Source organism: Hypanus sabinus, chromosome 3, assembly GCF_030144855.1.
Source record: "Hypanus sabinus isolate sHypSab1 chromosome 3, sHypSab1.hap1, whole genome shotgun sequence".
NCBI classification, from domain to species: domain Eukaryota; kingdom Metazoa; phylum Chordata; class Chondrichthyes; order Myliobatiformes; family Dasyatidae; genus Hypanus; species Hypanus sabinus.
In genome coordinates, this window is record NC_082708.1 from 179,237,508 (window position 1) to 179,814,223 (window position 576,716).

The 576,716-nt window shown below is 43.1% G+C and overlaps 2 protein-coding genes, 2 non-coding genes and 2 pseudogenes across 11 annotated transcripts; all 6 read left to right on the forward strand.

The window, feature by feature from the left end:
* The first annotated feature begins 50,122 nt into the window (after positions 1 to 50,122).
* On the forward strand, positions 50,123 to 334,963 carry slc4a11 (solute carrier family 4 member 11). 8 transcript variants are annotated; one of them, XM_059965724.1, is made up of 21 exons: positions 50,141 to 50,180; positions 104,828 to 105,155; positions 162,279 to 162,323; positions 182,005 to 182,154; positions 190,466 to 190,509; positions 228,438 to 228,675; positions 231,737 to 231,818; positions 236,891 to 237,014; positions 248,072 to 248,275; positions 262,171 to 262,255; positions 270,456 to 270,581; positions 273,876 to 273,989; positions 281,972 to 282,104; positions 288,628 to 288,701; positions 292,996 to 293,197; positions 312,615 to 312,721; positions 321,839 to 322,007; positions 325,090 to 325,263; positions 328,748 to 328,943; positions 332,673 to 332,842; positions 333,964 to 334,963. In XM_059965724.1, exons 2-21 carry the CDS (start codon positions 105,053 to 105,055, stop codon positions 334,025 to 334,027), a joined length of 2,604 nt encoding a protein of 867 aa, XP_059821707.1. In that variant the 5' UTR covers positions 50,141 to 50,180; positions 104,828 to 105,052; the 3' UTR covers positions 334,028 to 334,963. The 8 variants fall into 8 exon arrangements, with proteins under 8 accessions (XP_059821712.1, XP_059821707.1, XP_059821708.1 ...); XM_059965725.1 differs by lacking the exon at positions 104,828 to 105,155 and adding an exon at positions 50,256 to 50,315 and having other exon boundaries at positions 50,162 to 50,180; XM_059965729.1 differs by lacking the exon at positions 104,828 to 105,155 and having other exon boundaries at positions 50,123 to 50,180.
* Positions 334,964 to 407,772: 72,809 nt separating this feature from the next.
* LOC132391933 (5-hydroxytryptamine receptor 7-like) lies at positions 407,773 to 467,876 on the forward strand. The gene is made up of 2 exons (XM_059965737.1): positions 407,773 to 408,450; positions 465,305 to 467,876. The coding sequence occupies exons 1-2, from the start codon at positions 407,966 to 407,968 to the stop codon at positions 466,074 to 466,076; spliced, it is 1,257 nt and encodes a 418-aa protein (XP_059821720.1). The 5' UTR covers positions 407,773 to 407,965; the 3' UTR covers positions 466,077 to 467,876.
* A 68,556-nt stretch (positions 467,877 to 536,432) lies between these two features.
* LOC132392025 (U2 spliceosomal RNA) lies at positions 536,433 to 536,623 on the forward strand. Its single transcript, XR_009511411.1, has one exon. It is a non-coding gene; the product is annotated as a U2 spliceosomal RNA (small nuclear RNA).
* A 724-nt stretch (positions 536,624 to 537,347) lies between these two features.
* LOC132392031 (U2 spliceosomal RNA) lies at positions 537,348 to 537,526 on the forward strand (annotated as a pseudogene).
* Positions 537,527 to 546,706: 9,180 nt separating this feature from the next.
* LOC132392026 (U2 spliceosomal RNA) lies at positions 546,707 to 546,897 on the forward strand. Its single transcript, XR_009511412.1, has one exon. It is a non-coding gene; the product is annotated as a U2 spliceosomal RNA (small nuclear RNA).
* A 1,487-nt stretch (positions 546,898 to 548,384) lies between these two features.
* LOC132392029 (U2 spliceosomal RNA) lies at positions 548,385 to 548,562 on the forward strand (annotated as a pseudogene).
* The last annotated feature ends 28,154 nt before the right edge of the window (positions 548,563 to 576,716 follow it).

Below are 576,716 nucleotides of genomic sequence, written 5' to 3' on the forward strand. Positions count from 1 at the left end.
ACAAGTGCAAGATAAGTTATTGTAAGCTCTATTTATGGTCTAGCAATTAATTAATGGCAACTTCAGACTAATGTGCATGATACGTCAAATCATATTTGCATTATAGGAGACAGGAACCCATTTACAATTCAGCCCAGAATACTGGAAGCCCATATGCCAGAACTATTAGCATGTTGGAACATCCATAGATAATTTTAATGTAACAGACTTTTAAAAAAAATCTCATTTGATATCTAAAGGATTTTTAATTCTTGGATGTTTGAATGGGAAGTTATTTTTTTAAAAGTGTAACATGTATTAGCAGATATTAGCAGTAAAATGTATTGATAAAAGACGACTAGGTGATTTTTACTAACAATTAAAACCAAAGTAAAATTTATAGTCTGGAGATTGACTTCTGTAGTTTCTGAGGTTATTTGATGTTTCTGTAAGATAATTGAATTGAATGCTCCATTGAAGTAATTGGATACTTCAATTACTTAAAGAAACATTTTCTTTCACTGAGATGCTTTGTGTTTCTGGGCCTCTTAGTAAATTGAAATTTAAGGCTTGCTATTAAAAGGCTGGTGTTGGTGAAAGGGACTTAATATCAAATGAACAGAGTATTAAAGAAAATCTAAATGCCAAGCAGGTGTTATGATGTTAAACTATTAGCAGGCCTTAACAGTGTGCTTGCATTTTTATTGTTGAAAGAGTGTCTTGTACTGGTCGCTGAAGTTATGGGACATATATTTGTTGATAGGGACACTGCAACTTAAATTACCCTACATTCCCTTAACCTGAGGGTTAATTTAAGTTATTGTTTAATTGTTCCTATTTGGAATTCTAATAGTATTTGCACATAATTAATTCAATTAAAGAATTGGTATTCAGATAAAAGGGAGCATTTTTATTTGTTGATTACTGACTTTACTGTAATTTGCTACAACTTGTGATGTAATTTTAAATATCAGATTGTTAACAAAATAACTTACCTCATAACAAATTGAAAGATACAATGGATTTTTAGGCAATTAATTGTTAAATTTTTCAGAAGTATTTCTTCATATAAATGAAGAGTCAATTCAGGAATTTATTTGTCTGACTTGAAAGTGTGCCAAATTTATAATTTTCGTACTAACTTTAACCACTTTAGTTTGTTTTCGGATGGGAGTAATATCTTTAAATTAAAACATTGAATTATATTTGCACAACACTACTGTAACTTCAGTTAAACTGGTTTTGTGTGTGACTGAAGCTTTTTTGCATATCTTGTATTTATTACACTGCAAAAATATAATTAATTCAATAAAGTGTATAGGATAATTAGTTTTTCCATTTATTTTTGTATTTGTTCATGTGTTTTTACCTGTAGTTGTGTGATGTTTTGCAATTTTCACATAATTTCCAGCAATTGCTTTCCAATTCAACATTCAATAAAGTTTATGTTTCACCAAATCAAATGGACTTCCAAAATTATTTATGTACTCTGGAGTATTAATACTTATAGAAGATTAAGGGGAAAAGAAGTGAATCCGCTTGATGAGCTTTAGCCTAGTGTAAATGTAAGATCTGTATTTGTTAAAACTTGGCCTTTTTTCTTTGGAGCGGCAGAGGACGTGTACAAGATGATGAGAGGCATTGATCATGTGAGTAGCCGGAGGCTTTTCCCAGAGTTGAAATGGCTAATATGAGGGAGCATAGTTTTAAGGTGCTTGGAGTTAGGTACAAAGTGGATGTCAGAGGCAAGTTTTTTTTCACACACACAGTGGTGGGTGCATGGAATGCACTGCCAGCAACGGTGGTAGAGACAGATACAGCAGGGTCTTTTTAGATAGGTACATGGAGCTTAGAAAAACAGAGCTATGCGGTAGGAAAATTCTAGGCAGTTTATAGAGTACCGGTAGGTTACATGGTCGGCACAACAATGTGAGCTGGAGGGCCTGTAATGTGTTGTATATTTCTGTGTCCCATGTTATTAATAGGGTATTGGACCCAGCAGTTCTGTTTTGGTGTTCTGTATTGTACGGAATGAACTTAATCCTTTAACATAGCCTCAGTTCCTTGTAAATCAGATTATGAACGTATAAGTAAAGAAATTAGGGAGATTTGAATGTACTAAGGAAGCACTTTTTGAATGTGAAAATAAAGGCCCCATGCAGTGATTAAAAATGAATATTAGGGATAATTTTGAAGTAAAACCAAGTGTAGAAATGTATTTGAAGGTTAGAATTAGAATATAGATTTAAAAACTGCATGACAAAATGAATGCACATCATCAGTGTAAACTGGAGAAGGACATGGTAGTTGAAGAAATCAAGAAAGTGGTATTCTAAAATAAATAGATTAAAAAAAGAATTAGATGTCTTAGATTTAAAGGTGGTTAAACGCCCAAGACCTGATGAGATGTGTCCCTGGCTTCTATAGGATGCAAAGGAAGAGATTGTTGGAGCCCTAACATATTTTCAAGTCTTCTCTGACTACAACAGAAGTGCCACATGAGAGAGACACAGAAACAAGTTATTTTGTCTGTTGAGTTTATGTTGACTAACAGCCACAATTAACATATTAACATTATTTTTAAAAATGATCTCACAATTTCATCGATTCGTCCCGGATTCTATCACTCATGCACATTAGGGGCAACGGACAGTGTCCAATTAAGCAACCAATTTACATGTCTTTGGAATGTGGGAAAAAACAAGAGCATCCAGAGGGAAGCTTATGAGGTCATGGAGAATGTACAATCTCCATACAGAATTAAGGATTTAACTTGGATTGCTCAGATTGTGAGGCAGTAGCACAACAACACACTCTGATGAGACAATTATAGATAGGTGAGGCTGACATCATGGTAAGGAAATTATTGATGTTTAACTTGCCCTCAGATAGGAGGGATGTTTAGCATGGCTTTGTTAATACTGATTTTATAAACTTGTGTGCCCTGCCCTCAAGTTCATTGACTATTTTTTGTCCCTATCTGGATCTCTCACTGTCTCCATCTCAAGCGACAAACCAACCACTGACATTTGCTATAAACCTACTGACTACCAAGCATCTCCTCCCTCCCTTCCCTCTCTTGTAAAGACGCCATGCCTTTTGGTTTATTTATCTCCATTGCTTCTGTTCTGGAGATGAGACTTTCTATTCAGGCTTTTAGTTTGAAATGTAGCCCTGCTGACTTTTAATTCTGATGGAGCTGCTGCCTTTAAATTTGAAATTCAGCTTGTCTACTTGAGGGCAGCCATTTTGTTTTGGCAGAGATTTTCAGTCAGACTGAAGCATATTTACACAATTCTGTGAACACACACAAAATGCTGGAGGAATTCAGCAGGCCAGGCAGCAGCTATGGAAAAGAGTGAACAATGGACATTTCAGGCAGAGACCCTTCATTAGGACTCTGGGTCACTCAAATGTATCAATTTTGTTCATTTAAAGCCACTCCATAGTTGCTCTAGCAGTGTGCTTCGGGTTGTTGTCCTGATGTAGGATCAGTATCCTCCCCAGTTAAAGTTTCTGGCTGAGGCTAGCAGGCCTTAATGCAGGATCTCTCTGTATTTAGTAGCATTCATCTTCCAATCAATCCCAACCAGATTTCCAGCCCCTACTGCTGAAAAGCATCCCCATAGTCTAATGCTACATCCACCATACTTTACAGTTCAGATGGAGTTACCTAGCTGATGTGCAGTATTACATTTATCCCACATGTACCACTTAGTGTTGAGGTCAAGAAGTTATACTTCAGGCAATTACAATCACAAGACCTTCTGCACAGATGACAAAACCATAAATACAGGAGCAGAATTAGGCCATTCAACCCATCAATTGTGCTCCGCCATTTCATCATGGCTGATCCAATCTTTCTCTCAGCTCCATCCTTCTCCCTGTATCCCTTCATGCTCTGACCAATCAAGAATCTATCAAGCTCTGCCTTAAATATATATAAAGACTTGGCTGCCATAGCTGCTTGTGGCAAAGTATTCTACAGATTAACCATGCTCTGGCTACAGAAGTTCCACATCTCTATTCTAAAAGGACGTTTCTCTATACTAAGGCTGTGTCCTCTGGTCTTGGACTCTCCCACCATAGGAAATAGCCAATTCACATTTCCTCTGTCAAAGCCTTTCACCATTCAATAAATTTCAATTCGGTCTCTTCTCATTCATCTGAATTCCAGTGAATGCAGGCCCAGAGCCATCAAACACTCTTCATATGGCAAGCCGTTCAATCCTGAAATCATTTTTGTGAATCCCCTTTAAACCCCCTCCAGTATGCTTGCTAAAATAAAGGGCTAAAACTGTACACAATGCTCCCAAGACAGGCCTCACCAGTGCTTTTATAAAGTCTCAACATTACATCTTTGCTTTTGCCTTTCTCACCAGAGTCAACCTGCAAATTAACCTTTAAGGAATCCTGCACAAGGACTCCCAAGTCCCTTTGCACCCCAATTTCTTTTAGTATTTTCTCTCCATTCAACTCTGCCCTCTTCCCCCCCCCCCCCCCCCAGACTGTATTCAAAGTGATATACCTGCTGTTGAGGGGTTATGGCCACAAGGGTATTCTGGCTCCTTAACCCCTGTCCCCTTCCTGACTGTCACTCAGTCTCCTGTGCCCTGCACCTTGGGTGTAATTACCTTTCTATGTGTGCTATCTATCTCCCAAATGATTCAGAGTTCCTCCAGTTCCAGCTCCAACTCCTTTAAGCAGATTGTTAGAAACTGCAGCCGAATGCACTTCTCGCAGCTGTAGTTGTCAGGGACACTAGGGATCTCCTTGCCTTCCCAAGTCCTGCAAGACGAGCATTCCACTATCCTGCCTGGCATCTCTACTATCTCAGCTGAGCAGGTATAAAGAAAGGAGGAAGAAAAAAAAATTAACATTGGGCTTTTCTTTTACCTTCTCTGAAGCCTTGAAGATAATGCCCCTGATTACCACTCTGACTCTGTCCACTCAGATGACAGTTGCTGCTATGATGGCTGCTGCGCTTGTCCCTGCTCATTTCCTCATGCTAATCAATTGTGACTACCAATTTGTCACTGGTCAAAGCTCTTTTTGCTGTAACAACCCACCGCGGCTTTTTGTACTCAAGCAGTGGACCCGATTGAAGTACCCTCCTCTCAAAACCTCTGATGTATGGATTGGCCACTGACCAAAGCTCTTTTTCTTTACAGTATCTTCGAAGTGATACTTTGCAAAATCTTTCCGCCCAAGGATATTTTTTTAAAGCTAAGGCTTCTTCCACTCCAATTTGCTGACTAGCACAACAGATCCACAGCAAATGCCAGTTCATTGGCTCTTCACGTAACCTGGGAACATGCAGAGAGCAAAGATGCATACATCGGGACACTAGCAGTATGCCTGATGTTGTGTGTGAAGGAAGAGAAGTGGGTGCAATTACTGTTATAAGAGAGAAGGTGCTCCAAAAGCTGGAAGACCTAAAGGCACATAGGTCACCCGAACCAAAGGAACTGCACCCTAGTGTTGAGGAAACAGGCAGGATGCAAAAGGACTTGGGCAGATCAGGAGAATGGGCAAGAAAGTGGCAAATGAAATACAATGTTGGAAAATGCATGGTCATGCACTTTGGTAATAGAAGTAAATGTGCAGACTATTTCCTAAATGGGAAGAAAATCCAGGAATCTGAGGTGCGGAGGGGCTTCAGAGTCCTTGTGCAGTACACCCTAAAGCTTGCAGGTTGAATCGGTGTGGACGCCAAATGCTATGTTAGCATTCATTTCAAGCGGTCTAGAATACAAGTGCAAGGATGTGATGCTGAGGCTTTATAAGGCACTGGTGAAGCCTCACCTTGATTTGGACAGGTACCTGAATAGCAGAGTTTAGAGGGTTATGAGCAAGTAGGCAAGTAGGACTAGTTTAGTCAGTCTCCTTGGGTTGCATAGATGAGTTGGGTCATAGGACCACTTTCTGTGCTGTATTACCTGTACTCCATGACAAATCACTTGGTCAATAGTTTCTGCCGACTGAGTCGGAGCATAGGTTGGGGCAGACCATGGATGTTGTGTCCCAGTTGTGTATGTGATACGTGAGCCAGGGCAGTACGATATGGAGAGCAAGGTGATGCCCATGCAGCAGGCTCCCATCTCCACACTGCGGATGAATCCAAAGGAACGGCAGAGACTGATGCAGTCTGGCACTAGCAGCATTGCAGGAGTTGCCAGTCAGTGTTGAACTCAACATGAGACTATTTTAGGGACTCCAGCTCCAGATTTTTCCTCAGGATTTACTCCCGAAACCTTCCCTGTGAGTGGGTATAGCCATAAGGCAGCAGAGATTTGAGATCAGAACTTTCCTTCTCCTTGATGAGCTGCAAACATGGCTGATGAACCCCATTAGCACGAAGGGACTGGGTTTAAGGTGCCAGTGACCTGCTTTTGTCCCTTCTCCAGTCGATAGAAATGGTTCCTCTGGGCTTAATAGCTAAGCCACACCTGAAGGCCAGGAGATAGACTTGGTTGTCAGAGGCTACTTACTACTTACATCATTGGAAGCACTTAATAGGTAATGGGAACTTATCCCCAATATCATCCCTTGGCTATGACCAGGGAACCTGATGCTGTATATTGTATGAGAAATGAGAATATTATGGGAGAAAATTCCATGGGATATGATTAATATAAATTTGAAAGGACAAGGTTTATTCAAAAGAGAACAGTTTTGTGGGGAAGATTCTGACCCTACAACTTGATTGATTTTTTTTCAAAATAATGAATATATATTAATGTGGGTAGTACACTTAATGTTGTCTGTATGGACATCATTGATGCTTTTTGACAACATCCCACGTGGAAAACTGATCCAAAATATTAGGACACACAGAATCCAAAGTGTTGGCAAATTGGGTGCAAAATTAGCTTGGTAATAGGAGGCAGAATGAAGGGAGAGTTGGTTTCATAAAAGGTTGCAATACAAACCCTGTGACCAGTGACTAGATAAAATAAAGCAGTTGGTAAAATGGTGAATAACTTGGTAGGTGCTAGCTTATCTAGTAACTTAAAGCCATTCTTTCCACTATTGCCAACACCACCATATTAATGTCATCTGTAGAAAGGTTAATCGTGTCTTGAAATCCTATACAAATAAAGTTCGGGTCCCTGCACCAATTCCAGTGGCACATCACTGGTCACAGGGTTTGTATTGCAAAAGTCAGCCTAATTCTAACATTGCTGCTCTTCTATTCTGTGGCCTGGGTATTGAAGGTAAGTATCACACGTGTCTTTTTTCTAACCACCTTGTTCAGCTGTACCTTTCAGGCATCCTTGAACCTGTGTACCATGTTTCTCAATACTTCCCAGGGTTCTATCTTGGTGTATGTGTTTCAATCTCATTCAGTACCAAAAGAGGCCCATGGTGAGCTGAGGGATCTGCTCCTGTACTTTGCGAACGACAACCCTAAAATCAGAGATCCTAAATCTCCACTCTGCTCTCCTATCCAATGCTCTTCCCTGTCTGTTGTGAATGCTGAACCCCACATCATTTAAAACAGAGCAGAGAATTCACCTCATCTCACCTCTGCTACCATGATGGAAGATCTCTCCTTCTGTGCATTGAAGGGTCTCCATCTAACAGTGGCAACCATCTCTTTCCCTCCACAGATGCTGCCTAGCTTAATGAGTTTGTGTTTGTTCTGTATCACCATAAACTTCCTTTTTGGGCACTCAGCCCATCAAAAGGATGGAGTCTTACACAAACATATGTGAAGCCCCGTGTAATTATACAAATGTGAGATTCTTTCCAATCATACCTAAATGAGATTTGTCTCCATGAGAAATACACTCAAAGTACACTCAGTGCTCACTTTATTAGGTAACTCCTGTAACAAATAAAGCAGCCACTGAGTATATGCCTATGGTCTTCAGCTGCTGTAGCCCATCCACTTCAAGATTCAAAGAGTTGTGCATTCAGAGATGCTCTTCTGCAAGTCACTGTTGTAATGTGTGTTCATTTGAATTACTGTCACCTTCTTGTCAGCTTGAAGCAGCCTGGCCATTCTCCTCCAGCCTCTATGATTAACAAGGCATTTTTGCCCACAAAACTGCCGCCCACTGGATTTTTTTTTAAATTTTTGACATTATTAACTGTAAACCCTAAAGACATGAAAATCCTAGATCAGCAGTTTGTGAGATACTCAAACCACTCCATCTAGCACCAACAATCATTCCATGGTCAAAGTCACTTAGATCACATTTCTGGCCCACTCTGATGTCTGGTCTGAATAACAACAAACTCTTGACCATGTCTGTGTGCTTTGGAGTTGCTAACATATGATTGGCTAATTAGATATTCGCCTTAGCGAGGTGTAGCTAATAAAGTGGCAACTCTGTGAATATTCACATCAAATAAAGGAATTGCACAATAGCCCTCACTTGTTAAGTCTGGCTCTAGGATGAAGCATCCCTATTTGGAATGTGTAGTAAGTTTTACAATACTAAGAAAAATCAACTTGACATAATGGATAGTTTGGGTCTTTTGACTTGTGTTCAGGTCATCAGTTCAAAGATTTAAGTTGTTGTTGAAGGTCATCCCAAATCACACTTTCTTTAGACTCTATTCCTGAAGAATAGTAAACTCAACACTTTTATTGCCAACTCTTAATTGTCCTTGAGAAAATGGTGGCTAATAACCTCATCGAATTGTTGTGGTTGTTCTGAGAAAGGTGTTGGCGTGTATACAGTGCCATTATTTGACCAGGTGACAAAAACAATATATTTTCAAATCTAGGAAGGGAACTTTGAGATAAGTGAAATCTTAAGTTCAAAGTAAATTTATTATCAAAGTACATTTATGTCCCATATAACCCTGAGATTCATTTTCCTGCAAGCAGACTCAGTAAATCAAATAACCATAATAAAATCAATGAAGGACCACAAACAACAGGACAGACAAGCAACTAATGTGCAAAAGACAATAAACTCTGCAAATGCAAAAGAAAAAAAAACAATATCGAGAATTTGAGGTGAGTCCTTGAAAATTTATCCATAGGTTGTGAGAACATTTCAGTGATGGGGCCCATGATGTTGTCCCATTGGTTCAAGAGTCTGATGGTTGAGAGGTAATAACTGTTCCTGAACCTGGAGGTGTGAGTCCTGAGGCTCCTGTACCTTCTTCCTGATGGCAGCAGAGAGAAGACAGCATGACCTGCGTAGTGGGGTTCCTGATGATGGATGCTGCTTTCCTGCAACAGTGCTTCACGTAGATATGCTCAGTGGTGGGGAGGATCATAGGGAACACCTATGATCGACTAGGCCATACCCACTACTTGTAGGATTTTCAGTTCAATGGCCTTGGTGGTTCCATACTGGGCTGCGGTGCAGCCAGTTAATATACTCTTCACACATGTAGAAGTTTGTCAGAGTTTTAGACAACACGCCAAATCTTCACAAAACTTCTAAGAAATTAGAGGTACTGCTGTGCTTTCTCCATAATTGCAGTAATGTGCTGGACCCAAGGAAAGGTTCTCTGAATTTGAAGTAGCTCACCCTTTCCACCTCTGATCCCCCGATGAGAGCTAGCTCATGGACCCCCAGTCTCCTCCTCCTGAAGTCAATAATCAGTTCCTTGGTCTTGCTGACTTTGAGTAAGAGGTTGTTGTTGTGACACCACTCAGCCAGATTTTCAATCTCCTTCCTCTCTGCTGATTCATCACCACCTTTGATTTGTTCTACGACAGTGGTGTCATCAGTAAACTTAATTATGGCATTGAAGCTTGGCTTGGCCACACAGTCATAAGTGTAATGCGATTAGAGCAGAGGGCTAAGCACACAGCCTTATGGTGCACCTGGGCTGTTGGTGATGTTGCCAATCCAAATTGACTGGAGTCTGCAAGTGAGGAAATCAAGGCCCCAATTACAGAAACAGGTATTGAGACCGAGGTTTTGAAAGGTAGTGATTAGGCTTTGGGGAACGATAGTATTGAATGCTGAGCTGTAGTCCATGAGGAGACCATAAGATATAGAAGCAGAATTAGGCCATCTGGCCCATCGAGTCTGCTCCGCCATTCAATCATGGCTGATCCATTTTCTTAAATCATCTCCTCAACCCCAGTTCCCGGCCTTCTCCTGTAACCTTTGATGCCATGTTCAATCAAGAACCTATCAATCTCTGCCTTCAATACACCCAACAACCTGGTCTCCACAGCTGCATGTGGCAATAAATTCACCACCCTTGGCTAAAGAAATTTCTCTGCACCTGCGTTTTGAAAGGGCACCCCTCTATCCTGAGGCTGTGCACTCTTGTCCTAGACTCTCCTACCATGGGAAACATCTTTTCCACATCTACTCTGTCTAGGGTTTCAACATTCGAAAGGTTTCAATGAGATCCCCCCTCATTCTTCTGAATTCCAGTGAGTACAGACCCAAAGCCAACAAATGTTCCTCATATACCCCTTTCATTCCTGGAATCATCCTTGTGAACCTCCTCTGGATCCTCTCCAATGCCAGCACATCTTTTCTAAGATGAGTCTTGGCCTGAAACATTGTCCGTTTATTCCCCTCCATCAGGATTATCCCAACCTTTTTTGTGCCATGCCCCAATACCATTAAGCAAGGGGTCTGTGGATCCCATGTTGGGAACCCTTGCTAGATGTGGTCTGACCTGCTGAGTTCCTCCACCATTTTGTGTGTTGTTCAAAATCCCCCTCTACTTTATTATAACTTTCCTCACTGTTTCTGATATCCATTTTTTTTTGTATCATCTGCAAATTTATTGGACCTGCCTTGTTTGTGAATAGGGCTTTAAACTGGATGGAAGTATTTACAGGTTACACTGTAAATTCACCCAAGGACACAATGACCTTGATTAAAGCAGATTAAGTTTAGAATTTCTTCTTGAAGTTACCTTTAGGGGCTAAATATAATACTCATTTAATTACTAACAAACAAAGTGCATGTCAGAATGCAATTGTCTGATAATATATTTTGCAGGTTTCTTTTACTCATTTTGTGATTCTATCTGATAAGATAGAGGGGCTGCGATTCACTGAACCATACACAAGCCTTCCCAGCCACTGAGCACATCGACAAAGAACGCTGTCACAAGAAAGCATCATCCATCATCAAGGGACCCCCACCATCCGGGCCATGCTCTCTTCTCGCTGCTACTAGCGGAAAGGTGGTATTGGAGCGTTTTGAAACCACCAGTTTCAGGAATAGTTATTACCCTTCAACCATCTAGCTTCTGTACCAGTGTGGATAACCTCACTCACCTCAACACTGAACTGACTCTGCAACTTATGGCCCCACTTTCAAGGATTCTGCAGCTCATTTTCTCAGTATTATTTAATTACTTACTATTTGGTGACAGGTTCTTCTTTTGAACATCGGTTGTTTGTCCGTCTTTGTGTGTAGCTTTTCCATCGATTCTATTGCATGCTTTGTTCTAATGTGAATGCCTGCAAGAAAATGAATCTCGGGATAGTATATGGTCAAAGGTATGTACTTTGATAATAAATTTATTTTGAACTTTTAACTTTGAGCGTGCAGTCTGCCTGCACCTACTGCGGTGAACAGCCCAGCCCTTTAAGTACAAATGGGTGGGAATTTCCATGGACATTTTCCCATTTTGCTGCCTTCAGTTGCCATTTGGTTGTGGCATGGTAGTGTGGCGGTTAGCATAACACTGCTTCAATACCAGCAACCCAGGTTCAATTCCTGCCACTGTCTGTATGGAGTTTTTTTTTTGCATTCTCCCAGAGACCTCTGAGTGCTCTGGTTCTCTCCCACGTTCCAAGCACGTATGGGTTAGTAGATGAATTGGTCACATAGGTGTAATTGGGCAGCATGGGTTTGTTGGGCCGGAGGGGCCTGTGACAATGTTGTATCTCTAAATTAAATGTTTACAAAATTTTCAATGGGGAATTTTGAATCATGCAAAAGGAAGGTTGTAGCAAACAGGCAGGAAAGTGGGGCTGAAGCTAAGAGCAGTTCATACATGAAGAAGGTCTGGTGGGCTGAATGGCCTACACCTGATTTTTAACACTTTATTGTACTTTATTTTAACTTGATTTGCTCCAGAGTGGGTGGTGCTTGTTCTGCACTGGCACACCTCATCCCTCAACTGAGTGCAGTCTGCACTACCCCTGCCTCCTGTGGAGCAAGAATCTCAGGTGAAAGAGCCTTCAACATGGTTTCAGGCTGTACCGAGCTGAAGAACTGGCTGCATTTTAACCTGGTCCCTCCACCTTTTCTCAGTAATGCTCGTGTAAAAGTGCTAGAGTCATAGGGCACTACAGCATAGAAACAGGCCATCTGACTGAGCTAGTTTGTTCTGGCCTGGTTTTCTACCTCATTTCACCTACCTGCACCTGGACCATAGCCCTCTATACCTCTCTTGTCCATGTGCTTATCCAAACTTGACTAGATTGTTACAAATAAACCCACACCTTCCATTGACAGCTTGTTCCTCACTTGCCCCATCCATTGAGTCAAGTAGCTCTCCCTCAAACTCCCCTTATGTATTTCACTGCTCTACATCTATGACTCTAGTTCTAGTCACTTCCATCTAGAAAAAATCCTGCAGGTATTCACCCTAGCTTTTAAAATTTTTTATTTTTATTGAGGTGCTGAGCGGAACAGGCCCTTCCAGCCCTCTGAGCTGTGCTGCCCAGCTGTCCCCCGATTTAATGCCAGTCTAATCACGGGACAATTTACAAAGCCCAATTAACAGCACATCTTTGGACTGTGGGAGGAACCCAGAACTCGGGTACCTCCTTCCCGATTGCAGCGGCCAGAAGAGAGCCAATGATTAATGCTGCTTTCATATGGCAGCACTCCTTGTAAGAATGCTCAATGATGAGGAGGACTTTTCCTGTATCTCCCAGCTTTTATAAGACCATAAGATATTGGAGCAGAAGTAGGCCATTTGGCCCATCGAATCTGCTCCACCATTCAATCATGGGCTGATCCAATTCTTCCAGTCAACCCCACTCCCCTGCCTTTCCCCCATACCCTTTGATTCCCTGACTGGCTAATCAAGAACATAACTATCTCTGCCTTAAATGCACCCAATGACTTGGCCTCCACAGCCACTCGTGGCATCAAATTCCACAGGTTTACCACCCTCTGACTAAAGTAATTTCTCCGCATATCTTTTCTAAATGGACGTCCTTCAATCCTGAAGTCATGCCCTCTTGTCCTAGACTCCCCTACCATGGGAAATAACTTTGCCATATCTAATCTGTTCAGGCCTTTTAACATTCAGAATGTTAATTCTATGAGATCCCCCCTCATTCGCCTGAACTCCAGGGAATACAGCCCAAGAGTTGCCGGATGTTCCTCATGCAGTAACCCTTTCATTCCTGGAATCATTCTCATGAATTTTCTCTGAACCGTCTCCAATGTCAGTATATCCTTTCTAAAATAAGGAGCCCAAGACTGCACACAATACTGCAAGTGTGGTCTCACGAGTGCCTTAAAGAGCCTCAACATCACATCCCTGCTCTTGGATTCACAAGTCCCTTTTCATCTCTGCATTTTGAATTCTCTCCCCATCTAAATAATAGTCTGCCCATTTATTTCTTCCACCAAAGTGCATGACCGTACACTTTCCAACATTGTAGTTTATCTGCCAGTTCTTTGCCCATTTCCCTAAACTATCTAAGTCGCTCTGCAGGTGCTCTATTTCCTCAACACTACCCACTCCTCCATCTATCTTTGTATTGTTACGAATGTGAAGCAACTCTGAGGGGCCGAAGGGTACAAAGTTGCCCCCTCCTTTTTGAGAATCGCAAGATTGCTATTAATTCGGGTCTGGGACCCAGGAAATGAGAGAGAGACACGCAGAATACACAAGATTTGGAATGTGTCCTGGCCTCAGTGAAACGGAACCACTGATAACGGCCAATGTCTCTTGGAGACGGAATTGTGTATTGAGTACTGTACTATTCATTGAAATCCCTCAGGGGACAACCAGAGTGGTCTGGTTGAGGGATTGCATCATCCCAACCTGATTGACATCTGAGACCCTGTGAGTAAGGATAAAAGAGGGGTTGGGGAACACCCCTTTAGACGCACCAGGAGAAACGCTAGAAATCCCGTGATAGCGTTTTATAGCGAACGCTGGTGAGAGCTCGTGTGCATCCTCCCTTGCCAGGGTGGCGGGCTCATCACGGAAGAATGGTTTAGCTGAAGGAGAGGCCACAAGTGAAAGGCCACGACAACTGAACCACCTAATGGATCGAAATCATAAAAGGAAAGCTGGCAAGTTTTTCTCCAAATCTCTCTCTCTCTCCAACCATTGCAACACAGCGGTCCCCAACGGCTGCAGCCTGCCTGAACTGAGAGAACTTTATATTTCCATCGGACAATACATTATCCCCTAGACAACGATAGAGCTTGTTTCTTATTGATTATTATTATTCCCGCACTTTTAGATTTAGTATTGACGACGTATATTATCTGTATATTTGCATTGATATTATTTTTGTGTATTTTTACTAATAAATACTATTAAAAACAGTATCATCAGACTTCAACGGACGTCTCCATCTTTGCTGGTAAGTGACCCAGTTAAAGGGTTCATAACAGTATCATTGGCAAATTTAGCCAAAAATCCATTAATCCCATAGTCCAAATCATTGACATACATCATAAAAAGCAATGGTTCCAACACCAACCCCTGTGGAACTTCAGTGGTAACCGGCAGCCAGCCAGAATAGGATCCCTTTATTCCCACTCTCTATTTTCTGCCAATCAGCCAATGCACCACCCATGCTAGTAACTCCCCTGTAATTCCATGGGCTCTTACCTTGCTAAGCAACCTCATGTGCGGCACTGTGTCAAAGGCCTTCTGAAAATCCAAGTACACCACATCTACTTTGTCTACCCTGCTCATAATTTCTTCAAGAACTTGCAGTACATTAGTCAGGCAGGATTTTCCTTTCAGGAAACCACGCTGGCTTTGGCCTGTCTTGTCATGTGCCTCCAGGTATTCTGTAATCTCATCCCTAACAATCAATTCCAACAACTTCCCAACCACTGACGTCAGGCAAACAGGTTTACAGATTCCTTTCTGCTGTCTCCCGCCCTTCTTAAATAGCAGAGTAACATTTGCAATTTTCTAGTCATCCTGTACAATGCCAGAATCTATTGATTCTTGAAAGATCATCGTTAATGCCTCCACAATCTCTTCAACTATTTCCGTCAGAACCCAAGGGTGCATTCCATCAGGTCCAGGAGATTTATACACCCTCAGACTATTAAGCTTTCTGAACACCTTCTCAGTTGTAATTTTCACTACACGCACTTCACTTTCCTGACAATCTTGAATTCCGGTATACTGCAGATGTCTTCCACTGTGAAGACTGATGCAAAATATGCATTCAGTTCCTCTGCCATCTCTGCGTCTCTCATTACAATATCTCCAGCATCATTTTCTATTGGTCTTATATCTACCATCAACTCTCTTTTACCCTTTATCTACTTAAAAAAAAGGTTTTAGCGTCTTCTTTGATATTAGTTGCCAGCTTCCTTTCATAATTCATCTTTTCATTCCTAATGACCTTCTTAGTTTCCATCTGCAAGTTTTTAAAAGTTTCCCAATCCTCTATCTTCCCACTAGCTTTGGCTTCCTCATATGCTCTCTCTTTTGCTTTTACTTTGGCTCTGACTGCTCTTGTCAGCCACAGTAGTGTCCTTCTTCCATTTGAAATTTTCTTCTTATTTCTTTCACTTCCCTCATTTTTTGCAGAAACTCCAGCATTTGCTGCTCTGCTGTCCTTCCTGCACATGTCCTTTTCCAGTCAACCTTAGTCAGTTCCCCTCTCATGCCATTGTAATTTCCTTTATTCCACTGACATACCAACACATTGGAATTTAGTTTCTCCTTCTCAGATTTCAAAGTGAACTTGATTGTATTGTGATCACTGGTTCCTTAACCTTAAACTCTCTTATCACTTCCAGATCATTGCACAACACCCAATCCAGCACAGCCAATCCCCTCGTGGGCTCAACAGCAAGCTGTTCTAAAAAGCCATCCCTTAGACATTCTACAAATTCTCTTGTGTCCTATACTGGCCTGGTTTTCCCAATCTATTTTCATGTTAAAATCCCCAATGATTATCATGACATTGCCTTTCTGACACACCTTTTCTATCTCCTGCTGTAATTTGTAATCCACATCCCAGCTGCTGTTTGGAGACCTGTATACAACTGCCATTAGGGTCCTTTTACCCTTGCCATTTCTTAACTCAACCCATAGAGACTCGACACCTTCTGATCCTATGTCATGCCTTTCCAATGATTTAATATCATTTCTTATACACAAGGCCACACCACCCCCTCTGCCTACAAACCTATCTTTCCAATATACCGTATATCCTTGGACGTTCATCTCCCAACTGGCAACCATCCTTTAGCCAGGTTTCAGAGATGGCCACAACGTCATCTGTAGCTGAATTTCCAGATCGTCCATTTTATTTCTAATGCTGTGTGCATTCAAATATAACACTTTCAGTCCAGTATTTGTTGCTTTCTGTTTTAACTGCACCATGCCTCTATTGCCCTATAAATCATCCCACTGGCTGTGATTAAGCCTCATCTCCTGCCTGTTCTTTCTATAATCTCTGTTGCACACGATCTTGGATCTATTTCTGTTTCCCCTTCCTTAGCCCTATCACTCCGGTTCCCATCCCCCTGCCAAATTAGTTTAAACCCTCTCTAACAGCTCTATTAAACCTGCCTGCTAGGATATTAGACCCCTTTGGGTTCAGATTTAACCTGTCCTTTTCGTATAGGTCGTACGTCCCACAGAAAATGCCCCAATGATCTAGGAACTTAGAGCCTGGTTTTTCCGTTCTACAGCAGTGTGCAAGACAAGCTTTTCACTGTACCTTGAATACAGATTTGTGCCAAGAAACCACAAAGTGCCCTCTTGTTTTAATGCCCCTCCCATGGGAAAGAGATTTTGATTACTATCCTATCTAAACCTATCATAATATCACCATACTTCTGTTGTTTCGTTTTTGTCTTGGCTTGTGGTGGAAGAAAACTCTACTGCAGAGACCTGTGGTGCAAAGCTAATGGTGCCATTGCAGGTCAGTGCAGTGTTGGTGCTGGTGTGTAGAGGGTCAAGTGTGTCTGGCAGTCAGATCAAAAAAGCACAACAGCACCTCTTTCACTTCAGATAGTTGAAGAAGTTCCCAAATCTTAAGGACTTTCTGCAGGGGCACAATTGAGAGCATCCTGACTGACTGTGTCATTGCCTGGCATGGGAACTGTACTTCCCTCACTCAAAGGACTCTGCAGAGGGTGTGTGAACAGCCCAGCGCACCAGTGGATGTAAACTTCCCACCATTCAGGATATTTACAAAGACAGGTGTGTAAAAAGGGCCCGAAGGATCTTAGGGGACCCGAGTCACCCCAAGCACAAACTGTTCTAGCTGCTACCATCCGGGAGGCTGTACCACAGTACTAAAGCCTGGAACAACAGGTTCTGGGACAGCTTCTTCCACCAATTTGCGTTGACACAATTGTATTCCTATGTTGTATTGAATTGTTGTATATCTTACTGTACATGCTATTTATTACAAATTATAATTTACACATTGTACATTCAGATGGCGATGTAAAGATTTTTTCTCTTCATGTATGTGAAGGATGTCAGAAATAAAGTCAATTCAGTTCAAGCAAGGACGATGTAGATCTGTTGTGGAATCTATCCTCATCTAGGCAATAACCACAACATTATTTTTATTAGTATAATAAATATATATTTGAAGGACTTCCAGGAACCCACTGGTTTTTGGCTGTTTTATACTTGTTTATAAACAGAAGTGAAATTTGAGTCTTCTTAGCACTATCTCAGAATAAAGGGACTTTCCTCTCGAACTGAGATGAGAAGGAATTTCTTCAGCCAGAGGGTGGTAATTCAGTGGAATCCATTGCTGAAGAGGCCATGTCATTGGGTATATTTAAGGCAGAGATTGATAGGTTCTTGATTTGTAAGGGGTTATGGATTAGACCACAAGATCAAGTTCATGTTCAATTTATTATCATTCAACCATATATTAATATGGCCAAACGAAACAACTTTTCTCTGCGGCCAACGTGCAAAACACATTACCAACAGCACACAGCACACTTCACAGAGCACCTAGCACACATCACCCATATGGTTATGGTAGCAGAGAAACATATAGTCACAAAAATTTAGCCCCAGTCCCCAAGTGACATGGCCTGTAGATTGATGGTGTATGGGATGTTGTCCTGGTCTAAATTGTTGTTCCACTGAACAAACAGCAGAGGGCAGCATTGACAGAAGAGGCCATCCCCCAACCCAGAACAGATTCCAACGCACCCACAGAAGCCTCTGCTCTCTCTCACACCTCCTCTGGTGTCTACTCCCCTGGTTGGCTGCAATAGGCAACTCAGTGGCAGGAAGACCCAGTTCCCGCCATAGTCAAGGCAACACAGCTCCCCCGCTGTCGATGAACCAGTGAACCAGACTTGCTTGCAGAATTCTACGTGTCTGATGTCCAACCAGGTCTTGTGATCACAAGGAAAACATCCAAGGCAAATACTTGGACCACGCACTGCCTTGACATAACATTGGTTTGCAACAAGTCGGGGGACAATACAACAACAGTACACAATAAGTCCAGCTCCGTTGCTATTGAGAAACTCACTGATGGGGTAGACCTATATAACATATAACCATATAACAATGACAGCACGGAAACAGGCCATCTTGCCCCTTCTAGTCCGTGCCAAACGCTTACTCCCACCTAGTCCCACTGGCCCGCACTCAGCCCATAACCCTCCATTCCTTTCCTGTCCATATACCTATCCAATTTTACTTTAAATGACAATACTGAACCTGCCTCTACCACTTCTACTGGAAGCTCATTCCACACAGCTACCACTCTCTGAGTAAAGAAGTTCCCCCTCGTGTTACCCCGAAACTTTTGCCCCCTAACTCTCAACTCATGTCCTCTTGTTTGAATCTCCCCTACTCTCAATGGAAAAAGCCTATCCACGTCAACTCTATCTATCCCCCTCATAATTTTAAATACCTCTATCAAGTCCCCCCTCAACCTTCTACACTCCAAAGAATAAAGACCTGACTTGTTCAATCTTTCCCTGTAACTTAGATGCTGAAACCCAGGTAACGTTCTAGTAAATCTCCTCTGTACTCTCTCTATTTTGTTGACATCAGTAAATCTTCTCTGTATTCTGTCTATTTTGTTGACATCAGTAAATCTTTTCTGTACTCTCTCTATTTTGTTGACATCAGTATTTGATGTTCTTAATATCCGGCAGTGTCTTGTGATCATAAAAAGGATGTAAAGGATGAACAAGTACATCTTTGTTTGGACCCAGGGGCTACTGTGTCTAAGCACACCGCCATCTTACCAGACCATAGGACATAGGAGCAGGAGTAGGCCATTCGGCCCATCAGTTTGCACCATTGCATCATGGCTGGTTTATTATCCCTCTCAACCCCACTCTCCTGCTTTCTTCCAGTAACCTTTAACAGCCTTTTTTAATCAAGAACCTATTGACATGTGCTTCAAATATATACAATGACCCGGCCTCCACAGCTTTCTGTTGCAATGAATTTCACAGATTCACCACCCTCTGACTAAAAAAATTCCTCCTCATCTCTGTTCTAAAGGGATGTTCTTCTATTCCGAGGCTTTGCCCTCTGGTCCGAGACTCCCCCACTGCAGGATACATCCTCTCAATCTAGGCCTTTCCATAATCAATAGGTTTCACCCCCCCTCCATTCTTCTAAACTCCATTGAGTAGAGGCCCAGAGCCACCAGATACTCCTCATACGTTAATTCTTTCATTCCCGGATCACTCTCTTGAGCCTCCTCAGGACCGTCTCCAGGGCCAACACGGGGAGAAGTTGGGAGAGTGGGAATGAGGGAGGAAAATCCGCCATGATTAAGTGACTGATCAGACTCAAGGTGTAGAATGAATTAATTCTGCTCCTGTATCTTATGGACTTTGAGGACTTTAGTGGTTAATATGCTGACAATCCAGATACCTGGACCAGAGATAAAACAATCCTCAGCACATGGAAGATGACAAATTAACTCATCTGGAATCAAAAGCCTGTATGAGTAATTGTGACTAAATTCCAAGGTTTCCCAGAGTAGGAAAATCAGCTTCTCGAGGACATGTATTTAAGGTGAGAGGGCGGGAGGCTGGGGCACATTTCCTTTAAAGAGACATTTTTTACACAGAGCGTGATGGGTGCCAGGAATGGGCTGCTGGAGGCAGTGGTGAAAGCAGATCCAATAGTTCAAAGGTTTCAAAGATTCCGAGTACATTTGCAATCAAAGTATGCATACAGAGCACAGCTTTGAGATCTGTCCTCCTGCAGGCAGCCACAAAAGAAAGAAGCACCATGGGATCCGTTGAAGAGAACATCAAACACCCAATGCGCAGAAAGAGAACAAATTATGCAAACTGCAAACAGAGAATGAGCAACACGTAGGATATGAAACATTAAACCAGGAGTCCAGTGGTATTCACTTCAGTTCATTTCAGCACAGAGTCGCTAGACCACTGAAGACCGCAGGGCTATTCTTCGTTGAAGTGCCCCAGTCTGCATCAGTCGGCCCAATCAAATCGTTTAAAAACAGCAAAAAAAAACAACCAGAATCCAGGAACATACGCAACATGAACCTCGAAGTCCCCTAAAATGAGTCCGCAGTTTCACCGATCGATCCTTGTAACATGGATCCCAGGACTCCTCAGCTAGTGAGAGGAAGAAGAAGAGTGGTCAAAAGCAGACAGACGGCACCGATCACCCGCCTGTCCTCTGCTTCAACCCGGCTCGGTGCCTCATTTGGAGAGAAGCACTGGCGGTGTTTAAGTGGCTGTTAAATCTGCAGGGAATGTAAGAATACCGTATGTATCATGTAGAGGCAAAAAATAATTAATTTAATTTTGCACAGACATTACCAGCTGAAGGGGCTGTTCATGCACTCTACTGCTTTGTGTTTAATCTTCTGTATTCTATTTTCAAAGAAAGAAATGTGGCACCTTTGCCCTCTCTGGACCATATGTGACTTTGGACTCACACCATCATAGTTGACTCTAATTATTCCAGCAGAATCAGGAGGAAAGCAATCAGCATAACCAGAGACACCACACACCCCGGCCACTCCCTGTTTGACCTGCTGCCATCCAGCAAAAGGTTCAGGACACTAAAAACCAGAACAAATAGACTGAGGAACAGCTTCTACCCCAGAGCTGTGGCCTCCATCACACCACTCCCACAGGACAATGACTGAAACTGTGAGCACACACGAGGACTCAAATACTTGCACTAACGGCACTTTGTGCATTACTGTGACATTCTGGTGCTGCTGCAACTTATTTTCTGCTACCTATCTATTAATACTGTTTTTCTATTACTGTCGTTTTTATCTACTGCTTTATTTAATTGCCTGAGAGGAAGCCAAACAGAGTTTCATTGTATCTATGTATAATGAGAATAAAGATCATTCGGTCATTCATTACCCCTGAAATGGCCTGGTCTGGTAATTTGGACAGGGTTGTTCTGATCAGTGAAACCCACATTCCACATGTGTGTGAATAATTTTAATGAATAATTTAATACGTCTCCAATCTTTCACTGGGCCCTTCAGTGTGATAGGTAGGAAGACATTTGACAAAGTCATACATGAAAGGACAGTTCAGAAGGGTCAGTCGCTTGACATTGGGGATGAAGTAGTAAATTGGATTAGTCATTGGCTTAGCAGGAGAAGCCAGTGAGTGATAGTAGATAGTTGTCTCTCTGACTGGAGACCTTCGTTAGTAGTGCACTGCAGAGGCTGGTGCTGGGTCCATTGTTGTTCATCATTTAAAATTATTGATTTAGATGACAATGTGGTGAACTGGATTAACAAGTGTGCATATTGCGATACAGTGGACTCAAGCTTTCTCATTATGATCTTGCACCATATTGTCCACCTGCACCGCACCCTCTCTGTAGCTGTTACAGTTTATTCTGCATTCTACAAACGTTCTATCTTGTTCTAGCTCAATGCGCTCTGCAATGACGTGATCTGTATGAACAGTCTGCACAACACGCTTTTCCCTGTGCCTCAATGCATGTGATAATAATAATCCAATTCCAGTTCCGATTCTAAGAGTGGGATAGAAGCTGTCGCTGCTGAAAAGACAGAAACTCACACTACATTTAAACAAAATTCAGATGTGATCTGCAGAGCTACGGACCCAAAGGTAGAAATTGTGGTGGGGGGGGGGAAGGATTTTATGCTGGGGTTTTTTCTGACTCACAGAGATTCAGTGAGGTGAATCCTTAAATATTAATAAATTTAAGGATGCAGCTTTGTAACAGGTTGGAAGCCCAATAGTCCGCTCCACTCAATTACCACCATGCGGCCAATTAACCTACTAACCTGTACGTCTTTTGAAATATGGGAGGGAGCCAGAGCACCCAAAGGAAGCCCATGCCATTGCGGGGAGAACATAAAGGCTGCTTATGGACAGCAGCCAGAACTCTACACGTGTTACTGGCGCTATAATGGCACTATGCTAACATGCCACCCCCATATTTTGTCGAGGTTTTTGAAAATGGAGGAAAGAAATGGGATTAAGGTAGGACTGGTGTAAGTGGGTAGCACTGGAAAACTCAGACACAATGATCCTGTTTCTGTGGAGTTTATTAATAAACCAATCAACGTACTTTTCACCAACACATCTATAAATTCATTAGGCATTATGTGATCAGAAAAAAGTGGTGTTTTTATTTTTCAAAATCGTCTTTATTCATAATAAACCACATACAAAGGAAGAAACGGTGCAAACATGTTTTTACATTCATAGTCGTTACTTTCAGGGGTTTCGACTCTAGTATTACCTGCAGTCTCATTAAACAGCACTTAAGTGACTTGTTTCATAAAAGATTATGATAACTTTCCCACTATTAAGGTCAATGTGGCAGCTCTACAACTTCCAGGGCTCTGCCTCTGACCTTTGTCAAAAGCTGTAGCGATTTTAGTTATTTTCCAGTCATCTTATTCCATTGTTGTATTTAATGAGCTGTAAAACATTCCAAGTAAAGTACCATACTTTGAGCCCTTATTTCCTGAAGTATTCTTGGATGAATTCCATTTGGACCTGAGAAATTGTACTTATTCGTGAACCATTGACTATTTAACTGCTGATTTACAACTTCCTTTATCATCTTATGTATTCACAGGTTTAATTCCTGGGAGAGAGGATTGTCTAGTCATAAGTGGCTAAAGAAATTAGATCTACATTCTTTAAATAATTTTAAAGAATCTTTAAAGAGGTTTTAAAGAAAGATGGTTCATCTTGTTGAAACACAGAAGGGACTTGGTGGGGTAGATGTGGCCACAGGGGGCTCAGCAGAGGCTGGAAATGTTCATTTTAAATTGAATTGAATTGACTTTATTTCTTACATCCGTCACATACATGAGGACTGAAAATCTTTACGTTATGTGACATCTAAATGTGCAATGTGCAATCATAGTAATTTATAATAAAGGAACGGTCAATGTAACATAGAAATACACTCAAATCAGCATGGGTTCATCAGTCTGATGGCCTGGTGGCAGAAGCTGTCCTGGAGCCTGTTGGTCCTGCCTTTTATGCTGCGGTACCATTTCCCAGATGGTAGCTGCTGGAATAGATTGTGGTTGGGGTGACTCGGGTCCCCAATGATCCTATGGGCCCTTTTTACACACCTGTCCTTGTAAAGACTGGGCTGCCCGCACCAGGATGCTCTCAATTGTGCCCCTGTAGAAAGTTCTTGGGATTTGGGGGCCCATACCAAACTTCTTCAACCGTCTGAGGTGAAAGAGGTGCTGTTGTGCCTTCTTCACTACACAGCCGGTATGTACAGACCACGTGAGATCCTCGGTGATGTGGATTCCGAGGAACCTGAAGCTGTTCACCCTCTCAACCCCAGATTCACTGATGTCAATAGGGGTTAGCCTGTCTCCATTCCTCCTGTAATCCACAACCAGCTCCTTTGATTTTTTGACATTGAGGGAGAGGTTGTTTTCTTGACACCACTGTGTCAGGGTGATGGCTTCTTCCCTGTAGGCCACCTCGTTATTGTTTGAGATTAGGCCAATCAATGTGTGCCATTGGCAAATTTGATTAGCAGATTGGAGTTGTGGGTGGCGACACAGTCATGGGTATACAGAGAGTGAAGGAGGGGACTTAGTACACAGCCCTGAGGGGCTCCTATGTTGAGAGTCAGAGGGGTGGAGGTGAGGGAGCCCACTCTTACCACCTGCTGGTGATCTGACAGGAAGTCCAGGATCCAGCTGCACAAGGCAGGGTCAAGGCCGAGGTCTCTGAGCTTCCTGTCGAGCCCGGATGGAATTATGGTGTTGAATACTGAACTGTAGTCCAAGAACAGCATTCTCACATAAGCATCCTTCTTCTCTAGGTGTGTAAGGACGGTGTGTAGAGCTGTGGCTATTGTGTCACCTGTCAATCAATTGTGTTGATAGGTGAACTGTAGGGGGTCCAGTGTGGGTGGTAGCAAGCTGCAGATGTAGTCCTTGAGCAGCCTCTCAAAGCATTTACTTATTATTGAGGTGAGTGCGACAAGTCTTTTTTGGTACAGGGTCAATGGGGGTTAATTTGAAGTGGGAGGGCATTCTAAACTGGGAGAGGGAGAGATTAAAAATGTCAGTAAACACACCTGCCAGTTGTGCTGTGCACATCCTGAGTACTCGCCCTGGGATGTCGTCTGGTCCTGCAGCCTTGCGACTGTCCACTCGTTGGAAACATCTGTGTTCCTCAGCCTCGGAGCTGACCAGGTTGCAGGTGTAGCGATGGCTTTCCTCGGACGCTCAGAGTTAGCGACATCGAACGGAGCGTAAAAACGGTTGAGCTCATCTGGGAGAGAGGCCGCGATGTTGGCGGCACCACAACGTTTGACTTCGAATCCTGCGATGGTACGCAGCCCTCATTGCGAGTCACGGATCCACCCCCATCCCCTTTAGATACTATCAGATGTACAGTAATGAGTTCCTCCAGCATTGTGTAGATACGCTCGAGGAGCTCAGCAGAGACTGAGATGGGCAGATACACTCAGTGGCCACTTTATTTGGCAGGCCCAATTAATGCTTGCTCATTAATGCAAATATCTAATCAGCCAATCATGTGGTGGCAACTCAATGCATTAATGCATGCAGGTATGGTCAAGAGGTTCAGTTATTGTTTAGACCAAACATCAGAACAGGGAAAAAAACGTGATCCAAGTGACTTTGACCATGGAATGATTGTTGGTGCCAGATAGAGGTGGTTCGAGTAACTCAGAAACTGCTGATTAACTGGATTTTCATGCACAACAATTTCTAGAGTTTACACGAGTGAATCTGCAGATGCTGGAAATAAATAAAAACACGAAATGCTGGCAGAACTCAGCAGGCCAGACAGCATCTATGGGAGGAGGTAGTGACGACGTTTTGGGCCGAAACCCTTCATTGGGAGTTTACAGAGACTGGTGTAAAAAAAAAATGCAGTGAGTGTCAGTTCTGTGGGTGAAAATGCCTTGTGTACTGAGAGACGTCAGAGGAGAATGGCTAGACCGGTACAAGCTGACATTACAACAGTTGTGTGCAGAAGAGCAGCTCTGAATGCACAGTGGATGGGCTATGGCAGCAGAAAACCAAGACCAATACCAGGGGCAGGTAATAAAGTGGCCACTAAGTGTATTGAGATGCTTCCTCTCGGGCAGGAATTCCCAACTCTTGTAATTGTTACACCAACCTTTTTTATACCATGGACCAATACCATTAAGAAAGGGGTCTGTGGACTCTATGTTGGCAACCCCTGCTCTAGGGGGGGAAGAGTCTAACAAATCTAACATGGTGACAGAAGTCGGTGTGAGGTCGAAACATGGAAAGTAAATAAACACTGTGCATTACTGAGAGAAAGGAGATTCCGGCGGGGAGCAGCTGCTGAGGCTCACGGAATTCACCAAGAAAATTAGGTGAGGGGCTAAGAGTGCCCCTCATGGATAACCTAACTGCCCCTTCACCTATGCAGTTTACTGGCAATCTAACAGCTAACTAGAAATGCTTCAAACAACGGCTCAATATTTATTTAGTGGCTAGCAGGAGGGACCAAAGAAAAATGGAAAGCATCTAGTTTTCTACACGTAATTGGTGAAGGTACTTTGGTCATCTATAACAGCTTTCAGATTGATGAGACAGCCTTTGTGTTGGACACTATGATGACAAAATTTGAGGAGTATGTTGTCCCAAGTGAAAACATCACATTTGAGAGATATGTTTTTGACTAGAAACAAGGTGTTAGCTTTGACCAATACATAGCTGAGCTTTACCTATTAAGTAAGTCCTGTGAGTTTGGAGATTTGAGAGACCCACTAGTTAAGAGACAAAATCATTTGTGAAATCCCAGATAATGGGCTCAGAGGAAGACTGCTCCGTGAAAAAGCTTTGACACTGGAAGAGGCTCTGGATATGTGTCGGGCAGCAGTGACCACACGAGCACAGACTAAGAAGCTGCACAGGGTTGTGAAAACAAAGGGGCAGAGCCCAAGCCATTTCCCAAAACAACAGCAAATGTGGAGGTAGGCACATTCCAAAGATGAGTCCTGCTTATGGAAAGTCCTGAAATAGTTGTGGAAAGAAGAATCATTCTGCAAAATGCTGCAAAGCTGAGGCTACCAAGAGAAAGGTACACGGAGTTGCTGAGGAAATGGAGGATGATTTTGTTGATTCTCTACAGACTGCTGGTGCTAGCACTGGTAAGGCAGAATGGATTGTTCCAGTGACTGTGAATGATATTCAGGCTTGACACCGGAGTCCAGGTGAACCTGTTATCCATGGATTATTACAAAGTAAAGAGCAAGATTTACCCAGTGAAATTAAAAGTGACAGGCTATACTGGAGAGAACAGTCCAATAAAGGGGGCTCTATAGTGACCTTCAAGCACAAGGGACAACACCTAAAAGCACAGCTACTGTTTGTGGAAAAGAGAGTATGGCCAATATTAGGTCTGAATGCATGTGAAAAGCTCAACCTGGTGAAAAGAGCTTTCATAGTGGCTTCACAGACCAAAGGTACCACACTTCACTCATGGAAGAATACACAGATGTCTTTGTAGACATACCTGGTGTCAAGACCATGATGGATGATATCATCGTCTGGGGGTCCACCAAGGATGAACAGAATGCATGACTGGGACAGGTACTTGACGTGATATGGAATGTCAATTTGAAATTAAATAAAGAGAAATGAAAGTTTGGTGTTAAGACACTGACTTTCATAGGAGATGCCATATCAGAAGGGGAATTAAGCCTGACCCAAGAAAGACATCAGGCATTGAAAACAAGGAGGAAGTGAGGTGTTTATTGAGGATGGTGACTTACTTGGCTAAGCTTATCCCTTGACTCTCTACTACATCAGCATCCCTTAGGTCACTCCTTGAGCAGCGAAATGAGTGGATTTGGTCTAATGAGCAAGAAGAGTGTTTCCAGATGCTGAAAAGAGTCCTAACTGAAGAGCCCATGCTGAAGTTTTATGATCTGGAAAGGTGTACTAGGATCTCAGCTGATGTGTCCCGGTTCGGCCTCGAAGCAGTACTGTAGCGGAAGGATGACACATGGCAACCTGTGGCCTTTGTATCAAGGGCTTTAACAAGAGCGGAAGCCAACTATGCACAGATAGAGAAAGAGCTTCTCACCGGCACATATGCACGTGAAAGGTTCCATTAGTACATCTGTGGACCAGCTTTCTATGTGGAGACAGACCATGACCCACTGGTATCAATTATACCCAAACCACTGAAAGACTGTCCCATGAGGTTACAGCGTACGTTGATAAGGCTGCAGAAATATGATGTGAAGGTGATCTACACACCAGGAAAGTATATGTTTGAAGCTGATGTGCTGCCTTGAGCAGTTGACAAGAAGGAAAAGAGTGACCAAGAGATTAGTGCAGACATACAGGCCTATGTTAACATGAGTGTCATCTCCAGTCCAGTATCTCCCGAGAGAACAGAGAAGATTAGGACAGCAGCAGGGTCAGAAACAATGAAAGTACTCAGAGACAATATTGAAAGGATGGCCAGCAGCTGAAAATGACTGTCCAATGTGTATTCAGGATCATTGGGCATGAAGAGCTGAACTGTCAGTAGTGGAAAATATGATCTTCAAAGGGAACAAGTCCGTAATTCCGGTGTCACTATGCAAGGAAGTACTCTGGAAGAAACACGAAGGGCACCTTGGTGAGGAAAAATTTAAATGTAGAGCTCGGGAAGTGATGTACTGGCCGAGAATGAACCAAGACAACAGCCCTTCATGTGAAATATGCCTTACCTACTGACCAAAGCAGCAAGCAGAACTGCTTACTCCACACCCTGTGCCAGACAGTCTGTACTTCAAAGTTGGAGTAAGAGTCATATTGTTGTAACAGACTACTTTTCCAATTACCCAGAGGTTACAGCACTGCAATTAACATCCAGCAAAGTGGTCATCACCTTGCTGAAAGCTGTGGTTGCTAGGCATGGAGTTCCATGTGAAATCTTATCAGACAATGGACCACAATTTTCAATTTGAGTCCTTTGCCGATGAATGGGGGCTTCCACATATAACTTTAAGCTCACATCACCCAAAATCTAATGGCCCAGCAGGGAGTCTGGTCAAGGTAATGAATGGCCTCAGGAAGAATGCACAAAATGGATGAGAGGGCTTCTACAAAGGTCTGATGATTTACAGAAGCGTGCCATTGCCAAATGGCCTTTCACCAGACCAAATTTGGTGCATACACATTAACCTCCCAGTGCACAAAGTCTGTTGGCATCCAAAGGAGCGCATAAGGTCAAATTGGCTAAAATGAAAGGGAAAGAAAAACAGAAACAGTATTGTGGCTAGATTGTGAAAAGCCCACCAGTCCTGAAACCTGGGGATCAAGAGCGAATGCAAGATCACAACTCTGACACCTGGTCCACGCAAGGATATGTGCAAGGGGAAGTAGCTCCACATTCTTACCAGATCCAGACAGAGCGAGAGACACCGCCAATAAGGAAACATGTGGATTTACGATCACAATCTCCAGCCCAGAGCCGTGACACACGTCAGTACCCTAAACGGGCCAGCAGATGTAAAAAATTAACATGTTAATCAGAGAAAAACACTAATAATAATGCAGCAAATGAAAGCAACACATCTGTGGAAACCAATAGCAGACCAAAAGGATCATCAACCAACCTCAGACATTGACTGAGAGTTGATGAGTGAATAAGGCACTGCATTTGCTCATTATATTGAAGTTTATTTAGATATCTTTGATGGAAAGGAATATTATTCCTTTTAGAATTTATGAGGACATAATACTGTATTTGTTTTTCTTTAAAAGGGGAAGATGTGTTCTTATGTGTGTACATAATAAAGAACTTCATTTCCCAGTGGGCAATGCAGGCGGTTCACCCTGGAACTAGAAGTGACACTAATGAGCTGGTCACACATCGCAGATTGAACAGCGTTAAGAATAAAATGTTTGAGCTGAGTTTGTCTTACTTACATCGAACAAACATAACAATTGCCAGCCTTGGCACCACATTCCATGTACCCACCACTCTGTGTGTAAAAATAAACACAAGAGATTCTGCAGCAGATGTAATTCCATAGCAGCACACACAAAATGATCATTAGTCTCGATGAGGGGTCAGGGCCCGGAACATAAATTTCTCTCCATTGATGATTTTACAACTGCTGAGTTCCTCCAGCATTTTGTGTGTGTTACTCTGTGCACCACATCCTCTATGAATTTACTGTCATCCTAAATGTGTTGACTCACTCCCTCCTGGCTGAGGGAATCATTAGTGAGGGAACTATTCATTCCCTTCTCACCATGAATTAATAACTGTCACAGATTGCCTGTGAACTGGACCACTTCAGATTGTGAATAAGGGTCATTCATGGCAGATTAGGAATTGCTAAATTTCATTCCCATAAGAAGAGCCAAACAGCAACAGGAGTCAGTCAGATGGTGCCCCCGATGTTTGCTCCGCCATTCAACTGGACTGTAACCCATTAAAGCAGCATGGTAGTGTATTGGTTCATGCAACACATTACAGCACCAGCGATCAGGGTTTGGTTCTCAAACTATTTGTGCCAAACTATTAAACCCAGTAATTAAATACCTAGTTAAACCAATCTTCTTTGCCTATACAAAGTCCATATCTCTCCATTGTTTGCACATTAGTGTGCATATCTAGGAGTCCTCTCAACACCTCTTTCCACAAGGCATAAGACTCAGGAGCAGAATTAGGCCATTTGGCCCATTGAATCTGCTTTGCCATTTCATCATGGATGATCCATTTTTTTTCCCTCTCAGCCCCAATCTCCCACCTTCCCCCCATATCATATAACCATATAACAATTACAGCACGGAAACAGGCCATCTCGGCCCTTCTAGCCCGTGCTGAACTCTCACCTAGTCCCACCGACCTGCACTCAGCCCATAACCCTCCATTCCTTTCCTGTCCACATACCTATCCAATTTTACTTTAAATGACAATATTGAACCTGCCTCTACCACTTCTACTGGAAGCTCGTTCCACACAGCTGCCACTCTGAGTAAAGAAATTCCCCCTCGTGTTACCCCTAAACTTTTGCCCCCTAACTCTCAACTCATGTCCACTTGTTTGAATCTCCCCCACTCTCAATGGAAAAAGCCTATCCACGTCAACTCTATCTATCCCCCTCATAATTTTAAATACCTCTATCAAGTCCCCCCTCAAGAATAAAGACCTAACTTGTTCAACCTTTCTCTGTAACTTAGGTGCTGAAACCCAGGTAACATTTTAGTAAATGTTATCCCTTCATGACCTGACCAACCACGAATCTATCAAACTCTGCCTTAAATATAAGTATACACCTGGACTCCACAGATTCCTGTGGCAACAAATGCCACAGATACACCACTCTCTGGCTAAAGAAATTCCTCCTAATCTCCGTTCTAAAAGGACATCCCTCTATTCTGTGTCTGCATCCTCTGGTCCTAGCCTCTACCACCATAGGAACCATTCTCCCCTCATCCGCTCGATCAAGACCTTACAACATTCGATAGGTTTCAATTAGTTGACTGCTCATTCTTCTGAATTCTAGTGAATGCAGACCCAGAGCCATCAGATGCTTTTCATATGACAAGCCATTCAATCCTGGATTCACTTTTGTGAACTTCTTTTGAACCCTCTCCAATGTCAGCACATCCTTTTTAAGATAAGGGTCCCAAACCTGTACACAATACAAGTGAGTTCTCACCAGTGCCTTATAAAGCCTCAACATTACATTCTTGCTTTCATACTCTGGTCCTCTTGAAATGAATGCTAACATCACAGGAATGCCTTCCTCACCACAGACTGAACCAGCAGATTAACCTTTAGGGAATCCTGCACAAGGACTCCCAAGTCCCTTTGCACCTCAGATTTTTGAATTTTCTGTCCATTTAGAAAATAGTCAACTATTTTATTTCTTCTACCAGTTGGGCTGCGACCAATCAATGAGAGGGAGTACGTAAATACAGCTGCCTTTTAAATCAGGCCTGCAATCAAGATTTAAAAGTCAGAGCTCGGAACTGGGTTGAGGGCTGCCAATGAGAGGGATTCATTAGAAAGGGCGAATAAAAATAACGCACGTGCTAGTGGAGCGGCCATTCTTTTGAGCACACTCGTGTTTAGAGTGGCTTTGGCACATCAGGTTTGGGTGAGGTCAAGTCAACTTTTATTGTCATTTCGACCAGAACTGCTGGTACAGTTCATAGTAAAAAATGAGACAACATTTTTCAGGACCATGGTGTTACATGACACAGTACAAAAAAATAGACTGAACTATGTAGCAAAAAAAAAACACAGGGAAAGCTACACTAGACTACAGACCTACACTGGACTGCATAAAGTGCACAAAAACAGTGCAGGCATTACAATAAATAATAAACAGGACAGTAGGGCAGTAAGGTGTCAGTCCAGGCTTTGGGTATTGAGGAGTCTGATAGCTTGGGGGAAGAAACTGTTACATAGTCTGGTCTTGAGAGCCCGAATGCTTCGGAGCCTTTTCCCAGACGACAGGAGGGAGAAGAGATTGTATGAGGGGTGCATGGGGTCCTTCATAATGCTGTAAAGCATCTAGTAAGTTTCTTTCTTTTTGTTCTTATTTGTTTATTCCTCGACTGTTAGGGCATAGTAGTTTATCGAGAATGGCTCCAGGGGCAGTGTTTGTACTGTGTGTGGGATGTTGGAATACTGGGAGATGCCCCATCTCCCAGTTAAACACATCTGCACCCGATGCACTAGGGTGCAGCTCCTGGGAGAATGTATTAAGGAACTGGAGCTGCAGCTCGATGATCTTCCACTCGTACGGAAGAATGAGGAGGTGATCGTCAGGAGTTATGGGAGATAGTCACCCATTGGTTGCAGGAGAAAGATGACTGGGAGACTGTCAGGAAAAGGAAGGGAAATGGGCAGCCAGTTCAGAGTACCCCTGTGGCCGTTCTTTTTAATAATAAGTATACCACTTTGGATGCTGTTGAAGGGGATGACATACCAGGGTGAGCCCCAGTGACCAGGTCTCTGGCACTGAGTCTGGTGCTGTGGCTCAGGAGAGGACTGCAGTGTTGATGGGAGATTCCGTAGTCAGAGGAACAGAGACGAGATTCTGTGGGCGTGATAGGCATGCCCAGATGGTATGTGCCTGGGTCTGGGATGTCTCAGATCGGGTCCATGGCATTCTCAAGGGTGTGTGTGAGCAGCCAGAAGTCTTGGTGCATACTGGCACCAATGACATAGGTAGACAAGGTGAAGAGGTCCTGAAGAGAGATTTGAGGGAATTAGGTAGAAAGCTGGAAAATGGAACTTCCAGGATAGTAATTTCTGGATTGTTGCCTGTCATACCTGTCTCTACCACCATCCTTGGCAGTGCATTCCATTCACCTTTCACACTCTGTAAAAAACTTGCTCTGATATCTCCTTTGAACTTACTCCCTCTCACTTTAATTTCCAATTTCCTTCCCATAAGAGCATTCTCAATGGGAGCACCTGTCAGTCAAGAGGCCCGGAAGTCTGCTCCACCATCCAACGTGATCATGACCAATCTGATCGTAGCTTTGTCCTCCACAATTGCTCTCCACACAAATTACACAAAAATTCTATCTCACCCGCGAGTGAACATATACTTGGGTACCATGGTAGTGTAGTGGTTAGTATAAGCCTACTACAGTGCCAGTGACCCAGGTTCAATTCCCACCACCATCTGTAAGTAGTTTGTGTGTTCTCCCTGTGGGTTTCCTCTGATTTCTCTTTCCACATTCCAAAGACATGTTGGTTAGTGGGTTAATTGGTCACGTAGGTGTAATTGGGCTGGAAGGGCCCGTATCTCTAAAAATACAAATTTCATGATTCGGCTCTCTGGAGTAGATAATTCTAAAGGTTCACATAGTTCCCCCTCACCTCCAAATTAATTGGTTTCTTATAGTCAAATGTACCGAGATACAATAAAAAAAGCTTGTCCTGCATGCTGTTCATACAAATCAGATCATTACACAGTGCATTGAGTTAGAATAATGTAAAACGATGACAATCCAGAATAAAGTGCAACAGCTACAGAGACAGTGCAGTGCACTTAGCCAGTAAGATGCAGGAGCATAATAAGATGCAATATGAGGTCAACAGTTCATCTTATTGTACACGGGAACCATCTATGCATTCCACAAGAGAAAAAGAACTTCCTAACTTCCTCTTGGTGTCTATCCACAGAAGCAACAACAGAAGAATTGTTGGGAATACTCAGGAAGTCAGGCAGCGCCTATGAAGAGAAATGGAGTCAAGGATCCAGGTTGACGATCTCTCAGCAGGACTGGAAGTAAAACAATGAAACAGATTTTAGGGAAGTAGGGAAGGGGTTGAGGGTCTGTAATATTGAATAACAGATGTAGCAATGTTGGCTGAAAGAGGCTGGGAAATCTTGGCGACTATCAAACCACATGTATGTAGAAGGAGACAAATTAAATCAGAAATATATCTGCCTCTACCGCCACTGTTGGAATCGTGTTCCAAGCACTCACCCATCTCTGTGCAAAGAACATACCTGTGACATCCCCTTTATACTTTCCTCCAGTCACCTGAAAATGGTATCCCCTTGTGTTAGTTTGGAAAGCCTTGTTCACATCAGAGTCAACTGTGGAACTTACAGGGCAGCTTAGTGGTTAGCACAACGCTATTACAACTTGGGGTGGAATTTGGAGTTCAATTCTGATGTCGTCTGTAAGGACTCTGTACGAATAAGCTCATCTTGGGCTTCCAGCTGTATCAATTATAACTGACATTTCAATGACAAACTCTGCCATCTTCGTGAGGGATGATTCCTGTGCATGTCTAGTCTGGTGGTATTTATACATCCCCCTTGTGCTTCCCTCCTGATTGAGTGAGGACTAACCAATCAGGTTTCCACTCTCGCTGGAAGCCCGAGGAGAGTTTATTTGTCATATATGCTGGAAAAGTACTAGATCCTTAGACTTGGTTTATCATCTAGTCCATGAACTGCATGGGTTTCCTATGGATGCTCTGCTTTCCTCCCACAGTCTAAAGATGTACTGGATAGCAGTTTAATTGGTCATTGTAAATTGCCCCGTGATTAGGCTAGGGTTGAATTGGCGGGTCGTTGGTGGCACAGCTCAAAGGGCTGGAGAGGCTTATTCCGTAAAGTATCTCGAAATAAATAAAAATAAAATCACAGCATAGAATGGTACAGCACAGGAACAGGCCCTTCAGCCCACTGAGTCAGGGCTAACCCTCAAAATCCCATCTATACTGGTCCTATACTAATACATACTAATCCTCCTTGCATTCCCTTTGGCTACCTCCCGTCCCCATGCCCTCCTGCCCCACAGCCATTCTATCTCTCATCTACACATTCTACAATGGCCATTATGACCTACCAATCCACTCTTTTTGGGATGTGTGAGGAATCTGGCGCACCAGGAGTCACAAGAAAGATGCGTAAACTCCGTTTGGACGGCCCCCAAGGTCAGGATTGGATGCAGGACACTGCAGCGGTGACATAGTAACTCTGACAGCTGTGCCACCTCGCTGCCTTTCTGAGCGTTCTGATCCTCCCTTCAAGATAAATACCAGCTTTATTTGTTACATATATGTCGAAACACTGAAATACGCTGTCCGCGTCACTGACCAACTCAGTCTGAGGATTGTGCCGGGGTAGCCTGCAAACATTGCCACGCTTCTGGCACCAACAAAGCAAGCTAACTATCCCGTGCATCTGTTTTCTTTAGAATGTGAAGGAGTAAACCCATGCGATCGGGGTAGAGCATAGAAAGACCTTTGAAAGTTTAAAGTGTGCTATCAAAATACATGTATGTCACTGTACACAACCCTGAGAGTCATTTTCTTGCAGACGGACAGCAGCAGAATGGAAGCCGGGCTGCTGACAATGAAAGGCTAACTGCTCCGTTACTGTGCCGCCTCACGTGAACGGACAGGGAATAGAGGGGCACAAACCGTGTGTAAGCAGAGGGAATTAGTTTAGATTAACATTATTGTCATTGCAGAGGTGATGGGCCAGAGGGCCTCTGCTTCTTTATGATTTTTATCTTCGAAATATCACAATTACAAATCTGCCCACTAGGACAGCTGGATTTGGCTGTATCCCAATTATGGGAGTGAGTTCAGGGGTACTGCAGGGCGTGTGGTGCTGGTGGGGAGTGGACCAGAGACACTAGGCTGGCCAGGGAGAAATGGAGGGGTGAGGAGAAAAGATGGAGAGCTGGTGAAAAGGGAGGTGGAGAACAGATGGATCCCAGGAAAGAGAAAAACATGAAAAAGAGACGATATTCAGGGAGATGGGGGGAGAGAGTCTATGGAAATGAGAGCAAGTGATCCTGATTCTTGCATCTCAGGGTATTGTTATTTTTATTTTATTTATTTTATATTGTTTTATTTGCTTAATTTTGTCTTCTTTTGCATATTGGTTATTGGTCAGCATCAATGTTCCCTCTAAATTTTTTTAACTGCTGCACGGAGCAACTTTTGCTCTGAGCAAGAAGTTTTTTACAGGACCTGGAAACTGCACGGCACTTTAATGAGACGTCATGTGAAAGAAAATTTCAGCAGCATGGCAACAAACGTTATGCGCGCAGGAGCGTTTTGGTTACAGCGCAGCCGTACAGCTGCGCAGCTCAGAGGAAACAGTGGTCCTTGTTTGTGTATGGTTTGTCATAACTTCTGTTGTACTTGTTTATTTTCCTGGACATGCCTGCAAGAAAATGAATTTCAAGGTTGCAAACACAAGAGTTCCTGCAGATGCTAGAAATCCAGAGCAACGTACGCTAAATGCTGGATGAACTCAGCAAGTCAGGCAGCATCTATAACTTGATAATAAATTTGACTTTGATTTTGCTAAGACAGCTGCTCTGGTGCAGTGGAACTTGCTGTGAGTGGCAAAAACAGTCCATACCACCACATGCTCATCACTTCCTTCCATCCAGCCCACCTTCATGGTAAGGCTAACAGGATCGTCAGGGGTGCCTGTCACTCATAGAAATCTACAGCACATTACAGGCCCTTCGGCCCACAATGTTGTGCCAACCATGTAACCTACTCTAGAAACTGCCTAGAATTTCCCTACCGCATAGCCCTCTATTTTTCTAAGCTCCATATACCCAAGAGTCTCTTAGAAGACCCTATTGTATCCGCCTGCACCACAGTCGCTGGCAGTGCAGTCCACGCACCCATCACTCATTGTGTGAGAAACTTACCCCTGGCATCCCCTCTGTACCTACTTCCAAGCACCTTAAAACTGTGTTCTCTAGTGTTAGCCATTTCAGCCCTGGGCTATCCTCTGGCTATGCATGCAATCGTTGCCTTTCATCATCTTATACACCTCCATCAGGTCGCCTATCATCCTCCATCGCTCCAGGGAGAAAAGGCCAAGTACACTCCACCTATTCTCATTAGGCACGCTTTCCAATCCAGGCAACATCCTTGTAAATCTCCTCTGCACTCTCTCTATAGTATCCACATCCTTCCTACAGCGAGGTGATCAGCACTGAACGCAGTACTCCAAGTGGGGTCTGGCCAAGATTTTCTATAGCTGTAACATTACCTCACAGCTCTTGAGCTCAGTCCCATGGTTGATGAATGCCAACACACCATACACCTTCTTAACCACAGGACATTCCATTTTTACTAATTCTACCTTCCGGGAGAAGATACAGGATTTTGAGAACCAAGATGTGCAGACTCAAGAACTCAAGACTCAAGACTCAAGACTCTTCCCCACCACTACCATATCAGATTCCTAAACCAATCATCTCTTTCACATCCCCTTTGCAGAATTGCTGCCAGATTCTCGAGCTCTCCACTCCTTTATTGTCACTTCAGTGTTTCTTTCTGCACTACTCCAGACAACAGTTAATCGACGCTGGGTCTCGCCGATATACAGGAGGCCACACTGGGAGATCAGTTACAGAAAATGACACCAATAGGCTCGCAGGTGAAGTGCCGCCTCACCAGGAATTACAGGTTGGGTCCTCGAACAGTAGTGAGGGAGGAGACGTAGGGCGAGGTGTGGCACTTGTTCCACTTGCAAGGATAAATACCAGGAGGGAGATCAGTGAGGAGGGATGAGTGGAAAAGGGAGGGAAGGGTTACATGATCTTGGAGTAAGTTTAAAAGGTTGGCATGACATTGTGGGCCAAAGTGCCTGTATTCTTCTGTAGTGTTCCGTGTTCTATATTTTCTGTGCTGTAAGTTCTACTAGCTGCACCACCATGCTATGTTTCTGTTCAATGTGTGTAACAGAATCACAGACCCAGCAGAAATCTATTTTGCCCACTGGACCTGTACTGATTCTTCGAGCTCAGCAACTGATGGAAACCAAACTTTATGGACTTCTTCTCTACTTCTCTCGGCCCTTGTAAAGCAACCAGCACAGTCAAAGAGCCCACCCACCCCAGGCGTTCTTTCCTCTCCCTTCTGCCAACAGGAAGAAGATACAAAAGCTTTAAAACATGCACCACCATTAGGACAGCTTCTACTCCGCTCCGCTGTTATAGGACTATTGAACGTTTCCCTCGTATGATCATTTGGACTCTTGGCCGCACAATCTTAAACACAAGAGGTGTTGGAAAGATGCTGGAAATCCAGGATAAAATGCTGGAAGAACTCAGCAAGTCAGGCAGCATCTATGGAAAGGAATAAAGAGTCGATGACTCTTCATCAGGACCTTACAATCTATCACATTATGATCTTGCACCTTATTGTTTACCTGCAGTGCATTTTCTCCGTTGCACTTTATTCTGCAATCAGTTATGGCTTCACCTTGTTCTGTGTCAATGCACTGTGTAATAATTTGATCTGTATGAACAGTATTTACTGCCTGTTGTGCCGCTGGCATTTAGGGCAGCAATGAAGGTCCTTCATCTCTGGTGGTGTTCAGCACTCCCTTCATTGTGTCAGTAGCTTCCTTTTGGTTTTCACTGTTGTCAGTCACGAGAAGTCCCAGGTGGAGACTCAGGAATACCATCACACTCAGATATAGAAGGGTTCTTCATTGCTGTTTCCATAGCAGTTTAGCTTTACCAGTCAGGGTTGTTAGCCCTGAACCTGGAGGACCTGTGAACCTTTGACCTCTACTCTTTGACCTGTTTGGCATGGGTGACCCTGCCAAGAACCAAAGCATAAAGCTCTGACTCCAGCCAACATAGCTCTCCAGGTCATTGAGGCTCACAAGCCTCCAAACCACGGCAAGGTTGTGGTCCTCTTGGAGGTACAAACAGTACGCAGGCAAATTTTTCACTGTGTCTTGGTACAAGTGGTAATACAAATCCAATTCCAATTCCACTGAATTCCCACTCCATTCCTCTTTCCCACAGACCTTGGTGTTTGTCCAAGAACCCAATGCCCACTGTAACAGCCGCTTTTGTGTCTGTGTTCACCATTTTAAAAAGTTTCAATTTCTGTTCTCTAGATTGAGCCAATTGACACATCGTTAAATGCTCCTGCTGCATGTAAATGTTACCCGGCAGGGAAGTGTGATAATTTCCAGGATTGCTTGAGGTTTATTTATTTGGAACCAGTAAAATCCATCACCACAACACCACTAAATTACTTAGTAAAAAAGGATATTTTCACCTTCTTGCTTTTTTTTTTGCTTTTAAGCTTAAAGTACATTTATTTTCAAAGGACATATATCATATACAACCTTAAGATTCATCTTGTTGCAGACAGCCATGAGAGAAAGACACTCAATAAAATTCACAAAAAGCCCCACACCACAAAGCCAGTCACATTTTTTCAGTCTTGTGGTTTATATTCTGTGATGTTGCCCTTTCTTTCTCATTTTTGGTGTTGGGGTTAAGGGTGGTTTGGGGGTGGGGGTGTTCAGTGTTCTTGTGCGGGAGACTGGGCTTTGGACACTGATGTTCTTGCTGGGCTTTTGTAATTTTTCTGTGCTAGGGAGGGGGTTTGAAGGTCGATGTTCTGGTTGCATTTTTGTTCTGGGGAGGGGATTTGGGGGTCTGATGTTCTCACTGTGTTTTGTGTGGGGAGGAGGGGTTTTGGGGGGGGGGTTGATCGCCTTGCTTTTTTGCACAGGGGTGTGGGTTTGCTGTTTCTCTTTGAGTGACTTGCATTGTTTTTCTTCATTTCCTGGCTATCTGGAGGAGAAGAACCTCAGGGTTGTATATTGCATACGTACCTCGATAATAAATGAACCTCTGGAAGTTTGAACATCCACTGTGCGAAAGAAAGGACTCTAGTCGAGCAAACAATAAAAAAGGGAACAGATAACACACAGAACAAAGCATGAACAGCAGAGTCCCTGAGAGTGAGCCCAGAGTCGTGGAGCAAGTCCCGTGCTGCAGCCAGTCCAGAAGCCCGATGGCAGCAGGCCAGTTCATCAAATCCTTCAGAGTAATTACAGGCTATGGATTGCAGTGACCATAGTCCAGAAACATTATAATTAGTATAATTGTTCGTAGTTTTGTATGCTTATATATATTTCTTCAGGTACATTGGATCTACCACTACTGCTGGACTTGTGTGTGTCCAGGACAAAGAAGTGGGCAGGGAAAATCATTGCAGACTCTACCCACCCTTTTCCAAAAGTAAACACAAAGTACACTGCAGATGCGGTGGTCAAATCAACATGTACAAACAAGCTGGAGGAACTCAGCAGGTCTGTTGAAACGTTTCGGGCCGAGACCCCTCGTCAGGACTCGCTTTAGTCTTTTCCAAAATCTCCTTTATGGAAAATGCCTTAGGGCTATTAAAAATATTCACACCATTTTGAAATTCTATTTCCCCAGGCAGTTCTTCTGATCAACCATTCTAATTAGTGCCCTCCCCCCCACCTCTATCCTTACCCCAGTCACTGCACTCTAAACTCTTTAAACCACTGTTTCTAATTCTGTTTACATTGTAAAAACCTACTGGTATCTGTATCTGTACTTTAACCTCTAAATGTATATTTTATGTAACACCTTATTCCTTTAGATTGTAAAATGACATTGCTGTCTATCACACCAACATGTCACAGCAAATTCTTGAGACATCGGAACAAAGCTATAAGGAGAGAAAAAAGTCAAATATAGGACCATAGGACATAGGAGCAGAATTAGGCCATTTTGTCCATCGCACCTGTCCACCATTTGATCATGGCTGATTTATTATCCCTCTCAAATCCACTCTCCTGCCTTCTTCCCGTAACCTTTGACACCCTTACTAATCAAGAACTTACCAAATTCTGCTTTAAATATTCTCAATGACTTGTTCTCCACAGCTGACTGTGGCAATAATTTCCTCAGACTGACTACCTACTGGCTGAAGAAATTCCTCCTCACCTCTGTTCTATATGGACATCTGAGGCTGTGCACTTTGGCCCTAGACTCACCCACTATAGGAAACATCATCCCCATATCTACTCTTTATAGGCATTTCAGTATTTGATCATTTACTGTTTATTGGCCTTAATTTCACAATACTTATGCCTCTATCAGATGGGACCTTGTGTTAGATTATGAGGTGAGAGCAGGAGGGTGAAGAAAATGACAGAGGCAAGAATGAATCTGAAGATGGAATCATTTTCCTTTATGTCCAAGGAGACAGATGGATTCACAGTGTTACAGAGTTGTACAGCACAGAAACAGGCTCTTTGGCAACAATTATTAGTCCAGCCTACATGTCATTTACAAGTTTGTTTAATTATCACTCAATCATACATGAATACAGCAAAACTAAACAGCAATCCTCCGAGACCAAGACGCAAAACACAGTACCGACAGTTATGTACAGCAGAAGGCACATTTTGCGTATATAAAATAGCAATGAACATGTAGTCACACAAAAAAATATACAGCATGTAGCCCAAGTCCCTGAGTGATATGTCCTGTAAAATGATGGTGCATGGTGTTATCAGTAAGAGCAAGCTGTTCACCATAGTCCACAGACGAACATGCGTACCCAATCCAGCTCGTCTTCCACAAGCAAAGTCTGGAGGGCAGCATTGATGGGAGTGGCCAGCTCCCAACCCAGCACGGACATGATGTTACACCACCTCCTGCATCTCCTTTCCTGGACTGTTGCAACAGGCAAGCCCACGGCGTGAGGCCCATTCCTTCCTACAGCCAAAACCATGCAGATCCCCCATAGTTTGTCTCACCAATGAGCAAGGGAAATGGACTTGCAGTACGTTATGTTATTAATGTCCAACAGGATCTTGTGATCACAGGCGATCACTTGAGCAAAGCACAGCAACACTTTGCTGCCTACTTGCATTTGGCCTTGCCTGAGAAATTGGACTGTCGATTTCACTGACTCTGAAGACTAGCGGTATTCGGTTTATATTTAGTTATTCTGTTCAACCACAGAGTGGGCTTCATTTTCCATTTTGAGAGTTTTGATTAACAGCCCCGTTTGGCCTAGCATTTATAGTTTTCCTTTTCCTCTAACTCTGTTCGCGTTAAAGTCTGTGAACTATTGAGGTGCTTCAGTGTCTTTTGCTCTGCACTTGGGCCATATCCGGATGCAATGACAACTGGGGGGCAGACGCCTTGTAAGGGTGCACCCTCTTGAAAGATGTTCAGATGTCAGCCTCTGAAACAGTGATCGCAGTGTTACAGAAAGCTGCAGGGATACACACAGATGTAGTTTTATTCTCCCTTTCAAAGCGAGCATGAAAGATGTTGAGCTCATCAGGGAGAGAAGCATCACAGAAGTTTATGATGTTTGGCTATGCACCTGGGAGTGGGACAGACAGGCTGGGAGGGATCCTTCATGATATTGTTGGTGCTTTTCTGGCACCTTTCTGTGCATATGTGGGTAGGCTGGTGCCTCTGTTGTGTTGGGCAGTTTTAGCTACTGGCTTTGGAGCTCTCCTGCCTGCCACATTGCAGTTTCTGTACCGCACAATGATGCAGCATGTTTGGGATGGTCTCACTGTGGAAGGTCATCAGTATTGATCTGGCCCTTTGACATCTCAGCCATGCTCCTTGTCTTGGCTCTGTCAATCCCTCTGTGAACTAATCTACTACAACTTGAAGTGTAAGTCTCGTTGCTGACCTTTCTCCTACTTGCCCAGCTTTGGAATGAATAAAAATACCAAGGCCGAAGAGGATTCTGAGTAGGAAAAGTACAGAGCACATTTTCACTAAAAAAGCACGATTTGCAGCGAGCCCTCAGGGAGAGGCGACGCCTCCGAAAGCGACCATTAACATGTGACCCAATGTCTCCTGAAATTGCCATTGCTAAGCTGGAGAATAAATATCTTGCTTCTGTTGCTGGTCTCTCCAGTGATTAAAGACAATAAACTTATGAAAGAAGTTAAACATTACCATACATAAAGCAGCAGCTGAAGCCCTCCACCAATTCATTGTGCAGGTCATTTATGTTTTAACTTGACTGCTGGTCGGAACTGAATTAATGGATGACATTGCTTTAATTCCAAATCTGCCAGGCAGAACGACTTGAGCAGACTGACATTCTGATTCTTCGTGATCCTTTGGGAAACATTGTCCTTTCCAAATGGTAGTTTCTGTGCTCCAGTGAGCTGAAGGTGCCCCAGATGGGGGCGATATATATTCAGTATGGAGACACAAGAATGGAAAGAGGGCTGATTGCAACAGGGAATTAGACCGTAAGACCATTTGGCCCAACAAGTCTGCTCCGCCATTTCATCATGACTGATTGATTTCCCTCTCAGCCCCAGTCTCCTGCCTTCTCCCCATATCCCTTCATTCCCTGACCAATCAAGAATCTATCAATCTCTGCCTTAAATATACCCAGTGGTTTGGCCTCCACAGCCACCTGTGGCAATGAATTCCACAGATTCACCACCCTCGTCCTAAAGAAATGCCCCCTCATCTCCATTCTAAATGGACGTCCCTCTATTCTGAGACTGTGTACTCTGGTCTTAGACTCCCCCACCATAAGAAACATCCTCTCCACATCCGCTCTATCAAGACTTTTCAGCATTCGATAGATTTTAATGAGATCCCCCATCATTCATCTGAATTCCAATGAGTACAGGCCCATAGCCATCAAATACTCCCAATATGTTAAGCTTTTCAATTCCAGATCCATTTTCGTGAACTCCTTTTCAACTCTCTCCAATGTCAGCACATCCTTTCTTATATAGGGGGACCAAAACGGCTCACTCTACTCCAAGTGAGGCCTTACTAGTCCCTTATAAAGCCTCAATATTACATCTTTGTTCTAAAATTCAGAAGGATGAGGGAAGATCTCATTGAAACCTTTCAAATGTTGAATGGCTTAGACAGAGTAGATGTGGGAATGATGTTTCCCATGGTGGGAGAGTCTAGGACAAGAGGACACAGCTTCAGGATAGAGGGGCGCCCTTTCAAAACAGCAATGTGTAGAAATTTCTTTAGTCAAAAGGTAGTGAATTTGTGGAATTTGTTGCCACATGCAGCTGTGGAGGCCAGGTTGCTGGGTGTATTGAAGGCAGAAATTGATAGGTTCTTGTTTGGACATGGCATCAAAGGTTACAGGAAGAAGGCCGCAAACTGGGTTTGAGGAGGAGGTAGAAAAAAAGGATCGGCCATGATTGAATGGCGGACCAGACTTGATGGGCCAAATGGCCTAATTCTGTTCTACATCTAATGGTCTTATGGTCTTATATTGTAGTTCTCTCAAAATGAATGCTAACATTGCATTTGCCTTCCTCACCACTGACTCAACCTTTAGGGAGGAACTTTCAATTTCCTTTGCATCTCAGATTTTTAAACTTTCTCTCCATTTGGAAAATAGTCTACACTTTAATTTCTTTTACAAAAGTGCATGACCGTACATTTCCTGACACTGTCTTCCATCTTTATACTGTAATTACACTGGGTGAATGGTGTTAGAAGTCATGCCTGCTTCTGCAAGAATAATACTTGGAGTATCCTGTTCAGTTCTGGTTACCTTATTCTCGGAAGAATCGGGGGGTTTTAGAGAGGGTGCAGAGGGTTAGGGTTAATGGCAGATTTCTTAGCTTTAGAGAGGGTGCAGAGGAGATTTAAGTGGGTGGTACTTACCTGGTTTCTCCAAGCAGGCTTCAATCATCCTAGTACCTAAGAAGAGTGTGGTAACCTCTCTCAATGGCTTCACCGTGATGAAATGTTTTGAGAGGCTGGTGTTGAAACACATCAGCTCCTGTCTGATTGGCGACTTGGATCTGCTCCAATTTGCCTTCCGGAGCAACAGGTCCACAGCAGTTGCTATTTCATTGGCTCTTCACAAAACCCTGAAATACCTGGACAGCAAAAGAGCATACATCAGGGTGCTCTTTGTCAAATACAGCTCAGCATTTAATACCATCATCCCCTCAAAACTAGTCAGTAAACTCCAAGACTTGGGCCTCGATACCCCCTTGTGTAATTGGATCCTTGATTTCCTCACTCGCAGACCCCAGTCAGTTCAGATTGGGAACAACATCTCCTCCACGATCTCCGTCAGCACAGATTCACCACAGGGATGTGTGTCTTGTCCCCTGCTCTACTCGCTTTACACTTATGACTGTGTGGCTATGCACAGCTCCAACACCATATACAAGTTTGCTGATGATGCCACTGTTGTGGGTTGTATCAAAGGTGGTGATGACTCAACATACAGGAGGGAGATTCAAAATTTGGCTGAGTGGTGAAATAACAAGAACCTCTCACTCAATGTCAATAAGACCAAGGAGCTGATTGTAGATTTTAGGAGAGGGAAACCAGAGGTCCATGAGCCAGTACTCATTGGAGGATCAGAGATGGAGAGGGTCAGTGACTTTAAATTCTTGGCTGTCACTATCTCAGACCCATTATATAAATGTAATTGCAAAGAAAGCACAACAGTGCCTCTGATTACGCAGGAATCTGCTGAGATTTGCCATGTCATCAAAAACCTTGAAGAACTTCTACAAATGTGTGGTGGAAAGTGTGCTGACTGGGGGCATCACAGCCTGGTATGGGAACAGCAGTGCCTTCGAGTGGAAAATCCTACAAAAGATAATGGATTCAGCCCAGTATATCACGGGTAAACTCCCCCCAGTCATTGAGCATATCTACATGAAACGTTGCCATAGAAAAGCAGCATTCATCATCAGAGATCCTCACAACCCAGGCCATGCTGTTTTCTCACTGCTGCCATCAGGTAGAAGGCACAGGAGCCTCAGGACTCACATCACCGGGTTCGGGAGCAGTTACTTCCCCGCAAACATCAGGCTCTTGAACAAAAGGGAATAACTACACTCATTCTATTTCTGGTGTTCTCACAATCAACTGTCTCACTTTAAGGACTCTTTATCTTGTTATTTCATGCTCGTTATTTATCACTATTTATTTATATTTGCATTTGCACAGTTTGTTGTTCATTGATCCTGTTTGCAGTTGCTATTCTATGGACCTGCTAAGTAAAACTGACAAAAAACACTCAGGGTTGTACGTGGTGATGGGGTGTACGATGGGGTGATTGATAAGTTCGTGGCCTGAGGTAGAAGGAGATGAGTTATCAACTTCAAACTTAAGTTCAAACTAATCATACAAAGAGTTGAACCGCACGTGCATGTAACGAGAGCTGTACAACTACCTTAGGCCACAAACTTATCAATCATCCCATGCTGTCGACCACTTCTGAAGGTCCAAGGTATTGACTTCTACAAAGAAGGGATCCGTTTGCTCCACAACCGCTGGAATAAGCGTGTAAGTGTAGGAGGGGACTATGCTGAAAAATAAATGTGCTAGGTTTTCTAAAATTGACTCCTCCTACCTTAGGCCACAAACTTATCAATCACCACTCGTATATACTCCGATAATAAATTTTACTTCGAACTTTGAATTGTGAACCGGGACGCTGCCTGCATTAGAGAGCATGGCTTATGAGGATAGGTTGAGTGAGCTAATATCATTCTCTTTGGAGTAAAGGAGAATGAGAGGTGATTTGATAGAGATGTACAAAATGAAAAGAGGAATTCATGAAATAGATAGCCAAAGACTTTTTCCTAGTCTTTTTAAGAATGGACATGATTTTCAGGTGATTGGAGGAAAGTATAGGGGGGATGTCAGAGGCTGGTTTTCACACAGAGAGTTGGGGGTGTGTGGAACACACTGCCAGGGATGGTGGTGGAGACAGATACATTAGGGTCATTTAAGAAACTTCTCAATAGGCACATGGATAAAATAAAGATGGACAGCTATGAGGGACGGAAGGATTAGTGTGATTAAAGAGTTGGCACAACATCAAAGAGCCTGTACTGTACTGTGCTGTAGTTTCCTAGGTTTTATGTTCTATGTTAATCATTCCTTTCATTAGTCTTGTTTAGTTTGCTGTATGCAATAGGTGCTAATTCCTATTAGTGCACATTCAAAGCCAGATTCATGTGCTGAGTCAGGGGTCCCATTGTACACTGCTGAAAACACTCCAAATATCACTCCATTATTTAAGAAATGGAGGTAGTTACAGGAATCTGTCACCAGCTATTTAAAAGGCACCTAGATACAGGGTATGTACATGAACAGGAAAGGTTTCGAACAGGGGTTCTCAACCTGAGGTCCATAGACCCCTCAGTTAGTGGTATGGATCCATGGCATAAAAAAGGGTGGGAACCTCTGGTTTAGAGGGATATGGGTTAAATGTTGGCACATGGAACAAGCTTGGATGGGAGACACAAGAGGCTGCAGATGCTTGAATCTGGACTAACAAACATTTGTAATGGATGTTTTCCAGCATATTGCTTATAAGATATAAGACCATAAGATATGGGAGTAAAGTGAGGCCATTTGACCCATTAAATCTGTTCTGCCAATCCAAAATGGCTGATTTATTTTCCCTCTCAACTCAATTTTCCTGTCTTCCCCTCATGAACTTTGACAGCCTTACTAATTCAGGACCTTATTAAGCTCCACTTTCAATATACCAATAACTTGGCCTCCACAGTTGTCTGTGACAATGAACGTCACAGTTTCACCACCCTCTGGCTAAAGAAATTCCTTCTCATTGCCATTCTAAAGGGACATCATTGTGCTCTGAGGCTGTGACACTGTGCCCTATGGTCCTACACCACCACCACCCCACCACACTATAGGAAACAAACTAGCATAGACCAGTTGGGCTGAAAGGCCTGCTGTACGACTCAGGCTCTGACCATTTCAATGTGTATCAGTTATTCACAAGAGTGAGCATTGTGTCTGAATTCTGTGAGGTTAGCATTGGGGCACTGGTGCATGTCACTGGTTACGTCTGTGGATTTCCAGAGGGTGTTTGATAAGGCATAGAGTTATCTCAAAGTCAGCATATGTCAAGCTGACCAAGATACCCATCTAAGCTAGTTTTGCATTTGGCCTATATGCCTCTCAACCTTTCCTTCCAATGGTGTTATTTTAAAGACTCTGATAGGCTCTTGGGCTGTGGGGTGGAGATACGTCTCTACCAAAGGAGGTGTAAGGCCCTCCTTCTCTCTGCCAGCTTGCAGGTCACCCTTGGGCAAGGTGTAGTGCCTGCTTATCCACCACCTCCCCCACCCCCACCCCCGATCAGGGTCACATGAAGCCATGGGAGCAGGTACTCAATGGTCATACGAGCAGCCGGTACAAATCACGAGTCCTGGCTATGCAACCTCTGACGCCAGACAGGCAATCTCTGAAGAGTATTTATATGGCTGGGGTCACCCGTCTTGTAAAGGCACTGCCCAGAAAAAGGCAATGGCAAACAGCTTCAGTAGAAAAATTTGCCAAGAACAATCATGGTCAAAGACTGTGATCACCTTCGGCCCATAATGATGATGATGATGAGATGGGGACATGGATATAAGAAAACTGGAGGTTATGGGCTGGGTAAGAAGAAAAAGTTAGGTTGTCCTGATTAAGTGTCTTCCCCAAAAAGCTGACTTTGTTCATTTCCATAGATGCTGCCTGACCTGATGAGCTCCTCCAGCATTTTGTGTGTGTTATGTGTATTATGTGTGTTCCTCAAACCTGGTCCCAACACACTGATGTAGTCATAAGGAAGGCAAGACAGCAGCTATATTTTATTAGGAGTTTGAAGCAATTTGGCATGTCAGCAAATACACTCAAAAACTTCTATAGTTGTACAGTGGAGAGCATTCTGACAGGCTGTATCACTCTCTGGTATGGAGGGGCTACTGCACAGGACCAAAAGAAGCTGCAGAAGGTTGTAAATCTAGTCAGCTCTATCTTGGGTACTAACTTACAAAGTACCTAGGACATCTTTAGGGAGTGGTGTCTCAGGCAGCGTCTATTATTAAGGACCTCCAGCACCCAGGGCATGCCCTCTTCTCACTGTTACCATCAGGTAGGACAGAAGCCTGAAGACACACACTCAGTGATTCAGGAACAGCTTCTTCCCCTCTGCTATCCGATTCCTAAATGGACTTTGAAGCTTTGGACACTACCTCACATTTTTAATATACTCTATTTCTGTTTTCGCACATTTTTAATAATCTATTCAATATACGTAATTTATTTACTTGTTTATTTATTATTATGCTTTCTTTTATTATTTTTTTCTCTCTTTCTGCTAGATTATGTATTGCATTGAACAGCTGCTGCTATGTTAACAACCTTTAATTCAAACTCAATATTTATTGCTTATTTGTTTATTATTGTTATTTCTTTCTTTATGTGCTTTGACAGATTGTTGTCCTTTGCACACTGGTTAAATGGCCAACATTGGTGCAGTGTTTCAATGATTTTATTATGGCTATTAGAAACATAGAAAACCTACAGCACAATACAGGCCCTTTGGCCCACAAAGCTGTGCGGAACATGTTCTTACCTGAGAAATTACCTGGGGTTACCCATAGCCCTCTATTTTTCTGAGCTCCATATACCTGTCCTGGAGTCTCTTAAAAGACCCTATCGTCAACACCGTCGCCGGCAGCCCATTCCATGCACTCAACACTCTCTGCATAAAAAACTTACCTCTGACAACTCCTCTGTACCTACTTCCAAGCACCTTAAAACTGTGCCTCCTTGTGCTAGCCATTCCAGCCCTGGGAAAAAGCCTCTGACTATCCACACGATCAATGCCTCTTATCCTCTGTTATGGATTTATTGAGTATGTCCTCAAGAAAATAAACCTCAGGGTTGTATATGGTAACATACAGTGTATGTACTTTGGGAACTAACTAAAAAATCAATAAGGTGATGCTTTTTTGAAGGTCTAATAAGGCTAGAATCTATTCAATGAATGGTAACATCTGAGAAGTTACAGACGAGTAGGAAGACCTTGATGTATACGTTTAAGGATTTCAAAAGCAGAGCACAGTAGGCTGGTTGGATAATATAGTATATAGGATATTTGCCTTTATTTTCCAGGGCACTGAACACAAGAGTTTGGAGGTTATGCTACGTCTTTTTACAACATTAATTAAAACATAGATGTCTATGAGTTGAGTGTTGCCAATATGTACTCATAATATAATATTATAATATACTAATCCACATAGCCATAGTGGGCTGAAGGGCCTGCTTTCACTATGTATGCCTCTGTCTCTCTAAGTCTTGAACAAGAAATCAGTGTGCACAGGGTTAAGTGAGATTTATTTCTGTGAACAGCCAACAGGTTGATAATATTCCGGAGATGTCCCTGTGATTGGCTGATTAGATTGTACTTAAGCTGAAAGGCAGCGGCAATGTTCTCACTTTCACCTGTGCTTTCACCACACCACTTGGAAATCTTTCTGAGGTAATGTTATGCCCTCTCTTTACTTTTAAGTTTTACTCTTCCCTTTTTGACAGATTAAGTGTGTGCCTCCCTTAGGAATGAAAACGCCATTGGAGGCGGCTGACAGCAGAGGGGTGGAGAGAAACTCCTCACAGGGTAAGGATTACAGTGAAGGTTTACTGTTTAACTCCCTCCCAGTACAATGACAACACAGGATGAAACAGTTCACCGTAATGAGAGACCAGACCTTTGGAAAGCGCATTTCAAATGAATTGGAGGTTTTGCAGAGCTTGTGTTTATTAAGACTGGTTACTTTATTTAAAAACAGGTTGAAAGGACATAATAAGAATTATAGTTATGCTATATCTATAACATCACTGGGATCCATACTGATTCTGTTCGGTAGTTATGTTAACTGTGTTCTAAGTGATAGCTAAGCTAAATCTGTATTACCAGTGGTAACTGCTAAATCTGCATTGTCAGCTTGATCAGTATCATCATTATTAGTTATGATGTATTTGCATTTTTGGTGGTAGTTCTGCTCAGTCAATAGCATTAGTAACAGTTATCTTGAGTTTATATCATCGATGGTGGTTTGGCTGAATTTGTCTGGTGATAATTAGCTTAAAACTGCATCAATCAGTAGCAGTTACATTTAATCCATATAATCACTGGTAGTTATTTGGGATCTGTATAACTAGTGGTAGTTATGCTTATTCAAAGCCATCATTGTTAGTCACGCTGATTTGTGGCATCTGTGGTAGGTACCGTATGTTTGATCTCTGTTATCAGTGCTTGTTCTGCTGAATCTATATCATATGGTAGTTATGCTGAGTTTGTATCATGACTCAAGTATTGTATATCACCATGGCCAAAGCTCGCTCTCCGAGTCCACCTGTCCAGTGGAAGCTGGAAGCCCGGAGGTGGCCTGTCTTGGGGTTGGAGGACTGTCGTGTGTGTGTGTGAGTGGGCGGATGGGAGAGAGGAAAAGGGCTTGCTTGACTGTTGTTGTTTTGCTGCTTGCTGTGATCCTGTTTGTCATGTTGTTCTGCTGAGCTCTGTGGGCATGTCGTGTTGGCACTAGAACATGTGACAACACTTGCTGACACCACCCCCCCCCCCACCCGATCCTAACGTTGCATTGGTTGTTAATGCAGACAACGTATTTCACTGTATCTTTTGAGGTACATGTGATAAATAGATTAATCTGAATCTGAAACCGAATGCTAAACTTGCTGAATTATTGGCGGCCACTGTTCCCTCTATAAACTGCTCGGGTGTGTGGCAAAGCAGTAACTGAAATGCCACGCGCACGTAGCCTTTACTGCCACGCAGTTGGAACAAAGACAGACGAGAAAAAGCTTACGCAACGTGAAAGATTTTTTTTTGCAGTATTGTATTTCATTATACCCTTCAATTTATAAATAAAATCAAAAGTATGTGATTTTTTTTTCAATTTTCATTCTAAATATACGTATCATGCATATTATAAAAAGAATTAAAGTGCCACGCAGTTTTCAGACTGTGCACAAATTCCTTGCTCAGGGCAATGGTTGGTCTGTGCAGCTGTAAAATAATATAATTAGAGGGAACATTGGCGGTGGCTGTGATGAATCAGTGCCATCACTAATGATATGAATCCCAGCCCTTCAGTTGTAATCTTGCATTTCTAGGTATTGAAGACTACCTTCGGGATGATGAACCAAGCCCAGAGAAAACTCCTAACAGTGTCCCAGGTAGTTGTGGCGCAGAACCACAATCTGCCTGCACTAAAGGGCATAACTTAATGATGATAGGTAGAGTGATCTAGGGCTTTTCTCATTGGAGAGAAGGAGGGGAGAGGTGACTTGATAGAAAGATTCAAGATTAGAGGCTCAGATAGTGGGGATAGCCGGAGAATTTCTCCAGGGCGGAAATGGGTTAGGTGATTGGATGAAAGTCTAGGGGGAAGTCAGAGGTAGGCTTTTTACACGGAGAGTGGTGGGTGCATGGCACACCTGCCAGGGGTGATGGTAGAGGCAGATACATTTGGGGCACCATGGGAAAAGACCTCCCCACCATTCAGCACATTTACAAGGAACGCAGTCGCAGGAAGGCAGCGCCATCATCGAGGACTCCCACCATTCGCGCCACGCTCTCTTCTTTTTGCAGCCATCAGGAAGAATGTACGGAAGCCTCCAGTCGCACGCCACCAGGTTCAGGAACAGTTATCACCCCTCAGCCATCTGGACCCTGATGCACCATCAATAACTCTCGGAGGCAGGAAGTGAACGATAGGCTTTTATTAGCAGCAAAAAGGGGAGCCCACTACATCTCGGAGACTGAGGGAGGGGCAGTGCCCCAATCGCCTTTATATAGGGGTCTGTGGGAGGACCCACAGGAGCAGTCAGCAGAGGGGCGTGTCCAGACAGGTATACATAGTCCACCACAGACACTGAACCAAAAGGGACAACTTCACTCAACTTCCATTGTCCCAACACTGAACTTGTTCCACATCCTATGCACTTACTTTCAACAACTCTACAAGTCATGTTGCTGATATTTATTGCTTATTTGTTTATAATGATTATTTTGTGTTTTCTCTCGTATTGTATTTGCAGCTTGTTGTCTTTGTGTGTGGTTTTTCATTGTTTCTTTGTGCTTATGGTGAATACAGGCATGAAAATGAGTTGCAGGGTAGCATATGGTGACATATATGTACTTTGATAATAAATTTACCTTGATCTTTGAATATTAGAAAAATGGAGGCTATACAGGAGGGAAGGTTTATATCGATCTTGGAGCAGGTTAAAGGGTTGGCACAATGTCACGGGCAGAAGGTCCTACAATGTACTGTATTATCCTATGTTGTATAAAAGCATATTTTTGTGCTTTAATTGAACTGAGCAAAATTGATGAGTAACTACAATTATAATATCCAGGCTGTACTGCGGAGTTCAAGATGAAAGATAAGCTTTATTTGTCACATTTATATTGAAAGATTGAAACCTACACTGAAACGCGTTGCTTTGCGCCAATGACCAACACAGTCCGACGGTGTGCTGGGGACAGCCCGTGAGTGCCACCATACTTATGTCGCCAATGTAGCGTGCCCAGTACTAAGCTGTATGTACTTGGACTGTGGGAGGAAACAGGAATCTCATACAGTCGGGGAGAATGTACAAACTCCTTACAGACATGGGTGGCAATTGAACTCAGATTGTTGATAATGTAAAGCGTCACACCACCTGTGTACTTCTGCAGACGGGACCAGCACAAACACTAAGGATACTGGGCATTGAACAACGGCATCAGTGGATGTGTAATGGATATTTGACAACTTACTTACTTGCTGCCCATTACGCTGCTGGCATTTAGGGCAACAGTGAAAGTCCTTTAAGGATTCTTCATTGCCGTCTTCATTGGTCCAGGTCATTGAGGCACGCAAGCATCTGCAGTTTAACGTTAGATTAGATATTTCCCTACACCCACAGATGCTGCTCAATCCACTGAGTTCCTCTGGATTTCAGCCTCTGTAGTCTCCAAGCAGTCCTGCCTCATTCTAAATGTCTGGGTATCAGAGAAGCTGGGTGAAATAACTGGCCTCTTGCTGTACTTCCAGTTGAGAATAGCTGCTTTAGGAGATCTGTTCTATCAACATGTAAGGACCTCACTATTCAGGACATTCCCTTCTTCTCACTGGAGAAGGTACAGGAGCTGAAGACACATACTCACTCCAGGAGATCCATTCTATCGAACTGCTGGGAAGCCCAATGCAATGTACCAGATATATTTATTGTTTTCCCGTAAGTGTCTGCAATAAAATGAATCTCAAGGTAGTATATGGTAAAAATTATGTACTTTGATAATACATTTATTTTGAACTTTAAATGTGTATCTATCAATAAAGACCTCACTATTCAGGACATTCCTTCATCTCATTGAAGGAGGTACAGGAGCTGAAGACACACACACTCTGCTTTAGGAGCAACCTCTTACTCTCCGCCATGAGATTTCTGAATGGTCCATGAAACCGTGAACATGACCTCACTATTTTGCTTTATTTATTTTATACATTTTTATTATAATTTATGGTAATTTTTATGTATTACACATCATTGTTGCTGCAAAAATTCTGGTGATGTGGAATGACTACTTATCAGTGGCAAATAAAGCAATGCAAGCTACTAAATATCATATTAATAATACTTTATTAATAATGATCAACGATAGCAAGGGAGAGGCAAACAGAGGCAAGGCGAGGTGAGTAGAGGCATGGTTGAGGCAAATGAAGGCGGAGATGAGGTACGGGCAGGATAGGCCTGGACATGGTAAGCAGAGTTGGGGTAGAAGCAGAGTCAAAGTGTCCTCAAGAGTAAGGAAAGTCCCGGTGTCTGATCAATTTACGCGTTGGGCTGAATTGAAAAGACAGGATACAGGCCCTAGAGTGGACCAAGAGCAAGAAAAGACCTGATGGTTGGACGATTTAAGCACTGGGCTGGATGGAAAAGGTCAAGGTGCCAGGACCAGAGGGTTGGGACGGGTCAGTTCTGCCTAGTTCTGCTCGCAAGCTCCACAATGTTTACTCAGCTCTGCGCTTAACTGAGGCTGTGGCCTGTTCCGGCTGCAGTAATCCCTGGCTTCATGTCTGTCATAAAACTTCAGTTCTGAAGCTATTTGCTTACTTATATTGTTTGCTTGACTTGTTTTTTCCCCTCTGCGCATTAGGTTTTGATGGTCTTTTTTTAATGGGTTCTTTTAGGGTTTTTTTGTTTTGTGGCTGCCTGTAAGGAGATGAATCTCAAGTTGTATAATGTATACATACTTTGAAAATAACAAATTTCACGACGTATGTCAGTGATAATAAATCTGATATTGTGGAAACATCATTCTGCTCTGGACAAGGCTGGGCTTTTGCTGCAGCATCATTTTAATTTAAGTCTTGATAACATTTTCTTTTGAACATTTCTTGTTATTGGCTAGAAAATATTGATGAGCAACTATTATATTCTCAGTTAAACATTGTACAGTTTCATAATACGAATGTCTTTTCACTCTCCTGTTGTCATGGAAAGGCCATGTATGACCAATAGGGGGAGCTAAGTCATTTGATGAAGGCTTCTGTAATTAGCTCATGGAACTACGACGTGGAGGAGCTTTTATTCCAATGTGGAAGATCAGAGTATTGAGTACAAACCTCAAACACTTTTGTTAAACCTTTTGAGACTAGAACTAGGGGACATAGCCTCAAGATTTGGGGGAGTAGATTTAGGATGGAGAAGAGGAGGAACTGCTTCTCTCGGAGAGTGGTGAATCTGTGGAATTCTCTGCCCAATGAAGCAGTGGAGGCTACCTCAGTAAATATATATGACAAGGTTGGATAGATGTTTGCATAGTAGGGCAATTAAGGGTTATGGGGAAAAGTCAGGTAGGTGGAGATGAGTCCATGTGCCAATCAGCCATGATTTTATTAAATGGCAGAGCAAGCTCAATGGGCCAGCTGGCCTATTCCTGCTCCTGTTTCTTATGGTCAGGGTAATGACCATGTCACCCAGCTGTAGTGATGTTAGTTGAGGGATGCATTATGAGCAAACAATGAGATGAATTTTAATGCATTTTTCTAAAGTCACTTTTTGCATTCATGAGGGCAAAAGTAACAACTCTTTCAGTGATAGTGGAGGTTTGAACATAGAACACAGAACATTACAGCACAGTACAGGCTCTTCAACTCATAATGCTCTGTCGAACTTTTTCACCAAATCCAAGATCGAGTCCCGATGAAGGGTCTCGGCCCAATACATCCACTGTTTATTCCCATCCATGGATGCTACCTGACCCGCTGATCTTCTCCAGCATATTGTGTGTTTCGCTCTAGATTTCCAGCATCTGCAGTATCTATTGTGTCCAAGGTCAATCTAACCCTTCCCTCCCCCATCGATCTCCTTTGGTCTTTGTTATTAATTCTAATTAATGTTGCACTTGAACAGTAACAGAGGCACGAGGGGATAAAAGATAAACACATGAAATTCTCCAGATGTTGGAAATCCAAAACAACACACACAAAATGCTGGAGGAACTCAGCAAGCTGTGCAGCATTTACAGAAACGACAGACAGTCAACGTTTTGGGCCAAGACCCTTCTTCAGGACTGGAAAGGAAGGGGAAGACACCAGAATAAAAAGATGGGGTGGGGGAAGAGAGGGGATGGAGGATAGCTGGAAGGTGATAGGTGAAGCCAGGTGGGTAGGAAAGATAAAGGTCTGGAAAAGGAGTCTGATAAGAGGGGAGAATAGACCATTGAAGAAAGAGAGGGAGGAAGCAACCCATGGGAGATGATAGGCAGGTGAATGGAGGTAAGAGGCCAGTCAGGAGTAGAAGAGGAGGGGGGAGGGAATATTTTTTTTACTGGAAGGAGAAATTGATATTCAAGCAATCAGGTTGGAGGCTGCCTCGATGGAATATAAGGTGTGGTTCCTCCACCCTGAAGATGATCTCATTGTGGTACAAGGGGAGGCCATGGATCAACATGACAGAACAGGAATTGGAATCGGAATTAAAATGTATGGCCAGCCAACCCCCTCAGCTGACTTCACTTCTCATCATTCAGGAAGATGGGGTAAGCGTGGATGTTTGAGAAATGGAGGCGATGCAGGTGAGGGCAGCTTCGATAGTGGAGGAAGGAAAGCCTGTTCTTTGAAGAAGGGAGACATCTTTGATATCCTGGAGAGGAAAGCCTCATCCTGGGAACAGCTGCAGCTTAGACGATGAAACTGAGAAAACGGAATAGCATTTTTACAGGAGACAGGGTGGGAAGGGGTGTAGTCAAGATAACCGTGGGAATTGATAGGTTTGTCAACAGTTTGTCTCCAGAGATGGAAACAGAGAGATTGAGAAAAGGGAGCAAGGTGATTGAAATGAGCCAAGTGAATTTAAGGGCAGGGTGGAAGTTGGTGAAATAGCTGAGCTCAGCATGGATGCAAGAAGCAACACCAATGCAGTTGTCAATGTAGCGGAGGAAGAGTTAGGGAGTATTAGCACAGAAGGCTTTGAACATGGACGGCTCTAGGTAGCTAACGAAGTAGCAGGCGTTGCTACGGCTCATGCAGGTACCCATGGCTACACCGCAAGTCTGGGGAAAGTGGGAGGAGCAAAGGAAAAAATAGTTGAGGTTGAGGACAGGTTCTGCGAGACCTGAGGAGGGTGGTGGAGGATGGAAACTGGTTGGTTACACATTTTCCTGCTCGTTCTTTCACTTTCCCCTTCCCTTTCTTGCCACTTTTCTCTGTGTTCTTCTCTGTTAGTTTCTTTTACTATCCTCTGCTTTCTCTTTTTCTTCACTTTTTTTCTCCCCTTCCCTCTTCCGTTTTCTGCATTTTCCCTCTGTCTCACTTCCCCTCTTCTCTTTATCTCCTCTCCTCCATTTCTCCCTCCTCCCTATCCTCTCCTTTCTCTCTCTTCCAATTGTAATCATGGTAAAGTGTCATACAAAGGAAACATAATTTGGATTAAATGACACAACATTTCCCACTCTGAATGAATGGGAGAGGAGCCAAGGGGATGTATAAGTAACCAGAAGTCAGTGCATATTGATGATGGTTATCAAAGGAAGAACATCAACAAAGGATGTTGTGACCAGTAATTTATGACATTGATGAGATTTTAGAACCACCCACAGGCTCACCTCCCCCCCCCCCCCCCCAGTAACACAAACAAAATGGAGGTACGCAACAGTTCAGGCAGCATCTATGGAAAGGAATAAAAAATAGAAACTTCCTGCAGAGACCCCTCATCATGACTGGAAAGAAGCCAGGAGAGGGAGGAGGATGGGGGGGGGGGGTTAGGGGAAGAAGCCAGAATGACAGAGGTGAAACCATTTGGGGGGAGTGGGAATGTACATGGGTGGCAGAGGGGTAATGAAGTGAGAAGCTGGGAGGTGATAGGTGAAAAAGGTAAAGGACAGAAGGAAAAAGAATCTGATAGGAAAAAGCAGTGGACAATGGAAGGAAGGGGAAGAGAAGGGGCACTAGAAGGAGGTGATAGGCAGGTAAGCAGAAGAGAAGGGTAAGAGAGGAACCAGAATGGAGAATGGAAAAATAGAGAAGGGGTAAAGGGCAAAAATTACCAGGTTAGAGAAGTTGATGTTCATGCTATCCGGTAGGAGACAACGCAAATGGGATATGAGGTGTTGTTCCTCCATAGACCAACATGTCGGAATGGGAATGAGCAGTGGAATTAAAATTGTTGGCTACTGATGGAAGGTGCTCAATGAGGTGGTCCTCCAATCTACATTGGATCTTCCTGGCTCCACAGGGAGCACCGAATGCAGTGGATGACCCTGACAGACTCGGAGATGAATTGTTGCCTCATCTGGAAGGAGTGTTGGGGGCCATGAATGGAGGTGAGGGAGGAGATGAATGGGCAAATGTAGCACTTCTGCTTGCAGGGATAGGGGCCGGGAGGGAGATCAGTGGGGAGGGGTGAAAGGACAAGGGAATCACAGAGATTGCGATCCCTGAGGAAAGGGGGGGGGGAGGTAAAGATGTTTGATGGAAGGATCCCACTGAGGATGGCGGAAGTTGTGGAGAATGACGTGACGGATGAAGAGGCTCATGGGGTGGTAGATAAGGCCAAGAGGAAATCTATCCCTGTTATGGCATGGGAAGATTGGGTGTGTGGGGATGTCTGAAAAATAGAGATGCAGGTGAGGACACCATTAACAGTAGCGATGGGGAAACCCTGTTCCTTGAAGGAAATTAACAGTAGAGATGGGAAACTCTGTTCTTTGAAGGAGGAGGAGAAGTCTTTGCATTAGGGTGGTGTAAAATAAAACAATACAGAATGTAGAATAAAGTGTAATAGCTACAGAGAAAATGTAGTGCACTTAGACAATAAGGTGCAAGATCATAATAAGGTAGATCGTCAGGTCAGAAGTCCATTTTATTGTACTAGGTGTTATAACAGTGGGATAGAGCTGTCCCTGACCTGGCTGGAACGTACTTCCAGGCTTTTGTACCTTCTGCCTGATGGGAGGGAGGAGAAGAGACGATGGCTGGGGTGGGTCTGCTCTTTGATTATGCCGGCTGCATAACTGAGGCCGAATCCATGGAAGGACCTCAAGTGGCAAACAAGGGATAAGGTGCAAGTAAAACAACTGATTGCCTTTTGGTACATCCGATGGTTGGGATGAATTTTGGCTTGCAGCCTGGAAAAGCTTGTTTGTTTGGTGTCAGCAAAGTTTTACGATCACCTGAAGGAGCAGCCAAAACCGCAGCTTAATATCTAATCCAGAATATATGAGAGCTTTGACAATTTCAACACTTAAAATATTCAATGGAAGGATTTAAAAAGGCGCCTGGGTCATTATAGAATCATACTCGTCTGAAACAGCTTCTTTGATAGGGTAGTATTTATAAACCACCTTGCTGCGCACGATTTAGGGCCATAAAACTGGTCAAACGCCCCTTAAGCAGGCTCTCCAAATAAAATGAGTTCTGTTTATGTCAACAACTTCCGTAAAAGCTGAATATTCATGCCCTCACCTGCAGCCACTTAACTAGGTGAGGGCATGAATACTTTGTGCCCTCTGTGAGTAATCATCGGAAATGAAGGTACATTGACCTGATCGGGAACCAGTGAGTGTCTGTTTACTTCAGGTTTTCAAGATACGGGTTTACTTTTTTATCGTGAGTATATTGAAACATCCAGTGAAATGGGCCAGTTGTGTTAACATCCAAGATACCCAAGAATGTGCCGGGGCAGCCCGCAAACATTGCTGCACACTCTGGCGCCAACGTATCATGCCCACCATGCTTGGCAGAACGACACAGGACACAACATTCAACGAAACATCATCAGCAAAGGCAAGCCCCATTCCTTCCCTCCCACCCACCCGTGGACAGATGCAACCCTTTAACACCAGGACAGGTTGCCTTCTTCAGTTTCCAGCATCCAGTGGACCTCCCCTGTTTTGACTCTGGGTGCTCTCCCCGCTTATCGAGCACTCGTTGATTTGGAATTGGTGTTGTCTTCTTTGTTGTCATATGGGCTGTGATACAGTGTCAAATTAGTCTTGTATACAGTTCATACGGATTAGGGCGCTGTGGCAGCACAGCGGTTAGTGTGACACTATTACAGCTCGGGGTGTTGTAGTTCAGAGGTCAATTCTGGTACCGTCTGTAAGGAGTTTGCACGTTCTCTCATGAACGCGTGCAGTTCCTCTGGGTGCTCCGGTTTCCTCTCACATTCTAATGTACCGGTTAGTAGGTTAATTGATTATTGTAAAGAAGATGGCGCCAGCAAACAACATGACCGAGGGCGACGTCCTCCAAATGGTTCACGAGACTGCTTTCACTTCTTTTGCGTCTTTTTCCGGCAAGTGTGGTTCTGTTGCTGCTGGAGCCTGTGATCTACATTTTGGCAGTGTGCTTTCAGGCCGATTGAGCGATCTGGTGTTTTGCTTTCTCTGAGCATCTTCCCTGAGGCGTGCAGCTTCAAGGCCAAGAAGCCTGGGGGCGGGGAGCAAGCTCTTGATTGACTCCATTTCTCACCAATCTCGCTGGTTAAAGCACCGAGGAAGATTGAAATCATCGAGGTGAGTGAGGGAGGGGAAGAGGTGTTCAGCACCACCTACAAGCTGCTGCTGGAGTAAAGTGTTCGCGTGTGACAGTCTCTCTGTCTTTGTCCCCCCCCGCAACCCCCCGATGCTGTTGGAGGATGATAGCAGAGTTCTGGGCCTTGGGCAAGGTCTAGTCGACGCATTTTGTGGATCGGACTCTGTAGGTCATGTTATGATGTTTTTCTGGTTTCTGGTCACTCCTTTTTTTTTTGTTGCTATATTGGGCGATTTTTGGTTCGGGATGGGCCTGCAGATAATGAACACTGAGCTACACTGAATATGCTTGGACTCTTTTGATTTTATGTTTCATATCCTGCGTTTTTCTCTTTTTTTTTGCCATTTTGTGTTTTTTTTTGCGCGTGGGGAGTCGTGGGGTTGAGGTTTTTCTTTGAACAGGTTCCGTGGTTTTCTTAGTTTTGTGGCTGTCTGCAGGGAAGATGAACCTTGGGGTTATATACTGCACAGATACTTTGATAATAAATGTCCTGTGATTAGGCTGGGTGGGTTGCTGAGCAGAGGGGCTCCTTGGGCCTGAAGTGTCTCCGTATTTCAAACATAAAGTAAAAAATAAAGGATCAATTCATTACACAGTGTATTGAGGTAGTACAGGGTAAGCAATAGCAGAGTGCGGAATAAAGCGTAATAATTTGTACCGGTTGGTGGCACGGTGACATCAGTGCCGGACTCCGGAGTGAAGGTTCCTGAGTTCGAATCCAGTTGGGCCACTCCCGGACAAGCTTTCCATCCGTGCCAGGTTGAGCATCGAGCTTGCAACTCGGCCTCGTAAAAAAAGCAAAACACTGCGCTGTGAGAAGGACGTGGGGGACCACTGACAGAATCTTTCCTCCAAGACAACCACTTGAAAAAAGTGGTCGCCGAGGCTTTTGCAGAGTATGGCACATACACAAAAAAAATTCTCAGAGACATAGAGTTTAGACTGAAAACTGTAGAATGATTATAATAGAAAAAAAAAGAATGGATCTGTAGGGAGCTCCATGCAACCAGTCACCACACTCTGGTGCCATCTGTAAGATGCTGTATCTGATGTCACCTTGCCAAAGTTAGAGTACTTCTCTTTGTAACTCAGACCTTTCTTCAAGAAGCCAAACATCCTTCATTTATGCCAGCAACATAGACTGCATACTTCGACCGATGTGGAAAACACAGCTAACACGTACTGAGCTAACTGGTGATAACTGCTTCCTGTTTGGAAGTTTGGGTCATGACTAATTTTCATTCGGAACAACAAGTTGAGAAGCAAACAAACCTATTGGAAGTGTTTGGGTCTGCAGTGGCATTCATTTCTCAAACACTGGCCGTGCTGACCCAGACAAGTAAATAAACCCTTCAATTCCTCTTTAGATAAACATTTACTCGGCCTTTGTGAGAATTTTAACATGCTAATTTGCTTGTTCATGAAATTGAGTCACATTCTCTCATTTAACAGCTGAGAACAAGCCAGGTATAATAATATCTGGTATGGGAACCAGTAATGGATGCCTAGGTCTTTCAGTAGTTCAGGATAGAACAGCACAGCACAGTACAGGCCTTTTGGTCCACAATGTTGTACCAAACTGTATAAACAAACAACTCATGTTCTCTGAATTTATTTATTTATATATTATTAATTTGATTTCTTTTTTTTTAGTGTTTGCACAATTTGTTGTATTTTGAACATTGGCTGTTTGTCCGTCTTCGTGCACAGTTTTTCACTGATTCTGTTGTGTTTCTTTGTAAGTGCCCACAAGAACATAAATCTCAGGGTAGCAACACACACAAAATGTTGGAGGAACTCGGCAGCTTGTATGGAAAAGAGTACAGTTGACCCTTCGGGCCGAGACCCTTCAGCATGCCCCTCAGGGTAGTATGTGGTGATATATTTGTACTTAGATAATAAATTTACTTTGACATTGGAGATGCCAGAGAGTAGTGGTGGATAACTGTTTGTCAGGTTGGAGGCTGGTGACTAGTGGTGTGCCTCAGGGATCTGTACTGGGTCCAATGTTGTTTGTCATATACATTAATGATGGGGTGATAAATTGGATTAGTAAGTATGCAGATGATACTAAGGTAGGTGGCATTGTGGATAATAAAGTAGGTTTTCAAAGCTTGCAGAGAGATTTAGGCCAGTTAGAAGAGTGGGCTGAACGATGGCAGATGGAGTTTAATGCTGATAGGTGTGAGGTGCTACATTTTAGTAGGACTAATCCAAATAGGACATACATGGTAAATGGTAGGGCATTGAGGAATGCAGTAGAACAGAGTGATCTAGGAAAAATGGTGCATAGTTCCCTGAAGGTGGAATCTCATGTGGATAGGGTGGTGAAGAAAGCTTTTGGTATGCTGGCCTTTATAAATCAGAGCATTGAGTATAGGAGTTGGGGTGTAATGTTAAAATTGTACAAGGCATTGGTAAGGCTGAATTTGGAGTATTGTGTACAGTTCTGGTCACCAAATTATAGGAAAGATGTTAACAAAATAGAGAGAGTACAGAGGAGATTTACTAGAATGTTACCTGGGTTTCAGCACCTAAGTTACAGGGAAAGGATGAACAAGTTAGGTCTTTATTCTTTGCCTATCCACGTCAACTTGATCTATCCCCCTAATTATTTTAAATACCTCTATCAAGTCCCCCCCTCAACCTTCCACTTGATATTTCCATTAATGAGCAGACTTCCTAAATAAATTGGCCGCTGGTGTGCATGTAAGTAGTTATTTTACTTAAAGATTGGTGCTTGTTTGACATAGAAGACCGAAAAGTAAGTACAATTGCTAAAAATGCACAATGTGACAGAATTAGTTCTGCTAGACTTTTGAATTTAGTAATACTTATGTTAGTGCATTTGTGTGTACAGGAGTACATAAGTCAGGTGTTTATAACCTGGGGAATTCTTCCTCCTTGTATAGAGCTCGTATTGCTGTGTGCAATATCAGCTTGAATGATCAAATAACAGTGAATCCAGAGTCCTGGAGAAAGCAGACCAGGCAAGGACAGCAGTCTTCTATCTCTGAAGGACATTAGTGAAGCTCATGGGTATTTATAACAAGTTTTGTTAGTTTCATCATCAATGGAACTGGCTTTAATTCCAAATACTCTATAGTCTTTTAAACTGAAATTAAGTTTTCCAGCTCCTGGTGCTTCAGTGTTAGTCTGTCTATAAGCCATGAGGTCACTGACATACACTTTACTGTATATATGAGGCCACTTTATTGTCCACCTGTACACCTGCTCATTAAAGCAAATAACTAATCAGCCAATCATGTGGCAGCAACACAATGCATAAAAGCATCTAAGAGGTTCAGCTGTTGTTCAGATCATCAAACCTCAGAATGGGGAAGAAATGTGATCTAAGTGACTTTGACTGTGGAGTGATTGTTGGTGCCAGATGGGGTGGTTTGAGTATCTCAGAAACTGCTGATCTCCTGGGACTTACATGCACAACAGTCTCTACAGTTTATGGAGAAGTGTGTGGAAAACAAAAAATAAAACAGTGAGCGGCAATTCTGTGGGCAAAAATCCCTTGTTAATGTGAGAGGTCAGAGGTGAATGACTAAACCTGAAAAGACTGTAACTCAAATAAACACACGTTACAACAGTGGTGTGTAGATGAGGATCTCTGAATGCACAATATGTTGAACCTCAAAGTGGATGGGCTACAGCAACAGAAGTCCACAAACATACACTCAGTAGCCTCTTTATTAGGTACAGGAAGTGCTGAGTGTATAACCATGGTGGTTTTGCTTCGTAATTGGAAATTAATCACCAAATCATGAATTGGAATCAGGTGTATTAACACCAACACAGGTTGTGAATTTGATGTTTTGTGACCTCAACAGAGTGCAATACATAACGATTTTCTGTAAGTTACAATATAGAAATAGATAAGTAGTGTTTTTTTAAAAAAAAGAGAGAAAAAAAATAGTGATGTAGAGTTCATGGGTTCATGAGATGTCGGGATTTAAAAAATGTAATGATATTACTTTTTTTTTGAAAAAAAAAAGAATCCCACTTTTTGAAACACTTTTTGAAAAATGTTTTTTCAAACATTAAGTGAATCGAGAATGAAGTCCTAGAGGAGGATGCCTGATCTTGAGAGCAGAGGTGGAGAGATTGAAATATGCTGTTTCTTCCTGAAATGTGGCTTTCCTCTGCCATAGTTGGTGGATTTCCCATGTTTCTCACACGTCTGATCCCCATTTGCACAGCCGGAATTAGAATCAGTTTATTATCACTGCTGCACAGTTCATTCCTTACGTGCTGTGCCCTCTGACGTGGGTGAACATGGTCTTTCCATGAGCACGATTGTTCTACAGAAGTGGTTTGCCATTGCCTTCTTCTAGCAGTGCCTTTACAAACTGGACGACACCAGCCTTTATCAATATTCTTCAGAAATTGTCTGCCTGTTGTCAATGGTCTTGTGATACGCACCAGTTGCTCGCGTGACCATTCACAACCTCATCCCATGGCTTCTCGTGACCCTGATCAGGGGACTAAGCAGGTGCCAATTCTTGCGCAAGGGGGACCCGCAGGCTAGTGGAGGGAAGGAGCGCCTTACATCTCCTTTGGTAGAGGTGTTTCTCTACCCTGTCACCCTGACATACCATATGTCATGAAATTTGTTGTATTGTGGCAGCAGTACAGTGCAATAAATAACAATTCACTATAAGTTGCAATAAATAAATAATGCAAAAGAGGGAAAACAAAGTCATGGACTGTTCAGTAATCTGATGGCGGAGGGAAGAAGCGGAACCAAAGTATTGAGTGTGGGTCTTCAGGCTCCTGCATCCCCTCACTGATGGTAGTAATGAGAAGGGTGCATGTCCAGGGTGTGAGGGTCGTTAATGATGCTTCTTGAGGCACTGCTTTTGAAGATGTCCTCCATGGTGGGTGGCTTGTGCCTTTGAGCGAGCTGGCTGAGTCTTCAGCCTTTTTCAATTCTGGGCATTAGGGCCTTCATACCAGATGGTGATGCAACCAAGCAGAAAGCTCTCCACGGTACAGTGGTAGAAATTTGCCAGAGTCTTTGGTGACAAACCAATTCTCCTCAATCTCCTATTAAACTGCAGCTGCTAGCATGCCTTCTTTGTGATTGCCTCAGTATACTTCGCTCAGGACCTTTCTTCCGAGATGTTGGTGCCCAGAGACTTGGAACTGCTCACATTTTCCACTGATGAGCATTGGTGTATATTCTCCCGACCATAGGGCTGTAGAGTTTCCCTGGTTCCTCATCTTTCACCCTGCCAGTCTCTGCATCCTTCACTAAATCCACCAGCTCCAACAGAGTCCCAACACGAGTCACCTCTTCCCTTTCTTCTCCATCCTTCCTGTTTTCCACCAGTACCACGTTCTCTGTGTCCTCCTGTTCCACTCAACCCTCCACATCAAACCCCCTCCAGACTCTGGCGTCTTCCTTCAAGGGACATTCTAATGAAGGGTGTCAGCCTGAAACATAGACTGTATATTCCTCTCCATGGATGCTGCTTGACCTGCCAAGTTCCTCCAGAATTTTGTGTGTGTTAATCTGGATTTCCAATGTCTGAAGAATCTCTGGTGTTGATCATGGTGAAGTAGACAGTGTGGTCTATCTTGTTGTTTCCTAATAGGAAGACCTTGAGATTAATCTATCATAAGGTACTGTACTATCTTAGTCCATCCTTTTGTACAAGAGAACCATCAAAGCTAAGGAAACACCCTGAGAACTCTTTATTCTTGTAAGCAAGAGTTGGATCAGTCTGCCTGCCCCATCAGAACAGTTAACAGAAGTTCTAAATTTGACTGGTCAATTTTCTTCACTTGCTTTTTGGACATGTTCTTTATTTCACTTTGTTCTTTAGCCTGGTTGAGTCATCTTAGCTGCGTGTGAAGATTGATTGATGTATTTTACCAAAAGCTTTACGGAGTAGTCTGGCACTCTACGAAGTGTGCTGAAACAGCCAGATAAGGAATTTAGTTTTCCCTAGGCAGAAGTCTGATTGATTCATGGCTCTGCTGTGGAACAATAGTTGACAAGTTCCAGTCACCACTATAGCACGCTGCCTCGCTCAGTGGTGTATGCACACGTGTGTACAGTGAGATCCTTGCACTACAAGTGGACCTACTTTGTATTGATGTGCTCAGGGTTAGTACTAGAACAGAGTCTTGATCCCTCACACAGACCAGTCCCCTTCACATACGTCAGTTAAACTCCAGAGTTCCACTTCCCCACCTTCCTCACCGCACACCTTTCCTGTCAGAATCGGAATCGGATTTATTGTCATAAACACAACCAATCGTAGGAGGAGCAACACCTCATATTCTGTCCGGTCAGCATCCAACCTGACACCGCAAGTCCTGCTGAAGGGTCTCAGCCTGAAATGTTGACTCTACTCTTTTCAACGGATGCTACCTGGCCTGCTGAGTTCCTCCAGCATTTTGTGTTTATGGCATGCATATCAATTTCTCTAACTTCACCCTCCACTTTCTCTCTTTTTCTGTCTTTCCTCTTAACCTTTTCCTTTTCCTCACCTGCTCATCACCTCCCTCTGGTGCCCCTCCTCTCTCCCTTTCTCCCATGGTCCTATCAGATTCCATCTTCTCCAGCCTGAGGCTGTACTGCGTATCACCTCCCAGCTTCTCATTTCATCTCCCCTCCCTCCTCACCTTGTTTTACCTATCATCTGCCAGCTGTACTACTTCACCTTCCAGAATGCTGGGGGGTAGGGGTGGGGGAAGATGTGCCTAGTGGTGGGATCCCACTGGAGATGGTGCAAGTTGTGAAGAATTATGTGCTGATGCGGAGGCTGGTGGGATGTAGTTGAGGACAAGAGGAAATTGACTGTGGGTCACAGGCCCCTATACCTCCTCCCCAGCGGTAGTAATGAGAAGAGATGAGGTCCCGGTTGGCGAGTTACCTTCATTATGGATGCTAACTTCTTTACAGCACTCACAGCTACAGACTATTTTGACCATCTCTTTGCGACACCGTCGGAGTCAGAATGGGAATCAGGTTTAATATCTCCGACATATATTGTGAAATTCGGTAACTTAGCAATGCAATCCATAATATAAGGGAAAAACTGTGAATTACAGTAAAAAAAAACACACACACACACCTCAAATAGTTAAATTAAATAAGTAGTGCAAAACATAACTTAAAAAAGTTACTGAGCTGGTGTTCATGGGTCCATTTAGGAATTGAATGACAGAGGGGAAGAAGCTGCACTTCAATCGCTGAATGTGTGCCTCAGGCTTCTGTACCTCCTTCCTGATGGTAACAGTGAGAAGAGGGCATGTCCTGGGTGGTAGGCATCCTTAATGATGGACGCCACCTTTTTGAGACACAGCTCCTTGAAGATGTCTTGGATACTGTGAAGACTGGTACCCATGTTGGAGCTGACTAATTTTACCACTCTCTGGGTGCTGCAGCCCCCACGTACCAGACAGTGATGCAGCCAGTTAGAATGCTCTCCATGGTACATCTTTTCAAGTGTTTTAGGTGACATGTCAAATCTCCTCAAGCTCCTAGTGAACTATAGCCGCTGTCTTTCCTTCTTCATAGCTGCTTCAATATGTTAAGATCAGGTTAGGTTGGTCTGGAATTGAACAATATGAGAGCCCTTCAAACACAGCAGGTTATCTGCTCATAATTTGACTTGCAATTGATTACTGTGACTATAATTTTGCAGATTATTTGCTCAAGCACATTATCAATTCTGAAATGGTATTTGAATCCACAGAAATGAAAATCAAAAGAACTGCACATGATGGCAATCTATGGTCAGCATTTTTTTGCTGTAATTATTTGAATGAAGACAATTCCAGAAGGTAATTTTTTTTAAACAAAATACTCTTTTACAGTACATATAACTGGAATACTAAAGAGGAAGATGACCCTTAAGAAAAATAGAACCCTGTAGATTGGCAACAAATGGTCCATGACCAACTCTTTACTTTGCAAATTATTCTTCATCTTCAGGATCAGGTTTAATATCACTGACATACATTGTGAAATTTGTTGCTTTGTTGCAACTGTACATTGCAATATGTAACAAAAACTATAAATTAACATAAGATATGCAGGTATATAGAACACTCAGTACCGAAACTTCGTACTGGGAAGGGTGACCACTGTGAACAGTTTTGAGCCCCGTATCTAAGGAAAGATATGCTGGCATTGGAGATGGCCCTGAAGAGGTTTACAAGAGTGATCCCAGGAATGACAGGGTGAACGTATGAGGTGTGTTTGATGGTTCTGGGCTTGTAAGCACTGGAGTTTAGAAGAATGAGGGAGTGATCTCATTGAAACCTACAGAATATTGAAAGGCCTAGAGTGCACATGGGGATGGTGTTTCCTATAGTAAGCGAGCCTAGGGCCAGGAAGCACAGCATCAGAATACAAGGAAGTCCCATTTGAATTGAGATGAAGAGGAATTTCTTAAGCCAAAGGGTGGTGAATCTGTGGAACTCATTGCCACAGGCAGCTGTGGAGGCCAAGTGTTTGGGTATATTTAATATGCATGTTGATAGGTTCTTGATTAGTTAGGGTGTTAAAAGTTATGGGAAGAAGGCAAGAGAATGGGGTTGAGAGGCAGATGGAGTTCAACCCCGATAATTTTGATAAGTCAAATTTGAAGCCAGTATATAGTATTAAAGGTAAGAGTCTTGGCAGTGTGGAGGATCGGAGATATGTTGGGGTCTGTGTTCATAGGATATTCAAAGCTACTGCACAAGTTGATAATGTTGTTAAGATGGCTTATGGTGTGTTGACATTTGTTAGCCACGGGATTGAGTTCAAGAGCCATGAGATAATGTTACAACCATATAAGAACTTGGTCAGACCACACTTGGAGTACTGTGTTCAGTTCTGGTCACCTCACTACAGGAAGGATGTGGATACTATAGAGAGAGCGCAGAGGAGATTTACAAGGATGTTGCCTGGATTGGAGTGCATGCCTTTTGAGAATAGGTTGAGTGAATTTGGCCCTTTCTCCTTGGAATGAAGGAGGTTGAGAGGTAACCTGATAGAGATGTATAAGATGATGAGAGGCATTGATCATATGGTTAGCCAGAAGCTTTTTCTGAGGGCTGAAATAGCTAATACAAAGGGGCATAGGTTTAAGGTGATTGTAAGTAGGTACAAGGAGGATGTCAGCGGTAGGTATTTCACGCAGATAGTGGTGAGTGCTTGGAATGGACTGCCGGCGGCAGTGATGGAAGCGGATACAATAGGGGCTTAGGTACATGGAGCTTTGAAAACTAGAGGACTATGTGGTAGGGTAATTCTAGGCAGTTTCTAAAGTAGACACAACACTGTGGGCTGAAGGGCCTGTTATGTTCTGTAGATTTCTATGTTATAAATCTGTCGGAAGGAATGGCCTAGACAGAGTGGGCATGGAGTGGATGCTTCCAATAGTGGGAGAGTCTAAGAGCAGAAGACGGAGCCTCAAAATAGACAGACACCCGTATTGGAGCAGATATGAGGAGGAATTTCCTTAGCTAGAGGGTGCTGAATCAGTGGAATTCATTGCTAGGTTAACATATGTGGCTGTGCAAGTGCACTTTGGCTCATCAGAAACAAGAAGGGAAGCAGGTGGTGTGGGTAAAAGAAATGGGTAGAGACCTCTTTAAAGAAAGGAACTGAACATCTTCACATTGGGAATTCCCACAAGAGAAATTGAATTGAATTGACTTTATTTTTTTATATCCTTCACATACACAACTAGTAAAAATCTTTACGTTATGTCTCTGTCTAAGTATGCAATGTGCAATCATAGTAATTTATAATAAATAAAACTGTCAATGTAACATTGATTAACTCACGCTGATTTGAGTGTATTTCTGTCTGATGGCCTGGTGGAAGAAGCTGTCCCAGAGCCTGCAGGTCCTGGCTTTTATGCTGCGGTACCATTTCCTGATGGTAACGGCTAGAATAGATTGTGGTTGGGGTGACACGGGTTCCCAGTGATCCTTCGGGCCCTTTTTTCACACCTGTGTTTGTAAATGTCCTGAATCATGGGAAGTTCACAACTACAAATGCGCTGGGCCGACTGCACCACTCTCTGCAGAACCCTGCAATTGAGGGAGATACCGTTCCCATATCAGGCAGTGATGCAGCCAATCAGGATGCTTTCAATTATGACCCTGTAAAAAGTTCTTAGGATTTGGGGGCCCATACCGAACCTCCTCAGCCGTCTGAGGTGAGAGAGGTGCTGTTGTGCCTTTTTCACCACACAGCTGGTGTGTACAGACCATATGAAGTCTTTGAAGTGGATACTGAGGAATTTAAAGCTGTTCACCCTCTCAACCCCAGATTCATTGATGTCTATAGGGGTTAGCCTGTCTCCATTCCTCCTCTAGTCCACAACCAGCTCCTTTGTTTTTGTGACATTGAGGGACAGGTTGTTTTCTTGACACCACTGTGTCAGGGTGATGGCTTCTTCCCTGTAGGCCACCTTGTTATTGTTTGAGATTAGGCCAATCAATGTGGTGTCATTGGTAAATTTAATTAGCAGATTAGAGCTGTGGTTGGCGACACAGTCATGGGTATACAGAGAGTAAAGGAGGGGACTTAGTACACAGCCCTGAGGGGCTCCTATGTTGAGAGTCAGAGGGGTGGAGGTGAGGGAGTCCACTCTTACCACCTGCCGGTGATCTGACAGGAAGTCCAGGATTCAGCTGCACAAGGCAGGGTCAAGGCCGAGGTCTCTGAGCTTCCTGTCGAGCCCGGATGGAATTATGGTGTTGAATGCTGAACTGTAGTCCAAGAACAGCATTCTCACATAAGCATCCTTCTTCTCCAGGTGTGTAAGGACGGTGTATAGAGCTGTGGCTATTGTGTCACCTGTTGATCAATTGTGTTGGCAGGCAAGTTGTAGGGGGTCTATTTTGGGTGGTAGCAGGCTGCAGATGTAATCCTTGACCAGCCTCTCAAAGCAACTGGACATAGATCGGACAGTATTTGGAGTAAGAAAATGCAACGGCCGATGTTCTGAGACAAAAAGAAATTGGGGCCGCTTGGTCATTTTGAGCCTTTGGGTTTTAAGCAGGAGGTATCAGAAACATCACCCTAGGGATAAATGGCTTGTGGTGAATAAATGTTCATAGCAATGTCAGTTTTTGATCCTCCTATGTCTGCTCTTCCTATTATTGTGAAGCAGAATTCACCAAGCATTGGATTTGTTCACCCACTAACAGGAAGTATGAGCTGGGTTTAGACTGTCATGAAATGGGTTGGGACTCCTCCCATCAGCATAGAAACAGATGAAAAGTCATCAACCAGAATTCTCAAAGTTTATTTCTTACTGCACAGATGCTGCCCAATCTTCTAAGCATTTTCTGTTTCTATAACAAGCATGGTAGAGAGTGAGGAGGAGAAAGTCCATTTTACTGTGTAAAAGTCTTAGACACTTATCTATAGCCAGGGTGTCTAGGACTTTTGTACATTACTGTAGTAATTTTATGTATTGGACTGTACTGCTGCTGTAAAAAATAAAACAAGTTTCATGACATTTGTGAGTGATGATAAACCTGATTCTGATCTGGGTCTCTATTGTGGACTGAGAGTGGGAACGAGGCAGGGAGAGGGGAATCATGGTTGGAAAAAGGGGAAGGAAGAGGGAAGCACCAGAGGGACATTCTGCAAAGATCAATAAATCAAATGTCCTTGCCTGGTATCTCAGGGCCGGTGTGTCTGCACCTGCACTGTCCCCTGCCCGGGCAACTGTCCCACACCCCTCCCATGGCGCTCCAGCCTCACAATTCCCAACATCCTTTGCTCCCATCAGATTTACAAGCTCGCTCTCTGCTCCACGTTGACAAATACAGTTCGAGTCCTGCTGCTGCCTGTAAGGAGTTTGTACATTGCTCCTGTGACTGTGTGGGTTTCTTCCGGGTGCTCTGGATTCCACCCATACCTAAAGACATACCAGTTGGTAGGTTAATTGGTCATTATAAATTGTCCCATGGTTAGGCTTGTGTTTCTGGGTGGTTCAACAAAGGGCTGGAAGGGCCTATTCTGTACAGTATCTCAATAAAAAAATAAACAAATGAATTAATAAATGAGGGCTATGTGGGAAGGAAGTGTCAGATTTATCTTAATGTAGGTCAAGAGGTCGGCACAACATTGTGGGTTTTCTGTGCTGAACTGTTTACGTTCCACGTTCTACTCTGGGTGTTCCTTAAGGATTCCTACTAGGCATCAAGTACTCAACGTAATGATTAATGAGTGATGACAAGTGGACACATATGCAGGTGTTTTGTGGTTTGAGGGCTTCCAAAATGCAAGATTCACGACTGTTTACTGTCATTCTTCAGTTCACGAGCATACTGTTTGATATGGGCAGCGGGAAGGTGCTGCACAGGATTGAAATAGGCTGCAGAGAGTTGTCAACCTGGTCAGGTGGGCACTAGCCTCCGTAATAACCAGGTCATCTTCAAGCAGTGATGCCTCAAAAAGGCAGCGTTCATCTTTAAGGACTCCCATCGCCCAGGTCATGCCTAGTTCTCATTGCTACCATCAGGAGGAGGTACAGGAGCCTGAAGACACACACTCAATGATTCAGGAACAGCCTCTTCCCCTCTACCGTCCGATTTCTGAATGATCACTGACCCCACAAACACTACCTCATTACTATTTTGTTTATTTTTTACATTAATTACTATATACTTACTGTAACTCAGTTTCTGTTCCCATTATTATGTATTGCATTGTACTGCTGCCACAAGGACAACAAGTTTCATGACAAATGCCAATGATATTTAACCTGATTCTGACTTAATGATTGTTACTGACGTGGTGGGATGGAAGAGATCTCTTGTTAGTCACTTATTTAATCTCGATGCCGTTAGCTGCAGTAACTTGGCACACCCTGGTACTTGCTCGACTGGAAATGATCTCGACATTTGGCCTGAAAATAAACAAAAGTAATAATGAGTGAAGAACAGCCAAACGTCTTGAAGGGAGTATGAACTTCAGACAACAGGGCTTCAGTGGTAAGATCATTAACTTAGTTTGCGTGTAAACAAAATGTCGTAAGATAGAAGTTACAAACACACTAGATGAAAGCAATTAAAAGATATGAATGCAATCTGAAAGACGAGTCTTACTGCAGATAAGGACATGACACAGCATCACAGACATGTCTGGCTGTGCTGTGCTCCATTACGATAACAAAGATCTGTGGGTAGATTATGGACAAGTAATGCAGAGATGTTCTCTAACAAGTGAGACATTGGGGTTCAAATGCCACCATGGCAGCTGTGGAATTTGAGTTCAGTTAACAATCCGGAAATAACAAGAAAGAACAGCTGGTCTTTGTGGTGATGAGCCAAAGCCTACCCGTCCTCTGGTGACAATCTGCCATCCACCCTACATTGGTTTTCCATTGACACTCCTCCCATCAATGTGATTGGCTGTGAAATGTCCTTGTTTGTCCTCTTCGTTCAGGCAATAGGTGCAGCAATTACCATTTTTTTTAATAAGGTGACTGTAGAAATTGCTTAGAGGGTAAATTGTGATCGCAAGACCTCAGTGCATTTGATAAACTGATAAATTGGTTTATTATTGTCAAATGTACATGAAAATCTTTGTATATAGCTTGCCGTCCATACAGATCTTTTCGTCACATCGACATATTAAAGGATGCACTCAGTGGCCACTTTGTTAGGCAGTAATGTGGAAACAGGTTCACAGGTTTGGTGAACGACACAGAAACCACTGACTACAAATAAGCATATTAATCATTTATTTATGAACAGTAAAAGATTTGAGCAAACATTTAAATTCCCCCAAATAACACAAACTGCAAAACTAAATGTTCAACAAACAGATGTTTAGCTACAGTGCTTGCGGAGCATACCTTCCCGACTGCTCTGTGAAGCGTGCCTGGGGACAACGGAAAGAGAGAGACCAAACCTCCTGCACGTGCTATTCTATACCTCTGAGGCAGCCAGAACCAGATATTGGTACCGTAGATGATCTGTGTGCTCGGTCCACTGCTGTTCACTCTGCTGACCCATGCCTGTGCTGCAACACACAGCTCGAACCATGTCATCAAGTTCACCGATGACACGACCGCGGTGGGTCTCATCAGCAAGAACAATGAGTCAGCTTACAGAGAGGAAGTGTGGTGGCTAACAGACTGGTACAGAGCCAACAACCTGTCTCTGAATGTGAACAAAACAAAAGAGATGGTTGTTGACTTCAGGAGGGCACGGAATGACCATTTCCCACTGAACATCGACGGCTCCTCGGAAGAGATCGTTAAGAGCACCAAATTTCACCTGGTCCCTCAACACCAGCTCCATAGCAAAGAAAGCCCAGTAGCGTCTCCGCTTTCTGCGAAGGCTGAGGAAAGTCCATCTCCCACCCCTCAGCCTCATCACATTCTCCAGGGGTTGTATTGAGACCATCCTGAGCAGCTGCATCACTGCCTGGTTCGGAAATTGCACCATCTCGGATCGCAAGACCCTGCAGCGGATAGGTCAGCTAAGAAGATCATCAGGGTCTCTCTTCCCACCATCACAGACATTTACACCACACGCTGCATCCACAAAGTGAACAGCATTATGAAGGACCCCACGCACCCCTCAAACAAACTCTTCTCCCTCCTGCCATCTGGGAAAAGGCACTGGAGCATTCGGGCTCTCATGACCAGACTATGTAACAGTTTCTTCCCCCAAGATATCAGACTCCTCAATACCCAGAGCCTGGACTGACACCTTACTGCCCTGTTGTCCTGTTTATTATTTATTGTAATGCCTGCACTGTTTTGTGCACTTTATGCAGTCCTGGGTAGGTCTGTAGTCTAGTGTAGTTTTTTTCTGTTTTTTACTTAGTTTAGTCTAGTTTTTGTACTGTCTCATGTAACACCATAGTCCTGAAAAATGTTCTCATTTTTACTATGCATTGCACCAGCAGTTATGGTTGAAATGACAATAAAGGTGACTTGACTTGACCAGTGTGCAAACGAACCAATGGGAAAGAGTGGCAGCAATTTTAAATGGACCAATCAATGGCTGACATGGCAGAAGCAGCTTTTGACCGGCAAATAAACCTCACACCTACATAACATAAGTCCACCTGTACACCAGCTTGTAAATGCATATATCTAATTGGCCAATCATGTGGCAGCAACTCAATACACAAAAGCATGCAGATGTGGTCAAGAGGTTCAGTTGTTGTTCAAACGAAATATCAGAATAGAATTGCCATACGATTGAATTGACTTTGACTGTGGAATGATTGTTGGTGCCAGACAGGGTGGCCTGAGTATCTCAGAAACTGCTGGTCTCTTGGGATTTTCATGAACAAGAGTCTCTGGAATTTATAGAGAATGGTGCAAGAATCCAAAATAAAACATCCAGTAAGCTGCAGTTCTGTGGGCAAAAGTGTCTTGTTAATGAAAGAAGTCAGAGGAGGATGGTCAGTCTGGTTTAAGCAGACAGAATGCAAGAGCAACCCAAATAACCACAGGAGTGGTTTGCAGAAGAGCGTCTCTGAAGGAGGTACCTAATAAAGTGGCCACTGAGTATATATGTCACCTTATATTATCTTGAGATTCATTTCCTTGCAGGCATTTACAGAAAAATAAAAGAAATACCATAGAATTTATGAATGACTGTGCGTAACAAAGACCGACAAACGTCCAATGTGCAATGTTACGTAATCAGCAACAATGAATATAGAATTGAGTCAGATTTTATAAACAAACATAAACATTTATTTAACTCCGCTCAACAGAAATGAAAAGTAAACAAGCGACTAACTTAACTGGAAGTTAGCTGCTATACGGCAACTTAGTAAACAGCTAAACTCTGGAACAGTTCTTAAAGTGGTAAATTCGAACACATTTGACGGATCTGCTGATCACAGTTGAGATATGCCTGGTCCAAAGGATTCACGACAAAGGAAGTAAAAACGGCTTAAAGGAATTGATCTTTTTCTTGGTAAATGAACACTACACAAACCTTCCTGCTCTTACAGGCAGGGGTTATCTCAGATGCAGGTCACTATTTCTGAATGAAGATTCAATAAGGTCGATCCTGTATGAAACTGCCGAACGACTCCAACTTTACTTGATCCTTCGGGTTCTCGTACTTCAGTAAGGTCTTCACTCTCCAATACTTAGACTTTAAAATTAAATCTAAGATGCACCAAACAAACTGGCAGTGATTGGTGAAACTGCTGGCACAACGATTCTGTACCTTACAGTAGAAAGTAGAACTCCACTTTAAAACAAAACTGCCTCATGAGACAAATATGCAACATATCAGAGAAACTGACGAATTAAACAACAAATCAACTGCGTAACAACAGGGGTTTCCCGCTGTATACCTGTTGAGAACATGTCATCACGTGACCTCACACTGGCGGGAAAATTACATCACCCCACCATCACAAGACCATTACATCATGCTCACAAGATGCTCAATTACATCATGGTCATAAGACAGTCACAAGATACCCACGGTGTGTGTAACAGCAGAAGAGACCATTTCATTCAAGCATTTAAAAAAAATACTACTGAGAACATGAGTCTAGAGTCCTTGAAAGTGAGTCTGTAGGTTTTGGAGTCAGAGGAGAATGGCCTGACTGGTTCAAACTGACAGGAAGGTGATTGTAACCGAAAGAGCCATGTGAGTGCGGAAGAGCATCTCTGAACGCACGACACATTTAAGCTTGAAGTGGATGGGCTACATCAGCAGAAGACCATGAACAAACTCTGAGTAGTCACTTTATTAGGCACAGGGGGTATCTAATAAAGTGGCCACTGATTGTAGTAATACAATGACAGAGGAAGTGCAGTGCGGGGAGATAATAATTTGTAAGACCATGACAAGGTAGATTGTGAGGCCAAGAGTCTACCTTGTGGTACAAGTGGTCTGTTTGGTAGTTTTGTAACAGCAGGATAGAATCTGTCCTTGAACCTGGTGGAATGGCTTGGGTCAATGATGTCATTAAGAGGGGGGAGATACGTGTGTTTCTGTCTACTCTGACAATGCTGAGTTGAGAGTGGTGTGAACATCACCAACAAGCCCGTCTTGGTCCGAGTTAAGGAAACTCACCAGCACCACTACTTCCCCAAGAGGTCAAAAGTCCCAACCACCTTGGGCATGTTCTTTCCTTACCTCTCTCATCAGGCAGGAGAGCCTGGAAGCTCCTAAGCACTAGTATTTGAATAGCAAGAGGTATGTGCTAAAGCAGACAAACGTGAGATTTTTCCGAGATCTACACAACACTTGGTTCATAGAGTAGGCAATCAGATTCAGATGTATTTATCACATGTACATTGTAACGTACAGTGACATTAGCAACTAACGCATCCAAGGATGTTTTGGGGGCAGATCGCAAGTGTCATTGCATATTCTGACACCAGCATAGCCTGCTACAATGCTCAAACTAAATTTCATTATCTGAGTACATACCACCCTGAGATTCCTTACTTTGCAGGCATACTTAGCAAATCTCTAGAATAGTAACTATAGCAGGATCAATGAAGGATCAACCAAAAGACAATAAACTGTGCAGACGCAAATATAAATAACTTGCATTAAATAATGAGAACATGAAATAACAAGATAAAGAAACCCTAAAGAGAGATTATTGGTTGTGGGAACATCTCAATGGGTGAGAAAGTGAGTGTAGTTTTCCCCTTTTGTTCAAGACCTGATGGCAGGGGTAGTAACTGTTCTTGAACCTGGTGGTGTGAGTCCTTTGCCACAGGTACCTGCTGCCTGATGGCAGCAACGAGAAAAGAGAATGGCCAGGGAGGTGAGGTTCTTTGATAATGGATGTTGCTTTCCTATGACAGTGTTTCATGTAGATGTGCTCAATACTTGGGAAGGCTTTACTGGTGATGTACTGGGCTGAATCCACTTCTTTTTGTCAGATTTTCCATTCAAAGGCATTGGTGTTTCCATACCAGGCCTTGGTGCAGCCAGTCAGTAAACTCTCCACTACGCAACAATGGTAGACAAAACGTAGCAACCAAGAGTGAAACAAGCCCTGTTCCTCCCTCCCTCACACATGCACGGTCCCAGGACAGACCTTCTTCGGCATCCAGCAGACTCATGGATTCACAGATGCTGGCCCCCAACTTCGCCTGTGGCCGAGCGGTGTCGTCACTGGTTAACTGGACTGCAAACTCGCAGTCATTCCTCAATCACACTTTATTTACTTGAGTGCAAGGAGAACAGCGCAGCCCCTGTCACCCATCTGTTCTGAAGTTTGAACAGAGAAATGCCGCTTGTATACAAATCTGTGCTTGACTGATTAAAATGAGGTCAAAGTTAATGTTTGACCTCGGCTTCCATTTGCAGGATACATCATAAACACAAGCTATTCTCCAGATGCTGGAGACCCAGAGCAATAGACACACACATGCTGGAGGAACCCAGTGGGACAGGCAGCATCTATGGAGAGGAATAAACAACCGGTGCTTTTAGGCTGCAGCCCTTCATTCAGATGAACGTTTAGCTTGTTTTGGTTTGTTTGTTCCTGTTTACCCCAGACCTGAGGCAATGCTGGTGAGGGGACTCAGTATCTGAAGGGTATCTCAAAGCACTTGCTTAACTGACAGATTACCTCTTTAATTTTGTGGGTAAAATGCAATTGCCACATGAAGCCAATCATAAAGATATATAGATTCCTTCCTTTTTACCTGGTTTGGAAGGGCCACTGCACAGGATCAGAAAAAGCTCCAGGCGGTTGTAAATTCAGCCAGCTCCGTCATGGGCACTAGCCTCTCCAGCGTCAAAGACACCTTCAGGAGGCATTGCCTCAAAAAGGCATCATCCATCAATCAGATCGTGCTGTCTGGTTCCTCACGTCATGACATGCCCTCTTCTCAATATCAGGGAGGAGGTACAGGAGCCTGAAGACACATTCTCAAAATTTTAGGAGCAGCTTCTTCCCCTCCCCCAATCTGATTTCTGAACGGACATTGAAACAACCCATGTGCACTTCCTAACTAATTTTGCGAGAGCTCAAAGAGATTCTGCAAATGCTGTAAATCCAGAGAATCACACACAAAATGCTGGAGGAACGCAGCAGATCAGGCAAACCATGGAAAAGAACAAACCATCAATGTTTTGGGCCAAGACCCTTCATCAGGACTGGCCTAATTCTACTCTTTTTTTACTGTTATGTACCCCATAATGGGTTAAAAGTACCAGCAGAAATGGAACAAACCTGGAGTTTGGTTCTGCTGTTAGCAAACACTATTTTATTAGTAACTATGTAATATAGAAATATAAAACCAGATAAAACAAACAGGTTAGCAGAGTTTAGGCATATATAAGTGTGTAAATATAAAACCCAAACTTCTTCAAGCTTAGGTGGTAAGTGATACAGGCTTACGATGGTATATAAATCAAGTCATTTTAGTTTGTGATGTTGAGTTGAGGAGAGAGAGAGAGGTGATTTGTTACCTAAGTAAGCCAATGCTGTTGATCTTCCCATTGCCCTCTGAAAACCTTTTAAGGTCACCGACTGTGACCACGCTAAGGGTACCCTCTTCACATGGTAAAGCTATCAACTCAGGCAAGGGTTAAACACACCGATAGCTTTCCATAGGTCACCCCTTTTCCACACCATGAGAGCCACTGAATGGTTCCCCGATCAATCCTCAAAACGCACCCTTTCGTGGGCACTCAAAGCTCATCCAGTGTCTGCTTCTTCTGTGTCTCTGTGCGTCCACCAGAAAGCCAGCTGACCTTGTGTATGTATATCCAAACATGCTGAACACCAGCTGTCCATTATATAGCTCCACCCTTCCGTCACCATAGCGACTCACGAGCTGCTCCGTGCTCTCTCACTGAATCAGTGTCCAGTAAACACGCTCTCTCTCTTTTTAAAGGCACAGTCCATAGGGAATAAACCTTAGGATTTCATCACAGTACTAATTACTTGGTTTGTATATATTTCTTATTGTGATTTATATTATATTTGATGTGTTGTACTTTACTGCTGCCACAAAACAACAATCCTCATGACAAAAGTATGTCAACGATGATAAACCTGATTCTCACAACAATGCTAGAACCGCCCCTTGATTCATACAGCTTCTGTACAGTGAATGAGTGGATGTTGTTGAAAGTTTTGGTCCAGCGAAGGATGATGATCAAGACATTTGGAGAACTCCTTGATCTATAAATAATACCGTGGAATTCTTTTCTACATCCAGCTGATAAGGAAGAGACTGACTTTGTTTTATATTTTGCAATGCATCAATCCCTCTCTTCTGTACTTAAAATGACGAAATGAAGCCTGGAGAGAGAGGAGTGGTACGAATGCCTCTTGAGACACAAGAAACAGCAGATGGTGGAATCTGGAGCAACAAACAATCTGCTGGAGGAACTCAGATGGTGGGGCTGCAGGAGACTGTAGGTTATAAAAACTTCAGCATTGCCATGATACATAGATAACATACAGTAAGGAACTCAGTAACACTTTAAAGCAGCACCTTTCCCTCCCCCATCAGATTTCTGAGGGGAATAATGATGAATGTCCGAAACATTGGTCCCCAATGGTCTGCCGTCTCAGGGCTCGAGTCATTGAGCCTTAACGTTCTGACTTCCGATCTGCAGTATCGACATCAGGACTCGTCAATAACGATGACTGAATACCTCAGATGAAGACCTGAACTCTAGGCCTCCAACTCCAGGCTCTCTAATGACCGAGACCCTTAAAACTTGGCCTCAATCTCCAGTGTACCTAACGGGCCACCATTCCCCATGCCTCCCGCCTGAACGGAATTCTGATCGCAGATACCGCTGATGACCCACTGACTAGGGGTCAACTCATCCTCACTGTGGTCTCCAGACTGGAAATGAAGCGGGCAGTTTCCAGAATAAGAAGATGGGGAGGGGGGGGGGATGAGGTAAGAAACTGGGAGCGGATAGGTGGAAGAGGTAAAGGGTAGTTTACCATGGAAGATTAGGAAGGGGGAATGGCTCCAGTGGGACGTGACAGATAGGTGAGAGAAGATGGATGGGAGGGGAACCAGAATGGGGAATTGAAAAAGAGAGAATGAGGAGGATGTGGCGAGAAATTATCGGATGTGAGAGAAATTAATGTTCATGATATTAATCTGGAGGTTACCCAAATAGAATATGAGGTGTTGTTCCTCCAAACTGAGTTTGGCCTCATCATTGTAGTGGAGGAGATCTTGGACAGACATGACAAAATGGGAATGGGAAATTGAATTGAAATGGGTAGTCATTGGATAATCCTGACTGTTGTGAGGGACAGAGTGAAGGTGCTTGACAAAGCAATTCCCCAATCTGTGTCAAGTGACACTGATGTAGAGGAGGCCACAATGGAACACCAGATACAATGGCTGACAAGGAGAATCAACTCTATTCACCACATACATTTCCATGTATAAGGAATTTGCTGTGGTGCGTGCTGTGTTGGTCAGGGTGCAACATGCAACAAAAAGCAACACCTTTTAACAATTAAAAAGGATAAAGAATTATATAAAAATTGAAGTTAGATGTTAAAGTATGGATATGGAATAAAATGTGCATAAATACATAAATACCAGCAAGTATTTACAATGTGAACAGCTTTATAGAAGGTGGTTTAAAGTGTTTACAGTGTAGTGCAGTGACTGAGGTCTTAGACAGAGGCAGCAGGGGTGCTAACTAGAATGGTCGATCAGAAAAACTGGCTGAAGAAAGGAACTTTTAAGATAGTGTGAAGTTTGAAATAGCGGAATATTGGTAGCTCAGGCTGGCTATTTGGAAGTTTGGTTGATTGTCAAGTTTGGCTGAAGCATCTGCAAACATTTTGCCATGCTTGGCAATCAATCAAACTTGCATAGTGTGAAGTTTTTGTCTTAATAGCCGAAAGCCCTTCCCAGAAGGGAGCTTTTGGAAAAGACCGTTTACAGGGTGGCTAGTGTCTGCAGTGATTTTCCCTGCCCACTTCTTTGTTCTGCACGCAAACAAGTCCTTCAGTGATGGTCAACTCCAGCCAATAACCTTTTCTGCTGGCTTGACAGTTTGCTGTAGTTTTGGTTTTGTATGAGAGGATCCTACACCAAAGCGGACAATAATGGTTGAAAGACTCCTGACAGACCCGCAGTTGAAGTGTCGCTTCACCCGAAAGGACCTGGAAACACATGGGTTCCTTCCTTTCTGTTTAGTGGCACACTACACACAGAGCAAGTACCAAGGGTTGGTACCTTCTGGGACTGTCTCAGGTGTTCTACAGTACGAAGGCTCTGGGAGATTTGTGTGGGATGGGGAACCAGGATCACCTGATTGTAAGATGTGTCATCTGTGACCCATCTGGCAGTGTGTTCACTCCTGGATCAGGAGGACATGGATTCAAATCCCACTCTAGGGACCTGACAACAAAATATTGATACTGATGCTCGTGCAACACTAAGGGAAATTGAAAGAGTACGGGGAAAATGTACAAGGATATTGCTGAGACTTGAGGTACGGTGTTAGAAGGAAATGTTGAATAGGTTAAGATGTTGAGCAACACACAAAATGCTGGAGGAACTTAGCAGGCCAGGCAGCATCTATGGAAAAAAGTACAATCGATGTTGCAGGCTGAAACCCTTTGGCAGAACTGGAGGAAAATAAGCTGAGGAGTAGATTTGAAAGGTGGGGGGAGGGGAGAGAGAAACAAGGTTGATAGGTGAAACCCAAAGGGGGAGGAGATGAAGTAAAGAGCTGGGAAGTAAATTGGTGAGACAGAAGGACATGGAAGAAAGAAAAGGGGAGAGGAGCACCAGAAGGAGGTGATGGATCACAGAGAGGGAGCAGCAAGAGATGGTTTCACTGAACTCCCATCGAAGGGAAGATTTAAACTTCTTCAGGGCAGGCCTCCCCAAAGAGATTTCGCAGTGTAGTAATCTCATCACAAACAAGGGAAAATCTGTAGATGCTGGAAATCTGAGCAACACACACAAGATGCTGGAGGAACTCAGCAGGCCAGGTAGCATCGAGGAAAAGTGTACAGTCGATATTTTGGTCCAAAACCCTTTGGCAGGTTAAGACTTTATTCCCATGGAGCGCAGGAGAATGAGGGGAGGTTTGACTGAGGTACAGTATACAAAATTATAAGGGTATAGTTCAAAGTTAATTTAATACGGAAGTACAGTACATACACAGCATGTCACCATATACTAACTTCAGATAGATAGGGTAAATGCAAGCAAGCTTTTCTCACTGAGGTGAGACTAGAACTAGAGGTCACAGGTTAAGGGTGAAAGGTGAAATGTTTAAGGGGAATAAGAGGGGTAACTTTACTCAGAATGATGAACGTGTGGAACAAGCCGCCAATGGAAGTGGTGGATGTGGGTTTGATTTTGAAGAGAAGTTCTGATAAATTTTCGGATGGGAGGGTATGGAGGGCTATGGTCCAGGCCCACATTGATGAGACGAAGCAGAATAATAATTCGGCACAGACTAGGTTTTTCAAAGGGCCTGTTTCTGTGCTATAGTGTCCTATGTCTCTATAAATGTTGTAGCATTGGGGTTGTAGGTTTTCATCTGTTGGAGGTGCATCAGGAAACTGTAGTTTGGTGTATCAGGAGCACATAGGATTCCACTGTATACCGTGAAGAAGGACACCACTCACAAACTGCCAGTTGTGGAAAGGTTAGCAGCTCCCACTTTGGCCTAAGTGGAAACAAGACATCCTTGATGCAGAAGCACTCTTTCAGAAGGAGAGCTATCTATTAGACCAATTTTTAAACTGAGGAACCATCTGTTTCCCTGGGTCAAATTTCCATGGAACTACTACAGTACTAATGAGAGTTGAGACAATATCCGCAGTGACCATTCACATGTTAATCAACATTATCACCAACAATTATCAGTTCCCATCACATTTCTGTTGATAGAATCTTTGTGAGTTGCCTTTCCACATTCAAATATGATAAAAATCTGCATTGGTTCTGCAGCCTGAGTTTAAAATATGAGTTTTTCTTTCCTGAAACTTTTTCTAGAACAGGATGGGCCACTTACTTGCAGAAATAGCCTCACCTCTTGAGGAATATTGGAACCTCTTTGTGTTTTAGTGCTTCAGAGTAACCCCATCAATTACCATTTTGATAACTTTCCAATCAGTTCTCTATCTCAAAATAGCAACATGTCTCTGTTTCTTTTACTCTGACCTTGGTAATATTGCAAGCGATAATTGTGTCTGGGGAGAATAAGTCACAGACAGCACAAGGAATGTATATGTATAAGACTGATGGGATTGTTTTTGCCAATTGCATTGGACTGATAAAGAATTTCATGAAATCTTTGGTCCAAATAATACTAATGAACTGCCAGAAATTCCAGAGGGAGATATCAGCAAGCTGTCTATTGCTTTCCACTGGACTGTCCAGTCAACCAGTGCTCTTCTCATTGAGCCCCAGGGTGAGGGCAGCACTGACATGCTGAACAGAGGGTCCAAGTATATAAACACAGGTGATTCTGTGGCTGGGACATAGCATCAAGATTTGGGGGAATAGGTTTAGGATGGAAATGAGGAGGAACTGCTTTTCCCAGAGAGTGGTGAATCTGTGGAATTCTCTGCCCAGTGAAGCAGTGGAGGCTACCTCAGTAAATATATTTAAAACGAGATTGGATAGATTTTTGCATAGTTCAGGAATTATGGGGAAAAGGCAGGTAGGTGGAGATGAGTCCATGGCCAGATCAGCCATGACCTTATTGAATGGCGGAGCAGGCTCGACGGGCCAGATGGCCTACTCCTACTCCTATTTCTTACGTCCTGATGATGGAAATGCACAGCAACACACACAAAATGCTAGAGGAACTCAGCAGGTCAGGCAGCATCTATGGAAAGAAACGAACAGTCAGCGTTTTAGGCCGAGACCCTTCTTCAGGACTGAAAAGGAAGGGCGAGGGGAAGGAGGCTAGCTGGAAGGTGATAGGTGAAGCCAGGTGGGTGTGAAAAATAAATGGCTGTGGAAGAAGGATTCTGATGGGAGAAGAGGTTGGACCACAGGAGAAAGGGAAGGAGGAGGGGCACCAGGTGATAGGTGGGTGAGAAGAGGTAAGAGGCTAGAGTGGGGAATAGAAGGAGAGCAGAGGGGGAGGAAAATATTTTTTTAATCAGAAGGAGAAATTGATATTCATGAGATCAAGTTAGAGGCTATCTATATGGTATAAATATTATTGCTCCTCCATCCGAGGGTGGCTTCCTTGTGGCTCAAGAGAAGTCCATGGACTGACATGAGGGAGTGGGAATTAAAATGTTGGGCCACTGGGAAATTGCACTTTTGGCAGATGGAATGGAAATTGTTGATGAAGTGGTCCCCCAATTTACAACATATCTCACCAATGTAGAGGAGACCACATTATGAGCACTGTTTTCCAATTGATGACCCCAGCAGATTAGCACGTGAAGTTTTGCCTCACCTGGAAGATCTGTTTGGGACCCTAAATGGAGGGTAATGGTCAGGTGTAACGTTTTGGCCACTTGCAGGGATAAGTGCCTGGAGAGACGATTGGACGAGGGAATCACGGAGGGAGCGGAAAGCGGAAAGTGGCGCGTGAGGGAACACATGCTGCGGAAAGCGGAAAGTGGCGCGTGAGGGAACACATGCTGCTTTATGTTAGATATGGCTGCTTTAAGTCAGTTGAGTAGGGTTGTCAACTCTGTGCAGAAAGGTAAGCGTTGATTAGGTCATTTTAAGTTAATGGTTTTAATTACATTTTATTGTTCACAGAGAAAAAAATTAGTTTTTTTGAAACAACACACACACAAAATGCTGGTGGAACACAGCAGACCAGGCAGCATCTATAGGGAGAAACACTGTCGACGTTTCAGGCCGAGACCCTTTGTCATGCTTCCTTCCTCGTGTTAGTATTTTGAAAACTTTTTTTCAAGTTGTTCTTGAAATTTTTAAAGTTTTTCAACCTGTTAAAAACTGTTGCCATGGATTGCCTCACCCCAGACTTTCCTGCCTTGTCACTGTTGAGAAATCCACAGACTGTGTACATCAGCTGCCTGCATGTGGAATGTCCACAGGCGTGTGTTTCCCGAGAAGATAAACACTCTCCTCTGTAATCCTACATAACCATCCATTGACTGGAGCACATTAACAGAACCCAAGGAAAAAACCACATTATGGAAATCCAGCCCAATGAACGGGCATCAGCTGGTAAAGGACACGATAGCCTTTAGGGGCTGTTGGTGTAGTAATGCCATTGAACACAATGAGAGACTACATCTGAGTAATTTGTTAGTGACTGTGCACATGTTGTATTCTATCAAGCCCAAAATCATTCAGGGCCACCCAGATGAACTATATTTTAGTTGGTTTCTTGTTGCACGTGGCTATGACAGTACTATGACAGATTTAAGCAAGGTGGCGGCATGATGCAGTTGGCAGCGGCCTCTCCGGAGCTGATATCTGTTATTTGTCAAGTGGGCTGCCATGCACAATCCTAATCTGATGAAAAATGGACGTGGGAGCACAGAGGAACATCTGGAAATCTCCAGGAAGGCCGCCTTTGTTGCTGCTGCTGCTGTGAGGTCCGGGTCTCTGCTGGGAAGAACAGGCCCCCAGTCCTCGGGGTCGCGTTGCCGGTGGCTGGTAGCGGGGGCATCGTAGTGCGCTCGCAGAAGATGGTGCTCAGGGAGGCTGTGCTGGAGGGGATGGTCGGTGGCTCGGGGGTTCGACGGACTCGGAGTCCGTTGCGGTCAGGTCGCTTTCGGTGTGTGCTGCATCTGCGAGGCTGAGTCCAGCGGTGCTGTGGAAGTCCATAGCGGGGGTATTCCCTTCTGCCGCCTGCATGGGATGACAAGTCTATCGGGACCCTGAGGACTTGTGGAAACTGTGGTGGTTTCTTTCGAACTTATAGTCTTTTAACATCTTTGGACTATTTTTACTGTGCCCATGGTCTGTTTTTTTTAATCAATTATGGTATTGTTTGCATATGTAATGTAAATATGTAACTATATGTAATAACTATGTGGTTTTGTGTAGGTCTTGTAGCTTTAGTTTTTGGTTTGTTGGGTGGTAGAGTTGGTCTCCTGACTTGGTGTGTCTGGGTAGTCTTGTTTTGTTTGGTGGATTTTGGAGCTCCTTTCTGAGGAACGCGCTAAGATGGTAGCGTGATATTAATACGCAGCAGCCTCTCCGGACTCTGGATTGGGGATTGCCAAAAGTTATGTGGATTTTCTGGTGTAGTCTGTTTTGGCGTGTGCTTTTGTGATATCATTCTGGAGGAATGTTGTTTCATTTTTTAACTGCATTGCAGTTGTGGTTTTGAAATGGCAATAAACTGAAATTCAATTCAATTCAAACTTAGTGTCCAAACAGGTTGGCACATCACGGAAACCAGATGGTAGAAACATTTCCAGTGCTGGCACTTCAAAGTTGCATCTTAGTACGCCTACATTTCTCAGTGCTTCAATAAAGCAGCCAGCATAATCAAGGAGCCCACACACCCTGGATGTTCTCTCTTCTTACCTGCCCCTTCCCCATTAAGCAGAAGATACTAAAACCTGAAAACACATACCATTAGGCTGAAGAACGGCTTCATTATTTCATAATTCATAAAATTTTTGAACAGTCCCCTAGTATCCTGACCATACTCCACTGCACTAGGAAGTGCAACAACTCACAGATAATAACTTTTATTTATTAATTTAGCAATACAGTGCGGAGTAGGCCCTTCCAGCACTTGGAGCTGTATTGTCCCAACGACCCCTGACAAACCCGATTAACCCTACCCTCATCATTGGACAACTTACAGTGACAAATTAACCTACCAACTGGTGCATCATTGGACGGTGGGCGGAAACTGGAGGACCCAGAGGAAACCCACGCATTGCATGGGGAAAACAAAGACCCCTTACAGAATTGACCTCTGAACTCCAGAGCACCCAGAGCTGTACCGGCCTCACGCCACTGTGGTGGCCAGAAACCAAGGTAGCTGGTGAACAGTTCTCATGTCCTTCTTTTGTTATTCACTTTGTTATGCCAGCAGATTTTGATAAGTATTATGAAAATAAAGGGCAGCACGGTAGTGTAGTGGTTAGCGCAATGCTTTACAATACCAGCGACCTGGGTTCATTTCCTGCCTGTGTCTGTAAGGAATTTGCATGTTCTCCCCGTGACTGCGTGGGTTTCCTGCAGTACAAAGAAATAACGGCGGGTAGGTGTGGTGAACTACATATACCTGTCTGGACACGCCCCCCTGCTGACTGCTCCTGTGGCTCCTCCCACAGACCCCGGTATAAAGGCGATTGGAGCCACAGACCCTTCCTCAGTCTCCAGGATGTCATGTGATGGTCACTTGCTGCTTGTGCTTTCTTCCAGCCAATAAAAGCCTATACCTTGCCTCACGTCTCCGAGAGTTATTGATGGTGCATCAGTCGGCCAATAGGCCATTATGAATTAGGCTGGGATTAAATCGGGGAATGGCTGTGTGGCCCAGCTCAAAGAGTTGGAAGGGGAAACTCCATGCTGCTTCCCAACAAACAAATAAATAAGCAGATGAGTAAGCAAATAAATAAACAAGATGACAAGCAAATAATAAATAAATACACACATGCATAAATAGAAAAATAAATAAATAGATAAGTAAATAAGTAAATGAATGAAGTTGGTACCGTTAAACAATTTGCTTTAAAAATCTATTTGGTAAATCTTTGGAGTGAGAGACACATCATACCCATCATTTCCTACATCTTGATTGGATTACCTTGCCTTTGACTTGACTAAGCAAACCACGTAGTTTTGATGATTAATTCAATGTAGTTGTACAAACAGTTCTCTCCTGGTAGGTGGGATATTACGTTTGGCAGTGTGTCCACTTTGTAACAGTACATTTACTGAAAGGTGAGAAACAATTGCATGCAAACTCACGAAAAGAGCATGGGGTGGAAATAGGGAAGTATCATGGAAATTGATTGGTAAATTGGTTTATCATTGTGATGTAAGATTTTTGGATCATTGGGTTCTCTTCCAGGGAAGGTGGTACCCGTACAGAAGGGACAGTTTGCACCTGAACTGGAGGGGGGACTAACATCCTAGTGGGAAGGTTTATTAATGCTGCACGGTGAGGTTTATACTAGAGTTACAGGGGGATGGGAACCAGAGTGCCAGAACAGTTAGTGGAGAAGTTGTGGAGGTGGATGTTGGTTAGACCTCAGACAAAGTGATGAAAAAAAAGGTTGAGCACAGTGCAACCAGTGTTCTGAGCTGCCAGTATTTCAATGCAGGAAGTATTGTAGAAAAGGTGGACAATAGCGCTGAAGATGAGGTAGCTGGTTTACAAATAGAGACAATGTGCAGTAAAGAGAAGCTGTTGTTAGGGCAAAATTGCAGTCAGTAGGATGAGTTACAACTCAAAAGGCGGACAAAATCAAAAAGGGTGAATACAGAACTGAAAGTGTTGTATTTGAATGCGCACAAGAGACAGAATAAGGTGAATAAACTTGCAGTACAGATGCAGATTGGCAGGTATGATGTTGTGGGCATCACTGAATCATGACTGAAAGATTATAGCTGGGAGCTTAATGCCTAGGATACACACTGGATCAAAAAGACAGGCAGGAAGGCAAAGGGTGCAGTGTTGCTTTGTTGGTTAAAAAAAAAATGAAATCCAATCATTAGGAAGAGTTGACATTGGACAGAAATTGTTGATTCACTGTGGATAGAGCTAAGGAACTGCAAGGGTAAAAAGATCCTGATGGGAGTTGTATACAAACCCTCAAACAGTAGCAGGAATGCAGCCTACAAATTACAATGGGAGATAGAAAATGCATGCCAAACGGGCAATGTTACAATCATCATGGGGGACATATGCAGGTAGATTTGGAAAATCAGGATGGCATTGGATTCCAGGAGGAGGAATTTCTAGAATGCCTATGAGATGGCTTTTCAGCACAGCTCGTGGTAGAGCCCATGAGGCGATCTGCTACTCTGGATTGGGTGTTGTGCAAGGAACCACAATTGATTAGAGAGCTTAAGGTAAAAGAATCATTACGGGAAAGTGATCATAATAAGATCAAATTCTCCCTGAAATATAAGAAGGAGAAGCAAAAGTCAGATATATCAGTATTTCAGTGGAATAAAGGGAATTACAGAGGCACGAGAGAGGAGTTGGCCAGAATTGATTGGAAAAGAACACTGGCAGGGATGATGGCAGAGCAGCAATGGCTGGAATTTCTGGAAGCAATTCAGAAGGTGCAGAACATATACATCCCAAAGGGCAATAAATATTCTAAAGGAAAGATGATACAACTGTGGCTAACAAGAGAAGTCAAAGCTTAGTGGGAAGTTAGAGAACTGGAAAGCTTTCAAATACCAACAGAAGGCAACTAAGAAAGTAATTAAGAAGGTAAAAATGGAATACAAAAGTAAGATAGCCAGTAATATTAAAGAGGATTCCAAAAGTTTATTCAGATGCATAAAGTGTAAAAGAAAGGTGAGAGTGGATATCAAACTGCTGGAAAATGAGGCTGGAAAGGTAGTAATGGGGGACAACAAAATGGCGGATGAACTGAATAGGTATTTTGTATCAGTCTTCACTGTGAAAGACACCAGCAATATGTTGGATGTTCCAGATGTCAGGGGACATGAAATCTGTGAAGCTACCATAAGTAGAGAGAAGGTAGATAAGTCACCTGGACCAGATGATGTACACCCCAGAGAGGTGGCTGAAGAGATAGTGGAGGGATTAGCAATGATCTTTCAAGAATCACTAGATTCTAGAATGGTTCTGGATGACTGAAAAATTACAAATGTTATTCCACTCTTCAAGCAGAGAGAGAGACAAAAGAAAGGAAACTATAAGGCAGTTAGTCTGACCTCAGTGGTTGGGAAGATGCTGGAAGTGATTATGAAGGATGAGGTCGTAGGGTGCTTAGAGGCGCATAATAAAACAGGTCATAGTCAGCATAGTTTCCTCAAGGGAAAATCTTGCCTGATACATATGTTGGAATTCTTTGAAGAAATAACAAGCAGGATAGATAAAGGAGAATCACTTGATGTTGTGTACTTGGATTTTCAGAAGGCCTTTGACAAGGTGCCACATATGAGGCTGCTTAACAAGCTATGGGCCCATGGTGTTACAGGAAAGATAAAGCAGTGGCTGATAGGCAGGAGGCAAAGAGTGGGAATAAAGGGAGCCTTTTCTGGCTGACCATGACTAGTAGTTTTCTACAGGGTTCTGTGTTGGGACCAATTCTTTTTATGTTACATGTCAATGATTTGGATGATGGAATTGATGGCTTTGTTGAAAAGTTTGTGGATGATATGAAGATAGTTGGAGGGGCAGCTAGTTTTGAGGAAGTAGAGAAGCTACAGAAGGAGTTAGATAGATTAGGAGAATGGGCAAAGAAGCAGTAGATGGAATGCAGTGTTGGGAAGTGTATGGTCACGCACTTTGGTAGAAGAAATGAAAGTGTTGACTCTTTTCTAAATGAAGAGAAAATACAAAAAAAAAAGAGCTGCAAGGAACTTGGGAGACCCTGTGCAGGATTTCTGAAAGATTAATTTCCAGGTTGAGTCTGCGGTGAGGAAGGCAAATGAGACGTAAGCATTCACTTCAAGAGGACTAGAATATAAAAGCAAGGGTGTGATGCTGAGACTTTATAAAGCACTGGTGAGGCCTCACTCGGAGTATTGTGAACAGGTTTGGGCCTCTTATCTTAAAAAGGATGTGCTGAAACTGGAGAGGGGTCAAAGGAGATTCATGAAAATGATTCCAGGATTGAATGGCTTGTCATATGAAGAGTTTTTGATGGTCCTGGGCATGTATTCACCTGAATTCAGAAGAATGAGGTGTGAACTAATTGAAAGCCATTGAATGGTGAAAGGCCTTGATAGAGTGGATGTGAAGAGGATGTTTCCTATGGTGGGAGAGCTGAAGACCAGAGAATACAGCCTCAGAATAGAGGGGCAACCTTTTAGAATGGAGACGAGGAGGAATTTCTTCAGCCAGAGTGGTGAATCTGTGGAATTCTTTGCCACAGGCAGCTGTGGAGGCCAAGTCTTTATGTATATTTAAGTCAGAGGTTGATAGATTCTTGATTGGTCAGAGCATGAAGGGATACAGGGAGGAGGAATGAGATTGGGCTCAGAGGAAAATTGGTTCAGTCATAGTGAAATGGCAGGGCATACTTGATACTTAATTCTGCCCCTAAGTCTTATGGTCTATTGGTTTTATGAACCAAGATACAGTGAAATCCATATAGATAACATTTAAAATTCACAGTAAATTTATTATCAAAGTAGATATATATATATCACCATCTACAACCCTGAGATTAATTTTCTTGTAGGCATAGTCGATAAATCTGTAGAATAATAACTATAACAGAATCAATGAAAGACCATTGAACTTGGGCGTTAAACTGGAATGTAGAACACAACATACTGTGCAGATACAAAAATAAATAAATAAGCAGTAAATATCAAGAACATGAGATAAAGAGTCCTTGAAAGTGAGTTCACTGGCTGTGGGAACTTTTCAATGATGGGGCGAGTAAAGTTATCCTCTTTGGTTTAAGAGTCTGATGGTTGAGGGGTAATAACTGTCCCTCAACCTGGTGCTGTGAGTCCTGAAGCTCCTGTACTTTCTTGCTGATTGCAACAGTGAGAAAAGAGCATGTCTGGGTGGTGGGCGTCCCTGATGCTGAATGCTGCTTTCCTGCGATGGATGTGCTCAGCAGTGGGGAGGGCTTTACCCGTGAAAGACTGGGCCATATCCTCTACTTTCTATCAGATGTTCCATTCCATCAGAGCATTGATGGAAACATAACAGAATGGATCCTCTGTATCAAAACCAGGTTTATCATCACTGGTATGTGACATGAAATTTGGTGTGCTACAGGGAGGTCCATTGTTATTTGTCATCTATATCAATGATCTGGATGATAATGTGGTAAATTGGCTCAGCAAATTTGCTAATGATACAAAGATTGGAGGTGTAGTGGACAGTGAGGAAGGTTTTCAAAGCTTGCAGAGGGATTTGGATCAGCTGGAAAAATGGGCTGACAAATGGCAGATGGAGTTTAATATAGACAAGTGTGAGGTATTGCACTTTGGACGGACAAACCAAGGTAGAACATACAAGATAAATGGTAGGGCACTGAGGAGTGCAGTAGAACAGAAGGATCTGGGAATATAGATACATAATTCCCTAAAAGTGGCATCACAAGGTAAATAGGGTCGGAAAGAGAGATCTTGGCTCATTAGCCTTTATAAATCCAAGTATTGAGTGTAAGAGTTGAAATGTAATGATAAGGTTGTATAAGACATTGGTGAGACTGAATTAGGAGTATTGTGTGCAGTTTTGGTCACCTAGTTACAGAAAGGATATTAATAAGGTTGAAAGAGTGCAGAGAAGGTTTACAAGGATGTTGCTGGGACTTGAGAAACTGAGTTACCAAGAAAGGTTGAATAGGTTAGGACTTTATTCCCTGGAGTGTAGAAGAATGAGGGGAGATTTGATAGAAGTGTATAAAATTATGATGGGTATAGATAGAGTGAATGCAAGCAGGATTTTTCTACTGAGGCCAGGGGAGAAAAAAACCAGAGGACATAGGTTAAGGGTGAAAAGGGAAAAGTTTAAAGGGAACATTAGGGGGAGGTTCTTCACACAGAGAGTGGTGGGAGTGTGGAATGAGCTGCCAGTTGAAGTGGTGAATGCAGGCTCACTTTTAACATTTAAGAAAAACTTGGAGAGGTACATGGATGAGAGAGGAATGGAGGGATATGGTCCAGGTGCAGGTCAGTGGGACTAGGCAGAAAAATGGTTCGGCACAGCCAAGAAGGGCCAAAAGGCCTGTTTCTGTGCTGTAATGTTTTATAGTTCTAAACTTAGCAGCAGCAGTTCAATTCAATACATAATCTAGCACAGAAAAAATAAAAATAACAATAAACAAGTAAATCAATTACAGTATACGTACATTGAATAGATTTTTTAAAATGTGCAAAAACAAAAATACTGTATATTAACAAAAAATGAAGTTGTGTCCAAAGATTCAATGTCCATTTAGGAATCAGATGGTAAAGGGGAAGAAGCTGTTCCTGAATCGCTGAGTGTGTGCCTTCAGGCTTCTGTACCTCCTACCTGATGGCCTACCTTTATATCCTCTCTATGGCCTGAAAATCTTTCCCAAGATATGGTGGCCCCAAATATTAAAATGTGGACAAAATAAATTGTAAATTTTATTCAACAAATCATTTCAGGAAATGTCGCAGAATATTTCTGATGACTAAAATGCTTTTTAGCCGCTACTTTGACAAATTTACTCTGCTGATCCTAAAATAAGTGCCGGAGTTTTGTAAGTCACATTTATTGTTGGAATGTGGTTATGCAACAGTTTACTTCTCGGTTAACCTCACCGCAATGGGTGATAGTCTGGAACGAGGGTGGTGGCGAGTTCCTTTCTCTGAAGTATATAAGTCTCTCTAAAATCATTCACTAGCTAGAATTATTGAACATATTTTCACAAATAGTGCATGTAATCCTATTGAACTTTATTAGAGCAGTATTGAATAAATGCCATCAGGGAGATTGAAAAGTTAGCTGAGTTGTGTCAAAACAACAACCTCTCACTCAATGTCAGCCAGACCAAGGAACTGATCGTAGACTTCAGGAGAGGGAAACCAGAGATCCATGAGCCAGTCCTCATCGGAGGATCAGAGGTGGAGAGGGTTAGCAACTTTAAATTCCTGGGGAGTCTGCAGAGATTTGGCATGACATCAAAAACTTTGATAAACTTCTATAGATGTGTAGTGGCGAGCGTATTGACTGGATGTATCACGGCCAGTTATGGAAAATCCTTTCAAAGGTAGTGGATTTGGCCCAGTATATCACGGGCAAAGCCCTCCTAACCATTATTGTAGGAAAGCAGCCTCCATCATCAGAGATCCTCACCACCCAGGCCATTCTCTCCTCTCACTGCTACCATCAGGTAGAAGGTACAAGAGCCTCAGAACTGGCACCACCAGGTTCAAGAACAGTTACTACCCATCAACCATCATGATCTTAATTCGAACGGATAATTTCACTCACTTGCCCATCCATTCAGATGTTGTGATCTCACTTGAAGGACTCTTTATCTTGTTATTTCATGTTCTTGTTGTTTATTGCTATCTATTTATATTTGCATTTGCACAGTTTATTATCTTCTGAGCTCTGGTTGATCTTTCACTGATCCTGTTATTGTTACTATTATATAGATTTGCTGAGTATGCCCACAGGAAAATAAATATCGGTTGTATGTAGTGATATATATGTTTTCTGACAATAACATCTATTTTGAACTTTTGAACTGCTTTTATTTGACAGCAATATTATACAAGGCCTTATGAGTCACATAATAAAGATTTTGTTGAGAATTGTTCTGAGTCAAATTAAAAACAAGTTAAGACCAGAAACTTCTAAACAGTAATATGGGTTTATTGAGGATAGAGGAACTAGGAATGCAATTTTCATACTACGAATGCTTTCAGAAAAGGCAATTGAATATCAAAATGATGTTTTTTTATGTTTTATTGATTTCACTAAAGCATTTGACAAAGTGCAACATGAAAAATTATTTCAAATTTTCACTAAACTAAGCATTGACGGCAGGGACCAACAACTGCTTCAAAATTTATATTGGAATCAAATGGCAGTGGTAAAAATTGATAATAATATAAGCAGTTGGACTAAAATTCAAAGAGGAGTTAAACGGGGATGTGTTGCCTCACCAGAATTATTTAATATCTATAGTGAAATGATTCTCAGAGGAATAGAAGACCTAGATGGGCTAAAAATTGGAGGCGTTAACATCAACAATATAAGATATGCAGACGATACCACCCTAATAGCAAGTGCTGCAGAAGACCTACAGATCCTCCTAGACAAAGTAGTACAAACAAGTGCAGATTTTGGTCTAATCATCAACTGTAAAAAAACCAAATGTTTAGTAATAGCAAAACAGCAGGATACTCCCAGCTGCCAATTGTACATCGGTAAACAAGCGATTGAACAAAAGAGCAGCTTTCATTACCTTGGTAGCTTTATATCACAAGATGCTAGATGTAAAGTAGAAATAAAAAGAATTGCCATATGCAAAACCAACTTCCAAAAAATGAAACCCATTTTTACCAATAGACACATTTCTATGACAAGGTTTAGGCTATTAAAATGCTACATCTGGTCAATCTTGCTGAATGCTTCTGAAACCTGGACTATAACACCAGAACTCCAAAGAAACTTAGAAGCAACAGAAATGTGGTTTCTTAGAGGAATGCTGAAAATATCATATAGAGATAGGGTAACTAATGAGGCAGTGCTCCGACGTGCCCATATAAAAAGATCTTTAATGAGAACATTAAATGAGAGGAAACTTAAATTCCTGGGCCATGTCATCAGAAAGGAAGAAACAGAACGCCTTACATTACAAGGCTGTATGCCTGGGAAACAGGAAAGAGGAAGGCAATGAAGAAAATATATGGGCACTGAGAAAGAACTAACAGATCCAAGTGTGCGAGATATCATTGACGCTGCGTGGGATCGTTCGATGTTGAAAGCCATGATTGCCCAAGCATGTAACGCGCAAGGCACATGAAGAAGAAGAGATTATACAAGGAATACATGGCTATTAGAAAGGAAGTAATAAGGATTTATTAAGAACTAAGAGGGTAGGTTTACCTGCAAAGTTCTAATAGGTGGGACTTTTTTTCTGTTATCGAGAAGCTTGAGGTGACCTAAGGATTTTCCATTTAATTTGTTTACTTGTACAATATGTTCTTAGTAGCTACAACAGCATATCCTGTGTTTTTATTTTCTTTTATGAATTGGTGAAGTAGTCTATTATTGTCACATTTACTGAGGTACAGTTAAAACAAAGCTTTGTTTTGCATGCCTTCCATAAAGATCATTTCATCACATCAGTGTGTTGAAGTAGTACAAGGGAAAACAATGACAGAATGCAGAATAAGGTGCTGCAGTTACAGAGAAAGTGCAGTGCAGGCAGACAATAACGTGCAAGGCCATATCAAGTCCACCTTATTAAGGTCATAGAGAAGTACAGCACAGAAACTGACCCTTCGGTCCATCTAGCCCTATGCTGAGCCATTTAAACTGCCTACTCTCACCAACCCACACCAGGACCTTAGCCCTCCCATCCCCCTACTATCCCTGTACCTATTGCACAAGGGGACAATTCAATAAGCTTACTACAGTATATCCTTAGATGTTGGTTGTTAACGTAAATGATGCATTTCACTGTGTTTCCACGTAAACGTGATGACTAAATCTGAATACGAATCTGAAGCCATTCTAAACTATATTTATCACGCCCTAAAAAGAAACAATATGATTCATGTATATTTTAATTTCTCACTTAAACTTTTCAAAATCTAAGGAATTTTCACTTCAGAAAAGCTTAACTACATTCTGTTGTGGTTGTCCATCAATCTGACCTCTACCTCGCGATAGCCAAATGTCACCTCACACACACATTTCTTCGTGCTTGCCACAAGCCTGGGAGGTCACTATTGGACTTTAGATCTATTATTTCTTCATCACTGACCTCATTTCTATTTCCCACTACAGCTTCTAGCCCCATAGTCCTTCGTAACTCCAAAGCTATTTTTCAAGTGTTGGAACTTGATTATTTTCCTCTAGGATTTTACTAGGTTACATTTGGCTTTTTTTTTCCAGAATCAGCTTACTAGAAATTACAGAAACATCCTTTTTCCAGTTCAGATTCAGCACTTGCAGGTGACACCTCTAAAGGTCTCCTTGACACTTTTGGCTTAGACATAGAAATACAACTATATTCCAGAAGGTGATGAATCTGTGGAATTAATTTTACTCAGACAACTGAGGAGGCTAAGCCATTGGGTATATTTAAAGTGGAAGTTGATGGATTTTTGATTGGTAAAGGTTTCTGGGAGAAAGCAGGAGAATGAGACTGGGAGGGAAAATAAATCAGTCATGATGCAATGACAGAGCAGATTTGATGGGCTGAATGGCCTAATTTTACTCCTAGGGGATATACTGGTGGAGTTCAAATTCTATTGAATTCATTGTCTTCAGTCCCAGAAACAAACAGTTTTAGGCAGAAAATCTTATCAGGCGGAAGCAGTAGCGGCTCTTTTGGAACCATGTCAACACAGCCAAAACAAAGCAAGCCAGACTCTTTGCTTTCCGATCCATTCTACTGCAAGATACTGCACCTTCTATTGCAAGCACCACTGAGCGAGACTGCATTCCCACAGGACCTTCAGTCAACAGCGGTATGTGGCAAGCCACATAATAGCTCTTACATTAAGAAGATTATTATATACTGTCATATTGTGAAAAGGTTAAGGGTTTATTGTCTTGTTCTAGTTGTCATAGGACATGCTGGCTTTGGAGAGGGTCCGGAGGAGTTTTATGAGAACGATCCCGGGAATGAAAGGGTACACGGAGTGTTTGATAGCTCCAGCACTGTACTTACTGGAGTTTCGAAGAATGGGGGGGGGGGGGGGGTGGTGGCGGGGGTTATCATTGAACCTTATTGAATACTGTACTGAAAGTCTAGATAGAGTGGTGGAGAGGACATTTACCATAGTGGGGGAGTCTAGGACTAAAGGGCACAACCTCAGGACATCCCTTTGGAACAGAGACGAGGAGGAACTTCTACAGCCAGAGGGCGTTGAATCTGTGGAATTCATTGCCACAGACGGCTGTGGAAGCCAAGTGATTGGGTATATTTAAAGTGGTTGATAGGTTTTTGATTAGTAAGTGCATCAGATGGTACAGGGAGAAGGCAGGAGAATAATAAATAATAAATTAGACATGATAGAATGGTGGAACAGATTCAGTGCTCTCATGCCTTATGGTCTTACAGTCCTTGAGAAAGTGATAGTGAGCCATCTTCTTGTCCTTGTGATGAAGGTGCTCCTACAGGTCTCTAGGATTGAAGAGAAAAATAGATTTTGTTTAATTGCATTGTGCTTGTTGGCAAGTGCTCGGATGGTAATGAGAAGGCATAGATATCTCCTGCTCCGTGGTAGCTGTGAGAAGATGGCATGGCCTAGATGGTGAGGACCTTTGATGATAAGTGTTGCTTTCTGAGGCAGGACATTAGGTAGAGGATGCCTCAGGAAGGTGGCATCCAACAGTAAGGATGTTGGCCACCCTGGATGTGCTTTCTTCTCATTACTATCAACAGGAAGAACAGCTCCTTATCCACCACCATCAGGTTATATAATAGCTCTTACATAAAAACAATCTGTTTTATGCCCATGTTATTTGCCCTTGAAAAGGTAATAGGGAGCCATCTTCTTCCTTTCTCTAGAATTGAAGAAAAACAGATTGTCTAAATGTGATGCGCTTGTTGGCAGAATCTCAGATGGTGACGAGGACATATACAGGAGACAGATCAGCTGGTTGAATGGTGTTGCAACAACAACCTTTCACTTACTGTCAGCAGGTCCAAGGAATTGATTGCGAACTTTAGTAGTCAAGAGAACACAGGTCAATCCTCAATGAGGGCTCACTGGAGGAAAGGGTGAGCAACTTCAAGTTCCTGGGCATCAACATCTCCAAGGATGTCTCCTGGGCCCAACACATTGATGCCATCACAAAGAAGGCATGGCAGTGACTCTACCTCATTAGGAGTTTGACAAGATTTGCTATGTCACCAAAGACTCTTGCAAATTTCTATGGGTGTTCAGTGGAGAGCATTCTAACTCATTCGATCGCAGCAATTCACAGGACCACAGGAGACTGCAGGGGGTTATAGACACATCCAGCTCCATCATGGGTACCACCCCCCACCCCCCCACTATCAAGGACATCTTCATAAGAGGGCAGCATCCATCATTAAGGATCTAGGACAGATCTCTTCTTATTGCTACCATCAGGGGAGAAGTATAGGAGCCTGAAAACCCTCACTCTATGTCTTGAGGACATGTTCTTCCCCACTGCCATCAGATTTCTGAATGAACCATGAACTCGTGAACATTTTCTTTACTTTTTTCTCTCTCTATGCACTATTAGCTTTTTTTTTATATTTCTCGTTATAACATATAGTAACTTTTTATGTATTGCTCTGTGAGGCCCTCGGTTGGTCAGGGTTGACCAAGGGTGTTGCATCCTGTCTGTCTTTGTGATACACAAGTCTGGGCAAGCTGCTGCCCACGTAGCAGGCTCCCACTCTCCACGCAGCAGATGAATCTAAAGGAACGGCAGAGACTGATAGCGCCTGGCATCAGCGGCATTGTGGGAGTTGCCAGTCAGTGGTGAACTCAACATGGGACTGTCTTTGGGACTCCAGCTCCAGATTTTTCCTCGGGGTTTACTCCCGAAGTGCTCCCCCATGAGTGGGTATAGCCGTAAGGCAGTGGACGTTTGAGATCAGAGTTTTCCTTCTCCTAGCTAAAATGGTTGCTGAGCCCCAAATACCTGGAAAGACTAGTTTTAAGGCTCCTTTGCCCCTTCTCCTGCCAGTAGAAACAGTTCACCAGGTTGTGTAACTAAACCGCACATGAAGGCTTGGAGCTGGACATGGTTGTCAGAGGCTATTTGGGACACACACCACTGCGAGCATTTAATAAGTAGTGGGACCTTACCCCACTACAAACTCCCCCCCCCCCCACCCCCATGGCTAAACAACCTTAAAGAACCATTACTTTTGCCACAAAAGAGAATCTGGTTTATTGTTAATGATAATAAACCTAAATGTGATGCAAGCACTCAGACATCATGTTATCAGGACAGAAAAACATCCAATTTAAGCACGCAGGTACAGCAGGCAGTGAAGAAAGCTAATGGCATGTTGGCCTTCATAACAAGGCGAGTTGAGTATAGGAGCAAAGAGGTCCTTCTGCAGTTGTACAGGGCCCTGGTGAGACCATGCCTGGAGTATTGTGTGCAGTTTTGGTCTCCAAATTTGAAGAAGGACATTCTTGCTATTGAGGGAGTACAGCGTAGGTTCACGAGATTAATTCCCGGGATGGCGGGACTGTCATATGTTGAAAAATTGGAGCGACTGGGCTTGTATACACTGGAATTTAGAAGGATGAGAGGGGCTCTGATTGAAGCATATAAGATTATTAAGGGATTGGACACACTAAAGGCAGGAAACATGTTCCCGATGTTGGGTGAGTCCAGAACCAGAGGCCACAGTTTAAGACTAAGGCGTAGGCCATTTAGAACAGAGTTCAGGAAAAACTTTTTCACCCAGAGAGCTGTGGATCTGTGGAATGCTCTGCATCAGAAGGCAGTGGAGGCCAATTCTCTGGATGCTTTCAAGAAAGAGTTAGATAGAGCTCTTAAAGATAGTGGAGTCAAGGGATATGGGGAGAGGGCAGGAACGGGGGTACTGATTGTGGATGATCAGCCATAATCACAGTGAATGGTGGTGCTGGCTAGAAGGGCCAAATGGCCCACTCCTGCACCTATTGCCTATTGTCTAGTTGCATTCAGTTCTGTTCATCACATTATGGGAAGGATGTGGAGGCTTTGGAGCGGGTGCAGAAGGGGTTTACCAGAGGGCATTTTGTATACAGACAGGTTGGACAAGCTGGAATTACTTTTAGTGGATTGTCAGAGGCTAAGGGGTAGCCTATCTGAAGTTTATAAGATTATGAGAGGCATTCCAGTTGGTACACCTGGTATCTCTTTTGTACCCTCCCAGTGTTGAAATCTCTAATACTAGATGGATGCATTTAAGGTAGGATGGGCAAAGTTCAAAGACCTGTGGGGCAAATTATTTAGAAAATCAGAGTTGGTGGATGCCTGGAGTGGGCTGCCAGAGGAGATGGTGGAGGCAGAGGTAATAGAGGCAATTAAGAGGCTCTTAGATAGGCACATAAATATGGACTATGTGCAAGCAAAATTAGATGTTGTGAGCTTAATCAGTTCAGCATAACATCGCAGACTACAGGTAATACACACAAAATGTTGAAGGAACTCAGCAGGCCAGGCAGTATCTATGTAAAAGAGTAAAGAGTCAACATTTTGGGCCGAGACCCTTCTTCAGACTTATTCCTGTGCACCACTGTTCTGCGTAGCGGTTAGCGCAATGTTGTTACAGCTCAGGGTGTCGGAGTTCGGAATTCAGTTCCAGCGCTGTCGGTAAAGAGTTTGTATGTTGTCCCAGTGGCTGCATGGATTTCCTCCAGGTGTCCCTGATTCCCCCCACAGACCAAAGATGTACTGGTTAGTAAGTTAATTGGTCAGTGTAAACTGCCCTGTAATTAGGCTAGTGTTAATTAGGTGTGCAGCTTGTTTGGCTGGAAGGGCCTGTTCCTCGCTGTCTTTCTAAATAAGTAAACTCTGAGGAGTCAAAAATAACTTAGCCCATCACTCAATGATTTCCTTTCTACAGCATGTTACGTTAGATGGTATCAGCTGTCCCCATACCTTTACAAATCACTGATTGACATATTTAACATTCAGTCACCAGTCTTGCTTCCTTCTGTGTTTAAGGAAGTGATGACAGGAAGTTTAAAAAAATTTTTTAGTTAAATTAATGTGATTTCAAATGAACTGCCTGAGAAATGCCGGAGCAGATTCATCGGGAACTTTTAAAAGGAGATCAAATGAGTGTTTGTGCAATAAAGTTGCATGAGCTTGGGGAAGGAGAAAGGATGATGGAGACAACACACACGAGGGAGGAGGATGAGGGATGATAGGGAAAACTGGATAGTTACAGCAAAGAGCCAGTCAAAACACAAGAGGCCAAACAAGCATCTTCTGTTCTGTGTAATTTTCTGGTTATCGTTTTTCCTCCTGTTTAGCATCACTAAAATCCCCCTCATCCTTCCCAGGGACCTTTCATATGAATGGCCTGATACACTACTGCTGCTCAGGGCAGCAATGGAGGTCCTCCATCTCTAGCTGTCCGGCAGTGTCCAGGGCTTCCTTCATCACACCGGTAGCTTCCTCTCGATTTTCACTAATGCAAACCCCGGCTGGAGAGTCGGGAGTATCGTCGCACACAGATGCAGAAGGACTCCTCGATGTAATTTCAATAACAGTTTTGTTTGAGCAGTCGGGGTTCTAGCCCTGATCCAAACCCCCAAACCTGGAGGGCTGATGGGCCACTGTTAGTCTGACTTCTACCCTTTGACCTGTTTGGGTGACCTAACAAGAGCCAAAGCACAAAGCCCTGACTCCAGCCAACATAGCTCTCCAGCACACAAATCTCCAAATCATGACAAGGTTGTGGTCCTCTTGAGGGTTTCAGTGGCCTAGTGTTGTCTTAAAATGGTCAATAATTTTATCTTAACCATGTGTGAGGGGTATAGGCAGGGTCAATGTAAGCAGGCTTTTTCTGCTGAGGTTGAGTGAGACGAGAACTGGAGGTGATGGGTTAAGGGTGAAAGGTGAAATGTTTAAGGGGAACCTGAGTGGGAACTTCTTCACTCAGGGTGGTGAGAGTGTGGAATGAGTTGCCAGTGGAAGCGGTGGATGAGTGATTGATTTCAACATTTAAGAGAAATTTGGATAGGCACATGATTGGGAGGGGTACGGAGGGCTATGGTCTGGGTGTAGGTCAATGGGAATAGGTGGGATGCTAATTTGAAACATACTAGGGGAACCTAAGGATCTGTTTCTGCGCTGTAGTGTTCTGTGACTTTATAACCATAACAATCATTTGGACACTTTCTCGATCATTATTTCTGGGTTCTTGCACTTCCTTTGCCTTTACTTTAATATTTATTGCTCTGAACACGTGGTGACATGTGCGGGTGGCCCCCAACCGCATCCTGAGATGAGTTGGTTGTTAACTCAAATGATGCATTTCACTGCAGGTTCTGGTGTATATGTGATTAATAAATCTGAATCTGAAGTATTTACTTATACAACTGTTAAAGCATTTTCAGACAAGCTGTGAATGGGAAGTTGTTCTACAAATTAAATGTCCGGGTTGAAAAGTGGCACAAATCTGAAAATTCACCGAAGCCAACACTGCAGGTAATCTAAAAAGCATAAAATGCTGCAAGGTTAGATAGCATCTGTGAAAAGAGAAAGAGAAAGAGTTCAAAGAGTCAGAACAGCTTGTGTGAAATATTGAAACATACAGTGAAATGCATCAGTGATTCAATGGTTTAATTTAATATCGGAATGAATACAGTGTACAACCTGAAATTCTTACTCTTCGCAGATGTCCACGAGACAGAAAAAGACCCAAAGAATGACAGAAACATCAAAACCTCATCCTCCCCTTCCCAAGCAGCTGCAATAGCATCAACCCTCCCCCCACTTGCTCCAGCAAAAGCACCGAGACCTTCCCTCCACCAAGAATGCAAGAGCAAAGCCCCCAAACAGACCATGATCTAGAGTCCATCAGAAAAACTAATACCCCTCCCAACACTTCAGTATCTCAGACATGCTCCCTCTCACTAGCAAGGACAACCAACCAGAGCGGGAGACCAGTAGCTTAACTACACAGATGGAGAATATGCCGGGCACAGCCCACAAGTATTGTACAGGTCTGAAATATTTATTCTTCCTTTCTAAAGTTTAGTTTAGTTTTTCATATGTGCATCAAAATAACCATGTTTACAAATGGCGTCATTTGTGTCAATGGCCAATACAGTCCACCAGTGTCACTACACTTCCGGCACCATCATAGCATGCCCACAACTTGCTAACCCTAACCCGTACGGATTTGGAATGTGGGAGGAAACCTACACGATCACGGGGAGAACGCATTGAACTCCTTACAGACAGTGTCAGGAACTGAACCCTGATCACTGTCGCTGCAGAGTGTTTTGCTAACCATGATGCTGATGTGCCACCCAGTGTCAGGATGTTTTATGAAGGGTGTATATTAAACGTCAAATGCCTGCCATACAATATCCAGACATTATTTAAATAATTAAAGTGATGACAAGTCATCGGCATCCCTGGAGATACTGCTAAAGTCTTCCAGAGTCTTTCAAAGTCTTCCAGAGGATGCATTAACATTCTTACTATGTAAACTTCCTAGCAGGAGACAAGGGGGACAAGCAACTACAGATGCTGGAATCTGGAGCAATAATCCACTGGAAGATTTCAAAATCAGAATCAGAATCCGATTTAACACCACTGCCATATGCCATGAAATATGTTGTCTTGTGGCAGTAGTAGCTAACCACAAGAGATAGGAGCAGAATTAGCACATACCCTGGATATGTACACTCATGACAATAGACTTGAACTTGTTACTGAAGCCTGTTGCAACAGTCAACAGAACAAACCAGAATCAGGTTTATTATCACCTGCACGTGATGTGAAATTTGTTAACTTCGCAGCAGCAGTTCAATGAATACATAATATAGATGAAAAAAAAACAAAAGAAAATAATAATAAGGGATAAATAAAGTAAATCAACGTGGCTTTATTGTAAACCTACTGCCCACCCCATCACCTACCCTCGCACCTCTTCTGGAGTTCTAACATACTTAAATACCATTAACACAATAGCTGCTGGAAGACACGCAAAGTGCTGGCTCAATTGACCTGAAATGACCTGTTGAGTTCCTCTAGAATTTTCTGTGTGTTGCTCAAGATTTCCAGTGCCTGCGGAATCTTGTGTTTAAAATATTAACTCTGCTTATTTTTTATATATCATAAATCCAACTATCTCTCATCCAAAACTTTTGTTCAACCTTAAATGTTTTGAACTTTTGTTCAACCTTAAATGTTTTGAACAGGCAGTAACGAAGGTCAAGGGTAACTGAAGTGTGAAGCTCCCGTCTATGAATAGAATCCGTAATCAAGGATTTTGGCTGCCAGTGGCATAGTTTACATTTGATAGCATTCTAATTACTCCCTGAGAGTGAAAAAAAAATGATGGTGAGCCTCCTTGAACTACTGCATCATTCTGCAGTGAATTCCAGGACTTAGACACAATGATGAGATAGAAAAGGTGATACACAAGTACGGAGATAAGTGAAAAGCTTTTGTGGCATACCATCCAGACAGATCACTCCAAGCATCGAGATAGAACAAAAGAAAAACAAAACAGAAGGCAGAATATAATGTAGCACACACAAAACGAAGCAGCACTGTTTTTCTTGCACGTTTTTTAATCTATTCAATATATACATTCTGTAATTTATTTATTTATTTCTCTTTGCTAGATTATGTATTGCATTGAACTGCTGCTGCTAAGTTAACAAATTTCATGTCACATGCCAGTGATAATAAACTTGATTCTGATTCTGACAAAATGCTGGAGGAACTCAGCAGTTCAGGGCAGCATCTACGGAGGATACTGGAAAGTCAATGTTTCCGGTCAAGGTCCTCCTCAACACAAAATGTCAGCCATCCGTCTCCTTCCAAAAGTACAGCCTACCCTGCTGCGTTCCTCCAGCATCTTGTGTGTGCGCTACTTCCAAGTTCCAGCCTCTGCCAAAATTCGGGTTTGCACCATACAATGAGGATGGTTCCGGGAATTAAATGGTTAATGTATGATGCATGTCTGATGGCTCTGGGCCTGTATCACTGGAGTTTAGAAGAATGAGGGGGAATCTCATTGGAAGCTATCGAATATTGAAAGGCCCTAGATAGAGTGGATGTGGAGATTGTGGAGAGGACGTTTCCTATAAGGTGGGAGGGGAGGGGTACCTTGAACCAGAAGGCACACCCTTAGAATAGAGGGATGTCCATTTAGAACAGAGATAAGGAAGAATTCCTTTAGGTAGAGGGTGGTGAATCTGTGGAAGTCATTGCCACACACAACTGTGGAGGCCAAGTCTTTGGGTAGATTTAAAGCCGAAGTTGATAGATTCTTGAGTAGTGAGGGTGTCTGAGGTTATGGGGAGAAGGCAAGAGAATGGGGGTGGGAGAGATAATGAATCAGCCATGATGAAATAACAGAGCAGACTTGATTGGCCAAAAGGCCTAATTCTACTTTTGTGTCTTATGGTCTAACATGCAGTTGCAGGTAGGGCACGAGGGCCATGATAAAGTTGATTAGATGAGATTAAATTTATTAGATTAGAGATTAGATCAGTTTATTTGCCACACGTACATCAAAAATTAAAGTGAAATGCGCGTTTTTGTCAATGACCGACACTGGCCAAAGTTGTGCTGGGGACACCCCAAGTGTCGGTATACTTCTGCCACCATGGCCTGCCCACAACATATTAACCCTAACCCGTACACCTTTGGAATGTGGGAGGAAACCGGAGCAACCGGGAAAGAGAGATCAAGAATTATCTTTAATATAAGCAACATCTGTTCAAGAGACTAGTGGTATCTAATTTATGATTGTGTGTGAACTGGAGGGAGAATGTTCAAGTGGTGCTTTCCCACTCACTGATGCCTCTGGCAGCCCAGTGTTAAAAGTCACTGATCTGGGAGGTGCTATTTATTCCGATGCTTTAATAGATGAAACACAACGTAAATAGAGTGCACTGAAGTTCTACATAAATTTACTATCAAAGTAGGTAAATGCCGACATACACTGAGGTTTGTTTTCTTGCAGGAATTCACAGTGGAGCAAAGAAATACAATAAAATCAATCAAGAACTACACACAAGACTGACAACCAGAATCAGATTTAATATCACCAGCATATGTCGTGAAATTTCTTAACTTGGTGACAGTGGTACAATGATAAATATAGAGGAAGAAAAACTGAGTTACATAAAGTAAATATATGTCTCCTAAATTGTTAAGTTAAACTAAGTAACGAAAACAAACAGAAATTTTTAAAAAAGTAGTGAAGTAGTGTTCATGGGTTCAATGTCCATTCAGAAATCGGATGGCAGAGGGGAAGAAGTTGTTCCTGAATTGCTGAGTGTGTGCCTTGAGGCTTCTGTATCTCCTTCCCAACAATAACAGTGTGCAAAAGAGGACAATATGTGCAAATACAAATAATAATAATAAATACAGAGATTATAAAAGATCTATCAAAATATCATCCTATTACTTGTTTACAAACTATATATAAAATAGTAACATCATGTATCTGGCAACTAATCACCACTCACCTAGATAACGACAATATGCTTACAGAAAGGATACTGTAAAGGTATGAAAGGATGTGAAGAACAACTGATAATGAATTCCATAATTCTAAACCAAGCACAGCAGAAAAGCAGAAATCTTCCACATTTCAATATGAAAATTGGGTATCAAATTAGAAGCAATGAAATGAGCTATACCTGAACACACCTTCTATACATGGGTGATGTGAAATTATTTACTCCTTCGTCAGTTAACACTATCCAGATCGGAAGGGGGAAGAGGAATAAGACATCAAAAATCTACACAACAGTCAGATGAAACTTCGAAGGATATACTTCCATTAATGAAACAGGAATCAGGACTCCATGCATATGCAATTCCAATATGAAGTATACACCACTAAATTTAAATGAGCCCACAATCCTGAAGAATGAAGACATTTCCATTATTGAAGAAAAAGTTAACCAATGGACGACCATGACCCTCCATGGAAGACATCCCCACAAACTGAGCAGACTAGATGGCAATAAGGAAGCATCAAATGCCTGGCTCAGAGTTGGAGACCTCTTCCCAGAAACAGAAGGAATCCTCGGGGCAGTACAGGACCAGGTGGTTAACACAAAAGAATTATCAAAAATACATAATAAAAACAAAAAAAATTCAAGATGATAAATGTAGAAAATGCTGAGAAAAACCAGAACCAGTCCAACATTACAGGAAAGAATACCAGTTTAACACAATCTGATTACTTACATAGACAAAATCAAGTGTCAGACATTCAAGTGGTAAAGCTTGCTTTAAAATACATACTCATAAAATAAATCAAATAAATAAATACAAGCCTGATCCAGTTTTAGAATCAGAATCCTACAGATTATATTATGACTGATCAAATTATATTACGAACAATTACAGATAGGACAATCCATAACAATTGTCCGGATATAATAATGCTACAGGATAAATAAGCAAGAACAACTTATTTATCAGATATCACCATTCCAAACACACATACATACAGAAATCAGTAAGTGAAAAACACCAGAAATATGCTAATTTTTTTTAGCATGTCACACCAGACAGTCAGACATTCTTGTCTGGCGTGTGGTGTCAGGATCGGTCTCCTTTTGGATTAACCAGGTCACGAAATGAACATTCCTGACTCGACCCTTGTATTTTTTACGAGGCCGAGTGGCTAGCTCGACTCTCAACACGGCACGGATGGAAAGCGTGCTCAGAGGTGGCCTGACTTGGATTCGAACTCAGGAGCCTTTGCTCCGGAGTCCAGCGCTGATGCCATTGTGCCACTAGCCGGCCCGTGCTGAATTAAAAGAGGAAATGGAAAGACTTTGGAACATGAACAAGGTATTCATTGTCCCGATAGTAGCATCTACAAATGGTGACATCCCAAAGGCACTACACAATAGCTTTAAACTCAGGGCTACACAGTAATATCTATGTAACTCCTCAGAAAGCCACAATACTGCTAGAATAGTCCGAACGTTCCTAGCAATTGACAAATGAGCGCATTTGGTTACACTTGTACTTCAGGTTTTATCAGTTTGAGCTGAGAAAAAGAACTAAGTAACAATAATAAGAAGAAATAAGTAAATAAATAATATTGAAAACATGAGTTGTAGACTCCCTGATAGGTTGTGTTGCAGTGAATGAAGTTATCCACTTTGGTTCAAGAGCCTGATGATCGATGGGTAATAACAATTCCTGAAACTGGTGGTGTTGGATCTAAGTCTGCTGTACCTCCTACCCAATGGCAGCAGTGAGAACAGAGCATGGCCTGGATGGTGAGGTACACGACGATGGAGGATGCTTTCTTTTGGCCATGGTCCTTATAGATGTGTTCGATGGTGGGGAGGGCTTCTCCTGCAATGGACTGGGCTGTAAAGAAGGAGTGTTGTGAACAAAGTGGATGAGCTTAGAGCATGGATCAGTACTTGGAGCTATGAAGTGGTGGCCATTACAGAGACTTGGATGGCTCAGGGACAGGAATGGTTACTTCAAATGCCAGGTTTTAGATGTTTCAGAAAGGACAGGGAGGGAGGCAAAAGAGGTGGGGAAGTGGCACTGTTGATCAGAGATAGTGTCATGGCTGCAGAAAAGGTGGATGCCATGGAGGGATTGTCTACGGAATCTCTGTGGGTGGAGGTTAGGAACAGGAAGGGGTCAATAACTTTACTGGGTGTTTTTTTTATAGGCTGCCTAATAGTAACAGGGATATCGAGGAGCAGATAGGGAAACAGATCCTGGAAAGGTGTAATAATAACAGAATTGTCGTGATGGGAGATTTTAATTTCCTAAATATCGAGTGGCATCTCCCTAGACCGAGGGGTTTAGAAGGGGTGGAGTTTGTTAGGTGTGTTCAGGAAGGTTTCTTGACACAGTGTGTAGATAAGCCGCAAGAGCAGAGGTTGTACTTAATTTGGTATTGGGAAATGAACCTGGTTAGGTGTCAGATCTCTCAATGGGAGAGCATTTTGGAAATAGTGATCATAATTCTATCTCCTTTACAATAGCATTGGAGAGAGATAGGAACAGACAAGTTAGAAAAGCATTTAATTGGAGTAAGGGGAACTAGGTGGCTATCAGGCAGGAAATTGAAAACTTATATTGGAAACAGATGTTCTCAGGGAAAAGTACAGAAGAATTGTGGCAAATGTTCAGGGGATATTTGTGTAGAGTTCTGTATAGGTATGTTCCAATGAGACAGGGAAGTTATGGTAGGGTACAGGAACCGTGGTGTACAAAAGCTGTAATAAATCTAGTCAAGAAGAAAAGAAAAGCTTACAAAAGGTTCATAGAGCTAGGTAATGTTAGAGATCTAGAAGATTATAAGGCTACTAGGAAGGAGCTTAAGAAGGAAATTAGGAGAGCCAGAAGGGGCCATGAGAAGGCCTCGGTGGGCAGGATTAAGGAAAACCTCAAGGCATTCTACAAGTATGTGAAGAGCAAGAGGTTAAGACGTGAAAGAGTAGGACCTATCAAGTGTGACAGTGGGAAAGTGTGTATGGAACCGGAGGGAATAGCAGAGGTACTTAATGAATACTTTACTTCAGTATTCACTATGGAAAAGGATCTTAGTGATTATAGTGATGACTTTCAGCAGACTGAAAAGCTCGAGTGTGTAGATATTAAGAAAGAGGATGTGCTGGAGCTTTATGAAAGCATCAAGTTGGATAAGTCGCCAGGTCTGGATGAAATATACTCCAGGCTACTGTGGGAGACAAGGGAGGAGATTGCTGAGCCTCTGGTGATGATCTTTGCATCATCAATGTGGATGGGAGAGGTTGTGGAGGATTGGAGGGTTGCAAATGTTGTGCCTTTATTCAAGAGAGGGAGTAGAGATAGCCCAGGAAATTATAGACCAGTGAATCTTACCTCAGTGGTTGGTAAGTTGATGGAGAAGAACCCGAGAGGCAGGATTTATGAACATTTGGAGAGGTATAATATGATTAGGAGTCATCAGCATGGCTTTCTAAAGGGCAGGTCATGCCTTACGAGTCTGATTGAATTTTTTGAGGATGTGACCAAACACATTGATGAAAGAAGAGCAGTAGATGTAGTGTTTATGGATTTCAGCAAGGCATTTAATAAGGTACCCATGCAAGGCTTATTGAGAAAGGAAGGAGACATGGGATCCAAGGGGATATTGCTTTGTGGATCCAGAACTGGCTTGCCTACAGAAGGCAAAGAGTAGTTGTAGACAGGTCATATTCTGCATGGAGGTCAGTAACCAGTGGAGTGCCTCAGGGATCTGTTCTGGGACCCTTACCCTTAGTGATTTTTTATAAATGACCTGGATGAGGAAGTGGAGGGAGGGGATAGTAAGTTTGCTGATGACACAAAGATTGGAGGTGTTGTGGATAGTGTGGAGGGCTGTCAGAGGTTACAGTGGGACATTGATAGAATGCAAAACTGGGCTGAGAAGTGGCAGATGGTGTTCAACCCAGATAAGTGTGAAGTGGTTCATTTTGGTAGGTCAAATATGATGGCAGAATGTAGTATTAATGGTAAGGCTCTTGGCAATGTGGGGGATCAGAGGGATCTGGGGTCTGAGTCCATAGGACGCTCAAAGCAGCTGTGCAGGTTGACTCTGTGGTTAAGAAGGCATACGGTGTATTGGCCTCCATCAATCGTGGAATTGACTTTAGGAGCTGAGTGGTAATGTTGTCCCTGGTCACCTCATTTGGAGTACTGTGCTCAGTTCTGGTCACCTCACTACAGGAAGGGGATGTGGAAGCCATAGTAAATGTGCAGAGGAGATTCACAAGGATGTTGCCTGGATTGGGGAGCATGCCTTATGAGAATAGGTTGAGTGAACTCAGCCTTTTCTCCTTGGAGCGACGGAGGATGAGAGGTGACCTGATAGAGGTATACAAGATGATGAGAGGCATTGATTGTGTGGATAGGCAGCGGCTTCTTCCCAGGGCTGAAATTGTTGCCACAAGAGAACACAGGTTTAAGGTGCTGGGGAATAGGTACAGAGGAGATGTCAGGGGTAAGTTTTTTACTCAGACAGTGGTGAGTGCATGGAATGGGCTATCGGCAACACTGGTCAATGCAGATACAATAGGGTATTAAGAGGCTTTTAGGTAGGTACATGGAGCTTAGAAAAATAGAGGCCTATAGGTAAGCCTAGTAATTTCTAAGGTAGGGGCATGTTCGGCACAACTTTGTGGGCTGAAGGGCCTGTATTGTGCTGTAGATTTTCTGTTTCTATGTATCCACTACTTTTTGTAAGCTTTTACTTGCTTGTGCATTGGTGATTCCATACCAGAATGTGATGCAACAAAACAGGATAGTCTCCACTGTGCATCTATAGAAATTTGTTTACCAGTGCAGTCTGTTGAACTGATATCAACTAAATTGATTCCAACTACAAACAGAGTAGATTTATATGAAGTTAGCAACAACTTGTTCAGGCACAACTAATGTGCCTGAAACATTACCTCCTCCTGTTCATTAAAGAACTGACTAGAGGAGCATTACTACTCTTAAGAAATATTGCAAAGGTACATCCATTTCTATCACATAATGATACTGAAAAACTTATTCACATCTTTATATTGAATAAACTAAATTACTGTGATGCACTTTCTACTGGTCTTCCAAAGCAATCTATTGACAAACTTCAACTCATTCCGAATGCCACTGCCAGAATTTTTATGAAAACCAGGATGAGGGAGCATATTACTCCCATCCTAACTACTCTGAACTGGCTTCCTGTATCTTTTAGAATTTGTTTTAAAGTTCCTTCACTCGTTTATGGAGCTCTCAATGGTCAGGGTCCGATGTACATCACAGAATCACTTTTGTTTTATAATTCTACCCAAGCTCTCAGGTCTTCTTCCTCCAGTCTCTTAAATTTAAACCATCTCCCTCAAAAGATAACTGGCAGGTCAACTTTTTTCAATTAAGCTCCTAAACTGAGGAACTCAATAGCGAAAACGATAAGGGACACAGACTCAGTTGACACTTATAAAGCAGCTCAAAACCTATTTATTTATCCTTGCTCTTAACTGACATCTTTTGTCTTTTACTTTCACGATTGCATTTTATCCCATTGTATGAAAATACTCTGTAAGTAAGTTATTATTATTAAAGTCTATGATCTGCATACTTAATTGAATTTTAATCTTTGTGCCTTGGTGATTAGCATGGAAACAATAATTCAAGATTCAAGCTTGTTTAATGACATTTCCCGAACACCAGTGTAAAAGAGAACAAAATCATTGTTACTCCAGATGCAGTGTAGCATATACAAAAATACCACAGGATAAGAAACACAATAATAATAACACAAGCACAATAGAACGCAAAAGCAAGTATGTAACATTGAGGCTTTATCAAGCACTGTTGAGGTTTCACTTCATGTACTGTGAGCAGTTTGGGGTCCTTATTTAAGAATGTATGTGCTGATGTTGGAGAGGGTCGAAAGGAGGTTCACAAAAATGATTTTGGGAATGAAAGGCTTATCATATGAAGTGTTTGATGGCTCTGGGCCTGCATTCACTGGAATTCAGAAGAATGGCCTCATTTTAAACCCATCGAATGGTGAAAGGCCTTGATAGAGTGGATATGAAGAGGATGTTTCCTGTGTTGGGCAAGTCTAACTAAGACCAGAAGGGACAGCCTCAGAATAGAGGGGCATCCTTTTAGAACATAGATGAGGAGGATTTTTTTCAGCTGGAGGGTGGTGAATCTCTAGAATTCATTGCCACAGATGGCTGTGGAGGCCAAATAATTTAGTATATTTAAGGTGGATAGATTCTTGATTAGAAAAGGTGACAAAGTTACAGGGAGAAGCCTGGTGAATGGTGTTGAGAGGGATTTTTAAAATTTTATTTTATTTAGAGATGTTGCACAGTAACAGGCCTTTCTAGCTCAATGAGCCTGCTCTGTCCAGTTACACTCATGTGACCAATTAACCTCCCAACCTACATGTCTTTAAAATGTAGGAGGAAACCAGAGCAGCCAGAGGCAGCCCACGCAGTCACGAGGAGAATGTACAAACTCCTACAGACAGTGGCAAGAATTTAACCTGGGTTGTAGGTGCTGTAATAGTATTACAGGACCATGTTTACAATCAACCATCAATGATGGAATGGCAGAGCAGACTCAATGGCCTAATTTTGCTCCGGTGTCTAAAGGCAGGTTGCTCTGGATACGAAGACAGGAAACCTGTACAAATGGGGAAATCATGACAACAGATTGGTTCTGTTGCAGGTTGAGAGGCTTGGAATTTATAAATTTCAAAGTAAATTCATTATCAAAGCACATATATGTTACCATATAGGTTTCATTTTCTTGTGGGCATGCTCAATATATCCATAATAGAATAATAATCGTAATAGAATCAGTGAAAGACCACACCAACTAGGCATTCAACCTGTGTGCTAAATACAACTAATGTGCAAATACAAAAAAAATTAATTATAAGCAATAAATATTGAGAACTCTTGGGATAAAAACTCTTGAAAGTTATTGCATATGTCATGAGAAAGTTCAGTGATGGGGCATAGCGAAGTGGTTAAGGTGTTGGACTAGTGATCAGAAGGTTGTGAGTTCAAGCCCCAGCCGAGGCAATGTATTGTGTCCTTGAGCAAGGCACTTAACCACACACTGTTCCAGTCCACCCAGCTGAAAATGGGTACCAGCAAAATGCTGGGGGTTAACCTCATGATAGACTGGTGTCCTATCCGGGGAGGGAGTCTCATACTCTCAGTCACTTCATGCCACAGAATCAGGCATAAGCACTGGCCTGATGAGCCTATAAGGCTTGGGACAGACTTTAACTCAGTGATGGGGCAAGCGAAGTTGAAGAGCCTGATGGCTGAGAGGTAATAATTTGGTGGTGTGGGTCTTGAGGCTCCTGTACCCCCTTCCTGATGGCAACAGCCGGAGGAGAACTTGACTTGGTGGTGAGGTTCCCTGATGATGGATGCTGCTTTCTTGCGACAATACTCCATGTAGGTATGCTCAATGGTGGGGCGGCCTTTACCCATGATGGACTGGGCTGTCCCCATCACTTTTTATATGATTTTCCATTCCAGCGCATGGAAGTTTCCACACCAGATGCTGACGCAGACTGTCGATATGCTCTCCACTGTACATCTATAGAAATGTGTTGAAGTTTTAGATGTTATGTCGAATCTTCTCAAACACCTAAGGAAGAACTGAACTTGCATGCTGGGCCAAGGTCAGCACTGAAATGATAACACCAGGGAATTGAAAGTTGCTGACCCTCTTCATCTCTGATCCTCCAACGAGGACTGGCTCGTGAACCTCCAGTTCTCTCCTCCTGAAGTCAATAATCAGCTCCTTGGTCTTGCTGACTTTGAGAAAGAGGCTGTTGTTATTATACCACTTAGGCAGGTTTTCAATCTTCCTCCTACAGTACTGTGAAAATGTCTTGGGCACATATATATAACTAGCGTGCCTAAGATTTTTGCACAGAACTGTACATCATGTCTTTCCAGTCACTAAATAACACTTACGAGGGGCAATTGATATGTTTGTGGCCTAAGGTAGAAGGAGTCAATTTTAGAAAACCTAGCACATTTATTTTTCCTACATTTACACACTTAGTCCAGCGGTCGTGGAGCATAAGGATCCCTTCTTTGTGGAGGCAGGCACCTTGTACCTCCAGAAGTGGTCCACAGCATGGGGTGATTGGTAACTTCTTAGCCTAAGGTAGGAGATAATTTATTAACTTCAATCTTTCTTGATAATCACTCAAAGAGTTGAACTGCATGTGCATATACCGAGAGCTGTATAACTCATCCCCTTCTACCTTAGGGCACAAACTTATCAATCACCCCTGCTGTGGACCACCTGGAGATCCAAGATGCTCTTGTTACATGCACATACAGTTCAACTCTTTGAGTGATTATGCAGAAAGTGTGAAGTTAATAACTCATCTCTTTCTACCTTAGGCCACGAACATATCAATCACCCCTGCTGTGGGCCACTTATACAAAGAAGGGATCCATATGCTCCATGACCACAGGACTAAGTGTGTACATGTAGGAAGGGGCTATGTTGAAAAATAAATGTGCTAGGTTTTCTAAAATTGACTCCTATCTTAGGCCACGAACTTATCAATCACCCCTCGTAATACTACAGAGCTAATATAAAGCTAAATACTCATTTATGTTTCCCAACCACCTTCCTATTTTAACCAATATATAGAATTGTGCACAAATCTGAGGCACCCTAGCTACATGTATGTGCATTAAATTTTGCACAGTACTGTATATGCTGATTTATCACTACATTTGATTCAGCCTACGACAGTGACGTTGTTAGCAAACTTGAAAATGCCATTGGAGCTGTGCTTAGCCACACAGTCATAAGTGTAAAGCGAATAGAGCAGGGCACACAGCCCTGTGGTGCACCTGTGCTGATGGAGATCATGGAGATGTGGTCAATCCTAACTGACTGGGTTCTGCACGTGAAGAAATCAAGGATCCAATTGCACAAAGAGGAGTTGAGGCCAAGGGCTTGAAGCTTACTGATTACCTTTGAGGGACGAGGGTATTGAATGCCGAATTGTAGTTGATAAAGAGCATCCAGATGTATACATCTTTGCTGTCCAGGTGTTCCATGGTTGAGTGAAGAGCCAATGAGATGGTATCTGCTGTGCTTGCAGGCAAAATGGAGTTGATCCAAATTGCTTCTCCAGCAAGAGTTGATCATCAACCTCTCAAAACACCTTATCACTGTAGATGTAAGTGCTACAGGTTAATAGTCATTAAGATTGGTTACCATGCTCTTGTTAGACACCAGTATACACAAAGTCTGTTTGAAGTAGGTTGGTACCTCAGGCTACCAAAGTCAACGGTTAAAGATCTCTGTGAATATTCCAGCCAGTTGATCAGCACAGGTCTTTAGTATTTGACCAAGTACCTGGAAATATGATGTTGTAGCTACTAGTGAAACATGGTTGCAGGAGGGGTGTGATTGGCAACTAAATATTCCTGGATTTCGTTGCTTCAGATGTGATAGAATCGGAGGGACAAGAGGGGGAGGTGTTGCGTTGCCTCTCAGAGAAAATATTACAGTGGTGCTCTGGCAGGATAGATTAAAGGGTTCGTCTAGGGAGACTATTTGGATGGAATTGAGGAATGGGAAAGGTGTAGTAACACATATAGGGGTGTATTATAGACCACCTAATGGGGAGCGAGAATTGGAGGAGCAAGTTTGCAAGGAGATAGCAGATATTTGTAGTAAGCACAGGGTTGTGGTTGTGGGAGATTTTAATTTTCCACACATAGACTGGGAAGCCCATACTGTAAAAGGGATGGATGGTTTAGAGTTTGTAAAATGTGTGCAGGATAGTTTTTTGCAGCAATACATAGAGGTACCAACTAGAGAAGGGGCAGTGTTGGATCTTCTGTTAGAGAATGAATAGGTCAGGTGATGGAGGTATGTGTTGGGGAGCACTTCGGGTCCAGTGATCACAATGCCATTAGTTTCAATATAATTATGGAGAAGGATAGGACTGGACCCAGGATTGAGATTTTTGAATGGAGAAAGGCTAACAATGAGGAGATGCGAAAGGATTAAAAGGAGTGGATTGGGACAATTTGTTTTATGGAAGGATGTAATAGAGAAATGGCAGTCATTTAAAGGTGAAATTTTGAGGGTACAGAATCTTTATGTTCCTGTCAGGTTGAAAGGAAAGGTTAAAAGTTTGAGAGAGCCATGGTTTTCAAGGGATAATGGAAACTTGGTTCAGAAAAAGAGAAATATCTACAATAAATATAGGCAGCATGGAGTAAATGAGGTGCTCAAGGAATATAAAGAATGTAAGAAGAATTTTAAGAAAGAAATTAGAAAAGCTAAAAGAAGATTGCGAGGTTGCTTTGGCAAGTAAGGTGAAAATAAATCCGAAGGGTTTCTACAGTTATATTAATAGCAAAAGGATAGTGAGGGATAAAATTGGTCCCTTAGAGAATCAGAGTGGACAGCTATGTGTGGAGCTGAAAGAGATGGGGGAGATTTTGAACAATTTCTTTTCTTCGGTATTCACTAAGGAGAAGGATACTGAATTGTGTAAGGTAAGGGAAACAAGTAGGGAAGTTATGGAAACTATGACGATTAAAGAGGAGGAAGTACTGGTGCTTTTAAGGAATATAAAAGTGGATAAATCTCCATATCCTGACAGGATATTCCCTAGGACTTTGAGGGAAGTTAGTGTAGAAATAGTAGGGGCTCTGACAGAAATATTTCAAATGTCATTAGAAATGGGGATGGTGCTGGGGGATTGGCATATTGCTCATGTGGTTCCATTGTTTAAAAAGGTTCTAAGAGTAAACCGAGCAATTATAGACCTGTCAGTTCAACGTCAGTGGTGGGTAAATTAATGGAAAGTATTCTTAGAGATGGTATATATAATTATCTGGATAGACAGGGTCTGATTAGGAACAGTCAACATAGATTTGTGCATAGAAGGTCATGTTTGAAAAATCTTATTGAATTTTTTGAAGAGGTTATGAGGAAAGTTGATGAGGGTAAAGCAGTGGATGTTGTCTATATGGACTTCATTAAGGCCTTCAACAAGGTTCTGCACGGAATGTTATTTAAGAAGGTTCAATTGTTAGGTATTAATATCGAAGTAATAAAATGGATTCAACAGTGGCTGGATGGGAGATACTAGAGAGTTGTGATGGATAATTGTTTGTCAGGTTGGAGGCTGGTGACTAGTGGTGTGCCTCAGGGATCTGTACTGGGTCCAATGTTGTTTGTCATATACATTAATGATCTGGATGATGGGGTGGTAAATTGGATTAGTAAGTATGCAGATGATACTAAAGTCGGTGGCGTTGTGGATAATGAAGTAGGTTTTCAAAGTTTGCAGAGAGATTTAGGCCAGTTAGAAGAGTGGGCTGAACGATGGCAGATGGAGTTTAATGCTGATAGGTGTGAGGTGCTACATTTTGGTAGGAATAATCCAAATAGGACATACATGGTAAATGGTAGGGCATTGAAGAATGCAGTAGAACAGAGTGATCTAGGAATAATGGTGCATAGTTCCCTAAAGGTGGAATCTCATGTGGATAGGGTGGTGATGAAAGCTTTTGGTATGCTGGCCTTTATAAATCAGAGCATTGAGTATAGCAGTTGGGGTGTAATGTTAAAATTGTACAAGGCATTGGTAAGGCTGAATTTGGAGTATTGTGTACAGTTCTGGTCACCGAATTATAGGAAAGATATCAACAAAATAGAGAGAGTACAGAGAAGATTTACTAGAATGTTACCTGGGTTTCAGCACATAAGTTACAGGGAAAGGCTGAACAAGTTAGGTCTTTATTCTTTGGAGCGTAGAAGGTTGAGGAGGGAGTTGATAGAGGTATTTAAAATTATGAGGGGGATAGATAGAGTTGACATGGATAGGCTTTTTCCGTTGAGAGTAGGGGAGATTCAAACAAGAGGACATGAGTTGAGACTTAGGGAGAAAAAGTTTAAGGGTAACATGAGGGGGAATTTCTTTACTCAGAGAGTGGTAACTGTGTGGAATGAGCTTCCAGTAGAAGTGGTAGAGGCAGGTTCGGTATTGTCATTTAAAGCAAAATTGGATAGGTATATGGACAGGAAAGGAATGGAGGGTTATGGGCTGAGTGCGGGACTAGGTGAGAGTAAGCGTTCGGCACGGACTAGAAGGACTTCTCTTAGAGATGGCCTGTTTCTGTGCTGTAATTGTTATATGGTTATATATCCCATCTGGCTCAAATGCTTTTTGTGGGTTTACCCTGCTGAACTATGCTCACATGTTGGCCTCAGAGACTAAAATTCTAGGATCATTGTGGGTAGCGTAAGTCCATGAAGGTTCCTCCACATTTGATGGTCAAAGCCAGCATAGAAGGCATTGAACTGAACTGGAATAAAATATACGTTGTGACCTCAAAACATCTCAAAGTGGTTTGCAAAGTACCTGGAATTCAGATGAGATTGGTTTACAGGTACAGATTAAATCTTTTTGCCAGTAATCTGATAATGGGAATGCATTGAAACAAGTAAATTACTTGCTGAGTAGAGAAGGCCACACACATGCGACACATAGCACAAAGCCACACTTAAACATTATAACATTACGAGGCATTTCACCGCCAATGAAGTGTGCTGTTCATCTCCAGCCAATCAGTGCACACAGAACTCAATGAGATAACAGGACAGATAATCTGGTTCTCATTATTTCAGATGGACAATAAAAGATTCTTCAAAAAACAAGCAACAGAAAAATGCTTTTGCTTTTCTCTTGGCAGCCCTTTTTATCGAAATAGGGACCTCAGTTTACACTCATTTAATTAACATAACATGACAAAGGAGATGGTTATTGACTTCAGGAGAATTTGCACCACCGACACCCCCTTTACATTAGCAGCACAGAAGTGGAAACTGCATGCAGTTCAAACTTCTAGGAGTGCACAACCTCTCATGGTCCCAGAACACATTCTACACAATCAGGCAAGTTCACCAACACCTCTAGGCTGAAAAGAGCTGTACTTTATACATCTATACTTACAGTATTATACAGATGTGCAGAAGAGAGCATCCCAACAAACTGCGTCACTGCATCGTACAGATGCTCCACTGAGGCGGACAGGAAGACTCTACAATGGGTAGTCTAAACTACCCAAATGCATCACCAGAACCCACCAACCTACCAGCCAGGACATACAAGACCATAAGATATAGGAGCAGAATTAGGCTGTTTGGCCCATCGAATCTGCTCCACCATTTCATCATGGCTGATCCATTTTTCCTCTCAGCCCCAATCTCCTGCCTTCTCCCCATATCCCTTCATGCCCTGTCCAATCAAGAATCTATCAGATTCTGCTTTAAATATACATACCTACTTGGTGTCATATATACAGGCAAAAGTGAAAATAGTCTACTCTTTTATTCCTTCTACCAAAGTGCATGACCATACTTTCTGACAGTGTGGTCCATCTGCCACTTCTTTGTTCATTGTAAAGGGACAACCTTGTATTTAATAAGCCAAGCAATCCTCCACTAGAAATCCTTATTGAAACAGAGCTCAGGATCTTTCAAAGTTCAAATCAAATGTATTATCAAAGCATGTACAGTATATGTCACTACATAGCGCCCTGGGATTCATTTTCTTGCAGGCACTCACAGTAAGTACAACAAACCACAATGAAAATCTGCACACAAAGATGGACAGACAACCAATGTTGTTTGCCTGTCTTTGATGTGATTTGTTTTTGTACACCACAGCTCCTGAAGATATGTCAGATTGTGTAAGAGAGAAAAGTTTTAAAGAAGCGAGCGGGGACAGTTGGCACATTCTCCGTGCCACTGTTCCCAAGGAGACACCAGATTGTGTAAGGGGGAGAGAGGTTAAAAGAAGTGAGCAAGGGCTGTTAGCACATTTTGCATCCCACATTCCCAAGAAGAATGTGCATTGGATTGTGCATAATTAGGCAAGGATCCAAGATAGATTTAAATGGATTTAACTGGGACTTCTACTTTTCGTGATTTTTATTAACGACCTGGATGTGGGGGTAGAAGGGTGGGTTGGCAAGTTTGCAGACAACAGAAAGGTTGGTAGTGTTGTAGATAGTGTAGAGGATTGTTGAAGATTGCAGAGAGACATTGATAGGATGCAGAAGTGGGCTGAGAAGTGGCTGACGGAGTTCAACCCGGAGAAGTGTGAGGTGGTACACTTTGGAAGGACAAACTCCAAGGCAGAATACAAAGTAAGTGGCAGGATACTTGGTAGTGTGGAGGAGCAGAGGGATCTGGGGGTACATGTCCATAGATCCCTAAAAGTTGCCTCACAGGTAGATAGGGTAGTTAAGAAAGCTTTTGGGGTGTTAGCTTTTATAAATCAAGGGATAGAGTTTAAGAGATGCGATGTAATGATGCAGCTCTATAAAACTCTAGTTAGGCCACACTTGGAGTACTGTGTCCAGTTCTGGTCGCCTCAGTATAGGAAGGATGTGGAAGCATTGGAAAGAGTACAGAGGAGATTTACCAGGATGCTGCCTGGTTTAGAGAGTATGGATTATGATCAGAGATTAAGGGAGCTAGGGCTTTACTCTTTGAAGAGAAGGAGGATGAGAGGAGACATGATAGAGGTGCACAAGATATAAAGATGAATAGACAGAGCGGACAGCCAGTGTCTCTTCCCCAGGGCACCACTGCTCTGTACAAGAGGACATGGCTTTAAGGTAAGGGGAGGGAAGTTCAGGGGGGATATTAGAGGAAGGTTTTTCACTCAGAGAGTGGTTGGTGCATGGAATGCACTGCCTGAGTCAGTGGTGGAGGCAGATACACTAGTGAAGTTTAAGAGACTTCTAGACAGTTACATGGAGGAATTTAAAGTGGGGGGTTATATGGGAGGCAGCGTTTGAGGGTCGGCACAACATTGTGGGCTGAAGGGCCTGTAATGCGCTGTACTGTTTTATGTTCTGTGTTCTATGGAGCAGTCACTGTGGGAATGCCCACTGTGTGAGTGGGCCAGTGTTAGAGTGGAGAGTTGAGGCTTCGGAGAGGCATGGGCCATAGGCAGATCTTATTTTGTTATTTATTCTTCCTTTCTTATCGCACATCAAGAGCCGCGGGGTTGCCAGCCAGGTTAGTGGAATGCTGCTCTTGTGCAATGACTGGTAACAGGATGATGGTCAAGAGGATGAAACAGGCTAGAAAGCCAGTGAAGGGTACCCCTGTGCCGCTCTCTTCAATAACTTTGATACAGTTGGTGGGGGTGGGGTGGGGAGGAAAGCCACATTGGTCAGGTCCCTGGCACTGAGTCTGGCTCCGTGACTCAGAAGGGAAGGGATGAGGTGAGCTGTAATAATCGGAGATACATTGGTCAGTGAACAGAAAGGAGGTTCTATGGTCAAGAATGAGATTCCCATACGGTATGTTGCCTCAGGTTAGGAATGTCTCAGATCAAGTCCACAGTATTTTAAAATGGTAGGGTGAGCACTGTCAGTACTAATGACTTGAGTAAGAGGGGTGATGAGGTCCTTCAGAGTTCAGGGAGTTAGGTGATAAGTTACAGGACAGAACCTCCAGGAACTCAGGATTGCTACCGAAGCTATACGCTAATGAGGCCAGAAATAGGAAGATCATACAGTTTAACATTTGACTTAGGAGATGGAACAGGAGGAAAGGCTTCATATCTTTGGAACATTGGCTCTCTTACAGAGAAGGTGGGACATGTACAGAAGGGACAGGTTGTACCTGAAATGGAAGGGGACTAATAACCTAGTGGGAAGGTTTCCTAGTGCTGCAAGGTGAGGTTGAGGGGTGGTGGGTGTGGAATTTAAACTAGGGTTGCAGGGGGATGGGAACCAGAGTGCCAGAATAGATAGTGGGGTAGATGTGGAGAAAGATATTACTTAGCCTACGTAGATGTCAGGAATCATGAAGTCGAGTACGGTGGGACCAATGTTCTGAGCTGCATATATTTCAATGCAAGGAGTATTGTAGGAAAGGTGAATAAACTTAGTACGTGTATTAACATGTGAAATGACATTGTAGACTTTAGTGAGACTTGGTTGCAGGAGGTGCAGGACTGGCAGCTGAATTTTCCTGGGTTCTGCTGTCTTAGAAGTGATAGAGCAGGAGGGATTAAAGGGAGAGGGGTGACGCTGCTAGTCAGGACAGCCTGAAAAACTCATCTTGTGAGGTTTTATAGGCAGAAGAAGAAATAAGAAAGGTATGGCTACATTAATGGGGTTATGTTATAGACCACCCAATAGTCTGCAGGATTTGGAGGAGCAAATATATAGGAGAGATTGCAGACTGTTACAAGAAACAAAGTTATGATAGTAGGAGATTATGGAAAAAGATAGGTCTGGTTCTCGGGTTGAGATTTTAAATTTAGGAAAGGCTAATTTTGATGATAATCAGAAAATATCTGGCAAGTGTGGATTGGGACAGGTTGTTTTCTGGTAAGAGTGATGGAGCTGGTTGAGTTTACAACTTTCTGCAGCTTTTTCCGATCCTATACGGTGGCCCTTCTATACCAGAGGTGATGCAATCAGTTAGAATGCTCTCTACAGTACATTTGTAGAAAATTGTGAGTGTCTTTGGTGACATACCAATTCTATTCAAACCCTGAATGAAATAAAACTGTTGTCATGCCTTCTTTGCAATTATTAACATATCAATATACTGGTCCCAAGATTGATCCTCAAAGATGTGGACACACAGGAACTTGAAACTGCTTACCCTTTTCACTTCTAACCCCTTGATGAGGACTGGTGTCTGTTCCCTCGACTTCCCCTTCCTGAAGTCCACAATCACTTCCTTTGTCTTACTGACAATGAGTGCAAAGTTGTTGCTACAATACCACTCAGTCAGCTGATCTATCTCACTCCTTCTCATCCCCATCTGCCAACGATAGTTGTGTCATCAGCAAATTTATAGATGGCGTTGATGATGCACCATCAATAACTCACTCTGAGACGTAAAGGCGAGATATCAGCTTTTATTGACTGGAAGAAGGAACAAGCAGTGGTTGACATCCTGGAGACTGAGAGGCCGGGCTCAGACCCCAATCGCCTTTATACCGGGGTCTGTGGGAGGAGCCACAGGAGCAGTCAGCAGGGGTCGTGTCCAGACAGGTATATGTAGTTCACCACAGTTGAGCTGTGTCTAGCCACACATTCTTGGGTGTAGAGAGAGTAGAACAGTGGGCTGAACACTGAGGTGAACCATTCTGGATTGTCAGTGAGGAGGAGATGTTATTTTGGATCCGCACAGACGGTGGTGTCCTTTTGAAGAAATCAAGGATCCAGTCGCAGGGGGAGGTACAGAGGCCCAGGTTTTGTTGATTAGAACTGATTGGATTGAATGCTGAGCTGTATTCAATAAACAGCAGCCTGAAGTAGGTGTTGTTATCGTCCAGGTGAACCGAGGCTGAGAGGAGAGCCAGTGAGATTGCATCCACTATAGATCTATTGTGGCAAATGGCAAATTGCAGAGAGTCCAGGTCCTTGCTTAGGCAGTTGATTCTAGCTATGATCAGCCTCTCAAAGCACTTCATCACAGTGGATGTGAATGCCACTGGGCAATAGCCACTGTGGAAGGTCACTCTGCTCTTCTTAGGCACGGGTATGATTGTCATCCTTTTTAACCAGGTGGGAATCTCCAACTGCAGTGGTTGGAGTCCTTGAGTACTCCTGCCAGTTGTTGGCATAGGTTTTCAGAGTTCAACCAACTACACAATCAGAACCAGGTGCCTTGTGAGGGTTCACCCTCTTGAAAGATTTCCTGATGTCATCTCTGAAAGAGTTTACAGGGTCTTCAGATGCTGCAGGGGCTCGCAAAGGTCCTTCAAAGCCTACATAAAAGGTGATGAGCTCATCTGGAGTGAAGAACCACAGCCGTTCATGATGTTGGGTTTCACTGTAAAGGAAGTTATGACCGGCAAACCCTTCCAGAGTTGACATGCACTCGATTCCATCTCTAACCTCAACAGGAATTGTTTTTTTGCCCTTAAAATAGCCTTTCAAAGGTCATACCTGAACTCCTTGTATAGTTCTGGATCTCTGGTAATGAATGCCACAGATCTAGCCCTCAGCATGCTACAAATCTCCCGGCCCATCCTCAGCTTTGGATTGTTATGTCCTCGAAGGCACACATTCATCCACACAGGTCTTGATGAAGTCGGTCACAACTGTGGTGTATTCATTCAGATTTAAAGATGAATCCCCAAATATTGACTCAAAGCAGTCCTGTAAGCATTCCTCCGCTCCCTTCTTAGCCCTCACCACTGGTGCTGCAGTCTTTAGTTTCTGCTTGTCTGCTGGAAGTAGATTTACAGCCATGTGATTGGACTTGCTGGGAATGGCACAGTAAGTGTTCTTTATGGTGTACAACTGGTTCCTCTGGTCCCACAGGTGATATGTTGGTGGTAGTTGTTCAGACTTCTTCAAGCTGTCCTGATTCAAATTGCCCACAATAATAGGAAAGACATTAAAGTAAGCTATTTCATGCCTGCTGATTATAGTACTCAGCTCCTCCTGTGCCTGCCTGACATTAGCCTGAGATGGAACGTACACTGCTACTGGGATGATGGTGGGAAAAACTCCCTTGGCAGATAAAATGGACAACATTTGACCACTGGATGTTCCAGATCAGGTGAGCAGGAGTGAGACAGAACCACCACATTCGTTCACCATGACGAGTTAATCATAAAACAGACTCTACCTCCCCTGCCTTTAAGAGGGTCAGCCTTCTTATCCTAGCAGAGAATCGTGAAGCCATCGAGCTGCAGCATGGTGTCCAAAATGAAAGGGGATAGCCACGTTTCTGTGAAGCAAAGTATATAGCAGACCCCAATGTCCTTCTGGTACAGTAATCTTGCTCTGAGGTCTTCAATTTTTTATTTTACAGTGACTATATATTCGCCAGCAGGATAGTTGGGAGTGGGCGTCTACACCCCCTGCGTTTCAATTGCACTTCCATTTTCTTAAAGGGGAACTGCACTCATGACCTGAGTCTACTGCCCAAGGATCATCAACTTTGAGTAGCAATAGAGTTTTCTTTAAACTCTAAAGATAATGCTCTTTACTGAATTACCCATGGCTGTGACTGTGTGCTTTAGCTGTAGTAGTCCAAAACGGGAATACTTGCTGATTCCCATCGCTGCTGCATGCAAAAATCACTTCTTAATAGCGCCATCTTTCTGCAGCTGTCAGGTTTATGTCATGAAACTTGTTATTTTATGGCAGCAGTGCAATATATAAAAATATTACATGTTACAATAAAAAAATATAAAAGTAAGTAAGTAGAGAGAGAAAAAAATCAATATAGTGAGGTTGTCTTTACAGACTGTTCAGAAATCTGATGGTGGAGGGGAAGGGAAACCTAAAAACATTGAGTGTGTGTCTTCAAGCTCCAGTACATCCTCCCCGATGGTAACAATGAGTAAACAGCATGTTTTGGGGTGAGGGTCCTTAATGATGGATGCCACTTTTTTGAGCCATCACCTTTTGAAGAATTCCTCGATGGTGGGAAGGCTTCTGCCCATGATGGAGGCAAAGATAATAATAAGGTGAGGGGTAAAGATTTAAAAGGAAACTGAAGGCAACTTTGCTTTTTTTCCCCCCATTCACAAAGGCTGGTACATATGTGGAATGAGCTGCCAAGGATGTGGTTGGGACAGGTACAATAACAATCTTTAAAAGACAGTTGGGCAGATGTGTGTATTACAAAGGGTTAGAAAGTTATGGGCTCAACTCCGGTGAAGGAGACTAGCATGGATATGGCATCTTGGTCAGCATGGAGTAGATGGACCATAGGGCCTGCTTCTGTGCTGTTTGAGAGTATGAATGGGTAGAAATTGAAATGATTGCTTTGGGTGTGGAGCAGTAGATGAAAGGAGTGTGAGAGTAACACGTGGATAAGGTAATAAAGAAAATGTACAGCGTTCTTACCTTCATCGATTGGGACATCAGGGAGGAGGTACGGGAGCCTGAAGATGCACATTTAACATTTTAGGAACAGCTTCTTGCCCTCTGCGATCAGATTTCTGAACGTTCCATGGACATTACCTCATTAGTTTTGCTCTCTTCTTTTTGCACTACTTATTTTATACATTTTTTATTGTATATTACAGTAAAGTTTATGCATTGCATGGTACTCCTGCCACAAAGCAACAACCTTTACATGTCAGTGATAATAAATCTGATTCAGAGTGTAAAAGATAAAAGTTCAAGATTCAAAATAAATGCAATTATCAAAGTACATACATGTCACCATGTACAACCCTGAGATTCATTTACCATAAGACACAGGAGCAGAATTAGGCCTTTTGGCCCATTGAGTTGGATCTGCTATTTGATCATGACTGATCCATTTTCCTCTCAACTTGATTCTTTCATGCTCTGACTTGTCAAGGATCTATCAACCTGTGCTTTAAATACACCCAATGTCCTGGCCTCCACAGTCACCTGTGGTAAGGAATTCTAGATTCACCACCTGCTGGCTGAAGAAATTCCTCCTTATCTCTGTCCTAAATGGATGTCCCTCAACTCTGAGGTTGTACTGTCTGGTCCTAGGAGGCATCTTCTCCACATCCATTCTATATAGACCTTTCAACATTTAATAGGTTTAGTGAGATTCCCGACATTCTACTACATTCCAGTGAGTATAGGCCCAGACCCATTAAAAGTTATTCATATGGGAAGTCTTTCATTCTCAGAATTATGTTATAAACCTCCTTTAAAGCTTCTCCAACATCAGCACATGCTTTCTTAGATAATCTGCCCAAAACTGCTCACAATAAGGCCTCGCCGGTGCCTTATAAAGCATCAACATTCCATCCTTGCTTTTCTGTCCTAGACATCTCAAACTGAATGCTAACATTCACTTATCTTCCTCACCAGCAACTAAAACTGCAAATTAACCTGTAGGGGATCCTGCACAAGGACTCCCATGTCCCTTTGCACCTCGGATTTTTGAATTATTTCCCTGTTTAGAAAATAGTCTATGTTTTTATTCTTCGTAGCAAAGTGCACTTCCCAACATTGTGTTCCATCTGAAACTTGTTGCCCATTTTCCTAATCTGTCTAAGGAAGTCCCCTACTTCCTCAATACTACTTGCCCCTCCACCTATCTTTGTAATGTCCGCACACTCGCCACAAAGCCATCAAATCCGTCATCCAAATCAGAAGCAGTCGCAACACTGACCCCCGCAGAACACCATTAGTTTAAGTTCAATATTTCAAAGTAAATTTATTATCAAAGTACATATATGTCACCATATGCACCCTGAGATTCATTTCTTGTAGGCAGAATCTACAATCGAATCTATCATCGAATAACCATAATAGAATCAATAATAGACTGCACCAACTTGGACATTCAACCAGTGTGCAAAAGACCACAAGCTGTGCAAATACAAAAAGAAAGAAATAATAATAATAAATAAATGAACAACGATGAAGAGTTCTTGAAAGCGAGTCCATTGGCTGTGGTAACATTTCAGCGATGGGGCAAGTGAAGGTGAGTGCAGTTATCTCCTTTGATTTAAGAGCCTTTATAGTAGAGGGGTAATAACTGTTGTTGAACCTGGTGGTGTGAGTCCTGAGGCTCCTGTACATTGTTCCTGATGGCAGCAGCAAGAAGAGAGCACAGTCTTTGTGGTGGGGGTCCAGAATAATGGATGCTGCTTTTCTGTGACAATGTTTTGTGTAGATGTGCTCAATGGTGGGGATCGCTTTAACTGTGATGGAGTAGGCTGTATCCACTACTTTTTGGAAGATTTTCCTTTCAAGGTGTTTCTATATCAGGCTGTGATGCAACCAGTTAACACACACTCCACTACCTATCTATAGAAGTTTGTCAATGTTTTAGATGTCATGCTGAAACTTCACAAACCACTAAGGAAGTAGAGGTGCTGCAGTGCTTTTTTTGTAACTGCACTTATGTGCTGGGCCCAGGACAGGCCCTCCATAATAATAACATCAGCAGCCAATCAGAAAAGGCTCCTTTTATTCCCACTTTTAGCCTCCTTCCAATCAGTCAATGCTCTATCCAAGCTAGTATCTTTCCTGTAATACCATGGACTCGTGTCTTGCTAAGCAGCCTCATGCATGACAACTTGTCAAATGCCTTCTGAAAACCCAAGTACACAACCTCCACCAATTCTCCTTTGTCTATCCTGTTTGTTATTTCCTCAAATAAATCCAGCAAATTTGTCAGGCAAGATTTTCCCCATAAGGAAACTATGTTGACTTTGACTTATTTTATCATATTTTACCAAGTACTCCGAAACCTCATCTTTAACTCCAACATCTTCCCAACCACTGAGCTCAGGCTAACTGGCCTATAATTTCCATTCTCTGCCTTCCTCTCTTCTTGAAGAGTGGAGTGACATCTGCAATTTTCTATCCTTCAGAACCATGCCAGAATCTAGTGATTCTTGAAAGTTCGTTTCTAATGCCTCCACAATCTCTTCAGCTATCTCTGTCAGAAACCTGGGGTGTAGTCCATCTGCTCCAGGTGACTTGTCTACTTTGAAAACTTTCAGCTTCACAAGCACCTCCTCTCTAGTAATAGCAACTGCACTCACTTCAGCTCCCTGACACTCTCAAACTTTCTGTATACTGCTAGTGCCTTCCACAGTGAAGACTGATGCAAAATACTTATCAGTTCATCCACCACCTCCTCATCCCCCATTACTACCTCTCCAGCGTCATTTTCTATTTTGCTTCTCATGTACTCTTTTTTCAGATATGTAAACCTTTGGTATTCACTTTGATATTATTGGCTAGCTTACCTTCCTTCCATCCTTACCATCTTTCCATCTTTATGGCTTTTTAGTTGCCTTCTGTTGGTTTTTAAAGGCTTCCCAACCCCCACTAATGTTTGCTTTATTCTATGACCTCTCTTTTGCTTTCATGTTGGCTTTGACTTCCTTTGTCAGCCACGGTTGCATCATCCTTTTCTTAGAATATTGCTTCTTCTTTGGGATGTATCTATCCTTCTCCTAGAAACTCCAGCCTGTACTGCTTTGCTGTCATCCTTGCTAGTGTTCCCTTCTAACTGACTTTGGCCAGCTCCTCTCTCATGTTTCTGTAATTCCCTTTACTCCAAATAATGCTGATACATCTGATACATTTGTCTTTAGCTTTTCCCTCTAAAATTGCAGGGTGAATTCTATCAGATTATGATCACTGACTCCTAAAAGTTCTTTTACCTTCAGCTTCCTAATCAAATTTGGTTCATTACACATTACCCAATGCAGAATAGCTGATCCCTTAGTGGGCTCCACCACAAACTGCTCTAGAATCTCATAGGCATTTTACAAATCCTCTCACTTGGGATCCAAAGTCAGCACCAATCTAATTTTCCCAATCTACCTGCATGTTGAAATTCTCCCATGGTTATTGCACGTTGTCCTTTTGACATGCATTTTCTTTCTCCCATCTAATTTGCACCCACACCCCGGCTACTGTTCAGAAGTCTGTATACAACTCCCATTAGGGTCTTTTTACCCTTGCATTTTATTAAATCAACCCTCAATGATTCTACATCTTCTGACCCTATGTCACCTCTTTCCAAGGGTTTGATTTAATTTTTACCAAAAGAGCCATGCCACCTCTCTGCTTACCTGCCTGTCTTTTTGATACAATGTGTATCCTTGGATGTTAAGGTCCTAACTATAATCTTCTTTCATCCACGACTCAGTGACGCCCAGTATGTCATACTACCTACCTCTAGCTGTGCTCCAAGATCATCTACCTTATTCCATATACTGTATGTATTCAAATGTAACACCTTTAGACTTGTATTCATCAGCCTTTATGACTTTGTCCCCTGCCACTCATCCCGCTTCTGCAATTTTGCCCTTTCACCAGCCTGTCCTTCATGACAGTTTCACGAAACGCTGCTTCTGCTTGTATACCAAATGCCCCATCCTCAGCCCTATCACTCAGTTTCCATACCCCTGCCAGATTAGTATAAATCCACCCCAACTGTTCTAGCAATCCTTCAAGGATATTGGTCCTCCCTCTGGTTCAGGTGGAACCTGTCCGTTTTGTGCAGGTCATACAATCCCCAGAAGAGATCCTAATGACCCAGAAATCTAAAATCCTGCCCACTGCACCAGTTCCTCAGCCACCCATTCATCCTGTTCTTACCTCCACTGGTGTGTGGCACAGGCAGCGATCTAGAGATTACTACCCGGGAGATATTACTCTTCAGCTTTCTACCCAGCTCCCTAAATTCTCTCTTCAGCACCTCCTAATTTTCCTACCTATCTTATTGGTGCTAATATGCACCACAACTGCGGCTGCTCACTGTCCCCCTTTAGAATGCCATGGACCCAATCCAAGAGGTCCCTGACCCTGGCACCTCGGAGGCAACATATAATCCAAGTGTCTCAGTCGTGTCCACAGAATCTCATGTCTACTCCCCCGACTATGGAATTCCCCATCACTACTGTAGTCCTGTTCTCCTCACTTCCCTTTTGAGCCACAGTGCCAGAGACCTGGTAGGTTGTTCTCCTTAACACATCCAAAGTGGTATACTTATTATTGAAGGAAACAGCCACAGGGTTTCTCTGCACTGGCTGTCTATTTGCCTTCCTTCACCTGCCAGGCACCCGGTTATTGGCCTCCTGCTTCTTAGGGGTGACTACCTCCCTGTAACTGCAATCTATCCCCTCCTGGGTTTCCTGTATGAGCTGCAGGTCATTGAACTGCAGATCCAGTCCTTAACACACCCTCTGAGGAGTCGCAGCTCGGTGCACCTGGTGCAGACATGATTATCCAGAAGGCTGGAGGTTTCCCAGAATTCTCACATCACAACGCAGTCCCTAGAGCCATTCTCACCGATCTATGTACTGATAGACAGACAAAGAATGAAGAATCTTACTAGATACTTACCCCTCACACAAGCCTTTTCTCGCCAAAGCCTCTCCACTCTAACCCTGGGCCACTCACTGAGTGGCCACTCTGCTGGAAAAACACCAGAAGCCTGCAAATGCCCCATTTTGAATCTCACTCACAGACCTGTGAGCTGCCTCTTCTCCTGCTCCCGATTCGATTGGGCCACCAGAGAAACCTGGAAAGTCCTGTTGAAAACATTTATTAGACTGCACCTTGAATGCTGAGTGCAGTTCTGGTTGACACATCATAGGAAGGATGTGAAGGCTTTAATGTCAGTAAATGGGAAAGTGAAAAAGCAGCAAATGCAAAGTGAGTTTGGTTATACATTGCACAGATAGAACATTGAACAGTACAGGCCCTTTGGCGCACAATGTTGGGCAGACCCTTTAAATTACACCAAGATGAATCTAACCCTTCCCTTTCACATAATCCTCCATTTTTCTTTCATCCAAGTACCCATCTAACAGCCTTTTAAATGTCCCTGAGACTTTAAGCTACAAGTGTAGAATTAGGCCTTTTGGTCCATTGAGTCTTCCTGCCATTCCATCTTGGCTGTTCACTAACCCTCTCAATCCTGCTCTACCACTTTCTCCCCATAACCTTTGATGTCCCGACTAAATAAGAACCTGATGCACCATCAATAAGTCTCGGAGATGTGAGTCGAGATAGGCTTTTATTAGCTGGAAGGAAGCACCGTCAGCAGCAAGAGATCACCACACAACATCCTGGAGACTGAGGGAGGAGCAGTGCCTCCAATCGCCTTCATACCAGGGTCTGTGGGAGGAGCCACAGGAGCAGTCAGCGGGGGGGGGGGGGGGGGGGCGTGTCCAGACAGATACATGTAGTTCACCACAGAACCTATCACCTTTGCTTTAACTACTATAGCCAATGACTTAGCGTCTACAACAGGGCTGTGCCAGTAAGTTTCACAGATTCCCCTCCTCTAGCTCAAGAAATTCTTCATCTCTGTTCTAAAGGGACATTCTTGGATTCTGAGGCTGTGCACTCTGGCCCTAAACACCCCCACCATAGTAAACACACCTTCATATGCACTCTGTCCAACCTTTCAATATTCAATGGGTTTCAATGAGATTCCTCTCAATCTTCCAAACAATATCCCTATAGTAAGTACAGGCTCAGAGCCATTAAATGCTCCTCCTACTGTTTGTTAACCCTTTCGTTCCCAGGATCGTTTGCATGTACCTCTTGTAGGCCTTCTCCAATGCAAACACTTCCTATTTAAGATAAGGGGCCCAAGATCCCTAACAAGAGAAAATATGCAGATGCTGGAAATCTAAGCAACAAAATGTTGGAGGAACTCAGCAGGCCAGGCGGCATCTATGGAAAAGAGTACAGTCAACATTTTGGGCTGAGACCCTTCATCAGGACAAGATCCCTAACGTACTAGCCACTAACAACACCCCTGGCATTCCGCACACTCACCATTCTCTGTGTAAAAAAAAAACCCTCTAACATTTCCCCTGGACTTTCCTCTAATCATCTCAAAATTTGAGGCCTCCCGTTGACCGAGGTGGACCAAAGACGTTGTGTTCCAGCTGTTAGGCAAGCCAGGGCAATACCAGAGAGCAAGCTCACCCTCTTCAAACAGCTGGCGAATCCCGAGGGACAGCAGAGACCGATACAGTTTGGCACATTCTGCGTTGCAGGAGTCGTTTGTCAGTGTTCAACTTAACGGAGCAGGACTGTCTTGGGGACCCCGGCTCCGGATTTTTCCTCGGGGCTAACTCACCAAGATTTCCCCTTGAGTGAATACAGCAGCACGCACTGGAGGTTTGAGATCAGAGTTTTCCTCATGGAAGGAGCTGCATCATCTGCCCGAAGTGGCAGGTTTTAAGGCACCAATAACCAGCCTTTGCCACTTCTGCCGTCAGTAGAAACGATCCCACCTGGCTTAGTAGCTAAACCTCACGTGAAAGCCAGGAGTTACACGCCATGGGGGAGTATATTCCACGTAGCGGGAGCTACCTCTCCTATAGGAGAAACATCTTAAAATTATGCCCTCTCATATTCGCCATAATCAAATTGTCATCTTCTCCCTATTAACTAACACACAGTGTTTAATGTACTTAAAATCAGATTACAGGTAGAATGATGTCAACTCTGTCCATCTGACCTCCAGGCAGTCCAGAGACCAGAACAGATACTCCGATAAATCAGTTCACCAAGATACATCCACCCCGCATACGTGTTTCACTTACTGGTTTAAACAATGAATTTATTAGTTAATGCCACCCTCATCGCGCTTGCTCCTTATATTTCTTTAACTACAATAATCACATCTCATCTGTGATTCATGAACCGGAGACAAACGCACTTCCAAAACCATTTCTAGTTTGTTTCACCATCCAACGCCCAAGAAGAGAGTAGAGAGCAAGTCGTAGGTTTAAAACACCAAAGATCAGCGCCGAGGCTGCTGTCAATCACCCAGAACTCCTCCTTCAAATATCTGTCGGCTCAAACAAGCCCCCATCCTCCAGTTTCCTGTAACCTTTCATAATACATGATAGTTTTTATTTTACCTGATCGTATTTATAATTTTTTTTCTTACAAATTGGCGCAGGGTTTAGGTTTCTAAACTTCAGTTTAACGTCCTGCGCTTGACTTGCAATTGAGGAAGAAGACACGTGGTTTATATACTTTTTTTCCTGAGATACATATGGTTTCCTCCGGCCCGTTTTGCAAATTAAATTTGTACATTATTATTATGGTTAGGGGAGGGGGCAGTGTAATAGGCGGAGGATAGACCCTCTGGGCGTTTCTCGGACTTGGCTAAGCGGCCAGGACGTGGTTGTACCGGGAGCAGCCTTTAAAGCGCGCCGACTGACAAGACGAGAGGTTGAGGGTGGGTGGTCCGTACGGAACCCAGCGTTTGCACACCTAGCCGGCATGGATCCCACGCGGGTTTTTCAGTTGCAGCCTTGTGGTAGGACGAAACATTCCTTATTTTGCCAAAAAAAAAGAAGAGGGGGGAAATTACGGTTGGTGTAACTTGCGTGTGTTCCTTCCATCGAGAAGGAACAATTTCACGCCGGCATTTGTCAATGTGCGTTAATACCGAGTAACAGATCATGGAAGTCAGCGAATCATTGCATCCCGAACGGCGGCTGAGTGTATTTCCACCAACAAGGTGCTAACAGATAGTATTTATGTTCCAAATATCGTGATGTAAGTTTGTTAGAGTCTCCCTCAAGCTCGGAACCGTTCTGTAGAGTTTATTGATGTGGTTCTTAACTTCTTGGTGCTCAGTGCTGATTCCGTTTTGCTGTGGTTTTCAGCGTGGTAACCTTGCTTGTCACGCCGGGCTCCGAAGGGACGGCGGCAACTGTGAGCGACTCTCTAAACGTTGAGGGATGAGACTGAGGGAATAGTTGTGTTCTTCTCAGCTCTCTTGATGGGGAGATTATAAAGTTAGCCTCCGTGTAAGATCGAATAAGGGAGCATTGGGGAAGTTTCTTCACCTCGGGGGCGGGGGTTGTTCCGCTTTGGAGCTGACAAATTGTGGAGATACCCCGAAGGGGTAACGGATAAATTTGTGCATGGGGGGGGGGGATATAGATTGTGCTGATGGGGCCAGGTGGAATAAAGAAGGGGGATGTTTCTGTCCAGAAAGAGGGGGGGGGGCTGTATCTAAGCTGTACACAAAATGTAGGAGGATTCAGCTGGCCAGTTAGCATGCATGGAAAATAGTAAACAGTCGATGTTCGGGCCGAAACCCTTCATCGGGACTCACTGAAACGTCGCCATAGATGCTGCCTGTCCTGCCGAGTTCCTCCGCCGTTTTGTGTGTGTGTGGCTTTGGATTTCCAGCATCTGCAGAGCTTCTCGTGTCTGAAATATTTAAGCTGTTGCTTCTCGATAAGACAGAAAATGGTTGGCCAAACCAAGTTTTCGTGGGCATTTGTTTTAATAGTATCTTGAGTTTCTCAGTACTTTAGAAATCGTTCCCCAGGGTAGGGGAATCCAGACTTAGACGCATAGGTTTAAAGCGAGCAGGGAAAGATTTAAAAGGGACCTAAGGTGCAATTATTTCACACAGTGAGTTGAGCATCAGAAGTCAGGTTTATAATGTATTGCGAAATTTGTTGTTTTTCGGCAGCACCACAATGCAATATTTAAAAAAAAACAAGTTACAATAGAAAATATATATTTTTAAATAGTGCAAAAGTGAGTTAGCGTTAAAAGTTCAAAATAAGTTTTACTTTCAAAGTACACGTATGTCATCATGTACAACCTGCGATTTTTTTTTCCCTGTGGGACTCAGCAAAGCTATAAATCAGTGTCCATAGAAAGATTAATGAAAGATCAACGAGTGTGGACGACAACAAACTGAGCAAATGCAAATATAAATAATAAATAATGAGAACATGAGAGCGAGCCCTTAAAGTGAGGTCACTGGATGTCGAAACTTTTCAATGATGAGGCAAGTGAGTGCTATCTATCCCTTTCTATGCAAGAGCCTGATGGCTGAGGGGTCGTAACTGTACTTGAACCTGGTGGTGAGTCTCCAGGTTCTGTACCTTTTACCTGGTGGCCCATTCACAAATCTGATGGTGTGGAAGGAATTGCTCCTAAAATGTCCAGTATGTGGATTAACCAGTCAGGGGAACGGCTAGAGGCAATTGGGACATTCAAAAGGTATTTGTACAGTTACATGGGGAAGAAGGGTTTCCAAGTAAATTAAAGTACATATGTCTCCATACACTACCCCCGAGATTCATTTTCTTGCAGGCATTCACAATAAATACAAAGAAAGACAATAGAATCAATTGGGGGGGGGACCACACAAAGACACAACCAATGTACAAAAGACAACACATTGTTCAAATACAAAAAGACAAACGGAATGAATAAGTAATGAGGAGACCTGGAGTTGTCGAGTCCTTGGGTTGTAGAATGGTCTCCGTGTTGAGGTGAGTGAATTTGTCCACGCTGGTTCAGGAGTCTGGTAATTGAACTGTTCCTGAACCTGGTGGTGTGGGACCTAAGGTTTTCTGTACCTCATTCCTGATGGCTGCAGCAAGGTGTAGAGGGATGTGGGCCATACACAAGCAAATGAGACTAGGTGTGGTAGGAAAACTTGGTTGGCACAGACAAGGGACCAGTGGCTTGTTTCTGTGTAGCAGAACTCTGTGAGTCTCGTAGGCTGGATTTGAAGTGTTTTAATTTTGTGATGCACGATGAAGAACATTGGCGTTATTCCAATTGGTACTTGTGATAAAACACCCTTAAAAACATTGCTTAAGAAAATTATCACTGACCGGTGGCTTTACGCGTTGTTGAGGAATGAATAAGCTTAACTGTGCTGTGAAGAAGCAGGGTTAGGATGAACCATGGGTGCTTTTAATTGTATTTCTGTGCTACAATGACTGAACATGGGTGGAGGCAAGTCTCTACCAAGGGAGGTGTAAGGTGCTCCTTCCCTCCACGTGCCTGCAGGTCACCCTTGGGCAAGTTGTAGCACCTGACCTGGTTATGTGACCAATGATGCCAGGCAATGTCTGAAGGGTATCAATAATGGCTGGGGTCACCTCTCTTGTAAAGACACTGCCCAGAAGAAGGCAATGGCAAACCACTTGTGTAGAAATCATTGGCAATTGTCAAAAACCATGATCGCCCACGTCATGCGACATGGCACATAATGAGTGAATGAATAACAGAAAAATTCTTCAGAAAATGATACAAAAACGGTATGGGTTTTTGGGGAGGGGGTGGCAGTAGAAAGGGGTGAGAGGGAAAATAAATCTGGAATGACAGCTGATTTGATGGGCAAATGGCCCCATTCTTCTCCTATCTTATGATCTAATATACCCAATGATTTGGCCTCCACAGCAGTCTGTGACATTGAATTCCAGAGATTCACTACCCACTGGTTAAATACATTCCTCTAACTCTGTTCTAAAGGGCCATGCTTCTATTTTGAGACTGTGCCCTCTGGTCATAGACCCTCCCACTATAGAAACATCCTTTCTCAACTTTAGCTAGAGCAGGGGTTCCCAATTTTTTTTTTAAATGCCATGGACCAATGGCATTAAGCGGTGGGTCCATGTACCGCAGCTTGGGAACTGTGGTGAACTACATATACCTGTCTGGACACGCCCCCTGCTGACTGCTCCTGTGGCTCCTCCCACAGACCCCGGTATAAAGGCGATTGAGGCCTGAGCCCGGCCCTCAGTCTCCAGGATGTAGTATGGTGGTCACTCACTGCTTGTTCCTTCTTCCAGTCAATAAAAGCCGATATCTTGCCTTTACGTCTCAGAGAGAGTTATTGATGGTGCATCAGGAACCCCTGATTTAGACCTTTTCTAACCTCTCAAAGGTTAGTGATCTGCAGTATGCTTTGGATTTGCATTTGAGCAGCATCCATTTGGGTGTGATTTGACAGGTTCTGGTATGGCTGCAATTGTCTCAGGATGGAAGCTTACTATCTCAACTGAAGAAACTTCTTGTCTTTTGGCTGCCAGTCTTTGGAATTGCTTACACCCAGTGGCTTCTATTTCATTTGATGCTACTGATACCTGAGACTGATTGGATTTTTTGGAAGCTAAGCGCACTCTCTGAAATGTGGGGCAGGCAAGGAAATGAAGTTAGATCATAGCAGAATTAAGGTCATTTGCCCCATCAAGTGTGCTCTGTCACTCCACAGCTGATTATTATCTCCCTGAACCTCATACTCCACACTCACCACCCTCTGGCTAAAAAAGAATCCTCCTCACTCTACTCTAAAGGGACGTGCCTGTATTCTGAGGCTGTGCCCTGTGGTCCCTGACTCCCCCCACCATAGGACACCTCCTCTCCACATCTACTACATCGTGGCCTTCCAATATTCAGTAGGTTTCAATGAGATCCCCCTCACCTCTCATCATTTTAAATTACAGTGAGTACAGGCCCAGAGCCATCAAGTGCTCCTGATACATTAACCCTTTCATTCCCGAGATAATTCTCGTGAACCTTCTTTGCCAGCACATCCATTCTTGGATATGGGGTCCAAAACTGCTCGCCTTATTCCAAGTGCAGTCTGCCCAGCTGTCAAGGTTATGAATGACATTTATCTTCTTGAACAGTCCAGTGGTGTGTTCCTGTTGTCTAGGAATAGTAGATGGCCTTGTGCACTTAAACTGCTGGATGTTGAGAATTCCTTGTGGCTAGTGGATTTGATGTGTGACTACAGAATGAAAAGAGTGGTACCTAACTTATGTACCACAAATGACAGTGATGAGGCCATAAAAGACGGGAGCAGAATAGGGCCACTTAGCCCATTGAGTCTGCTTCCACCCCCACCCTGGGGGGGTGGGGTGGGTGTGTGTGTGCGTCTGTCTGTGTGTGTGTGAAATCAAACTACCTCTGACGCGCCCAGCTCTTACTTTCCTCAAATCACCTTACAATTATGCCCCGGTATGTTAACCAATTCCACCCTAGGGCAGCCTACTCAATTTATGCTTTTTATAATTTATTACACCTCTATCAAATCGTCCTTCACCCTCTTCCTTTCCAAGGAGAAAAGCCCTGGACCATTCAACCTGGTCTGACCCAGACAACATCTTGGATGGATTTGGTTTGGAACATGGAGGGAAATATTGAGTTTCAATGAGGGTAGTATGTAACCTTGACCATTATTGATAAAGCAGATGCAAGCAAGGGAGAATTTTCATAATATGTCACTCTGGTTCACTCTGCAACTGCTAATTGGGAGGTGGGGGGGGGGGGTGTGGTTGTGAAAGGTAGACTTCTGCACTTGATATTTGCATATTTGTTATTTTTGCATCAAATTATGGATCTGAGAATACAGATCCAAAATTCCTCAAATGAGACAGATGGATGAGGCTGTAAAGGGAGCTTCTGGCACCTTGGTCATCCTAAATCAAAGTATTGAGCCCAGGAGCTGCGATGTTATGTTGAAGCTGTATAAGGCATTGGTGAGGCTTAATTTGGAGTATTGGGTGCAGTTCTAGTCACCTACCTGTTGCCAGGAATTGAGCACCTGAGGTGGAGGGAATGTTTGAGTAGGATAGGACATTATTCCCTGGAGCATAGGAGAATGAGGGGATGTTTGATAGAGGTAGACAAAATTGAAGGTTATAGGTCAGGTGAATGCAAGCTGGCTTTTCCCACTGAGGGTGGGTGAGACTACTCCAAGAAGTCACAGGTCAAGGGTGAAATATTTGAGGGGGGAGCTTCAGAGGATGGTGGTGTGAAGGTGGAATGTGCTGTTGGATGCGGTTTGATCTCAATACTTAAGAGTAGTTTGGATAAGTACATGGACGGGTGGGGTGTGGTGCTTTATGGTGTGGGTCAATGGGACTAGGCAGAATAGCAGTTTGGCATGAACTAGATGGGCTGAAGGGTCTGTTTCTATGTTGCAGTGTCTGATTACGATTCTAGAAATCTATGTTAACCATATTACGGTGGAATAGATTGCATCACTCTTGACTTCAGTGCAGGGTGATAAGGTAACAGCCCAGTTAATGAAAACACAAAATGCTGGCAGAACTCAGCAGGCCAGACAGCATCTATGGGAGGAAGTAGTGATGACGTTTCGGGCCGAAACCTTTCATCAGGAGTTAATGAGTTAATGAGGTTCTTTTCCAGTGGAAGGTTAAGCAGTGGCACAGAAGACCATTCAGCCCTCTTCTGTCGGTGCTGCCTCTTGGGAAAAGAGTTCCAAGTTGATTCCATGCTCTACTTGCACTGGGGCATTTACCTAATTTATTTTGAAAATTACCCTTTAATCTGCTTTCCATTTCAGAATCAGGCTTAATATCACTGGCCTCATAAACTCATAAACTTTATTGTTTTGCAGCAGCAGTACATTGCAATACATAATAATAAAACCATAAAGTACTATAAGAACTTGTATTTAAAGTAAGTAACTAGTGCAAAAAGAGAGCCAAAAAGGGAAAAAAAAGTGAGGTAGTGTACGTGGGTTCAATGTTCATTCAGAAACCTGATGGCAAAGGGGAAGAAGCTGTTCCAAAAACATTGAGTGGGTCTTCAGGATCCAGTACCATAGTGATTCCCAACCTTTTTTATGCCACGGACCGCTACCGTTAACTGAGGGGTCTGGTCCATAGACTCAAGGTTGGGAAAGTTTGCTGTACTTCTTCCCTGATGATAGCAATGAGAAGAGGTCAGGCCCTCTGAATGCTGAATGCTCAAGCTGAGCATTCCAAATGGCGCTGAGTTATTGCTTTTACTAACTTATTTAAAAATCTTTTCTTTCCCCCAAGTGACATACACAAAATGCTGGAGGAAATCAGCAGGTCAGTTAGCATCTACTTAATTTCCCTCCTTGGATTCCTTTTAACTTTTAACAAAATCTCATTTAATTTTTAACTGGGAGTAGGGTGAGTTAGCTGTTTTTGGGGGGGGGGGAATTGATAGCTGGCTATGGAAAAATTCTCAGACTGAGATGGAAAAGCAGGGAAACGGATTCGCATGTGAAAATCAGCCGGACTCTTCTGGCCGCTGCAGCATGAATCTTCTCTGCCCTGGTTCCGTGGTGCTCAATGTTTAATGTTTCTGCTGCAAAAGCAGTTTGGTAACGTAGCTGTGCGGCAAGACAAAGGTTCGTTTTCATTGTCCAAGAGTATTCTTGTACAATACAACTCTGATATTCAGATGGCCATGAAATTCAGAATGGACATCAACCCTCTCCCTGCACGTAAAGGAAAAAGAAACGGCACTCTCAAGCCTTGCCCTCCCTTGCTAACAGATTGCCCACAAGGAAAACGGTCACTGGAACATCAAACACCTGAGCCTCTCCCCCCGCTCACAAAAAAACTGCGACAATACATCAAACCCCAACTCCATCCCTCAGAAAAAGTAGCAAAAATAATGTCAAACCCCCAACTCCCTCTTTTTTAAAAAAAAACTGACAATAACATCAAACTCTCAACTACTTTCCTCAAAAAAAAGAGCAATGATTCCTCGGGTGACGTCTTCCAGATAGTCAATCTAGCTGGCGCGTTTAGTGCATTGTTTTACAGCACGGTGATCACCGATTGGTGTTCGATTCTCAATCCTATCTTGAAGGAGTCCGTATATTCTCCCCGTGACCGTGTGGGATTCCTGTCTGCTCCAGTTTCTTTCACATTCTAAAGACGTACATTTAGGATTAAGTGAGTTGTCACCATGTTATGTTGGCACCAGAAGCTTGGTGGAATTTGCAGCCTCCCAGCGGAATCCTTGCTGATTTGATCTGATGCACAGTGACGAATTTCATTGTATGTCTTAATGTACATGTGACAAAGCTAAACTATTATCTTTTTTAAAAACCCTGTTAAAGGAACTTGGTGGGTCCATTTGAGGAGGCAGAGGAATGTTTGATTTTCTGGGGCTAGAGTCTGGGTTTGGACTGAGAGTATAAAGAGGAGAGTGACCTTGCAAAGAGGTGAAAGGGATGTGTTAGCAAGAGACGGGCGGAACCAGGTGAGGAGGTGTAGATATGATGTGGGAGATGCAGCTGGCGAGGAGTAGCTAGAAACAGATGAGGAGAGGGAGGGGAGGGAGAGGTAAAGGCTGAACAGTGATAAATGGAAACACAAAGCTGAATCTGATAACAAACTCAAGTGTCTGATAAGTAAGTAAATTGGAACCCTGAGGGAGGGTTGATGGATGGAATTGGGAGAGAAATGAAACTAGATAATGAGGGAGGGCTGGGGTGAGGTGATTTGGGGGAAAAATGTGAGTAAAGAATTTGGATAGTTAAGAAAGAAACACACAGGGTTCAGGTTACCTGGACATCAATACTCTGTGGACTGTAGAATGTGAGGTGTTATGCTTTCTCCTGTTTTGTTTGACTCAGTCCTTGCTTTTGGCAGAATGCATGGCTTTATTGTTGAGAGATAGCAAGATCCTTACACTTTTTTTAAAAAATATAGGAATTCCTGTATATTGTGCAATTGTATTCTGCTTGATGTGCAAACTTTGTCACAAACACAAAATGCTGGAGGAGCTCAGTAGGTCAGGCAGCATCTATGGAGAGGAATAAATAGTCGATGTTCCGGCAGAGTCCCTTCTTCAGGACCTGACTCTTCATCAGAAAATGCTAAATTCATCTAGCATTTTCTGTTTGTTGCTCTGGATTTCCAGCAGAGTCTTTTTTGCTTATAAAATGTCTTTGTTTTCAGATGTTTGAAGGAAATGAACATGATTTAAGTAAAGAATAGACCAAAAGTTTAGGCATGATTTTAACCCTGTTGGTAATTTTTGTCTCTGAATCGGGTTGCGTTGTCAGGCTCCTCTCAGTACATGAAGTATTAGCCTCTGTACCTGCTGTGGAAGTGCTACCGTGTTACAGATTCTGACACATTAAACTGAGCACATGTATTCCCTTTATGGTAGCAAGGATGGCATGGTAGTGTAGTGGTTAGTACAATCCCTTTCAGTACAGATGACCCGAGTTCAATTCCCACTGCGGTCTGTAAGGAGTTTTGTACACTCTTCCCGTGAATGCATGAGTTTCCTCTGGGTGCTCCACTTTCCTCCCTCAGTCCAAAGATGTACCGGTTGGTAGGTTGATTGATCATTGTAAATTGTATCATGATTAGGCTAGGATTAAATTGGAGGATTGTGGGTGGCATGGCTTGGAGGGACAGAAAGGCCTATTCTGTGCTGTATCTCAATGCGTAAGTAAAGGTTCTCGGAGATTCCTGGCCAAAATCTGTCTCTAAGCTGATCACACCAACAGATTACTTCTCTCAAAATTCCTTTTTATTTCACAGCCAATAAGTAACGTGCTACCATGGTTACAAAATCCTTTACACAGCAGCCAATTTGGAGATGGCAAATGGCAGTGACTTCAGATCCTTTTTTTTCCCCTGTCAGGTTAGCAGAGAGGGAGAGGTGATGAGTTCCAACAGTTTAATCCATTATTTTTAAAAAATAAGCCTTATTTGTCACATGTGTATCAAAGCATCCAGTGAAATGTGTCATTTGTGTCAGTGACCAATGAGGTCCAAGGATTTGCTGGGGTTAGCCCACAAGTAGCACCAGCGTAGCATGCCCGCAAATTACTAACCCTAGCCCGCACTGTTTTCTTTTTGGAATGTGGGAGGAAACTGGAGCACCCAGAGGAAACCTTTGCAGTCACAGGTAGAACGTACAGACTCCCTACAGACAGTGGCAGGAATTGAACCCCAGTTATTGGCGTTGTAAAGCATTACGCTAACCGTTACACTACTGTGCAGCCCCTGAAAGATGACTCTAACTTTGCGAAGTTCTGAGGTCACTTATTGTGCAAGCTTCGTGCCTGGCAACAGTACAGTGTTCAGAACCTGTTTGAGGTAGGCTTGCTACTTGTTTTAGATGGGAGTCTGATGAAGACATTCATGACTTCTCACTTTCTTAAAGCCAAATAAGAACTTGTGTTAGAAAATGTCATTATTGTGATGTAGAAACCACTGCCGACAATTTGTGCACACCATGTTCCCAGAACCCAGCAGTGTTCTAAAAAAAAATTTTGGAAAATTGGCAAATCAGTTTATTATTGTCATATGTAATGATGAACAGTGGAAAAACGTTGTTTTGCATGCCATCCATACAGGACACATCATTATAACAGTGCCTTGAGGTAAAACAATGACGGCATAGTGAATGTGCAGCTTGGGCATTGATAATAAAGTGAAAGGTTGTAAGGAGATCGATTTGAGGTCAAGAGGTGCCCATTCAATAGTCTTTATAATGGTAGGACAGAAGTGGGGTGGCGCAGTAGCTTAGTGGTCAGTGCAACGCCTTGCAGTACAGGAAACCCCCGGTTCAATTCCCGACGCTGCCTGTAAGGAGTTTATACTTTCTCCCTGTGGCTACGTGGGTTTCCTCCCACTGTCCAAAGGTGTACCTGTTAGTAGATTAACTGATCATTGTAAATGATCCCATGTCTAGGCTAGCGTGCAGCTCGAAGGGCCTACCTTGCACTGTAACTCAATAAATAAATAAGCAAATAAAATAAAGGTTGTCCTTGAGTCTAGTTGTACCAGGCGTTTATACTTTCTGCCATTTGGCAAAAGAGAGAATGTCTGGGGTGGGTGTGGTCTTTTGATTATGTTGGGAGCTTTACCAAGGCAGTGAGAAGTGTAGACAGGTTGTGATTTCTGTGATGTGTTGAGCTGTGTCCGTACCTGTCCGTAGTCACAGGCAGAACAGTTGACAACACCAAGCAGTTCTACATCCAGATAGGCTGTTTTCTATGGTGCATTAATTTAAAAATTGGTGAGGGTCAAAGTGGACATGCCAAATTTATTTAACCTCTTGAAGTAGGGGCACTGACGTGCTTTCCTGGACTTGGCATCTACACGGTTAAACCAATGGTGATCACTGCTAACAACCTGAAACTCTGAACCCTCTTCACCTCAGTGTTGTTGACGGAAACAGGAGCATGTGCACTTTTTTTTGTCCCCTCAAAGCCAATGACCATCTCATTTGATAACGTTGAGGGAATGAAGGGGTTAATGTTAAGCATTTGGTACTTTTGGGCCTGTACTTGCTGGAGTTTAGAAGAATGAGGGGAGATCTCATTGAAACGTCTGGATAGAATGGATGTGCAAAGGATGTTTTCAATAGTGGGATATGGCAACATGTCAATAAGGTCTCTATTTCCTTCCTGTACTCTGATTAATCATTATTTGACATGAGGCCCACTGTGGTGGCATCATCTGCAAACTCGTATACAGAGTTGGAGCAATTGGAGGCTCAGTTTAATGTGCCATCCATAGACGGCTGAAGGGCTTCCAGTTGAGATTACAGCAGCGAAAGATAATTTCTCGGGTGACATCTTCAAGATAGTCAATCATTTCAGTTTTTCTACATCTTCTGATTCTTTTTCTCTTAATTTTGTCTTTGAAACTGTTGGACCCTGGGACTTACAGTTGGTAGTCCAATCGAGTGAGCTAGTGCTCTGCTCTCCCCGAGAAAACTTCAGAAAATAAATGCGAGCACAAGCTACCACGAGGAGAAGCTTAGAGATGAGGTGATGAGCCATGATCGACTACATTTCTTGCTGATTTAAGTGTCAAGAATGATTGAAACATCGAGGCAAAAGCAGCGGAGTGGTTCTGGAGGGCCTGCTAGTACTTGTCACTGCCTTGGAGCGGCCATTGGTTCATGTGTCTTCCATCAGAGAGGCTTCTGGGTCCTGATGCTCTTGGAGATGTTATTGAAGTTCTGAGATTTATGGGTTGGACTGTAGTATGAAGAAACCTTAGTTCATATTGGCCACTTTCAGTTGTGTTTTTTTCTCTGTGTTCTTTCTTGTTGCCGATTTTGGGGGGGGGGGGTGGTGTTGGGTGATCTGTTATTGTGCAAGGGAGGGGCTGGGGGATTTTGGGTTTTGTGATTTTTTTTTTTGTTTGTTGTTTTGAACGGGTGGGGTTAGATGTCTTTCTTTCAACTACTTCTATGTTTTTCTGTATTATGGCTGTCTGGAGAAGACAAATCTCAGAGCTGCATTCTGCATAGGTTAGGCACTCTAGGACGAAAAAGGAATAAAGGCATAGACTATTTTCTAAATGGAGAGAAATTTCAGAAATCAGAGGTGCAAAGGGACGTGGAAGTCCTTGTGCAGGTTTCCTCAAAGGTTAACTTGCAGGTTGATTCAGCGATGAGGAGCGAAATGCAATGTTAGCATTCATTTCACGAGGACTAGAATATACAGTAAAATCTTGGATGTAATGCCAAGGCTTTATTAGGCCTTGGTCAGACCACATTTCTAGTTTTGAGAGCAGTTTTGGGTCCCATGTCGAAGGGAGGATGTGCTAGCATTGGGGAAGGTTCAGAGGTGTTCAAATAGTGCTAGTCAAACCTGTATGTTGGATTGAACTTGGAAGCAAGGTGAATACATTTTAGCTCACCTTAGTTTTATTGCTGTCTGTCCTGTGGAACCAGCCAATATGTATGTTGGATGTCGTTCATCTGAATACTGATGTACCCACTGCTGGTGTGACTGTTACTATTGAGTGACTCTGCTACAAAAATTGGATTACAGGGGGTTCTTTTTATTTTATTAAACAAAAATCACTCCCAGGTTCTCCTTTATGCTAATGAAGTTAACATTTGGGAATTTCAAGAAAATTTATGGAGAGGGATGGGACTGTTCCTTGGAAATTTGAAGTGTGTCAGATATTATGACACATGCTGGTGATAATAAACCTGATTCTGTTAAGGTTCTAAACTGGGGACAGACCAATTTTAATGGGCTCAGATGCGACCTGGCAGGTGTGGACTGGAAGTTGCTTCCCGGCAAAGAGATGGTTGGTGAGTGCGAGGCCCTCAAAAGTGAACGTAATCACGGGACAATTTACAATGACCAATTAACCTAGCAACTGGTACACCTTTGAACTGTGAGAGGCAACCAGAGCACCTGGAGGATGCTCACACGGTCACGGAGTAATACAAACTCCTTACAGGCAGTGGCGGGAATTGAACCTGTGGTGTACAGCATTGTGCTAACCACTACACTACTGTGCCGTACTGTTATAACAGAGCAATCTGTTTTTCTGTAACATTGTGAGAATGAATTCAAATGTGTTGGGGAATTGATATGAATAACATCCAATACTCTGAAGTGTAGTAGTCCAGCAAAGTTTCAAGCGTGTTGGATTAACAGATCTAATGTAACTGACTGCAACGTATTGAGTGAGAATAAAGTCCTCGCCTAACCCCTTTACATCAAGCCTGAAAATTACCCCCACTACATCCTCCCCTTCTGCCTCGAGGGTATGTCCAACGATGGTCTGATTGTTATTGTGATCTCTTCTCTCACTCCCACTTGAAATCTTACCTGCCTACTGGTTTGGCGTTCTTTCCTGCCCTGCATCTCTGTCAATGGAACAATTTGGCCTGTGATGTCCACCTTTAAGAGCCAGCCTTGGATGTAGCCAAGTTTATAAAAACTGCTGCCTGCTGTTTGCTTTTACAACGGAGCCTAGAGATGACACTGAAACAATGGTTCCGATTTTGTGTTGAGCTGACTAGTTTTTGCTGTTTATTTCCTTTGACAAGGCAGAGAGCTCACACCTTCTCATACCCCACATGGCTACCCACAGCCTCCCCTCACAGATTTTCTCTACACTACCCATTGTCTTCATGAAGCGTGCAACATTATCAAAAGAGCCCAAAATGCCCACTGTTTATTCCCCTCTATAGCTGCTGCCTGATTTGCTGAGTTCCTCCAGCATCTTCTGCGTTACTCAAGGTTTCCAGCATCTGCAGATCTTTTGTTGATGAGCATTATCAAAGACCCTGCCCACCTTGGGCATCCTCTCTCCTCCTCACTCCCGTCAGGCAGCAGGTACAAAGGCCTGAAAGGCTCAGGGGTGAGGGTCGGCTCGGGCCGCTGCTGCTTGCTGCTCCGCCACATCTGCTCTGCTCTTGGCTGAGGGTGTGGACCTGCTCCAGGCTTCGTGACTGTGGAGTCATTTTCATTCTGAATGCTACTGCTTTTATTGTTTGTGCATTTTGTGTTTTCCTTTCTCTCTTTCTGCACGTTGGGTGCTGGTTGGTTTTTTAAAAAATGGGTTCTTTTGGGGGTTTCTCGTTTTGTGGCTGTCTGTAAGGAGACAAAATTCAAGGTTGTATAATATATACATTCAAAACGCCTTTTGAACTTTGGACAGCTTCCATCCTGCTGTTGTAACTATTGTATGACAAGATGGACTCTTGATCTTGTCATGGCTTTGAATTTATTGTCTGCCTGCATTGCATCTTCTATCTGTTATGCTTTATTTTGGGTTTATTATTGCTTTTCCTTTGTACTGATGTGATGAAATGATCTATACGGATGGTGTGCCAAGCAAAGCTTTTTCACAACAACAACACACACAAAATGCTGGTGGAACACAGCAGGCCAGGCAGCATCTATAGGAAGAAGCGTTGTCGACGTCTCGGGCCGAGACCCTTCGTCAGGACTTTTTCACTTTTTCACTGTACATGTAACAATGATAAACCAATTTGTTTTTAAACTCCTGATTGGAGGAGCAAAAGGAATAAAATCAGTAGTGCAAGTAGGTCCAGCAAACCCAATGTGAGTTATGTTTATTGTCATCTGCTCAATAAATGTATCCTCAGGCGCAATGAAAAACTTGCGGCATCATAGACGCGCAGTTCAAAAGTTCAAAGTACAAGTGTCACCACACACAACCCTGAAATTCAATTTCTTGCTGGCATACTTGGCAAATCTATAGAATAGTAACTATAACAAATCAACAATGAGAACTCAACCGGAGTACAGAAAGCGACAAAAATGCAAATATAAATAACAAGAACATGAGTTAGCAAGATAAAGTCCTTAAAACGAGATCATTAGTTATGGAACAGCTCAATGGCTGGGCAAGTGAGTGAGGTGATCCACTTTGTTCCAGAGCCCGATGGCTGAGGAGTGCTAACTGTTCCTGAACCTGGTGGTGTGAGTACTGCGTCTTCTACCTGGCGGCAGCATGGCCTGGGTGGTGGTGATCGCTGATGATGGATGCTGCTTTCCTGCGACAGTGTTTCATGTAGGTGCGCTCAGTGGTTGGGGGGGGGGGCATTTCCCGTGATATACTGGGCTGAATCCACTACATTTTGTAGGATTTTTCATTCAATGGCATTGATATTTCCATACCAGGTTGTGATGCAGCCAGTCAGTATACTCTCCAATGCACATCCATGGAAGTTCATCAAAGTTTTAGATGTCCTGTTGAATCTCCTCAGAATCATATCAGCATTCACAAGATAAACATGAAAGATAAATTCAAAAATTTTACAATTTGTCAATGACTATTGTTGATCAAGACATAACCATCTTATCTCTGCTTTGATACACCAAAGATTCATTTGTAAATGCAACACACACAAAGTGCTGGTGGAACACAACAGGCCAGGCAGCATCTATAGGAAGAAGCACTGTCGCCTCGAAAGAGTCTTTCAGTGCTTCTTCCTATAGATGCTGCCTGGCCTGCTGTGCTCCACAAGCATTTTGTGTGTGTTGCTTGAATATCCAGCATCTGCAGATTTCCTCATTCATTTGTATATATCTGACCTAGCACAGAAGTGCTTTCTTTGTAATTGTACTACAGCTAAAACTTTGATAAACCTTTACAGGTGTGTGGTGGAGGGTAAATTGTCTGCATCACATCCTGGTATGGAAACAAAAAAAAGTCCCTTGAATGGAAAGTCCTGCAAAAGAAAATGGTGGATATGGCCCAGTCCATCACAGGTGAAGTCTTCCCCACCATTGAGCACATCTACACAGAGCACTATCACAGGAAAGTAACGTCAATCGTCAGGGACCCCTACACCCAGGTCATGCTCTCTTGTTACTGCCATCAGGAATCTCACCACCAGGTTTTGGAACAGTTATTACCCCTTGTCCATCAGGCTCTTGAACAGATGAGGACAACTTCTCTTGCCCCATCATTGAGAAGTTCCCACAAACTTGGAACTTGCTTTCAAGGACTTTACATTTCCTGTTCTTTATTGCTGACTTATTCATTTTTATTATATCTTCTTTATGTGCACAGTTTGTCTTCTGCATTTTGGCTGAACACCCACTGATTCTGTTATTCTATAGATTTATTGAGTATTCCTGCAAGAAAGTGAATCTCAGGGTAGTGTATGGAGACATATGTACTTTGATAGAGCAGATGATCTCCCAATCTAACTAATCATGGTATTTGCAATTTGTCCACCTGCACTGCACTTCAATTGTAACTGTAAAACTATATCCTGTCTTCCTTTTTTTTTAAATCACATCATTTCAGTTGTGTGACATTATCTGGATAGCACACCAAACCCTTCACTGTATTTTGTACATGGGACAATAATAATCTGATGCCAGTACAGATTTGGCATTTCTAAACAAAAAAACACTTGATTGTGCAAAACTGCCCCTGCATTCTCACCTAGTTTTTTTTTGTGCTGAAGTTTGCAGTAGGACTTTGCATCCATGATGTTTTCGCTTTAGTTGGGAGTGTGGTTAAATTTGTTAATAGTAAATCTGGCCATTCTCCACTATTGGGTCACTTTTCAAATCATTAATTGCAATCTGTTATGAAGGCACTTGGCTGGATTTTAATAAGGATGATTGGAGCATACTTATTCCTGAAGTCAAATGAGAAAGTGACCTTGTTCATTTAGTTTCTGAAAGCTTCCATGAAGCATAAACTATGTGCTGAAGATGTAAGCTATGTCTTCTCCTCTGGATGGCATTTTTTTTTGCTTTTGCATACTGTTTTTCTGTTTAACATTCAACATTGCAATGCGGGTAATTGGGAGACCACCACGTTTCATAAACTTGTCTTTATGTGCTGTGTATTTCAGATTTGTACTACAGGTATAACAGGGAGACCTGTTATGCCAGGCAGAGGAAGTCTGGAACTGATCCAAACCAAAAACTCCATGCTACAGTCAGCAACAGTAAACTCTTGCCTGGTTACTAGCCAAACAATAATCTTATAAGATCCAGAAGGAAGTTTGCCACAGAATATTGAAATCTCTCAAACGCTGAAAGGCCTTGATAGAGTGGATGTGAAGAAGAGGTTTCCTATGGTGGGGGAGTCTAAGACCAGAGGACACAGCCTCGGAATAGAGGGCTGTCCATTTAGAACACTGAGGAGGAGTTTCTTTAGCCAGAGGGAGGTGAATCTGTGGAATTCATTGCCACAGCAGCTGTGGAGCCAAGTCATTATATTTAAGGCTGAGGGTGATGGATTCTTGATTCATGAAGTGATACAGGGAGAAGGCAAGAGATTGTGGGCTTGAGAGGGAAATGGATCAACCAGGATGAAATACCAGAGCAGACTAGTGGGGAAAATGGCCTAATTTTGCTTCTACATCTTATGGTCAGAACATAGAAAATGCCCTTCAGCCCATCGTGTAGCGGGGACCTTTTAACATGCAAGATTAATTTAACACTTGCTCCTACATAGCCATGGGGCAATTGACATTGTAACTGCACGTAGTACACAAGGTGCGGATGTTATCACTACAAAGGATTGCCTTACTTGATGTATACAAGGTGCATGTGAAATAGTGATAAAGGAAACGTATCAGAATCAGATTTAGTATCACTGGCAGATGTCATGAAATTTGCCAACTTTGTGGCAGGAGTATAAATGATAAATATAGGAAAATACTGAGTTACAGTAAATGTCTGTAAAACCCTATTAAATAGTTAAGTTAAAATAAGTAGTGCAAAAACAACAAAAAAAAAGCAGTGGGGTAGTCTTCCTGGGTTCAATGTCAATTTAGGAATCGTATGGCAGGTGGGAAGAAGCTGTTCCTGAATCGCTGACTGTGTGCCTTCAGGCTTCTGTACCTCCTTCCCCATGGTAACAGTGCGAATAGGGCCTGTCCTGGGTGGTGGGGATCCTTAATGATGGATGCCGCCTTTCTGGGACAAGCTGCTTGAAGATGTTTTAGATACTACGGAGGCTGCTACCCATGATAGAGCTAACAAATTTTACAATTTTTTTGCAACTTATTTCGATTTTGTGCAGCAGCCTTCCTCTCACCGACCCCCCCCCCCACCTGACCCACCGCATACCAGACAATGAGGCAGCCGGTTCCGCCTTCCTTATAACTGCATCTATATGTTGTGTCCAGGTTGGGTCCAAGGAACTTGAAATTGCTCACTCTCTCCATTTCTAATCCCTCTGAGGTGGTGGGAAGGGGAAAGTAGATAAAGAATAGTCAAAGAATAATGGGAATTGGATCTCGGACCATTGTTTCTGGATGGGTGACTCTCTTGTTGATGTCTTTTTGTTCTGAAGGGAAAAGGCAAACTTGGTGTGAATTCTTTCTGTCTTCACCTCTCGGGTCAATTGAACCCATGACTGAGAAGAGGTGACTGAGCCTCCTTATTTCACAGTGTGGCTTTGTGTGATGAATTTGGAGCACAGCACTTCAGGTCTGCCTCCTTTTAATTAGCGTGTCAACAGACACTCTTCACTTTCCTAAACAACATTGTTGACAATAACAGGTTGCATTGATGTCTCAGGGTGTTTGGCTAGAAGGGGGAGGAGCAAAGAATTGAAATAGAAACCTATTGAGTCACAGCAGATAAGATTAGGAGTGGTGATCCAAAATATTGGTTAAGGTTAGCCCATGATACTCTATTTTTGAATTGGTTTTTAAAATATTGGAAGTTGATGAATTAAGTGTTAATTGTTTTCACTTTTACCTTGGCTCGTTGAAGAGCAAGCAGGAGTTATTGACTGTGATTTGGGAAGATGTGTGTCTGCGTGGAAGGTGGAGAATCTGATGGGTGTTTTTGAGGTAATGATGTCATCATTATACTCGGCCACTGTAGGTGCACCTGCTCATTAATACAAATATCTAATTCGGGGGTCGGCAACCTGCGGCTCCCGAGCCATTTGTGGCTCTTTCACCTCTGTGCTGCGGCTCCCTGTGGCTTTGGGAAATAATTGGTCAGTATTTAATTAAAATGTATTTTATGTTAGTTTGTTAGCTTTTGAAATGTAATTCTAAATTTGAAGATTATGGTGATCTTGTACAATCTAAGTGTGGCGACACATTTCCTGGCACATCCGAAACGGCTCACAATTAGCCAGCATTCAGGCTAAGGGAGATAGCCTACGGGGGTTTGTGAGTACGCGTCTTTTGCAGCATCTGCGTCCATGGGGGCTGGGTTGAGGGAGGCTTAAAAGCAAGGCTGTTTAGTTCGAATAAAGTTATTCGACTGCAGTTTACTGACTGCGTGAGCACACCGCTACAACGTGTTTTTATCGCTATTAATATACGTCACCACTGCCAATACCTGACACCCGCCAGTGCGCGATTTCTTTAATTTTTCGATCCAAGGTAAGCCAACTATGGAGAATTCTAAAAAAAGAAAAGTGACTGAAGAAAACAGAACGTTTAATGATACGTGGACAGATTCATTTGCTTTCACTGTTGACGAGACTGGTTTACCGGTATGCTTAATATGCAATGAGAAACTAGCAAACAACAAAAAGTCAAATGTCGCAAGGCATTTCCAGAATAAACACGCAGCCTTTGCTCAAAAATATCCGGATGGAGATGAGAGAAAAAAAGCCGTTTCGGAACTGATGCGGAAGGTTGATCTGAGCAAAAATCATTTCCAGAAATGGATGAAGTCTGGAAAATCAACGACATACGCCAGTTATATTGCCGCTCAGGAAATAGTCAGGCACGGGAAGCAGTTTACAGATGGTGAATATATAAAAGAATCTTTCATTAAGATTTCAGAACATCTATTCACGGACTTTAAAAACAAGAGTGAAATTGTGCAGAAAATCAGGGATATGCCCCTCTCTGCAAAGACTGTCAAAGACAGAACCATAAAAATGGCAGAAGACATCACAAGACAGCAAATTAAAGACATCAATTCAGCTGTGGCCTACTCGATTGCCTGTGACGAGTCTAAAGACAAAGGTGATATTGAACAAATAGCGTTGTTCTGCCGGTATGTAAACTCTGCCGGGCCACAGGAAGAACTGATTGAGTTGATACCTCTAAAAGACCAAACACGGGGGGAGGACATCTGTGAGGCTGTCTTGAATTGTTTAAGAGCCAAAGGAATAAAGACCACCCATCTGGTGTCAGTAGCTACTGATGGGGCGCCGAATATGACGGGAACGCACAAGGGATTTGTGGCTTTACTGCAGAAGTCGCTGGACAGAAAGCTGCTGACTTTTCACTGCATCTTGCACCAAGAGGCACTGTGCGCTCAAACATTTCCTCCGGAATGCACAGAAGTAATGGATGTTGTCATTCAGATTGTCAATAAAATAATGGCAAAAAGTTTAAATCACCGTCAATTCCATTTGTTACTGGACGAGCTGGAAAGCGCATATTCTGATCTCCTGCTGCACAACAAAGTCCGGTGGCTGTCCAAAGGGGAGGTGCTGAAACGCTTTGTCGCGTGTCTGGAAGAAGTGAAAACTTTCCTGGGCAGCAAAGGGCTCAACTTTCCTGAGCTGGAACAGCCAGAGTGGCTGGAAAAGCTACACTTCATGGTAGACATGACAGCGCACCTGAACACGCTGAACACAGCTCTTCAACGGGGTAAGGACGTACAGCCCTGCACATGTTGGAGGATGTTTTGGCATTCGAGCGCAAGTTGACGTTGCTTGCCAGAGATTTACAGAAAGGCACATTGTCTCACTTCCCCAATTTGAGAGAGTTCAAACAAGGTCACGACATGATAAATTCGGAGTATTTACATTCTGCAATCATCGCAATGCAAACATCGTTTGGGAAACGCTTCTGTGAGTTCAGAGAGGAAAAAAACACATTATCCTTCCCGGTCACTCCCCTAAGCATCGATCCATCCCTACTAAATACGACTGCATTGTCAGGTGTGAGTCAACCTGAACAAGTATGATAAATATTTTAATTGCCTATTATTTTACGTATATTCATATGTTTTCATTGTTCAGTGAAATAGTCCTTTTATTTTTCAGGTTGACAGCTGGCTGACGTTATTTTTGGTTTGCTGCTGGCGGCAAATTTAAGTTTGGCGTTTTTCATAAATACAAGGACTCAAATAGACGTTGAGTATTTTACTTAAAAGTAACCTTCAACCCAACGTCTTTTTTTCGGAGTTCAAAATGTTTTTGTTGCATGCAGAAATGTAATTTCATTTTCTCTGCAGGAGTTCATCAATTTCATAAATGCAACACATTATAGTTTGTTTATACATAGCATAAAGGCAAAACAAAACGTTGTATGCAGTGTTATTTCATTTTAAATGTCAAGCGGGTTTTGCGGCGCCCAGTGTTTTCTTTTCTGTGGGAAACGGGTCCAAGTGGCTCTTTCAGTGGTAAAGGTTGCTGACCCCTGATCTAATTAGTCAGTCATGTAACAGCAACTCAATGCATAAAAACAGGGCCAAGAGATTCAGTTGTTCTGACCAAACATCAGAATAGGGAAGAAATTTAAGCCAAGTGATTTTTGACTGTGGAGTGATTGTCGGTGCCAGAAGGGATGGTTTGAGTATCTTAAACAGTTGATCTCTTGGGGTTTTCGTGCACAACAGTCTCCAGAGTTTACAGAGAATAGTGTGAAAAACGAAAGAAAAAAAATCCAGTGAGCGTACATTCTGTAGGCAAAAATGCCTTGTTATTGAGGGAGGTCAGAGGAGAATGGCCAGACTGGTTCAAGCTGACATTTAGGGTAGGAACTCAAATTACGACACCTTGCATCAGTGGTGTGCTGAAGAGCATCACTGAATGCACAACATGCCAACCCTTGAAGTAGATGGACTACAGCGGCAAAAGACACAAATATGCACTCGACCATACTATTCTGTATGGGAGGTATCTAATAAAGTGGCTACTGAATGTATTTGCACAGACTTGCAGGAGGGAGAGGACACAGAAAATCAAGTCTTAAGCAGAAGTTGTCATGGTGAACATTGGCAGTGATACATCAAGGAGTTAATGTTCCTCATCATTATTGAAGTAACTTTGCAGCTCTTTTGATCTTTGGAAAATTTGCCCCTTTTTTCCCCAAACTGGCCAGTGGAATAAATGATATTGTTTTTGTCTTTATTCTGTAAATTATTTATTTTTAGTTTCTAAAATTACACATTGTTTAAAGATCTTCTAGCTAAGTACTTGCACTTGCATTGTTCATCTTTCAGATGAGATGCAGTTGGCATTCTTTCAAAGAGCAAGAACCTTTTCCCAAGACTGTTGGCCAAGAATATAATTTAGCCAGCAGTTCTAAAGATACCTTCTCCTTGATATCTCAGCATTTCAAACAAGACTTTGCTGTATGAAAAATGATGGTCCTGTTTCCTACATTAGTGGTTATTTATTTATTTTTTTTAACAGCAAAATGCTTTGAGAGGTTCTGAGACAGACTTTCCAGATGATCAGTTTTTGGGGATTAATATTCTTGGACAAATGGAAAATTTTTTGGTGCTAACGTTCTGAGGGAATGAATGCAAAGTAGTTTGTGGGAGTCAATAGACTGTTTCAATGATAAGGTTCCGTAGCCAGACTTGCTGCCAGTTACACTGCTGGCGTTTAGGGCAACATTGAAGGCCCTTCATCTCTGGTGGTGTTCAGGGCTTCCTTCATCATGCCAGTAGCTTCCTTTTGCTTTTCACTATTGTTAGTCAATGGAAGTCCTGGGTGGAGACTCGGGAATGCTATTGTATTCTGATGTGGAAGGATTCTTCATTGCTATTTCCGTAACAATTCTGTTTTACCGGTCAGGGTTGTTGGCTCTGAGCCAAACCCCCGAACCTGGAGGACTGGTGGACCACTCTTAGTCTGGCTCCCTCCCTTTGACCTGTTTAGCATGGGTGACCCTACCAAGAGCCAAAGCACAAGGCTGACTCCGGCCAACAAAGCTCATTGATTCATTGAGGCACGCAAACTTCCAAACTACAAGGTGTGGTCCCCTTGGAGGTCAGTAGCTGGAGAATCAGATTTGTTGTTATTCGCAGTTGTGAAATTAGTTCTGTGGCAGCAGAATATGGAATACATATAATACAATGAAATACTTGTACATAAAATTAAATAAGTCCTGCAAAAATGGTGAGGTAATGTTCATGGGTAGGTTCATTGTCCACTTAGAAATCTGATGGCAGAGGGGAAGAAGCTGTTCCTGAAACACTGAGTGTGGGTCTTCAGGCTCCTGTACCGCTTCCCTGATGGTAGTAATGAGAAGAGGGCATGTCCTGGGTAGTGGGGGGTGGGGGGGCGTGGAATGCAGAGTTGAGAAGCAAATGGTCTTGTGTCGCCAGATGAAGGCGGGAGTATACTTAGTAATGAGCCTGAGGGAGTTTGATGCGTACTTGTAAAGGGTGGTGGTTGGGAAGAAAACACTGACAACAAAAGCACAAGACTAATTTGGATACTTTATCAAAGAACAAGAACAAGTGAGATGGGTCAAATTATCTCCTTTTGTATTTTGACTCTTTGCAGTATGGTTGCATCTCAATAGTTTTTTTGAACTCGCCTTTCTAGCTGAACACTAAAGTGACTCAAAGTTCTGTAGCTTGTTTTGGCATTGCCAACCCTCTCCCTGCCCTGAAGGTGATCTACAGAGCCATAAATCAGATATATTAGAAAGAAGAGTGGACGTTTAGCCACACTAGGCTAATTCCAAATTTTTATCAGATGGCTTGGTGGGGGGGGGAAATGGAACCCTAAGCAGCAGGAGGGCTGGACAGGGCTAGATTTCTTCTATGTTGGGGAACCATACACCCTCTTCCCTCTCCCCCATTTAGGACCCCAAACAATCCCTCCAGGTGAGGCAACGCTTCACCTACAAATCTGCTGGGGTTGTCTAATGTGTCCAGTGCTCCTGATGTAGCCATCTCTACATTGGTGAGACCTGTTGTAGATTGGGGACAGCTTTGAGCTCTTCCGCTCCATCTGCCACAAGTGGAAATTCCCAATGGCCAAACGTTTTAATTCTGTTTCCCGTTACCATGTGTTGCTTCATGGCCTCTTGTGCCAAGATGAGGCCACCCTCAGTGTGGAAGAGCAACACCTTGTATTCTGTCTGGGTGCCTACCCTCCAACTTGATGGCATGAAAATCAATTTCTCCTTCCAGTGAACAAATTTCCAGCTCCCTCATCCCCCCACGTCCTCTATTCCCCACTCCAACCTTTCACTACTTCTCACCTGCCTATTACCACCCCTTGGGTTCCCCACCTCTTCCCTTTCTCCTGTTGCCCACTCATCTCTCCTATCAGATTCTTTCTTATCTGGCCCTTCATCATTCCCACCCAGCTGGTTCACCTATTGCCTTCCAGCTGGCTTCTTTCCCCTCCCCACACTTTTGTATACTGTCTTCTTCTCTGTTTCTTCATCTTGATGAAGGGTCTCTGTCTGAAAAATGAACTGTTTACTCTTTTCCATGCATTCTGCCTGTCCTCCTGAGATCCTCCAGCATTGTGTGTGTGTGTGTGTGTGTATGTGTGTCTCTTTGCTTTGGATTTCCAGCATCTACAGACTTTCTTATTTGTGGTGGTTCAGGGAGGGATGGGGCTGGCAGCTAGATGATCTGATGTTCTGAGGTGCAGGTGTAGGATGAAAGAGGGGTAGTTCTATTTTTTTTGATTCAGGAGAACAGACACAGACATACTTTATTGATCCTGAGGGAAATTGGGTTTCGTTACAGTCGTACCAACCAAGAATAGTGTAGAAATATAGCAACATAAAACCATAAATAATTAAACAATAATAACTAAATTATGCCAAGTGGAAATTAGTCCAGGACCAGCCTATTGACTCAGGGTGTCTGACACTCTGAGGGAGGAGTTGTAAAGTTTGTTGGCCACAGGCAGGAATGACTTCCTATGACGCTCAGTGTTACATCTTGGTGGAATGAGTCTCTGGCTGAATGTACTCCTGTGCCTAACCAGTACATTATGGAGTGGATGGGAGACATTGTCCAAGATGGCATGCAACTTGGACAGCATCCTCTTTTCAGACACCACCATCAGAGAGTCCAGTTCCACCCCCACAACATCACTGGCCTTACGAATGAGTTTGTTGATTCTGTTGGTGTCTGCTGCCCCAGCACACAACAGCAAACATGATAGCACTGGTCACCACAGACTCATAGAACATCCTCAGCATTGTCTGGCAGATGTTAAAGGACCTCAGTCTCCTCAGGAAATAGAAACAGCTCTGACCACTCTTATAGACAGCCTCAGTGTTATTTGACCAGTCCAGTTTATTGTCATTTCATATCCCCAGGTATTTGCAGTCCTCCACCAAGTCCACACTGACCCCTTGGATGGAAACAGGGGTCACCGGTACCTTAGCCCTCCTCAGGTCCATCACCAGCTCCTTAGTCTTTTCCTGTCACAGCATGTCATAGCAGTAGTTGGGGAGATGAAATTACTGAACGCTCCTTCATTCAGGCTTTATGGATGGATCTGAGAGTAAGTGAATAAAGATCATGTTAGAGTTGTAATATAGGCCCCAAATTGTTCAGAGGAATTAGAGAACAAATATGTGGGCTGATTGTGCAGTGGCAAGAACTGTGTTATTCTAGCAAGTATTCTTTAACTTGGATTGGGACTCTGGTAGTACTTGGAGCTTAAATGGAGTGAAATTTAAGTGTTTTGGAATATCTTCTTGGACCATATACACTGTGGCCACTTTATTGAGTACCCCCTGTAATGAGCATAACACTACAGCACTAGCTGTAAGATCAGTGTTTAATTCCTGAGGCAGTTTTTGCATTCTCCATTACATTCTCCACCCACATTCTAAAGGTGTAAGGTTAAGTTTAGTAAATCTATGTAGGCACTGGAAAGAAGGTGAGTTTTGGGTTTGCCTCCAGCACAGTTTGATGCCAGCTATGCATTTTCTCTGCATGTTTCGATGTACATGTGACAAATAAAGCGAATCTTTTATTTTTTATATTATTGGGTTACAGTGCTGAGGAGGTCCTTCGAGCCACGCCACCCAGCAATCCTCCAATTTAACGCTATCCTAACCATGGGACAACTTACAGTAACTAATCAACCTACCAGCCTGTATGTCTTTGGACTGTGGGAGGAACTGTGCACCTGGGGTGGGGAGAACCCGCGCTTTCACGAGGAGAACATGCAAACTCCTTGCAGGCGGCGATGGGAATTGAACACAGGTTGCCTGATCTGAAAAGCGTTGTGCTAACCACTATGCTACTCTGCCATCACTTATCTTTTGATCTTGAATAGTTAAGTGCTCGAAGATGAGCCCACAGCAGCCATTCTCATTACTTGCGTCTTCAAATTGATGCCAACTATCTTTTTGCTTTTAATCCAGATACCCCAGTACCAACCGTGAATGGGCACTACCTGCAGGAGAGTGGTGAGTAGATTCCATTTTCCTTTCCGTGGTGAGGAAGGCAAATGCGGTGTTAGCTTTCATTTCATGAGTGCTAAAATATAAAAGCAAGGATGTAACGTTGAGACTTTATAAAACACTGGTGAGGCCTCACTTGGAGTATTGTGAGCAGTTTTGGGCCCCTTTTCTGAGAAAAGGTGTACTGATATTGGATATTGGTTCAAAGGAGGTTCATGAAAACGATTCCAGGATTGAAAGGCTTATTGTATGGCGAACATTTGAAAGCTATGGTTCTGTATTTGCTGGAATTCAGAATAAGGGATAACCTCATTGAAACCTACCTATTGAATGTTGAAAGGTCTTGGTAGAGTGAATGTAGAGAGGATGTTTCCTACAGTCGGGAGTCTAAGACCAGAGGACACAGCCTCCATAGAAGGGCCTCCTTTCAGAATGGAGGTGAGGAGGAATTTCTTTAGCCAGAGAGTGGTGAGGCTATGGAATTTGTTGCCACAGGTGGCTTTGGAGGCCAAGTCATTGGATATATTTAAGGCTGAAGTTGATAGATTCATGATTGGTCAGGGCATGAAGAGATGCAGGAGATTGGGGCTGAGAGGAAAACTGGTCAGCCATGAAGAAATAGTGGAGCAGACTCAATGGGCCAAACGGCCTAATTCTGCTCATATCATGTGGTCTTAGCTGAACCTGCACCTACAGCTTTGCTGGCAGCTCATTTCCACATTCAGACCAACATATGAGTGAAGAAATTCCCCCTATCCCTCCCAGATTTCTCCTTAAATATTTCACTTTTCACCATAAACCTATGATCTAATGAGAAAAAGACTACATGCATTTACTCAACCTGTACCACCGCCCCCCCCCCCCCCCCATAAATTTGTATCCCTCTATAAGATCACTCCTCACTTTCTGAACTCCAGGAGGAAAAAGCCCTAACCTTATCAACCCTTCCCTAACTCTCAGGTCCTTAAGTACTGGTAAAGTCCTTGTAAGTTTTCTCTGTGCTCTTTCAAGCTTATTGCTACCTTTGCTGTGGGTGTGTGACCAGAACTGCATTCAATACCCTAACAAAATGCTGGTGGAACACAGCAGGCCAGGCAGCATCTATAAGGAGAAGTGCTGTTGACGTTTCGGGCCGAGACCCTTCGTCAGGACTAACCAAAAGGAAAGATAGTAAGAGATTTGAAAGTAATGGGGGGAGGGGGAAATGCGAAATGATAGGAGAAGACCGGAGGGGGTGGGATGAAGCTAAGAGCTGGAAAGGTGATTGACGAAAGTGATACAGAGCTGGAGAAGGGAAAGGATCATGGGATGGGAGGCCTCAGGGGAAAGAAAGGGTGGGGGGAGCACCAGAGGGAGATGGAGAACAGGCAAACAACTAAATATGTCAGGGATGGGGCAAGAAGGGGAGGAGGGGCATTAACGGAAGTTAGAGAAGTCAATGTTCATGCCATCAGGTTGGAGGCTACCCAGCCGGTATATAAGGTGTTGTTCCTCCAACCTGAGTTTGGATTCATTTTGACAATAGAGGAGGCCATGGATAGACATATGGGAATGGGACGTGGAAATAAAATGTGTGGCCACTGGGAGATCCTGCTTTTTCTGGCGGACCGAGCGTAGGTGTCCAAGAAACCCCCTCTGGTCTTCTCCTATCATTTTGCATTTTCCCCTCCCCCCACTACTTTCAAATCTCTTACTATCTTTCCATTTGGTTAGTCCTGACGAAGGGTCTCGGCCCAAAACGTCGACAGCGCTTCTCTCTATCGATGTTGCCTGGCCTGCTGTGTTCCACCAGCATTTTGTGTGTTGCTGTTTGAATTTCCAGCATCTGCAGATTTCCTCATGTTTGCTCTTCAATACCCTAAACTAGGTTTCACCTCTGTCCTGTACAACTTCAGCTTAAGTTCCCAGCTCCGGTATGCAATATTCTAATTTCGAGGGCTAATGAGTCAAAAGCCGCCTTTATGACCCTATCCACCTGTGGTGCCACTTTCAATGAATTATGGATATATAACAATCCTATCAACTTGATGGACACAGATCTCAAAATTCTTCTTCCTCCATATTGCAGAGAATCTTGTCATTAACCCTGTATTCTATCTTTAACTTCATCTCTCCATTTTTGTTTTCATTGTGGTTCCATTGCAACTAAACAATCTCTTTGTATCTGAGATGCAGGCAGCGATGATTTAAAAAGTGTCCAAATTTTGCCTCTGACCGAAATCTATGAAGATAAATGAATGAAGGATTAACAAATTTCACAACATATGCCGGTGATACTAAACTTGATTCTGAATGGATTTTTGCAGCTGTTTTGCCCAATTAGATTGGGGAAGATGGAGTTAAAATAATGGATATGTACTGTATGGACAGTGACTAAAAATAGCTTTTGAACTGGGGTTGGGGAGCAAAAACCAAGTTGGGTGTTTTAGTTCAACCACCAATTCGAATGACAGAACAGAATCGAAGAGTTAGTAGATCTACTTCGGCTCTCGTTTCTCCTGGGGAAAAGCTCTCTGTTATTACCTTGTCAAAGCAATGAGTGATTAAAGAATTTCCAAACCTCCGTTCATCGCCTGATGTCCTACAACTCTACAGTGGCAGTTAGCACTATGCTATTACAGCTCAGGGCATCAGAGTTAGAGTTCAATTCTGATGTCGTCCCTGTGGAAGGTGCTCCAGTTTCCTCCCACAGCCCAAAGGCATACTGGTTAGTAGGTTAATTGGTGTTTGTAAATCATCCCGTGATTAAGCCCAGGTTGTTTCGGGTTTGCTGGGTGGTGTGGCTGGAAGGAGTTATTCTATTCTGTATCTCAAAGTTCAAAATAAATTCATTATCGAAGTACACGTATGTCAGTATTTGTAACCCTGAGATTTATTTTCTAGTGGGCATACTCAATAAATCCAATAACCATAATAGGATCAATGATCAATGCACTGGTACACAACCAATGTGCAAAAGTCAACTAGCTGTACAAATACCAAAAGAAAGCAATAAATATCGAGAACATGAGATGGAGTCCTTGAAAGTGCGTTCATAGCTTGTGGGAACATTTTGATGTTGGGCAAGTGAAGCCGAATGAAGCTGTCACATTTTGATTCGAGTGTCTGATGATTGTGGGGTAATAACCGTTCCTGAAGAGAGTTCTGCCTTGATGGTAGCAGTGAGAAGTGAGCATGTCCTTGGTGGTGGGGGTCACTGATGATGGATGCTGCTTTCTTGTGATGCTGTTCCGTCTAAATGTGCTCAGTGGTGGGGAGGGCTTCACCCATGATTTGTATCCACTTTTTGTAGGATTTTCTTTTCGAGGGCATTAGATGCTGCCTGGCCTGCTGAGTTCCTCCAGCATTTTGTGCACGTTGCCTTGGATTTCCAGCATCTGCAGATCTCCTCGTGTTTGTGAAGCAGCCAGTTAATATACTCTCCACCATACAGCCGTAAACGTTTGTCGAAGGTTTTTGATGTTCGGAAACTTTACAAACTTCAAAGGATATGGGAGACACTGCCATGCCTTTGTCATAATTGCACTTGCATGCTGGGCCCAAGACAAATCCTTTGAAAGGATAACGCCGAGAATTTAAAGCTGTTGACCTTCTCCACCTCTGATGCTCCATTGAGGACAGGCTCATGGACCTCTGATTTCCTTACTTTCAATCTTCCTCCTACATGCTGATATATCACCACCTTAGATTTGACAGTGGTGTCATCAGCAAATTTGAATATGGCATTGGAGCTGTGCTTAGCCACAAAGACATATGTGTAAAGAGAGTAGAGCAGGAGGCTTAGCACACTGCCTTGTGGTGCACCCGTGCTGATGGAGATTGTGGAGGACATATTGTTGTGAATCTGAATTGACTGAGGAAATTGAGGACCTAATTACTCAAGGAGATACTGAGGCCATGTCTTGCAGCTTATTGATTAGTTTTGAGTAGATGGTAGCATTGAATGCTGAGCTGTAGTCAATGAAGAACATCCTGATTTATGCATTTTTGCTGTCCAGGTTTGAGTGAAATGGCATTTGCTATAGACTTGTTGAGCCAGTAGGCAAATTGGAGCGGATTCATGTTGGTTCTCGAGCAGGAGTTGATGCGTTTCATCACTAACTTCTCAAAGCACTTCATCACTGTGGATATGAGTGCTATTGGGTGATAGACAGTCATTGAGGCAGGTTATCATGTTCTTCTTGGGGAATGGTATAACTGAAGCAGGTGGGTACTTCAAAATGCCAAAGCAAGAAGTTAAAGTACTCAGTGAACTCTCCAGCTAGTTGATTAGCACGGGTCTTTAGTATTTGACCAGGTACCCCAACTAGACTGGATGCTTTCTGTGGGTTCATCCTCCTGAAGGATGCTCACGTGTTGACCTCGGACTGAAATCACAGTATCAATGTGGGCTGTGGGGGTTTGTGATCTCTCTCATTCAGTCCCTCCCTCCCTCCCTCCCTCCCTCCCAGACATCAGGGTGTGGGAATGTCTCTGATAATGCATTTCATCCAGACGTGGGAGGACTTGTTTCTGGAGCAGGTTTAAGAACTTTGATTTCCGTTGCCTTCTGAAGAGGTGGAGGTGGGATGAGAAGGGCTAAAATGCATGTTGGTGGCATCTAGAAATGATGAATGAGAAGGAATGTTTGAATAGTATTCTGAGAAAAAAAACATTGTATTCCAAGACGTGGAATACAAGACATGGAAGTGCTGGGTAAAATTTGTCCCCCAAACGGTAATAGGAAGCTGGTTTACATCCCGTCTTTTGTGACTCTTTTTAATAATAAAAAAAAAAGTTTCTTCGTCTCTGCTGCATCTGTTCCCAGGACGACACCTTTCATGGGCATTAGAGATGTCTTCCTCCTTCAAAGAACAGTGTTTCCCTTCCTCCACTATTGATGTTGCCCTCACCTAATCTCTTGCTACCATAACGGGATGGAGCTCCCCTTGGTCTTGCGTACCACCCCATGAGCCTCCACAACTAACACCTCATTCTCCACAACTTCGACCATCTTCAATAGGTTCTACCACCAAACACACCAGTACCACCCATCTCCGAGCCCACCCACTCTCCACTCTCTGTAGGAATCACTCCCTCTGAGATTCCCTTGTCCGTTTGCTCCCCTCTTCCTCCTGGCACATATTCCTGCAAGTGACAAGTGCTCAACTTGCTCATTCGCCCCCTCCCTCATCTCCATTCAGGGCCCCAAACAATCCTTCCAGGTGAGGCACCACTTCACCTGTGAATCAGTTGGGCTTTTCTGTCGTAAACTGGAGCTCCAGATGTAGCCTCCTCTATCTGGATGAGACCCAACGTAAATTGGAGGACAGCTTCGAGTACCTCTGCTCCATTCACAGAGCACAATTTCCCAGTGGCCAACTCCTCGCCCCATACTAACATGTTGGCCCATGATGTTCACTTTTGCCATGATGAGGCCACCCTCGGTGGAGAGCAACACCCTATATTCTGTCTAGGTACTCTCTAACCTGATGGCATGAATGTCGATATTCCCCCCCCCCCCCCCGGTAATTTTCCCCTTCTTCTAGTCTATTCTACATTCTCGTCTCTTACCTTTTCTGCTCACCTGCCTATCACTTTCTCCAGTACCGCTCTTTCCCTTTCTCCCATGTCATTTCTCTTCTATCTCCTTTTTTACCTTTTTCTACCAATTATCTCCCAGTTTGCTTCATCTGCACTCCTACCCACCCACCTTTCTCCCCCTCAAGCTGATTTCACCTACTACCTGCCACCTTGTACTCTTTCCCCTCCCTCTACCTTCTAATTTTAATTCCAGTCCTGATGAGGAGTCTTGGCCCAAAATGCTGAACGTTTATTCCCCTAATGGATGTTGCTTCAGCACTTTGTGTGTGTTGCCTATCACTTCATGGTTAGCTCTTCAGACAGACCGACTTTATTGATCCTGAGGGAAGTTGGGTTTCATTATAGCCACACCAAGAATAGTGAAGAAATATAGCAATATAAAACCATAAATAATTAAATATTAATCATGTCAAGTGGAAATAAGTCCAGGACCAGCCTATTGGCTCAGGGTATCTGACACTTCGAGGGAGGAGTTGTAAAGTTTGATGGCCACAGGTAGGAATGACTTCCTATGCCGCTCAGTGTTACATCTCGGTGGAATGAGTCTCTGGCTGAATGTACTCCTGTGCCTAACTAGTACATTATGGAGTGGATGGGAGTCATTGTCCAAGTTGGCATGCAACTTAGACAGCATCCTCTTTTCAGACACCACCGTCAGAGAGTCCAGTTCCACCCCCACAACATCACTGGCCTTACAAATGAGTTTGTTGATTCTGTTGGTGTCTGCTACCCTCAGCCTGCTGCCCCAGCATACAACAGCAAACATGATAGCACTGGCCACCACAGACTCATAGAACATCCTCAGCATCGTCCAGCAGATGTCAATTGTAATTGGACCACTTTGTCTTTGATTAGACTAAGCAAGCCATGCAGTTTTATTGAATCATTAAATGTAATGGTTGAAGCAGTTGTCATACCACTGTTCTCTCATGATAGGTGGAATGGACAGTAAATATTATATTTGCCAGTGTCCGTTTCCCACCAATACGTTAGTTTACTTCATTCCCACCCACCTGGCTTCATCTACCACCTTCCAGCTTGTCCTCCTTCCACTTCCCCACCATTTTATTCTGGTATCTTCATCCTTCCTTTCTAGTCCTGAAGAATGGTTTTGTCCTGAAACATTGACTGTTTATTTCCATTGATGCTGCCTGACCTGCTGAGTTCCTCTAGCATTTTGTGTGTGTTGATTAGGAAACTGGTTGATCAGGTAGCTGGATTAATATAGGTAAAGAGTTCACCTCTTTACTTTGTGCCTAGTTGAATGTAATAGATGTTCTCTGCTTTGTCTCAACCAAACAATAGCACAGCATATCACTAAATGGTTAGGATTTAAATACCACAATGGAATTTTAATCACCTTCAGGCATGGGCATTATTTAGAGCACCTGAGCTGGGCCAACAATTGTCCAAAAAAAAGCATGAGAGATTCTGCAAGTGCTGGAAATCCAGAGCAACACACAAAATGCTGGAGGAATTCAACAGGTCAGGTAGCATTTATAGACGGGAAACAAGCAGTCAGCATTTTGGGCCGACACCTTTCATCAGGACTGAAAAGGAAGGGGTTAGGAACCAGAATAAGAGGGGAAGGAGTACAAGCTAGAAGGTAACACGCACAAAATGCTAGGAGAACTCAACTGGTCAGGTGGTTTCCATCGGACTAAATAGATTCTCACGCTTCAAGCCAAGACCATTCTTCAGGGCTGAAGGTGATGGATGAGACCCGGTGAGGGGGAAGGTGGTGGCCAACACAAATCATTCTTGCTTCATCATAGCCAACAAGCAAGTTTTGAGTTACAATATTAATATGATTGGCATTCGTCAAATTACTTCTCAGCTGTTGTTTGTTGCTCCAAGTATAGTTGAGTGAAAATGGTGCAGTAAACTGTTGGGCTCTGGGCACTAAATTAATTGTCAAACATGGACTTGAGTCGCCCTTCAAACTTTAAAGTAAATTTATTATCAAAGTACGTGTGTCACCTTGTATAACCCTGAGATTCATTTTCTAGTGGGCATTCACAGTAAATTCGAAAACAATAGAATCAATTTAAAAAATGCACGCAGGAGGATAAACAGTTAATGTGCCATAGATGACACTGTGCAAGTACAAAAAATGGCAATAAATATTGATATCATGAGTTGTAGAGACTTTAAAGTAAGTCCATACGTTGTGGAATTGGTTGAGTGAAGTTATCCCCTCTGGTTCGAGAGCGTGGTGGTTGAAAATGAACTGTTCCTGAACTTGGTGATGTAGCATTCGAGGCTCCTGTACTTCCCTCCTTGATGGATGCTGATTTCCTGTGACCGTGCTCCTTGCAGGTGTGCTCAATGGCAGTGAGTGCTTTACCTGTGACGATCCGGGCTTCATTGGGAAGGAACGGTTCCCATGCAGTGGTGTTTGATATTTCTGTTGCTATATCATAAACTTCTTGTTTGGTTTTAAACTCTCAAGCACTGAGATTCTCGGCCACCATAACCCTGTACTTCCATGGAAGTTTACATTGTGCATGTTTCATTGAGCAACGTGTTGACGTGCTTTTAAGTGTTGTACTGTAACACGGATCATTCACCTTAAAGCCATCACTGCCCTAGAATTTAAACGCCTACTTTAGTTGTAGTTTAGGTTCATTGTCGCACAGATTGTGCCTGAGTAACCTATGTGGGGGGGGGGGGGGGTACAGTACTGTCGACGTTTCGTGCCAAAACCCTTTCCAGCATTTTGTATGCTGCCCATGTAATCCAATGTGTTGTCCATGACAATCATGGTGGAGAGTTCTGTGATGCACAGAAATATATAAATGGAATCTCCTCTTCCTTGTTGCTTATTAAATCTCCAACTTCAGCACATCTCTAAATGTGTGTAATACACTTTTTGAATCTTAATAAGCATTTTTATTTTTGATGTCGGACTCAAAGAAGAACAATGATATAATTTGACAAGTGCCCTTTCTCTGAATACCAAGCTTTTTTAAAAAAAAAATTTGAACATCCCAAATTATTTTAAAAGTTTTTATTATTTAATTTATTATTTTAAATTTTACTTCAAATTATTTTGCATGTTCATTCTTTTGTGTTGTGTGATGTGCATTCTAGAACATGTGACTTTTGTCTTCCTTTCAATAAAATTGATACTTAGGTTGGAAGGATTTATTTTCCATTAGGATGTTTCTCTTTTCTGTCCTCACATCTTGCAGTCACTTGAGCTCTTGATCTCACTGATTTGCTTTTTTCTCTCATTGCTTCTATTTTCTGAAGGAATAAGTTGGTATGTAAATTACAATCCCTTCATGATGAGCTTGGGCCTTCTCCCATCTATTTTACTACTTTATCTGATGTGAACAGTGGGGTGAAACACAAAATGCTGGAGGAGCTCAACAGGTCAGGCAGTATCTGTGGAGAGGTAGCATTCCCTCCATAGATGTTGCCTGATCTGCTGTGTTCCTCCAATGTTTTGTATGGCGTTCTGGATTTCCAGCTTCTGCAGAATCTCGTATTTGTGAGCAGTAGGGAAATCGGTCTGTACTTGATAGACTGGAGGCCTGTCCTGTTGTGTATTTAATACTTTAATGATATTTGAGTAAGTGTGTGTGTGTGTGTTCTTAAATAATTATGGGTTATGTGTGAAAAGATGTGATTTCCATATGTCACATGCTACCACATGATATATGTGCACCTCACTTAAAGTAAAACGTAGAGAATCTACAGCACAATACAGGCCCTTCGGCCCACAAAGCTGTGCTGAACATGTCCTTACCTTTAGAAATTACCTAGGATTACCCACAGACCTCTATTTTTCTGAGCTCCATGTTGCTGGCAGCCCATTCCACACACTCTCCACTTTAAAAAAAATAAAATAAAAAACGTCTTACCCCTGACATCTCCTCTGTAACTACTTCCAAGCACCTTAAAACTGTGCCCTCTCATGCTAGCCATTTCAGCCCTGGGAAAAAGCCTCTGACTATCCACATGATCAATGCTTCTCATGTTATACACCTCTTGTCATCTGTCACTCCAAGGAGAAAAGGTTGAGTTCACTCAACCTATTCTCATAAGGCATGTTCTCCAATCCAGGCAACATCCTTGTAAATCTCCTCTGCACCCTTTCTATGGTTTCCACATCCTTCCTGTAGTGAGGCGACCAGAACTGAGCACAGTACTCCAAGTGGGGTCTGACCAGGGTCCTATATAGCTGAAACATTACCTCTTGGCTCCTAAATCCAAGGCCAATGCACCAGATGCCTTCTTAACCATACAGTCAACCTGGGCAGCAGCTTTGAGTGTCCTATGGACTTGGACCCCAAGATCCCTCTGATCCTCGATATTGCCCGTGTCTTACCATTAATACTATATCCTGTCATCATATTTGACCTACCAAAATGAACCACCTCACACTTATCTGGGTTGAACTCCATCTGCCACTTCTCAGCCCATTTTTGCGTCCTATCAATGTCCCGCTGTAACCTCTGACAGCCCTCCACACTATTCACACCGCCTCCATCCTTTGTGTCATCAGCAAATTTACTAACCCATCCCTCCACTTCCTCAGCTAAGTCACTTATAAAACTCAAGAAGAGTAAGGGTCCCAGAACAGATCGCTGAGGCACACCACTGGTCACCGGCCTCTATGCAGAATATGAATAGTCTACCACTACTCTTTGCCTTCTGTGGGCAAGCCAGTTCTGGATCCACAAAGTAATGTCCCCTTGGATCCCATGCCTCCTTACTTTCTCAATAAGCCTTGCATGGGGTACCTTGTCAAATGCCTTGCGGAAACCCATATACACTACACCTACTGCTCTACCCTCCTCAATGTGTTTAGTCACATCCTTAAAAAATCCAATCAGGCTTGTAAGGCACGACCTGCCTTTGACAAAGTCATGCTGACTCCTAATCATATTATGCCTCTCGAAACGTTCATAAATCCTGCCTGTCAGGATTTTCTCCATCAACTTACCAACCATTGAAGTAAGAGTCACTGGTCTTACCATGAAGCTGGACCCAAATTTCAGACTCCTGTGTTTTCCTTTGAATTGGCTTAATGTTTTGAAGTTATAAAACATAACGTGCATGTGGCAGGAAGGGGGTTTGTTCTACTACTGTTATTTTGTTTCTTGTGTTTTGTTCTGCCAAGCATTTTGGTCATGTTGGCAGCTGAACTGTTTACAATATACATTAATGATTTAGATGAAGGGATTAAAAGTAACATTAGCAAATTTGCTGATGACACAAAGCTGGGTGGCAGTGTGAAATGTCAGGAGGCTTGTATACACTGGAATTTAGAAGGATGAGAGGGGATCTGATTGAAACATATAAGATTATTAATGGATTGGACACACTGGAGGCAGGAAGCAGGTTCCCACTGATGGGTGAGTCCAGAACTAGAGGCCACAGTTTAAGAATAAGGGGTAGGTCATTTAGAACAGAGATGTGGAAAAACTTTTTCACCCAGAGAGTGGTGGATATGTGGAATGCTCTGCCCCAGAAGGCAGTGGAGGCCAAGTCTCTGGAAGCATTCAAGAGAGAGTTAGATTGAGCTCTTATAGATAGCGGGGTCAAGGGATATGGGGAGAGGGCAGGAATGGCGTACTGACTGTGTATGATCAGCCATGATCACAGTGAATGGCGGTGCTGGCTAGAAGGACCGAATGGCCCACTCCTGCACCTGTTGTCTATTGAATGTGTGATGATATTTACGGGCTGTCTCCAGCACACCCTTGGGTGTGTTGGTTAATACAAATCACACATTTCACTGTTTACTTCCATGTATGTGCGATAGATAAATTAATCTGAATCTAGATCTGGAATGAATGACCAGCCCTTTTTGTTAAATCACAAAGAAGAGAAAATCTGCAGTTGCTGGAAATCCAAAGCAACACATACAAAATGCTGGAGGAACTCAGCAGGTCAGACAGCATCTATGGGGAAAAAAGTAAACGGTGGTTTTGGGCCGAGACTCTTCATCAGGATTGGAGGAAAAGAAGGTAGAGGGAGGAAGAAATAAAAGGTAGCAGATGATGGGTGAAAGTGGGGCAGGGGTGAAGTAAAGTGACAAGGTGAGAGAGAGAAATGGTGAAAGGGAGTGGGGGAGGAGGGGGTTTGCCATTACTGGTAGTTCAAGAAATCGATGTTCACGCTATTGGTTTGGGGCCTACCCAGACAGTAGAGGAGGTAGTCCTGTTCTGATGAGGCCACACTCGGGTTGGAGAAACAACACCTTGTATTCCATCTGGGCCGCCTCCAAACTGATGGCATGAACATCAATTTCCTTGAATTTCTGGTAATGGCACCACCCACCCCCTTCATTTCCCTCTCGCACTTTATCTCCTTACTTGCCCATCACTTCCCTCTGGTGCTCCTTCCCCTTTTCTGTCTTCCATATCAGAATTTCCCTTCTCCAGCCCTTTATCTCTTTCACCAATCAACTTCCAAGCTCTGTACTTCACGCCTTCCTGTTTTCACCTATCACCTACTACCTTCCTCCCCTTTCTCTCCCCAATCCCCTCTCCCACCTTCTTACTCTGACTTCTCATCAAATTTTTCCCCCTCCGGTGCTGATGAAGAGTCTCTGGCTGAAATGACTGCTTCCCGGCCTGCGGAGTTCCTCCAAAATTGTGTGCGTTTTCTGGAAGTTTTACTGATTCTGAGAGAAGTTACCCACATAGAACTCGGGCAGCATCTATGATGGGAAATTTTGCATTTATTCGTTGTGTGTGGTGATATCGGAGCAGTACAACCTAACAAATGAGAAACGAGATTCTGCAGATGCTGGAAATCCAGAGCAACACACACACAAAATGCCATGGGAATTCTGCAGGTTAAGCAGCATCAATGGAGAGGACTTAAAAAGTCAACATTTTCAAAATTGGAAGTAAATGTATTATCCAAGTACATGTATATCACCATTTACAACTCTCAAGATTCATTTCCTTGAGGGCATACACAGTAACTCCCCAAGAGAATCAATGAAAGACCACACCAACTGGGACGTTCGGCTGGTGTGCAAAAGACAACTGCAAATACAAGAAGAAAGGAATAATAATAAATAAGTAATAAATACCGAGAACGTGAGAAGAAGTGTCCTTGAAAGTGAGTCCATGGGTTGTGGGAGCAGTTCAGTGATGGGATGAGTGAAGTAATAACTGTTCCTGAACCTGGTGGTGTGAGTTTTGGGCTAGGCTAGCAGAAGTAGGTTAAACTGGCAATTCAGTAAGATCATGACCACCTTCCTGCTCTAGTTCAGTATTACTTGGTCTCTTATTCCCAGAGTAGGACAAGTGGAAGGAGTCAAAAGAGAAGTTCACCAGGATTAGAACAACTCCTCGTTTAAGCCCTTTCCACCCCCCCACCCCCACCTGCTCGGTTCTACACTTACTATAGTGGTTGATCCACAATCTTCTTCCCACTCCACATATGGCCATGATTCCATCTAGCATTCGCAGCCTCTCTAATTGTCCCCATTACTACCACCACTTTTACTTATCTGATTCCAGCACTAGTTAGCCATGGAATCCTAGAACACTACAGCACAGAAACGGGCCCTTCTGCCCATCTAGTCCATGCCAAACTATTATTCTGCCTCGCCCCATCAACCTGCACCCATAAGATAATACAACATGGGAGCAGAATTAGGCCATTCAGCCCATTGAGTCTGCTCCACCATTCTATTATGGTTGATTTATTATCCCCCTCAACCCGATTTTGCTGCCTTCTCTCTATAACTTTTAACACCCTCACTAATCAAGAACCTGTTGACCTCTGCTTTAAATGTACACAATGAGTTGGCCTCCATAGCTGTCTGTGACAATGAATTCCACAGATTCAACACTCTATGTCTAAAGAAATGCCTCCTTATCTTGGTTGTAAATGAATGCTCCTCTATTCCAGGGATTTTCAACCTTTTTTTTATGCCTTTGACCAAAGACTTTGACCAAAGCGCTTGTGTACCTGAGTTTTTGAACCCCTGCTCTACTCTGAGACTGTGCGCTCTGGTCCTAGACTCCCCCACTATGGGTGTGGCGAGGATGTTTCCTAATCTATATAGTCCTCTCAATATTTGATAGGATTTAAGGGAGATCCCCACTCATTCTTCTAAACTCCAGTAGTTACAGACCCAGAACCATCAAATGCCCCTTGTATGTTAACTCCTTCATTTCTGGCATTATTTTTATGAACCCCCCCCCACCTTGGACCTTCTCCAAAACCTGCACCCCTTTTAGATAAGGAGCTCAAACCTGCTCACAGTACTCCAAGTGAGGCCTCACCTGTGCCTTTATAAGGCTTCAGCATTATATCATTTTGTATTTTAGTCCTTGCAAAATGAATGCTAACATTACGTTTGGCTTCCTCACCACAGACTCGACCCGCAAGTTGAGGGAATCCTGCACTGGGACTCTCGGGTCACTTTACACCTTGGAATGTTGAATTCGAAATGACAATTCCTTTTGCTGACATGTTGTCATGACGCTATGTCACCAAGCTTGATGGTCCAAGTGTGGGCATAGCTGCTTAAGTGTTGACGGGACCTGCCTCCACGATCTCCTCAGACAGTTTTTGAGGATAATTGTCATTGGGGCAAAGAATTTATTTTTGATATGTACAAAATTGTGTATCTGCTGCTCCCAAGGTGTGTGGAAGTAGATTAACCGGTAATTTTCAAAGGAACATGGGTAAATAATGAAAGGACCTGCTTTTGCTACTGTCCACAGGGGTTAGCATCGGGTGTAAGATTGGTGTGTAATTCTTACTGCTGTCTGTAAGGAGTTTGTACGTTCTCTCAATGACCACGTGAGTTTCCCCGGGTGCTCTGTTCCTCCTTCATTCCACAGATGCGTGGGCACTGAAGCATGGTGATGCTTGCAGCCTGCCCCCAGCATATCTTTGGACTGTTGGTTGTTGACACAAGATCCATCTTAATGTATTTTTCCATGTGCACGTGACAAATAAAGCTGATGTTTTCCTTTATTTGATGGGCTGTGTAACTCGGAGCTGGGTACAGAGGCCAAATGGTCTGATTCTGTGCTGAACGTTCCATGAGTTAACTGGCGTAGAGCATTTTTACCTTCGGGTCTTTTGTTCTGCAACGAACTCCCTGAAACCCTGAGCTGCTTGCCAGTTCTACTCTCCGCTCTGTACAAGTGAGATTACCTTTTGCAGATTTGGCATTGTGAACTCACTGAAGTTAACTCTGGGTCCAGCATGTGGAGATCTTTTCTAGTAGTAGGGCCAAAGCAAGCCTCCCTCGTAGTAGCTGAGAAAATTTCAGCGGCCAACTGGCTTTAATGTATTCTGGTAGTGAGTCCCTGTTGTGTTAAATTGATTTGATCTTCAATAACGCAGTTAAAACTTAAATTAGAATCGGTAGATTCTCTAATTTGCTTGAACTTGTTTATGATGTGGATGCAATTCTATGGTTATTGCTCATGAGTAGGGCTGATTTTTGCTTACTTGGAATTTTAAAAATTATGTACAGAGGTACAGTGGAAAACATCTTGCATTTCATACAGATCAACTCATTACAACAGTGCAATGAGGAGGTACAAAGTAAAATAACTACAGTGCAGGATAAAGTTTCACAGTTATCAAGAGTGAAGATACAGTAAAATGTCAAGGTTTTCAGGATATAGAATTAGGTTGAGAGTCCATTCTTGTACTAAGGCCCATTGTCTCGTCTATAACATTGGGATAGCTGTCCTTGAGCTTGGCAGTATGTGTTTCCAGACCTTTATGCTCTGCTTGCTAGGGTGGGTGGTCGGGGGGAAGGGGGAGGCACATTGGGGAGGAGAGAATGACTGGGGTGGGGTCTTTGATCAGCCATCATGATACGCCCTGTCGTACGACGCAGGCGATCATGGTTTCACGAGCATGTTTGTTCTTGGCCAATTTTTCCACAGAAGTGGTTTGCCATTGGTGCCTTCTGGGCAGTACCTTTATAAGATGGGTTACCCCTGCCATTATCAATACTCTTCGGAGACTGTCTGCCTGGGTCAGTGGTCGCAGAACCAGGACTTGTGACATGCACCAGCTGCTCATACGACCAAACAACACCTGCTCCCATGGCTTCACGTGACGCTGATTTTGTGGGGGGGAGAGAGTGTTGAGCAGGTGCTACACCTTGCCCAAGGGTGACCAGCAAGCCAGCAAAGGGGAGGACCATTTTACACCCCCTTTCGTCAGAGGGAAAGTGCCAAATTCAAATTTGAATGATTGCAGTTTTCTTTTGGTGAAGGTACTGCCACAGTGTGACTAAGTAGGATTTGGAGCCAGAAATAAAGGAATAGCACGTTGGGGTGGCATATGACTCAGAGGAGCAGTTGGTGTTATCTGATCCTGCTGCCTTTGATCAATCTGATGTTTAATATCTTGTTGAATGATTTTTTTTTTGGACCATTTACCATGTATAAAGTCGGGACATCGCGGGGAACAATTCCATGGAAACCTACAAGTACGTTTTTAATCATAATTTTTCTCACACCAAGGCATTATTGACGTTTTGGAATTGATAAAAGGTCATTAGTGACATCTAGTGGCAGGGGTCCAATCTGTTATTTAGAGATGCAATGCGGTAAAAGGCCCTTCTGTCCCATTAAGCCTGTGCCACCCAGTTGCACTGGTGACTGATGAATGTACTCATATGTGCATCCTTGAAGTGTGGGAGGAAAAGCTTAGCACCAGAGGAAGCTGCCACGATCGTGAGGGAAACGTACAAACTCCTTGCAGGGGTGGAATTGAACCCCGGTTGTAGAGTTCGGCTGTGTCAGTCTTGCTGTCACGGCCTCGAGGAAGAGCTTTGGATCTGGGTGGGTTTCTTTGGTCCCACAGCACTTCCCAGAAAGGTCTTGAAGTTTCAGGCCACCATCTCCCCCTTCAACTTAATGTTCAAAAATTAAAAATAGAAGAGTTTAATTGGCTCTTCGTTTCTTGGCTGCTTGTGAAATTATTCTGGCTAGGAATGCCTTTCCTTCTGTTTGCAATAACTGGGACCAGCTGAGAAGGCCGGCTTTCTGTTCAACCATTGTCTGTGAGGCCCAAGTGGTAATCTGTCCACGTGATCAGAATGGTAATCTGAAAGAGATGGGGGTGACCTTAAATGGATCATTTTCATCTGTATTTATGTGCGAGACAGAGGCAGAGTCTATGGGAGTGAGGCATAGCAGCAGTGAAGTCATGGACACTATACGGATCACAGGTCGAGGGGAGGGGGCTAGGCATAATGGTTTGGCATAAGCTAGGTGGGCTGAAGGGCCTGTTTCTCTCTTATGACTGACTATAAACTAGATCAATTAAAAATGGAGAATTCCATCCATTTGAAATGCATATGCAGGGTTGTCTTTCAAACACTGGTGAACAGGACCACTGAAAACAGACCTAATCAGAGTGAATCAGAATCCGAATCAGAATCAGACTTTAATCGCCAAGTACCTGTGCACATACAAGGAATTTACTTCCGGCAGATGTTGTCTCTCTGCTCACAACAATAATAATGATAAATATAAATGAAAATATAGATTATCCATACAAGTAGTGCAATCCAAGTAATAGTTAGCCGACAGTTAACCGGCAGTTAACTGTTCAGCAAAGTGACCGCAGTAGGGAAAAAACTTCTCCAGTGCCTATTAGTCTTAGTCTGGAGGGATCTGAAGCGCCTACCAGACGGAAGCAGTTCAAACAGTCTGTGCGCAGGATGGGAGGAGTCCTGTTACTGTTAGTTGCCTGGGGAGGCAATGCTCCACGTGGACGAGAGGCGAGACACTGTCATGCATCCCTGATGATCATTTTGATAAAGGAATTGGACAGTATATTTTGAATTGGGAGGAGGAGGCCACAGCCAGGCGACGTGCCTACTGGGTAGGTATGGTACACAAACACCAGGCACAACCTTGAGGTTCATTTCCTTGCAGGCATACTCAGTAAATCCGACAACTGTATTAGAATCATTCAAAGTCTGCACCCAACAGGATAGATGACCGGTGTGCAGAGGCAACAAACTGCAAATACAAAAGAAAAATAAATCAGCAATGGGTATTGATAACATGAGATAAAGAGTCCTTGAATGTGAGCCCATTGGTTGTGGGAATGTTTCAATGATAGGGCGAGTGAAGCTATCTCTTTGGTTCAAGAGCCTGGTGGTCGAGGGTAGTAACTGAGGGATCAGAAGTGGGAAGAGTGAGCAGCTTCAAGTTCCTGTGTGTCAAGATCTGAGGATCTAACCTGGTCCCAACATATCAATATAGTCATAAAGAAGGCAAGACAGTGACTATACTTTATTAGGAGTTTGAAGAGATTTGGCATGTCAACAAATACACTCAAAAATTCTATAGTTGTAACGTGGAGAGCATTTTGATAGGTTGCATCACTGTCTGGTATGGAGGGGCTACTGCACAGGACCGAAAGAAGGTCATACATCTAATCAACTCCACCTTGGGTACTAGCCTACAAAGTAGTCATGACATCTTTAGGGAGCGGTGTCTCAGAATGGCAGTGTCCATTATTAAGGACCTCCAGCACCCAGGGCATGCACTTTTCTCACTTTTACCATCAGGCAGGAGGTACAGAAGCCTGAAGGCACACACTCAGCGATTCAGGAACAGCTTCTTCCCCTCTGCCATCTGATTCCTAAATGGACATTGAAGCTTTGGACACTATGTCACTTTTTTAATATACAGTATTTCTGTTTTTGCACATTTAAAAAAAAATCTATCCAATATACATAATTGATTTACTTGTTTATTGATAATGTTTTATTTTACTTATTATTTTTTTTCTCTTTGCTAGATTATGTATTGTATTGAACTATTGCTGCTAAGTTAACAAATTTCATGTCACATGCTGGTGATAATAAACCTGACTCTGATTTTGATTCTGAACTTGGTGGTGTGAGTCCTGAGGCTCCTGTAACTTTCTGATGGCAGCGTCAGAATGGAACATGACTTGGGTGGTGGGGAGGGGGGGGGGGGGGTCTCTAATGATCGATGCTGCTTTGTTGCGAGAATGCTCAGTGTAGATGTTCACACTGATGGGGAGGGCTTCACCTGTGATGGACTGGGCCCTAACCCAAGCACAGCACATCATCCATGATATTATAATGTAATTAATAAAGTATAATTCAAAATGAATGTAGCAAACAGCACGCTGTCCTCATGCTAAGCTTTTTAAATTAATTAGATGATTTTTTTTTTAAAAGTACTTCAGCTTCCTTGATGAATAGTCCGGTTCAATAGTTCAGGGTTTTGGATGTTAATCTAGTGACTTTATGACTGCTCATTTATCTCAAAGGTTCTGCCCCACTCTGGTTAAATGTGTCCCAGTTCCCAAGTATGCTTATCTGTTCGGGTACCAGTTTTTTTTTTCACCAAGAGGTTTGACCCATCTGGGTTTTTCCATGTATTAGGGTTATGCAAAATGGTGCTTATTGTCATATTGGTCTTGAAGCTCTGGATTGATGGAATGTTTTCTCGGGGGAAATCCAAGCAGTATTAGCTGTTCTACTCACATACGAGAGAACGAGCTCTGCTGTGCCGCAGAGAACGAGCAGCAGCTGCGAAAGGGGAGATTAAACAACCAAAGGACCCAACCAGTAACCGCAGGCGCTTGTCCACACTGCACCAGAGTATGTGGATTCCCTGATCTGCCTCCACAGCCACCTGAGGACCCACCAATAGAAATCGTGCTTGAATTAAGTGGTCGGCAATAACTCGCCTACTAGAAGTGGGTCAGGTGGGATATCACAATCCCAATTAATTATTCAGACTGAAGTTTTGGAAATGTGCTTTATTTGTCACATGTACTTTGAAATGGGCAGTGAAATGAGTCATTGACTAACATCGTCTCACATATCCCGCAACTCACTAATCCAAACAAGTTTGTCTTAGGAATGTGGGAGGAAACCCACCCGGTCATGGGGAGAACATACAAATCCCTTACTGATGGTGGTGGAATGAAACCTGGTTTTCTGGTGCTGTAGAAGTGTTAGACCAGCTGCTATGCTACCACGTTGCCCTCTAAATTGGGGCAAGTAAAGCTGTCTGTGACTTGAGTGCATTTATTATTGAATATTCACCCTTTCACACTTGGCTAGTTCTCAATCGCCAAACGTTTGTTGCTGCAGACGATATGACGCCAGGCTGTGAAGATGGCAGTGAGGGCCGAGAGAATGGGGCAGACGAGGTATACGAAACTGTAAACACGTCGACTATCTCCGATGACAGCATTCGTTTCTACGTCAACATGAACGTCGAACTGGAGCCAAATGCAGATGGTGAGTATCAGGTGCATCCAGTATGAGGTGACTGAACGTTTCTTTTTTCTTTATTTCATTTTGGTATGTACTGCTATACTGATGGTAACACAATGAAAATTGCATTGCAAATGTGAAGGGTTCTGCAGTAGAAGAGGATGGTTAGCTTGTCACATGTACATCAAAACATGCGGTGAAACATGTTGTTGCATCAATGGTCAACGTGGTCGAGGATGTGTTGGGGGGGGCAGCCCACAATTGTCGCAATATTTCCAGAGCCATCACAGCTCTCCTTCCCCTGTTCTATTCTCCTCCCTGGACTTTTGACTGTTCTCTATCTGCCTATCACCTCCCCCGTGTCCTCTCCTCCTTCCCTTCCTCCTATAGTCCGCTCTTCTCTCCTATCAGATGATTCCTTCCTCTCCAGCCCTTACCTTTCCCGCCCACCTGGCTTTAGAAGACTATAAGACCATAAGTCACAGGAGCAAAAATAGGCTCTTTGACTCATTTGAATCTGCTTCACCATTCAGACACGGCTGATCCTTTTTTCCCCTCCTTGGCCCCATTCCCCAGCCTTCTCCCCGTAACCTTTGAAGCCTTGTCCAATCAAGAACCTATCGAGCTCTGCCTTACATACACACAATGACGTTGCCTCCACAGCTATCTATGGTAATTCCACAAATCCACCACCACATGTGTCTATAGAAATTTCCCCATCTCTGTTTTAAATGGATGCCCCTCCATCCTGAGGTTGTGCCCTCTTGTCCTAGACTCTGCCACCATGGGGAAACATCCTTTCCACATCTACTCTGTCTAGTCCTTCCAACATTCATAAGGTTTCAATGAGATTCCGCCCTCATCCTTCTAAATTCCAGCGAGTACAGACCCAGAGCCATCAAGCCCTTGTATGGTAACCCTTCCATTCCCGGAATTGTCCTTGTGAACCTCCTCTGAACCTTCTCCAATGCCAGCATATCTTAGATGAGGTGCCCAGAACTGCTCACAATACTCAAGGTGAGGCCTCACCGGTGCCTTGTAAAACCTCAGCATCACATCCTTGCTCTTGTATTCTAGACCTCTTGAAATGAATGCTAACATTGCATTTAACATCCTCATCACTGATTCAACCTGCAAGTTAACCTTCAGGTTGTTCTGCACAAGGACTCCCAACTCCCTTTGCATCTCAGAGTTTTGGATTTTCTTGCCAGTTAGAAAATAGTCTGCACATTTTTTTTCGACTATCAAATGTTTTCCAACATTGTATTTCATTTGCCACTTTCTTGCCCATTCTCCTAATCTAAGTCCTTCTGCATCCTACCTGTTTCCTGAACACCACCTACCCCTCCAGCAACTTTATTTCATCTGCAAACTTGGCAACAAATCAATCTGTTCCATCATCTAAATCATTGATATACAGCATAAAGATGCAGTCCCAACACTGACCCCTGCAGAACACTACGAGTCACTGGCAGCCAACCAGGAAAGGTTCCCACTCACTGCCTCCTACCAATCAGCCAATGCTCTAAACACGTTAGTAACTTTCCTGAAATACTATGGGCTCTTATATTGTTAAGCAGCCTCATGTGTGGCACCTTGTCAAAGGCCTTCTGAAAATCCAAGTGTACAATATCCACTGTATCCCCTTTATCCTATGTGTAATCTCTTCAAAGAATTCCAACAGGTTTGTCAGGCAAGATTTTCCTCTAAGGAAACAATGCTGACTTAGTTCTATCTTGTCCTATGTCACCAAGCACTCCATAACCTCATCCTTAACAATTGAGTTTAACATTTTCCCAACTACTTATGATCAGGCTAGCTTGTTTATTACTTCCTTTCTGCTGCCTTCCTCCTTTCTTAAAGAGTGGAGTGACATTTGCAATTTTCCAGTGCTCTGGCCAGTGATTCCTGAAAGATTATTACTAATCCTCCACATTCTCTACCACAACTTCTTTCAGAACCCTAGGATACAGTTCATCCGGTCCGGGTGATTTGTGTACCCTTGAGTTTTTCAGCTTTTTGAGCGCCTTCTCCCTTTGTAATTGTAACTGCATTCACTCCTCTTCCCTTGCACCCATCAACATTTGACACATTGCTAGTGTCTTCCACAGTGAAGACTGATGCAAAATCCTCATTTAAGTTCATCTGCCATCTCCTTGTCCCCTGTTATTATTTTTCTGGCCTCATTTTCTAGTGGTCCTATATCCACTCTCATCTCTTATTTTTTTTACATACTTCAGAAAGCTTTTACTATCCACTTTGAGATTGTTTGCTTTTGTATTTCATCTTTTCCCTCTTAATGATTCTTTTCGTTGCTCTCTGTAGGATTTTAAAAGCTTCCCAATCTTGTATCTTCCCACTAATTTTTGCTTTGTTGTTTGTCCTCTTTTGCTTTTACATGAGCTTTGACTTCCCTTGCCAGCCATGGTTGTACTGTTTTGCTATTTTTGAAGAAATAATTATTTCTTCATTTTTGGAATATATCTATCCTGTACCTTATTTTTTCTTAGAAACTTAAACCATTGCTGCTCTGCTGTCATTCCTGCCAGCCTCTCCTTCCAGTTTACTTTGGCCAACCCCCCTCTCATGCCATTATAATTTCCTTTACTTAACTGAACTAGTGCTATGTCAGACTTTACTTTCTCCTTATCAGATTTCAAGCTGAACTCAATCATAATGTGATCACTGCCTCCTGAGGGTTCTTTTACCTGAAGCTCCCTAATCACGTTTGGTTCATTACATAACACCCAATCCAGTGTAGCTGATCCCCTAGTAGGCTCAACGACAAACTGCTCTAAAGAGCTACCTTGTAGACATTCAACAAATTCACTCTCTTGAGATTAATTACCAACCTGATTTTCCCAATGAACCTGCATGTTGAAATCTCCCATGACTATTATAGTATTGACATTTTAACACACTTTTTCTATTTCCCATTGTAATCTGTGATCCACATCCCAGCAACTGTTTGGAAGTCTACATATAACTGTAGTCAAGGTCCTTTACCCTTGCACTTTCTTAACTTGACCCACAAGGATTCAATATCTTCCAATCCTATGTCACATCTTTCTACTGATTTGATGCCATTCTTGACCAGCAGAGCCACGCTAGGCCCTCTGCCTGCCTTCCTATCCCTCTGACACAACGTGTAACCTTGGACATTCAGCTCCCAACTACAACCATCCTTCAGCCGTGATTCAGTGATTGCCACGACATCATACCTGGCAATCTGTAATAGTGCAACAAGATCATCCACCTTATTTCTTCTACTCTGTGCATTGTGATATAACACTTTGAGTACTGTACTTGCTATCCTTTTTTGATTCTGCATCCCTAATGCATTGGTACTCACCCTGCTGGCTGCAATTTTGTCCTATCATCACCTGCCTGCCATTTCTGACAGTCTGATTGCACACTATCTTTGCTTTTCTACTTTCCATCCTATCCTGAGTCCCTTCACTCTGTTTTCCACCCCCCTGTCAAATTAGTTTAAATCCTCTTGAACAGCTCTAACAAGCCGGCCTGCATGAGTGTTGGTTCCCTCAGGTTCAGGTGCACCCGTTATTTTTGGACAGATCATTCCTCCCCAAGAAGAAATCCCAAAGATCCAAGAACCTGAAGCCCTGCCCCTGCACTGGCTTCTCAGCCACACGTTAATCTGCCAAGTCATCCTGTTTCTACTTTCACTGGTGCGTGGCTCAGGCAGCAATCCAGAAATTGCTAGCCTGGAAGTCCTGCTTCTTAAATTTGTCTAGCTCTCTGAATTCTCTTTTCAAGACCTCTTTGCTTTTCCTTCCTATGTCATTGGTACCAATATGTACCAAGACAATAGACTGCTCTCCCTCCCCCTCCAAAATGTTGTGGACGTGATCTGAGATGTCCCTGACCCTGGCACCTGGGAAGCAACATACCATTCATGTCCCGTTCATGTCCATAAACCTCCCCTGACTATTGAGTCCCCTATCAATACTGCTTCCAATTCTCCCACTTTCCCTTCTACGCCATGGACCCATCATCAGTACTAGTAACCCAGTCTCTGTGGCACTCCCCTGGGAGGTCATCCCCCACAACTGTGTCCAAAACAGTATACTTATTATTGAGGGGAATGACCACAGAGGTGCTCTGTGCTAACTGCCTATTCACCTTCCCATTCCTTCTGCTGACAGTCACCCAGCTACCCTCCTCCTGCAACTTTGGGGTGGCTACTTCCCTGTAACTCTGATCAGTGATCTCCTCACTCTCTCATACAAGGTGAAGGCCATCTGACTACCGCTCCAGATCCCTAACACGGTCTTCAAGGAGCTGCCGCTGGATGCACTTCACACAGATGTTCCCTGGGAGAACCTGGGGCTTCCAGGGCTCCAACATCCGGCATGAAGGACACACAACAGCCATTTGCTACTCTAGGTGCAGAGAGCAGGGGGTAAAAAGAGATCCTCAGCAGAAATTACTCAGAGTCGAAGCCTCCTTTGAGCCAAAGCCTGACACTCTTACTCTCAGCACTGGCCTACTCCCAACAATGGCCGCCCAATCGACCCTTTTGTACTTTTAAACAAGTGTTGCTGGTCTGCAAGAAACCTCATCGGTGTGGCCTGCTTCTGGTGCTGATTGGGCTGCCGGAATGACCCCAAGCAGTTGTGAAGCTCCTCTTTTAAACAAGTGTCGCCGATCTGTGAGAAACCTCATCGGTGTGGCCTGCTCCTGCTGCTGAAAGAGGGTGGTGAATCTGGATTTAATTGCTACATTTGGCTTTGAAAGCCAAGTCAATGGGTGTATATAAAGCAGAGTTTGGTAGGCTCTTGATTAGTAAGAGTGTCAAAGGCTATGGGGAGAAGGTAGGAGAGGGGGGTTGAGAGAGAAAATAAATAAGTCACGATCAAATGTTGAACACACTTGATGGGCCAAATGGACTAAATCTGCTATATAGTAATACAGCAGTGAAACGGGCTCTGTGGCCCAACTCCTGTACCAGTCAAGATGCCTATTTGCTTACATTTGACCCATCACATTTTCTATCTATGTCTTGCTCTCAGAAGCCTTTAAACTCTTTAAATCTTTCTGATGATTAGAAAATTAGAAAGGATTCAAGCAGACTCAGATAACTTCACAGCTTGAATCCTTATTAAAATTTCTAATCACCAGAAACATTAAATACTAGAAATTCATTAAAGAAAACATAATTTCAAGTTCCTGGGTGTCTATCTCTGAGGACTGAACCTGGTTGCAACATATTGATGCAGCTGTAAAGAAGGTTGGCTGGTGTCGGATTGGCATCAGCAGTAGACTTCGAGGTGTACGGTCCAGAGTTTGAATCCGGCCGGGTCCCAGCCTGGGCAGCAGCAGTATCTCTGTGGAAGGAAGGCCTGGCAATCTACTCCCATATCTTGCTCCACCGTGGGCGACTACACTATCCATGAGTCGACGATGACTGGACGGCTCTCCACAACAACAACAACAAAGAAGACAAGACAGCAGCTATATTTCATTGGGATTTTGAGATTCCGTTTGTCAATTAAAGCAGACAATTCTGCTTTGGAGAACATTCGAACTGGCTGCATCACCACCTGGGTATGGGGGGGTGGTGGGTGGGAGGGCTACCGCACAAGATCAAAATAAATTACAGAAACTTATCGTGGCTACCAGCCTCTGTAGTTACAAGACATCTTCAAGGAGCAGTGCCTTAGGAAGGCTGTGCCTGTCATTAAGAATTCCCACCACCCAGGACATGCCCTCTTCACACTTTTACTGTCAGGTAGGAGGTACAGAAGCCTGAAGGCACACATTCAGTGATACAGGAACAGCTTCTTCACCTCTGCCGTACAGTTTTCTAAATGGACTTTGAACCCATGAACACTACCTCACTAATTCTTTATTTCTGTTTTTTCCACTACAGTACTTTTTTTAACCTAACTATTTAATAGACATATATTTACTTAATGTAACTCAGCTTTTTCTCTATTTATTTATCATGTATTTCATTGTACTTCTGCCATAAAGTTAACAAGTTTCATGACATTAGCTGGTAATATTAAATTGATACTGATGAGGAACTTTACTTTTAAATGGTTGGTGCATCCATTCAAATAGTCTGTGCTGCAGACCCCAGTCCTCCCTTGAGATAAAAGCTGAGAGGGGATGTCAAAGTAAATTTTTGTACAATGCTCTACCTGGCCTAATGAACTTGTCTTATGAGGAAAGTTGAGCGAGCTGGGGCATTTCTCTTTGGAGAGGAGGAGGATGAGAGGTGACTTGATAGAAGTGTACAAGATGGTGAGAGGCATAGATCAAGCAGTTGGCCAGAGACCTCTTCCCATGGTGTGAAAGGCTAATATGAGGCATATAATTTTAAAGTGATTGGAGGAAAGTATTGGAGACATCATGGGTAAGGTTTTTTTATATATAGAGAGTGAGTGCGTGGAACTCCCTGCCAAGCGTGGTGCTTGAGGAAGATACATTAGGGCATTTAAGAGACTCTTAGATGAGCACATGGATGATAGAAAAATGAAGGGGTATGTAGGAATTGGACTGTAGGAGGGGTTAGATTAGAGTTTCCCTACCTGGGGTCCATGGATTTCTTGCTTAATGGTATTGGTCCATGGTGTAAAAAAAAATGATTGGGAACCTCTGGGTTAGGTTGATCTTGGAGTAGGTTAAAAGGCCAGCAGAAGATTGTGAACAGAACAGTCTGAACTGTGCTGTAATGTTCTTTGAGCGTTGGATGTCCACCAGCGCGCTCTCTGTGGGTCAAGCTTAGAGTAGAGATCTGGTGTGCTGGCACTTGGGTCTGCATCTGCTTCGGGTGCTGGCCGCTCTTGGAGCTAATAACTGAAAGAGAGAAGCTGTCCCAGCGGCGTGGTGGTCATGATGAGCTGAGTTACGCGATGGTGGCTGTCCTGGGAGTTCTCTCAGCCCACACGTTCTGACCTGCCGAACAAACCCCCCTGCCCTATTGTGAATACTTCTGTTTAATTGAGTTACTAATTTGTTTATTAACTAAGAGAACAAGGGCAATCTCTGCTGGTTGTGGCGCCGTGGAATCCCTCAGAGAGCACTCTCCAATGACAGCAGGCTCCGTTGAATGGAGATAATTCAGTACACAATGGAGCTGCATTTCCTTACATTCACTCTCTTTAGGACTTTTTTTTAAATATATATATCTGTGAACACAATGCTGGCCCACAGTCTACATCAGATAGCTTATTTTAGAATTTTTGAAGTCGGTGGGCTCTGAATTGCTAACCACTCCCTTCCAGAAGAATGTCTCGTGGGTCAACTGTTCGTGTGTTTGTCGAGTGAGTGTTATTGTGAAGACGAGTGGGTGCAGTGTGGTGACTGATGTTTAATTGGGTGTGTATCTAATTGTTGTAAGGCATTAAAGGGAGTAAGCGCAGGCCATGTGTTTCCTTGACTTCCTTCATTGTTTATTATACTACCCTGGTGGTGGTCACGCAGAACAGGAACAGAACTTTCGGCCCATCGAGTCAGTGCTGGCCATCAAGCACTCCTTGCCACCGACACTATGTTAATCCTATTTCATTCTCTCTGCGTTGTCATCAACTCCCCTCTGGGTTCTGCCACTTGGCTTACAGTGGCCGGTGTAATAAACCGTTCTTGTCGGGAAGAAACCAGACCTTCCTGTGCTTAGTGTGCAAACTCCACGCAGGCAGCGCCCAAGGCAGGGATTGAACCTGAGCCGTGAGGCAGCTGCATTTACCTTTGTTAAAGCTAGGAGTGGCTCAGTAACACAGTGGTCAGCACAACACTTTACAGTACCAGTAGTCTGGGTTCAGTTTCTGCTGCTGTCTTTAGGAAGTTTTCACATTCTCCCTGTGACCGTGCAGGCTTCCTCCACAGTCTACAGATCTACCAGTTGGTATGCTCAGTTGCTATTGTAAATTGTCCTGTGATTGGGCATCGGACTTGAACTCTGATGCCCTGAGTTGTAATGGAGTCACGCTAGCTGCTACGCTACTGTCACACCCTACAATTCTTATATCTGAGAACTCAGTAATTCTTGTCTTTCCCATTTTCTTTTCGCTGGACTACTTGGATATCTAGTCATCATAATCTCTTAAAATAATATCCTTTCCCTTGCTTTTTGAGGTACTGGAAGGTATCTGTGGTTGACCTTTTTGGCAATTGGCTAACATCCAGACTCGTTCCAACTGAAGATTGGAAGTGGTTATGTTCTTCTTAAGTAATGAACATTTTTGTTATAACAAAATGTCCATGTTAGGAAGTTTGAGTGGAATGCCATTTTGTTGGGTAATTTAGATATTTTCCTTGTGGTTTATCATTTTCAATTCTTGAATCATTTTTCCTTTTTTTTTTGCAGAAAATGACAATGCTGGATGCGTCTTACTACATACATCCAGAAAAGTAAGTCGGCTTCATTTCCCCCCAGTTTAAAGTCTGTGTATGTTTGTGCTTACCTGCTGCTGTAGCCCATCCACTTCACGTTTCAACATGTTGTGCATTGAGATGTTCTTTTACACACCACTGTTGTAATGTATGGTTATTTGAGCCACTGTTGCTTTCCTGTCAGCTTGAACCAGTCTGACCAATCTCCTGACCTCTCTCATTAACAAGTTATTTTCTCCCACAAATCTGCCGCTGTTTGTTTGTCGCACCATTTGCTGTAAGTTCTAGAGCAAGGGTCCATGGACCCCTTTGTGTGTGTGTGTCCGTGTGTGTGTCCGTGTCCGTCCCAGGAGATCAGCAGCTTCTGATGCTCAAACTACCCCATCCCTGGCATCAACAACCACTTAGCTCAATGTTACTTGGATCACATTTCCTCCCCATTCTGATGTCTGGTCTGAACCTTGATGTCTGAATGCTTTTATGGCTGATTAATGAGCAGGTGTACCCGATAAGCTGGCTACTGAGTGTGCTGGGAGAATTTTTACCTCAGTAAATCCATTACAGTCTGGCTCAGAACACCTCATTTTCTGGTATCAAATTGACACTAATGCTATGCTATTTTATTTCGGTATTTCTATAAAATTCCCTTTGGATTCTACCACTCAGTGCACAGAGGCCAATTTGCCTCCCAACTTGTACATCTTTTCAATCAGCGAAGGAATCGGAGCTCAGAGTGTGTGCAGACCCAACACAAACACCACCCAAGGCTGGAATTGAACCTGGGTTTTGATATTCAATGCTATTTGAAAGGTAACCGTTCGATCAGTGTTGATCATTGAATCAGTTGGCAGAGCCACTGCCTGACAACGCCAGAGAACATGGGTTCAATCCTGACCTTGGGCACTGTCTGAGTGGAGCTTTCAGGTTCTTCCTGTTCTCACTGCTGGGTGTTGAATGAATCTTCAAGATGGTACCAGCGAATTGGGTAGTTTGGTGAACTGTGTGTGATTGGAACCTGTGATTTACATTTTTGGTGTTTTTGGGCTGATTGAGCGATCTGGCGTTTTTGCTGTCTCCAATGGAATTTGAGTTTGGGAGCGGAGCGTGAGGTCTACAGATGGGATGTGAGCCCATGATTGACTCCATGGCTTCTCTCTGAGGCATTGAGCAAGGTTAAAGTGATGAGGGTGAAAGTGGCTTGTGCGAGTGTTTGGTGCTGTCTGCCTGCATTTGGCCAATCTCCCACAGTCTGACTAGCCACTCTCAGAGGAAAACGCAGAAGTCCTGGATTGAGGCGGTAGGCTCATTTTGGGGGACTTTGGGGTTCATGTTGCATGCATTTCTGGATCCTGGGTTCCCTTTTGCTGTTTTTGAGTGTTTGAGGCAGAGTTGGGGTACTTTGGCAAAGAATAGCCCTGCGGCCTAGCAGCACAGTGCTGATCTGAGCTAAAATGGATGCTCCTGGCCTCCTGGTTTCGTGTTTGATGCCCTGTCTTTGTTTCTCGCTTTTGTGCTGTTCGCACAATTTGTGCTTTTATCATGCATTGGATGTTTGATTCTTTTTCTTTGAATGCATTCCATGTTGTTTCTTTGTTTTATGGCTGCCTGTGGGAGGACGAATCTCAGAACTGTATTCTATACACATAATTTGATAAATTTACTGTGAACTTTGGCACGAATGGACCAGATTGGCCAAAGGGCTGGTTTCTGTGCCATACCTGTCCTTGACTGAGTGAAGGGGGGTGGGGGTATAGTGGTGGTGGCATCTGTCGGTCTCACGAGACCATGGATCTGCGCCTGGAGTTTCCAGGGCACAGGCCTTTATGGGAGACTGGCAGTTGCCCAAGCTGCAGGCCTTCCCCTCTCCACGCCACCGATGTTGTCCAAGGGAAGGGCACTAGGACCCAAGCAGCTTGGCACCGGTGACATCGCAGAGCAATGTGTTGTTAAGTGCCTTGCTCAAGGACACAAACACGCTGCCTCAGCTGAGGCTCGAACCAGTGACCTTCAGGTTACTAGTCTGATGCCTTGCCCACTAGGCCGCGCGCCAACACAGTGGGGGGTATAGATTTGGCCCATTAAGACCATAAGAGCAGAATTAGGCCATTCAGCCTATTGAGTCTGATCATGGCTGATTGTCCCTATGCCAGGTCTCTGATGCAACAGCTTCATTCATGGAGACACAGATGTTGGAATCTGAAGAACAAACAATCTGCTGGAGGAGCTCAGCGAGCTGAGCAGCATCTGTGGGGTGGGGGAAACAAATTGCTGTTATTTTGGGTCATAACCCTGCATATTCCCTCCATCCCATATGGTGCTGCTCGACCTACCAAGTTCTTCCTGCAGATTCGTTACCAGGATTATATTCATTCTGTTCTTAATCCTTGGACCTGCCTCCTGTTTCCCTTTATCAAGCATGTGTATGTTATCTGCGGACTAATAAACAAAAATCCTACTGCTGCTGGAGATTTGTTTAATCTCAGCACAGAATAGGCTCCCGGCCTTTTGAGCCATGTTGCCAGGAACCTACCAATTTAACTCTAAGCCAAGTCGAAGGACAATTGGAGTTCTTTGAAGAAATAACAAGCAGGATAGACAAAGAGAATTATTTGATGTCTACTTGGATTTTCAGAAGGCCTTTGACAGGGTACCATGCATGAGGCCGCTTAACAAGTTATGTGCTCATGGTATTAGAGGAAAGATTCTAGTGTAACCCCCTGGGTCGCCTCAGGCTTGCTCAGCTCGTTCCCGTTTAGGGGGAGCAGCCTTCGGCCCCGCCAAACTGGGTAATCAGCTGGTGTGGATGCTGTGTGATGTCCCCGCCTCGCCCAAAAACAGACAGTACACCATATGCGATTAAATGAGTACAATTTATAAAGGTTACTATAACTAAATGATTAATAATGATACAGTATATATGAAGAAAAAAATAAAGAAAAGGCGCCAAGCTTATCAAAGTCCAAACCACTTCATGCACAACCGTTGGAGCTCAATTACTGAAGTCTTCTGGCCACCATTCGATCCCCTCCGAACTCCTCGACTCGCAGCTTAGGACCCTCTGAAGTGGTCAACCAAGCACATCTAGCTTCATCTCCTCTCCTCGGAGTACCTCCTGGCCTCGGACCCCTGCCTGGGGTCCGTTCCTCACCTAGCTTACAGCATGGCGTCCTCTCTCTCTCACCCCCTCGCGCCGATCTCCCCAAAAGCCCACCAACAATAGCTTACAGACTCAGAAGAAAGAACAACATTAATCCCAGTTGGTTTACAAAGGAATACAATTCTCGTTATCAGTAAATTTTAACCCAAACAAGCTTCCAGCACTCTCTCGCAACAAAGAAGCATTCCTGCTTTTAACAAAACAAAGAAGCCATTTTGATTACATACACAGTAACAAAGAAAAAAGAAGAAACCCCCTTTACACTAGCATGGATAAAGCAGTGGCTGATTGGCAAGAGACAGTGTGCATAAAGAGAGCCTTCTCTGGCTGGCTGCCGGTGACTAGTAGTGTTCCACAGGGTATCTTTTGGGACCAATTCATCTTGCATTATATGTCAATACTTTGATGGAATTGATGGCTTTGTTGCAAAGTTTGCATATGATATGAAGGTAGGTGAGGGGCAGGTAGTTTTGAGGAAGTAAGAGCAGCTTCAGAAAGACTTAAAGCAGATTGGGAGAATGGACAAAGAGGTGGCAAATGGAGTAAAGTGTCAGGAAGTTTATGGTCATGCACTCTGGTAGAAGAAATGAAAAGGTTGACTATTTTCTAAAGGAAGAGAAAATACAAAAATCTGAGATGCAAAGGGACTTGGGAGACCTTGTGCAGGATTCCCCCTAAAGGTTAATTTACAGTTTGAGTCGGAGTTGAGGAAGGCAAATGCAACGTTAGCATTCATTTCAAGAGGACTAGAATATAAAAGCAAGGATGTAACATTGAAACTTTAAAAAGCACAGATGCAATCTCACTTGGAGTATTGTGAGCAGTTTCGGGCCCCTTTGAAAAGATGTGCTTAAACTGGAGAGGGTCCAAAGGAAATTCATGAAAATGATTCCAGGATTGACTGGCTTGTCATATGAGAGAGCATTTGATGGCTCTGGACCTGTATTCACTTGAATTCAGAAGAATGAGGGGTGACTCATTGAAACCCATTGAATGGTGAAAGGCCTTGATAGAGTGGATGTGGAGAGGATGTTTCCCATGGTAGGAGAGTCTTAAGACCAGAGGAGACAGCCCCAGAATAGTGGAGTATCCTTTTAGAGCAGAGATGAGGAATTTCTTTTGCCAAAATGGTGAATCTATGGAATTTGTTTCCACAAACTGCTGTGGAGGCCAAGTCTTTATGTATATTTAAGGCAGAGGTTGACAGATTTTTGACTGGTCAAGGCAATAAGGGATATGTGGAGAAGTCAGGAGATTGGGGCTGAGAGGAAAATTGGATCTGCCATGATGAAATGGTGGAGCAGATTCAATGGGTCAAATGGGCTAATTCTGCTCCTATATCTTATGGTCTTGTACTTGGGGGGGGGGGGGAGTGGGGGGTGGGATGGAGATAGGTCTCTACCAAAGGAGGTGTAAGGTGCTCCTTCCCTCCACTAGCCCACAGGTCACCCTTGGGCAAGGTGTAGCACCTGTTTAGCCTGATTACTCTTCAGGCAATCTCTGAAGAGTATTGGTAATGGCTGGGGTCGCCCATCTTGTAAAGACACTGCACAGAAGAAGGCAATGGAAAACCATTTCTGTGGAATTTGACAAGAACAATCATGGTTACAAGACTGTAATGGCCCACGTCATAGGATATGGCACATGATGAATTAATCTACTAACCAGTGATTCTTTGGACTGTGGGAGGAAACTGGAGCACCTCGAGGAAACCCACATATTCATGGGGAGGACATACAGAGATTCCTTTCCAGAATGGTGCCAGAATTGAACTCTGAACTCCAGAACACACTGAACTGTAATAGCATTACACTAACAACTATGCTAACCGTGGTGCCCCTCTTGTGTACCACACACAATGTGCTGGGGGAACTCAGCAGGTCAGACAGCATCTATGGAGGGGATTAAACAGTTGAGGTATCAGGCCTGATAAAGAGTCTCGGCCTTAAATGTCAACCGTTCAGTACCCTTCTTTGCTGCCTGAGTTGCTGAGTTTTGCCAGTGTTTTGTGTGTCTGTCTTCAGACTACAATGGTGCCAGAAGTAAAGCTGGACACTACATTCCAAATCCTAGCATCCTGCATGGAAACAATCTTCTTCCCTTTCATCTGGTCTTTTTGCCAGTTATCCTCAAGCTGTGTCCTCTGATTTTTAACCCTCTTGCCATGGCCTTGGTAGGTGTTTGTGGTTTGGGCAGGCATACAAGATTTTCAATTTGGGACCCTAAACCTCTACACCATGCTGGGGTGAGCATTACAATCCATTGCAAATGGCTCTAGGGCAGAAACAAGATGACATCTTGTGCACAGCTGCTGAGGATGTCATGATGGCCTTTGAAATAATTGCATTTTTGCCTTCCCATCCACACAGGCCAAGCCCTGCATGCTGGTGGACACTTGAAAGAGATATAATAAAGATTATTTATAAAAATTAAAACTGGAGTAAATTAGAACATAGAACAGTACATTACAGACCCTTCAGCCTACAATGTTGTGTCAATCCTTTAGCCTACTCCAATTTCGGCCTACATCAGTCTCTCTCCTCTCTTTTTCCATTCCCCATCTGGCTGCCCTTTTGCCCCTTCTCTTCTCACCTGCCTGTAACCTTCCTCCTCCTTCCATTTCTCATTCCATGGTCCACCCTCCTCTCCTATCAGATTCCTACTTCTTCCTTTTACCTTTTCCACATACTACTCTCAACTTCTCACTTCAACCCTCTGTCCCCTCACCTGTCTTCACGTATGACCTTCCAGCTTCTGCTCCTTCCCCTCTCTCCACCTCCTTATTCTGGCTCCTTCTGCCTTCCTTTCCCATCCTGCTGAAGAGCCATGGCCCAAAACTTCAACTGTTTATTCCTTTCCATGGATGCTGCCTGACTCGGTGAGTTCCTCAAGCATTTTCTGTGTGTTGTTCTGGATTTCCAGCATTTCAGAATCGTCACGCACATAGCCTTCCAATTTTTCTTTATCCAAATTGGACTGTAAGATTCTGAGGAACACAAAATCCATGAAATCAGGCAGAACTTTATCAGAATAACCAGGTCAACATGCAACTCTACAGTAGTGCTGGAGGTCAGGATTGAGTCTGGCTGCAACTTTATTGTCGTACGAATATTCCTTGTGACCATAAGATGTAGAGCAGAATTAGGCTATTCAGCCCATCACATCTGCCCCCATTCTATCATGGCTGATTTATTATCCCTGTTGACCCCATTTTCTTGCCTTTTTCCCCATAACCTTTGATCTCCTTACTAATCAAGAACTTGTCAACCTCCACAATGACTTGGCCTCCACAGCTGTCTGTAGCGAGATTCGAAGTAAAATTAACTATCAGAGTACATACATGTCACCATATAAACTCCTGAGATTCTTTTCCTGCGGGCAAACTCAGCAAACCTATAGAACAATAACTGCAGAACGGATCAAAGAACAACAAACCATGCAAGTGCAAAAATAAATGAGTAGCAATAAATAATGAGGCAAGAAGTAACAAGATAAAGAATCCTTAAAGTGATTGTATTTGGCTGTGGGAACACCAGAAATGGAATTGGTGTAGTTATCTTTTGTCAAAAGCCTGATGGTTGAGGAGTAGTAACTGTTTCTAGTGGTCCAAGTCCTGAGGCTCTTGTATCTTAGAAACATAGAAAATAGGTGCAGGAGTAGGCCACTTGGCCCTTCGAGCCTGCGCCACCATTCAGTATGATCATGGCTGATCATCCAACTCAGAACCCTGTACCTGCTTTCTCTCCATACCCCCTGATCCCTTTAGCCACAAGAGCCATATCTAACTTCCTCTTAAATATAGCCAATGAACCGGCCTGTGTTTCCTGTGGCAGAGAATTCCACAGATTCACCACTCTCTGTGTGAAGAAATTTTTCCTCATCTCGGTCCTAAAAGGCTTCCCCTTTATCCTTAAACTGTGACTCCTCATTCTGGACTTCCCCAACATCAGAAACAATCTTCCTGTGTCTAGCCTGTCCAATCCCTTTAGAATTTTATACATTTCAATAAGATCCCCCCTCAATCTTCTAAATTCCAGTGAATATAAGCCTAGTCTATCCAGTCTTTCTTCATATGAAAGTCCTGCCACCCCAGGAATCAATCTGGTGAACCTTCTCTGTATTCCCTCTTTGGCAAGAATGTCTTTCCTTGGATTAGCGGACCAAAACTGCATACAATATTCTAGGTGCGGTCTCACCAAGGCCTTGTACAAGTGCAGTCGAACCTCCCTGCTCCTGTACTCCAATCCTTTTGCTATGAATGCCAATCTTCTATCTGATGGCAGCAGTGAGAAAAGAGCATGGCCTGTGTGGTGAGGACCTTTGATGGATGCTGCTTTTCTCCGGCACTGTTTCATGTAGATGTGCTCAATGGTTGGGAGAGTTTTACCGGCTATGTACTGGGCCGAATCCACTACCTTTTGTTGGATTTCTCACGCAAAGGCATCGGTATTCCCATACCAGGCTGTAATGCAGCCAGTCCCACACATCTATAGAAATCTGCCAATGCTTCTTTTGATGACATGCGGAATCTCCAGAGTCTGAAGGACGTAGTCTCTTCATCACTGTGGATAGAAGTGCCACTGGGTGGTAGTCATTTAGACAGGTGACCACGCTCTTCTTAAGCACTGGTACAATTGAAGCCTGCTTGAAACAGGTGGGTACCACACACTGCCAGAGTGAGAGGTTGAAGATGGCCAGCTGGTCAGCACATGTCTTCAGTCCTCGGCCAGGTACTCTGTCCGGACCAAATGCTTTCCTTGGGTTAACATTCTTGAAGGCAGCTCACGTGTCACCTTCAGATACTGAGACCAAAGGACTATCAGGAGATAGGAGAATGTGTGATAGTTCCTCCCTGTTCTGGAGGTCAAACCAAGCATAAGAAGCATTGAGCTCAACTGAGAGTGAGGCTGTGCTGTCCTCTATGTTGCTAGATTTAACTTTGTAGGATGTTGTGATATTGAAACCCTGCTACAGCTATTGAGCAACCCTTGTTGATTCCTGTCTAATCGGGCGTCTCCAATTTGCCTTTGAGATGGCATTCCGGAGATCATATCTGCACCTTTTGTAGCATTTTTGGTCTCCAGTCTTGAATGATCTGGCTCTCAGGAAATTCTGTATTTCATGTTCATCCAGAGCTTCTCACTGGGATAAACCCTGAACGGTTTTGTGGGGACACACTGATCCGCAGCTGTTTTAATAAAGCCTGTAACGGCCTTGGTATCGTCATTCAGATCCTCAGATGAGTTCTTGAATGCAGCCCAGACCACTGACTCCGGGCAATCCTGTAACTGTTCCTCAGCCTCCCACGACCACCTCTTGGTTGTCTGGATCACTGGAGCCTTGCTCTTTAGACTCTGCCTATAGGTAGCAGAGGTACAACCAAATGGTCTGATATGCCAAAATGCTGTTCAGGAATTCAGTGATAGGCATTCCTTATCATAGTGTAGCAGTGGTCAAGTGTGCTGGGAGCTCTGGCACAACAGATTCTGTGCTGGTGACAATCGGGCAGGGTCTTCTTCAAGCAGGTCTGGTTGAAGTCACCGAATATGATCTGAAATGTTCCAGGATATCCTGTTTCTAGCCTGCAGGTGACATTTGCGGCTTCGTGGGTGCTTGCTTATAATCGGCCGCTGATGGAACATAAACTGCGGTCAGGATCATGGATCGGAATTCCCGAGGCAAATAGAATGGTCTACTGTTAATCATCAGCTGTTCTAATTTCAGGGGAACAGGACGTTGACATAACCCCCCCCAAGTCCGAACACCGAAGAGAATTGACTGAAAAGCACACACCGCCACCTTTTCTCCTTACCAGAGTTTACGGTTTAATCCATTCCGAAAATCGTAAAACATTACGATCGGATTGCTGCGTTCGGCGTGTTAGCTGTTGACCAAGTCTTGATTCACAAACAGTTGAGATCTGCCTCACCTGTCTCTGATACAGCAGCCTTGCCCTGAGATTGTCAATCTTGTTTTCCAGCGACTGCGCATTCCCCAACAAGATGCTGGGTAGAGGACCTCATACCCCTGTGCTTCTGTTTGGCTTAAGTTCCACCTCTCCACCTCTCCGTAAAGGAACTGCGCTTAACTCCTCCACCGGAGCTCAAGACTTCTGCTCTCGTATTCAACCATCAATTGTGAGATCTGAAGATCATTGATGTAATTTCGTTGTCAGTTGTTAAGAGGAAATTTACATGCTGCAGATTGCACTGAAAGTAATTCCAAAGAAGTATGTTTAACAGGTAAACTGGAACAATTTACAGCAGCCTGCAGACAGTCGCTGGTGTATGCCAGCGCCATCTTGATAGCAATGAATTCCACAGATTCACCACCCTCTGGCTGAAGAAATTCTTCCACATCTCTGTTCTAAAGGGGTGCTCTTATATTTTGAGGCTGTGCCATCTGATTCTAGACTCACCCACTGTAGGAAATATCCTCTCTATGTCCTCTCCTGTCCAGGCCTTTCAATGTTCAATAAGCTTCAATGATATTTCTCCCCCTCCCTCCACCCCACCCTTTATTCTTTTAAACTCCAGTGAGTATAAGCCCAGAGCTACCAAGCACTCAATGTGTGTTAACCCTTTCATTCCCAGGATCATTCTCATGAACTTCCTCTGGACCCTTCCCAAAACCAGCACTTCCTTCTTTTTAGATAAGGGGCCCAAAAATGCTCACAATGCTCTATATGGGGTCTGAGCAATTCCTTGTAAAGCTTCACAAATTAGTAAATGATAAACTAGACATCCTTGCCTGGACAGAAAATGGAGAAAGCAGTTCAACATGTCAGGTAATAACCCTGGAAAGAAAATGAAATGATTGACATATGCAAGTGGTCTGATGTCAAAACTCGGAAAAGTAAGATATTCTACATTTTAAATTATAGTGACGAGGAGGGATGGAGGGAGCAAAGAGAATTCCTGTGAAGTCATGATGGATGGATAGGGGAAATTTCACAAGCATGCAAGTATTTAACTTGCAAATATGAGAAGGAGAGCAGTCATGGAACACTATAGCACAGAAATGGGCCCTTTGGCCCACATAGTCTGTACCAAGCTATTATTCTGCCTCATCCATTGGCCAGCACTTGGATCATAGCCTTCCATACCTCTCCCATCCATGTACTGATCCAAACTACTCTTACATTTTGCAGTCAAACCCGCATCCTCCACTTCCGCTGGTAGCTCATCCCAAATTTCCACTACCCTCTGTGAAGAAGTTCCCTCTCAGGTTTCCCTTTCACTTAATATATGAGTTCTTATTCCAGTCTTGTCCAGCCTCATTTACCCTATCAATACACCTCAGAATTTTGTATACCTCGATCAAATCTCCCCTCATTTTCCTGCCTTCCAGGGAATAAAGTTCTAACCTATTTAACCTCCCCTGTAATTATTGACAAACAAATAAGTGCTAATAAATATATAAGCAAAGAATTAATACTGAGGAGTTGTAGAGTCCTTGAAAGTGTGTCCATATGCTGTAGGATCGGTTCGGTGTTGAGGTGAGTGAAGTTCTCCCTGCTGGTTTTGGACTCTGATGACAGAAGGGTAATCACTAAACTGCAGCGTGAATGGTTTACCTACACATCTTGAGCTGATCCATGTTGGAGTATGCAAAACTTGGCACCTTCTCAGTTCTCCAGAAGATTGCAGAGACTTTGCTTTGGCTGCCTCTGAGAACTGTTTTCCAATTGCTTTATTTACTTAAAACAAAAAGGCTGGAATAAATTTAAAGAGGTGTTCTGGCTCCATTTGGATCCATGCACCCTATTTAGAAACTTGAGCTATTTAAATCGACTCTTCTGGCTTTTGCTTATAGTCGCACTGCCTTAATAGGATTTTCTCCGCATCCTATTCCAACAGTATTCAATGGTTCACTTTAATATTAGAGAATGTATTCCATATACAACTTGAAATTCTTACTCTTTACAGACATCAATGAAACAGAAAAAAATCCCTAAGACTGAATGACTGAAAAATATAAGAAGCCCACAGCCTCCCCCCATACACAAAAGCATCAGCCTTCTCCACTTGCTCCAGCAAAAGCATTAAAACCCCGCACCACCCACCATGTGAGCAATAGCAAGCGCCCAGAGACCGTGATCTGGAGTCCGTTGAAACCTACCGTCCATCACAGCACCTCACATCTCAAGCAGGCTCGCCTTCATAAACGAGGGAAAGAGATAGTGCCCCTACCACAGTGAGAGAGGAGGCCAGCAGCCTGGTACTTCAAAGTTACAATCAATCTTGCCTCTTTCATTTTGTTTCGCTTCTTGCTCTGCTGGGTGGCATGGCTGGTACACTTGGAGACGCAAGAGACTGCAGGACCTGGAGCTACAAACAATCGGCTGGAGCAACTCAGAAGGCCAAGCGGCATATAGAAACATAGAAAACCTACACCACAATGACATGTCCCTACCTTAGAAATTACTAGGCTTACCCATAGCCCTCTATTTTTCTAAGCTCCATGTACCTATCCAGGAGTCTCTTAAAAGACCCTATTTTTTCCGCCTCCACCACTGTCGCAGGCAGCCCATTCCACGGACTCACCACTCTCTGAATAAAAAGACTTACCTCTGACATCTCCTCTGTACCTATTCGCCAGCACCTTAAACCTGTGTTCTCTTGTGGCAACCATTTCAGCCCTGGGAAAAAGCCTCTGACTATTTAAATGATCAATGCCTCTTATCATTTTATACACCTCTATCAGGTCACCTCTCATCCTCTGTCACTCCAAGGAGAAAAGGCCAAGTTCACTCAACCTATTCTCATAAGGCATGCTCCCCAATCCAGGCAACATCCTTGTAAATCTCCTCTGCATCCTTTCTATGGTTTCCACATCCTTCCTGTATTGAGGCAACCAGAATTGAGCACAGTACTCCAAGTGCGGTCTGACCAGGGTCCTATATAACTGCAAAATTACCCCTCGACTCCTAAATTCAATTCCACGATCGATGAAGGCCAATACACCATATGCTGCCTTAACCACAGAGTTAACCTGCGCAGTTGCTTTGAGCATCCTATGGACTCGGACCCCAAGGTCCCTCTGATCCTCCACACTGTCAAGAGTCTTACCATTAATACTATATTCTGCCATCATATTTGACCTACCAAAATGAACCACTTCAGACTTAATTGGGGTGAACTCCATCTGCCACTTCTCAGCCCAATTTTGCATCCTATCAAAGTCCCGCTGTAACCTCTGACAGCCCTCCACACTATCCACACCATCTCCAACCTTTGTGTCATCAGCAAACTTGCTAACCCATCCCTTCACTTCCTCATCCAGGTCATTTATAAAAATCATGAAGAGTAAGGGTCCCAGAACAGATCCCTGAGGCACGCCACTGGTCACTGACCTCCATACAGAATATGACCCATCTACAACCACTCTTTGCCTTCTGTGGGCAAGACAGTTTTGGATTCACAAAGCAATGTCCCCTTGGATCCCATGCCTCCCTACTTTCTCAATAAGCCTTGCATGGGGTACCTTATCAAATGCCGTGCTGAAATCCATATACACTACATCTACAGCTCTTCCTTCATCAGTGTGTTTAGTCACATCCTTAAAAAATTCAATCAGGCCTGTAAGGCACGACCGGCCCTTGACAAAGCCATGCTGACTACTCCTAATCATATTATACCTCTCCAAGTGCTCATAAGTTCTGTCGCTCAAGATATTCTCCATCAATTTACCAACCACTGAGGTAAGACTCACTGGTCTATACAGGTAGTCCCCGAGTTACGAATGTCTGACTTACGGACAACTCGTACTTACGAACCGAGGAAGAACACCGTCCGTCATTTTAAGTCGGATCGTGACGCCATCCGCCATTTTAAGTTGTTGCTGTTGACACTGTTGAGTGACACTTTGTATTTGGCTTAAATTTTTCTTAGCAAGACTTACCCTGACTCTGCCCCTCCCCTACAAAGTTCTGATCGGCTGGTGGCACAGTGATATCAGTGCCGGGCTGGAGAATGGAAGTTCCTGAGTTCGATCCAGTGTCAGACCACTCCCTTGCCGGGTTGATGTCGATCCAGTGACTCCCGTACCATTCATGCCAGGTTGACCTCGTAATAAAAAAAAAACACTGCCACCTCTAGTTTAAATTCCCACGCAGAATATTGTGGAGGATCATACACCCAAACCCAGAGCAGCCCTCACTTATCGCATTTAACCTGGCTCAGTGCAGTGGTCCTTAGGACCCAACGGACCTCAGGACCCGCTGCCCGCAGTGTTTCTGTTCCATTGATGGGAAGCGATCGCGATTGAAAATAAAGTGGAAATAATAGAGTTTGAAAAGAGGTGAAATGCCATTGGTTGTTGGAAAAGCATTAGGCTACAGTCGGTCAACAATCGGAACAATTTTAAAGGATGAAATGAGAATAACGGAGCATATGAAAGGCCCTGCCCCGATGAAAGCTACAATTATTACTAAGCAACGCAGTGGTTTAATTATTGGAATACATAACATTCTATGCATATAAAACACTTAAGAAAGGTAAAATCTATACTATATACTAAGACAAATGTTTGACTAACTGACACTAAATAATACCGGATGTACTTGTTACGACTTGCATACAAATCTGACTTAAAGACGGAGTCAGGAACGGAATTTGTTCATAACCTGGGGACTGCCTGTAATTTCCTAGGCTATCTCTACTTTCCATGAATAAGGGAACAATATCTGCAACCCTCCAATCCTCTGGAACCTCTCCCATCCCCATTAATGATGCAGAGATCATCGCCAGAGGCTCAGCAATCTCCTCCCTCGCCTCCCACAGTAGCCTGGGGTACATCTCATTTGGTCTTGGTGTCTTATCCAACTTGATGCTTTCCAAAAGCTCCAGCACATCCTCTTTCTTAATATCTACATGCTCAGGCTTTACAGTTTGCTGCAAGTCATCACTACAATCACCAAGATCCTTTTCCATAGTGGATACTGAAGTAAAGTATTTCCTCTGGTTCCATACACCACTTCCCCACTGTCACACTTGATAGCTCCTATTCTTTCACATCTTATCTTCTTGCTCTTCACATACTTGTAGAATGCCTTGGGGTTTTCCTTAATCCTGCCTGCCAAGGCCTTCTCATGGCCCCTTCTGGCTCTCCTAATTTCCTTCTTAAGCTCCTTCCTGTTAGCCTTATAATCTTCGAGATCTCTAACATTACCTAGCTTTCTGAACCTTTTGTAAGCTTTTCTTCTTGACTAGATTTATTACAGCCTTTGTACACCATGGTTCCTGTACCCTACCATAGCTTCCTGTCTCATTGGAACATACCTATGCAGAACTCCATACAAATATCCCCTGAACATTTGCCACATTTCTTCTGTACTTTTCCCTGAGAACATCTGTTTCCAATTTATGCTTCCAACTTATGGAGGAGGAAAGAAACTGCGTATCAGGTTGAATGCCTGCCTCAGGGGACCCCTCTCCTCCAGTGTTTCTCAATCCACTGAGTTCCTTCAGCTGATAGAGGTGTTAGAACTGGCTTATTGTTGTCACATCAAATGAGATCTATTATCTCTGGCATATGTCAAGAAATTTGTTTTGTGGCGGCAGTACAATGCAATGTATTACTGTAATTTAGAATAAGAAATAATAAATCAAACTGTACTTGAAAATTCAAAGTAAATTTTATTATCAAAGTGCATATGTTACCATATACAACCCTGAGATTCATTTTCTTGTGGACATATTGAATAAATCTATAGCATAACCATAACAGAATCAATGAAGGACCGTGCCTTAGGGTGTTTAAACCAGAGTGCAGAAAACAACAAAAACTGTAAATACAAAAAAAAATAACAATTAATAAATGTGATAAACATGAGATAAAGAGTCCTTGAAAGTAAGTCCATAGTTTGTAGGAACATTTCAATGATGGGGCGAGTGAAGCTGTCCAATGTGTAATGTCCTGGTTCACTGTTTTTCACTGTTGTGCTGAATGTTTGTGGTGCTCTGTGTGAGCTGCTTGTTTTCAGCTCGTGTTTCGGTTACTGTTGAAGATAAGAAATGGGAGAAACGTGTGACATCCAATTGGGATGGTCGGATTAAGGGGAGGTTTCTCTGGTGAGGGACACTAAGGTTGGGCTTGGAGCTTTTGAGAGGAGATGAAGAGAGGAGACACTTGGGGAGAACCAGTCGTAGTATAGGGTCCGTTGGCAGAGCAGTTTGTTCGAGATGGATTGCAAGCGACGTTTGGAAGGTGGCGTGTGCTTTCCAGCTGACAGAGCGCCCAGCGTGTGAGTAATAGAGAAGTTCAAGATGAGCTCCAACTTGTGCACGTTTGACCTTTCAATTAAATTGGGTCCTTTTCTTTTGGTTATTCTTTACTAACCCTTTAGTTAAGATTCATAAATATAATTCCTTTAATTGTATGCAGTGTGCTGTCTGTTATTTTGTGCCATTAATTTGTAATGGGGTAGTGAATGACACAGCATCCACACAAAAAGGGGGTTTGGGGTGGGCTTGCGCCTCAATCTCACACGTTTGGTGGGGTTGGAGGTGGTCTTCCCTCGACTTAAACAGCCGAGGAAACCAGGGTGTTTCAAGTGTAATCAACTGAATCAGCAAATCTGCGGATGATATAAAGATTGGGAATGAAGGGGACAACAAGGAAGGCTAACAAAGCTTGCAACAGGAACTGGACTTGCTGGAAAAATGGCAGCTGCAGTTTAATGCAAATGTGTGTGGTGTTGCACTTCAGGTGGACAAACCAGGGTAGGACTTGCATGGTGAGAAATGGGGCACTGAGGATTGCAACAGAACAGGTAGATCTGGGAATACAGATCCATAATTCTTTAAAACTGGTGTCACAGGTAGATAGGGTCATAAAGAATGCTTTTGACATATGGACCTTCAAAAATCAAAGTACTGAGTTCAGGAGTTGGGATCTTAGGTTGAAGTTGTATGAAATATTGATAAAGCCTAATTAAGAGTATTCTTGTGCAGGTTTTTGGTCTCCTGCATACAGGAACGATGTAAATAAGACCGAAAGAGTACAGAGAAAATATACAAGGATGTTGCCAGGACTTGAGGATCTGAGTTATAGGGAAAGGTTGACTAGGTTAGGACTTTATTTCCTGGAGTGTAGAGAAATGAGGGGAGATTTGATAAAGATGTATAAAATTGAAGGGTTTAGATAGGATAAATGCAAGCAGCCTATTTCTACTGAGATTGGGTGAGACTAGAACTAGAGTTCATAGGTTAAAAGTGAAAGGTAAAATGTTTAAGGGGAACATGAGGGGGAACTTCACTCAGAGGGTGGTGAGAGTGTGGAACAAGTGGTCAGTGGAGGTGGTGGATGGGGCTTTGATTTCAACATTTAAGAGAAATTTGGACAGGTACATGGATGGGAAGGTGTGGAAGTCAATGGTTTGAGGTGCAGGTTGATGGGATGAGGCAGATTAATGGTTCAGCATGGACTAGATGGCTGGTGCCTGTTTGTGTGCTGTGATGTTCTATGACTCTAAGCTGTTCCTAAAATTTTTGAATGCCCTTCTTTAGGCTCCTCTGCCTTTTCCCTGATGGTAGCAATGAGAAGAGGATATGTCCTGGGTGGTGGGGGTCTTTTAAATAGATGAATGCTGCTATTTGAGACATCACTTTCTGAGAATGGCCTTGAATTGAATTGATGATGGTGGGGAGGCTTGTGCCCATGATGGAGATGGTCGAGTTTACACCCCTCTGCAGACTTTTCTAATTCTGTACATTAGCACCTTCGTATCTGGCTGTGATGCACCCAGTTAGGATGCAAGTATACTGAGATATAGTGAAAATCTTACCCCTTGTTCACAGAGATCAAATCAATGCACAGATGAGGGTAGTACAAAGGAAAAGAATAACAGAATGTCAAATAAGAGAAAAATGCAGATACTGGAAAGTAACGCACACAGGCACAAACCTGGAGGAACTCAGCAGGCTAGGCAGTATCTATGAAAAAAAATAAACGTTTGATATTTCAGGTCTTCATTATTCCCCCTTTCCATAGAAGCTGCTGAGCCTGGTGAAATCTTCCAGCATTTTGTGTGTGTTACAATAACAAAATGTGATAGATAGACACTTTATTGATCCCAAAGGAAATTACAGTGTCACAGTAGCATCACAAGTGTACAGATACAAATATTAGATGAGAAGTAGAAAGAATAAAAGTAAGTTACCACAAAAGTCTAACAGGAAGGTGTTATCACATCCTGGCTACGTGCTGGCTCATTATAGAGCCTAATGGCCAAGGGTAAAAATGACCTTATATAGCACTCTTTGGAGCAGTGCAGTTGTCTTGGTCTATTACTGAAACTGCTCCACTGTTCAGCCAAGGTAGCATGTAGAGGGTGAGAAACATTGTCCACAATTGCCAGGACTTTCTGCAGGGACCTTTTTTCTACCATAGCCTTTAGTGTCCAGTTTGATTCCTGACAGAGCCAACCTTTCTAATCAGTTTATTGATCCTGTTAGCATGATGCACGTTGATGCCATTGCACCAGCACACCACTGCATAGAAGACCACACTGATGACAGCAGACTGGTAGAGCATGTGAAGGAGAGGCCTGTATACTCCAAAGGACCTCAGACTCGGCAAGAAGCAAAGGCGACTCTGGCCCTTCTTGTACACAGCCTCTGTGTTGGTGCTCCACTCAAGTCTGTCATCCGGGCGCACCCCCAGCTACTCGTAGCTCCTTACCACATCCACATTTTCACCATCAATAGTAACAGAGAGTAGTGCAGGCTTAGTCTTCCTAAAGCCCATCACCATGTCCCTTGTCTTCCTAATGATGAACTGCAGATGGTTCAGCTTGTACCATATGGCAAAGTCCTCCACCGTGACCCTGTATTCATCCTCCTGTCTTTCCTTTATGCAGCCAACTATTGCTGAGTTAGCAGAGCATTTCTGCAGATGACATGACTGAAGTAAACAGGGTACAGAGGAAGGGAGCCAATGCAGTCCCCTGTGGGGCTTCAGTGCTGCTTGTAGCCATGTCTCACTCTCAGCTTGAAGCCACACCAATTGTGGTCCGCCGCAGTTTGCCACGTAGTTGCAGAGAGAGTGCAGTGCAAGTAGACAACAACATGTAAGATCATGAGGCCAAGAGTCCATTTCATTATACAAGGAAATCAATCAATAGTCTCATAATAATAGGATAGAAGCTATCCTTGGGTGGTACCTGCTTTCAGCCTTTTCTGTCTTCTGCCCGATAGAAGAGAGAATGTCTGGGCAGATGGGGTCTTTGATTATGTTGGCTGATTTACTGCAGCAGTGAGATGTTTAGACAGCGTTCATAGAGGGGAGGCTGGTTTCCCTAATGTGCCGAGCTGTGTCCCCAACTCTCTGAGGTTTCTTGTGGTCACGTGCAGAGCAGTTGCCGTAGCAACTGTCACCTCTCAGCACCAGCCACTCTGGTTTGATCCTTGTGTGTCCTTGTGTTTCCTCTGGGTGTGAAAGTGGCTTGGTCGTAGAAGAGATAGATGGGTATGCTTCTGAATGGAGATCTGTGACCAGAGGTGTTCAGCAGTCATTCTTGGTGGGACCTTTGCTTGTGATGTGCATTAATGATTTTAATGAAACTGGAGGTGGTCTGATTATTAAATTTGCTGAGGATACATTCTAGAAGTTGTGAGTAGTGAGGGAGGTTGTCAGGAAATGGACATAAATTTGGGCGGAGAAATGTCAGATGGAGTTTGCGATGTTCTGGGGGTTTCGGAGAACTGGAGTCTTAAAGGTGCAATGTGGGGTGTAGCGGGAATGGGCCCAAGAGCGAGAGCTGAGCCAATGTTTGGCCGTTTAAAACACTGTGTCAGATTGAAAAGGCCATGATGTTGGGGCTGGAGGTGAAGGATGGGCCAGTGTGCACTGCTCTGCGAGTTGGACTGAACAGGCAGCTGGACGGGCTGCAGCGATGAACTGGCTTTTGTGGCTGTTGACTCACCTCGTGAACTTTGGTTCGTAGTGTTAGATGTTTCCTTTTTTATTGTTTGCACAATTTGTTCTTTTCTGGCATATTGGGTGTTCTGTGGTTTTTTTTAACACCTTCTACTAGGTTTTTATTTTAGTGGCTGCCTGTAAGTCGATGAATCGTAAGGTTCTACAGTATACATTGATAAAAAAAAATGGACTTTGAACTTTTAACTGGACAAGTGTGAGGTTTTCCTCGTATGAACATAACACACCAATATCGCTGAATCAGTGGGAGCCCTGGGCTTGTTTCCCTTCAACAAGACGGTCCCATCGAGGGGTGAAGGGAGACAGCGATACTCGAAGGGGGTTCCTTATGTCCAGTCTATTCTGCAATTTAGTTTACATGGCTCTCAGCACTTGTTTCGGTCCCGCTTGTTCATGTTTGTTTCGCTCAAAAGAACTCAGCGGGTTTGTCTTTAAGTGCAGGGTGCTTGGACTCAAGGTGCCGAAGCAGTTTTGAAGGCTTCATTGCCTCATTAGACAGCCTCTGGGCTCGAACTCCAGCCTTCCGCCCACCACCAGACGCCTTGGCCAAATGTGGCTGGTCGTGGGTGGGGTGAGAGGACAAGGTAAGGGCCCGAGGTCCCCGTACTGGGGTCGCAGTCCGGAGAGCGCGGCCGAGCGAGCGAGGAGGAGTGCGACAGGGTGCACGCCTGCCTCCCTTGTAGGTAGGTAGGATCTATCGGCCGACAGAAGTTTGGCTCGGGGGATTGCGGCGAGGTAACTGCTCTGCTACTTACGAAACCCTGAGCCTGAATTAGGTCGTCAGTGAATATTTTAGCACCGGGTTCCCCACGATCATTCAGTGTGCTGAACAAGGTTAGAGGCGGCACCCATCTGTCTGTGCTCCAGGCCAGTAGCAATCGCACTTCTCGCTGGCCGCAGGAGGTGTCTGGTTACCCGAGGCCAACCAGTGATCCCTGGTGCAAGGATATCACTGCGTATAGGCGACTGATGACCTCGCATGAGTAATGACCTCGCGTGTGTTCAAGTTAAACAAGTGGGCGTGACAGGGAATGAGGAAAGGTGCGGCTGACTCATATCGTTTCATACCGCCAAATCATATCGTTTCTTCGCAACCCGGTGGCACATGCTTTGTGGCCTGGTACCGGTCCACGGCCTGGTGGTTGGGGATCACTGATTTAGATAGAGATGTAATGTAAAGATTTTTATTCCTGTATATGAAGGATGTAAGTAATAAAGTCAATTCAATTCAAAATGCTCTATGCAAGTGGATTGGGTGATGGGGAAGGCATAGTGTATGGATGCCTTCAGCTGGGGGCCTTGAATATATTTTTTAAAAAATTATGAACGTATGTTGCAGTGGTAGTAAATGTTGTTAAAGAGCATAATGGGAGCATTGTGTGCATTTCTGGTCACTGCACTAAAAAAGGATGTAGAGGCTTAGAGAGATTTGAAGCAGTAGTTCACTGGTATGTTGTTTGGATGGAGTTTCTCGGAAGAGTTTGGGTAAGCCAAACCGAATTGCTTTCTCTGGGTGTCAGAGGCCGAGATATGACTGAATAAAGTCTGTAAAATTTGAAAGGTATTGATAGGACGAGGAGTCTGTTTTTGCATAGAGAGGAAATCTCAAATATGAAAAGGTGCAGGTTTAAGGAGAGAAAAGGTTTTTAAGGCAGGTTCGAATGACTTTCAACAGGCTCACTACTGAGTATCCTGTCTGGCTGCATCGTTGTATAATGCAGAAGCTGCAAGGCGTTGAGCTGCAAGATCCTACAGAGGACAGTTTAAAAAAAACCACCAAGAGGATCACAGGGGTCGCCCTCCCTTATACTGGTGACACTTACCATGAGAATTGTAGACAGAGGGCCGAGGCATTCCTGCTACTCATCCTGTGGTGAACTACATATACCTGTCTGGACACGCCCTCTGCTGACTGCTCCTGTGGCTCCTCCCACAGACCCCGGTATAAAGGCGATTGAGGTCTGAGCCCGGCCTCTCAGTCTCCAGGATGTAGTATGGTGGTCAACTACTGCTTGTTCTTTCTTCTAGTCAATAAAATTGATGCACCATCAATAACTCTAGCCGATATCTCGCCTTTACGCCTCAGAGAGAGCTATTGATGGTGCATCACATCCCATAATCTCTTTGACCCTCTATAGTCAGGAAGGAGGTCCAGAAGCATCAGGGCTAGCACTGCCAGACTGGGTAAAAGCTTCTTCCCTCAGGCTGTGAGACTAATGTATACCCCACCACCACCGAGGTCTCGTCACTAGCTGTTTACTACATGCATTTTGAATTGTATTTTATTAACTTATTGTGCAATGTCTTGGTTTGTGTTGTGTGTGATAAGATTTGCATGGGTACAACATTGCTTTCTGTGGTTGTATATACGTACAGTCAGATAACTTTAAATGTGAACCGGAGGTACCTGGAGGCACTGCCTTGTGAGGAGGAAGCAGATTCAAGAGCAATTCAAAGGCCTTTTAACAAACACCACCCCCAAACAGGCAGGGAATAGAGGAATAAAGAGTAACGTGAAGGCAAAGGGGATTAGCTAGCCTGACATCATGTTGGGCCCAGACATGTGGACCAATGGGTGATTTCCTGTCCTGTAATGTTCTTTTATCCCAAAGATGTGTGTCGTAGTAGGTTAACTGGCTGCTGTGAATTGCTACCAGTGTTGGCGGGTGGTGTGAGGATCGGTGGGAGGGGATGCAAATTGATGGGTGTGAGGGAGATTAGGGAAGATGGGACTGGAGGGAGTCCCAGCATAGAGCCAGTAGGTTATGTCTTCCCTCGGAGAGTCCAAGCAGATGCGTTATAACTCCTGCAGTGGTTGGGCTCAGTTGTTCTCTGATCTCGGCAACTTACTTGCAAAAATTTTGCCACAGTGCGAGGCGACATCGCGGGTGTGTCCTCTGAACGCTTGGCCCTTGTATGCTTTTCAGTCAGCTGAGTGGATGTCACTTCAGAAAGTCAATTGCAATGGGCAGTGAAAATCACATTGCTGAATGGTTTTGTGGCGAGCTTTATGTGTTGTGTTCTAGAAATTTTCCCGCATCAGTTCATAAATAGGTTTGAGGACACACCACAGTCTGCAGCACACTGATGTTGTACTGGCCCTTAGCCTAATGTAATGTTAACTTAACCCTTCCCTCCCACATAGCGCTCCATTTTTATTTTTTCCATCCTTTATATTAGGTCATATTTTCACTGCAGTGATTGTTCTGAAAAGAATACGACTGGGTCTCAAACCATGGTGTTGCCATGGGAGGGGTTGTTGTCAGGCACGTCAGGGTCAGTGTGGTGTGTAGGCTGGAGCCAGGGACACCCCCCCCCCCACCCCCTCACTGTTTGCTCGGCAGGACTGCTGGCAACACACACAAAATGCTGGAGGAACTCAGCAGGCCAGGCAGCATCTAGGAACAAAGTACACGTCAACGTTTTGGGCCGAAGCCCTTTGGCAGGACTGGAGAAAAAAAAGCTGAGAAGAAGATTTGAATGGTGGGGGGGAGGGGAAAGAGAAACATGAGGTGTTGGATGGAACCTGGAGTGGGAGGGATGAAGTAAAGAGCTGGGAAGTTGATTGGTGAAAGACACACAAGGCCATGGAAGAAAGAAAAGGGGGAGGAGCACCAGAGGGTGGAGATGGGCGGACAAAGAGATGAGGTGAGAGAGGGGAAAAAGGGGATGGGAAGTGGTGAAGGGGAGATGGGGACTGCTGGTACTGTGTTTTGCACCTTGATCCTGGAGGAAACACTGTTGTTTGGCTGTATTCATGGCTATTCATGTATGCTTGAATGGCAATTAAACTTGAACTGAATATATTCTTTTTAGTGCAAACAGACTTGCGATGTATTTCACACCTTCCCAAGTTATTTTGGAATGCTTTGAAGTATGGTCACAGCAGCTGAGAAGCTGGTCATATTTGATTGAATCTCTTTGGAAGTGCAATGTCTGAAAGGAAACTACTGGATGAAAGAAAATAAGCATAGGAGTAGTCAGCCTCTGACCCCTGCGGCAAGATGATCAACCAGTTTGCAAATTGGTTTATTATTTTCACATGTTCTGAGAACTATCCATAGAGGTCATTTCATTACAACAGTGCATTGAGTAGGAAAAAGGAAAAGTCAAGGCAAAATTTATTATCGAAGTAGGTATATGTTATCATGTACTACCTTGATTCATTTTCTTGCAGACATTTACAGGAAAATAAAGAACTCCAACAGAATTTGAGAAATAAAAACAATGCATTAAAAACAGACCAAAAAATAACGTGCAAAAGAGGACCAAGTGTGCAAGCAAAGTAATACTGAGAACGTCAGTAGTAAAGTGCTTGAAAACCTCAGTTTGTTGTTGAGGTGAGTGAAGTTATCCACACTGGTTCAGGAGCCTGATGTTTGAAGGGTGATAACTGTTCCTGAACCTGGTAGTCTGGGACCTAAATCTCCACTACTTCCTGCCCAATGGTGTTAGTAAGTAGATGGTGAGGGTCCTCAATGATGGAAGTTGCTTTCTTGTGGCAGTGCTCTTTGTAGATGTGCTCAGTGGTGGGAAGGGCTTTGCCTGTGATGGACTGGGCTGTATCTACCACTTTCTGTAGCCTCTTTCTGTCCTGTTTTCCATACAACAGTCAGGATACGGTGCATCTATAGAAGTTTGTTGAAATTTGTCAAAGTTTTTGATGACATACTGAGCCTATGTAAACTTTTAAGAAAGTAGAGGCAGACAATGAGGTGCAAACCACGGCAAGGTAGATTGCGTGCAGAAAGCTGCCAGCACCTGCCTTGTGGTAAAGCCTCTGAGGCTTTATTTAACCACCTAACAGTCCAGATGGAACTTCCGTGCAATACAGCATTAACCTCAAAGCTCAAAGTGCATTTATTATCAAAGTGTTTATGCAGTATACCACCCTGAGATTCGTCTTCCCTCCCCCCCATTCAGTCACAAAACAAGAAATTCCTGCAATCTGTTCAAAGAAAAACATCAACCCCCCCCCCCACCCCACAAAGGAAACAAATCACGTAAACGGCAGTACAGCACCTTGGTGTTGTACTGAAATGAAAGTACTGTTGTGGTATCCTGGAGATGAGAAGTCAAAGTCCACCAAGACTGCTAGAAATGATAAATTCTAGGTACATTTATTTGGAATAAAAAGCAATCAGCAGTGATAATGATCCTAAAACTACTACGCTGTTGTAAAAATCTATATGACTCACTTCTGTTTGGCACAGTAATTCCAGACTTGCAGAAAAATATGGCCGTTTCTTGTTGCTTTCAGAGAGAATAGTTGCGAAGTTACAGATTCCTGTATTTAGAAATGAGTTCAAATTGCAATGCGGCTCTAGAATTTTTTAAAAATTTGAAATAAAGTTGAAATCTCATTGGTGGTTCTTTGGTTCACTATTGCTCTTCAGGGAAGAAACTCTGATGGGCTTGCCTTGATAATAAGACACCAGTCCATGCAATGTCAGCCTCTTTTTGCGGGTCTGAGAGTCCACTGGAGGCCTGTACTGGGGCTGGAGGCCTGCTTGTGTAAGTGGGTAGGCGGAAAGAAGGAAAGGGATTTGCTTTGCTGTTTCGCTTTTGTTTGCTTGTTGTATTCTGTGTTCTGCTGAAAATGGTGGGCATGCTATGATGGCGCTGGAATACGTGGCGACTCCCAGCACAACCTCGGGTATGTTGGCTGTTAACCCAGATGATGCATTTCACTAATGAACCAATCACTTCAGGGCCATTGAGATGGGTAACAAGTGCTGTGTCTGATGATTGTAATTAAGTTGATTACAATTGGATAACAATCAGATTTTCCCCATAACCCTCAGCTGCAGATGCCAACATGAACATTATTGGTGTTAATACAAAAACATTTCTTTGGTTTGCTACCAACTAAAAGCATCTTGTATACCTTCTGGGTGACCTCCAACATGATGGCATGAACTCAGTTTCTCAAACTTCCAGCAGTGCCCCCTCTCCCTCTCCTTCACCTTTCCCTGTTCTTGTTTCCCTCTCACACCTTATCTCCTTGCCTACCCATCATCTTCCTCTGCTGCTCCTTCCCCTTCCCTTACTTCCGTAGTCTTCTGTCCTCTCCTATCAGATTCCCCCTTCTCCAGCCCTTCATCTTTCACCAATCAACTTCCCAGCTCTTTACTTCACCCCTCTCCCCTCCACTTCTTCCAGTTTCACCTATCACTTTGTACTACTTCCTACCCTCCCTCACCTTCTTATTCTGACGTCTGCCTTTCCTTCCCTGTCCTGGTGAGGGGTCTCTGACTGAAACGTCAACTGGCCGCTTTTCCATAGATGCTGCCTGGCCTGCTGAGATCCTCCAGCATGTTGCAATTAAAAATATGTTGCGCTATAGGCTGCTCCAATGCAGAACCTTGAACATTCTGTCTTTCCAAAAGAATTATCAGACGACACCTATGGGTTCTGCAAATGCCAGGGAATTTGATGACAGTGGAGCAAGTTGGTCCATGGACCCCTCAGTTAATGGTAAAGCTCCATGGCATAAGAAGGGTTGGGAACCCCTGTGCTGGCTAGTACCCTATGCACAAAAGCAATCAATGGTTTATATCTTGTTTCAAAGAAGTTTCTGTTCCCAGCTTGTTTTATCCCTACGTGCAACATATGAATCACTTTGAAACAGAGGAAAATTGGACCAGTCATGATGAAATGGCAGAACAGACTCGATGGGCCTAATGGCCTAATTCTGCTTCTCTGTCTTGTGGTCTTACACTATCTGATAGGCTCAAAGCAGTCAGAATCCAAACTCTCTATGGCAAGATGATCAAAATTAACCTGGCTATTTTTTGTTATTGGAAAAACATTTTGTCTATTTTTCATGGAACAACTGCCTATAATATTGTGCTTTATGATCAACTGAATGATACTCCTGTGGTAGAGTTACCATCTCCAAATATTCTGTGTATCGGCATGAGCTGTCAGGATTTGCTCCTCTGAGCAGTGTAATGGGCATTGTTGAACACAAGGTGGAGTGTTCTGGTGGGAGGATTGTCTCCTGTATGTGGAGTAATTTATAGTTTTTGTTAATAATTTATTATTTATAGTTGATCTGTGGTACATATAGTTCATGGGTTTGGATACAACGTGCTCCAGGGAGAAAAAGGCAATAGCATAGGAGGCTTGATAGCAGAGCGATTAGTGTAACATTTTACACCACCAGCTCTAAGATCGGGGTTCAATTCCCTTCGCTGTCTGTCAAGGATTTTGGTATTCTTCCGGTGACCATATGGGTTTCCTGCAGGTGCAACAGAATAAGGTTTGATATCAGAATCAAGTTTAATGTCACTGACATATGTCATGAAATTTGTTTTTTGTTTGCAGCAGTACTGAACAATATATTAAAAATCCCAAATTCCAATTGAAAATATATATCCTACATTATATTAAATAAGTAGACCCAAAATAGTGAAGTACTGTTCATGCGTTCGTTCATTGTCAGTTCAGAAACCTGATGATGGAAGGGAAGAAGCTGTTCCCAAAACATTGAGTGTGTACTTCCTCCCTAATGGGAGCAGTGAGGAGAGGGCAGTGTCTTTACAAGACAGGTGACCACCTTAAGATGGGGGTCCTTAATGATGTGTTTTCCTCCCACATCCCTACGACTTGTGGTTAGAGTTGGTGAGTTGTGAGCATGTTTGTGTTGGTTCCTGAAGCGTGATGACGCTTGCACAATCCTCCGAGGACTGAAAAATCAGATTTCTGATTTGATGCAAATGACGCATTTCTCTGTATGTTTTGATGTGCGTCCTCGTGACAAATGACTTTCTCCTTATTGGCATCTCTTCCTTTCCAATCCATGTAGTTCCAAAGAGTGAGCCTGTAAGCCTTCCCTCAAAACCTGTGGATTGCTTTTGTCTTTTTTAAATACAATAATCCAAGGCTGAATGTTGTATGACATGCCTCATGCATCCAGCCATTCTGGATTTTCTTCTGTTGCATAGCACAGTTACTTTTGGTTCTTTCAGTTCGTTAGGTATTAGTTCATTACCATTCTAGCTTTGGTCCTATGGATGTTCCATCAACACTTGAAGTGAGATGGCAGGGTTGAGCAGAAGTGAGATGAACAAGCACTTCTACTGTTTCAGTTTTAACCCAGTTTAGCAGAGGGACTTTATTTTGCATCTACAGTGGATTTTGGAACCTTTGATTATTTAGTTAGGGTAGCTACCAAAGGAGGTGTAAGGCGCTCCTTCCCTCCGCTAGCCTGCAGGTCACTCTTGGGCAAGGTGCAGCATCTGCTTAGCTCCCCTGATCAGGGTCGCACGAAGCCATGGGAGCTGGTGGTGGATGGTCCTATGAGCAGCCGATACATATCACAAGTCCTGGCTATGCCAGGCAGACAGCCTGGGGTCACCCATTTTGTAAAGACACTGCCCAGAAGAAGGCAATGACAAACCACTTCTGTAGAAAAGTTTGCCAAGAGCAATCCTGGTCATAGAAACACCATGATCATCCAAATCATACAACATGGCACAAAATGAATGAATGCTCCCAATCAGCTTGTGGTAAATACAGAGGCAATGGTTAATTTGTTATATTGTTCCCTCTGGTTCACAGATCCTCTGTGGTTTCCCTCTGCTAACTGGTGTTCTTTCTCGGATCTGAATTGCCAGAGGAGCTGTGCTTTGGATGAGCCTCTAAACAGGACTGTATCAGTCATCTTTGAATATACTCTTAACAGAATGATGGATGAAGGATGAGAAGTTGCTCTCTGATGCCCCGGTCAATGTTTCTGCTAGTAGCCTCACGTAAAGAGTTGTCGAGCTATTGTCCTATCCTGTGTCTCTTAACTGACACAGTGGGCATACTTTGGGAAGTTTGGAAAGGATAAGGAAAAAGCACTATATGAACAATTGCGCCCTCCCTCTCAAAACAGGGTGTATCTAAAACATCAATTGTTCAAACTCTGTAGCCACTTTGTTAGGTACCTCCTGTACCTGATGACGTGACTACTGAGTGTATGTTTGTGACCTTCTGCTTCTCCAGGCCATCCCATCCCCTTCAAGGTTTGTCATTCAGAAATGCTCTTACAACTGCTGTAACACCTGGTTATTTGAGTTACTGTCGCCTTCCCGTCAGCTTGAACCAGTCTGGCCAATCTCCTCTGACCTCGCATTTTTGCCTCAGAATTGCCGCTCAGCGGTTTGAGGGACTGAGGTACAGTGGAAAAGCTTGTCTTGCATGCCATTCATACCGATCAGTTCATGCCATCCATAAAGATCAATTCATAACAGCAGATGACCTTGAACCTGGTGGTATTTTCTTTCAGGATTGTGTATCTCTGTGATGGGAGGGGTTGGAGAGAGAATGTCTGATGAGGTTGGAACGGTGGGTAGTGTACACTGAGTCTGTGGAGGGGAGACGAAGCCTTGTACTAAAAGATAAGCTTTTCATGGGCCAATAATAAACCAATACAATGTAATGTATTATCTTGTACTAAAATCTTCTGGTATCTCGATGACTGAAATCAGCAAATATATTCTTTTATGTTTCTGTAAATTTTATTTAGAGATGCAGCATAGAACCGTCCATTCCAGCCCATTGAGCCACACTGCCCAGTAATCCGATTTAACACTAGCCTGATCACAGCACAATTTACAATGATCGATTAAACTAATAACGGGCACATTTCTGGAGAGTGGGAGGAAACCAGAGCACCTGGAGGAAAATACAGACATTCCCCACGGAGCATATACAGAGACTCCTTACTGACGGTGCTGGAATTGAATTCCGAACTCCAACGCCCCTGGCTATAATGTGTTGCACTAACCGCTAAACCACTGTGGCACCCTGAGTATATACAGACTTTTATTCAAGTGATCTGTTCCTCACCTCAGTGCTGCAAACATAATGCCTACTTCAAGGCTTTTGAACAGAATTTATTTTCCTCTCAGAAACTCTAAAAAAAAGAATTAAGCTATTACCAAGCAGTCAGATTTTCTTTTTAAAAAAAGGCCTTTTTTGTTTTTTATTGGCAGAGAAGCTGACTCAAGCTCAATGTTCAAAGTATCATCAAAGTACATTTATGGTAAATACTAATGCAAGATTCAAATTTCTTTCAGGCATTTACAAAGAAAATTGAAATGCTGTACAATAGAATTTGGAGAAAAACTATGCACGAGCAGTCAAATATGGATGAGCACTATGAAAAAGAAGACAAATTGTACATAGAAACATAGAAAACCATCAGCACAATACAGGGCCTTCGGCCTACAAAGTTGTGACGAACATGTCCCTACCTTAGAAATTACTAGGCTTACCCATAGCCCTCTATTTTTCTAAGCTCCAAGTACCTATCCAAAAGCCTCTTAAAAGACCCAATCGTATCTGATATTACCTACAAAATTGTGTTGTAAAGAGTCTTGGAAGGGGGTGTCTATAGGTTGTAGAATCAGTTTGGAGTTGTGGTGATTGAAATTGTCCACACCTTCAGGAGCCTGATGGTTGGAGAGTAATAACTGTTTGTTAACCTGGTGGTGAGGGACTTATGACTTCTGTACCTCCTCCCTGATGGTAGTGGTGAGAAGAGAGCATGGCCTGGGTGGTGGAGGTCTTTGGGTGAATCAGAATCAGAAACATAGAAGACTTACAGCACAGTACAGGCCCTTTGGCCCACAAGGTTGTGCCGAACACGTCCCTACCTTAGAAATTACTAGGCTTATCTACAGCCCTCTATTTTACTAAGCTCCATGTACCTATCCAAAAGCCTCTTAAAAGACCCTATTGTATCTGCCTCCGCCACCGTTGCCGGCAGCCCATTCCGCACACTCACTGCTCTCTGAGTAAAAAATCTTAACCCTGACATCTCCTCTGTACCTACTCCCCAGCACCTTAAACCTGTGTCCTCTTGTGGCAACCATTTCAGCCCTGGGAAAAAGCCTCTGACTATCCACACGATCAATGCCTCTCATCGTCTTGTACACCTCTATCAGGTCATCTCTCATCCTCTGTCGCTCCAAGGAGAAAAGGCCGAATTCACTCAACCTATGCTCCCCAATCCAGGCAACACCCTCGTAAATCTTCTCTGCACCCTTTCTATGGTTTCCACATCCTTCCTGTACTGAGGTGACCAGAACTGAGCACAGTACTCCAAGTGGGGTCTGACCAGGGCCCTATATAGCTGCAACATTACCTCTCGGCTCCTAAACTCAAGTCCTATGTTTATTATCACCAGCATGTGTTGGAAATTTCTTAATTTAGAAGCAGCAGTTCAATGCAATACATAATCTAGCAGAGAGAAAAAAATAATAATAAATAAAATTTAAAAATAAACAAGTAAATCAATTACATATATAGAATAGATTTTTAAAAAGTGCAAAAACAGAAACACTGTATAGTTTTTTTAAAAAGTGAGGCAGTGTCCAAAGCTTCAAAGTTCATTTAGGAATTGGATGGCAGGGGGGAAGAAGCTGTTCCTGAATCGCTGAGTGTGGGCCTTCAGGCTTCTGTACCTCCTGCCTGATGGTAACAGTGAGAAAAGGGCATGTCCTGAGTGCCAGAGGCTACTTTCTTGTGGCAGCACTCCATGTAAATGTGCTCAGTGATGGTGAGGGCTTTACCTGTGATGGGCTGGCCTGTATCTGTCCTTTTCAGTAGCCTTATCTATTTCTAGGTATCGGTGTTTCCATACCAGGCCATGATGCAACCTGTTGGGATAGTTTCCACTGTGTATCTGTGGAAGCTTGTCCAAGTTTTTTCTGATGTGCTGAATCCATGTAAACTTCTAAAACAGAAAGCAGAGATGCTATTGTGCCGCCTTTGTGATGACACTTGTGTTCTGGTCCCTTTAATGCCAGGGAATTTGGAGTTACTGACCGTCTCTACTTCTGTTTCCCCACTGAGGACTGGCTCCTGGACCTCTAAGAAAGTAGAAGCTGAAAATGAGTGTAGTGCTGCTGAACAGTTTACTTATTTAGAGATAGGACCCTCCGACCCAATGAGCTGTGTCACCCAGCAACCCACCTATTCAACCTTGGCCTAATCACAGAACAATTTATAATGACCTATTAACCAGTACTTCTTCAGAAGGTGAGTGGAATCTGGAACAGCAGAGAAAACCCACATACTCATGTGGGCGGGTGGGGTGGGGAAAAGGACAAACGCCTCGGAAGACGGCAGCGGAATTGAACTCTGAGCACCGTCCCGATGTGTAATAGCGTCTCGGTAGCCATTGCACCTGGTCCATGCAGCCCTGTGCTCAAACCTCTGGAACGAGGTCGAGCCAACAACCCACCACTCTGAGGTCCAATACTGCCCTCTAAGCCACGGCGGATCCAGTTTGTGTGAAGGCCAAGCCAAGAGTTGACGCAGACTTCACTCTTTGCTAGACTGAAGAGGCATGTTTTGAATTTTAGGGTGATATTTAAAATTTAAAAAAAAAACCCCTGAATTTCAGCCATTGCAAATAAACTGTAAAAGCAAACCACACACTCTTGCATGAGACCCACGCAATCGTTCAATGCCAAATCGGGCTGCTTGTGGCCATTGGGTTCATTATTTTTATTCTAACTCTTTGGTCTGTTCAATTATCCCAATTCTTCTCTAACTGCTGCCACATGTCCTTGTCAGCAACGTTTTTTTATTTGTGAGTTATGGCATCATTGGCCCTTCAGCAATGCTTTGCTCGTCCACAACACAGCTTGTGGCCCGGAATCTCAGTTACAGTATAATACAGGACAGAAATGAGGATTGTATTCACTGTGTTCCAGTGCCAGTATAGCATGTCCACAACTCGCTAACCCAAACTATTCTAATCCCAGTTGTTGGATTTTGTTACTTTTGTAAACGTTAAACTAATTCAAAGGAAAATGAGAGCTGAGAGATGAAAATCTTAGTTTGAAAAACAGCATGGAATTAGCCCTTCTGGCCCTCTGAGCAATGGTACCTAGTAATTCCCAATTTTATCCCAGCCAAAATTGAGGGGCAATTTACTATGATCAATGAGCCTACCAACTGGTGTGCCTTTGGAAGCTGAAGCACCTGGAGGAAACTTGCAGAGAATGCGTACAAACTCCTTACAGGCAGCAGTGGGAACTCTATTCGCCTCGAGTTCTCATCTGTGATTCTGACCGCAGTTTACATGCTGCCAGCAGCCAATTGTAAGCGAGCACTCACAAAACTGCACAATGTTGTCTGTAAACAAGAACCAGACTCTCCTGATGCACTTCAAATTATAGACTGTGATTTCAGGCAGGCCTGTTTAAAGAAAACCCTGTCCAATTGTCAGCTGTGGCACCAGAGGTCCCAACACACTAGACCACTGCTACAACACGATGAAGAATACTTGTCATTTCAACATTTTGGCAAATCGGACCATTTGGCTGTACTCGTACTGCAGTACCTGCATACAGATGGAGCTGAGCGAGCGAGGCTCCAGTGATCCAGACAACCAAGAGGGGGTTGTGAGAGGCTGAGGAACAGTTACAGGATTGCCTTGAGTGTTCAAGAACTCATCTGAGGACCTGAATGACTACACCAGGGTCATAACAGACTTTGTTAGAACAGCTGTGGATGAGTGTGTCGCCACAAGATCGTTCAGGGTTTACCCCAGTCAGAACCTCTGGATGACCAATGAAATCCGGAGCTTGCTGAGAGCCAGACCAGAGGCGTTCGGGTCTGGAGATCAAGAATGCTACAAGAGGTGCAGGTGTTATCTCCGGAAAGCCATCTCTTGGGTGAAGTGGAGATTTCAGATGACTGGAATCAATGAGGGATGCTTGATAGCTGTGGCAGGATTTGAATGCCAATGCCTCCTACAAAGTTAAATCTTGTGACATATGGGACAGTAGAGCTTCACTTCCAGATGCCCTCTGTGCTCACTTAGATGACCAGAAATGGGAGGAACCATCACACACCCCTGTATCTACCGATGATCCTTTGGTCTCAGTATCTAAAGATGACATGTTGGATGCTTTCAATAGAATGAATCCAAGGAAAGCATCCAGTCTGGATGGAATCCCTGGACAGGTACTGAAGACCTGTGTTGACCAACTGGCTGGTGTATTCACAGGTAGCTTCAACCTCTTGCTCTGGCAGTGTGTGGTACCCACCTGCTTCAAGCAGGCTTCAATCGCACTGGTGCCCAGGAAGAGTGTGGTAACCTGTCACCCAGTGGTACTTACATCCACATTTGTGAAGTGTTCTGAGAGGCTGGTGCTGAAGCACATCAGCTCCTGTCTGAGTGGTGATTTGGACCTGTTCCAATTCACCTACTGAAACCACAGGTCCACAGCAGATGCTATCTTGTTGGTTCTTTACATAACCCTGGAGCATCTGGCCAGTAAAGGTGCAGATATTAGAATGCTCTTCATCAATAACAGCTCAGCATTTAACACCATCCCCTCCAAGACATGGGCCTCGATACCTCTTGTGCGACTAGATCCAGGATTTCCTCACTTGTAGACCCCAGTCAGTTTGGACTGGCAAAAACATCTCCTCCACAATCTCCATCAGCACAGGAGCACCACAGGGATGTGTACTTAGCCCCCTGCTCTCCTTGCTTTACACCTGTGACTGTGTGGCCAAGTACATCTCCATCACCATACACAGGTTTGTTGACACCACCGTTGTGGGCTGTATCAAAGGGATGAATCAGTACACAGGAAGGAGATTGAAAACTTAGCTGAGTGGTGTAATAACAACAACTTCTTACTGAATATCAATAAGACCAAGGAACTGATTGTAGACTTCAGGAGAGGGAAACCAGAGATCCATGAGCCAGTCCTCATTGGAGAATCAGAGGTGGAGAGGGTCAGAGACTTTAAATTCCCTGGTGTCACTATCTCAGAGGACCTGTCCTGGACTTATCATATAAGTATAATTGCGAAGAAAGCACAACAGCACCTCTACTTCCTCAGGAGTCTGTGAAGGTTTGGCATGTTATCGAAAACCTTGGCGAACTTCTATAGATGTGTGGTGAAAAGTGTGCTGACTGGCTGTATGAGGGCCTGGTATGGAAACACTAATGCCTTTGAGCAGAAAATCCTACAAAAGGTAATGGATTTGGCCCAGTACATCACAGGTAAAACCATCTCAACATTGCTGGAGGAAAGCAGTATCCATCATCAAAGATCGTCACCACTCAGGCCATGCTCTGCTCTTCTGGCTGTCTTCGAGTAGAAAGTACAAGTGCCTGGACTCGTGGCACCAGGTTCAAGAATAGTTACTGCCCCTTAACCATCGGGCTCTTGAACAAAAGGGGATAACTACACTCATTTAAAGGTTATAACTGTTATATTGCTATTTTATGCTTGTTATTTATTACAATTTATTTGCAGCTGCATTTGCAGTTTGTTTGCAGTTTATAGTTCCTGATGTTAAGAGTTTATAGTTACTTTTCTATAGATTTGCTAAGTATGTCCGCAGAAAAAGAACCTCAGGGTTGTATATGGGAACATGCATGCACTCTGATAAATTTTACTTTGGACTTTGAACATAAGCAATTCACGTACTCTGTACAAATGACCATAGCAAATTATTTAAACAACAAAGAATGCTTAATCAACAACATATTTACAAGATTACTCAAATATTACTGAAGTATTAAACTCCATTTGCTGCTGTAGACCCATTTCCCTTTCCTATCCAAGTACATGTTCAAACATCTTTTTAAAATTGTATCTGCCTCTATTCTCTTTTATGGAGTTGATTCCATGTAACAATCAATATTCTCTGTGTGGAAAGGCATACCCCTCAGATTTCCCCTAAGTTTCTCCCCACTTGGCTCAAGCCCATGTCCTAATGTGGTGGCAGGTGGGGGGGTGGGTGGAGAGGGGGTGTTGTAGTGGAGGCTTAGACTGTACTTCCCTATGCAGTGGATTCTGTTTAATTGGGACACATCAGGACCAGTACATTATGGTCCAATGAAGCAGCTGCCCCAATTAGCCAAAGTTTCATGGAAATAGTTAAAAATGTATAGAAGGGACAAACTGAGTGGCAAATTATTTAGTGATATAGCACGGAGTAGGTCCATCTGGCCCTTCGAGCCACGCTGCCCTGCAAACACTAACCTGAACCTAACCTCATCACGGGGCAATTCACAAATGACCAGTTAACCTACCCAGTACATCTCGGAGGAAACTGAAGCACTTAGGTAAAACACATGCATTCCACGTGGAAGACGTACAGGGACTCCTTATGGACGGAGCCGGAGTTGAACTCTGATCTCTGCCCCGAGCGGTAATAGAGTCACACCAATCGCTATGCTTACCATCATGAATTGTGCATTTAAATGAAATACAGAGCAAACTGGAAAACTACCAATTGTATTGCAGTACTATAAAATTGTTCCTCATAGTTCTCAATGTGGAATTCATGCAGTATACACAATGAACAAGGTCATCACAGACATCTAGTGCAGGTAACATATATTCATCCTCCCTATCTTCATTTTCATTGTCAAGTTCAAGATAAGTGTTGATATCTTCAAACTCTTAATATTTTTCAGAATCAGAATCAGGTTAATTATCACCGATATGTGTCCTGAAATTTGTTAACTTAGCAGAAGCAGTTCAATGCAATACATAATATAGAAGAAAAAAAATAATAAATGAATAAGTAAATCAAGTACAGCATATGTATATTGAATAGATTAAAAAATCATGCAAAATAATATATCTTTAAAAAGTGAGGTAGTGTTCATGGGTTCAATGTCCATTTAGGAATTGGATGGCAGAGGGGAAGAAGCTGTTCCTGAATTGCTGAGTGTGTGCCTTCAGGCTTCTGTACCTCCTACCTGATGGTAACAGTGAGAAAAAGGTATGCCTTGGGTGCTGGAGGTCCTTAACAATGGACGCTGCCTTTCTGAGACACCGCTCCCTACAGATGCACAAAATGCTGGTGGAACATAGCAGGCCAGGCAGCATTTTGTGTGTGTTGTTTGGATTTTCAGCATCTGCAGATTTCCTCGTGTTTGCACCCTAGAGATGTCCTGGGTACTTTGTAGGCTACTGCCCAAGATGGAGGTGTCTAAATTTACAACCTGCTGCAGCTTCTTTTGGTCCTGTGCAGCAGCACCGCCCCCCCCCCCCCGCCCCCCAACCTCCATACCAGACAGTGATACAGCCTGTCAGGATACTCTCCATGGTACATCTATAGAAGTTTTTTAGTGTATTTGTTGACATACTAAATTCTAATGAAGTATAGTCACTGTCTTGCTGCCTTTATAACTGCATCGATATGTTGGGACCAGGTTAGGTCCTCAGAGATCTTGACACCCGGGGACTTGAAACTGCTCACTCTCTCCACTTCTGATCCCTCTGTGAGGATTTTTGTTTAAGTAGTGAAATCATTTTCTTTTCACCTCGGCCGTTTCTGATACCTGCAAGCCTGAATGCTTGAAGCCACAGTAAGCAAAACAGTTCTGAATTATCTAAATGCTTGTTTCTCACCAGCTAAAATCACTGCTTTTAAAAGACAACACACGCAAATGATGCTATTTGAAAACTGTTCGCTCTAAGTGTGTGTAATGTCTAAGTCATGCAAGTACGCTCATTGGAACATGTTTGGTAACAATCCCCTATTATGTGGCATTGTGTCCCAAATAAATGAAGGGACTGCCAGCAATTTTCCTGATTAGTTTTCGTCCTTTAAGTGTTGTCTCAAATGAGAAGCTGCCCTGATTAACTGATGGCTCAATTAGTCGGAATCCACTGTATGTGATCCTTTTGTGTTTTGTTAGTCTCAAGGTCACCTGTCAACTTCTCCTCATAGTAAAGTCTTCCAAATCCAGGCAGCATCCTGATGACCCACACAAAATGCTGGAGGAACTCCACGTCTGCATACTTTTATGCATTGAGTTGCTGCCACATGATTGGCTGATTAGATATTTGCATTACGAGTAAGTGTACGGTACCTATTAAATTGGCCACTGAGTGTAAGTGGATAATTAAATGCCTAACTAAACTGATTCCTTCTGCCTACACAATGTCCATGTCCTTCCATTCTCTCCGGGAGTGGTGAGCTTATAGCATGCATGCCAAATATGTGCATGATAGCACAGGGCATGCACTGCCACCCCCATATGCTTTTCGAGCTCACAATAAATGTGTACAATGCTCTGAGTGCCACGTCACCGAAGTTCTATGTAAATGGAGTAAGGTAGCACCAACTAGCCTTTAGGGCAGCAATGAAGGTCCTCCATCTCCGGCGGCATTCACAGCTTCTTTTATCATGTCAGTAACTTCCTCCTGGTTTTCACTACTGTCAGTCATACAAGTCTCAGGTGGAGACTCAGGAATACCATCGCACACAGAAGTGAAGGATTCCTCATTGCTGTTTCCACAAGTTTTGTTTTACCAGTCAGGGTTGTCAGCCCCGAGCTGATCCCTTGAACCTGGAGGATCGGTGCATCACTCTTCGTCTGGCCTCTACCCTTTGACCTGTTTGGCATGGGTGACCTTACCAAGAGCATTAGGCCCCAACTCCATCCAGCATAGCTCTCCAGGTCATTGAGGCACACGAGCCTCCAAACCATGACTGGGTTACGCTCCTCTTGGAAGTTGACTTCATCATTTCCTGGCAGACCTGCATCTAGCATCACTTTATGAACATATGATCAGTCTATGTATAGAAGCTAATCTTGTGTACATATGGACCCACTCAAACAGTTATTTGTACATTGTGTTTTATGGGGTTGCTTTTATATTTACTGACTTGTTTTTAAAAAAAATTGTATTATTTGTGCTTATTGAGTTTTTCATGTTGCATCACATCTGGACTAACAATCATTTTGGTCTCCTTTACGCTTGTCTACTGAAGAATGAAAATAAACAGTCCTGAACCTTAAACCTGGGATCTTTGACAGCTTTTCTGAGAGTTTGTGCTTTGTCTTCTCTCACAGTACCTGAAGTTGAAGAACTTTGAGGAAGAGGTGCGAGCGCACAAGGACCTGGACGGTTTCCTCGCAAAGGCTGGAATCTTGCTGGACGTGTCAACCCTGTCGCTCGACGATGTTCTGCAAGAGATGCTCAAGCACATTATGAAGGAATCTGATAACATGGAGCCCAGATGCAACCTGGACGAAGTGATGGGCAGTTTATTCACTGATTCGAGCACTTCTCAGGACGCCAATGCAAATGGTAATTTGTAATTTGCAGTATTTTTAAATGTAATGTGCGGTACTGCTGCTGCAAAACAACTAATTTCACAACATGTGTTTGTCCATGATAATAAACTGATTTTCATTCTGTTAATGGAGTTTGTATTGAGTGACGTGTTGGCTCTTAGCAGAGTTTGACATGGCGGAATGGGAAGAATAACACAAACAAAATGCTGGAGGAACTCAGCAGGTCAGGCAGCATCTGTGGAGAATATACAGTTGACATTTTGGGCCAAGTTCCTTCATCAGGACCCTTCCTGATGAAGGGTTTCAGCTCAAAACTTCGATTCTTTATTCCTCTTTGTGGAGGCTGCCTCACCTGTTGATTTCCTCCAGCATTTTGTGTATGTTCCTCAGGATTTCCCGCAGAATTCTTGTGTTTATCAAATGAGAAGTGTTCCACATTGGGCATTCAAACGTAAAGAGCAGTTCATTGTTCATGGAAAGAAATTGATGTGCAGATGGAGCATGGGATCTAAGATTATAGCTCTCTGAAAACTGTTGATATAGTGGTAGTGAAGATGAATGGCGTGCTTGCCATTATTTGTTGAAGCATTGAGTTCAGGAGTCAGGACGTTATGTTGCAGCTTTATAAAACTCTGGCTAGGCAGCATCTTGAGTACTGCATTCAGTTCTGGTCACCACATCATAGAAAGGGTGTGGAGGCTTTGGGAAGAGTGACAGCGAAACTGGTGGATGAGTGTTTGATTGCAATATTTAAGTACCTGGATGGGAGGGGTAGGGGGGCTAGGGTTGATGGGACTATGTTGAGTAATAGAGGCCTGCTTCTGTGCCATTGTGCTCTCTGTCACGGAGTTTTTCTTTAACGTTGCCTTCATGAAAGAGTATGTGCTAGAACGCCAAACTTGAGCTGCTTTCTCCGGAGCAGCGGAGATCTGATAGAGATTTGTAAGATTATGAGAGGCATAGACAGAGCAGACAGATGGAACCTTTTCCCGAGGGTTAATAAACCTAACACCAGAAAGTATGCAATTAAGGTGAGAGGGGTGAAGATGTGAAGCAAGTTCTTCCCAACATAGTTGGGTGCCTGGAATGAGTTGCATGGAAGTAGTGGAAGAGGCAATTATGCTGGAAACGTTCAAGAGGCTCTCGGGCACACAAATGTGCAGGAAGTGGAAAGACATAGACATTGTGTCGGCCAAAGGGATTAGTTTAGTTGAACATTTAATTAGTAATTTACATAGATTGGCCTTTAGTGCCAATAATTTCTTCATTTATCATACTTTCTCTATAAAATCCTTATTCTTAGTAGCCCCTAGTTTCCTGATTGGCTTTTCAACTGATTAATAACTTTTGAAGCATAAAGCAGAGAAAGTCTGGGCACAGCTGGCTCTCGAGAACAAAAGAGTCCCACTGTTGTGCTGAAGTCGATGATTATTTCCCAGGTAGCAGTCATTTTTGAATGATGAAAAATTCTAAATTTGTTTGGTGTTTCTCTTTGCAGATTGTTTTTTTTTCTTACTAATTTTATTGATGCTTTATTGATCTTCGGTGGGTATAGGCATGAAAGGGCAGATACTGGAATCTGGAGAAACAAATAAGATGTTGGAAAAACTGGGAAAGGCTACCAAGGAATTGCAGTGTGTGATCTTGTCAGTGTTGATTGATGGCTGAAGTGGAAGATTGTGCTGTAGATGTAACAGGCTCTTTCTTTACCCTCTCCAATCAGTCATGATTTTGTTAAATGGCAGAGCAGGTTTGAGTGGCAGAATGTTGTTTAATCTCAGAATCTCCTCCTCATTCCACCACTTCATGTCTCCAGTCTGATGCTTTTTGAGCCTTGGCTCCAAGTTCGTCTCAGTTTGTGTGTTGCTTCCTGCTTCTCTTCTCTTCCCGCCTCACCAATATATAATGCTGTAGGCATGTGCTATCTTATTATTAGGTACAGGAGCCTGAATGTTTCAGGAACAGCTTCTTCCCCTCTGTCATCAGATTCCTGTATAGTCTGTGAATGCTACATGACTTAGTAGTCATTTTTTGCTATATTTATTATTGTAATTTATATTTTTTCTCTTCCACAGAACTGGTATCACAAAACTACAACTTTCACAATGAATGCCAGTAAACCATATGATATAGGAGCTGAATTAGGCCATTTGGCCCATCAAGTCTGCTCCGGCTTTCCATCATGGCTAGTTTGCATCTGTCTCAACCCTGTTCTCCTGCCTTCTCCGTGTAACCTTGGACACCCTTACTGATCAAGAGCCAATTGACATCTGCTTTAAATATACCCAATCATTTCGTGTCTATAACTGTCTTTGGCAAAGAATTCTACAGATTCACCACCCTCTGGCTACAGAAATTTCTCCTCATCTCTGTTCTAAATGGACATTCTTGTATTCTGACACAGTGCCCTTTGGTCCTAGACTCGCCCACATTCTCTCCACATCCACTCCATCTAGGCTTTTCAATATTCAAGAGATTTCAATGATACCCCCACTCATTCTTCCAAACTAGTGAGAACAGGCCCAGAGCCAGCAACCGCTCATTACTGGGAGAGACAGGATTAACAAAATATAAAAGACACATGGCAGCTGTAGAAAAGACCAGCACATGTTTGGTGGGTTGTGAGGCAGGAGGGAGAATAAGGAAACAAGCAGTTTTTTTCATTAAGTGCCCTATCAAAGATCTCAGAGATGGTCATGAGCACATTGCTGACTGTGGCCAAATCCATTTACTGAATCTTGGTGCCCCTTATACCTCATTTTCCCACTTACCTGTGCAAATGTGAATGGCTCTTGAACTTAAATTAATTAATTTATTTATAAAACGCAATACATAGGCCACAGTTTTAGGCCATTCAGCCCATCAAGTCGAACATTTCCTATTTCCTAACTAGCACTCTGGCCACCTTATTAGACACACTTGCACACCTGCTCACTAATTCTTTCTAATCAAGTGGCAGCAACTAAATGCAGAAAAGCATGCAGACACGGTCGAAATAATAATAAGTCTGATTCTGAGCAAACTGTGGAGGAAACCAGTGTTCTATTAAACAAATGTTGTCTGTTTGATTCCAGTGCACCTCCTATCAGACACCATTCAAGGAGTTTCTTCGACCACAACGGGTGTTCAGTACCAGCAGTCCTGGCTCTGTCTTCTGTAAGTGCCTCTTGAGTGTCTAGGTAAGGTTGATGACTCACTGGCTCTGGCTGGAAGTGAAATCAAGAGTTGTGGTAAACCTGGGAAAGTGTGCTTTATCTCTTTCCTGAATGGGTCTGGCTCTAATGGAGTCGTGAAGTCTGAGCATTTCATCTGGAGCGTGTTAGGTGATTACTGCAGAACTATTAAATCTGAGAGGAATCTGGAATTGTAGCTGTTGGAACCTCCGCAGAGGGGGGAGAGAAAAAGTCAATCCTCAGTTCTCGCTTGTGTAGAGTACACCATTTACTTTAGTGTTTCATTGTTGAAGGAATACTCCTAGGATGCAGTGGCAGTGTTCATCGTCATTATTTGAAACAGGCCCTTTATTCACATAACATACAAAATGGCCTAAAACTGTGGCCTATGTCTTGTGTTTTTATAAATTAATTAATTAATTTAGGTGCAAGGGCCATTCACGTTTGCAGAGGTAAGTGGGGAAGTGAGCTGCAGGGGATACCAAGATTCGGTAAATGCATCTTGGCCATGGTCAGCAATGTGCTCGTGACCATCTCTGAGGTATTTGATAGGGCACACATGACATAGAAACATACAAAATTTTGAAAGGGATAGATAAGATAGAAGTAGGAAAGTTGTTTCCATTGGTAGGTGAGACTAGAACTAGGAGACATTGCCTCAAGATTCAGGGGAGAGGATTTAGGACGGAGATGAGGAGACACTGATTTTCCCAGAGAGTGGTGAATCTGTGGAATTCTGTGCCCAGGGAAGCAGTTGAGGCTTCTTCACGAAATATATTTCAGAAACAGTTAGATAGGTTTTCACATAGTAGGGGAATTAAGGGCTCTGGGGAAACGGCAGGTAGATGGAGCTGAGTTTACGGACAGAACAACCATGATCTTATTGAATGGCGGGGCAGGCTCGATGGGCTGGATGGCCTACTGCTCCTATTTCTTATGTTGTATTGTCTTTTTTCTTTCTCAGGTGCACTCCTGAGCAATTTGATTTTCTCTAGGGCTTGTTTATTTATTTAGAGATACAGTATGGAACAGCCCCTTCTGCCCCAATGAACTGCACCACCCAGTGCAGAACAGGCCCTTCCGGTCTAATGAACTGAACTGCCCAGAAACTAACCTATTTAACAGTAGCTCAATTAGCTGACCATCTACAATGACCATTTAACTGACTAACCTGTAGACCTGTGGACTATGGGAGGAAACCAGAGCACCTGGAGGAAACCCATGCAGTTCATGGGGAGAACATGCAAGTTCCTAACTGATTTTGAACTCCGAATCATCCCAAGCTGTAATTGCATCACACTAACAGTTCTTCTACCGTATTAGCTGAAGTGTAGGAGTAAAAGGTGATCTGTAAAATCCTGAAAGGCATGGATAGGGTGAATGCACACAGTATTTTTTCTCCCCTTGGGACTGTGGAATCAAGAACTAGAGGGCACAGGTTTAATGTGAGAGAGGAGAGATTTGACAGGGACATGGGGGGCAATATTTTCACCCAGAAGGTGTTGAGTGTATGGAATGAGCTGCCAGAGGAAGTGATTGAGGCAGGTACATTAATGACATATAAAAGACGTTTGGACATAACGTAGGTAGAAGTTTGGTGGATGTGGACCAAACTCTGGCAAAGTAGACTAGCTTAGCTGTGAGTCTTGGTCCATGTCAACCGGTTTAGAATCTGAATTGGGTTTAATGCCACTTGCATACCGTAAGTGGTGAAATTTGTTATTTTGTGGCAGCAGTATGGGGCAATACATAAAAACTATAAATTACTACAGGAAATGCATATAAAACCAAGTTAAAATAGGTCATGCAAAAAGAGAGCAAAATAACGAGGTACTGTCCCTGGGTTGGTTCATTGTCTGTTCAGAAATCTGATGGCGGAGGGGAAGAAGCTGTTCCTGAAACATTATCTTCCAGCCCCTGTACCACCTCCTTGATGGTGAAAAGAGGGCATGTGCTGGATGATGGGGGCTAAAGTTAAGCTGAAATGCCCATTTCTGTGCTGTATAACTCTCTTTATTACTGGCTTTGGATGAGTACAACTTGACCCTCTCCAGAAGGGCTCCGAATACCATCATCAATGCCCAATGGATTCTGACACTTTGGATTAAAAAGCTGAAGCTTGGCTCTGGTATGTTGTCAACAGGCTCTAGTAGGTCTGGGCTTCGATACATGCCCTCGGCTCCTTCCCAATTGCATCTCTAATGTCTGGCAGAGTGTCAGTGGGCAAGCTCATTAGAACTCATGGTAGAATAATGAAGCAGCATTGTGAACTGAAGGTTGAATTTGATGATCTGCACAGCCTGATTGAGACGGACTTGTTATTTTTAATATCATGAGACACTTTGGAAGTACTTATCCAGCCACTGATCATTGGCTCCATTGTGATGTGGATCTTGTGACAGTTTCCATTATCTGCCCAAGACCATGTTAAGTAGGTGACACTTCCACTTTCTTTTGTTGTTGGTTCACATATGGATGCACTTAATAGGTAAATATATATATTTTTTAATGTTTATAGATCTTTTTCGGGAACAATGCAGGCATTGAACAGAGACATCTGTTTGGCATATTCTCTCTTCTATAACAAAAAAGCCTCTGATTTCTTTGGTTGAAAATCAGAGATCCTAACCTCATGTCTCAAAGAAACCCAAAACTCATTACTTTTATTTGAAAGATAAAATTTTAAACAGGGATATGGATCAACTGGGAGTGATTAGCAATTTTGACACTTTTATTTATTGCAGATACCCTCCTCCTCATCAACTTAAATTCTTCTGTCCTCTTGTGTTACTTAAGATCAGCACCCCTGCTGGGAGATAGGTTGCTGACAGCAAATCGCCAGTGTCCTCTGTGCTTGGCTGGTCTTTCAAGTTGTTCCCAGGAGTAACCCATCCTTCCTCTCTGAGGGATGAGGTCTTTGGAGCTTCTGTTGGTGTTTCTGTAGCTCTGGGTTTTTAAGGGATGAGGTTGCTAGCCCAATGCCCAACCCTCCTTTCACAGCTGGATTTGGGACCATCCATGGTAGAGTTCCACTTGAGATGTACAGTAGGCTGATGTATTCTCCTGCCTGTGGTTTGGCTGAGCTTCTACTACATCAAACAAGATTGTAAGTTCTTCAGAGTCTGATTTGGGAGGGGTATTTGAGTTGAGCTTAATCCCAGTCATGTCTCTTAGAAAGTTGATCAGGATGGAACCTGGGTCAAGATCTTCAAGGTAATTTATTTATGCGCCTATCTTCTGACAATTGGAGGTCTTTGGCCAATTATAACTCATCCCACTGCATTGGCCAGCCAATCGAAGCCAATGCAACTTCATGGAAAAAATGTGATCAAACTCATGAAGATGAAATAACCATGTAATCAATGACTAAAATTTTGCTTGTTTGGGATATGGACCTGACTCATTGAGACCAGCAATGTTTGCCTGTCCCTAACTATTCGAGTGGATGGCAGTAAGCTGCCTTCAGTTATCAAGGGAGGAGGTACAGGAGTCTGGAGACACACACTCAGCATTTTAGGAACAGCTTCTTGTCCTCCTCCATCAGATTTCTGAATAGACGATGAACCCATGAACACTACCTCACTATTTTTTGCCCTCTTTTTGCACCACTTAATTGATTCAGAATTTTAATACTGTATACAGGTAGTCCCCGAGTTACGAATGTCCGACTTGCGGACAACTCATACTTATGAACTGAGGAAGGAGAATGCCGTCCGCCATTTTAAGTCGTTGCCGTTGACACTGTGCTGAGTGTGTAACTTTGTACTTGGCTTATATTTTTATTAGCAAGATTCACCCTAACCCCCGCCCCCACCCCCCCCTGAAGTTCCGTTCGGCTGGTGGCACAGTGAGATCAGTGCCGGGCTCAAGAATGGAGGTTCCTGAGTTCGATCCAGTGACAGACTGCTCCCGTGCCGGGTTGATGTTGATCCAGTGACTCCCGTACCATCTGTGCCAGGTTGATGTTGTGCTCGCAACTCGACCTTGTTTAAAAAAAATAACACTGCCACCTCCAGTTTAAATTCCCACGTGGAATATTGTGGAGGATCAAATACCCAAACCCAGCACAGACCCCACTTGTCCCATTTAACCTGTCTCAGTGTGGTGGACTTTGGGACCTGGGGAATTCAGTGTAGTGGTCCTTTGGACCCAGTGGACCTCGGGACTGGAGGAGGTTGGGACCCGCTGACCGCAGTGTTTCTGTTCCGTTGATGGGAAGCGATCACAATAGAAAGTAAAGTGGAAATAATGAAGCGTTTGGAAAGAGGAGAAACGCCATCGGTCATTGGAAAAGCATTAGGCTATAGTCGGTCAACGATCGGAACAATTTTAAAGGATAAAGTGAGAATAAAGGAGCGTGTGAAAGGTCCTGCCCCGATGAAAGCTACAATTATTACTAAGCAACGCAGTGGTTTAATTATTGAAATGCATACGTTTCTTAAGTGTTTTATATGCATAGAAAGGTAATATATATACTATATACTAAGACAAATATTTGACTAACTGATGCTAAATAATACTGGATGTACTTGTTCCAACTTAAAGACGGAACTTGTTTGTAACCCAGGGACTGCCTGTATATTTCCTATTGTAATTTATAGTTTTTATGTATTGCGCTGTAAGGCCGCCACAAATCACCAAATTTCATGCCATGACACGTTAGTCATGTAGGTCAGTGATATTCCACCTCATTCTGTTTATTGAACTCCAGTGGCATTCCTTCACTTTAACTCTTCCTTTGTCCTTTCGATTGAGGACAAGTGAGGAAACTTGTTTCCTTTTGGCATGAGGCTGATGCTGGGTTTTGACAGCACTTGAATAAGTGCTTCAGGCAAAGTACCTTCCTATATATAAACCATCTTTGCACCTTTTGAGCAATGCGTACAAGATGTTGGTGGAACTCCCCCTCCACAGATGCTCCCTGACCTGCTGAGTTCCTCCAACGTTTTGTGCGTGTTGCTCAAGGTTTCAAGCATCTGCAGAATCTCTTGGGTTTATTATTCACATTTTGTTAAATCTTTTCTCCCCACCCCATTCTGACCTCCTCCACTACAGGTGCACTGTCGCAACGCTCCAGAAACGTCACGTGTGTATAAGCCGACTAGAGAGGCCTCAGAACTGGGGGGAGAATTGCTGTGAAGTGCGTTACGTTATTCTCATCCTGGTGCCAGCCAAAATGGTAATAACTTGAACATTTATATACATGCTTTGATTGGTGGCCAAAATAGCATGTGGTGCACAGCAGCATTGAGGACGGAGAACTTCTTGCCTGCGTGCATTTAGTAAACCATGCTGATCTCACAGGTGGTCTCATTATGATACTTCAGGAATATTCAGTTGACCGAGGCTTGATATTCGCGTTGCACAGACAAAATGCTGGAGCAACTCAGCAGGCCAGGCAGCATCTATAGAAAAGTGTAAACAGTCAACGTTTTGGGTCGAGACCCTTCATTAAGTCCTGATGCATTTTGTGTCTGTTGCTCTGTTCAAACTATCAAGCACACTTTCCTAAGTAAGTTGTGAAGGAATATGCACAAAATGCTGGAGGAACTCAGCAGGGCAGGCAGCATCTATGGAGGGGAATACAGTGGACGTTTTGGGCTGAGTCGTTATAGGAGAGTGAGAGGGGGAAGGCAAGGCTGAGTTTGAATAAGGATTCCAGCATCTGCAGAATCTGTCTTACTCATATTCATTCCTATTCCTCGTCGCCCTATTTATTTATTTATCTATCTATCTAATTAATTAATTAATTTTTATCATAGCGTGTAATTTGAGATGTTGTACATTATGTTGCTACCATAAAACAAATTTGACAACACATGTCAGTGATATTAAACCCTGATTCAGGTGCATTTGTGAAGTACGCTATTTAGCATTATTGGGGGTAAAGGAAGACTTACATTGAACTTGCTGCTTCCGCAGTCTTGAAGGTTTAAAAACGTTTTTGTACCATGAAGTAATTTCTGAAGTGCTGTCATTCCTAGCTGTTCTCCTTTAGCTACCATGGCTGTAGTCACTTGTCTTCAGCATGGTCAGTAATAACGTCAGACAGACAATTACACTGGGCAACAAAGATTTTGCCTTTTGAATACTTTTTGGGTATACCTTATGGATTTTGGGCTGTTGCTCATGAAAATCACCATGAAATTTCCCTAACAAGCACCATTTTTTTGGAATCACCTGCATTTGTTATTTCAATTTATAATTCAAATCAGAATAACTGATGCCAAGATTAAGGAAGACATTCTTGTTGGTTGACAAATCAAGCAGGTCATTGATGACAGGCGGTACGAAGAACTTCTAGTGGGACCGGAGAAAATCACATGGAAGGCATTCAAGGATGTGGCTGAAAATTTTCTTGGCAACTTATTGTCATCATCAGAATCTGTAAGCCTTAAGAGATGATGGTGTGACACTTTTTTCTGATGGTTTTTAGGGTTGTAAACTTGGGGGTATTTGCACTTTCTGGAGTAGCTGTCCAGCCCCACTCTAGAGTGACAGTCTCTTTCACAACGGCTGCAGGTGAAGGGGGAAGGTGCTCTGGGTTTTCTTTTGGCTCTCTTGATGCCGAGCATGTTGGTCCTTGCTGCCTCAGCACACACCGCCTTTGACTGCAGCTCTCCAAGCTGTCTGGTCTTCAGCTGTTTCCTCCCACGTGTTGTGGTTGATGCCTGCCAGCTTCGTGTCACACTTGCAGGCATCCTTGTAGTGGAGGCATGGCCCTCCTTGTGGGCGGTTACTCAACTCGCTATGCACCTTACCTTCGGAAATCTGTCCCTGATCCGTCCGTTTGACATGGCCCAACCATCTGAGGCATCTGTGGCTGAGTAGTGCATAGATGCGGGAGGTGTCAGCCTACTGCTCAACCTCTGCGTTGGTGATTCTGTCCCGCCAGGAGATGTGCAAGATGCGCCCGAGGCAGCGTAGGTGGAACAAGCTTAGCCTCCTCTCTTGTCTGACGTATGGTGTGCAAGCCTCGCTGGGGTAGAGGAGTGTGCTGAGCACACACAGCTTGGTCTTCTTTGTCAGCTGACTGTTGTTCCACACTCTCTTGTCCAGTCTGGCCATGACGCCTACTGCTCTGGCTATCCTGCCATACACCTCTGCTTCAAGGGACTGGGAGCTGGTGATGGTTGATCCAAGATAGGTGAGGGAGTCAACTACAATAGTCACAGGAGTGGGCCATTTGGCCCTTCGAGCCAGCACCGCCATTCACTGTGATCATGACTGATCATCCACAATCAGTACCCCCGTTCCTGCCCTCTCCCCATATCCCTTGTCTCCGCTATCTTTAAGAGCTCTATCTAACTCTTTCTTGAAAGCATCCAGAGAATTGGCCTCCACTGGCTTCTGAGGCAGAGCATTCCATAGATCCACAACTCTCTGGGTGAAAAAGTTTTTCCTTAACTCTGTTCTACAAGGCCTGCCCCTTATTCTTAAACTGTGGCCTCTGGTTCTGGACTCCCCCAACATTGGGAACATTTTTCCTGCCTCTAGCATGTCCAATCCCTTAATAATCTTATATGTTTCAATCAGCTCCCCCCTCATCCTTCTAGATTCCAGTGTATACAAGCCCAGTCACTCCAATCTTTCAACATATGACAGTCCCGCCATCCCAGGAATTAACCTTGTGAACCTAACCTGCACTCCCTCAATAGCAAGAATGTCCTTCCTCAAATTTGGAGACCAAAACTGAACACAATACTCCAGGTGTGGTTCACCAGGGCCCTGTACAACTGCAGAAGGACCTCTTTGCTCCTATACTCAACTCCCTTTGTTATGAAGGCCAACATGCCATTAGCTTTCTTCACTGCCTGCTGTACCTGCATGCTTACTTTCAGTGACTGATGAACAAGGACACCTAGATCTCGTTGTACTTCCCCTTTTCCTAACTTGACACCATTCAGATAGTAATCTGCCTTCCTGTTATTGAACCAAAGTGGATAACCTCACATTTATCCACATTAAACTGCATCTGCCATGCATCTGCCCACTCACCCAACCTGTCCAAGTCACCATGCATCATCCTAACATCCTCCTCATATTTTACACTACTACCCAGCTTTGTGTCATCTGCAAATTTGCTAATGTTACTTTTAATCCCTTCATCTAAATCATTAATATATATTGTATATAGCTGCGATCCCATCACCAAGCCTTGCGGTACCCCACTAATCACTGCCTGCCATTTTGAGGGAGATTCTGCTCCCTGGGCCCTGACGTTTGTCGTCTTCAGACTGATGGTTAACCCAAACTCCTTACAGGTGTGGTCGAAGTGGTTAATCTGTTGCTGGAGTCTGCCATCTCTGTGACGTCAATGCTGCATCATCTGCAAAGAGCATCTTGCGGATGAGGGCTATCCTAACTTTGGTCTTGGAGAGCAAGCAAGTGGTGTTGGACAGCTTGCCACCAGCTCTTGTGCGAAGGGAGATGCCATCCGCGCAGTCTACGAAAGCATGGTGAAGGAGCTCGGAGAAGAAGATCCAGAGAGGGTCGGTGCCAGGATACAATCTTGTTTCATGCTAGTATATATATTTATTTATTTCCCCAAATAACCAATTATTTTATCTTTGGAGCACCTATATATTGCTAAGGGGAGGGGGGAAGGGTATATATTTTTTTCTTTCTGTAATCATTTGAAAACTCAATAAAAAAAGTTTTTAAAAAAAAACTTTGTTTCACTCTGCTGCTGACTGGAAAGGCAGCAGAAATTGCTCCATTGAAGCAGACAGTGCTGCACATGACCTTATGGAAAGAGGATATGATGAATGTCTTGGGAGGCAGCCAATCTCTAGCGGGTTTGAAGAGTCCGCTTCAGCTGACAAGGTCAGATCAGTGAAGGCTGTACATAGTGGGTCCTGCTGCTCTCGACTCTTCTCCCACAGCTGATGCAGTGAGAAGATCATGTCCACTGTAGACCTACCAGCTCTGAACCTGCACTGGGACGCTGGGCAGACTGTGGATGCAAGGCTCTGAATTCCTGTCACGATGTGGCCGAATACTTTCCCCACAATACTAGGGAGAGAGATGCTGTGGCAGTTGTTATGATCACTATGGTTGCCCTTGTTTTTCTGCAGTGTGACAATCTTGGCATTTTGCATGTCCTGGGGGACGTGGCCTTTCTCCCGGAAGAGACATGAAAGCTGGTATAGATGATGCAGCAAGGCAGTCTTCCCAATCTTCAAACCTTCGGGTGGAATTCCATCTTTCCCTGGGGCTTTCCCACTGATGAGACAGCCGATGGCTTTGCAGAGATCCTCCACGGATGGCAATGCGTCAGACTCTTCCCTGACTGGCAAGCCAGGCAGGGCCTCCAGGGCAGCATCGATCACCACGTTCCGGGTTGCACACAGGTCCAGGTAGTGCTCTACCCAATGTTTAAGATGCTTTGCTCAGGTCCATGGTGACGACCCCAGGTTTTGACTTCAGTGGGGCTGTCTTGGTGGCTGAAGGGCCTATTGCTGACTTGATGCTGTCATACGTCTCTCTTGCATTCCTGCTGCCGGCAGCTGATAGAAATTTGCTGCAAAAATTCAGCCAGTAGTTGTTTGCACAATGTTGGGGAGTTTGCTGCGCCTTGTTTCTAGCGGGTCTGAGGCTGTTGCGTGTGCTGGTGCGGGGTTTTGCTTGTAGGCCAGCAGAGCTTTTCTTTTGGCCTCAGTCACTTGCTCCATTTCTTCTCGGTGTGCTTTGTACCAGTCTGCGTTCTTGTGCTCCTTTTCTCCATGAGCTGCAGATGGCATCACGGAGTTGTGGCCACTTGGAGTCAATAGAGGTACTGTGCCAGAACTGTTCTCTGAAAAACTGTTCTTCATTGTGGTTTTGGAGGTATCAGCGAACTGCTGTACTCTGTCAGAGTTCGCTGTGCAGGAGGCGTTGATGTGAGATTGGCCCTTAGGCTTGGGATGATGGAGTCTCTTTGACGTTAGCCCCGTTCTACTGACAACAAGGGAGTGGCCTGTGTTGCAGTCTGCACTGTGGTAACTGCGAGTGCCAAGGACACTGTTCAGGCCCCTGCGCCTTGTGACGATAAGGTCAAGCTGATACCGGTGGTGGGACCGTAGATGTCTCCAGGAGACTTGTGCCTTTCCTTACACTGAAAATGCATGCTGGTGATGCACAGTTCATGATGGCCATAAGACATAGAGCAGAATTAGGCCATTCAGCCCATCGAGCCTCCTCCACCATTCCATCATGGCTGATCCCCGATCCCACTCAACCCCATACACCTGCCTTCTTGCCGTATCCTTTGATGCCCTGACCAATCAGGAAACTATCATCTTCTTCCTTAAATATCCCCATGGACTTGATCTCCACCACAATCTGTGGCAGAGCATTCTACAGGTTACCTACTCTCTCGCTAAAAAGATTCCTCCTTACCTCCGTTCTAAAAGGTCACCCCTGAATTTTGAACCTGTGCACTCTAATTCTGGAAACCCTTGACATAGGAAACATCCTCTCCACATCCAGCCTATCGAGTCCTTTCACCATTCAATTGGTTTCTTTGAAATCTCCCCGCGTTTTTCTAAACTCCGGTGAATACAGGCCCAAAGCTGCCAAATGCTCTTCATATATTAACCCCTTCAATCCTGGGATCATCCTCATGAACCTCCTCTGGGCTCTCTCCAATGCCAACACATCCTTTCTGAGATACGGGGCCCAAAACTGTTGACCATACTCCAAGTGCAGCCTGACTAGTGTCTTATAAAGGCTCAGCATCATCTGCTTGATTTTACATTCCATTCCTCTTGAAATAAATGTCAACATTGCATTTGCTGCCTTTAACACAGATTCAACCTGTAAATTAACCTTTTGCGAGGTTCTGCACCTCTGATGTTGGAACCTTTTCCCCATTTAGATAATAGTCTGCACTATTGTTTCTTTTACCAAAATGCATCATCATACATTTCCCAACACTGTTCAATCTGCTACTTTCTGCCAATTCTTCCAACTTGTCTAAGTCCTCTGCAATCACATTGCTTCCTCAGCACTACCTGCCCCTCCACCTATATCATCCGCAAACTTTGCTACAAAGCCATCAATTCCATTACCCAAATCACCGACAAACAATATGAAAGGTAGCAGTCCCGACACTGACCCTGAGGAACACCATTACTAGTTGCCAACCAGAAAAGGCCCTCTTTATTCCCACTTGCTGTCTCCTGCCTATCAGCCATTCCTCTATCCCTGCCACAAGGATTGTTATATAAAATGTTTCCTACCAAATGCAATAAAACAGTTACTCTGTGATGAGAACAAACATCACAGTATAATAGCCTCTGTTTTACTATTTTGTACATTATTACTGCACATTATTGCAAATTATTGCATATTGATGAATTATTATTGTTTATGTTATTATTCTGTACTTTATTAGTTAAGTCTGCTCACTGCTAAGTGTGTGTTTTAAATTTTGCTGCTGGAATGAAAGAATTTCCCACTTGGGATCAATAAAGTACTTATTATTCTATACCAAGATACAGTGGAAAAACTTCCGTATGTCATCCATACAGGCCGTTCCATCCATAAATACATCAAGGTTGTACGTCTTTTTACTAGGTACTGTGTCATATGACATAGGTAATCCATGTTTCTTCTTGGCAATTTTTCTACAGAAGAGGTTCGCCATTGCCGTCTGGGCAGTACCCGTACAAATGTTGTACAAAGGGTGTAAAAATCAGGTAGAATTTATTGCCACAGTTACAGAGAAAGTGCAGTGAACTCGACAAATAAGTTTGTTTAAGAGCCTTTATAACAGCAGGGTAGAGGCTACAGTTTATGTTCTGAAGCTTTTGTATCTTCTGTCCGAATACTGCACACTTCACTTCAGTAGCTTGAGGAAACTGGGTTAATAAATGGTAGTGATCTACATGGACTGAGTTTCAGTACTGGCTAAGACTGCACCATGTAGTAGGAGTCCCATCCAGGTAGGCATATGTGACCCTTGCTCAGTATTGTTCTCTTAAACCACAACCTATCTACTCAAGTCTTTTGGTTGTCTTTGTGTAGGTTTTTCCATCATGAAGTTGGAGAAGATCTCATCAAACTTGGGAATGCCTCAGGAAGATGAGTCATACAGCCCTTCAGCCCATCTGCTCCATGTTAACCAAAATGCCCCACCCAAGCCATTCACCAGTGTCTGGTCCATAATCTTCTAAACTTTTCTAACCTGCGTACCTGTCTGTGTCACAATAGTGACTTACGACAGTACAACCATTTTATGTTAAATGGATGTAAAGCAAGATGTATCCATTTAATACTTCCTACATGTCCATATAAGGTAAAACAGTTGTAGTGTCTGAAGTCACTCTTGTGGCCACTGAATCCATGTTTTGTAGAGTAATTTCTCTGTCCCAGTCCTCAAGACAGAGTATTTTTTAGTAGCTTGCAATATCTTTTCAATGATCTGAATAACTAATCTTTCTACCACCCTCTCAGGCAGTGAGTTATAGAATATTAATAATCTATTTAATAATAAAAAGGAAATTCTCCTTTCATTTCCCTCCCTGCTCCATCTCTACCCAAATGCCTTTTGCTCATTGTTTCCAATCATTGTCCACTAACCATTCCTTTGTGGAGCAATTTCACTTAGCCAACTTTTAAATCTGTCATGATCTCGTACACTTTGATTAAATCTCCTCCAAACATGTTCCTACAGTGTATGAACTGCTACTATACATTAACCATCAGGTAGATGGGTTTTAGGCGAACCAGTGGTGGGGGGTGGGGAGGGCTTTGGGGGGAGAGCTGTAGAGTATAGATAATTTCGGCACATGATGACCTGCTGACCTTATTACCTACTCTAAAATCAGTCTAACCCTTCCCTCCTACATTACCCTCCATTTTTCTTTCATCCATCTGTCTGTTTAAGAGTTTTTGAAATATCCCTAATGTATTTGCCTCTACTACATCCCCAGCAGTATCCAAAGCACCCACCCCTCTGTGTAAAGAACTTGCTTCTGACATCCTCCTACACTTTCCTCAAGTCACCTTAAAGTTATAAACATGAGAAAATCTGCAGATGCTGGAAATCCAAAGCAAAACACACAAAATGCTGGAGGAACTCGGTGGGTCAGGCAGCATCCATGGAAAAGAGTGAACAGACAATGTTTCAGACCCGGGCCCTCTTCAGGAATTGTGCTCGCTTGGGTTCTCCATTTCTGCCCTGGGTGAAAGTCTCTGGCTATCCAATTGATCTATACATCTCATCTCGTAGATGTCTATCGAGTGACTTCTCATCCTCCTTCGCTCCAAAGAGAAAGGCCCTAGCTCACTCAACCTGTAGCACAAGTTATAGAACATTGAAATCTACAGAGCATTACAGGCCCTTCGGCCCACATTGTTGTGCCAACCATTTAACCTACTCTAGAAACGGCCTAGAATTTCCCTACCGCATCACCCTCTATTTTTCTAAGCTTCAAGTTCCTCTCTATTTTATCCACTGCCACTGCCACCACCTTCACTGGCATTGCATTACACACACCCACCACTCTCTGTGTAGAAAAACTTGCCTCTGACATCCCTTTGTACCTACTTCCAAGCACCTTAAAACTATGCCCCCTCATGTTAGCCATTTCAGCCCTGGGAAAAAGCCTCTGGCTGTCCACCCAATCAATGCCCCTCATCATCTTATACAGCTAAATAATAGGCAAAGAAGCCTATCTCAGCTATTGCCATTAGCCTGTGTTTGACACATTTCTCTTTAAACATCATCTGTCCATGTATGTACATTTAAATGTTGTTACACCCATCTCTACTACCATCTCTGGTAGCTAGTCCTATATGCACCATCCTCTGCATGGTGAAGTTGCCCCTCCAGTCCCTTTTAAATCTTTTCCCCTCCTGTCTAAAACCTATGCCATTCTAGGTTTATGTTCTTTTATTCCTTCACCTGCTATATTCCCTTCATCACCTCTGTATGGTCACCCTTCATTCTCCAACATTCCAGGGAATAAAGTTCTAGCTTGCCCAATCTTTCCTGATAGCTTGGGGCCCACAAGTCTTGGGAACATTCTTGCATGTCTGTTTGGCTGTGCTCTTTACAGTTTAAACAACATTTTTCCTGTAATGGAGGGGGTGGAAATGGAAACTGTATGCGATACTCCAGGTGCAGCCTCACTAACATCTAGTACATCTGCAGCGCACGAGGGATGGGAGAGGATGAGAGGGGAAAGTGTGGGACTGGTGTAAATGCTGTTTGATGGTTAGCACAGACCTGTTGGGCTGAAGGGCCTGTTGCCACAGTATAGTTGCAAATCTGCTTTGCTTTCTCACTCTCTAGTGCCCTCATAAGCTGATGGCCATCTTCGCTTGTCTCTACCTATCACTCACTAGCCTCGTCTCTCGATTCCCCTCCCCCTCCTCCACCCTTCGCCCTCCTGCCTCCACCTGCCCACGATCTCTCTCCTCACCTGGTGCCGCCTATTGCCTGGCAACCCCCCCGTACTGCTTTATACTGGTTAACTCTCTTCTCCATCCTTGCAGAGTTTTGATCCAAGACACAGCCCAACCCTTTGCCTGCACATATGCTGCCTGACTCAGAACTCTTCAGAAAGTGTGTTTTGTTCCAGCATCTGAAGCCTGTTTTATCGCCATTAATTTTGAATTATTACATAGCCACCGTGAGGCAAGGTGCATAAGGATAGGTTGGGCCAGATTGAAATGGTGAGGGTGTGAGGGCTGGAGGCTAGGTTCAGCTCACCACTCTGAGGCTTACCTGGCTCTCAGCTGATCTAGGGCTGTGGCCTGCGCCCAACGGGCGACTGGATCGGCTGCAGTGATATACACTGTAGTTGGTGAGCTTTTAAATATGCTCACTAAAACTGTCAGAATTAGAGAGAGAATGTTGATGGGTAGTTTCCAAATAGGCTCAGGTGTATTTGGCCTGTGTTACTCCTTTTGCAACCCAATGTGTCCTCCGTCGAATATGGATACGATTGGGCAAGCAGCAACCTGTACCGATGGTATGGGAAAGGAATTGGTTTATTGTCATGTGTACCAAGATGCGGTGGAAAGCTTGTCTTCCATGCTGTTCATGCAGTTCAAATCATTCCATGGTGAATTGAGGTAGAACAAGGTAGACAATAACAATGCAGAATAAAGTGTAACAGCCACAGATAAATTTGTTCATCCACACTTTCTGAAGAGTGCAGTGCAAATGAACAAAAAAGGTGCAAAATCCTAACAAGGTAGACTATGAGGTCAAGAGTCCATCTTATTGTACTAGTGAACCACTCAAGAGTCTGATAACAGTGGAATAGAACCTGTCCTTCAGCCTGATGGGACAAGCTTTCAGGCTTTTGTATCTTCCACCCGGTGTGAGGGGAGAGAATGTCCACATGGGTGGGGTGTTTGAATTTTTGTTTGGCAGAGGCAATGAGAAGTGCAGACAGAGCCCTTGGAGATGAGGCTAGATAGTTTTTCAATGTTTTCTTTAATTTTAATCGTCTTTTCCTTCAAGAAAAAAAAGAGGAAAATTAATCCTTTTTTTCCATGTAGGAGTGGCTAGTTTCTGTGAAGGGAATGTGCTGCTGAGTGGTTGCGTAGGCATGTGTTATTACCATTCCAAAATCCTCTCCCTTCCGAATCAGCTTTAATATCACTGACATATCATGAAATTTGTTGTTTGGCAGCAGCTGTACAGTGCAATACATAATTTAAAAAATACAATAAATATATATACATAACTAAGTAGTACACAAAGGGAGCAAAAAATGAAAAATAGTGAGGTGGTGTACCTAGGTTCATTGTTTATTCCGAAGCTAAGTGTGTGTCTTCAGGCTCCTGTACCTCCTCGATAGTCGCAATGAGAAATGGGCATGTCCTGAGCGGTGGGAATCCCTAAAGACAACTACTCCCTTTTTGAGGCATCGCCTTTTAAAGATCTCCTCGATGCTGGGGAGGTTATTGCCTGTGATGAGGCTGGCTGAGTTTCTGCAACTTCTCCAATCCATCGCAGTGGCCTCTCCGCACCAGATGCCGATGCATCCAGGTGGAATGCTCTCCATGGTGTATTTGTAGAAACTTGCTGGAGGTTTTGGTGCCGCACCGAGTCTGTTCAAACTCCTAATAAAGTATTGCCGCCGTCATAGCTTCCTCGGACCCAGGATAGGTCATCACAGATGATGTTCATCAGCTTCCTGCGGCTATACTTGCATCAGACTTTATTCTGCATTTGCTCTTTGTTCTTTTTCATCTGCCCTTTGATTGATTAGATCTTTCTGTTCCCCACGACAGAAAAGCACAAAGACAGCCATTGAAGTTGGAAGGACCTTTGCCACGATGTTTGCTGACATGAACTTCCGTCAGAAACTCTCAGAAGTTAAAACAAAAGAGGAATTTAAAGAGACTCTAATTCTTCAGCGGCACCTTCTAACTGTCATCCACAGGGAGCCGAGCAATACAGAGGATTCAAAGGAGAAGCAAAATGAGCGATCTCAGGTACAGTCGGCCCTCCTTATCCGCGGATTCCGCATGCGCGGTTTCAAACAACCATGGATCGGGAAAACCCAGAAGTTCTCTCTCCAGCACTCGTTATTTGACCATGTACAAACTATTTTTTCTTGTCATTATTCCCTAAACAATACAGTATAGCAACTATTTACATAGCATTTACATTGTATTAGGTATTATAAGTAATCTAGAAATGATTTAAAAGTACAGGCAGTCCCCAGGTTATGAATGAGTTCCATTCCTGAGTCTGTCTTTAAGTCGGATTTGAAGTTGGAACAGGTACATCCGGTATTATTTAGCATCAGTTAGTCGAACATTTTTCTTAGTATATATTACATATTTTACCTTTCTATGCATATAAAACACTTAAGAAGCATATGTATTTTCATTAATTAAACCACTGCGTTGCTTAGTAATAATTGTAGCTTTCATCGGGGCAGGGCCTTTCACATGCTCCATTAAAATTGTTCTGATTGTTGACCAACTGTAGCCTAACGTTTTTCCAATGACAATGGCGTTTCACCTCTTTCCGATCTTTTCATTACTTCCACCTTACTTTCAATCGTGATCATGATTATTTTCGTGAACAGAAACACTGCGGATTCAGAGCTGCGCCAAATCCTAATGTCCACCGCACTGAGCATGTTAAATAAAGTCCGGGGTTCTGCTGGGACCTAAAGACCACCGCACTGAGCCAGGTTAAATAAGGGACTTGAGCATCCGTGATTTTTGGTATCTGCAGGGGGGCCGCGGATAAGGAGGGTTGACTGTACTAGAATTTGTGTAAGTTGTGTTGAAAATTGATCAGGATGCTTTGGTACATCCAGGGCTGAAGAACTGTTCCAGAAACAATAAAACAATCCGCTGGTAGAACTCCAGCAGAATTTCGGGTCAGCTAGAGTAATGCTATCACAGTGTCTGTGACGGAGGTTCGATTCCCATGAGGGCTTCCTCCAAGCACTCTTGTTTTTCTCCCACACTCCAAAGAGACATGGGTTAGTAGGTTACTTGCTTGGTGTAATTGAGATTGACATGGTGGTGATATCTCCTTACCAAAGGAGATGTAAGGCGCTCTTTCCTTCTGCTGGCCTGTGGGTCACCATTGAGCAAGGCTTGGCACCTATGTGGCAACCCCGCCTCCCCCATGGGAGCAGGTGGTGGATGCTCGTATGAGCAGCCGGTGCATATCACAAGTCCCGGCTATGAGACCACTGACGTTAGCAGCCAGTCTCTGAGGAGTTTTGGAAAGCCACTGCTCGGGAGAAGGCAATGGCAAATCACTACTGTAGAAAAATTTGCCAAGGACGATCATGGTCAACAGATGGCAGATGATGATGATAAGTGTAATTGGGCGGCGTGGGCTCGTTGGGCCAGGAGGGCCTGTTACAGTGCCGCATAAAAAATGACCCACAGACTATTTACTCTTTTCAATAGGTTTCAATAGGTACACTTAATGTCAGAGAAATGTACCATCCTGAAACACTTCTTCGCAAAGATCCAGCGGTCGTGGAGCATACGGATCCCTTCTTTGTAGAAGTCGGCGTCTTGGACCTCCAGAAGTGGTCCACAGCACAGGGTGATTGATAAGTTTGTGGCCTAAGGTAGAAGGAGATGAGTTATTAACTTCAAACTTTCTGCATAATCACTCAAAGAGTTGAATTGCATGTACATTTAACAAGAGCTGTATAACTCATCTCCTTCTCCAACTTCTGTTTTCATCCTGTTTTGCAGATTCAACTGAGACCTCCTTAGTTACTAGGTCATGTTGATCTTGTATTTCTCGGATAGTCCAGCCTCATCTATACTTGGTTCAATATGAAGTCTGTCTGCAGTGCCAGCGACCGCAACTGGTTCTATGTAATACAAGTTGTACCAACTTTTGTTTCTTCCAGTGGCTTTGCCTAAGACTTCAGCTTTGTATGAGATGCCAGTGTTTTAGTGTACAAATTTCAGTTTGTCCTGTTTTAAGACTGAAACTTCCATGTTGTCTTTGCACTTGTGATGATTTCTGTTCAGGCAGCTCTGTGGAGTTCTCAATTGCACTCTCTTCTGCACTGTCTGTGCTGCTGCTGAGCAACTCTGCTGGGTCCTTAGCCGCACTCTCCTCATCCCGGTCTGTGCTATGCGACAGTGTACCAGGTAAATGCTTTTCACCTTTTGTATCACTCACCATGGAGTTCTGTTGCTCTTCAGTTCGTGCTTTACGCACATAGTCTGGAATGATGCACTCTCACATATGTACCTCCATGTCTCACAAATACCACAACCAATGACAACTCTAGGACCTTTCCATTCTGTACAGTCTTGCTCTTTGTGCCCTGTGCCATATTTGCCATTTGTAGGACCTATGTTCTCTGCACTCTTCAGATTCTCTCCTGAACCCTCTGCTTCAGTGAAAGCCTTCCTTGATGCATGCGGTGCTGAAATATGTCTCCCAAGCCACTCTTCCTTGTAGTGCCCTCTAGAGTAGGTGGCCTGTCAACCAGTACAGAGGGAAGGTTTCGATTCTGGCAGAATGCTGATTGATATGGGCTATAGCCATGTACATTGTGCATGGTTTTCTTTGCCATTAGGACCCAAACCAAGGCTGTGTTCCAATCACAGCCACTGCTTTTCCTTGCCTTCAGCATTATTTCAGTAAGTGTTTGTGTCACTCCAGAAATCCATTACTTCAAGGACTATATATTGCTGCTGCCTTTGTTTCAATGTTAAAGTTTTCGGCACATCTCTGAATTCACTATTATTAAATTCACCACCATTATCACTGAATACTTTACGAGGTGGGCCATGCACACTTATCCAGGAATGGATGAAATTTTTACTATTTCTGAGGTTTTCTTTGTGTTTACAATACTACCAGCACTGAAACATGTGAACTTGTCAATGATGTGGAGATGCTACACGCCTTCATAGACCTTCACGTAGGTCTATGGCTACTGTTCCATTGTACTCAGATGCTGGTGGTAGACCTGGCTTGGGCTTTCCAAACTATCGGCATGTCTCACAGCTGTCAATTATCTGCTTTAGAATAGAAAAATAATCTGCATCTTTGTTTCCAAAACTGAAAAGTTTCTGAAGTCTGTCAATTGAAGCATATCCAACTTCTTGTGAAGGTTGAGCAACACTTTGCATTTCTCATCTATGGTCATGTTTTGCGTGATAGTACTTCATTCTCACATTGGTTCTCTGTAGTGTCTTTTATCTAGAATGTTCTCACAGTAATATGCAGAGCCAGTGAGCTCAAGAGACACTGGCCTATTTTTTTTGCAGGAATTTTCACACTTTTGGTGGAATGTACCATCTTTCCATCTCCAAATTTGAAAGCTTTGCTAATAGATGTCTAAGTGTTCACCATTTACTGCTCTTCATTCTGGTTTAGTTCACTTACGTAGCTTTCCCCACCCACTGTGTGCGTGCATGCAGATCTTGGAGATTCCATCATCAAAATCTCTGCCTCAGATGTCTCTGAATCAGTAAGTGATTCCTTCGCAAACAATGTGATATGGCACTTCTACATCTTCAGATTTGTTATTTTCTTCAGCTAGCCTAACTTGTTCAATTCTGTGCAGACAGTTTCTTGCTCAGTGGTAAGAACTTTGAAATACTGCACATTTCGATTTCTTCCTGTACTTGTCTATTAAATTTGTGCCAGGTAATGAGACCCTTGTCAGGCCCTTCTGGCATCTACACTTGCAATACTCTTATTTCTGCTCAGTGAAATATGTCAGTCCTTGACTCAAACTAATTCTGACTGTTGTTTCAGCAGCCATTCTTCCAAAAATCCTCTTCAGTGCTGATTTCATAGATGTAAATATAAGTTCTCTGCATTCAGTTAATGCTAGCTGTATGTCTAGACATGCAGTATCCAACAATTTAAAAGCTAATACAGTGTCAGGAAGTTTCATTTTGCATTATGCATGCGAGTGTACTTTTGTTCAAAATCAATAATATATCAGCCATATTTTTAAAACTTAAAAAGTCTGCCATATTTAAAAATGTTGTCAGTCTAAATCCGATGTGTTTCTTTCTTTTAAAATAAAAACAGTCAAGTGTATTTATTAGTGTACTCATACTGACATCTCTGTTTAAGTTTTCCACTGAAATTCCCATTGCAGTCTTTCTTACCGTTCCTGAAAGCAGCAATACAACAGACAAGGCTTGCTTCATCTTCTCTAGTTCTGTAACATGAAATCAAATTCCAGTTTCATTTTCCAGCTTTCATAAGGTTTGCTCTCATCAAGTGCCAGTAGGATCCTATAAAGGGAAATTGTCGTCTGCTACCACTGTTAACACCCAAGCAACAAGGACACTTCTTTTAATTTAAACAACTTTACTTTCAACATCTCCCTTCAATACCTAACGGCCGCCACCTTTACATCCCACAATTCCTCTCCCACCACATGCGTGCACAAGCACATGCACAACAGGAAGAGTATGCATGTGTACTAAATACTTACATAGTCCAAGTGAACAGAACTCAACACTAGCCACCTTCCTATTTTAACCAATATACAGTACTGTGCGAAAGTCTTAAGCAGCCTAGCTATATATGTGTGGCTAAAAATTTTGTAAAAGTGATCAAGTGCATTGGCTACCCTGGTTTCACAGGTGAGATGTTTGGTGATAGTTGTTCAGAGACTTTTTCAAGCTGGCTCGGTTGAGATCCCCCGTGGTGAAAGGGAAGGTATTAGGGTGCGAAGTCTTGTGCCTGCTGATTACGTTGCTCAGCTCCAGTGCCAGCTGATGTTGGCCTGAGGCTGAATGTACATCACTACCAGGATGACAGCAGATAAAATGGATGACACTTGATAGCTCGATGTTCCAGGTGGGTGAACAGGACTGAGACAGCTGTCATGTCTATGCACCATGATTTATTAACTACTATCCCAACTGTCTTTAAAAACCCAACCAACATGTCTTTATGGAGGATGGGGAAAAGTCTGAGCTGCTGCATTGCTGGATGGAGAGAGGGAGAGGGAGAGGGAGAGGGAGAGAGGGAGAGAGGGAGAGAGGGAGAGAGGGAGAGAGAGAGAGAGAGAGAGAGAGAGAGAGAGAGAGAGAGAGAGACTGAGACTGAGACTGAGACTGTGTTTCCATGAAGCAAAGGACACAGCAGTCCCTGATGCTGCCCGGGTACTGCAGTCTTGCCCTAAGGTCTTCAGTTTTATTTTCCAGAGACTCTACGTTCACCGCCAGGCTAGTCGGGAGTGGTGGTCTAAAGCCTCTGAACTTGTAGACCATGCAGCATCCCCACTTCTGTTTTCCTGAGGAGGAAGTGCACGAGTGACCTGAGTTTGCCATTTCGGAACTGTTGATTTTGACGATCGTTGGGCTTTTTAAATATCTTAAAAGCAATGCTGCTTTACCGAAGTACCCATGACTGTGACTTTGGATTTCAGCTGTAGCAGTCCTAAGTGAGAATATTTGATGATTCTCATCAGAGCTGCATGTAAAGAGTTGTGGGTGCCATCTTTGATTATATGATTAGTTGTAAGTGATGGGTTTAATATGCAGCCATTGGTCCATGAAGAGAAGGGGGTTTACAACATTTTTTTAATGTCATAGACCCCTCCCATTAACCAAGTGGTCCATGGACCCCAGGTTGGGACCCGTTAGCGTCTTTGGGGAAAAGATGAGATTAGTAAAATTTAAGAACACAAAAAATCTTGCTTTGCTTTGTGCTCTATCTACGTGTTTGCCTGTGCTGGGTCCCACATGTGTTTCTGAAGATGATTGCATCCCTATTAACATTAAAGAGGAGAAGAAAACAAACTCTGGCAAAGCATACAGACATTGTGAAAGTGCATCTTGAAGTAATTGTTTTTGAAAAGGTGCGGTACAAATGTTCCAAGGAGAGCCAAGTGGATTACAAGGGAGATGTTTGTTCACTGGGACTCCTTTTTTTTAATGTGTTATGCAAGTCAGACAAAAGGGAGACATGCAGAACATAAAATAAATTGGGTTCCCCAACAGCTTGGAAAACCCAAGGCCAAATGGTGCTTCTAATTGATAGCAGGTTCCATGTAACTTTTGCTGTGCCAGCTTTGCTGGTATGGGGTTGGGTATTTGCTACAGGACGTGGGCGTACAGTTTTTATGGATAGGCAGGGTAGAACAGTAGTTAGCACAATGCTTTACAATACAGGTGAGCTGCGTTCCATTTCCGCCACCGTGGAGTTTGTCCGTTCTTCCTTGTAACCACATGGGTTTCCTCCGGATGCTCTGGTCTCCTCCCATGGTCCAAACTGGTCATTGTAAATTGGTAAACAAAAACACAAAATGCTAGCAGAACTCAGCAGGCCAGACAGCATCTAAGGGAGGAGGTAGTGACGACGTTTCGGGCTGAAACCCTTCATCAGGAGTTCCCTTCATCAACCCTCCTGATGAAGATAGGCACAAGAATACGAGGAAGATGGAGGGATATGGACATTGTGTAGGTAGGAGGGATTAGTTTTTTGGATGATTTTGGTTTACTTTTTAGCTGGTTTGGCACAACGTTGTGGGCCAAATGGCTTGTTCCTGAGCTGTACTGTTCTATGTTCTACACATTGATTGTAAATCTGCATTGATTTTCTTGCATGCTGTTCATACAAGGCAGACTATTAAATGGAGCATTGAGCAAGAGAAGGTAAAACACTCCTATTGTAACAGCTACAGAGAAAGTGCAGTGCAGGTAGACAGCAAGGTACATGGTCATGTTAATGAGGTGGATGGTGATGGTTACATTTCCATGGTCGAGAAAGTCCCACTATCTAATGCAGCATTCAGGCAGTGCTATGTTGATACAGTCCTGTAATTGAAAGTACTACATATGGTTATACTGCAGTCAACCTCAAGCCACTCAGTTTATAATTCTGTCATGGAAATCTGTAACACTGAATACATTTAGTCTTGTCAGTAAGCATCATTGCCAGAGAACAGCCATAAAAGCTGTGAGATTGTTATAAACTCCCGAGTGGTTCAGTAACATTGTTCTTCAAAAAGGGAGCCTGCAGCAGATTCTTGTTCAGTGACTCTAGTCCCAGTCTGCATGATTAAACTGTGACACCTGTCACATTCTAGGGCAAATTATTCATTTTAGACTCTATCCCACAGCCCAGGGCTGCTTTCCTCTTCAAGTATTTATTTTGATCTTTTTTGAAATTTCCTTCTATGATGGCAAAGTATTGTGTGTTTAAAACTTTTCTATGTTGCTCTAACACTTTAACAATTACTTCCCCATTGATTTCCAGATGCACTTGGGGTTTCTGTTTGTCTGCTACTGAGATCACTTCTGTTACGTTCTCTTACTCTTGCCTAGGGAGGGTTGTCTGTGTTTTCTTTCAAGTAATGTTTTTTACTGAAATATGAGCATCTGTGACAAAGATGGCATTTACATTCAGTGGCCATTTCCTTAGTTACACCTGTACACTTGCTTGTTAATGCAAATATCTAATCAGCCAATCATGTGGCAGAAACACAATGTATAAAAGCATGCAGACATGGTCAAGAGGTTCAGTTGTTATTCAGACCAAATATCAGAATGGGGTAGAAGTGCTACATTGACCATGGAATGATTGTTGGTGCCTGACAGAAACTGCTGATGTCCTGGGATTTTCGTGCACAACGATCTCTGGAGTTTATAAAGAATGGTGCGAGAAACAAAAAAAAATTCCAGTGAGTGGCAGTCCTGTGGGTGAAAATGCCTTGTTAATGGGAGGAGGCAGAGAGAATGGCCAAGCTGGTTTAGGCCGACAGGAAGGCAACAGTAACTCAAATGAACATGCATTACAACAGTGGTGGGCAGAAGAGCATCTCTGAATGTTCAACACATCGAACCTGGAAGTGGCAGGCCATGAACTTGCTTCTCATCCCTCCAGCAGGTGGTGCCAGTGAGTTGCTTCCTTGAGTCCTACAATGCAAGCGGGTTGGAATTTGCAAGGTTTTTAATCCATTGAAATTTTATAATCTTCCTTTTCAATGAAGGAGCAATGCTGTTATGACTGAAAGCAGAGTGAAACTGATGTTGCAGAAATAAAAACAAGACTTCACCAAACAGAAAATGCTGGGATGCACCTTGACAGGTCAGGCAACCACCTACTGAGCTAGTAAGTGGACTTGGCCTTTGTTCAGCTCTTTGCACACACTTATCTGGGTTGGATATCATCCAGTCCTTTGGTACATCCTGCTAAATGTAAGGCTGCCTTCCTTACACTGCACTTTCTCTGAAGCTTCAGGTTTAAATTTAGAGATAGTGGTAACAGGTCCTTTCGACCCAATGTTCCCGCACTGCCCAATTGTACACATGTGACCAATTAACCCAGTAACCTGTACGTCTTTGAAATGTATAGGTTGTAACTAAAGCAAACCCACGCAGTTGCAGGAAGAACACTTAAAAGCTCCTTGCACACAGCGACGGAATCGAACCTGGATTACTGTCGCCGTAATAACCTATGCTAGTCCCTACACTAGAGAGCCACTGCAAGCTGTTGCACTTTATTCTGCATCTGCTATTGCTTTACCTTGTAGTTCCTCAATGCACCGTGTGATGAGTTGATCTGTTTCAAACAGTAACGTGAAACAAGTGTTTGACTCCCTTTGTTTCTGTGACCATAAACCAGTCTCAATTCCCTGGAACTTGAAGCAGGAGATGTTAGGGGTGTTTAGGAGGTCAGACAGTACCTGTGAAAACATGCATAAGGTTCCCGTTTTGGGTCAATGATCTTGCAGCAGAAGTGAGGAGAAACATTGTGTTGCAAGTTAGAGACAGTGGAGGGAACAGAGGGAATATCTGTACACGGGTCTCAGGCACCTACTGTGGAGCTTTGGTGCCCAAGTCCTTCGTGCAGTACTGCAGTAATTTTATATATTGCATTGTGCTGCTGCTGAAAAAAAAACAAGTTTCATGAAATGCGTGAGCGATAATAAACCAGATTCTGGTTTGGGTCTCTGTCGCTGGCTGAGAGTGGGAAGGGGACAGGGCGAGGGGAATCTTGTTTGAGGGGGAGAAGGGGAAGGAAAGGGGAGGGAGCAAGAAACACCAAAGGGAAATTCTGTAATGATCGATAAACCAATTGTTTGGAACCAAGTGACGTTGCCTTGAGACTCGGGGAAAGGTGTGCCTGCCCCTGTGCCACTCTACCCCCTGCCCCGGCACTGCTTCTCTGCCACCCGTCCCACATTCCTCCTGCAGCGCTCCACACTCACTGCTCCAACATCCTTTGCCCCTGCCAAATTCATAAGCTCGCTCTCTGCTCCACGTTGACAAATACAGTACTGTATTAAAGACTTGGGCACCCTAGCTATGATAGAAGTACATATACGTATGTGTGTATATATACATATGTGTATATTTATATTCTAAACCTTTTGCACAGTACTGTATATCCTGTCTCTCCAATCTCTGCTACTAAGACGTAGCTCTTTCTTTGTAAAGATTAAATATCTTAATTATAATATGATTAATTATAAGGTGACACAATATGTAGGTAAGCCTACAATAGGAGAGGCTCTACTTGATCTGGTATTGGGAAGTGAACCTGGTCAGGTGTCAGGTCTCTCAGTGGGAGAGCATTTTGGAGATAGTGATCACAATTCTATCTCCTTTACCATGGCACTGGAGAAGGATAGGAGCAGATAAGTTAGGGAGTAAGGGGAATTATGAGGCTATCAGGCAGGAACTTGGAAGTTGGAAGCATAAATTGGAAACAGATGTTCTCAGTGAAAGAAATGTGCCAATTTTTAAGGGTTATGTGCATGGGGTTGTGCATGGGGTTCTGCATAGGTACGTTCCAATGTGACAGGGAAAGGATGGTAGGGTACAGGAACCGTGGTGTAGAAAGGCTGTTGTAAATCTAGTCAAGAAGAAAAGAAGAGCTTATGAAAGGTTCAAAAAACTAGGTAATGATAGAGAGCTAGAAGATTTTAAGACTAGCAGGAAGGAGCTTAAGAATGAAAATATGAGAACCAGAAGGGACCATGAGAAGGCTTTAGCAGACAGGAGTAAGGAAAACCCCAAGGCATTCTACAAGTATGTCAAGAGCAAGAGGATAAGATATGAGAGAATTGGAACAATCAAGTGTGACAGTGGAAAAGTGTGAATGGAACCTGAGGAGATAGCAGAGGTACTAAATGAATACTTTGCTTCAGTATTCTCTACGGAAAAGGATCTTGGCGAATCTAGGGATGACTTGCAGCAGACTGAAAAGCTTGAGCATGCAGATATAAAGGAAGAGGATGTGCTGGAGCTCAAGTCACTGGAACTGGACAGGATGTACCCCAGGCTACAGTGGGAGGCGAAGGAGGAAACTGCTGAACCTCTGGCAATGATCTTTGCATCATCAATGAGGACGGAAGAGTTTCCAGAGGATTGGAGGGTTGTGGATGTTATTCCCTCATTCAAGAAAGGGAGTAGAGATAGCCCAGGAAGTTATAGGCCAGTGACTCTTACTTCAGTGGTTGGTAAGTTGATGGAAAAGATCCTGAGAGGCAGGATTTATGAACAGTTGGAGTGGTATAATATGATTAGGAATAGTCAGTATGGCTTTGTCAAAGGCAGGTCATGCCTTACGAGCCTGATTGAATTTTTTAAGGATGTGACTAAACACATTGATGGAGGTAGAGTAGTAGATGTAGTGTGTATGGATTTCAGCAAGGCATTTGACAAGGTACCCCACGTGAGGCTTATTGAGAAAGTAAGAAGGCATAGGATCCAAGGGGACATAGCTTTGTGGATCCAGAATGGATCCACAATGTCTTTTGTGCCCACAGAAGACAAAGAGTGGTTGTAGATGGGTCATATTTTGCATGTAGGTCAGTGACCACTGATGTGCCTCAGGAATCTGTTCTGGGACCCCTTCTCTTCATGATTTTTATAAATGGCCTGGATGAGGAAGTGGAGGAATGGGTTACTAAATTTGCTGATGACACAAAGGTTGGGGGTGTTGTGGTTAGTGTGGAGGGCTGTCAGAGGTTACAGCAGGACATTGGTAGAATGCAAAGCTGGGCTGAGAAGTGGTAGATGGATTTCAACCCAGATAAGTGTGAGGTGGGTCATTTTGGTAGGTCAAATATGATGGCAGAATATAGCATTAATGGTAAGACTCTTGGCAGTGTGGAGGATCAGAGGGATCTTGGGGTCCGAGTCCATAGGACACTCAAAGCAGCTGCACAGGTTGACTCTGTAGTTAAGAAGGCGTACAGTGTATTGGTCTTCATCAACCGTGGGATTAAGTTTAAGAGCCGAGAGGTAATGTTGCAGCTATATAGGTCCCTGGTCAAAGCCCACTAGGAGTACTGTGCCCAGTTCTGGTCGCCTCACTACAGAAAGGATGTGGAAACCATAGAAAGGGTGCAGAGGAGATGTTGCCTGGATTGGGGAGCACGTCTTATGACAATAGGTTCAGTGAACTTGGCCATTTCTCCTTGGAGTGACGGAGGATGAGAGGTGACCTGATAGAGGTGTCCAAGATAATGAGAGGCATTGATTTTGTGGATAGTCAGATGCTTTTTTCCAGGGCTGAAATGGCTAGCACGAGAGGGCATATTTTTAAGGTGCTTGAAAGTAAGTACAGAGGAGATGTCAGGGGTAAGTTTTTTATGCAGAGAGTGGTGAGTGCATGGAATGGGCTGCCGACGGTGGTGGTGGAGGCAGAAACGATAGGGTCTTTTAAGAGACTCCTGGATAAGTACATGAAGCTTAGAAAAATAGAGGGCTAGGGGTAAGCCTAGGTAGTTCTAAGGTAAGGACATGTTCAGCACAGCTTTGTGGGCGAAAAGGCCTGGATTGTGCTGTAGGTTTTTTATGTTTCTGTTAGATCATTTTTGTTTGTTGCATATAAATTGAAACATACAGTGAAATGTCATTTGTGTCAATGACCAACACAGTCTGCGGATTGTGATTGGGCAGCCCACAAGTGTCACCACACTTCCAATGCCAATGTACCATGCTCATAACTTACTGACTCTAACCATGTGTGTTTGGAATGTGGGAAGAAACCAGGGCACTGGAGGAAACCCAGTGGTCATGGGGAAGATGGAAATACTCCTTGCAGTCAGTGGTGGGTATCAAAATCCTGATTGGTGATTGCTGGCGTTATAAAGAAATTGCGCTAACTACTATGCTACCCCCACAGATCTACAGATGCTGCCTACTATACTGAGTACCTTCAGTTTGATTTTTTTTTTCAGATTTCCAGCATCTGCAGTATTTTGCTTTTCAATTAGTGACCGAGCTGGAAGTAGCTGAAGTCAATTCTGTTCATTGGTCAAAGATAATGAACTGGAAAATATGCATGTTTTAAGAGAATATTTAAAGGGAAGCTCTATCAGATCACATTTAATTGGAGGTGGTTTCCAAAAAAGGTTAGGCATGTGAAGGCAAGTTTTAGGAGGACAAAGCTAATGTAGGGTAATGTAGAAGAATAGCTGTACATCATAGAAACAGGTCTTTCAGCCGAGTGAGTCTGGTCCAACTATCAGAATCAGAATCAGACTTTAATCGCCAAGTACCTGTGCACATACAAGGAATTTACTTCCGGCAGATGTTGTCTCTCTGCTCATAACAGATGATAATATAAATATAAATGAAAATATAGATTATACATACAGGTAGTGCAATCCAAGTAATAGTTAGCTGACAGTTAACCGGCAGTTAACTGTTCAGCAAAGTGACCGCAGTAGGGAAAAAACTTCTCCAGTGCCTATTAGTCTTAGTCTGGAGGGATCTGAAGCGCCTGCCAGACGGAAGCAGTTCAAACAGTCCGTGCGCAGGATGGAAGGAGTCCTTTATGATGTTCCCCTCCCTCTTCTTCAACCTGGAAGAGTACAGGTCCACAATAGAGGGCAGGGAGGCTCCAGTGATGCGCTTGGCAGTCCTCACTGTGCGCTGTAGTCTGGTTCTATCCTGCTTGGTGGCGGCTCCAAACCACACAGTGATGGAGGTGCACAGGACAGACTCAATGACTGCAGTGTAGAACTGCAGCAGCAATTCCTGAGGCAGACCGTATTTCCCCAAGAGCCGCAGGAAACACATCCGCTGCTGGGCCTTCTTCAGGATGGAGCTGATGTTCTGCTCCCACTTCAGATCCTGAGAGATGGTGGTTCCCAGGAACCTGAAGTTCTCCACGGTGGACACAGGGCTGCTGAGGACTGTGAGGGGGGACATAACGGGGGGATGTCTCCTGAAATCCACTATCATCTCCTTTGTCTTGAGCGTGTTCAGCTCCAGATTGTTCCGACTGCACCAGAGCGCCAGTTGGTCCACCTGCTGTCGATATGCAGACTCATCACTGTTCTGGATGAGTCCGATGACGGTGGTGTCGTCTGCAAACTTCAAAAGCTTCACATAGGGGTTGGAGGAGGTGCAGTCATTGGTGTAGAGGGAGAACAGCAGTGGAGAGAGGACACACCCCTGGGGGGCGCCGGTGTTGGTGATTCGAGTATCCGAGTATCAAGCACCCAATCGCACCTGACCTACTTTATTCTTCCCACATTCCCAAATGGTCAAATGGGAATTCAGTCTGAGATGAGAGGGACTTCAATGTGTGGATTCTGTAAGATTTGGCTTCTTGACTGAAAACTTATTGGAATGATTCAAAGTACATTTATTATCAAATTGTAGTGTGTATGCAGTGTACAGCTCTGGTATTTGTCTTTCCCCAAAGACAGCCACAAAACAAAGAAAAACCACGGAGAAAAAGAAAAACATCAACCCCTCCCCACATGCAAAAAAAAAACTGTGTAAATGGCAAGAAAGAAAACTACGTAATATAAAACAAAAATCGAGAGAGTACAGGCCTATTTAGTTCATAATGTGAGCTACAGAGTCGAATCCCCAACCTGCATTGATTAAACCTTGCTTTGGCATCATCCTCTGACTTGATAAATTCTCTCCTTTCTGAGCAGGGTTTTAAATACTTTCGCCTGGGGAAGGGAATGATGAGTGACCTAAGGCGCAGGCTGCCTTTCTATCTCTCAGACTACACCGATGGTGAGTACATGGTTCTTTCTTATCAATTGACTCGTGAACATTGTGACTGTAGCAGTGGCCACTTCCCTTCAGTAGCAATATATTTCAAAGACTCCTGATTTATTTTTAGGGTGAACTTGCGTATTGATACTGTGACCAGCATTTACGGCCAACCCCTCTCCATGGCTTCTTGCCTCCAAACAGTATGGGTGACGAGTGCATAGGAGTAAAGTTCTGTTGATTATCCAGTCTGCCCCATGAGCTATGCAACACCTAGGAAGAACATTATGCCTTGACCCCAGAGGGACGTTGTCTCATTTGACTGTACTCGTGTGAGGTTGAATGAAAATTAAACTTGAATTTGATTTAATCGTATCAGTGCTATCCAATTACTCCCACACCTTTTCTCATTATTACACATTTTACCAATTTTTCTGTGAAGTCAACATTGAATCTGAGTTTTGGGATGGTACAGTACAGATTCTAACAACTCAATGTATTGTCTTTTGCCAGTTCTCTAGCTACCAACTTTTCTGGTGCGAAGACCAGTTTCTCCTTATTTAACAATAATAAACACAAAGGGATTCTGCAGAGGCTGAAATCCAGAGCAACATGCACAAAATGCTCAGCAGGTCAGGCAGCATCTACGGAGAGGAATGAAGTGTCGATGTTTTGGGCCAAGACCCTTCATCACAAGCAAGCTGCCTGACTTGCTGAGGACCTCCAATGTTCTGTGTGTGTTCCTTTTCACTCATTTGGTATAATTTCATAAAACTACGGAATTTAATAGCGGTGAGACAGATCTTTAACCCGTTGAATCTAAATCAGATATTGAATCGACTATACCTATACCCACTCTGTCTCCTTTAAAAATGCTGTTTCTAGGTTGTAGCTTTCCTTTCCAGAGCATCAGAGATGAATGGGTTTCCCTTCCTCCACTGTTAATGCTACCTTCGCCCACGTTGCCATTTCCCGAATATCTATCCACATCCCATCTTCCCACTGCCCTAACAGTGATAGTGTTCCTCTTGTCCTTACCTACCACCCCATAAGCTTCCTCATACAATTCATAATCCTCTGCCATCTACAAGGGGATCCTACTACCAAATATGTCTTCAACTTCCCCTACTCCGTCACTGCTTTCCACAGGGATCCACTTGTCCGTTCGTCCCTCCCCACTAATCTCCCTCCTGCCACTTTGGAAGGACCCAAACAGTCCTTCCAGGTGAGGCAGTACTTCACCCATGAATCTGCTTGCGTCATCTATTGTGTCCATAAGTTTCTGATGCAGACTCCCCTACATTGGAGAGACCTGTCATAAATTGAGGGACTTTGTGGGGCACCTCCGCTCCATTGCCAAAAGCAGAGCATTTTAATTCTGATTCCCATGCTTGTTCCAACATCTCGGTCCATGGCCTTCTCTTCAGACAAGATGAGGCCACACTCAGCGTGGAAGAGCAATGCCTTGTATTCCTTCTGAGTAGCCTCCAACCTGATGGCATGAATATTGATCCCTCCTTCCAGTAATGATTTCCCCCTCCTCCTCTTCTTCTATTCCCCACTCTGGCCGCTTACCTCTTCTCACCTGCCTATCACATCCGCTAGATCCCCTTCTCCTTCCCTTTCTCCAAAGACCCACTCTCCTCTCCTATCAGATTTCTTCAACTCCTGCCCTTGACCTTTCCCACCCTTCTGCTTTCACCTATTACCTTCCAGCTAGCCTCCTTCCCCTTCCACCAACTTGTTGTTCTGGAGACTTCCCCCTTCCTTTCCAGTCCTGAAGAAGGGTCTTGGCCGAAACATCAACTGTTCATTCATTTCCATGGATGCTGCCTGACCTGAATTCCTCCAGCATTTTGTGTGTGCTGCTTTAGATTTCAAGCATCTGCCGAATTTCCTGTGCTTAGACATTAAAATTTATTAATTGTGTCTTTAAGCAGTGCTTTTTTTTTGTATGGAGACCATTCTAGTTGTGACTTTCCAGATTGTGTAATCTGATTTAGGGAAGAAACCTATCTTCCCATTAGTTCACTTTTTACAATTGCTAATTGGGATTTGGTGCTAATTTTTTGTTCCATGGCAAATGCAACTGAGGGAACGTGTGGAATTTCTTTGTCATTTATGCCACAGCCATTAATGAACCCATTAAAAGAGAACTACAGTACTTTGTGTTTATTTCAAGTGTTTTCTTGTTCTGTAAAACTCCCTTTGCTGCTCCCTACCCCTGGGTCAGTGGTTTTATTGTCCATGGAGTTTGCTAATGTTTGGCCTTGGAAGCAATTTGGTCCATCTAGAACAGAATACAAAACTGAATTCCCTCTTCCCCTCTCCTCCCTTCTCATTTTGCTTTTTCTTTCCCTGTACTTTTCAGTTCTTCCCCCATCATTATCATATCTTCACTCTCTTCAGTCCTGAAGAAGGTTCTCAGTCTGAAGCATCAGCTGTCTGTGTCAACTGAAGCATTTTGTGTGTGTTGCTTCTGTTTGTAATGTTGCTTCTTGCCATAATGAGAACCACATGTTGGGTATGAGCTCAGAATCAAAGTCAAAGTAAATTTATTATTAAAGTGTGTATACTGTATGCCACCTTGAGATTCATTTTCTTGCAAGTATTTACAGGAAAGTGAAGAAGTATAATAGAATTTATAAAAAGAATGATGCAGAGAGACTGACAAATAATCAGAATGCAAAAGAAGTCATTTTGTATAAATAAAGGCAAATTGTGGATAAACCCCCAGGGCTTGACAAGGTGCTCCCTTGGATCCTAAGGGAGGCAAGTGCAGAAGTTGCCAGGGTCCTAGAAGAGATATTTAAATCATCCTTAGTGACGGGTAAGTTGCCAGAGGATTGGAGGATCACAAATGTTGATCCGCTGTTTAAGAAAGGCTCTGAAAGCAAACCAGGAAATTATAGAAAACAAAAAACACAAAATGCTGGTAGAACTCAGCAGGCCAGACAGCATCTATGGGAGGAGGTAATAACGATGTTTCGGGCCGAAACCCTTCATCAGGAGTGAAGTAACATGGGATGGTCAAGGGGGGATAAGAAGTGGGGGGAGGGATAAAGTAGAGAGCTGGGAAGTGATAGGTTGGAGGGAAATGGGCTAGGGGGAAGGTGGAGAATTATGGGAAATAAAAGAGAAAGAAAGGTAGGGCTGGGGGGAGAGATTATAGTGAGGTGGGGGGGGGGGGAGAAAGAGAGTGGAAGAGAACCAGACTAAAATAATAGATAGGGATGGGGGTAAGGGTAGGGGAGGGGTATCAACGGAGGTCAGTGAGTTGGATGTTCATGCCGGCAGGAAGGAGGCTACCTAGGCGGGAGATAAGGTATTGCTCCATCGACCTGCGTGTACAGGGAAAGTTATTGGTAGATATTCTAAGAGCCTGGATATATGAGTTTTGGCATAGATATGGACTGATAAAGGATAGTTAGCTTGGTTTTGTGTGTGGCGTGTCATGTCTAACCAATCTTGTAGAGTTTTTCAAAGTTGATGAAGGCAAGGCATTGCATATTGTCTACATGGACTTTAGCAAGGCATTTGACAAGGTCCCGCATGGGAGGTTGGTCAAGAAGGTTCAGTGGCTCAGTATTCAAGATGAGGTAGTAAAGTGGATGAGACATTGGTATTGTGGGACAAACCAGAGAGTGGTAGTAGATGGTTGCTTCTCTGACTGGAGGCCTGTGACTAGTGGAGGGATTAATACAGGATCTGTTGCTGTTTGTCATCTATATCATCAAACTGGATGATAATGTGGTTAACTGAATCAGCAAATTTGTGGATGGCACCAAGATTGGGGGTGCAGTGGACCATGAGTAAGGCTATAATGGCTTGCAGTGAGATATGGACCAGCTGGGAAAAATGGGCTGAAAAATGGCAGGTGAAATTTAATGCAGACAGTTGTGAGGTGTCGCAGTTTGCTAGGACCAACTAGGGTAGGTCTTACCCAATGGTAATTGAGGAATGCAGTAGAACAAAGGGATCTGGGAATATGAGCACGATTTGCTGAAAGTGACATCATAAACTGATAGGTTGTAAAGAAAGCTTTCAACAGATCCTTCATAAATCAAAGTATTGAGTTCAGGAGAAGGGATGTTATGTTGAAATATTATAAGGCATTGGTGAGGTTTAATTTGGAGTATTATGTGCAGTTTTGGTCAGCTGCTTACAGGAAAGATGTAAACAAGGTTGAAAGTACAGTGGAAATTTACGAGGATGTTGGCGGGGTCTGGAGGACCTGAGTTATGGGGAAAGTTTGAATAAGTTTTAAATTTATTCCATGGAATGTGGAAGATTGAGAGGAGATTTGATAGAAGTATGCAAAATTATGGGGGTTATGTTTCGGGTAAATGCAAGCAGGCTTTTTCCATTGAGGTGGGGTAGGTCTTCAACTAGAGATTATGAGTTGAGAGTGAAAGGTGAAATGTTTAAGGGAAACGTGAAGGGGAACTTCATACAGTGTCATGAGACTGTGGGATGAGCTGCCAGTGCTATTGGTGCATTTGAATTCAATTTCAACATTTAAGAGAAGTTTGGATAGGTACATAGATTTTGGATTGGTAGGCGTATAGCAGGCTATGGTTCTGGTGCAGGCCAATGGGAATAGGTAGTTTAAATTGTTTGGCATGGACTAGATGGGACAAATGGCCTATTTATGTGCTGTATTTTCTATGACTGTATAACTCTATGACTAAAATAAATGATGAGTTCTAGGTTCCTTGAAATTGAGTCCAAAGGTTGTGGAATCGCTTCAATGTTGAGGTGAATGAAGTTATCCACACTGTTTAGGAGCTTGCTGTTTGCTGGATAATGTCTGTTCCTATATCAGGTGGTGTGGGACACAAGGCTCCTGTACCTCCTGCCCGATTAGTAGTGAGAAAAGAGAGTGGTCTAGATGGTGGTGATCTTTGATGATGGATGCTGCTTTCTTGTGGCAACGCTCCTTGTAAATGTGCTCAATGGTGGGGTGTGCTTTTCATGTGATGGACTGGGCTGTATCCACTACTTTTGATAGACCTTTCTGTTCCTGAGCTTTGACCTTGACTGAGGCTCTGTCGTTTACTTAGGGGACTCTGGGTTTATTGGAAGTCCAATCTTTTGTTAGTATGCTCTATCTTTTGCCCTTGATTGAAGATGAAAGATCCCCCATGAGCAGAAGAACTGAGATGAACCTAGAGTCTTGCCCTTTCAATACCTCAAATCAGAGAAACTGGTCACTTCTGAGACCCTGCTGTTCACAAAGTAATGGCTTAATCTTAACTAAAGTGTTGTCATTTGGAGAACCCAAAAATTTTACTTAGTTTTATTTTATTTGGTACAGTACCCTCTCACAATATAGGAAAAGCTACAGCAAACTGTCAGATCAGCAAAACGAAAAGGTCATTGCTCTATCATTACTGTAGGTCTTGTATGATTCCATTCAAAGAAGCAGATGGGAAGAATCATTGTAGGCACCACCCACCCAGTAAAACTGCCTTTTCCAGAAGTTTCCTTCTGGAAGGCACTATTGGGCTATTCAAACAAAAACTTCACATCATCATTAAAGTTTCTTTCCCAGGCAGTTAATCTGGTCAAACTATTCTATGTAAATGCCCCGACCTCTGTGTATTACCTCAAATGCTGTACTGCAAACACTAAATCTATTTTTTAATATGCTGTTTACATTGTAAATACATACTGGTATTTATATACACATACTTTAACCTCTAACTTTATTTTTATACACTGTATAGTTGTTGAATATTTTCTGTTGCTTGACATGGCAACACATCACAGCTAATTCCTAATATATGTAAATCTCTTGGCAAATGAAGTTGATCCTTGATTCTTTTAATTTTTCTTTGTTGAGCTTATAATGAGCATTACTAATATCCTTCTTACTTCATTTGTCCGTTTCTATTAACCTTTCATTCTTTAGCAGCTAATATGTTAAATTGGCTTTGTTCCAGGCATCATTTCTTGACCCCCAAGTCCAAGATGAACTCCTATGCTATTATTGCAGTGTCATAATCTGAAAACAGGACTTTGAATCTTGTCTTTAATTGGAACTCTGACCCTTGCCAAAAACAAGATTGTATCCCATCCAAATAAAAAGGAATTTTCATTTCTGTGACACCACACAAAAGCAAATGTTCACTGGGCTGTAATTCAGTGAGGAGGTTTAAGGTTAGATGGGGTAAGTGAGATGGAAATATTTTTCCTTGCAGAAGTGTCGAAAATTGGACCAGTGGTTCCCAACCAGGGGTCCACAGACATTGGAGCCATGGCATCATAAAGGTTGCGAACCCCGACATTAGAGTGTTTCGGGTATGGAGTAAGAAGCTGATAGGAGTTCAGTGGAAGATTAGAGAATGGTTAAAATCTTGATCACCCTGCTTGAGGAAGTGTTCAGGCAAAGCATTTTCACAATATGTCTGATTTATTTATTTGTTCTCTTAGCATACAGTGTGGGATAGGCCCTTCCTAGCCTAATCATGGGACCATTTACAATGACCAATTAAACTACTATCTGGTATGTGGGAGGAAACCCACTCGGTCACGGCGAGAATGTACAAACTCCTTACAGACAGTGGTGGGAATTGAACTCCGGCCGCTGGTACCGTAAAGTGTTATACTAACCACTATGTTAACATGCCGCCCCAAATAATTGTTTGGAGCATCTGAATTGCCTAGATACAGAAGACTGCGGAACAAGTGCTGGTCAACGGGATTAATGCAGATGGGTAATAGATAAGACCATAAGATATAAAAGCAGAATTAGGCCATTTGGCCCATCGAATCTGCTCTGCCATTTCATCATGGCTAATCCAATTTTCCTCTCAAATCTCCCAATCTTCTGCCTTCTCCCTGTATCCCTTTCTGCCCTGACTAGTCAATAATCTATCAACATCTGCCTTAAATGTACATAAAGACTTGGCTTCCTCAACAGTCTGTGACAAAGAATTTCACAGATCCACCACTATCTGGCTAAAGAAATACTTCCTCATCTCAGGTCTAAAAAGACACCACTCTGTTCTGGGTCTGTGTCTTTTGGTCTTGGACTCTTCCACTATAGGAAACATCCCCTCCACATCCACTCTATCAAGGCCTTTTGCCATTCAATATGTTTCAATGAAGTCACCCCTCATTCTTCTGAATTGTAGTGAATACAGGCCCCGAGCCATCAAAAGCTCTTCATATGACAAGCCATTCAGTACTAGAATTATTTCTGTGAACCTCCTTTGAAACCTCTCCTGTTTCAGAACATCCTTTCAAAGATGAGAGGCCCAAAACTTAGTTCTTCCAAGAATTCCAACAGATCTGTGGGGTGAGATTTTCCCTTGAGGAAACCATGCTGACTACACATATTTTATTATGTGCCTCGAAGTATCCAGAGGCCTCATCCTTAACAATCGACTCCCAATATCTTCCCAACCACTGAAGTCAAACTAATTGGCTTATAGTTTCCTTTCTTCAACATCTTTCCCTTTTTGAAAAGTGGAGTGACATTTCCAATTTTCTAGTCTTCACTGTGGAAGACACTATCAGTATGGTGCAAGTTCCCGGTGCCATGGGGTCATGAAGTGTGAGAAGTTACCATAACTAGAGAGCAGAACTCTTTCAGAACTCTGGGGTGTACACCATCTTGTCCAGGTTGTCTACCTTCAGACCTTTGTTTCCCAAGAACCTTCTCTCTAGTTATGGTAACTTCTCACATTTTGTGACCCCTGACACGAGGAACTCGCACCATAGTGCTAGTGTCTTCCACAGTGAAGACTGATGCAAAATATTTATTCAGTTCATCTGTTTGGTATGATGATTGGTTGGTATGAACAAGTGTTGGTCAGTGGGATTAATATGGATGGGTAATTGATGGTTGGAATGGACATGGTGGGCTGAAGATTGTTTCTGTACTGCTTGAATCTGTCTTCTTTCTATGTTATCACTGAATTACAAATATCATTCTGTGTAGAGAGCAAAGTACAAAATCCCAAACAACTTAGTATGGCATGATCAGAGATTGCATTTCTTTCATTTCAGTAGATTTTGTTTTTTGCTGAGTATTGCTGAGCACTTGATTATCTTCCCTTGTTGACTGAAAGCTGGAAATCCAATATGGATTAATTGCTGAAATGTTATACTTTGTGATGTGCATGAAAATCTGAATTGTTCTGAGTGTGATTCTTGATTTTTCTGCTGTGTGGAAATGGTCTGTCTTGAACTTTTCACTTTGTTCTAACTGCAGGTATTCTTGGAAGCAATAAGTCTATCAGAAAGTACATCACTACCATCTTGTTTCTGTATTGCATCTGCCTACTGCCAACGATAGCTTTTGGGTCTTTAAATGCTGAAAACACAAGAGGGTCAATTGGTAAGTTCCTTGTTCTGCTGTTGGTTGTTGGAGCTCTCAACTTGAGTTCTGTTTATTGAGAAACAAGACAAAGTGCAGCATTAAATCAGTGTACTGTGATTGGTTAAGTGACAAAAGTGATTGGAAGTTTGGTGCTGAGTCCACAACGAAAATAATCATCAGGGAAGTAATGGGCAATGAAGAGTTTGGAACTATCGGTGATATTACAATGGCTAAAATTTGTGAGATTGATTAGTGTAGATTTATTTTGCTCAAAATGTTATGTTCCTAATTTCACAAAAAAACGGTGATTCATTTCAACTCGCAAATATGCAGATTTTGCTAGTTTGCAAATGCCTCTTTTCCCATTTAAATTATAATATGACAAGACCAGTTAAATTGAGTGGGTCTTGGAGCTTTAAGGTTTGATGTTTAAACTAAATATTTTGATTACAGCTTTTACTGGGTTATTGGCTGTGATGATTTGCATCAGCTGCGTGTAATTTACCATATTAAGCAAGGTTTTGATTAAGGCAATTTGAAGTATGCAACATCTAGGAATTCAGATTGTATCCTTGGCCAGTTATGACTTTTCTTTCAAACAATATGTTACTGAATGTTTTTTTTTTGAGAGAAAACATGAGATAAAGGGCCTCTTTCCATGCCGCACAACTGACACTAAGTGGGAATCTGCAGAAAATTGAAGTGCAGGTTTGGTGTGTGGCAACAGCACAGTGATAACATTGGTGGAGAAATATTCAGGTGTTCAAACTATCGATTTGTCGATACAACTTCAGATCCAATCACAGCAAATAAGGAACTTAAACATAACTGATCAAAAGCAAAATAAAGAAGGAACACAGTTGGGAGATACTGGACCATAAGACAAAGAAGCAGAAATGGGTCATTCAGCCCATTGAGTTCTCTGCCGTTGTGAGTCACTGCGGCTTCCTATGGTAGGTTATTCCTTTCCCCCCTCCTGTCCCACCCCAGTACAATTTCCAAAGTGTTATTGTTATTATTGAGGGGATTAACCACAGGGGTATTCTGCACTGGCTGCATATTCCCTTTTCCCTCCCCTGACAGTCATCCAGGTAGCTTCCTCCTGCAACTTAGGGATGACTACCTCCCTGCAGCTCTTATCTATCACCCCTCATTGAGCTGCAGCTTCAGTTGCTTAACAGGATCTCTAAGAAGCTACAGCTCGGTATACTTTGTGCAGATGTGGTTACCAGGGAGAGTGGACATCTCCCAGAGTTCCCATTACTTTTAAGGAACATACCACTACCTCCGAACCCATTCTCAGTGCACTAGATATGTCTTAACAAAAAAAAACTTAGTAGAAACTTGTTTACTTGAAACCTCTGCTTGTGCTTGCCCAAGCCTGTTGAGCCAAAACCTGACCACTCTTAGGCCCATTCCAAAAATGGCCACTCCCACAGATTGCAGTCCACTGAAAAGAGCCCTGAAAAGAGCTCTAAAAAGAGCACGGGAGCTCTTTTTAAACCTCTGACTATGTCACCAAGAAATGAGCCCTCCTGTTAGTTGGAGTCCATCGAAAAGAACCGCAAGTACTGCAGCTCTTTTTTAAAGCTCGCAGTGCATCACTAATGCATGACATTAGTTTATTGTCTTTTACACCAGGGTACAATGAAATTCCTTGCTCTTGTATTGTTTCAGAGGTCACTTTCTTCACTTGCCCATGTGGCCTTGTGCATATCACAACAGACCTGTGCAACGAAGTTTGAGAAATGAAAGCCAGCCATTTGAATTAGTTTGGGCAATATTGGATTGAACAATAGATGTAGGATTTGCTTGCAAAAGTGGCATAGAGGGCTGCGCGGTAGCACAGCATTTAGCTCAACCTTTTACAGCGCTAGCTGTGAGATCGAGGTTTGACCCCCCCCCCCCCCCAATCTTTAAGGAGTTTGTACGTTCTCCCTGTGTGGCGTGTGTATCCTCCAGGTGTTCCAGTTCCTCCTGCATTCCAAAGGCATGCGGCTAGGATTTGTGAGTTGTGGGCGTGCCTTGTTGACAATGGAAGTGACACTTGTGAGCTACACAGCACAATCCCCTCTGACTTAATTTGATAGACATGACACATTTCACTGCATGTTTCAATGTACATGTGACAGCGAAAGCTAATCTTTAATCTTCAGCATTCATATCCCTCATGTCTGCGAAGATCCAAGCTAACATCGTGGATCATAAGGCCAGTAATCTGCTGAACTAGTCTATGTTCTAAAACAAATTGCAGATGTTTGAAGTCAGAAATAACAGGAAAATGCAGAAATCCCTCCCGTCAGGTAGCATCTGTGAATAAAGAAATAGATACTGTTAGAAGTTGAAGATCCTTCAAAATAACCTTGTGTCCCTTAATTTCCTCATTTTTCCTTCTCAAAATGCAATGATTTCTCCCTTGATTATACAGGGATTGAGGCTCCATGGCAGTGTTAGGAATTATCAAAAACCCATTACCTTCAGGATGCATTCTAGTGTTATCTCAGTCCTGAATGTCAACATTTCAAAACTGAACACGAGATTCTACAGATGCTGGAAATCCATAGTAACACACACAGTACGCTTGAGGAACTCAGCAGGACAGGCGGCGTCTATGGGGAGGAATAAAGTGTTTACATTTTGGTACCCTTCATCAAGACAGGAGAGAATGTGGAAGAAGCCAGAATAAGAAGGTGGGAGGAGGGGGAAGAAGTACAAGCTGGCAGGTGATAGGTGAGATCAGGTAAGGGGGAAGGTGGGTGGGTGTAGGAGGCTGGATGAAGTGTGAAGGTGATAGGTGATAGGTGGAAGAGGTAAAGGGTTGAAGGAGGAGGAATATGATAGGAGAGAAGAGTGGACTGAGAGAAAGGTAAGGATGAGCGGTGCTGTGGGCAGGTGAGAGGAAGGGAAGGAGTAAGAAGGCAAGCAGAATGAAGAATGGAAAAAGATTATTTAGAGATACTGTATGGTAACAGGCCCTTTGGCTCCAACAAGACCACAACACCCAATTACACCCACCTGGCCAATTAATCTTCTAACCTGACCATTTTTGGTGGAAGGAAACTGGAGCACCTAGTGGAAATCTATACGGTCATGGGGAGTCTGTACAGATTCCTTATAGACAGCAGGGGCAGGAATTGAACCTGGGTTGCTAGCAGTGTAAAGCATTATGCTAACACCTACATGACAATTCCACCCAAATTATTATTGTTGTGCAGATAATAATCACTTCCTGGGCAATGACAGCCTCTTGCATATTAATAGAAAGCCAAATGACTTTGCTCCAATCCTAATGCTTGTTTTTTTCTTTTACAGATGTGCAGAAAACCATACTTGCCCAGTGCATTGGAGGAGTAGCCTATGCTGTATTTGCTGGCCAGCCAATGGGTATAGTGTTAACAACTGCACCCCTGGCATTGTACATACATGGTACGTTGCTCTCCTCTCACTCATCATTGCAAGTGTAAGAATGTCTCTTTCTAAGATCTTGCACATTTTTGACGACAGTGGGTGGACCTGACCATAATTTCCTCTGTGCTCTAATCATATGCTCCACGGATTGCAAGGGCGTGTAGGAATAAATATGGGGAACTGTCAAACCACACCATGGAAAAGTTCAGATAGTGAATTGCTGTGTAAAGTAACAAACAAAATGCTTGAGGAACTCAGCAGCTCTGGTGGCATCCATGGAAAGGAATAAAGAATCGACATTTCAGGCCTGCTGAACGTTCTCAGCTTGAAGCATTGACTGTAATATTCCTTTCTGCAGGTGCTGCCTGACCGTGTGTGTGTGTGTATGTGTATATGGATTTCCAGCATGTGCAAAGTCTCTTGTATTTATGAATTTCTGTGTAAGGATGTGTTGCATCACAGAAATGTAGAGAGATACAGTCCTCTGGCCCAACTTGTTCATGCCAACTATGATGCACAACTGTGCTAATCTAATTTTCCTGTATCTCCTTTTCTACCTGAATATCTGTCTAAATTATTTTTAAATATCGTAATTATAGCTACATCTACCACCTTTGACAGCTCCTTCCCATATATCTACCACCCTCTGAATGGAAAAACTTGTCCCTCAGATCTCCTCTAAGTTACCCCTACTCCCACTTGTGCCTCTACTTTTAGACTTCCCCTATCTAGGAAAAAGAACTATCTATCTTGTATATGGCTCTTAAAATGCTATAAACCTCAGTAAGGTCATCCCTTAGCCTTCTTTGTCCCAGTGAGAATCTCACAGCCTAACAATCTCTCCATAACACCTCAGACCTCCATTCCTGGTGAATCTCATTTGTACTTTTTTCCTGATACTGTCACATATTTCCTGTACAACAGAAACAATGGTGGAGGATCTCAGCAGGTCAGGCAGCAGCTATGGAAATGAATATACCTGGAGTTCCCAACCTTTTTTATGCCATGGATCCCAAACATCAACTGAGGGGTTTGTGGACCCCATGGAATAAACAGTCAACGTTTTGGGCCGATACAAGCAGAAGTTAGGCCATTCAGTCAATCAAGTCTGTTCCGCCATTCAATCATGGGCTGATCCAATTCTTTCAGTTTTCCCCACTCTCCTGCCTTCTCCCCATGCCCTTTGATGCCCTGACTAATCAAGAACTTATCTATCTCTGCCTTAAATGCACCCAGCGATTTGGCCTCCACAGCTGCTCTTGGCAACAAATTCCACAGATTTACCATCCTCTGACTGAAGTAATTTCTCCGCATCTCTGTTTTAAACGGACGTCCTTTAATCCTGAAATCGTGCCCTCTTGTCCTAGTCTCCCCTACCATGGGAAATAACTTTGCCATATCTAATCTGCTCAGGCCTTTTAACATATGGAATGTTTCTATGAGATCCGCCCTCATTCTCCTGAACTCCAGGGAATACAGCACAAGAGCTGCCAGACATTCCTCATACAGTAACCCTTTCATTCCTGGAATCATTCTTGTAAATCTTCTCTGAACCCTCTCCAATGTCAGTACATCCTTTCTAAAATAAGGAGCCCAAAACTGCACACAGTACTCCAAGTGTGTTCTCACGCATGCCTTTTACATAGTACTGTGACTGGAATTTACTGCTTGCAATTTTCAATTTGCATTAAGAACTGAAGACTGGTTCCTGCTTGAATTAACATCTGCTATTTTTGCATAACTCTAGTGCTCTCTCTAACAACAAACATAATTGTCATCAAGCTCCTCAGGGAATGAACTTCATTGATGTATACAGTATTGTGCAAAGGTCTTGAGCATCCTTGTCTTGTACGAGGGGCGATTGATAAGTTTGTGGCCTAAGGTAGAAGGAGATGAGTTATTAACTTCACACTTTCTGCATAATCACTCAAAGAGTTGAACTGCATGTGCGTGTAACGAGAGCTGTATAACTCATCTCCTACCTTAGGCCACAAACTTATCAATCACCCATGCGGCGGCCACTTTCTGGAGGTCCAGGATCCATATGCTCCACGACCGCTGGACTAAGTGTGTAAATGTAGGAGGGGACAATGCTGAAAAATAAATGTGCTAGGTTTTCTAAAAATGACTCCTTCTACCTTAGGCCATGAACTTATCAATCACCCCTCATATATGTACCCAAGACTTTTGCACAATACTGTATGTAGAAGCAGAGAAACATAGAAAAACTACAGCACAATACAGGCCCTTCAGCCCACAATGCTGTGCCAAACATGTACATACTTCAGAAATTACCTAGGGTTACCCATAGCCCTCTATTTTTCTGAGCACCATGTAGCTATCCAGGAGTCTCTTAAAAGACCCTGTTGTATCCACCTCCATCACAGTTGCTGGCAGCCCATTCCATGCACTCGCCAGTATCTGCATTTAAAAACAAACTTGCCCCTGACATCTCCTCTGTACCTAGTTCCAAGCGCCTTAAAACTGTGCTCTCTTGTGTTCGCCATTTCAGCCCTGGGAAAAAGCCTCTATTGATGGGCCAAATGGCCTACTTCTGTTCCTATATCTTCTGGTCTATCCACACGATCAATGCCTCTCATCATCTTATACACCTCTATCATCCTCTATTGCTCCAAGGAGAAAAGGCTGAGTTCACTGTACCTATTTTCATAAGACAAGCTCCCCAATCCAGGCAACATCCTCTGCATCCTTTCTATAGTTCCCATAACCCTGTAGTGAGGTGATCAGAACTGAGCACAGTACTCCAAGTGGGGTCTGAGCAGGGTCCTATATAGCTGCAACATTACCTCTGGGCTCTTAAACTCAATCCCATGGTTGATGAAGGCCAATCCCATGGTTGATAAGGCCTTCTTACCCACAGAGTCAACCTGCACAGCTGCTTTGAGTGTCCTATGGACTCGGACCCCAAGATCCCTCTGATCCTCCACACTACCAAGAGTCTTACCATTAATACTATATTCTGCCATCATATTTGACCTACCAAAATGAACCACTTCACAATTATCTGGGTTGAACTCCATCTGCCACTTCTCAGCCCAGTTTTGTATCCTATCGATGTCCCCCTGTAACCTCTGACAGCCCTCCACACTATCCACAACACCCCCAACCTTTGTGTCATCAGCAAATTTACTAACCCATCCCTCCACTTCCTCATCCAGGTCATTTATAAAAATCACAAAGAGTAGGGGTCCCAGAACAGATCCCTGAAACACACCACTGGTCACCGGCCTCCATTCAGAATATGACCCAACTACAACCACTCTTTACCTTCTGTGGGAAAGCCAATTGTGGATCCACACATTATGCACCAATGTCTCTGCTACTTCCTCTTTTCTGACGCAGAACGTCAGTGTACCCTTCTCCTACTTCACGATCCTGCACATCCTTCTTCCTGATGAACATCAATGTAAAATATTCATTTAGGATCTTGCTTGTATCCCATGTCTCCACAAATTCTTTTCCCTTTTGGTATTCGAAGGGACCTATTCTTTTCCCAGCTACTCTCTTACTTGTATTATATTTGAAAGATTTAGGATTCTCCTTAATCCTGCTTCTCAGGCCCTCTGAATAACACAATCAAAATGCTGTGGGAACTCAGTAAGTCAGGCAACATCTATGGAAGGGAATAAACAGTAGACATTTAGGGTCGAAACCCTTCATCAGGACTAGAGAGGATGGGGGTCAGAAGCAAGAAGTCCAGAACATCAACTCCATAGACGCTGCCTGACTAACTGAGATCCCCAAGCATTCTGAGTGTTGCTGAAGGTTTTCAGCATCTGCACGATCTTGTTTGACTCTGTCAAGGCCATTTCATGTCCTCTCTTTGTCTTCCTAATTTTTAAGTTCTTCCCTATATCTCAAAAAAAAACTCAAGCAAATACTTATGTGTGCCATATGCTGGTTCATTTATTATCAGCCTTCTATTTCCTTTGTTAACCAGTTCCCTAATCTTACCATCTCTGCTGCTTATCCTTATAAGAACATGACAAACTCAAAGCTCCTATTTTGCCTTTAAATGCCTCCCACATATCAGATGTCATTTTCTCTTCTAGCAGCTGCTTCCATTTTACTTTTAACATCTCTCAATCAACTTTATCTTATACCTAATGAAGTGGCCACAGAATGTATGTTCATGGTCTTCTGCTGCTGTAGCCAATCCACTTCGATTTTTGATGGGTTGTGCATTCAGAAATGCTTTTCAGCACACCACTATTGTAATGTAATGTTATTTGAGCTCTGTTGCCTTCCTGTCATTATCATTCTCATCTGATCTTTCTTATTAACAAAATGTTTGTGCCCACAGAATGGCTGCTCATTGGATTATTTTTTGTTCTTTGCACCATTCCCTGTAAACTCCAGGGACTGTTGTGTGTGAAAATCCCAAAAAATCAGCAGTTTCTGAGATACTCTGGCCACCCCTTTGGGCACCAGCAATCATTCCACGGTCAAAATCATTTGGGTCACATTTCTTCCCCATTCTGATGTTTGGTCTGATTAACCTCGTGACCATGTCTGCATGCTTTTATGTACTGAATTGCTGCCACATGATTGGCTGATTAGATATTTGCATTAACGAGCAGATGTATCTAATAAAGTGGCTACTGAATGTACTTTTGAAATCAACCCCCTTCCCCCCCCTTGGTCTTAATTCTTGGACCAACCATTTATTGTTAATTGACTACTTTGAAACTTACTGAACAGATGTATCTACCAACTGTTCACCCTGTTCTTTAAGATAAGGCAGAGTAAAATGGTTAATTATTGCCACATTGCACTGAGGTACAATAAATATCTTTGTTTTGCATGTCATCACTTTTCGTTAATGTAATTAATTAGCCAATCTTGTGACAGTAATTCAATGTACAAGTGCATTCAAACATCGTCAAGAGTTTCAGTTGTTTAGACCGAAGATCAGAATGGGGAGTACGTGACTTAAGACTGTGGAACATTGTTGGTTCCAGATGGGGAGGTTTGAGTATCTCAGAAACTGTTGATCTCCTGGGATTTTCATGCACAACAGTCTTCGAGATTTCTTAGAGAATGGCGTGGAAAAACAAAATCCATCCAGTGAGCAGCGGTTTTGTGAACCGGGTCAGAGGAGAATGGCCAGATTGGTTCAAACTCGACAGCAAGGCAACAGTAACTCCAATAACCACACTTTACAATGATGGTGTGCAGAAGGACACCTCTGACCTCACAGCATGTCAAACCTTGAAGTGGATGGACTACAGCAGGAGAAGAACGTGACAGGTTTCATGCCTGTACCAAATAGTTTCCACTGAGAGTAGATATCTTGTGTAGTCCTACCATCGGTCATTTGTAGAGAAGCCAGTAATCTAGATTTTAAAGAATTTTTTGTGAAAATAAGCTTTGGCAAATTGATACGTGGCATTTCACAACGTGTGAGGAAAATGTATTTTGAACATATGGGTTCACTAATTACTTTAAGCAAAGTTGTGATTGAAAAGTTTGTGTTTAGCATTGTATAAAGGAGCAGGAGGTGAGATATCAGTAGTCCAGATAGTAAAGTACAGAATGTGCAGTCTCCATTACTGGGTTAAAGAGAAACGTAATGCACAGGAACCACATGAGTGGAAGGAATGCAAGTTCACGGGCGAGAAGAGGTTACAAATTGGAAAGGACGTGCCAATAGCAGAATTTAATCCCATGGTGAATAATTTTAGATTTGAAATGCCAGAGAGCAGTCATCACGGATTAGAGAAGATATATGGTGTGGACTTAAAATGTAATGACAGGATAAAGAGAGCAGTGAGCCCTTTTATGAAACATAACTATAACTTGCTACTAATGCAATTTAATCTCATGAGGAGAAAATGTATATTGTTGAGTTTAACTAAGAATATTTTAATGGTCTCTCCAGTACCAAGCTATTTAATTTCAATTGCAGAGTATGTTAGTTGTGTTTATAATTATAGATATTTTGGGAGATGCTCCATTGTATCCCTATATTAAAAGAAGTCTCGTGTAAAACATGAGCAGATAATGCTTTTCGTGAAATGCTCAGTACTATCCTCAATTCATTTGTCCCACTTCCCACTTGCACCCGGTTCTAAAACATGTGATTATCAGTTTGATTCCTGAAGGGACGCCCCTTCAGAACGGAGATGAGGAGGAATTTCTTCCTCAGAGGGTGGAAAATCTGTGGGAAATTCATTGCCGGGGGGGGGGGGGGGCGAGGGGCTTTGGAGGTCAAGCCATTGGGTGTATTTAAAGCTAACAAGGTAGAGTTCATGAACATTTATTAGTCTGATAGCGGGGGGTGGGAGGAGGTGGTGTTCTGGCTCTTGTACCTCTTCCCTGATAGTAATGATAAGTTCTTGATAAGGAAGTTAATGGTAGTGGGGAAATAGTAACAAAAATAGGCTGCTATTGAATATTGGAGCAGATTCAATAGGACAAATTGGGTAATTCTGATCCTTTATCCTGTGTCTGAAATTTATATTGTGAATTTAAAATTTAATCTTCCTCCGACATGAACAACTACAATTCCAATATACTCTGTGGTATGTTCAATGTTCCATAAATTTTCCAGTAAATAGTAAGATTTTCATCAGTATTGTGCAGGACAAAAATGGTCCATTTGGCCCACTAAAATCATTCGTTCTAGCTTCCACCCTCCCCCAAGCTAATGTCAGTTTCCTGCATGAGATTTGTATTATTCTATGCCTTAGCTCCTTAAAATGTCTCTTACACAGAATGATTGCAACTGACTCCACCACTGCCTTTGGCAGTGAATTCCAGGTTATCAACTGCTGTGTGCGCTAATTACAAAACTTTCCATTCAAATCCCTTCTACAACTTCCTCTTCCCACCTTCCCTATGCCCTCCTGTTTTGATGTTGGGAGAAGAATTCTGTTTACTGCCCTTATCTATTAGTCTCATCATGTTGTTTATCTCTAGAAAGTTACTCCTCAGCCTCCCACACCACAAGGAAAACAAATCTAGTCTACCAAATCTCTCCCTGTGACTAAAGATCTCTAATCCAGATAATGGCCTGGTGAAATTCTTTACACTTTCTCCAGCCCAATCCCACCTAACCCACCATGTGCCAACCAGAATTGAACACGTGCCCTCTTCACATTACTGCCAGCATGGAGGAGGTACAGAAGCCTGACGATCCAAGCTCAAAATAGGAAAAGCTTCTTCCCCTCTGCTATCGGATTTCCAAATGGCCCACGAAGATTTCTTTGTTAGATCTCTTTTGCACTATTTATTTTCTATAACTATTATAATAATTTAGTCTGGCACTATACAGCTGCAACAAAAAATACCAAATTTCATGACATACATCAGTGATGATAAACCTGATTCTGATACAATGCCGCTTTAGTCAGTGCTTTGTACAATTTACAATATAATATCCTAACTTTTATATTCTGTGCTCTGTGCTCTGACCACTGAAACCAAGCATGCCTCATGTCGCCTTCACCGCCCCATCTACCTCTGTTGCCAAATTCAGGGGATCCCAATGCCCCGCTGTTCAGCAACATGCCTGTGTATGTTGTACCCCCTACGTGACTTCCCAAAATGTATCATTTCCTACTTGGATAAAATTCCAATTCTTTGCCCAACTTTCCATCTGATCCATGTCATGCTGTTGCCCTTTGGACAGCTATCACTATCCACACCACCACCAACATTCATGTAGTCACAAGGTTACTAATTGCACCTCCTACATTCAGGTCTAGGTCCCTGTGGTACAGCACTGATTGCAAACATCCAACCAGAAAAGTACCATCTCTTTACTCTTCGTGCCCTATCACCCAGTCAGTGTGTGCCCTCTGGATGAGGCTATCTTGTGGATCATTGTCGAATGCCTCACTAAATCCACATAGACGTCTACTTCCCTGTCTTTCTCAAGCTTTTTGGCTACCTGCCAAGCTAGAATAGGCAGTAATTCAAGCCCATCTGTTCTCTCGCTTGACACTGTGACAGATATTTTTTCTTTCTCTCTACAGTTATCCAGGGCATCTGTGATGACTACAATCTGAATTTCTTTTCTTTTTATGCCTGTGTTGGCCTGTGGAATAGTTTCTTTTGTATCATCTATGGTGTTGGCAACGTAAGTTCATTGAAGAAGTTTTTCAAAAGGTAAGCAGCAATAAGGTAGTTTCCTTAAATTACTAACTTCACTCTTATCTCCATTTTGTTAACAGGCAGTTGAGGTTGGTAAAGTGACATGTACATCTTCATGGTAGACCACAGAGAATGAGATGAGCCCCTCCTAGAACCAATGCAGACCCTATAAAGAGAGATTGGACAAAGATGGGCAGCACACACAAAATGCTGGAAGTACTCAGCAAATCAAACAGCATCAAGGAAGGGAAGAAACATTCAACGTTTTGGGCCAAGACGCTTCATCAGGACTGGAAAGGATAAGGGCAAAAGCTGGAGTTGGCAGGTGGGGGTGGGGAAGGATTACAGGCTTGATAGTTGATGGCACTCCTTTCCCTGTCCATACCTTTTTATTCTGCCTTTCTGGTCCTGATGAAGTGTCTCGACCCAAAATGCTGACTATTTATTCCCTCCATAGATGCTGCCTGACCTGCTGTGTTCCTCCATCATTTTATGTGTTGCTCGAGATCTCAAGCATCTGCAAAACCATTTTTTCCTGGAGTATTAGAGGCTAAGGGGAGACTTGATAGAAATTTAAGAGAGGCATATGTCTGGTAGACAGTCAGAATCTTTTACCCTGAATAAAAATGTCAAATATTAAGAGGATATGAATTTCAGATAGAAACATAGAAAACCTACAGCACAATACAGGCCCTTTGGCCCACAATGCTGTGCTGAACGTGAATGTACTTTAGAAATTACCTAGGGTTACACATAGCCCTCTATTTTTCTAAGCTCCGTGTACCTATCCAGGAGTCTCTTTAAAAAAAAACCTATTGTATCCACCTCCACCAGAGTTGCCAGCAGCCCATTCCATGCACACACCATTCCCTGCATTAAAAAAAAACAAAACAACAACTTACCACTGACATTCCCTTTGTACCTATTTCTAAGCACCTTAAAACTGTGCCATTTCATGTTAGCCATTTCAGCCCTGGGAAAAAGCATCTGACTATCCACACAAACAATGCCTCCCATTATCTTATACACCTCTCTCAGGTCACCTCTCATCCTCTGTCACTAAAAGGAGAAAAGGCCGAGTTTACTCAACCTATTCTCATAAAGCATGCTCCCCAATCCAGGCAACATCCTTGTAAATCTCCTCTGCACCCTTTCTATAGTTTCCACATTCTTCCTGTAGTGAGGTGACCAGAAATGAGGACAGTACTCCAAATGGGGTCTGACATGGGTCCTATATAGCTGTCACATTATGTCTCTGCTCTTGAATTTAATCCCACAGTTGATGAAGGCCAATAAACCGTATGCCTTCTTAACCACACAGTCAACCTGTGCAGCAGCTTTGAGTGTCCTATGGACACAGACCCCAAGATCCCTCTGTTCCCCCATGCTGCCCAGAGTCTTACCATTAATACTATATCCTGTCATCATATTTGACCTACCAAAATGAACCACCTCACACTTATCTGGGTTGAACTCCATCTGCCACTTCTCAGCCCAGTTTTACATCCTATCAATGTCCCACTGTAACCTCTGACAGCCCTGAACACTATCAACAACATCCCCAACCTATGTGTCATCAGCAAATTTACTAACCCATCCCTCCACTTCCTCATTCAGATCATTTATAAAAATTACGAAGAGTAAGGGTTTCAGACAGATCCCTGAGGCACACCACTGGTCACTGACCTTCATGCAGAATATGACCCATCTACAACCACTATGCCTTCTGTGTGTAAGCCAATTTTGGATTCACAAAGCAATGACTCTTGGATCCCATGCCTCCTTACTTTCTCAATAAGCCTTGCATGGGGAACCTTATCAAGTGCCTTGCTGAAAACCATATACACTACATCTACTGCTCTACCATAATCAATGTGTTTAGTCACATCCTCAAAAAATGTAATCAGGCTCGTAAGGCACAACCTGCCTTTGACAAAGCCATGCTGACTATTCCTAATCATATTATGCCTCTCCAAATGTTCATAAATCCTGCCTCTCAGGATCTTTTCCATCAACTTACCAATCATTGAAGTAAGACTCACTGGTCTGTAATTTCCTGAGCTATCCCTACTCCCTTTCTTGAATAAGAGAACAATGTCTGTAACCCTCCAATCCTCTGGAACCTCTTCCATCCCTATTGATGATGCAAAGATCATTGTCAGAGGCTCAGCAATCTTCTCCCTTGCCTTGCACAATAGCCTGGGGTATATCTCATCTGGTCCTGGAGATTTATCCAACCTGAAGCTTTCCAAAAGCTCCAGCACATCCTCTTTCTTAATGTCTACATGCTCAGTCCACTGCAAGTCAGCCCTACAATTGCCAAGATCCTTTTCCATAGTGAATACTGAAGCAAATATTCATTAAGTATCTCTGCTATCTCCTCCAGTTCCATTCTCACTTTTCTATTGTCACACTTGATTGCTCCTATTCTCTCACGTCTTATCCTCTTGCTCTTCACATACTTGTAGAATGTCCTGGGGTTTTCCTTAATCCTGCTCACCAATGCCTTCTCATGGCCCCTTCTGGCTCTCCTAAGTTCATTCTTAAGCTCCTTCCTGTTAGCCTTATAATATTCTAGACCTCTATCATTACCTAGTTTTTTGAACCTTTTGTAAGATTTTCTTTTCTTCTTGACTAAATTTACAACAGCCTTTGTACATCACGGTTCCTGTACCCTACCATCCTTTCCCTGTCTCATTGGAACATACCTATGCAGAATGCCACACAAATATCCCCTGAACATTTGCCACATTTCTGCCATACATTTCCCTGAGAACATCTGTTCCCAATTTATGCTTCCAAGTTCCTGCCTGATAGCTTCATATTTCCCCTTCCTCCAATTAAACGGTTTCCTAACTTGTCTGTTCCTATCCCTCTCCAATGCTATGGTAAAGGAGATAGAATTATGATCACTGTCTCCAAAATGCTCTCCCACTAAGAGACCAAGTACTGATCCACACTCTAAACTCATCTGTTTTGTTCATGATGCTTCTTGCATTAGAATAGGTACATCTCAAACCATCAGTCTGAGTGTATCCCTTCTCTGGCTCCTGCCTATCCTCCCTCTCGCACTGTCTCCAAGCTTTCTTTATTTGTGAGCTAACTGTCCCTTCCTCCATCTCTTCAGTTCAGTTCCCATCCCCAGCAATTCTAGTTTAAACTCTCCCATTAACAAGCCTCCCCACCAGGATATTGGTCCCTCTTGGATTCAAGTGCAACCCATCGTTTTTGTACAGGTCATGTCTGCCCCAAAAGAGGTCCCAATGATCCAGAAATCTGAAACCCTACCCCCTGCTCCAATCCCTCAGCCATGCACTTATCCTCCACCTCACTCAATTCCTATACTCACTGTTGTGTGGCACTGACAGTAATCCCAAGATTAATACCTTTGAAGTCCTGCTTCTCAACCTCCTTCCTAAATCTCTGTAGTCTGTTTTCAGGACCTCCTCCATTTTCCTACCTATGTCGTTGGTACCAATATGTGCCTCGACCTCTGGGAGTTCACCTTCCCACTTCAGGATATCATAAACGTGATCAGAAACATCCTGGACCCTGGTACCTGGGAGGCAAACTACCATCCGCATTTCTTTCCTGCATCCCCAGAATCGCCTGTCTGACCCCCTAAGGTGGAGAGTTTAGGAGGAGATGTGTTGGGATATTTTTAGAAGGAGATTTTCAGAGGAGATATTTTTTTTAAACACAGTGCAAGTTAGATGCTTGGAACAGGCTGCCAGGGGTAATAGTGAAAGCAGATACAATGTGGGGGTTATTTCAGATGCTTTTAGATGTTCACATGATTGTGCAGTAAATAGATGTTAGATGCACATATAAAATTTTTGTATCATATTTAAAATTTGAGAGGCCGATAGTCCTTTTCTCAGGGTTGAAATGTCACATACTTGACGGCATAGCTTTAAGTTTGGAGGGGGATTTACATAGCAAGTGTATTTTTGTGTTACACAGAGTGGATGGAGCCATGGAAGTGACAGATGCCAATATAATAATAATGTTTAAAAGGTATTTAGACAGGCAGGGAATGCAGACATATAGACCATGTTCCAGGTGGGATTATTGTACATTTGAGTCACGGTCAGTATAGAGATTGTGGGCCGAAGGGCCTGCTTCTGTGCTGTATTATTCTGTATTTCTTCGCAAAGTCCTGACATAATTCTGGTTCCCAGAATCGGAGAGGGGCGAAGGGTAATATGAAGCCTGACCGAAGTTCAACGTAAATTTGTAATCAATGTACACGTATGTCATCATAATCAACCTTGAGATTCATTTACTTGCAGGCATTCTCAGTAAATCTCAGAAACACAATAGAATCTATGGAAGTACACACCAATAGGATAGACAAGCAACCAATGTGTAAAAGACAACAAACTAAGCAAATAGAAAGAGAAAGCCATTAAGTGATAAATATAAGGAATGAGATGAAGAGTCCTTGAAAGCGAGTTCATGGGTTGTAGAAACAGTTCTGTTTCATACCTCCATTTGTAAATTACAGATTCCACTTCTCATCTTGGTTATAGATTTGTACTTGTTCAGAAATGGTTCCTTTCACTCATTATGTCCATGCCAACCTTTTCTCCCCAGCTACATTAATCCCATTTGTCTGCATTAGGACCGTAACCTTTCTTGTCCTGCCTTTCTGTGCCTGCCTGATGGAGTTAACTGCGTATAACTCCATCTCGTATCATAATGTGATCTAAGAATCAACCATTCTGTTTTTTTTTTAAAAAAAAAGAACTTGCCCCTCAGAGCCTCTTTAAAGCTTCTTCCTCTTGCTTTAAGTGTACGTGCTTATTTCTGATGTCCTCCCAGGTTCAAAAGCAGAGGTCTTCTCCTCCACACTTTCTGAGGACAAAATTGTTACGTTTAGTTTTCTGGCCTCATTAATCTGACTCCTGAAGTGCGTCTTGTGCTTTTTCAAAATGTTTATTAGCCTGCCTGCCCACTTCACTGGTTGTGTTGTTTGTCCTTTGGCCCATAATGTGGTGCCTACCCACTTCAGTTAGTAATCAAATAGCCAGCTAATCTCTTCTGTCTTCATAAAGAACGTAGAACAGTACAGCACAGGAACAAACCTCATGCAGAAAAATGGGATAAGTTTAGATGGGAATGCGGGGGAGGCCAGAATGAATGTGGTGGGCCAAATGACACATAGTCCTGTACAACACTATGACTCTTATCATATTATTTTCTGCTTGGGTCCCCAGCCTAGGGTTCATTGGCCCCTTGGTTAATAGTAGGGGTCCATGAGATAAAAGAAGGTTGGGAGCACCTAATTCATTGTAAAAGTTGTGAAATATTGAACATACAATGCATATTGAACATACAATTACACTTTGAATGCATTCAAAGTGTAATTCCTCCATTTCAGAGGACAGTCAAATTTCAAATCAACAATATAATTTTAGATGCAAGACCGTAAGATACAAAATCAGACTTGGGCCTTTTGTCCCAACAAGTCTGATCCAATATACAATTTTGGCTTATTTTTGTTATTTTCCCCTAAGTCCCATTCTCTCACCATCTCCCCACAACCACTAACCCCCTTGGAAATAATTCAGAAAATGGGTAGGTTGGGCTGAGTTGTTCTCTGGTCTTGGCAATTTACTTATAAATATTTTGTCACCATACACAGACGATGCCTCCTCATGTGGTGATGAAATATTTGCGAGTATATTGTCAAAATTGGAGAACAACTCAGACCAACCACTAACGCTCTTATCAGGAATTTATCTATCATGGAGGAGGTCAGGTGGCCTAAATAAATCCTCATGGCTTGGCCTCCAGAGACCTCTGGGTTTCAGAACTGGGAGACAGTGGGAAGGATTGGAGGAGCAAATGCATTGTGCCACATGGGACAAATGATTCTGCCTGACTTGTTGAGTTCCAAAGGACATAGGAGCAGAATTGGGCCATTTGGCTCATCAAGTCTGCTCAGTCATTTGATCATGGCTGATTTATTACACCTCTCAAGACCATTCTCCCTCCTTCTCCCTGTAATCCTCGACACCCTAGCTAATTAATCCCTACTTTAAATATACTCAGTGACTTGGCCTTCACAGCCATCCATAGCAATGAATTCCACAGATTCGTCACCATCTGGTTAAAGAAATTCCTCCTCATCTCTGTTCTAAAGGGGTGTCTATGCTCCCTGATCTAAGATTCCCCCATTATAGGAAACAGCCTCTCCACATTCGTTCTATCTAGACCTTTCCTTCCTGCATTTTGTATGTATCACATTCCTCAATAGCTTTTAACTGGTTCTCAGTATATGTAACAAAACTAATTCAATTCCAACTTGATATTCCTAGTACTCCCATTGTTCAATGTTGTCAGGTGGAACCTTTCCCTTCACAATCCCAGTCTGTCAAACAAAACATCAGATCACTGTCATTATTCCAAGCAGTGTATAAATATTTTATTTTTATTATGCTTTTTATCTTTCACTTTTGCAACACTGAGTGTATGTGTCTGTCTACTTCAAGTTATTAACTATTAATAATCTGCAACTCTCTCGCCTCTGCAGATCGACGGATGAGATCCTAGCCGTCTTCATATCCATTGCATTTGTGGTGGATGCTTGTAAAGGCTTGGCCAAAAGTGAGTCCATGGAGATGATTGTGTTGGTTTTATGTTTGTCCTCTTTCTCCCTTTCTGCTCCTCTTGTCAACATTATTCACCACCATTCATTCATAGTCATAGAGCTCTACAGCACAGAAACAGGCCCTTCAGCCCATCTAGTACATACTCAACTGTTAATAACTGAAGAATAAGTGAAACATTTTTGCTTCACTGAATCATGGAATGATTTGTGGAAATACAGGATTCCATTTTTGTCTCTTGTGCTCATCACGGGTACACAGTTTGCCCCATGTCCTCATTTTTGTCTTGTGGCTCAATGCCATTTCAAACAGTTACCATGTTCTCTTCATTTATTGCAAATGACTCTCATTGTGTTGCCCATGCTTTAGAGTATGGTATAAAATATTCTAAATGTTCCTTTAACCATTATTTTCCAGTGCTGGAATTGACCCAAGGGAACGGACACTACCTTGGTTTAATGTCTTGGCATACATAAATAAAGAAGTGTTGGCCTTTATGGTGGTGAATTCAGGATCCTGGAGTGGGATAGTGCTACCAACACAAGGCTCATTTCCAACGTGACTTGATGAAGAACATCAAGTGTACAGCAAGAGCTTTAAAATCGGAGAAAATTAATGATACTCGGTCAAGAGAGGCTACCCTAACCAACCTCTACAGATGTCGGTGATATCAAACCCGATTCTGATTCCAAGTGCCACCTTCGAGGACTGGATCGGTAGACCTATATGTCACATCTTTTCATGTACACGTCCAAATACTGTTAGAGGTGGAAACATTTACCACATACCACTTAGCAAATTCCAGACTCGTCTGAGAGCCATCACCACTGCAACCCCCCACCCACCCCCAAATACTTCTCAAAGATGCTGTCTCAAGAAGGTGCCATCCATCACTAAGGACCCTCACCATCAAGGACATGCCCTCTTCTCATTGCTATCATCAGGAATGATGCACACTCGACATTTAAGGGACAGCTTTTTCCTCTCTGCCATCCGATTTCTGAACAGTTCATGAAACAGGTAAACTTATCTTGGGCTTCCAGCCAGGAACAGGTATCAATTTTAACCGATGTTTTGATGCCAAACTGCCATCTTCATCAGAGATGATGCCTAAGCATGTTAAGTCTGTTGGTATATATACCCCAGACATCCATCCCTCCTGATTAGTTAGTCCTCATTCAACCAGGTTTCCACTGTCCCACCTTGTTTATAATAGAATTCCGGAACTTACTTAGAGCGAGACCTTTGTCTTTGTTAAAATTCTTTTCCTTTAGTTTTATTTCACTAGCTTCCTTCACCAGGCAGTTCCAGAACCCATTGGCATGACATAACAGTTCGGTGCCGTCGAAGTCAATCCTATGGCCATTGTGAATGCAGTGTTCCAGTACTGCCGATTTCTCCAGGTAACCCAAACAGATACACCTCCTGTGCTCTTTGATGCAGGTTTCCACCATGTGTCTGGCTGATATACGCTGCTTTGCACTCACAGGGAATCCTGTAAACACCAGCCACCCTAAGTCCTAGGCCATCTTTGACCCACATAAACTGCAATTTGAGCTTGCTTATGGATTTGTAGTTGTATTAATCGAGCATTTCTTCAGGATCCTGGTGATCCTTCCAGAAACCCTGGAAACATAGGGAAGACAGGTGGTAGTGAAGGTTTCCAGTTCTTTTCTGTCAGTCCTTTTAAGGACCTAATTGATTTCCTTCACCTTGCAACCATTCTGTAGGAATGTTGAGCTCAATCGTCTTATCGCGGGTTTCTGATAGACACCATGTCGGAGGCTACTATACGGTTTCTGTCGTGTTAGAACCCACTCACACAGACTTGTACCTCAAAAATAACAGCCATCATGCCTCCCAATGTAGAACGGTGCTTTCTATTTCGAATAACTGCGAAAACTATTTTAGACCCAAAGAGTCTCCACGAGGAAGTAAGGCGATTACACATGACATTCCTACAGAATGGCTGCAAGGTGAAGGAAATCAATCGGGCCATTAAAAGGGCTGACAGAAAAACCAGGAAACCTAATAACGAGGAGGAACCCATCGCTACCACTTGTCTTCCCTATATTTCCAAGGTTTCTGGAGGGATCACCAGGATCCTGAAGAAATACTGGGTTAATACCAGCTCAAATCACAGTTTATGTGGGTCAAAGGTGATCTGGGACTCAGTGATTGGCGCTTACAGTATTCCCTTGTAATGTGAAGCACTGTATACTGGCCAGGTACAGGGTAAAAACTCGCATCAAGGAGCGCAGGAGGTATATCATTTTGGGTTACCCGGAGAAACCAGGGGTAGCAGAACATAGCTTTCGCAATGACCATAGGATTGACTTCGATGGCACAAAACTACTGTACTGCACCAATGGGTTTTTGGACCACCTGGTGAAGGAAGCCATTGAAATAAAACTAGAGGATAACAACTTTAACAAAGACCAAGGTCTCACTCTAAGTAAGTACTGGAATTCGATTACAAGCAAGGTGGAAGAGTGGAAACCTGAAGAGGTCTGACCAATCAGGAGGGATGGACAATGGGGGTATATATACCATCGGACTAGACATGCCTAGGCATCATCCCTGATGAAGATGGCAAAGTTTTGCATCGAAATGTCGGTTATAATCGATAACAGTACCCGACTAGAAGCCCGAGAAGAGTTTGTTTGTCACATACGCTGGGAAAGCAATAGATCCTTTTTCCAAAACGCTACCTCCCCAATTTGCTTTCTTTTTGGACTATTTATTTACTTTGTATATATATTAATGTACCTTACAGTAACTTCTTACGTATCGCACTGTACTGCTGTCATAAGCACCAAATTTCACAATGTGTCAGTGATAATAAACCTGATTCTGATTATGGTCTTTTGTCCTCAGTATTTCGCTCAGGACTAAACCTTCAGACTGGTGATTCACTAATGCTGGGTCCTAATTATTATCCATACATTTGTCACTGCCGCTTTATCTTTTCGCTCTACCCATGACGCAGCTTTGCGTCGCACTATTGCCTCTAAGAAGCATGGGTGCATTATTTTCCCTTGGGTAGAAAGCACCCAAGACTGGAATATTTTCACCTCCTGAAAGGATTTTCTAATTCCCCTCTCAATCCTGTGTGGAAAACCTCCTTTCTCAAGAGGGGAGTTACCTCAAATCTCTGTAGCTACAGGCTGCCAAGCATCAGTATGTTGCAAACACGAGGAAATCTGCAGATGCTGGAAATTCAAGCAACACACACAAAATGCTGGTGAAATGCAGCAAGCCAGCTAGCATCTATAGGAAGAAGCATTGTCAATGTTTTGGGCTGAGACCCTTCATCAGGACTAACTGAAAGGAAAGATAGTAAGAGATTTGAAAGTAGGAGGGGGAGGGGAAAATCCAAAATTGGAGGGGGTGGGATGAAGCTAAGAGCTGGAAAGGTGATTGGAGCTGGAGAAGGGAAAGGATCATGGGACGGGAGGCCTAGGGAGAGAGAAAGGGGGAGTGGGGGCACCAGAGGGAGATGGAGAGCAGGCAAAGAGTGATGGGCAGAGAGAGAAAAATGTTTCTCTCTTGCTATCTTTTCTTTCAGTTAGTCCTGACGAAGGGTCTTGGCCCGAAACGTCGACAGTGCTTCTTCCTATAGATGCTGCCTGGCCTGCTGCATTCCACCAGCTATCAGTATGTTGCAGTCATTTTCTTGTCTGCCATTTTAACGTTGGCTGAGGGTCAGTGACCATGTTTTCCTGGCACCTCTTCTCCTGACCGTCTCTTCTTTAATGATGCAGCTGTCCATTCGAACCCAAACCGAAGGTGTTCTCCTCATTAGACATCAAAACTCATCTTTATTTTCCTCTTCCTTGCCTTCCAGTGCATATTTAAGCCTTTGCTGACCAAATATTTTATTTTATTTAGAGATACAGTGCAGAACAGGCCCTCTCAGCCCAACAAGCCACACTGCCCAACAACCCACCAATTTAACCCTAGCCCAATCACAGGACAATTTACAATGACCAGTTAACCTACTTAACCTCCATGTCCTTGGACCGCGGGAGGAAACTGGAGCACTTATTGGAAGGACATATAAACTTCTTGCAGACAGAGCTGGAAACTGAGTCCCTAACTCCACACTGTGCTAACTACTAAGCGAATGTGATGCCCCAGTCAATCTTCATTGAAGGAAATATCCTTCGGAGAGAAATAGTGCATTGACATCTATTTATAGGGAGGTGTGTATATGTGTGTGTGTGTGTAGTAGGCAGTGAGGAATCTATTGGGAGAAGCTTGTGATTTTAATTTGCCTTTCTATTGTTTAGTTTTTCAGGATAATTACTTCTGCCCTAACATTCAGGGAGAGAACGAAACACTTGGCTCCAAGTTTAATGCCAACCATTCCCTCAATACTACAGACCCTGATTCTGGGGCTCTCCCCTGTGGCCGGGACACTGCTGTTCTAAGTCTCTTCCTGATGCTTGGCACCCTGTGGCTGGGGTATACCTTGTTCCAGTTCAAGAAAAGGTAAGTTCCAAGGACAAGCTGATGATCCTCGGCCTGCTGAGATCCTCCAGCAGCTTGTTTCTTTGCTCTAGATTCCGGTATCCACAGGTCTCTTGTGTCTCATAAATGCCAGATGATTTCCTGGCATGGATAGCTGCTCCCTTAATGTGGTGTCACTTACTTATCCCCTCCACTGAGCCAAGGCTCTTCACCACGCCAGGATGTCTGAACCATTCCTGTGTCGCTTTATTGCCAGGGTTACTGCCCCAGTCGGGAAAAAGCCACTAGTTCTTGTTTAAAATGGTCATTTTTTTGATAAATTGTAAAAGTACTATGTTTTGGATGTGAACACATTTGAGTTTTCTATGAAGAATTATATCTGGCTGACTTGGCAAAATCAAAGTTCAAAATCGATTGATTATTATACTACATTAGAGTATGTCACCATAACCCATCCTGAGATTCATTTTCTTCCAGGCATTCACTGTAGAACAAAGAAATACCATAGAATCAATGAAAAACTATACACAAAGACTGCCAAATGACTAATGTGCAAAAGAAGACAAACAGACTGCCAACTGTAATGTGTTGGCACGTGGCCTAGTGGATAAGGCATCAGGTCTCGTGATCTGAAGGTCACTGGTTCGAGCCTCAGCTGAGGCAGCGCGTTGTGTCCTTGAGCAAGGCACTTAACAACAGATTGCTCTGCGATGACACCGGTGCCAAGCTGCTTGGGTCCTAGTGCCCTTCCCTTGGACAACATCGGTGGCGTGGAGAGGGGAAGGCCTGCAGCTTGGGCAACTGCCAGTCTCCCATACAACCCTGCCCAGGCCTGCGCCCTGGAAACCCTCCAAGGCGCAAATCCATGGTCTCACGAGACTAACGGATGCCTATAAAGATAAGTAATAACTCTAAGAATATGATTGTAGAGTCCTTGAAAATAGGTTGTTGAATCAATTCTGTGTTGAGCTGAGTGAAGTTATTCACGCTGCTCAAGAGCCTGGTGGTTGAAGTGTAATAATTGTTCCTGAATCTGATAGTGTGGGTTGTGCTATCATCCTGTTTGAAGCAGTGAGAAGAGTGCACGGCCTTGATGGTCAGAGTCAAACTGAACTTTCAGTAATTTTATGATGGTGTGGGTATTTGGGTATTAGTTAATTGGGTAGTTAATTCCTTGAGCATTCTCAGCCAGTGCAACACTTGCCATGACCTCACACACTGCTCTCAACCTTTCTTCCCTAGACAGATCGCTCTTGGATAATAAACCATTCCTTATTTTTATTTTTGATGTTCTGAAGTGAATTTTGTCCATAAGTCAGAAAATACACAGATGGTAACCACACCTCCAGAATATTGATTATTCATTTATTATTGTCACATGTACTATGTCACATATACTGTACTGTAGGCCATCCATGCAGATCATTTCAATGTAAGAACATTGTGATAGTACAAGAGGCAAAACACAAACAGAATGCAGAACAACTTGTTGCAGTTACAGAGAAAGTGCAAGCAGGCAATAAGATGCAAGATCCTCTTGAGGTAGACCAGTTGGATTGAGTATTTAAAAGTTTTTAAATCTTTAAATGGGTGGTGGGGTGGAGATGCATCTCTATCAAAGGAGGTGAAAGATGCTCCTTCTCTCCACTAGCCTGCAGGTCACCTGTAGGCAACTGCTTAGCCCCCCACACCCCCCTGTTCAGGGTCACATGAACCCATGGGGACAGGTGGGTGGATGGTTGTATGAGCAGCCGGTGCAGATCACAAGTCCTGGTTAAGTGACCACGAACACCAGGCAGACAATCTCTGAAGAGTATTGACAATAGCTGGGGTCAACCGACTTGTAAAGACACTGCCCAGGAGAAGGCAACCACTGATGTAGAAAAATCTACCAGGAACAATCATGGTCAAAAAACCATGATTATTCGCGTCATACAGCACAGCACATAATAATGATCTTTATCAAAGGTGAGCTTTGTTCAAGAGTGCAATCAAAGTTTCATTTTATACCTTTTGCTCTATAGGGGTGGGGGAGAAGGAAGAAGAGAGTACTTTTGGGGGTAGATCGGGTCTTTGATTAGCTAGCTGCATTACTGCTTTGTGAAGTATAAATGAGTCCAAGAAGCAGAGGCTCGATTCCATGGTGTGCTAAACTTTGTCCACGACTTTCAGTAGCTTCTTGCAGTCATTCATTTGTATCATCAGTGAATTGATAAATGGTGTTGTATTCTGATCTGAATTGTTCACAAATTTAGTGGATAGTTACAGGCCCAGCAATGATCCATGTGAGACAATGCTGATCACAGGTTTTGTATATCTGCATATATTCTGTATCCTGTGGCTTGGAAAATTCCCGACCAGGTTGATAATTAATAAATAATTTATAATGTTGATAATAATAATGTTGATCTCTCTCTCTCTCTCTCTCTCTCTCTCTCTTCCCCCCCTCCCCCCTCAGCGGTCAGACAGCATTTATAGAAAGGAATAAGCACCTGACATTTCGGGCTGAGGCCATTTACGACAATTTTCTGTCAATTCTGAGTTCTGAGTTGCAACTTCTGATGGCTTCTTGGAATTTTTCAAATGCCTTCTGACAGTCCATATTTCTAACATTCACCATATTGACTACTTCAATTCAGCCAGATTAAGTTGGGCACGATAACTGCTTGATAGAGTGCCACGGTAGCGTAGCGGTTAGCGTGATGCTATTACAGCTCTGGGCGTTAGAGTTTGGAGATTAATTCTGGCGCAATCTGCAATGAGGTTGTATGTTATTCCTGTGACTCTGTTGCTTTCCTCAGCGTGCTCTAGTTTCCTCCCACATTCCAAAGACATAACGCTAAGTCTGTTAATTGGTCATTGTAAATTGTCCTGTGAGCAGGTTAGTGTCAAATAGGTGAGCTGCTCTGGCTTAGCTCGCTGGGCCATAAGGGTCCAAATCAAATAAAATACAGTGCCTTGAAAAAATATTCAGCCTCACAACTATTTTCACATTTTACTGTCTCATTTTCTAAATTGAAAATATATTGAAGTAGGATTTTTTGAGCTAATCTACAAAGCATTGTGCGTCATGTCAAACCAAATGAAAAAAATCAAAAACGTGTCAACAATTTAAAAATTAAAAACCAAAATTGTGAGGCTGAAAAAGTATTCATCCTCTTTGTAATTGCTATGCGACCTTCCCTCATGCGCAGTATTACTTTATCAAAGAACAAAACAGCACAGTACAGGCCATTCGGCCCACAATGTTGTGTCCTGCTTCCCATATAACCCTCCACCTTAAATTCCTCCATGTACCTGTCTAGTACCTGTCATATACCTGTCAATTTGCCCAATTTGTTGATGTAGAAAATTGAAGGATCACCTGAATAAATACCCTCTCTCTGAGGTCCAACAGTATGGTCAATTTTCAACAGACCAAACCAAAATAAATATAGAAGCAAAGACTAGTCCAGGAAATAATGATAGAGACGCACAAATCTGGGGAAGGGTACAATACCAACTCCAAGGCACCGATTGTACTTTAGAGCTCAGTACACTCCTTCATGAAAAACTGGAAAAAATATGAAATTACAGCCATACTGTCTAGGTCAGGATGCACCTCTGAACTTATTTGCTGCAGAAGAATGGTTGTAACTGAAGATTTGGTTCACGGCTCCACAATCTCGAAGGCCTTGAACAAAAATGGCATTTATGAACAGTTGCAAGGTAGAAGCCTTGGCTTAAAAAAAGAACATATCCTTGCCCATAAAGACTTTGCAAAGCATTACTTAGAAGTTACCGTAAAGATGTGGAAGAACGTCTTATGGTTGGATGAGACAAAAGTGGAATGTTTAGTTCTCAGCCCTAAGTGGTACGTATCGTGTCAATCTGTGCATCAGCCAGGTAACACCGTCCCTACTGTAAAGTATGGTGGAGGTAGTTTTCAGCAGCAGGGACTGGAAATCTGGTCAGGATTGATGGGAAGATGAACGCTGCTAAATGCAGAGTGATTCTAGATAAAAACTCCGCCAGTAAACTTAAACTGGGGCAGAAGCTTGTCCTTCAGCAGGACACCAACCCAAAGCACACAATCAGAGTAACCGTGATGTGGCTTCAAATGAAGAAATTTGATGACCATGAGTGGCTCGGTCAGAGTCCAATTGGACACCTCTGGCAAGACCTCAAGATTGCGATTCACTGCCACTCCCCAACTACCCTGACGCAACAAGGAATGGGCAAATCTTGCTTCATTACATTGTACAAAGCTAATAGAGACTTGTTCAAAAAGCCTATTGGCTGTAATAACTGCAAGAGTTGCCCAATTTGTTGATGTAGAAAATTGAAGGATCACCTGAATAAATATCCTCTCTCTGAGGTCCAACAGTATGGTCAATTTTCAACAGACCAAACCAAAATAAATATAGGAGCAAAGACTATATTCAGTTTTTGAATTTTTAGATTTTCATGCTTTACAATTTTCCCTGATTTTTTTGAGGGGGAAGGAGCATGTGATTCACATATAAAAATTCTCAGTTAAATTGCTCAAAATCTTTGGTTGTTATACTCATTTAGGTAGAAGAAAGGGTTGGGGTTTAAATACTTCTTCAAGGCACTGTAAGTCCTTCACCCTCATGCTGGATTGTATGCCACTTCATTGGTAAACTCTCAAATGGAATTAGGCTAAACTTGATTTCTTTGACCCTCTCACTTTTCTTAAAAAAGTAGTATGGGGTGTGTGATTTTCTTTTTCCCAGTTCAAGGGAATGAGAATTTGGATCAATTTCCAAAGTTTTGTATACTTTCACACCCCTTATTTGAGAAAGGATGTGCTGACATTGGAGAGAGTTCAAAGGAAGATCACAAAAATGATCCCAGCATTGAAAGGCTTATCAAATGAGGAACATTTGATGTCTCTGGACCTGTACTCACTGGAATTCAGAAGAATGACGGGGTTGGGGGGGGGGGACCTCATTGAAACCCATCAAATGTTGAAAGGCCTCAACAGAGTGGATGTGGAGAGGATGTTTTTTATGGTAGAAGAGTCTAGGGCCAGCGAGAACAGCCTCAGAATAGAGGGACATCCATTTTGAGCAGAGATAAATAGGAATTTCTTTAGCCATTGAGTGGTGAATTTGTGGAGTTTGTTGCCACAGGTGGTGTGGAGGCCAAGTCGTTGTTTAAAGCAGAGGTTAATAGTTTCTTGATTAATAGGGGTATGAAGGGATAAGGGGAGAATGCAGGAGATTGGCATAGTGAGGAAAATGTTGAAATGATGAATAGATTCGATGGGTCACATGGCCTCATTCTGCTCCTATACCTAATGGTCTTTCCATTCCTGGGAGTTGTCACTATCTTTTGCACCACTGATTTCTTCTGTTTTGTTGCTTGTTTTGGTGAGACTTCATTCCTCATTATTGGGCTCTGCGGAATTTACATGATGCCCACTGTCAGTAGTGATGCAAAGAAATTATTCATTGTTCTCTGGAGAGAAACTTTCAGAAATTTAATCAAGGACAGAATTTGCAATCGGTCTTCATTACATTTGTGTGTGGATTGATTGGGAGAAGGCAGCATGAATCCGTTAAAGGCAAATTGTGTTTATCTAATGTTACAGAGTTTTATAATGAAGTCTGGTGCAGTTAATGTGGTAATATAAACTATTAAAGGCTTTCAGATAAGGTGCTTGTTTAGAAAATTGGCTGAGTGATATGACACAAGCATGAATGATTGTTTTTCTTGTGACTGGATGTCCAGCAGTATAAATACAAAATGCTGAAAACACTCAGCAGATCAGGCAGCATCTGTGGGGAGAGAGAAATGGCTGATGCTATGAGTTCTGTTCCTCATGATTGGTTAATCCTCATTCATCAGGTTTCTGTTCTCCCACCTTGTTTACAACGAATTCCAATTCTTACTTAAGTGGTCCAAAACTGCGCTTAATACTCCAAGTGAGGTGTCACCAGGACTTTAAGTCAACATTATTTCTTTGCCTTGATATTGTAGTCCTCTTGAAATGAATGCCACCATCACATTTGCCACTTTCTCCACAGACTCAACTTACAAATTAACCTTCAGGGAATCCTGCACAAGGGCTGGCAAGTCACATTTTTTCCTTAGATTTTTTATCTTTCTCCCTCTGCCATCTCTCCCCCCGCACCCTCTCCCCCACCCCCTCTCTCCACCACCCCACCCTCTTCTCCCCCTCTCTCTTCCCCTCTCCACCACCCCACCCTCTCCTCCCACCTCTCCCCCCTCCTCCCTCCCACCTCTCCCCCCTCCTCCCTCCCACCTCTCCCCCCTCCTCCCTCCCTCCTCTCCCTCCCTCCTCTCCCCCCCTCCTCTCCCCCCTCCTCTCCCCCCCTCCTCTCCCCCCTCCTCTCCCCCCTCCTCTCCCCCCCTCCTCTCCCCCCCTCCTCTCCCCCCTCCTCTCCCCCCCTCCTCTCCCCCCTCCTCTCCCCCCCTCCTCTCCCCCCCTCCTCTCCCCCCCTCCTCTCCCCCTCTCCTCTCCCCCTCTCCTCTCCCCCTCTCCCCTCACCCCTCTCTCTATCCCCCTCTGAAATAGTCAGCATGGCTTTCTCAAAGGCAGGTCATGCCTTATGAGCCTGATTGAATTTTTTGATGATGTCACTAAATACATCGATGAAGGTAGAGCAGAGATGTAGTGTATATGGATTTCAGCAAGGCATTTGATAAGCTACCCCATGTAAGGCTTATTGAGAAAGTAAGGAGGCATGGGATCCAAGGGAACCTTGCTTTGTGGATCGAGAACTGGCTTGCCCACAGAAGGCAAAGAGTGGTTGTAGACGGGTCATATTCTACGTGGAGGTCGGTCACCAGTGGAATGCCTCAGGGATCTGTTCTGGGACCCTTACTCTTCATGATTTTTATAAATGACCTGGATGAGGAAGTGGAAGGATGGGTAGTAAATTTGCTGATGACACAAAGGTTGGGGGTGTTGTAGATAGTGTGGAAGGCTAACAGAGGTTAAGATAAGATGCAAAACTGGGCTGAGAAGTGGCAGATGGAGTTTAACACAGATAAGTGTGAGGTGGTTCATTTTAGTAGGCCAAATATGATGGCAGAACGTAGTATTAATGGTAAGACTCATGGCAGTGTGGAAGATCAGAGGGATCTTGGGGTCTGAGACTTAAGACACTCAAAGCTGCTGTGCAGGTTGACTGAGGTTAAGAACGCACACAGTGTATTGGCATTCATCAGCCATGAGATTGAGTTCAAGAACTGAGAGGTAATGTTGCAGCTATATAGGACCCTGGTCAGACCCCACTTGGAGTACTGTGCTCAGTTCTGGTCATCTCACTACAGGAAGAATGTGGAAACCATAGAAAGGGTGCAGAGGATGTTGCCTGGATTGGGGAACATGTCTTATTAGAATAAGCTGAGTGAACTTTTCTCCTTGGAGCTACGTAGGATGAGAGGTGACCTGATAGAGGTGTATGAGATGATGAGAGGCATTGATCATGTGGATAGTCAGAGGCTTTTTCCCAGGGCTGAAATGGTTGCTACAAGAGGTCACAGGTTTAAGGTGCTGGGGAGTAGATACAGAGGAGATGTCAGGGATAAGATTTTTATGCAGAGAACAGTGAGTGCGTGGATGGGCTGCTGGTGATTGTGGGGATATGATAGGGTCTTTTAAGAGACTCCTGGATTGGTACATGGAGCTTAGAAAAATAGAGGCTATGGGTAACCCTAGGTAATTTCTAAGTACATGTTCAGCACAGCATTGTGGGCCAAAGGGCCTGTATTGTGCTGTAGATTTTCTATGTTCTCTGTTCTGTCATTGCTTTAAGTCTATCCAGCTGAGTATTGGACATCTGAGTCTTTGGGGAGAGCTGTACATACATGATACTAGAGATGGGGCAGTGTTGGATCTCCTGTTAGGGAATGCGATAGGTCAGCTGACAGATGTATGTGTTGGGGAGCACTTCGGGTCCAGTGATCACAATAGCATTAGCTTCAATATAATTATGGAGAAGGACAGGACTGGACCTAGAGTTGAGATTTTTGATTGGAGAAAGGCTAACTTTGAGGGGATGCGAAGGGATTTAGAGAGAGTGGATTGGGTCAAGTTGTTTTATGGGAAGGATGTAATAGAGAAATGGAGGTCATTTAAGGGTGAAATTATGAGGGTACAGAATCTTTATGTTCCTGTTAGGGTGAAAGGAAAGGTTAAAGGTTTGAGAGCACCATGGTTTTCAAGGGATATTAGAAATTTGGTTCAGAAAAAGAGGGATGTCTACAATAGATATAGGCAGCATGGAGTAAAGGAATTGCTCGAGGAATATAAAGAATGTAAAAGGAATCTTAAGAAAGAGATTAGAAAAGCTAAAAGAAGATACGAGGTTGGTTTGGCAAATAAGGTGAAAGTAAATCCGAAAGGTTTCTACAGTTATATTAAAAGCAAGAGGATAGTGAGGGATAAAATTGGCCCCTTAGAGAATCAGAGTGGTCAGCTATGTGTGGAACCGAAGGAGATGGGAGAGATTTTGAATGATTTCTTCTCTTCGGTATTCACTAAGGAGAAGGATATTGAATTGTCTAAGGTGTGGGAAACAAGTAAGGAAGTTATGGAACCTATGACAATTAAAGAGGTGGAGGTACTGGTGCTTTTAAGAAATTTAAAAGTGGATAAATCTCCGGGTCCTGACAGGATATTCCCCAGGACCTTGAGGGAAGTTTGTGTAGAAATAGCAGGAGCTCTGACGGAAATCTTTAATATGTCATTAGAAATGGGGATTGTGCCGGAGGATTGGCGTATTGCTCATGTGGTTCCATTGTTTAAAAAGGGTTCTAGAAGGAAGCCTAGCAATTATAGACCTGTCAGTTTGACATCAGTGGTGGGTAAATTAATGGAAAGTATTCTTAGAGATAGTATTTATAATTATCTGGATAGACGGGATCTGATTAGAAGTAGCCAGCATGGATTTGTGCGTGGAAGGTCATGTTTGACAAACCTTATTGAATTTTTTGCAGAAGTTACGAGGAATGTTGACGAGGGTAAGGCAGTGGATGTAGTCTATATGGACTTCAGCAAAGCCTTTGACAAAGTTCCACATGGAAGGTTAGTTAAGAAGGTTCAGTCGTTAGGTATTAATGCTGGAGTAATAAAATGGATTCAACAGTGGCTAGATGGGAGATGCCAGAGAGTAGTGGTGGATAATTGTTTATCGGGATGGAGGCCGGTGACTAGCGGGGTGCCCCAGGGATCTGTTTTGGGCCCAATGTTGTTTGTAATATACATAAATGATCTGGATGATGGGGTGGTAAATTGGATTAGTAAGTATGCCGATGATACTAAGGTAGGAGGTGTTGTGGATAATGAGGTGGGTTTTCAAAGCTTGCAGGGAGATTTATGCCGGTTAGAAGAATGGGCTGAACGTTGGCAGATGGAGTTTAATGCTGAGAAGTGTGAGGTTCTACATTTTGGCAGGAATAATCCAAATAGAACATACAGAGTAAATGGTAGGGCATTGAGGAATGCAGAGGAACAGAGAGATCTAGGAATAACTGTGCATAGTTCCCTGAAAGTGGAGTCTCATGTAGATAGGGTGATGAAGAGGGCTTTTGGAACGCTGGCCTTTATAAATCAAAGCATTGAGTACAGAAGTTGGGATGTAATGCTAAAGTTGTACAAGGCATTGGTAAGGCCAAATTTGGAATATTGTGTGCAGTTCTGGTCACCGAATTATAGGAAAGATATCAATAAATTAGAGAGAGTGCAGAGACGATTTACTAGGATGTTACCTGGGTTTCAGCAATTAAGTTACAGAGAAAGGTTGAACAAGTTAGGTCTCTATTCATTGGAGCGTAGAAGGTTGAGGGGGGATTTGATCGAGGTATTTAAAATTTTGAGAGGGATAGATAGAGTTGACGTGAACAGGCTGTTTCCATTGAGAGTAGGGGAGATTCAAACTAGAGGACATGATTTGAGAGTTAGGGGGCAGAAGTTTAAGGGAAACACGAGGGGGTATTTCTTTACTCAAAGAGTGATAGCTGTGTGGAATGAGCTTCCTGTAGAAGTAGTAGAGGCCAGTTCAGTTGTGTCATTTAAGGTAAAATTGGATAGGTATATGGACAGGAAAGGAGTGGAGGGTTATGGGCTGAGTGCGGGTAGGTGGGACTAGGTGAGATTAAGGGTTCGGCACGGACTAGGAGGGCCAAGATGGCCTGTTTCCGTGCTGTGATTGTTATATGGTTATATGGTTATCTCTCCTAAAAAATCTGATATTTTATTCAAAATCAGATGATGTGGAAGATGGTAACTCTGATCCCTTGGGTGCATTTTCGTTTTTATTTTAATTAGTTTTGTTTTGTGGCCATGCTCTGTAGGTTTCAGGTATGGTATGTTGGTGCTGGATGTGTTTGTCATTGTTCCAAATTCCCTGATCATTCAACCATTTGCTTGCTTCCTCTTTAACTACCTCCCATGATCCAGTCCAGGGGTGCCCCAATCTTATTTTTATACGATGGGCCAATACCATTAAGCAAGGGATCCATGGACTCCAGGTTGGGAACCCTTTATTTAATCTCTAGGGAATTGGGAGAGAATAACCAGGGTGGGGGGGGGGGTTCTTGATTTATAAACACAAGGAAGTCTGCAGATGCTGGAAATCCAGAGCAACACACACAAAGTGCTAGAGGAACTCAGCAGGTCAGTCAGCATCTATGGAAATGTTAATGAAACAGTTGATGTTTCGGACTGAGACCCTTCTTCAGGACTGAAAAGGAAATAGAATAAAAAGGTTGGGGGAGGGGAACGAGGTTAGCTGGAAGGCGATGGGGGAAGCCAGGTGAAACTTGAAGGGCTAGAGAGGAGAAAGGAGCATAGGAGAAAGGGAAAGAGGAGGGGACCCAGGGGAAGGGATTGGCTGGTGAGAATAGGTAGAAAGCCAGAGTGGGGAAGAGGGGAGTGGGATGGATTTCTTTTACCGGAAGGAGAAATCGATTTTCACGCCATCAGATTGGAGGCTACCCAGACAAAATATAAGGTGTTGCTCCTCCAAGCTGAGTGTGGTCTCATCTTGGCACAAGATGTTTTTGATTCTGTTGGCTGCAGCTGGAAGTGTAGACAGATCTCATGGAAGGAGATATTGACCTTCATGGTAGACTGGGCATGAAAGAGGTGCTTGGTTCAGTAGTCTGAATCGCAGCAAGGAAGGAGTTGTTCTTGAGCCTGGTCACTTGTAACCATTCGGACTTTCCATTGTTTCCATTTTGGGTTCAGGGACCAACAATGTCAATCTTGGGGCAAGATGTGAAGCCGGTTTCTGGAAAAAGCTTAAAGGCGCTCTAATTGTGTTGTAACAAATTAAATTATTGTAATTGTTGTAAATACTTAAGCCGTTATTTGGTGGTCAGTTGCGGGCACCAAGACCAAGTGACTTGGTAATAGTTTTATTATTATCACATATACAAAGTGATGTTTGTGCATCATCAGGACAGACACATTAAGCACATTGAGGTAGTACAAAAGGGAAGAATCAAAACCGAATGCAAGGGTGGTCTACTCAGCAGTCTGTACCAGCCAAAATCCCCCACCTGAGTCCATCTTGTTTAGCTGCATTTGCCATGTCTACCTCTTTCTCACTACTGCCGTTGGACAGGAGGTGCTGGAGTCTCGGGTCCTTTGCCACCAGGTTCAGGGACTATGTTGCCTTACAACCATCAGCTCTCTGGACCGACATGGATAGCTTCACTTGCATCAGTGCTGATCTGATTACGTAGCCTGTAGACACACTTTCAGGGACTCTGCCATTGTTGTATATGGTTTATCATGGTTGTTAATGGCATAGATACTTCGATAATAAATTTACCTGGAAGAGTAGGAATTTAAATTCTGAGGAGAAATTGTCCTTAGGGTGTGTTGATTGTTAGCACAAACATGCAAGATGCTTCAATGAACATGTGATAAATAAATGAATCTGAATCTGACTGGTCTCTAAGCCAGAGGGCAAGATTTAGACCATAAGATATAAGAGCAGAATTAGCCCATTTGGTCCATCGAGTCTGCTCCGCCATTTCATCACAGCTGATTCAATTTTCTTCTCAGTCCCAATCTCCTGCCTTCTCCCTGTATCCCTTCATGCACTCACCAATCAAGGATCTATCAACCTCTGTCTTAAAGACTTGGCCTCCACAGCTGCCTGTGGCAAAGAATTCCACAGATTCACCACTCTCTGGCCAGAGAAATCCCTCCTCATCTCCGTTCCAAAAAGACGCCCCTCTATTCTGAGGCTGTGTCCTCTGGTCTTAGACTCTCCCACCATAGGAAACATCCTCTCCATATCCACTCCATCAAAGCCTTTCACATTTGATAGGTTTCAATTAGGTCACCCTTCATTATTCTGAATACAGGCCCTGAGTCATCAGACTCACTTCATATGACAAGCCATTCAATGCTGAAACCATTTTTTATGAACCTCCTTTGAACTTTCTCCAGTTTTAGCACATCTTTTCTAAGAAAAGGACATAAACCTGCTCATAGTACTCCAAGTGAGGCCTCACCAGTGCTTTATAAAGTTTCAACATTACATCCTTGCTTTTATATTCTAGTCCTCTTGAAATTAATGCTAACATTGCATTTGCCCTCCACCACAGACTCAACATGTAAATTAACCTTTAGGGTCCTGCACAAGGACTCTCAAGTCCCTTTGCATCTCAGTTTTGTGTATTTTCTCTCCATTTCTTCTATCAAACTTCCCAAGAGTGTGTTCCGTCTGCCATTTCATTGTCCATTTTCTTAATCTGTCTTAAGTCTTTCTGTAGCCCCTCTACTTCCTCAAATGACCTGCCCCATACCTATCTTAATATCATCTGCAAACTTTGCAACAAATCCATCAATTTCATCATACAAATCATAGACATGTAACGGAAAAAGAATCAGTCCTAGCAAAGACCCATGTGGAACACCACAAGTCACAGGTAGCCAGTCAGAAAAGGCTCCTTTCATTTCCACTCTTTGCCTTCTGCCAATCAGCCACTGCCTTATCCATGCTAGAATCTTTCCTGTGGTACCATGGACTCATAGCTAGTTCTTGTGTGGCACCTTGTCAAAGGCCTTCTGAAAATCAAAGCACGTAACATCAACCAATTCTCCTTTGTCTATCCTGTTTAATACTACTTCAAAGAATTCCAACAGATTTGTCAGGGAAGTTTTTTCCCTTGAGGAAACTATGCTCTATTTTATCACATGCCTCCAAATACCTTGAAAGATGATCCTTAATAATTGACTCCCAACCATGGAGGCCAGACAATCTTCTTTCTTCTGCTCCTCTCCCTCTAGAAGAGTGGAGTGACATTTACAATTTTCCACTCCTTCAGAATCATTCCAGAATCTAGTGATTCTTGAAAGATCATTGCTAATGATCACTCTACAGTCACTTCAGACACCTCTTTCAGAACTTGGGTGTACACCACTTGGTCTGGGTGACTTGTCCACCTTAAAACCTTTCAGTTTCACAAGAACCTTCTCTCAGTTTGAAACATAGAAAACCTACAGCACAATACAGGCTCTTCGGCCCTGAAAGCTGTGCTAAACATGTCCTTACCTTAGAAATTACCTAAGTTTACCCATAGCCCTCTATTTTTCTGAGCTCCATGAGTCTCTTAAAAGACCCTATTGTTTCCACCTCCACCACTGCCACTGGCAGCCCATTCTATGCACTCACCACTCTCTGCGTTAATAAAAAAAAACAACTTTCCCCTGATATCTCCTCTGTTCCTACTTCCAAGCACCTTAAAACTATGCCCTCTTGTGCTAGCCATTTCAGCCCTGGAAAAGCCTCTGACTATCCACAAAATCAATGCCTCTCATCATCTTGTGCACCCCGAAGTAACTTTGCACACTTCATGCCCCCTGACATCTGGAACTTCCACTATCCTGCTTGTGTCTTCCACAGTGAAGATTAATGCAAAATACTTATTCAGTTTGTCTGCTATTTTGTGGCCCCCTCCATTTAAAGTGATTAAGAGCCAGAGTGGATGTAAGGAAACAACACAGTGGATTATGAACAGAATTACACAGTTGGAAGGAGATTCAGTGAAACATTTCAACTGAGAATTGAATAATTACTTCCAAAAGGTGGAATTGTTTATTTAACACCAGGAGAGAGAACTTAATTTGGACAGTCAGGAATAGCAACTACATGTTCTGAAGCTTCTATCGTAAGCTTTGTTTGACTCTGTTATTTCTCTGACTCTCATTTGAGCCTCTTTTTGTCATCTAACTTCTTGGCTAAGAAGCCAACCTGATACAAAAACCTGAAAGCACATATCACCAGCCTCAATTTCTATCCTGCCTTGATAAGGCTACTGAACGATGCCCTAGTACCATAAGATGGACTCTAGGCCTCACGGTCGGCCTTGTTTGTGGCATTGCACCTTATCTACCTGCACTCACTTTCTCTGTAACTACAATGAATTACTCTGCATTCTGTTACAGTTTCTTCCATGTACACCTCTGTGCACATTGTAATGAAATGATTGGTATGGATTGAAGTTGAGTTTATTGAAGTACACGTGTGCGTGGGTACAATAAAAGACTTGCCTGCGGCTGCTTCACAGGCACATGGTGTCATGTAAAATGTATCTCAATACATGTGAGAATAATAAACTTATTCCCATCCCCATTCCACCACATTGTTGATTTGTGCAGTTTGACACTTACACTTCAGTTGAGGATTGAACACCGGAGAGTCTATGGAAAGTTGTACATGCAAGCTAAAATGAAGACTGTTAATAGTCTCTTGTGTTATTCAAATACAGATGAAATGGAAGACAATAACTCTTCTATCAATTGCAAAAACTGGTCCTTTATTCACCAACTCGTGCCTTGGGTCTATTTTAGTTCTGTAGGAGCAATGTATATATTTAGACCATAAGACAACAAAGCAGAAGTCGGCTATTCAGCCCATCGAGTCTGCTCCCTATTTTATCATGAGCTGATCCATTCTCCCATTTAGTCCCATTCCCCTGCCTTCTCACCATAACCTTTGATGCCCTGACTACTCAGATACCTATCAATCTCTGCCTTAAATACACCCAATGACTTGGCCTCCACTGCCGCCCGTGGCAACAAATTCCACAGATTCACCACCCTCTGGCTAAAAAAATTTTTTTGCATCTCTGTTCTGAATGGGCGCCCTGCAATCCTCAAGTCATGTCCTCTCGTACTAGACTCCCCCACCATGGGAAACAGCTTTGCCACATCCACTCTGTCCATGCCTTTCAACATTCAAAATGTTTCTATGAGGTTCCCCCTCATTCTTCTAAACTCCAAGGAGTACAGTCCAAGAGTGGTCAAACGTTCCTCATATGTTAACCCTCTCATTCCCAGAATCATTCTAGTGAATCTTCTCTGAACCCTCTTCAACGTCAGCACATCCTTTCTTAAATAAGGAGCCCAAAACTGCACACGGTACTCCAAGTGAGGTCTTACCAGTGCCTTATAGAGCCTCAACATCACATCCCTGTACTCTCCTATACTCTATTCCTCTAGAAATGAATGCCAACATTGCATTTGCCTTCTTCACCACTGACTCAACCTGGAGATTAACCTTAAGGGTATCCTGCATGAGGACTCCCAAGTCTTGTTGCATCTCAAAACTTTGAATTCTCTCCCCACTTAAATAATAGTCTGCCCGTTTATTTCTGCTACCAAAGTGCATGACCATACACTTTCCAACATTGTATTTCATTTACCACTTCTTTGCCCATCCCCTCAATCTATCCAAGTCTCTCTGCAGACTTCCTGTTTTCTCAGCACAACCGGCCCCTCCACCCACCTTTGTATCATCAACAAACTTAGCCACAAAGCTATCAATTCCATAATCCAAATCGTTGATGTACATCGTAAAAAGAAGCGGCCCCAACACGGACCCCTGTGGAACACCACTGGCAGCCAACCAGAACGGGATCCCACTCTCTGTTTCCTGCCATTTATTTATTGTCTGTGTTGCATTTGTGCTGTACAGTAAACGTCACATGGGTTTGGGCAGAGGTTAGCAGGCGGCGTACTGCGATGTGTGGTGGTTAAAATAAACAAATTTAGTCACCTGATCACCTGTTTTGGCCGCATAGAGAGGGGGTGAGTAGGGAGTGTATATGTTTCATCTTTGATTGCTCATTGTTGTTTGAATTTGATCAAATTATGCTTGTCTTTGTTTTCCATTAAATATAGAAGAGTTGAATGATTTTATTGTCAATTTGTAATAAAGGATGTAAACACACTGTTTTGGATTCAGTTAATTGGAAGTGCATCATACAGTACTCCCTCTCTTCAACTCTCAGCGACATTTTGTTTTCAAGCAGTCGCTATGGATAATTCTAGTTTATGGGCATGCTATGTTGACTGTGGGCAAATGTTGGCACCGGAAACGCGGGGGCACTTGTGAGCTGCCCCCAGCGTAATCCTCAGCCTGTGTTGGTCACTGATGCAAAACGATCGAATTTCACTGTGTGTTTTGCTGTGCACATGACGAATAAATCTAACTTTCAACAATCCTGGTTAGATGCATTGTGTGACAACAAGGAAGACATCAGCCCAGATAAAGCAATTAGACTTTGTCGTCTGATTTACAGCAGATTCTGTTTCCGTGCTGGTGTTGGACGGCTTTCCGGGCCCACTGCAGGTTGTGCTTCAGCTTACTGGTACTGGAACTGTACAGGAAATCAGCTCAGAGGAGAGAAAGCCTCAAATGTTTGAGACATCAGAGTTTTGAAGGTGGAACCTTCAATAAATTGCATGGGGAGCTGAAGGGTCAAATAGCATCTGTGGAGACTAAAGCACGGCTGACATTTTTTGGTCGTTGTCCTACATCAGGAGAGAGAGAAGAGGGGGAAGGTAGCCGGCATTAGATGTGAGAAAGATGGCAGACTGCTGATGCTGGAATCTGGAGTAGTGCACAAAATACTGGAGGAACTTCAGGGGTTCAGGCAGTATCATTGAAGGGAAGTGGATAGTTGACATTTCGGGTCGAGACCCTCCATCCGCACTTTATCTTGACTGTCCATTTTACCTCCAGAATTGCTACCTGACTTTCTTTTCTAAAAAAAAATGCCTGACTCTCTATAAAAGCTAATGTAAAAGCAAAGGAGCGGGCATACAACAAAGCAAAAACTAATGGGAAGATAGAGGATTAGGAAGCTTTTATAAATCTGCAGAAAGCAACTAAAAGAATCATTAGGAGGGAAAGATGAAATATGAAAGTAAGCTAGCAAACAATTCAAGCTGGTTAGAAAAGCTTTACTACCTGTGAGTCATGTACTGTGTCCAGTGCTCCCGGTGTGGCCTCCTGTTTACTGGTGAGACCCGAATTAGATTGGAAGTCTGTTTCGCTAGGCACCTATGCTCTGTCTACCAGAAGAAGCAGGATCTCCTGGTGACCACCCATTTTAATTCCATTTCCCGTTTCCATTCTGATATGTCAATCAATGGCCTCCCCTTTTCCCTCTCACCTTATGTTCTTGCCTGCCCGTCATCTCCCTGTGTTGGTCCTGCCTCCTTTTCTTCTAGGGCCTTCTGTCCTCTCCTACTAGATTCCCCTTCTCCAACCCTAAAATCTCTTTCACCAATCAAATTCCCAGTTTTTTACTTCATCCTTCCCCTCCCAGTTTCACCTATCACCTTGTGTTTCTCTCTCCCCTCCCCCACCTTTAAATCTATTCCCCATCCATAGATTTTCTCTTGTTTATAAAAGGATTCTTTTCTGGTTGGCTGCCAGTGCTAGTGGGGCAGCTTCTTTTTGTGGTGTACTAGTGATTTATATGAAGGAATAGATGGCTTTGTTGCCAAGTTTGCAGATGATACAGGTGGAGGGGCAGGTAGTGTTGAGGAAACAGGAAGGCTACAGAAGGACTTGGACAGATTAGGAGAATGGGCAAGAAAGTGGCAAATGAAATACAATGTTGGAAAGTGTATGGTCATGCATTTTGGTAGAAGAAATAAACGTGCAGACTATTTTCTAAATGGGGCAAAGATCCAAAAATCTGTGATGCAAAGGGACTTGGGAGTCCATGTGCAGATTACACTAAAGGTTAACTTGCAGGTAGAGTCGGTGGTGAGGATGGCAAATGCCCTGTTAGCATTCATTTCGAGATGTCTAGAATATAAAAGCAGGGATGTGATGCTGAGGCTTCATGAGGCACTGGTGAGGCCGCACCTTGAGTATTATGAACAGTTTTGGGCTCCATGTTTAAGAATAGATGTGCCAGCATTGGAGAGGTTTCAGAGGAGGTTCACAAGGATAATTCTGGGAATGAAGGGGCTAATCTATGCGGAACGTTTAATGACTCTGGACCTGTACTCACTGGAATTTAGAAGAATGTGGAGGAACCTCATTGAAACTTTTCTCATGTTGAAAGGCCTTGACAAAGTAAATGTAGAAAGGATATTTCCCATGGTGGGAGAGTCTAGGACAAGAGGGCACACCCTCAGGATAGAGGGCATCCATTTAAAACAGATGCAGAAAAATTTCTTCAGCCAGAGAGTGGCAAATTTGTGGAATTTGTTACCACAGGTAGCTGTGGAGGCCAGGTCATTGGGTATATTTAAGGTGGAGAGCGAGAGGTATGGGGAGAAGGCTGGGGGAGTGTGGCTGAGGAAGGGAGGAAAAAGGGATCAGCCATGATTGAATGGTGGAGCAGACTCAATGCCGAATGGCCTAGTTCTGTTTCTATATCTTACTGTGTTGTCTAAGAATTGAGGGGAGATGAGTGAGACAGGCTGGCAAAGGATAGGTATATCCTGAAGAGATTTTGAAGAGGAGTGGCGGGATGGAGACCCAATGCAGTTGTCTCACTTCTGTAACCTGTTCTCTTCCCTCCAATTTTTTTTCCTTGTCTCAACAAATGCTGGTTGATCCAAGTTTGTTAGCACCGAATATTTATTTGGGTGGCAAGATGGAAATGCGTCTCTACCAAAGGAAGTACAAGGCGCTGCTTCCCTCCGCTAGCCTGCAGGTCACCCTTGGGCAAAGTGTAGTACCTGCTTAGCCCCAGATCTGGGTCACATGAAGTCATGGGAGCAGGTCGTATGAGCAACTGGTGCGTATCACAAGTTCTGGTTGTGTGACCTCTGACTTCAGGTGATCTCTGAAGTGTATTGATGATGGCTGGGATCACCTGTCTTGTAAAGACACTGCCCAGAAGAATGCAGTGTCTTCTGACCACTTCTGTCGAAAAACTTGTCAAGAATAATCATGGTCACGATCGCCCATATCATTGGACAAAGCTCATGATGTGATGAAATATTTATTTTGTAAATAATACTAAACAAATGAAATCTTGTCTGTTTTGATTCTATTGACTAATGTTGATCATTTGGTTGATGCACAGAGTGCTCAAATTTTGGTTTGTAAATGCTTTGAGTTTTCTTTTAAATGTGCAATATGCATTTCTTTACCATTTGGATTTAATTTTGAAAGTTTTGTTTTCGTTACAGCCCTTTCCTGCATGCCCGGGTCCGTGAAACCCTATCAGATTGTGCCTTGCCAATATCGGTGTTGGTATTTTCATTTGTGGGATCATACCTTTTTAGAGATATCAAGGGTATGTTCATTCTTTTACTTCATTAAATTTTGTGTTGTTTTAGCTTTGCTCTGGGGTTTATTGAAGCTTTGCCTTTCCATTGGGTCACTTTCCTTTCCTATAACATTGCTTGGCTGTCGTTGTTCCTTCCACTTTCCATAAGACATAGTTCAGTACTTCCATTTCATATCAGAGAATGTATACAATTACAACCTGAAATTCTTACTCTTCACAGGCATCCTCAAGACAGAACAAAAAAACTCCCCAAAGAATGAATGACAGAAAAAAATATAAGAACACCAAATCCCTCTGCATAAGCAACTTCAACCTTCTCCCTCCCACAAATTATTCTAGCATAAAGCATCAACATTCCCACCACCCAACATGCAAGCAAAACACAGCCCCCAAAGAAAGACCATGGTCTACAGTCCATCAAGTTCACACTTTGACATCCCACTGGTGCTCTCTTACTAATAAGGGAGAGACAGATATCGCTCTTTCCACGGCAGTAGGAGGAAAACAGTCACTAATTTGATGTTACAGTCAGTATGAAGCATTGCTTTTTTTAATATATTTCAAGTTCCCCTACTCGAGAATCAGCAAATTGATTACCAAGTGCAGAGCCGTCTGGTAGGCACACTCGCTGCCTTCGATGTTCTGGCTCCCGCTGCACTTCAGTGCACAACACCGGCAAAAATTCGTGTCCACAGGGCCTTGCTGCCACCTGACTTAAGGCAGACCCTGGAGCTCTGAGACCAGGGACGTGTCATTGTGCAGAACTGTAGTCTTTTAGTGCTGCTGCAGGTCAAAGATCCTGGTAGACCCCAGCAACCCTGAAAAAGTAAATAGAGACATTAAGATTGGAAGAGTTCAGCTGTTTCACTGATGAGCTGGGAGAAGTCACCCTCTGGTGCAGTCTTTAGCTCTGCCCAACAATAGGAGTAGAATTAGCCCATTGGGTCTATTCTATTATTTTGTCATGGCTAATTTGTTATCCCTCTCAACCCCATTCTCCTCCTTTCACACTATACCCTTTAACACCCTTACTAATCAAGAACTTGTGAACATCTGCTTTAAATATACTTAATGTCTTGGCCACCACAGCCAGCTGTGTTATTGAGTTCTGCAGATTCATCACCCTCTGGCTAAAGAATTTCCTCCTCACATTTTTTCTAAAGGGACATCCTTGTATTTTGAGGGTGTGCCCTCTAGTCCCAGATTACCTCACTGTAGGAAACATTTTTCTCCACATCCCCCCCCAAATAGGCCAGGGGTTGCCAACCTGGGGGCCATGGACCCCTTGCTTGATGATTTTGGCCAATGGCATAAAAAATGGTTAGGAACCCCTGATAAGAACATAAGAAATAGGAACAGGAGTAGACTATCTGGCTCATTGATCCTGTTCCGCCTTTCAATAAGATTATGGCTAATCTGGACTTGGATTCATCTCCACCTACCTGCCTTCTCCCCATATCCAACCTAATCTAAGCCTTTAATTATTCAATAGGTCTCAATGTGATTTTCCCCCCTCATTCTTCTAAACTCCAACGTGTATTGGCCCTGAGTCATCAAATGCTCCTCATACTTTAACCCTTTCATTCCTGGGATCATTCTTGTGAACCTCTGCTGGACCCTCTCCAATGCCAGCAAGTCCCTTCTTAGTTAAGAGGCCCTAAATTGCTCACCATAGTCCAAGTGTGGTCTGACAAATGCCTTCTAAAGTCTCATTAATTTCGTTATCCAAAATTTGCCACAGAACTCTTCCATTTTGTCAATGGTGATTATAACTATACCTTGATGGTCAATGTCTTGGATGAGATTATATCAGGTAGATATTGCTCGTTTAATTCTTGGGTAAATGAACACAAGTGGCCATAATTTTAAGGATGAGGTGTTGTGTGGGGGGGAATGTTTGGGTAATGGTCCCTTGAAGCTGTTCCAAAATCCACTATGATCAGAGGTAATTGGCTGTTATGTTTTCTTTCCCAACCGATCCCTAAAAATCTAACCTAGAATATAGTTAATGAATAAGCCTCCCAAGTAAAGAGATTTCTTATCTCGATTCTCAATAGATGCTCTCTCATGTTGACCCCTATTAATCTCTACAGCTAGAGGAAGTAGCCTGTCAACCTACCTATTCATTCTTCCCTGAGTGTTGTATGTCTTGAAGAAATCCCCTTTCATTCTGATGACCTTGTGTGTGGGCCAATTGTGTAAATCTAATAGAAGGTCCAGCCTCGTACATCTATAATGAACTGACTCCAAGGGTACAAAGACATCAAGCCAATGGTCTAACTGAGGTCTTGTAAAATTGTCATATTACTCCCCTGCATTGGTTGCTGACTGTTCCTTCAAGTTTAACTTCTGTTTCTTGGTCAGCTAACCCTGATCTCTCTTAGAACCAAAATTTATTAATTTCTAACTGGTTCAAAGATACTGCTCTTGCCAAAGCTTTTGTTTTTGCACATTATCTGTCACCATTTTGCTGTCTAATTTATATTTTGTTCCTCTCGCTGTTATTTCAACCATTGTTGGTTGTGCTTTGCCCTGTCATCAGGTCATTAATGTGGTGTAAATTGTGAAATGTTTAAAGCTGATTCTTATGGAAATTCTTCCCAATTTTGATAGAGCTGTTGGTTCTTTATATTTTGCCTGAATATTGAATTATCTGTTTTCCCTAATATATTACCTACTTCCAAGTTCTTAATTTAACCAACAACCTTGTGTACAAAATCTGTAACAAAATATTTAGTCACAGAACTCTTAACTGTGACGGTTAATTGAGAAAGTGACCAATAGAACAGAATGTTACTAATTGGAAATAGCACATGAGATCTGAGTGGACAAGGCCTTACATAGTGCTTCAGCACAAAAACAGGCGCTTCAGCCCATCTTCTTAATGCTGAACTATTATCCTGCCAAGTCCCATCAATATGCACTTGGACTATAGCCATCCATACTCCTCCCATCCATGTATTTATCCAAGTTTCTCTTAAATATTGAAATTGAACCCATTATCCTCCACTTCTATTTGCAGCTCATTCCACACTCTACGTGAAGAAGTTCCCCCTCAGGTTTCCCTTAAGTATTTCACCTTACACCTTTCACCTTTCACATTAACCAAGTTGAGTGAACTTGGCCTTTTCTCCTTGGAGTGATGGAGGTCGAGAGGTGACCTGATAAATAGAGAGAAGCTACTAAAGGTTCAAGAAGACTTGAATCTTTGGAATTCATTCTGAGATTCTGCCATTGAGTTCACTCAAAGCAGAGATCTATAGATTTATGGATATTAATGGAGTGTAATTACTGGAGTTAGCTGGGTGACGGGGAGGAGGGGAGTGTAGGAACGTGATTCCAAGCTGGAATATCAACCACAAAAACTGGCAAAGCATGCTTGAACAGCAGGATGATCTATGCCATCTAACCCTTCTGACAATATAAATGTGTTGTTTTCACTAGTTCCTTTACTTATCATCAAATTAGATTAGTCAAACACTATTTCCTTCTAATAAGATCACCATGACACTGTATAAGGGCCCTGTTATCATTTCCCAAATAACATGTTTCCTAAAAAAAACACGAAATTCTTCGGATGTTGGAAATCCAGAGCAACTTGTACAACATGCTGGAGGAACTCAGTAGGTCAGGCAGCAACTGTGGAGATGAATGAATAGTTGAAATTTCAGGCTGAGACCCTTCGTCAGGACTGGAAAGGAAGGAGGAAGATGGTTGGGTGAGGGAAAGGTGTACAAGCTAGAAGGTGATAGGTGAAGCCAGGTGGATGTAGTAGGGGCTGAGGTAAGAAGCTAATAGATGGAAAAGGTAAAGAGCTGCAGAAGGAGGAATGTGATAGGAGAGGAGATTGGGAGAAAGGGAAGCAGGAAGGGCACCGGGGAGAGGTGATAAGCAGATGAGAAGACATAAGCATGGAGAATTGAAGAAGATGGAATTGGTTAACTAATATCAATTTTGCTGGACTATTAACTGCTGGTTTATCCTCTTGCATGAATGTAATTCATCTCCTACCTCCAAATTTGCTTGGACAATTCCAGGTAAAAGGAATATCAGAAGCTATAAGTTCATGCATCCATCATCTCCAGAACTATCTCTTTAGAATCCTAGGATGCAGGCTAGCAATTCAGGGCCTTTGTCAAGTTTTGGTTTCCATATACTCTCCTATATTTCCCCTTTACAAGTTACTCACACTCATTCACTAGTTATTATGGTTTCCGTAGTGAAGACATGTATAAAATAGCATTTAATGGCACAAGTCATTATTCTCCTGCCTCTGCGTTTCCGTAGAACATATTACTTGCCATCTTCGACGTGTATCCAAACCTGAAAAATCTGGTTTTAGTATTGTGGTATTGTTAGTATAGTGGTTAGCACAAATGCATTACATTGACAGCGATCACAGATCTGGGTTCAATTTCTGCTGCAGCCTGCAAGGTATTTGTGCGTTCTCCCCGTGACATGGTGGGTTTCTTCTGGATGCTCCAGTTTCCCTCCACAGTCTGAAGACGTACGGATTAGGGTTAATAAATTGTAGGCATGCTATGTTGGCTTTGGAGGCATGGCAACACTAGCATGCTGTCCTCAGCACAATCCTTACTGATTTGACTGAACACAAAATGACGCATTTCACAGCGTTTTGAGTACACGTGACAAATAAAACTAATCTATATCTGCTGACACTTTCTAAACCTCTCCAATCTTTAAAGCATTTTATTCTAATACTTTAATCCAACCTTTTCCCATAGCTCATTTCATAATTTATTGACAGAATGTAGTTCCACTAAGAATGGTGCAATATTTAACTGTCTGTCACCATTGGCAAGTCAGTTGTTCTAATTTCCACCCTAGCTCTGTCACTATTCTTCTCATACCTTTTTGTAGTTGGCTTTAAGTCCTGAGTCTCATTTTCAACTGCATTAATTCATGTGTGCTCTGTATAAAATCTTTCTTTTCTCCAGTGATCACTTATTTTGAGATTATGATGTGACCCTGAGTAAGATGAATTATCTCACTGTCTAGTTAGTTCTAAGTGCAGTCGGCCCTCCTTATCCGTGGGGGATTGGTTCCGCGACCCCCACCCCCCGTGGATACCAAAAAATGCAGATGCTCAAGTTCCTTATTTAAACCGTCTCAGTGTGGTGGACTTTAGGACCTGCAGAGCTCCGGACCTTATTTGACCTGTCTCAGTGTGGTGGACTTTAGGACCCGGCGGAGCTCTGGACCTTATTTAATCTGTCTCAGTGTGGTGGACTTTAGGACCCGGCAGACCTCTGGACCTTATTTAATCTGTCTCAGTGCAGTGGACATTAGGACCAGGCGGAGCTCGGGACCTGCCGCCCGCAGTGTTTCTGTTCTGGAAAACGATCACGATTGAAAATAAAGTGGAAATAATAAAGCTATCGGAAAGAGTGAAACGCCATGGGTCATTGGAAAAGTGATAAGGTTGATTTACACTTGTGCGTCACACCTACGCCATAGGTATCGTGTACCCTACGCGGTACCTACGCTGTAGGGTGATGTGCACCTCTCCAGAAAAGTTACTCACGCGTCATTGCGATGCAGACCACAACACCTGTGATTGGTCCACTTGGCATTTCCTCCTACGCATTTTCAGTTGGTTCTTCTCTGCCACGTCTGTAGGCTGTGTGTACACCGATATGAAATAGATGAACCAAACCGTCAAATCTACCTGCCAACATGTGAAAATATTTGGAATGCGTTTCCTCGTCCATGTCTCTCACGAAGCAATGACACAGTGGCATAGAAACCCCACCACCAACTAGCGTTTTGGCGCACACCAACGCATGCTATGGTGTAGAGTGTAGAGCGGCGCAGAAGTGAAAATCAGGGCTACGGCATAGGCTATGGCGCAGCCCGTATGCTCAAGTATAAATCAGCCATTAAGCTACAGTTGGTCAACGATTGGAACAATTTTAAAGGATAAAGTGAGAATAATGGAGCATGTGAAAGGCCCTTTCGGAAAGGCCCTTGATGCAGTCTATGAATGCGTACCCAACACCTTTGGGAATTAAAATCTGAAGGGTATAGATTAAAGTTGAGGGGGAAATGATTTAAAAGTGACCTGAGGGCAACTTATTCATACAGAGGATGGTGCCCTTCTGGAGTAAGCTGGCAGAGGAAGTAGTTGAGGCCCATAAAAGTACTGCATAAAAGTCTAAAGCACGTGTATGTATCTAGGGTACCTAAGACTTTTGCAGTATGTATTGTACTGCCACCACAAAAAGCAAATTTCATGACATATTGTGAGTGATGATGAACCTGATTCTAATATGGTTCTTGATTGTGGACTGAGAGTGGGAAGGGGGAAGGGAGAGGTCAGGGATTGGGAAGCACCAGAAAGACATTCTGTAACGATCAATAATCCAACTGTTGGAATCAAATGACTATGCCTGGTGTCTCAGAGTGTGCCTGCACCTATACCATCTGCTGCCCCGGCACTCCTTCTCTGCCACCTGTCTCACGCCCTCCCATGGCACTCCACCCTCACTATTTCAACATCGTTTGCTCCCGCCAGATTTACAAACTCACTGTCTGTGCAAAACTCTTAGGCACCCTAGATATATATACATGTGACTTTTCCATGGACAGGAAAAGTTTAGAGGGATATAGCCAGATTTGGGTAAATAGGACTAACTTGGATAGACATCTTGTTTGGCATAGGAGAATAGGGCCAAAGAGCCAGTTTCTATGCTGTATTACTCTCTGATTCTATAACTTTCACCAGGTTTGATTCTAAAAGGTTCTAGTTTTCTGTAAATATGCTGAAATCTCAAATAACCTTCTCCCCAAGGTAATAGTTAGCAGAACTATAAATCTACCAGTATTTTGGGTCTTGTCATAGTCATTGAGTCGTACAGCAACAGGCCTTTCAGCCCATCTAGTCCATGCTGAATTATTATTCTGTCTAGTCCTATCAACATGCGCATCGACTGCAGCCCTCCACGCACCTCCAATCCATGTACGTATCAAAATTTATTTTAAAGGTTGAAATTGAACATGCATCAGCCACTTCCATTGGCAGCTTGTTCCACATTCACCACCCTCTGAGTGAAGAAGTTTCCCCTCCTGTTCCCCTGAAACATTTCACCTTTCACCCGTAACCATAACCTCTAGTTCTAGTCTCACCCAACTTCAGTAGAAGAAAAGTAACGCGCACAAAATGCTGGAGGGACTCAGCAGGCCAGGCAGCATCTGTGGAAAAGAGTAAACAATCAACGTTTCAGACTGAGACCCTTAGTTTTCTGAGGAAGCATCTCTGCCCGTAATGTCAACAGTACTTTTTTCCCATAGATACTGCCTGGCTTGCTGAGTTTCTCCAGCATTTTATGTGTGTTGCTTGGATTTCCAGCATCTGCAGATTTTCTCTTGCTTTCAATGGAAAAGGCCAGATTGTATTTGCCCTATCTATACCCCTCATAATTTTATATACCTTTAATCATATCTCCCCGTCTCCTGAACTCCAGGGAATAAAGTTCTAATCTATTTAACTTTTCCCTATAACTGAGATCCTGAAGTCCTGGCAACATGCTAATTGTAACTAGATTTTCACTGGTAAATTCACTCTACCAGCAAAGAACTCTACCTCTTCTTTCTAACCGTCGCGAGTCAGAGAGTGCTCACGGAATGGATGGCCATTTTCATGTTGGTCAGAAAGATGAGCCTCAGTGAGGTGAAGCTTTTGATGAGTTCATCCTCATCCATCAGGCCAGGTCTAGTTACAAGTGCAGAGAGGAACATATTGGGAACTTCAAGTACAGTGGAAATGGTGAACTTTGGGTGAATTTGGGTTTTATATAAAAGAAGGTCGTAGATGGTAGAAAGTCAGAGGACTATGTAGGAGGGGAAGGCCAGATTGTTCCCAGTGGGTTAAAAAGTCAACACACCATCATGGGCTGAAGGATCCGTACTGTGGTGCAGCATTCTACGTTCTGTATTAAGAAAGCTCTTCGTCATGAAAGGAGCCAGTTGCGGAACAGAAAGATGTGTAGATCTGAAACCAGGAGATGGTCTAATCAATTTTAAAGATGCCACTGTTAGTTGAACTCTGGTGACCTTAAGGTAATTTTTGAATGGAAAATAAAATAGCCTTTCAAGGTAAAGTGAAAGAGATGAGGAGAAGCAATTTAACCATCTCTTAGCAAGAGATCCTAGATGGTCCTAATGGTGGCTGATAGTTGTTCAATACCCTAATGGTGGTTTGGGTGGTCTCCTCAACTAGGAAGTGGGTACAGGAGTATACACTGCTGTTGAGAAAAGGCCCCTGCATTCGAGTGGTGTCTCTGTCTCTGCCTGTTGGTCCTTAAGTTGGGGAACTTGAATAAACGATGCTGCAAATTGTAATATCGAAAACAGCAAGCTTTTGGTCTCTCTTCTCATCTGTTGTAGGAGTGATCTCTCTCTTTCTCTCACTAGAGAGCGAGAGGGAGTCTGAGATGTCGAAGTGTTGGGATGGACAGTAGTTTTTGATGGTCTCTAGATCATGGACACTGGGGGCTGTGCTATCGCTTGCATGGTGGGTGATGGGAGGGTTGATGCTTTTGCTGTTTGTGCGTGGAAGGGGGCTTGGGGTTCCGATGTTTTGTCATTCATTCTTTGGGGTTTTTCTTCTGTTTCAAGAGTGTCTGTGAAAAGTGAGGATTTCAGTTTGTATATTGTGTACATTCTCTGGTGTTGGTGCATGGCCAAGTGGTTAAGGCGTTTGTCTAGTGATCTGAAGGTCGCTAGTTCGAGCCTTGGCTGAGGCTGTGTGTGTGTGTGTGTGTGTGTGTGTGTGTGTGTGTGTGTGTGTGTGTGTCCTTGAGCGAGGCACTTAACCACACATTGCTCTGCGACGTCGCTGGTGCAAAGCTGTATGGGTCCTAATGCCCTTCCCTTGGACAACATCGGTGGCGTGGAGAGGGGAGACTTGCAGCTTGGGCAACTGCCGGTCTTCCATAAAAAGACCTTGCCCAGGCTTGCACCCTGGAAACTTTCCAAGGCGCAAATCCATGGTCTATCAAGACTAATGGAGGCCTACACACACACACGTTCTCTGATACAAAATTGAACCTGGAAGCTTATTTAATTGTTCTGATCTTCCATTATTTTATTTCTATCTTTCAGTTGCCTCATTTAGTTATAATCCAAATAAAGGCTTGTTCAATCTGGCCCCATTTCACCTTCTCTCTGTCGGAGCAATATTTGGTGGAATGGGATTGGGCTTCCTTCTCTCCATGCTGTTTTACTTGGAACAGAACATTGTGATGTCACTAACGAATGCTCCTCAGAACAGGTAAGACGCTAAACTTCATGATGATCTGTAGCGATGCTTGTGCTGTGTTCCTGTGGCCTCAAAGTGCAAAGTTATTTAAAGACCCTGTGCAGGCAGGTGGATGTTTGACTCATCGATGAACAAGGTGATACTGTCTACATAATGACGAGGCTGCATTTTGCAGAACTCTCTCTCACTTTGTTTCCCACGGTGGAATTCACCCAGGTGTTTTGCTTTACCTTCCATACTCCAAAGACATGTACGTTGGCAGGCTAATTGGCTCAAAGTAAATTGCCCCTGATTTATAGGTGAGTGTTAGAATTTGGGGCTGGTGCGGTTCAGTGGGATTGTTGTAGATTGGTGATTGATGTGGATGGTGGGCTGAAAGGTATCATATGATTCTTTGACGAAGATGCTTCTTTTTGTAATTCTGGCCTTTGTTCATTTCCTCTGTGCCCATTGAATCATAGACATTTACTGTATAGAAGGAAATGATTCAATTAGCCTATAGCAGTAGTTCATACCACCTAGCAATGGGTTTATGTAGAAGGATTGGAAGAGAGTTCACAAATGGATCTTTCACCCAAAGTATCACATTCGCTCTGCAGAAGACAAGCTCTGTTGTGTTCGTCAGCAGATTTTGGTGGCACTGGATGGCTTGAGTTTGATCTCTTGTGTTGAGAGAGTGTATATTTCTGTCTTGTGTGTGCTTTGTGCTATGTGTGAGTGTCGGTACTGCATTTTGCACCTTGATCCTGGAGTTATGCTGTCTTGTTTGGCTGTCTTCATGTATGATTGAATGCCAATTAAACTTGAATTGAACTTATACAGTGCCTGGATAAATACCTGAAAAGTTATAACATACAGAACTCACACCTGCCTTCTCTGCACGTACCTGTAACACTATAATTTGCGTTGCTAATATTTTCCCTTGTCCTACTTCAGTGCTCTGCTGTAATGAAATGATTTGTATGGAAGGCATGCAGAACAAAGTTTTTCACTGTAGTTTGGTACGTGGGAGGGGAACCAGAGTGGCAGGACAGATAGTGGAGAAATGAGTTGTTAAGCCTACAGACAAGGTCAGGAATCAAAAGGTCGAGCTTGGTGGGACCAGTGTCCTGAGCTGCATATATTTCAATGCAAGGTGTATTGTAGGAAAGTTGGATGAGCCCAGGACATGGATCAGCACATAGAATTATGACATTGTAGCCATTAGTGACACTTGCAGGAGGGGCAGTCAATGTTCTGGTGTTCAGTTGTTTTAGATGTTGTAGAGTGGGAGGGCTTAAAGGTAGAGGAGTGGCGTTACTAAACATCAAAGTAAAGGCTGCCTGTAAGGAGATGAATCTCAAGGTTGTATAGTAACATACTTTGACGCTTTGAACTTTAATAAATGTGAAGTTCAAAGTACATTTATTATCAAAGTATGTTACTATATACAACCTAGAGATTTGTGTCCTTTCAGGCAGCCACTCAATAGAACCCTTTTTTTTAAAAGACTGTCAAACACCCAATGTCCAAAGAAAACCAAATCGTGGAAACAAAAAGTAGGCAAATAATGCTCAGAACTAAAGTTCCTGAAAGTGAGTCTACAACCATGAAGCTGGACATCACTGCAGCCGTCCAGGAACCTATTAGTTGCAGTTCAGTGCAGAGAGGAGTAAACCTCACGGAGCATCAAGCTGAGCACTGGTCTGACCCTTGCCTCCCACCCTGACACCTTGACCTTTTCGATTTGGCCTGGCGCTTAAACTGACTGAGTGTAGACTCCTTCCTTGTTCTTGGACCCGGGCCCACCACCTTGATTCAGCCTGTACCTGACCTTTCCACTCCAGCCTAGTGCTTAACTTGGTCGAACATCGCTCACGGTCCTGGGCCCTGCCGCCTCAACTCTGCCTCACCTCAGATCTGCTGCTTTGAGTCAGCTCCATATCCACTCTAGAAATGGCCAAACACTGGCTTGTACCTCAAGCTCTGACCCAGATACCACATTTTGATCTGCCCTGAACACAGCACGCTGCAAACCTCCTGCACCTTCGAGACTCCATTTCACAGTGCAAAATGCCAAGCTGTACAGGCAGTTCAGAAGCTCAACTCCAAAAGGGAAGTTCAACAAGTCAGAGAATGGCAATGGTCAGTCAGGACAGACTGGAGAGAATGTCTAGTGAGGTAGAACAGGGGAATAAGAAAGCTACGATCATGTTAATGGGTTTATCATAGATCACCCAACAGTCCATGGGATTTAGAGGAGAAAATTTGAGGAGAGATCGCAAATGGTTGAAAAAAAAAAATGAGGTTTTGATAGCGGGTGATTTTAACTTTTCACATATTGCTTGGGACTCCCATACTGTAAAAGGACTGAATGGGAAAGAGTTTGTCAAGTGTGTTCAGGAAAGTTTCCTTAATCAATACATAGAAGTTCCAACCAGAGAAAGTTCAATACTACTAGATCTCCTCTTAGAAAATGAGATAGAGCAGGTGACAGGGTAAGTTTGTGCAGGGGAATACCTTGTATCTAATGATCACTATGTCATTAGTTTGAAGGTAATTATGGAAAATAATTACCTGGCTGTCTGCTTGAGATTCTAATTTGGGGAAAGGCCAATTTTGATGGTGTCAGAAAAGATCTGGCAACTATGGGCTGGGACAGGATGTTCTCTGGCAAAGGTGTAATTGGTAAGTGGGAGGCTTTCAAATGTGAAGTTTTGAGAGTACAGAGTTTGTATGCTCCTGTCAGAATAAAAAACAACATCAGTCAGCCCCCATCTACTCCCCCCTTCCCTAGCTCAGTTTCTTGTTTGTAGATTTGGTGGGGTGGGGGGGGGGGAAGGGTCTTTCTATTGATCCACATTCACCTTGATCCTTTCTACTGATCTTTTAATTAGGTCACAACTTGAGTGGTGGATTCAGAGCAGCTTACTTAAGGAAGGATATTTGGGTCCTTTATTTGGGTCGATAGGAAATTTACAAGGATGATGCCAAGTAGCTTTTGGTTATGAAGAAGGAGATTAAAGAGTTCCTTTCTAATTGCTATCTTGTCCTTAAAACAAAAAATGTAATGGATCCCATCTGCTAACTATTTCCTGGAAATATTTTCTTGCAGATTAATGAAAGGCACGGGCTATCACTGGGACATCTTCCTTGTGGGCATTGTTAACATCGTGTTGTCCATCTTTGGGTTGCCATGGGTGCACTCGGCATTCCCTCATTCGCCTCTGCATGTCCGCGCTCTGGCCTTCGTCGAGCAGAGAGTGGAGAATGGTCATCTATATGAGGTGTAAGTGTGACTTTCCCACTGTGTGCTTGTATGGGTCTTACTTACTTTCAAAGCTGACTTCAGGTAAGCGTGTATTTTACAAGGAGAATCGGGTTTAATGCCACTGACACACAAGATTCTGCAGATACCGGAAATCCAAATCAACACATACAGAATTGTAGGGAAGCTCAGCGGGTCAAGCAGCAAATATGAGTAAACAGTTAACATTTTGGGCTGATGCTCTTCAGCAGGACTGGAAGGGAAGGCGGAAAAAGCCAGAATAAAAAGGTTTGGCGGGAGGTGAGGGAGTATAGAATAGAAGGCGGCAGGTGAAGAAGGTAGGTGGGGGAGCGGGGATGAAGTGATGGGTGGGAGAGGTAAAGGGCTGGAGAAGAAGGAATCTGATAGGAGAGCGAGCGGGGGGAGGTGACGGTCAGGTAAGGAGAAGAGATAAGAGGGGAGTCAGAATGCGGAATAGAAGAAATGGGGAATGTGAATGTGGGAGGGAGGGGGAGGGAAGTTGCAGGAAGTTAGAGAAATCGGTGTGTTAATATCACTGACATATGTTGTCAAATTTGTTGTTTTGTGGCAGCAGTACAGTGTAAAAAACTATGAATTAAAATTCTAAAAAAATATAATAAAAATTAAATAGGTAGTGCAAAAATAGTGAGGTAGTGTTCATGGTTTGGTTCATCATCCATTCAGAAACTGATAGCAGAGGGGAAGAAACTGTTTCTCAAGTGCTGAGTGTCTTATCTTTAGGTTCCTGTACCTTCTCTGTGGCAGTCTAAGAAGAGAGCATATCCCAGGTGATGGCTCCTTAATGACGGATGCCTCCTTTTGGACGTTCCACCTTTTGGTGATGACCTTGATGCTGCGGAAGCTCGGGCCCATGGTGGAACTGGTCCAGTTTGCAATGCTGGGCAGCTCTTTCCCAATTCTCGGCAGTAGCCCCTCCGTGCTAGATGGTGATGCAACCCCGTTAGAGTACTCCCCACAGTAAATCTCTATAAACTTGTGACAGACTTTGTTGGCATTCCAAACATCAAAACAATTTGCTGTAAAAGTTACAACTTCTTATTTAATACAGACCTTGTGGTAAAAAATCTCAGCTGAAACTCCAGTGTATATAACACAGACAAAGGAATGTAAAAACTGTGAAATTCAGGGCTGTAGAAAATGGCCAGCAGGTTTGTGGGGAGAGGAAAATCACTACAGAGACGCTTGCCTCTAGTACTGAGGAAGGATTGTACAATCTGTGTTCAGATTATATTAACCTGAAGCCCTGACCGTCCCAAGGTTGCAAATGATCTTACAGTGTTTAATAGAGGAGAGTTCCCCTCATTACCCTGATACCAAGCCTAACACACTGGGTTAAAGGGTTTGTTTCAGTACTCGATGACTGTATGAACTATATGTATTGCAAAAGCAGATTATGTGGTCATTCTCCTACCTGATTGTCGTCTTTTTCAGCCCTTTACCTCTTCCACCTTCCTGGTTCTTGCTTCATCAAGCTCCTCCCCCCCCCCACACATCCACCTATCTGCCCCCTCATCTGGTCTCACCTATCACCTGCCAGCTTGTGCTCCTTCACCTGCCCACCGCCTTATTCTGGCTTCTTCCCTATCCTTTCCAATCCTGCTGAAGGGTCTCGGCCTGAATTGTCGACTACTTATTCTTCTCCGTAGATGCTGTCTGACCTGCTGATTTCCTCTAACATTTTGTGTGTTGCTGTGGATTTCCAGCATCTGCAGAGCCCCGGGTGTTTATTATCTGATGAGATACTAAATGACCAGGAATGATTTCCTCTCAGTGAGCCTTCACAGATATAATGCCCACATGCTTGTTGCATGATCTATAAAAGTAATTTTTGTCAAGAATGATTACAAAATGAACTACGGGGTAGGTAAAGACTGCAGGTGCTGAAATTATGAGCTACATAGTAAATGCTGGAATAACATAGCAGTCAGGCAGCATCTGTGGAGAGAAATAGCCAGTCAAGTTCCTCCATCTGGGCTGAAAGACAAGGGTGATATTAATGGGTGGAGGGATGTTGTGGAGTGAATTGGCAGATGAGAGCAGCATTGGCAGATGAGAGCAGCCCAACACTTTACTGTACAGGCCGCCCAGGTTCAATTCCTGCTGCTGTCTGCAGGAGTTTCAAATCGTTGTATGATTAGGCTAGGACTGAATTGGAGGATTGCTGTGTGGCACAGCTCAAAGGGCCTGTTCCATTTTGTATCTCAATAAATAAGTGATAGGTGGATCTAGGTGATTGGAGGGTTGGTGATGTCCAGATGGGAGAAGGGGCGAGTGGGAGCAGTGTCAGAAGCTGGGAGGTGATAGATGGAATTTCCAAAGGGGTGAAAATAATGAAACTTGATAGAAAAGGAAGTTGGAGCATAGAGCAAAAGGAGGGAGGTAGGGAGAGTAGTGAGGGAGAGAAACTAGTAGGAGGAATGTATGGATAATGGACAGCTGGAGAAGGAGGGGTGGATGGGAAGGGATAGGGTGATTGGATCAGGAGGAGAGAGGAAAATTAAAAGGGACAGAGGGAAGCAGTCAGCAGAAGCTGAATTCAATGTTCATGCCACCAGATTGTTGGCTATTCTTTATTTAATGGAGAATACTACATCTGGAATTGTTGTACTGCCTGAACAAGAGGTGAAAGCAGAGAATGATAACAGAGTTGGGTAATTATGAAGAAAAATATGTGGGATTTTGGGAAGAAGATAGGGAATTTGGATAACTCAGCATAGGCATTATGTTCTGAGATTTCTGAAATGCCTATTTACAAAGAATCTCCAATGGGTTTTAGTCAACTGTTTAAACTTTTAAGGCATTGGCCTTACTCCACACATGGAGTATTATGACAGTTTTGGGCCCTTTATCTAAGAAAGGATATGCTGGCCCAGTGGAGGTTCACAGAATAATCCTGGGAATGGAATTTATGAGTTTTTGATGGTTCTACTTATATTACCTGCAGTTCAGAAGAATGGGGGGAGGGGGGGTGGGAATCTCACTGAAATCCATCAAATCTTGAAAAGTCCAGTTAGAGTGGACATGGAGAGGACGTTTCTAGAGGGCACAGCCTCACAATACAAGGATGACCCTATAGAACAGAGATGAGGAGGAGTTTCTTTAGCCAGAGGGTAGTGAATCTATGGAATTCATTGCCACAGAAGGATGTGGAGGCCAAGTCAGTGGAGGTTGATGGGTTCTTGATTAGTAAGAGTGTCAATGGTTTCAGGGTTAAGGCAGAATAGGAGAATAAATCAGACATGATGGAATGGTGGAGAAGACTCAATGGGCTGAACAGCCTAACTCTACTCCTCGTCTTTTGGTCTTTCTCTGCAGCTGGGAGTAAAATTGTGAATGAGCCCCTTACCTCTCTCAGGCAGGCAAAGCTGTGTTTATTATGTTTAGATTAATTTCTACATCTAAAAAATTGTTTCTAATTTACTTGAATTGAACCTTGTTTGTTTGCCTTTTCTCCCCCTCTCAGCATTGTTCGAGTAAGGGAGACCCGAGTGGCGGCTCTTGTGGCCCACATATTGGTGGGGATCTCTCTCCTGGGGCTACCCGTCCCTCTTCAGTGGATTCCGAAGCCTGTCTTGTATGGGCTCTTCCTCTACGTTTCTGTGACCTCCATTGATGGCTGTCAGTTTTTTGAGAGATTGGCTCTTCTATTTAAAGAACAGGTAAATAATGAAAAGCTAGGAAACTTCTTAGTAAGATTCTCCATCACCCCAAACTGATCAAGGTAGAGGTGCATGAATAGAGTGAGTAGCCAGAGACTTTCTCCAAGTGTAAATGGCTTATATAAAGGGAGCATAATATTAAGGCGATCACCAGAAAGTATACAGTGGATGTTAGAGCTAGGTTTTTTTTTTACATGCTGTGGTAGATGCACTGCCAGGAGTCGTGGTAGAGCAGATACCAGGGCCAGTTAGATAGGCACATGGATGAAAATAAAATTGAGGGCTATGTGAGAGGGAATGGATAGATTGATCTTAGAGTTGGTTTAAAAAGTCAGCACAGCATTGTGGGCTGAAAGGCCTGCCCTGTGCTGTACTATCAATGTCCAATGATCAATTGAGCTGTTTTGAGCCAGACCCTTTGGATAACTAAAGCACACACTGTGCACATTGTAGTTATATTATTGCAATAGTGACCAAAAATCATTGATGTATAGTCAGCTATTCAATGCCCTGGCTGAGTAACTGTAAATTCAGTTAATTTGATTGAAGCTGGAATATAAAGGTAGGATCAATAATAGGAACTATAAGGCTATTGGACTGTTGTTAAGAACCAATCAGGTTCAATCAAAAAGTATTGAAGCTGGAAAAATGAAATGAAAGGCAATAATTTGGGCAATATTAATGTTATCTAATTTACAGCCCTTTAGCTCAACTCATCCATACTGAATAAATTAGTCTAATTGACCTGAATTTGGCATTCATCCATCTAAACCAGGTGATCAACCTTCTTTATTTTATGGACAAAGCCAGGGGTACGTGGACACAGGTTGGGTTTCCCCTGGTCTAAATCTTTCCTGTCCATTTACTGGTCCAAATCCTTTTATAAACTCTGTGGCCATTTATTAGCAACCTCCTATAAAGTGGTCACTGAGTGTGTGTTTGTGGTTTTCTGCTGTAGTCCATCCACTTAAAGATTTGACATGTTGTGCGTACAGAGATGTTCTTCTGCATGCAGCTGCTGTAATGCGTGTCAACTTGGACCAGTCTGGCCATTCTCCTCTGACCTCTCTCATTAACCAGGAGTTTTCGTCCACAGGACTGTCACTCACTGGATGTTTTTTTTTAATCTTTTTTGGTTTTTCGCACCATTCTCTGTGAACTCTAGACTGTTGTGTGTGAAAGTCCCAGGAGATCTGCAGTTTCTGAGAAACTCAAACCACCCCGTCTGCCTTCAACAGTCGTTTCACAGTCAAAGTCACTCAGATCATATTCTGAACAACAATTGAGCCTTTTGACCACGTCTGCATGTTTTTATGCATTGAGTTACTGCCACATGATTGGCTGATTAGATATCTGTATTAACGAACAGGTGTACCTAATAAAGTGGCCACTGGATGTAAGTTGTTATTTTTGAAGTTCTGACAGTATCTATGGTGGGGGGGGGGGAGAGTGTTTTTTGGGTGATGTTTCCCTTCATCGACTTGAAATGCACTTTTCAGAGGCTGCCTGACCTGCTGAATATTTCGTCTTATTTCTTGTTCATTGATGGCCTTTACGACGCATTAGCGAAGGGCTGATTTCTGTCCCCATGTGGTTGAGTCCTGGCTGACTTCCGAAATGGTTCAAGAAACAACTCGGCTTTATGTAGCATGATAAAAGGCCCTTCAGCCCAACTGACCCATGCAGATCAAGATGTCCCTTTTGCTATTGTTTGGGTCATACCTTCCAAAACTTTCCGATCTATGTACCTGTCCAATCATCTTTCAAATGGTGTTAATGTACTTCTGGCAACATACATCATATACATACCACCCTTTGTTTTAAACATGGAACTTAGAGTCCAGCACGGCGCAGGCCGTCTGACCCATGATATTGTATTGACATCTTAACCTACTCCAAGATCAATTTAACCTTTCCCTACTGCATAGCTTCGCATTTTTCTTCCATCCGTGTGCCTGATCTATCTGCCTCTACCAACACCCCTGGCAGTGCGTTCTCTATAAAAAAAAAATTACCCCTGACATCCCCCTATGCTTTCAAGTTTAAGTTTATTGTCATTCAGCCATACGCGTACACTGCTAAATGAAATATTGTTCCTCTGGAGCCACAGTGCATACGGTCACACACAGCACATATAATTAGGATAGCACCTACAGACACAAGATAATATTAGCACAAACCCCCCAAGTGTCATGGCTTGAAGATTGGCGGTGGATGCGATGTTGTCCTGGAGCCAGGTTTCTGCAAGAGCAAGCGCACAGCAGTTCCTCATCTCGTGCAAACAAAGCCAACGCACCTTGTCTTCCGGGACGTGAGCATCGGCGTGCAGCTCTGACGGAAGAACCAGCCTGCCGGGGCCAGCCCAACCCAGCACAGATTCCAGATCACCCACCATGCCTCCATTGCCTCCTCCCCTGCATGGCTGTAATAGGCGATACTGATGCTGTAATAGGGCTCGGCCCGTCAATGAACCGGACTTTCAGTATTTAGTATTACCGATGTCTGACGAGGTCATGTGATGACAAGAAAAATGTTTAAGACGAACAATTGCTGTTTGTTGGACCCAGAGAGACAGATGCAACCAAGCTCACTGCCATCTTACTGGAAGTTCTCCATTCACCTTGGAATTATGCCCTCTCTTATTAACCATAATATTTTTAAAGAAAATCACCAGCTGAAGTTCCTAATACATGCTTGTATTATCACCTTATGGGTGTTGGGGTGGAGGTACATCCCTACCAAAGGAGGTGTAAGGTGCGCCTCCCCTCCACGAGCCTGCAGATCACCCTTGGGGAAGGTGTAGCACCTGCTAGCCTCCCGATCAGGGTCACGTGAAGCAGTGGGAGCAGGTGGTGGACGGTTGTATGAGCAGCTGGGGTGCATCACGTGCTGGTTATGTGACCCTGATGCCAGGCAGACAATCTCTGAAGAGTATTGATGATGGCTGGGGTCAGCCGTCTTGTAAAGACGCTGCGCAGAAAAAGACGATGGCACGCTAATGCAGAAAAAATTTGCCAAGAACAGTCATGGATCTGGAAAGGCCATGATCACCCACGTCATGTGACATGGCACATGATGATAATGATGATCACCCTCAGTGTGTGACTGGCTATAGAAACTGGCCATGTCAACAATGTCTTGTGAAGTATGAAAGAACATATTATTCTATAGTATTATAAAATATGTAATATTCTGTAGAGCTTTATGGTAAATTATTTACTTATTTTTTTTATTGAGATACTGTACGGAATAGGTCCTTCCAGCCCTTTTGAGCTGTGCTGCCCAGCAATCTCCTGATCCAATCCTAGCCTAACCACAGGACAGTTTACAATGACCAACTAACCTACCAACTAATAAGTCTTGGGACTGTGGGAGGAAATCTAAGGAAAGTCACACGCCACGAGGAGAGCATACAAGCTCCTCACAAGCAGCACCAGCCATTGAACCTGGGTTGGCTGCCCTGTAAAGCTTTGTGCTAGCCACTACGCTACTGTGCCACCCTAATATAATATGAAAGAATGATATAGTATAAGAGTAAATTGTGTAGTATGAAAGAGTAACTTGGTTGTAATCCTGTGGCGTGGCCTTTTCTAATATCTTGTGACCAGGTAGTTAATTATGTCTCATCTCAGTTCTGATCTACACCAAACCCCTGCCTAACCACTGATCTTCATCCCATGGATGCTGATTTAGTGTTTTTTCTCTCTCTCTCTCCCCATTCTGATCTAGACTTCCTATCCACCCACGCACTACATCCGGAGGGTCCCACAGAGGAAGATCCATTTGTTTACCGGCCTCCAGCTAATCGAGATTGCTATCCTCTGCGGCTTCGGAATGGCCCCGATACCATACTTGAAGATGGTCTTCCCACCCATCATGCTGGCGATGGTCCCTGTCAGGTTGGTGTTTAGTTCTGTCTCTCAGCTGTGTTGAAGCCCTCCTTTCTCAGGCTCCCTTTCCTTGTCCGAGATTGTGAGCAGATTGTAACTTTTAGACTTGGTAGGTCGTTGGTTTAGCTTGAAAGTCGTTGTCTAGGGGAGTACTGATGGTCATGATCTCGGAATGGCGGTGCAGGCTCGAAGGGCCGAATGGTCTACTTCTGGACCTATTGTCTATTGGTCAATAGACAGAGAGGTGGACAATGAAGAGGAAGAACCATTGAAAGGATGTGATTGTTATTTTGGGAATCATGGATAAAGCAGCTTGAAATTTGTGGTTTTGTGGGAGCAATGCAGTGCCATACATAAACATAGTTATACGTTGTAATGGGAAATAACAAAAAATGTATCCTGCAATAATAGAGCAAAATAATGAGGTAACACAGACAAAATGCTGGACGAACTCAGCAGGTCAGGTAGCATTAATGGGAATGAATAAGCAGTCAACTTTTTGAGTCAAAACCTTTCTTCAGGACTGAGAAGGAAAGGAGAAGATGCTTGAATAAAAAGGTGGGGGAGGGGAAGGAGGCTAGCTGGAAGCCAAGTGGGTGTGAAAGGGTTGGAGAAGAAAGAATCTAATAAGGGAGGTGAGTGGACAATAGAAGAAAGGGAAGGAGGAGGGGACTTGGAAGTTACAGGCAGTTGAGAAGAAGCGAAAAGGTCAGAATGGAGAATGGGGAGGGGGGTTAAATTGTTCTCCAGAAAGAGAAATTGATATTCATGCCATCGGGTTGGGGAGTACCGAGACAGAATGTGAGGTGTTGTTCCTCCACTCTGAGGGTACCCTCCTCTTGGCACAAGAGGAGGCCATGGACCGACATGTCAGATGGGAATGGGAGCCGGAGAGGTCATGATCCATTTAGAAATCTGGCAGCAGAGGGATGAATCTGTCCCTAAGATAATGAGTGTGTGTCTTCAGATTCCTGTGCCTCCTTCCTAATGGAAGTAATGAGAAGAGGGTGTGTTCTGGACGAGGAAGGTGCTTAATGATAATGTTCCAGACCCTGGACTTGATGGAAAGTTGTGTGAGCAGTGATAAATGTTCAAAGTCCCACCTTCCTCTCCTCTGTACTCTTGCACAGGTGCCTCATTCTTCCCAGGATAATTGAAGCTAAGTATTTGGACGCTATAGACGCAGAGCATTAAAGGACAGCAGATGCTGGGCTTTGGACCTTGGAAGCTCGAGATAATGGGACTTATCTAGAGGAGAGTCGGGGTCAGGCCGAAGTCTTAGTGCACTGAACGAGGAAAGTGACTGGCCACGGTGGTCATCTTTATCGGGCCCCTATAATTAAAGAGGCCGCATCGTATGCTCCTTTCTCTTTTAAATTTTTTGGCACCACACTTTGGAAATTTCTGCAGATGAGATTGCACAATGGAGATACGGCGTGGAGTGGTGGGACTGAGAGTTGATGGGAAGGACCTTGCACAGTCTGCAGCCTTCCCATTTACCGTCCCATAGCTCTGGTGATTATAGGACCGATATTTCCATTTATAACCTCAAAATTGCCTGGGCTTTCGCAACTAGCATCTTTGGTACCATCTGGAAAAAGTGATGGGCCTGCAGGAGCAGGGATGCTCCTTGAAAAAGTGTTGCTCCATCCATGTGATGGACTGTTGTGCCCAGTCAGGGGAAGACTGTGCATTTCACTGACGCTGTTGAACAGGAGAATTCTTGTCCCTCCTCCTGGTGTAAGCCATAAACCAAATCTTGGAGATGGTGTGTGTGTGTGTGTGTGTGTGTGTGTGTGTGTGTGTGTGTGTGTGTGTGTGTGTGTGTGTGTGTGTGTGTGTGTGTGTGTGTGTGTGGCTCACGGTCCCTTTCTTTTGCTTGCTCTCCCTTGCTCTCACTCTCATTCTCCACCCCCCCCCTCTCTCTCTCTCTATACAGTATGCATCTTCCATGGCTGTAGAGTTGCAAATGGGTTGTACATGTAAATGGTTTGTTTCTACCACAATGCGATAACTCAAAGCTTGTCTGATACTGTAATATATCATTATGACACTGATTATTAGTTTTTTGATGCCTGATTGATATTGGCATTGGTGAAAAAAATTAAAATACTGGAAATGTTTTCTAAAGTATCTCTATTGTCTTCTTTTTTAAATTTGGTATGGGGGGTGGGGAGCACAAGGATATTGCAGCAAGTAGAGACACTGCTTCCCAGCACAGGAGACCTGGGTTGAATTCCAATCCTTGGTCCTATCCGTAGAAAGTTTACTTTCTCCCTGTGACTGTGTGGATTTCTCCTTCATCCCAAAGACATGTCCAATAGGAGTTTATTGTCACAGGCATAAATCATGAAATGTGTTGCTTTTGTGGCAACAGTGCAGGCATAGAAAATTAGAGTAGGTTACAATAAACAAAATAAATAGTGCAAAGGAGTTCATGGTCCACTCAGAAATTTGATGGCGGAGGGGAAGAAACATTGAGTGTGGGTCTTCATGCCCCTGTACCACCTCCCTGATGGTAGTAATGAGAAGAGGACATGTCCAAGATGGTGAGGATCCTCATAATCATTGCAACCTTCTTGAGGCAAGTCTTTTGAAGATGTCAGTGGTGAGGAGGCTTGTGTCTGTGATGGAGCTGGCTGTGTTTACAATCCTCTGAAGCCTGTTATGATCCTGTGCATGGCTGCCCAGGCAGCCCTCTAATAAACCCAGAAGACACATACAACCAGCTGACCTGTCTCGCTCCTTTACGCCTCCTCATCGTCATCTGAGGTTCTGCCTACAACTTTTGTGTCACTGACAAATTTATTGACAGTGTTTGAGCTGTGCTTAGCTTCATGGTCCTGAGTGCAGGGAGAGTAGAGCAGTGGGCTAAGCATGCATCCTGGAGCTGCGCTAGTGTTCAATAACAATGCCATTTCTGATCCGCACGGATTGTGGTCTCCCAATATGGACGTCAAGGATCCAGCTGCAGAGTGAAGAATAGATGCCCAGGTTTTGAAACTTTGTTGATTAGTACTGAAGGAATGATGGTATTGAACTCTGAGCCACAATCAATAACCAGCAGCCTGGCATGAGTATTGCTGTTGTCCAGGTGATCCAAAGCCAAGCGGAGAGCCAGGGAGACAGCATCTGCTGTATACTTATTGTGGCAATAGGCAAATTCCAGCAGGATGAGGCCCTAACTGAGGCAGGGTTAACTCTAGCCATGACCAACCTCACAAAACACTTCACAGATGTGAATGCTACTTGGTGAGAATTCAGGCAACAGAGGAAAGAAAAGATAGGGTTAATAACAGAAAGGATAGTTTGGGTGAAGGATGGGGATGCGTTTCATAACTCTGCCATTAAAGACTCGGTCTGTATAATTATACTGCATTTGATCTTCTGCTCTCTTTGAAATGAAATGTTTTGCATGGGAAATTATGATAAAATTGTGAAATATCTAAGTGAATTAAATATGTGTTGAGTTTTCAGAAAAGCATCTGATAGTATGGGAAATCTTGCCAGTCTTGGGTGCATCAGATTATTGGACGTTTACTGGTAATTGTTTTTGAGCTCAAACTGTCTGCTATGTTTCTCTAACAAGCAGCAGTTACTGTGCTTTGAAAATGTACTTGATTAACCAAGAGCTTTGTGATATCCTGAAACGGCAATGTGTTCTTTCTCTTATCTGCCAACCAGTCAGTGTTCAGGGCTTTGGTGCTCAATCTGCTATCCAACAAATGTCCTGAGGGTGGCACTGCTGAGCTGTTATTGACTGGCCTTCTCAGTGGCGCCGCTCTCAGGCAGCCAGTGGTGCTGCTTTCATTTTAAGAGGAGTTTAATTGGTATCGGTTTATTATTGTCACACCTGCCAAGATGCAGTGAAAATCTTGTCTTGCAGACTGTTCATACAGATCAGGTTAATCCCAGTTCATTGAACTAGAATAATGTGAAACAACAACAATACAGAATAAACTGTAAAAGTTACCACGCTGAAGTTGATAGAGTTGTTCCTCTACTTCATCAGTTGGCTAAAGGAATTTGGTATGTTCCCTTTGAGCCTCACCAGTTATTGTCAATATCCAGTACTAGGATGCATCACAGCTTGGTAGGGCAACTGGTCTGCACGTGACTTAAGAAACTGCAGAGAGCTGTGGCCACTGCTCAGCACATTACAAAAACTCGCCTTCCCTCTGTGGATTCTGTCTACACATGTCGCTCCCTCAGTAAAGCAGCTAACATGATAAAAGATTGCCGCCCCCCCCAAGACATTCACTCTTCTCTCCCCATCATTAGCAAAATACAAAAGCATGAAAGCTCAAGGTCAGCTTCTATCCTGCTGATATAAGACTATTGAATGTTTCCTTACAATAAAGTGGCTTCTTGGCCTCACAATCTACCACTTTGTGGCCTTGCAACTTATTGCCTACCTACACTGCACTTTCTCTGTACTGTTCTGGTTCTGTGGATCAGGGGGGGGGGGGAGATGAATGCAGTAGGAAAAGAAGATTCCATAGTTAGGGGAGCAGAAGGTAGATCCTGGCAGTATGAAAGCATACCAATTGGTATTTTGCTTCCCAGGTGCCAAGGTCAGGGATATCTCAGATTGGGCCTACAGCATCATAAAGAGGGAGGGTGAAAGGCTAGAAGTCATGATACATACTGGCGTCAATGATATGGATAGGAAAAGAGAGGAGGTCTGAAGAGAGAATATAGGGAGTTGGGTAGAAAGCTGAAAAACACAATTTCCTGGGTTGTAACCTCTGGATTGCTGCCTGTGCCAGTGAGGGTAAAAACAGGATGATTTGGCAGATGTATGCGTGGCTGAGGAATTGGTGCCGGTGGTGGGGGGGGGGGTCACAGTTTCAGACTTTTCTGGATCATTGGGATTTCTCCTGGTGAAGGTATGCCCTGTACAAAAAGGACAGATTACACCTGAACCCGAGGGGGACCAATGCCCTTGTGCTCAGGTATGCTAGACCTCTTGGTGAGGGTTTAAACTAACGTGCAAGGGTATGGGAACCAGAATAATAGGGCTGAGTTTGGGCTAGTTGGTATACAAGTAGATCCCGTGTGTAGGTAGACAGAGAGGAAGGAGAGGCAGATGATAGGGCAAAATCGCAGTCAGTGAGATGAGTTGAAGTTTAACATGGCAAAATTGAAAAGGGTGATAAATACAGTAAAGTGTTAAATCTGTGTAGGCAGCTCACAGATTAAGGTAGATGATCTTGTAGTGCAATTAGAGGTTGGCAGGTACAATGTGGGCATCGCGGAGTCGAGGCTGAAGGACGGTCATAGTTGGGAACTTAAGGATACACAATGTATCAAAAGGACAGAGAAGGTGGGATGACTGTTAATAAAAAAATAATGAAATCAATCCCTTAGAAAGGGATGACATGATCGGAAGATGTAAAATCCTTGCGAGCAGAATTATTTTAAAGACTGCATAGGTAAAAAAAAATACCATGATAGGAGTCATCTACAGGTCTCAAAACAGTAGCTAGGATGTAGGATATAAGTTAGAAAGGGAGATAAAAAAGGCATGTAAAAAGGCTAGTGTGACAATAGTGATGGAGAATTTCAATATGCAAATAGATTGGAAAATTAGGTAAATAGAAAATTTGTAGAATGGTTATAAAAAGGCTTTTTAGAGCAGCTTGTGGTTGAGCCCACTCGGGGAAAGGCAGTTCTGGATTGGGTGTTGTGTAATGAACCAGAATTGATTAGGGAGTTAGGGTAAAGGAACCCTTAGGAGTCAGTGATCGTATTATGATAGAATTCACCCCGCAGTTTGACAGGGATAAGATGAGATAAAACTTTATTTATCCTTAAGGAAATTATCATTACAAAGCTGTTAAGTCAGAAATACATATTTTTAAATACAAAATGTAAGCATTGAGGTACAAAAAAGGATATAAAATGCATTAAAAAGTAACTGTAAAATACAGATATGCAATGAAACCATATACTTAAGAAAGTGGAGTAACGGTAGAACCTTATAGCCAGAGGGAGAAAGGATCTCCTGTGGCGTTCAGTGGTGTACCTCAGTGGAATCAGTCTGTTACTAAGGGTGCTCCTCTGTTTATCCAGAATGTCATGGAGGGGCGAGAGGGATAATGCTCCGTAGTTTCTGCAGCATCCTCCTCTCAGGCTACGTCCACACTAGACCGGATAATTTTGAAAACGCCGATTTTGCGTAAAAACGATAGGAGTCCACACTAAGCGTTTTTGAAAATACCTCCATCCCCATTACAACGGGCATTTTGGCGAATTTCCTCCTACTGCGCATGCGCAGGACACATCTACCGAAAATAAGCGGCATGTTTCGTGTCGAATCTCGCTGTGAAAGACTTGGTGCGCGTTTGTTCGGTTACAGACTAGAAAAACTTAAACGACGGACAGCTGTTGGCTCTCGCGCAGGAGGCCTTAAAACTGAAAAAAAAACACACACTGGAGCGTATGGAGGCAACCAACAGGGAATTCACAGACAGTGTGACCCGGCTGACGACGAACATTGAAAAACTGACTAACTCTGTTGCATTAATAAAGCACCTTGTTAAATGTGTAAAACATGTCTGCATCAGTGTTATCTTGTATTTCCATACAATGTTACATTAGGCTGTTACACATCTATTGTCAGAGAAGTACTTGCATAAATAGGTAAACCACCTTCATACAAGCAAAGACAGAAAACAGGGCAAAGTGAGTATACTTATTTATTCAGTAAGCTACGGGTCAAAGTATTTGGTGAGTACATTTCTAACTCTTCTGGCTTCAGTCTCGTTCCTGTCTGTTCTGAAATTGTTAGGTTGCGTTCAGGAAAACAATGAAATGGCACGCTGCCATCACCATCTGCTCTGGCACATCATGACAGCGTTTTTTAGATTTCTCTGGTTACCCCCTCCACACTGCTCTGCCCAATCTGGCATTTTCAAATTTATACACTCTGGAGGGCGTTTTAGAAGAGCTCCATTTTCGGGGGGAGGAAAACACCGTTTCCGTGTGGACGGAGGGTCAAAACGAAGAGAAAAGGCTTCGGTTATGGATTTATATGGTCTAGTGTGGACGTAGCCTCAGACACAACCACCAGTGAATCCAGTTCCACCACCAGAACAGAATTGGCCTTCCTGACGAGGTTATCAATCGTCTTGGCACCAGCTGCTCTCCCCCTGCTGTCCCGGCAGACTGTAGCATAGAATAGAATGTTGGCGACCGCTGAGTCAGGTGTGTCAGTATTGCAGTGGAGTAAAGATAATTACAGTGGTGTGAAGACAGGAGCTGACCAAAATTCATTGGAAGGGGACACTAGCAGTGTTGACAATGGTTGGAGTTTCTGAGGACAATTTGGAAGTTGCAGGATAAATACATCCCAAAGATGAATAAGTATTCTAAAGGGAGGATGAGCATGCTATGGCTAATGAAGGAAATCAAATTACAGAATATAAGCAAAGGAGAAGGCATACAATGTAGCAAAAATATGGGAAAAGTTAGAGGATGGGAATGTTCTCAACAAACAATGTTATGCTGACCATGTAACCTACTCTAGAAACTGCCCAGAATTTCCCTACTGCATAGCTCTCCATTTTTCTAAGCTCCATGTTCTTATCTAAGAATCTCTTGAGAGACCCCATTGCATCTGCCTCTAGCAGATCAGGGGGCAGTGCATTCCATGCACCCATCACTCTGTGTAAAAATCTTACCCCTGACATTCCCTCTGTACCTACTTCCAAGCACCTTAAAACTATACCTCCTCGTGTTAGCCATTTCAGCCCTGGTAAAAAGCCTCTGACTATCCACACGATCAATGCCTCTCATCATCTTATACACCTCAATCAGGTCACCTCTCGTTCTCCGTCACTCCAAGTTCACTCAACCTATTCTCATAAGGTATGCCCTCCAATCCAGGCAACATCCTTGTAAATCTCCCCTGCACTCTCTCTATAGTATCCACATCCTTCCAGTAGTGAGGTGACCAGAACTGATCACAGTACTCCAAGTGGGGTCTGACCAAGTAACGTTACCTCACAGCTCTTGAACTCAATCCCACAGTTGATGAATGCCAACATACCAGAAGCTTCTTAACAACATTGTCAAACTGCACAGCAATTTTGAGTGTCCTTTGGACATGGACCCCAAGATACCTCTGATGTTCCACACTGCCAAGAGTCTTACTATTAATATTATATTCTCAAATTTGGCCTACCATAATGAACCACTTCATACTTATCTGGGTTGAACTCCATCTGTCACTTCTGAGCCCAGTTCTGTATCCTATCGATGTCCTGCTGTAACCTCTGACAACTCTCCAGACTATCCACAACACCCCCAACTTCTGTGTCATCAGCAAACTTACTAACCCACCCTTCTACTTCCTCATCCAGGTCAATTCAAAAAAATCACAAAGAGGAGCGGTTCCGGAACAGATCCCTGCAGAATGTCACCGGTCACCGACCTCCATGCAGAACATGAACCCTTTACAGCCACCCTTTGCCTTCTGTGGGCAAGGCAATTCTGGAAACACAAAGCAAGGTCTAATTGGATCCCATGCCTCCTTATTTTCTGAATGAGCCTTACATGGGGAACCTTATCAAATGCTTACTACTTGCAATGGGGAACCTAACCAAGTGCCTTACTAAGCTTTGAAAAACCAACAGAAGCCAACTAAAAAAGCCATGAGGAGGAAAAAGATGAAATATGCAGGGAAACTAGCCAATAATACCATGAGAAAGCATAAAATCGAGAAACTCTGCAGTTGTTCGAAATCCAAATCAGCACCCACAAGATGCTGGAGGAACTCAGCAGGTTAGGCAGTACCTATGGAAATGAATAGATAGTCAATGTTTTGGGCTGAAATGTCTTCTCTATCTTGAAGGGTCTCAGCCTGAAACATAGACTGACTATTTCCATAGATGCTGCTTGACCTGCTGAGTTCCTCCAGCATTTTGTATGTGTTGCTGATGATACCAAACATATTTTCAAATATATAGAGGTGAACATGGATGTTGGACTGCTGGAAAACGACACTGTATCAATCATATTGAGGGGAGGAGAGAGTGAAGAAATGGTGGAGGAACAAGTATTTTGCATCAGTCTTCACAGTGGAAGATTCTAGCAGTATGCCAGAAATTCGAGAGTGTACGTGTTGTTGCTATTACTAAGGAGAAGGTGCTTGGGAAGCTGAAAGGTCTGAAGATGGATAAATCACTGGACCAGATGGGCTACTCCCCAGGGTTCTGAAAGAGGTGGCTGAGGAGATTGTGGAAGCACTAGTAATAATATTTCAAGTATCACTAGGTTCAGGAGGACTGAAAACTTGCAAATGTCACTCCACTCTTCAAGGGAGAGAGGCAGAAGAAATGAAATTGTAGGCCAGTTAGTCTGCCCTTAGTAGTTGGGAAGATGTTGGAGTCCATTATTAAGGATGAGATGTTGGGGTACTTGTGGGCACATGATTACATAGGCCAAAGTCAGCATGGTTTCCTCAAGAGGAAAGCCTGCTTGACCAATCCGTTGGAAATCATTTTTTTTATTATTAGTTTTTTTTATACATTTTCTACATCGCTACAGATAAAAAAAACCAGATCGAAATGAACATTAATACAGTGCAAAAATAAACATACAATAATAATATAATACAAAAGAAGATAATTGAGAAATCACCCAAATTGAAGACATGTAAAATTAGTATCACCCCCAAGCCCCGCAACAAAAAAGAACTCCAGACCAACCACAACACAATATAGAGAATATAAATCAGGACATTCAAACCCCCAAAACTTTAAATACACTTAGCAACAGAAGATATTAATGCCTACTACTGAAAAAAAAAGAGCTGAAAGCAAGGGACCGAAAAAAAAACCTTAGTTAAGAGGAAGGTTATGAAAGTACTCAATAAAAGGTCCCCAGACCTTATGGAACTTTGTATCTGAATTAAGAACTGAATAATGAATTTTTTCAAGGTCTAAGCAGGACATAATATCGTTAAGCCATTGAGCATGCGTGGGCGGGGCAACATCTCTCCATCTAAGGAGGATTAAACGTCTAGCCAGGAGAGAAGCAAAAGATAATATTCGACACTTAGTCGAACTCAGACGTAAATCTGTCTCACCCCAGAAACCGAACAAAGCAATTAAAGGGTTAGGTTCTAGGTGGTGATTCAGAATATAAGATAACGTTATGAAGACATCTTTCCAAAATTTCTCCAAGCTAGGACAAAACCAGTACATATGAATGAGAGAGGCCTCACCCCTTTTGCATTTATCACAGAGAGGACTAATGTTAGGGTAAAATCGAGATAGTTTAGATTTAGACATGTGGGCTCTATGAACAATCTTAAACTGTAAAAGGCAATGGCGAGCACAAAGAGAGGTTGAATTAACCGATTTGAGAATTGAGTCCCAGGTCTCATCAGATAAGGAGATATTTAAATCATGCTCCCAAGCCATTCTAATTTTATCCACAGGGGCATGCCGTAAGGATGTTAATTTATCACGAATAAATGATATTAAACCTTTACCTAGTGGATTAATAGAAAGAAATAAATCCATAACATTTTTCTCAGGCATTTCAGGGAAGTTAGGAATTAAAGGATTAATAAAGTGTCTAATTTGGAGATAACTAAAAAAATGAGCATTGGGCAGATTGAACTTAGCAGAGAGCTGTTGAAAAGATGCGAAGTGATTATCAATAAAAAGATCTTCAAAATGTCTAATGCCCTTCCAATACCAATCCTGGAATGCTGAGTCATACGTAGTAGGTAAAAAAAAGGTGATTATGTAAGATAGGGCTAGAAAAGGAAAAACCATGGAAACCATAAAATTTCCTAATCTGAGCCCATATATGCAAAGTGTGTCTAACAAAAGGATTAACAATTAATCTGGACAAACTACTAGGGAGTACAGAGCCAAGAAGTGCAGAGATAGATAAATCTTTAGTGGAACTCAACTCCATTGCCACCCAATTAGGGCACTCGGGTTGGCCATGGAAAAAAGACCAAAAGGTAGCACAACGCATATTGGCTGCCCAATAATATAAACGAAAGTTAGGTAAAGCCATGCCACCCTCTTTTTTAGATTTTTGGAGATAAACTTTATTAATTCTAGAGCGCTTATTCTTCCACAGATATGACAAAGTAATAGAGTCTAAGGAATCTAAAAAAGATTTAGGAATAAAAATTGGGATTGATTGAAATAAATATAAAAGTTTAGGGAGAACATACATTTTAACAACATTAATACGACCTACCAAAGACATAGATAGAGGTGACCATTGTAACAGACTCTGTTTTATAGTATATGAAAGATTGGCAAAATTTTCACGAAAGAGATCTTTAAACTTCCTTGTGACTGGAATCCCAAGATAAGTAAATTGATTATGAACTACTTTAAAAGGGAGATCACAAAATGTTAATTCTTGTGCTTCTTTATTAATTGGGAAAAGTTCGCTCTTATGTAAATTAAGTTTATAGCCAGAGATCTGGCTAAACTGATCAAGAAGTGAAAACATTGGAGGTAAGGATGTAGACGGATTTGAAAGAAAAAGTAATAAGTCATCAGCATAAAGAGAGACTTTATGCTCAACACCCCCTCTCCAAATCCCGGTCAATTCAGGACAATTTCGAAATGCTATCGCCAAAGGTTCTATAGCCAAATCAAAGAGAAAGGGACTTAAAGGGCATCCCTGACGGGTGCCACGTTTGAGGTTAAATAACTGGGATTTCTGAAAATTAGTCAAAACAGAGGCAGTAGGACACAAATACAGCAATTTGATCCAAGAGATAAAACTTTGACCGAAGTCAAATTTTTCTAAAACTGCAAAAAGGTAGTTCCACTCTATACAATCAAATGCTTTCTCCGCATCAAGGGAAATAACACATTCAGGAATCCCAGTTAGAGGTGAATATAAAATGTTAAATAAACACCGAATGTTAAAAAAAGGAAGACGGTTTTTAATAAAACCAGTTTGATCATCAGAAATAATAGAGGGAATAACAGTTTCTAATCTATAAGCCAAAACTTTGACCAAGATTTTAATATCAACATTAAGCAAAGAAATCGGCCTATACAAGGAACACTCTGTTGGGTCTTTACCCTTTTTTAATCAAAGAATAATAGATGCCTCATTAAAAGAGGGTGGCAATTTACCGTAATTAAACAAGTCAGATAATACTGAGAGTAACTGAGGAGAAAGAAGTGAAGAGAATGATTTATAAAATTCTACGGGGAACCCATCAGGTCCAGGAGATTTCCCTGAAGACAATGCAGAAATTGCAAAAGATATTTCTTCTGATGATATAGGTGCATTAAGTTTGGCTTTAAAATCAGATGAAAGCGAAGGAATATTCAGATTATTTAAAAAATGATCAACAGAGATATTGTCATTCAATAAGAGGAATGAAGTCGAGAATAGAAATTTTTAAATACGTCATTGATTTCTAAGTGATCCGATGTAAAGTCTCCATTCTCCTTCCGGATCTTTGTAATATGTTGTTTGGCTTTGGAACGTCTCAGCTGATTGGTTAGAAATTTACCAGATTTGTCACCATGAATATAGAAGCAACTCTTACTTTCAAGAAGTTGGCGTTTGACAGGTTGAGTAGACAGAAGATTAAATTTAGTTTGAAGTTCTACACGCTTCTTGTATAATTCAGGATTCTTAGTTTGATCATACAGTTGATCCAATTCTTTAATCTGATTAATGAGGTCTAATCGCTCTGCGCAGGACTTTCTATTAAGATTTGCTGTATAGGAGATTATTTGACCCCTCAAATATGCTTATCTTTGAGGAAATAACAGGCAAGATGGACAAAGGAGAGTCAGTGGACCTATCACTTTCAAACTAGCCTCCTTTCTCTCCCCTTCCACAATCTTTTTATTCTGGCAACTTACACCTTTTTTTCTCAGTCATGAAGAATGGTCTCAGTCCAAAATGATGACTGTTTATTCATTTCCATAGATGTTACCTGACCCGTTGAGTTCCTCCAGCATTTTGTCTGTGTTGTCAATGGATGTTGTTTCCTTGGATTTTCAGAAGGCTTTTGACAAGGTGCCGCACATGAGGCTGCCTAACAAAATAAGAGCCCATGCTATTAGATGGAAGATACTGGCTTGGATAGAAGAGAGGCTGATTGTCTGGAGGCAGAGAGTGGGAATAAATGGGGTCTTTTCAGTTTGGCAGCTGGTGACTAGTGGTGCTCCACAGGGGTTGGTGTTGAGACCACTTCTTTTCGTGTTATATGTGAATGATTTGGATGATGGAATTGTTGGCTTTGTGGCCAAGTTTGTGGAAAGCATTAAGATAGGGGGAGGGGCAGGTAGTGTTGAGGAAGCAGGGAGTCTGTAGAGGACTTAGACAGATGGAGAGAATGGGCAAAGATGTGACAGTTGGAACTATGTGCATGGAAGTGTATGGTCAGGCTCTTTGGGTATAAAGGAATAAAGGCACAGACTATTTTCCAAATGGGGAGAAAATTCAGAAGTCAGAGGTTCAAAGGGACTTGGGAGTCTGTGTAAAACTCATAGCTTGCAGGTTGAACTGGTGGTAAGGAAGGCAAATGCAATGCTTGCATTCATTTTGAGACGACTAGAGTATAAGAGCAAGGATGTGATGCTGAGGCTTTATAAGAAACTGTTAAGCCCTCATGGAGTATTGTGAGCAGTTTCGGGCCTGCTATCTAATAAAAGATGTGCTGACATTGGAGAGGGTCCAGGGGAGGTTCATGACAATGATTCTGGGAATGAAAGAGTTAATATATGAGTTGTGTTTGATGGTGCTGAGCCTGTACTCACTGGAGTTAGAAGGATGGGGGGCACGATCTCATTGAAACCTATCGAGTATTGAAAGGTCTGGATAGAATGGATGTAAGGAGAATGCTTCCTATAGTGGGGGATTCTGGGACCAGAAGGCACAGTTTCTGAATAGAAAGACATCCTTTTAGAACAGAGTTCAGAAGGAATTTCTTTAGTCAGAGAGGGGTGAATCTGTGTAATTCTTTGCCACAGGTGGCTGTGAGGCCAAGACACTGAATATATTTAAAGCAGAGGTTGATAGTTTATTGATTAGTCAGGGTATAAGAGGTTACGGGGAGAAGGCAGGAGATGGGATTGAGAGGAATAATTATTCAGTGTTTGTGGAATGGTGGAATGATGGGCTGAATGGCCTAATTCTGCTCCCACAGTATCTTATAGTCTTGTGTAATTTTTGCTCTGCACTCAGTTATTGATTTAACGTAATACCTCAATGCACTGTTGTGATGAATTGATCAGGATGGTATTCCAGACAGGTTTTTTGCTGTAACTTGGTACAGGTGACAATAATAAATTCATGTACAAGAATGACCCCGAGAATGATTGGAGTGTTTGATGTCTCTGGGTCTGTACTCGATGGAGTTCAGAAGGATGGGGGTGAGGGGGAGATCTTACTGAGTTCTACTGGATACTGAAGACTTGGGGAGAGTGGACAGGAATTTTCCTTTAGTAAGAGAGTATAGGACCAGAGGGCACAGACTTGGAATAAAGGGATGTCCCTTTAAAGCTGAGAATAGAAGGAATCTCTTCAGCCAGAGCGGGAATCAGTGGAATTTGTTGTCACAGAGGGTAGTGGAATCCAAGTCTTTGGATATATTTAAGGCAGACTTTGAATGGTTCTTGATTTGTTAGGGTGTTACAGGGAAAAGAAGTTGAATGGTAGAATATTTCTAGGAGCCACACAGAGATCTATATCCACTCATGAGTGATATAGGTAAGGTTCAAATGTTCATTTATTATCAAAGCATACAACTCTGAAATTCTTCTTCTTCAGATAGCCATGAAACCAAGAAAGAACAGAACGACAGCATGGTCATCAACCCCCAAATGCCGCCTCCCAACACAAAAAAACAAAAATACAATGGGCATCTTGATCCCCCAAGTCCCCCTCCCCCACACAAAAAAATTAGAAAGATCACACAAAATATACGGAATATAAAAAAAGTTATAAGACTGAAAAAATGGTCTGTAGTCTAAGTCCATAACTACAATGCAGAAAGCCTGGGTAATATCCTCTGGGCACAGTGGCAACCTCTCCCCTCTCCGGCAGCAGAGCGATCAAAAGGCAGTCTCCCCTCTTCAGCAGCAGAGCGATCCCATCTGTGATCAAAAGGCAGTCTCCCCTCTCTAACAGCAGAGTGATTTCCCCCAGGGACCAAAAGGCAGGAAGCCTGCACTCACCTCCTGCACTCACCTCGATCTTTCAATCTCCCTTGTCACTTTAATCAGTGAGAAATGGAAGCTATAATTGGTGAAATAGAGTCAAACGTTGGCTTGCTTCCCACCCCGCGGTCTTCTCACTGTTGAGGTTCACTCACTCTGCCGCCGCCTCCTGGAATCCTCACGGAGACTGCAGAGTGCTGACACACCCAAATGATCTCCAAACTACACAACCACAGGCTTATACAGTTCCAGATTCACATTCAAGATGAAAAACAAACATAAAAGACGTGAAAAAAGTGAACTACATGGTTTCATGATCTATCCAGAAGACGTTGATCGAAGGAGCATTGTATGCAAGTTCCATCTTGACCAGTAATATGAACAACCACAGCCATTTCCCTATGGTAGGGGAGTCTAAAACTGGAGGGCAGAGGTGAAAGGTGAAAGCTTTGACATGTCACCCAGAAGTTTGACCAACTTTTATAGTTGCTCGGAGGAGAATATCCTAACCAATTGCATCACAGCCTGGTACAGAAACACCAATGCCAAGGAATAGAAAAGTTTACAGAAAGTAGTGGATACAGCCTTGTTCATCCCAGGAAAAGCCCTTCCCGCCATTGAGCATATTCACACAGAGCACTGCCAGAAGGAAGCTGCATCCATCTCAAAGAGCCCCAAAATCCAGGCCATGCTCTCCTTTCGTTACTCCAACCAAGCGGGAGGTACGGAAGCCTTAGATCTCACATCACCAGATTCCGGAACAGTTATTACCCTACAATTGTCAGGCTTCTGAACTGGTGTGGATAACTTCACTCAGAACTTTGAACTAATGCTACAATTTATGGACACCCTTTCAAGGATTCTACAACTCATGTTCTCTGTATTAGTTATTTTTTTATTTACACAATTTGTCTTTTGCACATTGGTTGTCAGTCTTTCTGTATACTTTATTTTCCTGCAAGAAAATTACTCTCAAGGTAGTACATGGTGACTTACTTTGACTGACTTCATGCTGTATGTTTCTGACTATAACACTGCTTACTCAAAATCCAGACCTAAAATATCACAACTTCTGCCTTCACCCTTTGTGTTATTCCACTTTTTAGTTCCGGGTTCCAGTTTCTGCAACCTCTTTTGACTTCCTGAAACGTAAGACATAGTAGTAGAAGTAGGCCATCCAGCCCATTAGTCTGATCCGCCATCCCACCATGGCTGATTTATTATCCCTTTCAACCCCATTATCCTGCCTTCTCCCCAAAAGCTTTGATGCCCTTACTTATCAAGAACCTATCGATCTCCACTTTAAACAGATCCAATAACCTGGCCTCCACAGTCGTCTGTGGCAATGAATTCCACAGTTTCACCATCCTCTAGCTGAAAGGAAATTCTTCTTCATCTCTTCAAAAATGATGCCTTATTTTCTGATGCTATGCCCTCTGGTCCTCAACTACCCCAATTACTGAAAACAGCCTCTCTGTCCACTCTATCTAGGCCTTTCAATATTCAACAGGTTTCAGTGAGATCCTCCTCAATCTTCTAAACTCTAGCAAGTACAGGCTCAGAGCTGTCAAAGGTCCCTCGTATGTTAACCCTTAAAGGATGAAGAATTGACAAAGCGTGGATCTGGCACGAGACAGTGGTACAATGATATGGTGAGATGCTTATTACTATATTTACTTATGCAAATAGCTTACCTACCCATGGCACATGTCAGACACAACACCACGGGGACAACTCCCTGAGTGCGTAGTCCTCCGTGAAGTTTCAAAGAGATCCAGTGCTGCAAATATGGAAACAGGGGTGATTATTTATAAACTTGAATCCTACAGCGCACTTCAGAGGACACCGATTCTCTGAGTCTGCAAATGACAATTAGCAGCAGACCATTGCTAACCTTTACAAATTACAGAGTGGAATATATTAGCCATGCATCCGCTAATATCACCACCAGCAACTTGTCTTCTTGCATTAATATTAATCATCACTGCAGTCCCCTGCTGGTACTGGAAAGGTCAGCCCGTGACACCCGAGGTACTCCCCACTTCCTGCTGGTTGCCGTAGTTACCCCAACAGGGTTAGGCCGAGACCAGGGCCTTGAAATGGATGCGGTGTGGTGACAAGGACAGTGGGTCACCACGTGCTGGTATTGGTTTATAATTGTCACAGGCACCAAGGTACAGTGAAAAGCTTATCTTGCATATAGTATTAATGGTAAGACTGGAGGATCAGATACATAGGATACTCAAAGCTGCTGCACAGGTTGACAGTGTTGTTAAGAAGGCATATGGTGTGTTGGTAGTCATCAGCCGAGAGACTGAGTTCAAGAGCCAATGTTGGTAATGTTCCAGCTATACAAGGCCGTGGTCAGACCTCACTTGGAGTACCCATGTTCAGTTCTGGTCACCTTAGGATGTGGTTACTATAGAAAGTGTGCAGAGGAGGCTAGCAAGGATGTTGCCTGGATTGGAGAGCGTGCCTTATAAGAATAGGTTGAGTGAACTTGGAGTGTCGGAAGAAGAGAGGTGACCTGATAGAAGTGTATTAGATGATGAGAGGCATTGACCGTGTGGACAGTCAGAGGCTTTTTCCCAGGGCTGAAATGGCTAACACAAAGGAGCACAGCTTTGAGGTGCTAGGAAGCAGGTACAGAGGGGATGTCGGGGGTAAGGTTTTCACACAGAGAGCGGTGGGTGCGTGGAATGCACTGCCGGCGACACTGGTGGAGGCAGATACAATAGGGTCCTTTAAGAGACTCAGATAGGTACACGGAGCTTAGAAAAATAGAGGGCTATGCGGTAGGGAAATTCTAGGCAGTTTCTAGAGTAGGTTACGAGGTTGTGGTGAACTACATATACCTGTCTGGACATGCCCCCTGCTGACTGCTCCTGTGGCTCCTCCCACAGACCCTGGTATAAAGGCGATTGAGGCCTGAGCCCGGCCTCTCAGTCTCCAGGATGTAGTATGGTGGTCAACCACTGCTTGTTCCTTCTTCCAGTCAATAAAAGCCGATATCTCACCTTTACGTCTCAGAGAGAGTTATTGATGGTGCATCAGTGGTTGACACAACATCGTGGGCCAAAGGGCCTGTATTCTGCTGTATGTTCTATGTTCATACTGTTTGCATAGATCAATTCTGAGGTAGAATAAGGTAAAAGAATATCAAAGCAGAAAAAAGTGCAACAGAAAGTGCAGGTAAACTAAATGTGGTAGGTTATGAGATCAAGGGCCCATTTTTTTGTACTAGTAATGTGACCAGTTGAGTTGAGTATGATGTTCCCCAACTCTTGTCCTCAATGCCTCAAACAATGAAGGTACGCATGCCATATGCCTTCACCACTTTCAGGAAACTATGTAACTAAACCCTTAGGTCTCGATGCTTTACAAAACTTTTCATGGCTTTGCTATTCACTGCATCTGAACTGCATGTCTCCGTGTTAAATTCTATCAGCCATTCCTTTGTCTGCTTTCGCAGCTGATCTAGGTCCTGTTGTGAACTTAGACGATCGTCTTCACTGTCCAATTATACTTCCAATAACGTTGTTGTGTACAAACTTACTTTCAGACTGATCAATAAATTATATGATGAACCCATCACAGATTGGCGCAACCTTCCAACCCTCCACTAAAACCCTCTGAATCCTGTCACAAAGCCAAATTTAGATCCAGTTCACCAGCTCATCCTATATGGTCCAACCTTCTGGGCCAATCTACAATGTGGGATTTTGTTAAAGCCTTTGCTACAGTCCATGTAGGCAGCATCTACTATCCTGTCATTGTAATTGTCTTGGTTATCTTTTCAAAAAACACAATCAAATTTATGAGACTCAATTTCCCACCCACAAATTCACGTCGATGATCCTTATTCAATCCTTCTCATTCCAAATGCATAACAGAATCAGGTTTATTATCACTATCTCATATGAGGTATTTTTTTTTGACAGCTGTATAGTGCAAGGACATTAAATTAATATAAATTACAAAAAAAAGCGCAGAAGTTTCAAAGTTTCATTTTGTTGTCAAAGTATGCACATACAATACAACTCTGATATTGGTCTTCTCCAGTTAGACATGAAATACAGAAAGCCCATACATAACCCCACCCCGCATGAAAAAGAAAGAGAAATGAAACTTGTAGACCCCCAAAACGCCCACCCCCTTCACAAGCAGAAAATAAAAGCAACAATAGCAACAAATCCCCTAACCCTCCGTAGGGAGAACAGCGATGATGTCAATCCCGACCCCCTCACTCACAGAAAAAACAGCGGCAATACAAATCCCCTAACCTTCCCCCAGAGAGAAAACAGTGACAGTAACAATCCCTGATCCCATCACTCGCAAAAAAGAACAGTGACAGTTGCATCAAAACCCCCAAACTACCCCCCACGCAAAAAGAACTAACAGATCTCCTACTCACCAAACAAGCCACAAGAAAGTAAACACTGAAAAGGCGAATTGACCAATATAAAGTACAGTCCAATCAGTTAGATCTCAGAATATCGAACGGTCCTACTGCGACACAGAACTTACACCTGATCCAAGTGCCGCGGTGGCCTCCGCTAGGAGCGATTGCTGACCCCCTCCGCATTCACCTCGGTGGCCTCCATTGGGAGCAATCGCTGACCGCCTTTGCATTCACCTCGATGTTTCAGTCTTCTTCACCACTTTGAGATGGAGTCGTTCATGATCCCACATCCCGTCTCTGGTCTTTTCCATGAGTCAGCTCAAGTTCTTGGTCCATTTTGGATTCCCGTCTCTGATCTCCACGAGGTAGCTCTCCAGACACGGCAGAGCGCTGGATCATTCATCCGAGTTCCAAACTGCACGTCATAGGCTCCAACAGTTTCCGTAACACAAACAAGGCAAAAAGAACAAGCAGAAGGCATAGAAAAAGCAAGAGATTTGCTACTTGGAAGTTGTCACCCAAGGAATTGTTTGTTGGTGCCATCTTAAAAAAAATGAGATAATTTTCATGGGTTCAGAAATCTGATGAAGGAGCTGTTTCTGAATCATTGAGTGTGGTTCTTCAGGGTCCAGCACTTCCTTGCTGGTGATAGCAACAAGGAAAGGGCATGTTCCAGATGGTAAGGACCCTTAGTGTTGGATACTGCCCTCTTGAGGTACTGTCTCTTTAAGATGTCCTCAATGGTGGTAAGTGTTGAGTCTGTGATGCAGCTGACTAAGTTTACAACCCTCTAGAGCAGGGCTTCCCAACCTGGGGTTCATGGACTCCTTGCCTAATGGTATTGGTCCATGGTATAAAAAAGGTTGGGAACCCCTGCTCTATGGCCTCTTGTGATCCTGTGCACTGGAGAGTCCATATAATGCTGTGAAGCAACCATTTAAAATGCCCTCTCTATAGAAATTGGCAAGGATCTTTGGCGACATGCCAACCTCCTCAAACTCCAAATGAAGTAGAGCTGCTGGTGTGCCTTCTTTGTAATTACATCAATGTGTTGGGTCAAGCATAGATCCTGTAAGATGTTAATACCCAGGAACTTGAAGGTGCTTACGCTTTCCATTGCTGACTTCTCAATGAGGACTGGTGTGTGCTCTTGTCACTTCCTCTCCTGAAATCCACAATCGCTTCCTTGGTCTTGCTGATGCTGAGTATGAGGTTGCTGTTGTGACACCACTCAACCAGCTGAACTATCTCACTCCTGTATGCATCCTTGTTGCCATTTGAGAGTTTGCCAACAACAGAGGTGCCTTCTGCAAACTTATAAATGGCTTACCCACACAGTCATGATTAGAGAGATTAGAACAGTCAGCTAACTACACTTCCTTGAGGTGCGCCTTCATTGGTTGTCAGCGAGGAGGAGACGTCATCATCAATGCACACTGACTGTGGTCTCCTGGTGAGGAGATCAAGGACCCAGATTGCAGAGGCTCAGATTTAGAAGCTTGGTGATTAATACTGAAGAGTCATTGGTATTGAATACTGAGCTGTAATCGATGAACAGCAATCTCAGAATCCCATCCAGTAACTTTCACACCACAGTAATTAGACTCACTGGCCTTTAGTTCTCTGGCTTATCCTTGCAGCCACTCTTAGCCTAACATTAGACTCCTTCCTGTCTTTCGGTAGCACACATAATCAATGAAGATCCAAGAACCTCTGCCAGGACATTAGTAATATCTAACCTTTCTTCCCATGCATCTGAGATCAGACCCTGGGGATTTATCCACTTTTATGCACTTCAAGACCACCAACACTTCCTCCTACATCATGTCAATATGTTTCCGGACATGACTGTTCTCTTCCCTGAGCTCACCACTTTCCAAACACTTCTCCACAGTAAATATAAGGATGAGTACTATTCATTTCAGGCTACTTTCATCTGTAGCTCCACACATAAATGACCATACTGACTCTTAAAAGGGACCTTTGTTTCCCTAGTTACCCCTTAGCTGTCAGTAAAATTATTTGGTTTAACTTTAATATACTACTTTGGTGACTCAGTAATTTGATTACACTAAGAATGAAAGAAAAACATGTATAATTGTAAATGGTCTGCTGATGCTGGAAATCCAAAGCAGCACCCTCAAAATGCTGGAGGAAATCAGCAGGTCAGGCAGCACCTATTGGAAATGAATAAATAGTTGAAATTTTGGACCAAGACCCATCTTCAGGACTGAAAAGGAAGGGGGAAGACACCAGATTAAGAGTGGGGGGAGAGGAAAGAGGAGAGCTAGAAGGTGACAGGTGAAGCCAGGTGGGTTCATTGCATTGTATTTCCCACATATCTATTTTTTCCTGAATAAGATGTAGGAGCAGAATGAGGCCATTTGGCCCATCGAGTCTGTTTTGCCATTTCATCATAGCTGATCCATTTCCCTGTCAGACCCAGTCTTCTGCCTTTTCCCGGTAACCCTTCATGCCCTCAATAATCAAGGATCTATCAATCTCCACCTTAAACATACCCAAAGACTTGGCCTCCACATCCACCTGTAGCAACAAACTCCACAGATTCACCACTCCCTAGCTAAAGAAATTCCTCCTCATCTCCATTCTATAAGGACTCCCCTCTATTCTGAGGCTCTGTCCTCTGGTCTTAGACTCCTCCACCAGAGGAAACATTCTCTCCACGTCCACTCTATTGAGGCCTTTCAACATTCAATATATTTCAATGAGATACCCCTACCCCCATTTCTTCTGAATTCCAGTGAGTACAGGCCCAAAGTCTCATATGGTCCTCATATGATAACACTATTATTCTCATGAACTTCCTCTGAACCTTCTCCAGTGTCAGCACATCCTTTCCTAGATAAGGAGCCCAAGGCTTTGTTCTTAAAAGAAGACATGCCCAACCACTATCCTCCTGGACACTGAGGGACTTGAACAGGCTGCCAAACACTTACAGAGGAAACAAAAGAGCCACTGGTGATCTCTGAGAGTACGTAGTGGTCCAAAGGCACACTGTTCATATTAATTTGAAAGCAAAAAGAATGTGAGGATTAGATTGTATTAGTTTATCGTCATACACCCTAGGGTGCAATGATAAATGCAAAAAAGCAGAATGGTGCAAAGATTGTAGTGCGCTCTGAAATATTGCAAAAAGCAATGCTGAAATGACAATAATGGAACAACAGCTAGAGGTAGAGTTAAGAGTTCAAAAACCTGGCAGCACTTCTGGGAAGGAGATGAGAAAGAGGTGGCTGGTTCAGGAGCCTGACAGCAGTTGGAAGAAACTGCTCTCGAGTCTGGACACCTGGGCTTTCAAGTCCCCGCATCTTCTCCCAAAGACTTTCTATCTTCCACTTTTTCGGGTTTCGCTGCAAGATATCACATTTGCAGGCATGTCTATGACGCCCTTTTTGAAAGCTTTATCAGTGCTGTTCATTAATTCTGTTATTGCTCAGCTTCACCAGGGAACATGTGGCGAAGCAGCTTCTGATGACATTTAATATCCAAAGGCAGGGACCATTGATCAGTGGTCATTCATCCAGACAGCCCATTTCCCCTTGAGGCGCTCCCTGTGCTAACATTACCATCTTCCTGTGTTAACATTACATTAAATGCTAATTTACCATAAGAGATTCCTGCCAAATATTTTTGTCCCAGCTCTATTAGAATAAAATGGGAGATAAAAACATAACTGCAGAAGACAGAAAGCTAATATAAACTCAATGTATTCTGGAATGTTAAGCAGGTTTGGTATGAGCTGTGAACAATATGCCAGACACAACGAACTGTTGCCGGACAGAGGACAAAAATGCATTGGTGCCAACATTTGTGCCTCTGGTTGGAAAGCATACTGCACCAAGGAAGGGCCATGGTGCTCAGGGGAATCGTGGAAGTGTCAAAAGTGGTGGTCCAACTACAACAACTTTTTGTAGGCAACCTATCTGAGAAAGCTTCCCTATGTTAAGCAGACAGTTAGCTGCGTGGAACGCGCTGGTTCACATGGTTCATATTTTTTCTCCGTTATGTTTTTCTCTTCTCTGTTCAAGCTGCTTGTTAAAGATAAGAGATAGGAGAAATGTGTGCCATCCGATCGGGATGAACGGATCCAGGGGAGGTTTCTCTGGTGAGGGACACTAAGGTTGGGCTTGGGGCTTTTGAGAGGGGAGAAGAGAGAAGACGCTGACGAGAAGAGGTCGGAGGAGTTGACCTGGAGTGGGGCCATGATTCGATGAAGCCTGGGGAGATTAAGGGAGGATCGGTGAAGGGGAAACCATAAGCTCCAACTTGTGCACGTTAGACTGTCTCATTAAAATGGGTCCTCTTTTTTTGCTTTTTCTTTACTAACCCTTATGAATTAAGAACTATAAAGCTAAATCTTTTAATTGTTTGCAGTGCACTGTCTGTTATTTCGTGGTATTTATTGGAACAGGATAACAAATCACACAGCATCCACACAAACAGGGGGATTTGCACTCCAATCTCCCATGTTTGGTGGGGCCAGAGGGAGTCCTCCCTGGACTCATGCAGCAGACGGAACCAGAGTGTTAGATGCAAAATATGGCTGAGTTTCAAACTGGAAGAGGTTCAAGGAGATTCAAGAAAGCTGCAAGCATTTGACTTTTGAGAGTACGAAGAACCAGAATCTACTTCATTTACATGAGGGTTATTGCATAAATTTCTAGTGGGAGACAAAACGCTGCTTGTAAAAGTAGATGCAAAGGCCAATGCTCCGCTGGATAAACGGAAAGCCAAAAAGAAAGAAATCAGTAGAGATACAGAAACAAAGGATTTGTCAGATGATATTGCGGATGAGAACTAAAAGGAGAGATCATATCATAAAGCGAGCAATAGAAGGATTAATAAGGGATTATGCCAGAAATCTAAATGTACCTCCCAAAGACCACAATGCACAAACTAGAAGGAGAAGGAAGAAAAAGAAAGGTGGCTACCACTATCAGAACCACTTCCAACAGTCACAGCGTCAACTCCACCAACCACCATGGAGGAGGCCCCAGAACCTGAGATTGTTTTCGCAGGCAGAAGTCTTGCCTGCCAAGCAGAGTGATTTCCCCTTGTCAGGAAAGATGTTATCATACATGGGTAAGAAATCCTTTACAGTGATCTTTAGACCTGAATGAAACAAGCAGGGAGGAGTGTTGTGTGTTTAATTTTCAATGATATTTAAGTAATCTTGTATGTATAATGCTGGGTTAAGCATTCTTGTTCATTTAAAGCAATTCATTATGAGTTTTATTTGCACTGAATGCATTATCACATTACCACATGATATGTGCGCACCTCGCTGAAAGTAAAGTTACACCTGCATTTCTTGGTCTCTTCTTTCCTTTGAATTAATTTAATGTTTTGAAGTTACAAAACATAATGTTAGTCTACACATCTTTGAAACCAGATCACCTGGAGGGAATACCACGTGGTCACAAAGAGAACATGCAAACTCCACACAGAGAGCTGTGACGTCAGGACTGAACACGGGTGCAAATAAAGAGCAAAAGAAGGAAAAAATAGTACAGAATTTTATTGTCAATTCAGAAATGTGACAGCAGAGGGGAAGAAGCTATTCCTAAAACTTTGCCTGTGTGTGTTTTGGCTCCTATACAAGCTACATCACTGAGCTATTCAAATTCTGATCCTATTTTCGAGCATGAGGTGTACAAGAAATTTAAAGAATAACTCTCAATAGCCTAATGCGCAGAGTTGGGGAAGGGCGGGCAGTTCTTCAAAAGGACAAAAGGAGTATAAGATGATGAGAGGCACTGATCGTGTAGTTAGTCAGAGGCTTTTTCCCAGGGCTGAAATGGCTAACACGAGAGGGCACAGGATTAAGGTGCTTGGAAGTAGGTACAGAGGAGATGTCATGGGTAAGTTCTTTTTTACGCAGAGAGTGGTGAGTGCGTGGAATAGGCTGCCAACGACGGTGGTGGAGGCGGATACGATAGGGTCTTTTAAGAGACTCCTGGATAGGTACATGGAGCTTAGAAAAATAGAGGGCTATGGGTAACCCTAGGTAATTTCTAAAGTAAGTACATGTTCGGCACAGCATTGTGGGCCAAAGGGCCTGTATTGTACTGTAGGTTTTCTATGTTTCTATGACAAAGGAAAATAATCTGAAAAGAGAGAAGTTAAACCTCTGCAGGGTAGGCACACGTCAAAGAGACTTCACAGCAGAGTGGCAAATCATAAACACAAGATACTGCAGATTCTGGAAATCTTGCACAACATATTCAAAATGCTGGAGGAACTCAGCAAGTCGAGCAGCATCTGTGGAAACTAAATAATCAGTTTCTCTTGGCCCAGATTTCATTCCCTTACTTTCATGAATTGTTTTTTATATATATTTGAACAGTTTGTATACTTCTGGTTGTTCGTCTTTTTATGTGTAGGTTTTCGTTGATTCTGTTGTTTTTCTTTTTATCTATTGCGAATGCCCACAAGAAAATGAATCTCAGCAAAACACAGCAGGCCAGGCAGCATCTACGGAAAAGAGTACAGTCAACGTTTCAGGTCAAGACTGCACTCTTTTCCACAGGTGCTGCCTGGCCTGCTGAGATTCTCCAGCATTTTGTGTGTGTTGCTTGGATTTCCAGCATCTGCAGATTTTCTCTTGTTTGGAAGTGAATCTCAGAGTAGTATTTGATTACTTTGATAATAAATTGACTTTGAACTTTGAACCTACCCTGTCACTGTGTTCTCTTCTGGGCCCTTTATCTGTACCCTCCCACCCTTCCCTGCACTGTTCAGCTCTCATCCCTCCCATCCTACACTTCTCCATAACCTAGCCAACTTTGCTTTCATCCAGCTCTGGTGAAAGGCCTGAAATGTGACCTCTGCTTCTCTTTTCAGAATTACTGCTGAAACTGCTAAGTTTTCTCAGCAATTTCCTTCTCCATCTACCTTCTAATATATGACAACCTTAGGAACAATAAAGTTCTTTTAGGAAATAATGTTTAACCTTCTGAAGGTGATTTCATTTTGCTCCACAGTCTTCTGTCTTGTCTCTAATCGTTTGTCTTAAGAAAAATAAGGTCCCTTGCTTTTCCCCCGCTTTGAAGAATATTTTTGCTGTCCAGTCTTCTGTTTTGTGCTGGAAAAAATATAATTAAGTCTGTGGCTTAATCTTAAATATAAAGAAATAAAGCCACCTTTGATACTTAATGCATCATTTATAAAGTTGTTGCTTGATCAGACACAGATTATTTGCCTCACATTTGCTGTAATATGATATCCATACGCTTCCCACTGGGAGTATTTTGGCAAGAGATTACTATAATTGAAATGGAGTAAAGGATCTATTGTGGATGGCTTGATGATCTAATGCTACAGTTCCTGTGATGCATAGTACTTTAAATATTGTCCTTTGGATTCACAAACTGACAGCAGTTATACTGTATGACCTGGCCACTTGGGCCAACTGGTCTAAACTAGGGCAGACAGTAAGAAACTTTCTCCAGATGAGGAGTTATGGGCTTAGAGGAGATCGGAGAAGAATTTTTCATCTGTGTGGTTGGAATTTGGGGTATACTGACTGAGAAGGTGATGGGCACAGGTATTCTCACATTACTTAAGGAAACATCTAGGAAGATGAATCTCAGGGGTGTATGTGGTGACATATACGTACTTTGATAATAAAACTAACAATGAACTTTGAACTTTTAGAATCACCAAATTAAAATAAACTGCAGTCCAATTATTGGCAAATGGACTTAGTATGGTTGTGTTATTTTTGTAGAGCATAGTCAAAGAAAATTCTGAAGAAATCCCAATCAGAGAATATAGAGAATATAGATTGTAAAACAGTACATCACAAGACCTTTGACTCACACTATCGGCATCGACTATAAAGCATAATTAAACTAATCCCATCTACTTTCACTATATCCCTCCATTTTCCACCTATTCATGTAGCTGTCTAAATGTCTCATAAGCATTCCTATTGTATTTGCTTCCAGCACTTCCCCAATTCGTGTGTAAATTGGTAAATTAGCTTATCATTGTCAGATGTGCTTACATAGATAGATGTGCTTAGATAGTGAAACACTATCTCGCATACCTTCCTTCTCATCATTTCATTACAATAGTGCATTGAGGCTATACAAGAGAATTAATAACTTCCAGGCACCTACCATACTCTATGTAAAAAAAACTTACCTCACATCTCCTTTCAACATTCCCCCTCATTCTAGTGCTTTGTATTTTCATCCTGAGAAAAAAGACCCTACCGATGCCTCTTATAATTTAATCACAAACAAGAGAAAATCTGCAGCTGCTAGAAGTCCAAGCTGCACACACAAAATGCTGGAGGAACTCAGCAGGCCTAGCAGCATCTATGGAAAAGAGTACAGTCGATGTTTGGGGAAACCCCTTCAGCAGGACTGGAGAAAAGAAATTGAGGGGTAGAGTTAAAAGGTGGGGGGAGTGGAGGGAGAAGCACCAAGTGATAGGTGAAACTGGGAGGGTGAAGGGTGAAGTAAAGATTGGTGAAAGAGATACAGGGCTGGAGAAGGGGAGAGTCTGATAGGAGAGGACAGTAGGCCATGGAAGAAAGAAAATGGGGGAGGAGCACCAGAGGGAATCAATGGGCAAGCAAGGAGATAAGGTGAGAGAGGGAAAAAGGTCTGGGGAATGGAGGGTGGGGGGGGGGGGACATTACCGGAAGTTCAAGAAATTGATGTTCATACCACCAGGTTAAAGGCTACCCAGATGAAATATAAGGTGTTGTTTGTCCGACATGAGTGTGGACTCATGCACAGTGTATAGCATATATAACTTAAATTGAATAAGTAGTGCAAATGGGGGCAAAAATAGTGAAATATTATTCATGGGTATCGTTCAAATCTGATAGCGTGGAAGAAGCTGTTCTTAAAATGTTCAGTGTGTTTATCAGTAACACAGCCTTCCATCAGCATCAGCAGCCCTAACCTTAAGGAACCATTGATCTTGATGGCACAACTCATCACTAGACTCACCTGGCCACCCCCATGGCCACTGAAACCATGTTGACAACAGACCTCCTGTGTGGCTTGATGCTCTCATACTCAATGGAATGAATGACGCAAGTATGCCAGTGAATTAACTCAGGGCATGAACTATATAAATCTCAAGCAAGACAAAATATTGGAAGGGACAGAACACCCTCAGGTCATGCAACACAGCAAGGGCCATCCAGCCTGTCATATCTGTGCTGCAGTATAGAAGAGAAACCTTTTCCCTTGAGTTGACTCCTCTGCTTTCTTCCAGTTGGAAAGAACTCCTTTTCAGTTGATTGGGTTGTGCCAAACCAAACTCATTCTCTGCAACCCAGAACACAGAAACAGGCCCTTCAGCCCACAGAACCAAATTGCACTAATTCTCTTCTGCTTGCACGTGATCTATACCCCTCCATCCCTGCATATTCAAGTATCTGCAGTCTCTTATACACCTTTAGATATCTGCATCCACACTTCCCCCAACAGTCTGTTCCAGGCACATACTACGCTCTGTGCACAAACTTACCCCACCCATTTCCTTTAAGCTTATCCCCCTCACTTTAATGCATGTAAAGAGTTAATTAAAAAGAAAGATTGACTTTATTTATCATATGTACTTTGATGCATAATGGCGTAATGCATCATTTGGCTCTAATCAAATCAACCAGCATTGTGCTGGCCAGCCCACAAGTGTCTAGCATCAACACAGCGTGCCCACAACTTACTAACCCGAACCGTACGACTTTTGGAATGCAGGATGAAACCTGAGCACCTGGAGGAAACCCACTCTGTCACACGGAGAACATACAACACCTTACAGACAGCGGCTGGAATCAAACCCTGATCTTACAGCTGACGTGCTCTAAAGCGTTGCGCTAACCGTTATGCTACCATGTCGCCAAATCTCCTCTAGTACCGGACATTTCTGCCCTGGAAAATAGATTCTCCCTATCTACCTCTCACAATCTTATTAACTTCTGTTACATCTCCCTTCAGCCTCTATTGTTTCAGAGAACACAATCCAAGACAGCCCAAGCTTTCCTCATAATCCAGGCAACATCTTGGTGAGCCTCATTTGCTCTCCTTCGAAGGTCTCCACATCCTTCCTGTAATGTGACAACTGGGATTGCTGACAATGCCCAGGTGTGGCCTGACCAAACATTTATATCGAGTTGACATTTGCTGCTCGCCACTAAACAGTTTCAAAAAAACGCCAGACTGTAGCCAGGTGCAAGATGCCGTGAACTCACCAAGTATCTGGCCACGACTAGATAAGCTAGATAAGCAATTATGTTTGATCAATATGAAAACTCGCAAGAACAAAGTAAATTTATTATCAAAGTATACACGTCACCATATACAACCCTGACATTCATTTTCTTGTGGGCATGCTCAATAAATCTATAGAATAATAACTATAACAGAATCAATAAAAGACTGTCCAACTTGGGTGTTCAACCAGGGTGCAGAAGACAACAAACTGTGCAAATACAAAGAGAAGAAATATTAATAATCAATAAATAAGCAATAAATATCGAGAACATGTGATGGAGAGTCCTTGAGATTTTGTCCATTGGCTGTGGGAACATTTTGCTGATGGGACAAGTGAAATGTCCCCACACTTCATGGCACAGCTATGAAAAAACACTCTTTAATACGTCATCTGGACGAGCTGCATCCTTGTTCCTGGGATATTTAACCTTCCTCTCTGACAACAGTTATTTCTGATGCCTCCCGAACTATTCATGCGAACTTCCAATGCTCAGTTTGAACATCCTATTAACCTGCTGAGCCAATCACTTATCCACAATCATCGTTCAAGGGTAATTAGGGATGGGCATTAATTGCTGCCCTTGTCAATAATGCCCACCCCTTGTGTGTGAATAATAAGAAAAAAGGCTTCTTCATCTTGCAAGAGGCTCTACTAAGATGTTAGAGCAATTTCAAACACTGTAGCTTCTTTTTGGCTGTTTTAGGTACAATTTAGAAAATAAATTGCATAAATTGATACAGGACAGGTGAATCAGGTTACTAGACTAGTAATCTAGATGATACAAATTCATAATCCATTTTCAGAGATGAGAATTTGAATATAATTTCAAAAATCTGGAAATAGATGTAAATGAACCAAGTATCTAAAAAAAAGGACAGGTGATATTAACCTGTTTCACTTTTAGAAGTCCTCTGCGTCAGTGATGCTGGACCCACAACAGTGTTCACTGCTCTCGGAAGTAACCACAGAAGCAACTCAATGTGTTCAAACTCAGGACGCCATATCTAACCATACCAGTTATTAACACATTTAATGGAAGGACAACACCTTTAGAACAGGGATATGGAGGAAATTTTTTAGCCAGAGGGAAGTGAATCTGTGGAATTCATTGCCAAAGATGGCTGTGGAGGCCAAGTCATTGGGTATAGTAAAACAGCAGTTGATACAGTACTTTTTGTTTAATATAGTTTTCAAAGGTTACGGGGAGAAGGTAGGAGAATGCGAATGAGAATAATAATAAATCAGCCGTGATGTAATGGTGGAACAGACTTGATTGGCTGAATGGCCAAATTCTGCTCTGATGTCTGATGGTTGTAACTCAGCAATTCAGGCAGCCTCTATGGAGATGACTAAACAGTTGATGCTGTGGGCTGAGACTCTTCATCAGGACTGGAAAGGAAGCAGGGAGGATCCAGAAAAAGAAGATGGGAGGAGAGGAAGGACCTCAAGGAGCTTTCACACCGGAGCAGCAAATCATAAACACAAGAGATTCTGGAGATGCTGGAAATCTTGAGCAACATACACAAACATGGTGGAGGAACTCAACAATTCAGGCAGTGCCTCTGCAGAGGAATAAACAGTTAAGTCAGTTGTGGACTTATTATATGGTTCCAGAAAGGGCGGCGGTGGCAGTTGGAAGATTAGCTATCAAAAGGAAGCATTAATGGAATTGGAGGAGATTGCTGGGAATGCATGTCAGGATCTCCATGGGTCTCAGACATCTAACCATTCACTGAGAAACCCTGAAAAGCCACAATGATCGAGAGGGTGTTGAGGCCAAACCAGCAAGCTTACTTTAGGGGAGTCCAGTATCAGAGTGTTGTCTTCATGGGATTCCCCAGCCTTATTCCCTAGGGAATTTCCTCTTGGATCCTGTGCCAGGTCAGAGCTCAAACTGATCAGTTCAATCAGATTGGCAGAGAAAGTCCAGGATGCAAAGGAAAAGATAACTTACCAATAAAAAACATTTAGATTTAGTTTAATTTTCTTTAATTATTTGTGTTTTATGTATGTTTAGTTAATTTCAATTATTTAATTATGTTTTTAAATTGTTGATTTAATTACCTTATGTCCTTAATGCCATATGTATTTAAGAGCTTACCGATTTCACAGCTAGCAAAACCCAACTGCTTTAACTAGACACAGAAAAAAAACAGGTTAACTTAAAAAATAAATTACAGTAATGTGATTTGCTGAAGGGAAAATATGTCTGCAATTTTGTGGTGTCTTTCTCATCCATTTCAGTATTTCACAGCCATTAAGTACTTTCACAAAATGCTAGAGGAACTCAACAGGTCAGACAACAACAATGGAAAGGAAAGATGCTGTCTGATGTGCTGAGTTTTTCCAGCAGTTTGTGTTACTCTGGATTTACAATGTCTGCTAAATCTCGTCTTGTTCCATTGTTCATTGATTAAAGTAACGAGGCAGATTGAAATAACGGCTGCCTGCCTTTCTATCACCGATGAGGTCGCTCTGCTACAGAGAGGGGAGATTGCCTTTTTATCGCCATCGAGATCACTCTGCTACAGAGCAGGAGAATGTTGCCCAGGTTTCCTACATTTTGGATGCTGACTTGAACTGCGGATATTTTTTACAATCTTATGGATTTTTTTGTACTCTGTGATTTTTTTTGTCTGAACTTTTTCATTTCCATGCTTGTTCATTTTTGTGCGGGGAGGAGTGATTTGGGGGTTGATGATCATGCTGCCATTATTTTTTTTCTTGGTTTCGTGGCAATCTGGATAAGAACAATTTCAGAGTTGTATACTTTAATAATAATGTAATAATTGAGCCTTTAAGTTCTTTTTTAGTGACTACACCAGTGCAGGACACAATTACCTGCTTTAACATAGCAAGCATGCACAAAATCAACTTTCAATATACATTTATTATCAAAGTGTATATATTATATACAACCTTGTGATTCACTTTCTTGAAGGCAGCCACTGGAAACAAAGAAATACAATAGAATCCACAAAAAAAACACACACATAACAAAGATTGACAAACATCCAACATGCAAACATAGAAACATAGAAAACCTACAGCACAATAGAGGCCCTTCGGCCCACAACGCTGTGCCGAACATGTCCTTACCTGAGAACTTACCTAGGGTTACCCACAGCCCTCTACTTTTCTGAGCTCCATAAACCTGTCCAGGAATCTCTTAAAAGACCCTATCATATCTGCCTCCACCACCGTTGCCGGCAACCCATTCCACACACTCACCACTTACCCCTGATATCTCCTGTGTACCTACTTCCAAGCACTTTAAAACTATGCCCACTCATGCTAGCCATTTCTACCCTGGGAAAAAGCCTCTGACTATCCACATGATCAATACCTCTCATCATCTTGTACACCTCTATCAAGCCACCTCTCATCCTCTGTCGCTCCAAAGAAAAAAGGCCGAGTTCACTCAACCTAGTCTCATAAGGCATGCTCCCCAATCCAGGTAACATCCTGGTAAATCGCCTTTGCACCCATTTCCTCATCCTATGAAGAAAAAGAGTGCACTGAATTCCTGAGAGTCATCATATTTTTCAGAGAAGCGCAAAATCACTAGTTCATTCAGACAGTTCAAAAGTACATTCCTTAAAGGGATATTATAGGCTACTAATTGCAGTGATCAGAGTTCATTAGGAGCACATCTAGTTTTTTGAGCTGCACGCAAAACGTCACTGTATATTGCCAGTGCCATTTTCAAAGGTTCAAATGTTCATTATTATCAAAGTTTACATGCTAGAACACTAGAATCCTAGAATACTACAGCACAGTACAGGCCCTTCAGTTCTTGATGTTGTGCTGACCCATATATTCATTAAAAAAGTACTAAACGCACGCTTCCTGTAATCCTCTGTTTTTCTTTCATCCATGTGCCTGTCCAAGAGGCTCTTAAATACCTCTAATGTTTTAGCTTCCACCACCATCCCTGGCAAGTCATTCCAGGCACTCACAACCCTCTGTGTAAAAAACTTACCCCTAATGTCTCCCCTAAACTTCCCTCCCTTAATTTTGTACATATGCCCTCTGGTGTTTGCTACTGGTGCCCTGGGAAACAGGTACTGCCTATCCACCCCATCTATGCCTCTCATAATCTTGTAGACCTCTATCAAGTCCCTTCTCATCTTTCTACGCTCCAAAGAGAAAAGTCCTAGCTTTGCTAACCTTGCCTCATAAGACTTGTTTTCTAATCCAGGCAACATCCTGGTAAATCTCCTCTGCACCCTCTCCATAGCTTCCACATCCTTCCTATAATGAGGTGACCAGAACTGAACACAATACTCTAAGTGTGGTCTCACCAGAGATTTGTAGATTTGCAACATGACCTCTCTACTCTTGAACTCAATCCCCCTATTAATGATGCCTAGCATCCCATAGGCCTTCTTAACTACCCTATCAACCTGCGCAGTGACCTTGAGGGATATATGGATTTGAACCCCAAGGTCCTGCTGTTCATCCACACTCTTAAGTAATTGACCATTAATCCTGTACTCAGTCTTCTGGTTTGTCCTTCCAAAATGCATCGCCTCACATTTATCCAGATTGAACTCCATCTACCACTTTTCTGCCCAACTCTGCATCCTGTCTATATCCTCTTGTAACCTTCGACCACCTGCAGCTCCATCCACAACTCCTCCAATCTTCGTGTCATCCACAAACTTACTCACCCATCCTTCCGCCTCTTCATCCAGGTCATTTATAAAAATTACAAAGAGCAAGGGTCCCAGGATAGATCCCTGCGGCACTCCACTAGTCACCGACCTCCAGGCAGAATACTTTCCTTCTACTACTACCCTCTGCTTTTTTCCTGTAAGCCAATTTTTTATCCAAGTAGCCAAGATTCCACTGATCCCATGCCTCATGACTCTTGTGGGGGATCTTGTCAAATGCCTTGCTAAAATCTATGTAGACCACATCTACCGCCCTACCCTCATCAATTTCTTTTGTTACCTCTTCAAAAAATTCAATTAGGCTCATGAGGCACGACCTTCCCTTCACAAAGCCATATTGACTAGCCTTGAGTAGACTACATCTCCAAATGCTCGTAAATCCTATCCTTAAGAATTCTTTCCAATAGTTTGCAGACTATTGACGTAAGACTCACCGGTCTATAGTTTCCAGGTTCTCCCTATTACCTTTTTTAAACAAGGGAACTTCATTTGCCATTCTCCAGTCCTCTGGCAAAGAGGATTTAAAGATCATAGCTACTGCTCCAGCAATATCATCTCTCACTTCCCACAGCAACCTGGGGTATATCATGTCCGGCCCTGGGGACTTATCAGTCTTGATGTTTTTAAGAAGATCCAACACTTCTTACTTAATTTCCAAATTGTCCAGCACACAGGCCTGTTCTATTTCGACCTCACCCTGATCAAAGTTCTTTTCACTTGTGAATACTGAAGCAAACTATTAATTTAGGACCTCCCCAACCTCCTTCACCTCCAGGGACATGTTGCCTTCTTTATCCTTTAGCAGCCCCACCTTCATTCTTGTCATCCTTCTGTTCTTCACATATGCAAAGAACGCCTTGGGGTTCTCCTTAATCCTACACACCAAGGCCTTCTCATGCCCCCTTCGAGTTCTCCTAAGCTCTTCCTTAAGCTCCTTCCTGGCTACCCTATATTTCTCATGAGCCTCTCCTGCTTCCTGCTTCTTATATCTAACATATGCTTCCTTCTTCCTCTTGACGAGTTGCCTCGCATGTTTTGTCAGCCACGGTTCCTTTTTCCTACCATTTTTTCTTTGCCTCAGTGGGACAAACCTATCCTGAACCCAGCTCAGGTGGTCCCTAAACTTCCTCCACATTGCTTCTGTGCTTTCACCCTTGAACATCTGTTTCCAATTTACTCTCACTAGTTCCTGCCTCATCCCTTCAATGTTAGCCCTTCCCCAGTTAAGCACTTTCCCATTTTGTCTGTTTTTATCCTTTTCTATAGCTATGCTGAAGCTAAGGGAGTTGCGGTCACTCTCACCAAAATGCTCCCCCACCAAGAGGTCTGCCACCTGACCAGGTTCATTACCCGGAACTATATCCAGTATGACTTCTCCTCTCGTCGGTATACAAATCTGAGATTCATCTTCTCCAGATAGCCATGAAACAAAGAAACATGGAAGTCATTCAAGAGAAATATCAAACTTACTCACCTGCACAAAAACGTACAACAACACAATCGTCAACTTCCATCTTCACCTCGTTGCACAAAAAAACTAACAAACTCGCCAAACAGCAACAAGAACATTAATGCTTGAACCCCTCCCCAACACACAAAAAAAGGACGCTCATCTTATGATGAAGCCCAGATAATTTGGATAGCATCATGGTTCTGCAGGCAGTGCAGCTACCATACAAATCCAGAGACCCAGTTTCAATCTCAACCTTCAGTGCTGTCTGTGTGGAACTTGTGTTTTTCTCTTGTGACCTTCCATGTTTTCTTCCATTTATCAAAGATGTGTAGATGATTAGGTTAATTGACTGCTGCAAATTGTCCCTAGTGTGTAGGCGAGTGGTAGAATCTGGAGAGAAATAATGGACATGGGACAGAGAATAGGTTTTAGAGTTTTCGTTAAGTAGGCCAAGGAATGGCAAATGAAATTGAACTTAGATAAAGTGCAAAGCATTGCACTTTGGAAAGACAAATGAGGGCAGGATTTTCACATCAAGCAATAGGGCTCTGGGGTTTATTGTAGAATAGCGAGACCTAGAAGAGCAAGTAACTAGTTTCCTGAAAGTGGCATTGAAGGTGACACTTATTGTCCAAGATCTTCAACATCTGAGCCATATCATCTTCTCACTGTTGCCAGCAGACTGGGCACACTGAAGTCTGGTATACCATGCCACCAGTTTCAAGAACGTTTGCTCCTCTTCAACTATCACTATGATCACACAAGACCCTGAGTATGGAAGTATTGATTGTATATTGTACAAGGTGTTGGTGAGGCTACATTTGGAACATTGCATTTACTTTCAACCATCCCATCGGAAGCTGAGGGATAACATCTTCATTCAGACGGTGGTCAATACATGGAAATCGATTCCAGAGAAAAGTTCGAAGTAAAATATATTATCAGAGTACATACAGGTCACCACATACAATTCTGAGATTCTTTTTCTGCAGGCAAACTTAGCAAATCTATAGAACAATAAATGTAAACAGGATCAATGGACAACAAACTGTGCAAATGCCAATATAAATAAATAGCAAAAAATAATGAACATGAAACAAGTTAATAGAGTCTTTAAATGAGTGTAGTTATCCCCTTTTGTTCAAGAGCTTGATGGTTGAAGGGTAGTAACTATTATTGAACCTGGTTGTGAGAGTCCTGAAGCTCTTGTACCTTCTGCCTGATGGCAGCAGTGAGAAAAGAGCATGGCCTGGGTGGTGAGGATCTTTGAGGATTGATGATGCTTTTCTACGGCAATGTTTCATGTAGATGTGCTCAGTGCCTGGAAGGGATTTACCTGTGATGTTCTGGGCCAAATCCGCTACCTTTTGTAGGAGTTTCCACTCAAAAGCTTTGGTCTTAAAACAGTTAGTCAGCACACTTTCCACCACACATCTATAGAAGTATGCCAAGGATTTTGATACATGCTGAACCTCTGCAGATTCCTGAGGAAGTAGAGGTGCTCTTGTGCTTTCTTCCCAATTATAGTTAAATGATACATTCAGGACAGGTCCCATCTGTGGATAAGGCAGGTACGTTAGCATCATTTAAAAGGCAATTGGACAGGTACATGGAAAGGCAAGGTTTAGAAAGATCTATATCAAATGTTGACAAGTGAATCTTTGTCAGCATGAACCAGTTGGGGTAAAGGGCCTGTTTGCATGTTGTATGTCTCTAGTACAGACAACGAATAAAATGATATGAGTGGAGAAATGGGATTAATGGGAATGGCACAGACTCAATAGTCCAAATAGCCCCCTTCTATGTTGTAGGTAAATATGAAAAGCATTTACATATATATGTAAATATGAAAAATATTTCTGTTTTAGAACTATTAACTGGAGAGGCATATTTGCCAGCTGAAGCTATTTACCTTTCTATGGAATAATACTATAGGATCTCTCATGTGAATTGAAGACAAAGTCTGGGTTTGTTGTCTGCAAGCTGGAAGTGATGTTTAAGGAGACAAATAGGGAGACATTCTGGGCTAAATTCTGATTTTAGTTTTTATTTATTTATCTAGAGATACAGTATGGAAACAGTCCCCTCTGGCCAAACGAGCCCACGCTGTCGAATTGCACCCATGTGACCATTTAATCTACGAACCGGTACAACTTTGGAATATGGGAAGAAACCCGAGCACCCGGAGAAAACCCATGTGGTCATGGGGAGAACGTAAAAACTCCTTACTGGCAGTGGCAGAATTATATCCGGATCGCTGGCGCTATAATAGCATTACGCTAACTGCTGCTGCACCAGACACTAGTTCTGAGCTGAACCAACAGCAGGGAGTTACTTTGTCCCCATTTCTGTACAAGTAGATGCAAAATATCATTAGCAGGAAGCAAATAAATCACAGTGATTGGAAAACATTGCATTCAGTAAGAATCACTTCACTTATCGAGCTATGGGAGAGTTTCAATACTGAAATCTCTGACAGATGACAAATTTGTGACAGGCAAATTATTTCCTTGATGGCCATTTGCTATCTATAATCACAATAAGTCAGGAAGCCACTTGGGGAATAGAGAATGATTCGGTATTCAATGGTCTCTTATTTGAATAATGTATAAGTAAGCTTGGAAAATGGGATTCATTTCTAATTCCTGCATCCCCAGGGATGCTTCAGTCAACAAAGGCACTATATTTAAAAAAAAATTATTTTGGCACACTGTTAGTGAACTTACTTTATCTGAGACTGATTAGCTCACTAAGTGTTATGTTCTAAAGAATACATTTCGAGACCAGGGAGTTGGTTCTTGTCACTGACTGTTAGAAATTCGGTTTGTTCTGACATACTGTAGGAGGCACAGAAATTAAAAGGACCAAGGAACTGACATAGAAAGGGAAGATAGATCGTAAGGGTAAATTAACATAAAACTGGACTTTTTACATGTATGTTACATACAGGTAAGGTCTTTTACATGTATGTTAATTTGTGTCCCTTACAGCAAAGAAGGAGAAATCTGAAATTAGGATTGCTGAAATGGCAGAGTAATTAAGATCATAAGGCATAAGAGCAGAATTAGCCATTCAGTACATTGGGTCTGCTTCACAATTGTATGATGGCTGATTTCTTATCCCTTTCAACCCCATTCTCCTGCCTTCCCCCCTGCAACATTTGATGCCCTTACTAATCAAGATCTTATCAATCTTCACTCTAAGTATACCCAATGACTTGGCCTCCATAGCCGACTGTTGATTCACGACCCTCTGGCTAAAGAAATTCATCCTTATCTTTGTTCTAAAGGGAAGTCTTTGTATTTTGACGCTGAGTCCTCTGATCCTAGACTCCTTCACTGTAGGAAAAGTCCTGTCCATATCCTCTGTATCTTGACCTTTCAATATTCTAAACACAAAAGATTCTGCAGATATTGGAAATCCAGAGCAACACATACAAAATACTGGAGAAGCTCAGCAGATCAGGCAGCATCCATGGAAATGATCAAGCTAACATTGACTATTTATTTATTTCCATAGGTGCCGCCTGATTGGCTGAATTCCTAAATGTATTCAACATGAGATTCCCCCTCCCCTCATTCCTCTAAACTCCAGTGAGTGCAGGCCCAGAGCAATCACTCTTCATGCGATAATACAGTCATTCCTGTGATCATTCTCGTGACCCACCTCTGGACCCTCTCCAATGTCAGCACATTCTTTCTTAGATAAGGGGGCCCAATACTGTTTACAATGCTCCGTGTGGTCTGAATAATGCCTCATAAAGCCTCAGTTTAACTTTAAAATTAGAATCAGATTTATTATCCTCGTCTTTTTTTTTGAGCTGATGTTTGTGGTTCTCCGGCAAAAGTATAGTCCAAAGATGTATTATAGAAAGGAAGCACATTTCCATTAACTCCCCATTCCCTTCACCCCTCTGCTCACCTACACACTAGGGAGTAACTTACAGTGCCAAGTTAACTTAGCAGCCCACGCTTCTTTGGAAGGTGGGGTGAATCCAGATCCAAACACACATGGTCACAGGGGGAGCATACAAACTCCACATGGAGAGCACCAGAGGTCAGGACCCTGCTAAATGACACTCTGAAATAGCAGCTCTACATTAGTTGTGGCACTAGGTCATCGAATAACATCAAAAGCCCTTCTTAAAATGCATTGATTTGGGGATATTCTTCATCAGTTATGGTTAATCCATTTAATTACAAATATGCTTTACATTTGTAACTTAATTGACAAATACAAAGTGTAATTATTAATTAACAAATTGAGGGAGTTCCCTGAAGAAAAGAACTCTGATTATGAGCTTGTGTCTATTTATTACAGTTTAGGCAGAAGCAGCACAGTAGCAGTGTGGTAAGTGCCAGAGATGGGAGGTTCTATTGCTGCTACTGTCTACGAGGGGTTTGTACCTACTCCTCATGACTGCGTGGGTTTCCTCCGGGTGCTCCAGTTTTCTCCCAGTATCCAAAAACACATGGGTTAGTCCAGTCCTGCTGAAGGTTCTTGGCCCAAAACTTTTTCCATTGATGCTGTCTGGCCTGCTGAGTTCCTCCGGCCAGCATTATGTGTGTGTTGCCTGGGTTGGTCAATTGTGGGCATGCTAGGTTGGCTAGAAGGATGGGCAACATTTGCAGTTTGCACCCTTCACGTTCTCACACTGTGTTAATTCTTGTCCCAAGCGACACCTTTCACTGTATGTTTTGATGTTTCGATGTACTTGTGACAAATAAAAAAATCTTTCATCTTTTATTATCTTTAATGTATTCCAATAGGGCTGAATTGGGAGTAGTTGTGTGCATTGATTGAAAAGGAAGGTTTGTGTCAGTGTTTTCATCATAAGGCATCACTGCTTCACTGGATGGAATTTGAGCAATGAAGTCACGTGGTTTGACCAGCACAAGATACATCCTAAATGTAGGACGCAGAGTCTCTTCCTCAGAAAGCATCAATAGTGACTTTAAAAATGATGCTGGCCGCACATTAAAAAAATCTGTCGTCGAGTTATAGAGCTATATAACACATCTATGATGATAATTATGGCCATCAGCACTCATTGGAGTTAAAGGAATGCATATGAGTGAGTGAGTGAGTGTGTGAGTGTGTGTATAATGGGATTTCTTTTGCTGTTGTTGCTTTGTCACTTGGTATGTTCTGCGTTGTTGTTGCTCTGGGTTATTCAGGGTGGCAGGCGATGTTGGCGCCAGAATGTGTGGTTCGAGCACGCCATGATCGTGTGGGTTGTTCACGCAATATGGATAGGTACATGGATGGTAGGGATATGGAGGGCTATGGTGCAGGTACAGATTAATGGAAATAGGCAGCCTAAACATTACAGCATGGACTAGATGGGCCGAAGGACCTGTTTCTGTGTTGTACTTTTCTATTACTCTGTCTAAGTGATGCACTGCACTATATATTGCAATGTATATCTGATGAATAAATCTGAATCTAAATATTAATCTGAATCTTATCTGCTATGCAATTGCCTGTCAAAATGCCAATCTGGTTCCACCATATGCTCTGCTAGTGCGTTCTAGATATGAATCACAAGGTTGCAAGTTTATCATTGAGAATCCACCTATTTCATAATGAATTCTTGAGCTGGAAAGCATTACCGTTTAGTATTGCAGAGGATTGAAATAAGCTGCAGACAGCTGTGAAGTCAGCTCCATCATAGGCACTCGCCTCCACAAGGAACGATGCCACAAAATGGCGACATCCATCATTAAGGACTCCCAACACCCAGGACGTGTCCTCTTCATTACTCCCATCAGGAAGGAGGTACAGGAGACTGAAGGCACACACTCAATGATTCAGGGTCAGCTTCTTCCCCTCTGCCATCAGATTTCTGAATAGACAGTGACTACCTTTTTTTCTATTTGCACTACTTATTTAATTTAACCTTTTTACATATTTTTCAATGTGCTTTACATCTTTATTATTATGTATTGCAATATACTGCTGATGCATAACAACAAATTTCATGATATGTGCCGGTGATATTAAACCTGATTCTGATTCTGAAAAGTGCTGTGAAAAGCACAGCACGAACCCAATGGGCTGAAAGGCCTCCCTCTGTGCTGGATAACTGTATTTCCTTTTCTATGGTCTTTCATTCAGATTTCTGTGCTGGTTAAGTCATGGGAAGTTGTCCTGAGCGGTTGCTAGGGGGGTGTTTGTGATCCATCACAGGGTAAGTGCACAATAAGAGCAGTTAATGTTGAGCTGATTGACACTTTTTAGAAAAGAAACTAAAACTGAGATACTGAAATTACACAGTGGATACAAGTAGAGATAAGACAAGTTAAGCTTTAAAATAAAGGTCCTCTATCACAACCAATAAAGATAGTTTAGCTGACAATCTCTTCACTAGGCAAATTTGGAATGTTACTGTTTTTTCCAGTTTCAGATTCTCAACAATGGCAGCCTTGCCCATATCTCCCTAACCCACCTCAGGCATTCTGATTCTTAGCATTATTCGTCCCTAAGCAATTAATGGAAATTTTTCATCTCTCAGCCTGAAGGCACTCAGTATTTTTTCCAGAGCTAGGTAGTCAGGTTTCTTGGCTCTGGGCCTGTATTCGCTGGAATTTAGTACAATGAGAATGGATCTCTTTGAAACCTATTGAATATTGAAAGCCCTTGATAGAGTGGATGAGGAGAGGATGCTTCCTATAGAAGGGTGGAATTTAGGACCAGAGGGCACAGCCACAGAGGAGAAGGATGTCCCTTTAGAACAGAGAGGAAGAGGAATTACTTTAGCCAGAATGTGGTGAACCTGTGGAGACCAAGTCATTGGGTATATTTAACATGGAGCTTGATGGGTTCTTGATTAGTCAGGGTGTCAAAAGGTTAGTAGGAAAAGGCAGGAGAATGGGGTTGAGAACGATAATAAATCAGCCACAATGTAATGGTGGAGCTGACTTGATGGGATGAATGGTCCAATTCTGCTCCTATGGCTTAAGGTCTATGGCCTTACGGAGGGCATTTTAAGGTGAGAGGGTAAAGATTTAATTGTAATCTAAAGGTCAACTTTCTCACCCAGAGAGTGGTCAGCAAATGGAATAAGTAGTTGAGGCAGATACATTAACAACGTTTACAAGACACTTGGACAGATACAGTGCCCGTAAAATGTATTCACATCCCGCCCCTCCTGAAAGTTTTCATGTTTTATTGTTTTACAACAGTGAATCACAGTGGATTTAATCTGGCTATTTTTTAAACGCTGATCAAAAGAAAAAGGCTCTTTCATGTCAAAGTGAATACAGATCTCTACAAAGTGATCCAACTTCATTACAAATATAAAACACAAAATAATTGCTTGCATAACTATTAACACCCTTTAATATGACACACCAGATCATCACTGGTGCAGCCAATTGGTTTTAGAAGTCACATAATTAGTCGAATGGAGATCACCTGTGTGCAGTCAAGGTGTTTCATTGTATCTGATGAAAACTACACCATGAATACAAAAGAACATTCCAGGCAATTCTGTGAAAAGGTTAGTGTAAAGTATGGGTCAAGAGATGGATACAAGAAAATTTCTAAGTCACTGAATATCCCCTAGAATACAGTTAAGTTTATCATCAAGAAATGGAAAGAATATGGTACAACTGTAAATCTGCCTAGACCGTCCTCAAAAACTGAGTGACTGTGCAAGAAGGGGCCTAGTGAAAGAGGCCACCAAGAGATCTATGATAACTCTGGAGGAGTTACAAGCTGCAGTGGCTGAGATGGGAGAGACTGCTCATACAACAACTATTCCTGGGTGCTTCTCTTCTTATTCTCCAATCATGTTGAAGGGTCTCAGCCCAAAATGTCACCTGTACTTTTTTCCATAGATGTTGTCCGGCCGGCTACGTTCCTCCAACATTTTGTGTATGTTGCTTCACCAGTCACAGCTTAATGGGAGAGTAGCAAAGAGAAAGCCACTGCTATAAAACTCACATGAAATTTCAGCTAAAGTTTGTCAGAAGGCACGTGGGAGACTGTGAAGTCAGCTGGAAGAAGGATCTATGATGAAACCAACATTGAGCTTTTTGGCTGTCAGACTAAACACTATGTTTGCCGAAAGCCAAACACCGCACATCATCAAAAACGCACCATCCCTACCACGAAACATGGTGGCAGCTGTGTCATGATGTGGGGATGTTTCATTGCAGCAGGCCCTGGAAGGCTTGTAAAAGTAGAGGGTAAAATGAATGCAGCTAAATACAGGGAAATCCTGGAGAAAAATCTGATGTAGTCAGCAAGAGAACTGCGACTTGGGAGGAGATTTGTTTTCCAGCAAGATAATGACCCCAAGCATAAAGCCAAAGCTACACAGGAGTGGCTGAAAAACAACCAAGTTAATGTCCTGGAGTGGCCAAATCAGAGTGTAGACCTCAATCCAATTGAGAGTTTATGGCTGGATTTGAAAAGGGATGTTCACTCATGATCCCCATGCAATCTGATGGATCTTGAGCAGTTTTGTAAAGAATGGGGAAAAATTGCAGTGTCCAGATGTGCAAAGCTGATGGAGACCTATCCAGACAGACTCGCGTCTGTAATTGCTGCCAAAGGTGTATCTACTAAATACTGACTTGAAGGGGGTGAATACTTATACAATCAATTAATTTGTAATTAATTTAGGTCACTTTGTAGAGACCTGTTTTCACTTTGACACAAAAGAGTCTATTTCTATTGATCAGTGTCAAAAAAAGAACCAAATTAAATCCACCGTGATTCAATGTTGTAGAACAATAAAACATGAAAACTTTCAAGGGGTGAATACTTTTTATAGGCGCTGTAATGGATAGAAAAGGTTTATAGGGATAAGAGCCAAAACATTGTCAAAAATGACTAGTTTAGATCAGTACCTTGGACCCATTTGGCTGAAGAACCTCTTTCCATGCTGTGTGAAACTGAGTCAATGACAAAGCCATGACTTTACTTCTGTTAAATTCCATCTGCTATGTGTCTGCTTATTTCATGGCCTGCTACCATCACCCTCACTGCATTTCTGAGTTTTAGATCAAATTAAAGTTTTGTATTCAATAAAGGAACTGCAGATATTAAATGGGGTGTCTCTGTGGCAGTTATGGAGAGCAATAATCCTGATTTGTAGGGAAAGATTGAATAGGCTAAAACTTTATTGCCTAGAGCAGGGGTGGGCAAACTTTTTGACTTGTGGGCCACAAAGGGTTCTAAAATTTGACAGGGGGGCCGGACCAGGAGCAGATGGACGGAGTGTTTTGGTAATACACCTCATAAGAGAAAATAAAATATCATGGGATATGTAGAAAACATGTGCTTTAATTTCAATTGAAAATGAACAAATGCATTACAACAAAATATCTGTCTTTGAAGTCCCATTTAGCTATTTATTGAAATGACTTTTAAAACACTGAAAATTAAAATTAAATGAATAAAATACAGCTTTTTTTAATAGTAACAGTTATTATTTTAAAGCACTGAAATTTCTGTTATCCTTCAAGATATTATCATCATCACTCTCCTCCTGCCTGTCTTTATTTCAAAAACGGTAGGAGATGCAGGTCTACTTGTCCTGCTCCTTCTTATTCAATTGTCCTCTGTGCCAAAACTCAGCAACGACCAGGACAAGGACAGAACAGTGAGAGCGCGCCAGTATGCGGAGCGCGTTATTTGATCTGGAGCGCATTTTTTATTTTGAGAACGTACGTGCGTGCACCTGCGCATTACTCATGTCCATCACTTAACAGAAATGACATGTAACATGTAAGGCTTATTGAAACAAAATATTTTCAAATGCATTTTTTACATAACACAACGAAGAAACTTATTTTTAATTTCAGTGGGAACAGTGTTGTTGGTCTCCCTTTTTAGCCAGCGCATCAAAGTCTGGATTTAGTTTTGTTGTGGCGATTCTCAGGATGGATCTGAGGTGTTGGTCAGTTAACTTGGATCTGTGGCTGGCTTTGTTGATGTTCATGACGCTGAACGCCTGTTCACACAAATAGGTCGAGCCGAACAAAGAGTAAAGCGCAAATGTAGAGTAATACGCTGCACCTCAACAAAGATCAATGTGTAGCGGTGTGCTACATGCAGCGCTAAAATTACGACACGGAGTCGGTAACTGCAGTCGAAGAAAAAAACTTTATTTGAAATCCCCAGCCTCACTTTTAAGCCTCCCTCAACCTGCCCCCCGTGGCGCAGAGGCTCCAAAGCTCTGTGCTCGCAAATCTCCGCAGGCTATCTCCCTTCGCTGGAACACTGGCTAATTGTGAGCCGGTTCGGATGTGCCAGGAAATGAGTCGCCACAAATGTATATAGAGTGCGTCATCTATTGGGAAAACGCCAGAATTGCGGGGAAAAAACGTTAACAAGGTTTATTAATAGAATTTCATCAAGTTCTGCGGGCTGGATTAAAAAGCTTAATGGGCCGCATATGGCCCCCGGGCCGTAGTTCGCCCATGCCTGGCCTAGAGCATAAAAGAATGAGGGGGAGATATGATAGAAGTATGCAAAATTATGAGGGCTATAGATAGGGTAAATGTAAGCAGGCTTTTTCACTATGGTTAGGTGAGACTGGAATGAGAGTTCATGGGTTAGGGGTGAGAGGTGAAATGTTTAAGGGGAACATGAGGGAGGGACTTCATCACTCAAAGGGCGATGTGAGTGTGGAACGAGCTGCCAGCAGGAGCGCTGGATGTGGGATTGAATTCAGCATTTAAGATAGATGGGTATAGAGGTCTAAGGTCCAGGTAAGAGACAATGGCACTAGACTAGAATGGTTCAGCACAGACTAGACTTTTTTTTTAATTAAGTGCAATGGCGAACAATAGCCAGATCAGGAGTGCTGATCAAGTCAAGTAGTTCCCAAAGAGAACTCCGATAGGCCAATCAGATGCTCAGTGATAGAACACAAAAAAATCATATGTACAATTAAGAAATATTAAAAAATAGTAGAAATACTGGAGTCAAGATGATCATGATGAAGTCTGCTGGAGAGAGACATTTATACACATGCTGTCCTCCATAATTCAGAGAGATTGAAGGTTACAGGGTGACAAAACGTGACAGGAGCACTTGGATCTAAAAACTAATCCCTACCGGGAGAGAACAGCACCTGATTTTTCTGCACTGTTCTCCAGCAGTTTAAGGACTAAGTCCAGCCAGAAAATAACTCACAAGTGCTCTTGAAAGTCAGGTATTAACCCTACCTGCCAACAACCAAGCATTGCCATCCTGGTCCCCTTCACGATAGCTTATGAAGAAGCATGTGACCTCCCTCCCAGAGATGATACATGTTTGTGCACTCGACTCCTGAAGGCTTGGGCCCCATCGTCGCAGATGCTTCCAACCACAGCATCTGGAAGGCTGTCCCAAATTCTGATAGCACAGTGAAGGAAGCTTCTATCCGTGCGTAGGTTCTCGCATCAGGTATAGAAACAGCATGAGCAGGCATAGAGAAACTTGATCGTGTGGTGTGCTGTCTCTCATAAGATGAAGGCAGCATGGCGCCAAGGTCTGCAGGGCTGTGGCTGGTGTGCATTTTGTACAGCACAGTAGCTGTTGCAACCTGTTGCCTGTGGTGTAAGCTACTGATGGCTCGCTTCTCACGAGCTGTGGCTTCATCTACACCTATAATCCTGAGAGCCTTTCTTTGAATGGAATCAAGCTGGCTTGAGGACTCTCTGTGAGGCATTCATCCATGATAAGCAGGCATACTCCATGATACTTCGTACCTGGGCTTTGTAAACCATGGCTCTGCCCTCTTTGTTTAGTTTGGATGCTACTTTCTGCAGAGCTCCAAGCCTCTGTCCAGCCTTGTTTGAAATAGTGGAAAGGTGTTTATCTCACATGAACTTGCTGTCAGTATTAACACCAAGGACTACTAGCTCTATCTTTAAATTCAGCTTGCATTTCCCAAAATACAGGTCGGGGGTAGATAGATTCCTCTTCCTAGACATCACCTTCGCCTTGCACTTAGTAGGTTCAAAGGCATTCCAGTCGTCTGCCCAGCCTTTCATCCTGCCAAGATCCCTACTCAGTCCTGCTGTCACTGTATTACTCTCTCCTGCTCTAATTGGTGAGATAGTGTGAAGTCATCACCGTACAGGTATATCTCGTTACTGCATGCATCAACCAAGTCGCCAATAAAGATGGGAAACTGAAATGGCCCAACTATTGAACCCTGTGATACAGATGCATTGAGATGTTTGAAGAATCAGAAGCCTGACTGGAGATAACAACTTTGATGGGCCGTCCATGAAGGTAACTCTGCAGCCATTTAAGCAGCTTTCCAGATATTCCTTTGGATTTCAGCTTATCACAGAGTCCATTATGCCAGACGTCAAATGTTCCTTTGATATCCTGGTCTATGACACACACTTCTCCACCTTTGTCTAAGAAGGTGTTTCATGTTTGAGATAAGGTGGTGAGGAGATCGGCTATACTGTGACCAGGTCTAAATCCATACTGGCTACTTGAAATTAAGTTGTTACGGAGTAGGTAGTTCTGAACTTGTTTGTAGACTGCTGCTTCCATTACCTTGCTGATGACACTGAGTAAGGATATGGGGCGGTAACTTGAAGGATCAGCTCTGGAATCCCGCTTGTCTACTGGTGTTACTGATGCTATTTTCGGTTGTTCTGGGAATACACCACTCGAGAAGCATAGCTGGAAGAGGTGGCAGAGAGGGCTTGCAAGTTCTGCACTGCATTCCTTTAAGACCCTAGATGGAATCTGGTCAGGGCCCGATGCTTTATCAGGCGGAAGCTGTTGCATAATTTTCCTGATGTCTTTAGGTTTGAAGATGATATTGTTCAGCGAGGTGATAGTAATATGAGCTGTAGATCCTGTTTCTGTACTGTCATGTTTTATGGCTCTGACTCTAATATAGAGTTTATTCATATCACTATTCATCTCCATAGATGCTGCCTATCCTGCTGAGTTCCTCGACCGTGTGTGTGTAACTCTGGATTTCCAGCAGCTGCAGAATCTCTTGTGTTTATAATGTATTGCCATTCATGTCCCATAAATAAAAAATATATAAAGTAATAAAATGCATAATATTTTCAAGCATATTCAAAATCGCTGTCCCCTCTGGTAGACTGGAATGTTTAATATTTCGTACACAACTGCAACAGTTAGGTTGAGCATGAAGTAAAGAGACAATGACTTAAACACAAGAGATTCTGCCGATGCTGGAAATTCAGAACACATACAAAATGCTGGAGAAGCTCAGCAATTCAGGCAGTATCCATGGAGAGGAGTAAACAGTTGTTATTTACAACTGCCTGGTTGTGGACTTACTATATGGTTCCATAAAGGGGAAGATGCAGTGGCAGATTCAAGATTGACTTTCAAAGGGAAGTATTATTGGGACTGGATGACATTGCTGGGGATGTATGTTAGGATCTCCGCGGGTCTCAGACATCTGCCCACAGGCTGAGAAACCCTGAAGACCCACAGTGGTATGGAGGCCAAACCTGGCATAGGGCAACACACAGAAAATGCTGGAGGATCTCAGCAGATCAGGCAGCATCTATGGAGAGGAACAACCAGTGGACAATTAGTGCCACGATCTTTCATCGGAATGATCAGTGAAGCAAGGGGAGGGGAGTGTTAGTGGTGTGGGGGGTGGAGGGGATGGTGCGGGAGGTGGGAAGAAGGGCGTGAGAGAAGAATTTTATTTTCATCCTTCCTGACCCCATAAGGATCAACTCAACATGCTTTCTTCAGCACCAGTCGCATGGGAAATTAAATGAGTCATGTAAAGGAAGTAACATTATTATTAATAAATATGAAGTTAATAAAGATGTTGGAGTTCCAGTACAAACAGTTTCAACCAAAGTAGATCAGCGATCAGTACTACTTGTGCACTAATATAGTCACTCAGTGGCCACTTTATTAGATACCACCTGTATCTGAACAGTGTGGCCACTGAGTGTACGGTCATGGTCTTTTGCTGCTGTACCCCATCCACTTCTTGATTTGACTTGCCGCGCATTCAGAGATGCCGTTCTGCACACCACTATGCAGTTATTTGAGCTGTTGTTCCCTTCTTGCCTGGCCATTCTCTGGTGACTGCTCTCAAGCTTTCTCACCCACAGAACTGCTGCTCACTGCAAGCATTTCGGTTTTTTCAGAAATTCTCTGTAAAACACAAAAAAGGCTCGAGGAACTCAGCAGGCCAGGCAGCCTCAATGGAAAAGAGTAAATGGTCAATGTTTCGGGCTGCGACCATTCATCAAGGCTGGACAACTAAGGTGATTATAGAAGAATTGTGTAGTCCCAGAAGAGGTAGGGATGGTCAGGGAAGTAAGATCTGCTGAAGGGCAAGTTTCTGTGCTGTAGTGCTCTATGACTCTGTGTTTTATGTTCTTGACAGTTCAGTACAGGCTAGATGGGCCAAAGGGCCAGTTTCTCTGTTGTAGTGCTCATGACTCTGTGTTCTATGATTGCTGTAGCTTCCACATCCTTCCAATGTGATTATCAGAACTGGACACAGTCCTGTGCATCTTTTTATTACTTTCATCTGATAAAGCAGATAAACTTGGTTTACCCTCATAGGCAGCACCTCTAACAGATCTGTGCTTTCGCAAAACCGCATTGTAAGGTTTATCTAGATTTTTATGTTAAGATGCTGGTGACGTTCTCTGTAAACTCTAGAGGCTGTTATGAGTGAAAATCCCAGGAGATCTGCAGTGTCTGAGATACTCAAACCACCCTGTCTGGCACCCACAATTATTCCACAGTCAGAGTTACATTGACCACATTTCTCCCCCATTTTGATGTTTGACCTGAATAACAACTGAATATTTTGATCACGTCAGCATACTTTTGTGCATTGAGGTGCTGCCATGTGATTGGCTGATCAGATATTTGCATTGACAAGCAGGTGCACAGGTGTACCTAATAAACTGGCCACTAAGTGTAACAGTAGTACAGAAGTCAAGGAGATTGTGATTCAACTGTACAATACACTGTTCACCTTAAGTGCTAAAGGTAGCTTCAATCACGAAAGGCATTAAAGACTTTGATGTACTGTTACATACCCAATGGGTATCTTGTGACTGTCAAATGACCATGATGTAATTGAGTATCTGGTGAGCATGATGTAATGGTGGGGTGACGTAATTTTCCCACCAGTGAGAGGTCATGTGATGGCCTCTTCCAACAGGTATAAAACAGGAAAGCCTTGCTGTGGCGCAGGTCAGTTCGCTGTTTAGTTCGTCAGCTACTCCATTATGCTGCGTATTCGTCTCATGACGCAGTTTTGTTTTAAAGTGGAGTTTTAATTTCTATCTTAAGTCACAAAGGTTATTGCCAGCAGTTTCGCTACAATGCTGCCAGTCTTAGCCTAGTCAGAGAGTGAAGAATTCATTGAAGTGCAGGAAAACCTGAAGAATTGAGAAAAGTTGGTGTTGTCGGCAGTAATACAGGATCAACCTTATTGAAACCTCATTCAAGGAGGTTGTAACCTGCATCCGAGATAGCCCTTGCATTCTGAACGCAGAAAGTGCTGGTCGCAGCGTTATTCGCCAAGACGAAGGTCAGTGCCTTTAAACCATTTTTATTTCCTTCATCATAAATCCTTCGGGCAAGGCATATTTCAGCTGGGATCATCAGTAATGTTATGTCGTCGAGGAATTCATTACTTCAGGAAAATCTCTCCTAATTGACTGTCTAAATCTCTTGGACTTTTGCATTTATCACTTTAAGAACTGTGTTCGCACTTATTACTTTAAGAACTGTTCGAGTTGCCATATAGCAGTTAACTTCCATCTGAGTTGGTCGTTTATTTACTTTTCATTTTTATTGAGCAGTATTTAATAGATGTTTTATTTGTTTATAAAAAAAACCTGTCTCAATTCTATATTCATTGTTGCCGTATCGTAACAATACAAATGAACAATATCTGGTGACTCTCATACCATCTCAACAACAATTCCTAAGGATTGCACAAATGTGCACATTGCACATTTCGACAGAGACATAAGGTAAAGATTTTTAGTCCTTGTGTATGTGAAGGATGTAAGAAATAAAGTCAATTCAATTCAATTAATTTTTACTTGCTTTGTACTTGCTCATCCCAGGAAGCCTTACTGCAAAATGAAATGCTGTTTTGAAGCTTGCTTACTGCTGTAATCTAGAAAACATGCCAGCCATTGTAAGCGCAGCAACTGCCATAAACAACAATATGCTAACAAGCTTTCTCACCCATACGTTACTCATACTGACCCATACGTTACTCCACTGCTCATTTCAAACAGGCACAGGACACAGAACACTACAGCCCCTTCAACCCACAATGTTGTGCAGACCAGTTATCCTACTCTAAGATCAATCTAACCCATTCCTCCAACAAAATTCAAAGTTCATAAAAGTTTAAAGTAAATTTTATTATCAAAATACAGCAAACAAAATCCTAAAATATACGTTTGTATTTTCTTATGAGCATACTCACTAAATCTGAAGAATAATAACCATAATAGAATCAATGAAAGACCACCCAAAAGGATGTTCAACCAGACTGCAAAAGACAAATTGCTCAGACACAAAAGAACAAATAATAATAATAAATAAGCAATAAGTTCTGAGAACTTGAGATGAAGAGTCCTTGAAAGTGAGTCCATTGGTTGTGGAAACATTTCAATGAAGTTGAATGAAGTTATCCTCTTTAATTCAAGAGCCTGATGGCTGAGGAGTAGTAACTGTTCTTGAACCTGGTAGTGTGAGTCCTGAGGCTCCTGTCCCTTCTTTCTGATGGCAGCAATGAGAAGAGAGAATGTCCTGTGTGGTGGTGGTGGGTGGGATTGGGGAACATCCCTAATTGATGGATGCTGTTTTCCTGTGACTACATTTCATGTGGATGTGCTCAGTGGTTAGGAGTGCTTTTCACATGAAGGACTGGGCCATCTCCACCACTTTTCATAGGATTTGGTCAGCATGAGCGAAATGTAGTTGAAGGCTGTGAGTACTGCCCCAGGATAGGCTATTTGTGATGTTGACTCCTGGCAAACTGATGCTCTCAACCATCTTGGTCTCTGCATTGTTGATACATATGCAATGAACACTCCACCCCCCAATGACTAGCTCTTTTGTTTTGCCAACTTTGAAGGCAAGTTTGTTGTCATGACACTGTGTTACTAAGCTCCTATATTCAACTGACTTCTTTGAGATTTGGCCTTCTACAGTGGTATTATCTGCAGATTTGTAGATGAAGTTAGAGGAGTCATGATGCGGTCATGAGCCAGCCAACACTCACTTTTGTCATTTCATTATACCATAAGATATAGGAGCAGAATTAAGTCATCAGTCCCATTGAGTCTGCTCCCAAATTTCATCATGGCTGCTCTATTTCCCTCTCATCCCCAATCTCCTGCCTTCTCCCCATATCCCTTCATGCTCTGACCAGTTAAGAATTTGTCAACCTCTGCTTTAAATATAGATAAAGATTTGGCCTCCATAGCTGCTTGTGTCAAAGAATTCCACAGATTCACCATTCTCTGGATAAAGAAATTCCTCCTCATTTTCATACTGAAAGGACATCCCTCTATTCTGAAGCTGTGTCATCTGGTCTTAGACTCTCCCACCATAGGAAACATCCTCTCCACATCCACTCTATCGAGGCCTTTCACTATTTAATAGGTTTTAGTTAGGTCACCCCTCATTTTTCAAAATTCTAGTGAATACAGGCCCAGAGCCATCAGATCAAGGCATTCAATCCTGGAATTATTTTTGTGAACTTCCTTTGAACCCTCTCCAGTTTCAGCACATCCTTTCTAAGATAAGGGGCCCAAACCTGTTCATAAGACTCCAAGCGAGATCTCACCAGTGCTTTATAAAGTCTCAGCATTGCAGCCTTGCTTTTATATTCTAATCCTCTTGAAATAAATGCCAATATTGCATTTGTCTTCCTCACCACAGACTCAATCTGCAAATTAACTTTTAATGAATTACATAGGCATGAGAGAGGATTTAGCCAGAATTGATTGGAAAAGAACATTGTCAGGGATTTCTGGAAGCAATTTAGAAGGCACAGGATATATACATCCCAAAGAGGAAGAGATATTCTAAAGGAAAGATGAGACAACCATGGCTAACAAGAGAAGTCAAAACCAACATAAAAGCCAAAGAGAAGGCATATAATAGAGCAAAGATTAGTGGGGAGTGAAAGGATTGGGAAGCTCTTAGAAAGCAACAGAAGGCAACTAAAAATGTCATTAAGAAGTTAAAGATGGAATACAAAAGTAAGTGCCAATAATATTAAAAAGCATAACAAAAGTTTCTTCAGATTATATAAAGCATAAAAAAGAGATGAGAGCAGATATTGGACTGTTGGAAAATAATGCTGGAGAAGTAGTAATGGGGTACAACAAAATAGTGGGCAAACTGAGTAAGTATTTTGTGGCAGTCTTCACTGTGAAAGACACTAATGGTATGGTGGAAGTTCCAGGTGTTGGGGGTCATGAAGTGTGTGAAGTTACCACAACTAGAGAGAAGGTTCTTGGGAATCTGAAAGATCTGAAGTTAGGTAAGTCACCTAGACCAGATGGGGTACACCCCAGAGTTCTGAAAGAGGTGGCTGAACGGATTGTGGAGGCATTAATAATGATATTTCAAGAATTACTCATTTCTGGGATGGTTCTGAAGTTTGGAAAATTGCAAATGTCATTCCACTCTTCAAGAAGGGAGAGAGGCAGAAGAACGGAAACTATAGGCCAATTAGTCTAACCTCTGTGGTTGGATATTGGAGTTGACTATTAAGTTGACTATTAACTATTAAGGATGTCTCAGGGTACTTGGGGGCACATAATAAAATAGACCATAGTAACCATGGTTACCTCAAGGGAAAATCATGCCTGACAAATCTGCTGAAATTCTTTGAAGAAACAACAAGCAGGATCGACAAAGGAGAATTGGTTGCTGTTGTATACTTGGATTTTCAGAAGGCCTTTAACAAGCTACCACACGAGACTCTTAACAAGCTGTGAGCCCATCATATTACAGGGAAGATTCTAGCTTGGATAAAGCAGTTGCTGATTGACAGGAGCCAAAGTAGGAATAAAGGGAGCCTTTTCTGACTGGCTGCCAGTGACTAGTGGTGTTCCACAGGGGTTTGTGTTGGGACCAATTCTTTTTACATCATGTGGCATTGATTTGGATGATGGAATTAATGGCTTTATAGCAATGTTTGCAGATGATATGAAGATAGATGGATTGGTAGGTAGTTTTGAGGAAGTAGAACAGCTTCAGAAGGACTTAAATTAAGAGAATGAACAAAAAAAATGACAGATGGAATACAGTGTTTTGTTTCAATCTTTCTTGTCCCTTTAATCAGTGAACAATGGAAGCTTTAATCAGTGAAATGGAGTCGAACATTGGCTCGCACTCCATCCTGCAGTCTCTTCACCATGAGGTTCCTATATGTTGCCTCTGGGAATCCTCTTGGAGACTGCAAACTGCTAAAACATCCAAACGATCTCAAAACTGCAAGTCACAGACTCCAACAGTTCCAGAATCACAATCAAGACGAAAAACAAATGTAAAAGGTTTATAAGAAATGGAATAGATGGTTTTATGGTCAATCTAGAAGATGTCGACCATGGGAACATTGTATGTAGCTGTCTTCTTGACCTGAACATATACTGAATATAAGACCATAAGACCATAATACATAAGATCAGATTTAGGCCATTCAGCCCATCAAGTCTGCTTGCCATTTCATCATGGCTGATTTATTATCTCTTTACCTGGTTTTAATCCCTTGATCCTTGATGCCTTTACTAATCCTATCAATTTCCGCTTTAAATATATTCAATAACCTGACCTCCAAAACTGTCCATGCTGCCAGTGAAAGAGATGGAGTCAGATACAATTAATACATTTTAGAGACATTTGGACAGACTGGTAAATAGGCAAGATATAGAAGAATATGGATCTACAGGAAGCAAATGGTATTAGTGTAGATAGGGAAATTGGTTGGTATTAACCTGGTGGGCTGAAGGGCCTGTTTTGTCTCAATTACTTCCTTACATTGACAATGCTGGGCAGACAAACAAGCGGACTTGGGGGAAGGATGTGACTTAGTGATAGTGTTTAACAGAAACTGTCCTGATGGACTGCAATCCTTTCCTGATCCTGTACTTTTCCATAAAATATGACACATTAAACCAACATTTTAACATTAGTGTGAAGCAGTTTCCATTTACTTGAGATGTTTAAATTAGAATATTTTGGAAGGGGTTATGTTCCCAGTCTGTCTTTTCATTGTATTGAGAATTCAAAACTGACAGACTTAGTTTGAAACTCAGACTATAACTTGGGGCAGTCTACGGGTTGTCAAAATTTCTTGAAGCAGAATCAGAAATGATTTATTATGTTAGCTGTGTGTATCACTGATGCATGACTACATCAGCAGTATGCACCTTTCATTTATATTGCATTCTGAGAAGCATTATCACATGATAAACATTGAGAAAGGTGCCAAAAAATGGCCAGCAACATCATGAAGGATCCCATCCATCCTGCTCATGGACTATTTGTCCAACTCCCATCAGGGAGGCAGCTACGAAGCATCCATGCCAAGACTATCAGACACAAAAACAGTTAGTTTTCCCAAGCAGTAAGGCTGTCCAACACCTCCACCACTAACCCACCTCACAACACTCCCACTACCAGTACTTTATCATTTCTTGTCAGAGTCACCTCGTGTACAGACACCCCTGTGCCTATGGTCATGCAATCAGTCTATGTACAGTACACTGTATGTAAACAATGTATTTATATTTATTGTGTTTTTATTTGTGGTTTATTTGTCTTTTTGTGCTGCATCGGATCCAGACTAAGAATTATTTTGTACTCTTTATACTTGTGTACTGGAAGTGACATTAATAAGAAGGGAGAGAGGCAGAAGAAAGTATTAAGGAAGAAGTTTGTGTACTTGGAGGCACATGATAAAAATAGGCCGTAGTCAGCATGGTTTTCTCAATGGAAGATATTGCCTGACAAATCTGTTGGAATTCTTTGAAGAAGTAGCAAAAAGACAGCAAATACATAAGATATAGGAACAGAATTAGGCTATTTGGCCCATTGAGTCTGCTCTGCCATTTCATCATGGCTGATTTATTATCCCTCTTAACCCCATTCACTATCTTTCCTTGTAACCTTAGTTGTCCTTGCTAATCAAGAACCTATCAACATCCACTTTAAACATAAATGAATTGACCACCCTCTGGCTAAAGAAGTTCTTTCTCATCTCTATCCTTGCATTCTGAGGTTGTGCCCTCAGGTTCTAGACTATAGGAAAATCATTCCCACACTCACTCTATCTAGTCTTTTCAATATTCAACAGGTTTCATTGAAATCCCCCTCATTCTTCTAAATTACAGCAGGTATATGCCCAGAGCCATCAAAAGCTTCTCATCCATGAACCGTTTCATAGGGGGTTAGAGACACAAGAGATGGCAGATGCTGGAATCCAGAGCAACACACAAAATTCTGCAGGAACTGAACAGATCGGGCAGCATCTATGAAGGGAAATGAACATTCGAGATATCTGAACTGAAAGAAAGATGGAGGATAGCTCGTATAAAAAGGGTGGAGTAAGAACTGGAACATGATTGGTGGATACAGGTGAGAGGGTGAATGACAGATGAGTGGGGGCTTGACTAATCAAGAAACTAGCAACTTCCACTTTAAATATACACAATGACACAACCTCCACAGCTGTGTCTGGCAATTGTCCACAAATTCACCAATCTCTGGCTAAAGAAGTTCCTCCTCATCTCTTTTCTAAAGGGCCATCCTTGTATTCTGAGTCTGTGCCCCTGGTACTAGACTGCCCCACTATAGGAAACATCCTCTGCATCCACTGCATCCAGGCCTTACAATATTCAGTACGTTTGAATGAGATCCCACCCCACATTCTTCTGAACTCCAGCAAGTACAAGCCCAGAGTCATAAAACACTCCTCATATGTTAACCATTTCATTTATAACATTATTCTCATGAACCTCTCCTATGCCAAAACATCCTTCCTTACAGTAGATACGGAGCACAAAACTACTCACAATATATTTATCAAAGGCACTCATAGCTTATGATTCTATGGATACTCCATTCCACAGCTATGATAATTTCCATGGATACAGTCCATGGATATGATAGTAATGCACGAGCTCCACTGTCAAATCAATCCTTTAACTGCCAACTTTATTACACTCAGTGGCCATTTTATTAGCTGGACCAGTACACATGCTCATTAATGAAAATACCTAACCAACCTAAAATATGGCAAAAAAAAGTCCAGTATTAAGCAGTTCTGTGGGTAAAAACAATTGGTTAATGACAGAGACTGATTCAAGCTGACAAGAAGGCAACAGTAACTCAAATAACCACATGTAACCACAGTGGTGTGAAGAATACATGTTGAACGTTGAAGTAGATGGCCTACAGCAGCAGAAACCGCTGTGTGTATATACACTACATAAATTCTTTATTCTTTATGTAACATTTGGTTCAGCTAGCAGCTTAATCTAGGGGATGATGGCCCCCAACCCGGCTAAATTTAAGGAAACTTGTTTGGGTGGTTGCTGCGCAATGTGTCCACTGTTACAAATTAGTACCACAAAATAACAAACAGTACACAATATGTGATTAAACTATTGAGCTTTATAATTCTTAGTTTGCCTGTACAGTTAGTAAAGAAACAAAAAAAAGAAAAGGGCCTATTCTCATGTAACGGTCTAATGCACAAACATTGGAGCTCACGGTTTCATCCACTTGTTCCCGTAATCCTCCTCCAAGTGTAGCTGACCCTGGACCCTTGATCCTCAGTCCACTCCATCCGGAGGTCTACAAACTCTCACCACTTGTGTCTATCTCTCCCTGACAAATGAAAATCCCTCTTCCAGACTCACAAGAAAGAACAATACCCTTCTCATTGACTAACATACATTCCAAGGTCCCTGTTATCTCCAGTCATAACCCAAACATTGCTGCTACAGAGAAACCATTACCTTAGCCTTAGCCATGAAACATTACAGGGAGGCCATTACATTAGCAGTGAAGCCTTACAGCGTGTTACAATTATAATTGTTCAGTGCTGTTTTTTTGTTGCGTATTACACCCTGACCAACACACCATTGCAAATTCCTAATACAGTGGATTCCGGTTAATAAAGAACAAAAACTAATCGAGAAAATAGCCGGTTGATTGAACTCACTTCTGTATGCTTCTTCATCGCCATCTCAGATTTTACCAACAACAGAGTTATTAGAAGTTTATAGATGGCATTTGGCTGTCCCCAGCCACACAATTCATGTGTGTAGAGACAGCAGAACAGTGGGCTAAACACAGGTCCTTGAGGTGCATAGTAGTTTGATTGTCAGTGAGGAGATGTTAATACCAATCCACACTGACTATGGTTACCTGATAAGGAAGCTGAAGATTCAGTTGCAGAGGGAGATACAGAGGCCCAAGTTTTGAGGCTTGGTGATTAGAACTGACGGAATGATAGCATTGAACGATGAGCTGTGATCAATAAATTTAAGGCAAATAGTTGTGTATTTGGTCCACTTCATCATGTGTAAAGTCCACTCTACAATTGTGCACATTTACAAGCGGCACTGGTTCATCGCCAAGGACTCGCAATGTCCAGGTCATGTTCTTGTTGCTGCTGCCATCAGGAAGGAGGTACAGGGGCCTCGGGTCTTACCCCAAAAAGTATTACCCCTCAACCATTAGGCTCTTTAACCAAAAGGGATAACTTGTCCCTTCACTGAAATGTTCCCACAGTCTTTGGACTTTCTTTCAATGGGTGTTCATCTCATGTTCTTGACATTTATTGCTTATATATTTATCATCATTATTTTGTTCTTTTTCTCTCTTTGTATTTGTGCAGTTTGCTGTCTTTTGCACATTGGTTGTTTGTCTGTTGTGAGTGGTTTTTCATTGATTCTGTTGTGTTTCTTTGTATTTACTGTGAATGCCCCCAAGAAAATGAATCTCAGGATAGTATATGGTGACATATATGTACTTTGATAATAAATTTACTTTGAAATTTGAAGACATAGTTTAGAAGTATTTAAGATAAATTTAACATCTGGATGACTCACCAAATATAAAGGCTGCAGACCATGAGGCAGTAAATGGAATTATTGTAGATAGATACATAATCATTGACATGGACACGGTGGGCCCACAGGCACAATGTTTTATGCTGTCTGACTCCATGACAAGGAAAGGGAACTGCTCTCCCAATGAATATCACAAAGAGAGATTGGAGCTCCTTTGTTAAGACTTTGTGTTCATTAGCTGAAAGATCCTGAGCCATAATTTCCTGAGGATTATAAGTCCGTTTAAGTGCCAAGTGAAGCAGATTTGCTTGTACTGCTGGATGACAGCTGACACCATGCATGATACACTACAGGAACAGAGGAACCCTTCAAGAAGAATGCAAAGATGGGTACAGACTGATTTTTATGCAGATTAAGCTGACTCACCATCTGGAAAAGAATTGAGGAAGAAAGGCATATTGTTCACTGTTTGTTGTATAAAATGCTCTGGAAAAACAGTAACAACAAATTATTATTATTATTAAATTATTATTCCACAGTATTAGCAGCACGATAGCATTGTGGTTAGCACAACGCTTTACAGTACAAGCACCCTGGGTTCAATTCCTGCCACTGCCTGGGAGGTGTTTGTACCTTCTCTCCATGACCGCGTGGGTTTCTTGCAGGTGCTTCCGTTTTCTCCCACAGTCCGAAGATCTACTGTTTAGTAGGTTAATTGGTCATTTTAAGTTTTCCCCTGATTAGACCAGGATTAAAACAGGGGATTGCTGAACAATGGGGCTCGAAGGACCTGAAGACCTGCTGTATCTCAATAAATAAAAATAATTTTTGCAATTGTGATGGCATTGGCTTATATCATAGCCAGGGAATGAGAGGGCAGAGATTATCAGGCCAGCTCTTCAAAGTAAAACACTCCACAGACTGAACATATGTGATGTGTGGTCCAATTATTGCTGCCCTGGGATTTCAGTACAGTCACCTGGGCTCAGAGATCCTCAGCCACTTCTTTGATGGCCATGTTCTGCTTCAAGGTGACTGGTGCTGTCAGCTTATGGTTGTGCATGTTTAGTAATGAAGAATCTCATTGGAGCCGACAGTTGTAATTGAACACGGGGTGACTTACAATTGAATCTTTGGATCATGCCGTTTTCTAACGCAGGAGGCCAACAGGACCATTTCATCTGTGTCGGTTGAAAAGAGCAACTCAATGCACTAAAGCCTTTTTCGAGAGATAGTGAGCTCCTGGTTAAGAAAAAAAAGAGATGCATAACAGGTAAAGGCAGGTAGGAACAAATAAGTTACTTGTGGAGTATAAGAAATGCAAGAGAACAGTTAAGAAAGAAATCGGGGGGCAAAAAGAAGGCACGAGTTTAGCCTAGCAGACAAAGTGAAGGAGAATCCTAAGGGATTTTACAGATATATTAAGAGCAAAAGGATTGCAAGGGACAAAATTGGTCCTATGTATGTATCTACGTGTGGAGCCAAAAGAAATGGGGGAGAACTTAAATGGATTTTTTGATCTGTATTCACTCAGGAGACAGATGTGGAGCCTATAGAAGTGAGGCAAACCAGCAGCGAGGTCACGGACCCTGCACAGATTACAAAGGGGGTGATGGTTTACTGCCTTGAGGCAAATTAGGGTGGATAAACCCCCAGGGCCTGACAAGGTATTCCCTCAGACCCTGTGGGAGGCAAGTGCAGAAACTGCAGTGGCCTCAGCAGAGGTATTTAAATCATTATTAGCAACAGGTGAGGTACTGGAAGATTGAAGGATACCAATGGACCAGATATATGAGTGTTTGGATAGACATGGCCTGATTAGGGATAATCAGCACAGCTTGTGCATGGTAGGTCATGTCTAAACAATCTTGTAGAGTTTTTTGAGGAAGCTACCAGGAAAGCTGATGAAGGCAAGGCAGTGAATGTTGTCTACATGGACTTTAGCAAGGCATTTGACTAGGTCATGCATTGAAGGTTGGTTCGGAAGTTCGGCATTCAAGCTGAGGTAGTAAATTCAATTAGATATTGGCTTTGTGGGAGAAGTCAGAGAATGGTAGTAAATGCATCTCTGAGTGAATGTTTGAGACTAGTGGAGTGCTGCAGGGATCGGTGCTGGGTCTATCCTTGTTTGTCATCTAGATCAATGATCTGAATGATAATGTGGTTAACTGTATCATCAGATTTGCAGATGACACCAAGATTGGAGATGTAGTGGACAGCAAGGAAGACTGTCAGAGCTTACAGTGGGATCTGGACCAGCTGGAAAAATGGGCTGAAGAATGGCAGATGGAATTTAATGCAGACAACTACGAGGTGTTGCACATTGGTGGGACCAACCCAGGTATGTCTTGCACAGTGAACTGTAGGGCACTGAGGAGTGTAGTAGAACAGATAGATTTGAGAATACAGATCCATAATTCTTTAGAACTGGTGTCACAGGTACATAGGGTCATAAAGAAAGCTTTTGGCATGTTGGCCTTCATCAACCAAAGTATTGAATACAGGAAATGGGATGTTATGTTGAAGTTGTATAAGACATTGGTGAGGAATAATTTGGAGTATTGTGTGCAGTTTTTGTCATCTACCTGCAGGAAAGATGTAAATAAGTTTGAAAGAGTACAGAGAAAATTTACAAGGATGTTGCTAGGTCTGGAAGACATGAGTTATAAGAAGAAATTTAATAGGTTAAGATTTTATTTCTTGGAACATTGAAGATTGCGAGGAGATTTTATAGTGGTATACAGAATTATGAGGGGTACAGATAGGGTAAATGCAAGCAGACTTTTTCCTCTGAGATTGGGTGGGACTACAAGTAGAGTTCTTAGGATAAAGGTGAGAAGTTTAAGGAGAACATGAGGGGAAACTTTCTCACTCAGGGGTTCATGAGGGTAAGGAATGGTTGCCAGTGCAAGTGATGCAAACAAGCTTTATTTCAATGTTAAAGAGAAGTTGTATAGGGACATGGATTGTAGGAGTATGGAGAGCTATGTTCTGGGTGCAGGTTGATGGAAGTAGGCAGTTTAAATGGTTCAGCATGGACTAGATGGGTTGAAGGGCCTGTTTCTGTGCTGTAGTTTTCTCTGACTTTTTGTCTCTATGACTTCTTCTGGCAGCTCACTCCTTATACTCATCACCCTTTGTATGGAAAATGCATCGCCTCACACTTAACTGAATTGAAATCCTTTTGCCATTCCTTGGCCCACTTCCTTAACTCATCAAGATTTCGTTGTAATCTCTGAAAATTTCTTTTTTTTATTAGTTTTTTTTAATACATTTTACAGATTTAAAAACCCCAAATCACAATGAGGAACATTAATACAGTGCAAAATTAAGCATACAATGACAATATGATACAGAGAAAGAGAATTTTTAAAAAAGCACCTAAATTGAAGACAAGTAAACTTAGTATCCTCCCCAAGCCCCACAACACAAAAAAAAACTCCAGACCAACCACAACACAATATAGAGAATATAAATCAGGACAATCAAACTCCCAGACTGTGAATACACTTAGCAACAGAGGATGATGATAATGCCTTCTACCAGAAAAAAAAAGGAGCTGAAAGCAAGGGACCGAAAAGAAAAAAAACCCTAGTCAAGAGGAAGGTTATGAAAGTACTCGATACAAGGTCCCCAGACCTTATGGAACTTCAGGTCCGAATTAAGAACTGAATAATGAAATTTTTCGAGGTCCAAGCAGGCCATAATGTCGTTAAGCCATTGAGCATGAGTGGGCGGGGCAACATCTCTCCATCTAAGGAGGATCAAGCGTCTAGCCAGGAGAGAGGCAAAGGATAATATTCGGCATTTGGTCGGACTCAGACGTAAATCTGTCTCGCCCCAGAAACCGAACAAAGCAATTAAGGGGTTTGGTTCTAGGTGCTGATTCAGAACATACGATAACGTAGTGAAGACATCTTTCCAAAATTTCTCCAAGCTAGGACAGAACCAGTACATATGAATGCAAGAGGCCTCACCCTTCTTGCATTTATCACAGAGCGGACTAATGTCAGGGTAGAATCCAGATAGTTTAGATTTAGACATATGGGCTCTATGAACAATCTTAAACTGTAAAAGGCAATGGCGAGCACAAAGAGAGGTTAAGTTAACCGATTTGAGAATCGAGTCCCAGCTCTCATCAGATAAGGAGGTATTTAAATCATGCTCCCATGCCATTTTAATTTTATCCACAGGGGCCCGTCGTAAGGCTGCTAATTTATCTTGGATAATTGATATTAAACCTTTACCTGGTGGATTAATGGAAAGAAATAAGTCCATAGCATTTTTCGAGCTTTAGCGGCAAAGGATGAATAAAAATGCTGACCTGCCCACTTTGACAGAAGCCGGGAGTTATCAAAACAACGAATATGAGTTTCTTGAAGGAAAGCAATGTCAGGTTTGAGTTGTTTAATATGTGAGAATACCTTCCTCCTTTTAACAGGGTGATTCAGTCCCTTTACATTCCAGCTCACGAATTTAAGTGCACTAGCCATTATCAATTACTAATGCATAAAAGGCAGCAGGCATATAAAAAGTCAAGCAATACAATAGCAGTCTGGGAGCAGAAATGTAAACATAGATTCGTGAAATCAAAACATAAACATGTCCTGAGCAAAAAAGACAAACAATAAATACAGTGAGTGATGTTGGAACTGGAAAATCCACCCCACCCACACAACCCAAAACTAGACTGCTACCAAAAAAAGCAGCTAGCTCTACCAAAAAAATTAACCCAAATATAACTTCCAGATCTGTGTCATTAACAGCAGTTCCATATAAATACTATAGCAAATAGTAACTAGTTTATGCACTAGAAAACATAATTACAAATTGGAACATCTTCTGCAGAAGTATAAAACTTAATACAGAGAAAATCGGAAGAAAACCAAAACTAACCTACCTGCGAAAAATTATGGAATAATAAAGTAAGAGAAAGGGGAAAAAAAAGGGAGGAAGGGGAAAATTATAGATTCCAGAAGAGTACTTATCAACCATTTACAGAGAGGAAAAAAATCAAAGATTAAAAGAAAAGGTGAAAAAAAATAAAAAAATAAAAAATAATCAGCAGTTAAACTGTGAACCAACAAACAGGGAGGCCTTCAATAAAGACTTCAAACCTCCAAAACAAGTCAATTGTAGAACTCTATAGATAAAGTTATACAAGAATAAAATAGATTACACAACGTCCATATTTAAACGTCCATAGGGAAAGATTAAGCACAGAATGTCTATTTAAAAAAGACACAGCAAATCCAGGGAGAGATTGTCAACAGCCCTTAGAGTTTCAATAAATAGTGTCTGAGTGATTCAAGTAAAGTCTGAGTCCGGGAAAAGTAATTTTACTACAAGAAGTACTTATCCACCATTTTAGGAGGTCTGATCGGGTTCCGAAGATGGCTGGATAGCTGGAAGACTTGCAACAAATGCCTCAGCCTCCTTCACTGACTTAAACCACTTATATTTTCCAGTATTAAGCGTGATTTGTAAATTGGCAGGAGTGCGAAGAGAGGGTTTAAAACCACGATCAAAAAGCACTTTCATTACGCCTTTAAACTCAGCGCGCATCTTTAAGGTCTGGGGTGCAAAATCTTCCACAAAGCGAATGATTGTATTTTGGAAAGTAAAAGTACCTCTGCGACATGCCTCCATAATCAGACGGTGTCTTACCTGGTATTGATGGAAGCATAAAATTACCAGTCGGGGGCGGGAGCCCAGAATTCCGGGGGGAACATAGACCCGGTGTGCTCTTTCGAGCTCAGGCAGGTTCGGAAGCAAATCTTTCCCGAATATCTCACAGAGAAACTCGGCGAAAAACTTCATGGTTGATCCCTGTTCGGTGGCCTCTGGCAACCCAAGAATTCGAAGGTTACAACGTCTGCTCCGATTTTCGAGATCGACCATTTTGGAAAGGAGTTTATTATATTTTTCTTCTAGGCTGGAACAGAGAATCTCCAAGTATCGAACATGACTTTCTAAATTTTCAGAAGTCGAATTGATGCGAGATAAGTGTTCAGCATGTTCGTCCACTCTATCATTGATCCGATCCAGTTTGGCTTCCAGCTGTTTGAAAGCAGTTCTAAATTCCTTTAAAATATCATCTCGGTGTTGTTCCAGCGCAGCGAGGGTCTCAGAAGGCAGAGCTGGAACTTCCTTTCTCCCGGTTTTTAGAACTCTTGCTAGACATTGTAAGGTAGATGTGTTCACAGGCAAGTAAAAGAAACCAAATAAAGTTCCTAATTAAGGTTTAAAAAATCGAGACATTTAGTGCAAAGATAGCGAAAATAACAGAACAAAAGTTCGGAGCAGCTAAGCAATCGCCATCTTACCGGAAGTCCCTGAAAATTTCTTCACTATCAACATCTACCCCTAATGGTGTGTCATCTGCAAACTTGCTGATTGAGACGTGCATTTGAATCCAAATAATTTATTTAAGTAACGAATAACAAGGGTCCCATACTAACCCCTTCTGTACACCACTAGTCACCATCCTCCGTTCTTAGAATTCACCCTTTCCACTGTCCTCTGCTTCCCATCTCTGTGGCAAATTTGAATCCACCCCAACTAGTTCTCCCATAGTCAGGGGTTCTGAAACTGGGGTCCACAGACCCCTTGCTTAACAGTATTGATTCATGGCATAAAAAAGGGTGGGACCCCGCTCTAGAATCTTTGGGACATAACCTTCCAGACCAGCCTATCTTGAGCGATGTTGTTGAAGACCTTGATTAAGTCCAATTCATCAACCTCCACCGCCATACCCTCAACTACACTCTTGGTTACCTCTTCAAAAAAAACCTCTAAAATGTTTATCAAACATAACCTCCCTTTCACAAAGCCATTTTGACTGTTCCTAATCAGATTCTGCTTATTGAAATCTGGGTAGATCCTATCCTCAGAATTCTCTTCAGTAATTTCCCTACTAATTATGTCAGGCCAGCCGGCCTGTAACTCCCTGGCTGTTCCTTTCTATCCCTCCTAACAATGGAATGACATTGGCCATCTTCCAACCCACCTCGTCTAGGTATGTGATGGTCTAGAATAGAGGGTGCCATTCTTAGGCTATGGACAAAAGACCTAGGACTGAGAAAAGGTAGAATTTCTTCACTCAGAGAGTCAACTCTCTTCCACAGTGAACATAGTCATATAAGGCCATAGGACATAGGAGCAAAATTGGACTATTTGACTGCTCTGCCATTCCATCATGGATGATTTATTATCCCACTCAACCCCATTCTCCTCTAAGACCATAAGAAATATTTCATAAGGAGTTAGATAAAAGTCTTCAAAGGTTATGGGAAAGATATAAATATTTATGGCCTGCCATGATCTTATTAAATGGTGCAGCCACAAATAGCCTCGGATGTAATGCTGAGGCTTTAAAAAGCGTTGGTTAAACCATATTTGGAGTGTTGTGATCAGTTTTGGGCCAGAATTGGATAGGGTCCAAAGGAAATTCACGAGAATGATCCCGAGAATGAAAGTGTTAACATATGAAGAGCATTTGATGGCTCTGGGCCTGTATTTGCTGGAGTTTAGAAGAATGAGGTGAGGAGTGCATCTCATTGAAGTCTATTGAATATTGAAAGGCCTCGATAGTGTGGAGAAGATGTTTCCAATATAATCATAGAGTGGCAGAGTCATATACCATGAGAACACAGAAACAGACCCTTTGGCCCATCCACTCCATGTTCAACTATTAGTCTGCTTAGACCCATCAACCTGCATATGGACCATGGTCCTCCATACCCCTCCTATCCATGTACCTATCATAATTTTTCTTAAATGTTGAAATTGAACCCACATCCACCACTTCTACTTCTCTCGCACCACCCTCTGAGTGAAGATGTTACCCCGCATGTTTGCCTTAAATATTTCACCTTTCACCCTTAACCCATGATCTCTAGTTCTCATTTCACCCAACTTCAGTAGAAAAAGCCTGATTGCATTTACTCTATCTATACCCCTCATAATTCTGTATACCTGGGAGAGTCAAGGACCTGCGGGTGCAGCCTCAGAATAGAAGAAAATCCCTTTAGAACAGAGATGAGGCAGAACTTCATTAGTCTGAGGGTAATGAATCTGTGGAATTCATTGCCACAAATGGCTGTGAAGGCCAAGTAATTGGATATATTTAAAGCAGAGGTTGATGTGTTCTTCATTAGTAAGGTTATGGGGAGAAGGCAGGAGAATGGGATTGAGAGGGATAATAAATTAGCTATGATTGAATGGCAGAGAAAACTCCACATGACCTAATTCTGCTCCTATCTTTTGTGGTTTAATGATCTTTTGGTGGAGCCAACTTAGTGGGCTGAATGGCCTAGTTCTGCTCCTTTATCATAAAGTCCTATGCTCCTATTTTCAATGTTTAGAAACCTAAAGCAACATATGCAAAATGCTGGAGGAACTCAGCAGGCCAGCCAGAATCTATGTGAAAGAGAATGCAGTCGATGTTTCAGGCTGAGACCCTTCATCAGGACTTCCAGCATCTACAGATTTTCTCACGTCTGTGATACAGCTTAGAAACCATCTTGTTCCTGGTCTAATTAAAAGAAATTGCAGTTGAGTTATATGTTTGAAACAGCACAGAATAAAGAGAGGGGAAGGGACAGAAGATACCAATGCAGAGAATTGGGGTTAAGAGTACAGAATCTGGATAGAAAACTATTGGGAAAAGGGGTGAATGGGATGAACATACCAGAGATCTTTGGGCCAGGACCATACTGGGAGGTCTGAATCCATAGCTGGAACCAGATGGGACTTTTAACATTGCAGTCAATGTTTACATTGCTTTAGTATCCATTAATAGCTGTGTCTAATAAAAAGCCCCAACAAAGTTCCACAAATCATAAGTGTCATTACCATTGCCAATTCCTTCAGTGTAAGTATCCTCTAAATCACCATCGACAAGGGGTTAAACTGTCAATGACAAGGTTGCAGAGAAGCCTGGATATTCTGCAGTGAGTGACTCATCTTCTGAACCTTCTATACTTTCAACGACAGGATTTATCAGGAGTGAAATAGATTGTTCACCACTCAGCTGGATCCAGTCTCTATCAACACTGAAGCAGCTCGGCACCCTGCCACTCTGGTGAACTGCAGTTACAGTATATATTTTATATGAAATGCATTACAGCAATTTGCAAAGCTGACTTCAACAGTAAAGGTTATCAGAGCGCTGAGACATGGTGGTGATGTTACTGCACCAGCATGCCAGTACACTTCACATTAAGCCAGGGAGTCATAGAGTACCATAGCATGGAGTCAGGCCCTTCAGCTCAACTCATCTTTAATGGCCAGTTTCAAAATTCAAAGTAAACTTATTGCACTGGACAGCAATTTTTTTAGAAAATTTTGCTTCCTTGGAATTTTTTTGTTTATGATACACCACTTAAAGCTGAACATAAATATAATTTCTGAATACTCATATCATGTAAGAATTTGGAGAAACAAGAAAATAATTTTTATTGAATGTAATGCATTTAGTTGCTTAACAGTACTGACATTTTGCATAGTTCAACTAAGCTAAAAATGTTTTGTTGTTTTTTCATTTGGGCTTATTCTCTGCGGCTTCTCGCTTAAGTGTTCAACAATAATCAGCCAGCGTTGATAGATTCCAATTGCCGTGATATGATTTCTTCATGACTACAATGTCCTGGTGAATCCTTTCACCATGGTCAGCACTGACAGCACCAGGATTTGCAGGGAAGAAGTCTAAATGGGAATACAAAAAATGAATCTTTAGTGACATGTTGCACTCCATGGTTTTGTATTCTTGAAGCATGTTGTCAACCAGCTGCATGTAGATTGGTGCTTTGTCATTGCCAAGAAAATTTTCAACAACATCCTTAAATGCCTTCCATGTGATTTTCTCCAGTACCACTGAAAAATGGTACAAATTTCATGGTGATTTTCATGATCAGCAGCCCAAAAGTCCATAAGGTACACCCAAAAGTATTCAGGAAGCAAAATCTTTGTTGTCCAGTGTTATCAAAGTACGTAAACAAGACGTCACCATATAAGACACTGGATTTATTTTCTTGCAGGCATTCACAGTAAAACCAAGAAATACCATATAATCAATGAAAAACTACACTGACAATGTGCAAAAGGAGACAATCTGTGCAAATACAATAAAGAAAATGAATTGTCTACAACTTGAGCAACCGAAAAGCTAATGATGACATGAAATTTCAGGATGTTGTTAGAAACTCAAATGGTTCCCAAACCTCCCTTGAAGGAGACCAATGTCATAATTTTGCCCTGCCTGTTACATCAGTGACAACAGACCTTTAACTTTTAACTGCAATGAAACCTGGGAGGTAAATGTTTGGTCAACTCACAGAGTTACAGATTCAGAGAGCATTGCAGTGCAGAAACAGACCCTTTATCTCATCTAGTCAATACTGAATTGTTTGCAGTCTACTTCCATTGATCTGCATTTGGACTACAGTCCTCCATACCCCTCCCATCCACGTACCTATCCAAACTTCTCTTAAACCTGTATCCACTACTTCTGGCAGATCCTTCCCTACTCACACCACCCTCCAAATTCTCCATCAGGTTCCCCTTAAATATTCCCCATTTCAGCCTTAACCTATGGCCTCTAGTTCTAGTCTCACTTAATCTCAGTAATAAAAGCCTGCTTGCATTTACCCTATCTACTGTATACCCCACATAATTTTGCCTAGCTCTAACAAATCTCTCCTCATTCTCCTACACTCCAGAAATCAAGTCCAAAACCTATTTAACCTTTCAACAGGAGCCAGGTCCTCAAGTCCCAGTAATAGCCTTGCAAATTTTCTCTGTACTTTTTCAATCTTATTGATAATCAATCTAACTCCTCCTCCAATATCTGATACATATGATGCAAGTTTCCTCTAAGAGGACTGCAACCTTGTCATAGGCTTTGGAGGCTTGCATTCATCAATGACTTAGAGAGCTATATCAACTAGACTCAGGGCCTTGTGATTTGGCTCTTGATAGGGTCACCCATACCAAACAGGTCAAAGGTTAGAGGCCAGATTAAGAGTGATCCACCATGGGGATCATGGGGTTCAGCTCAAGGCTAACAACCCTGACTGGTCAAAATCATTGTTACGGAAACAGCAATGAAGAACCCTTCTACATCTGAGTGCGATAGTATGGACAGACAGAAGTTGAGGACCTTCATTGCTGCCATAATGCCAGCAGCATAATGAACAGTAAGTAAGCAATAACCCAAGTTTGGAAATATTGTCTCTTCTTGGTTTCCATTAGGTCAATACCATGGACATCTCTCCCCATCTTGGGAGCTCCTTCTTGACAAGGAACTCAGATGTTTAAGACCTACCTACAAAGGCAAATAGGAATGAGGGAAAAAGTCCCGGCTTTGCAAGTAACCAGCTCATCCCATGAATCAATAAACAACTCATAGACACCGGAAAGCTGAAATAGAGGAAACACTGGAAATTCACATCAAAGTGGAGAGACACTAGGTGAATGCTTCTGGTCGATAAACTTCCATCACAATAGGCATTGCAACTACATTTAACTTGCTGTGCTACAAAGCCCAGTAGCTTTTTCTTACAAGATGGAATGTCTCCTGGCAACTGAAAGTCAATGGATTTACATCTTGTTGAATTTTGAAAAGTGCTGATGCTTATCTATGTTTAAAATTTAGCAAAGTTGCCTTCAGTTTGTCATTGGGGAACTTCAATCCAATTCACAGCCAAATAAGCTGGACTGACATCAAAGTTGCTTGTGGATTAACCCCAACACCATCTTCCACTGTCAATATCAGCGCAGTCAGGACTATCCAGCCGGGGAACATTCCTCACTCAACCTATCATTATAAGACATGCTCTCCAATCCAGGCAGCATCCTGGTAAATCTCCTCTGTACCCTCTCCGCATTCTTCCTATAAATGAGGCAACCAGAACTGAACAAAATATTGTGAATCTTGAAATGAATTCCCTGATAAATGAAGGCCAATGCAAAATATGCCTTCTTAACAACTATTTCAACTTGCGTAGCACCTTTGAGGGATCTATGGACATGGTGCTAAGATCCCTCTGTTAAGATTCCCATCATTAACCCTGTATTCTACCTTCAAATCCAACCTTCCAAAGTGAATTATTTCACACTTTTCCAGGTTGCATGAGGTCATTATGTAACCAGCTTTGCTAACCTCTTTTACCTATACTTGGTCTGCTGTGTTAATGTCACAGAACAGAGCACTCAGAACACAGAACAGTACAGCCTCTTCAACCCAACTTGTTTGTACTGACCAAGATGTCTATCAAAGTCAGTCCTATTTGCCTGCACCTGTCCCCATCCCTCTAGAGTCCTCTCCATCATGGGCACTAACCTCCACTGTATGTGGGGGTTCAAGAAGTGATGCCTCAAAGAGGCAACGGCTATTATTAAGGAACCTCGTCAGCCAGGTCATGCCTTGTTCTCATTCCTACCATCAGGTAGGAGATACAGAAGCCTGAAGGCACACTCTCAACGATTCAGGAACAGCTTCTTCCCCTCTACCATCTGATTTCTGAATGGACATTGAACTCTTGAACACTACCTCACTACTTTTTTTATTTCTATTTTTGCACTACTTAATTTAACGATTATATATATATATATTTACTGTGATTCACAGCTTTTTCTCTATTATTACATATTGTACTGTACTGCTGCCACCAAATCACCAAATTTCACAATGTATGCTGGTGATATTGAACCTGATTCTGATTCTGATCTTCCCTCTCCATGTATGCATTCTCTGCCTTGGCCATACAAACCATTTTCTATGTAGATCATGTGGGCAGCCAAGTACTTTTTCCTGTTTAGAAATGGCTCATACAAGAGGGTATAACCTTAAGACGATGGGAGGAGAGTATAGGGGTGATGTCAGGAGCTGTTTTTTTTTACAAAGCCAGTGGTGTGTGTATGAAACTTGCCTCCAGGTGTGGTGGTAAAGATATTAAGGACATTTAAAATGTCTCTTAGATAGGTACATGGACGAAAACAAATTGAGGGTTATGTAGGAGGGAAGGGTTAGTTTGATCGTCGAGTAGGTTAAAAGATAGGCACAACATAGCGGGCTGAAGGGCCTGTACTGATCTGTAATATTTTGTGTCCTACAGCTTCCCCATTATTTCTCTTGAAAGGGAAAGGCAGGAGCTGAAGTTTTGAAAACAATTAAAGTGTTGAAATGTGAGGGAAAGGATTTTGGATTGTGGAGCGAGATGTGAGGGTGAAAATATTCGTTCCAGCAAAGTATAGCAGAGAAAGCAGTGAAGGAGAGGCAGGTAATTAGTTATGGAATCATTCTGTCCACAAAGCAGAAACCAATTTTTACTGGCATTTAAGTCATAGCAGATTGCTGGAGTGAAATGCTTATTTGCCAGTGAAGTATTTTCCCCTTCACAATAGACACTCATTGACCTCTTTGTTAGATACCTCCTGTACCTAATAAAATGGCCTCTGAGTGTAGGTTTGTGGTCTTCTGCTGTTGTAGCCCATCCACTTCAGGTTCAAGGTGTTATGCATTCAGAGATGTTCTCTGCAGACCACTGTGCTAATGCGTGGTTATTTGAGTTATTGTCACCTTCTTGTCAGCTTGAACCACTCTGGCTATTCTCCTCTGACCCTTCTCACTAACAAGGTGTTTTAACCTACAGAACTGCTGCTCACTGCTTTTTGTTTTGTTTTTCACACCATTCTCTGTAAACTCTAGAGGCTGTTATGAGTGAAAATCCCGGGAGATCAGCAGTGTCTGAGATACTCAAACCACCCTGTCTGGCACCAACAATCATTCCACGGTCAAAGCTACATAAATCACATTTCTTCTCCATTCTGATGTCTGGTCCAAACAACAACTGAACCTCTTGACCATGGCGACATGCTTTTTTTGCATTGAGTTGCTGTCACATGATTGGCTGATTAGATATTTGCATTAAGGAGCAAGTGTACAGTGTACCTAATAAAGTGGCCACTGAATGTATTTCTCCCCTCACAAAATATGTCAGTACAAATTATCAGCATATATTTAATGGCAGTTAAACATTCCACCCCTCCCCCGCCCTCCCGTGCAAAGTGCTGGGGGATCTACGCAGGTCGAGCAGCATCTGCGGAGGTAGAGAGTTAGTCGAAACACTGACTATTCCCCCCCCCCCCCACCCTCGCCTACCTCCACAGATGCTGACTGACTCTGAGTTCCTCCAGCAGTTTATTTACTGATCCCAATTCTAGCATCTGTAGTGCCCGGGGTCTCCTACTTTTAACCGCAGATTCTTCCCCCCCTTGTCCGTTCCGTTCACGCAGATATGATGGGGTTAACGCTATCGTTCGCCGCATTTGCAAGCTCGCTCCCGACGGCTCAGCGAAGGCACGAACAGATTGCTGCCCCCCGGCTACTGTTTCATATAAATAGAGAGGGTCGCTTATTCGTCCTCTCCCACTCCATCCCTTTCCTCAAAGCTGCCCGTCTCGCCGGGGAGACGGAGCATTCGCACCTCTCGCGTACATTCCTGAATTCCGTCTCCGAGGGGGAACCGGTTAACCTGTCCCCGGACCAACACATAGAAGGTGGATTGGAATCGAAATGCATTCTGGCTGAGAATTTGCTGTTTTTTTTTAAAAATCGATTCCGAGGTAAAATGAGTATTTCTGTTCGTGAGACTCAAGGCAGCGGTCGAGTTACATCCGTTTGACAAACTTTTTTGTCGAGTGAGATGGGTTTGTCAGCGAGCCGGCGGTGCTTGCCTCAAGTCAGCCAGCCGCCAGCAACTGCGACTGAGGAAGTGGGCTTCCGCTCGATTCTGTGTAGCTCGTAAGCCGCGAAGAGGCTGTGAGTTTTTGAAGGCGATAGAGACTCGGAGGCTAACGGACAGCTGACATCCTGAGCCGGACTGTACGGGGTTGTTGCGGGGTGGCGATGGTCTGGAAGGGAGCGATGTGTGTGTCGCTCTCTGGTCCAGGAGACGGGGAGGGCTCGAGCAAGGCGGCGGTGAAGGAATGGGGAGCAGGTGTCTTTGCCACATAGAGTCCTGAGGGGGTTTGGCCAATCGCCAGACCCGAGGGAGCTGCCCGGGCCATTTCGGCGCTCTCGGAGTCACTTTCCCTCTCCCTCTTCCCGTCAGCAATGGTTGTCCACGCCGACCCCATCCAACTCAGCCAGCGGGCACTGGACCACGCAGAGACCCTCGGCCATCGGCAGGAGCTAGCTCTCTCAACCTCCCCCACGGAAACCCCTTACCCCAGCCTGCTGGCCAACCTGAGCAACTCCACCGATTGCGGCGAGGAGATTTTGCTGTATGGCGACGTGGAGAAAGTCATAATCGGGGTCGTGCTGTCCATCATCACCCTGTGGACCATCGCAGGCAACGCCATGGTCATCATCTCGGTCTGCATCGTCAAGAAGCTCCGGCAGCCTTCCAACTACCTGGTGGTGAGTCTGGCGGCCGCCGACCTCTCGGTGGCTCTGGCCGTCATGCCGTTCGTGATCATCACTGACCTGCTCGGGGGAGAGTGGCTCTTCGGCAAAGTTTTCTGCAACGTTTTCATCGCCATGGATGTCATGTGCTGCACGGCTTCTATCATGACCCTGTGTGTAATCAGTGTGGATAGGTGAGCTCCTCTTTTCATGCGCCTCACTCTCACTCTCACTCACTGAACAAGCGAATGCCGGGGGAACTCAACAGGCCAGGCAGCATCTATGGAAACGGGTGAACAGTCGACGTTTCGGGCCGGGACCCATCATCAGGACTGCAGCTGATTGAAGCCTGCTGAAGGGTCTCGCCCGATAGGTGTACTTCAATCTTTTTCCATAGGTGCAGCCTGGCCTGCTGAGTTCCTCCAGCATTTTGTGTGTGTTGCTTGGATTTCCAGCGTCTGCAGATTTTCTGTGTATACAGTTCTGGTCACGCTGCAATAGGTGTATAAAATCATAGAACCATAGAACACTACTGCACAGTACAGGCCTTTCAGCCCTCCATGTTGTGCAGACCCATATAATCCTTAAAAAACAGTACTAAACCCACACTACCCCATAACCCTCCATTTTTCTTTCATCCATGTGCCTGTCCAAGAGGCTCTTAAATACCCCTAATGTTTTAGCCTCCACCACCATCCCTGGCAAGTCATTCTAGACACTCACAACCCTCTGTGTAAAAAATTTACCCCTGATGTCTCCCCTAAACTTCCCTCCCTTAATTTTGTACATATGCCCTCTGGTGTTTGCTATTGGTGCCCTGGGAAACAGGTACTGACTATCCTATCTATGCCTCTCATAATCTTCTAGACCTCTATCAAGTCCCCTCTCATTCTTCTATGCTCCAAAGAGAAAAGTCCCAGCTCTGCTAACCTTGCTTCATATGACTTGTTCTCCAATCCAGGCAACATCCTGGTAAATCTCCTCTGCACCCTCTCCATAGTTTCCACATCCTTCCTATTATAAGGTGACCAGAAATGAACACAATACTCTTAAGTGCAGTCTCACCAGAGATTTGTAGAGTTGCAAAAATGACCTCTCTACTCTTGAACTCAATCCCCCTGTTAATGAAGCCTAGCATCCCAAAAGCCTTCTTAACTACCCTATCAGCCTGTGCAGCGACCTAGAGGGATGTATGGATTTGAACCCCAAGGTCCCTTTGTTCATCCACACTCTTAAGTAATTGACCATTAATCCTGTACTCAGTCTTCTAGTTTGTCCTTCCAAAATGCATCACCTCACACCTCACATTATGAGAGGCAGTCTTTGTCCCAAAAACTAGATCGTACAGGGAACCCACACACAAAATGCTGGAGGAACTCAACAGATCAGGCAGCATCTATGAGAGGAATAAAACAGTCGACATTTTGGCCTAGACCCTTTATCAGGACTGGAAAGAAAGGGGGAATATGCAGGAATAAGAATTTGGGGAGAGGGGAAGGAAGCTGGCAGGTGATGGGTGAGGTCCGGTGAAAGCCTGGGAGGGGAGATGGAGTGAGAGGCTGGAAGGGAATATGTGGAAGAGGAAAACAGCTCTGACAGGAGAGTGTAGCGAACCACAGGAGAAAGAGAAGGTGGAGGGGCACCAAAGCGAGGTGAGGCAAAGAGAAGAGGAAAGGGGGGAAGCATGGGAAATTGAAGAAAGGGAAGGGGGGGAAGTTACAGAAAAATAGATAAATGGGTGTTCGTGCCATCAGGAGAAGCAAAGTGGGAGGAGAACTAGAATGGAAATAGAAAAAGAGATGAGGGCAGAGGTGAGCATATAGATTTAACGCGAGAGGGGAGGGATTTAATAGCAATAGATTTTTCATCCAGAAGGTGATTAGTATATGCAATGTTGCCAGAGGAAGTAAATGGCATGCACCTTAACATTTAAAAGATACTTAGACAGGTAAGTGGATAGGAAAGGTTCAAAGGGATATCACCAAATGGCAGTGGTTAGTTAGACATCTTCATTGGCATAGGCCAGTAGGATTGAAGATCCTGTTTCCATGCTGTGTGACTCTGAGGTGTGTTCCTCACTTGCACCTTTTCCCTCTCGTGCCCAACCAACCCACTGAACTGCCATTAACTGTTCGAAGAAATTGTTGTAGCCGTAGACTGTTCAGCCCTTCATGTCTGTTTCATGAAACAATGGTGTATCTTTTACCTCACTACTGCATTATCCTTAGTCTTGCAGCATAAAAATAGGCCTGTTGACCCATCTCATCCTCGCTGACTATGTTTCTCTGATTCAGTCTCATCTGCCTGCATATACCCCCCTCAACCAGGGGTTTCAAACTTTTTTATGCCATGGACCCCTACCATTAACCGAGGGGACTGTGGAACCCAGGTTAGGAACTCCTGCTCTATAAGGTCACCCACATCCCTCAGTTCCCATAATATCTAAAATCCTGTCTTTAATATACTCAGTGACTGAACCTCCACAAACCTCTTCTCTGTGAAATTCCGGATGACATCGCACTGCAATCTTGAACAGAAAATCCCTAATTTTGAGACTGTGACTTTTGGATGTAGACATGCAAGCTAGAGGAAATATCATTCCTGATTCTACATTGTCAAGCTCTGTAAGGGCTTTGAATACTTCAGTAGGATTGCTTCTCTTCCTTCTAAACTTTAGACAGTAGAGGTCTCCATGCAGGACAATCCTCCAATCCAACACTTGTATTCCAGATCTATGACTGTAAAAGGCCTGTTTCCGCACTATATAACACTGTGAGACTGTTACTGCACGTGCATTGATGTGGAGAAAATGAACAGGCTTGGCCTCACCTTGTGGAAAATACCAGCCTGACTAGTGACCTGTTGTTACTTGTTCACAGACTGTGGACCCCACAAGCAGTGCTGAACGTTAGTTGTCTAAAGCTGTTGTCCACTGCTCTGAGCAGAGAGTAACAGATCAATTGTATTGGTGGGTCTGGAGTCACATCTGGGCAGTACAGCAGCTTTCCTCCCCTGCCGGACATCAATGACTCAGACAGGCCTCTACAATAAATTTGTAGAGTAATTGTTCTAACAAGCATATTAAAATTTAGTTTAATTATATTCCCCAGCTGAATCAGAATCAGAGTCAGAATTTGGTATCACTGACTTATGTTGTGAAATGTGTTGTTTTGCAAAAGCAGTACAGTGCAATACATAAAATATATTATAAAATTCAGTAATATATATATGATATTAAATAAGAAGTGCAAAAGGAAAGCAAAAATAGAAAAATAGTGTTCACAGATTTATGGAGCGTTTAGAGATCTGATGGCCTAAAACATTGAGTGTGTCTTTGGGCTCCTGTACCTCCTTTCTGATGGTAGTAATGAGCACAGGGTATGTCCTGGGTGGTGAGGGTCCTTACTGATGGATGCCACCCTTGTGAAGCATCGCCTTTTGAAGATGGTGGGGAGGATGGTGCTGGCTGGATTTAATGCATCTGCATTAATGGTCCGGAGCTCTAGATGCCGTTTCAGTAATCTAGCCATTATGCTCCTGCTTCCACTAACCAGGGCCAGCTTCCTCCAACAATGTACCAGCTCTCTATGTGTGGCGTAAGCAGTAGGTGCATGGAACATGTTGGCAGATGTGGCGATGGTGTGTGGACGTGATAGCGGTGTTTAAGAGGCATTTAATCAGCCGCATAAACATGCAGGGAATGAAGAGCTAAGGCTCACGTGCAGGCAGATAGGTTTTATTTAGTTTGGTGCCACTTTCGTCACAGGCATACTGGGTAAGGGACATGTCATTGTGCTGCATGTTCCATGTAGTATCCCTGCTGCACTGGCATGTGAAGTGTTAAGGGCTGAGATGGTTTCATTGGGCGAGACGAGAACAGCAAGGTAAAAGGAGTGCTTCTGACATGTTGTTCCCACTTCACACCCTCCCTCCCTTCACTGAATGAATTTCTCACTGAATTTACTAACATCAACCCGAACTTAAACCAGCTGCTATTTTCACTCTCTATTGCACGCCATACCAGTTAACGTATGTACGAGGTGGCAAATTGGGCAAAGTAGGTGGAAATTATTTCTGTGATGAATTCCATATTTTTTTTTGTATACTATTTTTAGGAAGGTGACAATGGGAAGATTGACATGACACAGAAAAAAACCTCACTGGATAGCTTTCAACATCATCATTAATGCTGAAATCTAATATACACGACTATAGTTATTGTCATAACATGAACTGGATGCTGCAATATCAGGGCCTTACTCTGTAAGCATCAGTATAACTTTTACAAATCTTCTTGTGAGCCGAATAACAATCTGAGTGAATTTTATGAAGTGTTCTTTAGCTGTTTTTTGCAGCCCTCCGTTGCTATGACAGTAAAACCATATAATTAAGAACATTAAATTCCTTTAAATGTCACAAGTATGGCTTCAAATCTTTTTTAGCTGTTAGCCATGACTCAGTCAAACAGAAGTCTAGGCAGTGAATTGTGCAGCGTCCGAGGATGAAACATTAACTCATCGCCCCATCTGTTATCTCGGGGAAGCTCTCTCCTGTTGCCCAGCCAGTGCCTATTCTTCAGCTGACATCACTGACAGAATTGTATCTGGGTAAAGTTTCATCACTGTTTGTGGGATTATGCTGCTCTGAAATTGGTGGATGTACTTCCTCAGAGTACAAGCAAAGGTGTAATAATGACCACCAACTACTGATAAGTGTAATTGGTTTATCATTGTCACATGCTACAGCTCTATAAAACCCTGTTGGACCACACTTGGAATATTGTGTTCAGTTCTGGTCACCTCATTACAGGAAAGACGTAGAAGTTTTAGAGAGGATGCAGAGGAGAATTATCAGGATGCTGCTTGCCATGTGAGGATAGGCTGAGCAAGCTAAGAGCTTTTTTCTTTGGAGTGAGGGAGAATGAGAGATGACCTGATGGAAGTGTACGAGATGATAAGAGGTTTAGATCCAGTGGATAGTCAAAGACTTTTTCCCAGGGGGGAAATGGCTAATACAAGAGGGTTTAATTTCAAAATGATTGGAAGAAAGTATGAGATGTCAGAGGTAAACAGTTTACAGAGAGAGTGGTGGGTGCATGGAAGGTCCTGCCAGGGGTGGTGGTTGAGGCAGATACGTCAGGGGTATTTCAGAAACACTTAGATGGGCACATGGATGATAGTAAAAGAGAGAGTTCTGAAGAAGCTAAGTTTTAGGTTGATCTTAGAGGAGGTTACGAGATGGGCAGAATGTTGAGGGCTGAATGGTCTGTTCTGTGCTGTAATGTTCTATGTACCGAGATAGAGTGAAAAGTTGTTTACATACCATCCAGTCAAATTATTCTAAACATTGAGATAGTAGGAAATGAAAAACTTTATGGAATGTAGAATACAGAGTTACAGCTGCAGAGTGTGTGTGCTACATGTAAACAAATATAATATAAGGGCCATGACAAGGTAGACTGAGAGATCAAGAGTTCATCTATGTCATACTAAAGGGTTGATGCAAGGGATGCCCTTTCCGTGCTTTACGGTACATATTTGCTAGATGGCTGTTGACCCCACGAGAGGGTTCATCCACCCTTTGACAGGCCTTGTTTTTCGTCCTGCAGGGTGTCTAGCCACCATCCTCTCCAGGCAGGCCTGGCAGGGGAGCCGATTTAGTCGTCGACCACCTGACCGTGCGACAGGTAGTACTGAGTTACACGGTACCAGTAGCACTCAGACGAGTGACCTTACAGGTGACCTACCAGTGACAACATCCTTCCAGAAAGCCAGTGTGGTTTTCGAACAGGCCGTAGTACAGTGGACATGATCTTCTCACTGAGGCAGCTCCAAGAGAAATGTGTTGAGCAGCAGAGAAGTCTCTATGTCATATTTGTTGATCTAACCAATGTGTTTGACACTGTTGGTATAGATGGCCTGTGGAAGCTCCTACCAAAATTCGGTTACCCCCCCCATGCCTAATCAACATATCCATCATTTCCATGAAGGCATGGAAGGCCGGATCAACATGTGTGGTGAGTTGTCAGACCCATTTCTCATCAGCAACGGCGTAAAACAGGGTTGTGTTTTGGCTCCTGCTCTGTTTGGACTATTCTTCGCTGCTGTTCTTCACATCAGACCTGAGGTCAGGGGCCTTCCTACAAACGAGTGTTGATGGTGGGCTCCTCAACCTCGCAAGACTGAGAACAAAAACAAAAGTCAGGGACATTGTGGCACATGTGCTACTGTTACGTACCCCGTAACTGGGTCACTTACCAGCAAAGATAGAGAGGTCCGTTGAAGTCTGATGGTACTATTTTTAACAGTATTTATTAATGAAATACACAAAAATAAGATCAATGCAAACATACAGATAATATACGTCGTCAATACTAAATCTAAAAACGCGGGTATAATAATAATAAGAAATAGCTCTATCGTTGTCTGGGGATAATGTATTGTCCGATGGAAATATAAAAGTAACTCAAGTTCATTCAATCTGCAGCTTTTGGTTGGAGAGAGAGACAGAGGTTTAGAACTTGCCTGGTTTTCTGTTTTATGATCTCAATCCTTTGAAATGGCGTCGGTGGTGATCTCTTCCTTAGCTAAGCTGCCTTCTTTGGCAGGGCCTCAATCCCGGGCAACGGGAAAGGACACACTTGGGCCCTCCTCTGGCTATCGCTATTAAACGCTGTCACGGAACTTCTAGCGTTTCTCCTGGTGCGTGTGTCAAGGGTTATTCCCCAGACCCTCTTTTATCCCCACTCACGGGGTCTCAGATGTCAATCAGGGTGGAATGGTGCCATCCCCCAACCAGCCCACATTACCTGAGGGCTTCCATGAAGTGCAGTACTCAATACACAATTTCGTCTCCAAGAGACAATGACCTGTTCCATGGCTTTGTATCGCTGGGGCCAGGACATTCCAAACGTCGCTCTCTCATTTTCTGGGTCTCCTGACCTGACTTAGTAGCGATCTTGCGATTCTCAAAAAGGAGGGGGGGGGGCACAGGTGTAACACTACAGTTTGCTGATGACTGTGCACTGGTTGCCCACTCTCTCGAAGACTTACAGGAGATCACCAGTTGCTTTGCCAGTGCAGCCAAAAGCTTCGGACTGACAATCAGCCTGAGAAAGACAGAAGTTTTGTACCAACCACCTCCTGGCTCAAGCTACGGAGAACGAACTGTCCTCATTGATGACACTCGTCTCAATGCTGTCAACAAGTTTTGCTACCTGGGCAGCATAATATCATCCTCAGCTTCTGAGGGATGTAGAGATTGAGTCAAGAACCAGAAAAGCCTGCTTTGCCTTTGATCAGCTGAAAAATCGAGTTTGGTCACAGAACATCAGGTTGGCCACCAAGTGCAAGGTATACAGAGCCATTGTCATATCAGCCTTGCTATACAGATGTGAGACGTGGTGCCCATATCAGAGTCACTTACGCCCACTTGACCAACTGCAGCAGTGTCACCTACGTTCTCTGATGAAGATCACCCGGCGAGACAAGGTCTCCAATACCGAGGTCCTCTCTCGAGCCAGAATGCCAGCAGTTTCAACCTTGGTGACGTTAGCCCAACTGTGCTGGGCAGGACATCTTGTCAGAACGCCTGATTGAAGACTGCCCAAGGACATGTACAGCCAACTGTCCAGTGGTACCCAAAAATGAGGAGGCCAGTGACTACGGTACAAGGAGGTACTACACAGGAGCCTCAAGAAAGCTGACATTGCCCCATCAACATGGGAGGATCTGGCTCAAGATCGCTCACAGCGGAGGGACACCATCAGAAAAGGTGTGGACGCTGCTGAGAACAAGCTCAACGAGGCAACAGAGGAAAGGCACATGAAGTGCCACAACTGAGCTTCTGCCCTTGCTGCCCCTCCAGGCTTCACCTGCCAAGTATATGGCAAGCGGTGCATGTCAAGGATCGGCCTGTACAGCAACTCCAGGGGACGCACATATCAAACCCCACTAACTAACTGAAAGGAACCATCATCATCCTATGGGATGGAGAGCCAGAGACACTAAAGTGTCCATTCAAGAGTTATTTAACAGAGGATTGTGTCATCAGAAAATGTTTCTATGGGAAGCAATCTGCCACCTGTAACTATTAGCCAACACTGACTCCTACATAAACACACATGATTTTTCACCAGCCTAACCCAGTGGTCCCCAACCACCAGGCCATGGCCCAGCGGTTGGAGACCACTGGCCTAACCTACCACGCAACAGCATTAAAAGTGCAGTTCACCTTGTAATAAAGACTGCAGTGATTCACGGTGAGATTTCCTCACCAGCATCCTCTCAGGGACAATAATTACCAAGAGAAATAAATATAGGCTTGCATTTGACATCTACATTCTGTGCAGGAATGAGAGAAAAATTGCATTATTTAATCGGTTTGCTTTAGCTTGATTCTATTTATTCAATGAGGAGCAATTGTGGACTCTTCGGTGAAATTTCCCCTCAGTTTTCTCTGCTCTGAGGACAATCCTGGTTTCTTTAGTCCCTTAACATAAAGTCTGTCATTTGGTGGTTTTGTTAAATCCTGCAGACATCATTTTCTCCTTAAAGGAAATGTTTTACTGTTGATTGGCTTAAATTCAATGAGCTATTGTGAAAGGTATAATTATTGAACAAATTAAATCCTGTTAAATTATTAAGATTGTGAAATGAATAATAGTTGAAAATGTTTAAAGAAGGTTTGGGAATATTAGTCAAAGGCAAAGTGCGTTTATTATCAAAGTATATATATGTCACCATATACCATATTAAGATTTATTTTCTTGCAGGCATTTACGGGAAAACAAATAAATACATATAATTAATGAAAATGATACATAAACAAAGACAAAAGCAACCAATGTGCAACAGAAGACAAATTGTGCAAATAAACAAATAAATAAATGAGGAGATACAGTAGATAATAGACAGATAAATAAAGAACTCAATAATACATACATAAATTACATATATATACAGACACACATACATAAACACATACAAAATTACATACTGAGAACATGAGTTGTAGAGTTCTTGAAATTACGTCCACAGTTCGTGAAATTAATTCAATACTGCGGTGTGAAGTTATTCACGTTGATTTAATAGCCTGATGTTTGTAGGGTAATAATCGTCCCTGAACCTGGTGTTGCGGGACCTAAGGTTCCTGTACCTCTCCTGCCTGATGACAGCGGTGAGGAGAGAGCATAGCCTATATGATGGGGGTCCTTGATGGTGGATGCTGCTTTCTATTGGCAGTTCTCCTTGTAGATGTGCTCAGTGGTGGGGATGGCATTTCTGTGATTGTTTAGTAGCTTGGACTCTGGATTGCAATCCAAAGCCTTTGTATCTGCGAAGATACATGGCATTAAATCAAATTCAGTTAGTGCTGTTAATCCTGATGATATCAGAAAATTGTTATAAAGTGTGCTAATTGCAGTAAAAATCTATTCAGTTCACTCGTGTCCTTGGAGATGATAAAATCCTTTCCTCACTCTGGTCTACAAAAGACTCCTGTCCTCAACTACGTGCTAATTGTCCCTGAGGCAAGCTACAAGCATAGTACTCACATCACAATAACAACATTAAAAATATACCAAGGATGAAATGTTTCAAGAAGCTGCTACTGATTAAACATAGTTGGACTGATTTCAATTCATTCAATACTGGATTCTTAAATCAGAACTTCGAAGAGTACAGTTCAGGAACAAGTCCTTCTGCCCATGATCCCTGTGCCAAACATGATGCCAGATAATACTAATTCATTCTGCCTGAAGCCATGATCTACACCTTTCCATTCCTCATGCGTCTAAAAGCCTCTTGAATGCCACCTTCGTATCTACTTTCGTCATTGCACTTGTAGTGCGTTCTAAGTATCCACCACTTTCTGTGTAAAGAAAATTACCCTGCACTTTGGTTTCTCTAACGGGGTAATTTCTCCCCCCTTCCCCCTTTTCTATTCCCCAATATTGGCTCCCTTCTCCCCCTTCTTTACTCCTCACCTGGCCACTGTCTCCCTCTGGTGCTCCTTCTCCTTCCCTTTCTCCTAGGTCAACTGTCCTCTCCTGTCAGATTTCTTCTTCTGCAGTCCTTTACCTCTTGCACCTATCATCACCCTGCTTCTTACATCATCCCCTTCCTCCATCCGTCCACACATCCTCCCCCTTATCTGGTCTCACCTATCACCTGCCAGCTTGTATACCTCCCCCTTCTCCCACCTTTTCATTCTGGCTTCTTCCCCCTTCATTTCCAGTCCTGATGAAGGGTCTATGCCTGAAACATTGACTATTCATCCCTCTCCATAGGAATGATCAGCTCTGCTGAGTTGCGCCAGCATTGTGTGTTTTACTCCGCACACCTTCGTTCCCCTTCTCAGCTTAAAACTATTCCCCATAGTATTTGCCATTCTTACCCAGGGGATAAGGTTCTGGCTGACGACCCTACCTCTGTCCCCCATAATTTGATAAAGCTATCTGTTCTTTCTTCAACCTATGACACTTCAGAAAAAACAACACAAGCTTGTCCAATCACAAGCAAGAGAAAGTCTGCAGATGCTGGAAATCTGAGCAACACACACAAAATGCTGGAGATTCTTAGCAGGCCAGGCAGCATCCATGGAAAAGAGTACAGTCGACATTTTGGGCTGATACCCCTTGGCAGGATGGGAGAAAAAAAGCTGAGGAGTAGACTTAAATGGAGTAGAGGAATGGAGTGTTATGGGCTGAATGCAGGTCAGTGGGACTAGGTGAAAATAAGTGTTTGGCACGGACTAGAAGGGCCCAGAGGGCCTGTTTCCATGCTGTAATTGTTATATGGTTATATTGTTAAAAGGTGGGGTGAAGGGAGAGAGAAACTCAAGGTGATAGGTGAAACCGGGAGGCAGAGGGATGAAGTAAAGAGCTGGGATGTTGATTGGTGAAAGAGATACAGAGCTGGAGAAGGAGGAGTTGGATAGAAGAGGACAGAGGGCCATGGAAGAACGAAAAGGGGGGAGGAAGCACCAGAGGGAGACGATAGGTGGGAAAGGAGATAAGGTGAGAGAGAGAGAAGGGGAACCTCTCCTGAAAGCACATGCTCTCTAATCCAGGCAGCAGCCTGGCAAACCTCTGCTGCATCCTCTCCAAAGCCTCCACATGGTTCTGGTGATGGGTTGCTCACAGATCTCCAAGTGCAGCATAACCAAAGTTTCAGATTCAGATTTGTTTATCAGATATATTATCGTGTATCAGGTGTACCACGCTTTTTTATCATGTGTTTATCATGCGCGCATAAAAACATACAGTGAAACACGTCACTTGCATTAACAACCGACACAATCTAAGGATTCAGTTCAAGAGGACTGGAATTTAAAAACAAGGACGTAATGCTGACTCTTTATAAGGTATTAGTCAGACCACATTTGGTGTATCGTGAGTGGTGTGGGACCCATACCTAAGAAAAGATGTGCTGGCTTTGGAGAAGGTCCAGCGGAGGGTCACAAGAATGATCCTGGGAATGAAAGGGTTAATGTCTGAGGAGTGCTTGATTGCTCTGGGCTTGTACTCACTGGAGTTTAGAAGAATGAGCGGGGATCTTGTTAAAACCTATTGTATATTGAAAGACCGAGATAAGAGGTGATATGGAGTGGATTTTTCTTAAAGGGGGGAGTCTAGACCAGAGGGTACAGGCTCTGAATACAAGAACATTCCTTAAGAACAAGGATGAGGAGGAATTTCTTACTTAAAGCATGGTGAATCTGTGGACTTCATTGCCACAGATGGATGTGGAGGCCAAGTCATTGGGTATATTTAACGCGGAGGTTGATAGTTTCTTGACTAGTAACAGCGTCAAAGATTACAGGGAGAAAGCAGGAGAATAGTGTTAACAAGATTAATAAACCAGCTATGGTGGAATGGTGGAGGAGACTCAATGGACACATGGTCTACCGCTATTCCTATATCTTATTGTCTTTTGGTCTTAAGTGCCGGGGGCAGCCCACAAGTGTTGCCACACATTTTGGTGTCTGTATGTTCAGTGTTTTAGTTTTATACGAATAGTTGCCTTTAATTGCATGGTTACTTATGTTCTCCCCGTTTCATTTTCAACCTCACAGTTTATTAGTTTCCTTGAGTAACCATGATAACACAATTGCATCAGATGATATGGCACTTTTATGAAAATTACATGCTGCAAGATGCCTCTGACTCACGATCCATTTGTGGAAGAAGGGCATACTTCTAAAATTAAGTTTTACATTTCTTAGTCTATCTCTGTCTGCAGTTTTTCACACAAAGGATAGTGGATTTATGAAACTTACCCTCCAGAGGCCACTGATGTTGGCGAAGAGAATAATTTAACAACACAAATTTGAAAGCATAAAATTCTTTGAACACTCAGTCACCATCTATAACAGAAGATTTCAGACCAGTTCAATTACAGTTTGATATGGACTAAATGGGCCAAAGGCATTTTGCTATGCTGTAGCACTCTATGACTCGGTGACCATGACCAGAGAACGTTGTCTCAGTTCTGAATGTTTCCATCTTTTCCTATTTTACTTCAGACTTTCAGCATTTGCGTTTCATTTTTCCAACACATTTGATTCTTTTTGTGTAGGTATAGTAAGACCAGGATGGCGGGTGGAGAAACGTCTCCACCAAAGGAGGTGAACAGCATCTCTTTCCTCTGCTGGCCTGCAGGTCACCCTTGGGCATGGTGTAGTACCTGCTTAAACCCCCTATCTGATCAGGGTCATGGATGGATGGGTATATGAGCAGCTGGTGCATATCACAAATCCTGGTTATGCAACCACTGATGCCAGGCAAAAATTCTCTGGAGAGTATTGATAATGGCTGCCAATCTCAGCCCAAACTGTCAACTGTACTATTTTTCATAGATGCTGCCTGGCCTGCTGGGTTCCTCCTGCATTTTGTGTGTGTGTTACTTGGGTTTCCAGCATCTGCAGATTTTTCTCTTGTTTGTGATTACGGCTAGTGTCACCTGCTTTGTAAGGACACTGTCCAGAAGAAGGCAATGGCAAACCACTTTTATAGAAAAAATTTGCCAAGAACGATCATGGTCATGGAAAGGTCATGGATGTTCATATCATACAACATTGCATATAATGAACCAATGAAGCAAAATCCCCTGACTCTCCTTTTTCTATCCTGCCTGTTATTTCCTCAGAGAATTCCAACAGATTTGTAAGGTAAGATTTCCCCTGAAAGAAACCATGTTGATTTTGACTTACTTTATCTTGTGCCTCAAAGTATCCTGAAACCTCATCCTTACTAATGGACTCCAACATCTTCCCAACCACTAAAGTCAGGGTAACTGGCCTATCATTTCCTTTCTCCTGCCTGCCTCCCTTCTTAAAGAGTGGAGTGACATTTGAAATTGGAACCCTGGTGTGTAGTCCATCTGGTCTAAATGACTTATTTTACCCTTCAGACCTTTCAGCTTCCCACACACCTTCTCCTTACTAAGAGCAACTGCACGCACTTCTGCCCCCGATACTTTCAAATTTCTGGCATACTGCTTGTGTCTTCCACAGCGAAGACTGGTGCAAAATACTTATTAAATTCATCCACCATTTCTTTGCCCCCCATTGCTACCTCTCCAGTGTCATTTTACAGCCTTGCCTCTCTTTGACTCTTTTTATATATGAAAAGGAAATTTTTGGTGTCCTCTTTCATATCATTGGCTAGCTTCCCTTCGGATTTCACCTTTTCTCTCATGGCTATTTAGTTGTTTTCTGTTGATTTTTAAAAGCTTTCCAATCCTCGAACTTCCACTAATTTTTGTGATATATATCCTCTCTTTTCCTTTTATGCTGCCTGTGACTTCCTTTGTCAGCCACAGTTGCCTTACGTGGATAACTTTAAAGTTCAAAGTAAATTTATTATCAGAGTACATATTTGTCACCATATATGATCCTGAGTTTAATTTTTTTCAGACATTCACAGTAGATAAAGAGACACAATGGAGTCAATGCCGTTTCTGTTGTTTCATATGGCATGGCCCGGGAGGGGCAGACATGAGTTTGTCCATTCAGGTGCTGGCTTGGATTGATCTTCATCTGGCATCTTGTCCCCAGTTGTTCTGACAGGGGTGGCCCAGAGTTGGGATCACCTGATAGAGTCCTTGAAGCACGCAAGCCTCCACCCGATGTCAACATGTTGATCCAGGTCGTGGAGGAATAGAATCACTGAAAAACTGCACACGGAGATTGACAAACAATGTGCAAAAAAAAGCAATCTGTGCTAATAATTAATTAACTAAATATATAGATAAATGGATGGATAGATAGATAAATAGATGATTAATTAACTAATTACTACTGAGAGCATGAGTTGCAGAAACCTTGAAAATGAGTCCATAGGGTGTGGAATGAGATCAGAGTTGAGATGAGTGAAGTTATCCACACCGGTTCAAGTGCCTGATGGTTGAAAGGTACTAACCGTTCTGGAACCTGGTTTGATAATTCAGCATGGATGAGATGGGCTGAATGGCCTCTGTTATATACCAGCAGTAATAGATCACAAATTGAGTCAGGTTTTGATGTTAAAACCACTCTCTTTATTAGTATCTACTCAAGAATATAGAAAATTAAGCAAAATAAACAGAAGTTAACAGTGTTATGTGTGTGTGGCTCCCAAACTGTCAAGCTTAAGAACAGTTATTAACATCTTAAGATGGCAAACTAGAAAGGTCCAGTGATCCATGGTATAAATGAGGGGAGAGATTTGTAAGTCCACATTAAAATGTAGCAAAGAGGTGATTACGAAAAATTCCACAGGTTCCATGCTGGGAAAACGAAGTAACAGTCACCGAAGATCTTATCAGTCGAGTTGTTCTGAAATCCATGTAGAAATACCACGAGGTGACAGTCACAGAATATCCCTTCACACCAGTGGTTACCATATAGCACACCCAAATCCAGGTAAGGGTTAACAAAAGTGGTTGCCACAGGATACTCCAACAAAATCCACATATGGATCATACAAAGTGGCAGTCACACATCCAATGTGCACTGTGTGCCATTAATCAACCTAATCCTTTGGGCATGATAAAGTATCAGATATTTACCCATATCTTAGCGAGCTGTTCATGCCTGCAGTCCAAAACTCACTCTCTCTCTCTCTCTCTCTCTCTCCTGAAAGTTCCAGCAGTTATACTAATTATTGTTATACTAATAACTAATAATGTTATACATTCTTGTTATACTAATGTCATAGTCCCACCTCATCCAAGCGTTTTAAAGTGACACCTACAGTACGAAACAGTGGTCACGTAAAACCTCCCCCAAAAAGGGAAAATTTTAATCTGTAAGTGCAAAATTTTAACTGCAAACTACAATATGTGAAACAATACATTTACAGTTACCATATAGCATACTATAGACTAATACAACATATTGCAGAAGCATATACAAATAATAAATTCCACTCCACTATTAAAAATACATTGCAAGCTTAACAACTAGAAAGACAATCAGCAATTATATTAGCCCTGCCTTAGGTGTTTCAAAGCGTTGAATACAGGCATTTGGAACTACCTCCTTTTCCTTCTTCTTCTTCTTCAAGAAGAAACAATTTGCCATAACATGACCAGGTTTCTTACAATGGTGACAAGTAGGACCAGCATGTTTCTCCTTTAACTGCTTCCCTTCATCCTTACCTTTATCACTAGTCCCAGGTTTAATTTCTGGTTTACCCTGACTATCCATGCTATTCTTTTAGAAGGTCTTACTCAGGGTAAACTTAACCTTGTGGGTTAGAGCAAACTCATCTGCTAATTTAGCAGATTCATGCAAAGTGGCAGCATCCTTCTTATCTAAATATGTCTTTATGTCATTATGGAAGCACCTTTTAAATTCTTCAGTTAGAATCAACTCTATCAATTTGTCGAAGTCATCATCCACATTTTTAGATGTGCACCATCGTTCAAAACACACAGATTTCTCATAAGCAAATTCCATGTGAATTTGGTTCACAGATTTCCTCAGATTCCTAAACAATTGTCTATAGGCTGCTGGAACCAGTTTATAGGCTTTAAGCACAGCCTGTTTCACAATATCATTATTAGCTGCATTGTCAACTGACAGGGCAGGATAAGCCTGCTGAACTTACCCTTAATTACACTCTGTAACAGCAGAGGACAACTGTCTCTTCGCCACCGTAGGCTCTGAACAACTTACTCAAAATGCTGAAAGTATTTATCAACCTCAGCCTCATCAAATGGAGGGACCAATTTGACTTCCCATCTTGCAATAAACCTATCACCAGTGTCAAATGCTAGACCCCCTTGCTGTAGCTTCTCTAACCTCTCTAGCTTCTTTGTCTGCTTCTGCAGCTTCAAACTGTCTTTGTCTTTCTTCTCCCTCGGCTTCAAGCCTAAGTCTCTCTCGTTCAAACTTTGATTATTCCAGCTGTAACTGGAGCTCAGGGTTAACTGGTTTACTTTCAGGAAACCATTCTAACTGCTCCTCTTCAAACTCCTTCTTAGATACATAGTGCTCTGCTATTCTCCTCTGAACCTCTGCCTTTCTCATATCCGGTTTTACCGTAACAAGTCCCAGCTGTTTCGCAATGGCCAACAAGTCATCCTGTTGAGTGTCCCCTAAAGCCTCAGGGATTGGCAATGCCAGAAATCCCTTAATATCCATTGCTGCTGGATTCCACACACAAGTCAATCAAAAGGCAAGTAACCAATCAGATTGATAATCAATCAATCAATAAATCAATAAGCACCAATTTTGTTCAAATCCCAGATGAGCCCCCAATTTATGTTACATACCAGCAGTAATAGATCACAAATTGAGTCAGGTTTTGGTGTTAAAACCACTCTTTTTATTAGTATCTACTGAAGAATATAGAAAATTAATCAAAATAAACATAAGTTAACAGTGTTATGTGTGTGTGGCTCCCAAACTGTCAAGCTTAGGAACAGTTCTTAAAGTCTTAAGATGGCAAGCTAGAAAGGTCCAGTATAAATGAGGGGAGAGTTTTCAAATCCACATTAAAATGTAGCAAGGAGGTGATTATGAAAAATTACACAGGTTCCATGCTGGGAAAACAAAGTAACAGTTACCGAAGATCTTATCCATCGAGTCGTTCCAAAATCCATGTAGAAAAACCACAAGATGATTGCCACAGAATATCCCTTCACACCAGTGGTTACCATATAGCACACCTGAATCCAGGTAAAAGTGGTTGCCACAGGATTCTCCAACAAAATCCACATATGGATCATATGAATTGACAGTCACACATCCAATGTGCTCTGTGTGCCATTGATCAACCCAATCCTTTGGGCATGGGAAAGTATCAGATATTTACCCATATCATAGTGAGCTGTTCATGCCTGCAGCCCAAAATTTACTTACTTACTTACTCTCTCTCCCTCTCCCCCTCACCTGAAAGTCCCAGCAGTCTGTTGCAGATTGTTCTACTGGTGTCATAGTCCCACCTCATCTAAGCTTTTTAAAGTGACACCCACAGTACAAAACCGTGGTCTTGTAACACCTCTTTTTGTGCTGTAGTGGTATACAACTATGCCCAGAAAACTTTCTGTCAGTTCAGACTGTTTCCAGCATTTTCTATCTTTATTTCAGACTTTCAGCATCTGAAGTTCATTTTTCCATCAGATTCGATTCCTGCTGTTTAGGTTTCTTATGTAGCTAACTTCACTGCTTCATGTAGCCAATATTTGTGGTGGCATCATCAGCTCACCCAGATTACATAAGTAACATAGAGCAAGCTTCTGGAGGAGACTCAAGAGACTGTGGATGCTGAAATCTGCAGCAAAAACTGATTTGAATCAGAATGAGATTTATTATCACTGACATCTAACATGAAATTAGTTATCTTGAAGCAGCAGTAGTGTGATGCATAAAAATCTACAATATTAGAGAACAAATAGAAAGGAATAAAGAGGGTTCATAGACTGTTTAGAAATCTGATGGCGGGGGGAAGAAGCTGTTTCTAGTTCACTGAGTGTGTGTCTTCAGGCCCCTGTAACTCCTCCCTGGTGGTAATAATGAGAAGAGAGTCTGAACTGGATGTTGAAAGTCCTGAAATGATGGATATTGCCTTCTTGAGGAGTCGCCTCTTGAATATGTCCTCAATGGAACAAAGTGTGTGCCCATGATGGAGCTGGCTTAGTCTATAACCTTCTGCAGCCTCTTTCAATCCAGAGTCCAGCAACTGCAGCCTGTTGTGTTTCCACAGTGTTGTCTACAACTGGAATGAATAAGGCAGAAGTGCAAGATAAGGGAAATAAATTCCTGATGGCTTCCTGGAGTTTGCAGTGAAAAATACACATCTGAGAGGATTTGATAACAGTTGGATTGGATTCAATCCTGATGTTTCTGTGGCTAACTAGTTTGAGATACTGGAGAGATTCCCTCCCACAAATCACTGATGTTTCACTGTCACTTCAACATGAATCAACATGACTGTGTTGGGCTTTGGGAAATTTTCTAAAATAGAAAATGAAAAACAAATAATACTCCTAATGTAAAAATGTATTAAGTTATTTTACGTTCTATTAGCCAGAGACTATTTTCCAGGATGAAAACAGCTGATAGTAGGCGGCATAATTTTAGGGTGATTGAAGGAAAGTATGGTGGGGGGATGTCGGAGGTAGCTTTTTCACACAGGGTGCGGTAGGTGGGTAGACACAGATACATTAGGGACATTTAATAAACTCTTAAAGACACAAGGATGAAAGAAAAATGAAGGGCTACATGGACGGGAAGGATGAGACTGATGTTAGAGTATGTTAAAAGGTTGGCACAACATTGTGGACCAAAGGACCTGTACCGTGTTTTTGAAATTGATGCAAAATGGCACCAACAACCAATATGACTCTCAGCGCATCCTACAGACAGTTCACAAAACTACTTCTTCTGAATATACTTCTAGTGCTAATCTGTGTGTGGTTGGAGCCTGTAATATACATTTTGATAATGTGCTTTTGAGCTGATTGAGCAATCTGGTGCTTTTGCTGCCTCTGAGGGAATCTGGCATGGTCAAGAGCAAGTTTGGGAACAAAGTGTGTGGCATAATAGCGGAGCAATGTTGGGTCCTATTACTCGCTCCCTGATAAAGTGTCAACAAGTCTGAAATCAATAGGGGTGAGAGTGGAAGGCAAGCGGGTCACCTGTCTGCATTTGACTGGTCTTTTTCTCTCGGCCTCTCTGCAGCCAGAGGAATGTACAGGAGTCTTGGGTCTTGGGCAAGACTTGATTGGTGCAGTTTGTGGATTGGACTCATTTCTGCAGTTCATGTTATGTGTATTTCTGGTTTCCGATATCTCTTTTTTAAATTATTATTTTGTGCGATTTTGATCGGGGCACTTTGACACGGTCTGGTTCTGCAACTTGCAGTCAATTAATGACACAGAACTGATTTGAACTGAACTGAATTGAACTACACTGAACTGTTTTGAGGACTCTGTGGTTTGATCTTTAATATTCTCTGTGTATTTTTCTCTTTTTTGCCGTTTGCACAATTTGTTCCTTTTTTATGTATTGGGTGTTGAATGATTTTTTTAAATGGATTCTATCATGTTTCTTTATTTTGTAGGTGCCTGTTGGAGGACAAATCTCAGGGTTGCATTCTGTATTCTGATATATTCTTGCCCTTTTCCAGATCAAACAGGTCCCTACTGCCAATGTATCTGATCATGCTCGGTGAATTGTTAAAGGTCAACCTGAAACATTATAACTCTGTTTCTCTCCCCACAGATGCTGCCAGGCTTGCTGAATATTTACAAAAATTTCATGTTTTATTTCACATTTTCTGCAAATGAGGCATTTGGATTGCTAGATGTTGTGGCATTTCTGTTAAATAAAGAAGTTAATAAAATGCAGCCCAAGATTAAGCAGACAAACCTCTAAACAAAAGAGATTCCGCTAATGCTGGAAATCCAGGGCAAGAAATAAAATGCTGGTGGAACTCTTTGGGTTGGGCAGCATATATGGAAAGGAATAAACAGACAACGTTTTGGGCTGAGACCCTTTATCAGGACTGGAAAGGAAGGTGGAAGAAGCCAGAATGAGAGGTAGGCAGAGAAGGAGTGCAAGCTGACAGGTGAAACTAGGTAAGGGGAAGGTGGGTGGGTGGGGGAGGGGGATAGAAGTGAGAAGCTGAGACATGATAAGGGCTGAAGAAGAAGGAATCTGATAGGAGGGGGATTGAACCGTGGATAAAGGGAAGGATGAGGGTATCATAGGCAGGATGTGGGCAGCTGAAGAGAAGGGATATAAACCTGTAATTCGCGCACTTTGTAATCATTATGGATGGATTCTACTGTCTGTTTCTCTTCTCTGTTTGGTCCCTGAAACCTTTCTCTCATGTATTTCCTTGCCTGCACAGGTGATGTGATGTGGAAATGATTGACCATTTTAGCTCTCTAACAATCAATTGTTCTTTATTTTTAACTTTGAGTCATACTATAAATAAGCAATTAACAAGTTAATTTTGTGCTTCCTCTAATGAAAGTGCATGTTGGAGATAATATGGCCAACAGTCATATTGGACTGAAATGTAATTGAGGAATTCTCAAAGTGAAAGTAATAATGAATTTATTTTTTAGCTCATGCAGTTAACTAGACTTCATTAACTGATAGCACACTGCAGTAATTTTTAATTAGTTTCACCAAAGTACAAATAATGCAAAATGGATTAAAACTAGTTCTAATCTGATATTTGTTTGAGTTTATTGAATTCAAGACCAGAATATCAACAGGAACTAAAATCCATTTCACTTCTTCCGCCGTGGCATTCTCTGCTGTCATGTCTGACCGGCATTTTGATCCTTATTCCCATTACAGCATGTCAGTTCATGACCTCTTTCACTGCAATGATGAGGCAACTCTCAGGTTAGAAGAAAAACATCCCATATTCCATCTGGGTAGCCTCCAACTTGATGGCATGAACAAATGGCAATATTTCCCTTCCCCTTCACTCTTCTTCCATTCCTCACTCCGGCTTCCCTCTTACCTCCTCTCTTTTCCTCATCTGCCAAGCACCATCCCCCTGGTGCCCCTCTTATTCCATTTCTCCCATGGTCCGCCCTCTTCTCCTATCAGATTCCCTCTTCTTCAGCCCTTTGCCTTTTCCACCTATCACCTTCCAGCTTCTTACTTCATCTCCCTTTACCACCCTCCTACCCTGGTTTCACCTTCCACTTTCTAGCTTGTACTCCTTTCCCCCCCCCCCCACCTTGTAATTCAGGCTTTTTCCCCCTTTCTTTTCAATCCTGATGAAAGATTTTGGTCCGAAATGTTAATTGTTTATTCCTCTCCATTGCTGCAGCCTGACCTGCTGAGTCCCTCCAGCATAACACTTCACAGTACCAGCAACCCGGATTCAGCTCCAGCCACTGTCTGTAAGGAATTTGTACATTCTTCCCATGAGCGTATGGGTTTCCTCCCACAGTCCAATGACATACTGGTTAGTAGATTAATAGGTCATTGTAAATTGTCCCATGATTAAGCTAGGATTAAATCCAAGGTTGCTGGGTAGCATGGCTCAAAGGGCTGCAAGGGCTTATTCTGCGCTGTATCTTAATAAATAAATAAATTTTGTCTGTGTTACTTTAGGCATTTCTTGTGGACTGTTGTTCCACAAGTGTTGGCCATTGACATGTGCTGCACCCAGTGACTACTCTTCTGCTTTGTATTCATTGGATTTGCTTGAAGGAGGCTTGTTGGGTAGAAAACAGATGAGATGAGGAAGAGGGTGGTGTGCCTGTGGAATTCATTGCCACAGAAGGCTGTGGAAGCCACGTCATTGGGCAAAGTGGAGGTTCTTGATAGGTTCTTAATTTGTAAGGGTGTTAATAGTTACAGGGAAAAGACAGGATAATGGGGTTGAGAGGGATAATAAATCAGACATGAAGGAATGGCACAGCAGACTCAATGGATTAATTAGTCTACAGCTAGATTTAATGGGTTCCTTTTGGAATGGAATGAGTACAAATGTCTGCCTCTGGACTGTGAATCTATTAAATGCTCAGTCGTGGATTGCTGATGGTTCTCAGATACTTCATATATTGCAGTCATTTAGAACCAAAACACACCCTTTGGCTCAATGTCCATGCCAAGCAAGATGCCCATCTAAGCTAATCCCATTTGCCTGAACCTGTCCTACCCATGGATCTGTCCAAGTAATTTTAAAATGTTGCTCTTGCACCTGCCTCAGCCACTTTCTCTGGCATCTTATTCCAGGATTGTTTGATACAGCACGGTAACAGGTCCTTCCGACTCAATGAGCCCGTGCAGCCCGATTACACCCACGTGACCAATTAACCTTCTAACCCGTACGTCTTTGGAAGGTTGGAGGAAAACACAGCACCCAAAGGAAATCCACATGGTAATGGTCTCTCCCCGAAACATTGACTGTTTATTCCTCTCTGTAGATGCTGCCTGACATGCTGAGTTCCTCCAGGTTGGTCTGGATTTCCTGTATCTTGATTTTAGGTACAAGTAGCTTACAGACTGGTGTTGTAATGGCGTCACACTAACCGCTACACTGCCATATCACCCAAAGAGTAGGGGTTCGATCCAATGCGTGCAAACCCCAATGGGTTTTTTTTTCTCTCAGCTCAGGCTGGTAAAACCTGACATAGGGGCAGAGCAAAACACATTCATTTCTCAATTGCTAGGTACTTTCAGACTATTCCAGTGGTGTTTAGTATTGTGGCTTTCTGGAGATTTACATTAATATCGTTGTGTAGGACTGATTGTTTAATCCTATTATGTAGTGCCTTAGGGGACATACCAATTGTAGATATTATTATCAGGACAATATATATTTTGTTCATGTTCCACAGTGTTTCAGTTTCCTCTTTCAATTCAGCATATTTCTGGTGTTTTTTACTTATTAATTTCTGTATTTGTGTGTGTTTGGAATGGCTGTATCTATTAAGTAAGTTGTTCTTGCTTGTTTATCCTGTAGTATTATATCCAGACAGTTATTATGGATTGTTATATCTGTAATAATGGGTTGGTCAGAATATAATTTGTAGGACTCTGTTTATAAAACTGGATTCAACCTGTATTTATAGTTATTATTATCATTATTATTTTTTCTCTTTGTTTTTGCACAGCTTGTTGTCTTATGCACACAGGTTGTCTACACTGTTGGCATGCTCTTTCATTGATTCTTTTATGACTATTGGATTTATTGACCTCAAGAAAATAAATCTCAGAGATGTATATGGTGACATATATGTACTTGGACAATAAATTTACTTAGAATTTTGAACCTTTTTCCCACCTTCTCCCCATTATCTTTGATGCCCTTACTAATCAAGAGCCTATCAGCCTTCACTTAAAGTATATCCTTTGATTTAGCCTTCACAGCGGGCTGTGTAGCTTGGTTCTGATTCCATTGTCTTTGTTTTTCGGGGTCACTGTTAGATTTGGTGCAGTTTCTATTTTTATTTAGAAATACAGAGCAGAACAGGACCTTCCAGCCCAACGAGCTGCACCACCCAGCCACCCACCTAATCACAGGACAATTTACAATGACTAATTAACCTACTAACCGGTCTTTGGACCATGGGAGGGAAGCGGGGCAGCTGGAGGAAACCTCACACAATCACAGGGATGATGTACAAACACTTTACAGACGGCGCTGGTCTACATTTCTAAGGGAGACAGACTTGCCTTGCAGTCAGTATGGCATGGGTTTAATGCATTAGTTGCTAGGGAGGACTGCGAAAGGCTGGCCCATTTTCACTGCAGCTTAGTTGAGACTCACAAATCCACCCCAGCACACCCCAACCACCACTGCTTTATCATTTCCTGTGACTTACCCTATGTACTGACACTCCTGTGCCTAGTGTCACTTTATGGGCATACAATCAGTCGATGTATATATGCTAATCTTGTGTCTTTATATCTATTGTATCTTGATATTATGTTTGTATGCTTATTGTGTGTTTTTATGATGCGTCAGACTGGTGTAACAATCATTTCATTTTCTTCTATACTTGTCAGCTGAAGAACGGCAATAAATAATCCTGAATTGCGAATCTTGAAGAAGTATGTTGAAATGGCAGAGTAGCATAGCGGTTAGCATAACGCTTTACAGTGCCTGTGGTCATAAGATTAGGGTTAAGTTTCATCACTGTCTGTAAGGAGTTTGTATGTTCACCCTGTGACTGCGTGGGTTTACTCAGAGTGCTCCTGTTTCCACCCACATTACAAAGGAGTACAGGTTAAAGCTAGTAAGCCAACAAACACCAGATGCTGGAAATCCAAAGCAATGCATACAAAATGCTGGATAATCTCAGCATCAGGCAGCATCGGTGGAAAAGAGTGAACAGTCAATGTTTTGGGCCTGCTTCAGGACTAGTGTGTGGTGCTAGGGTTAGTAAGTTGTGGGCATGCTTTGTTAGTTCAGGAAACATAACAACACTTGTGAGTTGCCCCCAGCACATCCCTTGGAGCGTGTTGGCTGCTGCCACAAACGACGCATTCCATGATATTTCAGTGCTTTGATGTACATGCCACAAGCAAAGCTGATCTAGAACTGAATTGACAAGGCAGATGCTGAGATAGTCTCCATCACTGGAATTAGGGGGTGTTCCCTCAGTGTGAGCCGTTGGCTGTTTGCACTGGGATGAGTCATAGAGCTGAGCTGTACTGAAACAGGCTCATGTTCATTGCAACCATTACACACAGTAGTCACATTTCAGAATCAGGATCGAAATGAGATTTATTACCACGGACATATCTTGAAATCTGTTGTTTTGCAGTACAGTGCAGTACATGAAAATTACTATGTTACAAAAAGAATATATATATATAGTGCCAAAAGAGAGCAAAATAGTGATGTAGTGTTTATGGTTTGATGGACCATTCAGAAATCTGATGGTGGAGGGGAAGAAACTGTCCCTAAATTGTTGATTGTGTGTCTTCAGGCTCCTGAGCCTCCTGCTGATGGGTACAATGAGAAATGGCCTATCCTGGATGTTGAGGGTCCTTAATGATGGAACTGGCTGCGTCTATGACCTTCTGTAGCCTCCTGCTATCCTGTGCATTGGAGCCTCCATGCCAGACTGTCTCGCAACCAGACAGAATGCTCTGTACATTACATCTGTAAACAATTGCTAGAGTGTCTGGTGACACATCAAATCTCCTCAAGTGCCTAATGAATTATACCCACTGCTGTGTCTTGTTTGTAAATGCATCAAGTGTTGGGTCCAGGATAGATCCTCTGAGATGCTGACACCATTTACCTGCATTTGATCAATGGCTCTCCATACCCTGGTCATTCCTGCTTTTGTTGAGAAGGGAAATCTTTAAGATGAAAAGTCAGTGAGTGTAAATGTATACCTTTGTAACTTACCACCTCATTCATTGAGGAATATCTGAGCTGACTACAATAGACAGATGAGGAGATCGAGGGGACGGGGAATGATTGAGCTGTAGCAGTAGGCATAATCTTTGGGGTTTAAGAGATGTGAAACTTCTATTTCTTAAACAAGACTGATTATATTTTAAAATAAATTTTGTTTTTTGAAATACAGAATCATTCTGCCAATAGTGCAGCAGGTGGTTCTGTTACATGTCTCCAGTGATCTGAGTTCAATCCTGACTTGAGGTGCTGCCAGCGTGGAATTTGCATATTCTCCCTATGGCTGCATGGACTTTCCCTGAATGTCCCTGTTTCCTCACACTTCCTAATGATGTACCAGTTGGAAGGTTAATTAATAATAATAATAACTTATTTATAGAGCACTTTTTATACAGACAATGTTGTTCAAAGAGCTTTACAATGGGATAAAGTGCAAACATAAAATTTAAGGACAAAGATATGTCAGTTAAAAGCAAGGTTAAATAAATCAGTTTTGAGCTGGTGTTTAAAAATGTCAACTGAGTCTGCACCCCTTATAGTTTTGGTATTGAGTTCCACAGTTTAGAAGCATAGTTTGAGAAAGCTGACTTGCCAATAATTTTGAGGAATATTGTTTAAATTTTGTTTCATATACTTAAACTGTTTTAAATATTGTTTGGAGCTGTGTGGTAAGGAAATCAGGGCAGAGTGAGTTAGGACATGAGAGAGCATGGGTTACAGAGAAATCAGTGGGTGGGAGGAATAGATTGCTTTGAGGGTCGACATAATCTCAATGGGCAGAAGGGCCTCTGATTGTTGAAATATAATATGACAATAGGTTCAAGTGAATGCTTTTCCCATTGGGAGTCAATAAGTCAATAATGGTTTTGGGAACTTTGGTGATATATTCTCCCTTCACATCCCTGGTCACCTGTTTATCCTTAGTTCAACATCCAAGGGTTCTCTCAATCTAAATTTCTTTGAAATAGCACCAGCTTTCAACTTGTACTTTTTACCTCACTAGGACCATGACTAAATGAGCTACCACACGAGACTAGGTTCCTGCATTCTTTCAAAATTGTTGCTTCATACAGTTAGCATCTGAAAAATTTTTGTAGCTAATAACAAAAATGGTGCCTTATTCATTTTTGTAATGGATCCATACATAACTGTCGATAATTGGAATATTTTTGGTACCTTGTGTCAGCATCAAGTACATCAAATTCAAAGATTAAAAGTATATATGTGTCACCATATACTATGCTGAGGTTCATTTCTTACAGGCATTCAGGAAGTCTATGAAACAAACAGAATTAATGGAAGACAACCCTCAACAGGATGGGTGGACAATCAACATGCAAAAGACAACAAGCTGCACAAATACAAAAGGGAAGAAAAGTAAGAAAGATAAATACATAGATAGATAGATAAAATACATGAATAAATGAATAAACAAACAAGCAAGCAAGCAATAAATATGAGAACATGCGATGAAGAGTCTTTGAAAATGAGTCCATTGGTTGTGGGAAGAGTTCCGTGTTGGGGCAAGTGAAAATGAGTGAATTATCCCCTCTAGTTTAAGAGCCTGATAGTTGAGGGGTAGTAACTGTTCCTGGTTACTAGGTTTAATCCTCTGGTTTAATCTTCCTGAAGTCAATAATCAGCTCTTTGGTTGTGCTGACATTGAGTGCGGGATTGTTGTTTTGGCACCACTCTGCCAGATTTTCAATCTCCATCCTATATGCTGATTCATCACCACCTTTGATTCAGCCAATATCAGTGGTGTTGACAGCAAATTTAAATATGGTATTGGAGCTGTGCTTAGCCTCACAGTCATAAATATAAAATGTGTAGAGCAGGAAGCCAAGCACACAGCCTTAGAGTGCTCATGTATTAATGAAAATTGTGGAGGAGATGTTGCTGCCAATCTGAATTGACTGGGGTCTGCAATCCAGGCTCCAGTTGCACAAGGAGATACTGAGACCAAGGTCTTGATACTTATTGGTTAGTTTTGAGGGGATGATAGTATTGAATGTCAAACTGTAGTCAATGATAAGCATCCTGATGTATGCATCTTCACTTTCTAAATGGTTTGGATGGGTCAACATCAGTTAAATACATTGCAAATGGCCTTCCTGTATCCAAAGGATTGTTCAGATCTAAGCCTCTGGACAATAACTTATTAAGATTTCTTTAGTCTAACTTTTGCAAGGTTGCTGATTAGATCTTTTAAAATGTTTATTCTTTTCATGGCTGTGTGTCTTGTTGACAATGGCAAAATGTATTGTCCATCTCTAATTGTCCTAAATTCAGAAGGAAATCTGTAGGAGATGGGGAATGAGGTACTTATGAAAATGGGGAATTGTAAATAGAATGGGACTAGTGAATGATCAGTGTAAATGGATGTTCAAAGTTTAATATAAATTTATTATTGAAGAGCAGATATGTCACCATGTACAAAAACCCTAGGATTCATTTTCTTGTGGGCAATCACACAACAGAATACAATACAAAAACAGAACAGAATCAATGAAAGTCTGCCAGCAGCAGGGTAGACATCAACTAATGTGCAGAAAGCAAACTCTGCAAATGCGAAAAGGAATAGAAAAATAAATAATAATAATGAATAAATAAATATGCAATAAATATCAAGAACATGGGATGAAGTGTCCTTGAAAGTGAATTCAGCTCAGAAGGAGGGGGCAGCTAGGGGTTAGATGGATTTGGAGGAGAGAGGGGCCTGGAGCGGAGAGGGGGATAGAGCTGGAGGGGAGAGGGGACTGAAGGGGAGAGAGGAAGCTGGAAGAGAGAGAAGGGTGGAGAAGGGGGTTTGGAGGGGAGATGGAGCTGGAGGAGAGAGGAGGTTGGAAGAGTGGGGGCTGGTGGAGGAAAGGAGGCTGGCGAAGGAGGGGGTGGAGGGGACAGGGAGTGAAGGAGGGGAGTGGAAGAGATATTGGAGGAGAGAAGGACTGGCAGAGAAGATTTTGCCAGACCTGCTTGGCGTGCAGATGCCATATACTATATATCTGGTTGCAGGATGAGGTAGAATACCACATGAGTTGGTCTGTACTGGGGGATTTGTAGTGGGGGATACATGAACCAGAGAGGACATATCATCCTTATCTTGTGTAGTTTTCTGGGCTCTGTCTTGCATCCAGATTTACCCAGTGAGAGTGTACCCAAACTGAGATAAATTAACAGGGAACATGCAGCTCAATTCTCAAAGCTCTAATTTTATAGATTTAATCTGTATTTTGATGGTCAGGACTAACTTGATGGGCTGAAGGGCTGTTATTCAACATATTATTGAGGTTACACTCCCGTGTCTGTGTGGATATTGTCCAAAGAAGTGCTTCAATGACAGGTGACAGAACTTCTTCTTTCAAGGACATTACTGAACAAGATGTGCATTTGCAGTGATCCAGTAACTTTGTATTTACCATTACAGAGGTAAATCCTTATTTTAATACAAATTTATTTAATGACTGAGATTCCCCAGCTTAGACTGAAACTCATTTGACCTCACAGAGAGATTCTGTGTCTATGGATTAATGGCCCAAATGTTCAGCAATTTAACAACTACTGTATGTCACTCATTAAGAATTGAATTTTATGTGTGTTGATATTCAAAAGGATCTAGTGTCTGTGTACACCAGTCACTAAAAGTCAATAGTAGCAAGCAAGTAGGAAGGCAAAAGATTTTCACGCCTTTACATCGAGTGAATGCAGAAGTAAAGATGTTTTAAGACAACTATATTTTCATTTATTTTTATTCAGAGATACTGCAGGCTAACAGGCCCTTCCAGCCCAACAAGCCTGGCCGCCCAATTACATTCATGAGATGAATTAATCCATATGTTTTGGCATGTGGGAGGAAACTATACTACACAGAAGAAACCCACACAGTCATGGGAAGAATGTACAAGCTCCTTACAGACTGCAGCGGGAGTTGAACCCGGGTCGCTGGCACTGTAACAGCATTATGCTGTCGTGCCACTCCGTAATTATATCGACTTCTCCTGAATCCGACCTTGAAACATTCGATCCAAAGAGTACTGTGAAAATTTATCCAACTGGTTCCCAGAATAGTGAATCTGGCATATGAGAAGATTACATTTAAAGGTTGATGACATTTCTATTCTCTAGAGGGCAGAAGAACATTGAAACACACGACATCCTCAGAGGTCTCAATATTGTGGGGAATATTTCACCTGGCTAAGAACTCTAGAACAGGGGATCATAGTTTCAAAATAAGTGGTGGCCTATACAGGGCTAAAATGAAAAGAATTATTTTCATTGTTGAAGGTGATGAATCTTTGAGATTCTTTACCCCCCCAGAAAGTTGTGGAGATTCTGTCGCTGGTCACTAATATTCCCACTGCTGTCTGTAAGGGGTTTGTATGTTATTCCCTTGACTGCATGGGTCTCCTCCGGGCTTCCTCCCACATTCCAAAGACATGTAGGTCAGTAGGTTAATTGGTCACTTGGCTGTAGTTAGGTGACGTGAGCTGGATGGACTGGAGGGGCCTGTTACCATGCTGTATCTCTAAATAAGTTTTAAAAAGGACCTTTGAATGTGATCATCACTATGATCATCCATCAGAAAGGACCCTCACCATCCAGGACATTCCCTCTTTTCATTGCTACCACTGGGGAGGAGAATAAAAGCCTGAAGACCCTTTCTCAATGATTCAGTAACAGCTTCTAACCCTCTACCATCAGATTTCTGAATGGTCTTAAAACCTATGAACTCATTATTCCTTTTTTTTGGATAATTTACTTATTCTTCTAATTTATGGTAATTTTATGTTTTTAGTACTGCACTGTTGCTGAAAAACCACAAATTTCTTGAGATGTGTCAGTGGCAATAAATCTTGCTGATTCTGATTCTGGATTTCTAGATAGGAGAAAAATCAAAGATAGAGAGATTCAACAAGGAAAAGGAGTTGAGGTGGAAGATCCTGTTCAATGTTAGAACAGGTTCAAAGGGCTGAATGGTCTACGTATGCTTCTCGTGTGTTCTTTGCTTCTTCAGTGCAAAGCACTTTTGATACCTGAAATGAAAGCTGGAAATATCAGCAATTCAGGTATCTGTGGTGATAGATACTGTCAACATTTCAAATCAGTAATCTGTCAGAACTAGAAAACACGATAAAACAAGAGTCAAGCTGTAGAGAAAGGGGTGAAGGGTTTGGAGGTAGTTGGGGATAAAGGGACTATCTGTGATTGGAACAATAACCATCAAAGACCCCCATGCCCTCTTTTCTCTACCACCGTAAAGCAGGAGGTACCACTAGATTCAGGAACAGTTATTACCATATGGCTATAAGGCTCCTGAACCAGTGTGGATGACTTCATTCACCACTACTGTGATCTGATTCAATAACCTATGGACTCACATTGAAGGACTCTTTGTAACTCATGTTCTCAGTACTATTTTATCACATGTACAGTTTGTCTTTTTTGGAAGGATATGGACATTGTACACGCAGGAGAGATTCATTTAGTTGGCCATTCCATTACAAATTTAATTGGTTTGGCACAACATTGTGGGCTAAAGGGCCTGTTCCTGTGCTGTACTGGTCTACGTTCTATGTTTTGTACATTTCCATGAATTCCATTGTATTTCGTTTTAATCCCTGTAAATTCCCCCCAAGAAAATGAACCTCAACATTGTAAATGGTAACATGTACATAAATAATAAATTTACTTTGAAATTTGGATAGAAAGGAACAGAGTCGAATGATAAATGGTTTGTAAGGGATAGGTGAGTAGATGGAAATTTTCAGATTTTGTTTGTATCTCCCTATGACACACCTGTTATTGTTCACCAGCCTGCACCACCCTCTCTTGACCAGCACTTCAGCCACTTGTGAATTCCAATCTCTTATAGTGTCCATCTATCACAGACCATATCTTCTCCTTTCTGCTTCTCCCATTTCCCTGCAGCTCAACACCATTTTTACAGTCGCAAACTTGTTTCCAATTCAATATTCAAGGGGGGGGGGGTCTCATTGAAATATTGAACAGCTTAGATAGAGTGGACACAGAGAGAGTTCTTCCTTTAGTGGGGGAGCCTAGGACAAGAGGTCACAGCCTCAAAGTACAAGGACGTCCCTTTAAACAGAGATGAGGAGGAATTTCTTTCATCAGAGAGTAATGAATCTGTGGAATTCATTGCCATGGATGACTGTGGAGGCCAAGACACTGGGTATATTTAAAGTGGAGGTTGATAGGTTTTAGGTTGCTCAGAGTTATGGGAGAAGGCAGGAAAATGGGGTTGAAAGGGATAATAAATCAGCCATGGTAGAACAGCAGAGCAGACTTGATGGGAAAAATGGCCTAATTCTGCGTCTGTGTCTTAAGGTCTTGTGGTCAATTCTGATGATCGATTATTGGGCTGAAATGATACCTCTGATTCTCTCTCCAGCCAATGCTGTCTGACCTGCAGAGTGTTTCCTGCATTTGGCCTGTTAATTCATTTTTGATTTCTTCAGTCCAGCAAGTGATCAGTGCACTAGATGGCAGCACATTCCTTCATTAAACTACACACACTGGACGATCAGGAGAACAATACAAGTACAAGCAGGAAAAGACGATATCAACTTGCTACACCATTCAATAACTAGAAGATAGACTCCATGTCACATCCACTTCCTACTCAATCCTCATATGCCCTCACTTCTTACTTTCAGGGAGATATTAGCATCACTTATTGAAACTGCTACATTCCTTTAGGCAGAAGAACTCAAAAGATGCACAAATCAAAATTCAAATCAAATCAGGCTTAATTATCATTCAAACCATATATGGATACAGCCGAACAAGACAGAACTCTGGGGCCAAGGTGCTAAAACATACATGCTCATTGAAAATAGTGAGAAAAATTTATAAAAAAAAAATACAGTCATGCTAGAAAACACATTTTAGTCCAAGACCCTGAGCGACAAGTCCTCCAAATCGATAGTTCCCAGCAATCCAGCCTATGATTCCACCGATCCTACACAGTGAGGCCACCCCCAACTGAGCACGACTACCATGCTACACAGCCTGTGGCGACACCTTACCTGGACTGCAGCAGCAGGCGAGCCCACGACTTAAGGCCTAGTTCTTGCTACAATTGACGCGACACTGCTGCCTCACCACCAAACAAAGGAAACAGACAGTCCTCTTAAAGAGGTGTTTCTTTTCATCTCTGGGAGCTGGCACTGATTGAATGGGTTGCTTTCTATGTTGCAAGGAAATATGGTAACATGGTATGAATGGCTGAGATGTGATTCTGGATCATGCCTATACTAGTCCTCCCCTTTGCATTGAACTTATGAACTCTTTCAAAGCCTCAAAGTCAAAGTACATTTATTATCAAAGTATGGATGCAGCATACAACCCTGTTTTCCCCAAAGACATCCACAAAACAAAGAAAATCATGGAACCTATTCAAAGAGAAACATCAATCCCTCCCACGCACAAAAAAAAACATACAAGTGGCCACAAAAAATGAGCAAAAAACACAGGGTATAAAACAGAAAAGTGAAAGAGTCCAGGCATAATTCAGTTCAGCTCAGAATTCAATAGACAATAGACAATAGGTGCAGAAGTAGACCATTCGCCCCCTCGAGTCTCCAGACTGCCTCAATTCAGAATCACCCAAAATAGAATAATGTGAACTACAGTCCAATCCACAAACTGCAGATCCAGAACTTCAGCACCATCCTCCAACAGCTTTGAGGGAGAGAGAAGCCATTCAAGCACAGGGACTTCCCTTTGGGAGCAATGAGCAAGAAGGAGAGAGACACAGCATCATACACAGACAATTTCCTCTGGCAGCAGTGAGCGAGAGGTTGGTAGACTGTAGTGAACACCCATCCGCTTTATGCACTCACCTCAATGATTTCAATCCTTCTCGGTGCTTTAAGTAGCGAGAAATGGAGCCGATCGTGGGCCCTTGCCCCGTTTCCAATCTTCTTGAAGTTGAAGCCACTCACCTCTCAGAATCCTATCGGAGACAGCAAAGTGCCAGATCGTTCAATCGGACCAAAAACATACCATCAAGTGGTAGGTCACGGGCTCCAACAGTACCAGAACCATATTTGAAAGAGAAAGGAGTATAAGGAGTGAAAAAAGTAGTTTTGTGGACCATCTGCAGGATGTTAATGTTATCTCAATGAGATCACCTTTCATTCTTCTACACTGCAATAGTATTTCCAATTACTTTTCATAGGACCATTCATTTCATGCAATCATATACTATGGTTCAATAAAGATTTCCTCTTAGATGCATTAGTGACATGTAATAAATTTTTTGATAGACACATAGATGATATAAAAATGGAGGTCTAAAGTAGGAGGGAAAGGTTATATTGTTACAATGAGCGAATGAAACAAACCCAAGTGCAGGACGCAGGCACAGAGATGGGGTTGGTTGCTTACGCAGACGTGAACGTTGGACAACAAACAGGAGGAACCTTGACACGGAGCCCTGATACGAAGCCTTAACAAGGAGCCTTGACGTGGAGCCTTGACACAAGGAGACAGGGTTTCGTAGATAAACCCTGAAACTGGAGTATAACTTAGAACACACGGTCCTCAGCAGCCAGGAAATGTTAATCACCTCACAGGCAAGACCAACAATCTGGCAACTAGGGTTTGTAATGCTGGGGTTCTTATACTGCAGTTTCTGATGGAAATCTGGTGTACCGTCATCAAAGAAAATTAGGAGCAATTGGGAAATTAACGGTCGGGACTGTGGCACAATCAAAGGAAATTAGAGGAAACTAGGGAATAAATGATGAGGACCGTGACATATATTGATCTTAAAGTAGGTTAAAAGTTCAGTACAACATTGAGGGCCAAAGGACTTGTGCTGTGCTGTAGTGATCTATGCTGTTAAATTCTTAAAATTATTATTTAACAGTTTGAGGTGACTTTTCCTATAATTCTCTGAATTCCATCTAATGAAACTCTACTCTCCCAAAGAAAATGCTACTGCTTGTGTACTTGAAAGACCCGTTATGAAGTCAGAAGTAAATGTGAACAATGGGATCTCATGTCTGTGCATCAATATTAATAAGTGGTACTCTGTGACAATGTTGTTAAGTACCTGGACCTAAAAGCTGGGATCATTAACTTGAAGTCATGAATTCAACCCTTACCATAGCAGCTGGTGAATTTAAATTTTCTTCGTTTAAGTAGTTCTGGAATCAAAGTGCTCAGCCATTAATTGTGACCTGGAGACCAACAGGTTGTCATAAAAGTCCTCTGTAGTTCACTAATGTCCTTTAGGGAATGAAGTCCTTAACTTTACACTCGCATGTTGACTCTTAACTGCGCCCTCAATTCAGTAATTAAGGATGGACAAGAAATATTTGACTTGCCACTGACATCAACATCTCTTGAATGAATAATAAATTTTCCTGGTTGCCGCAACTGCCTTTGGTAAGAGTTCTCTTATGTCGGCGTGTTTGCCTTCATATTTTACTTCAGAAGATGCTGACATGCACATGGCATTGCTTAGCCCACCCAGTACTAAACTTATCACCACATAGTAGACAATTGTGGGCCACATACAGTACTGTGCAAAAGCCTTAGGCGCGTGCGCACACGCACACACCTAGGATATCAAAAATTTTGCACAATATTTGTCAATGTGGAATTGAAAACAAGGTAATAAATCTGGTGGAAACAAGGGAACGGTGAGAGTGGAGTGCCACAGTAGGGGTGTGAGACAGGTGGCACAGAAGGAGGGACAGGTGGCACAGAAGGAGTGCCAGGTGTGGTGTGTTACGAGTACAGGCGCCCCAGCCCTGAGACACCAGGCAAGGTCAATTGATCCCAAACATTTGGTTCATTGATTATTATGAAATGTCTCTTTGATGCTTTCTACTCCCTCCCCTCTCCCTTCAACCTTTCCCCTTTCCCAACCGTGATTCATTTCAACAGGACTAGAATAAAAACAAGGATGTAATACTGAGGCAGTGGTGAGGTCTCTCTTGGATCATTGTGGGCTCTTTTAGGCCCCTTATCCAGGAAAGGATGTGCTGATATTGGAGAGGGTGTAAAGGTGGTTCACAAAATTGATTCCAGGATTGAAAGTTTTGTCACATGAGGAGCTTTTGATGGCTCTGGGTCTGTGCTCACTGGAATTGAGGGGAGATTTCATAGAAACCTATCAAGTGTTAAAAGACCTTGATAGAGTGGATGTGGAAAGGATGCTTCCTATGATGGGAGAGTCTAAGACCAGAGACACAGCCTCAGAGTAGAGAGATATCCATTTATAACGGAGATGAGGAGGAATTTCTTTAGTTAGAGGGTGGTGAATCTGTGGAATTTATTGCTACAGGCAACTGTGGAAGCCAAATGTTCATGTATATTTAAGGCAGAGGTTGATATGTAAACACGAGGAAATCTGCGGATGCGGGAAATTCAAGCAACACACACAAAATGCTGGTGGAATGCAGCAGGCCAGACAGCATCTATAGGAAGATGTACAGTCGACATTTCGAGCTGAGAAGAGATCATGAAGGTCAGGTCATGAAGAGATACAGGGAGAAGGCAGGAGACTGGAGCTGAGAGAGAAATGTATCTGGTACAATGAAATGGCGGAGGAATCTCGATGGACTGGATGGCATAATTCTGCTCCTATACCTAATGGCATTATGGTATGGCTTAGGTCCAAAGTTACCATTTGTAGTATGTGGCCTATTTAGATTCTGCAGTACATTCTCATTTTCATTCCGAAACATTATCTTATAAGGACTTATAGTGGGAAACAGAGTGCCAGAGCAGTTAGTGGAAAGATTGTGGAGACAGATGTTGTTAAGACTTCAGACCAAGTTTGGAATCAAAATGTTGAACATGATGCAACTAGTGTACTTAGCTGCATATATTTCAATGCTAGAAGTATCGTAGGAAAGGCAGATGAGCTCAGGGCATGGATCAACATCTGGAATATTGCAGTCATTAGTGTGAATTAGTACAGGAGAGCTGGTCACTCAATATTCTGGGGTTCCATTGTTAAGTCAAAACTGAGCAGGAAGGATTAAAGTGGGAGGGGTGGCATTACTAGTTAGGGAAAATGTCATGGCAGTGTTCAGTCAGGACAGACTGGAGAACTCACCTAGTTAGGCATTATGGTTGGAACTGAGCATTAGAAAGATAAAAGCACATTAATGGGGCCATATTACAAACCACCCAACAATCCAGGGATTTAGAGGAACAAATTTGTAGAGTTATTGCATACTGTTGCATGGAACATAAGATTGTTATAGTAGGTGATATTAACTTTCCACATATTGACTGGGGCTCCCATACTGTAAAAGGACTAGATGAGATAGAGTTTGTCAGATGTGTTCAGGAAAATTTCCATAATCAATGCGTGGAAGTTCCAATGAGAAACTGCGATACTTGATCTGCTATTAGGGAATGAGACAAAAGTTGTGTAGGGAAACATTTGCATCTAGTGATCACAGTGCCATTAGTTTCAAAGTAAATATACAAAAAGATAGGTCTGGTCTGTGAATTGAGGCTCTAAATTGGAGCAAGGCCAAATCTGGTGCCATTAGAAAGGTTCTGGCAAGTGTGGATTGGGACAGGCTGTCTTCTGGCAAGGATGTACTTGGTAAGTGGGAGCCCTTCAAAAGAGAAAATTTGAGAGTATAAATCTTGTATGTGTCTGTCAGAATAAAATATAAAAATAACAGGTGTAGAGAACATTGTTTTTTAAGAGATATTGAGGCCCTGGTTAAGAAAAAATGTGGTGCATATTAAGTAGAGGCAAGTAGGAACAAATGAGGTGCTTATGGAAGATAAGAAATGCACGAGAACACTTAAAGAAATCAGGAGGGCTAAGAAAAGGCATGAAGTTGCTCTGGCAGACAAGGTGAAAGAGAATCTTAAGAGATTCTACAGTTATGTTAAGAGCAAAAGGGACAAAATTTCTCCTCTTGAATATCAGAATGGTAATTCATGTGTGGAGCCAAAAGAGATGGGGGAATCTTAAATGAATCTTTTGCATCAGTGTTTACTCAGGAGATGGACACAGAGTCTATAGAAGTGAGGCAAAGTGGCATCAACTTCATTGACCCTGTACAGATTACAGAGGAGGAGGCATTTGCTGTTATGAGGCAAATTAGAGTGGATAAATCCCTAGGGCCTAACAAGGTGTTTGTTCAGACTCTATGAGAGGCAAGTACAGAAATTGCTGGGCCCCTAGCAAAGATATTTAAATTATCCTTAGCGACAGGTGAGATGTCAGAGGATTCGAGGATGGTCAGTGTTGTTCCGATGTTTAAGGAAAGCTCTGAACATACACCAGGAAATTATAGGCTGGTGAACCTGATATCAGTAGTGTGTAAATTACTGGAAGGTAATTGGATTTGATAGATAAGTACTTGGATAGACAGGGACTGATTAGGAAAAGTCAACATGGCTTTGTTTGTGGCCAGTCATGTCTAACCAATCTTGTAGAGTTTTTCAAGGAAGTTACCTGCAAAGTTGATGAAGGTAAGTTGGTGAAAGTTGTCTACATGGACTTTAGCAAGGCCTTTGACAAGCGCTGCATGGGAGATTGGTCAAGAAGTTTCAGTCATTTGGCATTCAAGATGAGGTAGTAAGTTGGATTAAACATTGTTTTCATGGCAGAAACCAGAGAGTGGTAGTAGATGGTTGCCTGTCTGACTGGAGGTCTGCGCTGTGCTGCAGGCATCAGTGCTGGATCTGTTGTTGTTTGTCATCTATATCAACGATCTGGATGATAATGTAGTAAACGGGATCATCAAATTTGCGGATGACACCAAGATTTTGGGTGTAGTGGGCAGCACGGAAGACTATCAAAGCTTGCAGTGGGATCTGGACCAGCTGGAAAAAATGGGCTGAGAAATGGCAGATGAAATTTAAGTTTAATACAGATAAGTGTGAAGATCAATCTTTGGGAAGATCAATCAGGATAATGCTTACACAGTGAACAGTAGGGCACTGAGGAGTGTGGTAGAACAGAGGGATCTCGGAATACAGGTTCATAATTCCTTGAAAGTGGTTCAGTTTTGGTCACTGATTGAAAAAGTGCAGAGAAAATTTACGAGGATGTTGCCAGGAATTGAGAAACTGACTTATAGAGAAACATTGAATTGGTCAGGACTTTATTTTCTAGAGCATTAAAGAATGAGGGGAGATTTGATAGAGATATACAAAATTACTGTATGAGGGGTATAGAAAGGGTAAATGCAAGCCGTTTTTTTACCCACTGAGATTGGGTGGGACTACAACTAGAGGTCGGGGGTTAAGGGTGAAGGATGAAATGTTCAAGTGGAACATGAGGGGGAACCTCTTCACTCAGAGGGTAGTGTGAGTGTGGAAAGGGCTGATGGTTGTGGGTTGGATTTCAGCATTTAAGAGAAATTTGAATAGGTACATGAATAGGAGAATTATAGAGGGCTGTGTTCTGGGTGCAGTTTGATGGGACAGCAGATTAAAGGCTTGGCACCAACTAGGTGGGCAGAAGGGCCATTTCCTGTGCTGTGGTGTTTTATGACCGTATGACTCTATGAACAACAGCAAAATAAACCTCATTCCTTCCTTACACCCATCCATGTACACACATAGCCATGTCCTCCAAGCCTAGCACAGGCTGTCTTTGACCTCCAGCCTCCAGTGGACACAAACTTGCAGATATTGGGGTTTTGACTTCTATGGCAGGGTTTCAGCAATTTTGCTTTGAATTCTAGACTTCTGATCGATGATATGGTTATAATCAGGTTAGAGATGGTCATATTGAATAAGAGTGGGGCAGGCTTCAATGGCTGTGGGAAAATTTTGCTCCCGGTCTCTATATTTATTTGTAGGTGATGCCAATTGGCTAAGTTTTTGATGTCAACTTTTGCAGGAGTGAAGATTCACAGCCAGCAAAGAGTAAATTGCAAACTAGATGATTATAAGACTAAGTAATAGGAATGGAGCAATAATAATTGAAAAGGACAGCTGAAAATCAAACATTTGCATGACCAATTTTATTTCTGTAGCGTAAATTCCATTTTAAAATCAGTGCTGGAGAGCAGGACTATGTGCAGTCCATGAGTGGACTTCAGTTGTGCCACTGTATAGAACAGCTGGATCAAAGAGTTTGATTCAGTTAGTTTGGCACAAAGATTGTGGGGCAAAAGGGCCTTTTCCTGTGCTGCATTTTATATGGTCAACCCAGGATCATAGGGCTAAATTCGATATTAATGTAGCCTTACTGCACCAGTATTTGCTGGAAATCTGAAATAAAGATCAAGGACCTTGGAACTACTCAGCATTTGTTCAGGGGAAAAGTCTCCCACTGAAGATAAGTTTTATTTATCACATGTGCATTGAAACATACAGAGAATTGCTTCAATTGTGTCAAATCAAATTACAGAGGATAGTGCTAGGGACAGCCTGCAAGTGATGCTGGGCTTCTGGCACCAACATAGCATGCCCACTCTCACTGACCCCCAACTGTTGGTCTTTGGAATGTGTGAGGAAACAAGATCACTAGAGGAAACCCACGCGGTCATGGGAGAACATATAGACCCCTTACAGACCACGATGGGAACTGAACCCCTATCTTAGAGCTGGCACTAATCTTAATTTTAGCTACCCTGTCACAGTCAAAGCAAAGTAAAATCAAGTTAAAATTTATTAACAAAGTATGTCGTGTCGCCATATACTACCTGGAAATTAAACTTCTTGCAGGCATTTTCAGGGAAATGAAGAAATGCAATAGAATTTATGAAAAACTATACATAAAGACTGATGAACAACCAATATGCAAAAGAAAAATAATGCAAATATAAAATACTGAGGGCATAAACTGTAGAGTCATTAAAAGTGAGTCTGTAGTTATTAAATCAGTTTATTGTGATGAGTGAAGTTATCCCCACTGGTTCAGGAGCCTGAAAGTTATAGGATAATTATTGTTCTTGCTACACTATGGATGAGCAATGTATGGTGGCCTTGATAGTAACATCTAAATAGTCCCCTTCCCTCTCCCTTCTACTCTATTCTATTCTATTGCATTTCCCTCTCCCTTCTGAAATAAAATAGATACTCTAAACCCTTTCTGATAAAAAATAAGGAATAATTCAGGATTAGTACAAATGCATGGTAAATGGATGTATGGGTCTCATTGCTGTATCTCTGCAAGACTATCATTCTAAGAATGTCTTGTTTCAGGCACCAGTAGTTCCTGATCACTTGTTATACCAACAGTTACTAGTTTCTTTCTGCTTCAAACATATAAATCCTTCAAAGTAAAAACTGGGCAGCCTTTCGTAGTTAAGGATGCCATTCCCCGGTGTGAGTACATAGACAGATATCCTTCAGTGGTACTGCACTCTGCTTGAAGCTTGTAAAACTTAGAAATGAGACAAAAATTGATGATGAATTTCAATTGATAGGAAATATCGGTCAGGTTTCAATAGATTTGTATATCATGGTGATGTTGAAATGTGAGATGGTCCACTGTTTTTCTTGAACAGGTGAATTGAAGTACGTGATTATATTCTGCCATTTGAAAAAGTAGGAGCAGAATAAGGCCATTTGGCCCATCGAGCAATTTCCACCATTCCATCATGGCTGACGTATTATCCCTCTCAATGCTATTCTCCTGCCTTTTCCCCATAACCATTGTCTCCTCACTATCAAGAATCTAACAACCTCTGCTTTAAGTACACCCAGTGACTTTGCCTCCACAGCTGCCTGTGGCAATGAATTCCAAAGGTTTACAACTTTCTGGCTAAAGGAATTCCTCCTCATCTCTGTTATAAAGGAACATCCTTCTATTCTGAGGTTGTGCCCTCTGATACTAGACTCGCCCACTATAGAAAGCATCCCCTCCAGGTTTACTCTATCTAGGCCCTCCAATACTCAATATGTTTCAATGAGATCCACCCTCCTTCTTCTAAACTTTTAGTGAGTACAGGCTCCGAACTATCAAATGCTCCTCATGTGTTAACCTTTTCATTCCTGGGATAATTGTCAGAACAACGAGACGTACAGTGAAGTACATTGCGGTCCAATGATGTGCTGGGGGAAGCCTGCGAGTGTCATCATGCTTCCCATTCTAACATAGCATGCCCACACTTTATCAACCCTAACTAGTATGTCTTTGGAATCTGGAGCACCCAGAGGAACTCCACACTGTCATGAGGAGAATGTACAAACTCCTTAAAGACAGTGGCAGGATTTGAACCCTGATCACTGGCACTGTAAAGTGTTACACTAATCTTCGTGTTGCTGTGCCACCCACATGGTTTCCTGACTCTCGTATACGAGGTCCTGACCAATGACAGCAAGTATGCCATTTGTCTTCTTTGTCACCCTGTCTACCTCAATGACCACATTCACAGAGCAGTGGACTTGGAATCTTTGTACATTAATGCTGTAGAGGGTGTCACTGTTAACTGTATATTTTCTCCTTACATTCAACCTCCCAAGGTGCAAGCACCTCACACTTAGTCAGGTTTAACTCCATCTGCCTTTTCTATGAAACATTTGTTGAAGGAATTAACAGTGGCCCAGCGTTCAGCTTCCAAGTAAACAAATTTGACTGTAGTGGCACAAGATGGCTACTCACCGCTTTGCAGAATGTGGGGTTGTGAAGACAGTATGGAGAAAGAAGAAAGGTGCAAGGGCCCATGGAATGGTTCATCCAGAGCAGCAGAGCGGCAGAAGACTCTCTGATCTACAAGCTGTTCCTACAGACGCGCGCGCGCGCACACACACACACACACACACACACACACACACACACACACACACACACACACACACACACACACACACTCCCCCCCTCCCTTTGGTCTGCCAGCACATTGAGATATCCGTGGAGGAATGCTGCCAAGTGGCACATTCCAGACTGTAGGAGTATGTGCTTAGGGAGGAAGGCGGTGTGCTCAGTGGAGAAGGACCACAGTAAAGGGTTCTTTTGTTACTGGACAGGGAGGGGCTGGGTTGGGTGTGGAAGCCCCTTAGATATTGTAGCAGTGTACCACAGCATGGGAACCGCATGAGTAACAACAATTCTATTGGTTTTCAGGAATATAATAGGACATTACTTAACATTTTCAGAATCAGATTTATTATCACTGGCATGTGAAGTGAAATTTGTTAACTTAGCAGCAGCAGTTCAATGCAATACGTAATATAGAAGAAAAAAAATAATAAATAAACAAATAAATAAATACATTACAGTAGGCGTATATTGAATTGATTTTAAAAAGTGCAAAGAACAGAAATACAGTATATAAAAAAAAGTGAGGTAGTGTCCAAGGGTTCAATGTCCATTTAGGAATCAGATGGCAGAGGGGAAGGAGCTGTTCCTGAATTGCTGAGTGTGTGCCTTCAGGCTTCTGTACCTCCTACCTGATGGTAACTGAGAAAAGGGCATGCCCTGGGTGCTGGAGGTCCTTAATAATGGACGCTGCCTTTCTGAGACACCGCTCCCTAAAGATGTCCTGAGTACTTTGTAGGCTAGTACCCAAGATGGAGCTGATTAGATTTACAACCTTCTGCAGCTTCTTTTGTGCAGTAGCGCCCCCCACCCCCATACCAGACAGTGATGCAGCCAGTCAGAATGCTCTCCACAAGTACATCTATAGAAGTTTTTGAGTGTATTTGTTGACATGCTAAATCTCTTCAAACTCCTAATGAAGTATTCCTGCTGTCTTGCCTTCTTTATAGCTACATCGATATGTTGGGACCAGGTTAGTTCCTCAGAGATCTTGACACCCAGGAACTTGAAGCTGCTCATTCTCTCCACTTCTGATCCCTCTATGCAGTTTGGTACAGAGTAGAGGGAGACAGAGTAGGAGGGCTTTGGCTCAATGAGGTTAGACAATAACAGGTCAAGGCCAGGTAAGTTACTTGTGAGAAATACGAAATATGTTTGTGTGGCCAGTGTTCTGTATTGGGTGTCAGATATGGGATGTCCGGGAGCTACCCAGCCTCCCGGGTGGCCAGGTGTGTCGACCTACAGCTCCATAGGGACTGCATTAGGGAAGTGGAAATGCAGCTCGATGACTTTCATCTAGTCAGGGAAAGTGAAGAAATGATAGAGAGGAGCTATAAGCAAATAATCACACCAGGGTGTCAGGAGACAGATAAGTGGGTAACAATAGTCAGGAGACAGAAGGGCAAGAGTCAGATACTAGAGAGTACCCCAATGACTCTTCCCCCTTAATAATGAGTACTCCTATTTGAGTACTGTTGGGGGTGACAACCTACCTGGGGGAAGCAACAGTGGACGTGCCTCTGGCACGGAGTCTGGCCCTGTGGCTCAGAAGGGCAGGGAAAGGAAGAGAATGGCAGCAGTTTAAGGGGATTAGATAGTTAGGGGGTCAGACAGGCTATTCTGTGGACGCAGTGGAAGAAACATGGATTGTAGCTTGCCTCCCAGGTGCCAGGGTTCGGGATGTTTCTGATTGCATCTGTGATATCCTGAAGTAGGAAGGTGAACAGCCAGAGGTAGTGGTACATATTGGTACCAACGACATAGGTAGGAAAAGGGAGGAGGTTCTGAAAGCAGACTACAGAGAGTTAGGAAAGAAGCTGAGAAGCAGGACCTCAAAGGTAGTAATCTCGGGATTACTGCCTGTGCCACGTGACCGTGGGTATAGGAATAGAATGAGGTGGAGGATAAATGCATGGCTGAGGGTTTGGAGCAGCGGGCAGGGATTCAGATTTCTGGACTATTGGGACTTCTTTTGAGGCAAGCATGAACTGTACAAAAAGGATGTGGTGCACTTGAATCTGAAGGGGCCCAATATCCTGGCAGGGAGGTTTGCTAAGGCTATTAGGGACAGTTTAAACTAGAATTGCTGGGGGGCGGGAACTGAACTGAAGAGACAAAGGAAGGGGCAGTTGGCTCACAAATCGAGAAACTTTGTAGGCAGTGTGAGAGGGAGGATAGGCAGGTGATAGAGAAGGGATGTGCTCAGACTGATAGTTTGAGATGTGTCTATTTTAATGCAAGAAGCATCATGAACACTCACAGCTACAGAAAAGGAGGAAGTCATGAAGGGATTGTCTATGGAGTCTCTGTGGGTGGAAGTTAGGAACATGAAGGGGTCAATAACTCTACTGGGAATTTTTATAGACTGCCCAATTGTAACAGGGACATCGAGGAGCAGATAGGGAGACAGATTCTGGGAAGGTGTAATAATAACAGGGGTGTCATGGTGGGAGATTTTAGATCCCCAAATATTGATTGGCATCTCCCTAGAGCGGGGGTCGGCAACCTGCGGCTCCGGAGCCACATGTGGCTCTTTTACGTCTGTGCTGCGGCTCCCTGTTACTTTGGGAAATAATTGGTTGTGGCGACCCTTTTCCTGGCACATCTGAACCGACTCACAATTAGATAGCCTACGGGGGTTTGCGAGCACAGAGCTTTGGAGCCTCTGCGCCATGGGGGGCAGGTTGAGGGAGGCTTAAAAGTGAGGCTGAAGATTTCGAATAAAGTTTTTTCCTTCGACTGCAGTTACCGTCTCCGTGTCGTAATTTTAACGCTGCGTGTAGCACACCGCTACATGGTCAGTATTTAATTAAAATGTATTTTATGTTAGTTTGTTAGTTTTTGAAATGTAAATCTAAATTTGAAGATTATGGTGATCTTGTACAATCTAAATAAGATGTTGTGGCGACCCATTTCCTGACACATCCGAACCGGCTCACAATTAGCCAGCGTTCAGGCTAAGGGAGATAGCCTACGGGGGTTTGTGAGTACGTGTCTTTTGCAGCATCCGCGCCCATGGGGGGCGGGTTGAGGGAGGCTTAAAAGCAAGGCTGTTTAGTTCGAATAAAGCTATCTTTGACTGCAGTTTACTGACTGCGTGTAGCAACCGCTACGTGTTTTTATCGCTGGCTGTCCAGAGGGGAGGTGCTGAAACGCTTTGTCGCGTGTCTGGAAGAAGTGAAAACTTTCCTGGGCAGCAAAGGGCTCAACTTTCCTGAGCTGGAACAGCCAGAGTGGCTGGAAAAGCTACACTTCATGGTAGACATGACAGCGCACCTGAACACGCTGAACACAGCTCTTCAACGGGGTAAGGACGTACAGCCCTGCACATGTTGGAGGATGTTTTGGCATTCGAGCGCAAGTTGACGTTGCTTGCCAGAGATTTACAGAAAGGCACATTGTCTCACTTGCCCAATTTGAGAGAGTTCAAACAATGTCACGACATGATAAATTCGGAGTATTTACATTCTGCAATCATCGCAATGCAAACATAGTTTGGGAAATGCTTCTGTGAGTTCAGAGAGGAAAAAAACACATTATCCTTCCCGGTCACTCCCCTAAGCATCGATCCATCCCTACTGAATACGACTGCATTGTCAGGTGTGAGTCAACCTGAACAAGTATGATAAATATTTTAATTGCCTATTATTTTACGTATATTCATATGTTTTCATTGTTCAGTGAAATAGTCCTTTTATTTTTCAGGCTGACAGCTGGCTGATGTTATTTTTGATTTGCTGCTGGCGGCAAATTTAAGTTTGGCGTTTTTCATAAATACAAGAAGGACTCAAATAGACGTTGAGTATTTTACTTAAAAGTAACCTTTAACCTAACGTCTTTTTTTCGGAGTTCAAAATGTTTCTGTTGCATGCAGAAATGTAATTTCGTTTTCTCTGCAGGAGTTCATCAATTTCATAAATGCAACACATTATAGTTTGTTTATACATAGCATAAAGGCAAAACAAAACGTTGTATGCAGTGTTATTTCATTTTAAATGTCAAACGGGTTTTGCGGCTCCCAGTGTTTTCTTTTCTGTGGGAAACGGGTCCAAGTGGCTCTTTCAGTGGTAAAGGTTGCTGACCCCTGCCCTAGAGCAAGGGATTTATATATAGTGGAGTTTCTTATGTGGGTTCAGGAAGGTTTCCTGACACAATATGTAGATAAGCCTACAAAAGGAGAGGCTGTACTTGATCTGGTATTGGGAAGTGAACCTGGTCAGGTGTCAGGTCTGTCAGTAGGAGAGCATTTTGGAGATAGTGATCACAATTCTATCTTCTTTACCATCGCATTGGAGAGGGATAGGAACAGATAAGTTAGGGAAGTGTTTAAGTGGAGTAAGGAGAAATATGAAGCTATCAGGCAGGAACTTTGAAGATTAAATTGGGAACAAGTGTTCTCAGGGAAATGTACAGCAGAAATGTGGAAAATGTTCAGGGGATGTTTGCGTGGTGTTCTGCAAGGGTATGTTCCAATGAGACAGGGAAAGGATGGTAGGGTACAGGAACCATGGTGGCACAAAGGCTGTTGAAAATCCAGTCAAGAAGAAAAGAAAATCTTACAAAAGGTTCAAAAACTAGGTAGGGATGATAGGGATCTAGGAAATTATAAGGCCACCAGGAAGGAGCTTAAGAAGGAAATTAGGAGAGCCAGAAGGGACATGAGAGGGCCTTGGTGAGCAGGATTAAGGAAAACCCCAAGGCATTCTACAAGTATGCGAAGAGCAAGAGGATAAGACATGAGAGAATAGGACCAATCAAGTGTGACAGTAGAAAAGTGTGTATGGAACTGGAGGAGATAGCAAAGGTATTTAATGAATACTTTGCTTCAGTATTCACTATGGAAAAGGACCTTGGCAATATAGACATTAAGAAAGAGGATGTGCTGGAGCTATTGGAAAGTATCAAGTTGGATAAGTCACCGAGACTGAACAAGATATATCCCAGGCTACTGTGGGAGGTGAGGGAGGAGATTGCTGAGCCTCTGGCAATGATCTTTGCATGATCAATGGGGATGGGAGAGTTTCCAGAGGATTGGAGGGTTGCAGATGTTGTTCCCTTATTCAAGAAAGGAAGTAGAGAGAGCTCAGGAAGTGGTAGACCAGTGAGTCTTACTTCACTGATTGGTAAGTTGATGGAGAAGATCCTGAGATGCAGGATTTATGAACATTTGGAGAGGCATAATATGAGTAGGAGTAGTCAGCATGGCTTTGTCAAAGGCAGGTCGTGCCTTACAAGCCTGATTGAATTTTTTGAGGATGTGACTAAACACATTGATGAAGATAGAGCAGTAGATATAGTATACAGTATATGGATTTCAACAAGGCATTTGATAAGTTACCCATACGAGGCTTATTGAGAAAGTAAGGAGGCATGGGATCTAACGGGACATTGCTTTGTGGATCCAGCACTGGCTTGCCCACAAAAGGCAAAGAGTGGTTGTAGATGGGTCATGTTCCGCATAGAGGTTGGTGACCAGTGGTGTGCCTCAGGGATCTGTTCTGGGACCCCTACTCTTCGTGATTTTTATGAATGTCTTGGATAAGGAAGTGGCTGGATGGAAGTGCTGATGACACAAAGGTTGGAGGTGTTGTGGATAGTGTGGAGGGCTGTCAGAGGTTACAGCGGGACATCGATAGGATGCAAAACTGGGCTGAGAAGTGGTAGTTAGAATTCAACCCAGATAAGTGTGAGGTGGTTCATTTTGGTAGGTCAAATATGATGGCAGAATATAGTATTAATGGTAAGACTCTTGGTAATGTGGAGGATCAGAGGGATCCTGGGGTCTGAGTCCATAGGACACTAAAAGCTGCTGTGCAGGTTAACTGTGTGGTTAAGAAGGCATACAGTGTATTGGCCTTCATCAACCATGGGATTGAGTTTAAGATCTGAGAAGTATTGTTGCAGCCTGGTCAGATCCCACTTGGAGTACTGTGGTCACCTCACTACAGGAAGGATGTGGAAATAATAGAAATGGTGCAGAGGAGATTTACAAGGCTGTTACCTGGATTGGGGAGCTTGCCTTATGAGAATAGGTTGAGTGAACTTGGCTTTTTCTCCTTGGAGCGATGGAGGATGAGAGGTGACCTGATAGAGGTGTGTAAGATGATGAGAGGTATTGATAATGTGGATAGCCAGAGGCTTTTTCCCAGGGCTGAAATGGCTAGCACAAGAGGGCACAGTTTTAAGGTGCTTGGAAGTAGGTACAGAGGAGATGTCAGTGGTAAGTTTTTTACACAGAGAGTGATGAGTGCGTGGAATAGGCTGCCGGCAACAGTGGTGGAGACGGATACGATAGGGTCTTTTAAGAGACTCTTGGATAGGTACGTGGAGCTTAGAAAAATAGAGGACTATGAGTAACCTGAAGTAATTTCCAAAGTAAGTACATGTTGGGCACAACACCATGGGCCAAAGAGCCTCTACTGCGCTGTAGGTTTTCTATGTTTCTATGTGTTCCTTCATCTTAACCTTCCTGAAGTCCACAATTAGCTCTTTCATCTTACTGATGTTGAGTGCCGGGTTGTTGCTGCTGCATCACTACACTAGTTGGCATATCTCACTCCTGTATGCCCTCTCATCACCACCTGAGATTCTACCAACAATGATTGTATCATCAGCAAATTTATAGTTGGTATTTGAGCTATGATTAGCCACACAGTGATGTGTATACAGAGAGTAGAGGACTGGGCTAAGCACACACCCCTGAGGTTTGTCAGTGTTGATCATCAATGAGGACAATATGTTATCACCAGTCCGCACTGATTGTGGTCTTCCAGTTAAGAAGTCAAGGATCATATTGCAGAGGTAGGTACAGAGGCCCAGGTTCTGCAACTTCTCAATCAGGATTGTGGGAATGATGGTATTAAATGTTGAACTATAGTCGATGAACAGCATCCTGACATATGTGTTTATGTTGTCCAGGTGGTCTAAACCCTATATATTGACTATAAATGCAAGAATGAAAATATATTGCATGGTTTATTCTTATAAATAAATCATGTTATGAATAAAGTTTATTTTGATATAAAACGTATTTTTTCTCTTTTGTGTTTGCACAGTTTGTTGTCTTTGCACCTTGGTTGTTTGTCCATCATTAATTCTATTGTGTTTTTTGGATTTACTGTGTATGCCTACAAGGTAACAAATCTCATGGTTGTCCATGGTGACATATTTGGACTTGATAAAAAATTTACCGTGAAACCTGGAACTGGGTCATTGAGATGTAAGAGTCTGTGGATGCTGGAATCAGGAGCAAGGAACAAGCTGCTGGAAGATCTCAGTGGGTCAGGAAGCATCTGTGGAGGCAAAGGGATGGTTGATGTTTCAAGTCAAGACACTGAATGAGAAGTCAACTCTTCCATTTGCTACTTTCTAAAGAAGAGATTAGCTTTAACCCGCTATTCCATTGTTGTATCGCTCTGAAATAGCATTTGTTGTGAGCCATGTGACACAATAATAAAGTCAGAAAGGAGAGTGACAAAAATAATCTGGGACAGATGCAATGTCACACACAAAGCCAACAAAAACCAAAAGGAATATTTTTCTTTAATATATTGATTGGAGCTGGATAATAGTCATGAGATGAAAGGAAGAGACATGAATACAAAGAAAAACCTAGTGACAAAACAACCTATTGACAAACTTCAGCTCATTCAGAACACCACTGCTAGACCTTTAACTAAAACCAAGGTGAGGAAGCATTTTGCTTCCATCCTAGCTACTCAGCATTGGCTTCCTGTATCTTTTAGAAATGATTCTGAAGTTCTCTTACTTGTTTTTAAAGCTCTTAGTAGTCAGGGACCAGAGTAGATCACAGAGTCACTTTCATTTTATAATCCTGCTCAAGCTCTTAAGTCTTAGACCATAAGATATAGCAGCAGAAGTAGGCCATTCGGCCCATTGAGTCTGCTCTGCCATTTCGTCATGGGCTGATCCAATTTTTCCAATCATCCCTCTCCCCTGCCTTCCCCCATACCATTTGAGGCCCTGACTATTCAAGAGTCTTCTACTGGTCTCTTAAATTTCTCCCAAAGGATCATTGGCAGGTCAGCTTTTTGGAACTATGCTCCTAAACTGTGGAATACAATACTATGTGGATGCAGACACAGTTGACACTTCTAAGTGCCGGCTCAACACCAATTTAGTCTATCCTTTTTAAAAAATTGTTTTTTATTTTCATTTGCACTTTATCCCATTGTAATGCACTTTGAACTATATCATTTCTATGAAAAGTGCTCGATAAATAAGTTATTATTTTGTTAAGTTTTCTTAAGTTCAAGCTGATAAAACCTGAGGTACAGACATAACCAAGCACACTCATTTCTTAATTGCTAGGACCTTTCAGACTATTCTAGTGGTGTTTAGTATTGTGGCTTTCTGAAGATATACATAAATATTGCTGTGTAGGCAATATTGCTGTTTGATGCTATTGTGTAGTGACTTTGGGATGGTACCAGTTGTAGATATTACTATTGGGATAATGCATACACTGTTCATGTTCCATAGTCTTTCAATTTCCTCTCTTAGTTCAGCATACTTCTGGTGTTTTTCACTTATTGATTTCTGTATGTTATATGCATTTGGAATAGCTATATCTATTAAGCAAATTGCCCTTGCCTGTAATATTATATCCATATGGTTATTATGGATTGTCCTATCTTTAATAATGGATCAACTGTAATATGATTTGTGGGACTCTACCTCTAAAACTGGATCAGGCTTGTATTTATAGTAAGGTATGGTGTGTTTTATAAATTAGTATTTTAAAGTAAGATTTTGGTGAATGAAGTTTGTTACTTGACTGTGCCTGTGTAAGTAATCAGACTGAGTTATTGTTGTTATTATTATTTATTATTATTATTATTATTATTATTATTATTATTAAATTAACTAAACTGCTACGGATGGAGATTAATCATAAAGAAAATGTTTCCTTTAATTGCATTGTGCCTGGATCACATTGTGCCTCTGACAAAATGCTCAAAGACGGATTAAAAAAAAATTGTTGAGGAATATTACATGGTTTCCCCTCTAGAACATGATCTCTACAATGATACTACAGCAAAATTTTTATAATTAAAATTGGTGACACAGGACAAGATAGTACAAAGTCAGCATGGTTTTCTTCAGGAAAAATCCTTCCTGATGAACCTGTTGGAATTCTTTGAGGAGATTACAAGTAGGATAGATCAAAGGGATGCAGCGGATGTTGTATATCTGGACTTTCAGAAGGCCTTTTGCAAGGTGCCACACATGAGGCTGCTTACCAAGTTAAGAGGCCATGGTATTACAGGAAAGTTACTAACAAGGTTAGAGAATTGCCTTATTAGTGAGTGAGAATAAAACAATTGCTTTCTGGTTGGCTCTCAGTGAATAGTAGTGTACGGCATGGATCGGTGTTGGGACAACTTCTTTTTATGCTGTATATAAATAATTTAGATGATGGAATAGATGGCTTTTGTGCTAAGTTTGCAGATGATATGAAGATTGGTGAAGGGGCAGGTAGTGTTGAGGAAACAGGTAGGATGCAGAAGGACTTAGACTGATGAGGAGAATTGGTAAGAAAGTGGCAAATGAAATACAATGTTGGAAAATGCATTGTCATGCACTTTGGTAGTAGAAATAAATGTGCGGACTAGTGTGTAAATGGGGACAAAATCCAGGAATCCGAGATGTAAAGGGACTTGGGAACGCCCTGAAGGTTAACTTGCAGGTTGAGTCGGTGTTGAGCAAAGCAAATGCCATGTTAGCATTCATTTCAAGAGATCTAGAATACAAGAGCAAGGATATGATGCTGAGGCTTTACAATGCACTAGTGAGACCTCACCTTGAGTAATGTGAACAGTTTTTGGCCCCTCATCTTAGAAAAGATGTGCTGGCATTGGAGAGGGTCCAGAGGAGGTTCACAAGGATGATTCCAGGAATGAATGGGTTATCATATGAGAAACATTTGATGGCTCTGGGTCTGTACTCACTGGATTCAGAAGGATAATGGGGGATCTCATGGAAACCTTTCGAATGTTGAAAGGCCTAGACAAAGTTTCCCATGGGGGGACAGTCTATGACAAGAGGGCACAGCCTCAGGATAGAGTGGCGCCCGTTCAAAACAGAGATCCGGAGAAATTCCTTTAGCCAAAGGATGGTGAATTTGTTGCCACGTGCAGCTGTGGAGACGAGGTTGTTGTGTGTATTTAAGGCAGAGATTGATAGGTTCTTGATTGGACATGGCATCAAAGGTTAGGGGAGAAGGCTAGGAACTGGGGTTGAGGAGAAGATTTGAAAAACAGGATCAGCCATGACTGAATGGCGGAGCAGACTCGATGGGCCAGATGGTCTAATTCTGCTGCTATGTCTTATGGTCTAAGTCCAACTCTATTGCTATTGAGCAACTTGCTGATGGGTTAGTCCTGATCTTCTTAGTATCCAGCAGCGACATGCAATCTTAAGAAAAACATACAAACTGAACTAAAGCATTTTTGATGGACCCAGGGTGGCCACTGCATCCAAGCACATGGCCACCTTACCAAAACTGATTTCACTGGAACCTCATGTGTGGAAGTGTCTGCCATTGGTAGCTAGTACTCATGCCTAATACTTAGCATTAATGACTAAATACTAATTTCTCAAGCTAAAAACATACTTTTGTTAAAGGAGTGCAGAAGTTACATGTTGTTTCTTCCTAGGGTGTTTTAACACAGTTTGGCTGATTGCAGGTTTCAGATTTTGTTGAAATTGCATGTTTCATACCTCTTGATTTTTATGAAAGAACACTGGAAGTGTACATTGATGTACAGTGAGGAAAGAGAATGTAAAATTCAAAGTAAACTTATTATCAAAGTATGTATATGTCACCATAGACTACCCTGAGATTCATTTTCTTGCTGCTATTCACAGTAGAACAAAGAAATACAATAGAATCAAAGACTGAAAAGCAATTTGGAAGAGAAGACAAACTGTGTAAATACAAATAGATAAATAAATAATCCAACACATTACAGGATCCTATAGCAGTTTAACACAATCTGATTCCTTACACAGGCTCAGTCAAGTGGCAAATGTCAATCAACAAAATCTTGCTTTAGAGTACAAACTCATAAAAGAAAACATACCTTACCATAAGTACGAGCCTGATCCAGTTTTAGAGTTGGAGTCCCACAAATTTTATTCCGATTTTTCCATTACTACAAATAGGACAGTCCATATAACTGCCCAGATATAATATTACAGGATAAACAAGGAAGAACAATTCACCTACTAGATATAGCCATTCCAATCACACATAATATACAGAATCAGTAAGTGAAAGACACCAGAAAAATGCTGAATTAAAAGAGGAAATTGAAAGACTATGGAACATGAACATGAACAGGGTATGCATTGTGCCGGTAGTAATATCTGCAACTGGTGTCATCACGAAGTCACTACACAATAGTATTAAACAATTAGACCTCCACAGCAATAGCTATGTATATCTTCAGAAAGCCACAATACTAAACACCACAAAGGTTCCTAGCAATTGATAAATGAGCATGCTTGGCTATTCCCAAACCTCAGATTTTGCCAGTTTGAGCTGAGAAAAAGATAAAAATACAAATAAATAAGTAAGTCCAAAGTCCTGATGAAGGGTCTCAGCCTAAAAAGTCGACTGTTTATTCATTTCCATAGATGCTGCCTGACCTGTTGAGTCCCTTGAGTGTGTTCCTTTGGATTTTCAGAATTTGCAGGATCTCTTGTATTTAAATTAAATCAATAATACAGAGAACACAAGTTGTAGAATCTTTGAAGTGAGTTCATAGGTTGTGTTCAGTGATTAGTTCAGTGTTGTGGTAATAACTTGTTGGCACCTTGAGCTTTTTGTCTGTGGTGAATATTACATTCTTGATGGATTTCTTCACAGTCACTCTAGTCATGAAGTTCCAAATGAGCAGTGACACAGTTCATGAGAGACTGTCCTTAGCACTTGTAAGATGGAATTGAAGTTGAGAGGCTGCCAGCCTCCCTGGGGAATATTGATCGTTCCTCTGTCTGTTTTCCACTGAAAAACAGTTGTGCGTCTTAACTCAGTTAAATACAACTGAACGAGGATTTAACAAACTGCATTCGGTATCAGAACTCTGAATTTTCAACTGGAAAATGTTATCCCAAATCATTCATCGTGGACTTACTTGCCTGCCTTCATGACTGAGTATACAGATGACTTTTTTTGCAGTGTAGGAGATGAGTATTCAAACAGCACAAAATATTTTTGATCTTGTCTTGGGCAATGAGAAATATTTAATTGATAATCTGGCATTTAGGAAGCTTCAGGGAAGATAAGTTGCTGTAGCAATATGATTGAGTTTTATATAAACAGCAAGCAATGGCTAAAATTTAAGGAGTGTGAATGCACTGTTTACAATTTTATATACAGTAAATCATTTTAAGGAGGAAATACAATTAGAAAAATGGTTTCAGATGACCATCACCATCCTGGATGTGCCCTCTTCTCATGACTGCCATCAGAAAGGAGGTACAGGAGCGTGAAGACCTTCACTCAGTGTTTTAGAAATAGCTTTTTCCTCTCTGCTGTCAAATTTCTGTAATCCATGAACACTACCTTATTATCCCTCTTTTGCACTCTCTTTTTTTTGTATTGTAACTTAAAATTTTTTATCTACTGCTGCCACAAAACAACACATTTCTTATATCAGTGATAATAAACCTGATTCTGATTTTGGGGAGAAAGCAAAGTTGGATCTGGTCACTGGATGAATGTCTCCTGGGGCTTTTTGCAGGCTGACACAGTCTCTTTAATTAACCGAGGAGACAGAACCAAAATTAAATATTGTGTGATCATCAGCACATACACTCATTTATTTGTGATGGAAGGAAGGTCACTGATGCAGCACTTGAAGATGTTTGGGACTGTGCCCTGAGGAAATCTGCATGGTGATCTGACCTCCAGCCCCCACAGACATCTTTGCTTGTGTGAGGAGTGTTGGAGATTTTTCCCCTTCAGCTTTACCAGGAAACCTGGATGCTACTCTCGGTCAAATGCTGCCTTGGTGTCATGGGGTCTCAATCTCATTCCAGCTCTGGATCTCAGGTCCTCTGTTTCATGCTTGACCCAGGACTGTGATGAAATCTGGAGCGAGTATTGATGACCAAACCCAATCTAGGCATTGGTGAGCAGGTTGTTCCTGTGAGAATGTCACTTAGACCAGGTTCAACTTCCTTATGGCAAGGTTTGCTGCTGTTTCTCAGGTTAAAATTTGGTTGCGGAATGACCATACGATATATATAGGACCCTATCTATCTATTTATCTTTCTTTCTTTCTTTCTTTCTTCCTTTCTTTCTTTCTTTCTTTCTTTCTTTCTTTCTTTCTTTCTTTCTTTCTTTCTTTCTTTCTTTCTTTCTTTCTTTCTTTCTTTCTTTCTTTCTTTCTTTCTTTCTTTCCTTCCTTCCTTCCTTCCTTCCTTCCTTCCTTCCTTCCTTCCTTCCTTCCTTCCTTCCTTCCTTCCTTCCTTCCTTCCTTCCTTTCTTTGCGCTTTAGGCTCAATAAGCTGCCCTACCTATTTAAACACAGCCTAATAACAGGACAGTTTACGATGACCAATTAACCTACTAACTGATATGTCTTTGGAATGTAGTAGGTATGTGGATCATCTGGAGGAAACCCACATAGATCACAGGGAGAATGTACAAACTACTGTGCTGGAATTGAACTTGGAACTCCAGAATGCCTTGAGCTGTAATAGCATTGCACTAACCACTACTCTACCATGAATCACAACATCAGCCATTAGCATAAAGCTTTACAAGTGTTCAGGGTTCAGTACCACTGTAAATAAGGAGTTTGTTGGTTTTCCCTGTGATTGTGTGGACTTCCTCCAGATGCTCTGGTTTCCAGCCACATTTGGTGTAGGGTTTGTATATTGTGGCCGTTCAATGTTGGTGCCGGACTTCATCATAACATGCCCACAACATACTGACCCTAGTGTATTGTGGGCATCCTTGGAGTATATTGGTTGTTGATGCAAACAGCACATTTCACTGTTTGTTTTGATGCTACAATGTGCGACCTTTAACCTTTAGGTCATTTGGCTCATCGAGACTGCTCCGCCATTCGATGGTGATGGATTTTTTTCACACAATTTTCCTGCTTTATTCCCATTACAATTACGCTTGTTATTAACCAACACTGATTGGAATCTGGTTTAGGGGGTGGCGAGACTTTGATCTACGAGCAGAGACATTAAGGACAGGCATCGTGGGGGCCTGAGTCATGAGGAGAGGTTGGCCAGACTAATTCTTTATTCCTTGGAATGAACGAGAATGGGTGTGGGGAACGGGAGTTTATAAAAGTGTTTCCAATCATAGGAGGCATAGATACCGTCAATGATAACAGTCTATTCCTCAGGATATAGAGGAATTCAAACTAGGTTTAGGGTGAGAGGGGAAAGATTTAAAAGAGAACTGAGGCACAACTTTTTAATGCAAGTAGTGACAGACTGTCAAATGCCATTATCGTATCTGCTTCAGCACTCCCGCAGTGTGCCTTGTGGTTTTAGTGTCTCGTCTCAAGTTAAGGAGTCAGCGCAGAACATAGAACATTACTGCACAGTACAGACCCTTTGGCCCACAATGTTGTACCAAGGTATTAAACTACTCTGAGATCAATCTAACCCTTTCCTCCCACATAGCTCTCCATTTTCCTATCATCCATGTGCCAAGGATGACAGGACAGAGGTGAAAAGAAATCTCTTCTCCATGGTTCATCTGTAGAATTCTCTGTGCAGGGAGCCACCGAGGCTCTGTTTCTGAGTTTACTCCAACAAGAATCAATGGATTTTTCTGTGTGTGTGTATTATGTGCATTTGGGAGCAATGGTGGAAAAGATCATTGAACTGAAAGAGCAGCTGTAATCAGTGGAACAGACAGAAGGGGCCAAATGGCCTAGTCTTACTTGCCGTGTTCTCATTTCTCATGTTCGATTTTGTGTTTCAGATACTTGGGAATAACACGCCCTCTGACGTACCCGGTGAGACAGAATGGGAGGTCGATGGCCAAAATGGTGTTAACTGTTTGGCTCCTTTCGGCATCCATAACTCTGCCACCATTGTTTGGTTGGGCCAAGAATGTCACGGTGGACAGGGTGTGTCTCATCAGTCAAGACTTTGGGTACACTGTCTACTCCACGGGCGTAGCCTTTTATATTCCCATGACTGTCATGCTGATTATGTATTACCGGATATACAAAGCTGCTAAGAAAAGTGCTGAGAAGCACAAGTTCATGAGCATTCCACGACAGTACGAGCAGGACGGGGTCTACACCATGGAGGAGGATGTGCGAAGTCACCATGCCACCAGGAGGTCCAAAGCCGCAGAGGAATGCGCCATCCTGTCCAAGCTCCTCAAGCATGACCGCAAGAACATCTCCATCTTCAAAAGGGAGCAGAAGGCAGCCCGGACCCTGGGGATCATAGTGGGAGCCTTCACCTTCTGCTGGCTGCCCTTCTTCCTACTCTCCGCCGCTCGTCCCTTCATCTGCGGCATCGAGTGCAGCTGCATGCCCCTAAGACTGGAGCGGACGCTGCTGTGGCTGGGGTACACCAATTCCCTCATCAACCCACTCATCTATGCCTTTTTTAACCGGGACCTGAGGACTACTTTCTGGAACCTGCTGCGTTGCAAGTACAGGAACATTAACCGGAGGCTCTCGGCTGCCAGCATGCACGAGGCACTCAAGGCAACAGAGAGGCATGATTGCATATTGTAACTGAGCCCTTTGGCAACCAGTGTCCAACCGAAAGTGGGAACGACAGGCAGCATCACCAGAACTGCAGGAGATTTCACCAAACATTTGATCTTGAAATGAGTACAAATTATATCTCCAGTTAATTTGGTTAGTGATCCACTAATGAAAGTTGACTCGTTATATCTGCTTCAAATGCTGGCCACTTCAAATGATGCGGATGGACAACTGAGCTAGTGTCTATGCTGAAGATGTTTTGGCCATGGGCCAGAATGCCATGGAAAATATGCTAAGTTAAAAGATCTTCCTTCATTTCTGATGCAGATTCAGATTTATTTATTGAAACAAACAGTGAAATGTGTCGTTTGTGTCAGCAGCCAACAGATGTGCTGGGGGCAGCCCGCAAATGTCACCACACATTCCAGGGTCAACATAGCGTACCCACATTGCTCAGCAGAACAACACAAGCAACAACAACACAACAAAAGAAAACAGCAAGGAAACAACAGCACAACAAAAAAGTGTTTAAACATTAACCATTTCAGAGATGAATATAGCAGGAGGATGGATAATCTGTTCTTTTTTTTAAAGCAGTCGGGCACAAGGCTTGGGATAATCCAGGAAGACAATCCATGCTGGTTCTTGGATGAAGCATCCATAGGATTTGAGGAATAGGACATAAGGAATCTCAAAGGAGAGGCAACACTTTGAGGAGGGCTGACAAGGATTGAGAGGGAAAATATTAGAGTGGATTTGCAGTCAAGATGATCAACCAATCCTACTGGCTCATGAACACCCCAGCAAAATGTAGGGTCTGGATCACTGACACTTAACTGGTTATAGATCAATGTTAAAGAAAGCAAGACTGAATTATGTTGATCAATTCATGGATCAATAATGGATATCAAAAGCCCAAAATGAGGGATCAAATATTGAACCAAGTTGGTAGATTTACATTTGACTTTGTAATATCCTAAAATATGAAGCCAGGATGCCTTGCCATAAGGAAAATGTAAATTTATTTTGAAAAAGCAATCAATGTTACAGAAGAAAGGAGACTGACTTATGAGCATATTTGTTGCATTTGCAGGTGTAACGGTCATGGAAAATACACCAAGTTAAAATTCTGCTTTTGTTTCGCCAGAGTTGATTCTGCCAGGATGGTGGAGATTTTGCACTTTTGTGAGCAGTTGGACACAGGGTGCAGGATAATCTGGGAGGACAGTCCGTGCCACTTCTCAGATCAAGCTCTGGCCATTAATGTTAACAAGCCACAAAGCAAGCAGCGACACTGGTCTGCATGAGCACAGATTCAGAAGTTCACTTAACGGGATTTAGGAAGAGAAAGACTCATATTTATCTTGCACTTTTTGTGACCTCAGATTGTCTCAAAGCACTTAAGTGTAATTATTGTTAAAAAGTAGTAAATCGACAGCCAGTCTGTGAACATGTGAGCAAAATCTAGATAACTTACTGGTGTTGTCTAATGGATAAACTTTGAACAGGACGCCCCTGTTTTTATATTTGTTTTTGACATAGAGCACAGTAACAGGCCCTTCTGGCCTGACGAGCCTGCACCGCCCAGTTATGCCTGAGGGTATGGCATGGGAGAACGAAATTCACATTTGGTCTCTTGTGATTCTACGCATATCCCTGTGTTGTTTTCAGAAATTTGGTCACATTCTGTCAGCCGTCGCTCAGAAATAGAAATCACACAAAAAGAACACAGGCACTGAAAACCTGAAAAAAAATCCTGAAGATGCTGGAAATACTCAGCAGCTGGGGAGAAGTACAGTAGGGTTGGAAACTGAGTGATTCCAGCATTTTCTGCTTTTATTTCAGAAATGAAACACTGCAAAATGCAAAGCTGCTTTAATGCAATACAGAATTATGTTTTTAGTGCAAACAAGGGTAAAATTTTATTCCAGCACTTTGCATATTGACATATCCATAAGGCAGCAGCTTTGACTGTGCAATATTCCCTGGGGACAGCACAAGAAGGATGTGTTGTTTCTGGAGAGGAGATTTGAACCCATGGGTGATTAATTCAAGCTATGACTCAAAGTTCAAAGTAATTTATTTATTACCAAAGTATATATATGTTACCATACACTACCCTGAGATTCATTTTCTTGCAGGCATTTGCAGAAGAACAAAGAAATACAAGAGAATATTGAAGAACCGCACACATAGACTGAAAACTTTGAAAATACATTATCAAGATAATGCTAAGAACATGAGTTGTAGAGTCATTGAAAATGAGTCCGTCGGTTGTGGAATCAGTTCAGTTGAGTGAAGTTATCCACACCAGTTCAGGAAACAGATGGTTGAAGGGTAATAACTGCTCCTGAACCTGGTGATCCCGATGGGAGTGGCGAGAATCGAGCATGGCCTGGATGGTGGGATTCCTAGATGACGCATGCTGCTTTCTTGTGGTAGCGCTTCTTGTAGGTGTGCTCAATGGTGGGGAGGACTTCTCCTGAGAAGGACTGGGCAAAATCGACTACTTTTTGTAGGCTCTTCCTTTCAAGGGCATTGATTTCAATACAAGGCCACGGTGTAACCAGTCAGGATACTCTCCACTGTGCATCTATAGTTGTTTGTCACAGTTTTAGATGATGTGCCAAATCTTCACAAACTTTTAAGAAAGTAGATGCACTACCATGTCTTCTTTGCAATGGCACTTTTAATCACATTTAATTCAGCCAACAACAGTGGTGCCATCAGTAAACTTAATATGGCATTGGAGCTGTACTTAGCCACACAGTCATAAGTGTAACTCAGATTGAGCAGGGAGCTAAGCACCTGTGCTGATGGAGATCGTGGAGGAGATGTTGGTGCCAGTCCAAACTGACTAGGATCTGCAATTCAGGAAATCTAGAATCCAGTTGCCCAAAGAGGCATTGAGGCCTGAAACTTAGAGTCAGGGTCAGAGAGAAGAATGAAACAGAAACAGACCCTTCCACCCATCTAGTCCATGCCAGAACTATTTTAAATGCCTACCACCATCAACCTGCATCAGGACTTTGGCCCTCTATACCCCTACCATCCACGTACCTATCCAAACTTATCTGAAGCATGTAAATTGAGTTCACATGCACCAGTTTGTGCTGGCAGCTCATTCCACACTCTCACGACTTTCTGAGTGAAGATGTTTCCCCTCATGTTGCCTTTAAGCTTCTCACCTTTCACCCTTAAACCATGACCTCTGGTTGTAGTCCCACTCAACTTCAGCGGATAAAGCCTGCTTGCATTTACCCTATCTATACCCCTCAAAATTTTGTGTACCAAATCTATCAAACTTCTATGTTCCAAAGAATACAGTCAATCTTGTAATCCAGGTCCTCCAGACTCAGCCACATCCTTGTAAATTTTCTCTGCACTCTTTCAAACATGTTTACATCTTTCCTGGAGATAGGTGACCAAAACTGCATGTAGTACTCCAAATTAGGCCTTACCAAAATCTTGGACAACTTCAACGTAACATCCCATCTTCTGTTCCCAATACATTGAAAGCTAGTGGGCCAAAAGCTTTCTTTATGACCCTATCTACATGTAATATCACTTTCAATGAATTATGTACCTGTATTCCCAGAACCCTTTGTTCTACAACACTCTTCAGTGCCCTACTGTTCACTGTGTAAAACTTATCCTGGTTGGTCCTACCAAAAAGTAAAGCCTCGCACAATTCCATCTGCCATTTTCAGCCCATTTTTCCAGTTGATGCAGATCCCTCTGTAAGCCATGATAGCCTTCCTCACTGTCCACTACACCCCCAATCTTTGTGTCTTCCACAAATCTGCTGATCCAGTTAACCACGTTATCATCCAGATCATTGATATTGATGACAAACAACAAAGGATCCAACATCAATCCCTATGGCACACCACTAGTCACAGGCCTCCAGACAGAGAGGCAACTCTCTACTACCATTCTCTGGCTTCACTCACAAAGCAAGTGTCTAAACCAGCTTTTCTCAACCTTTTTGTCCTGGAGGAACCCTTGAAATAATTTTCAGGTCTCAGGGAACCCTTACATAAAAATTATTATATCTACAGCCCACAGTACCTTAGCATGATCAGTAAGTTGTAGATATAATCCAAAAATAATTGTCAATGCAAAATGAATTTTTAGCCAATCTTTCCTGGAAAAAATCAGATAGTTAAGCTTAGCTTACTTTTATTGAAATTAATCTCTTTCTTACCCTTTCATAAATTTTAGAAACTCATGAGGCAAACATAATAAATTTTTCAATTCTGGGTCGAATTTGAGATAAGCACACATGGATTTCACCAACTGAAATAAGACAATTTCTATCCTTGTTCTTGATACTTGTAAAACCATAAAAAAACTTGTTCACACCTGTAGGAAGTTGAAAACTACAAGAAAATATTTATTGCTTTTCTATGAATGGCAGGATATTCTTCTTTCACGGAAATGCAGACCTTATCCGGGAGGAGGTCAGTAAATCTCATCCTGAGTGCATGATCAAAGTGCGGCTCACAAAGATCTCCTCTTTTCTCAAAGTCAAGTTCTCAGGCTGAGCAGAAGATTAAGAGAAAGGGTCCCTCACCCAGTCATACATCTGTGTTGAAATGGAGGAAAAATACTGTTCAGTTTTGTTCTGCGGTTCTTCCAGGTGGTTTTCAATAAGATTTGAGACTTTTTGACATCCTTCCTCGCTCTAAAGCCTAAGTAGGAGTGGAAACATTTCAAGATTTCCTTTTGCAACATGATTTTACCAAAGATCCAGTTTCCTTTTAAATCCAAGAATCTTATCAACTGAAGTCAGAACATTTTCTCCAAGGCCTTGGAAAGACTTGTTCAACTGGTAAATATGATGAAAAATTAGGCTAGTTTCTGCAGTCATTCTTCATCTTCAAAGCACTCTGCAAAATCTCGCCTATTATATTCTTGAAAGCACTTGTGCAACTCACCTTTCGGCTGAAACACCCTGTTGAGAAATCTTCCTCTGCTAAGCCACCAGATTTCTGTATGTAACCGGAGACTCTTTGTCCACGTTTTCACACAGTTTTACATTCTCTAGAGAACTGGTCTTAAAGCTACTAAATAACTTGCTTCCTTGGTCCTTTTACTGTCTGTGACGTTATTATCAAAAGCTTTAATCTGTTTGTTTTGAGATTCCAATAGTCACTTAAATTAATCAGCACTTTTACGTGTCATATGGCTGTGATTTGCACTTAAGTGTCTTTTCAATTTTGCTGGAGCCATTGCTACATTTGCAAGTTGTTTGCCAGAGACTAGGTACAATTGAATAGGACAACTTGGATCATCAGTCCATGTAAAACCCGTTGATAAGTAGCTTTCATTATGAAGACAGGCTTTTTTGTGTCCTTTGTTGCACTAGTGCAGTAAGATGACTCAGAAGATTGTAATTCTTAATTATTAACCTTATTAGAATTGTCTGTAGGTCTGAGTCTAGAACCCTCCTCTTCCATCTCACACCTCCTCTTCAAAAATAACCACACTGACCTGTCTTTAGAATGAACATTTCCCTCTAATTTTCTACTACACCGGTAGTTTGTTCGTTCCCATAAGTCAGTCGGCAGCACATAAGGGGAAATTAGGGGAGGTAATTCGGAATGGAGAGGCAGACATCACAGCCCAAGTTGGGTAAGTCTATTCAATGCTCAGAAAACACACTTAATGTTCCTCATCATCCTACCGTCCTCCCCTCTGTGCAATACAGTGCTCACCAATTATCAGTCTACCATCTTCTGCTCTGTACAATACAACACTCACCAATTATCATGGCCTCCACTATCTTGCATCAAAAACTGAGAATGGACTCAACCAAGTAAACACGGCCCTACTGCACACTGTCATACTGGGCTGAGAGACCTTTAATGAGATGCTAACAAGGCTGCTCAGTCACTACCCACCAATATGAGTGCTAAAGATGATGTTTATTTTTTAATCACAATCTCTTGCAGAATCCCTAGTAACCTTTCATGGAGCCCCAGTGGAGAAATCCTGGTCTAATCCAATTTACTAGCCCATCCTGAATGCCGAGCAACTGAACCTTCTTGACCATCCTTCCATGTGGGACCTTGTCAAGTGCCTTTCTAAACACCATCCACTGCCTTGTCTTCATCTACTTTCCTGGTAACTTCCCTGAAAAACTCTATAAAATTGATTGGACGTGACAAAACCATGCTGACTATCCTTGTCTATCTAAATACTTATACATTCAGTCCCTTAGAACACCTTTCAATAACTTTCCCACAACTGATGTCAAACTCACCAGCTTATAATTTGCTGGTTTACATTTAGAGCCTATTTTTAAAATTAGTTTTGATTAGCTTATTGACTAGTTTTAAGTGGGTGGAAGTGTTGAATACAGAACTGTAGTCAATGAAAATCTTCAGAATCCGAATCAGGTTTATTATCGCCAGCACGTGACATGAAATTTGTTAACTTAGCCGCCGCAGTTCAGTGCAATACATAATCTAGCAGAGAAAAAAATAATGATAATAATAATAAAAAATAAAAATAATAAATAAATAAATTATGTCTATTGAATAGATTTTTAAAAATGTGCAAAAACAGAAATACTGTATATTTTTTTAAAAAGTGAGGTAGTGTCCAAAGCTTCAATGTCCATTTAGGAAGTGGGTGACAGAGGGGAAGAAGCTATTCCTGAATCGCTGAGTGTGTGCCTTCAGGCTTCTGTATCTCCTACCTGATGGTAACAGTGAGAAAAGGGCATGCCCTGGGTGCTGGAGGTACTTAATAATGGATGCTTCCTTTCTGAGACACCGCTTGCTAAAAATGTCCTGGGTACTTTATAGGCTACTACCCAAGATGGAGCTGACTAGATTTACAACCTTCTGCAGCTTCTTTTGGTCCTGTGCAATAGCCCCTCCATACCAGACACTGAGGCAGCCCGTCAGAATGCTCTCCACGGTACAACTGTAGAAGTTTTTGAATGTATTTGTTGACATGCCAAATCTCTTCAAACTCCTAATGAAGTATAGCCACTGCCTTGCCTTCTTTATAACTACATTGATATGCTGGCACCAGGTTAGATCCTCAGAGATCTTGACACCCAGGAACTTGAAGCTGCTCACTCTCTCCACTTCTGATTTCTCTATGAGGATTAGTCCAGATGTTCCTGGGCTGAGTGAAGAGCCAACTAAATAGTTACAGCTGATGATATTTTGGGTCAAAATACCTTTGTCTGGTCTGTAAAGACCATGATGCAATCAGTTAGGATACTCTTCACCATGCATCTGGGGAAGTTTGTCACAGTTTCAGATGATGAGCCAAATCTGTGCAAACTTCTGAGAAAGTAAAAGCACTGCCATGCCTTCCTTGAAATGGTACTTACATGCTGCACCCAGGACAAATGAGGGACACAGAAAGTTGTACAGAGTAGTATCGAGACCTATGAACATAGAACAGTACAGGAACACACCCTTCAGCCCACCATGTTGTGCTGAACTAATATAACTAACAATGACAAGCCTAATTAAACTTTTTCCTTCTGCCTGCACTAGTCCATATCCTTCAATTTTCTGCACACATGCAGGATCTTGTCAAATGCCTGACTAAAATCATGTAGGCAACATCCACTGCCTTGCCTTCATCCACTTTCCTGGTAACTTCCTTGAAAAACTCTATAAGATTGTTTGGAGTTGGAAGTATAAGGCGCTTGGAAGTAGGTACAAGGGGGATATCAGAGATATGTTTTCACACAGAATGTGGGTGTGTGGAATGCACTGCCAGTGATGTGGTAGAGACAGATACAATAGGATCTTTGAAGAGACTCTTGATAGGTACACGGAGCTTAGAAAAATAGAGGGCTATGCGGTAGGGACATTCTAGGCAGTTTCTAGAGTAGGTTACACAGGTGGCACAACAATGTGGGCCGAAAGGCCTGTAATGTGCTATAGATTTCCATGTTCTTTGTTCTATTTGATCACACATAACCCTGAGATTGATTTTCTTGTGGACATACTCAATAAACCCATAATAGAATAATAATGATAATAGAATCAATGAAAGAATTTGGGCTTTCTACCATTTTGCAAAAGACAACAAGCTGTGCAAATATCCAGCCTGCAGAACATTGTTGTGATTCACCAGAGCCAACTTCCATTAGCCATCTCAGACTGTGATGATATTGTAGGAGCAGTATCGGTACTGCGTCACTTCTGGGTGACTGTACTCCACACACTGCAAAACCTGTGCTTAATGCCAATCTCGGCTGCTACCTGTGTAGAATTTTCATGTTCTCCATGTGACTGTGAGGATTTCCACTGGGGGCTAAACCCTTTCTATTCATGAACTCATCTAGATGGCTATTAACACTGTGTGCTAAAGGATGTTCAGTGAACTTTGACAGATAAAATGCAAAGATGATGATGAGGTAAACTGAGAGATCATCTTCATTGTACAAGAGGTCCATTCAGGAATCTTATAACCATGGGATAGAAGCTGTTCTTGATCCTGATGGTATGTGTTTTCAAGTTTTCATACTTTCTGCTCAATGGAAAGGGTGACAAGAGAGAATATACAAGGTGGAAGAGGTCTTGGATTATGCTGGCTTCTTCCCCAAGGCAGCAGGAGGAGTCCACGGAGAGAAAGAAGGCTGCTTTATCATGATAGGCTAAGCTGTGTTCACAAGTCTCAGCAGTTTCTTGCGCTCACAGACAGAGCAGCTGCTAAACTAGGCCGTGATACATTTAGAGAGGACATTTTCTGTGGTGCATCTGTAAAGATAGGTGAGGATAAGTGGGGACATGGTAGATCGTTACAGTAAAACTCCAGTAATCTGAGAGCAGGAGGTGTCTGGAAAACATTCGTGAAAGCAGATACCCTGGTGAAGTTTCAGAGGCTTTTAGACACATGAATAGACAGGAAATAGAGGAATGTGGATCTTCTACAGACGGGAAGAAATTTAGTTCAATCTGGCATTGCTTTTGGTGCAGACATAAGGGGCTGAACAGCCTGTCCCTGGGCTTTCCACTCATTGGCACTTTATTAAGGACACCTGTACACCTGCTCGTTAATGCAAATATCTAATCAGCCAATCATGTAACTGCAACATAATGTATAAAAGCATGTAGGCACAGTCAAGAGGTTCAGTTGTTGTTCAGGCCAGGCATCAGAATGGGGGAAGAAGTGCGATCTAAGTGACTTTGACTGTGAAATGATTGTTGGTGCCAGAGAGGGTCCTACTGGGTGTGTGTTTCGTGTTGCATCGGATCCGGAGTAACAACTGTTTTGTTCTCCTTTACACTTGTGTACTGGAAATGACATTGAACAATCTTGAATCTTGGATCCTGAGTATCCCAGAGACTGCTGATCCCCTGGGATTTTCACACACGATCATCCATAAAGTTTACAGAGAATGGTGCGAAAACCAAAAGAAACTCCCAGTTCTGTGAGCAAAAAATGCCTTGTTTATGTGAGAGAGGTCAGAGGAGAATGGTCAGACTGATTCAAGCTGACAGGAAGGTGACAGTAACTCAAATAACCAGAGTGCTATGCAGAAGAGCATCTCTGAACGCAGAACATGTTGACCTTGAGGTGGATGGGCTACAGCAGCAGAAGACCATGAATTTACGCTCAGTAGCCACTTGATTAGGTACTGAACATTCAGGTTCAATATCACTGGTGGTTGTTGTGAAGTTTGTTGTTTTTGGCAGCAGTACAGTACAATACATACTGTAATAATTTAAAATCTACAAATTACATTAAGAATATATAGATAATTAAATTAAATAAGTAGTGCAAAAACAGAGTTAAAAAAGAGAAAAAAAAAGTGAGGTAGTGTACGTGGATTCATTGATAGCAGGGAGGAAGATATTGAAAGTGTATATTCAGACTCTGTACCTCCTGCTTGATGGTAGCAATGAGAAGAGAGCATCTTCTGGCTGATAGGGATCCTTAATGATGGATGCAGCCTAATAAAGTGACCACTGAATGTACTGTTCTGTGCAATACAGAAATCTTGATGGATTAGAATCTGGTTAACCCTGTATTGATTTGTGTGTTCGTTTCCAACATCCTCTGATGGTCTCTTAATGAATTAGAGTAGGCTTGTTTCCCGTGCTCCCTCTAAACCTGGAACTTGAACAAGGTCCTAGAACCAAAACATTAGCTGTCTTGCTTTCCGCAGATACTGCCTGACCCACTGAGCTTCCCTGCGTTTTTTTTTGTTTTGTTTTCATTCCATTTAAACTGACCGGGTTCTCTGGAAAATTTGTTATTCAACTGTGTAACATCTAATAAAAAGTGAATTCAAAGTGTATTAAAGTATTAATAAAGAATAAGATCTGATTATCTGGAAAATCTGTTTTCTGGCACCAGCAAAGTCATGAGCATACTAGTTTCATGGAGGTTTGTTGTAATTGGCCACTCTAAGTGCTCCCCATTGTCACTGGTTGGGGAGGAGGTTGAACAGGGGTGTGCATTGGTAGGGTATGTGAGAGAACGAGTTTCCTTGAGGACACTCCTCATTCTCCTACATTGCAGGGAATAAACTTTCAAAACTGGCCAACCTCCCAAATGGCTCAAATGGTTCAATTTCATATCAGAGAATGGATACAGTATACAACATGAAATTCTTACTCATCAATGACATCCACAAAACAAGAAACCCCAAAGATTGAATGATAGTAACATCGGAACCCCAAAAGCACCCCCTTCCACAGACAAGCACCAGCAGAAGCTCTGATCTCCCCCAACCTCCCACCATGCAAGTGATAACAATAGCCCCCAAAGAGACCTCGATCCGGAGATCATCCAGATCTACAGTCCATAACCCAGCACTCTGGTATCTCAGACAGGCTCTCTCTCACCGTCGAGGGACAGAGAGGTTGCTCCTGCAACTACAAAAGTGAAGACCGGTGGCTCGCTGTTCCGATATAACAACCTTCTGCATTGCTTCTCCAAATCCCCTGACTCGAGAACCAGCAGGATCTCACTCACCATCAAAAAGAGAGAGAAAGAGGATCTCTCGACTACAGGGCCTTTTTAATAACAGAAGCATAAACCACCTGCTGTCCCAGCGTTTCATTCTCCCATGATGCTTTAGTCAGAGAACTCGGCGAGGAACCAGATTGCCTACGGGACCGCTCCTTGAAGGCGCACATCTTCCAGGCCGCTGCCGGAGAGAGCAAAACACCAGGCCAATCCAAACACCCACCCTTTGTGGAGAACCATAGTTTGAGCAGTAACTGTAGATCACGGACTCTGACAGAACCCCAGCCACCTTGAAAAGAAAAGAAAGACATATGAGAAAAAGAATAAGCTGTTTTGTGAATGAACTCCAAGAAATTGCCTAGGGCTTCAAAAACTGCTGGAGCCATCTTTCCATGCTCCTCTCTCCCTATAATTCAGATCCCTTAATCCAGACAGCTTCCTCATAAATCTCTTTTGCACTGACTACAGCTTGACAATGTATTTCCTATAACAGGGTAACCAAAGCTCTACTAAACCCTTTGAGAATTGTCTCCCACTAACCACAAAGTAAAATGCAGCAAACACAAATTTCAATTTCCCACCTATTTACCAACAAATGATCTTTCAAATCTTGAGTCTTATTTGAGAATGGAAAGATTTAAATCAAACAAGCTGGCAGGGGAAGTGGTATAAGCAGGTACAATCTCCATGTTTAGAAATCCTATTGAAAGTTCTCAGCCTCAAACATCGACTCCATGGACTTACTGAGTTCATCCAGTACTTTTTGTATGCTGCTCAAGATTGCCAGCATCTGCAGAATCTCAGACTTTAACGTTCAAATTAAATTTATAATCAAAGTACATATATGTCACCACATGCGACCTAATGATTCATTTTCTTGTGGGCATATTCAATAACTCCAATAGCCATAATAGAATCAATGAAAGATGCACCAACAGGGTGGACAACCAGTGTGTAAAATAAAACAAGATGTGCAAAGAAAGGAAAAAAAAATAATAATGATAAATAAGCAATGAATATCAAGAGCATGAAATGTAGAGACTGTGAAAGGGAGTCCATTGGTTGTGAGAACAGTTCAGTGATGGGGCAGGTGAGTTTGAGTGAAGTTATCCTCTCTGGTTCAAGAGCCTGATCATTGAGGGGTAATGGTTGGTCTGGAACCTGGTGATGTGAATCCTGCGGCTTCAGGAACCTTCTTCCTGATGGCTGCAGTGAGAAGACAGCATGACCTGGGTGGTGAAGGTGTCCCTGATGATAGATGCTGCTTGCCTGCAACAACACTTTGTGTAGATGCACTCAGCAGTGGGGAGGACTTTACTGGGCCGTGTCCACTACTTTCTGTAGGATTTTCCATTCATGTATTTCATGTGTTTAGAAGTGACTTGATAGCATTAGGGAAGGTGCAGAGGAAATCCAGCAACATGTTGTCTGGGATGGAGTGTTTCAGTTACGAGGAGAAACTGGAGAGAACTGTCTGTCTGATTGAAAAGCATTTAGATAGGTTTTTATGGATGGGAAAGGTTTAGAAGGATGAGGGCTAAATGGGGGTAAATCAGATAGGCAGCTTTTTGAACATGGATGCATTGAGGTGAGGGGCCTGCTGTGTAATTCTGTGAATCTATAACAAATAGACAAGTATCACTTGGCCCTGCCTGTACACTCTGTTCATAACTGACTATTGAAATTGGGCTCTCATAGAGGGAAAGGTTGATAAAAAACAAAGAGATTTTAGAGGTACTGGTGTAGAAATAAATACCCATTGCTGGAACTGATATGACAGAGGTGGTTAAACTAGGACAGGGGTCAGCAACCCGCGGCTCCAGAGCCGCATGCGACTCTTTCATCTCTGTGCTGTGGCTCCCTGTGGCTTTGGAAAATAAATGAGTATTTAATTAAAATGTATTTTATGTTAGTTTGTTAGTTTTTGAAATGTAATTCTAAATTTGAAGATTATGGTGATGTTGTACAATCTAAATAAAACGTTGTGGCGACCCATTTCCTGACACATCCGAACCGGCTCACAATTAGCCACCGTTCCGGCTAAGGGAGATAGCCTACGGGGGTTTGTGAGTACGTGTCTTTTGGAGCATCCGCACCCACGGGGGGACAGGTTGAGAAAGGCTTAAAAGCAAGGCTGTGTTGTTCGAATAAAGTTATCTTTGACTGCAGTTTAACCACTCCATGTCGTTACTTTAGCGCTGCATGTTTTTATCGCTATTAATATACATCACCACTGCCAATGCCTGACACCCGCCAGTGTGCGATTTCTTTTAATTTTTCGATCCAAGGTAGGCTAACGATGTAGTAACCTTCAACCCAACGTCTTTTTTTCGGAGTTCAAAATGTTTTTGTTGCATGTAGAAATGTAATTTCGTTTGCTCTGCAGGAGTTCATCGATTTCATAAATGCAACACATTACAGTTTGTTTATACATAGCATAAAGGCAAAAAAAAACATTGTATGCAGTGTTATTTCATTTTAAATGTCAAATGGGTTTTGTGGCTCCCAGTATTTTCTTTTCTGTGGGAAGCGGGTCCATATGGCTCTTTCAGTGGTAATGGTTGCTGACCCCTGAACTAGGAGAACGAAAGAGAGGACTTAAATGGGTGAGGAGAAGTAATCAACCTAGCTGCAGAGACTTCGGGAAGATTGGAGAAGGATTTAAAGTTTTATTAAACTCATTTCAGAAATACAAATAGGATTTTTCTTCATTGCAGCTTAGGCTGGAGTTCACCTCTGTTGTACCAGGATTTGTACAATTATCCTGCTTTCCGGTGAAGTAATTACCACAGTGAGGCAGAAGCATCAATGCCCTAAACCTCCCTCTACCTCTCACCATCTCCCAGGTGTTTTGTGAATGGGGTCGAAGGGTTTACGAAGGGGAAGGGTGCGTGGCACGTTCGTCAGTACCTCTGCCTGCTGCTGAGAAATTAATTTGCATCGTGTCTCTATTCATGTCAAGCTGGGGGTTTATTAAACATGAAAAGGATTCGACACAATACTGTGCTGGATGGTATTACAAATTATCATATGTATTAACATAATTACACAGATTAGGTTTATTATGGAAAAAAATGTCAATAATATAAAAGCATAACTGTCAGCTAAAACAAGCAAATTAACACAATACTTAAAAAAAAACACTCTCTATTTAAATCAGGATGCAATACTCTGCAATTTGTTTTCTATTTCATATAATCATAGAAGTATAGGCTCAGAATTACATCATCAGAACTCTTCCCTGAAGGTTAGTTAGTTACTGCCTATTGGCATCAAGGGCAGCAATGAAGGTCTTCCATCTCTATCTTTCCTTGGCCAGCTTCTCTATTGTTCCCCAGTTGTGGTTTAGGGGTCCTCATTTCTGCCTCTGCAGGAGAGTGCCAAGTTGTCCTTGGTCTCCCATGTTTCCTCTGCCCTTCAGGGGTCCAATGAAGTGTTGTCTTGATGATGGAGTGGACTTCCCCATCTCCAATGTTGCCTCAGGATGATTGTGGCCATGTCCTCTTGGTGACACTGAAGGAGCAGGGTGTGGTTGGAGGTGTTTCTTGGCCAGAAAATATGGAGGATCTTCTGGAGGCTCGTGGTGTGGAATGACAACAGCTTGGCAAGTTCGTTCTCTGTCACATACCACCACTCCGACAAGTACAAGAGTATGGATAGGGCACAACACTGGTATGGCTTCACCTTGGTGTGGATGCTGTACATGGTTGATCCCCATATGTTGCTCATTGATCTGAAAATGTTTTCCTCCCTGAAGGGGAGTACTGATTAATCTTACCTTCTGACCAATTTTCCTTTTTTAATAAGGATCCCATTTCCCTTTGAAAGCTACTGTAGAATCTACATCTAGAACAGAAAAGAATAGAACTTTATTGTCATTGTTGAAGACAATGTGATTGTGGTGCTACTTCAGTCTGTGCAAAACAGATATTTAGAAGTACGCATGCAGTATGGCTTAATTTTTATTTTAAATCCCATTTTACATGCAACAAGGGATTTCGATAGTCCTTAACACCAACCTTGATCACTGGACATTGCAGAGAGTGGTACGGACACCCCAACACAACTGTGGATGTAAACTTCTCTCCATTGAGGACATTTACAGCAGCAGGTGCATAAAGAAGACCTGAAAGATCATCGGGGACACCAGTCATCCCAACCATAAACTGAGTCAGCTGCTTCTGTCTGTTACACCCTCACACTGTGTGACGGATGTAAGATTTAAATAAATAAATGAACAAACACTCTAAGGCCATTAGCAAGCTGGGTGCAGTGTTATTCAGCTGCACATCATTCCTTGGGAAGAAGCTGTTTTTCAGTCTTAATGCCTTGGTAAGGTGTCTCTGTATCTCCTACCAGATAACAGGAACTTGAACAGACAGCGTCCAGGATGGGATGGGTGTTTTATGATGTGACGAGCACACCGTGAGCAATGAGAGCTGTAGATTGTCTCAAAGTTCCTTTAAGGCAGTGGATTTAAGATTTTATTTTATTTAGAGATACAGCGGGAATCAAGCCTTCCAGCCCTACAAGCCACACCACCCACAACCTACCTACTTAACACTACCCTAATCACAGGACAATTTCCAATGACCAGTTAACCTACTAAGTATTATGTCTTTGGACTGTGAGAAGAAACAGGAGCATCCGGTGGAAACTCACATGGTCACGAGGAGAACATACAAACTCCTTACAGACAGCACTGGAAATGAACTCTGAACTCTGAACTCCGACACCCTGCACTGTAACAGCATTGGCTATCCACTTCAGTACCATGGCAAGTTTCTCCTTATAGTTTACAAGGGTCTTATTTCAGATTCAGATTCAATTATTTGTTACATGTATATTGAAACGTACAGTGAAATGTGCCATTTGAGCTAACAACCAACACACCTGAGGGTGTGCTGGGGGCAGCCCACAAGTGTTGTCACCCATCCCAGTGCCAACGGAGCAATCCCACAATGCTCAGCGGAACAGCACCCAGCATAATAAACACAATAAGCATTTCTGTGGCTTTATTTATTTATTCCCGTGATTCCAAGACAAGAATTTGGGTTTTCTCGTTTCTCTGGAGCACAGAAGGGTGAAGATGACATTATAACAGATATATAAAATCATGAGGGTCATGTAGACCTAGCGGCCACTTTATTAGCTACATGAGGGAACTCTATCTGGCTGCTGCTGTTATAGCCAAACCACTTCAAGGTTTGACGTGTTGTGTGGTTGGAGATGTTGTAACAATTGGTTATTTAAGTTTGTGTTGCATTCCTATCAGCTTGAATCAATCTGACCATTCTCCTCTGACATCTCTCATTAAAAAGTTGTTTTTACCCACAGAACAGCCACTCACTGGAAGTTTGTTTTTTGCACCATTCTCTGTAAGCTCTAGGGACTGTGATGTACATATGAAAATCCCAGGAGATCAGCAGTTTCGGAGATACTCAAACCACTGGTTCTGGCACCAACAATTACTCCACGGTCAAGGTCACTGATCACATTTTTTCCCCAATCTGATGTTTGGTCTGAACAGCAAATGAACATATTGAGCATGTCTGCATGCCTTTATGCATTGAGTTGCTGCCACGTGATTACCTGATTAGATAATTGCATTAATGAGCAGGTACATTAATGTACCAAACAAATTGGCCTCTGAGTGGTGTCGAGTGAATGGTCACAGTTTTTTTTCCCAGTGTAAGTAAGTTTAATGCTACAGGACTTAAGTTTAATGTGAGAGGGGAAAGATCCAACAGGGCCTTTCACAAAGAGGGGATGGTGGGTGTGTGGAATGAGCTGCCAGAGGAAGTGGTAGAGGCGGGTACAATTAGAATGTTTAAAAGGCATTTAGACAGGTACAAGGATAGAAAAGGTTTAGAGGTATATTGGCCAAATGTAGGCAAGTGCGGTTACTTGGCTAGACATCATAGATGAGTTGAGCCAAGCAGCTTATTTCTGTTTGGTAATAGACACAGTGTTGTAAACTCTTTAGCTCCATACAGTGCCTATAAAAAGTATTCACCCTTCTTTGGAAGTTCTCATTTTTTTTAATGAGTTTTTACAAAGCAGCAAAACAAAAGAAATTTAAGAGGTTTATACAGTGCAAAATAAACATATTAAAGTACAATTCATGACAACTAAGCAAAGCACCCAGAGTAGAACCATGTAAAGTTAGTTACCACCCCACCATCCCACTACCCAACTCCAAGCCAACCTTACGATATATAAAAAAGTTTTATCAGAACTATATCACCACAGAGCTGTATTTATAAAAAGGTATATTTCCTACTATCTGAACTATAATATGTTTACACATAAAAAAACATAAATCTTAACTGTAAGAAGCTGGAAGTAAGGGATTTAAATGCAAAAGAATAAAAAGGGAAGGATGCACCCTTATTCTAAATGGGAATTATGAAAATATTCAAATAAAGGTCCCCACACCTTTTGGAACTTTATATCTGATTAAGAATCTTTTCAAGATCTAAACAGGACAGAATATCTCTAAGCCATTGAGCTTGGGTGGGTGGGGCAGCATCTCTCCACCTAAGAAGGACTGCACATCTGGCCAAAAGAGAGGCAGTCCTCATGTTTTATTGTTTTACAACTTTGAATTATAATGGATTTAACTTGGCTTTTTTGACACTAATCAACAGAAAAAGTCTCTTCTGTGTCAAAGTGAAAACAGATCTCTTACAAAGAGATCCAAATTAATTATAAATATAAAACACAATTGATTGCACAAGTATTCCCCACCCCTTAATATGACTCAGCAAATCATCGTTGTTGCAGCCAATTGGTTTTCAAAGTCACATAATTAGTTAAACAGAGATCACCTGTGTGCAGTCAAGGTGTTTCATTGATTACAGTAAAAATACACCTGTATCTGGAAAGTCCAACTGCTGGTGAGTCAGTATCCTGGCAAAAACTACACCATGAAGATAAAAGAGCACACCAAGCTATTCTGTGACAAGGTTATTGAAAAGTACACATGAGATTGGATACAAAAAAATTCCTAAGTCACTTGGAGTACAGTTACTTCAATCATCAAGAAGTGGAAAGTATATGGCACTGCTTAGATCTGCTTAGAGCAGCACGTCCTCAACAATTGAATGAGTGTGCAAGAAGGGAACAAGTGAGGAAGGTCACTGAGAGACCTATGACAATTCTGAAGGAGTTACAACCTTCAGTGGCAATGGGAGAGACAATGTATTCAACAACTGTTCCGCGGGTGCTTCACCAGTTGCAGCTTTATGGGAGAATGGCAAAGAGAAAGCCACTGTTGGAAAAAAAAACTCATGTGAAATTTTGGCTAGAGTTTGCCGGAAAGTATGTGGGTGACTCTGAAATCAGCTGGAGGAAAGTTCTATGCTCTGATGAAACCAACATTGAGCTTTTTGGCTATCAGACTAAACACTATGTTTGGCATAAGCCGAACACTGCACATGATCAAAACACATCATCCCGACTGTGGAGCATGGTGGTGGCTGCGTCATTGCTGTGGGGATGTTTCACTGAAGCAGGCCTTGGAAGGCTTGTGAAGGTAGAGGGTAAAATGAATGCAGCAAAACGCAGGGAAATCCTGGAGGAAAACCTGATGTAGTCCAAGAGAACTGTGACTTGGGAGATTTTCTTTCTAACAAGACAATAACTTCAAGCATCAAGCCAAAGCTACAGAGGAATGGCTTAAAAACAACATAGTTAATGTCCTGCAGTGGCCAAGTCAGAGTTCAGACCTCAATCCAACTAAGAATTTGTTGCTGGACTTGTGAAGGGCTTGTCACTCACAATCCCCATGCAGTCTAACAGAGTTTGAGCAGTTTTGTAAAGAAGACTGGGGAAAAATTGCAGATTTGCAAAGCTGATAGAGACCTGTCTACACAGACTCAAGACTGTAATTGCTGCCAAAGGTGCATCTACTAAATACTGACTTGAAGGGGGTGAGTAATTATCCAATCAGTTATTTTGTGTGATTTCTGTTGATCAGTGTCAAAAAAGACAAGTTAAATCCACTGTGATGCAATGTTGTAAAACCATAAAACATGAAAACTTATGGGCGTGGGGGGGGTTGAATACTTTTTATAGGCACTGTAACATAATTTTCCCCATCCATTCTAATAAAACTTGTTCATCACACAGAACCCTCCTCTAACCATGCCTTTGCAAAGAGATCTATATCATTTTTGCCAGTCTCATCCCAGGAAAAGCTTCTCAAAAATCTCCTCCAAGTGCTTGCTGAACTTCTAAACTTCTCAAAATGCTGGAGGAGCTCAGCAGGCAATATCAATGGAAGTGAATACATAATCAATGCTTTGGGCCAAGATCCTTCATCAGGATTGGAAAGGAAGGGGAAGGAGGACAATCTAGTACAGTAGATGATAGATGAAGCCAGGTGGGGGAGGTATAATGAAGTAGAAGCTGGAAGTTGGCTCTGACCTCATCATTTTCACCACGGATGTCCAGTCCCTTTACACTTGTATTCCCCATTAAGAAGGCCTTGAAGCTCTCTGCTACTTTCTCAATAAAAGAATCAACCTGTTTCCCTCCACCATCATCCTCTTCCATATGACGGTATTGGTCCTCATCCTCAACAATTTCTCTTTTGGCTGCTCACTTTCTCCAAACTCAAGGTGCAGTCATGGGCACCCGCATGGTGCCCCAACTATGCCTACCTCTTCATTGACTTCATGGAACAGTCCATGTTCTAAGTTTTCCCTATCAATGCTCCCCAATTCTGTCTGCACTACATTGATGCTTCATGCACCCATGCTGAGCTCGTCAATTTAATCAACTTTGCTTCCAATTTCCAGCCTGCCCTTGTTCCATTTTGGGCACTTCTTTCCCCTTTCTCAATACCTCTGACTCCATCTCTTGAGACACAATGTCCACCAATATCTTTTATAAACTTCCTGATTCCTAGGGTTATCTTGACTATACCTCTTTCAACTCTATCTCCAATAAAAATACTGATCCCTTTTCTCAATTCCCTCATCTCCACCACATCTGTTCCCGAGATAAATCTGCCTTTGTCAGATCATCAGAAATGTATGCCTTCTTCAAAGAATGAGGGTTTCCTTCCTTCACCACTGATGTTGCCCTCACCTGCACCATCTTCATTTCCTAAGCAAGCACGCTCACCCCATCACCTTAACAGGGATTGAGTTTCTCTTGTCCTCATCTACCACCCCATGAGCCTCCGCATCCAATGCATCATTCTCTGCAATTTCCAACATTAACAGAACACTACCACCAAATATCTCTGCCTCCCTCCCACTTTCTGCTTTCTACAGGGATGACTTCCTTCATGATTCCCTTGTCCGTTCATCCCTCCCCACTAATCTCTCCACTGGCATGTATCCTGCAGCAACAGAAGTGCTACCTATTCACCACCTTTCTCGTCTCCATTCAGTGCCCCGAACAGTTCTTCCACTCTGACCTCTTACCTCTTGTCCTCACTTGCCTATTACTTGCCCCTGATGCCCCTCCTTCCCTTTCTCCCACGGCTGACTATCCTTGCCTATCAAATTCCTTCTGCTCCAGCCCTTTGCATTTTCCACTTCATACTTCACAGCTTCGTACTTCATTTCCTTACCCCTCCCCCACCTACCTGGCTTCACCTATCACCTTCTGGCCTGTCTGCCTTCACCTGCCCCAACCTTTCTTTTTCTGGTACCTTCCTCCTCCCTTTCCAGTCATGATGAATACATCTATTGTGTATTCACTTCCACAGATGCTGCCTGACCTGCTGAGTTCCTCCAGCAGTTTGTGCATTGTTCTGAATTTCCAGCATCTGCAGAATCTCTTGTGAATTGAATTGAATTGACTTTATTTATTACATCCTTCATATACATGAGTAAAAATCTTTGTTACATCTCCACCTGAATGTGCAAATTATAGTAATTTGCAATGAATAGTATGTTCAGGAAGATATACAACAGAACAGTCAATATAGCTTAGAAATACATGAGTATCAGCATGAATTAATCAGTCAAATGGCCTGGTGGAAGAAGCTGTCCCGGAGCCTGTTGGTCCTGGCTTTTATGCTGCAGTACTATTTCCTGGATGGTAGCAGCTGGAACAGTTTGTGGTTGGAGTGACTCAGATCCCCAATGATCCTTCGGGCCCTTTTTATGCACCTGTCTCTGTAAATGTCCTGAATAGTTGGAAGTACACATCTACAGATGCGTTGGGTTGTCCGCACCACTCTCTGCAGAGACCTGCGATTGAGGGAAGTACAGTTCCCATACCGGGCAGCGATGTAGCCAGACAGGACACTCTCAATTTTGCCCCTGTAGAAAGTCCTTGGGATCTGGAGACTTGTGTTAAACTTCTTCAACTATTTGAGGTAAAAGAGGCACTGTTGTGCTTTTTTTCACCACACAGCCAGTATGTACAGACCTTGTGAAATCCTCGTTGATGTGCCTGCTGAGTATCTTAAAGCTGTTCACCCTCTCAACCCTGGATTCATTAATGTCAGTAGAGGTGAGCCTGTCTCCATTCCTTCTGGAGTCCATAACCAGCTCCTTTGTTTTTGCGACATTGAGGGAGAGGTTGTTTTCTTGACACCACTGTGTCAGGGTGATGACTTCCTCTCTGTAAGCTGCCTCATTATTATTTGAGATAAGGCCAATCAATGTAGTATAGTCAGATTGGAGCTGCGGATGGTGGCACAGTCATGGGTATACAGAGAGTATAGGGAGGGACTTAGGACACAGCCCTGCGGGGCACCTGTGTAGAGGGGCAGAGGTGAGGGAGCACACTCTTAACACCTGCTGGTGATCTGACAGGATCCAGCTGCACAAGGCAGGGTGAAGGTCGAGGTCTCTGAGCTTCTTGTTGAGCCTGGAGTGAATTATGGTGTTGACTGCTGAACTGTAGTCCAAGAACAACATTCTCACATAAGCTCCAGATGTGTAAGGACGGTGTGTAAAGCTGTGGCTATTGCATCATCTGTCGATTGGTTGTGTCAGTAAGCAGATTGTAGGGGGTCCAGTGTGGGTGGGAGCATGCTGCAGATGTAGTCCTTGACCAGGATCTCAAAGCATTTGCTTATTATTGAGGTGAGGGTGACAGGATGCCAGTCATTCAGACATGTTACCTTGGTCTTTTTAGGTACAGGACAATGGTGGATGTTTTGAAGCAGGAGGGCACTCTACACTGGGAGAGGGAGAAATTAAAAATGTCAGTAAACACATCTGCTAGGTGTGTTGTACCCGTGCTAGGATGCTGTCCGGTCCCACAGCCTTGCGGTTGTCCACTCGTTGGAAACACCTGAAATGACCAAGGTGCAGGTCGCATCCGGGGTTCAGTGTTGGCGACATCGAACCGAGCGGAAAAAAAATTTAGCTCATCTGGTATAGAGGCAGCGATGTTGGCAGTACCACTGCGCTTAGCTTTGAAGTCTGCGGTGGCGTGCAGACCTCGCCATGAGCCGCGTGTGTTTTTGGTGGAGAGTTGTGCCTGGATCTTGTCCCTGTATTGACTGACCGGAGACAGTTCTAGATTTTCGAACCATACTTTGTCCGTGCATTTTGGTTTCCAGTTAAAATTATCATCACAGGGGAGATATCTGTACTCGATGCCTGACAAAAAGAAGTTTCACATTTGTAAATGCATTCTCTCAGGAGACTATTAAACATGGTTTCTGAGCTTCCAAGGAAGATGCCTCATCAAGTAAGAAGTGGTTCTCTGAACACATCTGTCATTGCAACTTTTACTACTATGCTGCAATATATCCTTTGCCCCATGCTCTTGCGGGCGGCTTGGTAGTGTAGTGGTTAGTGTAACGCTGTTACAATGTTAGCAATTCCCACCACAGTCCGTAAGGAGTTGCACATTTTTCAAGGTGATTGCAACAGTTTCCTCCAGGCGCGCTGGTTTCATCCCACATTCTGAAGTCGTAGGGGTTAGTCAGTTGATTGGTCAGATGAGTGTGACTGAGTGGCGTGAGTTCATTGGGCTGGAAGGGCTTGTTACTACACTGTATCTAAAGAATAAAAAAAAATCCCTAGAACCTGATTAATGTTTCACTGGCAAGTCAGGTTTTATTCTCTATTTATAATTAACCATTGGACTGAGTAAGTTTTGGAACTTTTTATTACAAAGAAGGCTATTCGGTTCATTGAGTGTGCTGGTTTCTAGAAGACATGAGCATTCCCACTCTTATTTCCCTGCTATCCAAGAGCTTAGTCTCACTTTCATGTACAACAGCTCTGCTTTGATTCTTTTAGAGTCATAGAGTATAAAAGAATGCCCTTCAGCCCATCTAGTTTGTGTCAAACTATCAGTGTCCCATCAATCTGCACAGTTCGGAGAAAACCCACGTGGTCACGGAGAGAACATACGAACTCCTTACAGCTAACACCAATTAGTATTCGCTGGTGCTGTAAATGATTGCGCTAACTGCAACACTACCATGACACCACTGAGCCACAGGCTCCAGCTGAGGTGGAGATTGATGTTAGTCTTGCATCACGTGCTAAGCAACCATGACAGAGGATGTCCTGTGTTTCTATAAACAGTGATGGATGTTAAATGGCTGTTCAATATGTCACCACAGGGTAGGTCTCCTGTATATTCTATGACTAAAAGCTGTGACATCATCTACTATTGCTGAAATAAAATACGTCTCATTCTTAAGTCTTAAAACATAGGTCATGTGCTATGTTGGGCAGCAAAACGGGTTCAATTCCCGCTGCTGCCTGTAAGGTGTTTGTTCATTCTCCCCGTGACTGCGTGGATTTCCTCCGGGGTTCCAGTTTCCACCCACAGTCCAAAGATGTACCGGCTGGCAGGTTAGTCGGTCATTGTAAATTGTCCCCTGATTAGGCTAAGCTTAAACTGGGAAATTGCTGGGCAGCAGAGCTCAGAGGGCCAGAAGGGCCTACTCCGTGCTGTATCTCAATAAAAAATAAATATAATATCATATCGGTTCTAGGATATTGAGCTTTAGTGACTGGGTGCATTCTTTATTAAGACGGAGGTTGTTGGAAACGGTTAGCAGCTCAGATAGCATATTTATCAAATGTAATATTACACATCTCAGCTGCTTAGAGTTCAGCACAGACTAGATGGGCCAAAGGGCCTGTTTCTATGCTGCACTTTTCCATGGCTCTAAGTCATAGCGTGATTGAGTTTTACAGCATGGAAACAAGCCCTTCAGCCCATATCATCCATGCTGACTCTTTTGCCCAGCGTGCTGGTCCTATTTGCCCACGTTTGAACCTATAGGCTGCTAAACCTCTCCTCTCCATGTACTTATCTAACTGGCTTTTAAATATTGTCGATGTACCCACCTCAACCACTATTTCTGGCAGCTCATTGCAAATATACATCACCGTTTGTGTGAAGAAGCCCCGGCATCCAGTTTAAAAGTCTTGCCTCTGAGTCTAACCCTATGCCTCTTTTCTTTTAGCACGAAACAGCTTTACTCTGGGGTCAAGGTGCAAAACACAGTACCAACAGTCACACACAGCACAAGGCACACGTAGCATGTGTAAAGAATAGCAGTAAAATATAGCAAATACATAAAAAGATTGCAGTAAAATAGTCACGACCCTGAGTCCATGAATGTTGGTGTGGTCTGCCTAGTCTTTCAGGTTTCGCAGCCCCCCCACCATCCACCCCTGTCAGTAAATCAGTGAATTGGACTTGTGCCCTCGGTCACAATGGCTTCTATGGGGTCAAGCAAGGGTGTTATCGTGTGTGTTTTAAACATTTTTTTTATTACATCAGGAGTCTGCAGGATGTTAAGAACTTAAGGTCCTGCAGACCTGCTCCATCAGCAAGTTGCTCATTGGCGGAGGAACTGATGGAGCTGGACTGGGTGCAGATCACCAGTAAATCAGCGCATCGGATTTGCAGCATTCCACACTAACTATGTGCAACAGGGTCTTGCGATCAAGACTTGTACTCTTTTCCATAGATGCTGCTGCCTTGCCTGCTGAGTTCCTCCAGCATTTTTTGTGTTTTTCCATAGATTGTGGCAACAGTTCAGTGAAGTTGAGTCAAGTTATCCCCTCAGCTTCAGGGAGCTGATGATTGAGAAGTAATTGTTCCTGAACCTGATGGTGTGGGACCTGAGGCTCCTGTACCACCTTCCTGATAGCAGCAGAGAGAAGAGATGATGGATGCTGCTTTCTTGCGACAGTGCTTCATATAGATCTGCTCAATGGTGGGGAGGCTTTTATCTGTGATGGACTGGGCTGCGATGGGAGTTCTGTGCTCCTTCTCCACTGAGCCCCTACAGTGACTGCACTGAGCTTTAGTGCATCCCTCCTAAAGACATCAAGCTTTTGTTAATCAAAATAAACTTTATTCACCATAAAAAAATTATTTATTAGAATAAAGCTTTCCGTTCTTACGTTCACTCATTGCCAATGCTTTCAGTACTGTTCTGCTACATTCTCACACTCTCATGTGGATGGTCCACTACTACAATAATTTAGGGGCATCCCCACCCAACCTGGCCCTTAGCTTTACAATCTTGGGAGAACATCATACTGTGGTGCTCCCACATTGAATCCTTGTCGTGTCTGCACCAAGCTTTGGTGCATCCCTCAGTGTCTATTCCTGAAGCCTGGAATGTGCCGGTCAGCAGCGTTTCTCCACGGACATTCCGAGGAATAAAGTCCCAGTCTGCACAACCTCTTCTTGTATCTCAGGCCTCCAAACCAGGCAACAGCCTGGTAAGCCCACTCTACTGCCTTTTATCATCTCGCAGAACCTTACATTTTGTTATTTTCTTCTCCCAACCCCTCCATCTTTTTTTTTAATAATTTTTTATTGCATTTTTAGGCATTCTTTCTTTCTTTCTTTCTTTCTTTCTTTCTTTCTTTCTTTCTTTCTTTTTTTTTTCTCTATGGGGCAGTTAGGGGGGAGGGGTTAAGGGGAGGGGGTATGGGTTATATACATTGTTTTTTCATACTTTGTAATCATTTAAAAATGCAATAAAAAAATTATTAACCCCTCCATCTTTATCTTTGTGTATTTACAGAAATCTCTGATTTGTCCATTTGTCATGAAAGGACAGTGAGTGAAACATTGCTGAGTCCAGATGAAGAATCTTGACTCTTCCTTCCACAATGCTGTCTAACCCACTGAGTTCTTCCAATGTCCAAGTTCACGTTTAATTGTAACCATACACATGTATAGCTAAATGCAATTTCATCCTCCAAGGCCAAAGTGCAAAACACAGAACCTAGTCACACACAGCATATTACACAGACAGTCACACTGTAACAAGTCTGAGTGTCATGGCCTGCAGACTGATGGTGCATAGGATATTGTCCTGGAGCCACGTTTCTGCAAGAGCAAGCACGTAGCAGTTCCTCATCTTGCAGTGTGTCAGCGCAGGTGAAGGCAGTCCAGCTTGGCTTCCAGGGACAGGCACTGCAGAGCAGCAGCCAAGGGAAAGCCAGCCTGCAGGCGCCAGCCCCCCACCCATCATGGATTGCAGCCCTCCTGCTGTGCCTCTGTTATCTCTCACACTGCCGCCACTGCTTCCTCCCCTGGGAGGCTGTCACGGGCCTGGTCCACGCGACGGCCTGAGGTCAAGCAGCTCCCCCGCCATTGGTCTCACCAATGAACTGGATTTGCAATAGTTTATATTACCAATGTCCAAGAGGATCTTGCAGTCACAGGAAGAACATTTAAGACAAACACTTGCACCACCTTTTAGGCCTGGAGAGGTTGCTGCGATCAATCGTGCCACCATCTTGCCAGAAGTGGAAAATGGCGGTGCACTTCACGTTCATTCAGATTCTAGCATCTTGTGGCGACCCATTTCCTGGCACATCCGAACCGGCTCACAATTAGATAGCCTACGGGAGTTTGCGAGCTCAGAGCTTTGGAGCCTCTGCGCCACGGGGGGCAGGTTGAGGGAGGCTTAAAAGTGAGGCTGAGGATTTCGAATAAGGTTTTTTCCTTCGACTGCAGTTACCGACTCAACCGCTACAATCTGCAGTCTCTTGAGGCTCCATCCAAAAACGCTTTCTCTGCGGAGATTCCACCTGAACTGCTGAATGTTCCCAGATGTCCCTGCTTTCATTTTAAATCTCTGGGGAGGGGAAGAAGTACAAGCTGAAGCCAGATGAGGGGAAAGGTAGGTGGGTGTGGAGGGTGAATTGAAAAGCTGGGAGGGATATGTGGAAAAGGTAAAGGGCTGGAGAAGGAGGAATCCGATTTCTTACTAAATACTCCTCACCTGGTCTCACCTATCACCTGACAGCTTGTATTCCTTCCCCTGCTCTATCTTATTCTGGCTTCTTTCCCAGTCCTGATGAAGGGCCTCAGCCCGAATCGTTGACTGTTTATTCCTCTCCATAGGTAATACCTGACCTGCTGAGTTCCTCCAGCATGTGTGCTACTGTAGCACAACTTTCTAAGGAGTGTGAAGAGAACTGGACTATGCACATCTATACTCCCGTCCTTCTGCAGATGTGTAGTACAGAGCATCCTCACGTGTTGCATCACTGCAATGGACAGGAGGGCTCTACCACGGGTAGTCAAGACTGCCCGATGCATTAACAGCACCAGCCTACCCACCATCAAGGTTGTATATACAGAAAGGTGCCATAAAAGGGCCAGCAACTTCACAAAGGATTCCCCCCCACCCTGCCCATGGACCTTTAATCCTACACCCGTCATCCACGTCAGGACCACCGGACTAAAAAATAGTTACTCACCCGAACAGTCAGGTTGATCAACACTTCCACCCAGTTTCCCACCCCTCCACGCCTACCAGCATCACTACTTTATGCACCTCATGCACAGACACTCCCATGCCTAGCGTCACTTTATTATTTGTTTAGTACAGAACAGGCCCTTCTGGCTCTTTGAACCACACCACCCTGTAACCTCCAAGGTAATCCTACCCCCATCACGGGACAATTTACAATCTATCAACTGGTATGTCTTTGGACTGTTGGATAACAAACAAGCTCCTGACAGGCAGCAGTGGGAATTGAACCTGGGTCGGTGCTGTAAAGTGTTGTACATAAGCTATCTTATATATTTATATTTATTGTGTTCCCCATTTCATTGTTTTGTTTTTTTTTGCACTGCATCGGATAAGGACTAACAATATTTTTGTTCTCCTTTACACTTGTCTGCTGGAAATGACATTAAACAATCTTGAATCTTACTGTACAGGAAGATCTCAAACCATTACTTTTAGCAGCATGAATTAAATATGGCCAATTTGCTAAATATAGAATTTTTGAAATTCACTTCAAATAAAATCAATGAAAGGCATCACAATAAAACATCTTATCTAGCAGTAATTAGATTGGAAAATTGCTGCTGTTTGGTAGTGAAATTCAGCAGTAGATCAAGTGCAACCGTAAAAAAAAAACAAGTAACAGCAAACCTCATGCTTGAAGGAATTTAAATCTTCATTTTAGATTGGATACTCTGAAGAAAGTACTCTGAATCATGACTTTGTTCAGAGAATTTTTTAAGAGTTCTCCGTCATTTGATCACGGCAGATTTATTTTTCCTCACAGTCCCATTCTCCTGCCTTCTCAGAATCAGGAGTAATATTACTGGATTATGTGGAGAAAACATTGTTTTGCTGCAGCAGTACATTGCAATACATAATAATAAGAACAATAAATTACAATAAGACATATAAATGTAATTTAATAAGTAGGGCAAAAAGAGCAAAAAAAGTGAGGTAGCTCATTGTCCATTCTTAAATCACCCCGCAACCTTTGACGCACTTTGACCTATTAAGTTCTGCTTTGAATGACTTGGCCTCCACAAACACCTGCGGCAATGCATTCCACAGATTCCCCACTCTCTTGCTAAAGAAATTCCACATCATCTCCGTTCTAAGCGGGCTTCCTTCCATTCAGATCCTAGACCTAGACTCTCCTTCCACTGGGAACTTATCCACGCCTACCCGATCTCGGCTTTTCAATATTGGACAAGTTTCACCTTATTCGACGGCGTGGGAATGGGAAGTGTTGCTCATATGGTAGCCGTATAACCGTAAGGTGATACAAAAAGTGGCAAAAGATGGTTACAACCTGGATGGAACAATCCCTGAACATCCGTTTGGCAGAAGGAGCAACATGAAAACGTGTAGTAACTGTAACAATCGTTAACTTTTGCAATCATCACAGAGTGGTGATCGCCAAACCCCTTGAATTTTTTTTGATTAATTGACAGGATTTGGGCATTGCCAGCTAAGCCAGCATTTATTGCCCATTGGGGTAAATCATAAATGGTCAAGTCCATGCACGCCCCACAACTTGATGTAGTTTGGGATGCCGCAGCTGCTCAGGCTGATGAGTATAGGACTGTGATGAAGAGTCACAACCTGCACCCTGTAACGAGGCAGCAACAGGCGTCACAGAACAAGCATCTGGAAGACCATGGGGAATACCTCTAGACCGGGGGTCGGCAACCCGCGGCTCCGGAGCCACATGTGGCTCTTTTACGTCTGTGCTGCGGCTCCCTGTTGCTTTGGGAAATAATTGGTTGTGGCGACCCTTTTCCTGGCACATCCGAACCGGCTCACAATTAGATAGCCTACGGGGGTTTGCGAGCACAGAGCTTTGGAGCCTCTGCACCATGGGGGGCAGGTTGAGGGAGGCTTAAAAGTGAGGCTGAAGTTTTCGAATAAAGTTTTTTCCTTTGACTGCAGTTACCGACTCCGTGTCGTAATTTTAGCGCTGCGTGTAGCACACCGCTACATGGTCAGTATTTAATTAAAATGTATTTTATGTTAGTTTGTTAGTTTTTGAAATGTAAATCTAAATTTGAAGATTATGGTGATCTTGTACAATCTAAATAAGACGTTGTGGCGACCCATTTCCTGACACATCCGAACCGGCTCACAATTAGCCAGCGTTCAGGCTAAGGGAGATAGCCTACGGGGGTTTGTGAGTACTTGTCTTTTGCAGCATCCGCGCCCATGGGGGGCGGGTTGAGGGAGGCTTAAAAGCAAGGCTGTTTAGTTCGAATAAAGCTATCTTTGACTGCAGTTTACTGACTGCGTGTAGCACACCGCTACAACGTGTTTTTATCGCTGGCTGTCCAGAGGGGAGGTGCTGAAACGCTTTGTCGTGTGTCTGGAAGAAGTGAAAACTTTCCTGGGCAGCAAAGGGCTCAACTTTCCTGAGCTGGAACAGCCAGAGTGGCTGGAAAAGCTACACTTCATGGTAGACATGACAGCGCACCTGAACACGCTGAACACAGCTCTTCAACGGGGTAAGGACGTACAGCCCTGCACATGTTGGAGGATGTTTTGGCATTCGAGCGCAAGTTGACGTTGCTTGCCAGAGATTTACAGAAAGGCACATTGTCTCACTTCCCCAATTTGAGAGAGTTCAAACAAGGTCACGACATGATAAATTCGGAGTATTTACATTCTGCAATCATCGCAATGCAAACATCGTTTGGGAAACGCTTCTGTGAGTTCAGAGAGGAAAAAAAACACATTATCCTTCTCGGTCACTCCCCTAAGCATCGATCCATCCCTACTGAATACGACTGCATTGTCAGGTGTGAGTCAACCTGAACAAGTATGATAAATATTTTAATTGCCTATTATTTTACGTATATTCATATGTTTTCATTGTTCAGTGAAATAGTCCTTTTATTTTTCAGGTTGACAGCTGGCTGACGTTATTTTTGGTTTGCTGCTGGCGGCAAATTTAAGTTTGGCGTTTTTCATAAATACAAGAAGTCTCAAATAGACGTTGAGTATTTTACTTAAAAGTAACCTTCAACCCAACGTCTTTTTTTCAGAGTTCAAAATGTTTTTGTTGCATGCAGAAATGTAATTTCGTTTTCTCTGCAGGAGTTCATTGATTTCATAAATGCAACACATTATAGTTTGTTTATACATAGCATAAAGGCAAAAAAAAATGCTGTATGCAGTGTTATTTCATTTTAAATGTCAAACGGGTTTTGCGGCTCCCAGTGTTTTCTTTTCTGTGGGAAACGGGTCCAAGTGGCTCTTTCAGTGGTAAAGGTTGCTGACCCCTGCTCTAGACAGTCCAGGGTGGAAAAACCTTTTACAGGGACAGAGATACAGATATTGCTAAATTAATTACCCGCTATCAAACATAAGGGTGGCATGGGACCGCAGTAGTTAGTACAACACTTTACAGGACCAGCAACGCGGATTCAATTCCTCCTGCAGCCTGTAAGGAGTTAGTTGTATGTTCTCCCCGTGAATGTGCGAGTTTCTGCCAGGTTCTCTGGCTTCCTCCCACAGTCCAAAGACATACCAGTTGGTAGGTTAATTGGTCATTGTAAATTGTCCCGCGATTAGAGTAGGATTAAATTCGTTTGTGGGGGGAGTGGTTCGAAAGGCTGATTCTGCACTGAATTTCAATAAATAAATAATGATGGTAATGCTGTTTTTGTTTTGGCAGAAGGTTGAAGAATTAAGGGAGGTTCGTCATCTGACTCTTGATGATATACATGTCAACATTCTTATGGAGGATCTCTCTCTCTCTCTCGCTTTCTCTTCTCTCCCCTCCCCCCCACAGAAGTCTTGGATTGATTGCGGGAGCAGTTGTTGCCTACAGGCATCAGGCTCCTGGATGAAGTTGCCTCAGCACTGAACTGGCTGCGGTCTCAGTCTCGGGGGCTCTGTGGCTTCTGTTCCATGTGTTATTTGTTTGTTTCTTTATTGCTTGCATGATTTGCTCTTTCATCGCACATTGGGAGTTTGTCCACCTTTGATGTGTGGGGGGGTCTTCATGGATTCTATTGTGTGACTTTTTGTAGCTGCCTGCAAGAAGATGAATCTCAAGCTTGTATATGATGTACATACTTAGATTATTAATTTACTTTGAACTTTCAATGTGCAGCCACAGCAGCCGCGATAGAACAGAGCAGGCAAGGTAATGCGATGTGTTTCAGATGTGGAAGGAAGGGCACATGGCCTGGCATTGTAAGAATAGGGGAGAAGGCCAAGTTCAGTGCTGAAACCACGGGAGATCATTATTATGTGCTGTGTTATATGATGTTGACATTCCTGGTCTTTTAACCATGATTCTACTGAATTGGTTTGCCATTGACTTCTTCTGGGCAGTGTCTTTGAAAGACGGGAGGCCCCAGGCACCACCAGCTCCCATGGCTTCATGTGATAGTGATCAGGGTGCTAAGAAGGTGCTACACCTTGCCCAAGGTGACCTGCAGGCCAGCAGGGGGAAGGAGCGTCGTACTCCTCCTTTGGCAGAGAAGTATCTCCAACCCACTGCCTGATGGGTAGACAGGACACAGGCTTGACAGTCGTTGGTCTAAAGGTGGAGAGGAAGGCAGACCCAGTAAGCTGTGGATCGCAACTCTGCTTGGGGAGGTACCGCAGCGGGACACATCTTTCTGAACTCTGCAGAGCAGTTAAAAAGACTCCTGAAGAAATGCCCCTCAGTGTGAAGGATAGAGACTCCAGAATGCTTGGCAATGCTCTGTTAGGGTACAGGCTGTGAACTATGTTCGTAGATACAGGGGCATTCATATTGATAAGGAGACTCGACTTGCCCATTACATGTAAAACTACAATGGTTGTGGATGTGGGGGAAGGATCTGTGCTTCGTCAATTAAGTGAACCCGTACCAACATAATCTGAGACATGGGTACTGTGTTTCCAACTATCACAAAGGCATCATCATAGGGATAGTCTATTGAAACGCCTGGGAGCTGTAATCAAGGCAGACTTAACTTACTGCCTGTTACGCCACTGGTGTTTAGGGGCAGCAGTGAAGGTCCTCCACCTCTGGTGGTGTTCAGGGCTTCCTTCATCGTGTCAATAACTTCCACTCGGTTTTCACTACTGTCAGTTAACGCAAGTCCCAGGTGGAGACTCAGGAATACCGTCACACTCAAATGTGGAAGGATTCTTCATTGCTGTTTCCGTGAGTTTTATTTGACCAGTCAGGGTTGTTGGCCCTGAATCTGGAGGACCGGTGGATCACTCTAAGTCTGGCCTCCACCCATTGGCCTGTTTGGAATGGGTGACCAAGCTACCAAGAGACAAAGCATAAAGCCCTAACTCCAGCCAACACCGAGGCATGCAAGCCCCCAAACCACGACAAGCTTGTGGTCCTCTTGGAGTGTAATCAAGGCAGGTACGAGGGAAATTATTTGGGGAATGAAGATTCACACACACCATTGAAACAGACCCTTCACCCTAATTGGGATACACCAACCAAGCTTGTCCCATTTGCCTGCGTTTAGCTCATATTCTTCTAAATCTTTTCTATCAATGTGTAGGCCAGAAGGAACGACAGTCTAAAAATTAGTGGATTCAGGTGAGTCAAGGACAGGGGAAGCAGACAAACCAATTGTCTTTGTTCTCCCCACCCCCCAGCCCCCATTTTGTGGATTCTGAACAGTTCCTTGCTCTTGGATAATCTAATCACAGCAACTGAATGTGGACACAGGAAGCTTCAGGTAATGATCTGCTAAACCTGAGGCCTTTCTCAAATGAGTAGCTATTTATTATGTAATGTGCCAGACCCACCAAAGAAGCAATCTGTAATCTCAGTGTCTGGGTCCCCTAGTTTTACTGGTTTGGACCAGTCACAGTTGAAAGGCACAAATACACAAGGCTGGGGGAGGAGGGGGCAGAACCATAATACAGCGTTGGTTGTAGCCCTGGGCTATAACCAGTAAGATGGTGATCCAGGTAGAGCAGGTGACCTTGGGCCGATGGGATGGAGATCTACAGTTCAACTGATGAGGAATACTATAAGAGTCCAGTGCTCCAAATTCAAAATGGTGGTAACTCTGTAGGAGACCAACTATCATGGATGTGAGATGCCCACACAGATATATAGAGATTCAAAATGGAACTATACAGTAGGCCTCTGTTAGTCTCGATAGACCATGGATTTGCGCCTTGAAAAGTTTCCAGGGCATAAGCCTGGACAAGGATTTTTTTTATGGGAGACCGGCAATTGCCCAAGCTTGCAAGTCTCCCCTCTCCACGTCACCAATGTTGTCCAAGGGAAGGGCATTAGGACCCATACAGCTTGGCACTGGTATCGTTGCAGAGCAATGTGTGGTTAAGTGGCTTGCTCAAGGACACACGCGCAGCCTCAGACAAGGCTCGAACTTGTGAGCTTCAGATCACTACTAGACAAACGCCTTAATCACTTGGCCACGCGCCAACACAGGAAGCATAAGGAAGATGTGGCCAGCAGCAGAAACTCCATTTGAACTGGTAATATCTTTTCTGTTCTTTGACTGTTCACGGAAGGGCAGGAAAACTTAGCTGGTGTGCACAAAGAGCACTTAATTACTTGTTACTTGAGGCAATAAGGGTACTTGTCAGTAAATATAGAGCTCTAAGTGTCTCACTGATCATTATTATAAAGGTAGGTTTTTGTAACAAATGTAACTGTCCAAGTACCTTTTAAATGTTAATGACTGTGCCTGTCTCAACCACTTCCTCTGGCAGTTCATTCCATATATAGACCACCCTCTGGGTGAATAATTGTCCCTCATACAATCATGCTGCACCCTCTTGAGCATGGCAAAGTAGCGTAGTGGTTAGTGTAATGCTTTACAGTGGCAGCTGTAAGGTGAAGGTTCAATTCCTGCTGCTGTTTGTACCTTCTCCCTCTGCCCATGTGGGTTTCCTCTGTGTGCTCTTAATTCCTCCCATATTCCAAAGACGTCCGGGTTAGGGCTAGGAACTTGTGGGCCTGCTATGTTGGTGCTGGAAGCCTGGTGACACTTGCTGGCTGCCCCCAGCACAAAGCCTAGACTGCGTTGGTTGTTGACGTAAACACCGCATTTTACTGTATATCTCACTGTTTCACTGTACAAGCGACAAATAAAGCTAATCTAATCTAAATCTTTGAAAAATTCTGACTGCACAGTGTTCTTGTGTGTGATCTTTCTGTGCAAAAGTGACCTTACAGACAACAAATTAATAAATTAAAGCACTTTGTAAGTGTTGTCTGGAAAATATATGTGCCCTCAATATATGGGTAAGTTCTTTCCAAAGATGACTAAGTTGGCTGAGCCTTTATTTCTACTTGAAAAATAATCTCTCCAGTATTTTTGCTTTTGGCCTTTACTGAACTCAGTGAAGTCTGCTCTTTGTTGATGGCTGAAACGATTTGACGAGGTGCATTTTCTCGAAATTTGAGCTTTCGTGCTTGGCTGCAATCTCAAGCTTCATTAAGCACAATCATGACCATTGGCAGTCTTCATCATGACTTCCAATGATTTTATGACATCTAACCAGCTGCTTTAGTTATACTGTAAGTAATTATATTCTCTTATTTTATAAACTTCTCAATCCACCCTGTCTCCTTCCCTCTACTATGCTTGATGATGCATTCTTCTTGACGCTCGACCATATTGGAACACTTTGGTGCACCATTTGTACACCCAGTGTCCACTTTACTAGGGAGAGCTATACATGTGCTCATTAGTATCAATATTCAATCATGTGGCAGTAACTCAATGCATCAGAGCATTCAGACATAGTCAAGAGATCCAGTTGTTGCTCAGACCAAACATCAGAATGGGGAAGAAATGTGATCTGAAAGACTTTGACAGTGGAATGAATGTTGGTGCCAGACAGGGTGGTTTGAATATCTCAGAAACTGCTGATCCCCTGGGATTTTAACTCCTATTGGTCTCTAGAGTTTACAGAGTTGTTGCCAAAGAAACAAAAAAAAATCCAGTGAGTGCCAGTACGGAGGGCACTCATAATTGAGCGAGGTCAGAGAAGAATGGTCTGAGTGGTTGAAGCTGACAAGAAGGTGACAGTAACTGAAATAACCACTGTGCATTACAACATCTCTGAATGCACAACACATTGAACCTCGAAGTGGGTGGGTTACAGCAGCGGAAGACCGTTAACATACACATACAGGAGGTACCTAATAGAGTGGCCACTGAGTGTAGAGTGCAAATTTTGTCCATGGTGGCACAAGACCGTAAGACACGGGAGAAGAATTAGGCCATTCAGCCCATCATGTCTGCTCTGCAATTCCATCATGGCTGATTATTATCTCTCTCAACCACACTCTCCTGCCTTCTCAATGTAACCTTTGACACCCTTAGTAATCAAGAACCCATCAACCTTTGCTATAAATACAACAAATGATCTGGCCTCCACAGCCAAACATGGAAGTGAAATCCACAGATTTCCCACTCTCTTGCCAATGAAATTCTGGATCATCTCTGTTCTAGAGGGACATCCTTCTATTCTGAGGTTGTGCCTCCTGGTATTACACTCCTCCGTTATAGGAAACATCTTCTCCAATCCATCTAGGCCGGGGCTTTCCAAACATTAACTGAGGAGTCCATGGACCACCTGGTTAGGAACCCCTGATCTAGGCTTTCAATATTTGATAGTTTTAAATTAGATTCCCACTCATTCTTCTAAACTCCAGCACATACAAGCCCAGAGCTATCAAGCATTCCTCATACTTTATGTTAAACCTTTCATTCCTGGGATGAGACAGAGGATGAGAGGTGACCTGATAGAGGTGTATAAGATGATGAGAGGCATTGATCATATGGATAGTCAGAGGCTTTTTCCTAGGGCTGAAATGGCTAACACAAGGGGGAATAGAACATAGAGCATAGAATAGAATAAAATAGCATAGTTTTAAGGTGCTTGGAATTAGGTACAAGGGGGATGTCAGAGGTAATTTTTTCCTCACAGACAGTGATGTGTGCATGGAATGCTCTACCAGCAACAGTGGTGGGGACAGATACATTAGGATCTTTTAAGAGACTCTTGGGTAGGTACATAGAGCTTAGGAAAACAGGTCTCTGTGGTAGCATCTGTGGAAAATACAGTCGACGTTTCAGGCTGAGACCCTTCAGCAGGACTGGAGTAAAAAAGCTGAGGAGTAGATTTAAAAAAGTGGGAGGGAGGGAGAGAGAAACACAAGATGATAGGTGAAACCTGAAGGGGGAGGGATGAAGTAAAGGGCTACAAAGTTGTTTGGTGAAAGAGTTACAGGGCTTAGGAAGGGGGAGTCTGATAGAACAGGACAGAAGGCCATGGAAGAATGTAAAGGGGGGGAGGACCAACAGAGACAGGTGATGGGTGGGCAAGGAGATAATGTGAGAGAGGGAAAAGGGGAAGGGGAATGGCAAGGGGGAGGGTCATTGCTGGAATTTCGAGAAATTAATGTTCATGCCATCAGGCTGGAGGCTACCCAGAAAGAATATAAGGTGTTGCCACATCACAACAGTGGAGGAGGCCATAGGCTGACATTTTGGTATGGGAATCGGAAGTGGAACTAGAATGGGTTGGCACCGGGAGATCTTGCTTTTTTCTGGTGGATAGAGCATAGGTGCTCAATGAAGCAGTCTCCCAAACTATGTCGGGTCTCACCGATATGCAGGAGGCCACACTGGGAGCACCAAGCCTCCCTCTGGTGCTCCTCCCCCCTTCTGTCCTCTCTAATCAGACTTCCTCTTCTCCAGCCCTGTATCTCTTACGCCAATCAACTTCCCAGCTCGTTACTTCATCCTTCCCCCTCCCCTCAGGTTTCACCTATCACCTTGTGTTTCTCCCCCCCCCCCACCCACCACCCACCTTTTAAATCTACTCCTCAACTTTTTAACTCCAGTCCTGCTGAAGGGTCTCGGCCCAAAACGTCAACTGTACTTTTTTCCATAGATGCGGCCAGGCCTGCTGAGTTCCTCCAGCATTTTGTGTGTGCTGTTCGGATTTCCAGCATCTGCAGATTCTCCCCTGTTTGAGGAAGATCTCAGTTGTTAGTTGCACTGACACTTGGCCATCAGGGGATACGCCAGATGTGGCAGTCAGACCATGAGGTATTATGATTTTCAGAATGGATCGAACTGCGAATTCTGGTATGGAAGAGGTTGGTGGCATGTGCTTTTGAGTCAATTCTCTTTGGTGTTCAGATGTGGGGCTAATGTATTGACTTAGAACACCTAATGATCAAATGTAGACCACTCTATTTGCCTCAGGAGTTCTCATCTGTCATCCTGATCTCAGGGTATATACCATCAGCTGTCGATTATAAGCAAGCACTTGAAAACACATTTCAACACATTTCAACACATTTCAAATTATAGTTGGTGACTTCAACCAGAGATCCATGAGTCAGTAATCATCAGAGGATCAGAGGTGGAGAGGGTAAATAATCATAAATTCCTGGGTGTCACTATCTCTGGGGACCTGATCTGAACCCATCATATAAATGCAATTGCAAAGAAAGCACAACAGCATCTCTGCTTCCTCAGGAGTCTGCAGAGATTTGGCATGTCATCGAAAACCTTGACATACTTCTAATGATATGCAGTGCAAAGTGTGCTGACTGGTTGCATCAAGGCCAGGGAGGGGACCACCAATGTTCTTGACCGGAAAATCCTACAAAAGGGTAGTGGATTTGGCCCAGTACGTCATGGTTAAAACCCTCCCAACCACTGAGCACATCTACATGAAATGTTGCCAAAGAAAAGAAGCATCAATCACCAAAGATTTTCACCACCCAGGCTGTGCTCTTTTCTCACTGCTGTCATCAGGTAGGAAGTACAGGTGCCTCAGGACTCACACCATAAATTTCAAGCATAGTTACTACCCCTCAACCATCAGGCTCTTAAACAAAAAGGATACATTTATCCTTTTCTGGTGTTCCCACAACCAATTATCTCACTTTAAAGACTATCTTGTTATTTATTGCTATTTATTATATCTGCATTTGCACAGTTTGTTGTTCATTGATCCTTTTTACAGTTACCCTTCTATAGCTTTGCTGAGTATGGCCACAGGAAAAAGAATCTCAGGGTTGTATATGGTGACATGCATGTACTCTAATAATAAATTTTACTTTGAACTTTTGAACATAGAAACATAGAAAACCTACAGCACAATACAGGTCCTTCAGCCCACAAAGTTGTGCCAAACACGTCCCTACCTTAGAAATTACTAGGCTTACCTATAGCCCCTATTTTTCTAAGCTCCATATACCTATTTAAAAGGCTCTTAAAAGACCCTATCATATCTGCCTCCACCATTGTTGCTGGCAGCCCATTCCACGCATTCTCCACTCTCTGAGTAAAATTCTTATCCCTGACATCTCCTCTGTACCTACTCCCCAGCAGCTTAAACCTGTGTCCTCTTGTGGCAACCATTTCAGCCCTGGGAAAAAGCCTCTAACTATCCACAGGATCAATGCCTCACATCATCTTGTACACCTTTATCAGGCCACCTCTTATCCTCCTTCGCTCCAAGGAGAAAAGGCTGAGTTCACTCAACCTATTCTCACAAGGCATGCTCCCCAATCCAGGCAATGTCCTTGTAAATCTCCTCTGCACCCTTTCTATGGCTTCCACATCCTTCCTGTAGTGAGGTGACCAGAACTGAGCACAGTACTCCAAGAGGGGTCTGACCAGGGTCCTATATATGCAACATTACCTCTTGGCTCCTAAATTCAATCCCATGGTTGATGAAGGCCAATACACCATACGCCTTCTTAACCACAGATTCAACCTGTGCAGCTGCTTTGAGCGTCCTATGGACTCGGATCCCAAGATCCCTCTGATCCTCCACATTGACAAGAGTCTTACCATTAATACTATATTCTACCATCATATTTGACCTACCAAAATGAACCACTTCACACTTATCTGGGTTGAAGTCCATTTGCCACTTCTCAGCCCAGTTTTGCATCTTATCAATGTCCCGCTGTAACCTCTGACAACCCTCCACACTATCCACAACACCTCCAACCTTTGTCATCAGCAAACTTTCTAACCCACTCCTCCACTTCCTCCTCCAGAGCTTTGATCTTTTATCTGGGAAGGGTGAATAGGTTAAGACTTCATTCCCTAGAACATAGATGATTCAGGGGAGATTTGATAGAGGTATACAAAATTATGAGGGGTATAAATAGGGTAAAGGCAAATAGGCTTTTTGCCTTTCTGAGGTTGGGTGAGACTGCAACTGGAGGTTATGGTTAAAGGTGAAATCTTTAAAGGAACATAAGAGGGAACTTCTTCACTCAGAGGGTGGTGAAAGTGTGGAACAAGCTGCCAGTGGAAGTGGTGAACGTGGGTTCAATTTCAACACAAGAAATTTTGGATCGGTATGGGTATGGGAGGAGTATGGTTTGGTTGCAGGTCGGTGGGACTAGGCAGAGTAATAGTTCAGGATGGACTAGGTGAGCAGAAGGGCCTGTTTCTGTGATGTGGTCTTCTATAACTCTTCTAAGGCTCTCAGTGCAGTATCTCCAATGACTTGTACAACTGCTACGTTAAGTGCCTTACTCCGATACACAAGGGAATCAAAGGATATTATTCTCAGAGCTGAAGAGATAATTTATTTATTTGTTTGTTTGTTTATTCAGCAATCCATGCCAGAGTAGACCCTTCCAGCCCTACGAACCACTGCTAACAACACCAATTGAACCCTAACCTAATCACAGGACAATTTACAATGAACAATTAACCTACGTGGTATGTCTTTGGATTGTGGGAGGAAACCAGAGGAAATGCACACATTCAATGAGGAGGGTGTACTGACACCTTACAGATGATGCCAGGATTGAACTCTGAACTCTGATGCCCCAAGCTATAATAGCATCACACTGATTGCCACATTACTGTGATGTTCCAGTTGGGCTGCCAGTCAGTGGTGTTTCTGAAGGAGAAATGCAGATGGACCTTCATATGGAATAAACCCCATTCTGCTTTATAAATCCCAGTAAAGACAATGGCTTCTGTAACAATGGCAAGTATCCCGATTAATGAAGCTGAGAGCAGGAATGGAGTTTATTGATGTTGTTTACACTCAGTGGCCACTTTATCAGTTACCCCTGTACTCCTGCCCACTAATACAATCAGCCAATCATGCAGCACCGTCAAGAGGTTCAGCTGTGGTTCAAAGCAAACATCAGAATGGGGAAGAAATGTAAAAGTGATTTTGACAATGGAATTATTGTTGGTGCCAGATGATTTTCTCAGAATATGGAGTTCACAGAGAATGGTGTGAAAAAGCAAGAGAGAGAACAGTGAGCAGCAACTCTGTGGGTGAAAATGCCTTGTCGGAGCATTTTCGGAGGTCGGAGGAGAATGGCTAGACTGGTTTAGCTGACGGGAAGGCGGCACTGACTCAGGTAACCACGCATTACAGTAATACTGTGCAGAAGACTGCATGTCACTGAGTGTACTACAAGTCGAACCTTGAAGTGGATGGGTTCCAGCAGCCGAACACCACAAGCATTCACTCTGTGGCCACTTTATTGAAAAGTAACTAATAAAGTGCCCACTGAGTGTATATCACTGCCTTGACAACCAGTCATTTCAGCATATGAGAGGGATCACTAGATAAAATTTCCACATTCCTTGGTACCTTTGATAAAATTTAAATATTGATGAATTGTTTCAGGGAATGTCAGCTCTATTTACAATCTCTATAAGAGTTAAAATTCTTGAGCAGAAAATGACAGATTCTGGGTCACAGATGCCTGCCTTCTGCTCCTAGAGCTTAGCAGAGCTTCCTGTCAAGGACAGAATAATGCAGAAAAAAACATACATGAGACTGTAAATATGACATAAACTCAGAATATCTGTAATGTAACAGTTCTTAAGCCCATTACTCCTACTGGGGCATTGGTTGCTGACAGCACCTTGCTAGAGTACTCTATCTTAGGCCAATTGTCAAATTGTCCCCAGGTGTAGTCCAGCTTCCTTTCCCAGGGGTGAAGACTTTGGAGCTTCTGTTGGCATTTCTGTCAGTCTGGATCTTTACAGGATGGGGTTGCTGGCCTCATACCCAACCCTCCTCCTTTCGCAGTCCATGGCAGAGTCAGCATAGCGGTTAGTGATTAGCAATCTGGGTTCAATTCCCACCACTGTGTCTAAGGAGTTTGTATGTTTTCTATGTGACTGCGTGGGTTTCCACTGCTCCAGTTCCCTCCCACACTCCAAAGTCGTAAATCTTGGAGTTAGTGAACCGTGGGCACGTCATGAAGCATGGGAACACAAGTGGCAGCCCCAGCACATATTCAAACTGTGTAGCAAAACAAAGTATTTCACTGTATGTTTCTATGTGATAAATAAAGATAACAAAACTCTGCCGGTTTCCACAAGAAAGATGGAACAGTCTGATCATGCCTGGCAAATCCAAAGCTTGTGCCATAGCTAGGGTTTGCCACAAATCTGAAAAGCCTAATCTACTCCCAATGGCCCGACCAACATCAATGGGTCTGCAGTTGAGAGGGTGAGTAGTTTCAAGTTCCTCAGTATACACATCATCGATGATCTCACTTGGACTATACGCACCAGCTTTGTGGCAGAAAAAAGCACAACACGGTCTCTTCCGCCTCAGGCAACTGAAGAAGTTCAGCATGGACCCTCAAATCCTCAAGGCTTTCTACAGGGGCACCATTGAGAGAATACTGACTGTGGCTGTATCACTGCCTGGTACGGGAACTGCACCAACCTTGATCACTGGACTCTGCAGAGAGTGGTACGGACAGCCCAATGCATCTGTGGATGTGAACTTCCATCCATTGAGAACATTTATAGCAGCAGGTGCAGAAAGGAGGCCTGGAAGATCACTGGGGACCTGAGTCACCCCAACTACAAACTGTTTCAGCTGCTTCTGTACAGGAACCGGTACCGCAGCATTAAAACCAGGGCCATCAGGCTCTGGGACAGCTTTCACCGGGCCATCAGACTGATTAGTTCATGCTGATACAATTGTATTTCTATGCCATATTAACTGTCCTGTTGTTCATACTATTTATTACAAATTACTATAAATTGTACATTGCACATTTAGACAGAGATGCAATGTAAAGATTTTTACACCTTGTGGATGTGAAGGGAGTAAGAAATAAAGTCAATTCGTTGCAATGGAGTCATAACGCAAAGATTTTTACTCCCTCACATCATGGATGTAAGATTTAAATAAATTCTGATTCATTCCATCTGCTGTTTGCTCTGCCTCCACTCTCTTACGAGAGTTTACAGAGGTTCTATGAGCTCAACAACCATTTCCACAGTCTGTACTTTAGGAGCAGTTTGGGTTGAAACTCGGAGATCAGCTGAGTCTGCCCAGCACAGCGTTTGTCGCTCCAGGTGCCAGCAATGGTTGAACCCTGTGCCTTCGCTTCAGAATGCCGCCCTTTCACAGTTGCAGTCAGGAGCAGAACCGTGGGCAGAGACAGAATCAGAGAATGTTTACAGCACGGTCTACTGAGCACCAGCCAGCTCAGAGTGTGAGCAAGCCCAACTCATCCCATTCTCCCCTTAGCCCTGGAAATACATTCTTTTCACAAACCTCTCCTTTTCCTAAAACATAGAACACAGAATATTACAGCACAGTACAGGCCCTTCGACTCATGATGTTGTGCCAACCCTTTTACCTATTCTAAGTTCAATCTAACCATTCCCTCCCACATAGCCGTCCATTTTCTTTTCATCCAAGTGCGTCTTAAATGTCCCTAATGCATCTGCCTCTACTACCATCCCGGCATGGATGAGTTGGGCCAAAGAGTCTGATTCTATGCTGTATGATGCTATGACAATATGGCTCCATAGAGGTCACCTCTATCATTATAACTGGCAGGGTGTTCCATGTAACTGCCACTCTCTGTCTAAAAAAAACTCACTTCCACTATCCCACTATACTTTACATGAATTACTTTAATATTATCCCCTCTTGTATTGGCCATTTCCGCCTTAGGAAGAAGTCTTGGGCTCTCCACTCAATTCATACCTTTCATCATCTTGTACACTTCTATCAAGTCACCTCTCATCCTCCGTCACTCCAAAGAGAAAAGCCCTAGCTCGCTCTGCCCACCCTCATAAGACGTGCTCTCCAGTCCTAGTTAAATCTCTAAATCTTCTACATCCTTCGTGTAATGAGGCAACCAGAAATGAACACAATATTCCAGTTAGATCACATGAAGAACGGAGACACACGATAAGGGAGGTTAATAAAGCATTTCAAGTTCAGAAACTCGCAACTAAAATTGCTTCAAATGACAGACCTTTAAGCTTATTGAGATGGAAAGATTTGCATTTAGATTACTTTTTTTTCATTCAGTGGATGTCAATGACACTTTACAGCCTTTGAATTATTCTCGTCTTTTGCTTTATTCATGGAATGCGGGCTTCCTTGCCAGTCATTTACTGCCCCCCACCCCCCACCACTACTCTTTGTGCGGGTGGTTTGCTGGATGATCAGAGTAATGTGGATGGGGCGGAGAGTGGATCGTTTCACTTTCTCTTCGACTGTAACACTTCATTCCGCATTATTCTGTTATTGTCTTCCCTTGTACTACCTCGGTGTACTGCTGCAGTGAAATTGAAAACAAAGCTTCTCACTAGATGCCTGTGACAATTATAAACCAATTTACTGATTTACATTATTGAAGAACATAACCAACCCAAAGGGATTTTTGAGACAATTGAGTAATTTCTTTAATAATGGTCATGGGACCAATATTTTCCAAAGGAACTCCAACCTATTTAACTAATAATGTTAGTGCCAGACCTAACCCAGCTACTGTGGTGGAACAGAGAAACCAAATTTTGAACAACAAAGCTGCTGGGATGCTTCCACAAGCAATGATCTCATTTTAAGGACTCTTTGTCCTGTTATCTCATATTCTCCTTATTTATTGCTATTTATTTCCACCTGCATTTGAACAGTTTGTTGTCTTCTGCACGCTTGTCAACCTTTTATTGGTCCTGTTACAGTTACTATTTTGTAGATTTGCTGAGTATGCCAGCAGGAAATTGAATCTCAGGGTTGTGTATGGTGGCATATATGTCTCTTGACAATAAAATTTACTTTGAGCTGAACTTGCTCATCAATTTAACCACAACACTACTATGGCGCTCTGGGTGGGGAGTGGGGGGAATAGGTCAACAGCCTGCCCCAGCATTCCTAATGACTAGTGCTATTTATTGTTCTTGTGTTAAAATGCTTTCATGGGTTTATGGTGGGTTGTTCAAATTTGTTTATTGCTACATTTTAGCTTGGGTTATACAATTATTCACATGTGTGTTTGTGGGTCGCTCTGACTGTAACTGGAACGTGTAATGATCAGTTCCCCCATCTGTATGTGACTGGTTAGGTTCTCTCCTCGGCTCATTGCATCTGGTCTGTATTCGTGCTTGTTACAATAAAAACAGTTGCTGAGTTAAACAAGCTTTCTTGCCTGTTGTCATGGACTAAATGCTTGCCGCACTACCATTCCATTGGGTAGTGGGATGAAAATACACCTCTACCAAAGGAGGTGTAAGGTGCTCCTTCCCTCCACTAGCCTGCAGGTCACCCTTGGGTAAGGTGTAGCACCTGCTTAGTGTCGCACCCCACCGCCCCCACCCCCCTGCCAATCAGAGTCACATGAAACCTAGAAAGCAGGTAGTGGATGGTCGTATGAGCAGTTGGGGCATATTACAAGTCCTGGTTATGCAACAACTGATGTCAGGCAGATAATCTCTGAAGAATATTGATAACAGCTTGGGCCACCCATCTTGTAAAGACACTGCCCAGCAGAAGGCAATGGAAAACCACTTCTGTAGAAAAATTTGGCAAGAATATTCATAGTTATGGAAAGGCCATGATCACCCACACCATATGACACGAGGCATAGAGAACAAATGGACCATTTCCAGTCTACATAATGTACTGTACTAGTAGTCAGAAAATGGAACAGCCAATGTACATCCCACCCATACCAATGTGCTCATTTACCAGTATAAAACTCAAAGCATTTACAGCTTTGGTGTCAAGACTTTCAGTAAACTAAGAATAGTTTTACTTGCCATTTCTCATGATTGACACACAAAATGCTGGAGTCCTGCAGAAGGGTTTCGGCCTTAAACGTCAACTATACTCTTTTCATTGATGATACCTGGCCTGCTGACTTCCTCCAGCATTTTGTGTGTGTTGCTAGGATTTCCAGCATCTGCAGATTTTCTCTTGTTTCTCTTGATCGACAGTCTACTTCAAATCACTTTCTAATGAATTGATCTGCATGGAATTTTCATTGTCCCTCTGTACGTGTGACAATAATAAACCAATTCCAAAAGGCGCAGACTGTGAGCTATGACACTAACAATAGCATTGTTAGGCAAAGGATTGGCCATTGAAGTCGTTTGTGATCTGAAGAAAGGTTGTAAGGATTCCCAAAATACTCCCAGTGGCCACTTTATTTTGTAGAGGAAGTACAAAGTGGCCATTGAGTGTATGTTCCTAGCTCTTAGCTGCTGTAGCCCATTCACTTCAAGATTTGATGTGTTGTACATTCAGAGATGCTCTTCTGCACAATAATTTTACTATTTTGTCCCATGATTAGGCTAGGGTTGTTGGTGGTGTGGTTCAAAGGGCCTATCTCAATAAATAGATAAATATTAGGTATATTTAGTTAGCCACCAACATGATGACAGGAACATTGATTTCTCCAGTATTCAGTAATTTCTTCCTTTGCCCCTTCCCTCTGCTTCATTACCACACCCTGACCTCTTGTCCTCACCTGTCTATCACCTCCCCTAGTGTCCGTCCTCCTTCCCTTTCTCCCTTGACCACTCTCCTCTCTGATCAGATTCCTTCTGCATTTTCCACTTATCATCCCTGTCCTCCACCCATCTGGCTTCACCTATCACCTTCTAACTTGTACTCCTTCCCCTCCCACCACCTTTTTATTCTGCTTCCTGTCCAGACTAGATGAAGGACCTCGGTCTGAAATGTTAACCTATTAACTACCAGTTCTAGCACAACCCTTTCCTCCACTTTTTATATTAGCATCTCCCTTCTTTATTTCAGTATTGAGATGAAGGGTCTTGACCCAAAACATTCCTTATCCACTTCCCTCCATAGGTGCCGCCTGACCTCCAGCATATGTTGTTCTGGATTTCGGTATCTGCAGTCTCTTGTGCCTTCATTCTTCGGTAGTTAGGCCCCTCCAATTGCAGTCTGGTGAATGAGCAGTTAATATTTTTTTCTAAGTATTGATGGTATTTTGGCAAGGACACTGGGAAAGCTCACAGCTCCTCAAATAGCTCCATGGAATCTTTAACATCCACTTGTTGAGAAAGATGTTTTTATAAAGTGAATGCTTTAGATCATTTCAGAGAATTTAGTAAATTACAGCCAATCTACAAAATGTAATAGCATCCCCAGTCATCTCAACAATCAGGATAGACTTAAATCATAATAAAATCTTTGTTCTTGCAAGGTGAGAGAGACACAGCTTCCAATATTGCCTATTGAATTGATGCCAAATCACACAGCAGTCCCATTCCGTATGAATATTCCCTATAACGTATTCTTCCACATTCCCAATTCCTCCAGATTCTTCTACCCACCTGCCCACTAGGGGCAATGTGAAACTTCTACTGTCTTAGAGGTTTGCACAGATTTAGCATGTCATCTAAAACTTTGACAAATTTCAATAGTTGCCCGGTTGGTGGAGGGTGTCCTGACTGGTTGCATCATGGCCTGGTAGGGAAATACCAATGCCCAATGGACAGTCCAATCCATCCTGGGAAAAGACCTCATCACCACTGAGCACATCTACAAGGAAAGTTGCCACAAGAAAGGAAGATCCATCTTCAAGCACCCCCCATCATCTAGGACATGCTCTCTTCTTACTGCTGTCATTGGGAAGGAAGCACAGGAGACATATGTCCCACCAGTTTCAAGAACAGTTATTACCCATCAACCATCATGCTCCTGAGCCTGGTGGATAACTTCACTCACCTCATCTCTGAACCGATTCCACAACCTATGGACTCATTTTCAGGGTTTCTATAACTCATGTTCTCCATATTATTTATTTACCTATTTATATTTTTTATTTGCACAATTTGTCATCTTTTGCACTTTAGTTGTTTTTCAATCTCTCTTTGTGTGTAGTTTTTCATTGATTTTATTGTATTTCTCTGTTCCACTGTGAATGCCTGAATTTCAGGGTAGTATATGGTGACATATGGTATACAGTATGTACTTCGATAATAAATTTGCTTTGAACTTTGAAATAAGCTTATGTTTAACATGTTTATTTTACTGAGATACAACACAGATACAACAGTAGTAACTGTTCTTGAACTTACTGTGCGAGTTCTGAGGCTCTTGTACCTTCTACCTGATGCCAGCAACGAGAAAGGAGCATGGCCTGGGTGGTGAGGATCTTTGATGCTGGATACTGCTTTTCTGTGGCAATGTTTCATGTGGATGTGCTCAATGATCAGAAGGGTTTTACCCGTGATGTATTGGGCCGAATCCACTACCTTTTGTCGGATTTTCCACTCGAAGGCACTGGTCTTCCCGTACCAGGCTGTAATGCCCCCAGTCAGCACACTTTCCACCACACATCTATAGAAGTTTGCCAATGTTTTTGATGACATGCCAAACCTCTGCAGACTCCTGAGGAAGTAAAGGTGCTACCCTGCTTTCTTTGCAGTTATATTTATATGATGGGTACAGGGCCAGTCATCTGCGATAGTGATATTCAGGGATTTAAAGTTTCTGACCCTCTCCACCTTTGATCCTCTGATGATTACTGGGTCATGGACCTCTAGTTTCCCTCTCCTGAAGTCTACAATCAGTTCCTTTATTTACCTTGGGTGAGAAGCTGTTGTTATCACAGCCAAATTTTCAATCTCCCTCCTGTATGCTGATCCATCACCTGCTTTGAGATGGCCAGAACAGTGGTGTCATCAGCAAACTTGTCTATGGTGTTGCAGCTGTCATAGGAGAGCAGGGGCTAAGTACACATCCCTGTGGTACTGCAGTGCTGATGGAGATTGTGGAGGAGATGTTTTTGCCTATCTGGACTGACTGGAGTCTACAAGTGAGGAAATCCAGGGCCTCCAACGGGATATTGAGGCCCAGGTCTTGGAACTTACCGATTAGTTTTGAGGGCTGAATGGTGATAAATGCCGATCTGTAATTACTAAAGAGAATCCTGACAGCACTTTTGCTGTCCAGATGTTCCAGGTTATGTGATGAGCCGAAGAAGTGTCATCTGCTATAGACCTGTTGCTTTCGTAGGCAAATTGGAGAAGTTCCAAGCCACCACTCAGACAGGAGCTGATATGCTTCAACACCAGCCTTTCAAAACACTTCATCACTGTGGACGGAAGGACCACTGGGTAATCGTCATTTAGACAGGTTACCACACATTTCTTGGGCACCGGTACGATTGAAGCTTAATTGGAATAGGAGGGTACCACACACTGCTGAAGTGAGAGGTTGAAGATATCTGTGAACACACCAGCCAGTTGGTTGGCACAAGCTTCAGTACTCAGCCAGGTACTCCCTCTGGACCGGATGCTTTCCTTGGATTCACTCTCTTGAAGGCAGCCCACACGTCATCTTTACTGAGACCAAAGGATCATTAGGAGACATGTGGGGTGTGTGATGGTTCCTCCCTATTCTGGTAATCAAAGCGAGCGTCGAAGGCATTGAGCTCATCTGGAAGTGAAGCTCTGCTGTACCCTATGTGGCAAGATTTAACTTTGTAGGAGGTTATTGCATTCAAACTCTGCCACTGCTGTTGAACATCCCTCATGTATTCTAGTTAGAATCTCTACTTCACACAAAAGATGGCTTTGCAGAGATCAGAACCTGCACCTCTTGTAGCATTCTTGATCTCCAGACTTGAATGCCTCTGACCTGACTCTCAGCAGGTTCTGGATTTCATTGTTCATCCAGGGCTTCTGACTGGGGTAAACCCTGAGTGATTTTGTGGGGACACACTCATCCACAGCTGTTTTATTAAAGTCTGGAGTAGTCATTCAGGTCCTCAGATGAGTTCTTGAACACAGTCACTGACTCAAGGCAATCCTGTAACTGTTCCTCAGCCTCCCACGACCACCTCTTGGTTGTCTGGATCTCTGGAGCCTTGCTCTTTAGACTCTGCCTATAGGTAGCAGAGGTACAGCCAAATGATGCAACTTGCCAAGATGCAGTTTCGAGGGGAAATGATAGGCATTCCTAATCGTTGTGTGTCAGTGCTGTAGTGTGTTGGGACGTTGGGTGCAACAGGTGATAATTGGACAGGGTTTTCCTCAGGCCGGCTTGTCACATATACCAAGATACAGTGAAAAGCTTGTCTTGCACACTGTTCATTCAGATCAAATCATTACACAGTGCATTGAGTTAGAACAAGATAAAACAATAACAATGTAGAATAAAATATAAAATCTGCAGAAAAATTGCAAGATTATATCAAAGTAGATGTTAAGGCCAAGAGTCCATCTTATTGTCCAAGAGATCCATTCAAGAGCCTGAAAATAGTGGGATAGAAATAGCCCTTAAGCCTGTTCAGGTCTTTGTATCTTCTGCCCAAGGAGAGGGGAGAAGAGAGAATGCCTGGGGTGGGTGGGGTCTTTGATTATGCTGGTTGCTTTACTGCGGCAGTGAGATGTATGGACAGAGTCTGTAGAGGGAAGGCTGGTTTCCATGTTTTTTTTTGTTTTGCACACTTGTCTTTTGCACATTGTTTGTCAGTCTTTGTTTGTAGTACTTTTCATCGATTCCATTGTCTTTATTTGCACCTGCTGAGAATGCCCACCAGAAAATGAATCTCAGAGTAGTTTATGGTGACATTTACGTACTTTGAACTTCCATGTATTGATCTGCATCCACAGCTCTCTGCAGTTTCTTGCAGTCACAAGCAGAGCAGTTGACACAGGAATACATAGTTGACATAGAGAGCCTCCTATGGCGCATCGATAACACCTGGTGAGGGTCGATGGCATATATCGAAGATACTGCTCTGTGCAAATGTACCTGGGTGAACGTGACTAAAATCCTGTCACTTACCAAGCAGCCGAAGGGAGCTAACACATAACCGGGAAGTGCGGCTTTAAGACGAATCGTGCTTCACCAAAACAAAGGGAAGATGTCTGCAGAGACGACAGCTTTCACAGATGGGGTAGGCTGCTCACACTGAATAATGTATCGCCACTCAACCTTGGACAATGTCTTTGTGTTCCTCAGCATTTCCAGTCGATACTGTATAAACTTCTGTGACTAACACATTGGCACTGTGGCACTGATGTGATTCTTTCAGTATTCTCTGCACCATGATGCACTTGTGTTAGGATACTCTACCTTCTCCCAGAAGAGGGAGTTGCAATTATCATTATTTTGCAGCACCTCATGTGGGAGAACCGTATCTCCTTCATTAACATAAAGGGTCGGCAGGGGATCTACTTCTTGCAGCAGATGGGAAGATTCCATCTTCCCCACAATACTCTGGTACAACTCTACACTGCCCTCGCAGAGAACATCCTCACATCAGCCATTGCTTCTGGTTTGGTGCAGCATCCTCTCACAATATACAAAAACTACAGTGAACTGTCAGGGCAGTAGGAAAGGACATACACCGCAGGACTTGTATGTGTCCAGGACAAAGAAGTGGGCGGGAAAAATTATTGCAGGCGCCACTCACCCTGTAAACTGCCTTTTATAAAAGCTCCCTTCTGGAAAGCACAATAGGGCTATTAAAACAAAAATCTCATGCCATCTTCAATTTTTCTTCCCCCAGGCAGTTAATCTGATCAATCCTTCTAGTTACCCCTCCAACCCCCTCTCCCTATTATCTCAGTCACTGCACTGCACTAAAAACACTTCAAACCACATTTTATAAAGCTGCTTACATAGTAATACATACTATTTATGTATTTATGCACATTAAATTCCATCTCTGTACTTCTAAATTCATTTTTATATAATTCTTTATGATGTATAATTGTTGAATTGGTGTCAAAATGGTTGTTGTGATGAGTCTAGTGAGGTAGTGTGGTGGGAAGTGCTTGTCGCTCTCACTTTCAGCTTCCACCGCTGGCTACCAGTCTTGCGAAAAGGAGAGCTGAATAAGTAAGTCTCTTTCTGCCAGTACACAGCTTCTCCAACAACAAGCCTCATGTAGTGCCTCCTCTCTAGAGAGCCATAACTCCTTTCGGACTTAGGATGAGCTACCGAGCATGGGGAGGAGGTCTGGCCCTGCACACATAGCACGCAGGCCCACTGGTGTGTGGACTCGCCCCTGGTGCTCAAGAGCCAGATCCCCAGCTACAGGTAAATGGCCTGACTGCCTTGTGGGCAGCCTTGAGAGAGATGAAGGCTGAGGAAGTAAACTGGCACAGCAAATCCAGAGTGGAACCCCTAAGGCAGCTGGACATCACTGAACATCCTTCTGGCAGCTCCTGGAGCCAAGCTGGTGACAAACGTAATGCTTCATAAGCTTTCCTTTGGACTACACCGGTGAGGCTGAGAGGGGGATCCTGAGGACTGGGCATCTCAGAACCTTCATACCTTCCACCCAGGCTTGTGATCATGATCATCATCACCCATTGTCCTTTGAGCCAGACGGATGCCAACCATAACTATTGAATTGTTGGTTTTATCGCACGTCGTGCAAACACACCACAGGAAATTCTAATACGTGTAAATGTCTATGGCGAATTAAGTCGATCCTTGGTCCTTGGTCTTTGTGAAGAATACATATGTGTCTGCTGACAGAATCTAGTTGGGGCTGCAGGGAGTTATAAAGAGCGTTCCGTTGAATGCCAGTGCTGGTGGGGAGCAAGAGGCATCGCAGGAACACTCTGTCTTTGTTCGGTCAAAGAGGAGAAGTGAGAGCAGGCCTACAGGAAATAGAAGCAATGATTATAACAGAAGTGATGAGGGGATCTACAGAGAGCAGCTTGCAATGAATTGCCATGCTCCGGTGTCATATTAGTCAAGGACTTGGTCAGCTACAGTAAAGGCAAAGCCATGGTTTAAAGAGGTGATTGTTGGAATCGTCAGTCTGGTTACTTCACCAACCACCTCCGGATAGCAAATCTCTCCAATTGTTTCACTTTTTCTATATCTTCTGTTTTATTCTTTTCGCCTTGTCTGTGTTACGGAAACTGCTGGACCCTGGACCCACAGTTTGGAACTTGATTGAAGGATCCAGAGTTCTGTTGTGTCCAAAGAAATGCCTAATGAAGATTAGAGATGGAGGCGGGGGAGCTGAAAAGTACCGAGAATGCAAGCTGACTCTTGGATGAGATCAGAGACAAAGCGTGGGGTCATGAACAACTCCATCTCGAAGTGGTAAGGAAGATTGAAGCATTGAGGGGAATGCAGAGGGGCTCAGCCAAAAGATTGCACTAAGGCCTGGATCGGTGACATTCAGACTAGGGTCAGCAGTCACTCTTTATGGAAGGACTGAGATTGTGCTGCAGCTCTCCTCTTAAGGGGACAAAAGATTTCAAATATTCTGAGATTTATGTGATTATTGAACTGTACTTTATATTGGTTCCCTTCAGTTTTTTGGTGTTTTCTTTCTTGTGGCTGATTGGTGGGTGGGTGATCTGTTAATTTTTTGTGAGTTGGGGGTTTGGTGCTACTGTCGCTGTTCTTTACTGCGAATGAGGGGGTTGGTGACTATTATTATCACTGTTTTTTGCTATGGGGAGGGGGATTTTGGGGTCTTTGAGTTTTATTTCTTTTCTTTTTCACTTTTTCGTGCCGGTGGAGGGGTAGATGATGTCTTTTCTTTCATCAAAACCTATGGTCTTTCTGTACTTAATAGCTATCTGGAGTAGACAAATATCAGAGTTGTTTTGTACATGCATACTTTGACAATAAACTGTATCTTTGAACTTTGGACTCCTGCTACTCATCCTGTGGTGAACTACATATACCTGTCTGGACACGCCCCCCCCCCCCGCTGACTGCTCCTTTGGCTCTCCCGCAGACCCCGGTATAAAGGCGATTGGAGCCACAGACCCTTCCTCAGTCTCCAGGATGTTGTGTGATGGTCACTTGCTGCTTGTGCTTTCTTCCAGCCAATAAAAGCCTACCTTTACCCACGTCTCAGAGTTATTGATGGTGCATCACTCACTACTCCCTTTCTCTTCACTATACCGGTCTCCACTCCCGGTCCTGATACGGGGTTTTGACCCTAATTAGTGACCATCCCCTTTCCTCGCTTGACCCGCTAAGTTCACGCAGTGGATTCTTTGTTGTTCCAGGTTTCAGCATCTGCCATCTCTTGTGTCTCCCCTACTTGTAGACCATTCCTAGTTGCTCCTTTCCCACTTCCATCCAGAACTCTGCAATTCCTTTCTTGACTTCCTCAAGTTCAAATTCTCTGCAGTGCAGGACTGAAATAGATCCTTGCTCTCCTTCCCTAAGCAGTTTAGACTCCCACTCGCTCATCCTCTTTTGCCAGGGTTGGCATGCCAAGGATCACTGAAATGACTGAATAAACCAGGGTCTTCAATTCCCAGAGAAATATCATTGGCACATAGCCTCAACCACAGGGCTGCACTAGAGTCATAGAGTACAGCACAGAAACAGGCCCTTCAGCCCATCTAGTCCATGCTGAACCATTTAAACTGCCTTCTCCCATCTACCTGCACTGGGAACGTAGCCCTCCATACTCTTACTGTCCATGTACCTGTCCAATCTTCTCTTACATGTTGAAATCGAGCTCGCAGACACCACTTGCACCGACAGCTCGTTCCACAATCTCATGACCATCTTGAGCTTCCCTTCATGTTCCCTTAAACTTTTCACCTTTCACCCTTAACCCATGACCTCCAGTTGTAGAAACATAGAAAACATAGAAATATAGAGAAACTACAGCACAATACAGGCCCTTTGGCCCACAAAGCTGTGCTGAACATGTCCCTATCCTAGAACTACCTAGGCTTACCCATAGCCCTCTATTTTTCTAAGCTCCATGTACCTATCCAGGAGTCTCTTAAAAGACCCTTTTGGTCCCTCCTCCACCACCATCGCCTTCACCGGCAGCCCATTCCACGCACTCACCACTCTCTGAGTAAAAAACTTACCCCTGACATCTCCTCTGTACCTACTTCGAAGCACCTTAAAACTGTGCCCTCTTGTGCTAGCCATTTCAGCCCTGAGAAAAAGCCTCTGTCTATCCACACGATCAATGCCTCTCATTATCTTGTACACTTCTATCAGGTCACCTCTCATCCTCCATCATTCCAAGGAGAAAAGGCCGAGTTCACTCAACCTATTCTCATAAGGCATGCTCCCCAATCCAGGCAACATCCTTGTAAATCTCCTCTGCAGCCTTTCTATGGCTTCCACATCCTTCCTGTAGTGAGGCGACCAGAACTGAGCACAGTACTCCAAGTGGGGTCTGACCAGGGTCCTATATAGCTGCAATATTACCTCTCAGTTCTTGAACTCAATCCCATGGTTGATGAAGGCCAATGCATTGTATGCTTTCTTAACCACACAGTCAACCTGCGCAGCTGCTTTGAGTGTTCTATGGACTCGGACCCCAAGATCTCTCTGATACTCCACACTGCCAAGAGTCTTACCATTAATACTATATTCTGCCATCATATTTGACCTACCAAAATGAACCACTTCACACTTATCTGGGTTGAACTCCATCTGCCACTTCTCAACCCAGTTTTGCATCCTATCAATGTCCCGCTGTAACCTCTGACAGTCCTCCATACTATCCACAACACCTATAATCTTTGTGTCATCAGCAAATTTACTAACCCATCCCTCCACTTCCTCATCCAGGTCATGTATAAAAATCACGAAGAATAGGGGTCCCAAAACAGATCCCTGAGGCACACCACTATTCACCGACCTCCATGCAGAACATGACCCATCTACAATCACTCTTTGCCTTCTGTAGGCAAGCCAGTTCTGGATCCACAAAGCAACGTCCCCTTGGATCCCATGCCTCCTTACTTTCTCAATAAGCCTTGCATGGGGTACCTTATTAAATGCCTTGCTGAAATCCAGATATATTACATCTACAACTTTACCTTCATCAATGTGTTTAGTCACATTTTGAATCCTCAAAAAATTCAATCAGGCTCGTAAGGCACGACCTGCCTTTGACAAAGTCATGCTGACTATTCCTAATCATACTATGCCTCTCCAAATGTTCATAAATCCTGCCTCTTAGGATCCTCTACATCAACTTACCAGCCACTGAAGTAAGACTCACTGGCCTATAATTTCATGGGCTATCTCTACTCCCTTTCTTGAATAAGGGAACAACATTTGCACCCTCCAATCCTCTGGAAGCTCTCCTATCCTCATTGATGATGCAAAGGTCATTGCCAGAGGCTCAGCAATATCATCCTTTGCTTCCCACAATAGCCTGGGGAACATCCTGTCTGGTCCCAGTGACTTATCCAACTTGCTACTTTCCAAAAGCCCCAGCACATCCTCTTCCTTAATACCTACATGCTCAAGCTTTTCAGTCCACTGCAAGTCATCCGTACAATCGCCAAGATCCTTTTCCGTAGAGAATACTGAAGCAAAGTATTCATTAAGTACCTTTGCTATCTCCTCTGGTTCCATACACACTTTTCCACTGTTGCACTTGATTGGTCCCATCCAAACTCAGTGGAAAAAGCTCATTTACATTTAACCTATCTATACCCCTCATAATACCTCTATCAAATCTCCTCTCAGTCTTCTATGCTCCAAGGAATAAAGTCCTAACCTATTCAACCTTTCCTTATAACTCAGGTTCTCCAGACCAGGCAACATCATTGTAGTTTTTTTCTGCAATCTTTCAGCCTTCTTTACATCTTTATTTGCAACAAGGAATTGAACGTTCTTTGCAAGTACTTGCATTTCCAAACCTGGATTAGCAAGTGTTTGTTGATCTGCAACTAACTCCAAAGATTTTCATGGTGATGTGTGCTTTTGTAGAAATGAAGGATGCTTTAGTCACATCCTATTACATCCTGTGTGATTGCCTCTCTGTGCTTAATCCCTTGGCCTCTGTAAGCCTAAATATAGGATCAAACAAAATGCCCACAGGACTGCATTAACCTATAATTAAAGCTTGGACTGATGTTTTCATTGAAGTGCAGGCAAGCAATACAATTTCACATTGATCTGTCACTCCATGAGTAAGAATTGCTTGAGTCATTTACAGTACGACTGCTTGAAATTTGGAAAGGAAAGGCTGAAGACTCCCACAGAGTGGAAGTGGACAGCAGGCTGACTGCCATTTCAAGTGCTGTATACGTGAAATGAAAGTTACATTCAGTGGCCACTTTATTAGGTACCTCCTGTCCACTTGCTTGTTAATGCAAATATACAATTAGCCAATCATGTGGCAGCAACTCAATGCATAAAAGCATGCAGACAAGGGCAAGAGGTTCAGTTGTTGTTCAGACCAAACATCGGAATGGGGAAGAAATGTGATCTAAGTGACTTTGACCGTGGAATGATTATTGGCGCCAGACGGGACAGTTTGAGTATCTCAGAAACTGCTGATCTCCTGGGATTTTCACTCATAGTAGTCTCTAGAGTTTACAGAGAATGGTGCCAAAGAAACAAAAAACATCTACTGAATGACAGTGCTGTGGGCAAAAGCATCTTATAATTGAGAGAGCTCAGAGGAGAATAGCCAGAGTGGTTCAAGCTGACAGGAAGGTGACAGCAACTCAAATAACCACACTTTACAACAGTGGTGTGAAGAAGAGCATCTCTGAATGTACAACACATCAAACCTTGAAGTGGATGTGCTACAATTGCAGAAGACCATAAACATACACTCTGTGGCCACTTTATTAGGTACTTAATACAGAGTCCTCTGAGTATACCTGCTCAGTGTGACCAGAGGGGGAAATTGAGTTAAATATCTGGACAATGACCTTCCTGAACAGCCCTCTCAATCTCCCTTGCTTGTTGATGGGAATCTACAAAAGAATATCAAATAATTCTGCCACGGCAAATGCCCAGAGCATTAAAAAGGTGATATTTGGGCATAAAACCAAAAAAAAAAGGGCTGAAATGTTAACTGCTCATTCTCTTCCATAAATGCCACCTGACCTGTTGAGTTCCTCCAGCATTTTGAGTGTGTTGATCCAAATTTTCAGGAACGGCAGTCTCTCTCTTGTCTGAAAATGCTTGGAAGACTGTTGGTCGAGCGGTTGACGAGAACAGCAGCCATCGACTCCTGGATCAGCTGCACTCACCTCAGCACCGAACTGGCTCCATGTGGGCGGAGTCATTTTCCGTGGACCCCACAGCTCCTGTTATTTGTAGCAATTGTTTATTTTTCTATTGTCTTCACAATTTGTTCTTTTTTCGCACGTGTTGTTTGACATTTTTGTTGGTGGGGTTTTCTTGGATTCTATTGTGTTTCTTTGTTTTGTAGCTGCCTGCAAGAAGAGGAATCTCAATGGTGCATATGGTATACATTGAACTTTAGTATCCGAGTAAAGTTTATTATTTACCACATACAACCCTGAGATTCTTTATCCTGCCGACATACTTAGCAAATCTATAGAACAGTAACTGTAAATGGGATCAATGAACAACAAACCATGCAAATGCAAATATAAATAAATAGCAATAAATAATGAGAGCATGAAATAACAGGAAATGAAAGAGGATGAAATAACAAGTCCTTAAACTGAGACCATTGGTCGTGGGAACACCAGAAATTGAATGAGTGTAGTTATCCCCTTTTGTTCAAGCACCTGATGGTTGAGGGGTAGTAGCTGTTCTTGAACCTGGTGGTGCAAATCCTGAAGCACTTGTATCTTCCATCTGATAGCAGCAGCGAGAAAAGAGCATGGCCTGGGTGGTGAGGATCTCTGATGATGGATACTGCTTTTCTATGGTAAAGTTTCATGTAGAGGTGCTCAATGGTTGGGAGAGATTTACCTGTGGTGTACTGTGACAAATCCACTACCTTTAGTAGAATTTTCCATTCAAAGGCATTGGTGTTTGAATATCCATACCAGGCCATAGTTCTGCCAGTCAGCACACTTTCCACCACACGCCTATAGAAGATTGCCAAGATTTGACAAATCTCCGCAGACTCCTGATGAAGTAGAAGCACTGTTGTGCTTTCTTTGCAATTATATTTATATGATGTGTCCAGGACAGGTCCTCTGAGATAGTGGCACCCAGGAATTGAAAGTTTCTGACCCTCCACCTCAGATCCTCCAATGATTACTGGCACGTGGACCTCTGTTTTCCCTCTTCTGAAGTCTACAATCAGTTCCTTGGTCTTATTGACATTGAGTAAGAGATTGTTGTTATTACACCACTCAGCCAGGTTTTAGGTCTCTCTCCTGTATGCTGATTCATCTTCACTTTTGATACAGCTCACAAGAGTGGTGTCATCAGCAAAGTTGGATATGGTGTTGGAACTGTTCTTAGCCATACAGTCACAGGTGTAAAGCGAGTAGGCCAGGGGCTAAGTACGTAGCCCTGTTGTGCTCCTGTGCTGATGAAGATGGTGGAGATTGATGGAACTGGGATGAAAACAGGAAATGTAAATTCTCAGCAGATCAGAAAATAACTGTGATAACAAAGAAACAGGGCTATTGGTCTGAATTAGAGACAAAAGATACTGTTGATACTGGAATCTGGAGCAACAAACAAAAATCTTGATCTTGACTTGAAACCCAACTGTCCAGTTCATACCCCATGGAGACTATCTGGCCTGCTGAGATCCTTCATAAAATGCTGGAGAAATTCAACAGGTCAGGCAGCAGCTGTGGAGGGAAGTGAACAGTCGACTTTTTCAGTCAATGTTCAGGTTAACTGTTCATTTTCCTCCATAGATGCTGCCTGACCAGTTGAGTTTCAGATTCAGATTTAGTTATCACATGTAGATTGAAACGTGCAGTGAAATGTGCCATGTGCTTTAACAACCAACACAACCTAAGGGCGTGCCAGGGACAGCCCACAAGTGTCACCACACATTCTGGTACCAACGTAGCATGCCTACCATGTTCAGCAGAACAACACAAGCAACAACAATATAAAACAAAACAATCCCTTTCCTCCCCTCCTACCCAATCAATCACGTCAGGACCTCCGGTCCTCCAATCTTTGGTTTCTGGAGAATTTTTGTGAGCTCCAAATTATCAGCATCTGCTGTCTCTCTTGTATTTGAGCTCCTCCAGCAGATATTGTTTACTGTTGTTGTTTACAGCTTAAAACATTGACTCTGCTTCTTCTCTTCACAGCTGATGCCTGAGCTGTTGCGTATTTACAGTATTTCCTGCTTTAATTTCAGATTTTGTTTTCTGAGTAGCGTCTATCATGATTCAGGAACTGCATGTATCTCAAAAAGCCACTTCAAAAATGAATTAATTGAAAACTTCCAGTGGTTCCAAGATTGCCAGTGGCACATGTAAAGGACAGGCCTCACATGTTAAAGCTGGTTGAAGTTTTGGAGATGCGAGAAGTAACTCCAAAAGAGGTTAGATACAATTAAGTCAAAAATAGAGGTTGGACACCATTAGGTCCAAAACAGAGGTCAGACACTGTCAGGTACAAAATAAAGGTCAGACAATCTCAGCAGGGAAAGAGGTCTGACACCATCAGGTCAAACTTGAGTCAGACACCATCAGCGAAGAAAAATTTCTTGTGAGCGACAGAATCAGTTAGCATGGGGGAGTATTTTTCATTGTTGGAATTAACTAGACAAATTGCTAACCAATTCCTGCCTGCAGGAACGATACCAATAAGAGTGCAAAGAAGATTTACGAGGATGTTTCCTTGAGAGCCTGAATTATAGGGAAAGGTTAAATAGGTTAGGATTTCATTGCCTGAAGCATAGGAGAATAAGGGGAGACTTGATAGAGATATATCTAATTATGAGGGATGAAAGCAAGTTGGCTCTTTCAGAGGCTGGGTGAAGCGAAAACTTGTGGTCATAGGTTAAGGATGAAAAGGTGAAATGTTTAACAGGAACGTGAAGGGATCACTCAAAGGATGGTGCAAGTGTGTGATGAGCTGCCAGCAGATGTACTAGATGTCAACATTTCAAATGGTTCGAAAGGTTCCATTTAATATCAGAGAATGTACACAGTATACAACCTGAAGTTCTTGCTCTCCGCAGACATCCACGAAAAATGTGAAGAGTACCCCAAAGAATGAGTGACAGTAAAAATGTTAGAACCCTAAAGCACCCTTCTGCCCCTCCCATGCAGAAGCAGTAGCAAAGCACCGACCCTCCCCCACTCACCTCTGCAAAAAGCATCAGCACCCACCACCCACCGAGCCCCAAAGAAAGGCTTTGATCTACAGTACCACAAAAACTTATCGTTCACCCGACATTTCAACGTACCACAGCCTCTGTCTCTCCCTAGTAAAGGGGCAGAGAGTTGCCACACAGCAAGAGGGGAGACCAGCAAAACAAAAAGTAACATGTTCGGCGTGTTCCGTTTTCTCCCTCGATGCTTCATTCAGCAACACCGGCACAGAATTGACCTGTCAACAGGGCCACAGAGCCCCAGAACCCTGAAACATAGAAGCATAAAACATAGAAAACAGGTGCAGGAGTAGGCCATTCAGCCCTTCGAGCCTGCACTGCCATTCAGTATGATCATGGCTGATCATCCAACTCAGAACCCTGTACCTGCTTTCTCTCCATACCCCCGATCCCTTTAGCCACAAGGGCCATATCTAACTTCCTCTTAAATATAGCCAATAAGCCGGCCTCAACTGTTTCCTGTGGCAGAGAATTCCACAGATTCACCACTCTCTGTGTGAAGAAGTTTTTCCTCATCTCGGTCCTAAAAGGCTTCCCCTTTATCCTTAAACTGTGACCCCTCATTCTGGACTTCCCCAGCATCGGAAACAATCTTCCTACATCTAGCCTGTCCAATCCCTTTAGAATTTTATACGTTTCAATAAGATCCGCCCTCAATCTTCTAAATTCCAGTGAGTATAAGCCTAGTCGATCCAGTCTTTCTTCATATGAAAGTCCTGCCATCCCAGGAATCAATCTGGTGAACCTTCTCTGTACTCCCTCTATGGCAAGAATGTCTTTCCTCAGATTAGGGGACCAAAACTGCACACAATACTCCAGGTGCGGTCTCACCAAGGCCTTGTACAACTGCAGTGGAACCTCCCTGCTCCTGTACTCCAATCCTTTTGCTATGAATGCCAACATACCATTTGCCTTTTTCCAGGCTGTGACCTTGGTATATCGAAAAAGGGCCAGTTGGTAAACTCCACGAGTGGGAACCACCACTGTAAAGAATCGCAGTTTGAGTGGAGCTGTAGATCACTGACTCCAACAGAACCCCATCCAGCTAGTAAAGGGAAAAGGAGACGTTAAAGGGAAGAAATTAAACTGTGTTCACAGACAAGCTCAAAGAAGCTGCTCACTGGTGATATTTTAGCACTTAAGAGAAGTTTGGATAAGTACTTATATGGCAGGGATATGCAGAACAAAACCCTGGTGCAGGATGATGGGACTAAGCAGAATAACAGTTTGGCATAGACTACATGGACTGAAGGACCTGCTTCTATGCTGTAGTGCTGTAGGTACATGGTATCGAAAGGGTTAGAAGGTCTAGCTCAGAAAGACACCTTGGTTGGATGGATGAGTTGGGTCAAAGAGCCTGCTTCTATGTTCATAATCCCAGAAATCCACGATGCTGCCGTTTGCTTCAGATTTCCAGAGACTGCAGTTTTCCTGATGTCCAAGGACAGTGTAAAAAATTAGTGGCAGGTAAAAGCCACTCAATGCAGAGTGTTGAAGGCAGTCATTGGAAAAGGGAAGAAGGGTCAGAAAGCCCGTGGACTGTGAATGAGGATCTGGGATCCTGCAGAAACACAGGGGACTATTTCAGTGGCCGGAGAATGTTGGCATGATGTGTGGGGCCTAGCAGGTATTGGGGTGAGAGTCTTTGATTTTGTACAAAAGCACCTCAACACGTTAATGAATGTCAGTGTCACATTGCAGTATCACAGGTAAGAAGAACAAAGAAGTGCACGTGGAGAGGATGTTTCCTATTGTGGGAGACATCTAGGATTAGAGGGCACAGCCTCAGAATAGAAAGACAACCTTTTAGGACAGAGATGAGGAGGGATTTCTATAACCGGAGGGTGGTGAATCTGTGGAATTCATTGCCTTATGAAAACAGGTTGAGTGATCTCAGCCTTTTCTCCTTGGAGTGACGGAGGATGAGAGGTGACCTGATAGAGGTGTTCCAGAATGAAGGATCACAGTTTTCCAGAACAAGGGGTCACAGCTTAAGGATAAAGGGGAAGCCTTTTATGACCGAGATGAGGAAAAACTTCTTCACACAGAGAGTGGTGAATCTGTGGAATTCTCTGCCACAGGAAACAGTTGAGGCCAGTTCATTGGCTATATTTAAGAGGAAGTTAGATATGGCCCTTGTGGCTAAAGGGATTAGGGGGTATGGAGAGAAAGCAGGTACAGGGTTCTGTGTTGGATGATCAGCCATGATCATACTGAATGGCAGTGCAGGCTCAAAGGGCCGAATGGCCTACTCCTGAACCTATTTTCAATGCTTCTTTAAGATGATGAGAGGCATTGATCCTGTGGATAGTCAGAGACTTTTTCCCAGTGTTGAAATGGTTGCCGCAAGAGGACACAGGTTTAAGGTGCTGGGGAGCAGGTACAGAGGAAATGTCTGGGGTAAGTTTTTTTATGCAGAGAGTGATGAGTGTGTGGAATGGGCTGCCAGCAACGGTGGTGGAGGGAAATATGATAGGGTCTTTTAAGAGACTTCTGAATAGGTACATGGAGCTTAGGAAAATAGAAGGCTATGGGTAAGCCTAGTAATTTCTAAGGTAGGGACATGTTTGGCACAGCTTTGTGGGCCGAAGGGCCAGTATTGTGCTGTAGGTTCTCTATGTTTCTATGTTTAGGTGACTCTGGAAGCCAAGGCATTGAGTATATTTAAGGCAGATGTTGATAGGTTTTTGATTAGTAAGGGCATCAAAGTTTACTGGGAGAAGACAGGAAAATGGGGTTGAGAGGGGTAATAAATCAGCCATGATTGAATGGTGGAGCAGATTCAATTGGCTGAATGGCCTAATTCTGCTCCAATATCTTATGGTCTTAAGATAAGCCAAGGCAAAGCCATTAAAGAACACATCCATGGAGTGTGATTTTCGCAAAACGATTAATTAATCAAGACTGTTTCTATTGCTGGCTGATACAGATCCCAGTAGAACAGGGGATGGTTTGTCACCAGTTAATTGTGCTGGACTAATTCACCCTATGGCATTAAACATACTGATTATCGGGTTATTCCGATTGCAGTTATATTATTTATATTACATTGATGTTTGACACTTAATTAATTGTGGTAGACTGTATGGCAGCTTACACTGGCTGCATGTAATTCACTCCATTTTACTCCATCACTGAGTAAATTATTTAGAACTTGGAGCAATTATAGAAATCCTATTGCATTCAGCATAGCCATATTTATGTAGATATTAAAACTACTAATACACTACAGGTTGTAACAGATAACTCAGCGAGTCAGGCAACTTCTTTGGGTAGAAAAGCTGAGTTCAAAAATTCAAAATTCGAGGTAAGTTTATTATCAAAGTACCTATATGCCACCATATGCAATCCTGAGATTCATTTTCTTGTGTGCATACTCAATAAATTCATAGAATAATAACCATAACAGAATCAATAACAGACCACACCAACCTGGGCGTTCATCCAGTGTGCAAAATACCACAAACTGTGCAAATACATAAATAAATAATATTAATAAATAATTCAGCAATAAATATCGAGAACACGAGATGAAGAGTCCTTGAAAGTGAGTCCATTGGTTGTGGGAACGTTTCAATGATGGGGCAGGTGAAGTTGAGTTATTCCCAGTAGTTCAAGAGCCTGATGGTTGAGAGGTAATAACTGTTCATGAACCTGGTGGTGTGAGTCCTGAAGCTCCTTCTTCCTGATGGTAGCAGCATGACCTGGGTGGTGGGGGTCCTTGATGAGGGATGCTGTTTTTCTGTGATAGCATTTTGTGTAGATGCAACAGTGGTGAGGAGGGCTTTACCCGTGATGGACTGGGCCATATCCAATACTTTTTGCAGGATTGTCCAAGTTCAAAGTAAGTTGATCATGAAAGTGCATACAGCATATGTTACCATATACTAAGCTGAGATTTATTTGCTTCTGGGCATCCACAGTAGAACAAAGAAATGAAATAGAATCAATGACCAACAAACAACCAATTTGAAAAAGAAGATAAACCATGCAAACACAAAAAAAGTAAATAAATAATATTGAGAACATGAGTTAACATCCGAGGACAAAGCTGAAGCTTAGGAGACCTGATGGAGTTCTTTTTAAAATAAACTTTATTCATAATGAAAAAAATATTTCCAGGTATAACAGTGCAGCGCCTTTTCATCCTTGCATTGATAGTTAATGCTTTCAGTACTGTTCTATTACATTCCTACACATTAATAACACTGCTGCCACTCATGGGGCCCCAGAGGTGGTATACTAAGGTCCCCTTGTCGGAGTCAAAGCAGCATGATATGGAAAGCAAACTGTTGCCCATGTAGCAGGCTCCCCATCTCCACGCAGCTGATGATTATAAAGGAATGGCATGGACTCATACAGTTTGTGTAGGATTTTTGGGTGTTGCCAGTCAGCATTAAACTCACTGTCGTTGACTCACAGCAACCCAACAGGGTTTTCGTGGCAAGATACGCAAGTAGATTGCCAGGCCTTACTTCTGCACAGATACTGTTGCTGCCCAGGTTGGGACCCGGCCAGATTTGGACCATCGACCATTGAAGTCCAGTACTGGTGCCACTACACCACCAGCTGGGATGGTATGCCTCTACAACAATTGAGGGACTTCCTCACCCAACTCGACCCCTCTCTGTCCAGGAGTAGAAGAATCCCTGACAGAGTTCCTTCCCCACCAAGCTACAATGCTTTCATCAATGTATACTCCTGCAGACTGAAATGTGCCAGTTGGCAGCATTCCTCCATACGGACATTTCCGCATGCTGGCAGATCAACAAGTTTCGGACAAACCAAAGGCATGTTTCACCAAGTTGTTGGGGGCTTTTAGTGTATTGCAGGCATAGATAGTGTAGTCAGGCAGAATCTTCTTCCCAGGTTACAAATGCCAAACACCACAGGACATGTTGTTAAGGTTAGAGGGGGAGGTTTAAAGGTAAGGTGAGGGGTAAGTGCTTTACACAGCAAGCAAGGGATTCCTGGAATAGTCCAGGGACAGTGGTGGAAGCAGGCAGTCAGCTGGAGTTGAAAAGGCTTTTAGACAGAAATATAAGTATGAATGGAATGGAAGGGTATGAACAATACACAGGAGCAGGGCAATTAGTTTAAGTTGTCTTCAGGTTCGGCACAACATCATGGGCTGAATGGCATGTCAATAGACAATAGACAATAGGTGCAGAAGTAGACCATTTGGCCCTTCGAGCCTGCACCGCCATTCTGAGATCATGGCTGATCATCTACTATCAATACCCAGTTCCTGCCTTGTCCCCTTATCCCTTGATTCCCCTATCCATAAGATACCTATCCAGCTCCTTCTTGAAAGCATCCGGAGAATTGGCCTCCACTGCCTTCCGAGGCAGTGCATTCCAGACCCCCACAACTCTCTGGGAGAAGAAGTTTTTCCTTAACTCTGTCCTACATGACCTACACCTTATTCTTAAACCATGCCCTCTGGTACTGGACTCTCCCAGCATCTGGAACATATTTCCTCCCTCTATCTTGTCCAATCCCTTAATAATCTTATATGTTGCAATCAGATCTCCTCTCAATCTCTAATTCCAGCATGTACAAGCCCAGTCTCTCTAACCTCTCTGCGTAAGACAGTCCGGACATCCCAGGAATTAACCTCATGAATCTACGCTGTACTTCCTCTACAGCCAGGATGTCCTTCCTTAACCCTGGAAACAAATACTGTACACAATACTCCAGGTGTGGTCTCACCAGGGCCCTGTACAAATGCAAAAGGATTTCCTTGCTCTTGTACTCAATTCCCTTTGTAATAAAGGCCAACATTCCATTAGCCTTCTTCACTGCCTGTTGCACTTGCTCATTCACCTTCAGTGACTGATGAACAAGGACTCCTATATATATGTATGTGTAGAGAGAGAGAGAGCCACACACACACACACACACACACACACACACACACACACACACACACACACACACGTGGCCAATTTATTAGGTAGAGGAGTCATGATCTTCTGCTGCCTTAAGGGTTGACTTGTTGTGCATTCCGAGATGGATGCTCCTCCACACAATGAAAGCGGGAGAGAAGAGTAATGTCTGGGGTGGGAGGGGTCCTTGACTGAGGTAAATTGTCAGTGCACAGATGAGTGCTTGATGTGGGAAAAATGAAATGAGTTTCGGAAGGATTAGTGGAAATGGGGCTTGATGGTCATTAGAGTCAGTGGTAGCATTCGGGTCTAGAGACTCTTGTGTGTGAAAATCCCAGGAGATCGGCAGTTTCTGATAAACTCAAACCACCCTGTCTGGCACCAACAATCATACCACAGTCAAGGTCATTTAGATCATGTTTCTTCCCCAGTCTGATGTTTGCTCTGAACAACAACTGAACCACTTGACCACATCTGCATTGAGATGCTGGCACATGATTGGCTGATTAGATATTTACATTAACGAGCAGATGTACAAGCACACCTAATAAAGTGGCTATTTAATGGTACAGCATTTACTTGGACAAGTAACTTTGTTCAATAGCCTGATGGCTGAGGGGTAGTAACTGTTCTTGAACCTGATGGTGTGAGTCCTGAAGCTCTTGTACCTTCTTCCTGATGGCAGCAGTGAGAAAAGAGCATGGCCTGGGTGGTGAGGATCTTTGATAATGGATGCTGCTTTATTTTACAACGTTTAGCAGGATATGTTCCTAATGCAGGCAAGTGGAATCCGCTCGGATGGACATGGATACATTTGGAATATTACTCTACGACTTTTAAAAGAGTGGAATTATGGATCATAAAAGATATTCATCCCAGGATAATTCTTGTAAGGCGCCTCTGGACATTCTCTGCCAGCGCATTCTTTCTAAGATATGAGGCTCAAAACTGCTCAAAATACTCCACCTCCCTCCCCTTTCTCTTTCTCTCTGTCTCCATCTCCGGAGACAAACTGTCAACCAGCATCTGTTATAAACCTACCAATTCCCACAGTTATCTCAACTGTACCTTGTCCCAACCCATCTCCAGTAAAAAGGCCATTCCCCTTTCCCAGTTTCTTCACCTCTATCGCATCTGTTCCTATGAGGTGGTTATCGATTCCAGGACTTCAGATGCCCTCTTTCTTCAAAGAACACGATTTCCCTTCCTCTAACATTGATGCTGTCCTCACCCGCATCTCCTCAATTTCCTTAACACCCCATCTTCCTGTTACCTTAATAGTGATAGAGTTCCTCATGTCCTTCCCTACCACGCCATGAGCCTCTGCATCCAACTCATCATTCTCTCTGCTTTCCACAGGGATCACTCCATCCGTGATTCACTTGTCCATTCGTCCCTCCTGGCACTTATCCCTGCACTCAGCCTAAGTGCTACACCTACCCATTCACCTCCCCCCTCACCTCCATTCAGATCCTCAACAGCTCTTCCAAGTGAGGCAACAGTTCAGCTGCAAATCAGCTGGAGTCGTTTATTGGATCCAGTGCCTCCTATGAAGACCCCACTACATTGATGAGATCCATTGTAAATTGGGGACTGCTTCGTTGAGCACCTCCACTCCATCTGCCAAAATGGGTACTTCCCAGTGGCCAAGATGTGGCTTTATATTCCGTTTGGGTAGCCTCCAGCCTGAAAATATTTTCCTACCCCTTCCCCCTTCTATTCCCCACTCTGAACTCTCACTTCCTCTTACCTGCCTACCACTTCCCCCAGATCTCCTCCTCTTTTCCTTCCTCCTATGGTCCACCTTCCTCTCTAATCAGATTCCTTCCGCTCCTTTGTGCCTATAAAGTCTTGCTATACATTCCGAAACCAAAAACTGTGGATGAACCAGGAGGTATGTCATCTGCTGAAGGCTGGATCTGTGGCATTCAAGGCTAGTGACCTAAGTGTGTACCAGAAAACCAGGTATGATTTGCAGAGGGCTATTTCAAGGGCAAAGAGACAATTTTGAATGAGGTTGGAGGCAACATCCGATGTACGACAACTCTCGTGGGGTTTGCAAGACTTTACTTCCTACAAAGCCAAACCCAATAGCATGAATGAGAGTAATGCTTCACTACCAAATGAACTCAGATGCCCTGTGCAGGAAAGCACAGAGTCGACTACTTCCTCAGAAGGCTGGCGTCATTCAATGTTTGTAGTGAGATGCTGAAGATGTTCTATCGGTCAGTTGTGGAGAGCGCCCTCTTCTTTGTGGTAGCATGCTGGGGAGGCAGCATTAAGAAGAGGGACGCCTCGCGTCTTAATAAGCTGGTAAGGAAGGCTGACTCTGTCGTGGGTACAGAACTGGAGAGTATGACATCGGTGGCAGAGCGGAGGGCGCTGAGTAGGCTACGGTCAATCATGGAAAACCCTGAACATCCTCTGCACAGCACCATCCAGAGACAGAGAAGCAGCTTCAGCGGCAGGTTGCTGTCAATGCAATGCTCCTCAGACAGGATGAAGAGATCATTACTTCCCAACGCCATTCGGCTCTACAATTCAACCACCAGGGGCAAGACATGTTAAAGTGCCGGGGTTAGGACTGAGCTTAAGTTACCACTCAATGCACTTTAGTAAACTATTCAAGAACTTATTAAAAGCTATTTATTAATGCTTTTTGGGAGGGTGATTTTAGATGCATATCATATTTATACTGAGTTAAATACTGTATGTAATTAGTTTTGCTATAGTAAGTGTATGGGACACTGGAAAAATGTTGAATTTCCCCTTGGGGATGAATAAAGTATCTATCTATCTATCTATCTATCTATCTATCTATCTATCTATCTATCTATCTATCTATCTATCTATCTATCTATCTATCTATCTATCTATCTATCTATCTATCTATCTATCTATCTATCTATCTATCTATCTATCTATCTATCTATCTATCTATCTATCTATCTATCTATCTATCTATCTATCTATCTATCTATCTATCTATCTATCTATCTATCTATCTATCTATCTATCTACCCGATGAACTCCAAACCTTCTATGCCTGCTTTGGAAGGGAGAATATAACTACAGCTGTGAAGATCCCTGCTGTTTATGGGGAGAAGGCAGTGGTATGGTGTTGAGAAGGAAAATAAATCAGCCATGATCAAATGGCAGAGCAGACTCGATGGGTCGAATTGCCTAACAGTGCTTATTGAACATTGATCTTTTAGAGCACCGTGCCATGATGTGTACTAGTTACAAAGTAAAATATAAACTCAGAGTAAAAAGCGATGGCGGGGAAGAAATAGTCAACATTTCAGGCTGAAACCCTTCAGCACTTGGACAGTGACGGATGTTAAAGATGTCTCTCATCTGATTGGTGGAAAACCAAAAGTTTTACATGTCAATCAAGTCATACATTGAAAAGGAGAACACTGCTATACACATACAATTAAAATGAGAACGCGCTCCACATTCATGGGGAGGTAGAAAAGATATTGTGGAAATAGATCTCTTCAAGCGGTCAGTCTGATGTAAAGGAGTAAAGGCAAACAGGATCCAAAAGTGTCCGAACTATTTTGTTCATTGCTTCTTGGCCTTTTGGCTTAGATCATGTGTAGTTTCTGTTCTTACCAGTTTAATACCTGGTGTGTCCCTTAGGTGGGGACAATGTACTAAACTGATTTTTGGAACAGGGAGTTGGGCTAGGAGTTTGCTCTGTCCTCTCCAAGCATCAACCTAGTATTGCAGTACTTCTGGGAATGGTGCACTTCCTTTCCGGGGAATTTTTGAAACGTTTGGAAAGCAGATCTTTCAATTATTATACACAAGCTGCTGGAGCAACTCAGCAGGGTCGGTAGCACCTACGAGTTCTTCCAGCCCGACCGATCCAGCATCCCCTTTCACCATCAGGTCTGATCACCTGAAGGTGTTGGGGATCTGGTTCGGAGGGGCCGAGGCGTGCAGCAAGAACTGGCAGGAGCGGACTGCCAAGGTCAAAAAGAAACTGGGGTTGTGGGGAGGGCGGAGCGGGCAAGAACCTGGTCATCAGGTGTGAGGTGCTTTCAGGGCTGCTGTACTTGGCACAGTTATGGCCAGTCCCCCGCTCCTTCAGCTTGGAAATCACCCGAGCCGTCTTCAGATTTGTCTGGGGATCCAAGATGGAGCGGGTCAGACAATGGGGGCAAAAACGTCCCTGATGGCCAGCTTCGTGTGTGGCTACATCAGGTTGTGTGTGGATCCTAGGTACGTGGGCACCAAGTACCAGACGAGATGAAAACTTGGTGCAGTCACCGCAAGGGCCCGGTGAGGAAGGACCACAGTCTAGGGTTCTTCTCCCGCGGGAGTTGAGGGGTTGCAGGCCGGGGTGTATACCCCTGAACAAGTGTATGTAGATATGAAGTAACAGAGTGCCGCCTGGGTGGTAAAAGTGTGGGAATGTAAAGACTGTAATGGAAACATATGTAAAGGACTGAGAGTCATTGAATGGTTTATTGTACATAACCTTATTTGTGAATAAAGTATATTTTGTTCAATGAAAAAAATACCTGGTATGTCCCTTACGTGGGGACAATGTATTAAACTGATTTTTGGGACAGGGAGTTGGGCTAGGAGCTTGCTCTGTCCTCTCCAAGCATCAACCTAGTATTGCAGTACTTCTGGGAATGGTGCAATTTCCCCTTGGGGAATTTAAAAATATTTGAAAAGTAGTTGTTTAGTTAACACACATAAGGTGCTGGAGGAACTAGAGAGCGTTAGTTCTTCCAGCAGATTTTTGGATCATTGCATTCTCCTAACCGAGCAACCAAGGCTTTACACTACAGTTACGTGGGATAAGAACCAAAGTTCCAAAATGCATGCAGCCCCTTTACAATCTGGGTCTCAGTCACAAAAAGATAACAGTGCTATGGAACACTCCCTGCTCCTTCCACCCTGCCGTCAAATTCACCCGGTCCATTTCTGACACCTCCCGTCTCTTTCTCGACCGCCCTGTCTCTATCTCTGGAGACAGCTTATCCACCGATGTCTATTTCAAACCCATGGCCTCTCACAGCTACCCAGCTATTTGTAAAAACGCCACCCCCTTCTCTCAATTCCGCATCTGCTCTCAGGATGATTCTTTTCATTCTAGAAGGAAGGAGATGTCCTGTTTTGTTTTTCAAAGACAGGGGCTTCCCTTCCTCCGCCATCAATGCTGCCCTCAACCACATCTCTTCCATCTCACGCACGTCTGCTCTAACCCCAGTAAACACAAAGTACATTGCAGATGCTGTGGTCATTTCAACAGATGCTGCCCGACCTGCTGAGTTCCTCCAGCTTGTTGTACGTGTTGCTCTAACCCCATCCTCCCACCGCCCTGCCAAGGATAGGGTTCCTCTTGTCCTCACCTACCACCCCTCCAGCCTCTGCGTCCAGCACATAATTCTCCGAATCTTGCGGCATTTGTGGAGAATTATGTGTTGGACGCGGAGGCTGGTGGGGTTGTAGGTTCATTCCAGAATGAAAGAGAGGTTCCTCTTTTTTTCAAAGAATTATCCACAAACTTCTGTCATCTCCAATGGGATCGCACCACTGAGCACATCTCTCCCTCCCCCAACCCCCAGCTTCCTGCTTTTTGTAGGGATCGCTCCCTACGCGACTCTGTTGTCCATTTTCCCTCCTGGCACTTATCCTTGAAAGCGGAACAAGTGTTACATCTGCCCCTACACCACCTCCCTCACTACCATTCAGGGCTCTAAACAATCCTTCCAGGTGAGGCGACTCTTAACCTGTGAGTCGATTGGTGTCATTTATCGTGTTTGGTGCTACCAGTGTGTCGTCCTGTATATTGAACCTGCCCTGCCATTCAATAAGATCGTGGCTGATCTGTCCGTAAACTCAGCTCCATCTACCTGCCATCTACCCCATAACCCTTACTTCCCCTACTATGTGAAAATCTATCTAACTGTATCTTAAATATATTTAGTGAAGAAGCCTCAACTGCTTCCCTGGGCTGAGAATTCCACAGCTTCACCACTCTCTGGGAAAAACAGTTTCTCCTCATCTCTGTCCTAAATCTTCTCCCCTGAATCTTGAGGCAATGTCCCCTAGTTCTAGTCTCATCTACCAATGGAAACAACATTTCTACTATCTTATCTAAGATCCCCTCTCATTCTTCTGAATTCCAGACAGTATAGTCCCAGGCGACTCAATCTCTCCTCAAGGTTAAACCCTTCACCTCTGGAATCAACCTGGTGAACCTCCTCTGCACTGCCTCCAAAGCCAGTATACTCCTCCTCAAGAATGGAGACCAGAACCGTAGGCAGTACTCCAGGTGCGACCTCACCAGTACCCTGTGTAGTTACAGCATGACCTCCCTGCTCTTGAACTCAATCCCTCTAGCAATGAAGACCAACATTCTGTTTGCCTTCTTAATAACCTGTTGTACCAGCAAGCCAACTTTTTGCGATTCATGAATGAGCACTCCCAAGTCCCTCTGCACAACAGCATGCTGCAATCTTTCACCATTTAAATAATAATCTACTCTTCTATTATTCCTTCCAAATTGGATGATCTCGCATTTACCAACATTGTATTCCATCTGCCAGACCTTGGCCCACTCACTTAATCTATCTACATCCCTCTGCAGACTCTCCGCATCCTCTGTACAATTTGCTTTTCCACTCAGTTTAGTGTCATCAGCAAATTTTGCTACACTACACTCAGTCCCCTCATCCAAATCATCAATGTAAATGGTAAACAGCTGTGGGCCCAGCTCTAACCCCTGCAGCACCTCATGTATTACAGACTGCCAAATGGAGAAACACCCATTTATACTAACTCTCTGCCTTCTATTGGTTGACTAATCCACTATCCATGCCAATACAGTCCCTCCAACTCCATGCATCCATATCTTATTTATAAGTCTCTTGTGCGGCACCTTATCAAATGCCTTCTGGAAATCCAAGTCCTCAAAGAACTCCAGTAAGTTTTTCAAACAGGACCTGCCCTTTCTGAATCCATGCTTTGTTTGTCTAATGGAACCCCTCCTTTCTAAATAATTTGCTATTTCTTCCTTAATGACAACTTCAAGCATCTTCCCGACTACAGATGTTAAGCTAACTGGCCTATAGTTGCCCGTCTTTTGCCTACATCCTTTTTTAAAGAGTGGCATGACATTTGCTGTCTTCCAATCCACCAGGACCTGCCCAGGGTCAAGAGAGTTTTGATAAATGAATACCAACATGTCTACTATAACCTCTGCCAATTCCCTCAGCACCCTGGATGCATCCCATCAGGAGCAGGGAACTTACCTACCTTAGCTTCTCTGGTTTGCTCATCACTATCACTTTGTGACAGAGATGTTATCAAGGTCCTCACCTCCCATTTCATCCATAACATCCTTCTTTGGCATATTATGCGTGTCCTCCACCATGAAGACTGACACAAAATAGTAATTCAGTGCTTCAGCCATTTCCCTATCACCCAATATCAATTTCCCCATTTGTCTTCCAAGGGACCTACGTTGACTTTAGCCACCTTCTTCTGCTTTATATATTTATAAAAACTTTTGCTATCTGTTTTTATGCTAATTTTGTGTTAATTTACTTTCAAACTTTATTTTCCCTTTCCTTATTTCTTGTTTAGTTGTTCTTTATTGCTTTTTAAAGTTTAGCCAATCCTCCAGTCTCCCACTTCACTTTGCGACTTTGTACAAATGAGCTTTTAATTTGATACTATCTTTTATTTCATTAGTTATCCAAGTGAGAGACACACTCAAACTTGGTGCAGCCACCACAAGGGCCCGGTGGGGAAGGACAACAGTCTAGGGTTCTTCTCCTGTGGGAGTTGAGGGGTGGGGGTGGGGGCGGGGTGTACACCCCTCAATAAGGGAATGTAAATATGGAATAACTGAGTGCCACGTGGGTGGTGAAAAGTGTGAAGATGTAAAGACTGTAATGGAAACAGTTGTAAAGGATTGAAAGTCATTGAATGGTTTATTGTATATAATTTTATTTTTGAATAAAGTACATTTTGCTTAATTAAAAAAAACTTAGAATTCAATTCCAGCATCCGCTAGAGCAGTTTGTACGTCCATCCTGTGAATGTCTAGGTTTCCTTTGGGTGCTCCAGTTTCCTCCCACAGTCCAAAGATGGCTAGTTAGCAGGTTAATTGATTTTTGTTAATTGTCCTGTGAATAGTCTGGGGTTAAATTGGTGACACGGCTCCATAAAAATATAAATAAAACAGGACTGATGTTTCCCTGGAGGACAAAAGTGCCTCGGTAGCATAGCAGTTAGCTCAATCCTATTTCAGCTCGTGGCGCGGAAGCTTGGAGTTCGGTCCTAGCGGACTCTGTAAGGAGCCTCAGTACATCCTGCGGGTGGAATGCATGGGCTTTACCCAGGTGTCCTGGCTTCCTCACACATCCAAAGACGTACCGGGTGTGGTAATTTGTCATTGTAAATTGTCCCATGATTAGGTTAGGGTTAAACTGGGGTTGTCGGGGTTTGCTGGGGTAGCACAACTCAAAGGGCCGGAAGGTCTGTATCATTAAATATAGAAATAAAAAGCAAAAATGCAGTGAGGAGGCTTCATAAGGTGGTGGTCAGACCAGATTTGGAGTATTGTGAAGACCAGGAAGTCTGCAGATGTTGTAAACACATACAAAATGCTGGAGGAACTCAGCATCTATGGTCAAACAGCGTCTATGGAAATGAATAAACAGTCGATGTTTCAGACCGATACCCTCCATCAGGACTGAGCAGTAAGGGGAATGACGCCAGTATAAGAAGGTGGGGGAGTGGAAGGAGGCTAATTGGAAGTTGATAGATGAAGCCAGGTGGGTGCGAGAGAATCAGGTTTATTATCACCGGCATGTGTTGTGAAATTTGTTAACTTAGCAGCAGCAGATCAATGCAATACATAATATAGAAGAAAAAACAAAATAAAATGATAATAAATAAATAATTGAATTACTGTATGTGTATATTGAATAGATTAAAAATCGTGCAAAAAACAGAAGTGATATATATTAAAAAAGTGAGGTAGTGTCCAAGGGTTCAATGTCCATTTAGGCATTGGATAGTGTGGTAAACTACATATACCTATCTGGACACGCCCCTCTGCTGACTGCTCCTGTGGCTCCTCTCACAGACCCCTGTATAAAGGCGATTGGAGGCACTGCTCCTCCCTCAGTCTCCAAGATGTCGTGGTCCCTTTTGCTGCTAATAAAAGCCTATCGTTTACCTCCCATCTCCGAGAGTTATTGATGGCGCATCAGATAGCAGAGGGGAAAAAGCTGTTCCTGAATTGCTGAGTGTGTGTCTTCAGGCTTCCGTACCTCCTACCTGATGGTAACAATGAGAAAAGGGCATGCTCTGGGTGCTGGAGGCCTTTAATAATGGACGCTGCCTTTCTGAGACACCACTTCCTGAAGATAATAGACAATAGACAATAGGTGCAGGAGTAGGCCATTTGGCCCTTCGAGCCAGCACCACCATTCACTGTGATCATGGCTGATCATCCACAATCAGTACCCCGTTCCTGCCTTCTCCCCATATCCCTTGACTCCACTATCTTTAAGATCTCCTGGAAACATTGTAAGCTAGTACCCAAGATGGATCCAACTAATGTTACGACCCTCTGCAGCTTCTTTCAGTCCTGTGCAGTAGCACCCCACCTCTCACCTATACCAGAAAATGATGCAGCTTGACAGAATGCTCTCCATGGTACATCTACCAAAGTTTTTGAGTGTATCTGTTGACATACCAAATCTCTTCAAACTCCCAATGAAGTTTAGTCACTGTCTTGCCTTCTTTATAGCTGCATCGATATAATGGGACCAGGTGAGGTCCTCAGAGATCATTACACCCCAGAACTTGAAATTGCTCACCATCTCCACTTCTGATCCTGTTAGCACCTCTAGTTGAACTCTGTCTTTTTGTGTGTTTTCCCCCTAGCCGTCAGTCTGTGGTTTTGTACTGCCAGGTGCTCCCGTCTCCACTCCTGCTCTACTCCGGCCCCTGTACTACTGAGTACTCCGTCTCTCATCTGTTTCTCATTATTACCTGTATTGCTGCCACCTGTGTCTCATTGTGCTCCACCTATCATCTGCCTCCCTGTTTATTGCTCAGTGTATTTCAGTCCTGTGTTTTCATCTCTTTGTTATCAGATTGTGCCAGTGAATTTTCCTGAGCCTTTCTAGCATTTGTATCTGTACTCTGGCCATCTGAGTATTGACTTGACTGTTTCCTGATTCTGTTTTTTTGGATTTCTCTGGATGTTTTGATCTCTGCCTGAACTTTAATGCCAACTTTGTTTGCAACTTGGAATTTGTTACTCAATTAATATCACTGTGTGCACAGTACTGGGTCTGTGATTGGATCCCTGCTCCAGTATCCTGACAGATCGCTAGGGTGATTGGTATGTGTTCCTTTGTCTTTCCCTTCCTGAAGTCCACAGTCAGCTCTTTTGTCTTACTGATGTTGAGTGCCAGGTTGTTGCTGTGACACCACTCCACTAGTTAATATATATCGCTCTTGTATGTCCTCTTACCTACATCTGAGATTGTACCATCAATGGTTGTAGCATCAGCAAATTTATAGATGGTATTTGAGCTATGCCTGGCCACACAGTCATGGGTATAGAGAGTAGAGCAGTGGGCTAAGCACACACTCCTGAGTGCGCCAGTGTTGATTGTCAGCGAGGAAGAGATGTTACCACCAATCTGCACAGATTGTGGTCCAATATTCCAGTCTGAAAGTCGAAGATCCAATTGCAGAGTGAGATACAGAAGCCCAAGTTCTGTAACTTATCAATCAGGATTCTGGAAATAATGGTGTTAAATGATAAGCTATAGTTAATGAACAGCATCCTGACATAGGTGTTCGTTGTCCAGGTGACCTAAGGCCAAATGAAAAGGTATTGAGATTGTGTCTGCAGTTGACCTATTGTGGCAATAGGCAAATTGCTGTGAGTCCAGGTCTTGCTGAGGCAGGATCTCAGTCTCGTTATGACCAATCTCTCAAAGTATTTCATCACTGTAGATCTGAGTGCTGCTGGGTGATGGTCATTAAGGCAGCTCACATTATTCTTGCATACTAGTATAGTTGTTGCCTTTTTGAAGCAAGTGGGAACTTCTGCTCATAGCAGTGGGAGGTTCAAAATCTCCTGAATACAGCCAGTTGGTTGGCACAAGTTTTCAGAGCCTTACCAGGTACTCCACCTGTGAGGTTTCACCGTTTATAAAGACAGCTTAACATCGGCCTCTGAGACAGATCTCAGGGTCACTGGGTACAGCAGAGATCTTAGCAGCTGTAGTTATATTTTCCCTTTCAAAGAAGGTGTTGAGTTCACTTGGTAGTGAAGCATTTGCTGCCACTCATGTTATTCAGTTTTGCTTTGTAGGAAGTATTATCTTGAAACCCCACCAGAGTTGTTGTACACGAATGTCACCTCCAACCTCATTCGTCTCTTCGCCTTTGAAATAGCCCTCTGCAAATCATACCTGGTTTTCTGGTACAGACCTGAGTCACTAGCCTTGAATGCCACAGATCTAACCTTCAGCAGATGAGATACCTCCTGGTTCATCCAGTTTTTGGTTTGGGAAGTCTTTGAAGGCACAGAGGAGAGGAAGGAATCTGATTGGAGAGGAAAGAGGACCATAGAAGGAAGGAAAAGAAACATAATATAAGCTCTTCGGCTCACAAATTGTGCTGAATGTGTCCTTACCTTAGAACTACCTAGGCTTGCTTATAGCCCTCTATTTTTCTAAGCTCCATGTACCTATCCAGGAGTCTCTTAGAAGACCCTATTGCTTCAGCCTTCACTGCTGCTGGCAGCCCATTCCAAGCACTCACGACTTTGTGTTTTAGTGTGCGTGTGTATGTATGTGTGTGTGTATATATATATACACCTTCCATCGCTCCAAGGAGAAAAGGCCGAGTTCACTCAATCTGTTTTCATAAGGCATGCTCCCCAATCCAGGCAACATCCTTGTAAATCCCCTCTGCACCTTTTCTATGGCTTCCACATCCTTCCTGTAGTGAGTCAACCAGAACTGAGCACAGTACTCCAAGTGGGGTCTGACCAGGGTCCTATATAGCTGCAACATTACCTCTCGGCTCTTAAACTGAATTCCATGGTTGATGAAGGCCAATGTCCAGTAAACCTTCTTAACCACAGAGGCAACCTGTATAGCAGCTTTTTGAGTGTCCTATGGACTCAGACCCCAAGATCCCTCTGATCCTCCACACTGCCAAGAGTCCTACTATTAATACTAAAAGAGGAGGAGATCCAGGGGGAATGGTAGGCAGGTGAGAATTCCGAGTGGGGAGTAGAAGAGGGGAGGGGTAGGGAAATATTTTCTGGCTGGAGGCTACCCACATGGAATGTAATCTGTTTATCCTGGACCCTGAGGGTGGCCTCACCTTGGCCATTGGGAAGTTCCCCTTTTGGTGGATGCTGAACGAAGTGGTCCCCAATTTATGACAAATTTCACCAATGTAGAGGAGGCTGGATTGGGAGCACTGGATCCACCAGACGACTCCCAGTGGATTTGCAGCTGAACTGTTGCCTCACCCGGAAGGGCTGTTGAGGATCTGAACGGAGGTGAGGGATTGAGGTCAATGGGTAGGCTGCGTACAGGGATAAGTGCCTGGAGTGATGAATGGACAAGTGAATCATGGATGGAGTGATCCCTGTGGAAAGCAGAGAGTAGTGGCGGAGTTAAGGATATGTTTAGTGGTATGATCCCTTTGGAGATGGTGGATTTATGGAGGATGAGGAGTTGGATAATGAGTCTCATGGGGTGGTAGGGAATGACAGGAGGAGCTCTATCACTATTAGGGTGACAGGAGGATGGGGTGGTTGGGAAATGGCAGAGGACAGAGCCTATAGTGGAGGAAGGGAAATCCTGTTCTTTGAAGAAAGAAGACGTAAAGAAGACGTAAAGAAGAAAGAAATCGATAACCACCTCATGGGAACAGATGTGGAGAAACTGAGAAAAGGTAATGGCATTTTTTCAGGAGGTAGATTGGAATGAGATACAGTTGAGCTAACTGTGGGATTCGGTAGCTTTATAAAAGATGTTGGTTGATGGTTTGTCTCCGGAGATGGAGACGGAGAGATTGAGAAAAGGGTCAGAGGTGGAGTATTCTGAGCAGTTTTGAGCCCATGTCTAAGAAAGAATGTGCTGGTAGAGAAAGTCTAGATGCTCTTTCCTGGGATGAAAGTGGTAACGTATAAGGAGCGTTTAATGGCCTAAGATAGATTCTTGATTAGTAAGGGCATCAACGTTTATGTTGAGAAGGAAAATAGATCAGCCATGATGAACAGCAGAGCAGACTCGATGGGCTGAATTGCCTAACAGTGCTCCTATGTCTTATGCCACATTGGTCTTTTGGAGTACCGTCCAGTGATGTTTAGTAGTTACAAAATAAAATGTAAACTCAGAATGAAGAGCTGGAAAAGAACTATCTACCACACGAGAACGTGGCAGTGACACAGCAGATTCTGCAGATGCGGAAATCCTGAGCACCACACGCGAAATGCTGGAGAAACTGAGCGAGTCAGGCAGTGTCCACGGCGGGGAATCAACAGTCGACATTCCGGGCCGAAACCCTTCATCACCTGGACAGTGACGGAGTGCGGATGTCTCTCATCTGATTGGTGGAAAGCCAATAATTTTACATGTCAATAACGTTATTGTCTCGAAAGGGGGAACACTGCAATATATATGCAACTAAAATGAGAAATCACACTAAATTCATGGGTAGGTAGAAAAGATAATGGTGGAAATAGATCTCTTCAAGCGGTCAGTCTGATGTAAAGGAGTAAAGGCAAACAGGATCCAAAAGTGTCCCAATAATTTTGTTCATCACTTCTTGGCCTTTTGACTTAGATCACATGTAGTTTCTGTTCTTACCAGTTTAATACCTGGTATGTCCCTTATGTGGAGACAATGCATTAAACTGATTTTTGGGACAGGGAGTTGGGCTAGGAGCTTGCTCTGTCCTCTCCAAGCATCAACCTAGTATTGCAGTACTTATGGGAATGGTGCACTTCCTTTTGGGGGAATTTTAAAGCGCTTGAAAAGTAGGTCTTTGAATTATTATACACAAGGTGCAGTAACTCAGTACGGCCGGTAGCACCTACGAACTCTTCCAGCCGGACAATACAGTGTCCCCTTCACCATCAGGTCTGATCACATGAAGGTGTTGGGGATCTGGTTCGGAGGGGCTGAGGCGTGCAGGAAGAACTGGCAGGAGCGGACTGCCAAGTTGAAACAGAAACTGGGACTGTGGGGAGGGTGCTCCCTATCGATAGTGGGCAAGAACCTGGTCATCAGGTGTGAGGTGCTTTCAGGGCTGCTGTACTTGGCGCAGGTGTGGCCAGTCCCCTGCTCCTTCAGCTCAGAAATCACCTGAGCCGTCTTCAGATTCGTCTGGGGATCCAAGATGGAGCGGGTCAGACGGACCACCATGCACAAGTCCCTGGACAACGGGGGCAAAAACGTCCCCAATGTCGCCCTCACACTGATAGCCAGCTTCGTGTGTGGCTGCATCAGGTTCTGTGTGGATTCCAGATACGTGGGCACAAAGTACCACTACGTGCCCAGGTTCTACCTGTCACCCCGGCTACGAAGGATGGGTCTGGCCCCTCTCCTGCACAACACCCCAATCAGCTGGTTGTTGCCGCCATACCTGTCCTTCGTAGAGAAGTTCTTACAGGTCAACGCCTTTGACCACAGGGCCATCAGGCAGTGGTCAGCACGTAAGGTCCTGCAGGCACTGCAGGAGAAGGACGTGATGGACACAGTGGGGTGGTTCCCTGAGCAGACTGTCCAGTTCATCTGGCAAAATGCCTCATCGCCAGACCTCACCAACAGGCACCAAGACCTCGCCTGGCTGGCGGTGAGAGGGGCCCTCCCAGTCCGATCCCTCCTGTTCGCCCGGAATGTCATCTCCACACCCCTCTGCCCACGGGAGGACTGCAGTGAGGAGGAGTCGGTGACCCACCTCTTTGCACACTGTGGGTTCGCGGAGAAGGTGTGGAGGAGGATGGAAGGGACAGTGTCGAGGTTCATCCCCAGCAGCTGCGTAATAGAAGACTCTCTGATCTACGGGCGGTTCCCAAGGACGCACACCGAGTCCAACATCCGGTGCTGCTGGCAGATCATCAACTTGGTGAAAGACGCTCTTTGGTCAGCCCGAAACTTGATGGTCTACCAGCACACGGAGATGTCCGTGGGGAAATGCTGCCAACTGGTACATTCTCGGCTGCTGGAGTACGTGCTGAGGGACGCACTCAAACTCGGTGCAGCCACCGCAAGGGTCCGATGGGGAAGGACCACAGTCTAGGGTCCTTCTCCCGTGGGAGTTGAGGGGTGGGGGGGTTGGGGGTATACCCCTGAATGTAAATATGAAAGAACAAAGTGCCACGTGGGTGGCAAAACATTAGAACTTCGAAAATGTAAAGACAGTAATAGTACCAACTGTAAAGAATTGAAAGTCTTTGAATGGTTATTGTATATAATTTTATTTTGGAATAAAGTATATTTTGTTTAATAAAAAAAAATTCTATTCATACCAGTTTAATACCTGGTATGTTCCTTACGTAGGGACAATGTAGTAAACTGATTTTTTGGATCAGGGAGTTGGGCTAGGAGTTTGCTCTGTCCTCTCCAAGCATCAACCTAGTGTTGCAGTACTGCTGGGAATGGTGCACTTCCCTTCGGGGGAGTTTTAAAATGTTTTTAAAAGTAGAAATTTGAACTAGTGGTATGCAAGGTGCTGGAGGAACTCAGATAATACATACACAATGCTGGAAGAACTCAGCAGGTCAGGAAGCATCTGTGAGAAAAGAGCAGCCACTGTTTTGGGCCGAGACCCTGCATCAGGAATGGGGGGGGGGGGGGGAAGAGCAGCCAATGTTTCGGGCCGAGACCCTTAGCATCTACGAACGTGTTAACCAGTTCTTCCAGCGGATTTTTAGGATCATTGCATTCTCATGGGACCTGTGCACAAGGGACAGTTTGCTCTTGAATTTGGAGGGAGGAACTAATAACCCAGCAGCCGAGGCTGACATTTTGCAGCAGGTTTTCAATCTGGGTCTCAGTCACCAAAAGATACCAGTGCTATAGAACATCCCCTCTGGTGAGTGGCTTGTGTTCCCACCTACCCCACCCCCCCAGCCTCCATGGGAATGACCACCCTCTCCCGCTTGACTGTGACTGCAGGTCAGGCTGGGAGACAGCTCAGGGAGAGTCGACAGCAAAGCAAGGCACTCACATAGGTCCCCTGTTTGTCAGCTACGTGGAACAGTCTATGTTCCAAGCCTACACTGCTCTCTGTCCCTGTTTCTCCGCTGCTGCGTCTCCTGCACTGCTCCTGCTTCCTGCACCCATGCTCAACTCGTCTACTTCATAGACTTTGACTCCAACTTCCACCCTGCCGTCAAATTCACCCGGTCCCTTTCCGACACCCCCTTTCTCCCTTCTCGACTGCCCCGTATCTATCTCCGGAGACACCAATGTCTATTTCAAACCCACGGCCTCCCACAGCTACTCGTAAAAACGCCACCCCCTTCTCTCAATTCCTCCATTTCCGCTGCATCTGCTCTCATGCTGATTCTTTTCATTCCAGAACAAAGGAGGTGTCCTGTTTTTTTTCAAAGAAAGGCACTTTCCTTCCTCCACCATCAACGCTGCCCGCAACCATATCTCTACCATTTTACTCACGTCTGCTCTTAACCCACCCTCCCGCCAACCTTCCAAGGATGGGGTTCCTCATGTCCTTGTCTACCACCCCACCAGCCTCCACGTCCGGTACATAATTTTCCGAAGCTTCCGCCGCCTCCAACGGGATCCCAGTACCAAGCACATCTCCCCCCCCCCCCACCCCAACACTTTATGCTTCCCGCAAGGATCGCTCCCTATGCAACTCCCTTGTCCATTCATCCCTTGGCCACGTGAAACTTATCTTTGCAAGCAGAACCAGTGCTTCATCTGCCCCACACCTCCTCCCTCACGACCATTCAGGGCCCCAAACAGACCTTCCAGGTGAGGCGACACTGCACCTGTCAATCTGTTGGGGTCAGTTACTGTGTTTGGTGTTCCAGGTGTGGCTTCCTGAATAGGATGAGACCTGACATAGATTGGGAGACCATCTATGCTCTGTCCGGCGGAACAAGTGGGATCTCCCAGTGGTGGCCACCCATTTTAATTCCACTCCCGTTCTGATATGTCCATTCACAGCCTCCTCCCAATGAGGCCACACTCAGCTTGCAAGAACATCACCTTATATTCCATTCACTTTGTATTCCAACCTGATGGCACGAATTTTGATTTCTCAAACTTCCCGCTATGCCCCCTTCACCATTTCCCATCCATCCCCTTTTCCTTCTTCCACCTTACCTCCCTGCCTGCCCATCGCCTTCTTCCGGTGCTCTTCACCCATTTTTTCTTTCTTCCATGGCCTTTTCACCAATCAACTCTTTACTTTACACATCCTCTTCTAGGTTTCACCTGTCACCTGGTGTTCCTCTCTCCCATCCCCCCGCTTTTTAAAATCTACTCCTCAGCTTCTTTCCTCCAGTCCTGCGGAAGGATTTCAGCTCGAAACATCCACTGTACTGTTTCCCTTAGGCGCTGCCTGGCCTGTTGAGTTCCTCCAGCATCTTGTGTGTGTTGCTCGGATTTTGCAGCATCTGCAGATTTTCTCTTGTTTGTGGTCAAGGCAAGCCTACTGACCCGGACCGTATCAGCCCCAGGGTACTGAAGACTGCGAGACAGCTGTCTGTAATTTTGCAGCAGTTGTACAGTCTGAGTCAGAGTCAGGAAAAGATACCGGTGCTATGGAAGGCATCCTGCTTGGTTCCCGTACCCACAAAGGTGACTCCGTCTGGATTTAATGACTATGGACCAATTGCCCTCAGATCTCAGGTGATGAATGTGCTGGAGAGGCTGGTCCTGACTTACCTTGGACTGCAGGTGATTTCTTCACTGAACCTTCTACAGTTTGCCTACCAATCTCATGTGGGAGCAGATGATGTCATCATCTACCTGCTGTAGCGAGCTCATTCCACCTGGATGATGCTGGTAGCATTGTGAGAATCGCATTTTTTGATTTTTCTAGTGCCTTCAATGCCACTTCAATGGCACTTCTAGTGCCACTTCTTCTGACTGAGAAGCTGCAAAGGATGGGTGTAGACAACTCCACCATCTCCTGGATTACTGACTAGCTGACAGGTTGCTCAGTTGGGTAATTCTCTGTCTGAGATGATGGGGAGTGGCATAAGGGAGTGACCTGACTCCATTTCTGTTCACACTGTACACCTCAGACGTTCAGTACAACTCAGAGTCTTTTGAGTGAACTTTTGAGAGTACAGACTTTATATGTTCATGTCAGAATAAAAAGCATGCATAACAGGTTAATGGAACATTTGGTCACCAAATTACAGGAAGGGTATTAATAAGGTTGAAAGAGTGCGGAGAAGGTTTACAAGGACGTTGCCGAGACTTGAGAAACTGAGTTACCGAGAAAGGTTGAATAGATTAGGACTTTATTCCCTGGAGCTTAGAAGAATGAGGGGAGACTTGATAGAGGTATATAAAATTATGATGGGTATAGATAGAGTGAATACAAGCAGGCTTTTTCCACTGAAGCTAGGGGAGAAAAGAAAAGAGGACATGGGTTAAGGGTGAAGGGGGAAAAGTTTAAAGGGAACATTGGGGAGGGGCTTCTTCACACAGAGAGTGGTAGGAGTGTGGAATGAGTTGCCAGATGAAGTGGTAAATGTGGGTTCACTTTTAACATTTAAGAAAAACTTGGACAGGTACATGGATGAGAGGGGAATGGAGGGATATGGACCAGGTGCAGGTCAGTGGGACTAGGCAGAAAAATGGTTTGGCATCTGTCAATGTGCACAGTCTGAAGAGTACTAGGCGATGCGTCAGCACGCTCCAGTACTTGGACATGGTAAAGGATGACGTGACCTTCCTCCAGGACTATGGACTGCTACACCTCCACAGCTACCGGAGGATATGGACCAGGTGCAGGTCAGTGGGAGTAGGCAGAAAAATGGTTCGGCACAGCCAAGAAGGGCCTAAGGGCCTGTTTCTGTGCTGTAATGTTCTATGGTTCACAAGAGATGCTGGTTAAGAAAAAGGAGGTGCATAGCACGCAAGAACAAATTAGGTACGAGGAGTATAAGAAATGCATGAGAACACTTAAGAAGGAAATCAGGAGGTCTAAAAGAAGACATGAAGTTGCTCTAGCAAACAAGGTGAAGGGGAATCCTAAAGGATTCTACAGATATACTGAGAGCAAAAGGGTAGCAAGGGACAAAATTGGTTATCTGGAAAATCAGAGTGGTAATCTCTGTGTGAGTTGTAAGAGATGAGGGGAATCTTGCATGGATTTTTTTTTGCTTCAGTATTTACTCAGGAGATGGACACAGAGTCTATAGATGTGAAGCAATGCAGCAGTGAGGTTATGGAGGCAAACTAGGGCAGATAAATCCCCAGGACCTGACGATCTTAGAGGCTAGTTGGTGCAGAAATTGCAGGAACCCCAGCAGAGATATTTAAAACATCCTTATCCAGGGGTGAGGTGCTGAAGGATTAGAGGATAGCCAATGTTGCTCCATTGTTTATGAAAGTTTCTAAGAATAAACCAGGAAATTATAAGATAGTGAGCCTGACATCAGTAGTGGGAAATTATTGGAACATATCCTAAGGGACTGGATATATGAGTATTTGCCTAGACATGGACTGATTAGGGATAGTCAGCATGGCTTTGTTTGAATGTGGTAGGAATTGTCTAGCCAAACATAAAGTTTTTCAAGGAAGTTCATAGAAAAGTTGATGAAGGCAAGGCAGTGAATGTTGTCTACATGGACTTTCGGAAGGCCTTTGACAAGATCCTGCATGGACGGCTGCTCAAGGAAGTTTAGTCACTCTGCATTCAAGTTGAGGTGGTAAATTGGATTAAACATTGGCTTTGTGGGAGAAGAAGAGAATTGTATTAGGTGGTTACCCCTCTGACAGGAGGACCATGACTAGTGGAGTGCCACAAGGATCAATTTTGGATCTGTTGTCATCTATATCAATGATCTGTATGATAATATGGTAAACTTGATTAGCAAATTTGTGAACGACTCTAAGACTGGGGGGTGTAGTGGGTAGTGAGGAAGACTATCAGAGCCTGCAGCAGTATTTGGACCAGCTGGAGGAATGGGCCAAAAAATGGCAGATGGAATTTAGTGTGAGGTGTTGCACTTTGGGAGGAGAAACTAGGGTGGGACTTACACAGTGAGCAGTAGGGAACTGAGGAGTGTGGTAGAATAGAGGGGCCTGGGAATAGAGATCCATAAATCCTTGAAAATGGCATCACAGGTAGGTTGGTTCATAAAGGTAGCTATTGGCATAAATCAGGAGTGGGGATGTTATGTTGAAATTGTATAAGACATTGGTGAGGCCTAATTTGGAGTATTGTGTGCAGTTTTGGTCACCTGCCTACAGGAAAGGTATAAATAAGACTGCAGAGAAAAACGTACAAAGATATTGTCAGGACCTCAGGACTTGAGTTACTGTATATGGAAAGTCTGAATATGTGAGAACTTTATTCCCTGGAGTGTAGAAGAATGAGGGGAGATTTAATAGAGGTATACAAAATTATGAGGGCTATAGATAGGGTAAGTGCAAGCAGGCTTTTTCTGCTGAGGTTGGGTGAGACTACAACTGGAAGTCATGGGTTAAGGATAAAAGGTGAAATGTTTAAGGAGAACATGAGGGGAAACTTCTTCACTCTGAGGGTCATCAGAGTGTGAAACAAGCTGCCAGCACAAGGGGTCAATTTCAAAATTTGAGGGAAATCTGGGAGGGTTATGGAGGATTACGGTCCAGGAGCCAGTTGATGGGACTAAGCAGATGATTGGTTCAGCACTAACTAGATGGGCTGAAAGGCCTGGTTCTGTGCTGTTGTGCTCTTTGACTGTATGACTTTTTTTTTGCTCCAGATTCCAGCAGCTGTAGTCTCTTGGGTTATTATTATTTAGACCCCTGCCTAATAAATAAGCACACAAAACACAAAATATATTAATATTATTTTTAAAAATATATCCCTCAGGAGGCTTAGGTGGCCTTACTGCACTTTGAGCCATTTCAATATCTAATTCAACTCATAGTATAGCATTATCCTCTATTAAAGCCTCAATGATTTATCTAAGCCTGCAAATCCTTCTTATTTCATTCTGACTCATTCCATTCCACAGATAAGGTTTCCATATTCATAATGACTTGGGATTTTCCTGTTTCTAATAATGTTTGTGGAACACTCACTGGATATATTTAAAGTGGAGGGTGATAGATCCTTGATTAATAAGGGTGTCAAAGGTTACAGGCAGAAGGCAGGAGAATGGGTTTGAGGGGTGGAATTCCACCATCAGCCATGGTGGAATGGTGAAGAAGACCCGATGGGTTGAGTGACCTATTTCTTCTCCTAAGTATTATGTTTTTAACGTCTTTGTAATTATAAAGCAAATATGTCTTTACAAGTAATACTGGCATTGGTTCATTATTGCCACAGGTATAAAGATACAGTTCAAAATTTAGCTTTTCATGCCAGATCATTTCTAAGCACGAGCGTTTTGGGTAGTACAAGGGCGGTGTTCTGGACTTAAGGAATATACTAAATATTAATTTCAACAGCAACCAGTCTTCAGATCTGAATGTGGATTGCAGATTGAATTCAAGATGCACTTTAGGACAATGGTCTTCCTAGAGCTGCAGTCTGGGGTTGATTGCAAAACAGGAAACACCTCGTTCACCTGAGATATCTGCATATGCATGAATGCAGCTCAGAAACAGTGGTGAGTAACACTCATTTTGCATGTATTAGTTTGAAGACCTAGGTGCCTGAAAATTATGTGCAACTCAATGGAAGTATTTTGAATGTATTGTAACTACAGAAACTGACCAGCTATTACCTTTCTTCTTTAACATATAAAGATGTGAAGTAATACTGGAGCCTCTTCTAATCATGTCTTCAGTTTGAGGCCTGCTTTTGTTGCTGAATAAACAGTTCTATATCCCCAGCTTCCGTGTTTCTCCAGTGACTTTGATCGCAGGCACAACAGACGGATGGTAGCATAGCCGTTAACGTAATGCTTTATAATGCAGGTGACCTGGGTTTAATTAAGCAGCAGGTTGTCTCTCTCCATGACTATGTGGGTTTCCTCTGGGTGCCTCAGTTTCCTTCCACATTCTAAAGACATACAGATTAGGGTTAATAGTTGTGGGCATGTTGATGTGAGAAACATGGTGACATTTGTGGGCCACCCCCCAGAACATCCTCAGACTGTGTTGATTCTGAAGATTCTGGAAATCCAGAGCAACACATACAAAATGCTCATGAAAATCAACAGATTAGGTAGTATCTATGGACGGGAATAAACAGTCAATGTTTTTGAACCAAGGCGCTTCATTAGAATTAGAAGTTCAAAGTAAATTTATTATCAAAATACATTTCCGGCATGTCACCACGTGCTACCCTGAGATTCATTTTCTACAGAAGTGAGGCTACCCAGATCTAATATGAGGTGTTGCTCCTCCATCCTGAGAGTGGTCTCCTTGTGGCAGTACAGGAGGCCATGGACCGACAGGTCGAAATGGGAAGTGGAATTAATATGGGTGACCACCATGAAATCCTGCCTGTTGTGCTGGATTCGACAAGTGCTCCCCTACAGGTCTCCCAATGTAGAGGATGCCACATTGGGAGCACCGGCATCAGAACCAAATGGGGTTGGGGTGTGGGAGGTGGTTGCTGGAAGAACTCGGTATTGGTGAAGATGGTAATTTTTGAGCTCCGGGTTCCTGTGAACCTAATGTCGGCCAGAAGAAACTGCAGTCTGATCAAGGACAGGGGAAGCAGATGAGCTAGTTGTCTTTGTTTCCCCCATTTTGTGGACTATGAACTGATCCTTGCTCTGGGACAATCTAATCAGAGCAAGACGTAAAATAAAGCTGGATGAACTCAGCAGCATCCATTGAAATGAGAGGTCAACGTTTTGGGTTGAGACCCTTAGTCAGGACTCAATATACCTAAGACCATTCTCAGGCTACTTCCACACTACACCGGATAAATCTGTAACCGAAGATTTTTCTCTTTGTTTTTACCCTTCGTCCACACTAAAACGGTGTTTTCGTCCCCCGAAACCGGAGCTTTTCAGAAATGCTGTCCAAGGTGTGTAATTTTGAAAACACCGCTTGGGTAGATCAGTGTGGACGGGGTAACTGGAGAAATCTAAAAACGCTGTCAGATGGCAGCGCACTATTTCATTGTTTTCCTGAACACAACCTAACAATTTCAGAACAGACAGCAACGAGACTGAAGTCGGAAGAGAAAGAAATGTACTTACCGAATACTTTGACCCATAACTTACTGAATAAATAAGTATATTCACATCGCCCTGTTTTCTGTCCTTGCTCGTATGAAGATGGTTTACCTATTTATGCAAGTACTTCTCTGACAATAGATGTGTAACAGCCTAATGTAACATTGTATGGAAATACAAGATAATACTGATGCAGACACATTTTATACATTTAACGAGGTACTTTATTAATGCAACAGAGTTAGTCAATTTTTCAATGTTCGTTGTCAGCCGGGTCATACAGTCCGTGAACTCCCTGTCGGTTGCCTCTGTACGCTCCAGTATTAGTTTTTTTTTTAAACTTTTAAGTTCTCCTGCATGAAAGCCAACAGCTGTCCATCATTTTAAGTCTTTCTAGGCTGCAGCTACACAAACACGCACTTTCACGGCGAGATTTGACACCAAACATGTCGCTTGTTTTCGGTAGATGTGTTCTGCACAGGTGCAGGAGGAGGAGATTTGCTGAAATCTCCGTTTCAATGTGGATAGAGATATTTTCAAAAATGCATAGTGTGGACACCTATCGTTTTTATGTGAAACCGGCGTTTCCAAAATTATCCGGTCTAGTGTGGATGTAGCCTCAGCCCGAAACATTGACTGTTTATTTCTCTCCATAGAGGCTGACTGACCTGGTGAGTTCCTCCAGCATTTTGTGTGTGTTGTTGTTTATGGATTTTATTTTATATTTATTCAGCGTGGAGTTGGACCTTCCAGCCCTTTGAGCCACACCACCTCAGCATCCCCACAACCCCTAAACAATTTGCAATGACCAATTAACCTACCTGGTACATCTTTGGACTGTGGGAGGAAACTGGAGGACTTGGGGAAAACCCACACATTCCACAGTGAATATGTACAGAGACTCATTGCAGAATGTCACTGGAACTGAACTCCAAACTTCGGATTTCTCCAATTGTATTAGCGTTACATTAAGCGCCCATCACGCCCAGTAAGGTCACATCAGAAAGCATAAGAGTCAGGTTAATGAAAATTAAAGAATTCAAATATGTTAAGTACATTTATTATCAAAGTATGCATACAGAATGCATCTCTGAGATTTGTCCTCCTGCAGACAGCCATGAAACAAAGAAACGCCATGGAACCTGTTCAAAGAAAACATCAAACACCCAATGCATGAAAAAAAAAACAAATTGTGCAAATGGCAAAATGCGACCGAACAACACATAGAATATCAACAGCAAAGCAGAAGCCCGTTAGTATTCAGTTCGGCGCCATGCCTCCTAGCCTAGAGCAAGGTGGAGGGCCAGTCTGCATTGATCACCCTGATCAAAAAACTCAAAAACAGCAAAAAAAAAGTAACCAGATCCAGGAACATGCAACCCGAACTTCAAAGTCCCTAATAATTAGTCCATAACCTCTCCGAATAATCCTTGCAATTAAAGTCAAAAGATTCAGAAGGAGATGGACCCATTGGAAATTAGGACTGAGAAATAGCGGATGGAGTTTAATCTGGACAACTATGAGATGTTACACACTGGGAGGTAAGAGAAAAGTACACAGTAATGGCAGGAGCCATTAATGGATGGACCATAAGACCATAAGATTTAGGAGCAGAAGCAGGCCATTTGAGCCATTGAGTCTGCTCCACCATTTCATCACGGCTGATCCAATTTTCCTCTCAGCCCAGTCTCTTGCCTTCTCCCCATCTCCCTTCATGCCAAGGCCAATCAAGAATCTATGTATTTTAAATATACATAAGTTGCTGGGGACCTAGCAGAGATATTTAAATCATCCTTTTAGTGAGGTAACAAAGGAGTGGAAGATAGTCAAGGTTGTTCCACTGTCTAAGAAAGGCTCTAAAATTAAACCAGAAAATTGTAGGTCGGTGAGTATATTAGGAAAGTTATCAATCATAGGAAAGTTATTGGAAAGTACTCTAATGGACTGGATGTAAGTATTTGAACAGACATGGAATGATTAATAATAGTCAGCATGTCTTCGTGTGTGCTAGGTCATGTCTAATCAATCTTTTAGAGTTTTTCTTAAGAAACTTACCAGGAAAGTGGATGAAGGCAAGGCAGTAGATGTTATCTACATGGTCTTCAGCAAAGCATTTGACAAGGTCCCACATTGGAGGTTGGTGAAGAAGATTCAGTTGCTCAGCATTCAAGATGAATAGTAAATTGGATTAGACATTGGCTTTGTGGGAGAAGCCAGAGTGTGGTAGTTGATGGTTACCTCACGGACTGGAGGCCTGTGTCTAGTGCAGTGCTGCAGTGACTGGTGCTGTTGGTTGTCATCTATGTCAGAGGTCTGGATAAAGTGGTTAGCTGGATCAGCAGATTTGCAGATGACACCAAGATCTGGGGTGTAGCGGACAACAAGAAAGACTATTGGAGTTTGCAGCGGGATCTGGACCAGCTGGAAAAATGGGCTGAAAAATGGCAGATAGAAATTAATGCAGACAAGCGTGAGGTTTTGCATTTCAGTACGGCCATCCAGGGTGGGTTTTACACAATGAACAGTAGGACACTGAGATATGCTGTACAACTCTATTTCCCAAGGAGACTGAGGTTCTTTAACATCTGCCAGACGATGCTGAGGATGTTCTACGAGTCTGTGGTGGCCAGTGCTATCATGTGTGCTGGTGCAGCAGGCTGAGGGTAGCAGACACCAACAGAATCAACAAACTCATTCGTAAGGCCAGTGATGTTGTGGGGGTGGAACTGAACTCTCTGACGGTGGTGTCTGAAAAGAGGATGCTGTCCAAGTTGCATACCATCTTGGACAATGTCTCCCATCCACTCCATAATGTACTGGTTAGTCCCAGGAGTACATTCAGCCAGAGACTCATTCCACCGAGATGCAACACTGAGCATCATAGGAAGTCATTCCTGCCTGTGGCCATCAAACTTTACAACTCCTCCCTCAGAGTGTCAGACACCCTGAGCCAATAGGCTGGTCCTGGACTAATTGGCATAATTTACTTATCATTATTTAATTATTTATGGTTTTATATTGCTATATTTCTACACTATTCTTGGTTGGTGCGACTGTAACGAAACCCAGTTTCCCTCGGGATCAATAAAGTATGTCTGTCTGTCTGTCAAAGGGATCTGGGAATACAGATCCATAATTCATTGGTGTGACAGGCAGATAGGGTTGTAAAGAAAGCTTTTGGCACATTGGCCTTCATAGATCAATGTACGGAGCACAGGAGTTGAGATGTTATGTTGAAGTTGTATAAGATATTGGTGAGGCCTAAATTAGAGTTTTCCCTGCAATTTTTGTCACCTACCTTCAGGAAAGATTTAAATAAGTTTGAAAGAGTACAGAAAAAATATACAAGGATATTGTCAGGACAGGAGGAGCTGAGTTATAAGGAAAGATTGAATAGGTTATGATTTTATTCCTTGGAACGTAGAAGGTTGAGAGGAGATTTGATAGAGGTGTACAAAATTATGAGGGGTATAGATAAATGCAAACAGGCTCTCTCCACTGAGGTTGCGTGAGACACAACCAAAGGTCATGGGTTAAGGATGAAAGATAAAAAGTTTAAGGGGAACATGAGGGGAAACCTCCTCACTCAGAGTGTGGAATGAACTGCCAGCACAAGTGGTGCATGCCAGCTTGATTTCAACATTTAACGGAAATTTCGATAGGTGCATAGATAATAGGGGTATGGAGGATTATGGTCCCTGTGCAGGTCGATGGGAGTAGGCTGTTTAAATGGTTTGGCATGGATTAGATAGGCCAAAGTTCCTGTTTTCTGTGCTGCACTTTTCTATGAATCTATGACTCTAAAATGTGAAGTATTTTCTTTTTTGTACAGTATTTCATTATATCCTTCAATTAATAAAAAAATGAAATTATGTGATATTTCAGTTTTCATTCTAAATATTCATAGTATGCATATTACAAAAATACAGAGCCATGCAGTTTTGAGCTCGTGTAAAAATTTCCTGCACAGAGCAATGGTTGGTTTGCACAGCTGTTTTAAAAAAAAATTAGAGGGAATGTAGCTATTGACTCTGTCTCATTGAATTTACACAGTGGAGACAATAGAATGCTTCAGCACTGATTACTGAAGAATGAAATCAGGGAAGTCAGAAATGACCTCAAACAACATTAATGTTTAATGTGCACTTTAAATCAGATCTGTTTGGTCATTTAAATGTAATTGATAGAGCCATTCCTTTAACACTAGCACTACAGGGGTCTATTTAGGGTGTCTGGAATTCCTGCTTAGAAACCTTTGGAACAGATAACAATACTGAATCACAAACAAGAGAAAATCTACAGATGCTGGAAATCCAAGCAACACACACAAAATGCTGGAGGAACTCAGCAGGCCAGACAGCATTTTGTGTGTGTTGCTTAACAGTATCGAAAACTTGAAGGGGTTCTACTAGTTGGGATGTATCACTATTGTAACAGTAATTCTGTGAAGTTACCTGGCCATTGAAACTGTAGCTAATCGTTTCCTCTTCATGGACACCTGGCCCTGGTCTTCTACCTGCTCTGGATCTCTTTATTGCTAATTGCCGATGGGACATCAATGGTCTTGACTTCACCACACCCTGTTCCAATTCCAACCTCACTCCTTCCGAACGCTCTGCTCTCCGCTCCCTCCGCACCAATCCCAACCTCACTGTAAAACCTGCTGGTAAGGGAGGAGCTGTTGTTGTCTGGCGTACTGACCTCTACCTGGCCGAGGCACAGCGACAACTCTCTGATACCTCCTCTTATTTACCCCTTTGTCATGACCCCATTAAGGAGCACCAGGCCATTGTCTCCTATACCATCACCAACCTTATCAGCTCTGGGGATCTCCCATCCACTGCCACCAACCTCATAGTTCCCACACCCCGCACTTCCCGTTTCTACCTCCTACCCAAGATCCACAAACCTGCCTGACCAGGTAGACATATTGTCTCAGCTTGCTCCTGCCCCACTGAACTCATTTCTGCATACCTTGACACTGTCTTATCCCCTTTGTTCAATCTCTTCCCACCTATGTTCATGACACTTCTCATGCTCTGAATTTTTTCAATGATTTTAAGTTCCCTGGCCCCCACAGTCTTATTTTCACCATGGACATCCAATCCCTATATACCTCCATCCCCCACCGAGATGGTCTTGAAGCTCTTCGCTTTTTTTTTGGATTCCAGACCTAACCAATTCCCCTCTACCACCACTCCCCTCCGTCTAGCGGGATTAGTTCTTACTCTCAATAATTTCTCCTTTGGCTCCTCCCACTTCCTCCAAACCAAAGGTGTAGCCGTGGGCACCAGTATGGGTCGCAGTTATGCCTGCCTTTTTGTTGGCTTTGTGGAACAGTCCATGTTCCAAGTCTATACCGGTATCCATCCCCCTCTTTTCCTTCGCTGCATCGACGACTGCATTGGTGCTGCCTCTTGCACGCATGCTGAGCTCATCGACTTCATTAACTTTGCCTCCAACTTTCACCCTGCCCTCAAATTTACCTGGTCCATTTCCGACACCTCCCTCCCCTTTCTTGATCTTTCTGTCTCCATCTCTGGAGACGGCCTATCTACTGATACCTACTATAAGCCTACAGACTCTCACAGCTACCTGGACTATTCCTCTTCCCACCCTGTCTCTTGCAAAAAGGTACCCTTCTCACAATTCCTCCGTCTCCGCCGCATCTGCTCTCAGGATGAGGCTTTTCATTCCAGGACGAAGGAGATGTCTTCCTTTTTTAAACAAAGGGGCTTCCCTTTGTCCACCATCAATTCTGCTCTCAAACGCATCTCTCCCATTTCCTGCACATCTGCCCTCACCCCATCCACCCACCACCCCACTCGGGATAGGGTTCCCCTTGTCCTTACCTACCACCCCACCAGCCTCCAGGTCCAACGTATAATTCTCCGTATCTTTCACCATCTCCAGCGGGATCCCACTACCAAACACATTTTTCCCTCCCCCCCCTTCTGCTTTTCGCAGGGATCACTCCCTACGCGACTCCCTTGTCCACTCGTCCCCCCCATCCCTTCCCACCAATCTCCCTCCTGGAACTTATCCTTGTAAACGGAACAAGGGCTACACCTGCCCTTACACTTCCTCCCTCACCACCATTCAGGGCCCCGGACAGTCCTTCCAGGTGAGGCGACACTTCACCTGTGAGTCGGCTGGTGTGGTATACTGCATCTGGTGCTCCCGGTGTGGCCTTTTATATATTGGTGAGACCCGACGCAGACTGGGAGACCGTTTCGCTGAACTCCTACACTTGGTCCGCCAGAAAAAGCAGGATCTCCCAGTGGCCACATTTCAATTCCACATCCCATTCCCATTCTGATATGTCTATCCATGGCCTCCTCTATTGTCAAAATGAATCCAAACTCAGGTTGGAGGAACAACACCTTATATACCGGCTGGGTAGCCTCCAACCTGATGGTATGAACATTGACTTCTCTAACTTCCGTTAATGCCCCTCCTCCCCTTTTTACCCCATCCCTGACACATTTAGTTGTTTGCCTGTTCTTCATCTCCCCCTGGTGCTTCCCGCCCCCCTTCTTTCTTTCTCCTGAGGCCTCCTGTCTCATGATCCTTTCCCTTCTCCAGCTCTGTATCACTTTCGCCAATCACCTTTCCAGCTCTTAGCTTCATCCCACCCCCTCCGGTCTTCTCCTATCATTTCGCATTTCCCCCTCCCCCCACTACTTTCAAATCTCTTAGTATCTTTCCTTTTGGTTAGTCATGACGAAGGGTCTTGGCCCAAAACATCGACAGTGCCTCTCCCTATAGATGCTGCCTGGCCTGCTGTGTTCCACCAGCATTTTGTGTGTGTTGTTGTTTGAATTTCCAGCATCTGCAGATTTCCTCGTGTTTGCTAATCATTTCTTGTTATCTTAGTGTTGAAAAGGTGTAAAACATGTCAAGAGACTGAAACTCTTAAGGCTGATTTATATCTGTGCGTCGCATCTACACCGCAGGTAATGTGTACCCTACACCATAGGGTGACATGTACCTCTCCAGAAAAGTTACTCACGTGTCGCGGTGGTGCAGACCACAACAACTGTGATTGGTCCGCTTGGTAGCATCACATTTCCTCCTCTGCATTTCCGGTTGCTTCTTCTCCGCCATGTCTGTAGGCTGTGCGTATACCGATGTGAAATAGATGAACCAAATCATCAAATCTACCTGCCGACATGTGAAGATGTTTGAAATACATTTCCTCGTCCATGTCTCTCACGAAGAAGCTCAGCACTGTGGCATAGAAACCCCATCACCAACTAGCATTTTGGCGCACACCAATGCACGCTTGCTAAGGCGTAGAGTGATGCAGAAGTGAAAATTAGAGTTTCGGCATAGGCTGCAGTGTAGCCCGTACGCCATCATCTGTTCTGGCACGTCATGACAGAGTTTTTAGAAATCTCTGGTTACCCCGTCCACGCTACTCAGCCCAATTGGCATTTTCAAATTTACACACTCTGGAGGGCGTTTTAGAAAAGCTCCATATTTGGGGGAGGAAAACGCCATTTCAGTGTGGATGGAAGGTCAAAACGAAGAGAAAAAGCTTCAGTTATGGATTTATCCTGTCTGGTGTGGACGCAGCATTTCATCTTTTTCTTGAACGCAACCCCACCCCTCCCCACACAACCTAACAATTTCAGAATAGACGGCAAGACTGAAGCCAGAAGAGTTAGAAATGTACTTACCCATAATTTTCTGAATATATAAGTATACTCACTTTTTCCAGCACATAATTCCCTATAATTTCCACCATCTCCCCCAATTTTCCACAGGGATTGCTTCCTTCATGACTCCCTTGTCCACATTTCTCTCTGCACTGATCTCCCTCCTGGTACTTATCTTTGCAAGCAGAACAAGTGCTACAGCTGTCCTTACACCTGAACTGAATTGAATTGACTTTATTTCTTACACCCTTCACATACATGAGGAGTAAAAATCTTTATATCATGTCTTCGTCTAAATGTGCAATGTGCAATCATAGTAATTTATAATAACTTATAATAAATAGAACAGTCAACGTAACATAGAAATACACTCAAATCAGCGTGAGTTAATCGGTCAGATGGCCTGGTGGAAGAAGCTGTCCCGGAGCCTCTTGGTTCTGGCTTTTATGCTGCGGTACCATTTCCCAGATGGTAGTAGTTGGAATAGATTGTAGTTGGGGTGACTCAGGCCCCCAATGATCCTTCAGGCCCTTTTCCCACACCTGTCTTTGTAAATGTCCTGAATCATGGGAAGTTCACAACTACAGATGCGCTGGGCTGTCCGCAGCACTCTCTGCAGAGTCCTGTGATTAAGGGAGGTACAGTTCCCATACCAGGGATGGTCAGGATGCTCTCAATTGTGCCCCTGTAGAAAGTTCTTAGGATTTGAGGGCCCATACCAAGCTTCCTCAGCCGTCCAAGGTGAAAGAGGTGCTGTTGTGCCTTCTTCACTACACAGCCGGTATGTACAGACCACGTGAGATCCTGGGTGATATGGATGCCGAGTAACTTAAAGCTGTTCACCCTCTCAACCCCAGTTCCATTGATGTCAATAGGGGTTAGCCTGTCTCCATTCCTCCTCTAGTCCACAACCAGCTCCTTTGTTTTTGTGACATTGAGGGAGAGGTTGTTTTCTTGACACCACTGTGTCAGGGTGATGGCTTCTTCCCTGTAGGCCACCTCGTTATTGTTTGAGATTAGGCCAATCAATGTGGTGTTCTCAGCAAATTTAATTAGCAGATTAGATCTGTGGGTGGCAACACAGTCATGGGTATACAGGGAGTGAAGGAGGGGACTTAGTACACAGCCCTGAGGGGCTCCTGTGATGAGTGTCAAAGGGGTGAAGGTGAGGGAGTCCACTCTTACCACATGCCAGTGATCTGACAGGAAGTCCAGGATCAGCTGCAGAAGGTAGGGTCAAGGCCGAGGTCTCTGAGCTTCCTGTCGAGCCCGGATGCAATTATGGTGTTGAATGCTGAACTGTAGTGAAGAACAGCATTCTCATATAAGCATCCTTCTTCTCCAGGTGTTTAAGGACAGTGTGTAGAGCTGTGGCTATTGTGTCACCTGTTGATCAATTGTGTCGGCAGGCAAATTGTACGGGGTCCAGTTTGGATGGTAGCAAGCTGCAGTCCAGCCTCTCAAAGCATTTGCTGATTATTGAGGTGAGTGTGACAGGACACCAGTCATTTAGGCATGTTACCTTGGTCTTTTTTGGTACAGGGACAATGGTGGGTGATCTGAAGCAGGAAACCTCTCTACACTGGGAGAGGGAGATTAAAAATGTCTGTAAACACACCTGCCAGTTGTGCTGCACACATCCTGTGTACTCACCCCGGGATGCCGTTCGGTCCTGCAGCCTTGTGACTGTCCTCTTGTTGGAAACATCAACCTCACAGATGACCAGGTTGCAGGTTGTAGCGGTGGCTTTCTTCCGAGGCTCATTGAACCGAGTGTAAAAGCGATTGAGGTCATCTGGGAGAGAGGCTGCGATGTTAGTGGCACCACAACGTTTGGCTTTGAAGTCTGTGATAGTATGCAACCCTCGCCACAAGTCACGTGTGCTGTTCGTTGTGAATCTTGACTCAGTCTTGTCCCTGTATTGTTGTTTTGCACAATACAACAGCTTTGCACAGATTGTAGCTGCTTTTCTTGAGCTCCTGCTGATTGCCGGCAGCATAAGCTCTATGTCGCGCAGTAAGTGCTGCTCACATGGAACTATTGATTCATGGTTTCTGGTACAGGAAAACTCTGATCAACTTCTGGGAGACAACATCATCGATGCACTTCCAGATGAAGCACGTGACTCCATCCGTGAACTCAGAGACATCCTCAAGGTGGAAGATATTCCAGTCGATGTCATCAAAGCAGTCTTGTAGCATGGAAACCGATTGGTTGGACCAACAGTGGATGGTTTTAACTATGGCCGCCTCTTGTTTCAGCTTCTGCCCATACATCAGCAAAAGCAGGATTGAAGAGTGGTCTGATTTTCCAAAAGCTGGGTGAAGAAGAGCTTTGTAAACATTGTAGAAGGGAGTGGGGCAGTGGTCCTCTCACTACCGTTAGGGTCCCAAACAGTTCTTCCAGATAAGGCAACACTTCAGCTGGGAGTTTGTTGTGGTCATATACTGTGCTCCCATTGTGGCCTCCTGTATATCAGTGAGACCTGACATAGATTGGGAGTCTGCTTTGCTGGGCACCCTCACCCCATCTACCACAAAAAGCGGAATCTCCCAGTAGCTATCCATTTCCATTCCGACATGTCTATCCATGGTCTCCTCCACTGTCTTGATGAGTCAACACTCAGGTTGGAGGAGCACCTCATGTTCTGTCTGGGTAGTCTCCAACCTATTGGCATGAACATCGATTTCTTGAACTTCTGGTAAACCCTGCCCCCCTTCACCATTCCCCACTCTTGTTTCCATCTCTCACCTTATCTCCTTACCTGCCCATCACCTCCCTCTGGTGCTGCCCCCCCTTCTCTTCCTTCCATGGTCTTTTTCCCTCTCCTATCAGACCCCCCCCTCCAGCTCTTCATCTCTTTCACCAATCAACTTTCCCGTTCTTTATTTCACCCCTCCCCCTTTTCCAGTTTCACCTATCATCTGCCACCTTGTACTTCTTCTTCCCCTTCTTAGTCTGACTTCTCCCCTTCCTTTTGAATCCTGCAGAAGAGTTTTGGCCTAAAATATTGACTGTGTATTCATTTCCATAGATGCGCCCCTGCCTGCTGAGTTCCTCCAACATTTTGTGCATGATGCTTTAGATTTCCAGCATCTGCAGACTGTTTTGTGTCTGTAATGGGTGGAGGTGTTGATCGGCCTGTTGGCTTGGTAGGAGTAACTGATTTTGAGTCTGGTGGCTCTAGTGGAACAAACAGTCCACGAGCAGGGTGGGAGGGATCCTTTATAATATTGTTGCCCTTGTTCCACCACCTTTCTCTAAATATGTCCTTGGTGGTGGGCAGACTGGTGCTGGTGATGCATTGGACGGTTTTAACTATCTGTTGTCGAACCCTTCTGCCCACCACTGTGCAGTTTCTGCACCGCACAGTGAGGCAGCACGTTAGGATGCCCTCAAATGTGCATCTGTAGAAGGACATGAGTATTGACATGAATATTGATGTGTACTTCCAGTGTTGAATCCTTCTAATTTGGACCTGGCACACGAACAGTCTTCCTATTGATTTCACTAAGAGCATAAGGCTTTGGTAGACTTGAGACTGTGGTTTTTAAAAAGTTTTTAAATGCATTATCAGTTTTAATAGATTGAGTAGGCTTTACTTGATTGTTCTGTTTTCCCTTCCATTATCCCTGTATTTACTGCTTCTCATTCATTGCTTACAGTTTCCACGTCTATATGCTTAGGCAAATTCAGACAACGTGGCTACCTGCACCTTCATTTAATTTCTAATACATTCAATGTAGCAGTCACAAAAGAGATCCTCAGAGACTTTGCTGCCACATCCTGCCAAACTGAACAACAGCCCATTATCGTTGCTCTGTCTCTAGCATTGATAAAGAACTCACACGAGGTCTCTTCTTCAGAATCAGAATCAGGTTCATTATCACTAACGTGCTAACGTGCTAACTCCGACAGCAAATTTATATGAAATTTGCTGTTCTGTGGGAAGCAGCACAGTGCAGTGCATGAATAAATATATAAAAGATGATTAATAATTTGCAGAAAAGGAGAGCAAAAATAGTGAGATGAGTGAGATAGTGTATGTGGGTCCACAGTCCATTCAGAAATCTGATGGCGGAGGTGAATAACCTGTTCCTAAAAGGTTGAGTGTAGGTCTTTGGGCTGCTGTAGATTCTCATTGCTGGTAACAGTGAGAAGGGGACATGTCCAGGGTGATGGGGTTCCTTAATGATGGATGCCACCTTTTTGAGGCATCGCCTTTTGAAGATGTCCTTGATGGTGTCCAGGCTGGTGTGAATGATGGAGCTGGCTGAGTTTCAACCCTCTTCATCCTGAGAACTGTTCTTGATTACTCATTGAAGATTTTCTCTTTCATGGAGCAGAAAGCAGCTGTTATATATAAAAAAAAAATCAAACACGAGGCAATCTGCAGATGCTGGAAATTCAAGCAACACACACAAAATGCAGGTGGAACACAGCAGGCCAGGCAGCATCTATAAGTAGAAGCACTGTCGACGTTTCCTGATGAAGGGTCTTGGTCCGAAACATTAACAGTGCTTCTCCTCATAGATGCTGCATGGCCTGCTGTGTTCCACCAGCATTTTGTGTGTGTTGTTATAAAAAATTGGAGTATAAGAACACATGTACTTAAATATGGAATTGACACAGTGCTTGTCATTCAATTTTGACGCTCCTGTCTGTTTGAGTATGGCAGGTGTGGCCACATCAGGCTGTGTGTGGGGCCTAAGTATGCTGGCACCACTATTGCGGGTCTGCCTGTCCATGGTGTTGTGAAGGAGTGGTCTGGCCTGTTGCCATCTAACAGCCTAGTCAGATGGACAGTGATGCTCTACCTATCCTTCCTGGAGAAGTTCTTCCACATTGACATCTTTGACCACAAGTCCATTAGGCAGTGCTCAGCGCGGAGCATCATGCAGGCACTGCAGGGTAAGGACTCAACCATCTGGCAGAATGCCCCATCACCAGGCACCAAGATCTTGCCTGGCTAGTGATGAGAGAGGACCTCCCAGTCATACCCTCGCTGCATGCCCGCAGCGTCATCCCCACACCCTGCTGTCCGCTGGATGACTATTGGGACGAGATGGTGCGGTTGCTCACGTCTCTGTTTGCAAAGAGGGCTTGGAGAAAGCTGCAAGGGCCTGTGTCGCGCTTCATCCCGAGCAGCTGCGTGACGTAGGACTCCCTGATCTGTGGGCTGTTCCCAGGGACGCACACAGGGATGAACTGCAAGTGCTGCTGGCAGATCAGTGAAAGACACCCTTTGGTTGGCCCAAAAGTTGTTAGTCTGCCAGCACATCGAAATGTGCTTAAGGGAATGCTGCCAATTGTCACATTCCAGGCTGCAGGAGACCATACTGAGAGACGTTCTGAAGCATGGTGCAGCCAGTACAAAGGCTCAGAGTGGAAGAACCCATAGTATAGAGTTCTTTCACTACTCAATATAGGAGGCTGGGTTGAGTGAGAAACCCCTCAATTATTGTAGTAGTACCACCCCAGGGGTCACAAGAGCAGCAACAATCCTATTGTTTTTGGGAAATGTAATTTAAAACTAAACACATCGTCTCTGTTGATCATTCATCAACAGAACCAGATTAGGAAACTCACCATGGAACTCATAATTGATCGAAGCTCACCCTTTATTATCTCTGGACAAACCACAACATAATTATGTTGACCTCAGGCCAACAAGTTAAAATGGGAATTCCATTGTGCCCTTTGTACCAACACCTACTCAGACCACTTATCTGACTTATAACACTGAAATGGGGGATCTCCAGACGATCGGTCATTTCTTCCCCCAGCCCCTGGCATGGAGGTCCTTTCTTGCGAAGATGAGTCTCCGGAGAGAGTTATCACTGCCAGCACACCTGAAGCATCTGCTTTTATATTCATTCCTTACCAATTCAAATGTTGCATGTCAGTGTTACTGGTCACCTGACTGACCCTAAGCACATTCTTATTGGCTCCGATCCAAGCCAGCACCCATTTATTGTCCTTCTTTCTGCAAATGACAACTAGCAATTTATGTCTTTTTGTTCTCTTCAGTAACCAGCTTAAATCACTCAGGGCGGGCACAGACCCCAACATTCTTATATATTATATCAAAGAACACCTCACAAATAACTTCTTATTTGGAAATGATCTCTAGTCCAGCAGACTACCTGAAGCATCATTGTGTCTACTTTAAAACACTGATCAAGCCAAGCAACTTTAGTTCACAAAATGGAGGATACAACCATTTCACAAAATGGCAGCCTCCATCTCCTTTGATCACATGGCAAGAACAAAGACAATTGGTCTGTCTGCTTCCACTGCCCTTTATTTGTCTTTGAATTCACTGATCTGTAGTCTAGTTTTTTTCCGGCCTACAGTTAATGAATGTCAGAAGGAACATGCATTGCAATGTTTATTCTTGTAAATATTTTTGTATGAATAAAACAATATTCATATATGGTGTGACAGAGAAGAATAACAATTAGAATAATGCTATTACTGCACCAGTGGCATGGGTTCAATTCCCACTGCTGTCCCTAAGGAGTTGTATTTACTCCCCGTTAACATGTGGATTTACTCTGGGTCCTCTGGTTTGCTCCCACATTCCTAAAATGTATGGGTTAGTAGGCTAGTAGGTCAAATTGGTGTAATTGGACAGCGTGGGACTCAATAGGCTAGGAAGGTCTGTTACTGATTTTAATAGCTAAATAAAAAAAAAGTAAAATAAAAACAATAAAGTTTCTTTTGATATAAAAATACAGTAATTGCCAGCTTAATAAAAAGTGAATCTGTGAGTAATATGTTATACTATGACAGAGAAGGCGAGGAGATATATATATCAAATAAATGAGCTGATGCACCATGAATAACTCACTCTGAGACGTGAAGGCGAGATATCGGCTTTTATTGACTGGAAGAAGGAACAAGCAGTGAGTGACCACCATACTACATCCTGGAGACTGAGAGGACGGGCTCAGGCCTTGATCGCCTTTATACAGGGGTCTGTGGGAGGAGCAGGGAGCGTGTCCAGACAGGTATATGTAGTTCACCACATGAGCACACTTACTACCCTGAAAATGTGTAAGTGCAGCACAGTTTGACTTTATTTTTAGTGATTGATGGCATTGTGGTCATTTTTAAAAAATCATATCCCTTTTTAGTTAAACTCAGATTCTAGAAATATTGGGATGCATTCAATTATGTGAGTGCAAAATAGGACACCACAATTTCAGGTTTTGATTTGCTTTTTTCCTAAGCTTGCTTGATGATCATTCCAAATTTGAGCAGTTTGTGACTATTGGGATCTTCAATGATGGGATATCAATAAGTGTCCGACTACTTGTGGTAGTCGGTGAAGTCACAGTAACGTTGTTCTTGATGACATAGTTTATTTGTCTGTGAGATGCTTGTAGAACAAGCTCTTAAAGTGAGTGTTGTAGAACAGAGGGACCCAGGATAACAGGTACATGGTTCCCTGAAAGTGGAATCTCAGGGAGAAAGGGTGGTAAAGAAAGCTTTTTGGCACACTGGCCCCGTACCATATAGGGCATGAACATGTAAACTGGGAGTTCATGATGCTGTGTTCTAGAAAGGGAGTAGAGATAACCCTGGGAATTGTAGACTAGTGAGTAATTGTAGACTTTATTTCTTACATCCTTCACATACGTGAAGAGTAAAAATCTTTGCGTTACGTCTCCATCTGAATGTGCAAATTATAGTAATTTGTGATAAATAGATTTACAATCTATTTGTAAATAGATCATTTGTAAATAGTTGTGTAAGATTTACAACAGTATCATCAATGTAGCTTAGAAATACAGTTTGTGTCAGTGCGAATTAATCAGTCGAATGGCCTGTTGGTCCTGGTTTTTATGCTGCAGTACCATTCCCCGGATAGCAGCAGCTGAAACAGTTTGTGGTTGGGGTGACTGTCTTTGTAAATGACCTGAATAGTGGGAAGTTCACAACCACAGATTCTTAGAGTCAACAATTGCGTGTATTTGGAGGAGCATAGTTGGTTAGGGAGAGTCTTCATGGCTTTGTGAGGAGCAGGTCATGCCTCATGAGTCTGATTCAGTACTTTGAAGATGCGACAAAGCTCATCAATGAAGTCGAACCAGTGGATTTTAGCAAGTCATTTGATAGGTTCATTCAGAAGATCAGGGAGGATGGGATCCAGGGAAAATTGACTGTGTGAATTCAGAACTGGCTTGTTCATAGAAGACAAAGTGTGGTTTTAGAGGCAGCATATTCTGCCTAGAGGTTGGTGACCTGTGGTGTTCTGCAGGGATCCATTCTTGCACCTCCACTCTTTGCGATTTTTATAAGCAACTTGGATGAGGAAGTGGAAGGGTGGGTTAGTAAGTTTGCAGATGGAGTTGAGGATAGTGTAGAAGGTTGTCGTATTGAAAGCATACAGAGCAGGCTGAGAAGTGGCTAACAAAGATCGACCCAGAGAAGTGTGAATTGGTTCACTTTGGAAGGTTAACTCTGAAGACAGAATACAGGGGTGATGGCATGACTCTTTGCAATGTGGAGAAAAAGAGGGATCTTGGGGTCCACGTCCATAGATCCCTCAAAGTAGAGTTCAAGCCTGAGTTCAAGAGGTAATGTTGCAGCTCCATAAAACCCTGGTTGGATCGCACTTAGAATATTGCGCTCAGTCCTGGTCACCTCATTATAGGAAGGATGTGGAAGCTTTAGTCAGGGTGCAGAGGAGATTTATCAGGAAGCTGCCTGGATTAGAGGGCACTTATGAGGATAAGTTGAGCAAGCTAGGATCTTTCTCTTGGGAGTGGAAGACGAGAGGCAACTTGATAGAGGTATACAAGATGATAAGAGGCATCGATTAAGTGGACGGCCAGAGACTTTTTCCCAGGTCAGGTCAGAAATGACTTATAACAGGGGACATAATTCTAAGGTGTTTGGGGGAAAGTATAGTGGGGATGTCAGTGGTAAGGTAGTAAGTTGTGGGCATGTAACATTGGCACTGGATGCATGGTAACACTTGCAGGCTGTCCCAGCACATCCACAACACAGGCACTGCATTTCATCATATGCTTCGATGTACACGTGACAAGTAAAGCTAATCTTGAAAGGACAAGACATTTGTCCATTCTGATGAGATAACAATGAGCTGCTCTACGTGGCATGTGCCTCCTGCACTGAGTTTTATGTGCTCTTTCAATTTAAAATAGAATCTACGGTGTGATAAATGTGCAGTCTGGTTGACATTTAATCACGGCCAGCAATCCTCTGGGAGGCGAGAGGTAATTTTACATCAGAGTGGCAACTGAGAATGAAACTTATCAAGCAGATGTGGGTCATCCAGCCACAGCTGCTCCTTATTGAATTGGCTGTCTACTCTGACAGCTACCCAGAGGAATGTGTGTGCTGTAAACAGATCTGCAGGAGGGAAGTGCTAGAAAATGGTGAACCATGATTAAAGAGGCTTCCAACACATTACTGAGCAATTTTATTGTGTAGCTGACAACAAAAAGATGATGAGAGGCATAGATCGAGTGGATAGTCAGACACATTTTCCCAGGGTGGAATGGCTAATAGAAGGAGGTGTAATTTTAAGATGATTGGAGGAACGTATAGGAGGTACAGTACTGTGCAAAAGTCTTAGGCACATATATATAGTTGGGTGCGTAAGACTTTTGAACAGTACACGATTGATCAATGTGGAGCGGAAAGCATGTTTGTAAATCTGGTGCGAGGAAAGGATGTTGGGAATGGTGAGAGTGGAGCACTGTAGGAGAGGTGTGGAACAGCTGGCAGAGAAGCAGTGCCAGGGGTGGGGGTTTGGCTTGGGTGCAGACACACCCAGCCCTGAGACACCAACAAAGGTCATTTGATTCCAAACAATTGGTTTATTGATCATCACAGAATGCCTCTCTGGTGCTTCCTGCTCCTTCCTCTCTCCCTTTCTTTCCCTTTTTCCAACCATTATTCCCTTCTCCTTGCCTCCTTCCCACTCTCAGTCCACAATAGAGACTCATATCTGAATCAGTTTTATCATCATTCTCATATGTCATGAAATTTGTTTTTTTGCTGCAGCAGCAGTACAGTGCAATTCATAAAATTACTACAGTGCTGTGCGAATATCTTAGACATCCTAGCTATATTAGCATAATATATGTGTCTAAGACTTTTGCACAGTAATGTATGTCAGAGGTAAGCTATTTACAGTGGTTAGCAGCACTGGGGCTCCACAGGGGACTGTCCTGTCTCCCAATTCTCTTCACCATCTACACCTCGGACTTCAACTACTGCACAGAGTCTTGCCATCTTCAGAAGTTTTCTGATGACTCTGCCATAGTTGGATCGATCAGCAAGGGAAATGAAGCAGAGTACAGGGTTACGGTGGGAAATTTTGTCACATGGTGTGAGCAGCATCATCTGCAGCTTAATGTGAAAAAGACTAAGGAGCTGGTGGTGGACCTGAGGAGGGCTAAGGCACCGGTGACCCCTGTTTCCATCCAAAGGGTCAGTGTGGACATGGTGGAGGATTACAAATAACTGGGGATACGAATTGACAATAAACTGGACTGGTCAAAGAACACTGAGGCTGTCTACAAGAAGGGTCAGAGCCATCTCTATTTCCTGAGGGGACTGAGGTCCTTTAACATCTGCCGGACGATGCTGAGGATTTTCTACGAGTCTGTGGTGGCCAGTGCTATCATGTTTGCTGTTGTGTGCTGGGGCAGCAGGCTGAGGGTAGCAGACACCAACAGAATCAACAAACTCATTCGTAAGGCCAATGATGTTGTGGGGGTGGAACTGGACTCTCTGATGGTGGCGTCTGAAAAGAGGATGCTGTCCAAGTTGCATGCCATCTTGGACAATGTCTCCCATCCACTCCATAATGTGCAAACACGAGGAAATCTGTAGATGCTGATAATTCAAACAACACACACAAAATGCTGTTGGAACACAACAGGCCAGGCAGCATCTGTAGGGAGAAGCACTGTCGACGTTTTGGGACGAGACCCTTCGTCACTCCATACTGTACTGGTTAGGCACAGGAGTACATTCAGCCAGAGACTCATTCCACCGAGATGCAACACTGAGCATCATAGGAAGTCATTCCTGCCTGTGGCCATCAAACTTTACAACTCCTCCCTCGGAGTGTCAGACACCCTGAGCTAATAGACTGGTCCCGGACTTATTTCCACTTGGCATGATTAACTTATTATTATTTAATTATTTATGGTTTTATATTGCTATATCTCTACACTATTCTTGGTTGGTGCGACTGTAACGAAATCCAATTTCCCTCGGGATCAATAAAGTATGTCTGTCTGTACACAGGGATTGGTGTGTGTGTGTGTGTGTGTGTGTGTGTGTGTGTGTGTGTCTGTGTGTGTGTGTCTGTGTGTGTGTGTCTGTGTGTGTGTGTGTGTGTGTGTGTGTGTGTGTGTGTGTGTGTGTGTCTGTATGTCTGTGTGTGTGTGTGTGTGTGTGTGTGTGTGTGGAGTGCCGATGGTAGAGGCAGGTATATTAGGGACATTTAAGAAACTTTTAGATAGGCACATACATGATTGAATAATGGACAGCTATGTAGGAGGGAAATGTTAAATTGATCTTATTGTAGGTTAACAGGTCGACACAACATCGTGGGCCAAGGGGACTGTACAGTGCTGTTGTATTCTATGAAAAGGATCAGATTGCGTTTTATTTTCACTGGGTTAGGATAATGCTTTACAGCGCCAGCGACTGGGATTCTATTTCCGCTGTTGTCTGTAAGGAGTCTCCCTGTGACCGTGTGGGTTCCTCCCACTTTGCAAATGATGCACAGGTTGATGAGGCCTAATTTGGAGTATTGTGTGCAGTGTTGTTGTGTGAATGAAATCGCTGGAGAAAATTATTGGTAGATACAAAGCAGCTTCTTTATTCGACAAAACAAGGTACAGCCAGCATCATATGGAGACGCTTTCGGTGGAAAGATCTCCTGGCACAATGTGGGGCTCCATATTTTATGTGCCAAACATCAAAGGACAACTCCCTATTTACAATGTATGGACAATGCTTTCTTTGAAACTGCATACAACTTCACACCTCCTGATTCACATCCACTCCACAGACATCCAAGTGATTTTCAGGCTACATCCACATTATGCCGGATAAATCCGTAACCGAAGCTTTTTCTCTTCGTTTTTACTCTCCATCCACACTAAAACGGCTTTCTCGTCTCCTGAAAACGGAGCTTTTCAAAAATGCTTTCCAAGGTGGATATTTTTGAAAACGCTGCTCAGGCAGATCAGTGTGGATGGGGTAACCGGAGAAATCTGAAAACGCTGTCAGACGGCAGCGCGCTATTTCATTGTTTTCTTGAACGCAACCTAACAATTTCAGAACAAACAGCAATGAGACTGAAACCAAAAGAGTTGGAAATGTACTCTCCAAATACTTTGACCCATAACTTACTGAATAAATAAGTATACTCACTTTGCCCTGTTTTCTGCCCTTGCTCGTATGAAGGTGGTTTACCTAATTATGCAAGTACTTCTCTGACAATGGATGTGTAACAGCCTAATGTAACTTTGTATGGAAATACAAGAAAACACTGATGCAGACGTGTTTTATACATTAAAGAAGGTGCTTTATTAATGCAACAGAGTTAGTCAGTTTTTCAGTGTTCGTCGTCAGCCGGGTCAATCTATCCGTGAACTCCCTGTCATTTGCCTCCGTACACTCCAGTATTTGTTTTTTTTTAACTTTTAAGTTCTCGTGTGCAAGAGCCCACAGCTGTCCATCGTTTTAAGTTTTTCTAATCTGTAACTAAACAAACGCGCACTTTTATGGTGAGATTCGACACCAAACATGCCGCTTGTTTTTGGTAGATG

Excerpts from the sequence above, each read along its gene's own strand:
- slc4a11 (XM_059965724.1), top strand. The coding sequence starts at position 105,053 with ATGCTCCCTCTCACTAGCAAGGACAACCAACCAGAGCGGGAGACCAGT. Across the intron at positions 293,198-312,614 it reads TTGTTCCAGTTCAAGAAAAG|CCCTTTCCTGCATGCCCGGG; the intron begins GTAAGTTCCAAG and ends TTTTCGTTACAG. Across the intron at positions 332,843-333,963 it reads CTGGCGATGGTCCCTGTCAG|GTGCCTCATTCTTCCCAGGA; the intron begins GTTGGTGTTTAG and ends ACTCTTGCACAG.
- LOC132391933 (XM_059965737.1), top strand. The coding sequence starts at position 407,966 with ATGGTTGTCCACGCCGACCCCATCCAACTCAGCCAGCGGGCACTGGAC. Across the intron at positions 408,451-465,304 it reads TGTGTAATCAGTGTGGATAG|ATACTTGGGAATAACACGCC; the intron begins GTGAGCTCCTCT and ends TTTGTGTTTCAG.